The following is a 576716-nucleotide window of genomic DNA, read 5'->3' on the forward strand; positions in this document are numbered from 1 at the left end:
CCCACCCCCACCCCCACAAGACTAGTTTAAACCTTCCCGAGTAGAACCAGCAGACCTTCCCACAAGGATATTGAACCCCTTCCAGTTTAGATGCAACCTGTCCTTCTTGTACAGGTCACTTCTGCACCAGAAGAGATTCCAATGATCCAAGTAGCGGAAGCCATCCAGCCTACACCAACTCTTCAGCCACGCATTCATTTGCCTTATCTTCCTATTCCTACCCCTATTAGCACGTGGCATAGGGAGTAATCCTGAGATTACAGCCCTAGAGGTCCTTCTTTTTTACCTTCTGCTTTGCAGGACCTCATCTCTCTTCCCACCTATGTCATTAGTACCAATATGGACCATGACCTCTGGCTGCTCACCCTCCCCTTTCAGAATGTCCTGCAGCCACTCCGAGACATCCTTGACCCTAGCACCAGGGAGGCAACATACCATCCTGGAATCTCACTTGTGGCCACAGAAATGCCTATCTGCACCCCTTACAATAGAATCCCCTATCAATATAGCTCCTCCAACCCTTTTCCTCCCTGCTGTGCAGCAGAGCCCTCTGTGGTGCCATGAACTTGGCTGTTGCTGCTTTTCCCTGTGAGGTCATCCCCTGAACAGTATCAAAAGCGGCATATCTGTTTGAAAGGGGGATGGCCACAGGGGACTCCTGCACTACCTGGCTGCGCCTTCTACTCCATCTGGTGGTCACCCATCTCTTTTCTGCCTGTGCAGCCATTACCTGCGGTGTGACACTAAACATGCTATCCACGACATCCTCAGCATTGCGGATGCTCCACAGTGAATCCACCTGCTGCTCCAGCTCTGTAATGCGGGTATCCAGTAGCTGCAGATGGATACACTTCTGCACACATGGTTGTCAGGGACACTGGAATCGTCCCTGATTTCCCACAAAGTGCAGGAGGAGCATATCACGGAGCTGAGCTCTCCTGTCATGACTTACGCTTAGATTAATTAGTTACTCCCTTAATCAAAAAATACTAATTACACTAGGGGTCTTGTTCCACACACTCCAATCTAAAGTCCTTAAATAGAACACTTTTGTAGTACTCACCTTATCACAAGAGGTTTTTTTTCAACAAAAAAAAACTTTCCCCTTATTTTTTTGATATTCTAACAGCTGCTACTGACCAACCAATCACCTTGCAGGTCTCCTCTGACGCCACTGTTGGCTTCACTTTTTCAAAACTCCAGCGCGCTGGAAGAGGTTCGACTGATCTCACACAGGTCCACTCCACTCCCGCTTATAGGCTCCGCACTCGGCGTTCTCCCTGCAGGTCCGCTCTGCTCCTCTCCGTTCCCGGAAGGTAAGAGACTGGGGCTCGATCCTCGGGTTCAATTCATAGGCTCCACACTCGGCGTTCTCCCCATAGGTCCACTCCGCTCCGTTCCCGGAAGGTAAGAGGGATGGGGATCAATACATCTACTTGCCACCCGGGACTAATACAGATGCTGCAGATCAGATATCCATAACTGAAAATTCCCTGTCATTCACATTTCCAACTCAATCGGTTCAGTAACTGAAAAATTCAGTCTTGCAGGGATTAGGGATTGATGTCAATCTTTCAAACATTAAATGGACATTATCATTCATACCATTTCATTTAAGTTTATTCAACTGTGCACCTTCTCGCTTAAATCTCCCCTTAACATTCTTTCCTCTCAGGAGAACAATCGCAGCTTCTCCAGTCTCTCTCCATCACTGAAGTCCTTGTGCTGAGGACTGTTGCTGTCCAAGCATGTTTGGGCGGTAATCAGCGTCTGCTGCAGTGGTGACCCTGCTCCATGTTCGATGCAGAATTATGTCCCGACAGCACATGTTCGTGAATCCTAGAGATTTTCCAACATCCCTCACTATACGTGTAGGTGAAACACTCCCAGTGTAATCACTATCCCACGTCGAGAATGGGGAAATTGAGATTTATTGGGCAGGAGCTGAATTCTTTGGTGACGAGGTTTGAGGTTGGGGGTTTAGTGCTGTGAAATGGTGGGAGACGGTCAGATAAATGTATTCTGTCACTAAAATCAACCAGAGGAAAGTTACACCTTGAACAGTTTTGGATCACATGATAAGCAGTCAATGGAGGATGGTGTAGTGAAAGGGGTTTGGCGTCCTTTTCATACATCAAAAGGGCATTATCCATTTTATTTAAGCTTATTCATCTCTGCATCCTCTCATATAAATATCCATCCTCTTCCACCAAAGGCAGAGAGTGAAACAGTCATTCATTTCTGTTTTCACAAAGTATGGTTTTTTTGAAATCTTTACACATTAAATTAATTTTAACATTCACACCAGCTTCATTGCAATCCATTATACGTTTCCTAGTTTAATCCTTAGGTAAAAAAAAGTCAGCGGACAATTAAATGATGAGCTGTGTGACATTCCCCTGTCCGCTATTTAATGCAGTTGTGAAACTGTGAAATGCAAATAAGAAGTTCACTTCTACAGGACAAAAATGGAGCACTTTTTTAATCCATACCGTTCGAATATCAACCTGGGGAAATCTGCATTGCGATCTGGTCAATGATCACATCTCAGGGCAGGACAGGTAGCTGAGCTGCTTAGGAAGTCCTGGCTCCAATCTGTTTGTTTGTTCACACTATTCCTGACTGTGTCCTGACCAGCAGGTTGCAGAAAACTGTTGACCCAGGTCACAGAATCAAGTCACTTTATTCATTATAATCTTGAGAGGTAATGCACAACCTCAGTGGTGGATTGGTTTGGGGATTGTATCCAGTTCCGCTCATTCCCACATAATCATTTTTGCCAATTATCTTAAATCTGTGTCCTCTACCTTCCTGCCAGTTGAAACAATTTCTTACTTCTTTACCCAATCAAAAGCTATCACCGTTCTGAACATCTCAATTAAATCTCCCCATAACATGCTTTAGTATAAGGAGAACAATCCCAGCTTCTCTAGTCTCTCTCCATTACTAAAGTCCTTGGGCTGAGGACTGTTGCTGTCAAAAGATGTTTGGCAAAAAAACCTCCTCTGCTGCAGTGCTGACCCTACCCAATGTTCCTGGAACATTTTGTCCCACCAGCACGTGGCCGGAAATTCCAGGGATTTTCCACCATCCCACAATATACGTGCAGCGGAAACACTCCCAGTGTAACCAGTATCTCACCGTGAGAATGGGGAAATTCACATTCCCTGGGCAGGAGCTGAAGTCTGACCCTGCAGCTTTTGAAAATAGAGTCTGAGGTTCTCCTTGGTGACAAGGTTTGAGGTTGGGAATTTCGTGCTGTGAAATGGTGGGAGACGGGTCAGGTGAATGCATTCTGTCACTAATATCAACCAGAGAAAATTTACACCTTTAACAGTTTTGGATCACATGATAAGCAGCCAATGAGCAGTGGGATGGTGCAGTGAAATGGGTTTGGATTTGGGGATTGTGAATAGTCTCTCTGACTGTCCGCATTTTTGCTTCTGGATATTAAATACACAAAAAACGACATTTAGTTCTCTGAATAACAATATTTACCATAGCCTTTATAGGGGTAGTGACCTGTGGGGAGAAACAGATTCGAGTTGACATTTCCTGCTGAGCAGCAAGTGAAGATTCACATTTTGAACACAATCGATTCGGTAACTGAAACATTCGGTATTGCACGGATTAGGGATTGGTGTCGATCTTTCAAACATCAAAAGTGCATTATCAATTTTAATTAAGGTTATTCATCTCTGCACCCGCTCATATAAATGTCGCTCCTCGTGCACCAAAAGCAGAGAGTGAAAAAGTCATTCTTTTCCCATTTCACAAAGTATAGTTGTTTGAAATCTTCACACATTCATTTAATTTTAACATTCAGACCCGCGTCACTGCAATACATTATACGTTTCCTCGTTTAATCTTTCGGGAAGAAAAAGTTAGTGGTCAGTTAAGTGATGAGCTGTGTGACATTCCCCTGTCCGCTATTTAATGCAGTTGTTAAACTGAATTGTAAATAAAGAAGTTCACTTCTATAGGACAAAAATGGAGCATCATTTTAATCCATATCGTTCAAGTATCAAGTCGGATATATCTGCATTGTGGTCTTGTCAATGGTCACATCTCAGGGCAGGACAGAGACCTGAGATGCTCAGAAAGTCCTGGCTCCAATTGGTTTGTTTGTTCACACTATTCCTGAATGTGACTGTTTAGCAGGCTGCCGAAAGCTCTTGACCCATGTCACAGAATCAAGTCACTTTATTCAATATAATCTTGAGAGGTAATGCACAACTTCAGTGGTGGATTGGTTTGGGGAGTGTATCTAGTTTCGCTCATGTTCTCACATAACATTTTTGCCAATTATCTTAAATCTGTGTCCTCTGGTTACCGACCTTCCCGCAGGTTGAAACAATTTCTACTTTTTTACCCAATCAAAAGCCATCATTGTTCTGAACAACTCGATTAAATCTCCCCTGAACAGGCTTTAGTATAAGGAGAACAATCCCAGCTTTTCCAGTCTCTCTCCATCACTTAAGTCCTTGTGCTGAGGACTGTTGCTGTTGAAGGATGTTTGGGCAGAAATCCGCCTCTGCTGCTGTGGTGTCCCTACTCCATGGTCCTGGAACATTTTGTCCCACCAGCACGTGACCGGAAATTCCAGGGATTTTCCACCATTCCACAATAGACTTACAGCGTAAACACTCCCAGTGTAATCATTATCTCACAGTGAGAATGGGGAAATTCACATTCCCTGGGCAGGAGCTGAAGTCTGACCCTGCAGCTTTTGAAAATAGAGTCTGAGGTTCTCCTTGGTGACAAGGTTTGAGGTTGGGAATTTAATGCTGTGAAATGGTGGGAGACGGTCAGATGAATACATTCTGTCACTAATATCAACTTGAGGAAATTTACACCTTGAACAGTTTTGGATCACATGATAAGCAGCCAATGAGCAGGAGGATGGTGCAATGAAACGGGCTTGGACAGTCTCTCTGACTGTCTGCATTTTTGCCTCTGGATATTAAATACACAAAAAACGACATTAAGTTCTCTGAATAACAATATTTACCATAGCCTTTATAGGGGTAGTAACCTGTGGGGAGAAACAGATTTGAGTTAACATTTCCTGCTGAGCAGCAAGTGAAGATTCACATTTTGAACACAATCGATTCGGTAACTGAAACATTCGGTATTGCACGGATTAGGGATTGGTGTCGATCTTTCAAACATCAAAAGGGCATTATCAATTTTAATTAAGGTTATTCATCTCTGCACCCGCTCATATAAATGTCGCTCCTCGTGCACCAAAAGCAGAGAGTGAAAAAGTCATTATTTTCCCATTTCACAAAGTATAGTTGTTTGAAATCTTCACACATTCATTTAATTTTAACATTCAGACCCGCGTCACTGCAATCCATTATACGTTTCCTAGTTTAATCTTTCGGGAAGAAAAAGTTAGTAGACAGTTCAGTGATTAGCTGTGTGACATTCCCCTGTCCGCTATTTAATGCAGCTGTTAAACTGAATTGTAAATAAAGAAGTTCACTTCTATAGGACAAAAATGGAGCATCATTTTAATCCATATCGTTCAAGTATCAAGTCGGATATATCTGCATTGTGGTCTTGTCAATGGTCACATCTCAGGGCAGGACAGAGACCTGAGATGCTCAGAAGGTCCTGGCTCCAATTGGTTTGTTTGTTCACACTATTCCTGAATGTGTCCTGTTTAGCAGGCTGCCGAAAGCTCTTGACCCAGGTCACAGAATCAAGTCACTTTATTCATTATAATCTTGAGAGGTAATGCACAACTTCAGTGGTGGATTGGTTTGGACAGTGTATCTAGTTTCGCTCATGTTCTCACATAACATTTTTGCCAATTATCTTAAATCTGTGTCCTCTGGTTACCGACCTTCCTGCAAGTTGAAACAATTTCTACTTATTTACCCAATCAAAAGCCATCATCGTTCTGAACAACTCGATTAAATCTCCCCTGAACAGGCTTTAGTATAAGGAGAACAATCCCAGCTTTTTCAGTCTCTCTCCATCACTTAAGTCCTTGTGCTGAGGACTGTTGCTGTTGAAGGATGTTTGGGCAGAAATCCGCCTCTGCTGCTGTGGTGTCCCTACTCCATGGTCCTGGAACATTTTGTCCCACCAGCACGTGAGCGGAAATTCCAGGGATTTTCCACCATTCCACAATAGACTTACAGCGGAAACACTCCCAGTGTAATCATTATCTCACAGTGAGAATGGGGAAATTCACATTCCCTGGGCAGGAGCTGAAGTCTGACCCTGCAGCTTTTGAAAATAGAGTCTGAGGTTCTCCTTGGTGACAAGGTTTGAGGTTGGGAATTTAATGCTGTGAAATGGTGGGAGACGGTCAGTTGAATACATTCTGTCACTAATATCAACTTGAGGAAATTTACTCCTTGAATAGTTTTGGATCACATGATAAGCAGCCAATGAGCAGGAGGATGGTGCAGTGAAACGGGCTTGGACAGTCTCTCTGACTGTCTGCAATTTTGCTTCTGGAGATTAAAACAGACAAGAAAATAACATTAAGTTCTCTGAATAATAATATTTACCATAGCCTTTATAGGGGTAGTAACCTGTGGGGAGAAACAGATTTGAGTTAACATTTCCTGCTGAGCAGCAAGTGAAGATTCATATTTTGAACACAATCGATTCGGTAACTGAACCATTCAGTATTGCACGGATTAGGGATTGGTGTCGATCTTTCAAACATCAAAAGGGCATTATCAACTTTATTTAAGCTTATTCATCTCTGCACCCGCTCATATAAATATCTATCCTCTTGCACCAAAAGCAGAGCGTGAAACAGCCATTCATTTAAGTTTTCACAAAGTATGGTTGTTTGAAATCTTAACACACTAAATTAATTTTAACATTCACACCCGCTTCTTTGCAAACCATTATAAGTTTCCCAGTTTAATTTTTCTGAGAAAAACGTTAGTGGACAGTTACGTTGTGAGCTGTGTGACATTCCCCTGTCCGCTATTTAATGCAGCTGTTAAACTGTGAATTGAAATTAAAGAAGTTCACTTCTATAGGACAAAAATGGAGCACTGTTTTAAAAAATCGATATCGTTCAAATATCAAGTTGGATAAATCTGCATAGCGGTCTGGTCAATGATCACATCTCAGGGCAGGGCAGGGAGCTGAGCTGCTTAGGAAGTCCTGGCTCCAATCTGTTTGTTTGTTCACACTATTCCTGACTGTGTCCTGACCAGCAGGTTGCAGAAAACTGTTGACCCAGGTCACAGAATCAAGTCACTTTATTCATTATAACCTTGAGAGGTAATGCACAACCTCAGCGGTGGATTGGTTTGGGGATTGTATCCAGTTCCGCTCATTCCCACATAATATTTTTGCCAATTATCTTAAATCTGTGTCCTCTACCTTCCTGCCAGTCGAAACAATTTCTTACTTCTTTACCCAATCAAAAGCTATCACCGTTCTGAACATCTCGATTAAATCTCCCCATAACATGCTTTAGTATAAGGAGAACAATCCCAGCTTCTCTAGTCTCTCTCCATTACTGAAGTCCTTGGGCTGAGGACAGTTGCTGTCAAAGGATGTTTGGCAAAAACACCGCCTCTGCTGCAGTGCTGACCCTACCCAATGTTCCTGGAACATTTTGTCCCACCAGCACGTGGCCGGAAATTCCAGGGATTTTCCACCATCCCACAATATACGTGCAGCGGAAACACTCCCAGTGTAACCAGTATCTCACAGTGAGAATGGGGAAATTCACATTCCCTGGGCAGGAGCTGAAGTCTGACCCTGCAGCTTTTGAAAATAGAGTCTGAGGTTCTCCTTGGTGACAAGGTTTGAGGTTGGGAATTTCGTGCTGTGAAATGGTGGGAGACGGGTCAGGTGAATGCATTCTGTCACTAATATCAACCAGAGGAAATTTACACCTTTAACAGTTTTGGATCACATGATAAGCAGCCAATGAGCAGTGAAAGGGGTTTGGATTTGGGGATTGTGAATAGTCTCTCTGACTGTCCGCATATTTGCTTCTGGATATTAAATACACAAAAAATCGACATTAAGTTCCCTGAATAACAATATTTACCATAGCCTTTATAGGGGTAGTAACCTGTGGGGAGAAACAGATTCGAGTTAACATTTCCTGCTGAGCAGCAAGTGAAGATTCACATTTTGAACACAATCGATTCGGTAACTGAAACATTCGGTATTGCACGGATTAGGGATTGGTGTCGATCTTTCAAACATCAAAAGTGCATTATCAATTTTAATTAAGGTTATTCATCTCTGCACCCGCTCATATAAATGTCGCTCCTCGTGCACCAAAAGCAGAGAGTGAAAAAGTCATTCTTTTCCCATTTCACAAAGTATAGTTGTTTGAAATCTTCACACATTCATTTAATTTTAACATTCAGACCCGCGTCACTGCAATACATTATACGTTTCCTAGTTTAATCTTTCGGGAAGAAAAAGTTAGCAGACAGTTAAGTGATTAGCTGTGTGACGTTCCCCTGTCCGCTATTTAATGCAGCTGTTAAACTGAATTGTAAATAAAGAAGTTCACTTCTATAGGACAAAAATGGAGCATCATTTTAATCCATATCGTTCAAGTATCAAGTCGGATATATCTGCATTGTGGTCTTGTCAATGGTCACATCTCAGGGCAGGACAGAGACCTGAGATGCTCAGAAAGTCCTGGCTCCAATTGGTTTGTTTGTTCACACTATTCCTGAATGTGTCTGTTTAGCAGGCTGCCGAAAGCTCTTGACCCATGTCACAGAATCGAGTCACTTTATTCATTATAATCATGAGAGGTATTGCACAACTTCAGTGGTGGATTGGTTTGGAGAGTGTATCTAGTTTCGCTCATGTTCTCACAGAACATTTTTGCCAATTATCTTAAATCTGTGTCCCCTGGTTGCCGACTTTCCCGCAAGTTGAAACAATTTCTACTTATTTACCCAATCAAAAGCCATCATCGTTCTGAACAACTCGATTAAATCTCCCCTGAACAGGCTTTAGTATAAGGAGAACAATCCCAGCTTTTCCAGTCTCTCTCCATCACTTAAGTCCTTGTGCTGAGGACTGTTGCTGTTGAAGGATGTTTGGGCAGAAATCCGCCTCTGCTGCTGTGGCGTCCCTACTCCATGGTCCTGGAACATTTTGTCCCACCAGCACGTGACCGGAAATTCCAGGGATTTTCCACCATTCCACAATAGACTTACAGCGGAAACACTCCCAGTGTAATCATTATCTCACAGTGAGAATGGGGAAATTCACATTCCCTGAGCAGGAGCTGAAGTCTGACACTGCAGCTTTTGAAAATAGAGTCTGAGGTTCTCCTTGGAGACAAGGTTTGAGGTTGGGAATTTAATGCTGTGAAATGGTGGGAGACGGTCTGATGAACACATTCTGTCACTAATATCAACTTGAGGAAATTTACTCCTTGAATAGTTTTGGATCACATGATAAGCAGCCAATGAGCAGGAGGATGGTGCAGTGAAACGGGCTTGGACAGTCTCTCTGACTGTCTGCATTTTTGCTTCTGGAGATTAAAACAGACAAGAAAATAACATTAGCTTCTCTGAATAACAATATTTACCATAGCCTTTATAGGGGTAGTAACCTGTGGGGAGAAACAGATTTGAGTTAACATTTCCTGCTGAGCAGCAAGTGAAGATTCATATTTTGAACACAATCGATTCGGTAACTGAACCATTCAGTATTGCACGGATTAGGGATTGGTGTCGATCTTTCAAACATCAAAAGGGCATTATCAACTTTATTTAAGCTTATTCATCTCTGCACCCGCTCATATATATATCTATCCTCTTGCACCAAAAGCAGAGAGTGAAACAGCCATTCATTTAAGTTTTCACAAAGTATGGTTGTTTGAAATCTTAACACACTAAATTAATTTTAACATTCACACCCGCTTCATTGCAAACCATTATAAGTTTCCCAGTTTAATTTTTCTGAGAAAAACGTTAGAGGACAGTTACGTTATGAGCTGTGTGACATTCCCCTGTCCGCTATTTAATGCAGCTGTTAAACTGTGAATTGAAATTAAAGAAGTTCACTTCTATAGGACAAAAATGGAGCACTGTTTTAAAAAATCGATATCGTTCAAATATCATGTTGGATAAATCTGCATAGCGGTCTGGTCAATGATCACATCTCAGGGCAGGACAGGGAGCTGAGCTGCTCAGAAAGTCCTGGCTCCAATCTGTTTGTTTGTTCACACTATTCCTGACTGTGTCCTGACCAGCAGGTTGCAGAAAACTGTTGACCCAGGTCACAGAATCAAGTCACTTTATTCATTATAATCTTGAGAGGTAATGCACAACCTCAGTGGTGGATTGGTTTGGGGATTGTATCCAGTTCTGCTCATTCCCACATAATATTTTTGCCAATTATCTTAAATCTGTGTCCTCTACCTTCCTGCCAGTTGAAACAATTTCTTACTTCTTTACCCAATCAATAGCTATCACCGTTCTGAACATCTCGATTAAATCTCCCCATAACATGCTTTAGTATAAGGAGAACAATCCCAGCTTCTCTAGTCTCTCTCCATTACTGAAGTCCTTGGGCTGAGGACTGTTGCTGTCAAAGGATGTTTGGCAAAAAAAACCTCCTCTGCTGTAGTGCTGACCCTACCCAATGTTCCTGGAACATTTTGTCCCACCAGCACGTGGCCGGAAATTCCAGGGATTTTCCACCATCCCACAATATACGTGCAGCGGAAACACTCCCAGTATAATCAGTATCTCACAGTGAGAATAGGGAAATTCACATTCCCTGGGCAGGAGCTGAAGTCTGACTCTGCAGCTTTTGAAAATAGACACTGAGGTTCTCTTTGATGACACGGTGTGAGGTAAGAAATTTCAAGCTGTGAAATGGTGGGAGGCGGTCAGATGAAAGCATTCTGTCACTAATATAAACCAGAGGAAATTTACACCTTTCACAGTTTTAGATCACATGATAAGCAGCCAATGAGCAGGAGGATGGTGCAGTGAAAGCGGTTTGGATTTGGGGATTGCGAACAGTCTCTCTGACTGTCTGCATATTTGCTTCTGGATATTAAATACACAAAAAACGACATTTAGTTCTCTGAATAACAATATTTACCATAGCCTTTAAAGGGGTAGTAACCTGTGGGGAGAAACAGATTCGAGTTGACATTTCCTGCTGAGCAGCAAGTGAAGATTCACGTTTTGAACACAATCGATTCGGTAACAGAAACATTCGGTATTGCACGGATTAGGGATTGGTGTCGATCTTTCAAACATCAAAAGGGCATTATCAATTTTAATTAAGGTTATTCATCTCTGCACCCGCTCATATAAATGTCGCTCCCCGTGCACCAAAAGCAGAAAGTGAATAAGTCATTCTTTTCCCATTTCACAAAGTATAGTTGTTTGAAATCTTCACACATTCATTTAATTTTAACATTCAGACCCGCGTCACTGCAATCCATTATACGTTTCCTAGTTTAATCTTTCGGGAAGAAAAAGTTAGTGGTCAGTTAAGTGATGAGCTGTGTGACGTTCCCCTGTCCGCTATTTAATGCAGCTGTTAAACTGAATTGTAAATAAAGAAGTTCACTTCTATAGGACAAAAATGGAGCATCATTTTAATCCATATCGTTCAAGTATCAAGTCGGATATATCTGCATTGTGGTCTTGTCAATGGTCACATCTCAGGGCAGGACAGAGACCTGAGATGCTCAGAAGGTCCTGGCTCCAATTGGTTTGTTTGTTCACACTATTCCTGAATGTGTCTGTTTAGCAGGCTGCCGAAAGCTCTTGACCCATGTCACAGAATCAAGTCACTTTATTGATTATAATCATGAGAGGTAATGCACAACTTCAGTGGTGGATTGGTTTGGGGAGTGTATCTAGTTTCGCTCATGTTCTCACATAACATTTTTGCCAATTATCTTAAATCTGTGTCCTCTGGTTACCGACCTTCCCGCAAGTTGAAACAATTTCTACTTATTTACCCAATCAAAAGCCATCATCGTTCTGAACAACTCGATTAAATCTCCCCTGAACAGGCTTTAGTATAAGGAGAACAATCCCAGCTTTTCCAGTCTCTCTCCATCACTTAAGTCCTTGTGCTGAGGACTGTTACTATCAAAGGATGTTTGGGCAGAAATCCGCCTCTGCTGCTGCGGTGTCCCTACTCCATGGTCCTGGAACATTTTGTCCCACCAGCACGTGACCGGAAATTCCAGGGATTTTCCACCATTCCACAATAGATTTACAGCGGAAACACTCCCAGTGTAATCATTATCTCACAGTGAGAATGGGGAAATTCACATTCCCTGGGCAGGAGCTGAAGTCTGACCCTGCAGCTTTTGAAAATAGAGTCTGAGGTTCTCCTTGGTGACAAGGTTTGAGGTTGGGAATTTAATGCTGTGTAATTGTGGGAGACGGTCAAATGAATACATTCTGTCACTAATATCAACTTGAGGAAATTTACACCTTGAACAGTTTTGGATCACATGATAAGCAGCCAATGAGCAGGAGGATGGTGCAGTGAAACGGGCTTGGACAGTCTCTCTGACTGTCTGCATTTTTGCTTCTTTAGATTAAAACAGACAAGAAAATAACATTAAGTTCTCTGAATAACAATATTTACCATAGCCTTTATAGGGGTAGTAACCTGTGGGGAGAAACAGATTCGAGTTAACATTTCCTGCTGAGCAGCAAGTGAAGATTCATATTTTGAACACAATCGATTCGGTAACTGAAACATTCGGTATTGCACGGATTAGGGATTGGTGTCGATCATTCAAACACCAATACGGCATTATCAATTTTATTTCAGCTTGTTCGTCTCTGCTCACTTCTGTGCACAAAAATTGAGCACTTTTTAAATCCATATCGTTCAAATATCGTTTTGGATAAATCTGCATAGCGGTCTGGTCAATGATCACATCTCAGGTCAGGACAGAGAGGTGAGCTGCTCAGAAAGTCCTTGCTCCAATTGGTTTGTTTGTTCCAGTTATTCCTGAATGTGTCCCGTCGAGCAGGAAGCTGATGCCTCTTGACCCAATTTAATTTTTCATTATAATCTTGAGAGGTAATGCACAACCTCAGTGGTGGATTTGATTGGGGGCTGTATTTCGTTTCGCTTATGTTCTCACATAACATTTTGCCAACTACCTTAAATCTGTGTCCTCTGGTTACCGACATCCTGCCAGTTGAAACAATTACTAACTCTTCAGCCAATCAAAAACTCTCATGGTTGTGAGCATCTCAATTAAATCTCCCCTTAACGTCCTTTAGTATAAGGAGAACAATCACAGCTTTTTTAGTCTCTCTCCATCACTGAAGTCCTTGTGCTGAGGACGTTTGTTGTCGAACGATGTTTGGGTAGAAATCCGCCTCTGCTGCAGTGGTGACCCGACTCCGTTTCTCCCCGGAAGATTTTGTCCCACCAGCAGATGGCCTGAAATTTCACAGATTTTCCACCATCCAACAATATGGATACAACGGAAACATTCCCAGTGTAATCAGTATCTCACGGTGAGAATGGGGAAATTCACATTCCCCGGGCAGGAGCTGAAGTCTGACCCTGTAGCTTTTAAAAACAGACTCTGAGGTTCTCCTTGGTGACAAGGTTTGAGGTTGGGAATTTCGTGCTGTGAAATGGTGGGAGACGGTCAGATGAATACATTCTGTCACTAATATCAACCAGAGGAAATTTACACCTTTAACAGTTTTGGAACCCATGGGAAGCAAACAATGAGAGGCGGGATGGTGCAGTCAGTGGATTTGAATTTGGGGATTGTGAACAGTCTCTCTGACTGTCTGCATTTTTGTTTCTGGAGATTACAAGACACAAAAAATCGACATTAGCTTCTCTGAATAACAATATTTACCATAGCCTTTATAGGGGTAGTAACCTGTGGGGAGAAACAGATTCAAGTTAACATTTCCTGCTGAGCACAAGTGGAGATTCACATTTTGAACACAATCGATTCGGTAACAGAAACATTCAGTATTGCACGGAATAGGCATTGGTGTCAATCTTACAAACATCATAAGGGCATTATCAAATTTATTTAAGCTTATTCATCTCTGCACCCGCTCATACAAATATCTATTCTCTTGCACCGAAAGCAGAGAGTGAAACTGTCATTCGTTTCTGTTTTCACAATGTATGGTTGTTTGAAATCTTTACACATCAAATTATTTTTAACACTCACACCAGCTTCATTACAATCCATTATACGTTTCCTAGTTTAATCTTTCGGGAAAATAAAGTTAGCAGGCAGTTAAGTGATGAGCTGTGTGACATTCCCCTGTCCGCTATTTAATGCAGCTATTAATCTGTGAATTGCAACAAAAGGCATTCACTTCTATAGGCTATAGGACATAAAGGGAGCACTTTTTTTGATTCCGTACCATTCAAATATCATACTGGATAAATCTGCATAGTGGTCTGGTCAATGATCTCATCTCAGGTCAGGACTGGGAGCCGAGAAGCTCAGAAACTCCTTGCTCCAATCTGTTTGTTCGTTCAAACTATTCTTTAATGTGCCCTGTTCAGCAGGTTGCAGAAGTCTCTTGACCCAGGTCACAGAATCAATTCATTATTTCATTATAATCTTGAAAGGTAATGCACAACCTCAGTGGTGGATTCGTTTGGGGATTGTATCTAGTTTCGCTTATGTTCTCACATAAAATTTTTGCCAATTATCTTAAATCTGTGTCCTCTGGTTACCGACCTTCCTGCCAGTTGAAACAATTTCTACTTCTTTAGCTGACAAAAAACTTTCATCGTTCTAAACGGGGACTACTGGGTAAGTGAACTTATATATTCAGGCAGTGGCTAAACCCGAAACACTACACGTGTAGTGTCTCCCACCCATCCTCCTCCTCTAACCAAAAAAAAGGACTCTTGTGTGGAGGGTTTGGTAAGGTAAGGTGTTCCTTTATTTGTTTTTATTCTCTGTTGTCAATTTAGAGCAGAGGGGATGGAAGCTAGGGCAGCCTCATGCTCCTCTTGCAGGATGTGGGAGGTAAGGGTCACCACTTGTGTCCCTGCTGACTTCACCTGTGAGAAGTGCACCCAACTCCAGCTCCTCACAGACCACGTTAGGGAACTGGAGCTGGATGAACTTTGGATCATGCGGGAGGCTGTGGGGGTAATAGAGAGCAGTTATTGGGAAGTACTGACACCTAAGTCACAGGATAAAGGTAGCTGGGTGACCGACAGGGGAGGGAAAGGGAATAGGCGCACAGTGCAGGGATCCCCTGTGGCCTTTCCCCTCAATAATAAGTATACCATTTTGGATACGGTTGGGGGGGGGGACGACCTACCCGGGAAAAGCCACAGCGGCCAGGCCTCTGGCACTGAGCCTGGCTCTGTGGCTCAGAAGGGAAGGGGGGAGAATAGGAGAGCGATAGTGATAGGAGATTCAATGGTTAGAGGAACAGACATGAGATTCTGTGGTCGCGAAAAAGACTCCCGGATGGTATGTTGCCTCCCGGGTGCCAGGGTCAGGTATGTCTCGGATTGAGTCCACAGGATTCTTAAGGGGGAGGGGGAGTAGCCAGAAGTCGTGGTACTTATCGGTACCAATGACATCGGTAGGAAAAGGGATGAGGACCTGAAATGCGAATATAGGGAGTTAGGTTGGAAGCTAAAAGGCAGGACGAGCAGAGTAGTAATCTCAGAATTGATACTGGTGCCACGTGCTAGTGAGGCTAGAAACAGACAGCGAGTGCAGCTGAACACGTGGCTACAGAGCTGGTGTAGGAGGGAGGGCTTCAGTTATGTGGATCATTGGGATACCTTCTGGGGAAGGTGGGACCTGTACAAGAAGGACGGGTTGCATCTGAACTGGAGGGGCACCAATATCCTGGGCGAGAGGTTTGCTAGAGCTCTTCGGGAGGGTTTAAACTAGTTTGGCAGGGGGATGGGAACCGGAGATACGGAACAGTGGATGGGGTAGCCGTTGAACAGGCAGATACAGAGTGCAGAGAGTCTGTGAGGAAGGTTAGACAGTTGACAGGGCAAAGTTGCAGCCAGTATGATGGGTTGAAGTGTGTCTATTTTAACGCAAGAAGTGTCAGGAATAAGGGTGATGAACTTGGAGCATGGATCAGTACTTGGAGCTACGATGTTGTGGCCATTACGGAGACTTGGATATCACAGGGGCAGGAATGGATGTTGGATGTTCTGGGGTTTGGATGTTTCAAAAGGAATAGGGAGGGAGGTAAAAGAGGTGGGGGAGTGGCATTGCTAATCAGGGATAGTATCACAGCTGCAGAAAGGGAGGTCGTCGAGGAGGGTTTGTCTACTGAGTCATTATGGGTGGAAGTCAGAAACAGGAAAGGAGCAGTCACTTTATTGGGACTTTTCTATAGATCCCCCAATAGCTACAGAGACACGGAGGAAAAGATTGGGAGGCAGATTTTGGAAAGGTGCTGAAGTAACAGCTGTTGTCATGGGTGGCTTCAACTTCCCTAATATTGATTGGAACCTCCTTCGTGCAAATAGTTTGGATGGAGCAGCTTTTGTCAGGTCTGTCCAGGAAGGTTTCCTGACTCAATATGTAGATAGGCCGACTAGAGGGGAGGCGATGTTGGATTTGGTGCTTGGCAACGAACCAGGCCAGGTGGCAGATCTCTCGGTGGGAGAGCAATTCGGTGATAGTGATCACAACTCCCTGACCTTTACTATAGTCATGGAGAGGGACAGGAGGAGACGGGATGGGAAAATATTTAATTGGGGGAGGGGGAATTACAATGCTATTAGGCAGGAACTGGGGAGCATAAATTGGGAACAGATGTTCTCAGGGAAATGCACGACAGAAATGTGGAGGTTGTTTAGGGAGCACTTGCTGCAACTGCTGGATAGGTTTATCCCGATGAGGCAAGGAAGGGATGGTAGGGTGAAGGAACCTTGGATGACAAGAGATGTGGAACAGCTAGTCAAGAGGAAGAAGGAAGCTTACTTAAGGTTGAGGAAGCAAGGATCAGACAGGGCTCTAGAGGGTTACAAGATAGCCAGGAAGGAACTGAAGAATGGACTTAGGAGAGCTAGAAGGGGACATGAAAAAGTCTTGGCGGGTAGGATTAAGGTTAAATCCCAAGGCGTTCTACACTTATCTGAGAAACAAGAGGATGGCCAGAGTGAGGGTAGGGCCGATCACGGATAGTGGAGGGAACTTGTGCCTGGAGTCAGAGGAGGTAGGGAAGGTCCTAAATGAATACATTGCTTCAGTATTCACTAGTGAGAGGGACCTGGTCGTTTGTGTGGACAGCGTGGAACAGGCTGATATGCTCGAACAGGTTGATGTTAAGAGGGAGGATGTGCTGGAAATTTTGAAAGACATGAGGACAGATAAGTCCCTGGGGCCAGATGGGATATACCCAAGGATATTACGGGAAGTGAGGGAAGAGATTGCCGCGCTTTTGGCGATGATCTTTGCGTCTTCACTGTCCACTGGAGTAGTACCAGATGATTGGAGGGTGGCAAATGTTATTCCCTTGTTCAAGATAGAGATAACCCTGGGAATTATAGACCAGTATGTTGGTAGTGGGTAAATTATTGGAGAGGATTCTGAGAGACAGGATTTATGATTATTTGGAAAAGCATGGTTTGATTAGAGACAGTCAGCATGGCTTTGTGAGGGGCAGGTCATGCCTCACAAGCCTTAGTGAATTCGTTGAAGATGTGACAAAACACATTGATGAAGGAAGAGCAGTGGATGTGGTGTATATGGATTTTAGCAAGGCGTTTGATAAGGTTCCCCATGGTAGGCTCATTCAGAAAGTAAGGAGGCATGGGATTCAGGGAACGTTGGCTGTCTGGATACAGAATTGGCTGGCCCATAGAAGACAGAGGGTGGTAGTAGATGGAAAGTATTTCAGCATGGAGCTCGGTGACCAGTTGTGTTCCACAAGGATCTGTTCTGGGACCTCTGCTCTTTTTGATTTTTATAAATGACTTGGATGAGGAAGTGGAAGGCTGGGTTAGCAAGTTAGCCGATGACACAAAGGTTGCTGGAGTTGTGGATAGTATGGAAGGCTGTTGTAAGTTGCAACGGGACATTGACAGGATGCAGAGCTGGGCTGAGAAGTGGCAGATGGAGTTCAACCTGGAAAAGTGTGAAGTGATTCATTTTGGAAGGTCGAATTTGAATGCGGAATACAGGCTTAAAGACAGGATTCTTGGTAGTGTGGAGGAACAGAGGGATCTTGGGGTCCATGTAAATAGATCGCTCAAAGTTGCCACCCAAGTTGATAGGGTTGTTAAGAAGGCGTATGGTGTGTTGGCTTTCATTAACAGGGGGATTGAGTTTAAGAGCCGCGAGGTTATGCTGCAGCTCTATAAAGCACTGGTTAGACCACACTCGGAATATTGTGTTCAGTTCTGGTTGCCTCATTATAGGAAGGATGTGGAAGCTTTAGAGAGGGTGCAGAGGAGATTTACCAGGATGCTGCCTGGACTGGAGGGCATGTCTTACGAAGAAAGGTTGAGGGTGCTAGGGCTTTTCACATTGGAAAGAAGAAGGATGAGAGGTGACTTGATAGAGGGGTACAAGATGATGAGAGGCATAGAGAGAGTGGAAAGTCAGAGACTTTTTCCCAGGGAGGAAAGGGCTATCACCAGGGAGCATAATTTTAAGGTGATTGGAGCAGGTTTTCGGGGAGATGTCAGAGGTAGATCCTTTAAACAGAGAGTGGTGGGTGCGTGGAATGCACTGCCAGCGGTGGTAGTAGAAGCAGATACATTAGGGACATTTAAGCGACTCTTGGATAGGTACATGGATGATAGTAGAATGAAGGGAATGTAGGTAGTTTGATCGTGGAGTAGGTTAAAGGTTCGGCACAATATCGTGGGCCGAAGGTTCTGTACTGTGCTGTAAAGTTCTATGTTCTATGTTAAACATCTCGATTAAATCTCCCCTTAACATGCTTTAGTATAAGGAGAAAAATCCCAACTTCTTAAGTCTCCCTCCATCACTGAAGTCCTTGTGCTGAGGACTGTTGCTGTTAAAGGATGTTTGGGTAGAAATCGGCCTCTGCTGCAGTGGTGACCCTGCTCCGTGTTCCCTGGAACAATTTGTCCCTCCAGCAGAAGGCCTGTAATTCCAGGGATTTTCCACCATCCCACAATATACGTCCACCGGAAACACTCCCAGTGTAATCAGTATCTCACAGTGAGAATGGGGAAATTCACATTCCCTGGGCAGGAGATGAAGTCTGACCCTGCAGCTTTTGAAAATAGACTCTGAGGTTCTCCTTGGTGACAAGGTTTGAGGTTGGGAATTTCGTGCTGTGAAATGGTGGGAGACGGTCAGATGAATACAGTCTGTCACTAATATCAACCAGTGGAAATTTACACCTTTAACAGTATTGGAACCCATGAGAAGCAGACAATGAGCGGTGGGATGGTGCAGTCAAGGGATTTGGATTTGCGGATTGTGAACAGTCTCTCTGACTGTCTGCATTTTTTGCTTCTGGATGTTAAAACAAACAAAAATCGACATTAAGTTTCTCTGAATAACAATATTTACCATAGCCTTTATAGGAGTAGTAACCTGTGGGGAGAAACAGATTCGAGTTAACATTTCCTGCTGAGCAGCAAGTGAAGATTCACATTTTGAACACAATCAATTCGGGAGCTGAAACATTCAGTATTGCACGGATTAGGGATTGGTGTCGCTCTTCCAAACATCAAAAGGGCATTATCAAATTTATTTAAGCTTATTCATCTCTGCATCCTCTCATATAAATATCTTGTCTCTTGCACCAAAAGCAGAGAGTGAAACAGGCATTCTTGTTTGAAATCTTTACACATTAAATTCAGTTTAACATTCAAACCCGCTTCATTGCAATCCATTATACCTTTCCTAGTTTAATTTTTCTGAAAAAAGAACTTTCGTGGACAGTTGTGTTATGAGCTGTGTGACATTCCCCTGTCTGCTATTTACTGCAGCTGTTAAACAGTGAATTGCAAATAAAGAAGTTCACTTCTGTAGAACAAAAATGGACTTTTCTGATCCTTATCGTTCAAATATCAATTTGCATTAATCTGCATAGCGGTCTGGTCAATGATCACATCTCAGGGTAGGACACGGAGCAGAGCTGCTCAGAAAGTCCTTGCTCCAATTGGTTTGTTTGTTCACGTTATTCCTGAATGTGGCCTGTCGAGCAGGAAGCTGATGCCTCTTGACCCAGGTCACAGAATCAACTCATTATTTCATTATAATCTTGAGATGTAATGCACAACCTCAGTGGTGGATTTGATTGGGGATTGTATCTAGTTTTGCTCTGGTTCTCACATAACATTTTTGCCAATTATTTTAAATCGGTGTCCTCTGGTTACAGACCTCCCTGCCAGTCGGAACAATTTCTACTTCTTTACCCAATCAAAAACTCTTATCCATTTAAACATCTCGATTAAATCTGCCCTTAACATTCTTTAGTATAAGGAGAACAATCCCAGCTTCTCCAGTCTGTTTTCATCACTTAAGTCCTTGTGCTGAGGACTGTTACTGTCAAAGGATGTTTGGGCAGAAATCCGCCTCTGCTGCAGTGGTGTCCCTGCTCCGTGTTCCTGGGTCATTTTGCCTCACCAGCATGTGGCCGGAAATTCCAGGGATATTCCACCATTCCACAATATACTGAAATGCGCGAACACTCCCAGTGTAATCAGTATCTCATGGTGAGAATGGGGAAATTCACATTCCCTGGGCAGGAGCTGATGTCTGACCCTGCAGCTTTTGAAAATAGATTCTGAGGTTCTCCTTGGTGACAAGGTTTGAGGTTGGGAATTTCGTGCTGTGAAATGGTGGGAGACGGTCTGATGAATGCATTCTGTCACTAATATCAACTTGAGGAAATTTACACCTATAACAGTTTTGGAACCCATGAGAAGCAGAGAATGAGCGGTGGGATGTTGCAATCAAGGGGTTTGGATTTGGGAATTGTGAACAGTCCCTCTGACTGTCTGCATTTTTGCTTCAGGAGATTACAACACACAAAAAATCGTCATTAAGTTTCTCTGAATAACAATATTTACCGTAGCCTTTATAGGGGTAGTAACCTGTGGGGAGAAACAGATTCGAGTTGACATTTCCTGCTGAGCAGCAAGTGAAGATTCACAATTTGAATAAAATCGATTTGGTAACTGAAACATTCAGTATTGCCCAGAAAAGGCATTGGTGTCGATCTTTCAAACATCAAAAGGGCATTATTAATTTTATTTAAGCTTATTCATCTCTGCACCCGCTCATATAAATATCTCTGCTCTTACACCAAATGCAGACATTGAAACAGTCATTCATTTCTGTTTTCACAATGTATGGTTGTTTGAAATCTTTACACATCAAATTAATTTTAACATTCACACCAGCTTCATTAGAATCCATTTAACGTTTCCTAGTTTAATCTTTAGGGAAAATAAAGTTAGTGGACAGTTAAGTGATGAGGTGTGTGACATTCCCCTGTCCACTATTTAATGCAGCTGTTAATCTGTGAATTGCAAATAAAGAAGTTCACTTCTACAGGAAAAAATGGAGCACTTTTTAAAATCCGTAGCATTGAAATATCATACCAGATAAATCTGCATAGCGGTCTGGTCAATGATCACATCTCAGGGCAGGACAGTGAGCTGAGATACTCATAAAGTCGTTGCTCCAATCGGTTTGTTTGTTCAAACTATTCTTGTCTGTGCCCTGTTCAGCAGGTTGCAGAAGTTTCTTGACCCAGGTCACAGAATCAATTCACTTAATTCATTATAATCTTGAGAGGTAATGCACAACCTCAGTGGTGGATTTGATTGGGCTTTGTATCTAGTTTTGCTTATGTTCTCACATAACATTTTTGCCAATTATCTTAAATCTGTGTCCCCTGGTTACCGACCTTCCTGCCAGTTCAAGCAATTTCTTACTTCTTTATCCAATCAAAAACTGTTATCGTTCTAAACATCTCGATTAAATCTCCCCTTAACGTGCTGTAGTATAAGGAGAACAATCCCAGCTTCTCCAGTCTCTCTCCATCACTAAAGTCCTTGTGCTGAGGATTGATGCTATCGAAGGATGTTTGTGTAGAAATCCCCCTCTGCCGCAGTGGTGACCCTGCTCCGTGTTCCCCGGAACATTTTGACCCACAAGCAGGTGGCCGGACATTCCAGGGATTTTCCACCATTCCACAATATAAATGCAACGGAAACACTCCCAGTGTAATCAGTATCTCACAGTGAGAATGGGGAAATTCACATTCCTTGGGCAGGAGCTGAAGTCTGACCCTGCAGCTTTTGAAAATAGACACTGAGGTTCTCCTTGGCGACAAGGTTTGAGGTTGGGAATTTCGTGTGAAATGGTGGGAGACGGTCAGAGGAATACATTCTGTCACTAATATTAAACAGCAGAAATTTACACCTTTAACAGTATTGGAACCCATGAGAAGCAGACAATGAGCAGTGGGATAGTGCAGTCAAGGGATTTGGATTTGCGGATTGTGAACAGTCTCTTTGACTGTCTGCATTTTTGTTTCAGGAGATTACAACACACAAAAAATCGACATTATGTTCTCTGAATAACAATATTTACCATAGCCTTTATAGGGGTAGTAACCTGTGGGGAGAAACAGATTCGAGTTAACATTTCCTGCTGAGCACAAGTGGAGATTCACATTTTGAACACAATCGATTCGGTAACTGAAACATTCAGTATTGCCCAGAATAGGCATTGGTGTCGAGCATTCAAACATCAAAAGGGCATTATTAATTTTATTTAAGCTTATTCATCTCTGCACCCGCTCATATAAATATCTATTCTCTTACACCAAAAGCAGAAAGTGAAACAGTCATTCGTTTCTGTTTTCACAATGTATGGTTGTTTGAAATCTTTACACATCAAATTATTTTTAACATTCACACCAGCTTCATTACAATCCATTATACGTTTCCTAGTTTAATCTTTAGGGAAAATAAAGTTAGTGAACAGTTAAGTGATGAGGTGTGTGACATTCCCCTGTCCGCTATTTAATGCAGCTGTTAATCTACGAATTGCAAATAAAAAGGTTCACTTCTTCAGGAAAAAATGGAGCACTATTTAAAATCCGTACCATTCAAATAATAAATTGGATAAATCTGCATAGTGGTTTGGTCAATGATCACATATCAGGGCAGGACAGGGAGCTGAGCTGCTCAGAAAGTCCTTGCTCCAATGTGTTTGTTTGTTCAAACTATTCTTGCATGTGCCCTGTTCAGCAGGTTGCAGAAGTCTCTTGACCCAGGTCACAGAATAATGTCACTTTATGCATTATAATCTTGAGAGGTAATGCACAACCTCAGTGGTGGATTGGTTTGGGGATTGTATCTAGTTTCGCTGTGGTTCTCACATAACATTTTTGCCAATTATCTTAAATCTGTGTCCTCTGGTTACAGACCCCCCTGCCAGTTGAAAGAATTTCTACTTCTTTACCCAATCACAAACTGCTATCGTTCTGAACATCTTGATTAAATCTCCCTTTAACATGCTTTAGGATAAGGAGAACAATCCCAGCTTATCCAGTCTCTCTCCATCACTGAAGTCCTTGTGCTGAGAACTGTTGCCCTCGAAGAATGTTTGTGTAGAAATCCGCCTCTGCTGCAGTGGTGACCCTGCTCCGTGTTCCCTGGAACATTTTGTCCCACCAGGACATGGCCGAAAATTCCAGAATTTTCCACCATCCCACAATATAAATGCAACGGAAACACTCTCAGAGTCATCAGTATCTCACAGTGAGAATGGGGAAATTGACATTCCTTGGGCAGGAGCTGAAGTCTGACCCTGCAACTTTTGAAAATAAACTCTGAGGTTCTCCTTGGTGACAAGTTTTGAGGTTGGAAATTTCATGCTGCGAAATGTTGGGAGACAATCAGATGAATGCATTCTGTCACTAATATCAACCAGCGGAAATTTAACCTTTAAAATTTTTGGAACCCAGGAGAAGCAGATAATGAGCATGAGGATGGTGCAGTCAAGGGATTTGGATTTGGGGATTGTGAACAGTCCCTCTGACTGTCTGCATTTTTGCTTCTTGATATTAAAACACACAAAAAATCGATATTAAGTTCTCTGAATAACGATATTTACCATAGCCTTTATAGTGGTAGTAACCTGTGGGGAGAAACAGATTCGAGTTAACATTTCCTGCTGAGCAGCAAGTGGAGATTCACATTTTGAACACAATCGATTCGGTAACTGAAACATTCAGTGTTGCCCGGAATAGGCATTGGTGTCTATCTTTCAAACATCAAAATGGCATTATCAATTTTATTAAAGCTTATTCATCTCTGCACCCGCTCATATAAATATCTGTCCTTTTACATGAAAAGCAGAGAATGAAACAGTCATTCATTTCTGTTTTCACAAGGAATGTTTGTTTGAAATCTTTACACATCAAATTATTTTTGACACTCACACCAGCTTCATTACAATCCATTTAACGTTTCCTAGTTTAATCTTTCGGGAAAATAAAGTTAGTAGGCATTTAAGTGATGAGCTGTGTGACATTCCCTGTCCGCTATTTAATGCAGCTGTTATTCTGTGAATTGCAACAAAAGAAGTTCACTTCTATAGGACATAAAGGGAGCACTTTTTTTGATTCTGTGCCATTCAAATATCAGACTGGATAAATCTGCATAGCGGTCTGGTCAATGATCACATCTCAGGTCAAGACTGGGAGCTGAGATGCTCAGAGTGTCCTTGCTCCAATGTGTTTGTTTGTTCAAACTATTCTTGAATGTGCGCTGTTCAGCACATTGCAGAAGTCTCTTGATCCAGGTCACAGAATCAATTCTTTATTTCATTATAATCTTGAAAGGTAATGCACAACCTCAGTGGTGGATTCGTTTGGGGAGTGTATCTAGTTTCGCTTATGTTCTCACATAACATTTTTGCCAATTATCTTAAATCTGTGTCCTCTGGTTACCGACCCTCTTGCCAGTTGAAACAATTTCTACTTCGTTAGCCAATCAAAAACGTTCATCGTTCTAAACATCTCGATTAAATCTCCCCTGAACATGCTTTAGTATAAGGAGAAAAATCCCAGCTTCTTTAGTCTCTCTCCATCACTGAAGTCCTTGTGCTGAGGACTGTTGCTGTTTCAGGATGTTTGGGTAGAAATCGGCCTCTGCTGCAGTGCTGACCCTGCTCCGTGTTCCCTGGAACATTTTGTCCCTCCAGCAGAAGGCCGGTAATTCCAGGGATTTTCCACCATCCCACAATTTACGTCCACTGGAAACACTCCCAGTGTAATCAGTATCTCACAGTGAGAATGGGGGAATTCACATTCCCTGGGCAGGAGCTGATGTCTGACCCTGCAGCTTTTAAAAATAGATTCTGAGGTTCTCCTTGGTGACAAGGTTTGAGGTTCGGAATTTCGTGCTGTGAAATGGTGGGAGACGGTCAGATGAGTGCATTCTGTCACTAATATCAACCACCGGAAATTTACACCTTTAACATTTTTGGAACCCATGAGAAGCAGATAATGAGCAGGAGGATGGTGCAGTCAAGGGATTTGGATTAGGGGATTGTGAACAGTCCCTCTGACTGTATGCATTTTTGCTTCTTGAGATTAATACACACAAAAAATCGACATTAAGTTCTCTGAATAACAATATTTACCAGAACCTTTGTAGGGGTAGTAACCTGTGGGGGGAAACAGATTTGAGTTAACATTTCCTGCTGAGCAGCAACTGGAGATTCACATTTGGAACACAATCGATTCGGTAACTGAATCATTCAGTATTGAACGGATTAGGGATTGGTGTCGATCTTTCAAACATCAAAAGGGCATTATCAAATTTATTTAAGCAATATTCATCTCTGCATCCTCTCATGAATATCTTATCTCTTGCACCAAAAGCAGAGAGTGAAACAGTCATTCATTTCTGTTTTCACAAAGTATGGTTGTTTGAAATCTTTACACATGAAATTCATTTTCACATTTAGACCCGCTTCATTGCAATCCATTATAAGTTTCCGAGTTTAATTTTTCTGAAAAAAAACTTTCGTGGACAGTTGAGTTATGAGCTGTGTGACATTCCCCTGTCCGCTATTTAATGCAGCTGTTAAACAGTGAATTGCAAATAGCGAAGTTCACTTCTGTAGAACAAAAATGGAGCACTTGTTTCATCCATTTCGTTCAAATGTCAAGTTGGATTAATCTGCATAGCGGTCTGGTCAATGATCACATCTCAGGGCAGGACAGGGAGCTGAGCTGCTCAGAAAGTCCTGGCTCCAATCGGTTTGTTTCTTCACGCTATTCCTGGATGTGTCCTGTTCAGCAGGAAGCTGAAGTCTCTTGACCCAGGTCACAGAATCAAATCATATATTCATTATAATCTTGAGAGGTAATGCACAATCTCAGTGGTGGATTTAATTGGGGATTGTATCTAGTTTCGCTCTGGTTCTCACTTAATAAATTTGTCAAGTGGCTTAAATCGATGTCCTCTGGTTACAGACCTTCCCAGCAGTTGGAACAATTTCTGCTTCTTTACCCAATCAAAAACTCTCATCTTTCTAAACATCTCTATTAAATCTCCCCTTAACATGCTTTAGTATAAAGAGAACAATCCCAGCTTCTCCAGTCTGTTTTCATCACTGAAGTCCTTGTGCTGAGGACTGTTCCTGTCAAAGGATGTTTGGGCAGAAATCCACCTCTGCTGCATTGGTGACCCTACTCCATGTTCCTGCATCATTTTGTCCCACCAGCAGATGTCCGGAAATTCCAGAGCTTTTCCACCATTCCACAATAACTTATAGCGGAAACACTCTCAGTGTAACCAGTATCTCACAGTGAGAATGGGGAAATTCACATTCCCTGGACAGGTACTGAAGTCTGACCCTGCAACTTTTGAAAATAGACTCTGAAGTTCTCCTTGGTGACAAAGTTTGAGGTTGGGAATTTCGTGCTGTGAAATGGTGGGAGACGGTCAGATGAATGCATTCTGTCACTAAAATCAACCAGAGGAAATTTACACCTTTAACAGTTTTGGAACCCATGATAAGCAGTCAATGAGCAGGAGGATGGTGCAGTGAAAGGGATTTGGATTTGGGGATTGTGAACAGTCTCTCTGACTGTCTGCATATTTTCTCCTGGACGTTCAAACACACAAAAAATCGACATTAAGTTCTCTGAATAACAATATTTACCATAGCCTTTATGGGGGTAGTAACCTGTGGGGAGAAACAGATTCGAGTTAACATTTCCTGCTGAGCAGCAAGTGAAGATTCACATTTTGAACACAATCGATTCAGTAACTGAAATATTCAGTATTGCATGGATTAGACATTGCTGTCAATCTTACAAACATCATAAGGGCATTATCAAATTTATTTAAGCTTATTCATCTCTGCATCCTCTCATAGAAGTAACTTATCTCTTGCACCAAAAGCAGAGAGTGAAACAGTCATTCATTTCTGTTTTCGCAAATTATGATTGTTTGAAATCTTTACACATTAAATTAATTTTATCATTCAGACCAGCTTCATTGTAATCCATTATACGTTTCGTAGTTTAATTTTTCTTAAAAAAAAACTTTCGTGGGCAGTTAAGTTAAGATATGTTTAATTCCCCTGTCCGCTATTTAATGCAGCTGTTAGACTGTGATTTGCAAATAAAGAAGTTCACTTCTGTAGGACCAAAATTGAGCACTTGTTTAATCCATATCGTTCAAATATCAACTTGGATATATCTGCATTGCGGTCTGGTCAATGATCACATCTCAGGGCAGGACAAATACCTGAGCTGCTCAGAAAGTCCTTGCTCCAATCTCTTTGTTTGTTCACACTATTCCTGAATATGAGCTGTCCAGCAGGTTGCCGAAAGCTCTTGACCCAGGTCACAGAATCAAGTCACTTTATTCATTATAATCTTGAGAGGTAATGCACAACTTCAGTGGTGGATTGGTTTGTGGATTGGATCTAATTCCGCTCATGTTCAAACATAACATTTTTGCAAATTATTTTAAATCTGTGTCCTCTGGTTACCGACCTTCCTGCCAGTTGAAACAATTTCTCATTTACCCAAACAAAAACTGTTATCATTCTGAACATCTCGATTAAATCTCCCTTTAAAATGCTTTAGTATAAGGAGAACAATCCCAGCTTCTCTAGTCTCTCTCCATCACTGAAGTCCTTGTGCTGAGGACTGTTGTTATCAAAGGATGTTTGGGCAGAAAACCACCTCTGCTGCAGTGCTGAACCTACTCAATGTTCCTGGAACATTTTGTCTCACCAGCACATGGCCGGAAATTCCAGGGATTTTCCACCATCCCACAATATATGTGCAGTGGAAACACTCCCAGTGTAATCAGTATCTCACAGTGAGAATAGGGAAATTTACATTCCCTGGGCAGGAGCTGAAGTCTGCCCTTCAGCTTTTGAAAATAGACTCTGGTTCTCCTCGGTGACAAGGTTTGAGGTTGGGAATTTCATGCTGTGAAATGGTGGAAGACGGTCAGATGAATGCATTCTGTCGCTAACATCAACCAGCAGAATTTTACACCTTTAACATTTTTGGATCACATGATAAGCAGCCAATGAGCAGGAGGATGTTGCAGGGAAAGGGGTTTGGATTTGGGGATTGTGAGCAGTCTTTCTGACTGTCTGCATTTCTGTTTCTGGAGATTAAAAGACACAAACATAAATTGACATTAAGTTCTCTGAATAACAATATTTACCATAGCCTTTATAGGGGTAGTAACCTGTGGGGAGAAACAGATTCGAGTTAACATTTCCTGCTGAGCAGCAAGTGGAGATTCACATTTTGAACACAATCCATTCGGTAACTGAACATTCAGTCTTGCACGGATTAAAGATTGGTGTCAATCTTTCAAACATCAATAGGGCATTATCAATTTAATTTAAGCCTATTCATCGCTGCATCCTCTCATATAAATGTCTATCCTCTTCCACCAAAAGCAGAGAGTGAAAATGTCATTCTTTTCTGTTTTCACAAAGTATGGTTGTTTGAAATCTTTACACATTGAATTAATTTTAACCTTCAGACCCGCTTCATTGCAATCCATTATACGTTTCGTAGTTTAATTCTTATGAAAAAAACATTAGTAGATAGTTAAGATATGAGATGTGTGACATTCCCTGTTAAATGCAACTGTTAAACTGTGAATTGCAAATAAAGTGGTTCATTTCCGTAGGACAGAAATTGAGCACTTTTTAAATCCATATCGTTCAAATATCAACTTGGATAAATCTGCATCACGGTCTGGTCAATGATTACATCTCAGGTCAGGACAGGGAGCTGTGCTGATACAGAAAGTCCTTGCTCCAATCGGTTTGTTTCTTCATGCTATTCCTATATGTGTCCTGTCGAGCAGGAAGCTGAAGTCTCTTGACCCAGGTCACAGAATCAATTCACTTTTTCATTATAATTTTGAGAGATAATGCACAACCTCAATGGTGGATTTGATTGAGGATTGTATCTGGTATCGCTCATGTTCTCACATAACATTTTTTCCAACTACCTTAAATCTGTGTCCGCTGGTTAGTGAACTGCCTGCCAGTTGAAACAATTTCTACTTATTTTCCCAATCAAAAACTCTCATCGTCCTGAACATCTCAATTAAATCTTCCCTTAACGTGCTTTAATATAAGGAGAACAATCCCAGCTTCTCCAGTCTCTCTCCATCACTGAAGTCCTTGTGCTGAGGACTGTTGCCGTCAAAGGATGTTTCGACAGAAATCTGCCTCTGCTGCAGTGGTGTCCCTGCTCCGTGTTCCCGGGAATATTTTGTACCACCAGAACATGGCCGGAAATTCCAGGATTTCTCACCATCCCACAATATACATAGAACGGAAACACTCCCAGTGTAATCAGTATCTCACAGTGAGAATGGGGAAATTCACATGCCCTGGGTAGGAGCTGAAGTCTGACCCTGCAGCTTTTAACAACAGACTCTGAGGTTCTCCTTGGTGACACGGTTTGAGGTTGGGAATTTCGTGCTGTGAAATGGTGGGAGACGGTCAGTTGAATATATTCTGTCACTAATATCAACCAGAGGAAATTTACACCTTTAACAGTTTTGGAACACATGAGAAGCAAACAATGAGAGGTGGAATGGTGCACTGAAGGGATTTGGATTTGGGGATTGTGAACAGTCTCTCTGACTTTCTGCATTTTTGTTTCTGGAATTTACAAGACACAAAATATCGATATTAGCTTCTCTGAATAACAATATTTACCATAGCCTTCATCGGGGTAGTAACCTGTGGAGGCAAACAGATTCGAGTTAACATTTCCTGCTGAGCAGCAAGTGGAGATTCACATTTTGAACACAATCGATTCGGTAACTGAAACATTCGGTATTGCACGTATTCGGCATTGGTGTTGATCTTTCAAACATCAAAAGGGCATTATCAATTTTATTTAAGCTTATTCATCTCTGCACCCGCTTACATAAATATCTATCCTCTTGCACCAAAAGTAGAGATTGAAACAGTCATTCATTTCTATTTTCACAAAGTATGGTTGTTTGAAATCATTACACATCAAATTAATTTTAACATTCACACCCAGTTGATTGTAATCCATTATACGTTTCCGAGTTTAATCTTTAGGGGAAAAAAGTTAGTGGTCAGTTAAGTGATGAGCTGTGTGACATTCCCCTGTCCGCTATTTAATGATCTGTTGTGAATTGTAAATAAGGAAGTTCACTGCGATTGGACAAAAGTGGAGCACTTTTTAATCCATATCGTTCAAATATCAACTTGGATCAATCTGCACAGCGGTCTCGTCAATGATCACATATCAGGGCAGGACAGAGACCTGAGCTGCTCAGAAAGTCCTTGCTCCAATCTGTTTGTTTGTTCACACTATTCCTGAATGATTCCTGACCAGCAGTTTGCAGTAAGCTCTTGACCCAGGTCACAGAATCAAGTCTCTTTATTCATTATAATCTTGAGAGGTAATGCACAATGTTAGTGGTTGAGTTGAATGGGGATTGTATCTAGTTCCGCTCATGTTCCCACATAACATTGTTGCCAATTATCTTAAATCTGTGTCCTCTGGTTACCGACCTTCCTGCCAGTTGAAATAATTTCTACTTCTTTACCTAATCAAAAGTTACCATCGTTCTGATCAACTCGATTAAATCTCCCCTGAACATTCTATCCTCTAAGGAGAACAATCCCAGCTTCTCCAGTCTCTCTGCATCACTGAAGTCCTTGTGCTGAGGACTGTTGCTGTCGAAGGATGTTTGGACAGAAGTCTGCCTCTGCTGCTGTGATGATCCTACTCCGTTTTCCCTGAAACATTTTGTCCCACCAGCACGTGGCCACAATTTCCAGGGATATCCCACCATCCCACAATATACGTGCAGTGGAGCACTCCCAGTGTATCAGTATCTCACAGTGAGAGTGGGGAAATTCACATTCACTGGGCAGGAGCTGAAGTCTGCCCCTTCTGCTTTTGAAAATAGACACTGAAGTTCTCCTTGGTCACAAGGTTTGAGGTTGCGAATTTCATACTGTGAAATGGTGGGAGACGGTCAGCTGCATTCTGTCACTAATGTCAACTAGAGGAAATTTACACGTTTAACAGTTTTGAACACATGTGAAGCAGGTGGATGGTGTAGTAAAGGGATTTGGGTGTGGGTATTGTGAGCAGTATCTCTCAGATTGTTAGGATATTAACACGCGGAAAAATTGACAATAAATTCTCTGATTAAAAATATTTACCATAGTGATGATGGCTGTAATAACCTGTGAGGAAAAATGGATTTGTTTTAACATTGCCTGGTGAGAATCAGATGGAGATTCACATTTTTAGCACAATTGATTTGGTAACTGAAACAGTCGGTATTGCATGGATTAGGGATTGGTGTCGATCTTTCAAACATCAAAAGGACATTTTTTTTATTCATTCATGGGATGTGGCCGTCGCTGGTTAGGCCAGCATTTATTATGCATTCCTATTTGCCCTTGAGCAGGTCGTATTGAGCTGCCTTCTTGAACCTGCAGTCCATGTGGGGTAGGTACACCCACAGTCCTGTTAGGAAGGAGTTCCAGGATTTTGACCCAACGACAGTAAAGGAATGGCATTATAGTTCCAAGTCACGATGGTGTGTGGATTGGAGGGGAACTTGCAGGTGGTGGTGTTCCCATGCATTTGATGCCCTTGTCCTTCTAAGTGGTAGAGGTCACCAGTTTGAAAGGTGCTGTCGAAGGAGCCTTGGTGCATTGCTGCAGTGCATCTTGTAGATGGTACATACTGCTGCCACTGTGCGTCGGTGGTGGAGGGAGTGAATGTTTGTGGATGGGGTGCCAATCAAATGGGCTGCTTTCTCCTGGGTGGTGTCGAACTTCTTGAGTGTTGTTGGAGCTGCACCCATCCAGGCAAGTGGAGAGTATTCCATCACACTCCTGACTTGTGCCTTGTAGATGGCGGACCGGCTTTGGAGAGAAAGGAAGTGAGTTACTCATCGCAGGATTCCTAGCATCTGACCTGCTCTTGTAGCCCTGGTATTTATGCTGCTACTCCAGTTCAGGTTCTGCTCAATGGTGACCCCCCAGGATGTTGATATTGGGGGATTCAGTGATGGTAATGCCATTGAATGTCAAGGGAAGCTGGTTAGATTCTTTCTTGTTGGAGATGGTCATTGCTTTGCACTTTTGTGGCGTGAATGTCACTTGCCACTTTTCAGCTCAAGCTTTGATATTGTCCAGGTCTTGCTGCATTTATACACGGACTGCTTCAGTACCTGAGGAGTCACGAATGGTGCTGAACGTTGTGCAATCATCAGCGAACATCCCCACTTCTGACCTTATGATTGAAGGAAGGTGATTGATGAAGCAGCTGAAGATGGTTGGGCCTAGGACACTACCTTGAGGAACACCTGCCTTGATGTCCTGGAGCTGAGATGATTGACCTCCAACAACCACAACCATCTTCCTTTGCGCTAGGTATGACTCCAACCAGCGGAGAGTTTTCCCCGATTCCTTTGACTTCAGTTTTGCTAGGGCTTCTTGATGCCATATTCGGTCAAATGCTGCCTTGATGTGAAGGGCAGTCACTCTCACCTCACCTCTTGAGTGCAGCTCTTTTGTCCACGTTTGAGCCAAGGCTGTAATGAGGTCAGGAGGCGAGTGGCCCTGGTGGAACCCAAACTGAGTGTCAGTGAGCCGGTTATTGCTCAGCAAGAGCCGCTTGATAGCACTGTCAATGACACCTTCCATCACTTTACTGATGATTGACAGTAGACTGATGGGTTGGTAATTGGCCAGATTGCACATGTCCTGCTCTTTGTGTACAGGAGCAATTTTACACATTGTCGGGTAGATGCCAGTGTTGTAGCTGTACTGGAACAGCTTGGCTAGGCGCATGGCAAGTTCTGGAGCATAGGTCTTCAGTACTATTGCTGGAATGTTGTCTGTACCCATAGCCTTTGCAGTATCCAGTGCCTTCAGTCATTTCTTAATATCATGTGGTGTAAATAATCTGTGATGCCGGGGACTTCAGGAAGAGGCTGATATGGAATATCAGCTTAGCAATTCTGGCTGAAGATTGTTGCAAATGCTTCAGCCTTATATTTTACACTGGGCTCCCCCATCATTGAGGAAGGGGATATTTGTGGAGCCACCTCCTCCAGTTAGTTGTTCAATTGTCCACCACAATTCACGACTGGAGCTTAGATCTGATCCATTGGTTATGGGATTGCGTAGTGCTGTCTCTCACACGCTGCTTATGCAGTTTGGCACGCAAGTAGTCCTGGGTTGTAGCTTCACCAGGTTGACACCTCATTTTGAGGAATGCCTGGTGCTGCTCCTGGCATATCCTCCTGCACTCTTCATTGAACCAGGGTTGGACTTGGGCTTGATGGTAATGGTAGAGTGGGGGATATGCCGGGCCATGATGTTACAGGTTCTGGTTGAATCCAGTTCTGCTGCTACTGATGGCCCACAGTGCTTCTTGGATTCCCGTTTTGTATTGCTAGATCTGTTTGAAATCTATTCCATTTAGCACGGTGGTAGTGCCACACAACACGATGAGGGTATGCTCAATGTGAAGGCGGGACTACATCTCCACAAGGACTGTGTGGTGGTCACTCGTACCAATACTGTCATGGACAGATGCATCTTCAGCAGGCAGATTGGTGAGGATGAGGTCAAGTATGTTTTTCCCTCTTGTTGGTTCCCTCATCCAGTCTTGCAGCTATGTCATTTAGGACTCGGCTAGTAGTGGTGCTACCAGCCACTCTTGGTGATGGACATTGAGGTCCCCAACCCACAGTGCTGTTGAACATGGAGGAGTACCGATTCATCAGCTGAGGAGGGGCGGTAAATGGTAATCATCAGGACCTTTCATTGCCCATGTGTTGAGCTGATGCCATGAGACTTCATGGGGCCTGGTGTCATTGTTGAGGACTCCCAGGGCAGCTTCCTACCGACTGTATATCACTGTGCCCCTGCTGGGTCTGTCCTGCCAGCGAGAAAGGACATACACACAGATGATGATGGCAGTGTCTGGAAGGTATAATTCCGTGATAATGACTTGGTCAGGCTGTTGCTTGACTGGTCTGTGGGATAGTTCTCCCAACTTTGGCACAAGCCTCATCATCATTTCATTTCAGCTTTCTCATCTCTGCACCCTCTCATATGGATATCTATCCACTTACAACAAAAGCAGCGAGTGAAATCGTTATCCATCTCTGATTACAGGAAATAAGGTTTGTTTAAATCTTTAAAAACTAAATTAGCTTTTCTATTCACACCCACTTCATTTCAACATGTGAGAAATGAGCTACTTGACATTCCCCTCTCCTTTACTTAATGCAGCTCTGAAACTGTTAATTGGGAAAAAATTTACTCTGGTAGGACAGTGATGCAGCACATTTCAATGCACATTGTTCAAACAAGTCAAAATAGCGTTCTGGCCAATGATCACATCTCAGGGCAGGACAGAGACCTGAGCTGCTCAGAAAGTCCTTGCTCCAGTCGATTTGTTTTTTCACGCTATTGTCTGCTTCTGGAGATTCAAACATGGAAAAATTGACAATAAATTCTCTGATCAAAATATTTACCATAGCGACAATAGGGGTAATAAGCTGTGGGGAGAAACAGATTTGATTTAACCTTGACTGGTGGGAATCAAGTCGAGATTCACATTTGTAGCACAATGGGTCAGCAACTGATTAGGTTAGAGATACAGCACTGAAACAGGCCCTTCGGCCCACCGAGTCTGTGCCGACCGTCAACCACCCATTTATACTAATCCTACACTAATCCCATATTCCTAACAAACATCCCCACCTGTCCCTATATTTCCCTACCACCTACCTATACTAGTGACAATTTATAATGGCCAATTTACCTACCAACCTGCAAGTCTTTTGGCTTGTGGGAGGAAACCGGAGCGCCCGGAGAAAACGCACGCAGACACAGGGAGAACTTGCAAACTCCACACAGGCAGTACCTAGAATCGAACCCAGGTCCCTGCAGCTGTGAGGCTGCAGTGCTAACCACTGCGCCACTGTGCCGCCCAAACATTCAGAATTGCACAGATTGGGGATTGATGTCGGTCTTTGAGACATTACATGGACATTATCATTCATACTCATTTCATTGCTGTAAAAAGCCTTCACAGCACATTTTAATACATATTGTTCAAGTATGAACTTGCATAAATCTGCATTGCGGTCAGGCCAATGATCACATCTCAGAGCATCACAGAGACCTCAGCTGCTCAGAAAGTCCTTCCTCCAAGCGGTTGTTTGTGCATGCTATTCCTGAATGCGTCCTGTCCAGCAGGAAGCTGAAGACTCTTGACCCAGGTCACAGAATCAAGTAATTTTATCATTGCAATATTGAGGGTTCCTGAACATTCTCAGTGGTTGTTTCCATCAGGGACTGTGTCTACCTTCTGCTTATGTTTCCACTAGATATTTTTGCTAACTATCTTAAATCTGTGTGCTCCGGTTACCGAACTTCCTATCAGTTGAAACAATGTCTCCTTCTTTATCAAAAAATATCTTAATTCTGAACATCTCGATTAAATCTCCCCTTAACAATATTTCCTCTAAGGAGAACAATCCCAGCTTCTGCAGTCTCTCTCCATCGCTGAAGTCCTTGTGCTGAGGACTGTTGCTGTCCAAGGATGTTAGGGCAGGAATCCGCCTCTGCTGCAGTGGTGACCCTGCTCCGTGTTCCCTGGAACATTTTGTCCCACCAGCATATGGCCAGGAATCCAGTGATTTTACACTGTCCCACAATTTAAGTGTATTCTAAACACTCCCAGTGTAATCAGTATCTCAAAGTGAGAATGGGAAAATTCACATTCCCTGATCAGGATCTTAATCTCTCCAACGTTAAATGGACATTACAATTAATGCTCTTTTCACTTAAGCTTTTTGATCTCCACCCTGACATATGAATATCTAACCTCTTGCACCAAAAGCAGGGATTGAAATTGTTTTATTTTCTCTGTTTTGACAAAATATGGTTTGGTTTAAATCTTTAAAAATTAAACTAACTTTTATCATTCACATGTCAATGTTTTATATGTTTTCTATCTTAATCTTTGTGATACAAATCATTCATGGGCAGTTGCGTTATGAGCTGTGCGACACACTCCTGTCTGTCTTTTAATGCAGTTGTTAAATTGTTATTTGCTGAAAAGAATGTTCACGCCTGCCTAGCAATGATGCAGCATTTTTTTAATTGCATATTCTTCAACGATGAACTTGGATGAAACCAATTGCGGTCTGGACAATGGTCACATCTCAGGGCAGGACAGACACCTGAGCTGCTCAGAAAGTCCTTGCTCCAGTCACTTTGTTAGCTCACGCTATTCCTGAATGTGTCCTGTCCAGCTAAAGCGTCTTGACCCAGGTCACAGAATCAAGCTATTTTATCATTACAGTCAGTAGGCTACTGCACAATCTCAGTCGTTGTTTTCATTTGGGACTGTATCTTGTTTCTCCTTATGTTTCCACTAGACATTTTGCCAATTATTTTAAATCTGTGTCCTCTGGTACCTACACTCCTGGCAGTTGAAACAATTTCTCCTTCTTTAGCCAAACAAGATTTGTCTTAATTCTGATCATCTCGATTAAATCTCCCCTGAACATTCTTTCCTCCAAAGAAATCCCAGCTTCTCTAGTCTCTCTCCATCACTGAAGTCCTTGTGTTGAGGACTGTTGCTGTCGAAGGATGTTTGGGCAGAAATCCGCCTCTGCTACAGTGGTGACCCTGCTCCGTGTTCCCTGCAACATTTTGCCCCTCCAGCACATGGCCAGGAATTCCAGGAATATTTCTACTGTCCCAGAATTTAAGTGCAGCTGAAACATTCCCAGTGTAATCATATCTCACAGTGACAATGGGGGATTCAGATTTCCTGGGCAGGAGCTGAAATCCGCCATTGCAGCTTTTGAAAGAGGATGCTAAACTTCTCGTCGGTGACAAGTTTTGAGGTTGGGAATTTCGTGCTGCGAAATGGTGCGAGACGGTCAGATGAATGCATTCTGTCACTAATACCTACTTGACGTAACTTACAATGTTAACAGTTTTGCATTGCATGAGAAACCGCAGTCAGTAGCGAGATGGTGCAGTGAAGGGATCTGGGTTTGGGGATTGTGAACTGTATCTCTGAGTGCCTGCAGTTTTTCTTCTGGACATTGAAACACACAACAAATTGATAATAAATTCACTGAATAAAAATATTTACCATAGGTTTTAAAGGGGTAGTAACCTGTGGGGAGAAGCAGATTTGTGTTAGCATTGCCTGCTGAGAATGAAGTTATGATTCACATTCTGAACCCAACGGTTCAATTACTGTAACAGTCGCTATTGCAAAGATTGGGATTCGTCTCAATCTTTCAAACATTTAATGGGCATTATCATGAATGCAAATTTCATTTTAGCTTTTTGAGCTCCATCCAGTGACATGAATATCTTCCCTCTTGCACATCAAAACACAAAGAACAAAGAACAAAGAAAAGTACAGCACAGGAACAGGCCATTTGGCCCTCCAAGCCTGCGCCGATCTTGATGCCTGCCTAAATTAAAACCTTCTGCACTTCCAGGGATCGTATCCCTCTATTCCCATCCTATTCATGTATTTGTCAAGATGCCTCTTAAACATTGCTATCGTGCCTGCTTCCACCACCTCCCCGGGCAGCGAGTTCCAGGCACTCACCACCCTCTGTGTAAAGAACTTGCCTCGCACATCCCCTCTAAACTTTGCCCCTCTCACCTTAAACCTATGTCCACTAGTAACTGACTCTTCCACCCTAGGAAAAAGCTTCTGACTCTCCACTCTGTCCATGCTGTTCATAACTTTGTAAACCTCTATGATGTCGCCCCTCTACCTCCGTCGTTCCAGTGAAAACAATCCGAGTTTATCCAACCTCTCCTCATAGCTAATGCCCTCCAGACCAGGCAACATCCTGGTAAACCTCTTCTGTACCCTCTCCAAAGCCTCCACGTCCTTCTGGTAGTGTGGCGACCAGAATTGCATGCAATATTCTAAGTGTGGCCTAACTAAAGTTCTGTACAGCTGCAGCATAACTTGCCAATTTTTATACTCTCTGCCCCGACCGATGAAAGCAAGCATGCCATATGCCTCTTGACTACCTTATCCACCTGTGTTGCCACTTTCAGTGACCTGTGGACCTGTACGTCCAGATCTCTCTGCCTGTCAATAATCCTAAGGCTTCTGCCATTTACTGTATACCTCCCACCTGCATTAGACCTTCCAAAATGCATTACCTCACATTTGTCTGGATTAAACTCCATCTGCCATTTCTCCACCCAATTCTCCAACTGATCTATATCCTGCTGTATCCTCTGACAATCCTCATCATTATCGCAACTCCACCAACCTTTGTGTCGGCCGCAAACTTACTAATCAGACCAGCTACATTTTCCTCCAAATCATTTATATATACTACAAACAGTAAAGGTCCCAGCACTGATCCCTGTGGAACACCACTAGTCACATCCCTCCATTCAGAAAAGCACTCTTCCACTGCTACCCTCTGTCTTCTATGACCGAGGCAATTCTGCATCCATCTTGCCAGCTCACCTCTGATCCCGTGTGACTTCACCTTTTGTAACAATCTGCCATGAGGGACCTTGTCAAAGGCTTTACTGAAGTCCATATCGATAACCCTTCGTTCATCAATTATCTTTGTCACTTCCTCAAAAAACTCAATCAAATTAATGAGACACGACATCCCCTTCACAAAACCATGCTGTCTCTCGCTAATAAGTTCGTTTGTTTCCAAATGGGAGTAAATCCTGTCCCGAAGAATCCTCTCTAATAATTTCCCTACCACTGACGTAAGACTCACCGGCCTATAATTTCCTGGATTATCCTTGCCACCCTTCTTAAACAAAGCAACAACATTGGCTATTCTCCAGTCCTCTGGGACCTCACCTGTAACCAATGAGGATGCAAAGATTTCTGTCAAGGACCCAGCAATTTCTTCCCTTGCCTCCCTCAGTATTCTAGGGTAGATCCCATCAGGCCCTGGGGACTTATCTACCTTAATGCTTTGCAAGACACCCAACACCTCCTCCTTTTCGATAATGAGATGACTGAGACTATCTACACTCCCTTCAAGTCCTTCTCTTTGGTGAATACTGATGTAAAGTACTCATTTAGTACCTCGCCCATTTCCTCTTGCTCCACACATAGATTCCCTTCTCTGTCCTTGAGTGAGCCAACCCTTTCCCCAGTTACCCACTTGCTCTTTATATACGGATAAAAGCCTTGGGATTTTCCTTAATCCTGTTTGCCAATGACTTTTCATGACCCCTTTTAGCCCTCCTGACTCTTTGCTTAAGTTCCTTCTTACTGTCTTTATATTCCTCGAGAGTGAAATAGATTTTTTTTATTTCTGTTTTCATAAATTATGGTTTGGCTGAAATTTTAATAAATTAAAAGTATTTTTACCATTCACACCCGCTTCATTTCATTGTGTTATGCGTTTGCGATAAAAGCATTAGTAGGCAGTTATGAGCTGTGTGACATTCCCCGTCTGTCTTTTAAAGTAGCTGTTAATCGGTTAATTGCAAAACAAAGTTTACACCTGCATGTCAAGGATACAGCATTATAATGCATATTGTTCAGATATGATTTTGGGTAAATCTACATTGTGGTCTGGCCAATGATCACATCTCAGGGCAGTACAGAGACCTGAGCTGCTCAGGAGGTCCTTGCTCCAGTCGGTTTGTTTGTTCACGCTATTCCTGAATGTGTCCTGTCCAGCAGAAAGCTGAAACCTCTTGACCCATGTCACAGAATCAAGTCATTTTATTCATTGCAATCTGGAGAGCTACTGCACAACCTCAGTGGTGTTTATACTGGGAACTGTTTCTAGATTCCACATGACATTTCTGCGAATTATCTTAAATCTGTGTCCTCTGGTTACTGACCCTCTTGCCAGTTGAAACAATTTCTTCTTTACCCAATCAAAAATTGTCTGACTTCTTATAAACTCAATTAAATCTCCTCTAAACATTCTTTCCTCTAAGGAGAACAATCCCACCTTCTCTCGTCTCTCTCCATCACTGAAGTCATTGTGTTGAGGACTGTTGCTGTTGAAGGATGTTTGGGCAGAAATCCGCCTCTGCTGCAGTGGTGACCCTGCTCCATGTTCCCTGCAACATTTTTTTCTACCTCCAACACATGTCTGGGAATTCCAGTGATGTTTCCACTGTCCCACAATATGTGTAGCTGAAACACTCCCAGTGTAATCACTATCTCACAGTGAAAGTGGGGAAATTCAGATTTCCTGGGCAGGGGCTGAAATTCACCACTGCAGCTTTTCAAAGATGATGCTAAACTTCTCATCGGTGACGAGGTTTGAGGTTGGGAATTTCATGCTGGGAAGTTGTGGGTGACGGTCAGATGAATGCATTCTGTCACTAATATCAACCGAAGGAAATTTACAACATTAACAGTTTTGGAACACATGAGAAGTAGCCAATGATCAGTGGGATGATGGATCTGGGTTTGGCGGTTGTGAACAATATTCCTGGGTGCCTGCATGTTTTCTTCTGGCCTTCGAAATGCACAATAAATTGTTAACAAATTCCCTAAATAAAATATTTACCATAGCCTTTCGAGGGGTAGTAAGCTGTGGGGAGAAAAAGATTTGTGTTAACGTTGCCTGCTGAGAAGCAAGTGGAAATTGACATTTTGGACCCAGCTGTTCAGTTACTGCAACATTCACTATTGCAAGGATTAGGGATTCATCTCAATCTTTCCAACGTTAAACATACATTATCATTAACACTCATTTCATTTCAGCTTTTTGATCTCCAACCTGTCATATGAATATCTAACCCCTTGCATCTAATACAGTGAGCGAAATAGTTATTCATCTCTAGTTTCACAAAATTGGATCGGTTTAAATTCTTACTAAATAATTAATTTTAACATTCACAGCCGCTTTATTTCAACCTGTTCGTTCACTGCCTGAATCTTTGTGATAAGTGCATGAGTGGACAGCTATGAGTTGATTGACATTCCCGTCCACTACTTAATGCAACTGTTAAATAGCTAAATGGAAAATAAAGTTCACTCCTGTATGCAAAAGATGCAGCATTTTTAATTCATGGTTTTGAAATATCAACTTGGATAAATCAATATTTGTGTTCGGGCCAATAATCACAACTCAGGGCAACACAGAGACGTGAACGACACAGAAAATCCTTGCTACAGTCAGTTTGTTTGTTCATGCTATTCCTGAATGTGTCCTAAGCAGCAGGAAGCTGAAGACTCTTGACACAGGTTACAGATGGTGAGATGAATGCATTCTGTCATTAATATCAACCAGAGGAAATTTATACCTCTAACAGTTTTGGAACACATGAGAAGCAGCCAATGAGCAGGGATGGTGCAGTGAAGGGATTTCAGTTTGGGTATTGTGAACAGTTTCACTCAGAGTGTCTGCATTTTTCTTCTAGACATTAAAACACACAATAAATTGTTCACAAATTCCCTTAATAAAAATATTTACCGTAGTGTTTAGAGGGATAGTAACCTGTTGGGAAGAGGCAGATTTGTGTTAAAATTTCCTACTGAGACTCAAGTGCAGATTGACATTTTGAGCACAATCGATTCAGTAACTGAAACATTCAGTGTTGCACAGATTAGGGATCGAAGTCGAGCTTTCAAACATTAAATGGACATTATCATTAATACACGTTTCATTTTAGCTTTTGATCTCCGCCCTATCATATGAATATCTAACCTCTTTCATCAAAAGCAGGGACTGAAAAAGTTTTTCATCTCTGGTTTCACAAATTATGTTTTGGTTGAAATCTTTAGATATTAAATTATTTTTTTGGCATTCACACCCGTTTCATTTCAATGGTTTATGTTTTCTAGCATAATCTTTGTGATAAAACATGTTCGTGGGCAGTTACGTTATGAACTGTGTGATATTCCCGTTTCCACCTTTTAATGCAGCTGATAAACTGTTAATTGTAAAACAAAGTTTACTCCTGCAATGCAAGGATGCAGAATTTTACTGCATGTTGTTCAGATATGAACTTGGATAAATCTACATTGTGGCCTGGCCAGTGGTCACACCTCAGGGCAGGACAGAGGCCTGAGCTGCACAGAAAGTCCTTGTTCCAATAAAACATTTTCTCTTCTTTTCAGGTGTTAAGGAACTCTAACTCCAGCATCTCATGAGTATTAACGCCCTTCAATATCTTTCTTCTCCTTCCCTTCCCCCATCTCTTCTCCTAATCTCACCCCTTCTCTGTGTATTCACAATACCCTCTGACCTTCCCCTCTCTGACGCTGCACAGTCTTTACTTAATAAAGGATTTCGTTTTTTATGCTTATGCTCCCACCTCAATGAATTTCGTGCTCGACACGATGTTGAGATTTTCTTCCATCGCCTTCACCTCAGGGCTCCTTTCTTTGGCCAGGAGACGTCCCCCCAACCAGCAGACACATTTACCCAACTCCAGTACTCTACCTCCATCCCATCGTTTCAGCCTGTTCCTGCCACACCGAACTTATTTCCTCCTATCTTGATTATATTTTTTCTCCCTTTGCCCAGTCTCTGCCCACCTATATCCACGACTTTTCTGATGCCCTACGTCATTTTGACAATTTCCAGTTTCCTGGCCCAAATCGCCTCCTCTTCACTATGGACATCCAATCTCTCTACACCTCCATCGCCACCAGGACGGTTTGAGGGCTCTCCACTTCTTCCTTGATCAGAGGCCCAACCAGTCCCCATCCACCACCACCCTCCTCCACCTGGCCGAACTTGTTCTCACATTGAACAACTTCTCCTTCAACTCCACTACTTCCTCCAAATAAAAGGTGTTTCTATGGGTACCGCCATGGGTCCTAGTTATGCCTGTCTTTTTGCAGGATATGTCGAACATTCCTTGTTCCAGTCCTACTCAGGCCCCCTCCCCTAACTGTTATTCCGGTACATTGATGATTGTATCAGTGACACTTCCTGCTCCCGCCCTGAACTGGAATTTCCAATTTCCACCCTTCTCTCTCCTTTATATGGTCCATCTCCGTCACTTCCCTTCCCCTCGTCGACTTCTTTGTTTCAATATCTGGGGATAGACTATCCACTCATATTCATTATAAGCCCACTAACGCCCATAGCTACCTTGACTACATTTCCTCACACCCACGCTCCTGTAAGGATTCCATTCCATCCTTCCAGATTCACCATCTCTGCTGCATCTGTTCTGATGATGTGATTCCATAACAACGCCTCTGATATGTCTTCCTTTTTTCTCAACCAAAGATTCTCCCCATGTGGTTGACAGGGCTCTCGACCATGTCCGACCCATTTCCTGAACTTCTGCCCTCAGCCCTTCCCCTCCCTCCCAGAACTGAGATAGGGTTCCCCTTGTCCTCACTTTCCATCCCATCAGCCTCCACATCCATAGGATCATCCTCCACCATTTCCACCACCTCCAGTGTGATGCCACCACCATACGCATCTATGCCTTTCTTCCCCTGTGAGCATTCTGAAGGGATCGTTCCCTCTGCAACACGCTGGTCACTCCTCCAACACCCCCGACACCTCTTCCCTTTCCCATGGCACCTTCCCATGCAAAGGCAGGAGGTGTAATACCTGACCTTTTACCTCCTCTCTCCTCCCCATCCAAGGCCCCAAACAGTCCTTCCAGGTGAAGCAGCAATTTACTTGCACTTCGTATACTGTATTTGCTGCTCACGATGTGGTCTCCTCTACACTGGGGAGACCAAACGCAGATTGGGTGACTGCTTTGCAGAACACTTCCGCTCAGTCCACAAGCATGGCCATGAGCTTCCAGTTGTTTGCCATTTTAATTTTCCACCCTGCTGTCATGCCCACATTTCTGTCCTCAGCCTGCTGAAGTGTTCCAGTGAACATCAATGCAATCTCGAGGAACGGCACTTCATTTTCCCACTAGGCACTGTCCTTCTGGACTCAATATTAAGGTCAATACTTTCAGACCATGAGCACAATATTTGTGTTTATTTATTATTCATAATTTTAATGATTAATTTTGTGCATCTATATATATTCTTTTTAAATTTTATTTCTTTATTTATTTTTAACCATGTGCTAGTCTTAAATTTATTTTTCATGTTTTTGCTTTTGTACAGAGCTGTTCTTTATTCTGCCATTAGCACTCTCTCTGGACTCATTCTTTGTCTTTCGCTATAACTATTGAGCACTCCATTTGCATTCTGTTGCATGACATCTGTCATTTAGCCGCTATTCCCTTTGCCCGACCACAGTCCTTCATTCCTGTTCAACTTCCCTCTACACCTCCCCCAAACCGCAGCCCCAAACACCTCCCCCCCACCAACCCCACACCCCTCCCACGCCCCCGACTTGCTCAATGACTGTTAAATTTCTAACTTTTGCTAGTTCTGATGAAAGGTCGCAGACCTGAAAAGTTAATGATGTTTCTCTCTTCACAGATGCTGCCAGACCTGCTGAGTATTTCCGGCACTTTCTGTTCTCGAGCCCTTGCTACAGTCAGTTTGTTTGTTCAGCTATTCCTGACTGTGTCCTCTCCAGCAGGCAGCTGAAGGCTCTTGACTCAGACCACAGAACCAAGTCATTTTAACCATTGCAATCTTGAGAGCTACTGCACAAACTCAGTGGTGGTTTTCACAGGGGACTTTCTCTAGTTTCTCCTCATGTTCCCATCTGGCATTATTGCCAGGTTACCAGACTTCCTGCCAGTTGAAACTATTTCTCATTCTTTACACAATCATAAAATATCTTAATTCTGAGCAACTCGTTTAAATCTCCTCTTAACATTCTTTCCTCGAAGGAGAACAATCCCAGCTTCTCTAGTCGCTCTCCATCACTGAAGTCCTTGTGCTGAGGACTCTTGCTGTTGAAGGATGTTTGGACAGAAATCCACCTCTACTGCAGTGGTGACCCTGTTCCGTGTTCCCTGCAACATTTTGTCCCTCCAACATGTCTCTGGAATACGGTGGGTGAGCTTGCAGCATGGGTTGGTACCTGGGATCTCGATGTAGTGGTCATTTCGGAGACATGGGTAGAGCAGGGGCAAAAATGGATGTTGCAGGTTCCGGGATTTAGATGTTTCAGTAAGAACAGAGAAGATGGTAAAAGAGGAGGGGGTGTGGCATTGTTAATCAAGGAGAGTATTACAGCGACAGAAAGGACGTTTGAGGACTCGTCTACTGAGGTAGTATGGGCCGAGGTTAGAAACAGGAGAGGAGAGGTCACCCTGTTGGGAGTCTTCTATAGACCTCCGAATAGTTCCAGAGATGTAGAGGAAAGGATAGCGAAGATGATTCTCGACAGGGGCGAGAGTAACAGGGTAGTTGTTATGGGGGACTTTAACTTTCCAAATATTGACTGGAAATACTATAGTTCGAGTACTTTAGATGGGTCAGTTTTTGTCCAGTGTCTGCAGGAGGGTTTTCTGACACAGTATGTAGACAGGCCAACCAGGGGCGATACCACATTGGATTTCGTACTGGGTAATGAACCCGGCCAGGTGTTAGATTTAGATGTAGGTGAGCACTTTGGTGATAGTGATCACAATTCGGTTAGGTTTACCTTAGCGATGGGCAGGGACAGGTATATACCGCAGGGCAAGAATTATAGCTGGGGGAAAGGAAATTATGATGCGATTAGGCAAGATTTAGGATGCGTAGGATGGGGAAGGAAACTGCAGGGAATGGGCACAATCGAAATGTGGAGCTTATTCAAGGAGCAGCTACTGCGTGTCCTTGATAAGTATGTACCTGTCAGGCAGGGAGGAAGTTGTCGAGCGAGGGAGCCGTGGTTTACTAAAGAAGTTGAAGCGCTTGTCAACAGGAAGAAGAAGGCTTATGTGAGGATGAGACGTGAAGGCTCAGTTAGTGCGCTTGAGAGTTACAAGCTAGCCAGGAAGGATCTAAAGGGAGAGCTAAGAAGAGCAAGGAGAGGACACGAGAAGTCATTGGCAGATAGGATCAAGGAAAACCCTAAGGCTTTCTATAGGTATATCAGGAATAAAAGAATGACTAGAGTTAGATTAGGGCCAATCAAGGATAGTAGTGGGAAGTTGTGTGTGGAATCAGAGGAGATAGGGGAAGCGTTAAATGAATATTTTTCGTCAGTATTTACGGTCGAGAAAGAAAATGTTGTCGAGGAGAATACTGAGATTCAGACTACTAGGCTAGATGGGATTGAGATTCACAAGGAGGAGGTGTTAGCAATTTTGGAAAGTGTGAAAATAGATAAGTCCCCTGGGCCAGATGGGATTTATCCTAGGATTCTCTGGGAAGCTAGGGAGGAGAGTGCAGAGCCTTTGTCCTTGATCTTTATGTCGTCATTGTCGACCGGAAGACTGTAGGATAGCAAATGTTGTCCCCTTGTTCAAGAAGGGGAGCAGAGACAGCCCTGGTAATTATAGACCTGTGAGCCTTATTTCGGTTGTGGGTAAAATGTTGGAAAAGGTTATAAGAGACAGGATTTATAATCATCTTGAAAAGAATAAGTTCATTAGCGATAGTCAGCACGGTTTTGTGAAGGGTAGGTCGTGCCTCACAAACCTTATTGAGTTTTTCGAGAAGGTGACCAAACAGGTGGATGAGGGTAAAGCAGTGGGTGTGGTGTATATGGATTTCAGTAAGGCGTTTGATAAGGTTCCCCATGGTAGGCTATTGCAGAAAATACGTAAGTATGGGGTTGAAGGTGATTTAGAGCTTTGGATCAGAAATTGGCTAGCTGAAAGAAGACAGAGGGTGGTGGTTGATGGCAAATGTTCATCCTGGAGTTTAGTTACTAGTGGTGTACCGCAAGGATCTGTTTTGGGGCCACTGCTGTTTGTCATTTTTATAAATGACCTGGAAGAGGGTGTAGAAGGGTGGGTTCGTAAATTTGCGGATGACACGAAGGTCGGTGGAGTTGTGGATAGTGCCGAAGGATGTTGTAGGGTACAGAGGGACATAGATAGGCTGCAGAGCTAGGCTGAGAGATGGCAAATGGAGTTTAATGCGGAAAGGTGTGAGGTGATTCACTTTGGAAGGAGCAACAGGAATGCAGAGTACTGGGCTAATGGGAAGATTCTTGGTAGTGTAGATGAACAGAGAGATCTTGGTGTCCAGGTACATAAATCCCTGAAAGTTGCTAACCAGGTTAATAGGGCTGTTAAGAAGGCATATGGTGTGTTAGCTTTTATTAGTAGGGGGATCGAGTTTCGGAGCCACGAGGTCATGCTGCAGCTGTACAAAACTCTGGTGCGGCCGCACCTGGAGTATTGCGTGCAGTTCTGGTCACCGCATTATAGGAAGGATGTGGAAGCTTTGGAAAGGGTGCAGAGGAGATTTACTAGGATGCTGCCTGGTATGGAGGGAAGGTCTTACGAGGAAAGGCTGAGGGACTTGAGGTTGTTTTCGTTGGAGAGAAGGAGGAGGAGAGGTGACTTAATAGAGACATATAAGATAATCAGAGGGTTAGATAGGGTGGATAGTGAGAGTCTTTTTCCTCGGATGGTGATGGCAAACACGAGGGGACATAGCTTTAAGTTGAGGGGTGATAGATATAGGACAGATGTTAGAGGTAGTTTCTTTACTCAGAGAGTAGTAGGGGCGTGGAACGCCCTGCCTGCAACAGTAGTAGACTCGCCAACTTTAAGGGCATTTAAGTGGTCATTGGATAGACATATGGATGAAAATGGAATAGTGTAGGTCAGATGGTTTCACTGGTCAGCGCAACATCGAGGGCCGAAGGGCCTGTACTGCGCTGTAATGTTCTAATTCTAATTCTAACACATGGCTGGAAATTCCAGCAATTTTTCCATTCTCCCACAATACAAGTGCAGCTGAAACACTCCCAGTGTAATCTGCATCTCAGGGTCATATTGGGGAATTTCAGATTTCCTGGGCAGGAGCTGAAATTCGCCACTGCAGCTTGTGAAAGAGGACGCTAAACTTCTAGTCGGTGACAAGGTTTGAGGTTGGGAATTTCGTGCTGTGAAATGGTGGGAGACGGTCAGATGAATACATTCTGTCACTAATATCAACCAGAGATAATTTACATCTTTTGCAGTTTTGGAACACATGAGAAGCAGCCAATGAGCAGCGGGTTGGTGCAATGAAGGGAGCTGGGTTTGGATATTGTGAACAGTATCTCAGAGTGCCTGGATTTTTGCTTCTGGACATTCAAAGATGCAAAAAAAAAATTGACAAAGAATTCCCTGAATACAAACATTTACCATAGTTGACAGAAGGCTTCTTATCTGTGGGGAGAAACAGATTTGTGTCAACACTGCAGAGAATCAAGTGCAAAGTCACATTTTCAAGGTATTCAGTTCAGTCACTGAAACATTCAGTGTTACTCGGATGAAGAATTGTTCTGGAACTTTCAAACCTTAAATGGACGTTCCCACTCTTAGGCATTTCTTGAAAGAATTTTCATCTCTGCACACTCTCACAAGAACATCTAAACTCTGACACTAAATCCGGGAGTGAAATACCTATTCATCTCTGTTTTCACAAAGTATGGATTGGTTTAACTTCTAACAGAATACTTTAACATTCACAGGCACTTCATTTCAACCTATAGGTTTTCTGTTCGAATCATTGTGATAAGTGCATGAGTGGACAGTTATTAGTGCCATTCTCCTGTCCGCTGCTTAATGCAGCTCTTAAACTGTTAATGGGGAAAAACAGTTCACTCCTGTAGTATACAAACGCAGCAGGGTTCAATGTATATTTTTCAATTATCGATTTGGATAAATCTACATTGTGGTCTGGCCTAGGATTGCATCTCAGTGCAGGACAGAGAGCTGAGCTGCTCATCAAGTCCTTGCTCCAATTGGTTTGTTTGTTCTTGCTAATCCTGAATGTGTCCTGTCCAGCAGGAAGCTGAAGGCTTTTTGACTCAGATCACAATTTTAAGTCACTATGTGCATTGCAAACTTCACAGCTACTGCACAATCTCAGTGGTGGTTTTGTTAGGGAATTGTATATAATTTACCCTCATTTCCCCCCTGACATTTTTGCAAATTATCTTAAACCTCTGTTCTCCGGTTATCGACCCTCCTGCCAGTTGAAACAACTTCCAATTACTTATCCAATCAAAAACTGTCGTAATTCTGATCGATTTGGTTAAATCACCATTTACATTCTTCACTCTAAGGAGGACAATCCCAGCTTCTCGACTCTCTCTCCATCACTGAAGTCCTTGTGTTGAGGACTGTTGCTGGCCGTGGATGTTTGCGCAGAAATCCACCTCTGCTGCAATGTCGACACTGCACCGTATTCCCTTGAATTTTTTGACTCTCCAGTAAATTGCTGGGAATTCCAGTGATTTTGCCATTATCCCACAATTTTAGTGCAGCTGGAGCACGACCAGTGTAATCACTATCTCACAGTGAGAGTGGGGAAATTCAGATTTCCTGGGCCGGAGCTGAAATCCGCCACTGTCGCTTCTGAAAGAGGACGGTAAACTTCTCGTCGGTGACAAGGTTTGAAGTTGGGAATTTCGTGCTGTAAAGTGTTGGGAGACGGTCAGAGGAATGCATTCTGTTACTAATATCAACCAGAGGAAATTTAACCCTTTAACAGTTTTGGTACACATGTGGAAAGCCAATGAGCCGCGGGATGGTGCAGTGAAGGGATCTGTGTTTGCGTATCTCAGAGTGTCTGCATTATTGCTTCTGACTATTAAAACATGCAAAAAATTGACAATAAGTTCTCAGAATAAAAAATGTTTACCATGGTCCTTATAGTCGTAGTAAGCTGTGGGTGAAACAGATTTGTGTTAACATTCCCTGCTGAGAATCGAGTGCAGATTCACATTTTGAACTCTTTCCTTTCAGTGACCGAAACATTCACTATTGCAAGGATTCCGGATTCGTCTCAATCTTTCCAACGTTCAATGGACATTATCATTAACACTCATTTCATTTCAGCTTTGTGATCTCTAACTTGTCATATTAATATCTAACCTCATGCACCAAAAACAGGGAGCGAAATATTTATTCATCTCTGTCTTCAGAAAGTATGGTTTGGTTGGAATTTTTTACAAATTAATTACTTTGTACCATTTAAGCCAGCTTTGATTCAATGCTTTATACGTTTTCGAGCTTAATCTTTGTGACAAAATGCATTCGGGGACAGTTAAGTTATGAGCTGTGTGACATTCTCAGGTCCACCATTTAATACAGCCGTTAAACGGTTCTTTGTAGGACGATCACTCCTGCATGAAGAAAACAGCATTTTTAATGCATATTGTTCAAATATGAACTTGGATAAATCTGCATTGTGGTCTGACCAATGATCAGATCTCAGGGCAGCACAGAAACCTGAGCTGCTCAGAAATCCCTTGATCCAGTGATTTTTCTATGTTCAGGATATTCCTGAATGTGTCCTATCCAGCAGGAAGATGAAGCGTCTTGACCCAGGTCACAGAATCAAGTGATTTTATTCCTTGCAAATCTTGAAGGTTTCTGCACAATCTAGGTTGTAGTGTTCATGGGACAGTTTCTAGTTTCTCATATGACAGTTTTGCCAATTATCTTAAATCTATGCCCTCTGGTCAACGACCCTCCTGCCAGTTGAAACAATTTCTCTTTTTTTTCCAATCAAAAATTATCTTCTTTCTGAACAACTCGACTAAAACTCCCTTCAAAATACTTTCCTCTAAGGAGAACAATCCCAGCTTCTGGAGACTCTCTCCATCACTGAAGTCCTTGTGCTGAGGACTGTTGCTTTCGAAGGATGTTTGGGCAGAAATCCACCTCTGCTGCAGTTGTGACGCTGCTCCGTGTTCTCTGCAACATTGAGCCCCCCCCCCCCAACACATGACCGGGATTTCCAGTGATTTTTCCACTTTCCTACAATACAAGTGCAGCTGAAACACTCCCAGTGTAATCTCTATCTCAGGCTGAGATTGGGGAAATTCAGATTTCCTGGGCAGGAGCTGAAATTCGCCACTGCAGCTTTTCAAAGAGGACGCTGAACGTCCCGTCGGTGACAAGGTTTGAGGTTGGGAATTTCGTGCTGTGAAATGGTGGGAGACGGTCAGATGAATGCATTCTGTCACTAATATTAACCAGGGGAAATGTACACCTTTTGCACTTTTAGAACACATGAGAGGCAGCCAATGAGCAGCGGGATGGTGCAGTGAAGGCAGCTGGGTTTGGATATTGTGAACAGTATCTCAGAGCGCCTGCATTTCTGCTTCTGGACATTCAAACATGCAAAAAGAATTGAAAATGATTTCCCTAAATACAAATATTACCATCGTCGACAGGAGGCTTCTTATCTGTGGGGAGAAACAGATTTGAGTCAACACTGCAGAGAATCAAGGGCAAATTCGCACATTCAAGGCTATCAGTTCAGTAACTGAAACATTCAGTATTGCTCGGATGAAGAATTGTTGTGGAACTCTCAAACCTTAAATGGACATTCCCACTCTTATGCATTTCTTGAAAGTTTATTCATCTCTGCACCATCTCCTATGAATATCGAAACTCTGACAAAAAATCAGGTAGTGAAATAGCTATTCATCTCTGTTTTCACACAGTATGGATTGGTTTAAATTTTTACAGAATGCTTTAACTTTCAGTCACTTCATTTCAACGTATCGGTTTTCTGTTTGAATCATTGTGATAAGTGCATGAGTGGGCAGTTATGAGTGGCGTGTCATTGCCCTCTCCACTACTTAATGCAGCTATCAAACTATCAATGGGGAAAAAACGTTCACTCCTGCATGATACAGAAGCAGCACTTTTCAATGTATATTTTTCAACTGTCAACATGGATAAATCTACATTGTGGTCTGACCAAGGATCGCATCTCAGGGCAGGACAGAGAGCTGAGCTGCTCATCAAGTCCTTGCTCCAATTGGTTTGTTTGTTCTTGCTAATCCTGAATGTGTCCTGTCCAGCAGGAAGCTGAAGGCTTTTGACTCAGATCACAATTTCAAGTCACTGTATTCATTGCAAACTTCACAGCTACTGCACAATCTCAGTGGTGGTTTTGTTTGGGGATTGTGTGTAATTTCTCCTCACTTCCCCCTGACATTTTTCCCAATTATCTTAAACCTCTGTTCTCTGGTTCCCGACCCTCCTGCCAGTGGAAACAATGTTTACTTCTTGACCCAATCAAAAACTGACTTAATTCAGATCAACTCGATTAAATCTCCCCTTTACATTCCTCACTCCAAGGAGAACAATCATTGCTTCTCTAGTCTCTCTCCATCACTGAAGTCCTTGCACTGAGGACTGTTGCTGTTGGCGGAGTTTTGGGCAGAAATCCGCCTGTGTTGCCGTTGGGACACTGCTCCATGTTCCCTGCAGAATTGTGTACCCCCAAAACATGGCCGGGAATTCCAGCGATTTTTCCACTTTCCCACAATACAAGTGCAGCTGAAACACTGCCAGTGTAATCACTATCTCAGGGTCAGATTGGGGAAATTCAGATTTCCTGGGAAGGAGCTGAAAACCGCCACTGCAACTTTTGAAAGAGGACGCTAAACGTCTCGGCGGTGACAACGTTTGAGGTTGGGAATTTCGTGCTGTGAAATGGTGGGAGATGGTCAGATGAATGCATTCTGTCAAGAATATCAACCAGAGGAAATTTGCATCTTTAGCAGTTTTGGAACATGAAAAGCAGCCAATGAGCAGCGGGATGGTGCAATGAAGGCAGCTGGGTTTGGGTATTGTGAACAGTATCTCAGAGTGCATGGATTTCTGCTTCTGGACATTAAAACAAGCAAAAAAAATTGGCAATGAATTCCCTGAATACAAATATTTACCGTAGTCTGCAGAAGGCTTCTTATCTGTGGGGAGAAACAGATTTGTGTCAACGCTGCAGAGAATCAAGTGCAAATTCGCATTTTCAAGGTAAACAGTTCAGTAACTGAAACATTCAGTATTGCTCAGATGAAGAATTGTTGTGGAACTTTCAAACCTTAAATGGACATTCCCATTCTTACACATTTCTTGAAAGTTTATTCATCTAAGCACCCTCTCATATGTATATCTAAACTCTGGACATCAAATCAGGGAGTGAAATAGCTAGTCATCTCTGTTTTCACACAGTATGGATTGGTTTAAATTTTTACAGAATACTTTAACTTTCAGTCACTTCATTTCAACGTACAGGTTTTCAGTTTGAATCATTGTGATAAGTGCATGAGTGGGCAGTTATGAGTGGCGTGTCATTCCCCTCTCCACTACTTAATGGAGCTATCAAACTATCAATGGGGAAGGAAGTTCACCCCTGTATGATACAGAAGCAGCACTTTTCAATGTATATTTTTTCAATTATCGATTTGGATAAGTCAACATTGTGTCCTTGCCAAGGATCGCATCTCAGGGCAGGACAGAGAGCTGAGCTGCTCATCAAGTCCTTGCTCCAATTGGTTTGTTTGTTCTTGCTAATCCTGAATGTGTCCTGTCCAGCAGGAAGCTGAAGGCTTTTGACTCAGATCACAATTTTAAGTCATTGTGTTCATTGCAAACTTCACAGCTACTGCACAATCTCAGTGGTGGTTTTGTTCCGGATTGTATGTAATTTCTCCTCACTTCCCCCTGACATTTTTGCAAATTATCATAAACCTCTGTCAGCTGGTAACCGACCTTCCTGCCAGTGGAAATAATTTCTACTTCTTGACCCAATCTAAAACTGACTTAATTCTGATCTACACGATTAAATCTCCCCTTTACATTCCTCACTCTGAGAAAAGCAATCCCAACTTCTCCATTCTCTCTCCATCACTGAAGTCTTTGTGCTGAGGACTGATGCTGTCGAAGGATGTTTGGACAGAAATCCGCCTCTACTGCAGTGGTGACCCTGCTCCATTTTCTATGGAACATTTTGCCTCTCAAGCACATGGCCGGGAATTCCAGTGATTTTTCCACTGTCCCGCCATATAAGTCTCTCCGAAACTGTGTGTTCACGACGTCACAGTGAGACTGGGAAATTCAGATTTCCTGGGCAGGAGCTGAAATCCTCCACTGCAGCTTTTGAAAGAGGACGCTAAACTTCTTGTCGGTGACAAGGTTTGAGGTTGGGAATTTCGTGCTGTGAAATGGTGGGAGACGGTCAGATGAATGCATTCTGTCACTAATATCAACCAGAGGAAATTTACATCTTTAGCAGTTTTGGAACATGAAAAGAAGCCAATGAGCAGCGGGATGGTGCAATGAAGGCAGCTGGGTTTGGGTATTGTGAACAGTATCTCAGAGTGCATGGATTTCTGCTTCTGGACATTAAAACAAGCAAAAAAAATTGGCAATGAATTCCCTGAATACAAATATTTACCATAGTCTGCAGGAGGCTTCTTATCTGTGGGGAGAAACAGATTTGTGTAAACGCTGCAGAGAATCAAGTGCAAATTTGCATTTTCAAGGTAAACAGTTCAGTAACTGAAACATTCAGGATTGCTCAGATGAAGAATTGTTGTGGAACTTTCAAATCATAAATGGACATTCTCATTCTTACGCATTTCTTGAAAGCTTGTACATCGCTGCACCCTCTCATATGATTATCTAAACTCTGACACCAAACGCAGCGAGTGAAATGCCTATTCATCTCTGTTTTCTCACAGGATGGATTGGTTTAAATGTTTACAGCATACTTTAAGATTCAGTCACTTCATTCAACGTATAGGTTTTCTGTCTGAATCATTGTGATAAATGCATGATTTTATAGTTCTGAGTGTCGTGGCATTCCTCTCTCCGCTACCTGATGAAGCTTTTAATAGTCAATGGGAAAAAAGTTCACTCCTGTATGGTACAAATACAGCACTTTTTAATGCATACTTTTCAACTATTAACTTGGATAAATCTACATTGGTGTCTGACCAAGGATCACATCTCAGGGCAGGACAGAGAGCTGAGCTGCTCATCAAGTCCTTGCTCCAATTGGTTTGTTTGTTCTTGCTAATCCTGAATGTGTCCTGTCCAGCAGGAAGCTGAAGGCTTTTGACTCAGATCATAATTTCAAGTCACTGTATTCATTGCAAACTTCACAGCTACTGCACAATCTCAGTGGTGGTTTTGTTCGGGGATTGTATGTAATTGTCCCTCAATTCCCGTGACATTTTTCCCAATTATCTCAAACCTCGGTTCTCTCGTTCCCGAACCTCCTGCCAGTGGAAACAATGTTTACTTCTTGACCCAATCAAAAACTGACTTAATTCAGATCAACTAGATTAAATCTCCCCTTGACATTCCTCACTCCAAGGAGAACAATCCCAGCTTCTCTAGTCTCTCTCCATCACTGAAGTCCTTGTGCTGAGGCCTGTTGCTGTTGGCGGAGTTTTGGGCAGAAATCCGCCTCTGTTGCCGTTGGGACACTGCTCCATGTTCCCTGCAGCATTGTGTACCCCCAAAACATGGCCGGGAATTCCAGCGATTTTTCCACTTTCCCACAATACAAGTGCAGCTGAAACACTGCCAGTGCAATCACTATCTCAGGGTCAGATTGGGGAAATTCAGATTTCCTGGGAAGGAGCTGAAAACCGCCACTGCAACTTTTGAAAGAGGACGCTAAACTTCTCGTCTGTGACAAGGTTTGAGGTTGGGAATTTCGTGCTGTGAAATGGTGGGAGACGGTCAGATGAATGCATTCTGTCACTAATATCAACCAGAGGAAACTTACATCTTTAGCAGTTTTGGAACATGAAAAGCAGCCAATGAGCAGCGGGATGGTGCAATGAAGGCAGCTGGGTTTGGGTATTGTGAACAGTATCTCAGAGTGCATGGATTTCTGCTTCTGGACATTAAAACAAGCAAAAAAAATTGGCAATGAATTCCCTGAATACAAATATTTACCATAGTCTGCAGAAGGCTTCTTATCTGTGGGGAGAAACAGATTTGTGTCAACGCTGCAGAGAATCAAGTGCAAATTCGCATTTTCAAGGTGAACAGTTCAGTAACTGAAACATTCAGTATTGCTCAGATGAAGAATTGTTGTGGAACTTTCAAACCTTAAATGGACATTCCCACTCTTACATATTTCTTGAAAGTTTATTCATCTCAGCACCCTCTCATATGTCTATCTAAACTCTGACACCAAATCAGGGAGTGAAATAGCTATTCATCTCTGTTTTCACACAGTATGGATTGGTTTAAATTTTTACAGAATACTTTAACTTTCAGTCACTTCATTTCAACGTATCGGTTTTCAGTTTGAATCATTGTGATAAGTGCATGAGTGGGCAGTTATGAGTGGCGTGTCATTCCCCTTTCCACTACTGAATGCATCTATCAAACTATGAATGGGGGGAAAAACGTTCACTCCTGTATGATACAGAAGCAGCACTTTTCTATGTATATTTTTCAACTGTCAACATGGATAAATCTACATTGTGGTCTGACCAAGGATCGCATCTCAGGGCAGGCCAGAGAGCTGAGCTGCTCATCAAGTCCTTGCTCCGATTGGTTTGTTTGTTCTTGCTAATCCTGAATGTGTCCTGTCCAGCAGGAAGCTGAAGGCTTTTGACTCAGATCACAATTTCAAGTCACTGTGTTCATTGCAAACTTCACAGCTACTGCACAATCTCAGTGGTGGTTTTGTTCGGGGATTGTATGTAATTTCCCCTCATTTCCCCTGACATTTTTCCCAATTATCTTAAACCTCGGTTCTCTGGTTCCCGAACCTCCTGCCAGTGGAAACAATGTTTACTTCTTGACCCAATCAAAAACTGACTTAATTCAGATCAACTAGATTAAATCACCCCTTTACATTCCTCACTCGAAGGAGAACAAACCCAGCTTCTCTAGTCTCTCTCCATCACTGAGGTCCTTGTGCTGAGGACTGTTGCTGTTGGCGGAGTTTTGGGCAGAAATCCGCCTCTGTTGCCGTTGGGACACTGCTCCATGTTCCCTGCAGCATTGTGTACCCCCAAAACATGGCCGGGAATTCCAGCGATTTTTCCACTTTCCCACAATACAAGTGCAGCTGAAACACTGTCAGTGTAATCACTATCTCAGGGTCAGATTGGGGAAATTCAGATTTCCTGGGCAGGAGCTGAAAACCGCCACTGCAGCTTTTGAAAGAGGACGCTAAACGTCTCGGCGGTGACAAGGTTTGAGGTTGGGAATTTCGTGCTGTGAATCGGTGGGAGACGGTCAGATGAATGCATTCTGTCACTAATATCAACCAGAGGAAATGTACATCTTTAGCAGTTTTGGAACATGAAAAGCAGCCAATGAGCAGCGGGTTGGTGCAATGAAGGAAGCTGAGTATCTCAGAGTGCATGGATTTCTGCTTCTGGACATTAAAACAAGCAAAAAAAATTGGCAATGAATTCCCTGAATACAAATATTTACCATAGTCTGCAGAAGGCTTCTTATCTGTGGGGAGAAACAGATTTGTGTCAACGCTGCAGAGAATCAAGTGCAAATTCGCATTTTCAAGGTAAACAGTTCAGTAAATGAAACATTCAGTATTGCTCAGATGAAGAATTGTTGTGGAACTTTCAAACCTTAAATGGACATTCCCACTCTTACGCATTTCTTGAAGGTTTATTCATCTCAGCACCCTCTCATATGTCTATCTAAACTCTGACATCAAATCAGGTAGTGAAATAGCTAGTCATCTCTGTTTTCACACAGTACGGATTGGTTTAAATTTTTGCAGAATACTTTAACTTTCAGTCACTTCATTTCATCGTATCGGTTTTCTGTTTGAATCATTGTGATAAGTGCATGAGTAGGCAGTTATGAGTGGCGTGTCATTCCCCTCTCCACTACTTAATGCAGCTATCAAACTATCAATGGGGAAGGAAGTTCACTCCTGTATGATACAGAAGCAGCACTTTTCAATGTATATTTTTTCAATTATCAATTTGGATAAGTCGACATTGCGGCCTTGCCAAGGATCGCATCTCTGGGCAGGATAGAGAGCTGAGCTGCTCATCAAGTCCTTGCTCCAATTGGTTTGTTTGTGCTTGCTAATCCTGAATGTGTCCTGTCCAGCAGGAAGCTGAAGGCTTTATGACTCAGATCACAATTTTAAGTCATTGTGTTCATTGCAAACTTCACAGCTACTGCACAATCTCAGTGGTGGTTTTGTTCCGGATTGTATGTAATTTCTCCTCACTTCCCCCTGACATTTTTGCCAATTATCATAAACCTCTGTTAGCTGGTTACCGACCTTCCTGCCATTGGAAATAATTTCAACTTCTTGACCCAATCAAAAACTGACTTAATTCTGATCTACACTATTAACTCTCCCCTTTACATTCCTCACTCTGAGAAAAGCAATCCCAACTTCTCCAGTCTCTCTCCATCACTGAAGTCCTTGTGTTGAGGACTTTTGCTGTGGGCGGAAGTTTGGGCAGAAATCCGCCTCTGCTGCAGTGGTGACCCTGCTCCATGTTCCATGGAACATTTTTCCTCTCAAGCATATGGCCGGGAATTCTAGTGATTTTACCACTGTCCCGCCATATAAGTCTCGCCGAAGCTGTGTATTCACGACGTCACAGTGAGAGTGGGAAATTCAGATTTCCTGGGCAGGAGCTGAAATCCGCCACTGCAGCTTTTGAAAGAGGACGCTAAACTTCTCGTCGGTGGCAAGGTTTGAGGTTGGATATTTAGTGTTGTTGAAATGGTGGGTGACGGTCAGATGAATACATTCTGTCACTAATATCAATCAGAGGAAATTTACACCTTGAACTGTTTTGGAACACATGAGAAGCAGCCAATGAGATGCGGGTTGGTGCAGTGAAGGGAGCTGGGTTTGAATATTGTGAACAGTATCTCAGAGTGCCTGCATTTTTGCTTCTGGACATTAAAACAATCAAAAGAGATTGACAATGAATTCTCTGAATACCAATATTTACCATAGTCTACAGAAGGCTTCTTATCTGTGGGGAGAAACAGATTTGAGTCAGCACTGCAGAGAATCAAGTGCAAATTCGCACATTCAAGGCAATCAGTTCAGTAACTGAAGCATTCAGTTTTGCTCGGATGAAGAATTGTTGTGGAACTTTCAAACCTTAATTGGACATTCCCACTCTTACGCATTTCTTGAAAGCTTATTCATCTCTGCACCCTCTCATATGAATAACTAAACTCTGACACCAAATCCGGGAGTGAAATAGCTATTCATCTCTGTTTTCACAAAGTATAGATTGGTTTAATTTTTTACAGAATGTTTTACTTTCAAATTGGCAGCAACTTAATTTCAACGTATAGGTTTTGTGCTCGGATCATTGTGATAAGTGCATGAGTGAACAGTTAGGAGGGGCGTGGCATTTTCCTGTCCGCTACTGAATGCAGCTGTTAAACTGTCAATGGGAAAAAAGATCACTCCTCTATGGTACAAATACAGCACTTTTTAATGCATACTTTTCAACTGTCAACTTGGATAAATCTACATTGGTGTCTGACCAAGGATCGCATCTCAGGGCAGGACAGAGAGCTGAGCTGCTCATCAAGTCCTTGCTCCAATTGGTTTGTTTGTTCTTGCTAATCCTGAATGTGTCCTGTCCAGCAGGAAGCTGAAGGCTTTTTGACTCAGATCACAATTTCAAGTCACTATGTGCATTGCAAACTTCACAGCTACTGCTCAATCTCAGTGGTGATTTTGTTCGAGGATTGTATGTAATTTCTCCTCATTTTCTACCTGACATTTTTGCAAATTATCTTAAACATCTGTTCTCCGGTTGCCGACCCTCCTGCCAGTTGAAACAATTTCTACTTCTTGACCCAATCAAGAACTGTCTTAATTCTGATCAACTCGATTAAATCTTCCCTTTACATTCTTCACTCTCAAGAGAACAATCACAGCTTCTCCAGTCTCTCTCCATCACTGAAGTCCTTGTGCCGAGGACTCTTGCTGTTGAAGGATGTTTGGGCAGAAATCCGCCTCTGCTGCAGTGTTCCATTGAGCATTTTGTCTCTTCAGTAAATAGCCGGGAATTCCAGCGATTTTGCCATTATCCCACAATATCAGTGCAGCTGAAACACTCCCAGTGTAATCACTATCTCAGGGTGAGAGTTGGGAAATTCAGATTTCCTGGGCAGGAGCTGAAACTGAAAACTGTAACTTTTGAAAGTTGACGCTAAACTTCTCATCGGTGACGAGGTTTGAGGTTGGGAATTTCGTGCTGTCAAATGATGGGAGGCGGCTAATTGAATGCATTCTGTCTCTCAAAGCAGCCAGAGGAAATTGGCACCTTTAGCAGTTTTGGAACACGTGAGATATAGCCAATGAGCAGCGGGATGGTGCAGTGAAGGGAGCTGGCTTTGGATATTGTGAACAGTATCTGTCAGAGTGTCAGCATTATTGCTTCTGGAGATTAAAACAAGCAAAGAAAAAATATACTGAATTTTCTGAATAAAATATTTACCGACGATTTTAAAAGTCTTTTGATCTGTGGGGAGAAACAGTTTTGTGTTAATATTGCAGAGAATCAAGTGAAGATTCGCATTTTCAACGCAATCAGTTCAGTAACTGAAACATTCAGCATTGCTCGGATTAAGAATTGATGAAGACCCTCAAAACATGACGTGGATATTCCCATTCTTACACACTTCCTTTAAACTTATTCATCTCTGCAACCTCTCATATGAATATTAAAACTCTCACACCAAAAGAAGGAAGTAAAAGAACTATTCATCTCTGTTTTCACAAAGTATGAATTGGTTTAAAATTTGACAGAATACTTTACCATTCGCAGACACTTCATTTCAATGTATAGTTTTTTTGTTTGAGTTATTGTGATAAGTGCTTGGTTGGATTGTTATGAGTTGCGCTGCATTCCCTTGTCCGCTACTTAATGCAGCTGTTAAAATATTAACTGGAATAAATTCACTCCTGTATGATACAGGTGCAGCAATTGTAATGCATATTTTTCAACTATCTACTTGGATACACCTACATTGCTGTCTGGCCAAGGATCGCATCTCGGGGCAGGACAGGGAGCTGAGCTAATCCGAAAATCCTTTCTTTAATTGTATCTTTTGTTCGCACGATTCTTGAAAGTGTCCTGTCCAGCAGGAAGCTGAAGCCTCTTGACCCAGGTCAAAAAATCAAGTAATTTTATTCATAGCAGTCTTGAGAACTACTGCACAATCTCAGTGGTGATTTTGTTTAGGGGCTGTGTGTAATTGTTGCTCATGTCCTGCCTTGATATTTTTGCCAGTTATCCTAAATCTGTGCCCTCTGGTTACTGACCCTTCTGCCAGTGGAAACACTTTCTCCTTCTTTACAAAATCAAAATCCTCATAATTCTGATCATCAGGATTAAATCTCCCCGGAACATTCTTTTCTCTCAGGACAACAATCCCAGCTTCTCCAGTCTCTCTCCATTACTGAAGTCCTTGTGCTGAGGACTGTTGCTGTCGAAGGATGTTTGGGCAGAAATCCGCCTCTGCTGCAGTGGTGACCCTGCTCCGTGTACCATGGAACATTTTGTTCCTCCAGCACGTGACTGGGAATTCTGAGGATTTTCCATTGTCGCACAATATAACAGCTGAAACATTCCCAGTGTAATCACTATCGAAGGGTTAGATTGGGGAAATTCAGACTCCCTGGGCAGGAGCTGAAATTCGCCACTGCAGCTTTTGAAAGAGGACGCTAAACTTCTCGTCGGTGACAAGGTTTGAGGTTGGGAATTTCGTGCTGTGAAATGGTAGGAGATGGTCAGATGAATGCATTCTGTCAAGAATATCAACCAGAGGAAATTTACAACTTTAGCAGTTTTGGAACATGAAAAGAAGCCAATGAGCAGCGGGATGGTGCAATGAAGGCAGCTGGGTTTGGGTATTGTGAACAGTATCTCAGAGTGCATGGATTTCTGCTTCTGGACATTAAAACAAGCAAAAAAAATTGGCAATGAATTCCCTGAATACAAATATTTACCATAGTCTGCAGAAGGCTTCTTAGCTGTGGGGAGAAACAGATTTGTGTCAACGCTGCAGAGAATCAAGTGCAAATTCGCATTTTCAAGGTAAACAGTTCAGTAACTGAAACATTCAGTATTGCTCAGATGAAGAATTGTTGTGGAACTTTCAAACCTTAAATGGACATTCCCACTCTTACACATTTCTTGAAAGCTTATTCATCTCAGCAGCCTCTCATATGAATATCTAAACTCTGACGTCAAATCAGGTAGTGAAATCGCTATTCATCTCTGTTTTAACACAGTACGGATTGGTTTAAATATTTGCAGAATACTTTAACTTTCAGTCACTTCATTTCAACGTATCGGTTTTCTGTTTCAATCATTGTGATAAGTGCATGAGTGGGCAGTTATGAGTGGCGTGTCATTCCCCTCTCCACTCCTTAATGCAGCTATCAAACTATCAATGGGGAAGGAAGTTCACTCCTGTATGAATCAGAAGCAGCACTTTTCAATGTATATTTTTTCAATTATCAATTTGGATAAGTCTACATTGCGGCCTTGCCAAGGATCGCATCTCAGGGCAGGACAGAGAGCTGAGCTGCTCATCAAGTCCTTGCTCCAATTGGTTTGTTTGTGCTTGCTAATCCTGAATGTGTCCTGTCCAGCAGGAAGCTGAAGGCTTTATGACTCAGATCACAATTTTAAGTCATTGTATTCATTGCAAACTTCACAGCTACTGCACAATCTCAGTGGTGGTTTTGTTCCGGATTGTATGTAATTTCTCCTCACTTCCCCCTGACATTTTTGCCAATTATCATAAACCTCTGTTAGCTGGTTACCGACCTTCCTGCCATTGGAAATAATTTCAACTTCTTGACCCAATCAAAAACTGACTTAATTCTGATCTGCACTATTAACTCTCCCCTTTACATTCCTCACTCTGAGAAAAGCAATCCCAACTTCTCCAGTCTCTCTCCATCACTGAAGTCCTTGTGTTGAGGACTTTTGCTGTGGGCGGAAGTTTGGGCAGAAATCCGCCTCTGCTGCAGTGGTGACCCTGCTCCATGTTCCATGGAACATTTTTCCTCTCAAGCATATGGCCGGGAATTCCAGTGATTTTTCCACTGACCCGCCATATAAGTCTCGCCGAAGCTGTGTATTCACGACGTCACAGTGAGAGTGGGAAATTCAGATTTCCTGGGCAGGAGCTGAAATCCTCCACTGCAGCTTTTGAAAGAGGACACTAAACTTCTCGTCTGTGACAAGGTTTGAGGTTGGATATTTAGTGTTGTTGAAATGGTGGGAGACGGTCAGATGAATACATTCTGTCACTAATATCAATCATAGGAAATTTACACCTTGAACTGTTTTGGAACACATGAGAAGCAGCCAATGAGATGCGGGTTGGTGCAGTGAAGGGATTTGGGTTTGGATATTGTGAACAGTATCTCAGAGTGCCTGCATTTTTGCTTCTGGACATTAAAACAATCAAAAGAGATTGACAATGAATTCTCTGAATACCAATATTTACCATAGTCTACAGAAGGCTTCTTATCTGTGGGGAGAAACAGATTTGAGTCAACACTGCAGAGAATCAAGTGCAAATTCGCACATTCAAGGCAATCAGTTCAGTAACTGAAACATTCAGTTTTGCTCGGATGAAGAATTGTTGTGGAACTTTCAAACCTTAATTGGACATTCCCACTCTTACGCATTTCTTGAAAGTTTATTCATCTCTGCACCCTCTCATATGAATAACTAAACTCTGACACCAAATCCGGGAGTGAAATAGCTATTCATCTCTGTTTTCACAAAGTATAGATTGGTTTAAATTTTTACAGAATACTTTACTTTCAAATTCGCAGCAACTTCATTTCAACGTATAGGTTTTGTGCTCGGATCATTGTGATAAGTGCATGAGTGGACAGTTAGGAGGGGCGTGGCATTTTCCTGTCCGCTACTGAATGCAGCTGTTAAACTGTCAATGGGAAAAAAGTTCACTCCTGTATGGTACAAATACAGCACTTTTTAATGCATACTTTTCAACTATCAACTTGGATAAATCTACATTGGTGTCTGACCAAGGATCGCATCTCAGGGCAGGACAGAGAGCTGAGCTGCTCATCAAGTCCTTGCTCCAATTGGTTTGTTTGTTCTTGCTAATCCTGAATGTGCCCTGTCCAGCAGGAAGCTGAAGGCTTTTTGACTCAGATCACAATTTCAAGTCACTATGTGCATTGCAAACTTCACAGCTACTGCACAATCTCAGTTGTGATTTTGTTCGAGGATTGTATGTAATTTCTCCTCATTTTCTACCTGACATTTTTGCAAATTATCTTAAACATCTGTTCTCCGGTTGCCGACCCTCCTGCCAGTTGAAACAATTTCTACTTCATGACCCAATCAAGAACTGTCTTAATTCTGATCAACTCGATTAAATCTTCCCTTTACATTCTTCACTCTCAAGAGAACAATCACAGCTTCTCCAGTCTCTTTCCATCACTTAAGTCCTTGTGCTGAGGACTCTTGCTGTTGAAGGATGTTTGGGCAGAAATCCGCCTCTGCTGCAGTGTTCCATTGAGCATTTTGTCTCTTCAGTAAATAGCCAGGAATTCCAGCGATTTTGCCATTATCCCACAATATCAGTGCAGCTGAAACACTCCCAGTGTAATCACTATCTCAGGGTGAGAGTTGGGAAATTCAGATTTCCTGGGCAGGAGCTGAAACTGAAAACTGTAACTTTTGAAAGTTGACGCTAAACTTCTCATCGGTGACGAGGTTTGAGGTTGGGAATTTCGTGCTGTCAAATGATGGGAGGCGGCTAATTGAATGCATTCTGTCTCTCAAAGCAGCCAGAGGAAATTTGCACCTTTAGCAGTTTTGGAACACGTGAGATATAGCCAATGAGCAGCGGGATGGTGCAGTGAAGGGAGCTGGCTTTGGATATTGTGAACAGTATCTGTCAGAGTGTCAGCATTATTGCTTCTGGAGATTAAAACAAGCAAAGAAAAAATATACTGAATTTTCTGAATAAAATATTTACCGACGATTTTAAAAGTCTTTTGATCTGTGGGGAGAAACAGTTTTGTGTTAATATTGCAGAGAATCAAGTGAAGATTCGCATTTTCAACGCAATCAGTTCAGTAACTGAAACATTCAGCATTGCTCGGATTAAGAATTGATGAAGACACTCAAAACATGACGTGGATATTCCCATTCTTACACACTTCCTTTAAACTTATTCATCTCTGCAACCTCTCATATGAATATTAAAACTCTCACACCAAAAGCAGGAAGTAAAAGAACTATTCATCTCTGTTTTCACAAAGTATGAATTGGTTTAAAGTTTGACAGAATACTTTACCATTCGCAGACACTTCATTTCAACGTATAGTTTTTTTGTTTGAGTTATTGTGATAAGTGCTTGGTTGGATTGTTATGAGTTGCGCTGCATTCCCTTGTCCGCTACTTAATGCAGCTGTTAAAATATTAACTGGAATAAATTCACTCCTGTATGATACAGGTGCAGCAATTGTAATGCATATTTTTCAACTATCTACTTGGATACACCTACATTGCTGTCTGGCCAAGGATCGCATCTCGGGGCAGGACAGGGAGCTGAGCTAATCCGAAAATCCTTGCTTTAATTGTATCTTTTGTTCTCACGATTCTTGAAAGTGTCCTGTCCAGCAGGAAGCTGAAGCCTCTTGACCCAGGTCAAAAAATCAAGTAATTTTATTCATAGCAGTCTTGAGAACTACTGCACAATCTCAGTGGTGATTTTGTTTGGGGCTGTGTGTAATTGTTGCTCATGTCCTGCCTTGATATTTTTGCCAGTTATCCTAAATCTGTGCCCTCTGGTTACTGTCCCTTCTGCCAGTGGAAACACTTTCTCCTTCTTTACCCAATCAAAACCCTCATAATTCTGATCATCAGGATTAAATCTCCCCGGAACATTCTTTTCTCTCAGGACAACAATCCTAGCTTCTCCAGTCTCTCTCCATCAATGAAGTCCTTGTGCTGAGGACTGTTGCTGTCGAAGGATGTTTGGGCAGAAATCCGCCTCTGCTGCAGTGGTGACCCTGCTCCGTGTACCATGGAACATTTTGTTCCTCCAGCACGTGACTGGGAATTCTGAGGATTTTCCATTGTCGCACAATATAACAGCTGAAACATTCCCAGTGTAATCACTATCGAAGGGTTAGATTGGGGAAATTCAGACTCCCTGGGCAGGAGCTGAAATTCGCCACTGCAGCTTTTGAAAGAGGACGCTAAACTTCTCGTCGGTGACAAGGTTTGAGGTTGGGAATTTCGTGCTGTGAAATGGTAGGAGATGGTCAGATGAATGCATTCTGTCAAGAATATCAACCAGAGGAAATTTACATCTTTCGCAGTTTGGAACAGGAAAAGAAGCCAATGAGCAGCGGGATGGTGCAATGAAGGCAGCTGGGTTTGGGTATTGTGAACAGTATCTCAGAGTGCATGGATTTCTGCTTCTGGACATTAAAACAAGCAAAAAAAATTGGCAATGAATTCCATGAATACAAATATTTACCATAGTCTGCAGAAGGCTTCTTATCTTTGGGGAGAAACAGATTTGTGTCAACGCTGCAGAGAATCAAGTGCAAATTCGAATTTTCAAGGTAAACAGTTCAGTAACTGAAACATTCAGTATTGCTCAGATGAAGAATTGTTGTGGAACTTTCAAACCTTAAATGGACATTCCCACTCTTACACATTTCTTGAAAGCTTATTCATCTCAGCAGCCTCTCATATGAATATCTAAACTCTGACATCAAATCAGGGAGTCAAATAGCTAGTCATCTCTGTTTTAACACAGTACGGATTGGTTTAAATATTTACAGAATACTTTAACTTTCAGTCACTTCATTTCAACGTATCGGTTTTCTGTTTCAATCATTGTGATAAGTGCATGAGAGGGCAGTTAACAGTGGCGTGTCATTCCCCTATCCACTCCTTAATGCAGCTATCAAACTATCAATGGGGAAGGAAGTTCACTCCTGTATGAATCAGAAGCAGCACTTTTCAATGTATATTTTTTTAATTATCAATTTGGATAAGTCGACATTGCGGCCTTGCCAAGGATCGCATCTCAGGGCAGGATAGAGAGCTGAGCTGCTCATCAAGTCCTTGCTCCAATTGGTTTGTTTGTTCTTGCTATTCCTGAATGTGTCCTGTCCAGCAGGAAGCTGAAGGCTTTTTGACTCAGATCACAATTTTAAGTCACTCTGTGCAATGCGAACTTCACAGCTACTGCACAATCTCAGTGGTGATTTTGTTCGAGGATTGTATGTAATTTCTCCCCCTGACATTTTTGCCAATTATTTAAAGCCTCTGTTCTCTGGTTACCGACCTTCCTGCCAGTTGAAACAATTTCTTCTTCTTTGCCCAATCCAAAACTCTCTTAATTCTGATCAACTCGACTAAATCTCCCCTTTACAGTCCTCACTCGAAGGAGAACAATCCCAGCTTCTCTAGTCTCTCTCCATCACTGACGTACTTGTGCTGAGGACTGTTGCTGTCGATGGATGTTTGGGCAGAAATCCGCCTCTGCTGCAGTGCTGACACTGCACCGTGTTCCCTGGAATATTTTGGCTCTCTAGTAAATAGCTGGGATTTCCAGCGATTTTGCCATTATTCCACAATTCAAGTGTAACTGGAGCCCTTCCAGTTTAATCATTATCTCACAGTGAGAGTGCGACATTCAGATTCCCTGGGCAGGAGATGAAATCCGACACTGCATCATCTGATAGAGGACGCTAAACTTCTCATCGGAGGTTGAGAATGTCATGCTGTAAAATGTTGGAGGAAGAGCAAATGAATGCATTCCATCACTAATAGAAACCAGAGGAAATTTACACCTTTAACAGTTTTGGAACACATGAGGAAAAGTCAATGAGCAGCGGGATAGTACAGTGAAGGAATCTGAGTTTGGGTATTGGGAACAGTATCTCAGAGTGTCTGCATTATTGCTTCTGGCTATTAAAACGTGCAAAAAATTGGCAATAATTTCTCTTAATAAAATATGTTTACCATAGTCTTTATAGTCGTAGTAAGCTGTGGGTGAAACAGATTTGTGTTAACATTCCCAGCTGAGAATCGAGTGCAGATTCACATTTTGAACTCTGAACGTTGGAAAGATTGAGACGAATAGTGACTGAAACATTCACTATTGCAAGGATTACGGATTCGTCTCAATCTTTCCAACGTTCAATGGACATTATCATTAACACTCATTTCATTACAGCTTTGTGATCTCCAACGTGTCATATTAATATCAAACCTCATGCACCAAAAGCAGGGAGTGGAATACATATTCAACTCTGTCTTCACAAAGTCTGGTTCGGTTGAAATTTTTACAACATACATTAATTTGTCCCATTTACACCCGCTTCGTTTCAATGCTTTATACGTTTTCTGGCTTAATCTTTGTGACAAAATGCATTCGGGGACAGTTCAGTTATGAGCTGAGAGACATTCTCAGGTCCACCATTTAATGTAGCTGTTAAACGGTTCTTTGCAGGATGATCACTCCTGCATGAAAGGAAGGAGCATTTTTAATGCCTATTGTTTCAATATGAACTTGGATAAATCTACATTGTGGTCTGACAAATGATCAGATCTCAGGGCAGCACAGAGACCTATGACCTGCTCAGAAATCCCTTGATCCAGTGATTTTTCTTTGTTCAGGATATTCCTGAATGTGTCCTATCCAGCAGGAAGATGAAGCATCTTGACCCAGGTCATAGAAACAAGTGATTTTATTCCTTGCAATCTTGAAGGCTTCTGCACAATCTCGGTTGTACTGTTCATTGGTGACTGTTTCTAGTTTCTCCTCATCTTCTCATCTCAAAGTTTTGCCAATCGTCTTAAATCTGGGCCCTCTGGTCAACGACCCCCCGCCAGTTGAAACAATTTCTCCTTCTTTATCCAATCAAAAACTATCTTCTTTCTGAACAACTCGACTAAATCTCCCTTCAACATTCTATCCTCTAAGGAGAACAGTCCCAGCTTCTCCAGTCTCTCTCCATCACTGAAGTCCTTGTGCTGAGGACTCTTGCTGTTGAAGGATGTTTGGGCAGAAATCCGCCTCTGCTGCAGTGGTGACCCTGCTCCGTGTTGCCTGCAACATTGTGTCCCCACCAAAACATGGCCGGGAATTCCCGTGATTTGTTCCAATTGAAACATTGCCAGTGTAATCACTATCTCAGGGGAAGATTGCGGAAATTTAGATTTGCTGGGCAGGAGCTGAAATCCTGAAATCGTCGGTCACACGGTTTGAGGTTGGGAATATCGTGCTGTGAAATGGTGGGAGACGGTCAGATGAATGCATTCTGTCACTAATATCAACCAGAGGAAATTTGCAGCTTTAGCAGTTTTGGAACGCATGACAAGCAGCCATTGAGCAGTGGGATGGTGCAGTGATGGCAGCTGGGTTTGGGTATTGTGAACAGTATCTCAGAATGCCTGGATTTCTGCTTCTGGACATTAAAACACGCAAAAAATCGGCAATGAATTCCCTGAATACAAATATTTACCATAGTCTACAGGAGGCTTCTTATCTGTGGGGAGAAACAGATTTGTGTCAACGCTGCAGAGAATCAAGTGCAATTTCGCATTTTCAGCGCAATCAGTTCAGTAACTGAAACATTCAGTATTGCTCGGATGAAGAATTGCTGTCGAACTTTCAAATCATAAATGGACATTCCCATTCTTCCGCACTTCTTGAAAGCTTGTTCATCTCTGCACCCTCTCATATGATTATCTGAACTCTGACACCAAAATCAGCGAGTGAAATGCCTATTCATCTCTGTTTTCACACAGGATGGATTGGTTTAAATGTTTACAGCATACTTTAAGATTCAGTCACTTCATTCAACGTATAGGTTTTCTGTCTGAATCATTGTGATAAATGCATGATTTTACAGTTCTGAGTGGCGTGGCATTCCTCTCTCCGCCACCTGATGCAGATTTTAATCGTCAATGGGAAAAAAGTTCACTCCTGTATGATACAAATACAGCACTTTTTAATGCATACTTTTCAACTATCAACTTGGATAAATCTACATTGGTGTCTGACCAAGGATCGCATCTCAGGGCAGGACAGAGAGCTGAGCTGCTCATCAAGTCCTTGCTCCAATTGGTTTGTTTGTTCTTACTAATCCTGAATGTGTCCTGTCCAGCAGGAAGCTGAAGGCTTTTTGACTCAGATCACAATTTTAAGTCACTATGTGCATTGCAAACTTCACAGCTACTGCACAATCTCAGTGGTGATTTTGTTCGAGGATTGTATGTAATTTCTCACCCTGACATTTTTGCCAATTATTTAAAGCCTCCGTTCTCTGGTTACCGACCTTCCTGCCAGTTCAAACAATTTCTACTTCTTTGCCCAATCAAAAACTCTCTTAATTCTGATCAACACGACTAAATCTCCCCTTTACAGTCCTCACTCTAAGGAGAACAATCCCAGCTTCTGTAGTCTCTCTCCATCACTGAAGTCCTTGTGCTGAGGACTGTTGCTGTCGATGGATGTTTGGGCAGAAATCCGCCTCTGCTGCAGTGCTGACACTGCACCGTGTTCCCTGGAATATTTTGGCTCTCCAGTAATTAGCTGGGATTTCCAGCGATTTTGCCATTATTCCACAATTCAAGTGTAACTGGAGCACTTCCAGTTCAATCATTATCTCACAGTGAGAGTGCGACATTCAGATTCCCTGGGCAGGAGCTGAAATCCGACACTGCATTATCTGGAAGAGGACACTAAACTTCTCATCGGAGGTTTAGAATTTCATGCTGTAAAATGTTGAGGGAAGAGCAGATGAATGCATTCTATCACTAATAGAAACCAGAGGAAATTTACACCTTTAACAGCTTTGGAACACATGAGGAAATGTCAATGAGCAGCGGGATAGTGCAGTGAAGGAATCTGAGTTTGGGTATTGGGAACAGTATATCAGAGTGTCTGCATTATTGCTTCTGGCTATTAAAATGTGCAAAAAAGTGGCTATAATTTCTCTGAATAAAAAATGTTTACCATAGTCTTTATAGTCGTAGTAAGCTGTGGGTGAAACAGATTTGTGTTAACATTCCCAGCTGAGAATCGAGTGCAGATTCACATTTTGAACTCTGCACGTTGGAAAGATTGAGACGAATAGTGACTGAAACATTCACTATTGCAAGGATTACGGATTCGTCTCAATCTTTCCAACGTTCAATGGACATTATCATTAACACTCATTTCATTACAGCTTTGTGATCTCCAACGTGTCATATTAATATCAAACCTCATGCACCAAAAGCAGGGAGTGGAATACATATTCAACTCTGTCTTCACAAAGTCTGGTTCGGTTGAAATTTTTACAACTGACATGAATTTGTATCGTTTACACCCGCAGTGGTGACCCTGCTCCGTGTTCCCTGCAACATTGTGTCCCCACCAAAACATGGCCGGGAATTCCCGTGATTTTTTCCATTTTCCCGCAATACAAGTGCAGTTGAAACATTGCCAGTGTAATCACTATCTCAGGGGAAGATTGCGGAAATTTAGATTTGCTGGGCAGGAGCTGAAATCCTCCACTGCAGCTTTTGAAAGAGGACGCTAAACGTTTCGTCGGTCACAAGGTTTGAGGTTGGGAATATCGTGCTGTGAAATGGTGGGAGACGGTCAGATGAATGCATTCTGTCACCAATATCAACCAGAGGAAATTTGCAGCTTGAGCAGTTTTGGAGCGCATGACAAGCAGCCAATGAGCAGTGGGATGGTGCAGTGAAGGCAGCTGGGGTTGGCGATTGTGAACAGTATCTCAGAATGCCTGGATTTCTGCTTCTGGACATTGAAACACGCAAAAAATTGGCAATGAATTCCCTGAATACAAATATTTACCATAGTCTACAGGTGGCTTCTTATCTGTGGGGAGAAACAGATTTGTGTCAACTCTGCCGAGAATCAAGTGCAATTTCGCATTTTCAGCGCAATCAGTTCAGTAACTGAAACATTCAGTATTGCTCGGATGAAGAATTGCTGTCGAACTTTCAAATCATAAATGGACAGTCCCATTCTTACGCATTTCTTGAAAGCTTGTACATCGCTACACCCTCTCATATGATTATCTACTACCAAAATCAGCGAGTGAAATGCCTATTCATCTCTGTTTTCACACAGGATGGATTGGTTTAAATGTTTACAGCATACTTTAAGATTCAGTCACTTCATTCAACGTATAGGTTTTCTGTCTGAATCATTGTGATAAATGCATGATTTTACAGTTCTGAGTGGCGTGGCATTCCCCACTCCGCTACCTAATGCAGCTGTTAATCGTCAATGGGAAAAAAGTTCACTCCTGTATGGTACAAATACAGCACTTTTTAATGCATACTTTTCATCTATCAACTTGGATAAATCTACATTGGTGTCTGACCAAGGATCGCATCTCAGGGCAGGACAGAGAGCTGAGCTGCTCATCAAGTCCTTGCTCCAATTGGTTTGTTTGTTCTTGCTAATCCTGAATGTGTCCTGTCCAGCAGGAAGCTGAAGGCTTTTTGACTCAGATCACAATTTTAAGTCGCTATGTGCATTGCAAACTTCACAGCTACTGCACAATCTCAGTGGTGATTCTGTTCGAGGATTGTATGTAATTTCTCCCCCTGACATTTTTGACAATTATTTAAAGCCTCTGTTCTCTGGTTACCGACCTTCCTGCAAGTTGAAACCATCTCTACTTCTTTACCCAGTCACAAAACTCTCTTAATTCTGATCAACTCGACTAAATCTCCCCTTTACATTCCTCACTTTAAGGAGAACAATCCCAGCTTCTCTAGTCTCTCTCCATCACTGACGTCCTTGTGCTGAGGACTGTTGCTGTCGATGGATGTTTGGGCAGAAATCCGCCTCTGCTGCAGTGCTGATACTGCACCGTATTCCCTGGAATATTTTGGCTCTCCAGTAAATAGCTGGGAATTCCAGCGATTTTGCCATTATTCCACAATTCAAGTGTAACTGGAGCACTTCCAGTTTAATCATTATCTCACAGTGAGAGTGCGACATTCAGATTCCCTGGGCAGGAGCTGAAATCCCACACTGCATCATCTGAAAGAGGACGCTAAATTTCTCATCGGAGGTTTAGAATTTCATGCTGTAAAATGTTGAGGGAAGAGCAAATGAATGCATTCTATCACTAATAGCAACCAGAGGAAATTTACACCTTTAACAGTTTTGGAACACATAAGGAAAAGTCAATGAGCAGCGGGACAGTGCAGTGAAGGAATCTGAATTTGGGTATTGGGTACAGTATCTCAGAGTGTCTGCATTATTGCTTCTGGCTATTAAAACGTGCAAAAAATTGGCAATAATTTCTCTTAATAAAATATGTTTACCATAGTCTTTATAGTCGTAGGAAGCTGTGGGTGAAACAGATTTGTGTTAACATTCCCAGCTGAGAATCGAGTGCAGATTCACATTTTGAACTCTGAACGTTGGAAAGATTGAGACGAATAGTGACTGAAACATTCACTATTGCAAGGATTACGGATTCGTCTCAATCTTTCCAACGTTCAATGGACATTATCATTAACACTCATTTCATTACAGCTTTGTGATCTCCAACGTGTCATATTAATATCAAACCTCATGCACCAAAAGCAGGGAATGGAATACATATTCAACTCTGTCTTCACAAAGTATGGTTCGGTTGAAATGTTTACAACATACATTAATTTGTACCATTTACACCCGCTTCGTTTCAATGCTTTATACGTTTTCTGGCTTAATTTTTGTGACAAAATGCATTCGGGGACAGTTAAGTTATGAGCTGAGTGACATCCTCAGGTCCACCATTTAATGTAGCTGTTAAACGGTTCTTTGCAGGATGATCACTCCGGCATGAAAGGAAGTAGCATTTTTAATGCCTATTGTTTCAATATGAACTTGGATAAATCTACATTGTGGTCTGACAAATGATCAGATCTCAGGGCAGCACAGAGACCTAAGCTGCTCAGAGATCCCTTGATCCAGTGATTTTTCTTTGTTTAGGATATTCCTGAATGTGTCCTATCCAGCAGGAAGATGAAGCATCTTGACCCAGGTCACAGAATCAAGTGATTTTATTCCTTGCAATCTTGAAGGCTTCTGCACAATCTCGGTTGTACTGTTCATTGGTGACTGTTTCTAGTTTCTCCTCATCTTCTCATCTGACAGTTTTGCCAATCGTCTTAAATCTGGGCCCTCTGGTCAACGACCCCCCGCCAGTTGAAGCAATTTCTCCTTCTTTATCCAATCAAAAACTATCTTCTTTCTCAACAACGCGACGAAATCTCCCTTCAACTTTCTCTCCTCTAAGGAGAACAATCCCAGCTTCTCTAGTCTCTCTCCATCACTGAAGTCCTTGTGCTGAGGACTGTTGCTGTTGAAGGATGTTTGGGCCGAAATCCGCCTCTGCTGCAGTGGTGACCCTGCTCCGTGTTCCCTGCAACATTGTGTCCCCACCAAAACATGGCCGGGAATTCCCGTGATTTTTTCCATTTTCCCGCAATACAGGTGCAATTGAAACATTGCCAGTGTAATCACTATCTCAGGGGAAGATTGCGGAAATTTAAATTTGCTGGGCAGGAGCTGAAATCCTCCACTGCAGCTTTTGAAAGAGGACGCTAAACGTTTCGTCGGTGGCAAGGTTTGAGGTTGGGAATTTCGTGCTGTGAAATGGTGGGAGACGGTCAGATGAATGCATTCTGTCACTAATATCAACCAGAGGAAATTTGCAGCTTTAGCAGTTTTGGAACGCATGACAAGCAGCCAATGAGCAGTGGGATGGTGCAGTGAAGGCAGCTGGGTTTGGGTATTGTGAACCGTGTCTCAGAATGCCTGGATTTCTGCTTCTGGACATTGAAACACGCAAAAAATTGGCAATGAATTCCCTGAATACAAATATTTACCATAGTCTACAGGTGGCTTCTTATCTGTGGGGAGAAACAGATTTATGTCAACGCTGCAGAGAATCAATTGCAATTTCGCATTTTCAGCGCAAACAGTTCAGTAACTGAAACATTCAGTATTGCTCGGATGAAGAATTGCTGTCGAACTTTCAAATCATAAATGGACATTCCCATTCTTACGCATTTCTTGAAAGCTTGTTCATCTCTGCACCCTCTCATATGATATCTAAACTCTGACACCAAAATCAGCGAGTGAAACACCTATTTATCTCTGTTTTCACACAGGATGGATTGGTTTAAATGTTTACAGCATACTTTAAGATTCAGTCACTTCATTCAACGTAGGTTTTCTGTCTGAATCATTGTGATAAATGCATGATTTTACTGTTCTGAGTGTCGTGGCATTCCCCTCTCCGCTACCTAATGCAGCTGTTAATCGTCAATGGGAAAAAAGTTCACTCCTGTATGGTACAAATACAGCACTTTTTAATGCATACTTTTCATCTATCAACTTGGATAAATCTACATTGGTGTCTGACCAAGGATCGCATCTCAGGGCAGGACAGAGAGCTGAGCTGCTCATCAAGTCCTTGCTCCAATTGGTTTGTTTGTTCTTGCTAATCCTGAATGTGTCCTGTCCAGCAGGAAGCTGAAGGCTTTTTGACTCAGATCACAATTTTAAGTCGCTATGTGCATTGCAAACTTCACAGCTACTGCACAATCTCAGTGGTGATTCTGTTCGAGGATTGTATGTAATTTCTCCCCCTGACATTTTTGCCAATTATTTAAAGCCTCTGTTCTCTGGTTACCGACCTTCCTGCAAGTTGAAACAATTTCTACTTCTTTACCCAGTCACAAAACTCTCTTAATTCTGATCAACTCGACTAAAACTCCCCTTTACATTCCTCACTTTAAGGAGAACAATCCCAGCTTCTCTAGTCTCTCTCCATCACTGAAGACCTTGTGCTGAGGACTGTTGCTGTCGATGGATGTTTGGGCAGAAATCCGCCTCTGCTGCAATGCTGACACTGCACCGTGTTTCCTGGAATATTTTGGCTCTCCAGTAAATAGCTGGGAGTTCCAGCGATTTTGCCATTATTCCACAATTCAAGTGTAACTGGAGCACTTCCAGTTTAATCATTATCTCACAGTGAGTGTGCGACATTCAGATTCCCTGGGCAGGAGCTGAAATCCGACACTGCATCATCTGATAGAGGACGCTAAACTTCTCATCGGAGGTTCAGAATGAGGAAATGTCAATGAGCAGCGGGACAGTGCCGTGAAGGAATCTGAGTTTGGGTATTGGGAACAGTATCTCAGAGTGTCTGCATTATTGCTTCTGGCTATTAAAACGTGCAAAATAAATTTGACAATACGTTCTCCGAATAAAATATGTTTACCATAGTCTTTATAGTCGTAGTAAGCTGTGGGTGAAACAGATTTGTGTTAACATTCCCAGCTGAGAATCGAGTGCAGATTCACATTTTGAACTCTGAACGTTGGAAAGATTGAGACGAATAGTGACTGAAACATTCACTATTGCAAGGATTACGGATTCGTCTCAATCTTTCCAACGTTCAATGGACATTATCATTAACACTCATTTCATTACAGCTTTGTGATCTCCAACGTGTCATATTAATATCAAACCTCATGCACCAAAAGCAGGGAATGGAATACATATTCAACTCTGTCTTCACAAAGTATGGTTCGGTTGAAATTTTTACAACTCACATTAATTTGTACCATTTACACCCGCTTCGTTTCAATGCTTTATACGTTTTCTGGCTTAATCTTTGTGACAAAATGCATTCGGGGACAGTTCAGTTATGAGCTGTGTGACAATCTCAGGTCCACCATTTAATGTAGCTGTTAAACGGTTCTTTGCAGGATGATCACTCCTGCATGAAAGGAAGGAGCATTTTTAATGCATATTGTTTCAATATGAACTTGGATAAATCTACATTGTGGTCTGACAAATGATCAGATCTCAGGGCAGCTCAGAGACCTAAGCTGCTCAGAAATCCCTTGATCCAGTGATTTTTCTTTGTTCAGGATATTCCTGAATGTGTCCTATCCAGCAGGAAGATGAAGCATCTTGACCCATGTCATAGAATCAAGTGATTTTATTCCTTGCAATCTTGAAGGCTTCTGCACAATCTCGGTTGTACTGTTCATTGGTGACTGTTTCTAGTTTCTCCTTATCTTCTCATCTGACAGTTTTGCCAATCGTCTTAAATCTGGGCCCTCTGGTCAACGACCCCCCGCCAGTTGAAATAATTTCTCCTTCTTTATCCAATCAAAAACTATCTTCTTTCTCAACAACGCGACTAAATCTCCCTTCAACATTCTATCCTCTAAGGAGAACAATCCCAGCTTCTCTAGTCTCTCTCCATCACTGAAGTCCTTGTTCTGAGGACTGTTGCTGTTGAAGGATGTTTGGGCAGAAATCCGCCTCTGCTGCAGTGGTGACCCTGCTCCGTGTTCCCTGCAACATTGTGTCCCCACCAAAACATGGCCGGGAATTCCCGTGATTTTTTCCATTTCCCCGCAATACAAGTGCAATTGAAACATTGCCAGTGTAATCACTATCTCAGGGGAAGATTGCGGAAATTTAGATTTGCTGGGCAGGAGCTGAAATCCCCCACTGCAGCTTTTGAAAGAGGACGCTAAACGTTTCGGCGGTCACAAGGTTTGAGGTTGGGAATATCGTGCTGTGAAATGGTGGGAGACGGTCAGATGAATGCATTCTGTCACTAATATCAACCAGAGGAAATTTGCAGCTTTAGCAGTTTTGGAACGCATGACAAGCAGCCAATGAGCAGTGGGATGGTGCAGTGAAGGCAGTTGGGTTTGGCTATTGTGAACTGTATCTCAGAATGCCTGGATTTCTGCTTCTGGACATTGAAACACGCAAAAAATTGGCAATGAATTCCCTGAATACAAATATTTACCATAGTCTACAGGAGGCTTCTTATCTGTGGGGAGAAACAGATTTATGTCAACGCTGCAGAGAATCAAGTACAATTTCGCATTTTCAGCGCAATCAGTTCAGTAACTGAAACATTCAGTATTGCTCGGATGAAAAATTGCTGTCGAACTTTCAAATCATAAATGGACATTCCCATTCTTATGCATTTCTTGAAAGCTTGTTCATCTCTGCACCCTCTCATATGATTATCTAAACTCTGACACCAAACTCAGCGAGTGAAATGCCTATTCATCTCTGTTTTCACACAGGATGGATTGGTTTAAATGTTTACAGAATACTTTAAGATTCAGTCGCTTCATTCAACGTATAGGTTTTCTTTCTGAATCATTGTGATAAATGCATGATTTTACAGTTCTGAGTGGCGTGGCATTCCCACCTCCGCTATCTAATGCAGCTGTTAAACGTCAATGGGAAAAATGTTGACTCCTGTATGATACAAATACAGCACTTTTTAATGCATACTTTTCAAGTATCAACTTGGATAAATCTACATTGGTGTCTGACCAAGGATCGCATCTCAGGGCAGGACAGAGAGCTGAGCTGCTCATCAAGTCCTTGCTCCAATTGGTTTGTTTGTTCTTGCTGATCATGAATGTGTCCTGTCCAGCAGGAAGCTGAAGGCTTTTTGACTCAGATCACAATTTCAAGTCACTATGTGCATTGCAAACTTCACAGCTACTGCACAATCTCAGTGGTGATTTTGTTCGAGGATTGTATGTAATTTCTCACACTGACGTTTTTGCCAATTATTTAAAGCCTCTGTTCTCTGGTTACCGACCTTCCTGCCAGTTCAAACAATTTCTACTTCTTTGCCCAATCAAAAACTCTCTTAATTCTGATCAACACGACTAAATCTCCCCTTTACAGTCCTCACTCTAAGGGGAACAATCCCAGCTTCTCTAGTCTCTCTGCATCACTGAAGTCCTTGTGCTGAGGACTGTTGCTGTCGATGGATGTTTGGGCAGAAATCCGCCTCTGCTGCAGTGCTGACACTGCACCGTGTTCCCTGGAATATTTTGGCTCTCCAGTAAATAGCTGGGAATTCCAGCGATTTTGTCATTATTCCACAATTCAAGTGTCACTGGAGCACTTCCAGTTTAATCATTATCTCACAGTGAGAGTGCGACATTCAGATTCCCTGGGCAGGAGCTGAAATCCGACACTGCATTATCTGAAAGAGGACGCTCAACTTCTCATCGGAGGTTTAGAATGTCATGCTGTAAAATGTTGAGGGAAGAGCAGATGAATGCATTCTATCACTAATAGAAACCAGAGGAAATTTACACCTTTAACAGTTTTGGAACACATGAGGAAAAGTCAATGAGCAGCGGGATAGTGCAGTATAGGAATCTGAGTTTGGGTATTGGGAACAGTATCTCAGAGTGTCTGCATTATTGCTTCTGGCTATTAAAATGTGCAAAAAATTGGCAATAATTTCTCTTAATAAAATATGTTTACCATAGTCTTTATAGTCGTAGTAAGCTGTGGGTGAAACAGATTTGTGTTAACATTCCCAGCTGAGAATCGAGTGCAGATTCACATTTTGAACTCTGAACGTTGGAAAGATTGAGACGAATAGTGACTGAAACATTCACTGTTGCAAGGATTACGGATTCGTCTCAATCTTTCCAACGTTCAATGGACATTATCATTAACACTCATTTCATAACAGCTTTGTGATCTCCAACGTGTCATATTAATATCAAACCTCAAGCACCAAAAGCAGGGAGTGGAATACATATTCAACTCTGTCTTCACAAAGTATGGTTCGGTTGAAATTTTTACAACTCACATTAATTTGTATCGTTTACACCCGCAGTGGTGACCCTGCTCCGTGTTCCCTGCAACATTGTGTCCCCACCAAAACATGGCCGGGAATTCCCGTGATTTTTTCCATTTTCCATCAATACAAGTGCAGTTGAAACATTGCCAGCGTAATCATTATCTCAGGGGAAGATTGCGGAAATTTAGATTTGCTGGGCAGGAGCTGAAATCCTCCACTGCAGCTTTTGATAGAGGACGCTAAACGTTTCGTCGGTGACAAGGTTTGAGGTTGGGAATTTCGTGCTGTGAAATGGTGGGAGACGGTCAGATGAATGCATTCTGTCACCAATATCAACCAGAGGAAATTTACAGCTTTAGCAGTTTTGGAACGCATGACAAGCAGCCAATGAGCAGTGGGATGGTGCAGTGAAGGCAGCTGGGTTTGGGTATTGTGAACCGTATCTCAGAATGCCTGGATTTCTGCTTCTGGACATTGAAACACGCAAAACATTGGCAATGAATTCCCTGAATACAAATATTTACCATAGTCTACAGGAGGCTTCTTATCTGTGGGGAGAAACAGATTTATGTCAACGCTGCAGAGAATCAAGTACAATTTCGCATTTTCAGCGCAATCAGTTCAGTAACTGAAACATTCAGTATTGCTCGGATGAAAAATTGCTGTCGAACTTTCAAATCATAAATGGACATTCCCATTCTTACGCATTTCTTGAAAGCTTGTTCATCTCTGCACCCTCTCATATGATTATCTAAACTCTGACACCAAACTCAGCGAGTGAAATGCCTATTCATCTCTGTTTTCACACAGGATGGATTGGTTTAAATGTTTACAGAATACTTTAAGATTCAGTCACTTCATTCAACGTATAGGTTTTCTTTCTGAATCATTGTGATAAATGCATGATTTTACAGTTCTGAGTGGCGTGGCATTCCCACCTCCGCTATCTAATGCAGCTGTTAAACGTCAATGGGAAAAATGTTGACTCCTGTATGATACAAATACAGCACTTTTTAATGCATACTTTTCAAGTATCAACTTGGATAAATCTACATTGGTGTCTGACCAAGGATCGCATCTCAGGGCAGGACAGAGAGCTGAGCTGCTCATCAAGTCCTTGCTCCAATTGGTTTGTTTGTTCTTGCTGATCATGAATGTGTCCTGTCCAGCAGGAAGCTGAAGGCTTTTTGACTCAGATCACAATTTCAAGTCACTATGTGCATTGCAAACTTCACAGCTACTGCACAATCTCAGTGGTGATTTTGTTCGAGGATTGTATGTAATTTCTCACCCTGACGTTTTTGCCAATTATTTAAAGCCTCTGTTCTCTGGTTACCGACCTTCCTGCCAGTTCAAACAATTTCTACTTCTTTGCCCAATCAAAAACTCTCTTAATTCTGATCAACACGACTAAATCTCCCCTTTACAGTCCTCACTCTAAGGGGAACAATCCCAGCTTCTCTAGTCTCTCTGCATCACTGAAGTCCTTGTGCTGAGGACTGTTGCTGTCGATGGATGTTTGGGCAGAAATCCGCCTCTGCTGCAGTGCTGACACTGCACCGTGTTCCCTGGAATATTTTGGCTCTCCAGTAAATAGCTGGGAATTCCAGCGATTTTGTCATTATTCCACAATTCAAGTGTCACTGGAGCACTTCCAGTTTAATCATTATCTCACAGTGAGAGTGCGACATTAAGATTCCCTGGGCAGGAGCTGAAATCCGACACTGCATTATCTGAAAGAGCACGCTCAACTTCTCATCGGAGGTTTAGAATGTCATGCTGTAAAATGTTGAGGGAAGAGCAGATGAATGCATTCTATCACTAATAGAAACCAGAGGAAATTTACGCCTTTAACAGTTTTGGAACACATGAGGAAAAGTCAATGAGCAGCGGGATAGTGCAGTATAGGAATCTGAGTTTGGGTATTGGGAACAGTATCTCAGAGTGTCTGCATTATTGCTTCTGGCTATTAAAATGTGCAAAAAATTGGCAATAATTTCTCTTAATAAAATATGTTTACCATAGTCTTTATAGTCGTAGTAAGCTGTGGGTGAAACAGATTTGTGTTAACATTCCCAGCTGAGAATCGAGTGCAGATTCACATTTTGAACTCTGAACGTTGGAAAGATTGAGACGAATAGTGACTGAAACATTCACTATTGCAAGAACTACGGATTCGTCTCAATCTTTCCAACGTTCAATGGACATTATCATTAACACTCATTTCATTACAGCTTTGTGATCTCCAACGTGTCATATTAATATCAAACCTCAAGCACCAAAAGCAGGGAGTGGAATACATATTCAACTCTGTCTTCACAAAGTATGGTTCGGTTGAAATTTTTACAACTCACATTAATTTGTATCGTTTACACCCGCAGTGGTGACCCTGCTCCGTGTTCCCTGCAACATTGTGTCCCCACCGAAACATGGCCGGGAATTCCCGTGATTTTTTCCATTTCCCCGCAATACAAGTGCAGTTGAAACATTGCCAGTGTAATCACTATCTCAGGGGAAGATTGCGGAAATTTAGATTTGCTGGGCAGGAGCTGAAATCCTCCACTGCAGCTTTTGATAGAGGACGCTAAACGTTTCGTCGGTGACAAGGTTTGAGGTTGGGAATTTCGTGCTGTGAAATGGTGGGAGACGGTCAGATGAATGCATTCTGTCACCAATATCAACCAGAGGAAATTTACAGCTTTAGCAGTTTTGGAACGCATGACAAGCAGCCAATGAGCAGTGGGATGGTGCAGTGAAGGCAGCTGGGTTTGGCTATTGTGAACTGTATCTCAGAATGCCTGGATTTCTGCTTCTGGACATTGAAACACGCAAAAAATTGGCAATGAATTCCCTGAATACAAATATTTACCATAGTCTACAGGAGGCTTCTTATCTGTGGGGAGAAACAGATTTATGTCAACGCTGCAGAGAATCAAGTACAATTTCGCATTTTCAGCGCAATCAGTTCAGTAACTGAAACATTCAGTATTGCTCGGATGAAGAATTGCTGTCGAACTTTCAAATCATAAATGGACATTCCCATTCTTACGCATTTCTTGAAAGCTTGTTCATCTCTGCACCCTCTCATATGATTATCTAAACTCTGACACCAAACTCAGCGAGTGAAATGCCTATTCATCTCTGTTTTCACACAGGATGGATTGGTTTAAATGTTTACAGAATACTTTAAGATTCAGTCACTTCATTCAACGTATAGGTTTTCTTTCTGAATCATTGTGATAAATGCATGATTTTACAGTTCTGAGTGGCGTGGCATTCCCACCTCCGCTATCTAATGCAGCTGTTAAACGTCAATGGGAAAAATGTTGACTCCTGTATGATACAAATACAGCACTTTTTAATGCATACTTTTCAAGTATCAACTTGGATAAATCTACATTGGTGTCTGACCAAGGATCGCATCTCAGGGCAGGACAGAGAGCTGAGCTGCTCATCAAGTCCTTGCTCCAATTGGTTTGTTTGTTCTTGCTGATCATGAATGTGTCCTGTCCAGCAGGAAGCTGAAGGCTTTTTGACTCAGATCACAATTTCAAGTCACTATGTGCATTGCAAACTTCACAGCTACTGCACAATCTCAGTGGTGATTTTGTTCGAGGATTGTATGTAATTTCTCACCCTGACGTTTTTGCCAATTATTTAAAGCCTCCGTTCTCTGGTTACCGACCTTCCTGCCAGTTCAAACAATTTCTACTTCTTTGCCCAATCAAAAACTCTCTTAATTCTGATCAACACGACTAAATCTCCCCTTTACAGTCCTCACTCTAAGGGGAACAATCCCAGCTTCTCTAGTCTCTCTGCATCACTGAAGTCCTTGCGCTGAGGACTGTTGCTGTCGATGGATGTTTGGGCAGAAATCCGCCTCTGCTGCAGTGCTGACACTGCACCGTGTTCCCTGGAATATTTTGGCTCTCCAGTAAATAGCTGGGAATTCCAGCGATTTTGTCATTATTCCACAATTCAAGTGTAACTGGAGCACTTCCAGTTTAATCATTATCTCACAGTGAGAGTGCGACATTCAGATTCCCTGGGCAGGAGCTGAAATCCGACACTGCATCATCTGATAGAGGACGCTAAACTTCTCATCGCAGGTTCAGAATGAGGAAATGTCAATGAGCAGCGGGATAGTGCAGTGAAGGAATCTGAGTTTGGGTATTGCGAACAGTATCTCAGAGTGTCTGCATTATTGCTTCTGGCTATTAAAACGTGCAAAATAAATTTGACAATAATTTCTCTGAATAAAATATGTTTACCATAGTCTTTATAGTCGTAGTAAGCTGTGGGTGAAACAGATTTGTGTTAACATTCCCAGCTGAGAATCGAGTGCAGATTCACATTTTGAACTCTGAACGTTGGAAAGATTGAGACGAATAGTGACTGAAACAATCACTATTGCAAGGATTACGGACTCGTCTCAATCTTTCCAACGTTCAATGGACATTATCATTAACACTCATTTCATTACAGCTTTGTGATCTCCAACGTGTCATATTAATATCAAACCTCAAGCACCAAAAGCAGGGAGTGGAATACATATTCAACTCTGTCTTCACAAAGTATGGTTCGGTTGAAATTTTTACAACTCACATTAATTTGTATCGTTTACACCCGCAGTGGTGACCCTGCTCCGTGTTCCCTGCAACATTGTGTCCCCACCAAAACATGGCCGGGAATTCCCGTGATTTTTTCCGTTTTCCATCAATACAAGTGCAGTTGAAACATTGCCAGCGTAATCATTATCTCAGGGGAAGATTGCGGAAATTTAGATTTGCTGGGCAGGAGCTGAAATCCTCCACTGCAGCTTTTGATAGAGGACGCTAAACGTTTCGTCGGTGACAAGGTTTGAGGTTGGGAATTTCGTGCTGTGAAATGGTGGGAGACGGTCAGATGAATGCATTCTGTCACCAATATCAACCAGAGGAAATTTACAGCTTTAGCAGTTTTGGAACGCATGACAAGCAGCCAATGAGCAGTGGGATGGTGCAGTGAAGGCAGCTGGGTTTGGCTATTGTGAACCGTATCTCAGAATGCCTGGATTTCTGCTTCTGGACATTGAAACACGCAAAACATTGGCAATGAATTCCCTGAATACAAATATTTACCATCGTCTACAGGATGCTTCTTATCTGTGGGGAGAAACAGATTTGTGTCAACGCTGCAGAGAATCAAGTACAATTTCGCATTTTCAGCGCAATCAGTTCAGTAACTGAAACATTCAGTATTGCTCGGATGAAAAATTGCTGTCGAACTTTCAAATCATAAATGGACATTCCCATTCTTACGCATTTCTTGAAAGCTTGTTCATCTCTGCACCCTCTCAATTGATTATCTAAACTCTGACACCAAACTCAGCGAGTGAAATGCCTATTCATCTCTGTTTTCACACAGGATGGATTGGTTTAAATGTTTACAGAATACTTTAAGATTCAGTCACTTCATTCAACGTATAGGTTTTCTTTCTGAATCATTGTGATAAATGCATGATTTTACAGTTCTGAGTGGCGTGGCATTCCCACCTCCGCTATCTAATGCAGCTGTTAAACGTCAATGGGAAAAATGTTGACTCCTGTATGATACAAATACAGCACTTTTTAATGCATACTTTTCAAGTATCAACTTGGATAAATCTACATTGGTGTCTGACCAAGGATCGCATCTCAGGGCAGGACAGAGAGCTGAGCTGCTCATCAAGTCCTTGCTCCAATTGGTTTGTTTGTTCTTGCTGATCATGAATGTGTCCTGTCCAGCAGGAAGCTGAAGGCTTTTTGACTCAGATCACAATTTCAAGTCACTATGTGCATTGCAAACTTCACAGCTACTGCACAATCTCAGTGGTGATTTTGTTCGAGGATTGTATGTAATTTCTCACCCTGACGTTTTTGCCAATTATTTAAAGCCTCCGTTCTCTGGTTACCGACCTTCCTGCCAGTTCAAACAATTTCTACTTCTTTGCCCAATCAAAAACTCTCTTAATTCTGATCAACACGACTAAATCTCCCCTTTACAGTCCTCACTCTAAGGGGAACAATCCCAGCTTCTCTAGTCTCTCTGCATCACTGAAGTCCTTGTGCTGAGGACTGTTGCTGTCGATGGATGTTTGGGCAGAAATCCGCCTCTGCTGCAGTGCTGACACTGCACCGTGTTCCCTGGAATATTTTGGCTCTCCAGTAAATAGCTGGGAATTCCAGCGATTTTGTCATTATTCCACAATTCAAGTGTCACTGGAGCACTTCCAGTTTAATCATTATCTCACAGTGAGAGTGCGACATTAAGATTCCCTGGGCAGGAGCTGAAATCCGACACTGCATTATCTGAAAGAGGACGCTCAACATCTCATCGGAGGTTTAGAATGTCATGCTGTAAAATGTTGAGGGAAGAGCAGATGAATGCATTCTATCACTAATAGAAACCAGAGGAAATTTACACCTTTAACAGTTTTGGAACACATGAGGAAAAGTCAATGAGCAGCGGGATAGTGCAGTATAGGAATCTGAGTTTGGGTATTGGGAACAGTATCTCAGAGTGTCTGCATTATTGCTTCTGGCTATTAAAATGTGCAAAAAATTGGCAATAATTTCTCTTAATAAAATATGTTTACCATAGTCTTTATAGTCGTAGTAAGCTGTGGGTGAAACAGATTTGTGTTAACATTCCCAGCTGAGAATCGAGTGCAGATTCACATTTTGAACTCTGAACGTTGGAAAGATTGAGACGAATAGTGACTGAAACATTCACTATTGCAAGAACTACGGATTCGTCTCAATCTTTCCAACGTTCAATGGACATTATCATTAACACTCATTTCATTACAGCTTTGTGATCTCCAACGTGTCATATTAATATCAAACCTCAAGCACCAAAAGCAGGGAGTGGAATACATATTCAACTCTGTCTTCACAAAGTATGGTTCGGTTGAAATTTTTACAACTCACATTAATTTGTATCGTTTACACCCGCAGTGGTGACCCTGCTCCGTGTTCCCTGCAACATTGTGTCCCCACCGAAACATGGCCGGGAATTCCCGTGATTTTTTCCATTTCCCCGCAATACAAGTGCAGTTGAAACATTGCCAGCGTAATCATTATCTCAGGGGAAGATTGCGGAAATTTAGATTTGCTGGGCAGGAGCTGAAATCCTCCACTGCAGCTTTTGATAGAGGACGCTAAACGTTTCGTCGGTGACAAGGTTTGAGGTTGGGAATTTCGTGCTGTGAAATGGTGGGAGACGGTCAGATGAATGCATTTTGTCACCAATATCAACCAGAGGAAATTTACAGCTTTAGCAGTTTTGGAACGCATGACAAGCAGCCAATGAGCAGTGGGATGGTGCAGTGAAGGCAGCTGGGTTTGGCTATTGTGAACTGTATCTCAGAATGCCTGGATTTCTGCTTCTGGACATTGAAACACGCAAAAAATTGGCAATGAATTCCCTGAATACAAATATTTACCATAGTCTACAGGAGGCTTCTTATCTGTGGGGAGAAACAGATTTATGTCAACGCTGCAGAGAATCAAGTACAATTTCGCATTTTCAGCGCAATCAGTTCAGTAACTGAAACATTCAGTATTGCTCGGATGAAAAATTGCTGTCGAACTTTCAAATCATAAATGGACATTCCCATTCTTACGCATTTCTTGAAAGCTTGTTCATCTCTGCACCCTCTCATATGATTATCTAAACTCTGACACCAAACTCAGCGAGTGAAATGCCTATTCATCTCTGTTTTCACACAGGATGGATTGGTTTAAATGTTTACAGAATACTTTAAGATTCAGTCACTTCATTCAACGTATAGGTTTTCTTTCTGAATCATTGTGATAAATGCATGATTTTACAGTTCTGAGTGGCGTGGCATTCCCACCTCCGCTATCTAATGCAGCTGTTAAACGTCAATGGGAAAAATGTTGACTCCTGTATGATACAAATACAGCACTTTTTAATGCATACTTTTCAAGTATCAACTTGGATAAATCTACATTGGTGTCTGACCAAGGATCGCATCTCAGGGCAGGACAGAGAGCTGAGCTGCTCATCAAGTCCTTGCTCCAATTGGTTTGTTTGTTCTTGCTGATCATGAATGTGTCCTGTCCAGCAGGAAGCTGAAGGCTTTTTGACTCAGATCACAATTTCAAGTCACTATGTGCATTGCAAACTTCACAGCTACTGCACAATCTCAGTGGTGATTTTGTTCGAGGATTGTATGTAATTTCTCACCCTGACGTTTTTGCCAATTATTTAAAGCCTCCGTTCTCTGGTTACCGACCTTCCTGCCAGTTCAAACAATTTCTACTTCTTTGCCCAATCAAAAACTCTCTTAATTCTGATCAACACGACTAAATCTCCCCTTTACAGTCCTCACTCTAAGGGGAACAATCCCAGCTTCTCTAGTCTCTCTGCATCACTGAAGTCCTTGCGCTGAGGACTGTTGCTGTCGATGGATGTTTGGGCAGAAATCCGCCTCTGCTGCAGTGCTGACACTGCACCGTGTTCCCTGGAATATTTTGGCTCTCCAGTAAATAGCTGGGAATTCCAGCGATTTTGTCATTATTCCACAATTCAAGTGTAACTGGAGCACTTCCAGTTTAATCATTATCTCACAGTGAGAGTGCGACATTCAGATTCCCTGGGCAGGAGCTGAAATCCGACACTGCATCATCTGATAGAGGACGCTAAACTTCTCATCGCAGGTTCAGAATGAGGAAATGTCAATGAGCAGCGGGATAGTGCAGTGAAGGAATCTGAGTTTGGGTATTGCGAACAGTATCTCAGAGTGTCTGCATTATTGCTTCTGGCTATTAAAACGTGCAAAATAAATTTGACAATAATTTCTCTGAATAAAATATGTTTACCATAGTCTTTATAGTCGTAGTAAGCTGTGGGTGAAACAGATTTCTGTTAACATTCCCAGCTGAGAATCGAGTGCAGATTCACATTTTGAACTATGAACGTTGGAAAGATTGAGACGAATAGTGACTGAAACAATCACTATTGCAAGGACTACGGATTCGTCTCAATCTTTCCAACGTTCAATGGACATTATCATTAACACTCATTTCATAACAGCTTTGTGATCTCCAACGTGTCATATTAATATCAAACCTCAAGCACCAAAAGCAGGGAGTGGAATACATATTCAACTCTGTCTTCACAAAGTATGGTTCGGTTGAAATTTTTACAACTCACATTAATTTGTATCGTTTACACCCGCAGTGGTGACCCTGCTCCGTGTTCCCTGCAACATTGTGTCCCCACCAAAACATGGCCGGGAATTCCCGTGATTTTTTCCGTTTTCCATCAATACAAGTGCAGTTGAAACATTGCCAGCGTAATCATTATCTCAGGGGAAGATTGCGGAAATTTAGATTTGCTGGGCAGGAGCTGAAATCCTCCACTGCAGCTTTTGATAGAGGACGCTAAACGTTTCGTCGGTGACAAGGTTTGAGGTTGGGAATTTCGTGCTGTGAAATGGTGGGAGACGGTCAGATGAATGCATTCTGTCACCAATATCAACCAGAGGAAATTTACAGCTTTAGCAGTTTTGGAACGCATGACAAGCAGCCAATGAGCAGTGGGATGGTGCAGTGAAGGCAGCTGGGTTTGGCTATTGTGAACCGTATCTCAGAATGCCTGGATTTCTGCTTCTGGACATTGAAACACGCAAAACATTGGCAATGAATTCCCTGAATACAAATATTTACCATCGTCTACAGGATGCTTCTTATCTGTGGGGAGAAACAGATTTGTGTCAACGCTGCAGAGAATCAAGTACAATTTCGCATTTTCAGCGCAATCAGTTCAGTAACTGAAACATTCAGTATTGCTCGGATGAAAAATTGCTGTCGAACTTTCAAATCATAAATGGACATTCCCATTCTTACGCATTTCTTGAAAGCTTGTTCATCTCTGCACCCTCTCAATTGATTATCTAAACTCTGACACCAAACTCAGCGAGTGAAATACCTATTCAACTCTGTTTTCACACAGGATGGATTGGTTTAAATGTTTACAGAATACTTTAAGATTCAGTCACTTCATTCAACGTATAGGTTTTCTGTCTGAATCATTGTGATAAATGCATGATTTTACAGTTCTGAGTGGCGTGGCATTCCCCACTCCGCTACCTAATGCAGCTGTTAAACGTCAATGGGAAAAAAGTTCACTCCTGTATGATACAAATACAGCACTTTTTAATGCATACTTTTCAAGTATCAACTTGGATAAATCTACATTGGTGTCTGACCAAGGATCGCATCTCAGGGCAGGACAGAGAGCTGAGCTGCTCATCAAGTCCTTGCTCCAATTGGTCTGTTTGTTCTTGCTGATCATGAATGTGTCCTGTCCAGCAGGAAGCTGAAGGCTTTTTGACTCAGATCACAATTATAAGTCACTATGTGCATTGCAAACTTCACAGCTACTGCACAATCTCAGTGGTGATTTTGTTCGAAGATTGTATGTAATTTCTCCCCCTGACATTTTTGCCAATTATTTAAAGCCTCCGTTCTCTGGTTACCGACCTTCCTGCCAGTTGAAACAATTTCTACTTCTTTGCCCAATCAAAAACTCTCTTAATTCTGATCAACTCGACTAAATCTCCCCTTTACAGTCCTCACTCTAAGGAGAACAATCCCAGCTTCTCTAGCCTCTCTCCATCACTGAAGACCTTGTGCTGAGGACTGTTGCTGTCGATGGATGTTTGGGCAGAAATCCGCCTCTGCTGCAGTGCTGACACTGCACCGTGTTTCCTGGAATATTTTGGCTCTCCAGTAAATAGCTGGGAGTTCCAGCGATTTTGCCATTATTCCACAATTCAAGTGTAACTGGAGCACTTCCAGTTTAATCATTATCTCACAGTGAGAGTGCGACATTCAGATTCCCTGGGCAGGATCTGAAATCCCACACTGCATCATCTGAAAGAGGACGCTAAACTTCTCATCGGAGGTTTAGAATTTCATGCTGTAAAATGTTGAGGGAAGAGCAGATGAATGCATTCTATCACTAATAGAAACCAGAGGAAATTTACACCTTTAACAGTTTTGGAACACATGAGGAAATGTCAATGAGCAGCGGGATAGTGCAGTGAAGGAATCTGAGTTTGGGTATTGGGAACAGTATCTCAGAGTGTCTGCATTATTGCTTCTGGCTATTAAAACGTGCAAAATAAATTTGACAATAATTTCTCAATAAAATATGTTTACCATAGTCTTGATAGTCGTAGTAAGCTGTGGGTGAAACAGATTTGTGTTAACATTCCCAGCTGAGAATCGAGTGCAGATTCACATTTTGAACTCTGAACGTTGAAAAGATTGAGACGAATAGTGACTGAAACATTCACTGTTGCAAGGATTACGGACTCGTCTCAATCTTTCCAACGTTCAATGGACATTATCATTAACACTCATTTCATTACAGCTTTGTGATCTCCAACGTGTCATATTAATATCAAACCTCATGCACCAAAAGCAGGGAGTGGAATACATATTCAACTCTGTCTTCACAAAGTCTGGTTCGGTTGAAATTTTTACAACTTACATGAATTTGTATCGTTTACACCCGCAGTGGTGACCCTGCTCCGTGTTCCCTGCAACATTGTGTCCCCACCAAAACATGGCCGGGAATTCCCGTGATTTTTTTCCATTTTCCCGCAATACAAGTGCAGTTGAAACAATGCCAGTGTAATCACTATCTCAGGGGAAGATTGCGGAAATTTAGATTTGCTGGGCAGGAGCTGAAATCCTCCACTGCAGCTTTTGAAAGAGGACGCTAAATGTTTCGTCGGTCACAAGGTTTGAGGTTGGGAAGATCGTGCTGTGAAATGGTGGGAGACGGTCAGATGAATGCATTCTGTCACTAATATCAACCAGAGGAAATTTAGAGCTTTCGCAGTTTTGGAACGCATGACAAGCAGCCAATGAGCAGTGGGATGGTGCAGTGAAGGCAGCTGGGTTTGGCGATTGTGAACAGTATCTCAGAATGCCTGGATTTCTGCTTCTGGACATTGAAACACGCAAAAAATTGGCAATGAATTCCCTGAATACAAATATTTACCATAGTCTACAGGTGGCTTCTTATCTGTGGGGAGAAACAGATTTGTGTCAACGCTGCAGAGAATCAAGTGCAATTTCGCATTTTCAGCGCAATCAGTTCAGTCACTGAAACATTCAGTATTGCTCGGATGAAGAATTGCTGTCGAACTTTCAAATCATAAATGGACATTCCCATTCTTACGCATTTCTTGAAAGCTTGTACATCGCTGCACCCTCTCATATGATTATCTACTACCAAAATCAGCGAGTGAAATGCCTATTCATCTCTGTTTTCACACAGGATGGATTGGTTTAAATGTTTACAGCATACTTTAAGATTCAGTCACTTCATTCAACGTAGGTTTTCTGTCTGAATCATTGTGATAAATGCATGATTTTACAGTTCTGAGTGTCGTGGCATTCCTCTCTCCGCTACCTAATGCAGCTGTTAATCGTCAATGGGAAAAAAGTTCACTCCTGTATGGTACAAATACAGCACTTTTTAATGCATACTTTTCATCTATCAACTTGGATAAATCTACATTGGTGTCTGACCAAGGATCGCATCTCAGGGCAGGACAGAGAGCTGAGCTGCTCATCAAGTCCTTGCTCCAATTGGTTTGTTTGTTCTTGCTAATCCTGAATGTGTCCTGTCCAGCAGGAAGCTGAAGGCTTTTTGACTCAGATCACAATTTTAAGTCGCTATGTGCATTGCAAACTTCACAGCTACTGCACAATCTCAGTGGTGATTCTGTTCGAGGATTGTATGTAATTTCTCCCCCTGACATTTTTGCCAATTATTTAAAGCCTCTGTTCTCTGGTTACCGACCTTCCTGCAAGTTGAAACAATTTCTACTTCTTTACCCAGTCACAAAACTCTCTTAATTCTGATCAACTCGACTAAATCTCCCCTTTACATTCCTCACTTTAAGGAGAACAATCCCAGCTTCTCTAGTCTCTCTCCATCACTGACGTCCTTGTGCTGAGGACTGTTGCTGTCGATGTATGTTTGGGCAGAAATCCGCCTCTGCTGCAGTGCTGACACTGCACCGTATTCCCTGGAATATTTTGGCTCTCCAGTAAATAGCTGGGAATTCCAGCGATTTTGCCATTATTCCACAATTCAAGTGTAACTGGAGCACTTCCAGTTTAATCATTATCTCACAGTGAGAGTGCGACATTCAGATTCCCTGGGCAGGAGCTGAAATCCCACACTGCATCATCTGAAAGAGGACGCTAAATTTCTCATCGGAGGTTTAGAATTTCATGCTGTAAAATGTTGAGGGAAGAGCAAATGAATGCATTCTATCACTAATAGCAACCAGAGGAAATTTACACCTTTAACAGTTTTGGAACACATAAGGAAAAGTCAATGAGCAGCGGGACAGTGCAGTGAAGGAATCTGAATTTGGGTATTGGGTACAGTATCTCAGAGTGTCTGCATTATTGCTTCTGGCTATTAAAACGTGCAAAAAATTGGCAATAATTTCTCTTAATAAAATATGTTTACCATAGTCTTTATAGTCGTAGGAAGCTGTGGGTGAAACAGATTTGTGTTAACATTCCCAGCTGAGAATCGAGTGCAGATTCACATTTTGAACTCTTTCCCTTCAGTTACTGAAACATTCACTATTGCAAGGATTACGGATTCGTCTCAATCTTTCCAACGTTCAATGGACATTATCATTAACACTCATTTCATTACAGCTTTGTGATCTCCAACGTGTCATATTAATATCAAACCTCATGCACCAAAAGCAGGGAATGGAATACATATTCAACTCTGTCTTCACAAAATATGGTTCGGTTGAAATGTTTACAACATACATTAATTTGTCCCATTTGCACCCGCTTCGTTTCAATGCTTTATACGTTTTCTGGCTTAATTTTTGTGACAAAATGCATTCGGGGACAGTTAAGTTATGAGCTGAGTGACATCCTCAGGTCCACCATTTAATGTAGCTGTTAAACGGTTCTTTGCAGGATGATCACTCCTGCATGAAAGGAAGTAGCATTTTTAATGCCTATTGTTTCAATATGAACTTGGATAAATCTACATTGTGGTCTGACAAATGATCAGATCTCAGGGCAGCACAGAGACCTAAGCTGCTCAGAAATCCCTTGATCCAGTGATTTTTCTTTGTTCAGGATATTCCTGAATGTGTCCTATCCAGCAGGAAGATGAAGCATCTTGACCCAGGTCACAGAATCAAGTGATTTTATTCCTTGCAATCTTGAAGCCTTCTGCACAATCTCGGTTGTACTGTTCATTGGTGACTGTTTCTAGTTTCTCCTTATCTTCTCATCTGACAGTTTTGCCAATCGTCTTAAATCTGGGCCCTCTGGTCACCGACTCCCTGCCAGTTGAAACAATTTCTCCTTCTTTATCCAATCAAAAACTATCTTCGTTCTCAACAACTCGACTAAATCTTCCTTCAACATTCTATCCTCTAAGGAGAACAATCCCAGCTTCTCTAGTCTCTCTCCATCACTGAAGTCCTTGTTCTGAGGACTCTTGCTGTTGAAGGATGTTTGGGCAGAAATCCGCCTCTGCTGCAGTGGTGACCCTGCTCCGTGTTCCCTGCAACATTGTGTCCCCACCAAAACATGGCCGGGAATTCCCGTGATTTTTTCCATTTTCCCGCAATACAGGTGCAATTGAAACATTGCCAGTGTAATCACTATCTCAGGGGAAGATTGCGGAAATTTAAATTTGCTGGGCAGGAGCTGAAATCCTCCACTGCAGCTTTTGAAAGAGGACGCTAAACGTTTCGTCGGTGGCAAGGTTTGAGGTTGGGAATTTCGTGCTGTGAAATGGTGGGAGACGGTCAGATGAATGCATTCTGTCACTAATATCAACCAGAGGAAATTTGCAGCTTTAGCAGTTTTGGAACGCATGACAAGCAGCCAATGAGCAGGGGGATGGTGCAGTGAAGGCAGCTGGGTTTGGGTATTGTGAACCGTGTCTCAGAATGCCTGGATTTCTGCTTCTGGACATTGAAACACGCAAAAAATTGGCAATGAATTCCCTGAATACAAATATTTACCATAGTCTACAGGTGGCTTCTTATCTGTGGGGAGAAACAGATTTATGTCAACGCTGCAGAGAATCAATTGCAATTTCGCATTTTCAGCGCAAACAGTTCAGTAACTGAAACATTCAGTATTGCTCGGATGAAGAATTGCTGTCGAACTTTCAAATCATAAATGGACATTCCCATTCTTACGCATTTCTTGAAAGCTTGTTCATCTCTGCACCCTCTCATATGATATCTAAACTCTGACACCAAAATCAGCGAGTGAAACACCTATTTATCTCTGTTTTCACACAGGATGGATTGGTTTAAATGTTTACAGCATACTTTAAGATTCAGTCACTTCATTCAACGTAGGTTTTCTGTCTGAATCATTGTGATAAATGCATGATTTTACAGTTCTGAGTGTCGTGGCATTCCCCTCTCCGCTACCTAATGCAGCTGTTAATCGTCAATGGGAAAAAAGTTCACTCCTGTATGGTACAAATACAGCACTTTTTAATGCATACTTTTCATCTATCAACTTGGATAAATCTACATTGGTGTCTGACCAAGGATCGCATCTCAGGGCAGGACAGAGAGCTGAGCTGCTCATCAAGTCCTTGCTCCAATTGGTTTGTTTGTTCTTGCTAATCCTGAATGTGTCCTGTCCAGCAGGAAGCTGAAGGCTTTTTGACTCAGATCACAATTTTAAGTCGCTATGTGCATTGCAAACTTCACAGCTACTGCACAATCTCAGTGGTGATTCTGTTCGAGGATTGTATGTAATTTCTCCCCCTGACATTTTTGACAATTATTTAAAGCCTCTGTTCTCTGGTTACCGACCTTCCTGCAAGTTGAAACAATTTCTACTTCTTTACCCAGTCACAAAACTCTCTTAATTCTGATCAACTCGACTAAATCTCCCCTTTACATTCCTCACTTTAAGGAGAACAATCCCAGCTTCTCTAGTCTCTCTCCATCACTGACGTCCTTGTGCTGAGGACTGTTGCTGTCGATGTATGTTTGGGCAGAAATCCGCCTCTGCTGCAGTGCTGACACTGCACCGTATTCCCTGGAATATTTTGGCTCTCCAGTAAATAGCTGGGAATTCCAGCGATTTTGCCATTATTCCACAATTCAAGTGTAACTGGAGCACTTCCAGTTTAATCATTATCTCACAGTGAGAGTGCGACATTCAGATTCCCTGGGCAGGAGCTGAAATCCCACACTGCATCATCTGAAAGAGGACGCTAAACTTCTCATCGGAGGTTTAGAATTTCATGCTGTAAAATGTTGAGGGAAGAGCAAATGAATGCATTCTATCACTAATAGCAACCAGAGGAAATTTACACCTTTAACAGTTTTGGAACACATAAGGAAAAGTCAATGAGCAGCGGGACAGTGCAGTGAAGGAATCTGAATTTGGGTATTGGGTACAGTATCTCAGAGTGTCTGCATTATTGCTTCTGGCTATTAAAACGTGCAAAAAATTGGCAATAATTTCTCTTAATAAAATATGTTTACCATAGTCTTTATAGTCGTAGTAAGCTGTGGGTGAAACAGATTTGTGTTAACATTCCCAGCTGAGAATCGAGTGCAGATTCACATTTTGAACTCTTTCCCTTCAGTTACTGAAACATTCACTATTGCAAGGATTACGGATTCGTCTCAATCTTTCCAACATGCAATGGACATTATCATTAACACTCATTTCATTACAGCTTTGTGATCTCCAACGTGTCATATTAATATCAAATCTCATGCACCAAAAGCAGGGAATGGAATACATATTCAACTCTGTCTTCACAAAATATGGTTCGGTTGAAATGTTTACAACATACATTAATTTGTACCATTTACACCCGCTTCGTTTCAATGCTTTATACGTTTTCTGGCTTAATTTTTGTGACAAAATGCATTCGGGGACAGTTCAGTTATGAGCTGAGAGACATTCTCAGGTCCACCATTTAATGTAGCTGTTAAACGGTTCTTTGCAGGATGATCACTCCTGCATGAAAGGAAGTAGCATTTTTAATGCGTATTGTTTCAATATGAACTTGGATAAATCTACATTGTGGTCTGACAAATGATCAGATCCCAGGGCAGCACAGAGACCTAAGCTGCTCAGAAATCCCTTGATCCAGTGATTTTTCTTTGTTCAGGATATTCCTGAATGTGTCCTATCCAGCAGGAAGATGAAGCATCTTGACCCAGGTCAGAGAATCAAGTGATTTTATTCCTTGCAATCTTGAAGCCTTCTGCACAATCTCGGTTGTACTGTTCATTGGTGACTGTTTCTAGTTTCTCCTCATCTTCTCATCTGACAGTTTTGCCAATCGTCTTAAATCTGGGCCCTCTGGTCAACGACCCCCTGCCAGTTGAAGCAATTTCTCCTTCTTTATCCAATCAAAAACTATCTTCTTTCTCAACAACGCGACGAAATCTCCCTTCAACTTTCTCTCCTCTAAGGAGAACAATCCCAGCTTCTCCAGTCTCTCTCCATCACTGAAGTCCTTGTGCTGAGGACTCTTGCTGTTGAAGGATGTTTGGGCCGAAATCCGCCTCTGCTGCAGTGGTGACCCTCCTCCGTGTTCCCTGCAACATTGTGTCCCCACCAAAACATGGCCGGGAATTCCCGTGATTTTTTCCATTTTCCCGCAATACAGGTGCAATTGAAACATTGCCAGTGTAATCACTATCTCAGGGGAAGATTGCGGAAATTTAGATTTGCTGGGCAGGAGCTGAAATCCTCCACTGCAGCTTTTGAAAGAGGACGCTAAACGTTTCGGCGGTCACAAGGTTTGAGGTTGGGAATATCGTGCTGTGAAATGGTGGGAGACGGTCAGATGAATGCATTCTGTCACTAATATCAACCAGAGGAAATTTGCAGCTTTAGCAGTTTTGGAACGCATGACAAGCAGCCAATGAGCAGTGGGATGGTGCAGTGAAGGCAGCTGGGTTTGGGTATTGTGAACAGTATCTCAGAGTGCCTGGATTTCTGCTTCTGGACATTGAAACACTCAAAAAATTGGCAATGAATTCCCTGAATACAAATATTTACCATAGTCTACAGGAGGCTTCTTATCTGTGGGGAGAAACAGATTTATGTCAACGCTGCAGAGAATCAATTGCAATTTCGCATTTTCAGCGCAAACAGTTCAGTAACTGAAACATTCAGTATTGCTCGGATGAAGAATTGCTGTCGAACTTTCAAATCATAAATGGACATTCCCATTCTTACGCATTTCTTGAAAGCTTGTGCATCTCTGCACCCTCTCATATGATTATCTGAACTCTGACACCAAAATCAGCGAGTGAAATGCCTATTCATCTCTGTTTTCACACAGGATGGATTGGTTTAAATGTTTACAGCATACTTTAAGATTCAGTCACTTCATTCAACGTATAGGTTTTCTTTCTGAATCATTGTGATAAATGCATGATTTTACAGTTCTGAGTGGCGTGGTATTCCTCTCTCCGCTGCCTGATGCAGCTTTTAATCGTCAATGGGAAAAAAGTTCACTCCTGTATGATACAAATACAGCACTTTTTAATGCATACTTTTCAACTATCAACTTGGATAAATCTACATTGGTGTCTGACCAAGGATCGCATCTCAGGGCAGGACAGAGAGCTGAGCTGCTCATCAAGTCCTTGCTCCAATTGGTTTGTTTGTTCTTGCTAATCCTGAATGTGTCCTGTCCAGCAGGAAGCTGAAGGCTTTTTGACTCATATCAGAATTTCAAGTCACTATGTGCATTGCAAACTTCACAGCTACTGCACAATCTCAGTGGTGATTTTGTTCGAGGATTGTATGTAATTTCTCCCCCTGACATTTTTGCCAATTATCTAAAGCCTCCGTTCTCTGGTTCTCGACCTTCCTGCCAGTTGAAACAATTTCTACTTCTTTACCCAGTCACAAAACTCTCTTAATTCTGATCAACTCGACTAAATCTCCCCTTTACATTCCTCACTTTAAGGGGAACAATCCCAGCTTCTCTCGTCTCTCTCCATCACTGACGTCCTTGTGCTGAGGACTGTTGCTGTCGATGGATGTTTGGGCAGAAATCCGCCTCTGCTGCAGTGGTGACCCTGCTCCGTGTTCCCTGGAATATTTTGGCTCGCAGTAAATAGCTGGGATTTCCAGCGATTTTGCCATTATTCCACAATTCAAGTGTCACTGGAGCACTTCCAGTTTAATCATGATCTCACAGTGAGAGTGCGACATTCAGATTCCCTGGGCAGGAGCTGAAATTCGACAATGCATCGTCTGAAAGAGGACGCTAAACTTCTCATCGGTGACAAGGTTGAGGTTGAGAATTACGAGCTGTAAAATGTTGGGGGAAGAGCAGATGAATGCATTCTATCACTAATAGCAACCAGAGGAAATTTACACCTTCAACAGTTTTGGAACACATGAGGAAATGTCAATGAGCAGCGGGATAGCGCAGTGAAGGAATCTGAGTTTGGGTATTGGGAACAGTATCTCAGAGTATCTGCATTATTGCTTCTGGCTATTAAAACGTGCAAAAAATTGGCAATAATTTCTCTTAATAAAATATGTTTACCATAGTCTTTATAGTCGTAGTAAGCTGTGGGTGAAACAGATTTGTGTTAACATTCCCCGCTGAGAATCGAGTGCAGATTCACATTTTGAACTCTTTCCCTTCAGTTACTGAAACATTCACTATTGCAAGGATTACGGATTCGTGTCAATCTTTCCAACGTTCAATGGACATTATCATTAACATTCATTTCATTACAGCTTTGTGATCTCCAACGTGTCATATTAATATCAAACCTCATGCACCAAAAGCAGGGAGTGGAATACATATTCAACTCTGTCTTCACAAAATATGGTTCGGTTGAAATTTTTACAACTTACATTAATTTGTACTATTTACACCCGCTTCGTTTCAATGCTTTATACGTTTTCTGGCTTAATCTTTGTGACAAAATGCATTCGGGGACAGTTCAGTTATGAGCTGTGTGACATTCTCAGGTCCACCATTTAATGTAGCTGTTAAACGGTTCTTTGCAGGATGATCACTCCTGCATGAAAGGAAGGAGCATTTTTAATGCATATTGTTTCAATATGAACTTGGATAATCTACATTGTGATCAGATCTCAGGGCAGCTCAGAGACCTAAGCTGCTCAGAAATCCCTTGATCCAGTGATTTTGCTTTGTTCAGGATATTCCTGAATGTGTCCTATCCAGCAGGAAGATGAAGCATCTTGACCCAGGTCATAGAATCAAGTGATTTTATTCCTTGCAAGTTTGAAGGCTTCTGCACAATCTCGGTTGTACTGTTCATTGGTGACTGTTTCTAGTTTCTCCTTATCTTCTCATCTGACAGTTTTGCCAATCGTCTTAAATCTGGGCCCTCTGGTCAACGACTCCCTGCCAGTTGAAACAATTTCTCCTTCTTTATCTAATCAAAAACTATCTTCTTTCTCAACAACTCGACTAAATCTCCCTTCAACTTTCTATCCTCTAAGGAGAACAATCCCAGCTTCTCCAGTCTCTGTCCATCACTGAAGTCCTTGTTCTGAGGACTGTTGCTGTTGAAGGATGTTTGGGCAGAAATCCGCCTCTGCTGCAGTGGTGACCCTGCTCCGTGTTCCCTGCAACATTGTGTGCCCAACAAAACATGGCCGGGAATTCCCGTGATTTTTTCCATTTCCCCGCAATACAAGTGCAATTGAAACATTGCCAGTGTAATCACTATCTCAGGGGAAGATTGCGGAAATTTAGATTTGCTGGGCAGGAGCTGAAATCCCCACTGCAGCTTTTGAAAGAGGACGCTAAACGTTTCGGCGGTCACAAGGTTTGAGGTTGGGAATATCGTGCTGTGAAATGGTGGGAGACGGTCAGATGAATGCATTCTGTCACTAATATCAACCAGAGGAAATTTGCAGCTTTAGCAGTTTTGGAACGCATGACAAGCAGCCAATGAGCAGTGGGATGGTGCAGTGAAGGCAGCTGGGTTTGGCTATGGTGAACCGTATCTCAGAATGCCTGGATTTCTGCTTCTGGACATTGAAACACGCAAAAAATTGGCAATGAATTCCCTGAATACAAATATTTACCATCGTCTACAGGATGCTTCTTATCTGTGGGGAGAAACAGATTTATGTCAATGCTGCAGAGAATCAAGTACAATTTCGCATTTTCAGCGCAATCAGTTCAGTAACTGAAACATTCAGTATTGCTCGGATGAAAAATTGCTGTCGAACTTTCAAATCATAAATGGACATTCCCATTCTTACGCATTTCTTGAAAGCTTGTTCATCTCTGCACCCTCTCATATGATTATCTGAACTCTGACACCAAACTCAGCGAGTGAAATACCTATTCAACTCTGTTTTCATACAGGATGGATAGGTTTAAATGTTTACAGCAGACTTTAAGATTCAGTCACTTCATTCAACGTATAGGTTTTCTTTCTGAATCATTGTGATAAATGCATGATTTTACAGTTCTGAGTGGCGTGGCATTCCCACCTCCGCTATCTAATGCAGCTGTTAAACGTCAATGGGAAAAAAGTTGACTCCTGTATGATCGAAATACAGCACTTTTTAATGCATACTTTTCAACTATCAACTTGGATAAATCTACATTGGTGTCTGACCAAGGATCGCATCTCAGGGCAGGACAGAGAGCTGAGCTGCTCATCAAGTCCTTGCTCCAATTGGTTTGTTTGTTCTTTCTAAACCTGAATGTGTCCTGTCCAGCAGGAAGCTGAAGGCTTTTGACTCAGATCACAATTTCAAGTCACTATGTGCATTGCAAACTTCACAGCTACTGCACAATCTCAGTGGTGATTCTGTTCGAGGATTGTATGTAACTTCTCCCCCTGACATGTTTGCCAATTATCTAAAGCCTCTGTTCTCTGGTTACCGACCTGCCTCCAGTTAAAACAATTTCTACTTCTTTGCCCAATCAAAAACTCTCTTAATTCTGATCAACTCGACTAAATCTCCCCTTTACATTCCTCACTTTAAGGAGAACAATCCCAGCTTCTCTAGTCTCTGTCCATCACTGACGTCCTTGTGCTGAGGACTGTTGCTGTCGATGGATGTTTGGGCAGAAATCCGCCTCTGCTGCAGTGCTGACACTGCACCGTGTTCCCTGGAATATTTTGGCTCTCCAGTAAATAGCTGGAAATTCCAGCGATTTTGCCATTTTTCTACAATTCAAGTGTAACTGGAGCACTTCCAGTTTAATCATTATCTCACAGTGAGAGTGCGACATTCAGATTCCCTGGGCAGGAGCTGAAATCCCACACTGCATTATCTGAAAGAGGACGCTAAACTTCTCATCGGAGGTTTAGGATTTCATGCTGTAAAATGTTGAGGGAAGAGCAGATGAATGCATTCTATCACTAATAGAAACCAGAGGAAATTTACACCTTTAACAGTTTTGGAACACATGAGGAAATGTCAATGAGCAGCGGGATAGTGCAGTGAAGGAATCTGAGTTTGGGTATTGGGAACAGTATCTCAGAGTGTCTGCATTATTGCTTCTGGCTATTAAAACGTGCAAAAAATTGGCAATAATTTCTCTTAATAAAATATGTTTACCATAGTCTTTATAGTCGTAGTAAGCTGTGGGTGAAACAGATTTGTGTTAACATTCCCAGCTGAGAATCGAGTGCAGATTCACATTTTGAACTCTGAACGTTGGAAAGATTGAGACGAATAGTGACTGAAACATTCACTATTGCAAGGATTATGGATGCGTCTCAATCTTTCCAACGTTCAATGGACATTATCATTAACACTCATTTCATTACAGCTTTGTGATCTCCAACGTGTCATATTAATATCAAACCTCATGCACCAAAAGCAGGGAGTGGAATACATATTCAACTCTGTCTTCACAAAATATGGTTCGGTTGAAATTTTTACAGCTCACATTAATTTGTACCATTTACACCCGCTTCGTTTCAATGCTTTATACGTTTTCTGGCTTAATCTTTGTGACAAAATGCATTCGGGGACAGTTCAGTTATGAGCTGAGTGACAATCTCAGGTCCACCATTTAATGCAGCTGTTAAACGGTTCTTTGAGGGTGATCACTCCTGCATGAAAGGAATTAGCATTGTTAATTCATATTGTTTCAATATGAACTTGGATAATCTACATTGTGATCAGATCTCAGGGCAGCACAGAGACCTGAGCTGCTCAGAAATCCCTTGATCCAGTGATTTTTCTTTGTTCAGGATATTCCTGAATGTGTCCTATCCAGCAGGAAGATGAAGCATCTTGACCCAGGTCATAGAATCAAGTGATTTTATTCCTTGCAATCTTGAAGGCTTCTGCACAATCTCGGTTGTACTGTTCATTGGTGACTGTTTCTAGTTTCTCCTCATCTTCTCATCTGACAGTTTTGCCAATCGTCTTAAATCTGGGCCCTCTGGTCACCGACTCCCTGCCAGTTGAAACAATTTCTCCTTCTTTATCCAATCAAAAACTAGCTTCTTTCTCAACAACTCGACTAAATCTTCCTTCAACATTCTATCCTCTAAGGAGAACAATCCCAGCTTCTCTAGTCTCTCTCCATCACTGAAGTCCTTGTTCTGAGGACTGTTGCTGTTGAAGGATGTTTGGGCAGAAATCCGCCTCTGCTGCAGTGGTGACCCTGCTCCGTGTTCCCTGCAACATTGTGTCCCCACCAAAACATGGCCGGGAATTCCCGTGATTTTTTCCATTTCCCCGCAATACAAGTGCAATTGAAACATTGCCAGTGTAATCACTATCTCAGGGGAAGATTGCGGAAATTTAGATTTGCTGGGCAGGAGCTGAAATCCCCCACTGCAGCTTTTGAAAGAGGACGCTAAACGTTTCGGCGGTCACAAGGTTTGAGGTTGGGAATATTGTGCTGTGAAATGGTGGGAGACGGTCAGATGAATGCATTCTGTCACTAATATCAACCAGAGGAAATTTGCAGCTTTAGCAGTTTTGGAACGCATGACAAGCAGCCAATGAGCAGTGGGATGGTGCAGTGAAGGCAGCTGGGTTTGGGTATTGTGAACCGTATCTCAGAATGCCTGGATTTCTGCTTCTGGACATTGAAACACGCAAAACATTGGCAATGAATTCCCTGAATACAAATATTTACCATCGTCTACAGGATGCTTCTTATCTGTGGGGAGAAACAGATTTATGTCAATGCTGCAGAGAATCAAGTACAATTTCGCATTTTCAGCGCAATCAGTTCAGTAACTGAAACATTCAGTATTGCTCGGATGAAAAATTGCTGTCGAACTTTCAAATCATAAATGGACATTCCCATTCTTACACATTTCTTGAAAGCTTGTTCATCTCTGCACCCTCTCATATGATTATCTGAACTCTGACACCAAAATCAGCGAGTGAAATGCCTATTCATCTCTGTTTTCACACAGGATGGATTGGTTTAAATGTTTACAGAATACTTTAAGATTCAGTCACTTCATTCAACGTATAGGTTTTCTGTCTGAATCATTGTGATAAATGCATGATTTTACAGTTCTGAGTGGCGTGGCATTCCTCTCTCCGCTACCTAATGCAGCTGTTAAACGTCAATGGGAAAAAAGTTCACTCCTCTATGGTACAAATACAGCACTTTTTAATGCATACTTTTCAACTATCAACTTGGATAAATCTACATTGGTGTCTGACCAAGGATCGCATCTCAGGGCAGGACAGAGAGCTGAGCTGCTCATCAAGTCCTTGCTCCAATTGGTTTGTTTGTTCTTGCTAATCCTGAATGTGTCCTGTCCAGCAGGAAGCTGAAGGCTTTTTGACTCAGATCACAATTTCAAGTCACTGTATTCATTGCAAACTTCACAGCTACTGCACAATCTCAGTGGTGATTTTGTTCGAGGATTGTATGTAATTTCTCCCCCTGACATTTATGCCAATTATCTAAAGCCTCCGTTCTCTGGTTACCGACCTTCCTCCAGTTAAAACAATGTCTACTTCTTTGCCCAGTCAAAAGCTCTCTTAATTCTGATCAACTCGACTAAATCTCCCCTTTAAAGTCCTCACTCTCAGGTGAACAATCCCAGCTTCTCTAGTCTCTCTGCATCACTGAAGTCCTTGTGCTGAGGACTGTTGCTGTCGATGGATGTTTGGGCAGAAATCCGCCTCTGCTGCAGTGCTGACACTGCTCCGTGTTCCCTGGAATATTTTGGCTCTCCAGTAAATAGCTGGGATTTCCAGCGATTTTGCCATTATTCCACAATTCAAGTGTAACTGGAGCACTTCCAGTTTAATCATTATCTCACAGTGAGAGTGCGACATTCAGATTCCCTGGGCAGGAGCTGAAATCCGACACTGCATCATCTGAAAGAGGACGCTAAACTTCTCATCGGTGACAAGGTTTGAGGTTGAGAATTTCATGCTGTAAAATATTGAGGGAAGAGCAGATGAATGCATTCTATCACTAATAGAAACCAGAGGAAATTTACACCTTTAACAGTTTTGGAACACATGATGAAAAGTCAATGAGCAGCGGGATAGTGCAGTGAAGGAATCTGAGTTTGGGTATTGGGAACAGTATCTCAGAGTGTCTGCATTATTGCTTCTGGCTATTAAAACGTGCAAAAAATTGGCAATAATTTCTCTTATTAAAATATTTTTACCATAGTCTTTATAGTCGTAGTAAGCTGTGGAAAAAACAGATTTGTGTTAACATTCCCAGCTGAGAATCGAGTGCAGATTCACATTTTGAACTCTTTCCCTTCAGTGACTGAAACATTCACTATTGCAAGGATTCCGGATTCGTCTCAATCTTTCCAACGTGAAATGAACATTACCATTACCAGTAATTTCATTTCAGCTTCGTGATCTCCAACCTGTCAAATTAATATCTAACCTCATGCAACAAAAGCCGGGAGCGAAATAGTTATTCATCTCTGTCTTCACAAAGTATGGCTTGGTTGAAATTTTTACAAATTAAATGAATTTGTACCATTTAAAACTGCGTCGTTTCAATGCTTTATACGTTTTCTGGCTTAATCTTTGTGACAAAATGCATTCGGGGACAGTTCAGTTATGAGCTGTGTGACATTCTCAGGTCCACCATTTAATGTAGCTGTTAAATGGTTCTTTGCAGGATGATCACTCCTGCATGAAAGGAAGAAGCATTTTTAATGCATATTGTTCAAATATGAACTTGGATAAATCGACATTGTGGTCTGACCAATGATCAGATCTCAGGGCAGCACAGAAACCTATGACCTGCTCAGAAATCCCTTGATCCAGTGATTTTTCTTTGTTCAGGATATTCCTGAATGTGTCCTATCCAGCAGGAAGATGAAGCATCTTGACCCAGGTCAGAGAATCAAGTGATTTTATTCCTTGCAATCTTGAAAGCTTCTGCACAATCTCGGTTGTTATGTTCATTGGTGACTGTTTCTAGTTTCTCCTCATCTTCTCATCTGACAGTTTTGTCAATTATCTTATATCTCTGCCCTTTGGTCACCGACCCTCCTGTCAATTGAAGCTGTTTCTCTCTACCCAATCAAAAACTACTTTCTGAATAACTCGACTAAATTTCCCTTGAACATTCTTTCCTCTAAGGAGAACAATCCCAGCTTCTCTAGTCTCTTCCAACACTGAAGTCCTTGTGCGGAGGACTGTTACTGTCGAAGGATGTTTGGGCAGAAATCCGCCTCTGCTGCAGAGGTGACCCTGCTCCGTGTTCCCTGCAACATTGTGTCCCCCCAACACATGGCCGGGATTTCCAGTGATTTTTCCACTTTCCCACAATACAAGTGCAGCTAAAACACTCTCCGTGTAATCGCGATCTCAGGGCAAAATTGGGGAAATTCAGATTTCCTGGGCAGGAGCTGAAATCCGCCACTGCAGCTTTTGAAAGAGGACACCAAAATTCTCGTCGGTGACATGGTTTAATGTGTGAAATGGTGGGAGACGGTCAGATGAATACATTCTGTCACTAACATCAACCAGAGGAAATTTACACCTTTTGCAGTTTTGGAAAATGAGAAGCAGCCAATGAGCAGCGGGATGGTGCAGTGAAGTGAGCTGGATTTGGCTATTGTGAACAGTATCTCAGAGTGCCTGGATTTCTGCATCTGGACATTAAAACACGCAACAAAAAAAATGACAATGAATCCCTGAATACAAATATTTACCATCGTCTACAGAAGGCTTCTTATCTGTGGGGAGAAACAGATTTGAGTTAACACTGCAGAGAATCAAGTGCAAATTCGCACACTCAAGGCAATCAGTTCAGTAACTGATACATTCAGCATTGCTCGGATGAAGAATTGTTGTGGAACTTTCAACCCTTAAATGGAAATTCGCACGCGTACGCATTTTTTGAAGGAATTTACCTCTCTGCACCCTTCATGTGAGAACATGAATATATAAACTCTCACAGCAAATCAGGGAGTGAAATAGCTATTTATCTCTGTTTTCACACAGGATGGATTGGTTTAAATGTTTACAGAATACTTTAACATTCAGTCACTTCATATCAACGGAGAGTTTTTCTGTTTGAATCATTGTGATAAATGCATGAGTGGACAGTTAGCAGTGGCTTGTCATTCTCCTGTCCACTATTTAATGCAGCTGCTAATCTGTGAATGGGGTGGGGGGTGGGGGGGGGGGGGCGGAGGGAGGTTCACTCGTGTATGATACAGAAGCAGCACTTTTCAATGAATATTTTTCAATTATCAGTTTGGAAAAATCTACATTGTTGTCTGACCAAGGATCGCATCTCAGGGCAGGACAGAGAGCTGAGCTGCTCATCAAGTCCTTGCTCCAATTGGTTTGTTTGTTCTTTCTAAACCTGAATATGTCATGTCCAGCAGGAAGCTGAAGGCTTTTGACTCAGATCACAATTTCAAGTCATTGTATTCATTGCAAACTTCACAGCTACTGCACAATCTCAGTGGTGATTTTGTCTTAATTCAGATCAACTCGATTAAATCTTCCCTTAACATTCCTCACTCTGAGGAGAACAATCCCAGCTTCTCCAGTCTCTCTCCATCACTGAAGTCCTTGTGTTGAGGACTGTTGCTGTTGGCGGAAGTTTGCGCAGAAATCCGCCTCTGCTGCAGTTGTGACCCTGCTCCGTGCTCCCTGGAACATTTTGTCCCCCCTCCCCCCACCGCCCCAAAGACATGGCCGGGAATTCCAGCGATTTTGCCATTATCCCACAATATAAGTGCAGCTGAAACACTTCCAGTGTAATCACTATCTCAGGGTGAGCGTTGGGAAATTCAGATTTCCTGGGCAGGAGCTGAAACTGAAAACTAACTTTTGAAAGAGGACGCTAAACGTCACGTCGGTGACGAGGTTTGAGGTTGGGAATTTCGTGCTGTGAAATGATGGGAGACGGCCAATTCAATGCATTGGGTATTGTGAACGGATCTCAGAGTGCCTGCATTATTCCTTCTGGACATTCAAACACGCAACAACAAAAAATTGACACTGCAAACCCCTGAATACCAATATTTACCATTGTCTACAGGAGGCTTCTTATCTGTGGGGAGAAACAGATTTGTGTCAACACTGCAGAGAATCAAGTGCAAATTCGCATTTTCAACGCAATCAGTTCAGTCACTGAAACATTCAGTATTGTTGGATGAAGAATTGTTGTGGAACTTTCAAACCTTAAATGGACATTCCCGCTCTTACGCATTTCTTGAAAGCTTGTTCATCTCTGCACCCTCTCATATGAATAACTAAACGCTGACACCAAAATGGGCGAGTGAAATACCTATTCATCTCTGTTTTCAGACAGTGTGGATTGGTTTAAATTTTTACAGAATATTTTAACATTCAGTCACTTCATTTCAACGTATAAGTTTTATGTTTGAATCATTGTGATAAATGCATGAGTGGACTGTTCTGAGAGTCGTGGCATTCTCCTGTCCGCTACTTAATGCAGCTGTTAAACTGTCAATAGAGAAAAAGGGTCACTCCTGTATGATAGAGATGCAGCACTTTTTAATGCATATTTCTCAATTATCAATTTGGATAAATCTGCATTGTGGTCTGGCCAAGGATCGCATCTCAGGGCAGGACAGAGAGCTGAGCTGCTCATCAAGTCCTTGCTCCAATTGGTTTGTTTGTTCTTGCTAATCCTGAATGTGTCCTGTCCAGCAGGAAGCTGAAGGCTTTTTGACTCAGATCACAATTTCAAGTCACTGTGTGCATTGCAAACTTCACAGCTACTGCACAATCTCAGTGGTGGTTTTGTTCGGGGATTGTATGTAATTTCTCCTCATTTCCCCCCTGACATTTTTGCCAATTATCTTAAACATCTGTTCTCTGGTTACCGACCCTCCTGCCAGTGGAAATAATTTCTACTTCTTGACCCAATCAAAAACTGTCTTAATTCTGATCAACTCGATTAAATCTCCCCTTTACATTCCTCACTTTAAGGAGAACAATCCCAGCTTCTCCAGTCTCTCTCCATCACTGAAGTCCTTGTGTTGAGGACTGTTGCTGGTGGCGGAAGTTTGGGCAGAAATCAGCCTCTGTGCAGTGGTGACCCTGCTCCATTTTCCATGGAACATTTTGCCTATCAAACACATGGCCGGGAATTCCAGTGATTTTTTCATTGTCCCGCCATATAAGTCTCGCCGAAACTGTGTATTCACGACTTCACAGTGAGAGTGGGAAATTCAGATTTCCTGGGCAGGAGCTGAAATCCTCCACTGCAGCTTTTGAAAGAGGACGCTAAACCTCTAGCCGGTGACAAGGTTTGAGGTTGGGAATTTCGTGCTGTGAAATGGTAGGAGACGGTCAGATGAATGCATTCTACCAGTAATATCAACCGGAGGAAATTTACACCTTTAGCAGTTTTGGAACATGAGAAACAGCCAATGAGCAGCGGGATGGGGATGGTGCATTGAAGGCAGTTGGGTTTGGGTATTGTGAACGGATTATTGCATTATTGCTTCTGAACATTCAAACACGCAGCAACAAAAAAATTGACACTGAAAATCCCTGAGTACCAATATTTACCAGGAGGCTTCTTATCTGTGGGGAGAAACAGATTTGTATCAACAATGCTGAGAATCAAGTGCAAATTCGCATTTTCAACGCAATCAGTTCAGTCACTGAAACATTCAGTATTGTTGGATGAAGAATTGTTGTGGAACTCTCAAACCTTAAATGGACATTCCCGCTCTTACGCATTTCTTGAAAGCTTATTCATCTCTGCACCTTCTCATATGAATAACTAAACTCTGACACCAAAATCAGCGAGTAAAATACCTATTCATCTCTGTTTTCATACAGTGTGGATTGGTTTAAATTTTTACAGAATATTTTAACATTTATTCACTTCATTTCAACGTATAAGTTTTATGTTTGAATCATTGTGATAAATGCATGAGTGGACTGTTCTGAGAGTCGTGGCATTCTCCTGTCCGCTACTTAATGCAGCTGTTAAACTGTCAATAGAGAAAAAGGGTCACTCCTGTATGATACAGAAGCAGCACTTTTTAATGCATATTTCTCAATTATCAATTTGGATAAATCTACATTGGTGTCTGACCAAGGATCGCATCTCAGGGCAGGACAGAGAGCTGAGCTGCTCATCAAGTCCTTGCTCCAATTGGTTTGTTTGTTCTTGCTAATCCTGAATGTGTCCTGTCCAGCAGGAAGCTGAAGGCTTTTTGACTCAGATCACAATTTCAAGTCACTGTATTCATTGCAAACTTCACAGCTACTGCACAATCTCAGTGGTGGTTTTGTTCGGGAATTGTATGTAATTTCTCCTCACTTCCCCCCTGATATTTTTGCCAATTATCTTAAACCTTTGTTCTCTGGTTCCCGACCCTCCTCCCAGTTGAAACAATGTTTACTTCTTGAACCAATCAAAAACTGACTTAATTCTGATCAACTCGATTAAATCTCCCCTTTACATTCCTCACTCTAAGGAGAACAATCCCAGCTTCTCTAGTCTCTCTCCATCACTGAAGTCCTTGTGCTGAGGACTGTTGCTGTTGGCGGAAGTTTGGCGAGAAATCCGCCTCTGCTGCAGCTGTGACCCTGTTCCGTGTTTCCTGCAACATTGCGTCCCCCCGACACATGGCCGAGAATTCCAGCGATTTTTCCACTTTCCCACAATACAAACGCAGCTGAAACACTCCCAGTGTAATCACTATCTCAGGGTCAGATTGGGGAAATTCAGATTTCCTGGGCAGGAGCTGAAATTCGCCACTGCAGCTTTTGAAAGATGACGCTGAACTTTTCATCGGTGAGAAGGTTTGAGGTTGGGAATTTCGTGCTGTGAAATGGTGGGAGACGGTCAGATGAATGCATTCTGTCACAAATATCAACCAGCGGAAATTTGCACCTTTTGCAGTTTTGGAACACATGACAAGCAGCCAATGAGCAGCGGGATGGTGCAGTGAAGGCAGCTGGCTTTGGATATTGTGAACAGTATCTGTCAGAGTGTCTGCATTATTGCTTCTGGAGATTAAAACAAGCAAAGAAAAAAATATACTGAATTTTCTGAATAAAATATTTACCGTCGACTTTAGAAGTCTTTTGATCTGTGGGGAGAAACAGTTTTGTGTTAATATTGCAGAGAATCAAGTGAAGATTCTCATTTTCAACGCAATCAGTTCAGTAACTGAAACATTCAGTATTGCTCGGATTAAGAATTGATGAAGACACTCAAAACATGACGTGGATATTCCCATTCTTACACACTTCCTTTAAACTTATTCATCTCTGCAACCTCTCATATGAATATTAAAACTCTCACACCAAAAGCAGGAAGTAAAAGAACTATTCATCTCTGTTTTCACAAAGTATGAATTGGTTTAATGTTTTCCAGAATACTTTACCATTCGCAGACACTTCATTTCAATGTATAGTTTTTTTGTTTGAGTTAATGTGATAAGTGCTTGGTTGGATTGTTATGAGTTGCGCTGCATTCCCTTGTCCGCTACTTAATGCAGCTGTTAAACTATTAACTGGAATAAGTTCAATCCAATTCAGGACAGAGTCCTGAGCTGCCAGAAAGTCTTTGCTCCAGTCGGTTTGTTTGTTCATGCTATTCCTGAATGTGTCCTGTCCAGCAGGAAGCTGAAGCCTCTTGACCCAGCTCACAGAATCAAGTCATTTTATGCATTGCAATCTGGAGAGCTACTCCACAACCTCAGTGGTGTTTTTGTTTGGGGACTGCTTCTAGTTTCTCCCCATGTTCCCAATTGACATTTTTGTCACTCATCTTAAATCTGGGGCCTCTGGTTACTGACCCTCCTGCCAGTGGAACAATTACTCCTTCTTTATCCTATTAAAAACCCACATAATTTTGAACATCTCGGTTAAATCTCCCCCTGAACATTCTTTTCTCGAAGGAGAACAGTCCCAGCTTCTCTAGCCTCTCTCCATCACTGAAGTCCTTGTGTTGCGGACTGTTGCTTTCGAAGGATGTTTGGGCATAAATCCGCCTCTGCTGCAGCGGTGACCCTGCTCCCTGTTCCCTGGAAATTTTGTCCCAACAGCACATGGCCGGGAATTTCAGGGACTATTTCACTGTGCCACAACATAAGTGGAGCCGAAACACTCCCAGTGAAAGCACTATCTCACAGATTTGCTGGGCAGGAGCTGAAATCCGCCTCTGCAGCTTTTCAGAAAGGACGCTAAACCTGTCATTAGTTTGAGATTGGGAATTTCGTGCTGTGTATTGGTGGGAGATGGTCAGATGAATGAATGCCGTCACTGTTATCAAATTTACATCTATAATGGGAAGGGGGCGGTGCGATGAATAGATTTGTGTTTGGATATTGTGAACAATTTAACTCAGTGGTGTCTGCATTATTTGTTTTTTCTGGAGATGAAACCGCGCAAACATTCGGCAATTAATACTGTGCTGTAATTATCTCTGTTCTTTAGAAAATAGGCGACATGTTTGGAGAGAGGATCTGGATCGGCGCAGGCTTGGAGGGCCGAAGGGCCTGTTCCTGTGCTGTAATTATCTTTGTTCTTTGTTGTTCTTTGAATACAAATATTTACCCTCGTCTTTCGAAGGTTCATTTTCTGTGTGGGTGGAACAGATTTGTGTTAACATTGGCTGCAGAGAATCAAATGGAGATTCACTTTTTCAGCACAACCAATTCAGCGACTGAAACATTCAGTATTGCGCCGATTAGGGACCCGTGTTATCTTTCAAAAATCAAATGGACATTATCATTCAACAGAATCATTCAATTATACTTATTGATCTCTGCACCCTCTCATATGACTATCTATCACTCTTGCACCAAGACAGGGAGTGAAACCGTTTCAAAAAGTATGGATTGGTTGAAATCTTTCAAAACTAAATCATCTTTTCTGTTCACACCCGCTTCATTTCAATGTATAAGTTCTCTACCTGATCTTTCTGATTATTGCATTCCTGGACGGTTATGAGCTGTGTGACATTCCATTGTCCGCTACTTTATGCAGCTATTAGACAGTTAATTGGAAAAATGTACACTCCTGTATGATACAGATGCAGCACTTTTTAAGCAATGTCCAACTAAGAACTTGGAGAAATCTACATTGCTCCAATTGGTATGTTTATTCATGCTGTTCACGAATATGTCCTGTCCAGCAGAAAGCTGAAGCCTCTTGACTATGGTCACCGGATCATGTAATTTTTTTCATTGCACATTTCAGAGCTACTGCACAATCTCAGTGGTGGTTTTGTTTGGGGTCTGTGTGTAGTTTCTCTCATGCTTCCCGCTGACATTTTTGTGAGTTATCTTAAATCTGTGTCCTCTGGTTACCGACCCTGCCTCCTGCCAGTGGAAACAATTTCTCCTTCTTTAACCAATCAAAAACTATCTTAATTCTGTCCCACCAGCACATGGCCGGCAATTACAGGGATTTTTCCACCATCCCACAATATAAGTGTAACTGAAACACTCCCAGTGTGACAGTGTCATCTCTATATGACGGTGAGATTGGTGAAATTCAGATTTGCCGGGCAAGAGCTGGAACTCAAAAGGTGAACGAACACAGTTTTCAGAAATTAAGGGGAACAGGTAGGGTCAATAGAGAGGAATTATTTCCACTGGCTGCAGAGTCTAGGACTAGAGGGCACTGTTTAAACATTAGAGCCAGATCCTTCAAGACAGAAATTAGGAAACACTTCTTCACACAAACGGAAGTAGAAGTTTGGAACTTTTTTCCACAAATGGCAATTGATGCTGGATAAATTGATAATTTTAAAACTGTAATTGATTGATTTTTGTTCACAAAAGGTGTTGAGGGATTTGGGGCAAAGGTCGCAGATCAGCCTTGATCTCACTGAATGGCAGAACTGGGTCGAGGGGCTGAATGGCCTCATCCTGTTCCTATATTCCTACTGGGCAATCAGAGCTCTGCTCAGAGGCCACAGCTCTGTCCATGATCTACACTGGACTCTCAGAGCTCTGTCCAGAGGCTGCGGGCTCTGTCCATGATCTACACTGGACACTCAGAGCTCTGTCCAGAGGATGCGAGCTCTGTCCATGATCTACACTGGACTCTCAGAGCTCTGTCCAGAGGCTCGGGCTCCGTCCATGATCTACACTGGACTCTCAGAGCTCTGTCCAGAGGATGCAAGTTCCATCCATGATCTACACTGGACTCTCAGAGCTCTGTCCAGAGGATGCAAGCTCTGTCCATGATCCACACTGGACTCTCAGAGCTCTGTCCAGAGGTTGAAAGCTCTGTCCATGATCCACACTGGACTCTCAGAGCTCTGTCCAGAGGTTGAAAGCTCTGTCCATGATCCACACTGGACTCTCAGAGCTCTGTCCAGAGGTTGAAAGCTCTGTCCATGATCCACACTGGACTCTCAGAGCTCTGTCCAGAGGTTGAAAGCTCTGTCCATGATCCACACTGGACTCTCAGAGCTCTGTCCAGAGGTTGAAAGCTCTGTCCATGATCCACACTGGACTCTCAGAGCTGTGTCCAGAGGCTGAAAGCTCTGTCCATATCTAACATCAGAAAATGAATAGGACAGTACGTTGCACATTACCTGTCGTGATCCCTGCTATCAGTCCGAATAGGAGAAGGAGACACAGGTATTTCATGGTTGCAGTGTGTTGTCTGCCTCCAGGTGATGTGTTTTTTGCATTGCAAATTCTGGGTTTATATACACTTTCTGACCAACCTCTCAGACCTGCTGAGCAACTTTTGGCTCCGTTTAGAACAGGTGACGTTCTGTTTTAACTATGAATCAGCCTTTCTGTCAAGCATGACAAAGGGTCAATAAACAGGTGATGAAATGTCAGCCAAAAGATAAAGCATTAATTTGTGCGCTCAGGAACCTCTGTTTATTTTTCTAGCCACCAACCCTGGCCTCTCCAACCCATTCGAACTAACAGGGCATACTGAAACAAGGCCCCTGTGTAAGGCAGAAAGCAATAGTGGGGCAGTATCTTTGGTAGAGGGGTGGAGAGGGATGGAGGATGCGGGGTCTCTGCCTTGGCCTGTCGTAGAGATGGGCAGAAGTTTGAAAGAAACTTGTTTGCATTTGAGGGCAGTTTATCCATCCAAGGTGCGATGGGGCAGCAGATAAGATCAGCACACATAACCAACAGATTCAAATTAGCTGTAAGGGTATCTCCATTAGGATAAACACAGTCCAACAGAGATATCTGTACATTGACTGGTATCTCTCAGTCCCACTTTCTCAGAGTGATATCTGTGCACTGACTGGTGCTTCTCAGCTCCTCTCTCGGAGAGAGATATCTGTACACTGACTGGTATCTCTCACACACCTCTCTCTCAGGGAGATAAATGTACACGGACTGGTGTCTCTCAGTCCCCCTCTCTCTCTCAGGGAGAGATCTGTACACTGACTTGGGAATCCTGCATTAAACTTTATCTTTCATTCGCTTTCTCTTCCTCTCACCAGACAATGTATTGTTTCATTGACACTCTTCTACCAGGAAGCCTCTCCTTCACTATAACTTGCATTCCTCTTTCTTCAGCATTCATCCCGGAATGCATTCAACGATGGGCATCCACAACCCTCTGGGGTAGGGAATTCCAAAGATTCACAACCCTTTGAGTGAAGTAATTTCTCCTCATCTCAGTCCTAAATGATTGGCCCCTTATCCTGAGTCTGTGCCTCAGTGTTTTATATTCTTCGACCAGCAGAAACAATCTCTCAGTGTCTACCCTATCCAGCTCCTTCAGAATCTTGTATGCTTCAATGAGATCACCTCTCATTCTTCTAAACTCCAGAGAATATCTGGCCAATTTTCTCAGCCTTTCATCATAGACCAACACACTCACGCAAGGGCCCAATGTAGTGAACCTTTGCTGTACCGCCTCCAATGCAAGTATATCCTTTCTTAAATGTGGAGGCCAAAACTGCACACAATACTCAAGGTGTTGTCTTACCAAAACCCAGTACAATTGCAGCAAGACTTCTTTATTCCTATACTCCAATCCCCTTGCAATAAAGGCCAACATGCCATTTGCCTTCGTAATTGCTTGCTGGACCTGCATGCTAACTTTCTGCATTCCCTGCAGAAGCACACTCAAGTCTTTTTGAACATCAGCACTGACAGGTTTCACACATATAAAAAATATTCTGCTTTTCTATTCTTACGACCAAAGTGAATAACTTCACACTTCCCTACATTATACTCCATTTGCCATCTTGTTGCCAACTCAGTTAACCTGTCTATATCTCTTTGCAGCCTCTCTGTGTCCTCCCTACAGCTTACCTTTCCACCAAGCTTTGTATCATCAGCAAACTTAGATATGTCTCTTCATCTATGTTATTAATACAGACACTCAAACACTTAATATAAACATTCCCAGGGCACATACAGCACGGGTTAGATGCAGAGTAAAGCTCCCTCTACACCGTCACATCAAACACTTTTAACTATTAATTAGGAAGGAGCTGTTATTTAGGTATTGAATGAGTTTTGATCTCAGCCATATCACAAGGGTCATTGATCTCGAGGGCAGGTTACCGTCAAGTGGGGTGAGTGTAGATTTGGTACATTTGTAAAGGAGATGGACAGTGTCCTGAGATTGCACAACATGACTGTTGTTACGAAAGTGCTTCCATTTTTTGTTAAATTCTTTGAGGACTCATATTTAAATGGTGGAAATGGATTCGATTTTGGAAGGTTGAAGATTTCATAGATGCTGGACTTTATTTTGTTGTTGACAATTCACTGAAAGGTCACTGAGGTGTTGTGTTTGAAAATTACTGGGTGTCACATGCCTTACGATAAATAAACAAGAGAAACCTTGGTGACCTGGGGAAGATGTTTACAGAGAAGTGACATGTCAAGATTTATGAGATTCAGGAGGTTCTGAGTGGCCGTTTGTGGTTTGCTTCTGAGATATTGTTTTGGTTCAGTTGGGGTGTGGACTGTGTTTTGGAAAGCAGTTGAAGGTCAACCTGCCAAGGAATAAACCCCCCCCCCCCCCCACCACCACCCCGCACCCCCCCCCCCCCCTCCCACCCACCCCACCCCCAGCTCATTTTTCCTACAGCTTTCTAAGAAACACTGTGAGCTCCATTATGTCAGGTCCTCTTTCCTCCTGTTTTGAGAAAATGCTGTGAAACCAGAAAGTGATAGTGGAAGCCCCTGATGCCGCATTTCTCCTGAAAAGCCTACCAGACTATTTCTCAACATCTCCAGAACCAACTGCATCTAAAAAGATTCCAGTGACCCGTCACCGTATACCCGGACGCCAGACCAAAAGGGACAACAGACATCCTTCCATATCTTCACTTTTTCCTTCAAGCATTAGCAAGTATTTGGCCAAAATATTCTTTTTTCTTCTTTTATTTTGTAACAGAGTTCTGCAGAGACAATTTATTTTTTTCAGTGCATGTGGGAGTTTGTGTGTGGGGTATTTTAAAAGGGAACATTCATAGTTCAATCTGTGTGTTAATGCTTTGCTTTGTTACAGGATAAGTCTTGTTTTATAACAGACAGAGTTTTGTTGTTTATTAAAGAAATCTGGTTGGTGTATTTTATTCTGGGATAAAGCGTTGAGCATATCATTGACCGCATTGGAAACTCGGTAAACATTAAAATATATGTTGTGACCTGTGGAGAAGTGGAATTAGAAATGACAGTGTACTCGTCCCACCTCGATCGTAACACTGTATATAGAAAGATGGAGGATCATTGAACCTATTGTTCAGATATGGTCTCCCAGAGTTTGCGTGATTGCTTTCAGGGGTTAGAGAAGAATTTTGCAACGTGTTTCCCTCAATCGGATTGCAGTCTTCTCTGTTTGTCCTCCTTCTCCCAGGAGATTGGGAGTCTGTGCATGCCAGGCGGAAATGGGGGAGGGGGATAACGTGTAGACGTCACAGCATCTCCGGGTGACACAGGTTCAATGTACAGAGTCACCTTGTCCCCATACTTTTTCCTCTCATCAGAAGTGAATTTGATACTTTTAAATACATTGTCCCCTTTCAATTTTATATAGTGAAACGACTCAGTGTTTGCTTCAAGGCCCAGAATGGAAGTTGTTCTGCTTGATTTCCTATTTCACAGATGTCAAATCACTCCTTGGCATGCCTGCTCCACTCCCCACCATACTCCACTCTTCCACCACCCCCTCCCCCCACCCCAGCTCTGTCCACACTTTACTCACTGAATGTTCATGTGAGTCATTACAACATTCGAAATAAAAAGTCTAAGAACAAGATGTAAAGGAACAAACCGTCCTCTAATAACCTCTCAGATAGTAAGGTTAGATAACGAGCCACATCGCATTCGATCAGGTCCTTTATGTGTTTCCTTGCTTGCCAGGATATATGCAGTAATGTGGCACACTGAGAGTGCCACCTGGCACAGTGCAAAGGGGGAAATGTGTTGTGTTGGCTCAGGAGAAACAAGTGGCTTCGGACTAAAATAAAAACAGAAAGTGCTGGAAATACTCAGCAGGTCTGGCAGCATCTGAGGAGAGAGAAGCACAGTTCGGTTCACGTCTGTAAACTTTCATCAGAACTGGCAAAAAGGTTAGAAATGTAAGAGACAAAAACAAGAAATGCTGGAATCACTCAGCAGGTCTGGCAGCATCTGTGGAAAGAGAAGCAGAGTTAACGTTTCGGGTCAGTGACCCTTCTGCTGAGTGATTCCAGCATTTCTTGTTTTTGTTTCAGATTTCCAGCATCCGCAGTATTTGGCTTTTATAGAAATGTAAGAGGTTTTAAGCAACTGAAGTGGGGGTGCAGGAGAGGGCAAGAGAACAAAAGGGAAGGTGTGTGATAGGGCAGAGGGCAGGAGAGATTAAATGAGAAAGATGAAATGGGACAAAGGCAAAGGGCGTGCTAATGGTGTGATAAAAGACAAAGCATTAGTGCAGAGAGAGCGTTAATGACATAATGATGAACAGCTCTGTGCAAAAGCACAAATATGACTTTGGACTTCTGGTTCCCGAAGCTCCCCATCATTTGGGGTTTTCCACCTCTCACGTCTGCATTTGTTGTCGCATCATTGACAGAGATACGAGCATACAAACATACGAATTAGGAGCAGGAGTAGGCCATTCGGCCCCTTCGAGGCTGCTCCAATATTTAATAAGATCATGGCTGATCGGATTGTGGCCTGAACTCCACTTTCTTTCCTACCCCATGTACCATTTGTCTCCCTTGTTAGTCTGCCTTAAAAATATTCCATGACCCCCGCCTCCACCGCTCTCTGGGGAAGCAAGTTCCAAAGCTCACAATCCGCTGTGAGAAAAAAATTTCTGCTCATCTCTATCTTAAATGGGCGACCATTTATTTTTAAACTGTGTTCCCTGTCTCTCCCACAAGGGGAAACATCCTCTCAGCATCCACCTTGTCAAGTCCCCTCAGGATCTTATATGTCTCAATAAGATCATCTCTCATTCATCTAAACTCCCAATAGATGCAGACCCAACCTGTCCAACCTTTCTTCATTAGACAACACCCCCATCCCAGGTATCCTGTCGAGTGAACCTTCTTTGATCTGTCTCCTATGCATGTATACCCTTTCTTAAAGGAGGAGACCAAAACTGTACACAGTACTCCAGATGTGGTCTCACCAATACACTATACAACTGTAGCAAAACATCCCTACTTTTATATTACACTCCTGCAATAAATGACAACATTTCATTTGCCTTCCTGATCACTTGCTGTATCTGGATACCAATATTTTGTGATTCATGGTACCAGGACACCTAGATCCCTCTGCACTTCAGAGTACTGCAATCTCTCTTCATTTAAATGATATGCTGCTTTATTATTTTCCTTCCAAAGTGGCTAAGTTCACATTTCCCACATTATACTCCATTTGCCATTTTTCTGCCCACTCACTCAACCTATCTATATCCCTTTGCAGACTCGCCATGTCCTCTTCGTATCTCACTTACCTACCTAACTTTGTGTCATCAGCAAACGTAGAAACCACGCCTTCCGCCCTTTCAAAGAACAAAGAACAAAGAACAGCACAGCACAGGAACAGGCCATTCGGCCCTCCAAGCCTACGCTGATCTTAATGCCTGCCTAAACTAACACCTTCTGCACTTCCGGGGCCCATATCCCTCTATTACCTTCCTATTCATGTATTTGTCAAGATGTCTCTTAAACGTCGCTATCGTATCTGCTTCCACCACCTCCCCTGGCAGCAGGTTCCAGGCACTCACCACCCTCTGTGTAAAAAACTTGCCTCGCACATCCCCTCTAAACCTTGCCCCTCGCACCTTAAACCTATGTCCCCTAGTAACTGACTCTTCCACCCTGGGAAAAAGCTTCTGACTATCCACTCTGTCCATGCCGCTCATAACTTTGTAAACCTCTATCATGTCGCCCCTCCACCTCCGTCGTTCCAATGAAAACAATCTGAGTTTTTCCAACCTCTCCTCATAGCTAATGCCCTCCAGACCAGGCAACATCCTGGTAAACCTCCTCTGTACCCTCTCCAAAGCCTCCACGTCCTTCTGGTAGTGTGGCGACCAGAATTGCACGCAATATTCTAAGTGTGGCCTAACTAAGGTTCTGTACAGCTGCAATATGAAATATAAATATAAACATACAACAAAATTTCATCCAAGTTATTGATATAAATTGTAAATAGTTGAGCTCTCAGACTGATCCCTGTGGCAGTTCACTCATCATAGCTTGCCAACCCGAAAATGACCCATTTATGCCTGCTCTCTGCTTCCTGTTAGCTAACCAATCCTCTACTCATGCTAATATGTTACACCCAATGCCATGAACTCTATTTTTGCTTAGCAACCTTGGATGTGGCACCTTGTCAAATGCCCTCTGGAAATCTAAGTATAGCACATCCACAGGTTCCCCTTTATCTACATTGTTTGTTATTTCCTCAAAGAACTCCAATAAATTAGTCAAACATGATTTGCCTTTCATAAAATCATGTTGATTCTGCTTGATTATATTGAGGTTTTCGAAGTGGCCCGCTCTAGCCTCTTTAAAAATAGATTCCAGCATTTTGCTATGACATATGTTAAGCTCACTGGCCTGTAATTTCCTGCTTTCTGTCTCTCTCCTTTCCTGAGTAGAGGAGTATATTCACTATTTTCCAATCTGATGGGGCCTTTTGCAGAATCTAGGGAATTTTGGAAAATTTAAACCAATGTATCTAATATCTCATCAGTACCTGGTGACTTGTCAGCTTTTAGTTCCAATAATTTTTTTCCAGTCTGGCTCAGGTGTGTGATTGCTGCCACTGAGGCCAGGCTTAAGCTATTAATCCAGCCATTGGATCATGCCTTTCTATCACTGGGCTAACAGAGCTCTTCTTCTGCTCTTGAGTGCATTGGGGTATATGTTACTGGGGTGGCGTGTTGGGTAACATTTCCTCTGGGAAATGAGGCTTGAGTTAACCTGCTCTGCATCTTTGACCAAGCTTTTGTGGTACCGGTCCCTATATTTCCTTGAATGGCTCGGTGTCAAATTTTGTTTTATAAAGCTCCTTTGAAGGGTCCTGGGATGTTTAATTACGCTAATGGTGCTATATAAATGCAGCCTGTGGTTGTTGATAGTATTTCAACTGCTTGAGTGAAAATAGACAGATTTCACTATCAGTTTGTACATTTATGCGGGTAATAAATGTAATTATTAGGCATTGATCCTAAAATAAGGAGAATTAAATCACACTTTAATGAGATACAGTCGTGCAGTGGCTCTGGTATCAGAATAAATGCTCCGAGGTCGCAAGTTTGACCCCCTTGTTAGTCGTGTGATTGAATTTGATATATCAGGTCATTTGTGAGCTAGGACCAGAAACCATCAAAACTGCCAGATGGTCACAGAAACTCAGCCGGTTTGGTCATGTCCTCCAGGGAAAGGGAATCCTTCAGGTCTACCTGTCCTGGCCTATATGTCTCCCCAGTTCCACTCTGCCTGGCTGATTCTTATTACCCCCTGAAGTGGCTACAAGACAATCTCTCTTTGAGACCCCTGACTGTCCCAGCTGTTCAGTTGGTAGCATGTTCGCCTCTGTTGGAGGTTGTGGGTTCAAATCCCATCTGCAGAAACCTGAACAGAAACCAGGCTGACACTGCAGCACCATCACTGAGGGAGTGCAGCAGTGTCAGAGGTGGAGTCTCTCGGATGAGGTGCAAAACCAAGGCTCCATTTGATCTCTCACTTCAAGATCCCACAGCACTGTTTCAAAGGGGAGCAGGAGAGTTATCCCTGGTGTCCTGGCTGGGGCGGGGGCTCAGGCTGTGATGGAGGAAAAGAAAAAGTAACGTCACAGGGAAACAGGTAAGTGATTGGTTGGTGAGTATTTTGCTGATTTATCTTTTAAAACTCAGATAATTTCACAGTAATTATAAGGTTTTATTAGTATTAGTAAAGTTTACTAGTGGTAATATAGCTTATTGGTAGCAGTAGGTTTTATTATAAGTTAATTAAGTAAAAAATAAATTAATTATCACATAATAAAAATAGCAGGGCAGGTGACGTGTTTCGACTGCATGATCAGGATTTCCTGGATGCCAGTGTGATCCAGGGCAAACACGTCTGCAGTAAGTGGCTGCGGCTGGAGGAACTTTGGCTCTAAGTTTATGAGCTGGAGTCCGAGCTGTGATCACTGCGAGACATCAGGGAGGGGGAACGTTACCTGGACACTTTGTACCAGGAGGCGGTCACACCTCTTAGGATAGGGTCTTCTGATTTGGTGTATGGTCAGGGGCAGGAGGGTGTGACGGTGAGGGAGGCAGGTGTGGGGACCAAGAAGGTAGAAGTGGAGGAGCCTCAGCCTTTGCAATTGTCCAACAGGTATGAAGTTCTTGCAACCTGAATGGATGAAAGCAGGGGCTGCAAGGTGGATGAGCGAACTGACCATGGCACCATGGTACAGGAAGCATTCAAGCGGGGGGAATTAATAGGAATATAGTGGTAGTAGGGGTAGCATAGTCAGGGGGATTGACACAGTTCTCTGCAGCCAAGAGTGAGAGTCCAGGTGGCTGTGTTGCCTGACCGGTACCAGGGTTCAGGACATCTGGCAGTTTCTATGGTTTCTGGTCCGAGCTCACAAATGCAATCACACGATTTGCAAGGGGGTCGAACTTGTGTCCTCGGAGCATCTATTCCGATACCAGAGCCACTGCACGACTGTATCTCATTAAAGTGATACACTGATGGTGCAGCATTCCTGTTCCTTCCTCCCTTTTCCCTCCAGGAACTGAATCTTCCTGGTTTCGTGATCCTGCTGTTCATGTATGACTCATCCTTGTGTACCAAGCCTCACATCGACTGTTAGAATATACAGCCCCGACTGCTGGGCATTCACACACGTAACTCCCAGCAGAATAGGTTAACAGCAAGTGGTGTAGGTGACAGAGAAAACATTAAAATATTTTAATTTAAATATTAGACAACAGAATGCAATCTGGGGACAATACCAGAGGCCATTTAGTCAGCAAGGAGGACCACACCCTGTTTGATTTGAGAATTACACTGATAGTTCTCACAATTTCAGCTGCACCTTTCGGTGTTTTATATGACCAGTAACCTGTTCCAAGTACCAATGTGGATCATTTGACATGAGCACCTGTCAAAAGCAAATAGGCCAAGCAAGGATCTGCTTGAATGAAACGGGTCAGCTTATCTGATAAACTGTTCTTCCAAGAGTCTGGGCCTTTGATTGAACAAACTGGAGATAAGACCTGAGAGTAGAGTGTTGGCCAAAGTTTAAAGCTCACGAGTTTACAGCACAGGAGGAGGCCAATTTACTCATTGTGCCTTTGCAAGAGGGATCCAGAATTAATTGCTCAGATGTGTTTCAAGTTGAATGGAACTTTCAACTTGTTAATAATTCATCCTTCGTGCAATGATTTAATTCTCCTTAATACATGATCTATGCTGAATATTTCAATTTATCTCACACTGTGCAAACACATAGTGAAATCTGTCAATTTTTGCTCATAGCGGTTGAAATATGTCCAACAACCACAACATGAATTTATATAGCGCCTTTAATGAAATAAAACTTTCCTAGGCACTTCACAGGAGCTTCATAAAGCAACATTTGACACCGAGCCTTGCAAGGCGATATTAGCACAGGTGACCTAAAGCATGGTCAACGAGGTAGGTTTTAAGGAGGAGAGAGAGGCAAAGAGGTTTGGGGAGGGAATTCCAGAGCTTAGAGTCCAGGCAACTGAAGGCACGGCCACCAATGGTAGAGCAACTAAAATTGGGGGATACTCAAGAGGCCAGAATTGGAGGCATGGAGAGATCTGGGAGCTTTCTAGGGGTTGGAGGAGGATACAGAGATAGGGAGGGTTCAAGGCCTTGGAGGGAGTTGAACATAAGCATGAGAATTTTAAAATCAAGGCTCTGCATAACTGCAAACCTAAAACATAGGAAGAGAATTTAGAGTGCCTCCTCCAATCTAACTCCACAACCAACTCTCATAGTGCAGCACAATACAAGCTTCATTTCGCAGGGGAAATGTTACCCAAGCCCCCATCCCAGTAACACATGCCCCGACATTGTCAAGAGCAGAACAAGTGCTCTGTTGGACCAGGGATCGAAAGGCTAGATACAATGGCTGGATTAATAGCTTAAGCCAGGGCTCAGTGGCAGCACTTGCCAAAGTGACTCAGACAGTTGTGGGTTGCAGTCCTCCTTTGAGTAGACGCTCCTAGTGCAGGACCGAGGAAATGCTACGCTCTTGGCCGTCATTTGACTGAGACGGTAAACCCAGACTCCATCTGTCCTCCTGGAGGGGCTATATAACAGGTGATGATTGTTTGTTTATTTATTTATTTTTATTTAGAGATACAGCACTGAAACAGGGCCTTCGGCCCACCGAGTCTGTGCCGACCGTCAACCACCCATTTATACTAATCCTACACTGATTCCATATTCCTACCACATCCCCACCTGTCCCTATATTTCCATACCAGCTACCTATACTAGGGGCAATTTATAATGGCCAATTTACCTATCAACCTGCAAGTCTTTGGCATGTGGGAGGAAACCGGAGCACCCGGAGGAAACCCACGCAGACACAGGGAGAACTTGCAAACTCCACAAAGGCAGTACCCAGAATTGAACCTGGGTCGCTGGAGCTGTGAGGCTGCGGTGCTAACCACTGCGCCACTGTGCCGCCAAATGTGCTGTGTTTCACTGTAACCTGTATTTTGCAGTCAGCAATGAAGCAAAGGCGTTCGCCTATGACCTTGTAGAAAGGTGCCCACAAAGACCTAGCAATCACTGTGGCGTGAGTTTCCCCTTTCCGGATGCAGACTAAACCTCCTGCCAAAGCAAGGGGATCTCCAGGCGTGCAGCAGCAGTGATGTCAACAAGTGGGATAAGCAGCCAGTCAGGTGGACTTATTCACAAACCACAACGTTAAAAGCATTTCAGACCCTTCACTGGTTATTTACACGTTCCCATATCATGTTTTAATTATTATTCTTTCATGGGATGTGGCAAGTCCAGCATTTATTGCGCATCCATAATTGCCTTTGACAACTGAATGCTTTGCGAGGCCATATCAGAGGGCAGTTAAGAGTCAACCACATTGCTGTGGATCTGGCATCTCATGTAGGCCAGATCAAGTAAGGACGGCAGATCTCCTTCCCTAAAGGACATTAATAAACCACATGAGTGTTTACAACATCAATGACCATTTGATATTACCATTATTGAAACGAGCTTTCCTTAATTAATTAATTGAAATTCTACCAGCTTTTGTGGTGGGATTTGAAATTGCATCTCCAGAGAATTAGACTCAAGCCTCTAAATCGCCAGTGACCTTGTAGAAAGCTGCCCCATGCCATGACAGGCGAGGCTAAAGCAAAGACAAACCAACGTTAAAAATTGAGAAAAAAATTCTCTTGTAAAAAAAAATTTGGAATTATTTTTATCATTATGGAGAAAGTTGAAATTCTACAAAAATAAAATTAGCTTTTTAGCGTCAGAGATCAGTAATCAGACATCAGTAATCACGAAGTTCATTCACAGTTAAAGACCCAGGCACACTCATTTAACAAGGTGTAACTTTTCCAAGGGTTTTTGCAGTGAGACAGTGTTTGAGTTAGAAGTTCTCATCAATTCCATTGATTTCCATGATTGCAGCCTGGGAGGAGATGCCTCAACAACACATCCTCTGAAGGAGCATAGAATTACTGACAGAAACTTGTGCATTTTTGTGTTATTCTGCGCATATGCAGACTCCAGAAGTTGCTGTCAGTTTCAGAGGAGTAATGACGGAGAACAGTGACACTTTCTCCATCATTACCACCACAAATTGGGGGCCATTTCCCACAGGGGTGGCAAATGGGGTTCTACATTTTGCCTGAAGGGGTGCAGATAAATATGGGGAGAGTTGGACATCCTCTAGGCCAGTGACACAAATCATCAGCACCTACATGTTCCCCTCTTGACATGGACATGTATCAGCCATTCCATCATCGCTGCTGGGTCAGAACCGTGGAATATGCCACCAATAACATTGTGCGAGTACCTTTGCCACATGGCCATGCAGACGTCAGTGGTTCAGCACAAAGGCAGCCCATCACAACCTTCTCAAGGGCAGCTTGGGATGAGCAAGGTATCCCAGCCTTGCTAGTGATGCCCATGTCCTGATATATATATGTATAATACTAGTAATCAAGCACGAGTGCTACGGCCAGGTCGTAAGGCACATGACTGGTTTCCACTGCTCACCTTCCAACTGACCACATCAAATGTTTTTTGTTACTAGGATTTTTACCCCTTGTGCATCAAATAAAGAGATGGCAATAGGTTTTCTTGTAGGTTTAGAACAGAAGATTAACTATTTATTGAGCAATATTCATTCCCAAAATGGCCACAACTGCACTCACTCGCACACTCACACACATGCAGACATGCACATACAAGCAAGAATAAATAGATAGAGAGGAAAAGGGTAAGTGGCGTGAAGTGAGGTATATGTTTGAGATTCACACTAAACTTGCTGAATCTTCTGGGAGGTCCGTTTCTCTTTTAAAGTTGCAGGCCTGGGTTGTTTGTAGATTTTTCTGGTGGTTGCAACTTTTCAGTCTGCATCCAGCTGAAATGTAGAATTCACAGAAGGGCTCCTTCTTTGGCTTTTTGCTGGATCTCTTGCAGCTCTCGGCTGGACAGAGTTTATGTAATTTTTGTTCCGATCTCTCCATCTCTCTCCAGAGAGCAACAATTCAAGGTCAAACATTTCTCACATGTTCCCTCTGCTCAGAGACGCAGAGCCCTTCATGTGGTGAACAACAATGGCCCAAGATGTGGCTACTTTACACATACTGTGTTTCAGAGAAAGCCATTCAATTCAAAAATGTCTCTTGATGGGTTCTGGGTGGGTGTAATTGACACCTCTTAGCTTGAAATGTATTCTTTTGTCGTTAACATAGTAAGACAGTTTCAATATACATGGTCGGGACTTTTGATCTTCATTGACCATTTTGCAGCAGAATATCTACTTTTTTCTTCAAGGAAAAATCATTTTTTATAACTCCTCAGTTTGGGTTCTGTATTTCAATCGCGGCACTTCACGTGAGCGTGACATCTCCCCCAAAAGGGAGAAAATGAACTTCCTTGGTTCCATTTTTTGCTTCAGAAAGAAAGGAGGAGGGTATAGGGAACACATCACTGCACATATGTCACCCACACCTCAATCTTAGATCTGCTACAACTGGGATTGTCTGTAACAGCCATTTCACGTTCAAGTTTGAATTTTAACTCATCCGTTCATTGGATGAGGCGCAAGTATAATTGAATGTCCTTTTTGGGCATTGAAGTTTTGCCCCATGAAAGTTTCTGAATAGAAAGTTTTTTTTTCTATCCATGTCGAAACAGGGTTGGATTTCAGTAGTATCTATTTGCAGTACTTTGGGATACTGTTGCAGAGACACCTTTTTTGTGTCAAGTATGTGCAAATTTTCATTATTGCATTGTTACTGGCTGTTCGCAAATTTCACTGCCTGTGCAGGTTCCTTAACTGCTGCTTCCACAACACATGGATTTAATACACTTGGTTCTGGCACATTGATAAATCTAACCTTAAAGTGATAGTGGATGGTATGAATTTCTCCACTCTCACCGTGAGGTACTGCTTTGGATTTAGAACCTGACCCTTTGATTCTTCAGTGGGCACATCTACACTGCCCTCACCTTTAGTTTCTTGTGGTTTTCACAAGCGTTGTTTGTCTTAGGGCATTTTACCTTCCCCTTTACCTTTACTTCGGGGATGTTTACCCCCCCCCCCCCCCCACCCCCAATCTGCCCCATGTCCTGTCCGATGATACTGCTTGCAACTGGATCTCCAGCTTCTGCTGCACACCCCTGTGGCACTTCAGCTAGGTGAAACATCTCTCTCAGTCTTGGTTTGCCTGTTTGGGAACTTTTCTTTGTCCCTATTTAAATCCTTTAAGAACGTTTCTGCTGAAGGTAAGTATGCAGGTGCAACAGGCGGTAAAAAAGGCAAATGGTATGTTGGCCTTCATAGCGAGAGGATTCGAGTACAGAAGCAGGGATGTCTTGCTGCAATTATACAGGGCCTTGGTGAGGCCACACCTGGAATATTGCGCGCAGTTTTGGTCTCCTTATCTGATGGAGGATGTTCTTGCTATAGAGGGAGTGCAGCGAAGGTTTACCAGACTGATTCCTGGGATGGCGGGACTGACGTATGAGGAGAGATCAAGTCGGTTAGGATTATATTCGCTGGAGTTCAGAAGAGTGAGGGGGGATCTCATAGAAACCTATAAAATTCTAACAGGCCTTGACAGGGTAGATGCAGGAAGGATGTTCCCGATGGTGGAGAAGTCCAGACCAGGGGTCATAGTCTAAGGATACGGGGTAAACCTTTCAGGACTGAGATGAGGAGAAATTTCTTCACCCAGAGAGTGGTGAGCCTGTGGAATTCATTACCACAGAAAGCAGTTGAGGCCAAAACATTGTATGTTTTCAAGCAGGAGTTAGATATAGCTCTTGGGTTTAAAGGGATCAAAGGATATGGGGCGAAATAGGGGACAGGTTACTGAGTTGGATGATCAGCCATGATCATAATGAATGCGGAGCAGGCTTGAAGGGCCGAATGGCCTACTGCTGCTCCTATTTCCTATGTTTCTTTGTTTCTAACCATACCTTCAGTGCTTTCCCTTCAACTTCTCCTGCTTTATTCTCCGCTCCTTTAAATTGCTCTAGTTCAATCTTGGCCTCTTAAATTCTACTGGGTTTACTTTAACCTCTTTAATATTTACTGGCCCTATCACCACCATCCACCATGAGATTTCTGGGAGGTCCTCAGTCCTCAGCACCTGTGCACAGTTTTACTTGTTCCTCTCAATTTCTCCAGCGTGGACTGCTCTTTGCCCTCGGGATACAATACTGTGCTTCCTGCCAAGTCATTGCCCAGCAATAGATCGACCTCCTGCATTGGTAAGCTCGAAATGGCCCAACTATCACTACCAACGTATTCTGCAGGTAAACGTTAACTAACAGAACCATCAAGCATTTGCCAGTAAGCCCTTTTACCAATGCTGTGGTATTTGTTCTGCCTTAGGGTGGCATTTCTGTAAACTTTGCTGTGAGTATTGTTTGAAAACAACTGGTATCCCTGTGGATGGTTATCTTTTAGCCTGGTGCCTAGGATACAAAATGAATCATTTTTCCTTTTTATAAAATGTTTTAGTATGTGTTCCGTTCTTGGGTTATGTTGAAGCACATGCTCACTACCTTCATAGCTACAGACACTGGCTTGGCTGCAGCGCTCCCTGTTGATTTTTAGGAAGACCACCAATCTTCTTTGACATGCCCACATTTTCCAATCTGGAAACACATCGCGTATACCCCTACTGCTTTATCATCTGGGTTCCTTTTTTGGAGTCTGATCTGTTTTTCCTTTCCTACTCTCCTATTCTCTTGAGCCAATTTCTCCTTCATCTACATCCCTGCTATCTCTCCCTAACATGTAAGAGTTACTAGACCCAAATGTATTCTGAGTTAGGGGTCTGTGTATTAACTCATTGTCGTTGGCCATTTCTGCTGCTTCTCTTACCCTTGCCATGCGCGTTCTTCAATATGCCTCCTTATATTAACTGGAATTCTATTTTCAAAGTCTTCCAGCAACAGCACTTCTCTCAAATTTTCATATGAGGGTTCGAGCTTGAGAGATTGTATCAAGCGTGCAAAAGCCATATGTTTAATTCTTTCAAATTCATTGAAAGCCCGGGCGAGTCTTTTCCTATTACGTCTGAATTTCTGTCGATAGGCTTCGGGTATTTACTCATGTGCTATTTGGAATGGCTGTTTTAGTTTGTTCATCGTCAGAGGAACTTTCTTCTGATAACAGAGAAAATGCTTAACGAGCCCGACCCACGAAGTAGCAGGAGAGTCCAAAATTCGTAGCCTTTCGAACTCAAACTGATTCGCCTCTCCTTCCTCTTCTTTTCAACTGAAACTCCCTTTCTTCACTTTCCTTTTGAAGCTGAAACTCTCTCTTCCTTTTCCTTCTGAAACTGCCTCTCCTCTCTTTTCAACTGCACCCATATTTCTTCCCGTTTCATCTGCGACTGGATTCTAGCTAGAACTACCTTTTCAGACACAAATTCCAGGCTTTCTTCATCTGTTTCTGGGACAGGTTTAAAATAGGTAGCTCGACTCTTCATCATTTCGGATGTTTTTGTTCTTTGTTTAAAAGTGACTCCTCCCTCAGTAGGTAAGCCTTGTAAATCTTCAGTATATAATTTATTTAACTTATTTAACTCCTTCGCATTAAAGGTCTTCTCTTTCTCGCACTGTAGATTTTTTTTAAAATGCAAGAAAACCTGTTTGTTAACTTTTCCACAATTTTAGACGTCACTTTTCCTCCAACTTTCAAATCTCTCACTTTTCTGATGGTTCAGATGCTGGCTTTGAGCATCTAGTCTGTGATGAGCAGGTAGTTGGGGGTGCGGGTGTTTCCCACCATTCACCTCCCGCAGCAGGTGTTTTTGTTACTAGGGTTTTTTTTAATGTTTCATTTGTCAAATAAATAGAGAGCGGCAGGTTGTCTTGTATGTTTAAAACAGAAGATGAACACTTTATTGAGCGATAGTCATTCCTGAAATGTGTTGTATTTGTGCTATCACCTTTATCAGAGTACAAGTAACTATTGACCTCAGCCTCCGAAATACTGTTGGAAGACTATTGTACTCAGGAGACAAGTGAATGGCTTCTCTTATTTGAGAAAGGTGCAGGGATGAAGTCTTGCATCATGCAGTAAAGGCTCAGAGACTGTGGAACGACCAGAGGGATACCAGGAGATGTTTGTTGCTGAAGCCAGGAGGATGAAATAAATTCTACTACCCGCTCCCACCCTGTAAAGGATCAGGTGTGGAGCGATTTACTTTCTTGAGACGTGATCACCAGACTCAGGTTACATGGAGCTATGGCTCAATCGGGATATTTATCTGGGAACAGATTAATGCATTAAGCAGCTGATGGGCCTTCTGACTTGGTCCCTGGTCAGTCTGGTAAATTCAATTGGACGACCAGCCACGTAAAGAAGACAAGTGACCAACAACTTGGTCAAAATGGTAGGTTTTAAGGAGCATCTTAAAGAAGGAGTAGAGACGGGGAGAAGCTTAGGGGATGAATTCTGGAGCTTAGAGCCCAGGCAGCTGAAGGCACGAATACCAATGGTGGAGTGATTAAAATTAGAGATGCACAGGAGACCAGAATTGGAGGAGTAGAGAAATCTTGGAGGGTTGTGCGGCTGAAGGAGAGTGCAGAGATAGGGAGGGGCGAGACAGCTAAAGGCACAGCTGCCAATTATCGGGCAACCAAAACCAGGGATGTGCCAGTATCCATCGAACATCCCAGTGGAGGGACCATAATGCACAGCCAGCCACTCGTCGCAGTGGCCAACATAAGGAACCACCCTGCCCTCCACAATGTGTGCCCAGTGTGTCTGGGCTCCGGAGGTTTACCCCCCGGCACAGAGCACAGCCCATGGCTTGTGATCCATTTATTTTGGTGGAAGGCATGTGATTTACCTGACTGGCACTTCTTGTGAGCAAGATGGAAATATCGATTGAAAAAACTTGTCTCTCTGGTTTAAACTTGATGTGAATCAGTGGTTCAGTTCACTGGTCGTGAAAAACAGAATGATCTAACCAATTCAGCGAATGCCCTGAAATGATCTGGCCTGAACCAAGCTTACTGGGAAAGACATCCAGTCCAAAGTGACAGCTGGGTGAGATGGCACTCCCGTTTGACCAGATCAATTTTCGCATTAAACGAATAAACTGAGGAACTCGGTGCCTCTAAGACATTTTGAAGTTTTTTTCTTGTCCCTGAGTTTCACGTTGTCGATGTCTGATCAATTTGATATTGCTGTATGGCTTGAAACAGTATTCAGGAATGATGAGAGTAAAAGCCGAATATAGATTTGGTGCACACACAAGAGATTCCAAAAGTCACTTATGATGCAGGAATATTTTATTCAGCTAGCAAGGTGCAATTACAGGAATGATTCCAAAATGTTTCCCTTGAAGAGTCAGAGAATGTCACTCCAGGATTACTCCAAATTCTATAAGATGTGTTTGAGTGAATGCAGCTCTGATGGTGTCTTAGCTAATTACAGTTGGAAGAGATCATCCCAATTTTTATCGAAAGGTATTTTAACTAATGCATTAATCATAAAGGACAAATCTCCATATAAAGAATGTTACTTGACGGATAACAATTGCCCTCCAAGGATCTCCAGTCAGAGAACCAGGAAGAAGACCTTTCTCATGAGTGCTGGCATCATTTGTGGTTGTTGTGACCTTCACCAACAAACAGGCTGGGCCACAGTGGTGAGTTGTGGTGTTACTGGAGCATCTGTTGTCCTCGGTGCGACGGATCCAACAGTGAAGGAATGTCCCTTTTTAAGCAGCTACTGATTTCACGTGAAGCAAATTATGAGCAGAAACAGAATTACGTCTGCAAGGGATTAAAGCGAGGGACAGTATCCTGAAAATCAGGAAAGAATTATTTATGTATTTTCTTGTTAGATATCAACTTACGCAACTGAGAAACAAATGTAGTTCGTTGTCGAAAAATGTGAAGTAGGAAATTAACAAAACAGAATTATAATCTAAACTGAAAGTTCACAATAGTGTGGAGGGACTAAGAGATCTTGGGATGGAGATACATCAGCCCAGGAATGGATAGAGATCAAATGACAGATCCAGAGATCTGAGGGTACAGATACACAGGTCCAGTATTCTTATGTGTCGCAAATCCTGCCATGATTCTTTAAGGGACGCAGGCAAAGTCCTTCCACATCTCAGAACAGCCAGTGATACTCCTTTTCTGAGTGAGTGATGATCAAAGAACTTGACGGAGTCGATGGAGACAAACTATCACCTCTGGTTGGGGAGAAGGTCACACTTTAATACAGCTGTGAAACTGTTTATTGGGGAAAAATAGTTCACACTTGTACGACAAGGCTGCAGCAGTTTTTTAATCTATATTTTTCAAATATCACTTTGGATAAATCTACATTGTGGTCTGGCCAATGAGCACATCTCAGGGCAGGACAGAGACCTGAGCTGCTCAGAAAGCCCTTTCTCCAGTCGGTTTGTTTGTTCACGCTATTCCAGGATGTGTCCTGTCCAGCAGGAAGCTGAAGCCTCTTGACCCAGGTCACAGAATCAAGTCATCGTATTCGTTGCAAACTTCAGAGCTACAGCATAATGCAGGAATGGTTTTGTTTGGAGACTGTTTCTAACTTCTCCTCATGTTCCCACATGCCATTTTTTGCCAATTATCTTAAATCCGTGTCCTCTGGTTACCGATCTTGCAGCCAGTTGAAACAATTCTCCTTTTTTGACAATCAGAAACCGTCTTAATTCTAAATGTCAGGATTAAATCTCCCCTTAACATTCTTTCCTCGAAGGAGAACAATCCCAGCTTCTCCAGTCTCTCTCCATCACTGAAGTCCTTGTGTTGAGGACTGTTGCTGTCGAAGGATGTTTGGGTAGAAATCCGTCTCTGCTGTGGTGGTGACCCTGCTCCGTGTTCCCCGGAACATTTTGTCCCTCAAACACATGGCCGGTAATTCCAGGGAGTTTTCCCTGCCCCAGAAGGTAAGGGTCACCGAAACATTCCCAGTGCAATCACTATCTCAGGGTGAGAGTGGGGAAATTCAAATTTCCTGGGCAGGAGCTGAAAACCGCCACTGCAGCTTTTGAAAGAGGACGCTAAACTTCTCGTCGGTGACAAGGTTTGAGGTTGGGAATTTCATGCTGTGAAATGGTGGGAGACGGTCAGATGAATGCATTCTGTCACTAATATCAACCAGAGGAAATTTACACCTTGAACTGTTTCGGTTCACATGAGAAGCAGCCAATGAGCAGCCGGATGGTGCAGTGAAGGTGTTGGTGTGTGGGTAATGTGAACAGTATCTCTCAGACTGTCGGCATTATTACTTCTGGATATTAAATTGCGCTAAAAATTGACAATAAATAGCCTGATTAAAAATGTTTGTCATTGATATAATAGGAAGCTAATCTGTGGGGAGAAACAGATTTGTGTTACCATTACCTACTGAGAATCTAGTGGAGATTCAGATTTTCAACACAATCGGTTCAGTAACTGAAACATTCAGAATTGCATGGATTAGGGATTCGTATTTATCTTTGAAACATTAAATGGACATTATCATTCATACTCATTTCATTTAAATTTATTCATCTCTACACCTTCTCATATAAAAATCGAACCTCTTGCACCAAAAGCAGGGAGTGAAATAATTATTGATATCTGTTTACAGAAAGTATCATTTTTTTAAATCTTTACAAACTAAATTATCTTTTCTATTCGCACCCGTCTCATTTCAACATCCGAGAAGTGTTCTGCTTTAGTCTTTGTGAGAAAAGCGTGAGTGGACGGTTAATTTATCAGCTGTTGGACATTTCTCTCTCTGCTACTTAATGCAGCTGTTGAACAGTTCACCTGGGTAAAGGTTCACTCCAGTATGACATAGATGCAGCACATTTTCATGCACATTGTTCAAATATGAACTTGCATAAATCTACATTGTGGTCTGACCAATAATGATCATATCTCAGGGCAGGACAGAGACCTGAGCTGCTCAGAAAGTCCTTGCTCCAATCAGTTTGTTTGTTCACGCTATTCCTGAATGTGTCCTGTCCTGCAGGAAGCTGAAGCATCTTGACCTCTTGATCCAGGTCACAGAATCAATTCAATTTATTCTTGAGAGCTACTACACAATCTCAGTGGTGGTTTTCATTGCGGACTGTGTCTAATTTCTATGCATGTTCATCCCTGGTACTTTTGCAAAATTTCATAAATCTGTGTCCTCCTGCCAGTGGAAACAATTTCTCCTTTTTTGACAATCAAAAATTGTCTTAATTCTGAACATCGGGATTAAATCTCCCCTGAACATTCTTTCCTCTAAGGAGAACAATCCCCGCTTCTCCAGTCTCTCTCCATCACTGAAGTCCTTGTGCTGAGGACTGTTGCTGTCGAAGGATGTTTGGACAGAAATCCGCCTCTGCTGCAGTGCTGACCCTGCTCCGTGTTCTCTGCAACATTTTGTCTCATCAGCACATGGCCGGGAATTCCAAGACTTTTTCCACTGTCCCACAATACAATTGTAGCTGAAACACTCCCAGTATAATCATTATCTCACAGTGAGAGTGGGGAAATTCAGATTTCCTGGGCAGGAACTGAAATCCGCCACTGCAGCTTTTGAAAGATGACGCTAAACTTCTCGGTGACAAGGTTTGAGGTGGGGAATTTCATGCTGTGAAATGGTGGGAGACGTTCAGATGAATGCATTCTGTCACTAATATCAACCAGAGGAAATTTACACCTTTTGCAATTTTGGAACACATGAGAAGCAGCCAATGAGCAGCGGGATGATGCAGTGAAGGGATTTTTGTTTGGGTACTGTGAACAGTTTCATGCACAGTGATTGCGTTATTGTTTTTGGAGATTTAAATGTGCGAAAGTTTGATAATAATTTCACGGAATTATATAGCATTTACCTTCTTGTGGCGGAGAAAAGGAGATTTGTGTTACCCTGGTATGCAGAGCATTAAGTGGAGATTCACATTTTCAACACAATCGGTTTAGTGACTTCAGACTTGTGGGTGGGGACAGTTGGGTTTGGGAGGGTGTTACCTTGGACTTTTCAGTGTTGCTGTCCTCTCATCAAGCCAGTGCCCTCCCTCTGCTATCGAATCACGAGGTGATTGATGAGAGACTGGGAGATCGTGAGCAGAATTGGGAATGAGCTCTTGTTGCTTTTCATTTTGTCAAACATCTGTGCTGGGTCCTAACTATTCACTGTATTCAGTAACGACTTATATTATGAGATAGCAAGTTGCTTTTCCATATTTGACAAACACATAGGAATAGGCAGCATTGCAAGCAGTTTAGATGGAAGCGTAAAATTATAAAGAGCTATTGCGACATTAAATTCTTAAATAAAACTGCTTTCAATGTAGGCAGATGTGAGAGTAACAACTTCAGACCTTAAAAGCATAGAACAGGCTACTCTCTCAATGGTGAAAAGTTAGAAACAGTGGAGGTCCAAAGGGACTTGGGGGCCCAGATACACAGATCATTAAAATGTTATCAACAGCTACAGAAAATAATCAAAATGGCTAATGGAATGCTGACCTTAATATTCAGATAACGAGAATACAAGCAGATTGAAGTCCTGCTTCAGATATGCAAAGCCCTGGTTAGACCACACCTGGAGTTATTGTGAGCAGTTCTGGGCACACATCTTAGGAAGGATATATTGGATTCGGAGGGAGTGCAGTGTAGAATTTACCAGAATGATGCTTACATTCAAGGGTTAAATTACAAGGAGCAAATACACACACTAGGGCTGTATTCCCTGGAATTTAGAAGGTTAAGGGGTGATTTGATTAAAGTTTTCAGAAATTAAGGGGAACAGACAGGGTAGATAGAGAGAAACTATCTCCGCTGGTTGGGGAGTCCAGGATGAGGGGGCACTGTTTCAACGTTAGAGCCGGATCCTGCAGGAGTGAAATTAGGAAACACTTCTTCACACAAAAGGTGGTAGAAGTTTGGAATTCTCTATTGATGCTGGATCAATTGTAAATTTTAAAACTGAAATTGAGAGATATTTTGTTTACCAAATGTGTTGAGGGAAATGAGGAAAAGTTGGGTCTATGGAGTTAGGTCACAGATCAACCATCATCTTATTGAATGGCAGAGCAGGCTCGAGGGGCTAAATGGCCTCCTGCTCTACCTATGGTTCTACTGGACAATTGGAGCTCCACCCAGAGGCCGCAGGCTCTGTCCATGATCTACACTGGACACTCAGAGATCTGTCCAGAGGTTGCAAGCTCTGTCCATGATCTACACTGGACACTCAGAGCTCTGTCCAGAGGTTGCAAGCTCTGTCCATGATCTACATTGGACACTCAGAGATCTGTCCAGAGGTTGCAAGCTCTGTCCATGATCTACACTGGACACTCAGAGCTCTGTCCAGAGGTTGCAAGCTCTGTCCATGATCTACACTGGACACTCAGAGCTCTGTCTAGAGGTTGCAAGCTCTGTCCATGATCTACATTGGACACTCAGAGCTCTGTCCAGAGGTTGCAAGCTCTGTCCATGATCTACACTGGACACTCAGAGCTCTGTCCAGAGGTTGCAAGCTCTGTCCATGATCTACACTGGACACTCAGAGATCTGTCCAGAGGTTGCAAGCTCTGTCCATGATCTACATTGGACACTCAGAGCTCTGTCCAGAGGTTGCAAGCTCTGTCCATGATCTACACTGGACACTCAGAGCTCTGTCCAGAGGTTGCAAGCTCTGTCCATGATCTACACTTGACACTCAGAGCTCTGTCCAGAGGTTGCAATCTCTGTCCATGATCTACACTGGACACTCAGAGCTCTGTCCAGAGGTTGCAAGCTCTGTCCATGATCTACACTTGACACTCAGAGCTCTGTCCAGAGGTTGCAATCTCTGGCCATGATCTACACTGGACACTCAGAGATCTGTCCAGAGGTTGCAAGCTCTGTCCATGATCTACATTGGACACTCAGAGCTCTGTCCAGAGGTTGCAAGCGCTGTCCATGATCTACACTGGACACTCAGAGCTCTGTCCAGAGGTTGCAAGCTCTGTCCATGATCTACACTGGACACTCAGAGATCTGTCCAGAGGTTGCAAGCTCTGTCCATGATCTACATTGGACACTCAGAGCTCTGTCCAGAGGTTGCAAGCTCTGTCCATGATCTACATTGGACTCTCAGAGATCTGTCCAGAGGTTGCAAGCTCTGTCCATGATCTACACTTGACACTCAGAGCTCTGTCCAGAGGTTGCAATCTCTGTCCATGATCTACACTGGACACTCAGAGCTCTGTCCAGAGGTTGCAAGCTCTGTCCATGATCTACACTTGACACTCAGAGCTCTGTCCAGAGGTTGCAATCTCTGGCCATGATCTACACTGGACACTCAGAGCTCTGTCCAGAGGTTGCAAGCTCTGTCCATCATCTACATTGGACACTCAGAGCTCTGTCCAGAGGTTGCAAGCGCTGTCCATGATCTACACTGGACACTCAGAGCTCTGTCCAGAGGTTGCAAGCTCTGTCCATGATCTACACTGGACACTCAGAGATCTGTCCAGAAGTTGCAAGCTCTGTCCATGATCTACATTGGACACTCAGAGCTCTGTCCAGAGGTTGCAAGCTCTGTCCATGATCTACATTGGACTCTCAGAGATCTGTCCAGAGGTTGCAAGCTCTGTCCATGATCTACATTGGACAGTCAGAGCTCTGTCCAGAGGTTGCAAGCTCTGTCCATGATCTATATTGGACTCTCAGAGATCTGTCCAGAGGTTGCAAGCTCTGTCCATGATCTACACTGGACACTCAGAGCTCTGTGCAGAGGTTGCAAGCCTGTCCATGATCTACATTGGACTCTCAGAGGTCTGTCCAGAGGCTGCAAGGACAGGTATGCCATAGTTCAAAAACTGTCTAACATCAGTGAATGAATAGGACAGCACTTTGTTCCTTACCTGCCATGGTCCCTGAAACCAGGATGAATAGAAGGAGACACAGGTATTTCATGGTTGCTGTGAGTTGCCTGCCTCTAGGAGAGGTGCTTTGTGAACTCTGGATTTATATACATTTTATGAAAAACCTCTCAGACCTGCTGAGCAACTTTTGGCACCGTTTACTACAGGTGGCGCTTTAAGCATGAATCAGCCTTTCTGTCAAGCATGACAAAGGGTCAGTAAACAGGCGATGAAATGTCAGCCAAAAGACAAAGCATTAATTTGGAGTGCTCAGGAACCTCAGTTTATTTTACCAGCCACCAACCCCGGCCTGTCCAACCAGAACTGACAGACATACTGAAACAGGGCCCCCTGTGTTCGGCAGAAAGCAACAGAGGGTGAGTTTCTTTGGCTGAGGGGTTGGAGGAGGATGGAGGATGGGGGGGGGGGGGGGGCGTGGTCTCTGCCTTGGCAGTCGTGGAGCTGGGCAGAAATTTGACAGAAGCTTGTTTACATGTGGGGGGCAGTTTATCCACCCAGGGTTTCTCCATTAGGAGAAACACAGTCTGACACAGATACCTATACACTGAGCCAGGTCTCTCAGTACTCTCTCAGGAGATATCTTTACACTGACTAGTGTCGCTCAGACCTCTTTCACAGGGAGATACCTGTACACTGACTGGTGTCTCTCAAGCCCTCTTTCTCAGGGAGATATCTGTAAACTGGGTGTAGTCTCTCAGACCCCTCTCTCAATGTGTTGGAGAAAATCCAGTTAAAACCCAATGATTCAACAAATTCTCCGGACTCAGACTTTGAGAATAAACAGACATTATTCATGATATCATGGAGAGCACACCTTACCTAAAAGCGGTCCAGTGTTACTCTCTAGAACAAAGGAAATCCACAACGGATATACAGTTACTCAGCCCATCCCGGCTGGACACAATCCAATCAGAATGGTTATTGATTACATACATTACACATAGTACCAATTAAATCACTGATTAGGCATCATGTGACGACCTGATCAGCTTATGCCGGCCCTGATCATCAATTGATGAGCTCAGGTCCCATCCATTGTCCTGAAGTCTCCCAATTGTCACTTTAAATGGGCCTGCATTCCTGAAGGTGCCGGGCAGTCTGCAGATTCACTGATAAGAGGGGCCCCCTCTCGTTATCTGTGTTATGCTGTACCAAGCTCCAACTGTGAGCTCACTAAATCTGTCCCACAGTGCCTCGGGCTAAAACTCCATTTTGTATCAATATGTGGCTATACTTTCAACTCATCTAAGAGAGAATATGTGTATACGTTCTCACTAGGATTATATTAATCTACTTACAAAATAATAGGTATAGAAGCAAAACTCAGCAAAATTGCTCCCACACAATGTGATATCTGTACATTGACTGATGTCTCTCAATCCCTCTCTCTCAGTCCCTCTCTCTCAGGGTGATATCGATACACTGACTGGTGTCCCTCAGTCCCTCTCGCTCAGGGTGATATTGGTACACTGACTGATGTCTCTCACTCCCTCTCTCTCAGGGTGATATCTGTACACTGACTGGTGTTTCTCAGTCCCTCTCTCTCAGGGTGATATCTATACACTGACTGGTGTCTCAGTCCTTTTGATATCTGCACACTCTCTGGTGTTGTTCTGTCTCTCTCTCAGGTTGATATCTCTACACTGACTGAGGTTTCCTGCTTTAAAACTTTATCTTTCATTTGCTTTCTCTTCCTCTCACCAGACAATGTATTCTTTCATTGACACTTTTTTACCCAGAAGCCTCTCCTTCGCTATAACTTGCATTCCTCTTTCTTCAGCATTCATCCCGGAATGAATTCACCCGTCAGTACACCAACTCTTTTCCTCTCGGCTTCTGTTCAGGAAATTCTGGTGACGAAACCTCCGGCAAAGGGAAAGCATGGGTTAGATGCAGAGCAAAGCTCCCTCTACACTATCCCCATCAAACACTCCCAGGGAAGGTACAGCACATGGTTAGATACAAAGTAAAACTCCCTCCGCACTGTCCCACAGGATGTAGGAGCAGGAGTAGAGCATATGGCCCATCCAGTCTGCTGCGCCATTCAATACGATTATGGTTGATTTTAGGATTCAACTCCACTTTCCCGCCCACTCTCCATAGCCCTTGATTCCCTGAGAGACGAAAAATCTGTCTATCCCAGCCTTAAATGTATTCAATGATGGAGCATCCACAACCCTCTGGGGTAGAGAATTCCAAAGATTCACACCCTTTGAGCAAAGAAATTCCTCCTCATCTCTGTCCTAAATGATTGGCCCCTTATCCTAAGACTGTGCCTCCGTGTTTTAGATTCTTCGACCAACAGGAACAATCTCTTAGTGTCTACCCCATCCAGCCCCTTCCAAATCTTGAATGCTTCAATGAGTTTGCCTCTCATTCTTCTAAGCTCCAGAGAATACAGGCCCAATTTTCTCAGCCTTTCATTATTGGACAACACCCTCATTCCAGGGACCAATTTAGTGAACCTTCACTATACTGCCTCCAATGCAAGTATATCCTTTCTTAAATGTGGAGAATAAAACTGCACACAATAGTCCAGGTGTAATCGCACCAAAACCCTGTACAATTGTAGCAAGACTTCATTATTCCTGTACTCCAATCCCCTTTCAATAAAATCCAACATGCTATTTGCCTTCCTAATTGCTGGCTGTACCTGCATGTTAACTTTCTGCATCCCATGCACAAGCACACCCAAGTCTCTTTGAACATCAACACTTACAAGTATCTGAGATTGTCCAACATGACTGCTGTTAAGAAAGTGCTTCCATTTTTTGTTAAATTTTTTGAGGACTCATATTTAAATGGTGGAAATGGATTCAATTTTGGAAGGCTGAAGATTTCATAGATGCTGGACTTTGTTTTGTTGTTGACAGTTCACTGAAAGGACACTGATATGTTGCATTTGAAAACAACCTGTAATGTTGTCACATGCCTTATGATAAATAAACAACAGAAACCTTAGTGACCTGGGGAAGATGTTTACAGAGAAGTGACATGTCAAGATTTAGGAGAGTCAGGAGATTCTGACTCACTGTTTGTGGAGTGGCTTCTGAGATGTTGTTTTGGTTCAGTTGGGGGGTGGACTGTGTTTTGAAAAGCAATTAAAGATCAACCTGCCAAGTAATAAGCCCCCAGCTCATCTTTCCTGCACATCTCTAAAAGACCCTGAGAAGTCCAGTGCATCAGCTCCTTTTTCCCCCTGTCTTTGAGAAAAGCCTGCAAAACCAGTGTGTGATAGCAGAACCTCTGATGCCGCATTTCACCTGGAAAGCCTACCAGACTATTTCTTGGCATCTCCCGAACGAACTGCTTCTGAAAAGATCCCAGTGACCTGTCACCATTTACCCAGACTCCAGACCAAAAGGGACAACAGACATCATTCCATATCTTCTCTTTTTTCTTCAAGAATTAGCTAGTATTTGACCAAAGTATTCCTTTTGGCCTTTTTTTGTAACAGAGCTCTGCAGAGAGAATTCCTTTATTTTTTTTCAGTGTGTGTGTGAGATTGTGTGTGGGGCATTTTAAAAGGAAACATTCTTATTTCAATCTGTGTGTTAATGCTTTCCTTCATTACTGGATAAGTCTTGTTTTCTATAAACTGATAGTTTTGTTGTTTATTAAAGAAACCTGGTTGGAGTATTTTATTCTGGGATAAAAAGTAGAGTATATGAATGACCACATTGGTAACGAGGTAAACATTTAAATATACATTGTGACCTGTGAAGAAGTGCACTCTAGAAAGACAGTTCACTCCTCCCACCTCATTTTTAACACTGTACATCAAAAGACGGAGAATCATTGAACCTATTGTTCAGATATGTTCTCCCGGAGTTTGCGTGATTGCTTTCAGGGGTTACAGAAGAATTTTGCAACGTGTTCCCCTCAATCAGATTGCAGTCTTCTCTGTTTGTCCCCTTTCTCCCAAGAGATGGGGAGTCTGATGCGTGACGGGTGAAAATGGAGGAGGGGGATGATGTGTAGACATCACAGCATCTCTGGGTGAGACAGGTTCAATGCACCAGTCACCTTGTCCACAAACTTCTCCCTCTCATCAGAAGTGAATTTGGTACTTTTAAAGACATTGTCCCCTTTCAATTTTATATAGTTAAACTACTCAGTGTTTGCTTCAAGGCCCAGAATGGAAGTTGTTCTGCTTGATTTCCTATCTCACATGTGCCAAATCACTCCTTGGCATGCCTGCTCCACTCCCTACTACACCTCCCCCTTCCACCTCCCCCTCTCCACACTTTACCCACTGAATGTTCATGTGAGTCATTACAACATTCGAAATACAAAAAGTCTAAGAACAATACGTAAAGGAACAAACCGTCCTCGAATAACCTCTCAGATAGTAAGGTTAGATAACGAGCCACATCGCATTCAATCAGGTCCTTTATGTGTTTCCTTGCTTGCCAGGCTATATGCAGTAATGTGGCACACTGAGAGTGCCACCTGGCACAGTGGGAATGGGGGGAATATGTTGTGTGGGTTCAGGAGAAACATGTGATTTCGGACTGAAATAAAAACAGAAAGTGCTGGAAATACTCAGCAGGTCTGGCAGCATCTGTGGAGAGGGAAGCAGAGTTAACGGTTCAGGTCTGTAAACATTCATCAGAACTGGCAAAGGTTAGAAATGTAATAGGTTTTAAGCAACTGAAGTGGGGGTGCGAGAGAGGGCAAGAGAACAAAAGGGAAGGTGTGTGATAGGGCAGAGGGCGGGTGAGATTAAATGAGAAAGGTGAAATGGGACAAAGGCAAAGGGCGTGCTAATGGTGTGATAAAAGACAAAGCATTAGTGCAGAGAGAGTGTTAATGACAGAATGATGAACAGCTCTATCCAAAAGCCCGAATATGACTTTGGACTTCTGGTTCCCGAAGCTCCCCATCATTTGGGGTTTTCCACCTCTCATGTCTGCATTTGTTGTAGACTCAGAGATATGAACATACGAATTAGGAGCAGGAGTAGGCCATTCGGCCCCTCGAGCCTGCTCCACCATTTAATAGGATCATGGCTGATCTGATTGTGGCCTCAACTCCACTTTCCTTTCTACCCCATGTACCATTTGACTCCCTTGTTAGTCTGCCTTAAAAATATTCAATGACCCCGCCTCCACCGCTCTTTGGGGAATGAGTTCCAAAGCTCACAATCCGCTGAGAAAAAAGAAATTTCCTCATCTCTGTCTTAAATGGGATATCCCATATTTTTAAACTGTGTCCTCTAGTTCGAGTCTCTCCCACAAGGGGAAACATCCTCTCAGCATCCACCTTGTCAAGTCCCCTCAGGATCTTATATGTTTCAATAAGATCACCTCTCATTCTTCTAAACTCCAATAGATACAGACCCAACCTGTCCAACCTTTCTTCATAACACCCCCATTGCATGTATCAGTCCAGTGAACCTTCTTTGAACCTCCTCCAATACATTTATATCCTTTCTTAAATAAGGAGAACAAAACTGTACACAGTACTCCAGATGTGGTCTCACCACTACGCTATACAACCGTAGCAAGATATCCCAACTTTTATATTTCATTGCCCTTGCAATAAATGACAACATTCATTTGCCTTCCTGATCACTTGCTGTACCTGCTTACCAACCTTTTGTGATTCACGTACCAGGACACCTAGATCCCTTTATACCTCAGAGTTCTGCAATCTCTCTTCATTTAACTAATATTCTGCTTTGCTATTTTTCCTTCCAAAGTGGATATGTTCACATTTCCCCACATTATACTCCACTTGCCAAATTTGTGTCCACTCACTTAACCTATCTACATCCCTTTGCAGACTCCTTAAGTCGTCTTTGTATCTTACTTTCCTCTAGCGGTGCAAGTGCCCCATGAATCGAAACCCATTTCTCCCACACCAATCTTATTTACCCCATGCCAATTTGCTCGTGGCTCAGGTAATAATACAGAGATTATAAAATTTGAGGTTCTGCTTTTTAATTTGGGCCCTAGATGCTCATAGTCTCTCAGCAGAACCTCTTTCCTGGCTCTACCAATGTCATTGGTACCTTGGTACCTATGTGGACCATGACAACTGGATCCTCCCCCTCCCACTGCAGGTTCCTCTCCAGCCCAGAGCCGATGTCCCGACCCTGGCATCAGGCAGGCAACACAGCCATCGGGACTCTCACGCTTGGCTGCAAAGAACTGTGTCTATCCCCCTGACTATACTACAATGACATTTCTATGAACACCCCGCTGGAATGACTTCCTGTACCATGGTGCCATGGTCAATTCGCTCATCCACCTTGCAACCCCCCGCTTTCATCCATTCAGGTTGCAAGAACTTCAAACCTGTTGGACAATTGCAAAGGCTGAGGCTCCTCCACTTCTACCTTCTTGGTCCCCACACCTGCCTCCCTCACCGTCACACCCTCCTGCCCCTGACCATACACCAAATCAGAAGACCCTATCCCAAGAGGTGCGACCGCCTCCTGGTACAAAGTGTCCAGGTAACGTTCCCCGTCCCTGATGTCTCGCAGTGACCGCAGCTCAGACTCCAGCTCATAAACTTAGAGCCAAAGTTCCTCCAGCCGCAGCCATTTACTGCAGACGTGTTTGCCCTGGATCACACTGGCATCCAGGAAATCCTGATCATGCAGTCGAAACACGTCACCTGCCCTTCCATTTTTCTTATGCTATAATTCATTTATTTTAACTTAATTAACTTATAATTAATAAACCCTACTGCTCACAATGAGCTATATTACCACCAGTAAACTTTCTAATGCTAATAAAACCTTATAATTACGATAAATTACCTGAGCTTTGAAAGACAAATCAGCAAAATAGTAAAATACCAACCAATCACTTACCTGTTTCCCTGTGACTTATTTATTTTCCTCCATCACAGCCTGAGCCTCCACCCACAGCCCCGCCCCCAGACCTGACCACGCCCACAGCTCCTCCCCATCCCTGACCCCGCCCACAGCTCCTCCCCATCCATGACCCCGCCCACAGCCCCTCCCCAGCCCTGACCCCGCCCACAGCCCCTCCCCCAGCCCTGAGCACGCCCACAGCCCCCCAGCCCAGACCCTGCCCACAGCCCCACCCACAGCCCTGACCCCACCCACAACCCCGACCCTACCCCAACCCCGACCCTACCCCAACCCCAAGCCCATCTCCACACCGATCCAGCTCCACTCCTGCCCTGTCCCTGCCTCGGCCCCGACCCAGCTGCCTCCCAGCTCCGCCTCCGCCCCCTCATAGCCCCCGCGTGCTCACTGCCCCTGCCCGCAGCCCCCTCCAGTGCCCCAGCACTCTTCCTGCCCCAGCTCCAGCCCCATCTCCTCCCCCGCCCCCAGTCCCGCCACCTTCCCTGCTGCAGACCCAGCTCCAGCCCCCTTCCCATCCCGCTCCATTCCCGCCCCCATCCCCATCCCCATCCCATTCCCGCCCCTGCCTTCACCGCCGCCCTCGCCTCCGCCCCCGCCCCTATCCTGTCCCTGCCTCAGCTCCAACCCCTCGCGCCCTTTTGAAGTTCTTGCACCGCTCTCTTCTCGCACCGTTTTGGATTGCTGTGATTGGTCAATAACTCTCTGTACAACACAACGCCCAGGATGGTAGAAGGTGAACCAGAGGGACCTTGGTCAGTTTACATCCAGTAATTCCTGTGTGAAAGGAGGACAAGAGGCTCCTGAAATAAGTGTGAGGTGATGCATTTTGGGAGGACTAACAAGACAAGGGAATATACAATGAATGGTAGAACCCTAGGAAGTACAGAAGGGTCAAAGGGGCGTTGGTGTACTTGTCCATAGATCACTGAAGGCAGCAGCACAGGTAGATAAGGTGGTTAGGAAGGCATATGGGATACTTGCCTTTATTAGCCGAGGCATAGAGTATAAGAGCAGGGAGGTTATGATGGAGCTGTATAAAATGCTAGTTCGGCCACAGCTGGAGTACTGTGTACAGTTCTGGTTGCCACACTATAGGAAGGATGTGATTGCACTGGAGAGGGTGCAGAGGAGATTCACCAGGATGTTGCCTGGGCTGGAATATTTCAGCTATGAAGAGAGACTGGATAGGCTAGGGTTGTTTTCCTTAGAGCAGAGAAGGCTGAGGGGGGACCTGATTGAGGTATACAAAATTATGTGGGGCATTGATAGGGTAGCTAGGAAGAAACCATTTCCCTTAGCAGAGTGATCAATAACCAGGGGGTATAGATTTCAGGTCAGGGGCAGGAGGTTTAAAGGGGATTTGAGGTAAAAGATTTTCACCCAGAGGGTGGTTGGAATCTGGAACACACTGCCTGAAGAGGTGGTAGAGTCAGGAACCCTCACAACATTTAAGAAGTATTTAGATGAGCCCTTGAAACGCCATAGCATACGCTGCTACGGGCCAAGTGCTGGAAAATGGGATTAGAATAGATAGGTTTGATGGCCTGCATGGATACAATGGGCCGAAGGGCCTGTTTCTGTGCTGTATAACTCTATGACTCAAAGAAGCAGTCCAGAATTCCCTGAATCAGTGTCAGCAACTGAGAGTTTGTCTGAAAGAATTTGTCTTTCCTGAGTTTTTCACTTTTTCTTGGGATATGGGCATTGCCACCAAGGCTGCACTTGATCCCCAACTCTAAAAGAACAGATTTGCATTTCTATAGCGCCTTTCACCACCACAGGATGACCCAAAGTGCTTTACAGCCAATGAAGTGCTGCCACTGTTGAAATGGAGGAAATTTGCGCACAGCAAGCTCCCAGAAGCAGAAATCCGGTAATGACTGGAAGTAATCTGCTTTATAGTGATGTTAATTGAGAGATAAATATTAGCCAGGACACCGGGGAGAACTCTCCTGTTCCCACTTTGAAACAGTGCCGTGGGATCTTTTACATGAGAGGTCAGACGGAGCCTCGGTTTAGCATCTCATCCGAGAGACTCCACCTCTGACACTGCTGCACTCCCTCAGTGATGGTGTTGGAGTGTCAGCCTGGATTATGTTCAGGCTTCTGTAAATAGGATTCGAACCCAGAACCTCCAACAGAGGCGAATATGCTGGGACAGTCAGGGGTCTCAAAGAGAGATTGTCTTGTAGCCACTTCAGGGGGTAATAAGAATCAGCCAGGCAGAGTGGGGCTGGAGACAGTCTGGGACAGGTAGGCCTGAAGGATTCCCTTTCCCTGGAGGACATGACCAAACCGGCTGGGTTTCTGTGACCATCTGGCAGTTTCCATGATTCCTGCACTGAGCTCACAAATGACTTGATCTCACAATTCAATCACATGACTTACAAGGGGTTCGAACTTGTGACCTTGGAGTGTCAATTCCGATCCCAGAGCCACATACTGTATCTCATTAAAATGGCACAGCATTGGTGTAGCGTTCCTGTTCCTTCCTCCCTTTTCCTGCAGGAACTGAATTTTCCTGGTTTCAGGATTCTGCTGTTCATGTAGGCCTCATCCTTGTGTACCAGGCCCCACATTGACTATTAGAATATACAGCCCCAACGGCTGGACATTCACACACGTAACTCCCAGCAGAATAGGTTAACAGCAAGTGGTGTAGGTGATGGAGAAAACATAAAAATATTTCAAATTAAATATTAGACAACAGAATGCAATCTGGGGACAATACCAGAGGCCATTTAATCAGCAAGGAGGACCATACGCTGTTTGATTTGAGAATTACACTGATAGTTCTCACAATTTTCAGCTGCGCCTCTCTGTGTTTTTATATGACCAGTAACCTGCTCCAAGTACCAATGTAACTCATTTGACAGGAGCACCTGTCAAAAGCAAATGGGTCAAGCAAGGAGCTGCTTGAATGAAACGGGTCAGCTTATCTGATAAACTGTTCTTGCCAAGAGTCTGAGCCTTTGAACAAGCAAACATCGATTGTGAGAACTGGAGATAAGACCTGAGAGTAGAGTGTTGGCAAGAGTTTGAAGCTCACGAGTTCACAGCATAGGAAGAGGCCAATTTACTCATTGTTCCTTTGCAAGAGCGCTCTAGAATTAATTGCTCAGATGTGCTTCAATCTGAATGGGACTTTCAGCTTGTTAAGATTTCATCCTTTGTGATTTAATTCTCCTTATTACAGGATCGAGGCCTGATATTTTAATTTATTACCTGCATAAATGTACAAAGGTAGTGAAATCTGTCTATTTTCACTCAAGCAGTTGAAATACTATCAACAACCACAGGCTGCATTTATATAGTGCCTTTAATGGAATAAAACATTCCAAGACACCTCAAAGGAGCTTTAGAAAACAAAATTTGACACAGTGCCATTCAAGGAGACGTTAGGACAGGTGACCCAAAAGCTTGGTCAAAGAGGTCGGATTTAAGGAGGAGAGAGAGAGAGCGGGGGAGAGGTTTAGGGAAGGAATTCCAGAGCTTCGAACCCCGATAGCTGAAGGCACGGCTGCCAGTGGTGGAGCGATTAAAATGGGGGATGCTCAAGAGGCCAGAATTGGAGGAGTGCAGAGATCTCAGAGGGCTGTAGGGGCTGGAGGAGGGTACAGAGATAGGGAGTGTTCAAAGCCATGGAGGAAGTTGTCCATGAAGATGAGAATTTTAAAATGAAGGCACTGCTCAACTGCAAACCTAAAACTGAGGAAGAGAATGTAAAGTGTCTCCTCCAAACTCACTCCCCAACCAGCTCCAGCAGAGCAGGATAACACTAGCCTCATTTCTCAGGGGAAATGTCACCCAACCACCCCCACCCCAGTAACACATACCCCAATGCTCTCAAGAGCAGACAAAGAGCTCTGTTAGCCCAGGGATAAAAGGGCGTGGTCCAATGGTGCATTAATAGCTTAAGCCTGGCCTCAGTGGCAGCACTCACACACCTGAGCCAGACAGTTGGAGGTTGCAATTGTCTTTTCAGTAGAAAATCAAGGTTGACACTCCCAGTGCAGTACTGAGGAAGTGCTCAACACTCAGCCATCTTTTGGATTAGATGTTAAACCCAGAGTCCATCTGTCCTCTTGGAGGGGCTGTACAACATCTGATGATTTTTTATCTGCTGTGTTTTACTGGGGTAACTTTATTGCCCCAGATTTTACCGTCAGCGGTGAAGCAAGGGAACTCGCCACTGACCTCATCGAAAGCTGCCGTCAGAGATCTAGTGATCACTGTGGTGTGAATTTCCCCTTTCCGGAGGCAGATTATACCTGGGGCTAAAGCAAGGGATCTCCAGGCGTGCAGCAGCAGTGATGTCAGCAAGCAGGTCAGGTAGAATTATTCACACAATTATTCAAACCAGGAAGTTAAAACCATGTCAAATCCTTCACTGGTAATTTCCGTTTACAGGTAGCAAAATAAATCATTATTAGTTTGAGGTAGAGGCTAAAGCAAAGACAAACTTTTTTTTAAAAAGAAGAAACTTTTCTTGTTTAAAAAAAACCGTTTGGAATTTATTTTCATTATGGTGGAAGTTGACATTCCACAAAAATAAAATTAACCTTTCAGAATCAGAGAGGTTGTTCAGCAGTAATCATGAAGTTAGCTTATGGATAAAAACTCAGTTACACCTTATTTAACGAGGTGTAACTTTTCCAAGGGTTTTTACAGTGAGACTAACAGTGTATGAGTTAGAGGTTCTCATCAATTCCACTGATTTCCATGATTGTAGTCTGGGGGGAGATGCCGCAACAGCGCATCCCCTGAAGGAGGGCAGAATTACTGACAGCAACTAGTGGATGTTTGTGGAATTCAGCACATACGCAGATGAACATATGAATTAGGAGCAGGTGCAGACCACTCGGCCCCTCGAGCCTGCTCCGCCATTCAATAAGTTCATGGCTGAACTGATTACTCCACATTTCCACCTACTCCCGATAACCTTTCACCCCCTTGCTTATCAAGAATCTATCTAACGCTGCCATAAAAATACATGAACATACGAATTAGCAGCAGTAAGCTAGAGGTTGCTGTCAGCTGCAGATGAGTAATGATGGTGAATGGAGTTTCTCTGACATTACCACCACAAAAGCTGGACCATTTCCTCCCAGGAGTGGGATCCTACAATTGGCCTCAAGGGGTGAAGAGACACATGGGGAGAGCTTGTACATCCTCTTGGGCAGTGACCCAAATCACCAGCACCTCAAAGTTCCCCCCCCCCCCCCCACACCACCCCACAGCATGGACATGTATCGGCCATTAACTATATTTTTTGAGGATTAATTTTTGAAAGATCAAAGAAATGTTAAACTTTGGGGTTTTCAGAGGAGGTCATGTAAAGGCCACTTGACGTTGAAAAACAGTCCCTGGAAATGTTTTTTGAAAGGGACACGGAGAGGTCTTGTGAGGAAAACAAGCCTTTCCGGGAAACCACCTGACTTCCAGCAACAACAACAAGCCTTTCCGGGAAACCACCTGACTTCCAGTTTAATAAACAACAGAGAACTTTGGAAACCTGGAGAAGTTGTTTACAAAGAGGTGGTAGGTCAAGATTGATGGAGGTTAAAAGGTTGACCTCCTGTTGTTGGTTTCGCTTTTGAATTGTTTTGAGTTGGAGTTGAACTGTATAAAAAGGAAGAAAACTTCCAAGGAGAAAAGAGAATTTCCAAGGAAGGAAAGAAGACCACAACCCAGCTCAGCTTTCCAGCACCTCTATAAAAGACCCTGAGCAGTCCACTGTGTCAAGTCATCTCACCTCCTGTCTTTGAAGAAAAGCCTGCTAAATTAATTCTCAACACCACCTGAAAAGAACAGTTCTAAAAGATCCCAGTGACCAGTCTATGTGTACTCGTAGGCCAGACCGTATGCCAGTTTTGGAACACCATATATCTTATCTGCTGTTTCTTCAGGAATGAGCAAGTATTCAGCCCAAGTGGGGGTTTTTTGTCTGTAATAGAGCTCTAAAAATAAAAATCCCTTTATCTTTCTGGTTAACCCGTGTGCGTGTGAGGGGCTAAGATAAAAAGGGAACTTTAATATTTCAATCTGTGTGTTTATGCTTTACTTCATTAATGGTAGAGGTGGCGGAAATGGCAGCCGATGATCCTTTGGATATGGAGGCTGATGGGGTGGAAAGTGAGGCCAAGGGGAATCTGTTGCGGTTCTGGGAGGGAGGGGAAGGGGTGAGGGTAGAGGTGCGGGAAATGGGCCGGACACAGTTGAGGGCCCTGTCAACCACAGTGAGGGTGAATCCTCAGTTGAGGAAAAAGGAAGACATATCAGAAGCGCTGTCATGGAAGGTTGCATCATAATTCACTGCCACTTCTCTTCCAGGAATGCCTACCTTGAAGAAGTTCTGCTTTTCTCTCCGACGGGATTTTCGTTTGTCTCTTTTACCTTGTTCACCTTCATTGCTTTCTATTTCCCTCCTGGTATTTGACAAAGTGTCTACCAAAACTCGTTTTCACAGCCACATCTCCTTCCTCAGTGACTGCCTCCAGCTCCAACTTATTCCATGTGGATTCCAACTGCAGTTTCACTCATCATGGTTTGAATTCACCCAGGATTACAGGTATCTCCGGGAAATACAACGTTCCTCGGACTGCTACTCTCGCCACATCCTGAGACCCACACTGAGATGCCTCCACATGTACACACTGAACCTCTCTCTCCAGCAGCACCAACTCATCTAATCTCAAAGCTGTTTTACTCCGCAGTTTCATTTCACTCTTCATCTCATCCGACGCATTAACAAAAAACTTTTTCTCTTCCTTTCAGGTGTCAAGGAACGCAAGCTCCAGCAGCTGATGGGGACTAATGCCCCTCCAGATCCTTCTTCCCCTTCACTTCCCTCTGACCCCACCCCTTCTGATCTGACCCCTTGCCGTGTTATCACTATACCCTCTGACCTCCCCCTCTCTGACGCTGAACGTTCTGTACTCAGCAAATGTCTCAGTTTTATCCCCTTACACCCCCACCTCAATGAATTTCGCGCTCGGCATGATGTTGAGCTCTTCTTCTGTCGTCTCCGCCTCGGGTTCACTTCTTTGACCAGGAGTCCTCCCCCGATCAGCAGACCCATTCACCCACCTCCAGCATTCTCCCTCTACCTGGACATCTCCCCCTGGCCTCTTACCCGCTCTTGATCTTTTCATTGAAAACTGTCGGCGTGAAATTGGTCATCTCAATTTCTCTGCCCCCTTCACTCACTCTAACCTGTCCCCCTCTGAACTTGAGGCACTCCATTCTCTCAGGTCTAACCCTGACATGGTCATCAAACCTGCAGACAAGGGTAGTCCTGTTGTTGTATGGTGCACCAACCTCTTGCTTGCAGAAGCTCAACGCCAACTCTCAGACACTTCTTCCTACCTCCCTCTGGACCATGACCCCACCACCGAACATCAAGCTACTGTCCACAGGACTGTCACTGACCTCATATCCTCGGGAGATCTTCCCTCCACAGCTTCCAACCTCATAGTCACACAATCCCGGACAGCCCGCTTCTACCTCCTTCCCAAAATCCACAAACAGGACTGTCCCAGCAGACCCATTGTGTCAGCCTGTTCCTGCCCCAATGAACTTATTTCTTCCTATCTTGACTCTATCTTTTCTCCGCTGGTCCAGTCTCTTCCCACCCACATCCGTGACTCTTCTGACACCCTATGTCATTTTGACAATTTCCAGTTTCCTGGCCCCAACCGCCTCCTCTTCACTATGGACGTCCAATCTCTCTACACCTCCATCTCCCACCAGGACGGTTTGAGGGCTCTCCACTTCTTCCTTGAACAGAGGCCCAACCGGTGCCCATCCATCACCACCCTCCTCCACTTGGCTGAACTTGTTCTCACATTGAACAACTTCTCCATCAACTCCACTCACTTCCTTCAAGTAAAAGGTGTTGCAATGGGTACCCGCATGTGTCCTAGTTATGCCTGTTTTTTTGTGGGATGTCGAACATTCCTTGTTCCAGTCCTACTCAGGCCCCCTCCCCCAACTCTTTTTCTGGTACATTGATGACTGTATCGGTGCTGTTTCCTGCTCCTGCCCCGAACTGGAAAACTTTATCAACTTTGCTTCTAATTTCCGCCCTTTTCTTTCCTTTACATGGTCCATCTCCAACAGTTCCCTTCCCTTCCTTGACCTCTCTGTCTCCATCTCTGGGGATAGGTTGTCTACTAATATCCATTATAAGCCCACTGACTCCCACAGCAACCTCGACTACACTTCTTCACACCCTGCCTCCTGTAAGGACTCCATTCCATTCTCCCAGTTTCTCCGTCTCCGACGCATCTGCTCTGATGATGCAACCTTCCACAACAGTGCTTCTGATATGTCTTCCTTTTTCCTCAACCAAGGATTCTCCCCCACTGTGGTTGACAGGGCCCTCGACCGTGTCCGACCCATTTCCCGCACCTCTACCCTCACCCCTTCCCCTCCTTCCCAGAACCGTGACAGGGTTCCCCTTGTCCTCACTTTCCACCCCACCAGCCTCCACATCCAAAGGATCATCCTCCGCCATTTCCGCCACCTCCAGCTTGATGCCACTACCAAAGGCATCTTCCCCTCCCTTCCCCTGTCAGCATTCCGAAGGGATCGTTCCCTCCGCGACACCCTGGTCCACTCCTCCATTACCCCCACCACCTCATCCCCTTCCCATGGCACCTTCCCCTGCAATCGCAGGAGGTGTAATACCTGCCCATTTGCCTCCTCTCTCCTTACTATCCCAGGCCCCAAACACTCCTTTCAGGTGAAGCAGCGATTTACTTGTACTTCTTTCAATGTAGTATACTGTATTCGCTGCTCACAATGTGGTCTCCTCTACATTGGGGAGACCAAACACAGACTGGGTGACCGCTTTGCGGAACACCTCTGCTCAGTCCGCAAGCAGGACCCCGAACTTCCGGTTGCTGGCCATTTTAACACTCCCCCCTGCTCTCATGCTCACATCTCTGTCCTGGGATTGCTGCAGTGTTCCAGTGAACATCAACACAAGCTCGAGGAACAGCATCTCATTTACCAATTAGGCCCACTACAGCCTGCCGGACTGAACACTGAGTTCAATAATTTCAGAGCATGACGGGCGCCCCATTTTACTTTTATTTTTAGTTTTTTTTTCTTTTTCCTTTTAAATTTTTTTTTTCTGTGTTTATTTTATTTTATTTCATCTTAGTTTGCTCAGTTTGCTTACCCACTTTTTTTTTCATGTTTGTACTTGCGGCTGTTCAATTTTCAGTCCGTTAACACCCTATCTGTACTAACGCTTTGTCTTTCAACACACCATTAACATATTGTTTGCCTTTGCCCCACGACCTTCTGGTCAGCTATTCTGTGACCTTGTCCTATTTACACCTTCTCCCTTGTTATCTCTTGCCCCAGCCCCGCTTTACTTGCTTATAACCTTTTACATTTCTAACATTTGCCAGTTCTGAAGAAGGGTCACTGACCTGAAATGTTAACTCTGCTTCTCTCTCCACAGATGCTGCAAGACCTGCTGAATATTTCCAGCATTCCTTGTTTTGATACCAGGAGCTATTTCATGCTGAAGCTAAGAGGGCGAAATAAATTCCGCTTCCCACTCCCACCCCTTAAAGGATCAGGTGTGGATTGATTTTCTTTCTCCTGACGTGAACACCAGACTCAGGTTATATGGAGCACCGGCTCAATTGGGTTATTTATTTGGGAAGAGGGCTCTGTAGCTCCCTCAAGTGGGCCAGTGGGTTAATGCATGAAGCAGCTGATGGACCTTCAGGATTGGTCCCTGGTCACTTTGGTAAATTCACTTTGACACCCAGCTACATAAAGAGATATTAGGAACAGGTGACTAAAAGCTTGGTCAAAGAGGTCGGTTTTAAGAAGCATCGTAATGGAGGAGAGAGAGGCGGAGAGGTTTAGGGAGGGAATTCCCAAGCTTGAGGCCCCAGGCAGCTGAAGGCACGGCCACCAATGGTGGAGCGATGAAAATCAGGGATGCACAAGAGGCCGGAATTGGAGGAGCGCAGAGATCTCTGAGAGTAGTAGGGCTGGAGGAGGTTACAGAGATAGGGAGGGGGAAAGACCATAGAGGGATTTAAAAACGAGTTTGAATGTTTTACAATTGAGGCATTGCTGGACCAGGAGCCAATGTAGGTCAGTGAGCACAGGGAGTGATGGGTGAATTGGTATGAGTTAGGACACGGGGCAGCAGAGTTCTGGATGAGCTGAAGCTTATGGAGTGTGCAAGGACAGGAAAGCATTGTAATTGTTGTATGTTTGGTTAGTCTAGCTGGGAGAGATTACTGAGTCTTCGATAAGTTTTAACGATAATTAGTTTATTACATTTTAAGGAACTATATACAACTTTACATAAGTATGTCTAACTCCACATGCTGCTTCTCCCTCAAGTCTCTCTCTCCTGTGATCTCTTACATCATCATAGTGGGAAGTGTTACTCACACTGTCCCAGACATTAACCCTTTCAAACCCTTATACTACAGGAATAAAAATCAGGGTTTCAGTGACAGACAAGCTGAGGCAGGGGCGAAATAGGGAAATGTTAATGGAGGTAGATGTAGGTGCTCTTGGTGATGGAGTCGTTGTGGGATCAGAAGCTCATCTCAGGGATAAATACGACCCCAAGGTTGTGAATGGTCTGGTTTAGTCTCAGACTCTTCACCTGGTATCCTGCTTCCCTGCTCCGTGTCAAACTGAGGCCCCGTCTCCCTGTTGATAAAATCATAGGAATTGCGCCTGCATGATGGCCTTCCTGGCCTAGTGCAACATGGCTGCAAGGAGAGGCTAAGGCAGCCCCGGGTCCACCCCCTCCCCCTGGTTCACAGACGCTTCCCTGGAGGTCCTGCTGGGTGCAGTAAGGTCCCGGAGGGAGTCGCTGTTTCCCAACAGCAGTAGGAGGGAAACCCCACTTCCACCACAAAGAAGGCTTGGATGAGGTGGCAGGAGGGGTGTGCAGCAGGAGCCTGACCGTGAAGGCTTGGATCCAGCGCCACAAACAATTCAATGACCTGGCTGGGTCAGGAAAGGTCGGCAGAGGTCTATTTGCATCCTGCAGTACATCGCCTCTCACTCTGTCTTGACAATCCTATTCTATTCACCCCATTCCATACATCCACTTCACTTTCACAAACACTAACATCCTCTCATCCTCACTTCTCCTCACCCCTTACCCTCCCGTTTCCTCCTTCCACCACAATCCCCATGTAGGATAGAATCATAGATTGCTAGAGCAGGGACGGAGGATTTTTGAGGAAGTGCTGCACTGCCGATGGTGCCACCTTTCAAATGAAACATTAAACTGAGGCCTCTCAGATAGACACAAAAGATCGGCTCACATTATTTGAAGAAGAACAGAGGAGTTCTTCCCAGAGTCCTGGGCCAGTACTTAGCCCTCAATCAACATCACAAAAACATGATTGTCTGGTTAGTATCACATCGCTGTTTGTGGGATCTTGCTGTGTACAAATTGGCTGCTGCATTTCCTGAAGTTGCTATTTCAAACAAATATGACTTACCTGCTAGCCAACTGGGAACTGTTTGCATTTGCCACACAGAAAAGTAACAGACTACGATTTGAAAAGACCAAGGAGAATGAAGCTCTCTCTCCCTGTCTCTCTCTCTCTCCAGCAAAGTCCCTGGGACCCACGGCAGCTACTTAAGTCTCAAGACAGAGCACTTCTTCAGCCTTCTGGTACCAGAAAAGCAAGTTGGAAATTATGCACTGGGCCCCAACGAGAACTCCAAGACTTCAACTTTTATCAAGGATATTTCCACCCAGTAACTGAATTCCCTTTATTATGGATTCTACTTCAACACCGCCCCTCCCCCAATTCTTTCCTCCTCTCTATATCTATTTGTGTGTGTGTTTCTCACGTATGCATGCTAGCATGGTTGCATTGCGTATTTTAGTCATTTTAACCGAGTTAGAGTGATAAGGCTAATAAACTTGCATCTTTCTTGCTTAAACCTAAGAAAACCTGTCTGACTGGTTCATTGGCAATTACAATGAGAGTGCAGTGAGCAAAGGGATCACTGAAGGGGTAAGCTAATATCACTGTGTTTTAAAAGATAAACCCTGTAACAGCCAAACCAGGAAAGGGGCAAGACGGGAGCCTGAGACCTCTTCCTCACCTGGTCGTAACACCCCCGCGTTTTCAGCTGAATCGACATGATCTTAAGATTTTTTTTTTGAATTCATTCATGGGATGTGGGCGACGCTGACCAGGCCAGCATTTATTGCCCATCCCTAATTGCCCTTGAGAAGGTGGTGGTGAGCTGCCTCTTCAATACAACCTGAGTGGCTTGCTGGGCCTTTCCAATGGTGGTTAAGAGTTAACCACGTTACTGTGTGTCTGGAGTCACATGTAGGCCAGACCAGGGAAGGATGGCAGATTTCCTTCCCTGAAGGACATTAGTGAACCAGATGGCTTTTACAAAATCCAGTAGTTCATGGTCACCATTACTGAGACTAGATTTTTATTTCAGATTTATTTAATTAATCGAATTTAAATTCCCCAGATGCCATGGTGAGATTTGAACTCAGGTCTCCAGGTCATTAGTGCCAGTAACGTAACCAGCTATACTACTGCACCCCAGATCGTAAACACTATGCTAAAGTATATAAAGTTTTGGGATATGACTGTAGCAAATTATTCTTCAGGCATTGCTGTTGGGACACGATGGGGTCAATTTACAAATCAACCGCCCCAGCGCAAAATCGCGTCTCCGTCTGCTCCACTTGCCCGTTCGTTGTGAGAAGGCAAGGAAGCAAGAAGGAAAACAATCACTTTTATTAAACCTATTTAATCAATTTGTTGTGGGGAATCTGCTTTGCATCACAGATTCAGCTCATTCCAGTTAACAATCTACTTCATTTAGTTTGGCAGGAGTCGGTGTCGGCTATCGATGCCCCACCATGGTGCTCTCAATCCACTGAAGGTAGTTCATAACATTGGTGTAGATCCCGTACATCCCGCACTTGACTCCCCAGGACACAATCCCCGCGGTGTAATACGTGCCGGAGCCCGGGGGATCTTCAAACACGAAGGCGCCACCTCCATCCCCGGTGCAAGCGTCAACCCCTGCACTTCCAGCGCACAGCATGTTCTCGGTCAACGAGACAGTTCCGCTGGGGAGAGAGATGTTCCTGCACCGTGACATGTCCACCACGGGGATTAACGCGAACATTAGCCTGTCGGGCTGGGAAAAGCGCTCCGTCTTGCCGAAGCCGGATATGTAACCCAGCTTCCCCACCCCGACCTTATATTTGGGGTGCTTGCCAGGAAGACAGATGGGAGAGATGGTGGGCCCCAGCTTGACTTTTCTCTTGAGTTTAATCAGAGCGATATCGTTGTCGAAATCGGAGCGTCGCTGGTTGCCAGACAACCGGGTGAAGAGAGGGTGGGTGAATATCTTCTCTGCCTCCAGCAAGCTCCATTGGCCCAATGCCTTTCTGACTGTCCCACCTGCAAACATGCGCATTGTCTTCTCATGCTCCACACACGAGGCGCTGGTCAGCACCCACTGGTCCGTTAGCAGTGCCCCGCCACACACCGTTGTCTCGAAATATACCTGCCAAGGAAAGTTCCCTTCCTCCGCTGGAGTCCCTCCGAGGATGCGCTGCGTGAGCGAAGGAGGCTCCTGCGGATTTCCGCACACTGCCAAAACCACAGAGAAACACACGTGAGGGAAATCAGATGAGGTAACTAGAGGGGGAGGCGGAATTGGTCTTTCCCAGTAGCGGGAGGGGGGCAGTTAGCAACTTTATACAACTGCCCGAGACTGATTTTATCGCCTTTGTTGTCTCAATCTTCAGAGGAAACGTGGAAGAATATCATTGACTCACCTGGTTCACAGGTAGGGAGAATTTCCCCAACCTTGCTATTCATCCACTTCCCATTAGCTTGGCAGGTGCTCTGTCCTAAAGAAAGAAAAAGATGATGAAAATAATGAAGATGATAACGATGTTGGGTTCGCGCTCTCACCTCCGAGTCACAAAGTTGTGGGTCCAAGTCCCAATCTGGGACTTCAGCACAAAAATCCAGGCTGAAGCTCCCAGTGCCAGTACTGAGGGAGTGCTGCACTGTCAGAGGCGCCATCCTTCGGATGCAAACTGAGGCCCCATCTGCCCCCCTCAGGTGGCCATAAAAGATCCCACGGCCTTCTCCCCCCAGTATCCTGCCCGATATTTATCCCTCAACCAACATCAACAGAACAGATTATCTGGCCATCGTCACATTGCTGTTTGTGGGAGCTTGCTGTGCGCAAATTGGCGACACTTCAGAAGTACTCCACTGGCTGTAAAGTGCTTTGGGTGTCCTAAGGCACTATAGGAATGCAAGTCTTTGATGGCTTTAAGAAGGCAAGTGGAAAACATTATCTTCTTTTCTGGTACATTAACACAATTTAGATACTCTCCCCATATCACCCGGCCACCTCACCACCAGTCAATTGGTTGTCATTTCACCCAAACACTAAGCTTGAAAAGACCTCAATGGGATTGACTCTGGCAGTGAATGCGACTATTTAGGTCTGACTCCATATGGAATGCCGATCCAATATGATGTCAAACATGGTTTACAAAGTTCTCAGGTTCGTTGGTTGAATTATCCCTGCTCTTTCCCCGTAGCTTTGTAATTTTTTTTGTCCATCAAATATTTATCCAATTCTCTTTTGAAAGTTACTATTGAATCTGCTTCCACCGCCCTTTCAGGCAGCGCGTTCCACAGCACAACAACTTGCTGCATGTTTCCTCACGTCGCCTCTGGTTACCGACCCTCCTGCCGGTGGAAACAGTTTCCCCTTAATTACTCTATCAAACCCCCTTCATGATTTTGAACACCTCTGTTAAATCTCCCGGCAACTTTCTCTGCTCGAAGGAGAACAATCCCCGCTTCTCCAGTCTCTCCACAGTAACTGAAATGTGTTACTCGGTTTGTGTGTGTGAGTGTGTGTGAGTGTGCATGTGGCTGCATGTGTGAGAGTGTGAGCGCGCAGGTGTCTGTGTGTCTGTGTGTGTGGGTATGGCTGTGTGTGTGAATGTGTGAGAGTGTGAGCGTGCAGGTGTGTGTGTGTGTGTGTGTATGTGTCTGTGTGTGTGGGTATGGCTGTGTGTGTGAATGTGTGAGAGTGTGAGCGTGCAGGTGTGTATGTGGCTGTGTGTGTGGGTGCCAAAATTATGTTTCATCTTTGCTTTCTTGAGACTCACCTTTTCCACCCCCTGCCATCACATAATAAGGTTGGTTGCACTTGTAACTGATGACTGAGTTGAGCAGCGTCACATTGTGGCCAGTGATGTATTCATAACTGCCATTTTCAAGATCTTCAGGAATGCCACACTCAACGACTGGAAATGAAATTCACAAACAATAGTTTCACCCAAGCCCATCAGCCTCTTTCATGTAACTATTCAGCAATATCAACTCCCGAGTCTTCACAGGTACCATATTGCACTGCCATTGACTCTAAGTAGGCTGCAATTGGTCCTTGATGAATTAATTTTAAGCCAGCTCAGGATATTGTTGAAATATACACATAGAAAGATTTACAGAACAGCAGGAGGCCATTCGGCCCATCGTGTCTGTGCCGGCCGAGTCATTCAGCCTAATCCCACTTTCCAGCTCTTGCTCTGTAGCCCTGTAGGTTCTGACACCTCAACTGCATATCCAAGTATTGTTGAAAAGCGATGAGGGTTTTTGCCTCTACCACCCTTTCAGGAAGTGAGTTTCAGACCCCCACCACCCTCTGGGTGAAAAAGTTTGTCTTTAACCGCCCCCCCTCTAATCCTTCAGTCAATTACTTTAAATCTATGCCCCCTGGTTATTGACCACTCTGCTAATGGAAATACGTTCTTCCTATCCCTTCTATCTAGGTACCTCATAATTTTATACACCTCAACTTAAATTTGCCCTCAGCCTCCTCTGCTCCAAAGAAAACAATCCCAGACTATCCGATCTTTCCTCATCATTAAAATTCACCAGTCCTGGCAACATCCTCGCAAATCTCCTCTGTAACCTCTCTCGTGCGATCATATGCTTCCTGTAATGTGGTGACCAGAACTGTATGCAGTATCCTAGCTGCGGTCTAACTCGTGTTTTATACAGTTCTTGCATAAGGGGAAATGGTTGTGTGGTGGTAATGTCACTAAACTAGTAATCCAAAGGCCCAGGCCAATGCCCTGGGGCTATAGGTTCTAATCTCACCACGGCAGCAGATGGAATTTAAATTCAATTAAATTAATAAATTTAATTAATTAATAAATTTAATTAATTAATTAATTTCATTAATTAATAAATAAATAACTCTGAAACTGAAAGTTATTCTCAGTAATGGTGCCAAGAAAGTGTCAGCAATTGTGGTAAAAACTCATCTGGTTCATTAAAGTCCTTCAGGGAAGGAAATCTGCCATCCTTCCCTGGTCTGGCCTACATGTGACTCCAGACCCACAGCAATGTGGTTGACTCTTAACTGGTCTAATAGGCCACTCAGTTGCCAAGGGCAATTAGGGATGGGTCATAAATGCCAGTTATGTCCACATCCCATGAATGAATCAAATAAAACCTGCCTGATCTTATATTCTAGGCTTTGGCCAATAAAGGAAGCCTTGCTAGGGAATTTTGAAGCCTGTAATGTATCGGTTTGTTGTGCTAGTGAGAACATTATTAATAACAGAAAGGTTCTCTCTCTTTGCTACGTCTCGTCCAACTTTAGTCTGCTACTTTCCAAAACATCTGCTGCTAATTCATACCAACCGAGGATGGTTCTCCTCTTCACCCACATTACCTTTGCACGTTTTCCTGTCAGTTTGGAGACTGTATCCTTGGCGACAGTGGCACTGGTATCCGCCGATATAATTGTGACAGAAATGGTGACAAACTGCCTCCGTTACCCAGCGAAAACTGCATTCGTCAATATCTGGAAAGTGGAAAAGACAGACACATTTCTCCATCGAAGGTCCATTTCTGCATACATCATTGGTTCTATAACCCAAGGAGAATTTCTATCCTACAGATGTTTACTAGACTAATACATGGAATGGGCGGATTGTCTTACAAGGAAAGATTGGACAGGCTAGGCTTGTATCCGCTGGAATTTAGAAGAGTAAGAGGTGACTTGATTGAAACATATAAGATCCTGAGGGGTCTTGACCGGGTGGATGTGGAAAGGATGTTTTCCCTTGTGGGAGAATCTAGAATGAGGGGTCACTGTTTAAAAATAAGGGGTCGCCCATTTAAGACAGAGATGAGGCGAAGTTTTTTCTCTCAGAGGTTCATGAGTCTTTGGAATTCTTTTCCTCAAAAGGTGGTGGAAGTAGCGTCTTTGAATACTTTTAAGGCAGAGGTAGATAGATTCTTGATAAGCAAAGGGGTGGAAGGTTGTCAGGGGTAGGTGGAAGTGTGGAGTAAACAGTTCAGCCATGAACTAATTGAATGGCAGAGGAGGCTTGAAGGACCGATTGGCCTACTCCTGCTCCTAATTCGTATGTTCGACCTGGGAGTTCATGTACGTAGATCTTTGAAGGTGGCACGACATATGGAGAGAATCGTGTGGAAAGCATATGTGATCGTGGGTTTCATCAATAGAGGTATTGAGTACAAAAGCAGGGAGGTTTTGCTGAACCTCGATAAAGCTCTGGTTCGGCCTCAACTAGAGGCTTACATCCAGTTCTTATCACAACACTTTAGGAAGGATGTGAGGGCCCTCGAGAGGATGCAGAGGAGATTTACCAGAATGGTTCCAGGGATCAGGGATTTTAGCTACAAGGTTAGGTTGGAGAAGCTGAGGTTGTTCTCCTTGGAGCAAAAGAGATTGAGGGGAGATTTGATTGAGGTGTAGGAGATAAGGTAGACAAAGAAAAGCTGTTCCCATTAGCTGATGGTACAAGGAGGACACAGATTTCAGGTTTTAGGCAAGAGATGCAAGGGGGGGATGTGAGGAAGAACTTTTTTTACACAGCGAGTGGTAATGACCTGGAACTCACTGTCTATGAGAGAGGTGGAAGCGGAGACTATCAATGATTTCAAAAGGAAATTGGATGGGCACTTGAAGGAAATAAACTTGTATGGCTACGGGGATCGAGTGAAGGACTGGTTGGCTCTACAGAGAGCTAGCATAGGCTCGATGGGCCGAATAACCTCCTTCTGTGCTGTTATGACCGGATGATTCTTTTGATGACCAATTCACAGGCCAGTGTAACTCATTTTAACTCCCCATTGATTTTATCAAATCCACCTCACAGTTTTGAACAATTTGTTCAGGTCTGTCTACTTTAATTGTCCCTCTCAGTTCTCTAACGGAGAATCTTTGTTGAAGAGCTCTGAGCATCGTAAACTCAGTGAAAAGGAAGAATTAGTCTCAGGTTCGGACAGTGGTTGTATGTGTTCCACACACAGTATTACAGAAGTTAAATTTTTGAGGTTGAATCATTGTGGATTGTTGAACTTGGCATGTTGGCACAGTACACGTGCAGTAAAAAAGATTATCTTCAATACAAAATCTTACCAACAGCTTCATAAAACAGGAAAAATCCTCGTCGGCTTTCCCGGTCCAAGGAATTGCAATGCACACGAAGTTTAACGATGTGACCATCAGACACCATTAATTTTGAGCTCGGTTGGTGCAGTTGGATCGAGGAGCTGTTGCCGCAGAATTTGCCCAGTCGCTGTCGGTCAGCAAAAGCCTGATGTAATATATGTATAAAGGAACAAAGCTGAAAGAAGCATTACATTGTACAGACTGGGGTAAATGTTCAACATGCCCCCCCTGGACCTGAACCTGCGCGCTTAGGATGACTGTTAGATGTGCGCTTCATTTTGTTCATTCATACGATGCGGGTGTCACTGGCAAGGCCAGCATCTACTGCCCATCCCTAACTGCCCTCGGGAAGCTGGTGGCGAGCTGCCTTCTTAGCCCACTTGCAGTCATGTGTGGGGTAGGTACACCCACGAGGCTGTGAGGGAGGGAGTTCCAGGATTTTGAATTCATGGAAATTAAAATCAGCAGTTTTTTTTGTAACAGGAGGAGCATTCACTAAACAACCAAGTGGCGAAGATCAAAATCCCGAGAGCTAATTTGAAATTTGTCACCGGGAGTCGGATAGCGGGGGAATTCTCCTGACTCTTGTCAGCGCAGAATGGGATCTGGAAGAATCATAGAATTGTAGAATGGTTACAGCACAGAAAGAGGCCATTCGGCCCATCCTGTCTGTGTTGGCTCTCTGCGAGAGCAACTCACCTAGACCCACACCCCAGCCCTTTCCCTGTAGCAATGTCAATTTTTTTCTCTTCAATTATCCAATCCCCTTTTGAAAGCCACGATTGAATCTGCCTCCACCACACTCTCAGGCAGCGCATTCCAGATCCTAACCACTCGCTGCTTAAAAGAGTTTTTCCTCATGTCGCCTTTGGTCCTTTTGCCGATCACCTTCAATCGGTGTCCTCTGGTTCTGGATCCCTTCCGCCAATGGGACAAGTTGCTCTCTGTCCAGACCCCTCATGATTTTGAGCACCTCCATCAAATCTCCTCTCAACCTCCTCTCCTCGGAGTAGAACAGCCCCATCTTCTCCAGTCTGTCCACGTAACTGAAGTTCCTCATCCCTGGAACCATTCTCGTGAATCTTTTCTGCACCCTCTCTGAAGCCTTCACATCCTTCCTAAAGTGTGGTGCCCAGAATCGAACACTCAGTCAAATGAAGGAATGCGACACAGTGTGTCATTAGTCTAGCGATTTTTCAGTAACTTTTAATCTTGAGGGATGAAATTGATTGGATTTCTGGCAACAATCAAATTTCAGCCCATTTGAATGAAGACTAGACTCGGCTGATCGAAAGTTATCACTCTCATTTTGGGGTGGATGTAAAGAATGTGGAAAACAGAGAAAGAAGTTTGCTTTTTATATAACAAGGAGACCTGACTGTTGGTTACCCTTGTTTTGTCTGACTGACAGAGGAGAATCTGGTCCCTCACTCGGACGAGTACTGACTACCCTGATCCAGTCTTCCGCCTGGCCTTTAATGGGCTGACAGCATTTCATCCTAAGGCAGGACAGTGGCTATGTAAATTTGCCTCTTGGGATCTGTGCACCTGTTTTAGGACCCAGATTGGGGTGGGGTGGGGGGGGGGGGGTGCATTGAACATCAATACAATAAAAGATAAAGATACCTCCATATAGTTGTGCTTGCATGACGAAGATGCCAAATAATCAAAATGTCGCAAATGGAGCTTCAGAGCGAATCCCTGGGGAATTGTAATCTCCCAGGTTCTGATTTTCTTGTGCTGATAATTTGTCAAGTAAATCTCACCAAACATGCCAGAATGGTTTGATTCAGTCACTGCGCCTGCACGTAAATCCCATGATACAAGCAGAGCCCTGGCCAGAGACAGGGAGGGAAAGAGGTTGGAATTAGAATAATGCACCATGTTACAATAATTTCAGGCAGAGATTATTTTTTGAGATACAGCACTGAAACAGGCCCTTCGGCCCACCAAGTCTGTGCCGACCATCAACCACCCATTTATACTAATCCTACACTAATTCCATATTCCTACCACATCCCCACCTGTCCCTATATTTCCCTACCACCTACCTATACTAGGGGCAATTTATAATGGCCAATTTACCTATCAACCTGCAAGTCTTTTGGCTTGTGGGAGGAAACCGGAGCACCCGGAGAAAACCCACGCAGACACAGGGAGAACTTGCAAACTCCACACAGGCAGTACCCAGAATTGAACCCGGGTCTCTGGAGCTGTGAGGCTGCGGTGCTAACCACTGCGCCACTGTGCCGCCACTGGCTTTTCAGCAGAGGGAGACCCCAGAGCTTGAGAACATTCCTGGAGTTACAGCCAAAAGGCCATTATCGGATTGACTGTCTGTCATTCCCCCTTCCGCACCCCCCCCCCCCCCCCGCACCCCACTGCTGATTTTCCGACTTGTGGACTGTTGACAACATGATGGGGAATCACTGTAATATTTGTGGTCGCATGACATGGAAAGTATCATGGCACTGTGCTCAGTTTCCTTACTATTAAAGTCAATATGGTAATGAACTAATCTCGGTGTTATCAATGGACTTACTGGTTTCTAAAGCTCCTCCTCTTAACTGAACTACATTGACGAAGTCTGAATTTCCCTGTGTCGAAGACTGTTAAGAAATAACTTCAGGCTTCCACATCGCTATTCCCATCTATTGGCTTCCCGCCCAATTTATTCCCTAAAAGGTTTAACCTGGTCGAGATCTCCCCTCCTTCAGTTTAGATTTTGGAAGGTGCTGTTGAAGGAGCCTTGGTGAGTTGCTGCAGTGCATCTTGTAGATGGTACACACCGCTGCCACTGTGCGTCGGTGGTGGAGGAAGTGAATGTTTGTAGATGGGGTGCCAATCAAGCGGGCTGCTTTGTCCTGGATGGTGTCGAGCTTCTTGAGTGTTGTTGGAGCTGCACCCATCCAGGCAAGTGGAGAGTGTTCCATCACACTCCTGACTTGTGCCTTGTAGATGGTGGACAGGCTTTGGGGAATCAGGAGGTGAGTTACTCGCCACAGAATTCCCAGCCTCTGACCTGCTCTTGTAGCCACTGTATTTATATGGCTGCTCCAGTTCAATTTCTGGTCAATGGTAACCCCCAGGATGTTGATGAAGGGGGAATTCAGTGATGGTAATGCCATTGAACATCAAGGGCAGGTGGTTAGACTCTCTCTTGCTAGAGATGGTCATTGCCTGGCACTTGTGTGGCACAAATGTTACTCACCACTTAGCAGCACAAGCCTGAATGTTGTCTAGGCCTTGCTGCATGCGGGCATGCATAATATAGCCTTATTGTGGGTGGCTGCAGCTATTGAACAAGAGCGTAGTGGAGATCACTGCTGAGCCGGGATCCTGCTCTCCTTAGGTATCATATGGGGCAGTATTCGGCAAGAATTACTGTGTAACAATGAGGAAGGACCCATGAAGTCTAACAATAACTTTGGATGATTTTTCTCTGGTGCCACAGGAATGCCCAAGTTAATTATTACACCCTCGACATAGCTTGACAGCTAACTCACAACAGAGTATGGGCTGGACCTTTCTGGTCTGTATGTGTCAAGCAAGTTCCACAAACCATTTTTCCGAGCAAGGGACCTTATGGACATCAGCAGTGAAGACCCAAAACTCACCAGAACAATCATGCCACTGTTAGCGTCAGTATCAGACTTACCACATGGGCAGCAATCTCACATTCATTTCAGTGACGAGCAACAGCCTGTCTTAATATTCGATTTTTAGCGGGTACAAAGACCGCAGCTCACTCTGGTTAGTGGAAGGCGGCGTGAAGCTCCCTTGGGTTTAATGTTCTACCAGGATCAGTAAACAAAATTCTTCTGGATTGCGCATATTTATTCAAAGGGCTCCTGGAAAAGTCAACAAATAAGGCAGAAAAAAAACTGGTTGAGTGCATCATGCGTAGAATTGACAAACCAGTCAAAGTTGTTTGTTAACGTTAGCTCCTGTGGAGTCCACAACTTTGTGTTTCGAAATGGTACCAGAGATATCAGTTATATCTACTGTGAAAATTGTTTTTCTATCTTATCCGATATACTTGTAAATAGGGAGCATTAGGTCGTGATTAGGAAATGAAAGCAGGAGGTTAATTTGTCTCGATTGGTGGGAAACCCATGGGATTAGGTGGGACACCTGTGCCCAGCTCTCCCAACATCACAAACTCTCTGTGTATCGAAATCAGTTCTAAATCACTTACGTTTAATCCTCTATGTATGCCTCACTGTTTTTCACTCCTCGGCCACTGCCAATTGTTTAGTTGGCTCGACCCTGTCTCCCCCATTCATAACTTTAAACAATTTTATAATATTACCGCAGAACCCGCATTGTTCCATGAAAAGATATTATTTTTCAAACTTTGCTTCAGATTTGTACATCTTCAGGCCGGGCGACATCTCAGTCAGTCTGCGTTGTAACCTTGTCAAAACCTTAACATCTGATCTTTCGCATGGAGCCCAACGCAGCTCACAGTCAGGATTCCAGCTGTTAAAATCAGCAGCACATTTTAATGCCTCTTGCCTTTAACGTTCTATACCCCTTGTATTAAAACGTACAATTTAATTAGCTTTTTTAACAACCTTGAGAAAGTGAGGTGATACCTTGAATATCCTGTTTTGAGGGGATTGTCCTATGACGAGAGTTTGAGTTGACTCGGCCTATATTCCCTGGAGTTTAAAGGAATGAGACACGATCTCATTGAAACATATACCATTTGTCAGAAGACTTGACAGGGTCGATGCTGATAGGCTCTTTCTCCTGGCTGGGGAATCTAGAACTTGGGGGGGAGTGGGTGGGAGGTCACAATCTCAGAATAAGGGGCAGGCCATTTAGGACTGAGATGAGGAGAAATTTCTTCGTTCAGAGGGTTGTGAATCTTTGGAATTCTCTACCCCAGAGAGCAGTGGATGCTCAGTCCTTGAGTATATTCAAGACTGAGATCGATACATTTTGGGGCACTAAAGGGAATTAAGGAATATAGGGATAATGGGACAATGCAGGAAGGTGGAGTTGAGGTAGATGATCAGCCCTGATCTTATTGAATGGCAGAGCAGGATCGAGGGGCCGAATGGCCTCCTCCTCCTCCTATGTCTTTTATGTTCTTATGGATTGAATGCCACTATACGGTCACATACAGTGCAGGGAATCTGGGACGCTTGTACATTGCTGGAGGACATCGAGACTGAGGCAGGCGAGGACTTCTACTGGTTTTGAACCTCTGACACGTATAGGGCCCAGTTTTTATTCCAAGTCAATGTGTGCAAGGTTATTTCAACCTTAGCACCGTGGGACATTTTATTCTGTTAAAGGCGCTATATAAGTGTTGAGCTAGTTGTGTGAGCTTATGCAGATATTCTAAAATTTATGAAGAATCTGGCATTGAATGTTGGAGATTTATTTGAAGTTGATGGACAGCAAGTTTAATGGCAATGTTTAGTGCATGATTATGAGATCAACAAGCTAATAGGAACAGGAGGAGTCCATTCAGCCCCTCGAGCCTGTTCCATCATCCTGAGTTAAATCACTCTTCAGTCTTCTAAACCCAAACTCTTCATTTGGGTGAAGATTGTAATTAGATTCTAAGCCAAATCTGCCTTGGATTGACTGGGCTGCATCTCTTTCTGTTCCCTGCTCCCTGAAGGGGCTAGCTGGTGATGTGATGAGCAAGCATTGGTGCAGCCCTCAAACCTTTCAACAAATGACTACTAGACCCAATCATGTTCTCCCCAACTTGGTAATATCCACCATGAGTTCTCCAATGAATAAGAACATAGGAAATAGGAGCAGGAGTAGGCCATTCAGCCCCTCAAGCCTGCTTCCCCCATTCAATAAGATCATGACTGATGTGATGTTGACATCAACTCCATTTTCCTCCCTGTTCCCCATAATCCTTGACTCCCTTATAGATCAAAAATCTGTCTATCTCAGCCTTGAATATATTCAATGACCCAGCCTCCACTGCTCTCTGGGTAGAGAATTCCAGAGATTCACGACCCTCTGAGAGAAGAAATTCCTCCTCATCTCCATCTTAAATGGGCGAGCCCTTATTCTGAAACTGTGACCCTAGTTCTAGAATCCCCCACGAGGGGAAACATTCTCTCAGCATCTACCCTGTCAAGCCCCCTCAGAATCTTAGATGTTTCAATAAAATCACCTCTCATTCTTCCAATCTCCAATGAGTATAGGCCCAACTTGCTCAAACCTTCCTCATATGACAACCCCTTCATCCCAGGAATCAACCTCGTGAACCTTCTCTTAATTGATTCCAAGGCAAGTATATCCTTCCTTAAAAAAGACCAAAACTGTACACAGTGCTCTACGCTTTCCAGCATAGTCACTGAGCAGCTATCAACAGTATGACTGCAGACTGAGCTATCCTTCCTGGCCCCGAGACCCTGAAGTCAAGCATGTCCTGGGATTGAAGCCAGTTAACTACGTGCACAACACAGTTGGCATTTGTGATCTGCCTGGGTAATTCTGGAGCTAACACGCCCAACGGAAAACTAATGGGGTCAGGTTGCAAGCTGTTTTGACACTCTGCCCCATTTCACACTTCCTTGATGCCAACCAAGTGGAAATCTGGGCAAGCTGTCAAACAGGCCCTTGCCCATAGCCCATCATTTTCCCGTTGGATTATGTTAAAATTTCCCCCTGGATCTCAGCACCATACCTAGCACACACTTAGCTATTGATATTTAGGGGTGGGTGGGAGGAGATACCAAGTTTCAGGTACAAACATAACATATTCTCTCCTCCCAGCTAAGGATTCCCATCCCTAATTGCCCTTGAGAAGGTGGTGGTGAGCTGCCTTCTTGAACTGCTGCAGTCCATGTGAGGTGGGTACACCCACAGTGCTGTTAGGAAGGGAGTTGCAGGATTTTGACCCAGCGACAGTGAAGGAACGGCGATATAGTTCCAAGCCAGGATGGTGTGCGATTTGGAGGGGAACTTGCAGGTGGTGGTGTTTCCATGCATTTTCTGCCCTTGTCCTTCTAGTTGGTAGAGGTCGCGTGTTTGGAAGGCGCTGTCTAAGGAGTGAGGTAGCCCAAAGCCGAATTGCCACACCCGGACTCACTCTTCAGCCTCACCTGAGAAGTTACCGAGGCAACAGCGAACTATCATGAAATCAAAGGCCATTCGGCCAGCCATGTCTGTGCCAGCTCTCTGAAAGAGCTACAAATTAGTCCCTTTACCCTGGCTCTTTCCATACAGCCCGACAAAAAATTGCTATTCAAATATTTATCCAATTCCCCTTTTGAAAGTTACTATTGAATCTGCTTCCACCACCCTTTCAGGCAGCGCGTTCCAGATCACAAAAACTCGCTGCGTAAAAAAAAACCTCATCTCCTCGCAGGCGTTTTGCAGATGATCTTAAATCTGTGTCCTCTGCTTATCGACCCTCCTACTGGTGGAAATTGTTTCTCCCTACCTACTCTAAACCACTCGCAATTGAGAACATCTCGATTAAATCTCTCCTGAACATTCCTTCCTCTAAGGAGAACAATCCCAGCTTCTCTAGTCTCTCTCCATCACTGAAGTCCTTGTGCAGTCGAAGGATGTTTGGGCAAAAATCTGCCTCTGCTGCAGTGGTGACCCTGCTCCGTGCTCCCTGAAACATTTGTCCCTCCAGCACATGGCCGGGAATTCCTGGGATTTTTAACTGTCCCACAATGTAAGTGCAGCTGAAACACTCCCTGTGTAATCGCTATCTCACAGTGAGAGTAGGGAAATTCAGATTTTCTGGGCAGGAGCTGAAATTCGCCACTGCAGCTTTTCAAAGTTGACGCTAAACTTCTCATCGGTGACAAGGTTTGAGGTTGGGAATTTCGTGCTGTGAAATGGTGGGAGACGGTCAGATGAATGCATTCTGTCACAAATATCAACCAGAGGAAATTTACACCTTTAACAGTTTTGGATCATTGCTGTGTGTGGGATCTTGCTGTGCACAAATTGGCTGCCACGTTTCCTACATTACAACAGTGACCGCACTGCAAAACATACTACATTGGCTGGAAAGCGCTGAGGTCGAGAAAGGCGCTATAGAAATGCAAATAGTTCTTTCGTTCAGTGAGAAGCAGTCAGTGAGCAGTGGGAATGGTGCTGTGAAGGGATTTGGGTTTGAACAGCTTGAGTTAAAAGTATCTGCTGTGATTGTTTTCCTGCGATTCAAACTTGTAACCATTCAGGACAATAAATTCTCTGAATTAACCGTGAATATTTTGCATGATCTTATTGACATGCATCCAGAGCAAATCAGTCGAAACAACATAAGATATTATTGGCAAGGGAAAATACATTTCCTGGGAGTAAGGTTTCACTTTTATTTAATGAGAAATGCGTGTACAAATTCAGATATTCAAGCTCTCTGGTACTTGGTACTTTCTGAAAGGTTAATTATTTCTCATGATTTCCTCAATCCAGTCCCGATAGTTAATCACTTTTGTGTAAAAACCCACCGTGCCACATCTGATCCCCCAGGATACAATGCCACCAACAAAGAACTCATTTTTTCTGGGTTTGGGACGGGCGAACACGAACGCGCCCCCGCTATCGCCTTGGCAACTGTCCGAACCTGTCTCGTCGCCGGCGCAGATCATGTTGTCCGTAATGGTGACTTGGTGGCCCAACGTTCGATTTCGGCATTCGTCCATGTCCCTCACTGGCAGCCGCACGAACATCAGGGCAGTGGGTAACGTGTCATTCTCAGTGACTCCCCAACCAGAAACCAGCCCGATTTTATTCACAGGTAACACGTGTTGCGAGTCCCTCTCGGGGAGGCACACAGGAGAGAGATTGGGGCCCAATTGGACCTTGGATCTGAGCCTGACCAGAGCAATGTCATTGTCATAATTATAGCCACCCTCCTCGTCATTGGGTTGCTTGTAACCAGGGTGGATGAACACCTGGTCATGCAGCAGGTGTGTCCCGCGGTTTTTATGCTTCAAGTTGGTGATGCCCGCCACCATGGAAAACCTGGATGCCTTGTGAACAACATGGGCAGCGGTGAGGATCCACTGGTCTGATACAAGTGCCCCTGCACCCCTCGGCTGCTCGAACAAGACCTGCCAGGGGAAGTTGCCCCTCTTCGCTTCGGAGCCCTTCAGAATACGTTCGCGGAAGATAACGGGGTTGCTTGGCTTGCCGCACACTGTAACACACCCGAAGGCAAAGCTTAGACATGTCGGTGTTATGTTTACGTGGGTTGCAAGATATAGTATCTGATTTATCTCAGAGCAATGCAGATATCACACTTGTATTAAATCACTAACTGGTTTATTTACAGCACATTAAATTATATCAGTTCTTACACAATTTCAGTACAATATCTCCTCATAGCAGTGTGTTTTCTTTTGCAGCACAACCTTTTAGTTTTAGTTTTAACTCTTAAGCTCCACCTATAGGCTTAAGCAATTAAACACAGTGAACACAGCTAAGTGGACAGACTAATACAATCAAACCCAGATCAATCAAACACTACAGTCGACAATTATCTCCTCTATTAACTTTTCCCCAAACCAGGAGCTCTGTTCACTGGGGAGTTGATTCTGCTCGTTAGATCCTCAACAATCTCTTCATTCCCTTACCTGCAAATGGCGATAGATGCAGCTGTTCTAGGAACAGAAGGACAGGAGGAGGCCATTCAGCCCCTCATGTCTGATCCATCATTCAATGAGATCATGGCCCATCTGCGACCTAACTCCTTTGCCCCATATCCCTGAATACCTTTGATGAACAACAATCTATCAATTTCAATTGATCCAGCATCAGTTCCCATTTGTGGAAGAGAGTTCCAAACTTCTACAACTCTTTGTGTGTAGAAGTGTTTCCTAATTTCACTCCTGAAAGGTCTGGGTCTAATTTTCAGACTGTACCCCCTAGTCCAAGACGCCTCAACCAGCGGAAATAGTTTCTCTCTATTTACCCTATCTGTTCCTCTGAACATCTTGAAAGCTTTGATCAAATCACTCCTTAACCCTCTAAATTCCAGGGAATTCAACCTTAGTTTGTGCAATCTCTCCTCATAATTTAACCCTTGGCATTAAGGCTCTATTTTGGTAAATCTACACTGCACTCTCTCCAAGGACAGTATATCCTTCCTAAGGTGTGGTGCCCAGGACTGCTCACAGTAACTCCAGGTGTGGTCTAACCAGGGCTTTGTATAGTTGAAGCATGACTTCTATCCCTCAACTTGAGTTGTAGCACAGAAGGAAGGCAATCGGCCCGTTGTGTCCTTGCTGGCAAGCAAGCACTCCTTTGGAGGCAATAAAAATTGTGTAAATGGCTGGTAGGCCCATCCCCAGTGTTCGCAGGGCCTCTTACCACTATCAAGGTGGTGTCTGGAGTTACACCAAGAGCCATCAGATCCGAATAATGCCTCCACTTTCTACCTCCCCCTCTGAGCAAAGACACAGTGAGGAGAATCTCTTAAAAGCCAGCCTGCATAAGTTTGGTTCTGGCAAAAATTGGCCACAAACCAATTCCATCCTTCTAATCGCTGGCAGGAAAGTCATGAGCAGCTTCGCTGTCCGACCTTGTGAGACGAGCTTCTGCCTCTCCCTGGCTCCGGGATCCCATTGTGAAGAGGGAGCTTGACCCACAGGCCCCAGTGAAGTACAGTGGCTCTTTGTTACAAGCGTTTACTAAACAATGATAAAGGCTGCTAAAAATCGGGGTGAACTTTCACTTTCACAGCCGGGTGAGAAATGGGGGTGACGGGGGAGTGGGGCATCGGTCACCTGTCTTTCACCCTGTCCGATTTTTGCTTTCTTAAAAGTAAAACTTTGGAGACTAAAGTGACGCGTCAAATCAGGCACGGCTTAAAACACAGGGTCACGTCAATCCTGGCTGGTGAGTTAAGTTAAAACTGTTTCACCCTATTTTTAATCAACTATTTCCATTATAGATGTCTATGTCCACTTTTATCATGGAAGACCATGTGCAAACTTACGCTTAATTATTGTATTTAGAATATATGGTCGCTAAATTTGCTGATGATACAAAAATAGGTAGGAGGGTAAGTTGTAAAGAGGACGTAAGGAATCAGCAAAGGGATATGGATACATTAAGTGAGTGGGCAAAGAATTGGCAGATGGAGCAGAATGTGGGAAAAGGTGAATTTGTCCACTTTGGCTGGAAAAATAGGAAAGCAACATATTACATAAATGGAGAGAGATTGCAGAACTCTGTGATGCAGAGAGATCTGGGTGCCCTAGTACAGGAAACACAAAAAGTTAGTATGCAGGTACAGCAAGTGATTAAGAAGGCAAATGCAATGTTGCTGTTTATTGCATGGGGAATGGAATATAATAGTAGAGATGTTTTGCTGCAGTTGTGCAGGGCATTGGTGAGACCACATCTAGAGTATTGTGTACACATACACGTATGTAGTCACTAGCAGTTACTACTTGTACCTGGAGCGCACTTAGGGAGGACTTGTCCTGTTCCATTATTCTTCCACGTTCCATCGGCACAGCAAGAAAAGTCTCCTGTCAAGAAAGAACAGGCAATTTGTAAACAGAGGAGCTCACTAAAACACAAAATATATTCAGTTTAACAGATGCAGTGAGGCCCTCCATCTTCAGAATTATAACCCGACAGGCATTTGGATTTATCATCGATTTTTTTCCCTTGTACTAGTCCAGTGACCTTGTTTAAATCACCCCCATCTTGCGGCTGCTCCACCCGCAATGGCCTCCTTTGCAAAGAATTTCCTGTCCCCTTGCCAACGCTGTGTTGGAGTCCCCTTTTCCTGCTGTTTTTGGATTTATGAGACCTCATAGGGGATGTCTCTTTTTTTTAAATTTGTTCATGTTATGTGGGCATCGCTGGCAAGGCCAGCATTTATTGCCCATCCCCAATTGCACCTTGAGAAGGTGCTGGTGAGCTGCCTTCTCGAATCGCTGCAGTCCCTGTGGTGCAGGTACATCCACAGTGCTGTTACAGAGGGAGTTCCAGGATTTTGACCCAGCGACAGTGGAGGAACGGCGATACAGTTTCAAGTCAGGATGGTGTGTGACTTGGAGGGGAACTTGCAGGTGGTGGTGTTCCCATGCGTCTGCTGCCCTTGTCCTTCTAGTTGGTGGAGGTCACGGGTGTGGAAGGTGCTTTCGAAGGAGCCTTGGTAGCTTATGAATCATGGAATCATCGAATGATGCAGCACCGAAAGAAGCCAGTGACCTTGTTTAAATCCCCCCCATCTTGCGGCTGCTCCACCCACAATGGCCTCCTTTGCAAAGAATTTCCTGTTATTATTGTGCATATTATTGCTCTTTAACAGACCTACCCAATTAGTCCCAGTTCCCCGCCTTTGCCCCATGGACCTGCAATTTGTTCCCACCTCAAGTTATTCCTTATTACACATCTCGGTAATCTTAGGTAATTTTGGTCTTCTGTAACAACCAGTGGACCAAACTACAATACCATATTTGAAGTGCAGAAGAACTAGAGCATCAGGGCTAGAGGTATCCTTGAGAAACTTTCAACCGGTTACCGACAGCTGCCGATAATTTATATCCTTCACTGCAATAATGCAACACAATTGTACAAATTCTGGCCCGACCACTACACTTACACGACCTTAAGTGACACCTTATTTTTCATCGTCACTCCACCCCTCCCCTCAGAATTTGGTGGCACACGGCTTTATTTCCAGAGCTTGCGTTAGCTGTGACTCAGAGGATAGTCCTGACATAAAAGATCCCATGGTTTATGGGATGTCCTTGGCCAATATCTATCCGACGCTGTGCACAAATTAGCTGTGGTATGAGCTGCGGTGTTCCCTGCTTCACAGCAGTGACTACGCTTCAAAAAGTACTTCATTGGCTGTAAAGCGCTTTGAGACGTCTGGTGGTCGTGAAAGGTGCTACAGAAAGGCAAGTCCTTGTTTTTTTCACTTTTCTCATGGGCCAAAGTGGTCGCACATCATTGACGGATGTGGAAAATCAATGTGCGCGCTTGGGCCGATAACATCAGAGCCCAATCCTTGTCAAAAGTTTGCAATACTTCAGTTACGTGGACAGTTTGGAGAAGCTGGGGCTGTTGTCCTTCGAGGAGAGAAGGTTGCGAGGAGATTTGATGGAGGTGGGCTGAATGGCCTCTTCCTGTGCTGTACCCATTGTACGATTCTACGATGAGCAGTAACAATGTTTACTCTAGTGTAAAACTAAGCACAAGAGAATATTATGTCACTGGCCCACTGGCATTCACAATATTTTCTTTCAAGAAATTTTTTTTTCTTTAGAACAATGTACTCACGGTTGCTGTCCGATTCCAGTTGATAGTAAGGCTCATTGCACTGGTACTGAATCAAGGATCTATAGGTGGTGGCATCTGCCTTAGTAATAAATTGAAACCGTCCATTCTCAATCGAAGATGGCATCGAGCAATCTACAACTGAAGAGAAACACAGCCAGACAGTAGACACACTTGGCGCCTTCTAATCGCATTTGTCTACCCTGGACGTGCTGGTGTTAGTGTCTCAATACAGACCCATCACCCATCACCCACTGTGCTTGCTGACCGACATTGGCACCCAGTCCAGCAACACTGCGATTTTAAAATTCTCATCCCTGTTTTCAAATCCCTCCCGGAACCCTCCCCACCTCTGTAATCTCCTCCAACCCTCCGAGATCTCTGCGCTCCTTCAATTCTGTCCTCTTGTGCATCCCCGATTTTTATTATCCACCATTGGCGCCCGTGCCTTCAGCTGCCTGAGCCACAAACTCTAGAATTCCCTCCCTAAACCTCTCCACCCTCTCTCTCCTCCTTTAAAACCTACTTTTTTGACCCATCTGTTGATCACCTGCCCAATTATCTCCTTCTGTGTCAGATTTTGCTTGATGACGCTCCTGTGAAGCACCTTGGGACGTTTTAATATATTGAAGGCGCTCTATAAATACGAGTTGTTGTTGTGTCGAATAGCCAACCTCAGCCTGGGTGCTGAAGTCCCATTATGTTCCTGTTGCCTATGATTGCTGAGATGAAGCTGTGATAATATTTCACGGGCTAGCTCGAGTACCTCTGCATACGACTGAAACTCACTACGTCAACAAAGAAAATATTCCAGTAATGCTACTTACGCTGACAAACATACCCGGGGGTCCTCCAAGTCCCATCCTGCTGACATTCTGCAAAGAAATACGGGATTGTCTTAAAGCCCTAAGAGAGATGTTACAACAAAGTGTTAGTTTTTACACCAGAACTATTTGCCGCATATTCGTCACTGTACGACCCAAGTTAACTCGAATTCTCATCCATGTTTTCAAATCCCTCCATGACGTTGCCCTCCCCATCTCTGTAATCTCCGCCAGTCCCACAACCCTCCGCAATCTCTGCACTCCTCCAATTTTGGCCGCTTGCCTGGGCCCTAAGCTCTGGAATTCCCTCCCTAAACCTCTCTGCCTCGCTCTCCTCCTTTAAGACACTCCTTAAAACTTACCTCTTTGAACCAGCATCTCCTAATATCTTGTTATGTGGCTCACTACTGTATACTTCCACTCAGAACCAAACTAACCCTGCGTGCAGCATTGAGATGTTCAACAGACGAGAGTATTTGATGCTCCCTTGGGGCAGGATTTCCCCCATGGGCTTCAGGACCCCGACGTCAGGGTCAAATGGGAGTCAGAACCCCGCACCGTGTGGGGAATAGTCACCTGCCTGTGATTGTCCCCAAAATGAGCAACTAGCGGCCAATGAAGAATGGCAGGCGGGCTCTCGAAGCTGCAGGGCCAATCAGACGCCCTCCAGCTTGGACAAAGCAGCAGGCTGCCTGCTCAGGTAAGTAAAAGAGAGAGGGCGCCCTCCCCACCCTCCAAGATGGAGGTGCCCACTCACCAACTTTTTCTTAATTAATAAATCAGCAGCCTGGCCACCATTGAGGAGGGGAAATCCAGTGGAAGGCCTTAAAGCCTGCAACTGGGAGGGCACCTCCAGACGCTGTTCCCCACAACCTCCGGGTGCCTGGAAGCCAACTGGAAAATTCCAGTCGCCCTCTGACAATAGGACTTAATTGGCCTTTTAACAGCCTAAATTGGGTAGCCTTGTTGCCCCCCCACCCCCCCCCCAATCCCATCTGCAGGAAAATGGCACCAGAGTAAAGGGAGGGGATGGTATCGGGGATGCCATCTGGCAAAGTGAAACGAAGTGTCCACCCACCTGGAAAAGGAGAAATGGATGGAGAAAGAGATTGAGGAGGGATGATAAAGCAGTAGAAAGGAAGGAACTTTACAGGAAAATGAGGGAGGGTATGATGAGATGGACGGTATAGAATGAGTTTGGCTTTGTGCCTGTAACCCATAAGGTACCTGCCCAGCAGCGTTTGATAGCTCTAAGCATACTGTATAGGGAACTACTCATGTATCTAACCTGTACTATATCTGACTTATAGTACTCATAGAACAGTTACAGCACAGAAGGAGGCCATTCAGCCCATCGTGTCCATGCAGGCTCTCTACAAGAGCAACTCCTAGTCCCACTCCTCCGCCATTTCCCCGTCGCCCTGTAAATCTCTTCCATTCAGATAATCATCCAATTCCCTTGTGAAAGCCATGACTGAATCTGCCCCCACCACACTCTCAGGCAGTGCATTCCAGGTCCTAACCACTCGCTGAGTTTAAAAAAAGTTTTCCCTCGTGTCACCTCTGGCTCTTCGTCCAATCGCCTGAAATCGGTGTCCTTTGGTTCTCGATTCTTCTGCCAACGGGACCAGTTTCTCCCTATTTACTCTGTCCAGACCCCTCATGGTTTTGAACAACCTCCATCAAATCTCCTCTCAACCTTCTCTCCTCGGAGTAGAACAGCCCCAGCTTCTCCAGTCTATCCTGGTAATTGAAGTCCCTCATCCCTGGAGCCACTCTCGTCAATCTTTTCCGCACCCTCTCTAAAGCCTTCAGAACCCTTCCTGAATTGGGCACCAGCCATGCACCGGTCTCAGTTTAATTGGAAGGATTTGAATTTCAACCCAAGCACTGACGCCCATCAGATCTATGAGAAACGCCACTCAGATATAACTGAACCAATTAGGAAGCCAGGCTACATGAGAAAAGAGCAGCGTCACATGTTCACCTCAACTATTTCATATCCTCGCCCACAAGTCACCTTCACTGTGTCTTTAAAGTTGAATCTCAGCCACGAGGGCTCCAGGATGCTGTTCGGTAAAACTCGATTGGGGCAGATTATTTGCTCTTCTGTCGGCAAAACACAGCATAAGCAACAGCTAAAGCAATTCACTCTGTTCATCTCAAAATGTTGGTGCAGAGACCATGACCGGTTAACGGGGAAAAAGCAATTAAATAGAGTTTCAATGCTCAGCTCAAACGAATGGTCTTTTACCGGGAGTTTTTGTCACAAGAATAAAATTTCAGCAACATTTAGAGCAATGGAAACACACAAGTCAATGTTTCAAGGACAGGTCAAGAGGAAATTGGATGTAGACACGTGAAGGAAATAAACTTGCAGGGCTACAGGGGGGGTGGGAATGGGACTGACTCGATTGCTCTACAGAGGACCAGCATGGGCTGGATGGGGCGAATGGCCTCCCTCTGTGCCATTATGACTCTACAACGTGATTGCCTATGGGTACAGAAGGAGAACTAGTAAGACAATTGCTCTCAGATGGCGAAGTAGGTCTCGACGAGAAAGGAAGGATCAAGGGAAGGAAGGAATTGAAGAAATTACTGCCCCTGGATCATTTTGTAAGGTCAAAAGTCAGTGGAAAACTGAGCTAATTTCAGGGATGACAGTAGGGTGAGAACTGGCTACGATGCTTCAGGATCGAAAATGATTATTACCACTTCCCTATGCACCATTATCCAGTAACCTCACCAGTAAATCCAATAGGGAATTCAGAAGACACCTCTTTCCCCAGAGAGTGGGGAGGATGTGGAACTCACTACCACAGGGAATAGTGTCGATACATTTAAGGGGATGCTGGATAAACACATGAGGGAGAAAGGAATAGACGGATATGCTGATAGGGTGAGATGGAGTTGGGGGTGGGAGGAGGCTCGTGTGGAGCACAAATGGACGTGTTGGGCCGAAAGGCCTGCCCTGTGCTGGAAATGCTTTGCAATCCGTTGTAACATGGCTTGTCTTGGCTCCTTCTGATAAATCCCATATCTAGCAGGGGATGAATGGTGATGCCTATCAAACTGTATCCCAGGATCATCTAGTATCATTAAAAGGGAGAGTGCGGCAGTGAGAAACAAGACAGTTGGAGGAGACAGCAAACACTGACTCCATATAATTGAGATCCTATCGCAGGGTGTTGTAAGTTAATGCAAATGGTTTTCTGATTGACATTACCATGAATTTGAAGTGCAATAGCATTGCGGGTTTGGTGTTCCATCCAAAAACTGCGCCCAAACTTACTTTTGCAATTCCGCTTGTCACTCTCAATCACAAATCCAAGCGGACAGTAGCAGTAATATCCACCGATGGTATTCCCACAGGAATGACTGCATCCATGCAAATCAAGCTCACACTCGTTGATATCTGGGAAGAAAAGGCCCGCTCGTTAGTGTCAGACAGAGAAAGGGAAAAGGTCAAACAATTAGAGTTCCCAGTGAGGGAGAATTACACCGAATTTTCAGCACAGAAACAGGCCATTCGGCCCAACTGCTCTATGCTGGTGTTTATGCTCCACATGAGCGTCCTCCGACACCCTCTTCATCTCACCCTATCAGCATATCCTTCTATTCCTTTCTCCCTTGTATGTTTAGAAAACTAAGCCATCTCCACAATTGTACAATTTTTAAATTGTTATCTGGGAGTTGCCGTCACTGGCAAGGCCGACGTTCGTTGACCATCCCTTGAGAAGGTGGTGGTGAGCCGCCTTCTTGAACCACCGCAGTCCGGGTGGTGTAGGTACACCCACAGTGCTGTTCGGTAGACGATTTTGACCCAGCGACAGTGAAGGAACGGCCGATAGATTTCCAAGTCAGGATGGTGCGTGACTTGGACGGGTATTTGAAGGGAGTGCTGATGGTCACACGCCATCCTGGCTTGGAAGTACATCTTCGTTTCTGGGTCAAAATCCTGGGGTGCCCTGCCGAACGGCAACCGCACAACACGGACTGCAGTGGTTCAAGAAGGCAATTCACCTTGACTTTCTCAAGGGCAACTGGAGAGGGGCAATAAATGCTGGCCTTGCCAGCAACACCCACATCCCATAAATAATTTATTTTTAATTCAGGCTGGTTCAAAGGTGTGAAAATAAACAAATGTTAACACTTTCCAGGCACCAAATCACTTCAGCTATGAAATAGCACCATATTTAATCAAAATGCAAGCTTACATTTGTGGGGAAGACACCCAAGAAATAGGGCCTAATCTTGATTTAGTAATCCAACAAAATCAACTTTTAACACTTAAATCCGTGGCTTACCAACGCGAGAATAGAGTGCCAGAAATCCGGTGAATCGTCTTTTGGAACCATTCGATGTGAAGGAAACTCTCAGTGTGTTATTGGTGGAATAGTATTCATGCAGTCCTGGATCACTGCCATCATCATCCAACTTGCCACACAGCTTAGCCAGTTGGTTCTCCTCTGAAAGGATCTGTTGTAAGAGTATTAAGACTAATTATCACAAAGAGCAGGTCAGAGGCTGGGAATCCTGCGGCGAGTAACTCACCTCCTGACTCCCCAAAGCCTGACCACCATCTACAAGGCACAAGTCGGGAGTGTGATGGAATACTCTCCACTTGCCTGGATGGGTGCAGCTCCAACAACACTCAAGAAGCTCGACACCCACCAGGACAAAGCAGCCCACTTGACTGGCATCTCATCCACCACCTTAAACATTCACTCCCTGCACCACTGACGCACAGTGGCAGCAGTACCATCCGCAAGATTTCAGATTTCCGGCATCTGCGGTATTTTGCTGTTATTTTCGGGTTAATAGTGAGACCGTTGTGCTGTGAAGGGACATTGAATTCCTTCTCCGCTCAGACCCATAGGTTCCAAAGCATCCATGAGATGTTCAGCATATAGCCAAAGGTATTCTACACACATAAGAACATAGGAACAGGGGGAGGCCATTCAGCCCCTCATGCGTGTTCCACCATTCAATGAGATCATAGCGGATCTGCATTTTAACTCCATCAGCCTGACTGAGTTTCATGACCCTTAAAACCCTTACCAACAAAAACATATCAATCTCCGTTTCAAAGTGTTCAAAGTGCCCCCCCCTCCTGCCAAGAATGAGGCACATTAATTTCGCCACATGGACATTAAATGTCAAATTGTTGCTGGGAAGAAGAGAAGGCCTGTTACAAGGTGGTTGCCAGGTCCCCGACTGGAAAGACATTTTTGCATATTAATAGATCGCGTTTGTAGACGCAGGACCACTCCCTGGCACGCACAACACACAAAGCCAGAAGTGGTTATACCAGTCGGTCATGTTGGCCAACTTGGGGAGTTTTAAATTGTAGAGACGGTCTTTGAACTGGCGGAAAAGCTCTTTGCTCCTGGATCGAAAAGACCTCTCCTGGCTGCTCCCATCTCTTTCTCATGGACCTCCAAAACCCACCAAAGACACATGAACCCTAAGAGAGAAAGGTCTGCTACAGCGAACAAGGTTTAAGAAGAATACTGGGCCCCAACGAAAAGCAAGATCCACCTACAATCAAGGACTCTGCAGTGAGTTCGAAGAACCATAGCAACAACTCTTCAGATATTGCCTCAAAACTTTCCACTTTACTTTTTTCTTCTGCTCTTTCTGTCCCTATCTGCATGTGTGTATCATGTATGCATGCTAGCGTAGGTGTGTCGTGTATCTGCAGGAGTTAACCGAATCAGAGTTTAAGTTTAAATTTAATAACATTTCACCTTTCTTCTTTAAACCTAAGAAAGCCTGTTTGTGCTTGTTTCTTTGCCTTACAATTGGAAAGCAGTCAACAAGGATCCACCAAGGGGGAGCTAAAAACAATGTGTTTAAAAATAAAACCCTGTTACAGTAAGACCAGGCGAAGGCTGAAAGGGAACCCTAGACCTCTTTCTCACCTGGTTGTAAACAACACCTATGGGCATCACTGGCAAGGATGGCATTTATTGCCCATCTCTAATTTCCCTTGAGAAATTGGTGGTGAGTTACCTTATTGTCCAGTGAGTGACTTGCTGGGCCATTTCAGAGGTTAGTTAAGCATTGACCAAACTGCTGTGGTTTTGCAGTCATATATCAGCCAGACTGGGTAAGGATTTGGGGACAGGGGTTCGAATCCCACCACGGCAGATGGTGAAATTTGAATTCAATTAATAAATCCAGATTTGAAAAGCTAGTTTGATGGTGACCATGATACCATTGTTGATTGTTGTAAAAACCCATCTGGTTCACTAATGCCTTTCGGGAAGGAAATCTGCCGTCCTTACCTGGTCTGGCCTACATGTGACTCCAGATCCACAACAACGTGGTTGACTCTTGAATGCCCTCTGAAATGGCCGAGCAAGATGCTCAGTTCAAGGGTATTTAGGGATGGGCAATAAATGCTGACCTAGCCAGTGATGCCCACATCCCATGAATGAATAAAACAAAATGGCAAATTTCCATCAATAAAGGGCGTCAGCACACCAGATGAATTTTAACACAATCCAATAGTTTTATGGTCACCATCGCTGATATCAGCTTTTTATTCCAGACTTATTCGATGAAATGAATTTAAACTCGCCAATTAACCCTGTGGGAATTTAACTCATGTCCCGGGATCATTCGCCCGAGCAACAAAACCACCTCCAGAGTCATCGGGACTCAATATCATGTCCAGAGTCAGCCTTGAAGTTTGGTGGGGTTCCAAAGCTCAGGTGTAGGATACAGGCAGGAGACACTGTCTTCTGCAGAGCGAGAGAGATAAGAAATCCACAGAAACCTAGCCTATGCCACTGGTCCGCAGTTTGTCCATCATCGACTTCCTGAGCTTCAAGTTATTCCCCCATCAAGGAACAGCTTCTGGAAGCGTGATGAATCCCGTGCGGCATCTTTCGGATGAATAACAAAGATCACAAAAGTACATACGATTACATAGTATTCATAGCACAGAAACAGGCCATTCAGCCCAGCAGGCCTATACTGACATTCATGCACCACACGCACCTCCTCCCTCCCTACTTCACCTGACCCTATCAGCATATCTATCTCCATCCCTGGCTATCTCATTTTAGTCTCTGTTTCTATCTCTTCCCGATCTCTCCGTTACTCCTCCTCCCCCACTCTCTATTACTCTCTCCTGCCATGTCGGCTCTCATTAGGGGTCTACTTAAATTGCACAGATGTTGAACACTTTTCACCTGTCTGTTACGGCATAAATAGCAACATTTGCCGATATTGTTCTTCTGGGAGGAAAGGAGATTGAGGGGCGATTTGATCGAGGGTGTACAATATTACGACTGGTTTAGATAAGGTAGACAAAGAAAAGCTGTTCCTATTAGCTGATGCGACAAGGACTAGGGGGGAGACCGATTGAAGGTTATGGGCAGGAGATAGGTGGGGGGGAGGGGGATGTGAGGAGGGACATTTTTACACAGTGAGTGGTAATGAGTGGGAATGGGACTGACAGAGAGCCAGCATGGACTCGATGAGCCAAATGCCCTCCTTCAGTGTCGTAAAGACTCTAATACTCTATACCCTTCTATTACTTTCTCCCTTGTGTGTATATCCAGTTACCCTTTTAATGAACCTATGCTATTCACCTCAACTACTCTATGTGGTATCAAGTTCCACATTCTAATATCCCTCTAGGTAAAGAAGTCCTTCTTGAATCCCATATTAGTGACTATCTTATATAGATGACCATTCGCTCTGGTCTGCCCCACATGTGGAACCATCTCTATGTTTATGCTATCAAACCCCTTTTTCATTTCTACAGAGAAAAGGACCAGTCTATTCAATCCTTCCTGATATGTATAACCTCACAGTTCTAGTATCAACCTTCTCAATATTTTTTGCACCTACTCCAGCACCTCTACAGCCCCGATACCTTTATATGACTTGCTTGACATCCTTCTGACTTTTCGATGTCGATGTAGGGTATATAAACTTTGATAATGTAACCTTGTGGTGCTGAGATATCCCAGACCTCATTGCTGTCAGCTGGGTATTGCAGAGGGTGGTTGGGAGAAGAGAATTCGCCGGAAGGGTGCTGCAGGTGAACGGTACAGGATGCAGGAATCACGAGTAACAAAAATACAGGCGACCTGTGGCAAATCAATGACAAATTGCTCATTGGGACTGATCAAAACAATTCGCCAGAAACATGTATAGAAATCATTGCCAATCGACGCGTGAAAGCATAGACACAACAATAATTACACCAACTGCATTAATATAGCTGCTTTACCCCTCACTGTGTATTCGTGTGGGTCTGCGTTCGTGTCAGTCTCTCTCGTGTGAAAAGAAAGACTTGCATTTCTATAGCGCCTTCCACGACCTCAGGACATCCCAAAGCGCTTTACAGCCAATGAAGTACTTTTGCAGTGCGGTCCCTGGTGTAATGTAGGAAATGCAATTGCAGCACAGCAAGATCCCAACAAACAGCAATATGATACAGACCAGATAATCTGTTGTCTTGATGTTGGTTGAGGGCCAAATATTGGCCCAGGGCACTGAGGCAAAGTCCTCTGCTTTTGAAGTGTAGTCACTGTTTTAATGTAGGGAATGTGACAGCCAATTTGCACACAGGAAGCTCCCACAAACAGCAATGTGGTAATGATCCGATGATCAGTTTTTTGTGATGTAGACTGAGGGACACTAGACACCAGTGAGAACTCCCCTGGCTATTCTTCGAAATTACGCGATGGAGTGTTTTACACTCAGCTGAGAAGGCAAACAGACCTCAGTTTAGCACATCCTCCGAAAGACAGTGCAGCACTCCCTCAGTACTGCACTGGAGTGTCAGTGTTGATTATCGTGCTCAAGTCTTCGGAGTGGGATTATGAACTCACAACCTTCAGACACAGAAACTTGCAAGTGTGCTACCCACTGATCAACAACCAGCATTGATATAGCAGCTGTAACATCCCTGTGAACTTATGCAGGTCTGTCTGATCTCCTTCATTTGTTTTTATTCATTCACAGAATGTGGGCATCGCTGGCAAGGCCAGCATTTATTGCCCTCAACTGCGTGGCTTGCTGAACCATTATCAGAGGGCATTTAGGAGTCAACCACATTGCTTAGGGTCTGGAATCACACACAGAGGCCAGGCTGGGTAAGGACAGCAGATTTCCTTCCCTAAAAATCAGCAGTGAACCAGATGGGATTTTACAACAATCAATGACAGTCACCATTACTGAGACTAGCTTTCAATTCCACATTAATTTAACAAACTGAACTTGAATTCCCCAAGTACCATGGCAGGATTTGAACTTATGCCTCTGAATCATTACTTTAGTTATAACTTATGACTTAGCCCAGTAACGTCACCATTATACTACCATTTATTTCCTGACACAGCAAGTTAAAGGGGAGGTGGTGGAGTAGTGGTATTGTCACTAGACCTAATATCCTTGTAGGGATGTGGGTTCAAATCCCACCAGAGCAAAATTCAAATTCCATTAATAAAAAGAATGGAGTTTAAAAAACTCACCTAATATTGACTATGAAACAATTGTTTCAAAAACCCACCTTACTTACTAATGCCCCTGGTCTGACCAACAGGTGATGCCAGACCTACAGAGATGTAATTGACTCTTAACTGCCTTCTGAAGTGGCCACGCTGTTGTAGTTAAAAAGCATCCCTGGGTATGGTCCAGCAAAAGTGATCTACAGTCAGGAGGATGTTGCCCTGGGAGTCCTCAATATTGACTCCAAACCCCCATGAAGTCTCAGGGTATCAGGCCAAAGATGGGCAAGGAAATAACCTGAGCTGGTGCTTCTCCACTCTGGGTGGGGAGCTTCAACGTCCATCACCAAGAGTGGCTTGGTAGCCCCCACAGCTGAAAGGATGTGGCTGCTAGACTGGGTCTGCAGCAGTGGGTGAGGGGCAAAACATACTTGATCTCATCCTCACTAATCTGCCTGCTGCAGATACATCTGTCCATGACAGCATTGGTAGGAGTGGCAACTGCACAATCCTTGCAGAGACAAAGTCCCATCAGCACATTGAGGATACCCTCCATCGTGTTGTGTGGCACTACCACTGGGCTAAATGGGATAGATTTAGAACAGATCTAGCAATGCAAAACTGGGCAGCCATGAGCAGCAGAATTGTACTCAACCACAATCTGTAACCTCAGGGTCTGGCATATCCCCCACTCTACCATCAAGCTGGGGGGAACAACCGTGGCTCAATGAAGAGTGCAGGACCAGGCATACCTCAAAATGGGGTGTGGAGCGATAACCCAGGACTGCTTGTGTGCCAAACAGTATAAGCAGCACGTGATAGATATTGCTAAGCACAACCATCAGACCTAAGCTCTGCAGTCCTGCCACACCCAGTCAAGAATGGTGGTGGACAATTAAACAACTAACAGGAGGCGATGGCTCCACAAATAATCCCCATCCTCAACGATGGGGGAACCCAGCACATCCGTGCAAACGATAAGGCTGAAGCATTTGCAACAATCTTCAGCCAGAAGTGCCGAGTTGATGACCCATCACGGCCTCCTCCTGAAGTCCCCAGCATCACAGATGCCAGTCTCACCCCATCTGATTCACTCTGCCTGATATCAAGAAATGACTAAAGGCTATGGGCCCTGGCAATAGTACTGACGACCTATGCTCCAGAACTTGCCACGCCCCGAGCCAAGCTGTTCTGATACTGTAACAACACTGGCATCTAGCAGGCAATGTGGAAAATTGCCCAGGTATGTCCTGTGCACAAAATGTAGGACAAGTCCAAGCTGGCCAATTACTGTCCCATCAGTCTACTCTCAATCAGCAGTAAAGTGATGGAAGATGTCATTGACAGTGCTATCAAGCAGCACTTGCTTAGCAATAACCTGTGCAGTTTGGGTTCCGGCAGAGCCACTCAGCTCCTGACCTCATTACAGCCTTGGTCCAAACGTGGACAAAAGAGCTGAACTCAAGAGGTGAGGTGAGAGTGACTGCCCTTGACATCAAGGCAGCATTTGACCGAGTATGGCATCAAAGAGCCCTAGCAAAACTGGAGTCAATGGGAATCAGGTGGAAAACTCTCCACTGGTTGGAATCATTCCTAGCACAAAGGAAGATGGTTGTGGTTGTTGGCGGTCAATCATCTGAGCTCCAGGACATCACTGCAGGAATTCCTCAGGGTAGTGTCCCAGGCCCAACCATCTTCAGCTGCTTCATCAATTGCATCCTTCAATCATTAGGTCAGAAGTGCGGATGTTCACTGATGATTGCACAATGTTCAGCACCATTCGCGACTCCTCACATACTGAAGCAGTCAGTATAGAAATGCAGCAAGACCTGGACAATATCCAGGCTTGGGCTGATAAGTGGCAAGTAACATTCGCGCCGCACAAGTGCCAGGCAATGACCATCTCCAACAAGAGAGAATCTAACCATCTCCCCTTGACATTCAACAGCATTACCATCACTGAATACCCCACTAACAACACCCTGGGAGTTACCATTGACTAGAAACTGAACTGGAGTAGCCATATAAATACTGTGACTACAAAAGCAGATCAGAGCTTAGGAATCCTGCGGCGTGTAACTCACCTCCTGACTCCCTAAAGCCTGTCCACCATCTACAAGGCACAAGTCAGGAGTGTGATGGCATACTATCCACTTGGCTGGATGGGTGCAGCTCCAACAACACTCAAGAAGCTCGACACCATCCAGGACAAAGCAGCCCTCTTGATTGGCACCCCATCGACAAACATTCATTCCCTCCACCACTGACGCACAGTGGCAGCAGTGTGTACCATTTACAAGATGCACTGCAGCAATGCACCAAGGCTCCTTCGACAGCACCTTCCAAACCCGTGACCTCTACCAACTAGAAGGACAAGGGCAGCAAATACATGGGAACATCACCACCTGCAAGTTCCCCTCAAAGTCACACACCATCCTGACTTGGAACTATATCGCCGTTCCTTCACTGTCGCTGGGTCAAAATCCTGGAACTCCCTTCCTAACAGCACTGTGGGTGTACCTACCTCACATGGACTGCAGCGGTTCAAGAAGGCAGCTCACCACCACCTTCTCAAGGGCAATTAGGGATGGGCAATAAATGCTGGCCTGGCCAGCTCTGCCCACATGCCACGAAACAAATCAAAAGAGATACAACTCACGTCTGTTCCTTGAAACAAACCAATTATATATAAAAAATGCAAACAAATCTTGACCAGGCGATGAATAATTGGTTCAGCTAATTTTTTGTGCCCAAATAAAGCTATTTTCAAGACAGGGGAATATTCGAAGATGTACACAAGAAACCTCTGTGGAAAGGATTATTTTATCAATAAAAACAAGCCAACGCAGCTAGTTAACTGACGGCCTTGAGATGAGAACTACATGTCTGCTTACTTTAAATCAAAAGTTTGTTTGGAATAAAACACTGCACCTCGGTGAAATTCACATCGCACTCCATTACAGTGGGAATTTCTTTATAACTTACCACATGTTTCCTTCATCGAAAGTTGTCCCAAGGTAAAGGATTAACTTATTAAAGACCGAGTCGCATGAAATGTACTTTCCCCTGTAACTCAATATTTACTCTCCATCCAAAAATCAGGGGACTCAGTAACTTCTTAGTTAAAGATCAAAGGTCTTTCTGCTTGGTCAGAATTTTGTGAATTTACACCCACACTGCCCCCAACCCAGGATCCCGGCTTGTACCTTAATGCAGCATTAAGATCGGGATCTCTAATAAACTGGGGAATATGTGAACAGCGAGGGAGACGGAGAAACAAAGTGTGATCAAGACACAAATACAAATAAAGTGAAATAAAATGAAACAGAGATAAACTGATATAAAGGGATAGGAAGATTAAGGTAGATAGATGGACAGACTGATTTATTCAAAAAGGGTGCGAGGGATAGGCCAAATAATTATAGGCCGGTCAGTCGGACCTCGGTGGTGGGTAAATTGTTAGAATCTATTTGAGAGACAGGATAAACAGCCACTTAGAAAGGCACAAATTAATCATGGATAGTCAGCATGGATGTGTTAGGGGAAGGTCATGTCTTATTAACTTAATTGAGTTTTTTGAGGAAGTAACAAGAAGGATTAATGAGGGTAGTGCAGTGGATGTGGTCTACATGGATTTTAGTAAGGCATTTGGCAAGGTCCCACATGGCAGACTGGTCAGTAAAATGAAAGCCCATGGGATACAGGGGAATGTGGCAGGTTGGATCCAGAATTGGCTCAGGGCCAGGAATGAAAGGGTAGCAGTCGACGGATGTTTTTGAGAATGGAAAGCTGTTTCCAGTAGTGTTTCACAGGGCTCAGTGTTGGGTCCCCTGCTGTTTGTGGTATATATTAATGATTTGGACTTAAATGTGGGAGGCACGATTGGGAAATTTGCAGATGACACAAAAATTGTCCGTGTAGTTGATAGTGAAGAGGATAGCCGAAGACTACAGAATTATATCAATGGTTTGGTTGAGCGGGTGGAAAAGTGGCAAATGGAATTCAATCCAGAGAAGTGTGAGGTAATGCATTTGGGAGGGCAAATAAAGCGAGGGAATACACAATAAATGGGAGGATATTGAAAGGGGTAGAAGAAGTGAGAGACCTTGAAATGCATGTAAACAGATCCCGGAAGGTGGTAGGACAGGTAGATAGAGTTGGGAAGAAGGCATAGGGAATGCTTTCCTTTATTGGCCGAGGTATAGAATATAAAAGCAGGGATGTGATGCTGGAACTGTATAAAACGCTGGTTAGGCCACAGCTGGAGTATTGCGTACAGTTCTGGTCACCACATTACAGGAAGGACATAATTGCTGTGGAGAGAGTACAGAGGAGATTTACAAGAATGTTGCCAGGGCTCGAAAGTTGCAGCAATGAAGAAAGATTGGATAGGCTGGGGTTGTTTTCCTTAGAACAGAAGAGGCTGAGGGGTGACTTCTTAGAGGCGTACAAAACTATAAGGGGCCTAGATAGAGTAGACAGGAAGGACCTGTTTCCCCCTAGCGGGGAGGTCAATTACCAGGGGACACAGATTTAAGGTGATTGGTAGAAGGATTAGAGGGGACATGAGGGGAAGCATTTTCACCCAGAGGGTGGTGGGTGTCTGGAATTCACTGCCAGGGTCGGTGGTGGAGGCAGAAACCCTCAATTCTTTTCAAAGGTACCTGGACCAGCACCTGAAGTGCTGTAACCTGCAAGGCTACGACCAGGGTGCTGGAAGGTGGGATTAGATTAGGCGGCTAGTTTTTTCAACCAGCACAGACACGACGGGCTGAATGGCCTCCTTCTGTGCCATAATTTTTCTATGGTTTCTATAGCTAGATAGATAGACAGACAGACAGACAGACAGACAGACAGACAGACAGACAGATAGATAGATAGAGATAGTTCATAGATACGTGGATGGATAGAGAGATAGATAGATAGATAGATAGGCAGATAAAGAGTTTTGTTCATTTTTTCATGGGATGTGGGCATTGCTGGCTAGGCCAACATTTAGTGCCCATCCCTTATTGTCCTTGGGAAGGTGGTGGTAAGCTGTCTTCTTGAGCCACTGCAGTCCATGTGGTAGGTACACCCACAGTGCTGTCAGAGATTGAGTTTCAGGATTTTGACCCAGCGACAGTTCCTCAGGGTGGCGATATAGCTCCAAGTCAGAATGGTGTGTTGCTTGGAGGGGAACTTGCAGGTGGTGGTGATCACATGTGTCTGCTGCCCTTATCCTTCTAGGTGTTTGGAAGGTGCTGCCGAAGGAGCCTTGGTGAGTTGCTGCAGTGCATCTTGTAAATGGTACACACTGCTGCCACTGTGCGTCGGTGTTGGATGGAGTGAACGGTAAGGTGGTAGATGGGGTGCCAATCAAGCGGGCTGTTTTGTCCTGGATGGTGTCGAGTTTCTTGAGCGTGAGAGCTGCACTCATCCAGGCAAGTGGAGAATATTCCATCACACTCCGGACTTGTGTCTTGTAGATGGTGGATAGGCTTTGGGAAGTCAGGAGGTGAGTTACTCCCTGCAAAATTCCCAGCCTGTGACCTGCTCTTGTAGCCACAGTACTTATATGGCTGGTCCAGTTCAGTTTCTGGTCAATGGTAACCGCCAGGATGTTGATAATGGGGGATTCAGCAATGATAATGCCATTGAACATCAAGAGGAGATGGTTATTGCCTGGCACTAGTGTGATGCAAATGCTATTTGCCATTAACAGCCCAAGCCTGGATATTGTCCAGGTCTTGCTGCGTCTGGACACGGGCTGCTTCAGTATCTGAAGAGGTCAGGAATGGTGCTGAACATTGTGCATCCCCACTTTTGACCTTATGATTGAAGGAAGGTCATTGATGAAGCAGCTGAAGATGGTTGGGCCGAGGACACTACCCTGAGGAACCCCTGCAGAGATAGCCTGAGACTGAGATGATTGATCTCCAACAACGACAACCATCTTCCTTTGTGCTAGGTATGACTCCAACCAATGGAGAGTTTTCCCCCTGATTCCCATTGACTCCAGTTTTGTTAGAGCTCCTTAATGCCATATTCGGTCAAATGCTGCCTTGATGTCAAGGGCAGTGACTCTCACCTCACCTCTTGAGTTCAGCTCTTTTGTCAATGTTTGGACCAAGGCTGTAATGAAGTCAGGAGCTGAGTGGCCCAGGCAGAACCAAACTGAGCGCCAGTGAGCAGGTTATTGCTGAGTAAGTGCTGCTTGATAGCATTGTCGACGATCCCTTCCATCACTTTTCTGATGATCGAGAGTAGACTGATGGGGCGGTAATTGGTTGGGTACAGGACATATCTGGGCAATTTTCCACACTGCTGAGTTGTTGCTGTACTGGAACAGCTTGGCTAGGGGCGCAGCCAATTCTGGAGTACAGGTCTTCAGTACTATTTCCAGATTGTTGTCTGGGCCCATAGTTTTTGCAGTATCCAGTGCCTTCAGCCATTTCATAACATCACGTGGAGTGAATCGGATTGACTGAGGACTGGTATCTGTGATGCTGGGGACCTCAGGGCGAGGCTGAGATGGATCATCCACTCCACACTTCTGGCTGAAGGTGGATGCAAATACTTCAGCCTTAGCTTTTGCACCGATGTGCTGCGCTCCCCCATCATTGAGGATGGGGATAGTTGTGAAGCTTCCTCCTCCTGTTAGTTGTTTAATTTTCCACCACCATTCATGACTGGGTGTGGCAGGACCCAGAGCTTAGATCTGATCCGTTGGTTTTGGGATCGCTTAGCTCTGTCTATCGCATGCTGCTTATGCTGTTTGGCATTCATGTGATCCTGGGCTGTAGCTTCACCAGGTTGATACCTCATTTTGAGGTATGCCTGGTGCTGTTCCTGGCATGTCCTCCTACACTCCTCATTGAACCAGGTCCCGTCCCCGGCTTGATGGTCATGGTAGAGTGGGGGATATGCCGGGCCACGAGGTTACAGATTGTGGTTGAGTACAATTCTGTTGCTGCTGATGGCCCACCGATTGGTTCGAAATCTACCCCATTTAGCACAGGGGTAGAGCCACACAACACGATGGAGGGTACCCTCAATGTGAAGACCAGACTTTGTTTCCACAAGGACTGTGCAGTGGTCACTCCTACCAATAATGTCATGGACAGATGCATATGCGACAGATAAATTGGTGAGGAGGTCAAGTAAGTTTTTTCTCTCGTTGGTTCCCTCACCACCTGGAGCAGGACCTTGTCTGTAAGGTATGATTCCAGGAGTATGACTATGTCAGGCTGACTCGTCTGTGGGCAGCTCTCCCAATTTTGGCACAACTCCCCAGATGTTAGCAAGGAGGATTTTGCAGGGTCATGAGGACTGGGTGTGCTGTTGTCATTTCTGGTGCCTGGGTTGATGCTGGATGGTCCGTCCAGTTTCATTGCTTTTAGCAGGAGGTGTAATACCTGCCCATTTACCTCCTCTCTCCTCACTATCCCAGGCCCCAAACACTCCTTTCAGGTGAAGCAACGATTTACTTGTACTTCTTTCAATGTAGTATACTGTATTCGCTGCTCACAATGTGGTCTCCTCTACATTGGGGAGACCAAACGCAGACTGGGTGACCGCCTTGCGGAACACCTCCGCTCAGTCCGCAAGCATGACCCCGAGCTTCCGGTTGCTTGCCATTTCAACACTCCCCCCTGCTCTCATGCTCACATCTCTGTCCTGGGCTTGCTGCAGTGTTCCAGTGAACATCAACGCAAGCTCGAGGAACAGCATCTCATTTACACTACAGCCTGCCGGAATGAACACTGAGTTCAATAATTTCAGAGCATGACAGGCCCCCATTTTACTCTTATTTTTAGTTATTTTTTCTTTATTACATTTTTTTTGTATGTTTATTTCATTTCATCTTAGTTTGTTCAGTTTGCTTACCCACTGTTTTTTCTCATGTGTGTGCTTGCTGCTGTTCAATCCTCAGTCCATTAACACCCTATCTGTACTAATGCTTTGTCTTTCAACACACCATTAACATATTGTTTGCCTTTGCTCCGTGACCTTCTGGTCAGGTATTCTGTGGCCTTGTCCAATCTACACCTTCTCCTTTGTTATCTTTTGCCCCACCCCAGCTTTACTTGCTTATAACCTTTGACATTTCTAATAATTGCCAGTTCCGAAGAAGGGTCACTGACCCGAAACATTAACTCTGCTTCTCTCTCCACAGATGCTGCCAGACCTGCTGAGTATTTCCAGCATTTCTTGTTTTTATTTCAGATTTCCAGCATCCGCAGTATTTTGCTTTTATTTATTACTTTTAGGCTTTCTCTCATGGTTTCGGTACAACTAAGGAACTTGCTGGACTAATTCAGATTCACAAGTAGGCCAGAACATGAGGAAATTAGTATTAAATCAGTATTAGTAAAAGAAATAGTGCTCGAGAAATGAATGGGGTTAAAGGCTGACAAATCCCCAGGGCCTGATAATCTACATCCCAGAGTACTAAAGGAAGTGGCCCTGGAAATAGTGGATGCATTGGTGGTCATCTTCCAAAATTCTATAGACTCTGGAGCAGTTCCTACAGATTGGAGGGTGGCAAATGTAACCCCACTATTTAAAAAAGGAGGGAGAAAAAAACAGGGAATTACAGGCTAGTTAGCCTTACATCAGTAGTGGAGAAAATGCTAGAGTCTATCATAAAGGATGTGATAGCAGAACACCTGGAAAGCATAAGCGGGATTGGGCAAAGTCAGCATGGGTTTACAAAGGGGAAATCATGCTTAACAAATCTACTGGAGTTTTTTGAGGATGTAACTAGTAGAATAGATAAGGGAGAACTAGTGGATGTGGTGTATTTGGATTTTCAGAAGGTCCCACATAAGAGATTAGTGTACAAAATTAAAGCACGTGGGATTGGGGGTAATATACTGGCATGGATTGAGAATTGGTTGTCAGACAGGAAACAGAGAGTAGGAATAAACAGGTTTTTTTCCAGGTGGCAGGCAGTGACTAGTGGGGTACCACAGGGATCAGTGCTCGGGCCCCAGCTATTCACAATATATATTAATGACTTGGGTGAGGGAACTAAATGTAACATTTCCAGGTTTGCAGACGACACAAAGCTGGGGGGGGGAATGTGAGCTGTGAGGAGGATGCAAAGAGGCTCCAATGTGATTTGGACAAGTTGGGTGAGTGGGCAAATGCATGGCAGATGCAGTATAACGTGGATAAATGTGAGGTTATCCACTTTGGTTGTAAAAACAGAAAGGCAGATTATTATCTGAATGGTGATAGATTGGGAAAGGGGGAGGTGCAACGAGACCTGGGTGTCCTTGTACACCAGTCGCTGAAAGCAAGCATTCAGGTGCAGCAAGCAGTTAGGAAGGAGAATGGTATGTTGGCCTTCATTACAAGAGGATTTGAGTACAGGAGCAAGAATGTCTTACTGCAGTTATACAGGGCCTTGGTGAGACCACATCTGGAGTATTGTGTGCAGTTTTGGTCTCCTTATCTGAGGAAGGATGTTCTTGCCATGGAGGGAGTGCAAAGAAGATTTACTAGGCTGATTCCTGGGATGGCAGGATTGACGTATGAGGAGAGATTGGGTTGACTAGGCCGATATTCACTAGAGTTTAGAAGAATGAGAGGGGATCTCATAGAAACCTATAAAATTCTAAAAGGACTAGACAGGCTAGATGCAGGGAGGATGTTCCTGATGGCCGGGGAGTTCAGAACCAGGGGTCACAGTCTCAGGATACAGGGTAGAACCGAGATGAGGAGAAATTTCTTCACTCAGAGGGCGGTGAACCTGTGTAATTCGCTACTGCAGAAGGCAGTGGAGGCCAAGTCATTAAATATATTCAAGAAGGAGATGGATATATTTCTTAATGCCAAAGGGATATGGGGAGAAAGCGGGAACAGGGTACTGAATTAGACGATCTTTTTTGAATGGCGGAGCAGGTCCAAAGGGCCGAATGGGTGACTCCTGCTCCTATTTTTCTATGTTTCTATGGCATATTTCCTTCTCCAAAGGGGACTAGTGAACCAGATGGTTTTTTGTCAGCTCAGTCAGTCGTGCATGAGACAAGAGTCATGAATGTGAGCCCCACCATGGGCAAATTTTCCAATTTTCATCTTTTCAACAGCCAGCCCCAGCTCTCAATGTCCCTGACATTGAACTAAACATCCACCACATTTCAGCTCTCACAACCAGTCAATATTTTTAAACACACTTCTGAAGGGAAATCTGTAAAATCAGACAGGGGGTGCATTTCACCACATGCAAAACACTAAGTAGCTCAGAAAGATAAAGGACACATAATGTTTCCACCCAGGATCGAACTGGGGACCTTTCGCGTGTGAGGCGAACGTGATAACCACTACACTACGGAAACTACTGATAAAATTCTGCACTGTTGAGTATTTGTAATACTTTGCGATTTTTACACTGCATTCTCTCTGATGATTCTGGGGCTCAGTGCGTGAGTTTGCATTTACTGCACTCCCTCATTCTATTTCTCAAATGCAAACTCCTCAACTACAGCAGCACTCAACACTTTCCAGTTAGCAACAAAACTCCTATCACACCCTTCCACATCACAAGCTTATGTCTTACAATCATATTCGGCTCATGCTTGCCGAAACATTTGCACGGTTCATCTTTACAGTTTCACAATATTAAAACCAACAGAAAAGACAAATCACACTCGCCAGCTTTGGGGATCTTTAGGTACGCTTTGGACAACGCAAGCCGAGGAGAATGAAGGACCAACTCTTTGAGACAATAATGGCTACTTTCCCTGCTTTAAGATACAAGAACACCGGCGAATTCAACATGCTTCAGCGCTGACCAGCATTTATTTTGAAGTTTCTGACAGTTTATTTAACGTTGCCAAAGGTTTTTTTTTTGATGATTTTAAAATGGTCTCAAAGTTTTTAAAAGTTTTTCAAAATTTTAAAAGTTTTTAAAAGTTTTTCAAAATATTTAAAAGTTTGTAAAAGTTTTTAAAATGCCTATAAAACACTCCCCTTCCTTACAGCTGAAGAGAGACATTAATGAGCGTGTCTTTGGCTTATGATGTTATCCGGGCTGTGGATTCATTGCAGGGTTTCGCTGTTCTTCCCGTCGCCGTGCAATGCTGCAGCAAGGTGTTAAAATCCCGCTGCAGCCATCGAACTGTGAGTGCGAATTTTCCCGGGCGGTCAGTGTGTGAAGTGAGATATGGGAACATTTCACTGCATACAAAGCAGAAAAATGATTCAAGTATGGACTCGCCCTCAGTAAAAAAAAATTGTTTGGTTCCACCCAAGTAGATTATGCATTAATTAATGGTGCTGAACAGAATCGCCTTTTTTCTGGATGAGATATATGTAAGTAATAATTGAATAAGATTAGTTAAATGACTTGCAAAACTGACTTTCCTGACCAGGAGTCAAATGCAGGCCATATTGGTGATAATACCAAATCCTAACCGCTACATCACCAAGGAATTTATAAAGTCTAAAGCTGTAAATCTCACAGTCTTGAAATGATGCCCTATGTTGGTAAGCTTCTTTCTTTCAAATGTTTATTTTCTTTTCACCTGTAGCCAAACAACAACTCTATATTTAAGTCAAGTTGCAGATTATTCCTGCTGTCAGAAGCAATCCACATGTTCATCACGCCCCTAAAATACAATGCATACTTGCATGCATCTAGCGTAAAGGCTGGCTCGGATCTGCACACGAAACCCGACCCGAGCCCGATAGAACCACATCCGGCCCGAGTCCTTTCATTTTTTATCCCCCGCCCAATTTGACCCGACCACCGGAATGTTCAGTTAACCTAAGCTTCCGTCTTTCACTTTTTGAGCTTGTGCAGATAAGCAACAAAAACTGTAACTGGGCTTGAAAGGTTGTTTAAAAAGTACATTAAAATTGGAGCCACGGACAGGAGAAGTGGTGATAGACTGTGGCCGTCCCGAGCCCGAAGGCCGGACTGGAGGAGCATCCCGAACCCGACACATGTCGTCAGGTCCCGTTGGGTTCGGGTCCGGTAGCCATGCTCTAGTGTGGAAAAAAGGGCTGTTCTTTTCAGCACCAGGAATTCTTTGCTATTCCTTCATCTAAGCCATGTACAAACATATTGCTGGAGCACAGCAGAAGATCTCATGCATAACAACAGGCCTGGCTAGCTCAGTTGGTAGAGCATGAAACTCTTAATTTCAGGGTTGTGGTTTCCAAGCCCTGTTGGGTATGTCTTTTCTTTTCAACTTACATCTTCTTTTCAACAGCCACCTGCACTTAGCCATCTCCCTGACATTTCACTCAACTTGCACCACATTCCTGCTCTCACAACCAAACAACATGCAAAACCACACTGCCAAAACACAATCTGCAAAAGCACATAGAGGCAAGATTCCACAGGCAAAACACTTCATCATTCAGCCAGGTGAAAAAATACTATTATGTAATATTTCCACTAAGGATTAAACTGGGAACCTTCTATATGTAAGGTAAATATGATCACCACTACGCTATGAAAACAGCTAGTAGCTTTATCCACTGTTGTATGTTCTGGAGCTCAATGCATGACATTGCTGTTGTTACACTATCATTTACTCTGATGGCCTGGGGCCAATGAGCTGATCTGAGCCAAAATTACACAATTCACACAGAGAAAGGTGCTGAATCACCTGCACTGACTTTTGTAAAAACATTCCACCGTTTCATACCACACAACTCACGCGAATAATATCCCTTACAAAATCATTAAACTCCTGAAGCATTGAGTCGTCACACAATCGCATTTTCTCAACATCACTTTTCCACAATGGGCCAATGGCGGGCTAATTCAACATGCTTCAGCACTGACCAGCAGGATTCTCAGGGACGAGCACAGCTGGGCACGGATACCCAGGAGCTCCTAGAGCTGCACACAGATACCCAGGAGCTCCCACAACTGGACTCGGATACCCAGGAACTCCCACAGTTGGACAGGTACTTTTCCAGGCGTGCGCTCCAGTGACATTTTGCCTCAACCTCATTGAAAAGTGTGTTGAGGTCTTATTCACTATAGTTATGACACCTGCTCCTCTCATCTGCCTTATGCTGTGCCATCTTCAGTTCTGGAGGCAAGTAAATAAGTGCTTTAGAAAAAACTCTGTTTCTCTCTGTCCAATGCACTTTTCTATTTATTTTAAACTTTTTATAAGTTTATTAAATATTGTCCAATTTTTTACAAAAGATTTTAAAAGTTTCTAGGAGCATTTAAAAGTTTTTAAAAGTTTTTAAAAGTGTTTAAAAGTTTTAAAAAGTGTTTAAAAGTTTCTAAAAGTTTGTAAAAGTATTTAAATCACTATAAAAGACTCCCCTGACTTACAGCTAAAGAAAGACGTTAATGGGTGTGTCTTTGGTTCATGAAGTCATCCAGGGTGTGGATTCACTGCAGGGTCTCGCTGTTCCTCCCATAGGTGGGGAATGCTGCAGTAAGATGTTAAAATCCCGCTGCAGCCATGGAACTGTTGAGTACGAATTTGTCCAGGCAATCAGTGTGTGAAGTGAGATACAGGAAGAGTTCACCACATGCAAAGCAGAAAAGAAATGATTCAAGTATGGACTCGCCCTCAGTAAAAAATGTTTGGTTCCACACTGGTAGATTATGGATTAATCACTGTGCTGATCAGATCGCCTTTTTTCTGGATGGATTACATGTAAATAATAATTGAATAAATTACTTAAATGCCTTGTAAATCTACCTTTTCTGACCAGGAATCAAACACGGCTATGGTCTTGATCGGCACAAATTCTAACCACCAGATCACCAGGCAACATATTGAGTTTAAAGCTGTAAATCTCACAGTCCGGAAATGCAGCCCTGTGTTGGTAAGCCACTTTCTTTCAAAAGTTTATCTCCATTTCACTTACATTTAAGTAAAGTTGCAGAATATTCCTGCTGCCAGAAGCAATCGACATGTTAATGCATGCTCCGAAAACACAATGTGTACTTGCATGTACCTAGTCTGGAAAAAAGAGTTGTTGTTTTCAGCACCAGGAATTCCTTGCTATTCCTTCAACCAAGCCACATACAGACACATTGTTGGAGTACAGCACATGATCTCACTGCAATAAGTCATAGGAAGAGGTTTTGTTTTTAGGCCTGGCTAGCTCAGTCAGTAGAGCATGCGACTCTTAATCTCAGGGTTGTGGGTTCAAGCCCGATGTTGGGTGAATCTTTTCTTTTTTTTGTACATGCAGTGATCTCTCTTACATTCAACTCAGCTTGCACCACATTCTTGCTCTCACAACCAAACAACATGCAAAACCACACTTACAAAACACAACCTGCAAAAGCACATTGGGTCAAGACTTCACCACGTACAAAACACTAAACACTAAATTGTTCAGCCAGATGAAAAAAATACTATTACTCAATGTTTCCACCCAGGATCGAACTGGGGACCTTTCGCGTGTGAGGCGAACGTGATAACCACTACACTATGGAAACAGCTAGTAGTTTTCTGTTCTCTTGTGTGTTTGCAGCACTTTCTAGCCTTTACACTGTGCATTCTAACTGTCTATTCCAGGGCTCAGTGCGAGACTTGGCATTTGCTACACTCCATCATTCTATTTCTCAAATGCAAACTCCTCAACTGCAGCACCACTCAACACTTTCAACTTATCATCATCGTAACATCAAAACTCCTATCACACCCTTCCACATCACAAGCTTATATCTTCCAATCATGTCCAGCTCACGTTTGCTTTTAATGCCAAAACGTTTGCACGGTTCACCTGTACAGTTTCACAATATTAAAACCAACAGAAAAGACAATCACACTCGCCGGCTTTTGAAATCTTTACGTATGCTTTGGGAAACGCAAGCCGAGGAGAATGAAGGACCAACTCTTTGAGACAGTAATGGCTACTTTCCCTGCTTTAACATTCAACAACATTTACTCTGGTGTCCTGAGTCAAATGAACTGATCTGATCTGAGCCAAAACTACACAATTCACACAGAGAAAGGTGCTGAACCATCTGCACTGACTTTTGTAAAAACATTTCACTGTTCCAAACCACTAAAACTCACACGCAAATAATATCCCTTACAAAATCATTAAACTCCTCAAGCCGCTTCCCAATCACCTTCCCTGAATCAGATCACTCTCGTTCCAATCCACTTCCATGGAAATCGGCCACCCTCCACCTCCAGGAAATGTCTTTCTAATTCAGTGAGCGGGGAGTTCAATTTGGACCGTGGGTTTTGCATCCTGGTCATACTCGCATGTTTTCAACAGCACAATGGGCCAATGACAGGCTAATTCAACATGCTTTAGCGCTGACCAGCTGGACCGGGCTTCTCAGGGACGTGCATGGCTGGACACGGAGACCCAGGGACTCCCACGACTGGACACGGAGACCAAGGGACTCCCACGACTGGACACGGAGACCCAGGAACTCCCACGTCTGGACAGGTACGTTTCCAGGTGCCCTCCGGTGACAATTGGCCTCCACTCATTGAGAAGTGTGTTGAGGTCATATTCACTACAGTTATGACAACTGCTCCTCTCATCTGCCTTTTTGCTCTGCCATCTTCAGTTCACCACATGCAAAGCGGTAAAGAAATGAATCAAGTATAGACTCTCCCACAGTAAAAAAAAAATTCTTTGGTTCCTGGACTGGATACAAGTAAGTAATAACTGAACAACTTTACTTGAATGTAATGAGAATGTGTTGCAAAAGTGACTTCCCTGACTGGAAATCAACCCCAGCCTGTGACCACGAAAATGCCAAATGCTAACCACTAGCCCACCAGGAAATTTATTAGAAGTTAATACTTTTAATTTCAGTTCGCGGATTGAGCCCCATGTTTGGCAACTACTTTCTTTTAAACTTTTAACTTATTTTCATCGCCAGACCCTAACTCAGAATGTCCCTCACATTTAACTGATGTTTGCAGCATATTCCTGCTCTCACAATCAAATCAACAGTTTTAGCCGCGTTCCTGCAGTACAATCTGTAAAATCAGATAGGGAGAACACATGCAAGACACTAAATAGTTCAAGGGGAAAAGAAATACTGTAATATTATGTTTCTGCGCAGGATTGAAGTGGGGACCGTTTGTGTGTGAGGCAGGTGTGACAACCAGTAAACTATTGAAATTACTGACCGTGTTCTCACCTGTTGTGTGTTTGCAGAACTTTCCGACTTTTACAATGCATGTTCTGACTGGTGATTCTGGGGCTCAGTGTGTGACATTACATTTGCTGCACTCCTTCATTGTATTTCTCACGTGTGAACATCAACAGCGGTCATCCTCACCTCACCTCCGAAATTTAGCTCTTTTAGTGGTCTTTCGATCAAGGCTGTAATGAGGTCTGGAGCCCAGTGGCTAGCTTCCTATCCTGTTGTGTGCGAGGAGCACTTTCCAACTGAGGGAGAGACCGTACTTGAATCATTTCTGTTCTGCTTTGCACGTGTTGATCTGTTCCCCACAGTTCACACAGTGACTGCCCTGAAAGATTCACACGCACTGTTTGATGGCTGTAGCGAGATTTTTCCCTTCTTGCTGTAGCATTCCCTGCCAACGGGAGAAACAGCGACAGGAGGCCCCTGCAACCAGGCTGCAGCCTGGATGACAGCAGACGACAAAGGTTCTCAAAGCTGGTGACTGTGATTCCTTTTCCTGGTCCTTTCGATATTGTAAAGGTAGAAAGATGAATTGTGCAAATGTTGAGGACTAAAAAACAATCATGTGACCCTTCTGATTTGGAGTCAGACACACTACCATTGCACCACAAGATCCACACATGTAGGGTGCTGTTCTACAAGTTTACATAGGAAAAATTACTTCTGCACCATCACCTTTTCTGCTGGGAATAAATAAACTACCAGGACATATCATCTGCAGCTCAATGACGCTCAAAATTTCGAATTATACCCTTTGGCTGATTCCCAACAGTTTCCAAAGTGTGTTGGTTATCATGTTCATTTGACAAGTGAAAGGTTCCCGTGTGATCCTGTATGGAAACTTTATGGGACATTTTTTTCTCTCCCTGAAGTAACCGGTTAAAAGTTAGACCAGATTTTCAGTGTCAGGACCAAGCAATGTGTTCATCCAGACTCCTAAAATATAATGCGTAAAATAAGATCTGAGTAAGAGTTCATCACATGGCCAGTTCAAAATATATCATCCAATGATCCAGTGTCCTTCAGTAAGAATTTGCTTTCAGATGTGAGGAAAGTGGTTTTGCATGTGGATTGTTTCTGAGAACAGGAATGTGGTGAAAAGTTGGTTAAAAGTAAGAAAATTTGAGAGCCATGGTTTGGCTGTGAAATATAATTTTTTAAAAAAGCATTTGCCCAACATCTGGTTTAAACCCACAAATTTGAGATAAAGCAGGCCTGTTTTCACAGGTTCCCTGGTGGTCGAGTCATTAGGATTTGGTGCTCTGGCTGCCCTGGGGCTTGATTCCTTGTTAAGGAAGTCCCTTTTGCAACACATTCTCATTGCATCCAACTGATTTTATTCAATTATTACTTCCATGTAGCCAGCAAGGCCTGGACAACATATGTCAGGCAAGAGCGACGTCTCAATTCATTCCATCTTCGCTGCCTCCAGAGAATCCTTGGCAGGTGGCAGGACCGTATTGCCAACACAGAAGTCCTCGAGGTGGCCAACATCCCCAGCATATACACCCTACTGAGCCAGTGGCGCTTGAGATGGCTTGGCCACGTGAGCCGCATGGAAGATGGCAGGATCCCCAAGGACACATTGTATAGTGAGCTCATCATTGGTATCAGACCCACCGGCCCTCCATGTCTCCGCTTTAAAGACGTCTGCAAATGCGACATGAAGTCCTGTGACATTGATCACAAGTTGTGGGAGTCAGTTGCCAGCGATCGCCAGAGCTGGCGGGCTGCCATAAAGGCGGGGCTAAAGCGTGGCGAGTCGAAGAGACTTAGCAGTTGGCAGGAAAAAAGACAGAAGCGCAAGGGGAGAGCCAACTGTGTAACAGCCCCGACAACCAATTTTATCTGCAGCGCCTGTGGAAGAGTCTGTCACTCTAGAATTGGCCTTTATAGCCACTCCAGGCGCTACTTCACAAACCACTGACCACCTCTAGGCGCTTACCCATTGTCTCTCGAGACAAGGAGGCCAAAGAGAGAGAAGAGAGTATCTCCTTGGGCAGAACTGAATAATTCTTTACTGAGGGAGCATCCTTACTTGGACGGGCTGAATGGGCTCCTTCTGTGCCGTAAATGACCGTGACTCCATAAATCATTTATTTCTGCTTTGCACACGTTGAACTGTCACCCAAATCTCATTTCACACACCGACTGTGCTGAAATATTTGCAGGGAAGCTGCACCCCGGATGACATCACAAAGCCGGCGATTGTGATTCCTATTTCCGTTGGTTTCGATATTGTGAAGCTGGAAAGCTGAATTGAGCAAATGTCGAGCACTTTTAAAAAAAAAGGAATCTACTGTGACCCCGACGTGATTTGAACACGCAACCTTCTGATCTGGAGTCAGACGCGCTGCCGTTGCGCCACGAGGTCTACATTGTTGTACACTTGTTCCACAAGTTTACACAGGAGAAATTATTCCTGAGCTATCACCTTTTCTGCTGGGAGTAAATGAACTACCAGGACACGTCATCTGCAGCTCAATCACGCACAGATATCAGCCATCGCAAACACTTCCTCTTTATTTACTTCCTTGCAATCTTCTCTTGTTTTTCTACTGCGTTACACTTTCCTCTCACACCAGCTTAGTGCTGTCAGCAAACTTGGATACGAACTTCGCTCTCCCTTCAGCCAAGCCATTGAGGAATATATTCCTGGGGCACAAGCCAGCATTGTTGCTGGAATATTTCTCCTTCCAGCTCAGTCTATACAGCATGAGCCCCTTCATCTCAGGGTTGCGGGCTTAAGTTCCATGTTGGGTGAACACTTTGTTTGAAACTTTTATCGTCGTATTGCAGGCAAACCACAGCTCTGAGTCTCCTTTACATTTCACCACACTCCTGCTCTCATAAGCAGTCAGCGTTTCAAACCACACACCTCAAATACAATCTAAATGACGCCAAGCACTAAACTACCGGCTGAATGGCCCTCAACCTGTGCTGCAACCTTTTCAATCTATGATAAAAGTGACTGTGCCCCCACCCCTATCTCCCACTGCTGCCTGCCCCCCCCTCAATTTGATTTGCACACGCAACCTTTTTGCTCAGGAGTCAGGCACACTACCGTTTTATCTGTGATGTTTATGTATACAAATGTCTCTCGATTTTTGTACCAATTTAAAACTACACAGTTGCCGCTGAAACATTATCGCTGAAAAAAAAATTAGTTGCATTTCTGGGTGGAAAAGTGACCTACTATCACTAAAGAACAAATTCTGCATATAGTTGAAGCACGACTTGAACCCACTTCTATCAAGAAAGCAACAGTGCACATTTGCTTTCCTAAGTCACTTGACCAATTTATTCTTGCACTGTGTGAGCTTCCCTTTGGCATTTACAAAGTCTCACTTGTTTACTTGGCCCAGCCTGTTTTCCACCAGGCAGCAGCAAGTAATTGATGGCTTTGTTCCTGCCTCTGAACTGTAGCTTCCATCTGTTATTCACCGAGGCAGCTGCTGCAGGAGGTTCCTGGAATAATCTCCCGCAGTTGAATTCCAAACAGTCGGAGCTGAAAAAGACGAATAACAAGAGCAAAGAGGAGAAATGTGAGCAATGATAGATTAGCTGATAAATCTTTGACTGTGCGGTCTGGCAGTCCACTGTTTAAGCTCTCACTGCTGTGACCTGGGTTTAATTTATGCTTGAGGCGTTAATAACAACGCACTTTGTAATTCAAAACGCTGTAAAATTAATTACATGGGGGAACTTGGATACTTGTTTAATCACCATTAATTAACCGATAGTGTTGTTTTGCAGATTGTTGCATGTTACTGCAGAATGATCAATAATTTACCTTAAATAATTTACACAACTTTGAATAACTTGTTTTGTGTTCTGCGTGTGATGAAGTTTTATCCCCTATCGATGGGGGCCGATACAGATATTGTAGTTCAGGAGGAGGCGTGTGAAGTATTGGATGTGATAAACATAGGGAGAGAGGAAGTATTAAGGGGATTAACATCCTTGAAAGTGGATAACTCACCAGGGCCGGATGAGATGTACCCCAGGCTGTTAAAAGAAGCTCGGGAGGAAATAGCGGAAGGTCTGACCATCATTTTCCAGTCCTTACTGAATACGGGTGTGGTGCCAGAGGATTGGAAGCCTCCTAACGTTGTACCTTTGTTTAAAAAGGGAGCGAGGGACAGATTGAATAATTAGAGGCCAGTCTGCGTAACCTGGGTAGTGGGCAAATTATTGGATTCAATTCTGAGAGACAAGATGAACTGTCACTTAGAAAGGCAGAGATTAATCAAGGATAGTCAGCATGGATTTGTTAAGGGAAGGTCATGTCTGACCAATTTGATTGAATTCTTTGAGGAAACAGCGAGGAGGATTGATGAGGGTAGTGCAGTTGATGTGGTCTACCTGGATTTTAGCAAGGCTTTTGACAAGGTCCCACATGGTAGACTATTTTTTAAAAAGCCCATGGTATCCAGTGGAATGTAGCAAGCTGCATACAAAATTGGCTCAGTGACAGGAAACAAAGGGTAATTGTTGGCAGGTGTTTTTGTGATTGGAGGGCTGTTTCCAGTGGTGTTCCGCAGGGCTCAGTGCTAGGTGCCCTGCTTTTTGTGGTATATATTGACCATTTGGACGTAAATGGAGGGGGAATGATCCAAAAGTTTGCAGACGACACGAAAATTGGCCATGTGGTTGATGGTGAGAAGGATAGCTGTAGGCTGCAGGAAGATATCAATGGACTGGTCAGGTGGGCAGAGAAGCGGCACATGGCATTTAACCCAGAGAAGTGTGAGGTGATGCAGTTGGGGAAGTCAAACAAGGCAAAGGAATACACAATTAATGGGAGACTAATGAGAGGTGTAGAGGAATTGAGGGACCTTGGAGTGAATGTCTACAAAATCCCTGAAGGTAGCAGGACAAGTCAATAAGATGGTTAAGAAGTGTTACAACCTTCGAGAAAGGTGTCTAGGGGTCTGTTACTATCTTCACCTGGTCTTACTGTAACAGGGTTTAATTTTAAACACACTGTGTTTTGAGCTCCCCCTTTGTGAATCCTTGTTCACAGCTTTCCAATTATAAGGCAAAGGAATGAACATAAACAGGCTTTCTTTGGTTTAAAGAAGAAAAAGTGAAATTTATTAAGCTGCTTAAACTCTAATATGGTTCATGCCTAACGGATATACGATGCGCCCATGCTCGCTAGCATGCATATGCCATGTACACATGCAGATAGGGACAGAAAAGAGAAGAATAGATAAAGTGGAACAGTTTGAGGCAATATCTTGTTACTATGTTTCGAGCTCGCTGCAGTCCTTGATTGAAGATATGGCCTTGCTTTTGTCGGGGCCTACTATTCTTTCTAAACCTTGTTCACTGGAGGAGACTTTTCTCTCTTTGAGTTCACGTGTCTTCAATGGTTTCCGAAGCTGGTGAGAGCAAGATGAGAGACAGGAGCACATGCCGTTCTGAGTTCAAATTCTGTTTTCCTGTTTAAAATTCCCCTAGTTGGCTAGCATGTGGTCATGCAACCGAGAAGGCTGAGGGGAGATTTGATTGAAATGTACAAAATTATGAGGGGCCTGGATAGAGTGGAGGTGAAGGGCCTACTTACCCTAGCAATGGGGTCAGTGACAAGGAGGCATAGATTTAAAGTGATTGGTAGAAGGATTAGAGGGGAGATGAGGAAAAGGATTTTTCACCCAGAGGGTGGTGGAGGCCTGGAACTCATTGCAGGGACCTGAAGTGCAGGGCTGCGGACCCAATGCTGGAAGGTGGGATTAGGCTGGGTGGCTCTTTTATTTCAGCTGGCGCAGACTCAATGGGCCAAGTGTCCTCTTTCTGTGTCGTAAACTTTCCATGATTCTACTATCGATTTCACACGCACCGTATTTAAGGAGGCTGGTTTAAAATGTTCCAGGTTGACGGTACAAGAAATTTAACAGGGAATAAAAAAATCACAAACATCATCTTTCCATTCAGGCTTAACTCAGAGACCTGATAACTGTGCGACTGTACAAACCTGTACTCAATTAATCTGCCGGAAAGAAGTGTTAAGCAGGAAGTGAAATACTGAATTGCTTCTTTTATACACATCACACAGGAAAAATGCTCATTTCAAACTCCTTCACTCCCACCTTGGAAATTTCTAAATCGGATGATTCTAGTTTTGCCCAATTATTCAACATCCTCTTGCAATTTTCTGCTCCCAGACCCCCGACTTGGTGTCATTAGCAAACTTGGTTATGCTGTTCTCCACTCTTTACCGCTTGCTTTCACTGGAGAACCCGGTGGTGTTTTGAAATTGCATTGTGCATTGTGTCCTCTAGGGGCTGCTGTAGAACACACATTGCCAGCAAAGAGAAAGTGAAATTAAAACAGACCGAATAAAAGGAGAAGCCTTTGTGTTCAGCTGCTGCAGTCTTTCCGCCTCTCTCCTTGCCTCATATCTTGCGCCAAACTCGGTCAGACCTGAGGATATCACAAACCCCAGCTCTCAATCCCTCCGAAATGAAAACAGAAAGTGCTGGAAAGGCTCAGTAGGCCCGGCGGCATCTTTGGAGAAAGAAACAGAGTTAATGTTTCAGGCCGATGAACCCTTCATCCAAACTGCTCTGATGAAGCCCAGATGCTGCCAGACCCGCTGAGTATTTCCAGCACTCTCCGTTATTATTTCAGATATCCCGGCATCGGCAGTACTTTGCTTCTGCATCGGTGTTCCATCAGTGTCCAGTGAATGGCAACATTTAGGAATTGGGAATCGCAAACGCTTCTGATGGGCCTGAAATGTGCCGTGATGCTGACTGTCACGGCACAGACATAATAAGGTCATATGGCAAGAGAGCGAGCCTACACTCTGAGAATGAGCTGCAGCAAATCTCTAGAGAGAGAGACTTCAGAGGGCAGATTAATGACTATATCCTGTAAGTTAAAGTTGCCCCTTGATCTCATAGTTTCTATGCTGAATGGTGCATGTTTTTCTGAACTTGAAACTTCGGCTCGGTAAATATAAAGTTGACTTACGCATGCACGCGGGTGTGTACGTGACACATATTCACTTTGAACTGACTTCTGTCAAGAGGCAGGACTAATTACTTTCAATTTCTTTGACAGATTAACCTGCCTGCTGGGCACAGTGCCCAGAATGAGTAGGGAATGTTCAATCTAAGTCAATCTCAGTGTCCCCACCTGTACTTTATAAGCCCTGCAAAAAGGTTGCGGAGTAAACTCTCTCTCATTCCACATGCTTATCGATTCAATCATTTGGAAAAACATTTTGACACAAGCTCCTTTTCGACAAAACTTGTTCTCCCTTTTTTGTCACACTTCTGTTCCATAATATATGGCTCTGTCCTTGTTTATAGTCGTAGCTTTCTGTGACAGCAGTGACCCAGGCCTCAACTGCACAATGTATATAAACATAGAACTACAGAAAAGCTACAGCACAGAAAGAGGCCATTCAGCCCATTGTGTCTGCGCCAGCTGAAAAAACTAGCTGCCCATTCTAATCCCACCTTCCTGCACCTGGTCCATAGCCTTGCGGGTTACAGCACTTCAGGTTCAGGTATCTTTCAAGTGAGTTGAGGGCTTCTATCTCCACCACCGTTCCTGGCAGTGAATTCCAGGCACCCACCACCCTCTGGGTGATAAAGTTTTTCCTCATGCTCCCTCTAATCCTTCTACCAATCACCTTAAATCTGCGCTCCCTGGTAATTGACCTCCCCACCGGGGGAACTAGGTCCTTCCTGTCTACTCTCACTAGGCCCCCCATAATTTTGAACACCTCGATTAAGTCACCCCTCAGCCTCCTCTGTTCTAAGTAAAACAGCCCCAGCCTATCCAATCTTTCCTCGTATCTGCAACTTTCAAGCACTGGCAACATTCTTGTAAATCTCCTCTGTACTCCCTCCAGAACAATTATGTCCTTCCTGTAATGTGGTGAAGATGCATATACATAGCTCAGCCTGTAAATATGCATTGAAATGGCAATGTAACTGATCAGTTTTCGGCTGCAAACTGTGATTACAGTTATAAGAACATAAGAAATAGGAGCAGGAATAGGCCATTCGGCCCCTCAAGCCAGCCCCGCCATTCAATAAGATCATGGCTGATCTGCCCCAGACCTCAACTGCTCTTTCGTGCCAGCTCCTCATAGCCCTCAACTCCCCGATAGTTCAAAAATCTATCTACCTCCTTTTTAAATACATTCAGTGATCTAGCCTCCACAACTCTCTGGGGTAGAGAATTCCAGACATTCACTACCCTGTGAGAGAAGAAATTCCCTCGCATCTCAGTTTTAAATGAGTGTCTCCTTATTCTGTAACTATGTCCCTTAGTTCGAGATTCCCCCACTAGTGGAAATATCTTCTCAACATCTACCCTGTCAAGCCCCCACAGAATCTTGTACGTTTCAATGAGATCACCCCTCATTCTTCTAAACTCTAATGAATAAAGGCCTAACCTTTTATTTTATTCGTTCATGGGATGTGAGTGTCACTGGCCAGGCCAGCATTTATTGCCCATCCCTAATTGCCCTTGAGAAGGTGGTGGTGAGCTGCTTTCTTGAACCGCTGCAGTCCATGTGAGGTAGGTACACCCACAGTGCTGTTAGGAAGGGAGTTCCAGGATTTTGACCCAGCGACAGTGAAGAAACGGCGATATAGTTCCAAGTCAGGATGGTGTGTGACTTGGAGGGGAACCTACAGGTGGTGGTGTTCCCATGCATCTGCTGCTCTTGTCCTTTGAGGTGGTAGAGGTCGTGGGTTTGGAAGGTGCTGTCTAAGGAGCCTTTGTGAGTTGCTGCAGTGCATCTTGTAGATGGTACACACTGCTGCCACTGTGCGTCGGTGGTGGAGGGAGTGAATGTTTGTGGATGGTGTGCCAATCAAGCGGGCTGCTTTGTTCTGGATGGTGTCGAGCTTCTTGAGTGTTGTTGGAGCTGCACCCATCCAGCCAAGTGGAGAATATTCCATCGCACTCCTGACTTGTGCCTTGTAAATGGTGGACAGGCTTTGGGGAGTCAGGAGTGTGTTACTCGCCTCAGGATTCCTAGCCTCTGAGCTGCTCTTGTAGCCACGGTATTTATATGGCTACTCCAGTTCAGTTTCTGGTCAATGGTAACCCCTAGGATGTTGATAGTGGGGGATTCAGCGATGGTAATGTTGTTGAATATCAAGGGGAGATGGTTAGATTCCCTCTAGTTGGAGATCGTCATTGCCTGGCACTTGTGTGGCACAAATGTTACTTGCCACTTATCAGCCCAAGCCTGGATATTGTCCAGGTCTTGCTGCATTTCTACACGGATTGCTTCAGTATCTGAGGAGTCACGAATGGTGCTGAACATTGTGCAATTATCAGCGAACATCCCCACTTCTGACCTTATGATTGAAGGAAGGTCATTGATGAAGCAGCTGAAGATGGTTGGGCCTAGGTCACTACCCTGAGGAACTCCTGCAGTGATGCCCTGGAGCTCAGATGTCCAACAACCACAGCCATTTTAGCCGTTATTGATAAGTCAACCCCTTCATCCCAGGAATCAGCCGAGTGAATCTCTTTTGAACTGCCTCCAATGCCAGTATATCCTTTCTTAAATACGGGGACCAAAACTGTACGCAGTACTCCAGGTGCGGCCTCACCAACACCCTGTACAGTTGTAACAAGACTTCCCTATTTTTAAACTCCAACCCCTGCTATCCTGTGAGAATGTATATAAAACATGATGGGATTAAGTCAAATTGGCCACTGTTGAATTTGCTAGCTTGATCTTTGTGAGAACACAAGGGTTAAGTAAGTTAAATATATTAAATGGTCAATTCACTTGTACAAGTAAACACTTAATAGAATTCAGTATGGAATGTCCTGTGTCCTGCATTCTTGATACAAGATATGGACAGTAAATGACCAAAGGCCTGGAATTACAAGAACCTCAGAAATAGGTAATAAAATGGAGTCTGTAATGACAAGAAATGAGGTGTGGGTGAGGCTGGGAATGTAGAGGTAAGTGGAATGTGTGTGTGGGTCGTACAGGCAGTGGAATGGGGTATAGGAAACAATATTGATCATGCACAGTGATCATACAGGGCAAGACCCTAATACTGACCCCCAGTGACATTGTGCTCCAGGGGAAAGTGAGGCTCAATCATGGATATGGGGGGAGGGGCAGTGGAAGCGGGCTCCCTTTTCCTTTATCTGGCTCTGCAGTCCAGATAGTCGGGCCAGCTATTGGAAGAAGATCCCTCCTGAACGACTGGTCATTGATCAGTGGGAACTTGGTGCAATTAAAGACCCAGACTAGGTGTGGGCAGCATCTGATTTTTACAGTAATGTTCACTGGAACTTCAGTGCTACTCTACTGGAATTCTATGTAACCTAACCTAACGTGCAATCTTTCACCTTGTCGTGCATGTTTGTTGTTTAATTCTTGAAAGCCATACGATTAACGGAAAATATAGGACACCACTGTACGATATAAAATCCAGTCAATATCCTGTGGTTTTGCACATTTGGCAAGGGGCAGAATCGCCGGGTGTTGAGGTTGGAAACTGAGGCAAACAGGACCCGAAAATAGAGGCTGGTTTCCCCAACCCTGTTCCTGACGCTGTCTGTTTTAGGGGAGGCAGGTTTGGGGCCCAGCAGGGCTGCCCAACCCCATCAGGCCAGCAGCCAATTAGGCCTCTTTAAGAGCCTTGTTAAGGGCAGTTAAAGGAGGCCAGATGGGATTTTCCAGTCTGCCCCCCAGTTTCCCAAAGCAATGGGTTGGGGGGGGAGTGACGCAGTTTAACTGCCTAGAGACCAGCACCCAGCAGCAGGCCTACAGGCTATCCCTACCTGCCTGCTGTGGGTGCAGCCAAAGGCCGCCCTTTAGAGCAACGGTAAAGGGTCAGCGATGTAGTTCCAAGGCAGGGTGATGTGTGGCTTGGAGGGGAACTTTCAGTGGTGGTGTTCCCATGCGTTTGCTGCCCTTGTCCTTCTACAGGTTTGGAAGGTGCTGTCAAGGGAGCCTTGGTGAGTTGCTGCAGTGCATCTTGTAGATGGTACACACTGCTGCCACTGTGCGTCGGTGGTGGAAGGAGTGAATGTTGAAGGTGGTAGATGGGGTGCCAATCAAGCAGGCGACTTTGTCCGGGATGGTGTCGAGCTTCTTGTTGGAACTGCACTCATCCAGGGAAGTAGAGAGTATTCCATTACACTTGCACGGCCTCCCAAAACGCCTCACAGCCAATGAAGTACTTTTTGAAGTGTTGGCACTGGGGTAATTTAGGAAATGCAGCAGTTATCTTGTGCACAGCAAGCTCCCACAGGCAGCAGTGTGATAATGAGCAGATCATCTGTTTTTTTTAGTGATGTTGGTTGAAGGACTAACATTTGTCCAGGACTCTGGGGGTTAACTCCCCTGCTCTTCTTCAAAATTGCTCAAAGGGATCATTTACATCCACCTGAGAGGGCAGAAGGGACCTCGGTTTAATGTCACAAAAGCAGGGACCTCTGACTGTGCAGCACTCCCTTGGTACTGACCCTGCAACAGTGCAGTGCTCCCTCAGTACTGACCTTCCAACAGTGCGGCACTCCCTCAGTACTGACCTTCCAACAGTGCGGCGCTCCCTCAGTACTGACCTTCCAACAGTGCGCACTCCCTCAGTACTGACCTTCGAACAGTGCGGCGCTCCCTCAGTACTGACCTTCCAACAGTGCGGCGCTCCCTCAGTACTGACCTTCCAACAGTGCGGCGCTCCCTCAGTAATGACCTTCCAACAGTGCAGCGCTCCCTCAGTACTGACCTTCCAACAGTGCGGCGCTCCCTCAGTACTGACCTTCCAACAGTGCGGCACTCCCTCACTACTGACCTTCCAACAGTGCGGCGCTCCCTCAGTACTGACCTTCCAACAGTGCGGCACTCCCTCACTACTGACCTTCCAACAGTGCGGCACTCCCTCAGTACTGACCTTCGAACAGTGCGGCACTCCCTCAGTACTGACCTTCGAACAGTGCGGCACTCCCTCAGTACTGACCTTCCAACAGTGCGGCACTCCCTCAGTACTGACCTTCCAACAGTGCGGCATTCCCTCAGTACTGACCCTCCGACGGGACAGCTCTTCCTCGGTACTGACCTTCCAACAGTGCGGCACTCCCTCAGTACTGACCTTCCAACAGTGCGGCATTCCCTCAGTACTGACCCTCCGACGGGACAGCTCTTCCTCGGTACTGACCTTCCAACAGTGCGGCGCTCCCTCAGTACTGACCCTCCAACAGTGCGGCGCTCCCTCAGTACTGACCTTCCAACAGTGCGGCGCTCCCTCAGTTCTGACCTTCCAACAGTGCGGCGCTCCCTCAGTACTGACCTTCCAACAGTGCGGTGCTCCCTCAGTACTGACCTTCGAACAGTGCGGCACTCCCTCAGTCCTGACCTTCCAACAGTGCGGCACTCCCTCAGTACTGACCTTCGAACAGTGCGGCGCTCCCTCAGTACTGACCTTCCAACAGTGCGGTGCTCCCTCAGTACTGACCTTCCAACAGTGCGGTGCTCCCTCAGTACTGACCTTCCAACAGTACGGTGCTCCGTCAGTACTGACCTTCGAACAGTGCGGCGCTCCCTCAGTACTGACCCTCTGACAGTGCAGCACTCCCTCAGTACTGACCCTCTGACAGTGAGGCGCTCCCTCAGGACTGACCCTCTGACAGTGCTGCACTCCCTCAGTACTGGCATGTCAGCCTAGATTTGGTGCTCCAGTCAAGTGGTGCTTGAACCCATGACAGAGAGCATTACCAACTGAGCCAAGGTTAACACCTAACATTGACCGGAGTGGCCCCATAGGAGCACAGGAACAAGAGGAGGCCATTCAGCCCCTCGAGCCTGTTCCTCCATTCAATGAGATCATGGCTGATCTGTGACCTTAACTCCACATACCCCCTTTGCCTCAAGTCCCTTAATACCTTTGATTAATAAAAATCTATCAATCTCAGATTTAAAATTAACAATTGATCCAGCATCAATTGCCATATGTGGAAGAGAGTCCCAAACTTCTCCCGCCCTTTATGTGTAGAAGTGTTTCCTAATTTCACTCCTGAAAGGGCTGGCTCTAATTTTTAGACTGTACCCCCAGTCCTAGACTTCCCAACCAGCAGAAATAGGTTCTCCAGATCTACCCTATCCGTTCCCCTTAATATCTTGAAGACTTTGACCAAATCACCCCTTAACCTTCTAACTTCCAGGGAGTACAACCCTCGTTTGTGTCATTAATCTAGTCCTCAGCCTGTGCTGCCGGGAGATGGTGACAGGAGTTATGGCACTACGGGAATCTCGCAGGAAAAAACTGCCCGTCATTTACTCTGCTGATCTCCTGTAAGCAGGCATGTACTTGCCCCTTGTTTAAGTGTCGCCGTTTCCCCTGTAAATTGGGATAGTTTTGTGAAAGAGTGAGTGACATCAATTGCTTTTAACGTGTTGTTCCCTGCTTGCGCAACAGGAAGTTGTGCAGTAGTAGGGTAGAATGATCTGAAGATAACCTTTGTTCGATGTCTCAGTGTATAACGAATGTAACAGCAGCTCCGCACTGAGGGAAACAGGTAGCAGGGTTCAGTCAAGTGATGAGGATCAGGGCAGGCTGAGGAGAGGTGAAAGGCCCATCCCTCACTGAGACTGCACGCTCTCCTCAGACTGATCTTAGTCACTAAATCGAACCAGGCAAGTGGACTTTATATCTGATCTGATGAAAGTTCTGAACCGTTAATTGATTCTCTCTCCACCAATGCTGCCTGACCTGCTGAGCGCTTCCGGAATTTTCGGTTTTCACTTCAGATTTCCAGCCTCTGCCGTGTTTCGCTTTTGCAATTAATTTATTTATTCTCAGACGGGGCTTGAGTTCTGCGTTTGGGTAACTCGTCCAGCTCCACAACCCTCCAAGATCTCTGCACTCCTGTAATTCTGGCCTCTTGCGCAGTCCCCATTTTAATTGGCGGACGTGCCTTCAGCTGCCTGGGGCCCTGAGCTCTGGAATTCCCTCGCTAAACCTCTCCGCCTCTCCCTCCTCCTTTAAGACGCTCCTTAAAACCGACCTCCTTGACCGAGCTTTTGCTCCTCTGCCCTTATATAGCCCGGTGTCAAATCCTGCCTGATATAATTCCCGTGAAGCTCCTTGGGAGGATTTACTACACTAAAGGCGCTACACAAATGCAAATTGTTGTTGTTCAACTGACAAAGCTGAAACAATAATGCCGGCCAGTCAGCGTCGAAATGGGCCGTGATGTGACCCAGATTTTCTGCGTGAACGTGGCTTGTGGAGTTAATACAGAATTTGTCAGCCTCAGGTCTGAGATCTCAGCTGAGCTGGAGAAAGAACCTCACAGGAGATACAGCTGGTGCAGGCGCCAAAAATACTGGCTACACCCTCCTCGTCTTACTTTCTTAACGGTGAGAAGCTGGGAGCTATGCTGGAGCAACACGATTTGGGAATCCATGCACGCCAGTCACTAAACCCCAGTGCGCAGGATACGGGGATCAGGAGGGCAATGGAATTGAGGTGGAAGATCAGCCACGCTCTTATTAAATGGCAGAGCAGGCTAGAGGGGCCGAATGGCCTACTCCCCCTCCTATTTCTTGCACTCTTAAAATAATGATCAAAAGGGCTCGTGTAATGTTGGAACACAAAAATGGTGAGGCAATGCTTCCAAATGTTGTACAGACCCCAATTATAGAATCGTAGGATGAAACAGTACTGAAAGAGGCCATTTGGCCCATCATGCCTGTGCCAGCTCTTTCCCCATTGGCCCTGCAAAAGAATCCCCTTCAAGTCTTCACCCGATTCCCTCAGTGTGCTCATTTTTAAGGTACCGAACCTCAGAAAGGATAGAACATGATATAACATCGGCTCAGCAGGAATGATGCCAGGGCTCAAAGGATTAAGTTAGAAGGATAAACGTGGCTTGTATTCAACTGAGTTTCGAAGGTTGTGGGGTGATCTGACTGAGGTGTTCAAAATTGTAAAGAGATTCGATTTGGTAGAGAGAAACTATTTCCTCTGGTGGGGGGGGGAATCCAGAACCAAGGTGGGATAACCTTAAAATTAGACCTGGGCCTTCTTGGTGTGAAATCAGGGAGTGGTTTTTTCGTACAAGGGGTAGTGGAATTCGGGAACTCCCTCCCACAGAAGGCAGTGGACACTGCGGGTTGGGGGGGTCAGCTGAACCTTTCAAGAATGAGATCTCTAGATTTTTTTTTAATTCTTTCATGAGATGTGGGCATCGCTGGCAAGGCCAGCATTTGTTGCCCATCCCTAATTGCCCTTGAACTGAGAGCCTTTTCGGAGGACAGTTAAGAGTCAACCACATTGTTGTGTGTCTGGACTCCCATGTAGACCAGATCAAGTAAGGAGGGCAGATTTCCTTCCCTGAAGGGCATTAGTGAACGAGGTGGGTTTTTACGACAACAGCCGTTTCATGGCTCCATTACTGAGACTGGCTTTCAATTCCAGATTTTTTTTATTAATTGAATTTCTATTCCAGCAGCTGCCGCTGGGATTTGAACCCCTGTCCCCGGGGCAGAAGCCTGGGCCTTCAAATGACTAGTCTGGTGACACAACTGCCACGCCACCCATCTAAATTAGTGCTGGGTAAGGGTAGCGAGGGATATCGAGCAGGGGGCGGGTAAATGGAGTTGAGGTACAGATCAGCCATGATCCAATTGAATGGGTGGAACAGGCCCGAGGGGCTGAATGGCCTTATCCTGAACTACCTCATTGCCGTGCAGCAGCTGATGCTGGAATCGCATCACATGGGCGTGTCACTGTAAATGGGAAGATGGTTGAGCGAAAGGGTTAAGCAACTTACTTGCTTGTGGCATTCTGTTTCCTGCTCAAATAACCAGTTTACTCGCAGGAAGTTGAGCAACAGAGGAAATTGGCCAGGCCTGATAAATAGTTACGGAAAATGCCTTAGCTGATGTAAAGCAAGACGCTGGGGTTGATTTTCGTTTCCCGACTGTCTCGTTCGCGTTGGCAAACAGGGGCGAGGGAGTCGGTAGATAAAAGCAATTTTCTCTTCAATATTCAGAGGGCAAATCAAACCAGAAACGGTTCTGCTGAATGTTTTCATTGTCTGTCCCCAAATCCCAAAGGAACATTAGTGCGAGGCCTACTTCAAAACTTCAAGGTATGTGAGCAATTGGGGTGTGGATCTGAGCAGATATGGCTCCACGTTAGTGAGCTTGCTTTCTTTCACCACAAGGTCCTTTGCTTCAATCGAAGATCTTTATTGGAATCTTTAGTAATCACATTGGGCCTACTTTATATTAACTTTTGTTTTTATTCTGATTGGATGTGGCAAGGCCAGCATTTGTTGCCCATCCCTAATTGCCCTTGACAACTGAGTGGCTTGCTTGGCCATTTCAGAGGGCACTTAAGAGTCAACCACATTGCTGAGAGTCTGGATTCACATGTAGGCCAGACCAGGTAAGGATGGCAGATTTCCTTCCCTCAAGGACGTTAGTGAACTGGAGGGGTTTTTAACAGCTATCATCGATGATCGTTCCGTTAGCATTCAGTTAATTGCATTTATTCATTAATTGAATCCAAACTGCTCCAGCTGCCATGGTGGGGTTTGAACCCGTGTCCCCAGGGAATTAGCCTGGGCCTCTGGATTACTGACATTACCACGACACTGCCGTCTCCCCACTTAATTCTGCATCTCTTTCTATTCTGAGCGTGCATTATCGTTGAATCATGGAATGGGACAGCACCGAAGGAGGCCATTCGACCCATCGTGCTTGTGCCGGCTCTTTGCAGGAGCTGCCCAATTAGTCCCACTCCCCCCCCACCCTCCAGCTCTTTCCCCACAGCCCTGCAAATTTTTCTTTTTCAAGTATTTATCCAATTCCCCTTTTGAAAGTTACGATTGAATCTGCTTCCACCGCCCTTTCAGGCAGCGCGTTCCAGATCACAACAACTCACTGCGTTAAAAAAAAAATTCTCCTCATCTCCCCCCCCCCTCTGATTCTTTTGCCAATTATCTTAAATCTGTGCCCCCCCCCCACCCCGGTTACCGACCCTCCTGCCACTGGAAACAGTTTCTCCCTATTGACTCTATCAAAGACCTTGATGAGTTTGAACACTTCTATTAAATCTTTCCTTAGCATTTCCTGCTCTATGATAAACAATCCCAGCTTCTCCAGTCTCTCCACATGACTGAAGTCCCTCATCCCTGGTACCATTCTAGTGAATCTTCGCACGTTGCTGTGTCACGTAGCTGGCAGATGATTGATTAATGTCTGTTCTTTGATATCTAGGCCGTGGCGAGCCAAGCCGCTGGCTCGTGGTCTCAGCCGGAGAGCGGAACGCAAGGGTCTGCCTCTCACCATTGTCAGTTGGATGTCGCGGAGCTGCAAGCCATTGTGTCCTTCACCGGCATCAACACCGCTAAGTTCGTGGAGGAGGTGGAGAAAGACGACAAAGTGATTCGCCGGCAGTGGAAGCGAAGCTTCAATCATCAGATGAGGAGCGAGCTGAAGAGACTAAAGACCTTTGAGAGCTTCAAGCCCTGGACCCCCCGAGGAGATGGCGAGCGCGGGTTTTAATTTCACAGGGTCGAAGTCGAGCGTGCAGTGCTTCTGCGGCGGGGGCGTTTCTGCAGCAAGAGCATCAGCAAATCGCCCAGATCGGCGCACCAGAGGTTCGAGCCGGACTGCGGCTTGGTGAAAACGTTGGATGTTGGAAACATTGCCAAGTATGCCATCCGGGTCCAGCCACCTGAGGACATTCCACTCAACCGCGCAGAGCAGTTGAGAGAGAAACAGGCCAGACGCGAGACCTTTAAATAAAAGCAAAATACTGCGGATGCTGGAAATCGGAAACAAAAACAAGAAATGCTGGAATCACTCAGCAGGTCTGGCAGCACCTGTGGAAAGAGAAGCAGAGTTAACGTTTCGGGTCAGTGGCCCTTCTTCGGAACTGACAAATATTAGAAAAGTCACAGATTATAAGCAAGTGAGGTGGGGGTGGGGCAAGAGATAACAAAGGAGAAGGTGCAGATGGGGGTTTCTTTTTACAACAATCTGATTGTCACCATTAAAGTTTACTGCATCAATTGAATTTAAATTGCCTGGGTGGGATTTGATCGCACGCCTCCTGGTCATTAGTCACAGCCTCCAGATCGCTAGCCCAGTAATATAACTGTGATGCTGCTGTACCCCCATGCTTAGGTGATTTTAGGCCTATGGTTCCCAAATCCCTCCCCCGCTGGGGGGTTTCCTCACGCTGAGTTGTGAACTACAGGATAGAGATTTATTACAACAATGAGTCAACTCCGTTATCATTGGATCATGTGACTACCAGGGTGGTAGAACGCAAACTAGATAAACATTGATCTTTTCTAGTCTTATGATTTCCTGTTTCCCTATGTTTCTATGGAGAGTAGACACTCTACCAGTGTCTTTTCCACGACAACATATCCAGACCTCCTTGTTTCCAAAGTCATGAAGGGAAGTCATGTTGAACCTTTATAAAGCTCTGGTTAGGCCCCAACTGGATTGCTGCCTCCAGTTCCGTTCACCACACTTTAGGAAGGATGTGAGGGCCCTTGAGAAGGTGCAGAGGAGATTTACCAGAATAGTTCCAGGGATGGAGGGTTTTAGTTACAAAGTTAGGTTGGAGAAGCTGGGGTTGTTCCCCTTGGAGCAAAGGAGATTGAGGGGAGATTTGATAGAGGGCGTACAAGGTTATGACAGACTTAGACAAGGTAGACCAAAAAAAAAGCAGTTCTGATTAACTGATGGTACAGGGACTTGGAGGACACAGATTTAAGACTTTGGGCAAGAGACACAGGGAAGGATGTGAGGAAGAACTTCTTAACGCAGCTAGTGGTAATGACCTGGAACTTGCTGCCTACGAGGTGGGGTTAAAGTGGAGACCAAGATTTCAAAAGGAAATTGGACGGGCACTTGAGGGCAATAAACTTGCAGGACTACGGGGATAGAGCGGGGGAGTGGGACTGACTGGGCTGCTCTGCAGAGAGCCAGCATGGACTCGATGGGCCGAATGGCCTCCTTCTATGTCATTAGGACTCTATGAACGCAGCGTGGGCAGAGAAACAGCAGAATGCAACTGCCTCGTGCCCTTTGGACCGGACTGTAATGACAATGATGATTGTTGGGAGATTGTGGTTGTCCCAACACAGTCTGGGTTGAACTCCTACTAATCATAATACTGGGGAGATTTCTTTTTGAAATGGGAGGTTTTAGAGGTGATGGCACAGTATCTTAACGGCTTTAGCCCACCCAATCCCTCATGACATGTGAGACCCAGCAAAGAATAGAGGCAACAATGTCAAACCAGGTTCACCAAGAGTGATTGGAGTGTTGGCTGACTACACAACTATGATTTCTCATCCAGTCATGACGTTCCTACTTGCTCAAACAGGCATCAAGGATAAAGTCCAGTGCTTTTCCTGTGGTGGGAGCTTAGCACACTGGGAGGAAGGGGATGATCCGTGGAAAGAGCATTCCAAATGGTTTCCAGAGTAAGTTGTCTTCTTCTCCTCGGAGTTTGCATATTTGGCAGGGTAATGGGACAAAGCATTATCCCATAGGAAAGCAGACCTTGGCCGGTCTATGATGTGATAGGGGTTAGTACTTCTGCACATGCACACCTAGAAACAGGAGCTACTGGTTCTCTAAACACTGGAGCATCAGCTCTGTGTGTTCTCTAAACTGGGAATGTTAGTGCTCTGCGTTCTCGGAACTCGGAATTATTGGCGCTGTGCATTCTCTGAGTTCAGTAACGTTGGCGCTGAGCACTCTCTGAGCTCGGGAGCATCAGCACTGTGCCTGGCAGCTCGAAGGCCGTGTGACAGGTGGCAGAGACCTTGAATTACACTTCAGCAGAGTGGAGCAAATGACACATTCCAGGACATTCCCGTTGCGTGTGCATTGCCTTCCACGTCCTGTTGGTGGTGATGACAAATAGACTGATTCCATGGTACAAATGAACACCACTAACTTTGGCAGTGCAATCTGTAGACCGGGTGAACTGATGACGCAAAGGACCCGTTTGCGATTGGGGCAGTGTAAGTGCGGTGATTTTTCGTTGGAGGGCAAGCAATTTCAATTGGCCTAAATTTGCCACTTCAATAGAATTGGGGTGAATTCTTTGGTGTAAAAGGGCCTCCAGTTGTTAACAAGTATGGACCCCCTGTCTCGGTCAATCTTCGAATCTCAGAACCACTTGCATCATTCTGGGTGGCTCACTGTGCCCTCCATGCTTCCAGCTTTCACCAGGGCTCCAAAACATGGGCCTAAAGAATTAATTTCAAGCCCATGGAATCTACTGTCCAAACAGCAATTGCAATCCCTTTTGGAGGATTCAAATTAATCGCTTCCAAGAATTGGTCATAGCAACTCAGAACACCAAAGAGGACATTTCCACGGCTTCTGTCCTGTCCAGCAGTGCCTATGCGGGAAGCGTTCTCACTTCCGAGGCTGGTGGTTATGGGTTCAAATCTCACTCCAGGCACTTAAGTGCGAAAATTTGGGCTGTTACTCCAGTAATTACTGCTTTCTTTTGTGTTTCTAAGATGTGCGTATCTTCAGCGTGCAAAATCAGCACTGGAAATTGACCAGTCCGACCGCAGCTACATTGAATTTCATAGAATTAAGGTAAGCAGTTCATCAAAGCACCGAGGAGGCCATTCAGCCCACTGTGCCTGTGCTGGCTCTCTGGCGGTTCCACCTCCAAAATCCATCGCTACCATCTAGAAGGAGAAGGGCAGCAGGTGCATGGGAACACCACCCACCCACATGTTCCCTTCTGAGTTGCACACACCATCCTGACTTGGAAGTTTATTGCAGCTGGGTCATAATCCTACAACTCCCTACCTAACAATACTGTGGGAGCACCTTCTGCATATAGAACATAGGAACAGGGGGAGGCCATTCAGCCCCTCGAGCCTGTTCCACCATTCAGTGAGATCATGGTTGATCTGCCAACAAACTCCATATACCCGCCTTTGCCCCCTTCAACCTTAATACCTTTGGTTAACAAAAACCTATCAATCTCTGGTTTAAAATTAACCATTGATCCAGCATCGATTGCCATTTGAGGAAGAGAGTTCCAAACTTCTACCGCCCTTTGTGTGTAGAAGTGTTTCCTAATTTCACTCCTGAATGGTCTGGCTCTAATTTTTAGACTCTGCCCCCTAGTCCTAGACTCCCCAACCAGCGGGAATAGTTTTCTCTCGATCTACCCTATCTGTTCCCCTTAATATCTTGAAACCTTTGATCAAATCACCCCTTAACCTTCTAAATTCCAGGGAATTTTCTATCGAGGTTCGTAATGGCTTGTGCGTGCAGCTGGGTGTCAAAACTGCACATTACATATATCTAAAGCAAAAAAAAATTAATTTGCCCTTCGCAATCTCAGGACGTTCCAAAGCGCTTTCCAGCAAGGGAAGTACTTTTGAAGTGCATTCACTGCTGTAATGTAGGAAACACAGCAGCCAATTTGCGCACAGCAAGCTCCCACAAACAGCAGTGTGATAATTGCTGCGTGATTGCCTTTAAGAGTGATGTCCCTTTAAGATCTCAGTATGCCAATGCGCTAAGTACTAGGATGTAGTCATGTGACTACGAGCCAGTCTCACTCTGTTACTGTAACACCAAGAGGCAAGTCCTGTAAATAGATAGCTCTGTACTGTATAATAGTTTAGCTGTTTAATAAACCTGTTTGAGATCTTCAGTCAACTGAACTCCATGCATCTCATTAATGTTGCGTCAGACAACCTAAAAAGCTTCTCATTGCAGTAATCGCCAGATCATCTGTTTTCCCGATGGTGGTTGAGGGACGAATATTGGCTCCAGGGCAAACTTCCCCTGCTCGTCTTTGAAATAGTGGCCACAGGATCTTTTCTTTTAATTTCACTTCGACACCTTGTTCAAAAGACAGCACCTCTGACATTGTAGCACTCCTTCAGCACTGCACTGCAGTGCCAGCCTAGATATTTGGATTTAAGTTGCTGGAGTGGGATTTGAAACCACAATCTTCAAACCCGGACACAAGAGTGATGCTAATTAAGCCATGGCTGGAAAACCACCAGACCTACTGCTTTCTCACCCAATGTATTGCTGAAGACGATTATTAATTGCACACGAATTTCTTCCGGGTTTCTTGGGTTACCGGTCCATGTCTATATTTCCCAATTTTTAATCATATTTTCGGTTAACAATTACAAAAAACGGTTAGCACTTAACGGAGCTCCATACTGCAGATTGAGTTGCAAGTTGAATAAAAATACTGCCTGGAGTTTTCACATGTTGTGCATCTGTGCTATCTGGGTGTAATCGACTGAAACAGCACAATTTAAAACGTAAGTGAGTAAAGTCCACAACAACTTGCACTCAAGTTCCCACAATCTTTTACTTTGGTTCTTAAAGTCAATTCACCCCAAGCAGTCCCCACCCAGCAGAACTGACTGTGTGGGCCTTTCAGGGGTGTTCGTCACACTGTGCCCAGAACCTCGGGCGCACAGGCTCCCCCGGTCATATTAATCCATCATTGGTGACCTGCAGCTCCAGTCGCCAGCAGTCGACTGAAGACTCACTCAGTTCTGCCTCCAATACTGAGGCTGCAACTGCTTTAATTGTCAGTCGTGGCTCAGTTAGCCTTAGTCAGAACTTATGGGTTCATGTCCCACTTCAGAGTCCCAGTTGACACTAAGTGGGTGCTGCACGGTTGGAGGTACTGGATAAGCTGTTAAACTGAGGCCCCAACTACCTATGAGGTAGATGTAAAATATTCCCTGACATTACCTCAAAGAAGACCAGGAGAATTCTCCCTGGTGTCCTGGCCAATACTTATCCTTCATTCCAGCATCACTACAATTGACTATCTGTTCATTATCTCATTGTGGGAGCTTTCTGTGCACAGATTGGCTGCAGTGCTTTTTACATAACAACAGTGACTGCACTTCAAAAAGTACCTGATTTGGCACTTTGGGATATCCTGAGGTCATGAAAATATAAATGCAAGCCTTTTTTAAAAATTACTTGTAATTCAGTTTGAATAAGTTCAGTCAATTGATCTTTTTTTTAATTCATTCATGGGATGTGAGCACTTGTTTCCCATCCCTAATTGCCCATGAGAAGGTGGTGGTGAGCTGCCTTCTTGATCCGCTGCAGTCCATGTGGGGTAGGTACACCCACAGTGCTGTTAGGGGGAGAGTTCCAGGATTTTGACCCAGCAACAGTGAAGGAACGGCGATATAGTTCCAAGTCAGGATGGTGTGTGACTTGAAGGGGAACTTGCAGGCGGTGGTGTTCCCATGCATCTGCTGCTCTTCTCCTTCTAGTTGGTAGAAGTCGCAGGTTTGGAAGGTGCTGTTTAAGGAGCCTTGGTGCGTTGCTGCAGTGCATCTTGTAGATGGTACACACTGCTGCCACTGTGCGTCGGTGGTGGAGGGAGTGAATGTTGAAGATGGTGGATGGGGTGCCGATCAAGCAGGCTGCGTTGTCCTGGGTGGTGTCGAGCTTCTTGAGTGTTGTTGGAGCTGCACCCATCCAGGCAAGTGGAGAGTATTCCATCACACTCCTGACTTGTAGATGGGGAGTCAGGAGGTGAGTAACTCGCTGCAGAATTCCCAATCTTCGACTTAGCATCTGGTCACCCCATCTAAAATATCATTCATTGCCCAGTCACCCATTTATTAAGAACGACACCTTCCTGAAGCACTTTGATCATCTTTTTCCGAGGTTGATGGTGTTATATCAACTTTTTTTTTTGTCCTTGAGAAAAGGATAGAGGCATCTGATTGGACTCCAAAGTAGGGGTGATGACGGAAACCTGCTGGGGAGCGAGGGTTCGAAGTTTCAGACAGAAACTGGACCTGCCCAGCTTTCCGCCTCTTTGATAAAGCACGGGATCTGAGAGGAATGAACGAGGTTTCAAATCAACAGGCCCTGCAAAGTTCCAATAGAAACGTATAAAATTCTTAGAGGCCTTGACCCTAACCCGTTCACCCATCACCCCCTGTGCTTGCTGACCTGTCTCAGTTCCCAGTCCACCAAGGCCTCAGTGTGAAAATTATCATCCATGTTTACAAACCCCTCCCCCCACCCCCCCACTGCCCTATCGCTGTACCCTCCTCCAGCCCTGCAACCCTCCAAGATCTCTGCACTCCTCCAATTCTGCGCATCCTTGAGTTTTCATCACCCCACCATTGGCGGCCGTGTCTCTAGCTGCCTGAGTCCTAAGCTCTGGAATTTCCCTCCCGAAACCCTCTCCGCCCCTCTCTCCTCCTTTGAGACGCTCCTTTGAACTGACCTCTTTGACCAAGCTCTCGGTCACCTGTCCCTAATATCGCCTTATGTGGCTCGGTGCTAAACCTTGCTACCATGACGTGCCTTGGGAGGTTTTAGTATGTTAAAGGTGCTATATAAATGTAGGTTGTTGTTGTGGCATCTCTCGGGGATTGAACATCCACTGTTCTTGAGGGAGGGGACAGGTGGCGATGTTTGATATTGAACTCAGAATTGCTTATTTTCAATCAAATCCACACGATTGAAAAAAGTAAGAACATCAAAATACATTCTGATTTTGTGTTGCAGATGCCCATATCTTCACAGATGGGGACGGTGTAGATGATGGAAATGTGGGTGGCGGGAAATAGCAGCTTAGGGAATTATCATTCATGGTAACATTGGCTTTTCCCTTGTCCCAGAGAATGTGACATCTTACCGGGGGTTTGTGGCAACAGATGCTAATGGCCCCCAGTACTTCAGCCCATGTTCATGTTCGGTCCTCAACAGCGAGAGTCATTCAACCTTTGCTAAATTAATTCTCAGGACATGGGCTGCTTGGCAAGGCTGGCATTCGTTGCCTGTCCGCGGGCACAGCTGAGTATCTCGGCCGTTTTTGAGGGAGGTTAAGAGTCAACCACATTGCTGTGAGACTGGAGTGGAGTATGAGACAGAGATTTGCATTTCTATAGCACCTCTCACAACCTCAGGGTTGTCCCGAAGCACTTTGCAACCAATGTTGTAATGCAGGAAACAAGGGTGCCAATTTGCACACAGCAAGCTCCTATAAACATCAAGGTGTAAACGACTAGATAGTCAGTGGTAGTGATGTTGGTTGACAGAGAATTATTGGTCAGGACACCAGGGAGAACTCCACTGCTCTTCTTCAAATAGTACCATGGGAACTTTTCTATCCACTTGACACACTATCTGAATGATAGCACCTCAGTCAGTGTCAGATCAAGTTTTGTGCTAAGTCTCGGAGTGGGGCTTTAACCCACAATCACTTATACTGATTTCCACATTCTTGAACCTGAAGCCAAGTTCTCAAGCAGCCGTGGTGGGATTTGAACTCACATTCTGCAAATTGCCTGTCCGTCCGCCCCATTCTATCCATGCCGCCTCTACGGCATGCAAATGTGTTTCCGTCCAATTTACTGTTGAATGCTTCTAGTTTTATTAAATGTGTAAATTAGGGGGTCTAACGCCTGTTGAAGGAGTCCCCATTGCAATGAGCAGGATGGGATAATGGCGGCCAGCGTGGGGAGGCAGGTGGTCGGTCTCTCCTACTCAGGATTCTTCAGCACCTGCCGCGGAAGGTGGGTGGCCTTGGGATGTCTTGCGACACTTAAGGTGCTATATAAATGCAAGTCATTGTTACTGGTAATCCAGCAATATTCTAATCGGCACGACACTTAATAAACAATCCAATTTGTACACCAGGGGGTCGCTGTTTTCCTTGGATGGCATTTTCCACACCAGCTGATTAAAGAAATGGAATGACAACTTGGAATCATAGAATCAGAGAAAGGTTACAGCGCAGAAGGAGGCCATTCTGCCCATCGTGTCCGTGCCGGCTCTCTGCAAGAGCAACTCACCTTGTCCCAAAGATTAACGACCATTTGAGAGAAGAAATTCCTCCTCATCTCCATCTTAAATGGCTGAGCCCTTATTCTGAAACTGTGCCCCCTAGTTCCAGACTCCCCCCAACCCCCCACACTGAGGGAACACATCCTCTCGGCATCTACCCTGTCAAGCCCCCTCAGAATTTTATATGTTTCAACAAGATCACCTCTCATTCTTCGAAACTCTAATGAGTAGAGGCCCAACCTTCCTCATAAGACAACCCTTTCATCCCAAAAATCAACCTTCTCTGAACTGTCGTCCATGCAAGTATATCCTTACGTCAGGAGACCAAAACTGTACACAGTACACTAGGTGCGGTCTCACCAATGCCCTGTACAGTTGTAGTCTTCCTCTTCTTTGGCCTCCTTGTCTCGAGAGACAATGGGTAAGCGCCTGGAGGTGGTCAGTGGTGTGTGGAGCAGCGCCTGGAGTGGCTATAAAGACCAATTCTAGAGTGACAGACTCTTCCACAGGTGCTGCAGATAAGATTGGTTGTCGGGGCTGTTACACAGTTGGCTCTCCCCTTGCGCTTCTGTCTTTTTTCCTGCCAATTGCAAAGTCTCGTCGACTCGCCACTCTTTAGCCCCGCCTCTATGGCTGCCCGCCAGCTCTGGCGATCGCTGACAACTGACTCCCACGACTTGTGATCAATGTCACAGGACTTCATGTCGTGTTTGCTGACGTCTTTAAAGTGGAGACATGGATGGCCGGTGGGTCTGGTACCAGTGGCAAGCTCGCTGTACAATGTGTCTTTGGGGATCCTGCCATCTTCCATGCGGCTCAAATGACCAAGCCATCTCAAGCGCCACTGACTCAATAGGGTGTATAAACTGGGGATGTCGGCCACCTCGAGGACTTCTGTATTGGAGATATGGTCCTGCCTTCTGATGCCAAGGATTCTCCGTTGTAGTAAGACTTAAATAACCACAGAAAGTGCTGGAAAAACTCAGCAGGTCTGGCAGCATCTGTGCAGAGAGAAGCAGAGGTGACGTTTCAGGGCAGTGACCCTTCAGAACTGGCAGATATAATAAATGTAAAAGATTACAAGCAAGTAAAGCGGGGGTGGGGCAAGAGATAACAAAGGAGAAGGTGTAAATAGGACAAGGTCACAGAATAGCTGACCAGAAGGTCATGGAGCAAAGGCAAACAATATGTTAATGGTGTGGTGAAAGACAAAGCATTGGTACAGATAAGGTGTTAATGGACTGAAAATTGAACAGCCACAAGCACAAACATGAAAAAAAACAGTGGGTAAGCACAGTAGAAACAAACTAAAATAAAATAAACACAAAAAATAAAAGAAAAAAGAAAACAAATAACTAAGGAAAAATAAAAAGGGGGGGTCCCCTTCATGCTCTGAAATTATTGAACTCAATGTTCAGTCCGGCAGGCTGTAGTGTACCTAATCGGTAGATGAGATACTGTTCCTCGGGCTTGCGTTGATGTTCACTGGAACACTGCAGCAATCCCAGGACAGAGATGTGAGCATGAGAGCAGGGGGGAGTGTTGAAATGGCAAGCAACCGGAAGCTCAGGGTCATGCTTTCGATCTGAGCGGAGGTGTTCCACAAAGCGGTCACCCAGTCTGCGTTTGGTCTCCCCAATGTAGAGGAGACCACATTGCGAGCAGCGAATACAGTATACTACATTGAAAGAAGTACAAGTAAATTGCTGCTTCACCTGAAAGGAGTGTTTGGGGCCTGAGATAGTGAGGAGTGAGGAGGAAATGGGCAGGTATTACACCTCCTGCGATTGCAGGGGAAGGTGACGTGGGAAAGAGACGAGGTGGTGGGGGTAATGGAGGAGTGGACCAGGGTGTCACGGAGGGAACGATCCCTTCGGAATGCTGACAGAGGGAGGGGAAGATGCCTTTGGTAGTGGCATCACGCTGGAGGTGGCGGAAATCGCGGAGGATGATCCTTTGGATCTGGAGGCTGATGGGGTGGAAAGTGAGGACAAGGGGAACCCTGTCGCAGTTCTGGGAGGGAGGGAAAGGGGTGACGGTAGAGGTGCGGGAAATGGACCGGACACGGTTGAGGGCCCTGTCAACCACAGTGAAGGGGAATCCTTGGTTGAGGAAAAAGGAAGACATTTCAGAAGCACTGCTGTGGAAGGTTGCATCATCAGAGCAGATGCGTCGGAGACGGAGAAACTCGGAGAATAGAATGGAGTCCTTACAGGAGGTAGGGTGTGAAGAAGTGTAGTCAAGGTAGCTGTGGGAGTCAGTGGGCTTATAATGAATATTAGTAGACAGCCTATCCCCAGAGATGGAGACAGAGAAGTCGAGAAAGGGAAGGGAAGTGTCAGAGATGGACCGTGTAAAGGTGAGAGAAGGGTGGAAATTAGAAGCAAATTTGATAAAGTTTTCCAGTTCGGGGCAGGAGCAGGAAACGGCACCGATACAGTCATCAATGTACCAGAAAAAGAGTTGGGGGAGGGGGCCTGAGTAGGACTGGAACAAAGAATGTTCCACATCCCACAAAAAGACAGGCATAACTAGGACACATGCGGGTACCCATTGCAACACCTTTTACTTGAAGGATGTGAGTGGAGTTGAAGGAGAAGTTGTTCAATGTGAGAACAAGTTCAGCCAGGCGGAGGAGGGTGGTGGTGGATGGGCACTGGGTGGGCCTCTGTTCAAGGAAAGAGTGGAGAGCCCTCAAACCGTCCTGGTGGGGGTTGGAGGTGTAGAGAGATTGGACGTCCATAGTGAAGAGGAGGCGGTTGGGGCCCAGGAGACTGGAAATTGTCAAAATGACGTGGGGCATCAGAAGAGTCACGGATGTGGGTGGGAAGAGACTGGACCAGGGGGAGAAAAGATAGAGTCAAGATAGGAAGAAATAAGTTCAGTGGAACACTAATTACTTCTTGTAGGTGAAAGGGCAAGACAGTACAGTTGGTCTATGCTGGCCAGAGCCTGATGGTATTATTTTAGCTACAGTAAATGGTGCCCTCTGCTTGGATACTGCCTCCTCTTTTAAATCTGTTATCACCTGCATCCTCAAAAAAACCCACGTTGACCTTCTCCAGTGCACCTTCACCCCCCCTCCATGCAAACTACTGCCTCACCTCCACCCTCCCTTTGAAGAACGAGAGACGTGTATCTATGCAGCTCCTTCCACAACCTCAGGATCTCCCAAAGCATTTTTTTGAAATGCAGACATGTAGGAACCTGGGCAGCCAATTTGCGCATAGCAAGCTCCCACAGATGTGGTGACGACCACTCCAAAGTCCTCGTGCATTTTGTCAGCACCCAAACCCGAGCCCATCTTTCCCGCAAGCCCATGCTTCAATCTCCAATTGGGACCGCGGCCCTGCCACAGCACTGAAATGGCCCCTAGCCAAATCGTTCCCTGTTAGTGTGTCCCTGACACACTATCCTTCCTCAGCCTTCTCGACTGATCTGCAACCGTCGATATGGTTGACCACAGCATTCTCCTCCAGTGCCTCTCCTCCATGGTCCGGCTGAATGGGACTGCCCTCAGCTGGTTCCATTCGGACCTATCTAGTCACAGCCAGAGACTTCCCAGAAATGTCTCTTCTTCCCTGTTAGTTCTCCGTTACCTATGGAGACCCCCTCCCACATTCCACCCCCCCATCCCCGCCCCACCTGGCAATCTATACTTCATCCCCTGCCAATTCTCATCTACATGCTGCCCCTCAGTAACATCATCCAAAGACGTCGTGGCATAGGAACAGGGGTAGGCCATTCAGCCCCTCGAGCCTCTTCCACCATTCAATGAGATCACTGCTGATCCGTGACCTCACTCCAAATACCCGCCTTTTCCCCACGTCCATTCATACCTTTGGTAAACGAAAATCTATCAATCTCAGATTTAATAATAACAATTGATCCAGCATCAATTGTCATTTGTGGAAGAGAGTTCCAAACTTCTACCACCCTTTGTGTGTAGAAGTGTTTCCTAATTTCACTCCTGAAAGGTCTGGCTCTAATTTTTAGACTCTGCCCCGTAATCCTAGACTCCCCCAACCCGAAAAATCGTTTCTCTCTATTTACCTATCTGTTTCTTTAATAACGTGAAATCTACATCAATTCCAGGGAATACAACCCTAGTTTGTGCAATTGTTTCTTATAGCTTAACCCTTGAAGTCCAGGTATCATCCTGGTAAATCTACACTGCACTCCCTCCGAGGCTAATATACTCTTCCTAAGGTGTGTTGCCCAGAACTTCTCGCAGTAACTCCAGGTGTGGTCTAACCAGGGGCTTTGCATAGCTGAAGCAGGACTTCTACCCCCTTGTATTCTAATCAGGATGTCACGTTCCATGTATACACTGACCGAACCCAGCTCAACTTGCACACCATCTCTCTCAACCCCTCGACTGCCTCTGTCTTCTCAGATTGTTTATTTGGCATGCAGTCCTGACTAAGGCACAATTTTCTCCAGGTGATCATCAGGTAGAGGTACGTCAACGTCTGCGGACCCCAACCCGAGCTCAGTTCCCCACTCAACGATTAGATCCCCCCTCCCTAGTCACTGTCTGTTGAACCTCATTGTTCAGATTCAACCTGAGCTGAGCTTCTGACTCTATATCCTCTCCTCCCTACAGAACGCCTGTTACCACCTCCGTAACATCATCCATCTCTGCCCCTGCCTCAGTTCATCTGCTCCTGAAAACCCTCATCCAAGCTTTAGTCAACTCCAAACCCCGAATTCCAATGTTTGCCTGGTAGAAAAGATTGATGGCACCAGAATTGAGAGGTTACACCTCTCAGGAAGGATTGAACAGGCAGGGACTCTTTTCTGTGGAAAAGAGAAGGCTGATGAGCATTGACCTGATAGAGGCCTTTAAAATTATAAAGGCATTTGATAGGGTCGATGTAGAGAAGATGTTTCTACTTGTGGGGGGAGACCAGCACTAGGGGGCCATCAATATAAGACAGTCACTAATAAATCCAATGGGGAATTCAGGAGAAACCTCTTTCCCCAGAGAGTGGTGAGAATGTGGAACTCGCTCCCACAGGGAGTGGTTGAGGTGAATAGTGTCTACGTTTAAGGGGAAGCTGGGTAAACACATGCGGGAGAAAGGAATAGAAGGATATGCTGATCGGATGGGATGAAGTAGTGTGGGAGGAGGCTCGTGTGGAGCATAAACGTCAGCACGGAGCAGATGGGCCGAATGGCCTGTTTCTGTGCTGCAACTTCAAAGTAAATCTATTGAGGATAAGGAAATGTGAAAGCAGTACAGTTAGATTTCAGTGTGCTGTGATCTGGAGCTTTCGGCTTCGATCATTTTGATGTTGATTCTAAGTTTGTACAACCAATGCAAAACACGGAAGCTGTGGTTTGTACAGAAATGTTCAAAAGATATCAATGTGACCACATACAGCAGTATATTTGTAGATCTTTATCATTCTGATGAACAGCATGTTCCCACACTCTGTAGGTCTCAGCTTGTCTTTAATTACAAACCCATTTTACACCATCATCCTTACATCGTGTTTGGACACATTCTATATTCTAAAAAGAACAAGCATATATTTAAATGTTGTCTATGATGGGGTACATAACATCATTTCATAAACATAACAGCCCCTTTCCGGGTCTTAGGACATCCCAAAGCACCTTTTGAAGTGTAGACACTGTTGTAATGCAGGAAAGGCAGCAATTAATTTGTGCACAGCAAGATCCCAAAGACAGCAATGTGGAAATGACCAGATCATCTGTTTGTCGTGACCTCGGTGAGTGATTCCAGTACAGTGATTAGAGGGCTGAGTGCAGGGCAGTGATTACATTTGTGACTAAGGACAATGATTATATCGGGGGTATATTCATTTAGTGTTTAATTGTATTGAGGTGATGGGGGATTAACTGGGGATTCACTCGAGCTCCTATTAATAGGAGCAGACTGAAATTGTGGTTGTTGCAGTATTAAAATTTATACAAGTGTGTAAAAATTAGGTTCCTGTTCCATCCTTCACTGCCTGGCTATCTGAAATAGAACACAGGGTTCAGGACAATGATTGCACAAACTGTTCCAGAGGTCCTTCCCCCACTTGCTCTCCATGCATCCCCCCATCCCAACCCCTCGGAAAAGTGCAGCTGATTCAAAGGCATAATCCAGGCTGACATTCTAGTGCAGTGCCATTAGTTATTGACCTCTTTGCTAAAGATGTCCTTCCTATCCACTCGATATAGACCCCTCATAATTTAATACACCTCAAATAAATCTTCCCTCAGCCTCCTCTGTTCCAAAGGAAACAAGCCCAGCGCATGCAATCCTTTCTCCTAGCTAAAAGTTTGACAACATCCTCATAAGTCTGCTCTGCACCCTCTCTAGTGCGATCACATCCTTCCTGTAATGTGGTGACCAGAACTGTCTGTCGCACTCTGGCTGCAGTCTAACTCGTGTTTTATATAGAAACAAAAGATAGGTCCAGAAGAGGTGTAAATGGTGATCGTAGAAAAGCAGAGAGGGAGGGAAGCATGCGGAAACATGGCAAAGAGAGTGCTCTATAGAATTCACATGTTACATGTGCTTTTATAGCTGGGAATAAATTGTCTGGCATCTTTCCTGCAATATCACCATGTGGCCCATGGAGGATGCCCACTGGGAACAAATGCACCCTCCAGGACCCCCGTCCCACTGGACCGAACTCCCACCTCACCACTCCCCTTTGCCGGGGCCTTCTGGACTGTTCCCGGCAACCCCACCTCACTTACCTGAGGTCTGGGGTTCCACCGCTGGGCTTGGGTCCGCGGCCTTTGTAATACTAGCACTGGTCACCGCTCCTGGAGGTGTTGCCAATATTGCTGAGCTGCCTGCCCTGTGATTGGCCGGCAGCCCCTGTGGGCAGGATCCCAATTCAGTGTGTCAAGGCACGGGGGTTCTGCCTCCTTAAACTTTGACCCCAAAAAACTGGAGGATTGCTCGGTGGGTGAGAAAAACTGCAGGGGGGGTGCGTGGGGGTTCCCTCTGACTTTTCAGCCTGGCACCAGGAGCCCCGCCTCCTGCATAAACTCCAGCCTGAAAGGCGCTATGCAAATGCAAGACCTTCTTTTCACTGAAACCAAAGCGAAATACTGTGGATGCTGGAAATCTGAAATAGAAGGAGAAAATGCTGGAAACAGGCCTGGCAGCATCTGTGGAGCAGGAAACAGAGTTGACGTTTCAGGTTGGTCAGACGTTATAAAGGTGACAGGTTTTAAGCAAGTACAGAGGCAGGGAAAGTAGGGGGGGGGGGTGTGGTTGAGGAAGAACGAAAGGGAAGGTCTGTGATAGGGTGGAAAGCAGGAGAGATTAAATGACAAGAGGGATGATGGTGCAAGGTAAAAGGAGATGGTAACGGGACAAGTACAGAAATGAAAGATGGGTCTAGAGGAGGTGTCAAGATTTGTCCTGCATGAATTTCATGGGGCCTGAAGGTTAGTAAAGGAGTTGGTGATCTTAGCACTGTTGTCTCACTGGAAAACAGGACCTCAATCAGAACCCCCCGAGACTGGTTCGCATCAACAACATTCAGGTATGCAGTTCTGTGCAGACATTGTGCTGGCAATGCACTGAGCCAACAAACAGGCCATGAGAGCGCTGAACTCCCGTGCACAGAGTAGGTGCATAAGTGGCCCGCTCTCCCTTTGCAGGGTGTTCAATTTATCCATGGGCTCAGTGGGTAGCAGTCTCAGCCCTGCATCAGAAAGGCGTGGCTGTGAGTGCCGCTCCAGAGTCCTGAGCACCAAGTGTAGGCTGATGCTGCCAGTGCAGCACTGACGGAGTGCCGCACTGTCAGAGGTGCCATCTCGATGGTGAGAACATAAACCGCGTCCCTGTCTGCTCTCTCAAGTGGATGTAAAAGACCCTATGGATACTCTATTGAAGCGCAGGGAAGTCCTCCCCAGTGTCCTGGGCCAACAATCATCCCTTAACCAGGGTCACAAAAAGCAGATTATCTGGTCATTAACACATTGCTGTCTGTGGCCAAGAAAACAAAAAGAAAGACTTGAATTTCTATAGCACCGTTCATGACTTTAGGATGTCCCAGAGCACTTCACAGCCAATAAAACACATTTGAAGTGCAGTCACTGTTGTAACATAGGAAACGTGGAAGTTAATTTGCACACAGCAAGATCCCATAAACAGCAGTGTGATAAATGACCTTTGGACCTTAATTGGCTGCCGCACATTCTTCAATTACAACAGTGACAACACTTCACAGGTACTTCCTTGGCCTTGGGAGAGGTCGGAGGTTGTCAAAGGCGCTGTTATATATGAAAGTTTTTTTTTCACCCTTCAAGGCAGCAGTTCCTGCAGCTATTTTGACCGAGGATGGCGATCTTTAATTTTTTTAATTAACTTTTGTACAAATCGGCAACCCACCTTGCAAGACACAGTTTCCTGTGAGGTCACAAAGAGTTCAGCAGGAGGCAGAAACTAGTCAGCAAGAGTCTGAAATCGAGCTCCAAAACACTCAGTTCCATTCGCGACTACTCGCTGTCTTCACCCTGACAGCAAAGGTCAAAGGTAACTCTGGTCATATGGTACCAAGAAATGTGTTGGGGAAGGGGGGCACCAAATTATCACTTGATGAATCCAGGGTGGAGGGAAGGACAAGAAACTCGTTGTCACAAATGGGGAGAGGGATTCGCATCCGAAAAATGGAATTGGATGAGAATGTGGATTAGAGGAGTACGTAAAATATCACGGGAAAGGATGGTTTTTTTTTATTTGTTCATGGGATGTGGGCGATGCTGGCCAGGCCAGCATTTATTGCCCATCCTTAATTGCCCTTGAGAAGGTGGTGAACCGCTGCAGTCCATTTGGGGTAGGTACACCCACAGTGCTGTTAGGAAGGGAGTTCCAGGATTTTGACCCAGCGACAGTGAAGAAACAGCGATATAGTTCCAAGTCAGGATGGTGTGTGACTTGGAGGGGAACTTGCAGAGGGTGGTGTTCCCATGTGTTTGCTGCCCTTGTCCTTCTAGTTGGTAGAGGTCGTGGGTTTGGAAGGTGCTGTCTGAGGAGCCTTGGTGCATTGCTGCAGTGCATCTTGTAGATGGTACACACTGCTGCCACTGTGTGTCAGTGGTGGAGGGAGTGAATGTTTGTAGATGGGGTGCCAATCAAGCGCTGCTTTGTCCTGGATGGTATTGAGCTTCTTCAGTGTTGTTGGAGCTGCACCCATCCAGGCAAGTGGAGAGTATTCCATCGCACTCCTGACTTGTGCCTTGTAGATGGTGGACAGGCTTTGGGGAGTCAGGAGTGTGTTACTCGCCTCAGGATTCCTAGCCTCTGAGCTGCTCTTGTAGCCACGGTATTTATATGGCTACTCCAGTTCAGTTTCTGGTCAATGGTAACCCCTAGGATGTTGATAGTGGGGGATTCAGCGATGGTAATGCTGTTGAATATCAAGGGGAGATGGTTAGATTCTCTCTTGTTGGAGATGGTCATTGTCTGGCACTTGTGTGGCGCGGATGTTACTTGCCACTTATCAGCCCAAGCCTGGATATTGTCCAGGCCTTGCTGCATTTCTACACGGACTGCTTCAGTATCTGAGGAATCACGAATGGTGCTGAACATTGTGCAATCATCAGCGAACATCCCCACTTCTGACCTTATGATTGAAGGAAGGCCATTGATGAAGCAGCTGAAGATGGTCGGGCCTAGGACACTACCCTGAGGAACTCCTGCAGTGATGTCCTGGAGATCAGATGATTGACCTCCAACAACCACAACCATCTTCCTTTGCGCTCGGTATGACTCCAGCCAGCAGAGGGTTTTCCCCCTGATTCCCATTGACCTCAGTTTTGCTCGGGCTCCTCGATGCCATACTCAGTCAAATGCTGCCTTGATGTCAAGGGCAGTCACTCTCACCTCACCTCTTGAGTTCAGCCCTTTTGTCCATGTTTGAACCAAGGCTGTAATGAGGTCAGGAGCTGAGCGGTCCTGGCAGAACCCAAACTGAGCGTCACTGAGCCAGTTATTGCTAAGCAAGTGCTGCTTGATGGCACTGTTGATGACACCTTCCATCACTTTACTGATGTGGAACTAGGTTAAGTCTTAAATGAAGAGCTAGCACTGATATCTTTCAGCACTGTACTTGCTATCATTCAGTGAGATACCAGCTGTGGCCTCCAACTCAACATCGCATCAGAAGGTGGGACCTTTGACAATGCAGCACGCCCTCGGTATGGCACTGGATGTTGGCCAACCTTACAGGGGGTGGTTTAATAACACCTGCCCACACCACCCAAAGCGACATTGAATCTCATGAACGCTGATGCTGAGCCCCCCTGCCATTGGTGAGGGAAGGTCTGTGCCCAGGATCACAATTAACTAAAAGCAGCCCTTATGTGCCCCAGTCCAGGAGTGCAATTTGATGCCACAACCGTCCGATCAGAGGTGGGAGCGTTACAAGCAGTGCTACAAGAAGAGAGAAAGTTATGGAACCAAGGCAGGTAGGAGGACCTAAGATAGAGATTAGCCACAATCTAACTGAATGGTGGAACAGTCTTGAGCAGTTCTCCCCCTGTGCGGAGGAAGCAACAGCAGAGGGGGAGAGGTGGCAGGTGTTGATCACGCACTCTGGGGCCCTGACACAAACGCACCGAGAGGGCTCGTCTACATGTTACGCTTACGCAAGGCGGGAGCTGTCATGTGGGTTCACCACAGGAAAACCAGTGCCAAAGCATAGAGCAGGCATGGGGAATCTAACCGTCACTCTTGGGCTCCTGGCTGACTGCTTTTGATGTGGTGATCTGATAGCAGAAAATCAAAGTAGGGTGTAACTCCATTCAGACAAAGCTGTGATCACATCAATGAGCCATGTGATCATCCTCATGTTAAGAAGGTTGCATCACAGCATCAATCATCTGCACTTCCTCTCTTATACAGGCTCAGTCATGAGTCTGTATATAGGAACAAGAGGAGGCCTTTCAGCCCCTCGAGCCTGTTCCGCCTTTCAATGAGATCATGGCTGACCGGTAACAACTCCATATACCCACCTTTGGCCCATCTCCCTTAGTACATTTGGCTAACAAAAATCAATCTCAGATTTAAAATTAACAATTGATCCGGCATCAATTGCCATTTGTGGAAGAGAGTTCCAAACTTCTGCCACACTTTGTGTGTAGAAGTGTTTCCTAATTTCACTCCTGAAAGGTCTGGCTCTAATTTTTAGACTGTGCCCCCTCGTCCTAGACTCCCCAACCAGCGGGAGTATTTTAGTTTAGTGATACAGCACTGAAACAGGCCCTTCGGCCCACCGAGTCTGTGCCGACCATCAACCACCCATTTATACTAATCCTACACTGATTCCATATTCCGACCACATCCCCACCTGCCCCTATATTTCCCTACCACCTACCTATGCTAGGGGCAATTGCTAATGGCCAATTTAGCTATCAACCTGCAAGTCTTTGGCATGTGGGAGGAAACCGGAGCACCCGGAGGAAACCCACGCAGACACAGGGAGAACTTGCAAACTCCACACAGGCAGCACCCAGAATTGAACCCGGGTCGCTGGAACTGTGAGGCTGCGGTGCTAACCACTGCGCCACTGTGCCACCCACAGTTTCTCTCTATCTACCCTATCTTCCCCTTAATATCTTGAAAACCTCAGTCAAATCACCCCTTAACCTTCTAAATTCTAGGGAGTACAATCCTGGTTTGTGTAATCTCTCCTCGTAATTTAACCCTTGGAGTGCAGCTGTCAGGTGAAAAGTTTGGAATAAAAGCAAAGTACCGCAGATGCTGGAAACCTGAAATATAAACAGAAAGTGCTGGAAATACTCAACAGGTCTGGCAGCATCTGTGGAGAGAGAAGCAGAGTTAACGTTTCAGGCCCGTGACCTTTCATCAGTCACGCTTCAGCCCTGGTTAGACCTGGAGTTACTGTGAGCAGTTCTAATGAAGGGTCACTGACTTGCAACGTTAACTCTGCTTCTCTCTCCACAGAAGCTGCCTGACCTGCTGAATATTTCCAGCACGTCCTGTTTTTATTAAAAGTTTGGAATCATTGACAGACACAAGGGAGCACCGATTTAATATATTTGATGTGAAGAGGAACTGCCCCTTCAAAATATTTTCTACCTTTTACACCATCTGGGTTACTGGAACTGAAACAGACCCATGTACCTTCTTCACACTGCATAGAAACTTGGTTAAACCACAGTTGCAGTACTGTGAACAGTTCAGGTTTCTAGATTATATCAAAGATATAGAGCTAGTAGAGAAGGTGCAAAACCAATTTACTTGAATGATACAACAACTGAGGGGGTCATACCTGTTAGGAAGGTTTGAAGGGGCTGAGGTGCTTCTCCCTAGAAAAGAGAAGGCTGAGGGGTGACCTGACCTCTGTCAGGTCTTCAAGATTATGAAAGGTTTCGATAGGTTAGACGTAGAGAAAATGATTCCACTTGTGGGCGAGACCAGAACTAGGGGGCCATCAATATAAGACAGTCACTAATAAATCCAGTTCGGGAATTCAGGAGTGGTCAGAATGTGGAACTCACTACTATAGGGAGTAGTTGAGGTGAATAAATAGATGTATTTAAGGGGAAACTAGATAAAGTCACTGCCCTGCTATATAAAGTATGAGACTGATACCTTTTTCCTGACGTCAAATAATTACACAACTTTCCCTTGGGAACTAGATTCTTTTCAAATGGACGATTTCTCCAAAGTCCAGAGTGCCCTTGACGCTGTAGTCAACACCCGCCAACACTGTTCCATTAAGAAACCTCAAGGGATTCCTATACTGACCGAGCCTCTATTCTCTAGAGTTTGGAAAAGGTGATCTCATTCAAACATACAAATTTCTTACCGGGCTCAATACAGCAAGGATGTTTCCCTGGTTGGAGGGTGGAGGGATAGGGGTGGGTGTCGGTGATGACTAGAGTCAGGGGCCACAGTCTCGGAATAAGAGGTAGGCCTTTTTTGACTGAGACGAGGAGAAATTTCTTCACTCGGAGGGTAGTGAATCTTTGGAATTCTCTACCCCAGAGGACTGTGGAGGCTCAGTCATTGAGTATGTTCCAGACGGAGATCAATAGATCTCTAGATATTAAAGATATCAAAGGGGTATGGGGATAGTGCGAGAAAATGGCGTTGAGGTAGAAGACGAGCCATGATCTAGTTGAGTGGCGGAGCAGATTCAATGGGCCGAATGGTCTACTCCTGCTCCTATTTCCTAAGTTCTTATGAGAATGTTCATTGCTGTGGCCATCGACATGAAGTATACCGACAAGTGCCTGTACACCATTAACGTCAACATTGGGTCCCGTATCTGCTGGGAAGGAGAGGAGGAGCGGAAGGAGTGGCACTGATACGTTGGCAGCCAGATTGGGCCACACTAAAGGTCCTTCTCGGCACCCAGCCATTGCTCACACACCCACCTCCGCAAAATAAGCTGTGGCAAAGACCCTTCTTGAACTGAGGGAGTGGTGCGCATGAGGACTCCAACCCTCAAGATCAGTTGTAGCAGCAAATCCAATGGCACAGATAGGGCGCTGGCCTTGCCAGCCTCTTCAGACACCACCCAGATCACATGCCATGCCATGCAAGATGCTATGGCATGGAGGCTAACTGGGTCAACATCACAATCCCAAAGCACCAACACGGCTCAATATTTGGCCTTTGGAGAGATTAAACAAGCTAAATTTCACTGAAATGTGAAAGGTTAAATGGTGATTTGATCGAAGGTTTCAAGATATTAAGGGGAACAGGTAGGGCAGCTTGGGAGAAACCATTTCCATTGATTGGGGAGTCTAGGACTGGGGGACACAGTCTAAAAATTAGAGCCAGACTTGTAAGGTTGAAATTAGGAAATAATTCTACACACAAAGGGTGATAGAAATTTTGAACTCTCTTCCACAAATGGCAATTGATGCTGGATCAATTGTTAATTTTAAATCTGAGATTGATAGATTTTTGTTATCCAGAGGTATTAAGGGATATGGGGCTAAGGTGGGTATATGGAGTTAGGTCACAGATCAGCCATGATCTTATTCAATGGCGGAACAGGCTCCAGGGGCTGAATGGCCTCCAGGTTCTTATGTCTCACTTGTCCTTTCCAAAATGTCAACTGTAGAGGTCAATGGGTCCATCCGGAAGGAAGTGGTGACACCCCTGGGCAGCCACTTGTGGATTTTCAGGGTGTTGCGAGGGGTGGGTGCGGTGGTTAGACATCGACGTCAAGCCGAAGAGTAGAATCAGAAAAAAAGCAATGAAAGAAAGACAGTGGAAGGCAGTTGACGTTAATTGCATATTAATAGTGTTTAATTGTGTGCAGGTGGTTGACATTCACTTGCGTCCCATAAACAGACACAGTCTGAAACTGTGATTGCTGGGTTAGGAGATGGACGCTTGTAATGTGTATCTCTGTAAATAAAATGCTTATAAAAGTGTGTAAATATTGGCTCCAGTTCCATCCTTCACCAGCTGTCTTTCTGGTGTGTAACAGCAGAAAACTAAGGTGGCCGACTCAGATACGAGGTGCACACAGCAGAAGCAATGCCACGGGGAGACCCATCAGTGATTGTCAAGTTCTTTATTAAATCCGTAAAATGGAGGGCACTGGGTTCTAGCACACTCTTCACATCCCTAAGATCCATAAAAGCATCAAGATACATTTGCACAAATTAGACCGTCCATCACTGATTAAAGCAATGGTTCCAAAATTGACGTTCCGGGGAGGGGCTCAAAAGAGTTGAAACATGAGCCAGGAGGCAAGAGCAAATTGCAGTTTCCATATGTGCAGTGCAGGGTGGGCTGGCTTTTTCAGCCAGGGGAGCAACGCGTGAAGAATAGACAAACTTTGCAATGAGTAAATACCCATGTTATCAAAAGCATCATAAAATCACTCTTTACATTGAGTACTTTTATACAATGAATATTACATAGAACAAACAAAACAAAGAACAGTACAGCACAGGAACAGGCCATTCGGCCCTCCAAGCCTGCGCCGATCGTGATGCCTGCCGAAACTAACACCTTCTCCACTTCTGGGGCCCATATCCCCTCTATTCCCTTTCTATTCATATATTTGTCAAGATGTCTCTTCAACGTCGCTATCGTATCTGCGATGAGGGTTCCGTGATTACTAACCCATTTCAGAAGCTCTCCAGCAAACAAAATCATTTGAGACTAACTGAATTAAAGGGTAAGCTCTTTGCAATTATAATTCTGGCCTTGGTCCTCCCTACTTTGCTGCTGAGATGGACTCCATCTCGCCCCACTCCATCCAAACCAGAGCAGCGTATCAACTTTTGGCCGGAATCTGCCCGATTATGGCTCTGGAATTTCTTTAAACACAATCCATTGAGCTCATTATGAAAGTTAGATGAAGTGGGATCTTGGCTTTGAGAAAATTGTTGGGTAACCTTCGCACCCCCCTCCCAGCGCAATGCGAATGAGACCCATCTTCTCAAATCCACTTTCCCGCCCTATTCCTTGATTCTGCTAATGTCCAAAAATCTATTGGTCTCATACACTCATCGACGGAACATCCACAGCCCTCTGGGGCACAGAATGCAAAAGATTCACAGCCCATTGAGTGAAGACATTTTTCTTCACCTCAATCCTAAACAGCAGACCCCTTCATCCTGGTGACTATGACCCCCATAGTTCTAGACTTTCCAACCAGGGGGAAACATCCTCTCAGCTTCTACCCTGTCAAGCCTGCCAAAGAATTTTATACGTTTCAATGCAGCTCCTGTCTCTCTTTGAGGAGTGAAGCTCTTGTGGGATCGAGCACAGGAAAAGAGGAGTGTGACTCATGTTAGAAGCTTCATCAGTGACAGGAGCAGGAATGTGATCCAGGCAGAGGGATGTCCACAGTGTTTAAAGGTCCCACCTGTTTGAATGAAAACAAAATTAAAATTTGGAGAGTTAGAAGCGGTGTGCAGAGATAAGAACATAAGGAATAGGAGCAGGAGTAGGCCACTCGGCCCCTCAAGCCTGCTCCACCATTGAATAAGATCATGGCTGATGATAAGAAATACAAGATCATTGACAATTTGCATTTGTCTCAGGCAGGAAAACGTCCTAGAGTGTTTCACGGGAGTGCAATCAGTCAGAACATGTCACCAGGCCACATAAGGCCAAAAATATGGTTGACAGTTTCAGGAAGGAGGGCGAGGCAGAGAGGTTTAGGGAGGGAATTCCAGAGCTTGGGACCCAGGCAGCTGAAGGCACGGCCGCCAGTGATAGAAATCGGGGTGGCAGTGAGGAGGGGGGGGGGGGGTTCTCTGAGGGTTGTAGGGCTGAAGGAGGTTGCTGAGATAGGGAGGAATGAGGCCATGGAGGCATCGTCCTACTCTATGTTCCTCTCTGCTCCCCTGACTTGGGAGCTCCCTCAAAAACTCACTCCACAGGCCACTGCCTGGCTGCGCACTGCCCTCTAAGATAGAAGGATGTGGGTTCAAGTCCTATCTCACTCAATTGAGGCATACAGTCCTGAGGGAGTGCTGCACTAATTTACCTATCATCCCACAAGTCTTTGGTATGTGGGAGGAAACCCGAGCACCCGGATGAAACCCAAACAATCACAGGGAGAACTTGCAAACTCCACACAGACATTACCCGGAACTGAACCTGGGTCGCTGGAGCTATGAGGCTGCGGTGATAACCACTGTGCCAGTTGTGGGATTTAACTTTGATTAATTGAAAAAACAATCTGGAATTGAAAGTTGGTCTCAGTAATGGTGCCATGAAACTATCATCAATTGGTGTAAAACCCATCTGGTTCACTAATGTCCTTTAGGGAAGGAAATCCGCCGTCCTTACCTGGTCTGGCCTACATGTGACTCCAGACCCACAGCAATGTGGTTGACTCTTAACTGCCCCCTGAAATGGCCGAGCAAGTCACTCCATTGTCAAGAGCAATTAGGGATGGGCAACCAGTGCTGGATCTTCAGCAATGCCCACATCACATGAAGGGATGAGAAAAAAAAAGTGGGCATCAAGATCCCATGCGGTTATGTTGAAGAAGAGCAAAGGAGTTCTCCTTGGTGCTCTGGCCAATATTTATCCCTCAGTTACTAGCTGGTCATTGTCACAATGCTGTTTGTAGTAGCTCACTGTGTGCAAATTGGCTGCCGGTTTTCCTACATTACAGCAGTGACTACACCAAAGCATTTTGGAGACCTCCTGAGGTGGTGAAAAGCGCTATAGAAATGCAAGTCTGCATTCGAGACAGTGAATGAAAAGGTGTCTTCCTACCTGAACTCACTGTCAGCTGCAAGTGGGCACAACATGCGGCACGACCCTCTGCTCTGACATAACAGGTGTAGTTGCCAGAGTCTGTGCTCTGCACCTTCATGATTTGCAGGGTTGCATTCCCCGTCTGAGTCCAGGAACGAGAGATGGTCGTGCGGCTTTCAAACTTCTTGTTTTGCAACACCCAGCTGGAATTCTCTGCATACACCATCAGAAGCTCATTGCCAAGCTCCATCTGCCAGGAGATTAAGAGCTGTCGATCGTGCTGGCTACTGCTATGGAAGATACACGGCAAGGAAACGGTATCCCCACGTTTGGCCCCCACAGGATTTTGATTTATCTCGCACTTGACGTCCTCTGGGGAAAGGGAACAGATAAACCCAGTCAGTATTGGAATGGTTCCCCTACTCCTAACACTGTATAGCTGTCCCTCCATCTTACATAGCGAGTCATCATTCTATTAATCTACCCACCTCTATATCGTTCATTCTCTCTATATCTGTCTCTCTCTTTCTGAGCAACTCTCTGTCTCACTTTACTCACTCTCTAGCTCCGTTAATACCTTAACACTGTTCGTCTGCCTCTCTCTCTCTTGCTGCCTCTCATAGTGCGTTTCTATCTATTCCTCTTGTTTTTCTCAAGCTGCCTCTCTCAATCCCTCTCTAATTCTCTTTAGCTCCATTTATCAATACTGCAGTACTTCGGTGAATAACTAATGAATGTCTTGCATCAGGTAATCTCCCCTTGAGAGCTTTGTTTAAAAATCTTTTTGTTGGATACTCGTGTTCGTGAAGGTGAGGGGTATTAGATCTGGAAAGCTGAACACAGTGGCACTTCAAGAGGTCAGTGACCTTATCAGGGGGCAGGTACAGCACGGGGTTAGAGACAGAATAAAGCTCCCTCTACACTGTCCCCATCAAACACTCCCAGGACAGGTACAGTACGGGGGTAAAAAAACCAAAAAAAAAACGGGGTTAGATACAGAGTAAAGCTCCCTCTACAAAAAAAAAAACGGGGTTAGATACAGAGTAAAGCTCCCTCTACACTGTCCCCATCAAACACTCCCAGGACAGGTACAGCACAGGTTAGATACAGAGTAAAGCTCCGTCTACACTGTCCCTATCAAACACTGAATGGAAAACACTTGTGGTAAACAAAGTCTTGTTGTGCAATTGTAGGAAGGAATGGAGTTGGTGTTAGATAAGTTTGAAACAAAAAAAAAAACGGGGTTAGATACAGAGTAAAGCTCCCACTACACTGTCCCCCATCAAACACTCCCAGGACAGGTACAGCACAGGGTTAGATACGGAGTAAAGCTCCCTCTACACTGTCCCGTCAAACACTCCCAGGACAGGTACAGCACAGGTTAGATACAGAGTAAAGCTCCGTCTACACTGTCCCTATCAAACACTGAATGGGAAAAACTTGTGGTAAACAAAGTCTTGTTATGCAATTGTAGGAAGGAATGGAGTCGGTGTTAGATAAGTTTGAAACAAAAAAAAACGGGGTTAGATACAGAGTAAAGCTCCCTCTACACTGTCCCATCAAACACTCCCAGGGCAAGTACAGCACGGGGTTAGATACAGAGTAAAGCTCCCTCTACACTGTCCCATCAAACACTCCCAGGGCAAGTACAGCACAGGGTTAGATACAGAGTAAAGCTCCCTCTACACTGTCCCATCAAACACTCCCAGGGCAAGTACAGCACGGGGTTAGATACAGAGTAAAGCTTCCTCTACACTGTCCCCATCAAACACTCACAGGACAGGTACAGCACGGAATTAAAAAAGAAAAAAAAACACCAAAAAAATTTTTAAAAGAAGAAAAAATGGGGTTAGATACAGAGTAAAGCTCCCTCTACACTGTCCCCATCAAACACTCCCAGGACAGGTACAGTACGGGGTTAGATACAGAGTAAAGCTCCCTCTACACTGTCCCCATCAAACACTCCCAGGACAGGTACAGCACGGGGTTAGATACAGAGTAAAGCTCCCTCTACACTGTCCCCATCAAACACTCCCAGGACAGGTACAGCACGGGGTTAGATACAGAGTAAAGCTCCGTCTACGCTGTCCCCATCAAACACTCCCAGGACAGGTACAGCACTGGGATTGGCTGGTCAATTTGGAGCACTTCCTGCCAGCAATCAGGGGGAGCAGCTGCACCTGTGTTGCAGCAATTGCAGAGTGGAGACTGGAGTAATTGGAGAAAGTGGAGAGGTGAATGCAGAGTGGAGAGAAACCATCAAGAAAGGCTGCAATTTTTCTGGAAAGGTGGGTGTCAGGGCACCTGAAAGACTCTGAAGTTTAAACTGTTTGGGGGAGGGAGAAGAGGCCTGAAGACTCAGGGGTGGGGCAGCCAAATCCAGTAGGGGCCCCTGTGTTTGTATTGGTGTTTGCACACAGGGAGCTCCCTCCCCACCCCAACTGCCTGCTCGGGACAGCTGGAGTTGCCCGGGTGAAGACTGTCTTGTTAAAATCAGAAGAGGAGAGTACCGGGCGGCTCCAGCCGTCCCGGGCGAAGAAGCCTCCCCCAACTGGAAGACAACAAACAGTTTTGGACTAATTGTTATAAAGGTGCTCCAACTGGCAGTTGGATCAAACATCCTTTTCAGCCTTTCTCTCCCTTCCTCCACTCAGTCGCCTCAGTCACCTATCCTCCCCATTTCCTTTACCATCCTACCCCATCCTCCTCTACTCCCACTCCACCTTGTTTAAAGTTTGCTTTTTTTTTTAAAAAATTGTGTAAATTTGTTTTGTTTCTTGGGGGTGGACGTAGCTCTTAGACCCCATGGCAAGCCCCTCTTCGCCGGTGGCGGGGCCTTCCCGGTCATATGCTGCTGCGGCTGCTGCAGCTGCACCTGTTGCCCCGTCACCTTTTGCTTTATTAACAACGAAGCATGGGGTCAAGAGCTACGTCCACCCGAACATGACTATAGAGGCATGCGTGAAAGCAATGGCCGAGGTTGTCGGCCCCTCGGCCATTGTTGCAGCCTCTAAAATGTACGGGAAGGCAGTGTTTTTCCTGAAGACCGAGCGGGCGGTGTCCCTGGCTCTGAGCAAGGGGCTCACCGTGGGCGGGACCTTTCTGCCAGTGGACCCCCTGGAGGCCACTGCGCAAAGGCTCATTTTATCCAATGTCCCGCCCTTCATCCCTGGTGAGCTCCTCCTTCCCCACCTGCACCATCTGGGGGAGGTAAAGACGGGGCTCACCCCAGTCCCGCTCGGTCTTCGGGAGAACAGCCTCCGACACGTCTACTCCTTCCGCCGCCAGTTATTCATGCAGCTGGCGCGGGAGGAGGTGACAGAGGGCCACTTCAATGTAGAATTCCAGGGGACGGCCTACCGCGTCTTCTGGACCTTGGACGGGGTGCGGTGCCATGTCTGTAAGGGGGTGGGGCATGTTCGTAAGAACTGCCCCAACCTCGCGGCTGCCAACTCCAACTCAGCGGCCCAGGGTGGCGACGCTGCACCTCCTCCCACCCCCACTACACCACCACCAGATACCATTCAGTCGGTACCGGAGGCTGTGGTTTTCACGGCCTCCGGCAGGGAGGGGGGTGACCGTCCAAGTGGAAGGAAGGCGCGGAGGAGAAATAAACATCGAGAGGCGCGTCCCCTGGATATCGTGACACTACCCGAGCCTGAGCTCAGCCCAAGGCCCGATCTCGGGAAGTCAACTTGCCCCAGGGCTGGGCTCAGGCCCAGGGTGAATAAAAAAAAGGAGAGTGTGGAGGTGGAGGCCTCTGATGATATGGAGGTCTCTGAGCCTCCGCACACAACTGGGAAAAAGAGGAGAAGGCACCCCTCCACAGAGGTAACAAGGGGCCCTGAGGCGCAGGGCCCATCTGTTGGAGGGGAGCTGTCTCCTGTTTCGGGTCCCCAGGTTTCCCCTACCGCCACCACCAAGGCTGCAAAGTCCGGGCAGGTGCTCCCAATTCCTCAGGATGGAGGGAAGGGGATGGCCCCGGTACATGAGGCCCCTACTGAAGGAGTAAGTGGGGCCCTGCTTGTGGTGGGGGAGCCTGGGGAAGCCGCCCATTCTGCCACTGCTACTGGGTCGGGTGTCCTGAATGAAGGGGAGGGCGAGGCCCCAGAGGGTCGGGCCTCCCAGCCGGAGTCCACCACCAACCAGGAGACACCCGACCCAGTTATAACTGAGAATGCTGCCCCACCTGCTGGGCCTGTGGGTGCTGGCGGAGCGGGAGATAGCCTCCTCCCTCCGCCTCCAATCTCGGCTCCGGCTGGTTTCCCGGAGTCGGGAACTTCTGTCTCCCCTGGACCACTCATTGCCCTGGGGACGGAGGTGGAGGGGGGTCCTGAGCCGCTGGTGCCTACAGGCTCCAGTTTCACAATAGAACCCAGAGAGGACTCCTCCGCCATCGATCCTGGGGGTGGGATCGTGACGGAGGCGGGACCAGCTGGCGCGGCCGGGACGTCCGCCCCACAGTGTGTGGTGGATGTGTTGGCCGCTGGCGGTGACGACCCGGAGGAGGATGGGGATTCGGTGCGGGGCACGGAGGATGATCTTGATTCCATCGCCAGTGAGGTGGTGGAGTCCCTCGTGCCTCCCACCGAATCTCCTCTCATCCCCACGGCGGAACTCCGGGATTTCCTCGCGGCTTGCAGGGGTTGCCGCAATAAAGTTCAGCTGGCCCTCGACCGTTGGTCGAATCTGGCGCTGATCATCCAGTCCGTCCGTGCCGCCCTTAAGATAGCGGGCAAGCGCGCGGACGTGAAACTGGTTGAGAGGCGCCGTTTTAATGTGTTCCTCAATGGGTTGCTGGGGGAGTGGAGGGCCAGGTGCACTTCCACTCCCTCCTCACAGTGAGCTGTTGGTGACGGGTTTTAAGTACCTTTGACATGAAGATAACCATAGCCAGCCTCAACATCAACGGCAGCAGAGGGGCTCACCGCAGATTTCACAATCTCTCAGTCCTTAGGGAAGGGAGATACGCGGTGAGCTTTCTGCAGGAAACCCACACCGTTCCGGGAGACGAAGCCACCTGGCTCCTGGAGTGGCAGGGTGGGGTCTACATGAGTCACCTCACCCCTATTTCTAGTGGGGTGGCTATCTTGTTGGCCCCGACTTTTCAGCCGGAGATCTTGGGGGTCAAGGAGCTAGTGCCGGGCCGCTTGCTCCACCTCGCCGTTCGCCTGGGTAGCGTGCCGCTCCACTTTGTGAATGTGTACGCGCCCAGGCCCGGCGCTTTGCAAGCGCGCTTCTTTGAAGAAGTGTCCGCTCTCTTGAGCTCCATCGATAGCGGCGAGTGCATCATCCTCGGGGGGGATTTTAACTGCACCCTGGAGGTGGGGGATCGCTCCGGTCCCCAGCGCGGCCAAGCGTCGGTGGAGAAGTTGAGGGGACTGATCAGCTCCCTTAACTTGGTGGACGTCTGGCGGAATCTCCATCCCGACTCCAGCGCCTTCACGTGGAGGTCTGGAGGAGGGGGGTCGCGAATCGACCGCCTCTACATTTCGCAGGCGTACGTCTCCCGCGTTTCGGCGGCCTCCATGCGGCTGGTGCCGTGCTCGGACCACCGCCTGGTGTGGGCGGAGTTCACTCCGCTCCGCACGCGGGCGGGGTCCGCGTACTGGCACTTTAACAACCGGCTGCTGGAGGACGTGCGATTTCGGGACTCGTTCTGTCGATTCTGGGCCGACTGGAGAAGGAAGCAGGGGGGCTTCCCCTCCTTGAGGCTATGGTGGGATGTGGGCAAGACTCACATCCGCGTCTTCTGTCAGGAGTACGCGAAGGGGTCGACCAAAAGGCGGGAAGCCGAGATCGGGCGCCTTGAGAGGGAGGTGCTCGACTTGGAATCCCGCCTCGGTCATGCCGTCGCGGACCCGGCCCTGTGGCAGGCGTACAAAGAGAAGAAGGGCGCGCTGAGGAACCTGCAGCTCATAGGGTCCCGAGGCGCGTACGTGAGGTCGCGGATTCAGATCCTGCAAGATTTGGACCGCGCCTCACCCTTCTTCTACTCGCTGGAAAAATGGCGGGGGGTCCGTAAGCAGCTCGTCGAGCTGCTGGCCGACGACGGATCCTCCATCACGGATCCGGAGGGAATGGGCCTCCTGGTCCGGACGTATTACAGTGCGTTGTTCTCTCCGGATCCGTCCAGCGAGGATGCGCGCAGAGTTTTGTGGGAGGACCTGCCGCAGGTCAGCCCGGAGGGCGCCGAAGGATTGGAGGCTCCGCTCACGTTGGCGGAGCTGACTGGCGCCCTCCACCAGCTCTCGAGGGGCAAATCCCCAGGGCTGGATGGGTTGACCGTGGAGTTCCTCAGGGCGTTCTGGGACGTCCTGGGGGACGATTACGCGCGGGTCCTGGGGGAAAGCCTGGCGACCGGGGAGATGCCCCTCTCGTGGCGCAGGGCGGTCATCGTCCTGCTGCCGAAGAGGGGCGATCTTCGCCTGCTTAAAAACTGGCGTCCGGTCTCCCTCCTCAGCACGGATTATAAGATCTTTGCCCGGGCTATGTCTACCCGCCTGGGCTCCGTGCTGGCCCACATGATCCACCCCGACCAGTCCTACACGGTCCCGGGCCGGTCCATCCAGGACAACATCCACCTGGTCCGGGACCTGATCCATCTTTCCCAGAGGACTGGTCAGTCGGTCGCCTTTCTCTCCCTCGATCAGGAGAAGGCGTTCGACAGGGTGGATCACGATTACCTTTTCGGGACTCTGCGCGCTTTCGGACTCGGGCCGCATTTCGTGGCCCGGGTCCGACTTTTATACGCCGCCGCAGAGTGTCTAGTCAAAGTTAACGGGTCCTTGACGGCGCCCCTTCGATTTGGGAGAGGAGTGCGTCAGGGGTGCCCCATGTCCGGCCAATTGTATACCATCTGCGTGGAGCCCTTCCTGTGCCTGCTTCGCAGGAGCTTGACGGGATTGGCTCTGCGCGAGCCGGCCATGCGGGTCGTCCTCTCGGCTTACGCCGACGACGTGCTCCTCGCAATCACAGATCCCGTTGACTTGCGGAGGATGCGCGACTGCCAGCAGACCTTTTCTGCCGCGTCCTCCGCGAGGATCAATTGGGAGAAATGTTCCGGACTCCTGGTTGGTCAGTGGCGGGTGGACTCCCTGCCGGAGGAGATGACACCTTTTGCGTGGAGCACCACGCACCTCCTCTATCTGGGAGTCCACCTTAGCCCCGCTGAGGAAGCCTGGCCGGCAAACTGGCAGGAGTTGGAGGCGAAAGTCACCGCTCGGCTGGGGCGCTGGACAGGACTGCTCCGAGTGCTTTCCTACAGGGGCCGAGCGTTGGTCATAAACCAACTGGTGGCCTCCATGCTGTGGTACCGGTTGGTCACTTTGGCCCCGCCCCCTGTATTTGCCACCAAGATCCAGAAGAAACTCGTCGATTTCTTCTGGGGCAAGAGGAAACACTGGGTCTCTGCCGCGGTCCTGAGTCTCCCGATCGAGGAGGGCGGTCAGTCGCTGGTGTGCGTCCGCACCCAGGCTGCGACTCTCCGCCTTCGGACCCTGCAGAGATACCTGTACGTCGAGCGTCCTCCCAGATGGTGTGCGCTGGCGACGTATTTTTTCCGCCAGTGTCACTGCCTTCAAGACGACACGCAGCTCCCGGTGGAGTCCGTTAGCCGCGCCTCTCTGAGGGAGTTGCCTGTCTTTTACCGGGATCTTTTCCGAGTCTGGAACATGGTCGCCTCCAGTCAGGGCGCTCCCCCGCCGGCGGAGGAGAGCGCCTCGGCTGTCCGGGCGGCCGACTCCGGGGACGGTCCGGCGGGCGGAGGAGTAGCCGAAACCCCCGGGACGCCCCTCACTGCGGGTGGCGAGGGGGCTCGGGAGTGCGGAGCGATCCCGGCCGAGCTGACCCCCGCTCGGCCGGAACTGCTCATCGGACCCAGGCCCCGAAACCCTCCTCGGGAGCCGGTCCCGCACAACCCGAGCCGCCTCTCGGAAATGCCCTCCGTGCCATTCCAATCGGCGCGGAGGGGTTTCCTGTACGGGCTGCTCCTGCACACTCTCCACTTCCTCGCCCTCGTCAGCCGGCCGGACACGCCCTGGCGGTCCGCGTTGCCATCTGGCGGCGAGGGGAAACCCCGATGGAGGTCTCTCTACGCGGGAGTCTTCCCCCTTTACATCGGGGACCTGGGGTGGAGGGTGCTGCACAGAGCAGTCCCGTGCAATAGGCTTTTAAGTAGGTTCACGGACTCCCAGGCCACCTGTACTTTCTGCGGCCTGGACGAGTCCGTGTTCCACATTTATACGGAGTGTGCGAGGTTGCAGCCCCTATTTGAGTATCTGAAGGGGCTGCTCCTCAAATTCTGGCTGCGCTTCAGTCCCACGCTCCTGATCTTTGGGCACCCGGTGCGGAGGGGCTCGGGCCGGGAGGAGGATCTCCTCGTCGGTCTGCTCCTGGGCCTGGCCAAGGTGGCAATTCACAGGTCCAGGTTGCGGGCCGTCGGGGGGTCCGTCCTCCCCGATTGCCTGCCCCTCTTCCGCGGTTACGTTCGCGCCCGGGTGTCCCTGGAAAAGGAGCATGCGGTGTCCGCCGGTACGCTTGAGGCCTTCCGCGACCGGTGGGCACCGCAGGGACTGGAGTGCATCGTCGACGCCGAGAATGGCATTTTAATTTGAGTTTTTTTGTTTATTTATCTGTTTTAATAAAGTTATTTTAAAACTGTAAATATGTACATAAAGGGGGCCTGAGGGATAAAGGCCCCCTCGACGTGAAAAATATAAAAGGGGCCTGGGGTATAAAGGTCACCTTGTAAAAAAAAAAAAAAAAACGGGGGTTAGCTACAGAGTAAAGCTCCCTCTACACTAAAAAAAAAACAAAAAAAAAAAAAAAAAAAAAAAAAAAACGGGGTTAGATACAGAGTAAAGCTCCCTCTACACTGTCCCCATCAAACACTCCCAGGACAGGTACAGCACGGGGTTAGATACAGAGTAAAGCTCCGTCTACGCTGTCCCCATCAAACACTCCCAGGACAGGTACAGCACGGGGTTAGATACAGAGTAAAGCTCCGTCTACGCTGTCCCCATCAAACACTCCCAGGACAGGTACAGCACGGGGTTAGATACAGAGTAAAGCTCCCTCTACACTGTCCCCCATCAAAAAAAAAACGGGGGTTAGATACAGAGTAAAGCTCCGTCTACACTGTCCCCATCAAACACTCCCAGGACAGGTACAGCACGGGGTTAGATACAGAGTAAAGCTCCCTCTACACTGTCCCCCATCAAAAAAAAAACAGGGGTTAGATACAGAGTAAAACTCCCTCTAGTTTTGCAGCTTCAGTGGGAGCTGCCAATTTCCTTTTGCAAATGCAGTGTCAGCGTGCGAACGACAGGCTCAGACTCATCGCCAGGGCAAAGCCGTGACCTTCGAACTGTCCGAGCACCGGTCACTACTGCAGGAAGGGTAGCTGGGGGAGAGCAGCTGTGCCTTACCTGCAAATGAGCACTCAGCACACAAGAGGAGACTGAGAATCGCATGTAAATACATGGACATCATCTGTTGAAGCACTGCCACCCGACCTGGAGACAGAAAAGGAGATACCTTTGTCAGTGCAGTCTGAATCACAATTGGATTATTAAAAGCCACAGAGTTCAGTGGCAAACTATCACGTACCAGATCTCAGGAAACAATTGCAATTGCTCAGTTAGCAGTTATGAAGTGTTTTGAAAGCAAGAACGAGAAGCGGCAATGTAAATAAAATTACATTTTAAAATGGGTGCAGGTCTTGTCACTACACAAATCTCTGAAGTTGGCAGGACAGGCTTCATAGGTGGACATGGAATACAAAAGCAAGGAAGCCAAGATCGACCTTTATAAATCACGGATTAAGGCCCAGTTCTGGGCACCACACCTTCAGAAAGATAGATTGGCCTTGGAGGGAGCACAGTGTCGATGTACCATGATACCTGGACTCCAAGGGTTAAATTATGAGGAGCAATTACACAAACTCGGGTCTTCCTAGAATTTAGAAGGTTAAGGGGTGATTTGATCAAAGCTTTCGAGATGTTAGTGGGAACAGATAAGGTTGACAGAGAGAACCTATTTCTGCTGGTTGCGGAGTCTACGACGAGGGGGCACAGTCTAGAAATTAAAGCCAAGCCTTTCAGGAGAGAAATTGGGAAACACTTCTACACACAAAGGGTGGTAGAAGTTTGGAACTCTCTTCTGCAAATGGCAGTTGATGCTGGATTAATTGTTAATTTTAAATCTGAGATTGATAGATTTTTGTTAATTAAAGGTATGAATGGATATGGGGCAAAGGTGGGGTATCTGGAGCTCAGTCACTGATCAACTATGATCTAATTGAATGGAGCAACAGGCTCGAGGGGCTGAATGACCTCCTCCTTTACCTATGCTCCTGCATTTCAGAATTACCTAATTGACAGTGAAGCGTTTTGGGACATCCTACGGTGCTATAGAAATGCAAATGCTTTCTTTTCTCAATCAAGCCACCCCATGCTTTGCTCGACCCAGCAATCTCCAGCCTCAGACATAGCTATGGACATCTGAATGAGGGAGGATTCTCCAGGCTAACCTCACATGGAAGGTTGATGCAACAGGGAGGTTTGGCCCCAGATTTAACCAGTCTGGGGGCAATCACAGATCTGAATCAACAGAAGACAAACACACTGACGAAAATACTCACAAACCGATGCAACGAAGGCGATCAAACTTCAGGTAATAATGGTTTGAAGAGTTTCCTGCGACTGTGAAGGGAAAAGGGAGCCTGAGAAGAAGCTCAAAGTAGCAGGAAATAAAACACCACTCAGCAACAACTGGTCTCAGTAATCAGGGAACCGCTGACTGCTATTTATTGAGTCGTGGTTGCGTGAAACCAGCAATCACATGGTGCAGTGCATCTTTCATGTAGACGGGGAACTCTATGAGTGAACCAAGCATTCGTCAGTATTGGTTGTGTGTGGAATTATTACTGACAAACTTGGAAATATTATGGTCATTGCAACATCACGACTCATCAAAGTCAATTAGGCAGCTTCCTGTTCCCTTCCACTCTGTAAATTCGGATATTTTCATGAATATCTCTGGCTCTCTATGACAAAGGCCCAGGGATGTGGAAAGAGAGCAGGGCAGTGGGATTAGTTTGGGATTGTTACAGGGCTATGGGGAGAGAGTGGGACAGTGGGACTAGTATGGGATTGATACAGGGCTATGGGGAGAGTGCGGGGCAGTTGGATTAGTTTGGGATTGATACAGGGCTATGGGGAGAGAGCAGAGCAGTGGGATTAGTTTGAGATTGATACAGGGCCATGGGGAGAGAGAGCAGGGCAGTGGGATTTGTTTGGGATTGATACAGGACTATGGGGATAGTGCGGGGCAGTGGGATTAGCTTGGGATTGATACAGGGCTATGGGGTGAGAGCGGGGCAGAGGGATTAGTTTGGGATTGATACAGGGCTATGGGGAGAGAGCGGGGCAGTGGGATTAGCTTGGGATTGATACAGGGCTATGGGGTGAGAGCGGGGCAGAGGGATTAGTTTGGGATTGATACAGGGCTATGGGGAGAGAGTGGGGCAGTGGGATTAGTTTGGGATTGATACAGGGCTATGGGGAGAGAGTGGGGCAGTGGGATTAGTTTGGGATTCATACAGGGCTATGGGGAGAGAGTGGGGCAGTGGGATTAGTTTGGGGATTGATACAGGGCTATGGGGAGAGAGCGGGGCAGTGGGATTAGTTTGGGATTGATACAGGGCTATGGGGTGAGAGCGGGGCAGAGGGATTAGTTTGGGATTGATACAGGGCTATGGGGAGAGAGTGGGGCAGTGGGATTAGTTTGGGATTGATACAGGGCTATGGGGAGAGAGTGGGGCAGTGGGATTAGTTTGGGATTCATACAGGGCTATGGGGAGAGAGTGGGGCAGTGGGATAAATTTGGGAATGATACAGGGCTATGGGGAGAGAGCGGGGCAGAGGGATTAGTTTGGGATTGTTACAGGGCTATGGGGAGAGAGTGGGGCAGTGGGATAAATTTGGGATTGATACAGGGCTATGGGGAGAGAGCGGGGCAGAGGGATTAGTTTGGGATTGATACAGGGCTGTGGCTAAGGGGACAGTCGAGTTTGGTGCTGGAAGTTGTACAAAGTGGAAATTCGAGATGCAAAGTCTTGCCTTTGAAACATGTTAGAAAAAGGACTCAATAGGTCTTTTTTTTTTAAATAAAGCATCAATGTGTTGCATTAAACACTGTGTCAGAGTGAGTTGGAGTTTGTCATTGAACTAACCACATATGCACTGGTTCTAATTATTTGATCGACTCAACCACATTTTTGCACTTGAGCTGCTGTCTCACAGATAAACAGCTGACACCAGCGGAATGTATCACAAAATATCGCTTATCACTTTCATCAACAGCACTGTGTCAAGAGTAAATCATTTGGGTCACACTGTCTGTCTTTTGAAAGTTCCTATACAATCTGCTTCCACTGCCCTTTCAGGCAGCACATTCCAGATCACAACAACTTACTGTGGATAAAAAAACTCCTCGCCTCTCCCTTTGGTGCTTTTGTCAATTAACTTAAATCTGTGTCCTCTGGTTACAGACCCTCCCTCCACAGGAAACATTTCCTCCTTATTCACTCCATCGAGACCCCTCATGATTTGGAACACCTCTATTAAATCTCCCCTTAACCTTCTCTGCTCTGAGGAGAACAATCCAGTCTCTCCATGCAATGTAGTATAAGATGACAGGCTTGAATGCACTGTGATTCTCTCTCTCCCCTTCTCTTTGCAACATCTAGATAAGTTTGCAATCAGCACTTGCTATTTTTGCACAATTTCGAGAAGGCTTATTGAAAACGAGTTTAAGAAGTGAAGACCACAAGGGGATATCTTAAGTCTCTGCGGACAACACAGTTAAAACACCGTGACACTACAAATAGTTTCATTTCTAAAAATCTGTTAAAGAGAAAAGGCAAATGTTTTGCACAAAACCTGTGTTCATTCTGAGCTATTAAAGTAATATGCGTCAAACTGGCACCTAGGAGGCTTGTGGCTGAAATTTAAGCAACATCGACAGGAGCACAAGTGGGCAATAAGGGATCAGCTGCTCATTACACCCCCTGCCCAATATGCCCCTTGCCTGTTATATCCCTCTCCTCTTATACCCCCCTGCTCATTACACCCTCTGACCATCATACCCCTTGTCTATTATGCAGTGCAGTAACTATATTTCACAAAATACTTCAATGATTGCGAATTGCACTGTATAAATGCAATTCTTCTGGTTTTGTTTTCTCATTGCAGAACTGTGAGTGTCAGCCTGGATTTTTGTGTGCTCAAGCCTCTGGTGTGGGTTTCGAACCCACAGCCTCCAGAATCGCAGGCAAGAATGTTACACATTGGTGAGAGCAAAACTCATTGGAGATCGGGGTGGGGATGGAGGTTCTCTGAATAGCGTTCAAGGAGGTTAACTGGGTTCAAATGTTCCACTTTGCCAAGCAGTACAAAATGGCATTCAGGGTTATCGTCGAGAGGAAGGTTTCCTGGAAGTGATGGAACTGAATGCCCAAACGTTCAGCAGCAGTAATTGTGACAACACCGCACACATGTGACCACCACATTGCGCAAACCTTTATAGCACGAGACAAATATTTTCAGACGTTATTACGCAAAATGTTTAATTTCGCATTTGCTTCAGTTTCACTTTGGAGTGCAGAAGTGGCCGGGGTTGGATTTGAACCAAATTCCCGGAGCTGAATGGTCAGTGTCGAACCCATTCTCTGGCTGTCCACTGAGTCCAGACTCCGTCCCAACCCATAGCCTCGCACTGTCTCGTGGTGGGGGAGGGTGTGACTGCCTAGTGTGGACAGAATCAGCAGATATATGGGTCCAATTCTATGAAGGCGTATGCGCAAAGAGACAGAGAGGAAAAGGATAGCAAAAAAAGATGCCAGTAATTCAAATTTTTAACGATAAATTCATATGGAACATCAGTGACATTCCTTAGGGCAGGGGAATGGGAATATTGCAACAACAACTTGCATTTATTTAGCGCCTTTAGCATTGTAAAATGTCCCCAAGGAGCTTCACGGGAGCAATTATCAAACAAAATTCGACACCGAGCCACATGTGGGCATTTGAGGGCAGTTTGCCAAAAGCTTGGTCAAAGAGGCAGGTTTTGAGGAGCATCTTCAAGGGGGAGAGAGAGACGGGGAGGTTTAGGGAGGGAATTCCAGGGCTTAGGGCCCAGGCAGCGGAAGGCCAATGGTGGAGCGATGGAAATCGGGGATGTGCAAGAGGGCAGAATTAGAGGAGCGTTGAGATCTTGGAGGCTTTGTAGTGGCATAAAGTCATAGCATCATGGCGGCACAGGAGGAGGCCATTCGGCCCACTGAGTCCGTGCTGGCTCGGTGGGGTTGCAGGAGTTTGCAGAGATAGGGAGGGTGGGGGCGAGGGCTAAGCCTACAAAACTTGGCTGAGATCAGGGTGTCAGATGTGCTTCAATGGTTTAACATCCTCGGCCCCTGAGATAGATGATGTGGTTTCAAGCACCACCCCAGGACTGTCAATAGCTGCTTCATTTCAGGTGAGATGTTAAACCGAGGCCCCGTCAGTCCTCTCAGTTGGATGCAAAAGATCTCCTGGTACTATGATGAAGGAGAGCAGGGGAGAGTCTCCCCAGTGGCCTGGCTGGTATGTATCCCTCAACCAACATCAGTCAAATAGATTATCTGACTGTTCATCTGATTGCTGTTTGTGGGATCTTGATGTGCGCAGCTTAGCTGCTGCGTGTCCACAAGAGTGACTACACTTTGGAAGTGCTTAGCAAGCTGTAAGGCGTCTTTTGGAGATTTGGGTGAAAGGGGCGATGTGCAAGGGGAGCCACTATGAATGGAAGATTAATCTCCAGGGCACTGGCGTGAGAATATTGCTTCTTTCATCCTCCTTGCTGTGGTACCACCCACCTCCCCCCCCAAGCCATTCTTGAAATGCAGCTCCATCAACCAGTCAGTCCCTCGTGTAACATCTCACAGTCAGTGCCCACCCCCTCGGCCTATGGCGGGGGGTGTGGAGGAGTGGGTTTAATGCGTGAAGGACTCTTTTATTGGCCACCTCATCAATGGATTCTGCGGTGATGAGTTCTGCGAAATGGGAAACTCTCTCACTGGGCCTCAATACAGCTGGCGGGAACAGAGAGGAACAGAAACCAGACGAGACTGGCACAACTTCCTGACGTAATGCCCAATTTGGTCAATCGTGCCAGTTGGCTTGAGCGTCCTTGGCGTCTTGGCCCAGGGAGGATAATATCGGACAAAGCCAGCACTCCTCATCCCCATGTGCCGAGCAATCGCTGCAAGCTGTCGGCCTGTACTCTAGTGTTGCCAACTTTAGTTAGCTATATTTGCAGAAATGTCACCACATAACCTCCCCCACATCCCCACTCGCTCCTGCCATTGGTCCGTCCTCCAGGCGCACTGCCTTCCCACGCCCAATTGGGAAGGGAATAAATGTTTGGCTACCCAATCGGATTCATCTTGGCTGTTAACAAAACAGCTCTTCCTACCCTTTCCCCGCCCCGATCTCCAACATTTTTAGAACTATGAGTCCAAAGAAATTGAAAAAGAAAACTGTCTAATGTTTCCTAAGATTTTGCTCCTGGCTGTTGCTGATATCATTGTCTCCCCTCGAAATTAATTTTCAATTCCTGGAGAGTTCCGGGCAATTCTGGAGAGTTGGTAACCCACCAGTTGGCTCTGCCGGGTTTCATAGTGGAGTCGATGTGCATCTTCTTAACCGTTACCCACGTCCCAATGCAGAAAAATGATTCCTATGTTTATGTTGCGACTCATTGTCCAATATCCCTAAGGCTATAGGTCATTGACCAGTTGAGAAATGAAACCCCAATAGAACTAAGTTTTTAAGCAAGTTATAATGAACCTGCAAGAAACACTGGTTCAGCCTCAACTGGAACGTTGTGCCCAATTCTGTGCACCGCAGTTCAGGAAGGATGTGAAGGCATTAGAGAGGCCGCAGAAAGGATTCACAAGGGTGGTACAGTGGTTAGCACCGCAGCCTCACAGCTCCAGTGACCCGGGTTCAGTTCTGGGTACTGCCTGTGTGGGAGTTTGCAAGTTCTCCCTGTGACCGCGTGGGTTCCTGCCGGGGGCTCTGGTTACCTCCCAAAGACTTGCAGGTTGATAGGTAAATTGGCCATCGTAAATTGTCCCTAGTGTAGGTAGGTGGTAGGAGAATGGTGAGGATGTGGTAGGGAATACCGGATTAATGTAGGATCAGTATAAATGGGTGGTTGTTGGTCGGCACAGACTCGGTGGGCCGAAGGGCCTGTTTCAATGCTGTATCTCTGAAATAAAAAAAAAGAATGCTTCCAGGGATGAGGAACTTCAGTTATGTGGACAGATTGGAGAAGCTGGGGCTGCTCTACTCCGAGGAGAGAAGGTCGAGAGGAGATTTGATGGAGATGTTCAAATTCATGAGGGCCCTGGACAGTGTAGATAGAGAGAAACTGTTCCCATTGGTGGAGGGATTGAGGATTTAAGGTCATTGGCAAAAGAAGCAATGGTGACATGAGGAAAAACTTGTCTACACAGCGAGTGGTTGGGATCTGGAATGCACTGCCTGAGAGTGGGGTGGAGGCAGGTTCAATTGGGGCTTTCAAAAGGGAACTGGATAATTGAAAAGAAAAAGATTTGCAAGGCTATTGGGGACAAGGCGGAGGAGTGGGACTAGGTGAATTGCTCTTGCAGAGAACCAGCACAGACACGGCCGGCCAAATGGCCTCCTTCTGTAGCCATTCAATGCTGCTACTGAAAGGAAGCCCACTTTCCAATTTAAAAACAAACGCTGTGGGTTTGGCTGATAAGATAGCATTTATTGGCCATCTGGTAGTGACAATCTGGAACTCTCTCCCCCCACGAAGGTCTGGGGGTGAATTGAAAACTTCAAATCTACGCTGGATAGATTTGGGTTGGATAAGGGTATTAAGCAATATGGAACCAAGATGGATTTGAGATACAGATCAGCCATGATCTAATTGAACGGCAGAACAGGCTCGAGGGGCTGAATGGCCTACTCTTGCTTCGATCTTCCTTCCCCCTAGTTGCCCTGAATAGGTGACGGTGAGTCATCTTCTTGAACCGCAGCTGTCCATGACGAAATGGAGCTTCTTTCATGGTGCTGGGGAGTGAATGCCAGGATACTGTCCCAATGTTGATGAAGATTCGCCAATGATACTTCCAACTCAGGATGGCATGTGACTTGGAAAGGAACTTGAAAGCGATGGTGCTCCCATGGCGCCGATGCTCTTTGACCTCCCTGGTGTTAAAGGTCACTGGGGAGGGAGGTGCTGCCGTGGAGAGCTTGGTGACTCGCTGCAGTGTGCCCTGTACATTACACACACTCCACCATATTTACATGGGTCTTTGTCAGAGTGAGTGACCTATCAGAGAGAGTTACCATGAGGGATGTGATATACGGGGGCTGCTCATGAGGGCCTGGATGACGGGGAGTGGGATATCGGAGAATGTCACAGTTCAGGTGATTATACACGGCAAGTATTTATTGATGGGGGCCTCAATATCTGAAAGAGAGACGTGAATAAAACAGGAATCTTTCCGTGTCGTAAAAAAACATCAGCTGCTGTTGATTCATGTAATGAAAGAGAGGGGAAGTTAAGATGTGGTGAACCATCCCTATGATTCTGTTCAGCGACACTCATGACTCAGCGTCACTGGTCTGAACAGATGTCCTGTAACCGCAACACAATATACCTGCAGGCAGATTATTTATGGAGAGGTAAACGTGCGGTGCCTCACAGTGCAGTGGAACTGTACACCAGTGAGGGTCAGTGCGTGTGGAACTGTACCCCAGTGAGAGTCAGTGTGTGTGTGGAACTGTACCCCAGTGAGAGTCAGTGCGTGTGGAACTGTACACCAGTGAGAGTCAGTGCGTGTGGAACTGTACCCCAGTGAGAGTCAGTGCGTGTGGAACTGTACCCCAGTGAGAGTCAGTGTGTGTGTGGAACTGTACCCCAGTGAGAGTCAGTGTGTGTGGAACTGTACCCCAGTGAGAGTCAGTGTGTGTGTGGAACTGTACCCCAGTGAGAGTCAGTGCGTGTGGAACTGTACCCCAGTGAGAGTCAGTGTGTGTGTGGAACTGTACCCCAGTGAGAGTCAGTGTGTGTGGAACTGTACCCCAGTGAGAGTCAGTGTGTGTGTGGAACTGTACCCCAGTGAGAGTCAGTGTGTGTGGAACTGTACCCCAGTGAGAGTCAGTGTGTGTGTGGAACTGTACCCCAGTGAGAGTCAGTGTGTGTGGAACTGTACCCCAGTGAGAGTCAGTGTGTGTGTGGAACTGCACCCCAGTGAGAGTCAGTGTGTGTGGTACTGTAACCCCAGTGAGAGTCAGTGTGTGTGGAACTGTACCCCAGTGAGAGTCAGTGCGTGTGGAACTGTACCCCAATGAGAGTCAGTGTGTGTGGAAATGTACCCCAGTGAGAGTCAGTGTGTGTGTGGAACTGTACCCCAGTGAGAGTCAGTGTGTGTGGAACTGTACCCCAGTGAGAGTCAGTGTGTGTGTGGAACTGTACCCCAGTGAGAGTCAGTGTGTGTGTGGAACTGTACCCCAGTGAGAGTCAGTGTGTGTGGAACTGTACCCCAGTGAGAGTCAGTGTGTGTGGAACTGTACCCCAGTGAGAGTCAGTGCGTGTGGAACTGTACCCCAGTGAGAGTCAGTGTGTGTGGAACTGTACCCCAGTGAGAGTCAGTGCGTGTGGAACTGTACCCCAGTGAGAGTCAGTGCCTGTGGAACTGTACCCCAGTAAGAGTCAGTGCGTGTGGAACTGTACCCCAGTGAGAGTCAGTGCGTGTGGAACTGTACCCCAGTGAGAGTTAGTGCGTGTGGAAATGTACCCCAGTTGTTTTGCACCCATGTATATCCAGCTTCACTCTCAGACTCATATCTCCCTGCCTTCTGACGCACAGGGGTATAAAGGAGCATGGAAGTACGCAGATGTATGGAGTTAGGTTAAAGATCAGCAATGATCTGACTGAGTGGCGTAACGGGCTCGAAGGGCTGAATGGCCTACTCCTGTCCCAATGCTGATTCATCTGCCTCTTTGAGAGATGTGGGTCATCCAGGACTATATCTGTTTTAATTCCACACACCACATCCTGTTGATTTGATGTGGTGCACAGTACAATGCACATGACATCAGCTCAATCCATGAGCTGAACCATTTGCTCACTGTTACTGAAACTCATCAGGAGGAAGTCTGAATTAAAAAGAAAACAAACACTTGCATTTCTGTAGTGCCTTTCACAACTTAGGACATCCCAAAGCTCTTTTACAGCCAATCAGTACTTTTGTAGTGTAGTCACTGTTGTAATGTAGGAAACATGGCACCAATTTGTGCACAGCAAGCTCCCACAAACAGCAAAGCGGTCATGACTGGATCATCTGTAACTTTTAGTAATGTTGATTGAGGGGTATATATTGGCCCAGGACACCAGGAATCTCCTGCTCCTCTTTGAAATATCGACATGGGATCTTCGACGTCAACCTAAGAGAGCAGACGGGGCCACGGTTTACTGCCTCGTCTGAGAAACGGCACCTCCAACAGTGCAGCGCTCCCTCAGTACGGCACTGGAAGGGTCCGCCTAGATTTTTGTACTCAAATCTCTTGAGTGGGACTTGAACCCACAACAATCTGACTCGGGGGTGAGAGTGCTACCCACTGAGTGACCAACACAAACGTGATTCTGATAAATGGCACAGTGGCAGTCTTGTCATCAGGGTTCGGTTTATTTAGGAATCAGGCAGTGAGTACATGACACATTACACGTGGAACAGTTGACGCACAGCCACTTTTACTGGCTATGCTCATGGTTCTCCCACTGAACAGCCAGGTGGGAGTCTGTCAATAGGGCCTATTTATTTTGGTATAAACTTATTTCTTACAAAAATCTAGATTCAAGGTTTTAGCCTGAAATATATGGTCTGTATATACAGAAGCTAAAGGGAGGAATGAGGGTGGGACAGGGGACTCCCCAACGCTCTGGTTCTCGCTTCCACTCCCCTCACCCAACACCCTAACCTAAAAGCTGGCATGCTCAGTGCCACGAGGCATAGTGGCCTCTAAGAGGGCACAGATAGGCCCCATCAGGTGTTGGTGGGTTTGTCAGGCAGAGGTCCAGGCATGGAGTCCCTGACAAGATGCATAATGCAAAAAGGCTAATGGAATGCTGGTCTTTACATCTAGAAGACTAGAATACAAGGGGGTAGAAGCCATACTTCAGCTATACAAAGCCCTGGTTAGACCACACCTGGAGTTACTGTGAGCAGGTCTGGGCACCACACTTTAGGAAGAGTATATTGGCCTTTGAGAGAGTGCAGTGTAGATTTACTAGAATGATACCTGGACTGCAAGGGTAAGCTATAAGGAACATTTACACAAACAAGGGCTATATTCCCTGGAATTTAGAAGGTTGAGGGGTGAGATGAAAGTGACTGCCCTGAACATCAAGGGAACATTTGACCGAGTATGGCATCAAGGAGCCCGAGAAAAATTGGAGTCAATGGGTATCAAGGGGAAAACTCTCCACTGGTTGGAGTCATACCTAGTGCAAGTGAAGGTGGTTGTAGTTGTTGGAGGCCAATCATTTCAGTCCTAGGACATCACTGCAGGAGTTCCTCAGTGTGTGTCTGTGTGTCTGTGTCCTGGTCACTACCCAGTGAGGACCTGCAGTCTCTGCTGCCTGGGCGCTGTCAGTATCCACCCCCTGGGCATTGCAGACTCTGCCCCCCCCCCCCCTGCCCCAGGCACTATCAGTCTCTGAGCCCCTGCTGGGCAGTCAGTCTATCTCCCCTTGCCACTCAGTCTCTACCTCCCCGGGTACTGTCGGGCTAAAATCTGCTGCCCTCAGGTGGTGAAATGAAAAGGAACTCAAACATTAAATGCAGAGCTCTGTTATTGTCTGCAGCCAGGCTCGGTGAGGGTAGAGGGGTGGATAGAGGGGAGGAGTTGGTAAGGGGAGAGGGGGAAGAGTGAGGGGAGAGAGGGGCAGCGGGAGCTGATCAACGCTCCTGACCCCATGGTGAGTGTGCGATGCTGACCCCAAGACCTGTACACGTAAACAAGGACCCTCACTTCTGATCGAGGGGGGGAGTCAGGCAGACTCGGGCTCTGCCCAGGCTGCTCGGCAGGCAGGGTCAGTTGACGGGTCGGCTCCCCTAGGCTCACAGCTCATCCTCCTGCGATGCCTACCCTTGCCCTTGTCTCCCAGATCCGTCAGGGAGAATACACACGCCATCCAGATGGAAAATCCGAGCCCTCCGATCAGCATCACGCTGATGACACAAAGCAGCAAGACAAAGCACCAGAGATCCATTCGCTTCCGCTCGGCTGCCTGTCCACTGCTCACTGGATAAAAGAGGACACACAGCCATTACTGAAATCCATCTGCATGTAGTGACCAGTTGACGATTCCCACACCCCACCCCTCCTCACCCACCCTCTCCTCAGACCCCATTCCTGCTGGGGTGTCAGTTCCCCAGCCACCAGCAAAGCCTCATCCAAGGGATCCGCTCTCAACCTCCGAGGATATTCAGCCATGGTTGGCATCACAGCTGAGCCTGACGCTGTCCTGGGAGATGGTCGACGTCACTGAAGGAGTGACTGAGACATGGGTGTTTGACATCCACCTCCTCCTGACACAAGGGGGTTCAGTTGAATTGTTGTCACCCCATATAGCCAGGCAGGAGAGACTGATAGAGCGAGGGAGGAGAGCAAGAGATGCAGAGAAAGAAAAGAGTTAAAGTGAAAGATTCAGATGGACTTAGAGATACAGAGAGAGAGAGACAGAGAGAGAGACAGAGAGAGAGAGAGACAGAGAGAGAGAGAGAGAGAGAGAGAGACAGAGAGAGAGAGAGAGAGAGACAGAGAGAGACAGAGAGAGAGAGAGACAGAGAGAAGCACGCACACACACATTCACACACACAGACAGAGACAGACAGAAACAGAAAGCGCGCAACAGAAAAGAGAGACAGACAGTGAGAGACAGGGTGCCAAATAGAGAGAGAAAGAGACACAGGAGGCACAAAGAGCGAGAGAGAGAACCTAGAGACAGACAGTGAGGGACAGAAAGGGAGACACAGAGAGAGATAGACAGAGAGAGACAGGGAGAGACAGACAGTAGGAGACAGAGAGTGCTGTCTCACTTTCTCTCTCTACCTCTGTCTCTCTCTCTCTCACTATCTTTACCTCTGTCTCTCCCTGCTTCTGTCTTATGCTGGTTCTTTTTCTGTCTGTTTATCTTTGTATCTCTTTCTCACTGTCTCGCTCTCTCTCTCAGTCTTTGTTTCTCTGTTTCTCTCTCTCTCTGCCTCTCTGCATCTCTTTCTGTCTCTCTGTGTCTCTGTCACTCTGTCCGTCTTTCTCTATGTCTCCGTCTGTCTCTGTCTCTCTCTCTCTGCCTCTCTGTGTCTCTGTCTCTCTATCGCTGTGTCTCTTTCTCACTGTTTCTCTCCATCTCTTTCTCTCTGTCTCTCTCTCTCAGTTTTGGATCTGTGTGTGTGTGTCTCTGTTTGTCTCTCTCTGTGTCTGTGTCTCTCTATCTTTCTGTCTCTTTCTCACTCTCTCTCTCCATCTCTTTCTCTCTGTCTCTCTCTCTCAGTTTTGGATCTGTGTGTGTGTGTCTCTGTTTGTCTCTCTCTGTCTGTGTCTCTCTATCTTTCTGTCTCTTTCTCACTCTCTCTCTCCATCTCTTTCTCTCTGTCTCTCTCTCACTTTTGGATCTCTCTGTGTGCGTCTCTGTTTGTCTCTCTCTCTGTCTCTGTTTCTCCCACAGTCTTTGTTTCTCTGTCCGTCTCTCTCGCTTCCTCTGTTTCTCTCTGTCTCTCTCATACCATCTCTCTCTTTCTGTCTGTCTGTCTATCTTTGTGTTTCTTTCTCACTGTCTCTCACTCGCTCTCTGTGCCAGACGATGGCAGTATTTCCAGTATATTATTGCTTGAATAAATAGCTAATTCATGAAGAGCTCTCACTGTCCTTGCTCTGGGAGCTCGAGGAATGAAACCAACCAGCCGGAGGGAGGAGAATTGCCGAGAAGCCTATAAAACCCATGGAATGATTGTTTGGCCCTGGTTTGATCCCCTCCTCCCCCTGAAGGTGTTTATTCTGTATTTTGATGCATTGCACTGTGTTTGTGGGGCCCATATTTCCCCCAGGGAATGATCCCAGGGTCCCTGACTGTCCTGGAGCACAGTTGGGAGGAGGGAATCCCAACTGCCCTCTGCTGGTTGTAACTATAAATTGCCTCAAATTCCCTCCTGCTGGGGAGTCAGGGCTAATCAATTTAAAATTGTCACTTAGACAATGAGAAGGGTTAGCAAAAATATTTACACAGAGGGGTAGTGAGATTGATACAGGGCTATGGGGAGAGAGTGGGGCAGTAGGATTGGTGGGATTGTTGCAGAGCTATTGGGAAGAGCACAGGGCAGTGGGATTACTTTGGGATTGATACTGGGCTATGGGGAGAGAGCAGGGCAGTGGGATTAGTTTGGGATTGATACAGGGCTATGGGGAGAGAGCAGGGCAGTGGGATTAGTTTGGGATTGATACAGGGCTATGGGGAGAGAGCGGGGAAGTGGGATTACTTTGGGATTGATACAGGGGTATGGGGAAAGAGTGGAGCAGTGGGATTACTTTGGGATTGATACAGGGCTATGGGGAGAGAGTGGGGCAGTGGGATTAGTTTGGGATTGTTACAGGGCTATGGGGAGAGAGTGGGGGAGTGGGATTAGTTTGGGATTGATACAGGGCTATGGGGAGAGAGCGGAGCAGTGGGATTAGTTTGGGATTGTTACAGGGCTATGGGGAGAGAGTGTGGGAGTGGGATTAGTTTGGGATTGATACAGTGCTATGGGGAGAGAGTGTGGGAGTGGGATTAGTTTGGGATTGATACAGGGCTATGGGGAGAGAATGTGGGAGTGGGATTAGTTTGGGATTGATACAGGGCTATGGGGAGAGAGTGGAGCAGTGGGATTAGTTTGGGATTGATACAGGGCTATGGGGAGAGAGTGGGGCAATGGGATTAGTTTGGGATTGATACAGGGCTATAGGGAGAGAGTGGAGCAGTGGGATTAGTTTGGGATTGATACAGGGCTATGGGGAGAGAGTGGAGCAGTGGGATTAGTTTGGGATTGATACAGGGCTATGGGGAGAGAGTGGAGCAGTGGGATTAGTTTGGGATTGTTACAGAGCTATAGGGAGAGAGTGGAGCAGTGGGATTAGTTTGGGATTGATACAGGGCTATGGGGAGAGAGTGGAGCAGTGGGATTAGTTTGGGATTGATACAGGGCTATGGGGAGAGAGTGGGGCAATGGGATTAGTTTGGGATTGATACAGGGCTATAGGGAGAGAGTGGGGCAGTGGGATTAGTTTGGGATTGATACAGGGCTATGGGGAGAGAGTGGAGCAGTGGGATTAGTTTGGGATTGTTACAGGGCTATAGGGAGAGAGTGGAGCAGTGGGATTAGTTTGGGATTGTTACAGGGCTATAGGGAGAGAGTGGAGCAGTGGGATTAGTTTGGGATTGTTACAGGGCTATAGGGAGAGAGTGGAGCAGTGGGATTAGTTTGGGATTGATACAGGGCTATAGGGAGAGAGTGGAGCAGTGGGATTAGGTTGGGATTGTTACAGGGCTATAGGGAGAGAGTGTGGGAGTGGGATTAGTTTGGGATTGTTACAGGGCTATGGGGAGAGAGTGGAGCAGTGGGATTAGTTTGGGATTGATACAGGGCTATGGGGAGAGAGTGGGGCAATGGGATTAGTTTGGGATTGATACAGGGCTATAGGGAGAGAGTGGAGCAGTGGGATTAGTTTGGGATTGATACAGGGCTATGGAGAGAGAGTGGAGCAGTGGGATTAGTTTGGGATTGTTACAGAGCTATAGGGAGAGAGTGGAGCAGTGGGATTAGTTTGGGATTGTTACAGAGCTATAGGGAAAGAGTGGAGCAGTGGGATTAGTTTGGGATTGTTACAGAGCTATAGGGAAAGAGTGGAGCAGTGGGATTAGTTTGGGATTGATACAGGGCTATAGGGAGAGAGTGGAGCAGTGGGATTAGTTTGGGATTGTTACAGGGCTATGGGGAGAGAGTGGAGCAGTGGGATTAGTTTGGGATTGTTACAGGGCTATAGGGAGAGAGTGGAGCAGTGGGATTAGTTTGGGATTGTTACAGAGCTATAGGGAAAGAGTGGAGCAGTGGGATTAGTTTGGGATTGATACAGGGCTATAGGGAGAGAGTGGAGCAGTGGGATTAGTTTGGGATTGTTACAGGGCTATGGGGAGAGAGTGGAGCAGTGGGATTAGTTTGGGATTGTTACAGGGCTATAGGGAGAGAGTGGAGCAGTGGGATTAGTTTGGGATTGTTACAGGGCTATGGGGAGAGAGTGGGGCAGTGGGATTAGTTTGGGATTGATACTGGGTTATGGGGAGAGCGTGGAGCAGTGGGATTAGTTTGGGATTGATACAGGGCTATGGGGAAAGAGTGGGGTGTGGGATTAGTTTGGGATTGATACAGGGCTATAGGGAGAGAGTGGGGCAGTGGGATTAGTTTGGGATTGATACAGGGCTGTGGGGAGAGTGCGGGGCAGTGGGATTAGTTTGGGATTGATACTGGGTTATGGGGAGAGCGTGGAGCAGTGGAATTAGTTTGGGATTGATACAGGGCTATGGGGAGAGAGTGGGGCAATGGGATTAGTTTGGGATTGATACAGGGCTATGGGGAGAGAGTGGAGCAGTGGGATTAGTTTGGGATTGATACAGGGCTATGGGGAGAGAGTGGGGCAGTGGGATTAGTTTGGGATTGATACAGGGCTATGGGGAGAGAGTGGAGCAGTGGGATTAGTTTGGGATTGATACAGGGCTATGGGGAGAGAGTGGGGCAATGGGATTAGTTTGGGATTGATACTGGGTTATGGGGAGAGAGTGGGGCAGTGGGATTAGTTTGGGATTGATACAGGGCTATGGGGAGAGAGTGGGGCAGTGGGATTAGTTTGGGATTGATACAGGGCTATGGGGAGAGAGTGGAGCAGTGGGATTAGTTTGGGATTGATACAGGGCTATGGGGAGAGAGTGGGGCAATGGGATTAGTTTGGGATTGATACTGGGTTATGGGGAGAGCGTGGAGCAGTGGGATTAGTTTGGGATTGATACAGGGCTATGGGGAGAGAGTGGGGGAGTGGGATTAGTTTGGGATTGATGCAGGGCTATGGGGAGAGAGTGGGGTGTGGGATTTGTTTTGGTTTGTTCCAGGGTTATGGGGAGAGAGTGGAGCAGTGGGATTAGTTTGGGATTGATACAGGGCTATGAGGAGAGAGCAAGGCAGAGGGATTAGTTTGGGATTGATACAGGGCTATGGGGAGAGAGCAGGGCAGTGGGATTAGTTTGGGATTGATACAGGGCTGTGGGGAGAGAGTGGGGCAGTGGGATTTGTTTTCGATTGTTACAGGGCTATGGGGAGAGAGTGGGGGAGTGGGATTAGTTTGGGATTGATACAGGGCTATGGGGGAGAGAGTGGGGCAGTGGGATTTGTTTTCGATTGTTACAGGGCTATGGGGAGAGAGTGGGGGAGTGGGATTAGTTTGGGATTGATACAGGGCTATGGGGAGAGAGTGGAGCAGTGGGATTTGTTTGGGATTGATAGTGGGGAGAGAGCAGGGCAGTGGGATTAGTGTGGGATTGATACAGGGCTATGGGGAGAGAGCAGGGCAGTGGGATTAGTGTGGGATTGATACAGGGCTATGGGGAGAGAGCAGGGCAGTGGGATTTGTTTGGGATTGATACAGGGCTATGGGGAGAGAGTGGGGGAGTGGGATTAGTTTGGGATTGATACTGGGTTATGGGGAGAGCGTGGAGCAGTGGGATTAGTTTGGGATTGATACAGGGCTATGGGGAAAGAGTGGGGTGTGGGATTAGTTTGGGATTGCTACTGGGTTATGGACAGAGAGTGGGGTGTGGGATTAGTTTGGGATTGATACTGGATTATGGGGAGAGCGTGGAGCAGTGGGATTAGTTTGGGATTGATACAGGGCTATGGGGAGAGAGTGGGGTGTGGGATTAGTTTGGGATTGATGCAGGACTATGGGGAGAGAGTGGGGCAGTGGGATTAGTTTGGGCTTGATACAGGGCTATGGGGAGAGCGCGCGGCAGTGGGATTAGTTTGGGATTGATACAGGGCTATGGGGAGAGAGTGGGGTGTGGGATTAGTTTGGGATTGATACTGGATTATGGGGAGAGCGTGGAGCAGTGGGATTAGTTTGGGCTTGATACAGGGCTATGGGGAGAGCGCGCGGCAGTGGGATTAGTTTGGGATTGATACAGGGCTATGGGGAGAGAGTGGGGTGTGGGATTAGTTTGGGATTGATGCAGGACTATGGGGAGAGAGTGGGGTGTGTAATTAGTTTGGGCTTGATACAGGACTATGGGGAGAGAGTGGGGCAGTGGGATTAGTTTGGGATTGATACAGGACTATAGGGAGAGAGCAGGGCAGTGGGATTAGTTTGGGATTGATGCAGGGCTGTGGGGAGAGAGTGGAGCAGTGGGATTAGTTTGGAATTGATACAGGGCTATAGGGAGAGAGCAGGGCAGTGGGATTTGTTTGGGATTGATACAGGGCTATGGGGAGAGAGTGGGGGAGTGGGATTAGTTTTCGATTGTTACAGGGCTATGGGGAGAGAGTGGGGGAATGGGATTAGTTTGGGATTGATACAGGGCTATGGGGAGAGAGTGGGGGAGTGGGATTAGTTTGGGATTGATACAGGGCTTTGGGGAGAGAGTGGGGCAGTGGGATTTGTTTGGGATTGATACAGGGCTATGGGGAGAGAGTGGGGGAGTGGGATTAGTTTGGGATTGATACAGGGCTTTGGGGAGAGAGTGGGGCAGTGGGATTTGTTTGGGATTGATACAGGGCTGTGGGGAGAGAGCGGGGCAGTGGGATTAGTTTGGGATTGATAGTGGGGAGAGAGTGGAGCAGTGGGATTAGTTTGGGATTGATACAGGACTATGGGGAGAGAGCGGGGGAATGGGATTAGTTTGGGATTGATACAGGGCTATGGGGAGAGAGTGGGGGAGTGGGATTAGTTTGGGATTGCTACAGGGCTATGGGGGAGAGAGTGGGGGAGTGGGATTAGTTTGGGATTGCTACAGGGCTATGGGGGAGAGAGTGGGGGAGTGGGATTAGTTTGGGGATTGATACAGGGCTGTGGGGAGAGAGTGGGGCAATGGAATTAGTTTGGGATTGATACAGGGCTATGGGGAGAGAGCGGGGGAATGGGATTAGTTTGGGATTGATGCAGGGCTATGGGGAGAGAGCGGGGGAATGGGATTAGTTTGGGATTGATACAGGGCTATGGGGAGAGAGCGGGGGAATGGGATTAGTTTGGGATTGATGCAGGGCTATGGGGAGAGCGCGCGGCAGTGGGATTAGTTTGGGATTGATACAGGGCTATGGGGAGAGAGTGGGGTGTGGGATTAGTTTGGGATTGATGCAGGACTATGGGGAGAGAGTGGGGTGTGTAATTAGTTTGGGCTTGATACAGGACTATGGGGAGAGCGTGGAGCAGTGGGATTAGTTTGGGCTTGATACAGGGCTATGGGGAGAGCGCGCGGCAGTGGGATTAGTTTGGGATTGATACAGGGCTATGGGGAGAGAGTGGGGTGTGGGATTAGTTTGGGATTGATGCAGGACTATGGGGAGAGAGTGGGGTGTGTAATTAGTTTGGGCTTGATACAGGACTATGGGGAGAGAGTGGGGCAGTGGGATTAGTTTGGGATTGATACAGGACTATAGGGAGAGAGCAGGGCAGTGGGATTTGTTTGGGATTGATAGTGGGGAGAGAGCAGGGCAGTGGGATTAGTTTGGGATTGATGCAGGGCTGTGGGGAGAGAGTGGAGCAGTGGGATTAGTTTGGAATTGATACAGGGCTATAGGGAGAGAGCAGGGCAGTGGGATTTGTTTGGGATTGATACAGGGCTATGGGGAGAGAGTGGGGGAGTGGGATTAGTTTTCGATTGTTACAGGGCTATGGGGAGAGAGTGGGGGAATGGGATTAGTTTGGGATTGATACAGGGCTATGGGGAGAGAGTGGGGGAGTGGGATTAGTTTGGGATTGATACAGGGCTTTGGGGAGAGAGTGGGGCAGTGGGATTTGTTTGGGATTGATACAGGGCTATGGGGAGAGAGTGGGGGAGTGGGATTAGTTTGGGATTGATACAGGGCTTTGGGGAGAGAGTGGGGCAGTGGGATTTGTTTGGGATTGATACAGGGCTGTGGGGAGAGAGCGGGGCAGTGGGATTAGTTTGGGATTGATAGTGGGGAGAGAGTGGAGCAGTGGGATTAGTTTGGGATTGATACAGGACTATGGGGAGAGAGCGGGGGAATGGGATTAGTTTGGGATTGATACAGGGCTATGGGGAGAGAGTGGGGGAGTGGGATTAGTTTGGGATTGCTACAGGGCTATGGGGGAGAGAGTGGGGGAGTGGGATTAGTTTGGGATTGCTACAGGGCTATGGGGGAGAGAGTGGGGGAGTGGGATTAGTTTGGGGATTGATACAGGGCTGTGGGGAGAGAGTGGGGCAATGGAATTAGTTTGGGATTGATACAGGGCTGTGGGGAGAGAGTGGGGCAATGGAATTAGTTTGGGATTGATACAGGGCTATGGGGAGAGAGCGGGGGAATGGGATTAGTTTGGGATTGATACAGGGCTATGGGGAGAGAGCGGGGGAATGGGATTAGTTTGGGATTGATGCAGGGCTATGGGGAGAGAGCGGGGGAATGGGATTAGTTTGGGATTGATGCAGGGCGGTGGGGAGAGAGCGGGGGAATGGGATTAGTTTGGGATTGATACAGGGCTGTGGGGAGAGTGTGGGGCAATGGAATTAGTTTGGGATTGATACAGGCCTATGGGGAAAGAGTGGGGGACTGGGATTAGTTTGGGATTGATACAGGACTATGGGGAGAGTGTTGCGCAGTGTGATTAGTTTGGGATTGATGCAGGCCTGTGGGGACAGAGTGGGGGAGTGGGATTAGTTTAGGATTGATACAGGGCCCCTAACAGCTCTGGTGATTTCCTGTTCTGTTGAGCATTTGATAACTATTTGGACAGGAGAGTACCGGGATTCTTTGTTTCCTGAGCTATTGACGTTGGGTTTAGTGTGATGTGTGTTGTATCTATCAGCCAGGCTCCAGCTCATGGCCCTCATTTCCCTCTTCCCTTTACTTTTACGAGGTTCTCTGTCATTTCGTAACCAAAGAAGTGTTTACAAGAACTTACCAGTTAGAACTGCAACCATTTTGGACTCATGTGTATCTGAATATTTCACATTACCTGAGAGGTAAAAAGAAAGAAGCCAGCTTTATATAGCACCTTGCACATCCCCCAGAATGTTCCAAAGTAATTCACCGTGAGCCTACGTACAGAGCTACGGTGACAAAACAGGGAAGAATCCTGAAAGAACTTACCGGACAAATCCGCGATGACTTTGGACTCATTTGTTCCTTGATGTGTCGCATTACCTGCGAGATAAGGAGGAATAACTTGCCTTTAATAGCGCCTTTCACATCCCCCAGAATGCCCTAAGGCATTCACAATTGCTAACTGTGCCAATGTGAAAACCAATTGACGCACAGCAAGATCCCACACTGAGCAAATGAGAGGGATGATTAAGCAATCTGGTTTTCTTTACCTGGCGTCGCTTCAGGGAGGAATGTTGGCCAGGACATCGGGCAGACATCTATACCCTTTGGCAAGTTGTGCCATGGAATCTTTTACTTATACCTGAACAGGCAGGCGGGGCCTCACTTTAATATTACATCTGGAGGATGGAAACTCTGTCAGCAAAGCATTCCCTCAGGACAGCACAGGAGTGTCAGCCTAACAATTGTTCTCAAGTCCTGAAGTAGGGATTGAACCTGCAACCTTACAGCTCAGACATGAATTTGCTAGCACCGAGCCGAACTTGTACTATTGCACTGCTTCATAGTCTCATTTCTTTATAAACTTTCATCTGCAAATAAATCTGAGGGAGCATTTTAGCCTGCATGCATTGCTGCAGGGATATGTTAATCACCACTTGAAACCAATGGGAGAGTGACATATTCTCCTGCGAGTGCTATACCGTGATGCAGGAGCAATTGGTTAACTTGGGATCTTTAACCCTCTCACTGTGGGGCTTTGAGGCTTAGTTTGGATTGCTCCAGCTCCAGTACACACACGACGGGTTGAATGTCCTCATTCTGTACTGGAATCTTAAGTGGTTCTGATAGGGGCCCTAAAAGGCGCAGGTGTCAGCAGCATTGATTGCTGAGCCTTTAAAGGAGGACAATAGAAAGAACTGCATTTATAAAGCGCCTTTCACATCCTCAGGCTATCCCAAAGTCATCCATAATGAATTCCTCTCTGTGTGACTGATGAACTTCTTTTGTGTTTGGATTTTGACAGTAACTCTCAGAATCTCTCTGCGTTGAAGCTCTCCCCTACAGTTTGGCTGACAAGCTTGTGTGAAGTTATCCCACAGTCTTTTTAACCAGACATGGACCAGTTCAACAGCGAACTGGAGGAGCTGGATATGGAGGTGGAGGCTTCCCAGCATGCAGAGCAATACTGCAAGCCTCCTATTAAAATGATAGGCCTTGTCATTTTTAATAGAGGCCTTTCACTATCGCTTAGGATGCTGGGAGAGCCCAACCACCATAGCTGGCCCTTACTATCTCTCACTGTCAAGTGCAGCCTAACCTGTTCTTCAATTAGATCTCGGTTAATCAGTATCTTAACTCCATCTACCCACCTTGGTTCCATATCCCTTAATCCTCTGTGGTTGAGAAGGCATATGGAATCCTTTCCTTTATTAGCTGATGTATAGAATACAAGAGCAGGGAGGTTATGCTGAAACTGTATAAATCATTGGTTAGGCCACAACTTGAGTGCTGTGTGCAGTTCTGGTCACCTCATTACAGAAAGGATGTAATTGCACAAAAGAGGGTAGAGAGGAGATTTACAAGGATGTTGCCGGGACTGGAAAACTGCAGCTATGAGGAAAGATTGGATCGGCTGGGGTTGTTCTCCTTGGAACGGAGAAGGCTGAGGGGAGATCGGATTGAAATGTACAAAATGTTGAATAGAGTGAAGGTGAAGGGTCTAATCACCTTAGCAGAGAGGTCAGTGACAATAAACAATACAGAACTTTGGACATCTGGAGAAGCTGTCTACAAAGAAGTGACAGGTCAAGATTGATGGAGGTCAAAAGGTTGACTTCCTGTTGTCGGTTTTACTTATGAATTCTTTTGAGTTGGGGTTGAGCTGTATAAACAGGGAGAGAACTTCCAAGGACAGGATAGAATTTCCAAGGAAGTAGTGAAGACCATAACCCAGTTCAGCTTTCCAGCACCTCTCTAAAAGACCCTGAGAAGTCCATTGTGTCAACTCATCTCATCTCCTGTCTTTGAAGAAAAGCCTGCTAAATTAATTTTCAACACCAGTGACTCCTTCTTAAATAAAAGCAAAATACTGCGGATTCTGGAAATCTGAAATAAAAACAAGAAATGCTGGAATCACTCAGCAGGTCTGGCAGCATCTGCGGAACGAGAAGCAGAGTGAACATTTCAGGTCGATGACCTTTCGGCAGAACTGGGATAAGTTAGCAATGTCATAGGTTTTAAGCAAGTGAAGGGGGGAGGGTGGAAAAAGAACAAAAGAGAAGGTATATGATAGTTTGGAAGACAGGAGAGATGAAAAGACAAAAGGACTGGTGGTGCACAGCCAAAGGGATCGGTAATGGGGACTACCTTATCCCTCATTCTGCTCAAAGTTCTCCCAGGTGGACATTTAAGAAGGAGTAAAAACAAGAAATGCTGGAATCACTCAGCAGGTCTGGCAGCATCTGTGGAAAGAGAAGCAGAGTTAACGTTTCGGGTCAGTGACCCTTCTGAAGGGAGGGGGCAATGCACAAGCTGCCAGGGTGAGAAGAATGGAGGGCCAGATGGTCGATGGAAGCTACAAGGAATAGGGAGATGGCAAGGACATCTAGTTTAAGCCGAGTGAAGCTTGGAGATAATTGGAATAGTCAAGTCTGGAGGTGACAAACACGAGGATGGGGGTTTGTGTGGCAGATGGGCTGAGGTAGGCGGCGGAGACAAGGTGCTGTGATGGATGTAGAAGTCGGCGGTCTTTGTAACAGAGAGGCTATGGGGTCAGAAGCCCAGCTGAGGGGTGATAGCACACTGAGGTTGTATACAGTCTGGCTCAGCCTGGGATAATGGTTGGGGAAGGGGGATGGATTTAATGCTATGGTTTTGGCCTTCCTAGTGCAAGGTCAAGAGAGGTGGTGGAGAGATAGAGCTGGGTGTCATCTGAGGGCAAAGCATTGGAAAAGCATGGTCTTTCGACCCTGTCAAAGATCGCGGAGAGGTCAAGAAAGATGGGGAGGGACACAGTGGGACCACATGAGGGCAGTCCGAACCAGCTAGTTAACAGAGGAGAGGCTTTGGAGGAGGATTATGTGGCCAACATTATCAAAGACTGAGGGGGACTAAGGAGGGATGGTCACAGTGGTAACTCCTAGTACCAGCATGGTCAAGAGAGAACCACATGGGCATGAGAACAGGAGGAGGCCATTAAGCCCCTCGAGCTAGTTCTGCCATTCAATTAGATCATGGCTGATCTATATCCTAACTCCATTTACCCATCACCCTTAATACCAGTGGTTAACAAAAAATCTACCAATCGCAGATTTAAAATTAACAATTGATGTATCATCAATTGTCATTTTGCGGCAGGAGTTCCGATTTTCCACCATGCTTTGCTTGTCGAAGTGTTTCTTAATTTCACTCCTGAAAGATCTGGATCTAATTTTTACGCTATACTCCCTCGTCCGAGCCTCCCCAACCAGCGAAATTAGTTTCTCTCTATCTGTTACATTTAATATCCTGAAAGCTTTAATCAAATTGCCCTTAACCTTTTAAATTCCAGGGAATTCTACTCCAGTTTGCGTAATCGCTCCTCGTAATTTAACCCTTGGAGTCCAGGTATCATCCTGGTAAATCTACGCTGCGCTGCCCCCCCCCAAGCCCACTATATCCTTCCTAAGGAAGGGAAGGGGTGGGTGAAGGAGGCTTGAATCTGTACCTTGTATGATTCGAAGCTGGGTCCCATTTCCCTTCATCTGAATAATGGGCAAAGGTTCCAGAATCTGGATGACACACATGTAACGGCCGCTGTCGCTGGCACTGGCCATTCTGATACGCAGCGTGGTGCTCCGCGTCTGCAGGTCCGCATTGAGAGTCAGCCTCCGGCTGGTCCTGCCCATTGTCTTGCTGCCTGGCACTAGTCTGTACACCTCCCCCTCGGGCAGATCCCATTGGAATGTTACCAGCTGCGGCACCTTCCTGGGCGCATCGAAGTGGCAGTTCAAATCCACAGTGGCACCTTCCTCGGCCTCGAGCGAGGCTGGCGACTGATGGACCCCACCTCGGACCGTGCCCCCTGTGAAAAGACCAAGCATCGGAGTTAGGGCAAAGTGTCAGCACTGGCTCAAGGGGTAACACTCTCACCTCTGAGTCGGGACGTCATGAGTTCGACTTACTCCAGGGCAGTCATAAAAAGACTGACTTGCATTGATATAGAACCTTCCACTATCTCAGGATGTCTCAAACTGTTTTACAGCCAATGAAGTGCGGTCACTGTCGTAATGTCGGAAACGTGGCAACGAGTTTCTGCACAGCAAGATCCCACACACAGCAATGTGACAATGACCCAGATCATCAGCTTTAACGTTATTGGTTGATGGTTAAATATCGGCCCCGGAAGCGAGGGATCACTCCCCTGCTCTTCCTGGGAACGTTGTCATGGGATCTTTTATGTCCACCTGAGAGAGCAGACGGTGCTTTCTGCAAGACGGCACCTCCAACAGTGCAGCACACCCTCAGTACAGGCACTGGGAGCTTCAGCCCAGATTTTTGTGCTCAAGTCTCTCATAGAGGGACTTAACCCCACAATCTTCTGACTCAGGGGTGGGAGTGCTGCACACAGAGCCACTGCTAACAATCTAGGCTGATAGTCCAGTGCAGTCACTGCGGGAGTGCTGCACTGTTGGAGGATAAGACATTAAACTGAGGCCTCGTCTGCCCTCTCGGGCGGATGTAAAGGATATTGGGTCACTATTGGAAGAAGAGCAGGGGCAAACTGCCAACTGTCCTGTCCAGTATTTAACCGTCAATCAACACCATAAAAAAAACACAGGTTATCGGGTTGTTTATCTCATTGCTGTTTGTGGGCCCTTGCAGTGTGAAAATTGCCTGCTGGTCCCCCATGTTACATCAGGCATCACACATCAAAATGTATTTAATTGGCTGCAAAGCTCTTTTAGATGTCCTGAAAGGAGCTACATAAATGCAGGTCTTTTTCTTTCTGAATTACAACGGAGGAATTGAAATCTGAAATAAAAACGGAGGGTGGGGAGGGAACTGAACAAATCGTTGGAGCTGCGGGCTGACAAGTCCCCAGGTCCTGATGGACTTCATCCTAGGGTGTTAAAAGAAGTGGTTAGTGAGGTAGTTGATGCATTCGTTTTAATTTTCCAAAATTCCCTAGATTCGGGGGAGGTTCCATTAGATTGGAAAATAGCGAATTTAACTCCTTTATTCAAAAAGGGAGGGAGACAGAAAACAGGAAACTCCAGGCCAGTTAGCTTAACATCTGTCTTAGGGAAAATGTTAGAAGCTATTATTAAAGATGTTTTAGCAGGCATTTAGAAAAATTCAAGGTAATCAGGCAGGATCAGCATGGTTTTGTGAAAGGGAAATCATGCTTAAACAATTTATTGGAGTTCTTTGAGGGAGTTTCATGTGCTGTGGATAAAGGGGAACCGGTGGATGTATTGTACTTAGATTTCCAGAAGGCATTTGATAAGGTGCACATCAAAGGTTATTGCAGAAATTAAAAGCTCATGGTGTAGGGGGTAACATATTGGCATGGATAGAAGATTGGCTAGCTAACAGGAAACAGAGAGTAGGCATAAATGGATCATTTTCTGGTTGGCAAGATGTAACGAGTGGTGTGCCACAGGGAGCTGTGCTGGGGCCTCAACTTTTTTACAATTTGTATAAATGACTTAGATGAAGGGACCAAAGGCGTGGTTGCTAAATTGGCTGATGACACAAAGATAAGTCAGATTGACGGCGGCACAGTGGCGCAGTGGTTAGCACCGCAGCCTCACAGCTCCAGGGACCCGGGTTCAATTCTAGGTACTGTCTGTGTGGAGTTTGCAAGTTCTCCCTGTGTCTGCGTGGGTTTCCTCCGGGTGCTCCGGTTTCCTCCCACCGCCAAAGACTTGCAGATGATAGGTAAATTGGCTGTTATAAATTGCCCCTAGTGCAGGTAGGTGGTAGGGCAGATGGGATTACTGTAGGGTTAGTATAAATGGGTGGTTGTTGGTCGGCACAGACTCGGTGGGCCGAAGGGCCTGTTTCAGTGCTGTATCTCTAAATAAATAAAAATAAATAAGTAACTTGTGAATAGAACGTAAGGGGACTACAAAGGAATATAGATAGGTTAAGTGAATGGACAAAGACCTGGCAAATGGAGTATAATGTGGGAAAGTGGGAAATTGTCCACTTTGGCAGGAAGAACAAAAAAGAAGCATATTACCTAAATGATGAAAGCTTGCAGAGCTCTGAGATGCAGAGGGTTCTGGGTGTCCTCGTGCATGAATCGCAAAAGGTTAGTATGCAGGTACAGCAGGTAATTAGGAAAGCTAATAGAATGTTATTGTTTATCGTGAGGGGAATTGAATAAAAAAGTAGGGAGGTTATGCTTCAGCCAAACGGGGCATTGGTGAGACCACATCTGGAGTACTGTGTACAGTACTGGTCTCCTTATTTATGGAAGGATGTAAATGCCTTGGAAGCAGTTCAGAGAAGGTTTACTAGACTAATACCTGGAATGGGCGGGTTGTCTTACGAGGAAAGATTGGACAGGCTAGGCTTGTATCTGCTGGAATTTAGAAGAGTAAGAGGCGTCTTGATTGAAACATATAAGATCCTGAGGGGTCTTGACAGGGTGGGTATGGAAAGGATGTTTCCCCTTGTGGGAGAATCTAGAACTAGGGGTCACTGTTTAAAAATAAGGGGTCGCCCATTTAAGACAGAGATGAGGAGAAATTTTTTCTCTCAGAGGGTCGTGAGCCTTTGGAATTCTCTTCCTCAAAAGGCGGTGGAAGCCGAGTCTTTGAATATTTTTAAGGCAGAGGTAGATAGATTCTTGATAAGCAAGGGAGCGGAAGGTTATCGGGGGTAGGTGGAAATGTGGAGTAATCAGTTCAGCCATGAACTTATTGAATGGCTCGAAGGGCCGAGTGGACTACTCCTGCTCCTAATTCGTATGTTCGTATGTCTCAGAGAGCCAGTGTGGTTTCGGAGCAAACAGAGGCACAACTGACATCGTATTTGCACTCAGACAATTACAAGAAAAGTGTCCTGAGCAAATCAAAGGTCTGTACGTCACTTTCGCAGACCTCACCAAGGCATTTGACACTCTGAGCGGAGATGGACTTTGGAAAATCCTTGTAAAACTTGGATGCCCACCCAGGTTCCTGGCCATGGTGAAGCAGTTTCATGAAAATCAGCATGGACAAGGCATCAAAACAGCGACCTCTTGAGTCCCTTCCGTATCTCCAATGGTGTGTAGCAGGGTTGTGTGCTGGCCTCGACCCTATTCACCATCTTTTTCAGCATGATGCTGCAGAAGGCAACGGAAGACCTTGAGGATGGAGTTTACGTTCACTGACGGACTGATGAGACCTTTCCAACCTCAGGCGTCTTCAGGCTCACACAAAGACACAAGAAAAACTCATCCACGAACTTCTTTTCGCTGATGACTGTGCTCTCCTGGCCCACAGGCAGTCAGATCTGCAACGTATAACAACACGTTTTTCCGAGGCGGCACAAGTGTTTGGATTAAAAATCAGTGTAAAGAAAACTGAAGACCTGCGTCAGCCTGCACCCCAAGAAGAATATAGACCACCGAGCATGGTCAGCGAGGGAACCGAGCTGAATACTGTCAAGTAATTTACTTATTTGGGGAGTGTCATCTCGTTTGATGCCACCATAGACAAGTAAAACCATAGACAAGTCAAAAGTAAACAGTACATTCGGCAGACTATACCAATGTGTGTGGAGCAACCACAGCCTCAGAGCAAAGACCAAATTCAAAGTGTACAAACTCAAAGTCCTCACCACCCTTCTGTATGGCACCAAGTCATGGGTCCTAAACCGCCATCATGTACGCCTTCTAGAGCTCTTCCATCAGTGCTGCGTCCACAGCATCCTCAAGATCCGCTGGCAGGACCACATCATAAACATTGAAGTCCTGGAAACAGCCAATATCACCAGCATCGAGGCCATCCTCCTGCAAAGCCAACTGTGTTGGGTGGGTCACGTTACCCGGATGGACGACAGTCGCCTGCCCAAGATCGTGTTGTATGGAGAGCTGACCACGGGTAAAAGGAACAAAAGGGCCCCATGCAAACGTTTCAAGGACTCCCTGAAGAAGTCCCTCTCTGTGTGCCACATCGACCATCGCCAGTGGGAAGTGCAGGCCACAGATCGTGATGCCTGGAGATGCCACATCAGGAGGGCTACAGATACCTTGGAGACTGAGCGAAGAACCAGCATGAAAGAGAAAAGGAGGAGAAGGATAGATCCAATTACCCCCAGCAGAGACTACACCTTCACTTTGTACCCACTGTGGGAGAATCTGCCGGTCACGGATAGGCCTGACTAGCCACCAGCAGGCCTGCAACCGATGACTACAACCTTCCCAAAATCTTTGTCAGCAAAGAAATGACAAGAAGATGTTTTTATGTTCGTATGCTCCTTCTACACTGTCCCCATCAAACACTCCCAGGACAGGAACAGCACGGGTTAGATACAGAGTAAAGCTCCCTCAACACTGTCCCCCATCAAACACTCCCAGGGCAGGTACAGCATGGGGGTTAGATATAGAGTAAAGCTCCCTCTACACTGTCCCCATCAAACACTCCCAGGACAGGTACAGTACGGGGTTAGATACAGAGTAAAGCTCCCTCTACACTGTCCCTTTACAGTGGAAGGGAAAGGCTCAGTTGCTTTGAATCCACCAAGCCCAGAGTTGAAAGGTCAGTGCTGTAACCAATCCACGCTGCCTTAAAAAACAGGGTTAGATACAGAGTAAAGCTCCCGCTACACTGTCCCATCAAAAAAAAAGAAAAAAAAAAAAAAACGGGTTAGATACAGAGTAAAGCTCCTTCTACACTGTCCCCATCAAACACTCCCAGGGCAGGTACAGCATGGGGGTTAGATATAGAGTAAAACTCCCTCTACACTGTCCCCATCAAAAAGAAAAAAGAAAAAAAAAACGGGGTTAGAAATAGAGTAAAGCTCCCTCTACACTGTCCCCATCAAACACTCCCAAGGCAGGTACAGCATGGGGGTTAGATACAGAGTAAAGCTCCCTCTACACTGTCCCCATCAAACGCTCCCAGGACAGGTACAGCATGGGGGTTAGATACAGAGTAAAGCTCCCTCTACACTGTCCCCATCAAACACTCCCAGGACAGGTACAGCACGGGGGTTAGATGCAGAGTAAAACTCCCTCTACACTGTCCCCATCAAAAAGAAAAAAGAAAAAAAAAAAACGGGGTTAGATGCAGAGTAAAGCTCCCTCTACACTGTCCCCATCAAACACTCCCAGGGCAGGTACATCACCTGTTAGAGAGATAGCTAAATACTTTTGTGTTTTTCTTATCTCTGCTTATTCATTGAAACCCAGGACGTATTTTTGCACCTAATTGCCTGACTGAGGATGTAGTCAGTGTCATGAAACCTGGAGGCTGGAGGAGAATTTTTTCAGGCAGTCCTTGTTAATGTCGCACAGGAGAGGCAGGGTGTTTACAGAGCACCCTCCTCCCTTAGATACCGAGGACACATTCCGCTTTATATATCACATGTTTAGACGCTTCGAAAATAAGTCACTTGTTCTACAAGCTTCACTTGCATCAAGTCTTAGCACTAGGAAGAATTTTGTGAAGAGATCGCAAACAGAACATAAAACAGGGACGCAGAAAGGAGAAACAGATGCACATTGGAGAAGCAGCTAGAGAAATAGTGAGAGACAGAGAAAGAGATGGACAGCTTGATAGATAGATATATATAGAGAGAGAGAGATCGCCAGACATATATTGAGAATATATAGAGAGAAATAGATACAGAGATAGATATATAGAGATGGAACATGAGAGAACTGTGGATAGATGGATACTTAGATCGAGATATAGTGCAAAATATATAGAGAGAAAACACAAAGACTTGTCTTTGTGTAACACATTTCACAACATCAGGGAACCTAAAGTGCTTTACAACCAATAAAGTACTTTCGAAGACAGAAAGAAAGAAAGAAAGATAGATAGATAGATAAATAGATAGATAGATAAATAGATAGATAGATAGATAGATAGACAGACAGACAGACAGACGGACAGAAAGGAAGATAGTCAGGTGTAGAATACAGCAGAGGATCTGCTCTGTTGATGTTCTACTCACGTACCTTGAATTAATAACAGCCAGATGCTGATCAGGAGGACACTGGGGAGCTTCAAGTCCATATCTGTACCACTCGCTGTTGAATAACCTTCGACTTGAAGAAGCTTTACAACTTTGGATATCTCACGTTAGATAGCCATTAACGTATCACCTTCATGAGAGCAGACTGCAGCCGAGCCCTGTGCAGGGAGATCTCAACTCATAGCCCATCAGAACGCAAGCTGGACAAGTGTCTTTTGTAATCCCATCTCGACAAGACAGGAATTAGTTTTGCCAGGCGTGTGGAGGTCATCGGAGTCTGGGGAAGTTTTATTCTGACTCAGTCTCTCTCAGCCCTGTCGCCACACTGCAAGATTCAACTTTCACACTCACTCATTTCCCTCTCTGGCTCCAGGGTAGATTGTGTAATCGCTAAGACCCTTCAGTACCAGATGACAACTAAGACTTGTTCTTGTATTTCACCGTTAATGCTCATCCAGGACTCTCCTATCCCGCACAATCTCACCATCGAGTTCTTTGCTGAATCCATTGGGAAACTGTTCCCAGTGCGAGAACTTCATATCCGAATTCCCATCTCCTCGGTATTCCATTCCCTTCAACCTAGTGCACCTCCGAGACCTCCTTCAGCCCTAAATCCCAGCTCTACATCTCAACCCTACATCCCAAACTTACAACCCAATCGTATATCCCAATGCTCCATCCCAACCCTACATCCCATCACTCCATCCCAACCCTTCATCCCAATGCTCCATCCCAACTCGCCAATCCAATGCTCCATCCCAACGCTACATCCCAATCCGACATCCCAACACTCCATGACAACATTCCATCCCAACCCTCCATTTGATTTCTACATTCAATCTCTACATCCCAGCTCTATATCCCACCTCTATATCCCAATCCTTTGCCCCAGCTCTACACTTGGAGTCTTTATCTCAGTTAGATTGTATTTATCAGTCAAAGTCAGGAGAGAACAAAAAGGGAGGACTGGAGAGAAGCCGAGAGAGATTTTTAAGGAAGATTGTAGAGGTTCTCGATTGGGAGGAGGATCAGTTCTGCAATAGGGTTGAGGGCAAAGACTGTCGAACTCTCTACTCAAAACCACACAGGAAACAGGCACAGAAAGCAGAAATGAAGGAAGAAGAAAGCAGTTGCCTCGCTAAATCCTCTTTTCAGTATCGCAGTGAGGATGTCTCATGTGTCATTGACCTCTCACCCCACGTTCGGCTTTCCTTCCCCCTCACTTTCTCCTGTGATGACCCTCCTCTGACATCCATCCCCATGCAAACTCGCACATGAGCTGAGGATCTCAGACCATGGGGTCACGACATGCCTTGAGTCAGGGTCCGGCAGGTGAGCACTCGAAGGGGTAACAAGGGGATGAGGACGGGGGAGAAGGGCAAGTGACTGGGGGGGGTCGGAGTCACGAGCTGCTCTCACGGTGATGTTTATTATTAACCGAGCGTCTGATCCTTGTTGGAGACCCGGGGGGCAATGAGCTCGAAACGACCTGTCAATCAGGACGTGGAGAGAAGGAGAAGGAGGGGATCGAGCAGGAAGCGGGAATTGGTTGACATGCAAACTTGTGTTTTGAAAGCCTGAGGACTGCAGGAGGGAGGAGATACTAAGGAAGGTGAAGAGTCTCACACTGGCCCCAGGAAAGAATGGCTGAGAATGAGAGATGGGTCTTGGATCCCGCGCGGGGTGAGCAGAGTGAGCTTAACAGTGCATTTGCAGTCTTAGAGAAAATGAAGACATTGAAAGGAGCAATTGCTCTCCATAATATGGAGAGACAAGGATGTGATGAAGAGATTCGGAAGCTGGTGGTGAGCATGCGGCCTCTCTGATGACAAGCGTTTCCTTCTATCCTGTTTGGGTGTTGCCAAGGTGTGGGTGCCATGGGCCGTGCTGGGTGTGGGACAGTGCTGCAGATCAAGGGCTGGGTTTTCCCAGAGCTTCAGGAAGTCATCCTCCGCGTGGATCGTTGGGGCTCTGAGGGGGTCGTTTGATGCTCCGATTGTCCCCTCCCCACTCCCCATCCCAGCCTGCCACAGAGAGGCTGCCTCCATCAAGCTGGCAGTCTCCGCACACGCCAGCGGGGCGGGAATATGTCTCCTAATTGGGGCCTTAAGTACGTAAATTGGTCGAGCGCCTCCTGGGGAATGTTCCCGGTGGCGGGAATGTGTCAGGGAGCCGTCCGGATGCGCCCCCCACCAATGTTCCCAGCTCCCAAACCCTCCAAGCACAAAGCCACGGGGCGGGAACATTCAGCCCCCAGACTCAGACTCAGGCATCAGTAACATCAACGAGAAAGAGCCGTGTTCACAGAGGGATCGATTTATTCTTTTAATTTATCATTTACACATTCAAAGTACGAAACAGCAGCATCAGTGTTGTTAGTAACTGAGGGCAGGAGGTGGAGGTGGGTGGAGGGGTTTCCCAGTTGGTTATTGGGGAGCAGGGGCTTCTTAGGATAGGAGCTGGGGGGGCACATGGGACCCAGACCACCACCACACCCTCCACCCCCATCTCCTCTGACCATCGGCACGGCTTCTACTCCATGTGGCTGGGTCTCGATTCCCGCATGGTCCAGTCAGACGATGTCGCGCTCTCTCCTTGTTCCAGCTGCAAGTGAGCAGCGGGCGTGCCTGGTGGGGCCTAGTTAGTCAGGCTTCCGCACGACAAGCCAAGGAGCCGACTGCAGTAGGAGGTGGTTGTGAAGTTGGCCGGGCGTTCAGGCTGACCAGTCCATTTGGGACGTCTCAGTGGCACACAGGGGGGTGCAGTTGATGATGACTGTTGCAACTCTGACTGGGTAATCGCCCTCCCTGTCATAAAGGTGTTGATGCCAAGTCGACTGCCCGACCCTGTCACTCGCTGAGATTGGTTTAGAGCATGGAGGTAGGGATCAGAGCCGGGCCCATCCAGGTCTGTGTGACTCAGGACCTCACCAGGCATGACCAACACCAACTTTATTCTGTGCTTTCACAGGATGTGGGCGTCTCACGCAAGTCCAGCATTTGCTGCCCATCCCTAATTGCCTTTGACAACTGACTGGCTTGCTAGACCCTTTCGGAGGGCAATTCAGAGTCAACCACATGGCTGTGGGTCTGGATTCACTTGTAGGCCAGACCGAGTAAGGAGGGCAGATTGCCTTCCCTAAAGGAAATTAGTGAAACAAATGGGTTTTTACGACAATCGATGATAGTTTCCTGGCACCATTAGTGAGACGAGATTTCAATCCCAGATTTTCACTAATTAATTGAATTTAAATTCAGCTGCTGTGGTGGGATTTGAACCGTCTCCCCCCAGGGCATTAGCCTGGGCCTCTGGCCTACTAGCTCAGTGACATTACCACTTCGCCACTAACTCACCCGAAACACTGAGAGGGACCCAGACTTTCCACCAGGGGTTACTTTCAAATTTCCCACTGCCCTCACACCCCCGCCCATCCTCCATCATTGATGCTGAGTCCCATTGAGTGGGTTTTAATTAGGTAAGAATTTCACGTGAATTTGGTGGGTTTCAGCGCGTGGCGGATACGGATTTCCTTCACCCGGAGTTACAGGTAAGATGTAGGGTTTGTGGAGGTGTCACACATCTGGATGTGGACATGTGAGGTTATCCCGGGGTAAACACTTTGCATGTTCAGCAACGTCCCGATCCTCTCACCTTTTGAAACAGACCCACTGTAACGATCTGGTGAGATGTAGAATATCTTAACGCAGTAACCTGGAGTTAGAGAGATTATATTAAGCGAAACCAGATCCCACAACACAGGGGCTACAAGCGGAATACCAATCTCACCCACAGTCTATTACTGCAATGGTGAGCACACACGGAAGGGTCTATTACTGTAGTACTCAGTCTGTGCATCTGACAATGCAGAACTCACCCGATATTTCACTGTACCCTCGATCCAGATTATGTGTTTAAGGGCTGGAAGGGGTTTTGAACCAATCATCATCCTGACTCATATACAAGACAGTAAATGAACCAAGTCGGTGCAGGAGCAGAGGGACCCTGGAGTATATGTGCACAAATAGTTGACAGTGGCAGGGCAGTTTGAGAAAGTAGTTAAAAGGCATACGGGATTCTGTGCTTTATAAATAGAGGCAAAAAGTATTAAAAACAAGGAAGTTATGATAAACCTTTATAAAACACTGGTTCAGCCTCAACTGGGGTCTTGTGTCCGATTCTGGGCACCGCACTTTAGGAAAGATGTGAAGACAGACGAGAGGGTGCAGAGAAGGTTTATGAAAATGGTTCCAGGGATGAGGAACTTCAGTTCCATGGATAGATTGGAGAAGCTGGGGCTGTTCTCCTTAGAGAAGGAAAGGTTGAGAGGAGACTTGATGGAGGTGTTCAAAATCATGAGGGGTCGGGACAGCGTAGATCGGGAGAAACTGTTCCCATTGGTGGACGGATCAAGAAGCGGAGGACACAGGTTTAAGGTGATTGGGCAAAAGGCAATGCGAGGAAATATTATTTTACACAGCGAGTGGTTAGGATCTGGGATGCACTGCCTGAGAGTGTGGTGGAGGCAGGTTCAATCCGGAATTTCAAAAGGGAATTGGACAAAAGCCTGAAGGGAAAAGATTTTCAGGGCTATGGGGAGAGGGACCAACTGAGTGAATCTTGCAGAGAGCCGACAGGGACACGATGGGCCGAATGGCCTCTTTCTGTGCTGTAACCATTCAATGATTCAATGATTCCAAGGCGGCCTGAGGCCCTGGTTTAGGCTCCTCCTACCCTGGGCAAGGAGTGGAGCAGAATTTCTCACGGAAAGAGCAATGGTGATTTTATTCTATCCTGGGAGTGGGGTCACTGCTACGGCCACTCCTCAGAGATCTAGCCACCTGATCAGGGATCAAATTTGGCATCTCTTGCTCTACGTAGCCCAGTAACATGCCACACAAGTGGGTGCCCGACACACAAAACCATCAGACAGACGGAGTTCCGGTTCGACGCAGTTACTTGAGCCAGTTAGTCATTGCAGAGGCTTCCACTTAATCACAGCTGGATTGGCAAAGGCGAGAGGCACAGGACAAGAGACTTTCTTGTGAGTCTATCTCCTGGCATCCATTATCACTTTGCCAAGCACTCCCCCCCCCCTCCCCCCCCTCCACCCATCATGGGCCAGAAAGTTGGCTGAGAATCCCACACCAAGTCTTGACACTAAAGGTTGCACTGAGCGAGTGCAGCATGGTTGACAGTGCCACCCTTCAGATGAGACAACAGACAGAAGGTGCCCGGGATCACCCTGTGCAGGCAAAGAGACAGTTTCCCATGCCGTTATTGAAATAAGAGGAAGGGCAGATCCTCCTTCAAGTCAGCACCACTGGCAAGGCCAGCATTTATTGCCCATCTCTAATTGCCCTTGAGCAGGTCGTGGTGAGCTGCCTTCTTGAACCGCTGCAGTCCATGTGGGGTAGGTACACCCACAGTGCTGTTAGGGAGGGAGCTCCAGGATTTAAACCCAGTGGCAGTGAAGGAACAGTGATATAGTTCCAAGTCAGGATGGTGTGTGACTTGGAGGGGAACTTGCAGGTGCTGGTGTTCCCAAGCATCTGCTGCCCTTGTCCTTCTAGGTGGCAGAGGTCGCAGGTTTGGGCGGTGCTGTCAAGGGAGCCTTGGTGAGTTGCTGCAGTGCATCGTGTAGATGGTACACACTGCTGCCACTGTGCGTCGGTGGTGGAGGGAGTGAATGTTTCTCGATGGGGTGCCAATCAAGCGGGCTGCTTTGTCCTGGATGGTGTCGAGCTTCTTCAGTGTTTTTGGAGCCGCACTCATCCAGGCAAGTGGAGAGTATTCCATCACAAGCCTGGTCATATTATTGCTGCCAGTGGGATCTTACTGTGCACAAAATGGCCACTGTGCTTCCACAATCAAAACTCATTCATTTAAGTAATTCATGAGGTTTCTGAAAGATGGTGAATACAGATCGATCTCAATCCATGTATATTGAAAGGACTTAGGAAACAAAAGTTGATGAGCCCCAATCTGGGGAAGGACTTACACCAGCTCCTAGTTACATTGTAAAATCTGACTTTACAGATATATTTTCATAGATTTCAGCTCTACATCCATAGTCGGAGATCATCACCCACAGTGGCGCAGTGGTTAGCACCGCAGCCTCACAGCTCCAGCGACCTGGGTTCAATTCTGGGTACTGCCTGTGTGCAGTTTGCAAGTTCTCCCTGTGTCTGTGTGGGTTGCCTCCGGGTGCTCCGGTTTCCTCCCACATGCCAAAGACTTGCAGGTTGATAGGTTAATTGGCCATTATAAATTGCCCCTAGTATAGGTAGGTGGTAGGGAAATATAGGGAAGGTGGGGATATGGTAGGAATATGGAATTAGTGTAGGATTAGTATAAATGGGTGGTTGATGGTCGGCACAGACTCGGTGGGCCGAAGGGCCTGTTTCAGTGCTGTATCTCTAAACTAAACTAAACTAAAGTGAACAAGCCCAGTAGCTCAGTAAGTCAATACTGGGCAGTGATTTCTGTTTGAATCATAGCATGAGGTAGCCAGGAAGGAGGCCATTCTGTCCATCGTACCTGTACTATTGCTCCCTACACCCCCTTGGAAGCTGTAAATTTTAAAAACTCTGACAATTCCTGCATTGCTGAAGTGGCTGAGGCTTTGTGGGGAGATGTGGGTTAACAAGAAGCTGCCGGGAATCGAACCCTCTCTCACCTGATCCCTCCAACAACACTCCATTATTAATCGCATTGTTATTCCTATAAGGGTTCGCCCGCCTCACCAGTGTGCCGCGGAAGGGGGCGTAAACTGTCGATCCGTCGCTGCAAACCACGTCGACTCCCAGGTGTTTGCGACTGCCCCTGGACACAACAGAACACAGTCAACCCCGAACACGATCATCTCGCCAATCCACTCCCCCCCATGTCTGGTGGATCCACCCATTATTGCACCCAACATTTACACAGCCCCCTCAGACCGGAGAAGCTCACACTGACCCATTATTGTGATCCCACATTGGAAAGGTACCAGTGAATCTCCCGTGGCATTGCTCACCGTTCGAGTGTGACATCTTACTTGTGACAACTAAAGTGCGACAGGAAACGAGGGTGACACTTACAGAAAGTGCGCCCTACGAGGCATATACGTTATTGATTATAAAAACAGATGGCCCGTTGTCCCCTGTTGTAGAATTAATGAAAATGAGCTCCTTCAGTGTGCTTGACCATGAAAGCTATACTGCAGGCTCTGAGGATGCCACCAATGCCCCATGGAACGGGCACACGAGGTGGTCAAAACAAATAGTGGGGGTGGGACGGGGGTAGGGGGTGGGTGGGTTCCTCGGATACTCCAACCCCCTCTGTGCCCGCTGGCCAAAATTGTCTCCCGGTTAAACAATGCCTCGACTTTAAAATTCTTATCCTTTTTTTCTAATTCCTCCGTGGCCTCACACCCTCCCCATCTCGGTAACCCTACAAACCCTCCGAGATCTCTGCCCTCCTCCAATTCTGGCCTCTTACGCATCTTGGATTTCATCGCTCCACCATTGGCGGCCGTGCCTTCAGCTGCCTGGGGCCCCAAGCTCCGCAATTCCCTCCCGAAACCTCTCTTTCCTCCTCTAAGATGCTCCTTAAAAACCAACCTCTCTCGAACCTCATCCAACCGAATATGTGGCTCGGTGCCAAATTGTAGTTTGATAATCGCTCTCGTGAAGCACCTTGAGGCATTTTGCTTTATTAAAGGTGCTATATAAATGCAAGTGGTCCTTGTTGAAGGAAGGCAAAAAACTGCATCGAGAACGACAACGTGACGATTACCTGGGAGCACCGTAAGCTCCACTGCCGTAGCTATCTATCCCTCTCACATTGTTGGTTGGATTGCCAGCGCACAGTTTCCCCCAGCTCCCAGCCGTAACTGTGTGAGACAGAATGTAACACAGGAAAGGGAATCATTAAATTACTGTTGTCGGTACAAATTCTCAGGCCCAGATCTTGCGGTCCCAACAAAGGCGAACGCAACCTCCGGTGACCAACTTACCGCCAAAACCCGGATGTTGTGATGCCAACCGGCTGTGTGGAGTTTAACCAGCTAAACCTGCAGAGGCCTCAGCAGGCGCCGCAGAAACTCACACTGACCCATTATTGCGAGTACTTTGCATATTTGCCCACAACTAACGTGGACGTTTACATGCAGATATCAGGGCTCAGAAGCTTGGCTGCAAGTCAGCAAAGAGGTAAGGGTAGTTGAAGGCTGCCAATGTTGAAATTAGCAATAACAATGTTCTTCATGATTCTCCCAGCTGCTCTGACTCTCCTTCCCCTCCCCCATCTTCGCTGCCCATTCCCCCATCCTTCTCCTCAGTCCCGTCCAACACTGCCAGAGGGACTGACTGATGTTGGGGATGGACGCTGGTGGCAGAGCTGGTATGGGGTGGAACCGGGCACTGGTGCCCAAAGGGTGTCAGGGGAATTGGGGGAGAGGGCTTGGCGGGGGGGGGGGGGGAACTGTAATTCAAACTTTACACAGCTACGTTGCTGCCTAAAAATTGGGAACTGTTCAGATATTCCAAATAAATGCATCAAATTAATCCTCTGGTGCGGCATTCCCTTTTGTTCTTTGCAGTGAGCGAGGTCAGAATGCGGATTCCCTGTCACAAACCAATGGGAAAGCACAGCCTGCAAATTCCTTACAATGGGAATTAATAGAGCGCCAACATCCTGGGGGTTACCATTGACCAGAAACTGAACTGGAGTAGCCATATAAATACCATGGCTACAAGAGCAGGTCAGAGGCTAGGAATCCTGAGGCGAGTAACTCACCTCCTGACTCCCCAAAGCCTGTCCACCATCTACAAGGCACAAGTCAGGAGTGCGATGGAATACTCTCCACTTGCCTGGATGGGTGCAGCTCCAACAACACTCAAGAGGCTCGACACCATCCAGGACAAAGCAGCCCGCTTGATTGGCACCCCATCGACAAACATTCACTCCCTCCACCACCGACGCACAGTGGCAGCAGTGTGTACCATCTACAAGATGCACTGCCGCAACTCACAAAGGCTACTTCTACAGCATCTTCCAAACCCACGAACTCTACCACGTAGAAGGAGAAGGGCACCAGATGCATGGGAACACCACCACCTGCAAGTTCCCCTCCAAGTCACACACCATCCTGACTCAGAACTATATCGCCGTTCCTTCACTGTCGCTGGGTCAAAATCCTGGAACTCCCTCCCTAACAGCACTGTGGGTGTACCTACCCCACATGGACTGCAGCGGTTCAAGAAGGCGGCTCACCACCACCTTCTCAAGGGCAATTAGAGATGGGCAATAAATGTTGGTCTTGCCAGCGATGCCCACTTCCCACGAATGAATAAAAAAAATTAAAGTGGGAATAGATTAGGTGGAATATTAAAGGGGAGTGAGGGGGAGAGTGGGATTATATTGGAGGATATGGGGACTAGGGCAGCGAGCAGCCCCCACTCGGCTCCAGAGAAGGAAATGTCCGACTGTGTAGGGGGCTCCCAGATGGGGAAACAGTGGGTAGATTACTGACCCTCTGCAGGTTTAGCTGATTCTCTCCACACAGCCGGCTGGCCCTGAGCTTGGTTCGGACGGACTGTGTCCCTGCTCTCTGCTTCAGTGTTCATCTCTATTTGAGAGATGGTCCCCTCCAGAACAGTCACACAAACCTCCCTCGGTCTGTGGCTGTCAGGAATTTGATTTGGAGAATCTCTGACCTGCGGATGGCGATTCTGGATGCGTCACACAACGGCTGTTCATCAACTTGCAGCTATTGGAATGAGAGTGCATATAAGACTTGCATTTATATAGCACCTGTCACCACCATTGGACATCCCAAAGCAGTTACAGCCAATGAAGCACTTTTGAGTGTCGCCATTATTGAAGTGCAGGAAACCTGGCAGCCGATTTGTGCACAGCAAGCTCCCACAAGCATCAATGTGATGTTGAGGCATAAATATTAGTCCAGGACACTGGGGAGAACTCCCCTGCTCTTCTTTGAAACAGTGGCCACGGGAGCTTTTACATCCACCTGAGAGGGCAAATGGGGCCTCGGTTTAACGTCCCATCCGAAGACGGCACCTCTGACCATGCAGCACTCCCTCAGTAGTGGCACTGGGAGTATCTGCCTGGATTCTGGTGCTCAGATCCTGGAGTGGGTCTTGAACCCAGAACCTTGTGAGTCAGGGGGCGAGAGGGCTACCAACCGAGCTACAATAGAAGGGCCGAAGGGCACATTAAATGACTCAGAAAGACGTCCCGGAGAAAACTCTGGTAAACAACTGACTGGACATGATTGGGAAAGAGAAATCCTCTTGTTTCAGGTCGTGCATACTGGCCATTCCGAAATTTGAAATGCTTCGTCAAACATTTTGAACAATGAACCAGTTTGCAAATCCCAAATAATTCGAAAGCGTCATCTCTACTCACACTGAGCGCGTGCAGACTTACCCTGAGTGAATAGAATGAAGAAGACGAGTTCCCTCAACATGATGACGTCTCGGAAATTCTGAGGAGAAAGTTGCAACTATTATTGCATTCGCCTCAACTCAAACCTTCTTAAATATTCGGCAAACATCAATCTAGCTGTAACTTTAATTCTGTTCAGCGAGCAGTTAAAGGGGCCATTCTGCCCTCCTGCTACCACATAGAATCTTGCAGGACCCCAGGAGACCACTCGGCCCATTCTGTCTGTGCTGGCTCTTTGAAGGAGCCGAAAAAATAGTCCCATTGATCCTGGTCTTCCCCCACAGGCCTGCAATTTCTTTTGCTTTTCAAGTATTTATCCTATTTTCTTTTGAAAGTTACTATTGAATATGCTTCCGCCGCCCTTTCAGGCAGCGCGTTCCGGATCACAACAACTTAGATGATTAAAAAAAATTCTCCTCCTCTACCCCCCTCTGCATCTATTGCCAATTATCATAAATCTATGTCCCTCTGGTGACTGACCCTCCTGCCACTGGAAACGGTTTCCCCTTATTTACTGTATCGAGACCTGTCAAGAGTTTGCAGGCCTCTGTCGAACCTCCCCTTTAGCTTCTCGACTCGTGGGAGAACTCACTGCAGAATCCCGAGTCAATGCACTGAAGTCGGGGGTGGAAAATCCGGCAATTGTATTTCACTGACAAGGGGCTGGAGGGAGGAGGAGCATGTCAGACCCTATCTGGCCAATTAAAGCAGCTGAACGTCATGTTTTGCCCCTTCCCAGTGTACTCTGCTCTACATCCTTACGTCATTTACCCGAAGGCTCTTCAAATCTGCCCCGCATTCCTATTTACCGGAGTTTACTATTGACCGAAAGGTCATGAGGAGGCAGTGAAGCAGGTTTGGGTAATGTTGGGAAATGAATGAGTACACAGGGACATGTAAGGACATCCAATGTCTGATAAGCCCATGACCTCAGTCTCTTGCCACAGCTTAACGCTTATCAAGGTCACTGCCGAGGTGATCATTAACCACCAGTGGCCCAACTTTGGCTCTAACTCTTGGTTGACTTCCCTTCGATGTTTAATCCCTGGCGGCTGGAACGCGAGTCCTGAGGAGTGTGACGGCATGTCGCTGGGTTAACCAGAATGCCCGAGAACAAGGTTTGAGTGCTTCAGTTAGATGGTTCCTCCTTTCTCAGATGACAGTAGACCGCGCACACACACACGCACACGCACACACACACACACGTTGCCCGTTTGTATGGTCCCAGTTTCTGTCTCCCTCGAAGAGGGAGCTGGGTAAGTTCCTTGCTAAGGTGGAGGGTGCGGTCTTCAAGAGGTAGATATCAGCATAGGAACATAGGAGCAGGAGTAGGCCATTCAGCCCATCGGGCCTGCTCCACCATTCAATACAATCATGGCTGATCATTCACTTCAATGCCTTTTCCCCACACTATCTCCATATCCCTTTATGTCATTGATATTTAGAAATCTGTCAATCTCTGCTTTAAACATGCTCAATGACTGAGCTTCCACAGCCCTCTGGGGTAGAGAATCTCCAAAGATTCACAACCATCTGAGTAAAGAAATTTCTCCTCATCTCTGTCCTCAGTGGCTTCTCCCTTATTTTGAAATTGTGTCTCCTGGTTCTAGACTCCCCAACCAGGGGAAACATCTTACCTGCATCTACCCTGTCTACCCCTTTAAGTATTTTGTAGGTTTCAATGAAATCACCTCTCTTCGAAACTGTAGAGAATACAGGTCCAGTTTCCCCAATCTCTCTTCATAGTACAGTCCCGCCATCCCGGGAACAAGTCTGGTGAACCTTTGTTGCACTCCCTCTATGGCAATAATATCCTTCCTAAAGTAAGGGAACAAAACTTCGCACAGTATTCCAGGTGCAGTCTAACCAATTGAAGCAAGACTTTGCTACTCCTGTACTCAAATCCTCTGACAATAAAGGCTAACATACCATTAGCCTTCCTAATTGCTTGCTGCACCTGCATGTTAGCTTTCAGAGACTAATTGATGAGGACACCCAGGTCCTCTTTGTACATCTACACTTTCTAATCACTTACCATTTAAGAAATACTCTGCACATCTGTTCCTCCTACCAAAGTGGATAACCTCAAGTTTTTCCACATTATCTTCCATCTGCCATGTTCTTGCCCACTCACTAAGTCCGTCCAAATCCCCCTTGAAACTGCATTTATTTATTTTCATTTAGAGATACAGCACTGAAACAGGCCCTTCGGCCCACCAGGTCTGTGCTGCCCAAGAACCACCCATTTTATACTAACCCTGCAGTAATCCCATATTCTGTACCACCTACCTACACTAGGGGCAATTTATAATGATCAATTTACCTATCACCTGCAAGTCTTTGGCTGTGGGAGGAAACCAATGCACCCGGTCAAAACCCACGCAGTCGCAGGGAGAACTTACAAACTCCGCACAGGCAGTACCCAGAATTGAACTTGGGTCCCTGGAGCTGTGAGGCTGTGGTGCTAACCACTGCGCCACTGTGCCACCCTGTATCAAGTGATACAAATCATAGAATAGCGTGGTTACAACACAGAAGATCATTCGGCCCATCATATCTTTGCCAGATCTCTCATGGCCAATCTGGACTAGTTTTGATCGCACTGGGGCAATGGAGAGGAGTTTACTACAGCATTTATGACTCATCCCTAATCACCCTTGTCAGCTTTTCCGTAGCAGCTGGGTAGAACCGAGTGGCTCGCTTGGCCATTTCAGAGGGCAGTTAAGAGCCAACCACATCGCTGTGGATCTGGAGTCACATGTAGGCCAGACCGAGTAAGGATGGCAGATTTCCCTCCGTAAAGGACATTCGTGAACCTGATTGGTTGTTATGACAATTCAGTAGTGTCGTGGTTATGATTGATGCGACCAGCATTTTATTCCAGATTTATTATTTAATTGAATCTAAGATGCAAACGCCTCTGCCTCATTCACTCACTGTCGTAAAGCATTCCACACTCCAACGTGTTTCCTTGCCCCCTAAACCTCTTGCCTCAGCCTCTTATCTAGAATCTACAGCACAGAAACAGGCCATTCGGCCCAACTGCTATGTGCTGGTGTTTATGCCCCACATGAGCCTCCTCCCACCCCTCTTCACATCATCTGATCATCATATCATCCATCCCTTTCTCCCTCACTGGTAACGCCCCAGTTGGATATTTCCTTTTCCAAACAACAGGGGCACTGAGGCCTATTCCTGGAATCCTGACTCTTGCTAACTCAGCAGGGATGGCAGTTCTCAGCCTGTTTGTGCAGGCCACACTCGCTGAGCCCATTGACCTTCAGGACATGGAGCGATAATCATTAATCGCAGGCAACTGAACGGGAGTCCTTCACCTTTTCGGCTCTGTTCCCGACAGTGACAATTCTGCTGGGGGAGCTGCAGGGTGGGGGGGGGTGTCCGTGGGAGGATAATAATGAGCATGTGCCAGAGCGGGGAAGCACTGTCAGCACCACTGGAGTCAGAGGTCAACTAGTTCAGGCGGTAAGCAGCCAAGGCCTTCCAGATCGTTGACCCCTCAGGGTAGTTCCTTGGCCACTGCTGATTTTAGCTGCTCTCGGCTTTGGTTGCAGTCCATGGTCTCAGGGCCCCTGACGTGGACAGGTTTCTGCTACATTGTCCAGTGACTGCCACAGATCACAGGCTGAGGTGAGGACAGATTCAGACTCAGGTCAAATCTCCAGCTGACAGCCAATGTTTGGTCTTGTTAATGACGGGCTAATGGAAGAAAGAAGCGGAGGGACCGGTAACCTTTGAGTTGTGCGCATAATGCTCCTGATCACTCACGTCATCCTGACGGTATTAATCCGCGCATGTGTGCCCTGACATCAACGCACGCATTGACGTCACAACGGGAAGAGCGAGCGAGTGAACGAGCATCTGCGGCGGACGCCAAGGGAGTGGCGAATGGGGAGGGCCGAGCGGAGAGTGCGGCAACGCCAGGGGAGCAAGCAAGCAAGGGGAGGTCCAAGTAGGGAGGGAGCGCTGAGCGGGGTGCCCAAAGGCGAGGGAGAGGGTGCCAAGCGGCAGGCAGGGGAGCGAGTGACAAATGGCTAGTGTTCATTCAATCGGCGAGCGGGGGTAGTGAGCACCAAGCAAAGGGGGAAACAAACAGTGACTGGCTAGGGCAGGGGGGTGGGGGTGGGGGTGGGGGCAGCAAGCAGGCTGGAGTCGGGGGGGCAGGGGGTTGGGGGGCGGGGGGTAGCAAGCAGGCTGGAGTCGGGGGGGGGGAGGCGAAGAGTAGTTGCTGTTGGGGGAAGGGCATTTTGTGACAAATTGAGCAGCGCCATCTTTATTACTGGCAGACGTTGCAGTCGATTGGGCATGCGCGAGTAGTGGACCACCTAGTGGTGGCGTTGTCAGCAAGCGTCTTCTATTGTAATAGCTGAGCATTTTGTTACACTGCCTCTCTGCTGCCCTCTCTGTTGGGGAGGTGTAAATAAAGTTTGTTCAGGAATGGCTGCTCGCTGGGAATCCGTACGTCACTCTTAGTGAAATAGACAACAGAAAGATGACGACGAGATGGGTTTGAATTTTTTTTTTTACATTTCATTCAAGAAATTACGGCCTGAAGAACATTGTGGCACACTTTTTGGAACTCCCAAATTTGATTTTGAGGACGTTTGGGGCAATTTGAAAGATTGCCCCCTATGTGTGCACATTGTGTTCGGGTGCAACTCATTGAGTCAGCACAGTGTGTAATTGATAAAAATGGCACTGAAGACATGTTTTGGGACAATAGGGGAATTCAGCCCAAACAAAGATGACTGGTGCAATTACGAAAGGAAATTTGCCTGAAAGCTAATGAAATAGGACATGAGGATAAAGTACATGTATTCCTTACCATGATGGATCCAGATGCTTTTGAGGTTGTATCTAATCAATGTTGCCCCAAGCCCCATGTACTATGGACTGTTCTGAAATTATTGAGATTCCAGTCTCATATTATGGCACAACTAAGAATGAAATTGCACTGAGAGTTGCATTCATGAATGGAAGCAGTTGTCAAGTGAGACTATTGTCGATTATATTCTTGAATTTAAAAAACTCTCTTCTCACTGGGTACGGCACTAACTTAGAAGTCAACCTCAGAGACATGTTCATTGGAGGTCTAAAGAACAGTAAAGTCCAGGCCAAGCTTTTGAGTTAAAGTCAATAACCCGATGTGGAAGGCGGTCCGCGATGAGGCCGCAGCCATGGAAATGGCAGGAAGAGAAAGTTGCAAATTGCAAGGAAGGCCTATCCTGAGCCGGCAGGGGACGCCCACTGGATTTCAGCGTCAACCAGGCCACGGCAGCCAAGTTCTCAGAGCCAGAAATTTAGATGCCATCGTTGCCTTGGTAGCCACCAACGATCTAAGTGCCACTACTGAGGGAGTGCTGCATGGTCAGAGGTGCCGTCTTCAGATGGGATGTTAAACCGAGGCCCCATTTGCCCTCTCAGGTGGATGTAAAAGATCCCATGGCCACTGTTTCAAAGAAGAGCAGGGGAGTTCTCCCCAGTGTCCTGGACTAATATTTATCCCTCAACATCACATTGATGCTTGTGGGAGCTTGCTGTGCACAAATTGGCTGCCATGTTTCCTGCACTTCAACAATGGCGACACTCAAAAGTGCTTCATTGGCTGTAACTGCTTTGGGATGTCCAATGGTGGTGACAGGTGCTATATAAATGCAAGTCTTATATGCACTCTCATTCCAATAGCTGCAAGTTGATGAACAGCCGTTGTGTGACGCGTCCAGAATCGCCATCTGCAGGTCAGAGATTCTCCAAATCAAATTCCTGACAGCCACAGACCGAAGGAGGTTTGTGTGACTGTTCTGGAGGGGACCATCTCTCAAATAGAGATGAACACTGAACCAGAGAGCAGGGACACAGTCCGTCCGAACCAAGCTCAGGGCCAACCGGCTGTGTGGAGAGAATCAGCTAAACCTGCAGAGGGTCAGTAATCTACCCACTGTTTCCCTATCTGGGAGCCCCCTGCACAGTCGGACATTTCCTTCTCTGGAGCCGAGTGGGGGCTACTCGCTGCCCTAGTCCCCATATCCTCCAATATAATCCCACTCTCCCCCTCAGTCCCCATACCCTTTAATATCCCACCCAATCTAAACTCCCCCTCACTCCCCACGCCCTTTGATATCCCACCCGGTCTAATCCCACTCTCCCTCTCACTCCCCACGCCCTTTAATGTCTAATCTCACTCTCCCTCTCACTCCCTGTACCCTGCGATATCTCGCCCAGTCTAATACCACTCTCCAACTCACTCCCCACGCCCTTTAATGTCTAATCTCACTCTCCCTCTCACTCCCTGTACCCTGCGATATCTCGCCCAGTCTAATACCACTCTCCAACTCACTCCCCACACCCTTTAATGTCTAATCCCACTCTCCCTCTCACTCCCCACGCCCTTTAATGTCTAATCTCACTCTCCCTCTCACTCCCTGTACCCTGCGATATTTCGCCCAGTCTAATACCACTCTCCAACTCACTCCCCACACCCTTTAATGTCTAATACCACTCTCCCTCTCACTCCCTGCACGCTTTGATATCCCACTCAGTCTATTCCCACATTCAGCCTCACCCCCCCACACTCTTTAATATCCCACCCAGTCCACTCCCATTCTCCCTCTCACTCCTCGCACCCTTCAATATCCCAACCAGTCTAATCCCACTCTCCCTCTCACACCCCACGCCCTTTAATATCCCACACAGTCTAATCCCACTCTCCCTCTCACCCCCGCCCGCCCCCCCCCCCCGCACCCTTTAATATCCCACCCAGTCTGAGTTGTGGGAAAATAAGCAAACGTCTCGCACTAATGGTCCCCATCGCTTTAAGAATCGGAACAGCAGGGATCATCAGTGTGAGTTTCTCCAGGGCACATTGAGGCACACCGCAACGTCCCAGTTTTGGCGGTAAGTTGGTTGTCGGAGGTTGCGTTCGCTGTTGTTGGGACCACAAGAGCCGGGCCTTAGAAATTGTACCAACAAAAGTAATTTAATGATTCCCTTTCCTGTGTTAAATTCTGTCTCACACAATTATGGCTGGGAGCTGGGACAACTGTGTACTGGAAATCCAAACAACACAATCAGAGGGACAGATGACTACGGCAGTGGAGCGTACAGTGCTCCCAGGTAATTGTCACGTTGTCGTTCTCGATGCAGTTTTTGCCTTCCTTCAACAAGAATCATTTGCATTTATATAGCACCTTTAATAAAGCAAAATGTCTCAAGGTGCTTCACAAGAGCGATTATCAAACTACAATTTGGCACCGAGTCGCAAATTCGGATGGATGAGGTTAGAGCGGTAGGTTTTAAGGAGCATCTTAGAGGAAAGAGAGGTTTCGGGAGGGAATTGCAGAGTTTGGGGCCCAGGCAGCTGAAGGCATGGCCGCCAATGGGGGAGTGATGAAATCCGAGATACGTAAGAGGCCAGAATTGGAGGAGCGCAGAGATTACCGAGATGGGGAGGGTGTGAGGCCACGGAGGGAATAGAAACCCGGGCTCCCAACTGCCAAAACTGAGGCACATTAATTTTGTCATGAATATTGATTTTAAAATGTTGCTGGAGCAAGGAAATGACTTGTTAAACAGATCAGCCATGGCTGGAAAAGACATTTGCATATTAACAGACAGTGCTTGGAAGGACAAAGGACCATTCCCTGACACATTCAACCCACTTTGGATGTTGATCATCAGATATTGTGTGCAAGAGGAGCATTCCAGGAACTGCTAAGGTGATACAATCCAGGACTGGTTATACCAGTTAGTCACATGACTAACTGGCTGTTCCAGGTCTTTTGAGCTAGCCACAGAGAGTTTGAACTCAAAAAGATTGTTTGCTCCTGGACTGAGAAGATCTCTCCTGTCTGCTCCCGTCTCTTTCTCACAAGCCTCCAAATCCATTGAAGAACACATGAACCCCAAGAGAGAAATGTCTCCTACAGCAAACAAGGTTTAAGAAGAATACTAGGCCCCAAAGCAAGAACTACCTACAATTAAGGACTCAACAGTGAGCTCGAAGAACCGTGACAAAACCTCTTCAGATGTTGCCTCAAACTTTTCCACTTTATTTTTTTCTTCTGCTCTTTTCTGTCTCTATTTGCATGTGTGTATCAAGTATGTATGCTAGCGTGGGCATGTCATGGATCCGTAGGCATCAACCGAATTAAAGCTTAAGTTTAAGTTTAATAAATTTCAACTTTTCTTCTTGAAACCTAAGATAACCTGTTTGAGCTCATTTCTTTGCCTGATAATTAGAAAGCTGTGAACAAGGATTCACCGAGGGGGAGCTAAAAACACGGTGTGTTTAAAATTATACCCTGTTACGGTTAGACCAAGTAAAGGCTGAGGGGGACTCCTAGACACCTTTCTCACCTGGTCGTAACAAAAAGAAATTTAAAGTTGAGGCATTGTTTAACTGGGAGACAATTTTGGCCCGCGAGCACAGAGGAGGTTGGAGTATCCGAGGAGAGAACCCACCAACCCCCTCCCCCCATCCCATCCCCACTATTTGCCCTGACCACATTGTGTGCCTCTTCCATGAGATATTGGTGGCATCCCCAGAGCCTGCAGTATAACCTACATGGTCAAACACACTGAAGGAGAACATTTTCATCAATTCTACAACAGGGGACAACGGGCCATCTATTTTTATAATCAATAATGTACGCTTGTACAGCGCACTTCCTGTAAGTGTCACCCTCATTTCCTGTCACACTTTAGTCGTCACAAGTAAGACGTCACACTTGAACGGTGAGCAATGCCACGGGAGATTCACTGGTACCTTTCCAATGTAGGATCACAGGCCTGAGGGGGCTGTGTAAATGGGCGAGTCCATCAGACATGGGGAGAGTGGATTGGAGAGATGATCGTATTCGGCGCTAACTGTGTTCTGTTGTCCCCAGGAATGGTCGCGCACACCCAGGAGTCGACGTGGTTTGCAGCAACGGATCGACAGTTTACACCCCCTTCGGCAGCATACTGGTGAGGCGGGTGAACCCTTCTAGGAAAAACAATGCGATTAATAATGGAGTGTTGTTGGCGGGACCAGGTGAGAGAGGGTTCGATTCCCAGCAGCTTCTTGTTAACCCACATCTCCCCGCAAAGCTTCAGCCACTTCAGCAATGCAGGAATAGTCAGAGATTTAAAATTTACAGCTTCCGAGGGGGTATAGGGAGCAGTAGTACAGGTACGATGGACAGAATGGCCTCCTTCCTGGCTACCTCATGCTGTGATTTAAACAGGAATCATTGCCCTGTATTGAGCTACTGGGCTTGTTCACTTGTGGGTGATGATCTCCGACTATGGATGTCGAGCTGAAATCGATGAAAATATATCTGTAAAGTGATATTTTACAATGCAACTAGGAGCTGATGCAAGTCATAGAGAGATACAGCACTGAAACAGGTGGCGTGTGCGGAGGCTGCCAGCTTGATGGAGGCAGCCTCTTTGTGGCAGGCTGGGATGGGGAGTGGGGAGGGGACAATCGGAGCATCAAAGGACCCCCTCAGAGCCCCAACGATCCACGCGGAGGATGACTTCCTGAAGCCCTGGGAAAACCCAGCCCTTGATCTGCAGCACTGTCCCACACCCAGCATGGCCCATGGCACCGACACCTTGGCAACACCCAAACAGGATAGAAGGAAACGCTTGTCATCAGAGAGGCCCCATGCTCACCACCAGCTTCCGAATCTCTTCATCACATCCTTGTCTCTCCACATTATGGAGAACAATTGCTCCGTTCAATGTCTTCATTTTCTCTAAGACTGCAAACGCACTGTTAAACTCACTCTGCTCACCCCGCGCGGGATCCAAGACCCATCTCTCATTCTAAGCCATTCTTTCCTGGGGCCAGTGTGAGACTCTTCACCTCCCTCAGTATCTCCTCCCTCCTGCAGTCCTCAGGCTTTCAAAACACAAGTTTGCGTGTCAACCAATTCCCGCTTCCTGCTCGATCCCCTCCTTCTCCTTCTCTCCACGTCCTGATTGACAGGTCGTTTCGAGCTCATTGCCCCCCGGGTCTCCAACAAGGATCAGACGCTCGGTTAATAATAAACATCACCGTGAGAGCAGCTCATGACTCCGACCCCCCCAGTCACTGCGCCAGTCAAAGCTCATGTGCTCATTTGCCCTTCTCCCCCCTCCTCATCCCCTTGTTACCCCTTCGAGTGCTCACCTGCCGGACCCTGACTCAAGGCAGGTCGCGACCCCGTGGCCTGAGATCCTCAGCTCGTGTGCCAGTTTGCCTGGGGATGGATGTCAGAGGAGGGTCATCACAGGAGAAAGTGAGGGGGAAGGAAACCCAAGTGTGGGGTGAAAGGTCAATCACACATGAGACCTCGGGATGGAGCATTAATTTGCAGGGTTGGGATGCAGCATTGGGATGGAAGGTTCGGATGTCGGATTAGGATGTAGTGTTGGGATTTTGCATTAGGATGGAGTGTTGGGATGGGCCATTGGGATCTCGGGTTGGGATGGAATGTCGACATGGAGGGTTGGGATGTAGAGTTCAGATGGAGCATTGGGATGGAATGTTGGGATGGTGCTTTGAGATGGAAGGTTTGGATGGAGAGTTGGGGTGTAGGATTCGGATCTGGTGCTGGGATGCATCATTGGGATGGAGCACTGGGATGGAGAGTTGGGATGAACTGTTGGGATGATGGATTGGGATGGAGTGTTGGGATGATGGGTTGGGATGGAGTGTTGGGATGATGGGTTGGAATTTGGGGCTGAAGGAGGTCTCGGAGGTGCACTAGGTTGAAGGGAATGGAATACCGAGGAGATGGGAATTCGGATATGAAGTTCTCGCACTGGGAACAGTTTCCCAATGGATTCAGCAAAGAACTCGATGGTGAGATTGTGCGGGATAGGAGAGTCCTGGATGAGCATTAACGGTGAAATACAAGAACAAGTCTTAGTTGTCATCTGGTACTGAAGGGTCTTAGCGATTACACAATCTACCCTGGAGACAGAGAGGGAAGTGAGTGAGTGTGAAAGTTGAATCTTGCAGTGTGGCGACAGGGCTGAGAGAGACTGAGTCAGAATAAAACTTCCCCAAAATCCGATGACCTCCACACGCCTGGTAAAACTAATTCCTGTCTTGTCGAGATGGGATTACAAAAGACACTTGTCCAGCTTGCTTTCTGATGGGCTATGAGTTGAGATCTCCCTGCACAGGGCTCGGCTGCAGTCTGCTCTCATGAAGGTGATACGTTAATGGCTATCTAACGTGAGATATCCAAAGTTGCGAAGCTTCTTCAAGTCGAAGGTTATTCAACAGCGAGTGGTACAGATATGGACTTGAAGCTCCCCAGTGTCCTCCTGATCAGCATCTGGCTGTTTTTAATTCAAGGTACGTGAGTAGAACATCAACAGAGCAGATCCTCTGCTGTATTCTACACCTGACTATCTGACTGTCCAACCATCCATTTCCATCTATCCACCCATCCATCCATCCATTCCTCTGTGCATGCGTCCATCCATCTATCTATCTATCTATCTATCTATCTATCTATCTATCTATCTATCTATCTATCTATCTTCAAAAGTACTTCATTGGGTGCAAAGCACTTTAGGAAACCCTGAAGTTGTGAAAGGTATTATATAAAGACAAGTCTTTGTTTTTCTGTTGCTCTATATATTTTACACTATATCTATCTCTCTATCAGATATCCATCTATCCAGATTTCTTGAATGTTCCATCTCTGTATCTATCACTGTATCTATCTCTCTCTCTTTTATATATATATATATTGATATATGTCTGGTGATCTCTCTCTCTCTCTATTTGTATATATATCTATCTCGCTGTCCATCTCTTTTTCTCTCTCTCACTATTTCCCACACATCTGTTTCTCCTTTCTGTGTCCCTATTTTATGCTCTGTTTGCGATCTCTTCACACAATTCTCCATAATTCGAAGACTTCATGCAAGTGAAGATTGTGGAACAAGTAACTTATTTTCGAAGCATTTAAAAATGAGATGTATAAAGCGGAATGTCTCCTCGGTGTCTAAGGGAAGAGGGTTCTCGGGAAACTCCCTGCCTCTCCTGTGCTACATTAACATATAACAAGGACTGCCTGGGAAAATTCTCCTCCAGCCTCCAGGTTTCATGGCACTGATGACATCCTTAGTCATGCAATCAGGTTCAAAAATACGTCCTGGGCTTCAATGAGTAAGCAGCGATAAAGGAAACGCAAAAGTATTTAGCTGTTTTTCTAACAGGTGATATATCTGTCCTGGGAGTGTTTGATGGGGACAGTGGCCTCCTTGTCTCGGGAGACAATGGGTAAGCGTCTGGAGGTGGTCAGTGGTTTGTGGAGCAGCGCCTGGAGTGGCTATAAAGGCCAATTCTAGACTGACAGACTCTTCCACAGGTGCTGCAGAAAAAATTAGTTGTCGGGGCTGTTACACAGTTGGCTCTCTCCTTGCGCTTCTGTCTTTTTTCCTGCCAACTGCTAAGTCTCTTCGACTCGCCACACTTTAGCCCCGCCTTTATGGCTGCCCGCCAGCTCTGGCGATCGCTGGCAACTGACTCCCACGACTTGTGATCAATGTCACAGGACTTCATGTCGCATTTGCAGACGTCTTTAAAGTGGAGACATGGACGGCCGGTGGGTCTGATACCAGTGGCGAGCTCGCTGTACAATGTGTCCTTGGGGATCCTGCCATCTTCCATACGGCTCACATGGCCAAGCCATCTCAAGCGCCGCTGACTCAGTAGGGTGTATAAGCTGGGGATGTAGGCCGCCTCGAGGATTTCTGTGTTGGAGATATGGTCCTGCCACCTGATGCGAAGGATTCTCCGGAGGCAGCGAAGATGGAATGAATTGAGATGTCGCTCTTGGCTGACATACGTTGACCAGGCCTCGCTGCCGTATAGCAAGGTACTGAGGACACAGGACTCGGACACTCGGACTTTTGTGTTCCGTGTCAGTGCGCCATTTTCCCACACTCTCTTGGCCAGTCTGGACGTAGCAGTGGAAGCCTTTCCCATGCGCTTGTTGATTTCTGCATCGAGAGACAGGTTACTGGTGATAGTTGAGCCTAGGTAGGTGAACTCTTGAACCACTTCCAGAGCGTAGTTGCCGATATTGATGGATGGAGCATTTCTGACATCCTGTCCCATGATGTTCGTTTTCTTGAGGCTGATGGTTAGGCCAAATTCGTTGCTGGCAGCCACAATCCTGTCGATGAGTCTCTGCAGACACTCTTCAGTGTGAGATGTTAATGCAGCATCGTCAGCAAAGAGGAGTTCCCTGATGAGGACTTTCCGTACTTTGGTCTTCTCTCTTAGACGGGCAAGGTTGAACAACCTGCCACCTGATCTTGTGTGGAGGAAAATTCCTTCTTCTGAAGACTTGAACGTGTGTGAGAGCAGCAGGGAGAAGGAAATCCCAAACAGTGTGGGTGCGAGAACACAGCCCTGTTTCACGCCACTCAGGATCGGAAAGGGGTCTGATGAGGCGCCGCTGTGCTGAATTGTGCCTTTCATATTGTCATGGAATGAGGTGATGATACTTAGTAGCTTTGGTGGATATCCGATCTTTGCTAGTAGTCTGAAGAGACCACGTCTGCTGATGAGGTCAAAGGCTTTGGTAAGATCAATGGAAGCAATGTAGAGGGGCATCTGTTGTTCACGGCATTTCTCCTGTAGCTGACGAAGGGAGAACAGCCTGTCAATGGTCGATCTCTCTGCTCGAAAGCCACACTGTGCCTCAGGGTAGACGCACTCGGCCAGATTCTGGAGCCTGTTTAAAGCGACTTGAGCGAAGACTTTCCCCACTATGCTGAGCAGGGAGATTCCACGGTAGTTGTTGCAGTCACCGCGGTCACCTTTGTTTTTAAAGAGGGTGATGATATTGGCATCGCGCATGTCCTGTGGTACTGCTCCCTCGTCCCAGCACAGGCAAAGCAGTTCGTAGAGTGCTGAGAGTATGGCAGGCTTAGCACTCTTGATTATTTCAGGGGTAATGCCGTCCTTCCCAGGGGCTTTTCCACTGGCTAGAGAATCAATGGCATTACTGAGTTCCGATTTTGTTGGCTGTTCGTCCAGCTCATCCATGACTGGCAGAGACTGGGCTGCATTAAGGGCGGTCTCAGTGACAACATTCTCCCTGGAGTACAGTTCTAGGTAGTGTTCCACCCAGCGGTCCATTTGCTTGCGTTGGTCAGTGATTGTGTCCCCTGATTTAGATTTGAGGGGGGGGGCGATCATCTTGATGGTTGGCCCAAGAGCTCTCTTAATGCCATCATACATTCCTCTGATGTTTCCGGTGTCTGAGGCCAGCCTGAATATGACTGCATAGGTGTTGCCAGTGGTCATTTGCGCAGCGCCTGGCTGTTCTTTGTGCAGCGCTTCTGGCTGCTTTAAGTGCTACGGATGTTAACTCGCTGGGGGGCTTTCTTGTAGTTCAGCAGTGCAATGCGCTTAGCGGCTATGACAGGTTCCAGCTCTTCAAAATGAGATTGAAATCAGTCTGCTTTCCGCTTCACACGTTTGCCGTAGGTGGTCATGGCTGACTGATAGATGGCGTCTCTGATGGGGACAGTGTAGAGGGAGCTTTACTCTGTGTATAACCCATGCTGTAGCTGTATTGTAATGTATATATATAATCTATGCTGCTATATTGTAATGAATGCCTTTGCCCACTATGCCACCACTAGGTGGCGGTATTCTCACACGGGTACAAATGACTGAAATGTCTACGGTGACTGAGGCAGCTGCCAGTAATAAAGATGGCGCTGCTTATTTTGGCACAAAAGGCCCTTTTCCCCCTATAGCCAGTTCTCTTGGCTCCCCCGGCATTCGCCGTGGGGCCCCCTGCTCGCTGCGCCCTCGGTGCTCGCCGCTGGCCCCACCGCCACCTCTGCCCGCTCGCTCTCCCCGTTGTGGCATCAGTACGCGGTGACGCCGATGCGCATGTGCGGATTAACACAGGCAGGAGCACACGAGCAATCAGCAGCATTGTGCAAGCTGCTTCAAAGGCCAACACAAGCCACCAGTAGCTCGTGATCAACGTGTTGGCGGCCCCTAGTTAAGCCCATTCGGTCCCTCGAGCCGGCTCCACCATTCAGTAAGATCATGGGTTGATCTGATCATGGCCTTAACTCACTTTCCTGCCTGCCCCCCCCATAACACTTGACTCCCTTGTAGATCAACAATCACAGCCTTGAATATATTCAATGACCCAGCCTCTACTGCTCTAACTTGAAACTGTGCCCCCTCGTTCTAGATTGCCCCACGAGGGGAAACATCCTCTCAGCACCCACCCTGTCAAGCCCTGTCAGACTCTTACGCTTCGATAAGATCACCTCTCGTTCTTCTCAACTCAATGAGTATAGGCCCAACCTGCTCAACCTTTCCTCAATAAGACAACTCTTTCATCCTGAGAGTTATAGGAGGGGATTTGATGCATAAATGCAGGGAAGCTGTTTTTACTGCAGGAGCCAGGCAACCTGAAGACACAAATTTATGACAATTGGCAAAAGAACTGGGGTGGGGGGGGGGGGTTCGAGATGAGGGGAATTTTTTTTTACGCAGCGAGTTTTTGTGATCTGGAATGCACTGACTGAAAGGGCGGTGGAAGCAGATTCAAAAGGGGAATTGGATAAATACTTGAAGGAGGAAAAAAACTGCAGGGCTATCGGGAAAGAGCAAGGGGGGGCTCATTGGATAGCTCTTTCAAGGAGCCAGTATGGGTGGGATGGGCTGAATGGCCTCCTTCTGTTGCTTATGATTCAAGGATAAATGCTGAGTGACAAGAGACGCTGGTGAATGAGCCCCAGTAACAGAGTTGAGGTGACTAAATAATTGGACACAGCTTCTACTCCAATCCTTTCTTAACTCTTCAATGATTAATCTCGATGGATTGAGCCTTGAGCCAGGACAATACAGAATAGTTGTTTGGTAGTACAGAACTTGAGAATTGCTGAAAACAGAAACACTTTGTCGAAACTTTTTGTCTTGCACTCATCAGGACAATTCACTGGAATACCAATGTAAGGGAAAGCAACAAAGTTATACTGTACGAGAAGAGAGTGCTGATTTGTTGGCAAGTGGGCTCTGATTGGTAGAGACGTTGCCATGGGGAATGTACAAGTTTATGGTGACTGACAGTTAACTGCCAAGCTTGTTTGAAATTTAAACCATGCAGCTGACCCTTCCATTGCTCGCAACAGGCAAGGTACAGGCCGTACCCAACCAGACCGTGCTTGCAAAATGCAAAACGACAGTGTCCAACATTAGATGTGATCCCGCGAATGGACATTTGCTAAATAATCCTCAGTGTGCTCAGAATCACGCTGACAACCAACTGAAGATTGTCAGTCGGACTTGCAGTGTGGCGCATTTGCGCGTACTGGAAGTTACACATATTAATACGCAGGGCCCTGTTCTTTTCAGACAGAAACAACATGTACACACATTGCGCCTGTTTCAGCTGAACAAAATAAGTGGCAGCCAATCGCTGGTTCATTCCTCAGAGCAATGCCTTGACCAATCAAAGTCAAGCTGCCTGGTTTAAACGTCAAACAAGCTTGGCAGTTAACTGTCAGTCACCATAAACCGCTGCATTCTCCATGGCAACGCCTCTACCAATCAGAGTTCACTTGCCAACCAATCAGCACTCTCTTCTCATACAGTGTAAATTTGTTGCTTTCCCTTACATTGGTATTCTTGCGAATTGTCCTGATGAGTGTAGGATGAAAAGCTGCAACAAAATGTTTCTGTTTTCAGCATTACACAATCGAGAATCTCAGAGTGATGGTGCGCTGTTAATAACACACAACAATCATTTGATATCAGTTTACATCCACTGAGGAAATCTCAGACAATGAAGAACTGGTAGGTAGCATCACGGTTGAAACTCCTCTTGTTCTCCTCCCCTGGAATTCCTGGGGTTCAGGTGCATTTGGCCTTGTTGGTTTATAGCCGTGACCAAATGGTCCAGCCTAGGCATGATGGGTTGAATAGCCTCCTTCTGTGCTTTGTCATTCCCTGGTTCTATAAAAACGTAGGATTTAACAGGACAAAACTTGTTTCAGGATTATTTTAATGAAATCCAGTCCAGCTTCAAACCAAATGGTACCAAATGGCCTACAGTCCAGAGTCACATCAAAACAAAAAAAAAGGGCCTGCATTTATATAGTGCCTTTCAGAACATCCCAAAGTGCTTCACAGCAAATTAAATACTTTAGAAGTGTAGTCTCCATTGCAATGTAGGAAACGTGCCAGCCAATTTGTGCACAGCAAGCTCCCACACACAGCAATGTGATAATGACCAGATAAGCTGTTTATTTTTTCTTCAACAATGTTGATTGAGGAATAAACATTGGCCCGGGACGTCTACCCCACTCTTCCATCCAAATAGTGGCCATGGGATCTTCGCCATCCACCTGAGAGGGTAGGCAGGGCCTTAGTCTAGCATCGCATCCAAAAGTCAGCACCTCTGACAGTGCTGCACGCCCACAGACATCCAAGGTTTTGTACTGAACTCCCTGGAATAGGGTGTGAGCCCACAGCCTTCTGACTCAGAGACAAGTTTGCGATCCACTGGGCCACAGCTGGAGGGGACTTTAGAGATGAGCGAGGAAAGCACAATGAGCACTGACTATAATGTCGTTGATAAAATAAAATGAGAACTAAGCATGTGAGAGAGACAGAGAGAGAAAGGTTGGAGGAGGATCGGAAGAGAAGCGTTTCCTTAATGCTTCCCCAGAAGATAGAGACAGTTTGAAGAGACTTCTCAGATTTGGAAGCAGTCTTCAAGTCTTCGATGGACTGATCTGCTTAAGAGTTGAGAATTCCTCCTAATGATATATTGCGTTGCTCCACTCCCTCGCTCCGAAGACCTTTAACACTCAACTGAGCTCCTCGCTTGGTTCTACGTTAATTCCTAACAAAATAAACTCAAAGCAAATGATAATTACGAACATACGAATTAGGAGCAGGAGCAGGCCACTCGGCCCCTCAAACCTGCTCTGCCATTCAACAAGATCGCGGCTGATCTGATTGCAACCTCAACTCCACATTCCCACCTACCCCCGATAACCTTTCACCCCCTCGCTTATCAAGAATCTATCTACCTCTGCCTTAAAAATATTCAAAGACTCTGCTTCCACTGCCTTTTGAGGAAGAGAATTCCAAAGACTCACGACCCTCTGATAGAAAAAATTTCTCCTCATCTCTGTCTTAAATGGGCGACCCCTTATTTTTAAACAGTGACCCCTCATTCTAGATTCTCCCACAAAGGGAAACATCCTTTCCACATCCACCCTGTCAAGACCCCTCAGAATCTTATATGTTTCAATCAAGTCGCCTCTTACTCTTCTAAACTCCAGCGGATACAAGCCTAGCCTGACCAACCCTTCCTCATAAGACAACCCGCACATTCCAAGTATTAGTCTAGTAAACCTTCTCTGAACTGCTTTCAATGCATTTACATCCTTCCTTGAATAAGGAGACCATTACTGTACACAGCACTCCAGATGTGGTCTCACCAATGTCCCGTATAACTGAAGCATAATCTCCCTACTTTTGTATTCAATTGCAATAAATGATAACATTCTATGAGCTTTCCTAATTACATACTGTACCTGCGTACGAACCTTTTGCGATTCATGCACTAGGAATAATTATGGATGAGCGAGGCCATTCAGCCCATCTGAACTCATTCCATCCAGAGAGGCACTGATCTGGAACATGCTGCCTGTAGGGGCGGTGGAAGTAGGTTCAATAGTAACTTTCAAAAGGGATAAATACTGGAAGATTTTAAAAAATGGCAGGGCAGTGGGGAAAGATCAAGGGGGTGGGATTATTTAGATCACTCTTCCAAAGAGCCATCACAGGCACGATGGGTTGAAAGGCCTCCTTCCCTCCTGTGACTTTCGATGATTCTATTAGCCCCCACAATCCCACCCTGTCATTATCGCCTCCAAATAGCCCATCAATGATTGCAGGATTTTGGACTGACCTACTCTATCTAGCAATTCATTCCAAATATTGGATCATTCTTTGTGTGAAGACCTTCCTCAGATCAGTTCCAAATTTGCCTCTCACCAACCTGGACCCGTGCTCCCCTGTTCTACTCTGGCAATTTCCTGTGAGGTGTCATGTAGCTACCAGGAAGGCAGAGAGGGGATCTAGATGACTCTTGGGTCTCTTTTCCAATTCTATCCAGAAATTTCCGAAGTAATTTTCTGGATGAAATCGTTTCCTGCCCATTGCGATCTACGTCCCTCGATAAGGTCATCTCCCTCCAGAGCCTCAAAGCCCAAGACTCCCCAGTCTTTCCTCATCCGACCCCTAACACTGGGGATTCACCTTTTAAAATCCTCATCCTGGTTTCTCAAATCCCTCCAGGGTCTTGTCCTCCCTCCCTCTCTCTGTAACCTCCTCCACAACCCTCCGAGATCTCTGCCCTCCTCTAATTCCGGCCTCTTGAGCATCCCCCGATTTCCATCGCTCCACCATTGGCGGCCGTGCCTTCAGCTGCCCGGGGCCCCGAGCTCTGGAATTCCCTCCCTAAACCTCTCCGCCTCTCTCTCTCTCCTCCTTAAAACCTACCTCTTTGACCGAGCTTTCGGTCACCTGTCCTAATATCTCCTCACGTGGCTTGGTGTCAGATTTTTGTTTGTGAAGCGCCTTGGGACATTTAGGGTGCGGTAGAAATGTAGATTGCTGTTGTTGCCATGTACTGCAAAAATTATCTTGAGGAACCAGCTGAAGTTATAGTCAGCTGCAAGATTTGTGGTTTCGGAGATGCCTTATTTTGCATTGTAATTTATTTGACTCACAACAGTGTCTTTTTCTGAGTGTCTGCTTATACAGGTCTCACTGTCCTTTATATTCCTGCACTAATTTCATCTGTTATTAATTTACAGCCCCCAACATTGTTCTGTGAGCCACATACTATAGTTCCTGGGCTACCCCCCTTCGATTCCGCTGCCCCCCTTTTGAGTTTTGTACCATTCACAAGTACTATACTTAAGACTTCCCTCTGTGATGTGAGGCAATGCATAACCCACTTAACAAGTGACAGGAAGCCTGAGGTTTCGAAGCTTGACGTATCGATCACAAGCTAAGCCCTCTCTACAGAGAAAAAGCTCAAGTCTGGGACACTGTCTGTGAGTTATTTAGAAACAGTGACCATGGATAACGGAAAGGACACGGGGATGAAGCAAGCCAGCACTTAACAGGAGCTCTTTAAATACCATATGACATTGTCACGATTATTAGTGTCAGAATTAATGGTGTCAACCAGTCAGTTGCCCATTGAACAAATGAACATACAAATTAGGAGCAGAGCGAGGCCATTCAGCCCCTCGAGCCTGCTCCGCCAATCAATGACATCATAGCTGATCAATTTGTGTCTCAAATTCCACACTCCCATCTACTCCCAACAACCTTTGATTTTCTTGCCTAACAAGAATATATCTAATATAAAAGCAAAATACTGCGGATGCTGGAAATCTGAAACAAAAACAAGAAATGCTGGATTCACTCAGCAGGTCTGGCAGCATCTGTGGAAAGAGAAGCAGAGTTAACGTTTCGGGTCAGCGACCCTTCTTTGGAACTGACAAATATTAGAAAAGTCACAGATTATAAACAAATGAGGTGGGGGTTGGGCAAGAGATAACAAAGGAGAAGGTGCAGATTGGACCAGGCCACATAGCTGACCAAAAGGTCACGGAGCAAAGGCAAACAATATGTTAATGGTGTGTTGAAAGACAAAGCATTAGTACAGATTAGGTGTGAATATACTGAATATTGAACAGCAGCAAGTGCAAACCTGAAGAAAAACAACCTGAAAAAAACAGTGGGTAAGCAAACTGAACAAACTAAGATGAAGTGAAATAAATGCAAAAAAAGGATTGTAAAAAATGTAAAAAGGAATGTAAAAGAAAAAGGAAGAAAAAATAACAAAAAATGACTAAAAATGAAAGTAAAGTGGGGGGCTGTCATGCTCTGAAATTATTGAACTCAATGTTCAGTCCGGCAGGCTGTAGTGTGCCTAATCGGTAGATGAGATGCTGTTCCTCGAGCTTGCGTTGATGTTCAGTGGAACACTGCAGCAATCCCAGGACAGAGATGTGAGCATGAGAGCAGGGGGGGAGTGTTGAAATGGCAAGCAACCGGAAGCTCAGGGTCCTGCTTGCGGACTGAGCGGAGATGTTCCGCAAAGCGGTCACCCAGTCTGCGCTTGGTCTCCCCAATGTAGAGGAGACCACACTGCGAGCAGCGAATACAGTATACTACATTGAAAGAAGTACAAGTAAATCGCTGCCTTAAAAATATTTAATGACCCCGCCTCCACCACCTTCTGAAGCAGAGAGTTCCAAAGTCGCACAACCCTCTGAGAGAAAAAATTTCTCCTCATCTCAGTCCTAAATGTCCGACCCCTAATTTTAAAACCGTTCCCCCTAGTTCTGGACTCACCCACAAGAGGAAACATTCTTTCCACATCCACCTTGTCAGTGAGGGGACACACTGAGAGGAGATATTTTCCAGAGTGAAGTTGGAAATTTGCTGCACGTGGTAAATTCTCATAAGCTTTTTTCAAGCTTAAATTTTAGATTAAGAATCCGGCTTTAAAATCTCCTGGTTGGGTAAATAGCCTTGTTAAACAAGAAGCAGCCAGCAGTGACAGTTATCTGTCAATCAGCTGAAAGTAGTTTGGTTCAATAGGTGCTAATTATTGTAGCAGAAAGCTGAGCTAGTGAGTCATCAGAATCTCTATACAAAGATAGCTCCAAGAATGTGCGTGAATTGCCCAGGTTACTCAACCCAATTTAAACTATTATCAAATCGTGTTTGAGCAAAGTCTGGGTGCATACAGAGAGAGGCTAGGTGGAGACAGATAGGGTTTGGGCTGAAACGGGCAGAGACTGGGCAAAGACAGGCAGGTGGACACTCAGGGGGACTGGGTGGGATATTAAAGCATGTGGAAGGGGCAGGAGACAGAGATTCGACTGGGTCGTTCACATGGAGGGAAACAGCAGCACGGACTTGATGGCACAAATAGCCTGACTCTGTACTCAGCCATTAGGGGAGATGGTGGTGTAGTGGTAATGTTACTGCATTAGTAATTTAGAGGCCCAGGTTAATGCCCTGGGGACACAGGTTCTGACCGACACTGGATCCCAGTTGAGCCACATCTTAAATTTAAAAATTCTCATGCTGATGTTCAAATCCCTCCATGTCTTCTCCCCTCCCTATCTCTGTAACCTCCTCCAGCTCCACAACCCTCCGAGATCTCTGCGCTCCTCCAATTCTGGCCTCTTGCACATCCCCGATTTTAATTGCTGCACGGCTGGCTGTCGTGCGTTGAGTTTCCTGGGCACTAAGCTCTGGGATTCTCTCCCTGACCCTCTCCGCCTCTCACTTCTCCTTTAAGATGCTGCTCTTTGAACAATTTTTTGGTCGTGTCTCCTGTAAGACTTATATGGTAAGGTGTACAATTTTGTTGATAATTGCTCCTGTAAAGCACTACATAAAGGCACTACATAAATGCAAGATGTTGTGATACATACAGCAGCCTCAGTGCGCTGCCCCAGGAAACCTCCCGACACCAGATGTGTGATGAGTATTTTAAGGAAGTAAATGTGGTTTACAACTGCCACTGCAGGAGCAGTTATATTGTGGTCAGATGTGGACAGGGAAACATAAAGAATTCTCACCCAAGTAAAGGCAACATAAATCAGCCTTTGTCCATGATGCTGAAAGCCCTCAATCCTCTCTGTACCTGGACATGCTGCATTACTCTACTTGCTACAGGTAAGGTGGGTTCGGCCGTGATCCCTACTGCTATTTAAAATTCTCCATTTGCACCGTCTAGAGAGCCAGCCTGTGAACAGCGGTGATTCAAGATTCAGGAGATTAACTCAGGAGAGTTTAGAAACCTTCCTGGTGATCAGAATAGTCTATAGGGATGTGGGTCTCAAAGGGGCACAGTGATCGTCAGAAACTGGTGGGGAGTGAGCACAGAGAAGGGAGCAAGAGAAAGAGATAGGGGAAGAGAATGAGAGGGAAGGAGAGAGGGAACGCAGAGAAAGAGAGAGGAAGGAGGAAAGGGAAAGAAGGGAGACAGTGAAAGAGAGTAGAGAACAAAAGAGAAAGACAGTGAAAGAGAGAAGAGACAGCCAACGACAGAGAAGAGAGAGAGAAACAGACCAATTGGGAACAAGACAGAAAGAGGAAAGTGAGAGAGAGAGACACACACACAAATGAAAGAGCAAGTTCCCTCAATGACAGCACAGAGAACAGTTTGTTATCTTTAGGGCTGTCACTGAGTTGCTTTGTAGAATAGAACAGAGCTTCCATTTGGATGGTAAAGGTTTCTTCGGAGAAGGGCTGGGTAGCAATCTATGGAAGGAATGCACTTGGCCTGACGTACAGTCTGGGCTGAGTGTTTCCAACTCTTGAATAGGTTCTTGTTAACACTTAATAATTACAGGGCAAGGAGCAAGCCACTTCTGTGGTAGTGTTCCTGTCTGTGCATCGGAAGGCAACAAGTTTGAGCCCTAGTCCAGACAATACTGGAAGATGAAGACTAGAATAGAGTCCCTGAAACTCAATGGGTGCGGATCTACTGATTGGTTGCCTTGTGACATTTTCCATCATATGTCATAGAATCTGTATAAAGACACAATGTTGCTGCTACTGTGTTTCATATGCCCTGCATTTTTGCTTCTGTATATAATTGAAGTGTAAATAAATTTAATTAGTTTTACTTAACCTGTATGGTTATGCTATTCCTCATCATTGAACAACAAAATTTTGTATTTATGAAGCATCTCTAACAGAATAAAACATCCCAAGGCGCTTCACAGGAGCGTTATGAAACAAGATATGACATCAAGCTACATAAGGAGATATTAGGTCAAATAGTCAAAAGCTTGGTCAAAGAGGTAGGTTTTAAGGACTGTCTGAAGAAGGCACAGGCACCAATGGTGGAGCAATTAAAATCCCAGCGAGGAGGAGAGGGTGGTTCACTGGATTGTGCTCAGAGACTAATAATCTGGCTCATTTTACTCGTTGAAGGATTAAGAACTCTGAGCATAATTGTCATCTCAGTGCCCCTCCCACTCTCCCCAGTGCCTGCCCTCTCTGCCCTCCTGCATTTCCTGAGATTGGGTTACTCGGTACCAAACGGCCCTAATCTGGAAGCCTCTGGTTTGCATGTCTCAGTATCACACAAGGTTATTGGTTCTCCTCTGGTATTTGATTAGTCAGTGGTGGTAATATCTCCCAGAGCCGTTAACAGTTCTTAACTCCAGATCAGTGTTCACTCATGTTAGTTAAGTCAGTTCCACATTCTTTGACCTGGCACTTTAATGAGTCTTGTGTCCCTTTTATCCAGCATTGGGAGGGATGAAAAGCAAGGTCTCCCAGTCCCCGTCCTCTCTCTGGGTAACAGAAGGCGAGGCCGTCAATCTGATCTGCACCTTACAGACAGCAATCACAGACACGAAGGAACTCAGCTTCTGCTGGACCTGGGATCGTACTGAGGTCATCTGTCCTGCAGAAGTCAATTTTTCTGAATCATCGCCGTGTGATAGTCCTGATCCAAGAGTCTTCATCATCGCTCATTTAGCAAATAAATCCTCCGTCCTAACCATCACCCGAACATATCTAAACTATAGTGGCATCTACAGGTGTCAGGTCACGATTTTGAATCCCATCCCGATTGAGACATTTCATAGCAATGGCTCTGTTGTGTTGGTACAAGGTGGGTACTGTTTAAGTTATATCTCCATTCTTTATCTTGCTTTTCAAAATAAAATGTCACTTTTTATTCAGTACTAAACTGTATCTGCCACATATCTGCCCATTTTCCCCATGTCTGTTCATGTCCTCTGGTTGTTTCTTCCTGATAGTTTGCAAGTTGTGTTTAAGGCCCAACTACTGCCTGGCTTCAGGTGGTGGGAGGGGTCTGGGAGGGGGGAGGTTGGTGGTTAGGGGAGGGAGATGGTTTAGGGAGCTGTCCCATCCACTCCCAGCTACCTGCACCACTTCAGACAGAAGAGAAGGAGAAGGTTCCCTCATTGGCAAGATAGAGTACAGTTTTATATAGTATTCACAGCAGAGAAACAGGCCATTCGGCCCAGCAGGTCCATGCTGGTGTTTATGCTCAACACCAACATCTTGCCACCCGTCTCCATCTTAGTCCATCAGCATTTCCTTCTTTTTCTTTCTCCCTCATGTGTTTATCCAGCTTCTCCTTAAATGTATTTACACTATTCACCTCAACCACTCCTTGTGGTAGCCAAAGTCAGTGGTGATCCCGTCTCCATCTGACCTGGGAAACCGGACCGCATTTTACAGTCCCCAGGCCTTTCATTGGTCTGATGCGGGACTTCCATCTCATTGAGGAAGGATGTCCCACCAAATGGAGCTGCCGGCCAATCAGCGGCCGGCAGCTCTTAATCCCAGCAATTCCACCGGGAATGGTGGCCACTGCTGGGACAGCAACCCAGCATCAACAAGAAAAGGAAGGTCGCCATGGGAAAAGGTGAGCTTTTGGGGCCTCGTCGGGGATAATCGGTTGGGCCCTGGGGAGGCAAGGGTGGTTGATTGGGGAAACGGGGGGCATGTTGGGTGCTGAGGGTGGTTGGGGCATTAGGAGAGGCCCTCTGTCATGCACAGGGTGCCTGACTAGGTGCCCCCCCCCACCACCACACCACCCCCAGGCCGTCAGAAAGCTGCCTGCTTTTGTCAGGCGGCTTTTCTCAGGCCTGGCCACCCAACCGGCCAAGGGTAAAATCTGCAATGTGGCGGGCGGAGACCCTTAAGTGGCTGTTAACCGGCCACTTAAGAGCCGTGATTGGCCTTGGGCAGCAGGCCATTTTGTGCTGCTGCAGCCCCGCAGAAATTGCGGTGGAGGCGGGAGCGGATTGGGAAGGGCCTTCTGAGCCTCCTATTCCATTTTACGCACGCCCTCCCCCCCATCCCCCCGCCACCAAACCGCTCTTTGGGGAGGGCGGAATTTCCGGCCATAATCTTAAAGACCTCGATCAAGCTCACCCTCAGCCTTCTCGTTTCCAGAGGAACCAGCCTCGGCCTATTCAATATTTCCTGATAGGTGTAACCCAGAGTCCGCTGGAAGCTGGGTTTATATTCTGTGGGACCCCACCATAGTGACTCTTCCCTTCTCCGTGGCTCCGGAATTTTTTGTGCGGGATTGAATTGCCTTCTTCAAAATTGTTTGAATGTTTGTTCATTCTGAAATGCTGGCTACCCCCAGTAACCATTCCCTGAGTCTTGTGTCCCTTTTATCCAGCGCCCGGACAGATGGTAAGCAACGTCTCCCAGTCCCCCTCCTCTCTCTCGGTAGCAGAAGGAGAAGCCGTCACTCTGAACTGCACCTTACGGACAGCAGCCATAGACCCAGAAGTGCTCAACTTCACCTGGACCTGGGAGAGGACTGAGGCGTCCTGCCATGTAGAGGCCAGTGTTTCTGAATCGCTGCAGTGTCATGCCCCTGATCCGAGAGTCTCCATCACAGCTCATTTACCAACGAAATCTTCAGTCTTAAGGATCAGCCAATCAGCTCTGAAGGACAGTGGTACCTATCAGTGTCACGTTATGATCCTCAAACCTCTGCTCGGGAAATTTCATGGCAATGTCTCTGTGGTGCTGGTACAGGGTAGGTACCCCGTCAGGTATATCTTCATTCTTTATTGTCTTTCTAAAAATGTATTGGCACATTTTTCTGCATTAAACTGTAGCTGCCACTTATCTGCCCATTTCTTGCATGCCTTTTTAATATCCTCTTCCTGATTGTTTGCAAGTTAGATTTTCGATCCAGCTACTGCCCGATTTCAGGTTGCAATGTGGTTGTGAGGTTGGGGGTGTCAGGGTGTCAGGTTGAGGGAGGGCACTTAGAGGAGGAAGATGGTTTAGAACGCTATCCCACCCACTCTCAGCCAACTGCCCCACTTCTAGATGAAGAGAAAGAGAAAGTGCAGTCCGTGAAAGTTGGATATATGTCGGGCTATCACTGAGTCTCTTGGTTGATTTTGGGAAAGGCTGGAGAGTAACCAGTAGAGGAATGGGTTTGACTTGACTGAAGGCCTATTCAGATTGCTGCCAACTCTCTGTTTTATTCTTTCATAGGATGTGGGCGTCGCTGGTAAGACCAGCATTTGTTGCCCATTCCTAATTGCCCTTGAGAAGGTGGTGGCAAGCTGCATTCTTGAATGGCTGCAGTTCGTATGGTGTAGGTACTCCCACAGTGCTGTTCAGGAGGGAATTCCAGGAGTTTCACCCAGCAACAGGGAAGGAACGGTGATATAGTTCCAAGTCAGGATGGTGTGTGACTTGGAGGGGAACATGAAGGTGGTGGTGTTCCCATGCATCTGCTGCCCTTGTCCTTCTAGTTGGTAGAGGTCGCAGGTTTGGAAGGTGCTGTCGAAGGAGCCTTGATGTGTTGCTGCAGTGCATCTTGTAGATGTTACACACTGCTGCCACTGTGCGTCGGTGGTGGAGGGAGTGAATGTTTGTGGATCGGGTGCCAATCAAGCGGGCTGCTTTGTCCTGGACGGTGTCGAGCTTCTTGAGTGTTGTTGGAGCTGCACCCATCCAGGCAAGTGGAGAGTATTCCATCACATTCCTGACTTGTGCCTTGTAGATGGTGGACAGGCTTTGGGGAGTCAGGAGGTGAGTTACTCGCCGCAGGATTCCCAGCCTCTGACCTGCTCTTGTAGCCACAGTATTTATATGGCTGGTCCAGTTCAGTTTCTGGTCAATGGTAACCCCCAGGATGTTGAACTCTTGAACTGGTGGTTGTTATTGCTCAATTCATTGCTGGACAGGGAGTGAGCCTTCAGTCCAGTGGTGGGTGTGGACCCAATGGTGTCCCCACAACCCCCACCATCCTCCTAAAGTGTAGTTGGTGCTCTTTAGCATTGTTTGCAGCCCCTCTGAATATAAACCTGTGAGGAGGCAGTGGAATCCCAACATAGTGACTCTTCCCTTCGCTGTGACTCAGGAAGCTTACGTTTGAGACTGATTTTCCCTCTTCATTGTTGTTTGAATGTTTGTTCATTCTGAAGTGGTGGCTACCCCCAGTAACCATTCCCTGAGTCTTGTGTCCCTTTTATCCAGCGCCCGGACGGATGGTAAGCAACGTCTCCCAGTCCCCCTCATCTCTCGCGGTAGCGGAAGGAGAAGTCATCACTCTGAACTGCACCTTATGGACAGCAGCCATGGTCCCAAAACAGCTCAACTTCACCTGGACCTGGGAGAGGACTGAGGTGTCCTGCCATGTAGAGGCCAATGTTTCTGAATCGTCACAGTGCGATAGTCCTGATTCAAGAGTCTCCATCACAGCTCACTTAGCAACTAAATCATCAGTCTTAAAGATCAATCAATCAGCTCTGAAGGACAGTGATACCTATAGGTGTCAGGTTAAGATCCTCAAACCTCTCTCCAGAGCACTTCATGGAAATGGTTCTGTTCTGCTTGTACAGGGTAGGTACAGTTTAAAGTATATTTCCATTCACTATCTTTCTTACCAAATACAAAATTTTTCTGCATTAAACTGCATTTGCCACTGATCTGCCCATTTGCACCTTGCCTGTTTAAATCCTCTTGTCATCTCCTTCATTCTCTCTGACAATTTGCACGCTGTAATTTCCGCCCAATTGCTACCCGATGTCAGGTGGTGAGGGTGGGAGGGGGCATGGGGGATGGTTGAGGGAGGGATAAGAGTTCGGCTGCTGTCCCACCCACTCCCCGACATCTGCATCATGTAGGATTGCCAGCTGGACGTGACAGTAAACAGCGAACATGTTGCCCACATTTATGTCTCTACCAATGCCTCATCTTCCATCTCCTCTAATTTTCTCCTCCAATCACTGACGCAGTTTAGCCAGGGTGGTTCAGTTGGTAACATTCTTGTTTCTGAGTCACAAGGTTCTGGATTCAGGTCCAATGCTAGAACTTAAACACAAAAATCAAGACTGACACTGCAGTGCATTACTGCATTGTCAGTGTTGCTGTATTTTGGATGAGATGTTAAACTGAGGCCCCGTCTGCCCTCTCAGGTGGACATAAAAGATCCCATGGCTACTTTTTCGAAGAAGAGTAGGGGAGTTCTCCCCGGTGTCCTGGGGCCAATATTTACCCCTCAATCAACATCACCGAAACAGATTACCTGTTCATTATCACATTGCAGTTTGTGGGAGCTTGCTGTGTGCAAATTAGCTACCGGGTTTCCTACATTGCAACGGTGATGACTCTTCAAAAATATTTCATTGGCTGTAAAGCTCTTTGAGATGTCCGGTGTTCATGAAAGGCACTATATAAATGCAAGTCTTTCTTTCTCTAGTTTCTGGTAGGCTATGGAGATTCCACCTTCTACACCCCTCCCTTCACACTTCCAAGTTGACTGTCCCCAATCAGTTCATGTCCTTCTCGGATTCATTCATTTTATTTGCAATGAAGATCTCGAGTAATTTCCCTGTTGCTGACGTTATGTGGACCAGTCGATAACTGCCTGGTTAATTCCTTTCCTCCGAGCTTCAGAAAAGTGTAATATTTGTCACTCTGCAGTCCACAAATACCAGTCTCATCTTGGAAGACTTCAATCCGATGGACTCTTCCTACAAACCTCTTTGATACTCTGGGGCACAATCCATCTGAGATTCACAAGGAAGGTAGCAATACTGACTGGGCACAACTATCAGGAAGGACTGGAAAGGATGGGACTCTTTTCTCTAAAGTAGAGAACTTTCTCCTGAACTTTCTCCACTGGGTTTTATTAGTGACTGTCTTATATTAATGGCCTCTGGTTTTGGTCTCCCACACAAGTTGTTTGTATTTGTTCATAGGATGTGGGTGTCACTGGCTAGGCCAGCATTTATTGAAGGTGGTGGTGCGATGCATTCTTAAACCACTGCAGTCCCTGGGGTGGAAGTACACCCACAGTACTGGCGGTTCGATACGACTGAATCTCTTGCTAGGCCATTTCAGAGTCACATGTAGGTCAGACCAGGTAAGGACAGCAGATTTCCTTCCCTAAAGGACATTAGTGAACCAGATGGGTTTTTACAACAATCGACAATGGTTTCATGGTCACCACCAGACTCGCTTTTTAATTCCAGATTTATCAATTGAATTCAAATTTCACAATTTGTCATGGTGAGATTCGAACCCATGAGCATTAGAGCATTAGTCTGGGCGCTGGATTACTAGTCCAGTGACGTTGCCACTACGTCACCACCTCCCCCACGTCTTCTCTACATCGGCACTACCAAAGCCCATTGTGAGCTTAAAAAAAAAGCTTGTCTTTAAAAGTGGTCCGTATGGGCAGGGTTGAGTTGTAAGACTGCAGAAGCATGGATGTTGGAACTTAGAAATGTGGTGCCTGAGAGCTGGTCTTCGAGAGTTAGGCAAGGCAACAAACAACAGGGAAAAGAAAACTCTCAAACGTGTCTTCCAACTGAACTCCAACGTTTAGGCAAGGGGGTCGAAGTAGAAATAGGTGAGTCTGGGGCTGATGTCTCCCGAGCTTTGGTTCATTGTTGGAAGGGAGTGTGGGTAGGGAAATGAGTGTAAAACCCTCAGAGTAAATGAAGAGGCAGTTGGAATCAGTCTCAGGGACTGTGTGATTCTTTAGATCGAGGGGTTAATGGGCCTTGACCTCCCATCTTGGTCAACGTTTAGTTGGCTGGCTCCATGCAGAATCATAGAATGGTTCCAGCACAGAAAGGAGACCGTTCAGCCCGTCATCTCTGTGCCTGCTCTCTGCCGGTAGACTGCTGGTAGGAGCCCGCGAATTGGCCTCAGTGCCTCTAAAGGCGAGGGAAAGGAAGCAGACTTAACACTTGACCCCACTTGCGGTTGCTTATCTGGATTTGACCTGAGTGCTTTAGCTGCGACCCGGACAAGGTCAGGAGAGGAAGGGGCAAAACATCAAGGCGGAAGGGAAAGAAAGGGGACAGCGTTGACTGCCTGAAGATCGAACAGGCTCCATAGAAAACAAACCACACTGACCTCCCACCTCACCTCACCTCCCCCCACCCAGTCCCTTCTATTAGCAGGGAGCAAAATAAGTCAGGAGGAGAAATGGGAGAGTGTAACGAACCCAGACTAACCCTAACCCTAACGCAGCCCTGTCTCCTGATCCGCCTGTACCGCCTTCCCATTCCCAGGATCCATGAATAAAGCAACCCCTCTCTGCCTGGAGCTGACTGGGCTCCCAATACCACATGTTCATTTCACAAAGTACGGATAATGGAACTTCTCTTTCAGGGACAATCTTCTCACCACTTCCTGTCTTGTACCAGACAATAGCTGGAGTTTCTGTCATCCTGTTAATCTCCGCAGCGGCGTGTTTGATCCATTTCTTCATCAAGAGACATAAAAAGGGTAAATCGACACTCACTTTACTTACATTGCTGAGAATATTTTGCATTTTTTTAAAATATATCTTTTTGCAGTGAATTCTGTGCTCGTTAAAGGTGATGGATAGAGATGGTGGAACTGAATCTCATTCTCGATTCAACCACCCAGAGTCTGTCAGTTCAGTTACAGCACGGGGTTAGATACAGAGTAAAGCTCCCTCTACACTGTCCCCATCAAACACTCCCAGGACAGGTACAGCACGGGGGTTAGATACAGAGTAAAGCTCCCTCTCACACACTTCCAGGAACGGAAATTGCAGAGTGGGAGAGTCTATGATAGATTAACGTGTACATGGGGTATGGAAGGAGAGTAAGTGAGTGGGTAGAGCCCATGCTATGGCAGGATGGGCATGGGCTGTCGATCGGAGATAAAATGCGTGGGTTGTGCCCATGACAAGATAGGGGTACAGTGGAAGGAATGCGATTGGTGGGCCCATTTCCTCTTGCCACACGTTTATGGCCCGTGCGATACCCAACTCAGAGACCCTTCAGATGTAGTAATAACCCAGAGATCTATAATCCATGAGCTGTTCACAAGCTCTGATTCCTCAGGGCAGCCCATGGCAGACAGATTTCTTTGCTCATTGTGGTTGGTTGCTCACTTCCTGGTTACTGAGAGCTGGAAGCTCAGTTTCACTTCCTGTTCCGTTTTTCCTGCACTGCTCGGTCTCCAGATGTGTCCATCATTCCAGGAATTTGGGCTTTAAAATAGCGACAAGAAGATGACAGAGCTGAAATGCTTTCAGCTGCCTGGACTCTAAGCTTCAGAAATCCCCCCCATCAACCTCTCTGCCTCTCTCTCTGCCTCCTTTAATTCACTCCTTAAAACTGATGTCTTTGACCCAGCTCTTTGATCACCTGTCCTACTGTCACCGCAGTGTCAAATTTTGTCTGACTCATCTCACAGAAAAAATGTTGGAAACACTCAGCAGGCCTGGCAGCATTGGTGGAGAGAGAAACGGAGTTAACATTTCAGGTCGATGGCCTTTCATCAGAACTGGTAAAAAGTTCTAGATGTGACAGGTTTTAAGCAAGTACAGTGGGGCGGGGGCGGGGGGGGAATGCCGAGAGGGGAGGAAAGAATAAAAGGGAAGGTCTGTGATGGTGTGGCAGGTAGGAGAGATTAGATAACAAATGGGCTGATAGTGCGAGACAAAAGGAGATGTAATGGGACAAGTTAATAAGCAAAAGATGGGTCTAGCGGAGGTGTAAATGGCAACAGCAGAATCATTAGCAACAGATGCTGTCCAAAGAAAATGGGACCAGTGGTTACGATCTGAAAGTGTTCAACTCAATGTTGAGGCCGGGAGGCTGTATTAATGCTCCTGTGAAGCACCAAGGGATGGTTGGCTTCCTTAAAGGTGCTAAATAAATTCAACTGTTCACATTGGAAGGTCGTGGGTTCAACTCCCCCTCCAGAGACTTGAGCACAAAAAAATCTCGGCCGACATACCCAGTGCAGTACCGAGGGAGTGCTGCACTGTCGGAGGTATTTTTCACACGAGGCATTAAATCGTGACATCGTCTGCCGCCTCAGGTGCACTATTTTGAGGCAGAGCACGGGTGTTTTCCTGGTGTCCTGGGTCGAGTTCTATCCCTTAATCACTAAAACAGATGATCAGGTCATTATCACATTGTGGGAGCTTGCTGTGCACAATTTTACTGCTGTGCTTCCTATGTTACAACAGTGACTGCACTTCAAAAAGTACTTCATTGGTACTTTATGAATGCAAATCTTTCTTTTTTGACTTATCTATAATTAAATGCAGCTATCGTACAAACAGATCGACAATGGGAAATACCCACTCTGCCTCACTCTCAGACAGCAGACAGCACCTCCGACAGTGCAGCACTCCCTCAGTGCTGCACCAGAAGTGTCAGCCTAGATTTTTGCATTTAAAGTTCTGGAGTAGGACTCTGAACTGTTACGACCGAGGTGGGAGGAGTGCACTGTCTTTCTGTAGTTCCACTTCCCCACAGGTCACAACATATACTTAAATGTTGTCATGCTAGGCCCCCACCTGCCAAGAATGAGGCACATTAATTTTGTCATGAACATTGATTTTAAACTGTTACTGGAGTGAAGAAAGGACTTGTTAAACAGATCAGCCATGGCTGGTAAAGCTATTTGCAGATTAACAGATAGTGTTTGGAAGGACAAAGGACCATTCCTTGACACATTCAACCCACAATGGACTTTTGATCACCAGACATTGAAGGTGGGGGAGCTCACATTCCAGGTTGACTGCTAAGATGGCCGAATACATGAACAGACATGGTCAAACCGGCTAGTCACATCATTAACCTCTGGGCAACTTCAGATTTTTGAATTTGAACAAACAGTTTGGGCAGAAAATCTGAGAAGATCTCTCTCCTGTCTGCTCCCATCTCTTTCTCACAAGCCTCTGAGTCCACTGAAGACACATGAACCCCAAGACAGAAAAGTCTCCTACAGTGAACAAGGTTTAAGAAGAATACTGGGCCCCAATGAAAAGCAAGATCTATCTACAATCAAGGACTCTACAGTGAGCTCGAAGAACCGTAACAACAAACTCCTCAGATATTGTCTCAAACTTTTCCACTTTATTTCTTCTGCTCTGTTCTGTCTCTATCTGCACGTGTGTATCACGTATGCATGCTACCGTGAGCGCACCGTATATCCGTAGGCGTCAACGAATTAGAGTTTTACGCTTAGTTTAATAAAGTTCTACTTTTCTTCTTTACACCTAAGAAAGCCTGTTTGTGCTGGTGTCTTTGCCTTATAATTGGAAAGCGGTGAACAAGGATTCACCAAGGGGGGGCTAAAAACACAGTGTGTTTAAAAATTCAACCCTGTTACGGTAAGGCTGAAAGGGAACCCTAGACCTCGTTCTCACCTGGTCATAACAATGTGTACCCAGTTACTGCTGTGGCCAATTATATATTCTATCTATTTTAATTTCAGAATAAAATCAACCCACCAGGTTTCTTTAATAAACAACAAAAGTACTAATTTATTTTAAAATAAGATTTAGTCAATAAAGATGAAAAGCTTCGAAATATGACAGGAAATATATATATTCCCTTCTAAATACCCAACACACACAAACACACGCACCAGTTAAAGGAAGAATAGAGATGCTTTGGCCAATGTACTTGCTAATTCTTGAAGAAAAAGGGTAAGATATGTTATGTTCCAGATGGCGTATAGTCTGGCATCCGAGTACATGTAGACAGGTCACTGGGATCTTTTCAGAAGCAGTTCATTCAGGAGTTGTCAAGAGGAAGTCTTCCAAAAGCTTCTCTCAGGAGAAATGGGGCATCAGGTGTTTATAGCTATCACACACTGGGCTTTTTTTGTGCAGGGTTTCTCAGAGAGGTGGAGAAAAGATGAGCTGGGTGATTCTTTCAGCAGGCTACAAACCCAATTGACTCAAAACAGTGTTCAAAAATGAAACCCACTCCTGAGCACCATAAACCTTGACATGTCACTTCGCTTGTAAACAGCCAGAAGGCACCTGTTGTTTATTTAGCTGAAGACATGTGACATCCAGTAAATGTTGTTGTTAAGCTGAGTCCTGCCAGTGACCCTTTACAAAAAAGTCCAGCATCTATGACATCACTTCAGTCCTCCAATGAATCCATCTCCACAATTTTAAAACACGAGTCCTCAAAAAATGGAAGCACTTTCATAACAGAACCTGTGACCGTCTGTCACAGAGGCATGCGTGTTATCCACTGAGTTACAGACAACACAAGGGGGACTGTCAGAGAGAGGAGGGGGAGAGACAGAGACAAAGAGAGAGTAAAATGAGACACAACATCATCTTCATTTTGTGATTTTCCAAAATGAAACGGCGACGAGAGGGCAGCTGTTTGCTTTTTGCATCTCACGCACCATACCCTGTTTGTATAAGTTCGGCTGGAATCTCTCACCGAGAAATGGGAGGTGGCAACCTGACAAACATTTTGATTTCATTCTCTTTCTCTCCAGTCGTTCTGGCTCTTTCGTTTGCCCCAGTGCCAACCCACGCGGGCGCCTCTCACATGCCAAGCCTTCAGTGTTGACTTTCAGGCCGGCTATTCGACCGTGTGAGCCTGATCCCGTTCTTGCTTTGTGTATGCTGTGAAGGTCCAGGTTGGCTGCTTTTCCCCCACACCCACCCCCTTCCCCCACCCCATTCCCTGGTGAGAGCATTCCAACTTCTGCGAAACTCGCTGAGACACGAAAGCCCGCTTTGGCACATTGAAAGGGAACTCAGTGCTTGGCAACGGTTCGGAAGACGGCAGCATCAGAAACGGGAGCATAAGGGCTGCCTTGGTCCTACCCATGCCGGAACAAACTGCTGCCCTTCGTGTGTTATGTGCCGCACAGGTTACGCAGCATCAGGTGGCGAGGTAGTGGGCCAAAGTGTGCCAACGTTCACCCCATCTGTCGGGTGATAGGGACACGGAGTCTGGGACTGCCAGACTGGCAGACGCTGGTTGCATTGACAGAGCCAGCATGTTGCGGTCGGAGTCAGTTAGAAATGAGAAATTGTAATTAAATGGACTCAGCTCTGAAACAGAGACCGAGAGGATGAAAATGAACAGCAACCAGAGAGAGAGGGAGGAGAGATTCCAGCAGATGCCAGTTAATGTACTGAACGATTGTGAAAGGTTCTGGGTTCCAGCCCCACGCCGGAGACCCGAGTAGAGACTCTAAGCCAAAACTCCAGCGCAGTACCGACGGAGCACTGCACTGCCGGAGGCCCCGTCTTTCAGATGAGACGTTAAACCAAGGTCCCCGTCTGCTGTCTCAGGTGCGCGCGAAAGATCCCGCGGGTCGCTGTTTTGAACAAGAGCGGGGGAGGGGTGGGAGGGTGGTGGGTGGAGTTCTCCCCAGTGTCGTGGGGCCAACATTTATCCCTCAACTGACATCACTAAAAATGAAAGGATCTGGGCGTCACCACGTTGCTGTATGTGGGATCTTGCTGTGCGCAGCTTGGTTTCCTGAACCGACAGCAGTTGACGACCTTTCCGTAAAGTGCGGTCTTGTGTTTCTCCAGCATTGCGTGTGTTTAAATACTCCAGGCTTACTGCTGTAATCTCACTCCTCAGGCCATGCTCGGAGTAAGGCACCTCAACAAGCCGGAGGGAACCCGAGGGACAGTGAAACTGACGCTCAGGTGCGTGTATCCCAGTCTCTGAAGCAGCCACCAAGGCCCAGTCAATAGGCCTGTGGGGCACTGAGCTCCTCAGAGCAGCAAGGGGATGAGGGACTTCAGTTAATGTGGAGAGACTGGAGAAGCTGGGATTGTTCTCCTTAGAGCAGAGCAGGTTAAGGGGAGATTTAGTCGAGGCGTTCAAAATTATGAAGGGTTTTGATAGAGTAAATAAGGTGAAACTGTCTCCACTGGCAGGAGGGTTGGTAACCACAGGGCACAGATTTAAGATAATTGGCAAAAAAAAACAGGAGGGGAGATGCGGAGAACCTTTTTTTAACGCAGCGAGTTATTGTGATCTGGAACGCGCTGCCTGAAAAGGCAGTGGAAGCAGATTCAATCGTAACTTTCAAAAGGGAAATTGGAGAAATACTTGAAGGGGAAAAATTTGCAGGGCGTTGGGGAAAAAGCTAACTCGTGTCTCTCAGTCCCCCTCTCTCAGGGTGATATCTGTACACTGACTGGTGTCTCAAAGTCCCTCTCTCTCAGGGTGATATCGGTACACTGACTGGTGTCTCTCAGTCCCTCTCTCTCAGGGTGATATCTGTACACTGACTGGTGTCTCTCAGTCCCTCTCTCTCAGGGTGATATCTGTACACTGACTGGTGTCTCTCAGTCCCTCTCTCTCAGGGTGATATCGGTACATTGACTGGTGTCTCTCAGTCCCTCTCTCTCAGGGTGATATCTGTACACTGACTGGTGTCTCTCAGTCCCTCTCTCTCAGGGTGATATCTGTACACTGACTGGTGTCTCTCAGTCCCTCTCTCTCAGGGTAATATCTGTACACTGACTGGTGTCTCAAAGTCCCTCTCTCTCAGGGTGATATCTGTACACTGACTGGTGTCTCTCAGTCCCTCTCTCTCAGGGTGATATCTGTACACTGACTGGTGTCTCTCAGTCCCTCTCTCTCAGGGTGATATCTGTACACTGACTGGTGTCTCTCAGTCCCTCTCTCTCAGGGTAATATCTGTACACTGACTGGTGTCTCAAAGTCCCTCTCTCTCAGGGTGATATCTGTACACTGACTGGTGTCTCTCAGTCCCTCTCTCTCAGGGTGATATCTGTACACTGACTGGAGTCTCACAGTCCCTCTCTCTCAGGGTAATATCTGTACACTAATTGGTGTCTCAAAGTCCCTCTCTCTCAGGGTGATATCTGTACACTGACTGGTGTCTCACAGTCCCTCCCTCTCAGGGTGATATCTGTACACTGACTGGTGTCTCAAAGTCCCTCTCTCTCAGGGTGATATCGGTACACTGACCGGAGTCTCTCAGTCCCTCTCTCTCAGGGAGATATCTGTACACATTAACTTTCTGCTTTTTCTATGCACAGAAGGCTTATTTACCTCCAATGTCTTTTCTCCCTGGTTCAGCGCTCAGCAGAGGTGTTGTATGCAGTGCTGCAGACTCCTGCTTCAGTTCTTCAGGCCCAGCAGAGTGAGGAAACAGCGTACGCAGAAATCAGACTCTTCGAGCCAGGTCGTCCCCCTGGGGACGGGGTCAGGTCAGTCTACACTGTCGTGCATCAATGACGGATCAGGAAACCAGGCCGACACCTGGCATCGACGTCTGAGGATCCAAGTCTGAGGAGAGTCCACACCCAGAGCTGCTCAAAAACCAGCCATCGATCGAAAGGAGAGTTTGCGAGAGAATTACAGCAGATGAACTGAGCTCCCCCAGGAAACAATCAAGACCCTTGCATTTGTATCGCACCATTCACGACCTCAGTGCACCCCAAAGTGCTTTACAGCCACTGAAGTACTTTTTGAAGTGTAGTCACTGTTGTCATGTAGCAAACCCAGCAGCCAATCTGCGCACAGCAAGATCCCACAAGCAGCAAAGCCAATCTGACAAGATCCCCTGTTTCAGTGATGTTGGTTGAGGGATTAAATATTGGCCCAGGACACAGGGGAGATCTTCCCTGCTCTTCTTCCAAATATTGGCCATGGGATCGTTTACACCCACCTGAGAGGGCAGACGGGGCCTCGGTTCTGACGTCTGAGGGGGGAGAAGCTCTCGGCGCAGGAAGGAGACCATCTCCCCACAACCACCCCACCAACAACTCTTCATTTTATCTTTACTCTAATCGAGTGACCAAGGCTTTCTAAACATCACACTAACCATCACCGACCGTTACACTGACCATCACTGACCATCACACTGGCCATCACTGACTATTACTGACCATCACACTGACCATCACTGACCATCACACTGGCCATCACTGACAATGACTGACCATCACACTGACCATCACTGACCATCACACTGGCCATCACTGACTATTACTGACCATCACACTGACCATCACTGACCATCACACTGGCCATCACTGACAATGACTGACCATCACACTGACCATGACTGACCATCACACTGGCCATCACTGACTATTACTGACCATCACACTGACCATCACTGACCATCACACTGGCCATCACTGACAATGACTGACCATCACACTGACCATGACTGACCATCACACTGGCCATCACTGACTATTACTGACCATCACACTGGCCATCACTGACCATCACCCTGACCATCACACTGACCATCACTGACCATCACCCTGACCATCACACTGACCATCACCCTGACCATCACACTGACCATCACTGACCATCACACTGACCATGACTGACCATCACACTGGCCATCACTGACTATTACTAACCATCACACTGGCCATCACTGACCATCACCCTGACCATCACACTGACCATCACCCTGACCATCACACTGACCATCACTGACAATCACACTGGCAATCACACTGACCATCGCACTGTCCATCGCACAGATCATCATACTGACCATCACACTGACCAACACCCTGACTGTCACACTGACCATCACTGACCATTACACTGACCATCGCTGACCATCACACTGCCCATCACCCTGACCGTCACCCTGACTATCACACTGACCATCACTGACCATCGCCCTGACCGTCACTGACGATCACACTGACGATCACACTGACCGTCACATTGACCATCACACTGACCGTCACACTGACCATCACACTGACCGTCACATTGACCATCACACTGACCGTCACACTGACCATCACACTGACCATCACTGACGATCACACTGACCGTAACTCTGACCATCACATTGACCATCACACTGACTGTCACACTGTCCGTCACATTGACCATCACACTGACCATCACCCTGACCGTCACCCTGACCATCACTGACGATCATCCTGACCATCACATTGACCATCACACTGACTGTCACACTGACCGTCACATTGACCATCACACTGACCATCACCCTGACCATCACTGACGATCATCATGACCATCACACTGACCGTCACATTGACCATCACACTGACCATCACCCTGATCATCACTGACGATCATCCTGACCATCACACTGACCGTAACTCTGACCATCACATTGACCATCACACTGACTGTCACACTGGCCGTTACATTGACCATCACACTGACCATCACCCTGACCGTCACCCTGACCATCACACTGACCATCACTGACCATCGCCCTGACCGTCACTGACGATCACACTGACGATCACACTGACCGTCACATTGACCATCACACTGACCATCACCCTGATCATCACTGACGATCATCCTGACCATCACACTGACCGTAACTCTGACCATCACATTGACCATCACACTGACTGTCACACTGGCCGTTACATTGACCATCACACTGACCATCACCCTGACCGTCACCCTGACCATCACACTGACCATCACTGACCATCGCCCTGACCGTCACTGACGATCACACTGACGATCACACTGACCGTCACATTGACCATCACACTGACCATCACACTGACCATCACACTGACCATCACTGACAATCACACTGACCGTCACACTGACCATCACACTGACCATCACTGACCATCACACTGACCGTCACACTGACCATCACTGACAATCACACTGACCATCACACTGACCGTCACACTGACCATCACTGACAATCACACTGACCATCACACTGACCATCACACTGACCATCATCCTGACCATCACACTGACAATCACACTGACCTTCACACTGACCATCACTGACAATCACACTGACCGTCACACTGACCATCACACTGACCATCACACTGACCGTCACACTGACCATCACTGACCATCTCCCTGACTGTCACCCTGACCATCACACTGACCATCACACTGACCATCACTGACTATCTCCCTGACTGTCACCCTGACCATCACACTGACCATCACCTTGACCATCACACTGACCATCACACTGACCGTCACACTGACCATCACTGACAATCACACTGACCGTCACACTGACCATCACACTGACCATCACTGACAATCACATTGACCATCACACTGACCATCACACTGACCATCACCCTGACCGTCAGACTGACCATCACACTGACCGTCACACTGACCATCACTGACAATCACACTGACCATCACACTGACCATCACTGACAATCACATTGACCATCACACTGACCATCACCCTGACCATCACCCTGACCATCACACTGACCTCCACCCTGACCATCACCTTGACCATCACACTGACCATCACTGACCATCTCCCTGACTGTCACCCTGACCATCACACTGACCATCATCCTGACCATCACACTGACCGTCACACTGACCATCACACTGACCATCACTGACAATCACACTGACCGTCACACTGATCATCACTGACAATCACACTGACCGTCACACTGACCATCACCCTGACCGTCACACTGACCATCACTGACCATCTCCCTGACTGTCACATTGACCATCACACTGACCATCATCCTGACCATCACACTGACCGTCACACTGACCATCACACTGACCATCACTGACAATCACACTGACCGTCACACTGATCATCACACTGGCCACCACCCTGACCATCACCTTGACCATCACAGTGACCGTCACCCTGACCGTCACCCCGACCGTCACACTGACCATCACTGACCATCACACTGACCATCACACTGACCATTGCACTGACCATTACCCTGACCATCACACTGACCATCACACTGACCATTGCACTGACCATTACCCTGACCGTCGCACTGACCATCGCACTGACTATCACCCTGACCGCCACACTGTCCATCACTCTGATCTTTGCTGTCTCTCACTCTGACCCTCAGAGTTAGGAGAACACAGTCGGTGTCCATGAAGCCTCCACTCTGTGTTAGTGGTGAAGGGTGTGTGCACCGAGGTGGCAGGCACTATATTCTCGAATGTACTTGAAATAAAGTTGGCAATGACACTAAGTCTCCTCGTTTCTTGCTCCTGTGTTTCGGTCTCTCCTTTCACATTCTGCTCATCCACTCCCAGTCGATAAGCCGGTAGGTGCCTTGCTTATTAATTAGACATTTCAGGAAAGGGTCTGAGACCTCAGGCTACACCAAAACCCAGATCTCAGGCTCGGCCCAGCCCTCAGGCTGACCAAGGCCCAGATCTCAGGCTCGGCCCAGCCCTCAGGCTGACCAAGGCCCAGATCTCAGGCTCGGCCCAGTCCTCAGGCTGACCAAGGCCCAGATCTCAGGCTCAGCCCAGCCCTCAGGCTGACCAAGACCCAGATCTCAGGCTCGGCCCAGCCCTCAGGCTGACCAAGGCCCAGATCTCAGGCTCGGCCCAGCCCTCAGGCTAACCAAGGCCCAGATCTCAGGCTACATCCAAAGGCCCATTGTCAGAGTCAACGGAGCCTTCGAGACCAAATGTGCCCGCCAATGAAGATGACCTTCACTGCGGTGTCCATTTTTTGCCTCCCAGTGTTGTGCATGGCACAGGCCGCACTGAGCTGTACACAACAGGAGGTCCCAGGTTAATTTGCTGCCCTGACAACAACGTTGAGCAGATAGCCAGTCCTCCTGCAGCCGCATCCATTTGATTGAGGTGAGGATGGGAAGGTGGAGGGAGAGAACACTGGGAGATAAACAAATGCATTGAGCTCTATTTCACATTCCACTTGACTAATCCAGTGCTCTCCTGGCCAGCTTCCCATCATCTGCTCCCTGTAATCTTGAGCTCATTTAAAACTCTGCTGCCTGTGTCCTAACTCACACCAATTCCTGTTCAACCATCACCCTCTGCACTGACCTACACTGGCTCCCAGTCCCCCAGTCCATCAATGCCTTGCTTTTAAAACTCTCAACCTTGTTTTCAAATCCCTCCCATGGCGTCGCCCCTCCCTACCTCTGTAACCTTCCCCGAGCCTCCGAGATCTCTGAGCTCCTCCAATTCCAGCCTCTTGAGCATCCCTGATTTCCATCACCCCACCATTAGTGGCCGTACTTTCAGCTGTCTGGGCCCTAAGCTCTGGAATTCCCTCCCTAAACCTCTCTGCCTCTGTAAGATGCTCCTTAAAACTGACCTCTTTGACCGAGCTGTCCCTAATTTCTCCTTACGTGGCTCGGTCTCAAATTTTTGTTTGTGAAGCACCTCGGGACATTTAGGGTGCTATAGAAATGTAGATTGCTGTCGTTGTCATTCACTGTAAAAGTTATCTTCAGGAACCAGCTGAGATTATTGCCAGTTGCAAACTTTCAGGTTTCGGAGATGCCTTATTATAGAATCATAGAAAGTTTAAGGCACAGAAAGAGGCCACTTCGTCCATTGTGTCTGTGCCGGCTGAAAAACGATCCTCCCGTTCTAATCCCGCCTTCCAACATTTGGTCCCTAGCCCTGCAGTTTACGGCACTTGAGGTGCATATCCAGACTCCTTTTGAATGAGTTGAGGATCTCTGTGTCAACTGTCCCTTTCAAGCAGTGAGTTACAGACCATCACACCCTCTGGGTTGAAAGGTTTTTCCTCATCTCCCCTCTAATTTTTCTACCAATCACTTTAAATCTATGCCCCCTTGTCATTGACCTCTCTGCTAAGGTGAATAGACCCTTCACCTTCACCTCCACTCTATCCAGGCCCATCACAAATTTGTACATTTCAATCCGATCTCCCCTCAGCCTTCTCTGTTCCAAGGAGAACAACCCCAGCCTATCCAATCTTTCCCTATAGCTGCATTTTTCCAGTCCTGGCAACATCCTTGTAAATCTCCTCTGTACCCTCTCTAGTGCAATTACATCCTTTCTGTAATGAGGTGACCGGAACTGCACACAGTACTCAGGTTGTGGCCTAACCAATGAGTTGTACAGTTCCAGCATAACCTCCCTGCTCTTGTATTCTATACCTCAGCTAATAAAGGAAAGGATTCCATATGCCTTCTTAACCACTTTATCGAACTGTCCTGCTACCTTCAGGGATCTGTGGACATTCACTCCAAGATCCCTCACTTCCTCTACACCTCTCAGTATTTTCCCATTAATCGTGTATTCCTTTGCCTTGTTTGACCTCCCCAAATGCATCACCTCACACTTCTCCAGGTTGAATTTCCATTTGCGACTTTTCTGCCCATCTGACCAGACCATCAATATCTTCCTGCAGCCTACAGCTATCCTCCTCACTATCTACTACACGGCCAATCTTTGTGTCGTCTGCAAACCTCTTGATCATGCCCCCTACATTTACATCCAAATCGTTAATATACACCAAATAAAGCAGGGGACCCAATACTGAGCCCTGTGGAATGCCTCTGGAAACAGTCCTCCAGTCGCTAAAACTGCTGTCATCAATTACCCTTTGTTTCCTGCCACTGAGCCAATTTTGTATCCACCTTGCCGCATTTGCCCGGATCCCATGAGATTTAATTTTTTTAACCAGTCTGCCATGTGGGACCTTGTCAAAAGCCTTGCTAAAATCCATGTAGACTACATCAACTACTCTACCCTCATCTATCTTCCATGTTACTTCTTCAAAAAATTTGATCAAGTTGGTCAAACAAGATCTTCCCTTAACAAATCCATGCTGACTATCCTTGATTAACCTGTGCCTTTCTGAGTGACACTTTATCCTGTCTTTCAGAATAGATTCCAATAATTTGCCCACTACTGAGGTTAGACTGACTGGCCTGTAATTATTCGGTCTATCCTTTGCTCCCTTTTAAAACAGAGGTACAACGTTAGCAATTCTCCAATTCTCCGGCACTACACCTGTATCCAGTGAGGATTGGAAAATGATGGCCAGACACTCTGCTATTTCATCTCTTGCTTCTTTTAATAGCCTAGGATACATTTCATCCGGCCCTGGTGATTTATCAACTTTCAAGGATGCTAATCCCATTAATGCTTCCTCTCTCCCTATGTTTATCACATCCAATACTTCACACTCTTCCTCCTTCTACAATATCTGCATCATCCCCCTCTTTTGTGAAGACAGATGCAAAGTATTCATTCAGAACCATACCAATATCTTCCGCTTCTACACATAGGTTACCTTTTTGGTCTTTTATGGGCGCTACTCTCTCCTTAGTTATCCTCTTACTCTTAATGTATTGTTAAAACATCTTTGGGTTCACCTTGATTTTGCTTGCCAATACTCTTTCATGCCCTCTCTTTGCTTTCCTAATTTCCTTTTTGATTTCACCCCCTCCACTTTCTACACTCCTCTCGGCTTTCTGTAGCATTGAGTTCTCGGTGTCGGACAAAAGCTTTCCTTTTCTGCCTTATCTTACCCTGTAGGCTCCTTGACATCCAGGGGCTCTAGGTTTGGCCACCTCACCCTTTTTCTTTGTGGGAACATGTTTACCCTGAACCCCTTGAATCTCCCCTTTGAATGCCTCCCACTGTTCTGACACTGATTTACCTTCAAGTAGCTGTTTCCAGTCCACTTCCGCTAAATCACTCCTCAGTCTAGTAAAATTGGCCTTGCCCCAATTGAGAACTCTAACTCCTGTTCTGTCTCTGTCCTTTTCCATAATAATATTAAAACTGACTGAATTATGACCACTTCCACCAAAATCCTCTCCCACTGCCACTCCTTTCACAAGCCCATCTTCATTTACTAAACCCACGTCTAAAACTGCGCTCTCTCTTGTTGGACTTGCTACACACTGGGCAAAAAAGTTCTCCTGAATGCACCTCAAGAATTCTGCTCACTCAATTCCTTTCACACTAAAACTATCCCAGTTAATATTGGGGAAATTAAAATCCCGTACTATTACTTCCCTATTGTTCTTGCACTTCTCAGAGATTTGCCTACACATCTGCTCTTCTATCTCCCTCTGACTGCTTGGGAGTCTATAGTACACTCCCAGCAGTGTGAATGCCCCTTTTTTTGGTCCTTAGCTCAATCCATATGGCCTCATTGATGAACCTTCCAACATATCATCCCTCCTCACAGCTGTAACAGTTTTCTTGACCAAAATTGCCACTCCTCCTCCTTTCTTATCCCCCTCCCTATCGCAACTGAAAACCCTGTAACCAGGAATGTTGAGCTGCCATTCCTATCCTTCCATAAGCCATGTTTCTGTAATAACTATGATATCATACTGCCACGTGTCTATCTGTGCCCTCAGCTCATCTGCTTTATTGCATTGAAATAGATACCCTTGAGCACTGCCAAACTCTTATTTTATTTTCTAACCCTTGTTTCCTCTGTCTTCCAGACTGATCCATTAATTTTCCGCCTTCCATTTTAATTTCTGATTTTGTCCCAGCTGAGTCTATCCTCAGGTCCCCATCCCCCTGCCCTCCCCAACAGCACTAGCAAAACGTCCCGCAAGGAACTCAGTCCCGGCTCTGTTCAGGTGCAACCCGTCCGGCCTTTACAGGTCCCATCTCCCCCAGCGCCGGTCCCAATGTCCCAGGAATCTGAAGCCCTCCCTCCTGCACCATCTTTCCAGCCACGCATTCATCTGTCTTATCCTTCTATTTCTATACTCATCTGTGTGCGGCACTGGGAGTAATCCGGAGATTACTACTTTTGAGGTCCCGCTCGCTAATCTCTTACCTAGCTCAGTAAACTCTTTCCGCAAGACCACATCCCTCTTTCTACCTATATCGTTGGTTCCAATGTGGACCATGACTGCTGGTTGTTCACCCTTCCCCTTCAGGATGCTCTGCAGCCACTCAGTGACATCCTTAACTCTGGCACAAGGGAGGCAACACACCTTCCTCGATTCACATCTGTGGCCACAGAAACACCTGTCTGTTCCCCTGACTATTGAATCACCTATCACTATGGCTCTTGCTGCCTTCCCTCTACCTCACTGTGTAACTGAGCCACCCGTGATGCCATGGACTTGGCTCTGGCTGCACTCCCCAAGTGAAGCATCACTTTCTTCAGTATTCAGAACTGAATACCTGTTGGAGATTAAGATGCACTCAGGGGTCTCCTGCACTACCTGCCTGATTCTTTTTGACTGCCTGGTGCTCACCCAGTCCCTCTCACCCTGCATACTCTTAAACTGTGGGGTGACCACATCTATAAACGTGCTATCCACGTAGCTCTTATCTTCATGATGCGCCGCAGCGTCGCCAGCTGCTGCTCAAGTTCCAAAACCAAAAGCTGAAGCTGCTTCAATTGATGACACTTTCTGCACAAATAGTTGTCCAGGATACAGGAGCAGAGCGAGGCCATTCGGCCCATCGAGCCTGCTCCACCATTCAATGACATCATGGCCGATGTATTTGTGTCTCGAATTCCACACTCCCATCTACCCCCGACAACCTTTGATTTTCTTGCCTAACAAGAATATATCTACCTCTGCCTTAAAAATATTCAATGACCCCGCCTCCACCACCTTCTGAAGCAGAGAGTTCCAAAGTTGCACAACCCTCAGAGAAAACATTTCTCCTCATCTCGGTCTTAAATGTCCGACCCCTTATTTATCAAAGTAATTCATGACAACGCCACTTCATCGGACACGTCATCAGGATGCGCCGCGGTGCGCACATGCGCAGACGGTCTCATGCCCCCTGCGCATGCGCTGCGGTCCGACCTGCCAGGACCGTTGTGTGCATGCGCAGTTGACGTCATCGCGTTATTTCGTCTTCCTCGCCGACGCGCCAGTTTGGCCTCTGCGCATGCGTCAAAGCTTCGGCGCGACTTTTTGAAAGTGGAAGGAGGGGAGGTTTCGTCGGGCATTTTCTCGCATTTTATCTGAATTATTTATTCGTTTTGGAGACTTGCTTCATTTTTATTTGACACAGGAGATTGTTCCAAGGTAAGCTGCTCTGCCTTTGTGAGTTGCTCTGAAAACATTTCCATTGTCTGGGCCACCGCCTGTAGCAGGATGAAGGCACAGTGACTGTGATTTCTGGCGCCAAACAGTACACACTGCAGGTACATGACGGCCAGGCTACCTGCAGCTGCATCTTCTCCATTCAGACTTTGTTGCCCTGCAAACATGCTGTTGTTGTGCAGAGGCATCTGGGTCTGCCTTTGGACAGGCTCGCCCCCAATTGTCGCTGGCGTGCATCTTAGACACCAACGACGACAGGCATGGCTGCTGCCATTGTGATTACAGAGGAACAGCCAAGGCCCCTCAGCCACAATGAAAAATACCGCTTGCTTTCAGATCAATTGTACCAGCTACAACAGGCCGTTCTGCAGAGTGGAACGGCAGCATTCATGAGGAGACTGGACTGGCTGCGGCAACAGACTCTCCGCTGGCAGCAAGGACTGGCTGATGAGATGGAGCCATTTACTATGCCCAACAATTGCCCGGAAGCACCTTCGGATGGAGGTGGCCGCGCGCTGGACATCAGTCACGTGTCACAAACCATGGATCCTGAGCGTCTCACACCCTGGCCTAATGATCTGATGGACCATACATATGCCTGCCTGTTCAAATCTCCACTTCCCCGACCTGCGGTACCCTCTCCTTGCTGCTCAGTTACACAGTCACCTGCTCCTACACCCATCAGAGCAGTGCTCATGGGCACACAGTTACCTGCTCCTACACCCATCAGGGCAGTGCTCATGGACACACAGCCACCTGTTTCCCCATCCGACGTTGAAACAACCATGCAGCCTTGTGAGACTCCGCAATTGCCAGTTGCTGCCTGTCAAGCAGAGAGGGCGTCCAAAGGGGTCAAGCACTTGGGGAACATTCAGCAAGAAGAGACTGAGCACTAAAAGAAACAAGCATGCCGTGTCCAGTGGTAGCAGAAATGTGAATGCTCTTGCTGTGAACACAACTGGTGATAGTAGTAGGCAGGATTAAATGGGAATGGATGGAAAGACGCACGAGTAACATAACCACTAGCAGGGAACTGCTGGGCTAAATGGCCAGCTTTATGTTCATAGCCCAAAAGAAATGTGCTTCTTTTCCAGCACCCTCACATCATTCATGTTTTCCCTGAGAGCAGCAATGAACCATCACGAGATAGGGGCAGTAACATCATCCTGCCTCCTACAGCTGAGGTGGGTACTAAGTGATTCATTGGCGGTGTTATCAGTACATGCCTTTACCGCAGAACACAAAGCATGCTCAACAGTAATTTCATTGGAGGGAGGGAAGCTCTGACACTGATGTTCTTTCCTTATTTTCTTTCATGTAAAATGTGCCCTTGAGAAAACAATCCTTGACACTTAAGGACGGCATTCAAGCAAAGGAGGCAGTGCAGGAGAGGACGCAAGGATGTGCTGAATCCTGCATCTGAGGTGGGTAATAAGTGCTTCATTGGCGACGTTATCAATTGGTGCCTTCACTGCAGAACTTAATAAGGTGTGCACAACAGTAATTTCAGTGGATGGAGGGAGGCAAGCTCTGACTCTGATTTGCTTTATTTCTTTTCATGTAAAACATGCCGTCGAGAAAACAATCCTCGAGACTTACGGTCAGCATTCAAGCAACGAAGGCAACTGGATCATGCTGCGGAGCTGGTCACGATGTGGAAAGGAACATTGCATTTATGGATGAATTGGGAATGCACATTGGGATGCGCTTGGGGAACATTCACCAAGAATAGACTGAGCTCAGACTCTTGTGACTTTGCCTTCTTCACATGGACATTACAGTAGTGGAATAGAGAGCCAAGCGTTCATTCACCACAAGGCTCTCCAGGAACAATCTCTTTAGCTGTGCATAGCAGAGACTCGGCCTGTCTGTCTAACGGGAATGCTGGACACAACACTCATGTATCCATGCACAGCAGTTCCGCGGATACTTAATGAACTTAATAAAACTTTTCAATAATCAAACCCAGAATTGTTGAGGTTTTGTTTTGCATGCTATTTCCCCGACTTTGCAACTGCACTTCAGATATTCAACTATGGTGGAGGGGTGGAGGTAGGGGTGGGTGAAGAGGGGGAGGGGTGGGGAGAGCGGGGAGGGGTGGGTGAAGAGGGGGAGGGGTGGGGAGAGCAGGGAGGGGTGGGGAGAGGGAGCATGCAAAATGCAGGGACCAAACAGTTGCAATGCCTGAAGTACTGTGGAGAAGTAGACAAAGCAACTGGGTTGGGCATCCGCAGCTGGAGGGAACGGCTGAATGGAGAGGGCCGGAAGCGAGAGGCCGTAGAGAGCCACGGGGAGCGAGCGTGCGAAGACCTTGGTGTCACCGGGTCCAGGGACTGGCCGGTAAGTCTTTTGCTGTTGTGTTTATGGCGCATGCACAGAAAAAGGCACTCCTCTTCCGTTCCGCTGCTCCCCCCCCAAACTCTCTCCCCTTCCTCCCTCTCCCCCCAGCTCTCTCCCTCCCCCCTTCCTTACCCCTCCCTCTTTCTCTCCCCCCCTCTTTCTCTCCCCCTCTCCCTCTTTCTCTCCCTCTCCCTCTTTCTCCCCCCCTCCCTCTCCCTCCCCCCCTCCCTCTCCCTCCTCCCTCTCCCCCCTCCCTCTCCCTTCCCCCCCCTCGCCCCCCGGCACCGCTACCGCTGTTCTCCCCGGCCCCCGCGCTGCTGTCCCCGGCCCCCGCGCTGATCTCCCCGGCCCCCGCGCTGCTTTCCCCGGACCCACTCCACTCTCTCACTCCGGCCATTGTATTCTGCCACGTGTTTGTCAGGTTTCATCTCTGTGATTCTTTGAGCAGCGCCATCTTTAGTCCTGGCAGCTGCGAGAGTCGCAGGCTGTGACGTTTTCGTGGCACATGCTGTATTTGCGCATGTGCCAAAACAGCGCCACCTACCGATCGCGTTGTCAACAATTGCGGTCTACAAAGATAGCTCCAAGAATGTGCGTGAATTGCCCAGGTTACTCAACCCAATTTAAACTATTATCAAATCATGTTTGAGCAAAGTCTGGGTGCATACAGAGAGAGACTAGGTGGAGACAGATAGGGTTTGGGCTGAAACGGGCAGAGACTGGGCAAAGACAGGCAGGTGGACACTCAGAGGGACTGGGTGGGATATTAAAGCATGTGGAAGGGGCAGGAGAGAGAGATTCGACTGGGTCGTTCACATGGAGGGAAACAGCAGCACAGACTTGATGGCACAAATAGCCTGACTCTGTACTCAGCCATTAGGGGAGATGGTGGTGTAGTGGTAATATCACTGCATTAGTAATTTAAAGGTCAATGTCCTGGGGACAGAGGTTCAAATCCCACCACATATAGGTGCAATTTAATTAATTAATTAATTTTTAAAACAGTCTGGAATTGAAAGCTACTTCCAGAAATGATGCCATTGATTGTCATATATGCCCTTTAGGGAAGGAAATCTGCTGTTCTTACCTGGTTTGGCCTTCAAGTGACTGCAGACAATGTCGTTGACTCTTAACCGCCCTTTGATAGCAAGCCGTTCCTTGTCAAGGGCAATTAGGGATGGGCAACAAATGTTGGCCTTGCCAGCGATGCCCACATCCCATGAAAGAATAAAAGAATCCATGAAGGATATCTATCTGAAACGTGGACATGCTCTATTCTCATCCAATGCTGACTCATTTACCACATATTTTCATAGGCGTTAGTTTCGATCTTGCCTTCTGTGGATGGCTTCTTCCTTCAAAGTTCAAAGGTCATGGGTTTAACTCCCACTCCAGATACTTGAACCTGGAATCCAGATAGACTCTTCGATGCAGCAGAGAGAGGCCGCTTTGCATGACATTTCTAACAAGTATCCCAGCCGCCGTCGTCCCCCCCCCTCCACCCCCCTTCACAGGTACCTGTTAAGGATGCCACAGAACTAGCATAAGAAGACTGGGAGTTCTCCTGATATCCTGGCTGTTTCAGTCCTGTTTGCGGGAGCTTGCTGTGCATGAATTGGCTGCTGTGTTTTCCGACATTACGTCAGTGACTACACTTCAGAAGCACTTCATTGGCTCTAAATTATTTTGGGATCTGCGAAGGTTGTGAAAGGTGCTATGGAAATGCAGTCCCGACCTGCTTACAAAAGGAGGGGTTGCTTCGGAAAAAGAGCACGTCTAGATCGAGAAAGTGGGAGACGGAGAGTAAAGAAGGGGAAAAAAAACAGCTGAAAACTCATTGAATCAGAAGGGGAAGTAGTCGGGATGTGGATGTTGTTGGCGACGCTGGTATTTATTGCCCGCCCCTTGTTGCCCCGTGAGAAGGTGTTGATGAACCGCTGCAGTCTGTTTTGTGAAGGTGCTCCCACAGTGTGGTTGAGGGGTGGGAGACTTCCAGGATATAGGGCTAGCAACAGTGATGGTACAGCAGATATATGCCCAAGATGTGCGACTTGGAAGAGAAATTTGAGGCGGTGCTCTTCCTATGATGCTTTGGCTCTTGTCCTGCTTGAGGGTAGAGCTCATAGGGGAGGGAGGTGCTATCTAAGTAGCTCTTGCTGAGTTACATGAAACATAGAAAATAGGGGCAGGAGTAGGCCATTCGGCCCTTCGAGCCTGCTCCGCCATTCATTATGACACAGGCGACACAGTGGCGCAGTGGTTAGCACCGCAGCCTCACAGCTCCAGCGACCCGGGTTCAATTCCGGGTACTACCTGTGTGGAGTTTGCAAGTTCTCCCTGTGTCTGCGTGGGTTTCCTCCGGGTGCTCCGGTTTCCTCCCACATGCCAAAGACCTGCTGGTTGATAGGTAAACTGGCCATTAACAATTGCCCCTAGTATAGGTAGATGGTAGGGAAATATAGGGACAGGTGGGGATGTGGTAGGAATATGGAATTAGTGTAGGATTAGTATAAATGGGTGGTTGATGGTCGGCACAGACTCGGTGGGCCGAAGGGCCTGTTTCAGTGCTGTATCTCTAAACTAAAACTAAACTAAACTATGATCATGGCTGATCATCCAACTCAGTAACCTGTTCCCGCTTTCGCCCCATACCCTTTGATCCCTTTAGACCCAAGAGCTATATCTAACTCCTTCTTGAAAACGTATAATGTTTTGGTCTCAACTGCTTTCTGTGGTACTGAATTCCACAGGCTCACCACTCTCTGGGCGAAGAAATTTCCCCTCATCTCAGTCCTGAAAGGTTTACCCCGTATCCTTAGACTATGACCCCTGGTTCTGGACTCACCCATTATCGGGAGCATCCTTCCTGCATCTAAACTGTCAAGGCCTGTTAGAATTTTATAGCTTTCTATGAGATCCCTCCCTCACTCTTCTGAACTCCAGCGAATATAATCCTAACCAACTCAATCTCTCCTCATACGCCAGTCCTGCCAGGAATCAGTCTGGTAAACCTTCGCTGCAGTCCATCTCCTTATCATCCTTCCTCAGATAAGGAGACCAAAACTGCACACAATATTCCAGGTGTGGCCTCACCAAGGCCCTGTATAATTGTAGCAAGACATCCCTGCTCCTGTACTCGAATCCTCTCGCTATGAAGGCCAACATACCATTTGCCTTTTTTACCGCCTGTTGTACCTGCATTCTTACCTTCAGCGACTGGTGTACGAGAACACCCAAGTCTCGCTGCATATTCCCCTCTCTCAGCTTATAGCTATTCAGATAATAATCTGCCTTCCTGTTTTTGCCACCAAAGTGGATAACCTCACATTTATCCACATTATACTGCATCTGCCATGCATTAGCCCACTCACTCAACTTGTCCAAATCACCCTGAAGCCTCTCTGCATCCTCCTCACAACTCACCCTCCCACCAGTTTTGTGTCATCTGTAAATTTGGAGATATTACATTTAGTTCCCTCATCTAAATCATTAATATATATTGTGAATAGCTGGGATCCTAGCACCGATCCCTGCAGTACCCCACTAGTCACTGCCTGCCATTCGAAAAAAAAACATTTATCCATACTCATTGTTTCCTGTCCGCCAACCAATTTTCTATCCATCGTTATACAGTACCCCCAATCCCATGCGCTTTAATTTTACATGCTAATCTCTTATGTGGGACTTTGTCGAAAGTCTAAATAAACCACATCCACTGGCTCCCCCTCATCAACTCTACTAGTTACATCCTCAAAGAATTCTAATAGATTTGTCAAGCATGATTTCCCTTTCATAAATCCATGCTGACTCTGTCCGATTCTACCACTGTTCTCCAAGTGCTCTGCTATAAAATCTTTGATAATGGACTCTAGAATTTTCCCCACTACCGACGTCAGGCTGACTGGTCTATAATTCCCTGCTTTCTCTCTACCTCCCTTTTTAAATAGTGGGGTTACATTAGCTACCCTCCAATCTGTAGAAACTGTTCCAGAGTTTATAGAATCTTGGAAGATGACCACCAATGCATCCACTATTTCTAGGGCCACTTCCTTAAGTACTCTGGGATGCATACTATCAGGCCCTGAGGATTTATCGCCTTCAATCCCATCAATTTCCCCTACACCATTTCTCTACTAATACTGATTTCTTTCAGTTCCTCCCTCTCACTAAGCCCTGTGTTCCACAGCATTTCTGGGATGATATTTGTGTCCTCCTTTGTGAAGACAAAGTAGGCATTTAGTTGGTCAGCCATTTCTTTATTCCTCACAATAAATTCCCCTGTTTCTGACTGTAAGGGACCTACATTTGTCTTCACCAATCTTTTTCTCTTCACATACCTATAGAAACTTTTACAGACAGTTTTTATGTTCCCCGCAAGCTTGCTCTCGTACTCTATTTTCCCCTTCTTAATCAATCCCTTGGTCTTCCTTTGCTGAATTCTAAACTGCTCCCAATCCTCAGTTCCGTTGTTTTTCCTGGCAAATTTGTATGCCTCTTCCTTGGATCTAATGCTATCTCTACTTTCCCTTGTAAGCCATGGTTTGACTACCTTTCCCGTTTTACTTTTACGCCAGACAGGGGTAAACAATTATTGCAGTTCATCCATGCGCTCTTTAAATGTTTGCCATTGCCTATCCACCGTCATCCCTTTAAGTAACGTTTCCCAATCCGTCATGGCCAACTCGTGCCTCATACCTTGATAGTTTCCTTTACTAAGTTTCAGGACCCTTGTCTCAAAATCAACTACGTCACTCTCCATCTTGATGAAGAATTCTATCATATTATGGTCACTCATCCCCAAGGGGGCTCGCACAACTAGATTGTCAATTATTCCTCTCTCATTACACAATACCCAGTCTAGGATGGCCTGTTCTCTAGTTGGTTCCTCAACACATTGGTCCAGAAAACCATCCCGTATACACTCCAAGAATTCCTCCTCTACGGTATTGTGACTAATTTGATTTGCCCAATCTATATGCAGATAAAAGTCACCCATAATTACAGATGTTCCTTTATCGCATGCGTCTCTAATTTCCTGTTTAATACCTTTCCCAACATCACCACTACAGTTTGGGGGTCTATATACAACCCCCACTAACATTTTTTGCCCCTTAGTGTTTCTCAGCTCTACCCAAACAGATTCCACATCGTCAGAGCCAATATCTTTCCTCACTATTGCGTTAATTTCCTCTTTAACCAGCAATGTAACTCCACCGCCTTTTGCTTTTTGTCTGTCCTTCCTAAATACTGAATATCCCTGGATGTTCATTTCACATCCCTGGTCACCCTTGCAGCCATGTCTCCATAATCCTGACTATATCAGACCCGTTTACATCTATTTGTACGATTAATTCATCCACTTTATTGTGAATGCTCTGCGCGTTAAGGCACAAAGTCTTAAGGCTTGTCTTTTTAACATTACTTGTCCCCTTCCCACTATGATTCACTGTGGTCTGTTTGATTCTGGCCCTTGATTTCTCTGTCTATCACTTTTCTTATTCCCCTTACTGTCTTTTGTTCTTGTCTTTGATCCTCCCCTCCTCTGACTCCTTGCAAAGGTTCCCATCCCCCTGCCATTTTAGTTTAAACCCTCCCCAACCACTCTAGAAAATGCAACAGGGTGTGCAACACACCCTTAAAGATGGCATCATCCTAACGTCTGATGACCTGTGTCCTAAGTTGCACCAAGTGCCGATCACTCATCACTTACTGTGCTCGCTGACCTACACTGGCTCCCAGTTGAGCCACATCTTAAATTTAAAAATTCTCATGCTGATGTTCAAATCCCTCCATGCCTTCTCCCCTCCCTATCTCTGTAACCTCCTCCAGCTCCACAACCCTCCGAGATCTCTGCGCTCCTCCAATTCTGGCCTCTTGCACATCCCCGATTTTAATTGCTGCACGGTTGGCTGTCGTGCTTTGAGTTTCCTGGGCACCAAGCTCTGGGATTCTCTCCCTGGCCCTCTCCACCTCTCACTTCTCCTTTAAGATGCTGCTCTTTGAACAATTTTTGGTCGTGTCTCCTGTAAGACTTATATGGTAAGGTGTACAATTTTGTTGATAATTGCTCCTGTAAAGCACTTTGGAATGTTTTATGAAGATAAAGGCACTACATAAATGCAATGTGTTGTGGTACATACAGCAGCCTCAGTGCGCTGCCCCAGGAAACCTCCCGACACCAGATGTGTGATGAGTATTTTAAGGAAGTAAATGTGGTTTACAACTGCCACTGCAGGAGCAGTTATATTGTGGTCAGATGTGGACAGGGAAACATAAAGAATTCTCACCCAAGTAAAGGCAACATAAATCATCCTTTGTCCATGATGCTGAAAGCCCTCAATCCTCTCTGTACCTGGACATGCTGCATTGCTCTACTTGCTACAGGTAAGGTGGGTTCGGCCGTGATCCCTACTGCTATGTAATTGTCTCCATTTGCACCGTCTAGAGAGCCAGCTTGCTAACAGCGGTGATTCAAGATTCAGGAGATTAACTCAGGAGAGTTTAGAAACCTTCCTGGTGATCAGAATAGTCTATAGGGATGTGGGTCTCAAAGGGGCACAGTGATCGTCAGAAACTGGTGGGGAGTGAGCACAGAGAAGGGAGCAAGAGAGAGAGATAGGGGAAGAGAATGAGAGGGAAAGAGAGAGGAGGGAGGAAAGGAAAGAAGGGAGAGAGAGAAAGAGGGAGAGAGGACAAGAGAGAAAGACAGCGAAAGAGAAAGTGAAGAAAACGACAGAGAAGAGAGAAACAGACCAATTGGGAACAATACAAAAAGTGAAAAGCGAGAGAGAGACACACACACAAGCGAAAGAGTAAGTTCCCTCAATGACAGCACAGAGAACAGTTTGTTATCTTTACGGCTGTCACTGAGTTGCTTGGTAGAATAGAACAGAGCTTCCATTTGGAGAACGGCTGGGTAGCAACCTATGGCAGGAATGCACTTGGCCTGACTTACAGTCTGGGCTGAGTATTTCCAACTCTTGAATAGGTTCTTGTTAACACTTAGTAATTACTGGGCAAGGAGCAAGCCACTTCTGTGGTAGTGTTCCTATCTCTGCGTCAAAAAGCAACAAGTTCGAGCCCTACTCCAGACACTCCTAGAAGGTGAAGACTAGAATAGAGTCCCTGAAACTCAATATCCAATGAAGGAGGGATAAGGGTTCGGCTACTGTCCCACCCACTCCCCGACATCTGCATCACATGTGGGATTTCCAGCTGGAAGCGACAGTATACAGCGACAATGTCGCCCACATTTCTGTCTCCACTGTTATGACCAGGTGAGAAGGGGTCTAGGGGTTCCCTCTCAGCCTTTGCCTGGTTTAACCGTAACAGGGTTTAATTTCAAAACACCGTGCTTTTAGCTCTCCCCTCGGTGAATCCCTGTTCACTGCTCGAATTGTAAGGCAAAGAAATTAAACAGGTTTCCTTAAATTTAAACAAGAAAGATAGAGGTTTATTAATCTTAAACTCTAATCTGGTTAATGACTACGAATATGCGAAGCAACCACACTAGCATGCATGCGGGATAAACACACACGCAGATCGAGACAGAAAAAGTCGAAGGAATAAAGAGGAAAGGTTTGAGGCAATATTTGGTAGTTACAGTTCTTTAAGTTCAATGTGAAGTTTTGGTTGCCAGTAAGTCTTGCAATTCGTTGGGGTCCAGTTCACGCTTCAACTTGTTCTGATGTCGGAGTCTTTTCTATCTTGAGGTTTACGTGTCTTCCGTGGGTTGGGGAGAAAGCGGGAGAGAGAGCCAGCCAGGCGAGAGATATTCTTGTTCCAGCTTCAATTGCACACTGCCTTCTGAATTCAAACTGTCCTGTGGCTAGTTCAAAAAACCTGGACCAGGCAGTTAGTCATATGACCAGCTGGTTTAACCAGTCCTGGCTCTGTGGATTGTATCATCTTAGCAGGGCCTGGAATGCGCTTCCTTACACCTTCAACGTCTGGTGATCAAAATCCATTTGGGTTAATGGGAGCAGGGAATAATCCTTTGTCTCCACAAGCAGCGTCTCTTATTATGCAAATGTCCTTCCAGCCCAGTGTCTGGTGATCTTCAAACAAGTCATTACTTCACTCCAGCAACAGTTTAAAATCAATGTTCACATTACAAAATTAATATGCCTCAATCTTGGCAGGTGGGGGTCTGCATGACACTCCCAATGCCTCACCTTCCATCTCCTCTAATTTTCTCCTCCAATCACTGATGCAGTTTAGCCAGGGTGGTTCAGTTGGTAACATTCTTGTTTCTGAGTCACAAGGTTCTGGATTCAGGTCCAATGCTAGAACTTAAACACAAAAATCAAGACTGACACTGCAGTGCATTACTGCATTGTCAGTGTTGCTGTATTTTGGATGAGATTTTAAACTGAGGCCCCGTCTGCCCTCTCAGGTGGACATAAAAGATCCCATGGCTACTTTTTCGAAGAAGAGTAGGGGAGTTCTCCCCGGTGTCCTGGGGCCAATATTTACCCCTCAATCAACATCACAGAAACAGATTACCTGTTCATTATCACATTGCAGTTTGTGGGAGCTTGCTGTGTGCAAATTAGCTACCGGGTTTCCTACATTGCAACGGTGATGACCCTTCAAAAATATTTCATTGGCTGTAAAGCTCTTTGAGATGTCCGGTGTTCATGAAAGGCACTATATAAATGCAAGTCTTTCTTTCTTTAGTTTCTGGTAGGCTATGGAGATTCCACCTTCTACACCCCTCCCTTCACACTTCCAAGTTGACTGTCCCCAATCAGTTCATGTCCTTCTCGGATTCATTCATTTTATTTGCAATGAAGATCTCGAGTAATTTCCCTGTTGCTGACGTTATGTGGACCAGTCGATAACTGCCTGGTCGAATAGAACTGTAAACTATTCCACGGCGTTGGGAGTGCATCTGCATCTGTGTGCATGCAACCTTATTCGAATGAGTGCATCTGTTTAGTGTGTGTTCGTGTATTTGTAAAGGTGCATGGATGCAGATTTCTATATGTGTGCGTGCATGTGTGTGTTTGTGTGTCTGTGATGGTGTGTGTGTTGTCTATGTGTTTATCTCTGCATGTGCGTGTGTGTAGTTGTGTCTCTGTGTATGTCTGTCATGTGTCTGTGTGTCTTTGTGTGTGTTTGTGTGTCTCCTGCTGTGTGCATGAGTGCATGTGTCTGTCTGTAACTGTCTATGTGTGTGTCTGTGTGTTTATGTCTGTGTGTGTGTATTTGTCTATATGTGTGCGCGTATGTGTTTATGTGTGTGCGCACATGTATGTGTGTGTCTCTCTCTCTGTATGTGTGGGCGTATGTGTGTGTAAGTGTCTGTGCATCTGTATGTGTGAATGTGTCTGGATGTGATTGTGTGTGTATATGTGTGTCTGTGCGTGTGTCTATGTGTGTGTGTGTGTCTAAATTTCTTTCTGTGTGTTTTCCAATGATCTAGATACAGAAAACATGCTGCTCAGACATTTCAATGAAGAATATATACTTTCCTCTTCAAAGAAACCTCATCGAATCAGATCACCATCACTGAGAGACTAGGTGGAGCCGAAACTCTGTCATTAATCTATCCTCCCAACTACTATCTCTCTTTTCACTTTCACCCCATCCATCTGTCCACTCCCTCTCTCTCTATCTCCCCCTCCTCTGTCTCTATATATCAGTCTCTCCACCACCTCTTCACTCTCATACTGCTTGCTCAGTATCTAGTCCTAAATGAGCCACCATTTCCTTCAGCTTAGCACTGGGCAGATTGAAGGCCTCATTCCGAAACTGTTCCCTTGCCAGAGACTCCAGCCCACTTCCCAGCCCCTTTCTCAGGCTGTTCACAACCTTCAACTATTTATCCAGTTCCCTTTTAAAAAGTTATTACTGAATCTGCTTCCACCGCCCTTTCAGGCAGCGCGTTCCAGATCACAACAACTTGCTGCGTTAAAAAGAAATTCTCCCAATCTCCCCCACCACCGCCCCCCCCTCTCTGGCTCTATTGCCAATTATCTTAAATCTGTGTCTTTCTGGTTACCGACCCTCCTGCTACTGGAAACAGTTTCTCCCTGTCAGCTCTACCAAAACCCTTCATAATTTGGAACACCTCTATTAAATCTCCCCCTGACCGTCTCTGCTTCAGTTACTGGCTTCACGCACAGTGCAGTTCGGGTTGTGAGTGGAAGGAAGTGGGTGTGTTACTATATGGAGTGTCAAGGCATCATTGCCCATCTAACATTGTATTTTGTTTCCAGGAGGTGGGCCCAGTGTTGCATCTCCAATGAGAGTGCTCCACCTATCATTACACTTTATAACCCTGCTTCTGTTTGTCGTGATCACATCTTTCCTGATCACTTCCTGGAAGAGAAAAAAAATCAAGTGACAAAGCATCGCCTTCAGAGCGTGTGAATCTTGCTGGAGAGTTGGTATGTTGGACATCCAGGGGAGTTAAGGGTTAATAATCGTGTCTGGAAGCCACCAACTTCCCAAGATGAACCGGACGGCTTTGAAGTGCCAGGTAGTGGCCTTACTTGTCTTCTGCTTACGTGTCTGACTGTTATATTCAAGAAGTGCGAGGGAATATGTGACAGTAATGACACCAACCATGAGAGATTAAGGTCTAATCTTAGTATCTAAGCGTAGGTAGAGGGAACCATTAACTATAATATAGAAAGATAAGGGTTAATAAAGCCTGTTCTACAAAGATTTCAAGAACAGTTATGTCAAGATGTCTTGTTTGAGGGATGTAGCGCTGGGTTATTTATTTGAATGGTCAGTCCTCAATGTCATGTCTTACTAACTTAATTGAATTCTTTGAGGAAGTAACAAGGAGGATTGATGAGGGTAGGGCAGTGGATGTGGTCTACATGGATTTTAGTAAGGAATTTGACAAGGTCCCACATGGCAGACTGGTCAGTAAAATGAAAGCCCATGAGATACAGGGGGCTGTGGCAGGTTGGATCCAGAATTGGCTCAGGGCCAGGAAACAAAGGGTAGCAGTTGACGGATGTTTTTGTGAATGGATAGCGGTTTCCAGTGGTGTTCCACAGGGCTCAGTGTTGGCTCCCTTGCTCTTTGTGGTATATATTAATGATTTGGACTTAAATGTGGGAGGCATGATTGGGAAATTTGTAGATGGCACAAAAATTGGACGGGTAGTTGATAGAGAAAAGGATAGCCGTGGACTCCAGAATGATATCAATGGTTTGGTTGAGTGTGTGGAAAAGTGGCAAATGGAATTCAATCCGGAGAAGTGTGAGGTAATGCACTTGGGAAGGGCAAATAAAGCGAGGGAATACACAATAAACGGGAGGATATTGATAGGGGTAGACCTTGGAGTGCATGTCCACAGGTCCCGGAAGGTGGCAGTACAGGTAGATAAAGTGGTGAAGAAGGTAGATGGAATGCTTTCCTTTATTGGCCGAGGTATAGAATACAAAAGCAGGTATGTGATGCTGGAACTGTATAAAATGCTGGTTAGGCCACAGTTGGAGTATTGCGTACAGTTCTGGTCACCATATTACAGAAAGGACATAATTGCTCTGGAGAGAGTACAGAGGAGATTTATAAGAATGTTGCCAAAGCTTGAAAGTTGCAGATACGAGGAAAGATTGGATAGGCTGGGATTGTTTTCCTTAGAACAGAGGAGGCTGAGGGGTGACTTAATAGAGGTGTACAAAATTATAAGGGGCCTAGACAGAGTAGACAGGAAGAACCGGTTTCCCCTAGCGGAGAGGTCAATTACCAGGGGACACAGATTTAAGGTGATTGGTAGAAGGATTAGAGGGGACATGAGGAAAAACTTTTTCACACAGAGGGTGGTGGGTGCCTGGAATTCACTGCCAGGAATGGTGGTGGAGGCGGAAACCCTCAATTCTTTTCAAAGGTACTTGGACATGCACCTGAAGTGCTGTAACCGGCAAGGCTATGGACCAGGTGCTGGAAGGTGGAATTAAATCGGGCGGCTAGTTTTCGGCTGGCACAGACTCGACGGGCTAAGTGGCCTCCTTCTGTGCTGTAATTTTTCTGTGGCTCTATGGTTCAAAGGATTTAGCAATCGATACATCGTGAGGTCTTATCTATGACATGTTCCTTTGATATATGATATATAAGGGAGCATGGTTTTCAAAAGTTCTTTGGTGGGCTCAAGAGGGAGATAAACAAAACGACACTCTGTACATACTGCTCGTGATACAACGGCAGGTGGTATTGTAAGCAGTGTAGATGGAAGCATAACATTACAAAGAGATAGTGATAGATTGAGTAAATAGGCAAAACGGTGGCAAATGGATTTCAATGTGGGCAAATGTGAGGCGTGACTTTGGACCTAAAAAGGATAGAACAGGGCACTTTCTAAATGGTGAAAAGCTAGAAACAGGGGAGGTCTAAAGAGAACTGGGGTTGGTGGGGGGGGCGGGGGGGGTCCAGATACACAGATCATAAAAATGTCATGAACAGAGACTGAAAATAATCAAAAAGGCTAGTGGAACGCTGACCTTAATATCTCAAGGACTAGAATACAAGAGATTGGAAGTTATGCTTCAGATATACAAAACCCTGGTTAGATCACACCTGGAGTTACCGAGAGCAGTTCTGGGTACCACACCTCAGGAAGGATATATTGGCCTCGGAGGGAGCGCAGTGTAGGGTTACCAGGATGATACCTGGACTCCAGGGGTTAAGCTATAAGGAACAATTACACAAACTAGGGTTGTATTCCCTGGAATTGATGTAGATTTCACGTTATTACAGAAACGGATAGGGTAGATAGAGAGAAAACTATTCCCGCTGGTTGGGGGAGTCTAGGACGAGGGGGCACAGTCTAAAAATTAGAGCCAGACCTTTCAGGAGTGAAATTAGGAAACACTTCTACACACAAAGGGTGATAGAAGTTTGGAACTCTCTTCCACAAATGGCAAATGATGCTGGATCAATTGTTAATTTTAAATCTGAGATTGATAGATTTTTGTTAATCAAAGGTGTTAAGGGATATGGGACAAAGGTGGGTATCTGGAGTTAGGTCACAGATCAGCCATGATCTCATTGAATGACGGAACAGGCTCGAGGGGCTGAATGGCCTCATCCTGTTCCTATGTTGGGTTGATCTGGGTATCTATAAAGTCTATTTCATGTTCTTCACCATCGAGTGTCTCGTGCTTACTCGAAAAATCTTATTGCCAACCAGAGGATGAGAGGTTGGCTGACCGCTGAGTGTTAACAATGATAAGTATGAGTGCAAGTGTAAAACAGTGAGTTTAGATGTAGTGAATGTCAGTGTCAGAGTGAGTGTGAGCAGGAGCCCATGTGTCTAAGTGTCCGGCAGCTTAATCCAGGATTTCTTGAGTGGCCTTGGGCACATTCCAACAGTTGTTGGGAAAGAAAACCTCCCTCCGTGCGCTGACCTCCTCCACCAGGACGTCCTGGGAAGCCCCTGGCAGCAGTCCTGTGTCCTGCCATTGCCAACAGAATTGAGTCCACTCTGCTTCAGCGAAACTTGATCGCAGGGAGCGTGACCTCGGGTGAAGAGGCGCGCCTCGGTCTGAACAGGCCGCTGGACATCGCGCTGGGAAAGCTGCCACGTGACCCCGTCTCCCTCCAAACCCCGGACAGCCGGTCCCCGTCAACCAGATCGAAATGAGGCCCGGGAGTTAAAACCCCTCCGGGCCTCGCCCGGGAGACATCACGAGGGCTTCCGATTCTCCCTGCCCGGCCCACTCTGATTCGCACCGGGAATTAAGATTGAGGGAGGTGAGGGAGGAAGAGTGCGCCAGGGTGGAATGGGAGCATCACTGAGAGGGCTGGTGAGTGAGCAGATGTGACTGTGAGCATGCGCAGGAGGGACTTTGACAAGATGCCATTACAGGAGACCACTGAAGTAGGTTAAAGGGATCGTCACTGAGGGGAGAGAAGTTAATTGGACGAAAGGCTGGTTCAAAAGGAAGGAGCAGAGAGTTGGTGTTGAGAGGAGTTTCTCAGAATGGGTTGGAGTTGTTAACAGCGTCCCACAGGTTTCCGTTCTGGCACCATGTCTATTCGTGGTGAGAATTAAGACTATGGTGGTCTTCCCCAGGACTGTACGACTGAGAACCACACGGGGCAGCAGCCACTGACTGGACCATAAGTGTGTTCGGCATTTTATTGGCTTTTCAACCTTTTTGTTTCATTAATCAAACGGATTTCAGTTCAACAGATCACAGAGACCAGGAACCCTTGCACCCAGGAATTAAGGAACAATGACGGTGAAAAAGACAACAAAGAGATGAATCTAAACCCTGTGGCTTGGCCAGCCGAGGGACGATGGGGGAGAGGAGGGGGACGGGTGGCAGCGAAGGGCGGGGGGCTGTGCCGACAATTCAGCCGGTTTGTGGGCAGGGAGTGACTGAATCGCTCCCGTCTGGGAGTGTCCAAGTTTCTACCTGCGTTAGCTCCCCTCAGTCCGACTACCAGAAGTGTCACAGTTGTCCTTTGTCCTGGCCCATATCGCAGAGAGCCAGCACAGACACGACAGGCCGAACGGCCTCCTTCTGCACTGTAAACATTCTGCGATTCTATATTTATCCCTCAACCATCCTGGATTCCCCAGGTCCTGCAACGCCAGGTTAACGACTGAGAATAAGAGCCCTGGGAGGTTCGATGATACACAAACTGTCTCTCTGCATGGTGTATTTCACTTCGATGCTTTGGCCTGGTTGGGATCTTGGCTCATGATTTTAACAAAAACTGGCTTTGAAAGACTTTGTGCTTTTATTATCGAAATTAACCACCGTGTAAGGTTATAAATCACGTTACAGCCTGACTAATCTGTATCTTAACTCCAGCGACCAGTCTTGGTTTCATAAACCTTAATTCACCTTCCTAACTAAAAAGTTAGCAATGGATTGGTGAGACCAATAGCATAGCCGCATTTAAGAGGAAGCTGGATAAACACTTGAGGGAGAAAGTTATAGAGTGGTATGCTGATGGGGTGAGTTGAAGAGGGGTGCAATTAGGCTCATGTGGAGCATAAACACCAGCACGGAGATGAAGGGCCGAATGGCCTGTTTCTGCTGTGTCAACTCGATGTAGTTCTATGTAATAACCACCCACCTAATCTCCTTCCTCAGCTCCTGTCAACTGTACCCTATCACGGACTGATTTCATTTCCTGAGGCCCTTCCCAAAAGATGGAACCTTTTTGTTTCATGGCTGACCTACCTTCCATCTTTCACCCTCCTTAGTTTCCCTTCGAACAAAAGAGTTTGAGGGGGAATTTGATAGAGGTGTACCAGATTATGACAGGCTTGGATAAGTTAGACAAGGAAAAACTGCACCCATTAACTAATGGTACAAGGGCGAGGGGACATAGATTGAAAGTTTTGGGCAAAAGATGTAGGGGGGAATGTGAGGAAGCACTTTCTTACACAGTGGGTGGTAATGACCTGGAACTCACTGCCCATGAGGATGGTGAAAGCGGAGATGATCAATGACTTCAAGAGGAAGTTGAATGACCACCTGAGAGAAATAGACTTGCAGAGCTACGGAGATCAAGTGCAGGAGTGGGATTGACTGCACAGCGCCGTGGAGAGCCGGCAGGGACTCGATGGGCCGAACGGCCTCCTTCTGTGTCGTAATTGACTCCATAACTTTGTAAACGTGAGCTCATACAAACCCCTGCTGCCCCATGTGCTAACCCTCACCAAGTTCCGTTCACCCTGTGCTCGCCGACCCACGTTGGCTCCCGGTTAAGCAACACCTCCATTTTCTCATCCTGGTTTTCAAATCCCTCTTGGTCTTGGCCCCTCCCCATCTCTGCAACCCTCCTCCAGCCCCACAAACCTCCTCCAATTCTGGCCTCTTGAGCATCCCCCCGATTTCCATCGCTCCACCATTGGTGGCTGTGCCTTCAGCTGCCTGGGGCCCCAAGCTCTGGAATTCCCTCCCTAAACCTCTCCGCCCCTCTCCCCTCCTCCTTTAAGGCGCTCCTTAAAATCACTTTGAATCAAGCTTTTAGTCGCCTGTCCTAATGTCCCCTCATGTGACTTGGCGTCAAATTTTGTTTTATAACAGCACCGTGAAGCTATGTCCAAAGGTTCTATATAAATGCAAGTTGTCATCAAAAGTTGCTCTAACTCCCTGAGATCAGCAGTTCCCAGTGTGGGGTAAGTTAGAGTCATGGAGTCAGTATGGCACACTTAGAGGCCATTCAGCCCATGCATGCCAGCTCTCTGTAGAGCAATCCAATCAGTCCCATTCCCCCCGCTCTATCCCCTTAGCCCTGCACGTTTATTTCCCTCACGTGCCCATCCAATTTCCTTTTGAAATCATCAATCGCCTCCGCTTCCACCACCCTCGTAGGCAGCGAGTTCCAGGTCATTACCACTCACTGTGTAAAAAAGTTCTTCCTCACATCCCCCCCTCATCTCTTGCCCAAAACCTTAAATCTGTGTCCCCTGGTCCTTGCACCATTAAGTATTGGGAACAGCTTTTCTTTACCAACCATTCTAACTTGTTGGTTTCTGGATTCTCAGTAAGTTGCAGTACTCATTACACACAAGCAGTGATAGTGGTGTAGTACTAATATCACTGAGTTCATAACCTTAAGGCCCAGGCTTGGGACCTGGGTTCAAATCCCACCATGGTTGAAAGTGGAGTTTAAATTCATCTTTTTGATTAAAAATCTGGAATTAAAAGCAAGTCTCAGTACTGGTGCCACAAAACTGTCATAAAAACCCATCTGGTTCACTAATGTCCTTAAGGGAAGGAAATCTGCTGTCCTGACCTGGTCTGGCCTACATGTGACTCCAGATCCTCAGCGATATGGTTGACTCTTAACTGCCCCCTGAAATGCCCCTAGCAAGCCACTCAGTTGCCAAGGGCAATTAGGGGTGGGCAACAAATGCTGGCCTCGCCAGTGACGCCCACATCCCAAGGATGAATCGAAAAGATCTGAGAGCACCAGAGGAAGGGTGTTTTTATCTGGCCTTCTTTCACTCATGCTTGCCCTTATCTATTCGACCCCCAAGGCTCAGCTGAAGAAAACACCACTTATGTACAACATAACCTGGCAGATCAGGCCTTATTTTGTGGTAATCTGGCATGATATGGCAAAAGGGAGAGGGGGAGGGGGAAGAAAGGGGGAGGGGCAGTGTCCACTTTCCCCCCCACTCCCCCCGTCAGGCAAAACCTGCGCGATAACGTGTTCTGTGCCAAGTGAATAAGTGTGAAATTTATTTTTCAGGATTTCTTGTGTGCCGGGGCTGCTCCCACATGGAAGCCTGGAGATTAGCTAACGCTCTGAGATATCCTCGCCCAATTAACTTCAACAAAAAAAAAAATTGCCTGTGCACATAGCGCAACGGGGAGGCTTCGCTTGGTGCTTGGGTTGTCAACTCGGTCGGGAAGCCTGGCTGTCGCGCCCTGCGTGGCTGTTGTCATATAGTCTGCACTGATATTCTTGTGGAGGAAGTCTGAGATGGTAAAAGCTCTGGCTTTCTGGGCACCACGTTAAACCGAGACACTGAGCCCATCCGTTATCTATTTGGGGACTGTTTGGAAGAGAATCACGGAAACACAGAACGTTTAGAGCGGAGCAGGAGGCCATTCGGCCCATCGTGTCCTTACTGGCTGTCTGCAAAGAACAACTCAGCTAGTCCCGCTCCCCCAGTTTTTCCCTGAAGCCCTGCAGCTGTTTCCTCTTCAGATAATTAGCCGATTCCCAGCGGCGGAGATGCCCCACTATCCCTGCTGATGTTCCTCGTTTCCGAACAACGCCGCCAAAAGAAAATTATCCGGTCCATTTTAATCCCAATTTTCTGCTTGGTGGGGTCTTGCTGTATGCAAAATTGGCTGCCTGTGTTTGGCAGGGTGACGTTCTTCATTGCAAAGCGTTTCAAAATGAATTGAGGCTGCATTGAACAAACTCAGGGTGTTTGTCTTTCTTTGCAGTTGGCACTGGAAACTATTTCCCCACCTTTTCCTTGCTCGGAACTTTCAGATTGGGCACGGTCCTTAATGTCATCCAGCGGGAGGCTCGCTCCTAAAAACTGGAGCCGAACTTCAGTTTGTTCCTCCTTTTGTTTCCCGAAGCGAATTTGCGTGTACAAACTTTGATCGCACTCTGATTCGAGGCAAGAGATTTCTGAGTAGACCTGACTTCTGCATTCTGCTGGGGGTTGAGCTGGCGCCAGTCTCTCCACTGGCACTGTGATCTCATTGTACAACACCATACCTGACCACATCGCCTCCTCGTTGGCGGCTTGGCATCTGTTCACCCTGAGGAACTGAGCAGATCACGCAGATGTTAAATGGTCAATCGCGCCCCGAGGTCTGAGCGGGGTAGTCCAATCACGCAGCAGGAGAGCGCTAACACTTGGCATTGGCACAAAGAATTGGCTGGTGAGCAAATCACTGCCAGTTTTGAGGCATTGGAAATGTCCATGAACAGGATGGCACAACACCCAATGTGTTAATTCAAACCGTCACCTACCCGCTGATATAATAGATTGATGGGGCACCTACCTTGAGTTGTTACAGTCCCTCTGTCCCTTTCTCTCTGTCTGCCTACCTATACCTGTCCTGGGAGTGTTTACTCTGTATCTAACCCCCTTTTTTTTCCTTTTTTTTTGCTGCAATCAACACTCAGCACCTCCAATCAAGCAGCAGCTAACCCCATGCTGTACCTACCCTGGGAGTGTAGAGGGAGCTTTACTCTGTATCTAACCCTGTTTTTTTTTCTACAGAAATAAACAAAACTCAAATTAAAATGCCATTCTCGGCGTAGACAATGCACTCCAGTTCCTGCGGTGCCCACCGGTCACGGAAGGCCTCAAGTGTACCGGCTGACACCGCATGCTCCTTCTCCAGGGACGCCCGGGCGCGAACGTAACCGCTGAAGAGGGGAGTATCTAACCCTGTGCTGTACCTGCCCTGGGAGTGTTTGATGGTGACGGTGAAAATTGGGCCAGAACGTGGGGGTGAGATTGATCAGAACTGGACACGTTTCTCAAGGCAAAAAAGCCCTTCATTTGTTCCTGAATCATCCTCTGTAAGTTATAAGACACACTTGCCTTGTCCGATGGTAGGGCATAATCCTCGGCTTCTCGTCCAGCTTCCTGTGATTCTGCTCTGAATACTGCAAGAAATGCCCAAACGTCAGATAAAGAGGAATGAACAGAAGGGAGCAGGAAACAGCCCTGAAAACAAAAGTCCCGCACGAATTGAACCTCTCCCAAATCTTCCCAAACTCAGTGAAAGGCTGGAAAGAAGGGGAGGCAATAAATCAGAAAGCATAGCCTTGGCGATAATGGAACAAGAGGAGGCCATTCAGCCCTTGAAACCTGTTCTATCATTCAATTAGATCACAGCTGATCTGTAGATGCCTTAAAAAGCCCAGTTACGAGGAAGTGCAGACAGTGACCATTGAAATGTTGAGATGGACAAGTATTTGCCAGAGCACAGATCTGCACTGTTGCATTGCTGAGATGCCAGTCCCCTGGGGTCTGGGGTCAAAATTAGCGACAACGCTTGGCGTGAGGTCAGGACCTGGCTGAAGCACGGCAGAACGTTAGCTGTATCATGAGGGGGGGGTAGCTCTCGTGCCCCTCCAAGTCAGAATGTTGAGGTGTGCCGTCCCAGTTGGTGGGGGGGCTCACGATCACAATCTCGGCTGATAGGCCAGTGCAGTGCCATACTGCCGGAGGTGCCGTCTTTCGGGTGAGACGTTAAATCGAACCCTCTGGGATGGAGGTCAAAGACCTCATGGCTGCTGCTTCAAAGCAAACTGGGGGCTGTTCTCCCCGATGCCCGGGCCAACGTTCCAACCGGTACCCCCAAAAGCAGATTGGCTGATCACTGACTCTTTGTGGGATCTTGCTGTGCTGATTCTTTGCAGCAGGAAGACACGCATCAGATTGGGCAGAGAACGGGTCCAAGCTGAGATCTCCAGCTGAAAACTTTGGACCAATCGTGTGAAACGGAAGTTTTTGAGCTGGCCACCCATGATACATCACACCCGATTTTCCCACGTGGCACTGCCCCATGGGACACCCAAAGTCAAAACAGAGCCCAAGTACACAGAACCGCCAGGACACACAGGCTGGACTCACCAATGATCGATCTCGCCAACCACTGCCCCATCAGGGAGCAATGCAGTATTCTCAATCTGCCCCCGCCCAGGACGGCTATTGTGGAACATGAGAAATGCCACAGGGTGTGATCTTCTAGGGTTGGAAAAGAGCCACATAACCGGGCATTAACTCTGTGTCTAACCCTGTCCTGTATCTGTCCTGGGAGTGTTTGATGGGGGACAGTGTAGAGGGAGCTTTACTCTGTATCTAACCCCGTGCTGTACCTGTCCTGGGAGTGTTTGATGGGGGACAGTGTAGAGGGAGCTTTACTCTGTATCTAACCCCGTGCTGTACCTGTCCTGGGAGTGTTTGATGGGGGACAGTGTAGAGGGAGCTTTACTCTGTATCTAACCCCGTGCTGTACCTGTCCTGAGAGTGTCTGATGGGGACAGTGTAGAGAATTACGTTATCTCATCAATGGACAGTCTCAGGAGCTAGAACTTTTTTTTCTCATTTCTTTCCCATGGGTCCTGAGGTCAATTGCCAAACAATGGCTGAAGTGAGAGAAATCGACTGAGCCCAGACCAGGAATGGGCAGTGCACATTCACATTCTCCTTTGTGTCTTTATAATGTGACACTTGTACAATCATTTATTAACAGGTTATACGCACCAGTCAGTCTGCTGCCTTTAACCAGGAGGCATATTATACACAACACGCACAGGAGGATCCCAGGGACCAACAGAGCCGGCAGCGGCCAATACAGATTCCTATAAAGATCAGGTGATCTTTCATCTGAAAAAGAGGAAGAATCATTACGTCAAATTCACTTCACTGAGAAATGTTTCACTGTCCCTTGTGCTTCAACCACCGTCCTGAATTGTCTAATCCAACTGGAATTTTCAATCTGTAGATCATGCCCACGGCTGTTACAAAAATTTCTAAATTCACTTGTAACAGCCCTTCAAAACACTCCCACAGGGGATGCTGAGACCAAGTGGGCCCACATCAGAGACGCCATCTATGACTCAGCAATGACCACCTATGGCAAACGTGCGAAGAGAAATGCAGACTGGTTTCAATCTCATAATGAAGAGCTGGAACCTGTCATAGCTGCTAAGCGCATTGCACTGTTGAACTACAAGAAAGCCCCCAGCGATTTAACATCCGCAGCACTTAAAGCAGCCAGAAGTACTGCACAAAGAACAGCTAGGCGTTGCGCAAACGACTACTGGCAACACCTATGCAGTCATATTCAGCTGGCCTCAGACACCGGAAACATCAGAGGAATGTATGATGGCATGAAGAGAGCTCTTGGACCAACCATCAAGAAGATCGCACCCCTCAAATCTAAATCGGGGGACATAATCACTGACCAACGCAAACAAATGGACCGCTGGGTTGAGCACTACCTAGAACTGTACTCCAGGGAGAATGCTGTCACTGAGACTGCCCTCAATGCAGCCCAGCCTCTACCAGTCATGGATGAGCTGGACGTACAGCCAACCAAATCGGAACTCAGTGATGCCATTGATTCTCTAGCCAGCGGAAAAGCCCCTGGGAAGGACAGCATTACCCCTGAAATAATCAAGAGTGCCAAGCCTGCTATACTCTCAGCACTACATGAACTGCTATGCCTGTGCTGGGACGAGGGAGCAGTACCCCAGGACATGCGCGATGCCAATATCATCACCCTCTATAAAAACAAAGGTGACCGCGGTGACTGCAACAACTACCGTGGAATCTCCCTGCTCAGCATAGTGGGGAAAGTCTTTGCTCGAGTCGCTCTGAACAGGCTCCAGAAGCTGGCCGAGCGCGTCTACCCTGAGGCACAGTGTGGCTTTCGTGCAGAGAGATCGACCATTGACATGCTGTTCTCCCTTCGTCAGATACAGGAGAAATGCCGTGAACAACAGATGCCCCTCTACATTGCTTTCATTGATCTCACCAAAGCCTTTGACCTCGTCAGCAGACGTGGTCTCTTCAGACTACTAGAAAAGATTGGATGTCCACCAAAGCTACTAAGTATCATCACCTCATTCCATGACAATATGAAAGGCACAATTCAACATGGTGGCTCCTCATCAGAGCCCTTTCCTATCCTGAGTGGTGTGAAACAGGGCTGTGTTCTCGCACCCACACTTTTTGGGATTTTCTTCTCCCTGCTGCTTTCACATGCGTTCAAATCCTCTGAAGAAGGAATTTTCCTCCACACAAGATCAGGGGGCAGGTTGTTCAACCTTGCCCGTCTAAGAGCGAAGTCCAAAGTACGGAAAGTACGGAACTCCTCTTTGCTGACGATGCTGCTTTAACATCTCACACTGAAGAGTGCCTGCAGAGTCTCATCGGCAGGTTTGCGGCTGCCTGCAATGAATTTGGCCTAACCATCAGCCTCAAGAAAACGAACATCATGGGGCAGGACGTCAGAAATGCTCCATCCATCAATATTGGCGACCACACTCTGGAAGTGGTTCAAGAGTTCACCTACCTAGGCTCAACTATCACCAGTAACCTGTCTCTAGATGCAGAAATCAACAAGCGCATGGGTAAGGCTTCCACTGCTATGTCCAGACTGGCCAAGAGAGTGTGGGAAAATGGCGCACTGACACGGAACACAAAAGTCCGAGTGTATCAGGCCTGTGTCCTCAGTACCTTGCTCTACGGCAGCAAGGCCTGGACAACGTATGCCAGCCAAGAGCGACGTCTCAATTCATTCCATCTTCGCTGCCTCCGGAGAATACTTGGCATCAGGTGGCAGGACTATATCTCCAACACAGAAGTCCTTGAAGCGGCCAACACCCCCAGCTTATACACACTACTGAGTCAGCGGCGCTTGAGATGGCTAGGCCATGTGAGCCGCATGGAAGATGGCAGGATCCCCAAAGACACATTGTACAGCGAGCTCGCCACTGGTATCAGACCCACCGGCCGTCCATGTCTCCGTTATAAAGACGTCTGCAAACGCGACATGAAATCGTGTGACATTGATCACAAGTCGTGGGAGTCAGTTGCCAGCATTTGCCAGAGCTGGCGGGCATCCATAAAGACAGGGCTAAATTGTGGCGAGTCGAAGAGACTTAGTAGTTGGCAGGAAAAAAGACAGAGGCGCAAGGGGAGAGCCAACTGTGCAACAGCCCCGACAAACAAATTTCTCTGCAGCACCTGTGGAAGAGCCTGTCACTCCAGAATTGGCCTTTATAGCCACTCCAGGCGCTGCTTCACAAACCAGTGACCACCTCCAGGCGCGTATCCATTGTCTCTCGAGATAAGGAGGCCCAAAAGAAAAGAAGAGATCATGTTGAAGGACGAGGGGGGAAAGGAAAGCCTGTCACACTTCCTGTTTGTGCCACATCCCCTCAAGTCCCCCCCCCCCCCCCCCCCCACCGTCCTCCATCATGGCCTTCAGCTGTGGCCCAGTGGATAGCTCGCCAAACTCGAACGCAAAATCCAGTCTGACGCTCCCAGTGCAGTACCGAGGGAGTGCTGCACTGTCAGCCGTGCTGTCTTTCAGAACAGACTTTAAACGAGGCTCTCCCTGGTGTCCTAGGCTGACACCTCTCCCTCAACCAACATCAGTGCAAACATGTCGCCTGGTCATTTACCTCACTGCTGTTTGTGGGATCTTGCTGTGCGAGCATTGGCTGCTGTATCTACTACAGTTCAAATGAAGAGTTTTCATTGGCTGTACAGGGGCTATGGGACATCGCGAGGTGGTAAATGATGCTTTATTGACTCACGGAATGGTTACCACTCAGAGGGCGGCCTGTCAGGGCTGTGCTGGCTCTCTGTAAGAGCAACTCAGCTAAATTGAATTGCATAGCGCAGAAGGAGGCCATTTGGCCCCTCTTTCCCCATATCCCTCCCCTTCAAGCATTTACCCATTTCCCCCTTGACAGCCGCAACTGAATCCTTTCCCTCCGCCCTATCAGGCAGTGCCTTCCAAATCCAGACCGCTCAGCCTCCTTCCAGATTCCCTTCTGTCCTGTCTTTCTTCCCCAACTCTTGTTTGTTTATAAAATTACGGAGCAGCAGGATTACCTGGTGTGACGATCATAAGGATTGTTCCATTACCCTTTCCGTGTTTGATTGGAGTTGGTCTTTCTACCTGCAGGTGACAGTAATAAGTCCCATTGTCCCCTAGCTGAATACTCCTGATGTGTAACGTAGAGTGTTGAGATTCCCAATTGACACGGATGCTAAATCTGCCATCTGCACCATCTGAATTATAATGTTTTGAATTGTTGATGCTACGGGTACAGAGTGTGGCATTTCCCTTTACCCATTCGAGGAAAGCATCTGTTATGTTGCCTGAGGCATTGAAACTACAGGTTGCAGTCACATTTTCCCCGAGCCTGACGTTGAGATATGAGGGTGATTGTGAAACCAAGATTTTCATCTGTGCACCTGAAAAGCAAATCCAAAATTTACGGCACAGAAGGAGACCAATCTGCCCTTCAATCAACGAAAAGAGCCGTCCGGCCTATTCCCACTTACCAGCTCTCGGTCCGTAGCCTTGTAGCTTACTGCATTCTAAGTATTGTTTAAGTGCGATGAGGGTTTCTGCCTCTACCATCCTCTCAGGCAATGAATTTCAGATCTCCACCACCCTCAAAAGTTTCCCCTCAATTTCCCTCTAAATTCTCTCCCAATTACATTGAATCGATGCCCTCTGGTTTATTTGACCTCACGACTAAGGGAAATGGATCTTTCCGATCCACTCTCTCTCGGCCCCTCATAATTTAATACACCTCAATTAAATCTCCCCTCAGCCTCCTCCATGCTAAAGAAAACAACTCCAGCCTATCCAATCTTTCCTCGTGACTAAAATTCTCCAGTCCTGATAACATCCTGATAAAGTTCCTCTGTACCCTCTCCAGTGCAATCACAACCTTCCTGTAATGCCAGCTGGTGAGATTGTTGCCGATTCCGATCTCACGCTGTTGAGAACAGTGGATAGATTTTCAACCTGGCACCTGGGGCATCGAAACTGCCTTGTGCATGAGCAGCTAGTTGTGGGAAAGGTCAAGGGTGATAGAGTACAAACAGGAAGAAGCAATCCTCTACGCAGAGAGCCTTGGTCAGACCCCATCTCGACTAACTACATCCAGTTCTGAGCTCTGCACTTGGATGTTGTAATCAGCAAAAGCCTTGTAGAAAGCTGCCCACAAACATCTAGTGATCTCTGCAGTGTGGTTTTCCCCTTTACCAATGGCGCTTTAAGTCTGGCGCCAAGTCAGGAGACTGCGTTGGCGTGCAGCAGCAGTGCTGCCAGCAAGCAGGGTAAGCCACACAAATGCCAGGCAGCGACCATCTCCAACAAACGAGACTTGAACCATCTCCCCTTGACATTCAATGGCATTACCATCACTGAATTGCCCACGATCATTATAAAATTAAGGACACAATTCTAAAGGGGGTGCAGGAGCAGAGGGACCTGGGTTTATATGTGAATAAGTCATTGAAGGTGGCAGGACAGGTTGAGAGAGCGGTTAATAAATCATACAGTATCCTGGGCTTTATTAATAGGGGCACAGAGTACAAGAGCAAGGAAGTTACGTTGAACTTGTATAAGACACTAGTTTGGCCTCAGCTGGAGTATTGCATCCATTTCTGGGCGCCGTTCTTTAGGAAAGACGTGAGGGCATTGGAGAAGCTACAGAAAATATTCATGAGAATGGTTCCAGGGATGAAGAATTTCAGTTATGAAGATAGATTGGAGAAGTTAGGACTGTTTTCCTTGGAGAAGAGAAGGCTGAGAGGTGATTTGATCGAGATATTCAAATCATGAGGGGTCTGGACAGAGTAGATAGGGAGAAACTGTTACCACCCGTGAAAGGATTGAGAACGATGGGGCACAGATTTAAAGTAATGGGTAAGAGAAGCAAAAGTGACATGAGGAAAAACTTTTTCACACAGCAAGTGGTTAAGGTGTGGAAAGCGTTGTCTGAGAGTGCGGTGGAGGCAGGTTCAACTGAAGCATTTAAAAGGGAATTAGACTGTTTCCTGGAAAGGAAGAATGTGCAGGGTTACGGGGAAAAGGCACTAGGCGAATTGTTCATTTGGGGAGCCGGTGCAGATACGATGGGCTGAATGGCATCCTTATGCACTGAAACAATTCTGTGATCAACATCCATTGACCAGAAAATTAACAGGACCAGCCATGTAAATACAGTGGCTACGAGAGCAGGTCAGAGGCTTGGAATCCTGCGGCGTGTAACCCACCTCCTGACTCCCCAAAGCCTGTCCACCATCTACAAGGCACAAGCCAGGAGTGTGATGGAATACTCTCCACTTGCCTGGATGGGTGCAGCTCCAACAACACTCAAGATGCTTGACACGTCCAGGACAAAGCAGCCTGCTTGATTGACACCCCACCCACCACCTTAAACATTCACGCCCTCCACCACTGGCACACAGCGTGCTCGCTGGCCTACATTGGCTCCCGGTAAAGCAACAGCACACGGGGGATCTGCTCCAACATAGGTAAAATACTGGCGCTGTTACAAAATAGCCCAAAGAGGGGTGTTAATTGTACATATTCGCTGCCCCCGTCGAGGGTTGACCCTCATCCCAACTCCCTCCAACCCCAGGAAAGTCCCCGAGAGGTGCGAACGAGTCAGGGAGCTGTCCCAAGGCAGCTTCCCCACCACCCCCCACCTTATTTTCCCCACTCCGCTGCCAGGAAAAGACAGCCCCTTGTGTTTCAGGAATATTTCAAACCCCAAACGATCCCCGACATCCTCAAACTTCAACAGAACAACTGAGGCAGCTTTCAACAACGCCTGTGACACCCTGGTTAGAAAGGAAATGCTTTGTAGACAAATACTGCTTGAAGCATAGTCACTGTTGCAACGTAGGAAACACTGGCAGCCACTTTGTGCATCGCAAGATCCCATAATCAGCAACATGGTAACAGCCAGGTAATCTCTTCTTTAGGAGCAGAAATAGGCCATTCGGCCCCTCAAGCCAGCCCCGCCATTCAATAAGATCATGGCTGATCTGCCCTAGACCTCAACTCCTCTTTCGTGCCAGCTCCTCATTGCCCTCAACTCCCCAACATTTCAAAAATCTATCTACCTCCTCTTTAAATACATTCAGTGATCTAGCCTCCACAACTCTCTGGGGTAGAGAATTCCACTACCCTCTGAGAGAAGAGGTTCCCTCGCATCTCAGTTTTAAACGAGTGTCCCCTTATTCTGTAACTATGTCCCTTAGTTCGAGATTCCCCCACTTGTGGAAACATCTTCTCAACATCTACCCTGTCAAGCCCCCTCAGAATCTTGTACGTTTCAATAAGATCACCCCTCATTCTTCTAAACTCTAATGAATAAAGGCCTAACCTGTTTAGCCGTTCTTGATAAGTCAACCTCTTCATCCCAGGAATCAGCCGAGTGAATCTCTTTTGAACTGCCTCCAATGCTAATATATCCTTTCTTAAATACGGGGACCAAAACTGTACACAGTACTCCAGGTGCGGCCTCACCAACACCCTGTACAGTTTTAACAAGACTTCCCTATTTTTAAACTCCAACCCACTCGTAATAAAGGCCAAAATTCCATTTACCTTCTTAATTACTTGCTGCACCTGCATGCTAACTTTTTGTGTTTCATGCACAAGAAAACCCAGATCCCTCTGTGCTGCACTTTTTTGAAATCTCTCTCCATTTAAATAATAGTCTGCCTTTTGATTCTTCCTATCGAAGTGCATGACTTCACACCTTCCTACATTAAACTCCATCTGCCAAGTTTTTTCCCACTCACTCAACCTATCTATATCCCCTTGCAGATTCCTTATATCCTCATCACAACATACACACCCACCTATTATTGTTTCAGCAGCAAATTTGGATATATCACACTCTGCCCCCTCCTCCAAGTCATTAATATAGGTAGTAAGTAATTGAGGCCCTAGGACTGATCCTTGTGGCACTCAACTAGTTATGTCTTTCCAACCTGAAAAAGACCCAGTAATCCCGACTCTCTGTCTTCTGTGAGTTAACCAATCCTTAATCCACGCTAATACATTACTCCCAATACAGTGAGCTCCTATCTTGTGCAATAATCTTTTATGTGGCACCTTATCGAATGCCTTCTGGAAATCCAAATACACTACATCTACCGGTTCCCCTTTATCAGCTCTGCTTGTTATATCCTCAAAGAACTCTAGTAAATTTGTCAAACACGATTTCTCTTTCACAAAACCATGTTGACTCTGTTTGATTGCGTTAAGCTTTTCTAAATGTCCTGCTATTTCTTCCTTAATAATGGACTCTAGCATTTTCCCAATAACCGATGTTAGGCTGACTGGCCTATAGTTTCCTGCTTTTTGTCTCCCACCCTTCTTGAACAGGGGCATTACATTAGCGGTTTTCCAATCCGCTGGGATCCTCCTGCAATCCAGTGAGCTCTGGAATATTTCAACCAATGTCTCCGCTATCTCTGCAGCCACTTCCTTTAAAACCCTTGGATGTAGGCCATCAGCTCCTGGCGACTTGTCTGCATTTAGTCCCATTAGTTTGTCAAATACTTTGTCCCTCGTGATAAATACTGTGACAAGATCTTTCCTCCCATTAGCTCCTTGCTTATCTGATATCTGTGGGATGTTTATAGTGTCCTCCACCATGAAGACTAATGTAAAATATTGGTTTACATTATCTGAATTCCCCTGTTCCCCGTTCTCAATTCTCCAGTCGCATCCTCCAAGGGTCCCACGCTCACTTTAGCTACTCTCTTTCTTTTTATATACCTGTCGAACCTCTTGCTGTTGTTTTTTATATTTCTTGCCAGTTTACTTTCATACTCAATTTTCTCCCTCCTTATTAACGTTTTAGTCATCTGTTGCTGGTTCCTAAAAAAATTCCCAATCCACTAGCTTTCGCTGTTTCGTATGCCTTAGTTTTTGATTGGATACTCTCCTTAACAGCCTTTGTTAACCATGGGTGGTTCATCCTTCTCATCGAGTCCTTCTTTTTGATAAATCTTTGCGTTATGAAATATCTGCTTAAGTGTCTGCCACTGCTCATCCACTGACCTCATTCTATTTTCCCAGCCCGCTTTCGACAACTCTTTCTTCATCCCTCTGTAATTGCCCTTGTTTAAGTTGAGGACACTGGTTTGAGACCCGAGTTGCTCGCCCTCAAACTCAATTTGAAATTCTACCATGTTGTGATCGCTACTCCCTAGAGGATCCTTAACTACAATATCTCTTCTTAATCCTACCTCATTACACATTACTAGATCTAAAATAGCCTGCAGTTGGTGAATTAAAGCAAAAACTGTCTCGTCTTACAGATCGGGACGAGTGAGACTGGTGAGGGGGTTGAAAGCAGTGGATCGAGAATCTCAGATTGCGTTCCTACCTTGAAAATTGAGGCAAAAGCAGGTGAACAGGGCGCTGAACGTGTTCAGGGTGGCTGCACTCCTCATTTCTCCCGGGCTACAGCAAAGGGCTAGCTTGCGTTTGATCTACAGTCTCCTCTTTGTTTTCCTGTCATTTGATCACAGTGCTCCCCTGGTCGAAACGTTTCTTTATAAGCCCTGGCTGTGTCCTCCGTCACACACCGCCTGACAGGATGTTTGTGGTTCGTTGAACTGAGAATTTCTTCGCTGCAAAGTGGTAGGTTCTCAGGCATGATATTGGAACAGCTGTGGTCAAACATTTATACTGAGGCGCCAACAATCTGAAGGCAGGGGCAGAGAGTGCAGGTGTTAAGGCTGTTCTCAAGCTAAGAGCCCTGGGTTCACAAATAACAAGGGGTCGCTGCGGCCTCATGAAAGTGCGCCGAGTGTTACTGGCACAGAAACAGGCCATTCGGCCCATCTGCTCCGTGCTGGTGTTTATGCTGCACACGAGCCTCTTCATTTCACCCCATCACCGCATCCTTCTATCCCTTTCCCCCCCCCCCCCCATGTGTTTATCCAGCTTCCCCTCAAATGTATCTACTCTATTCACCTCAATCACTCCCTGTGGGAGCGAGTTCCACATTCTCACCACTCTCTGGGTAAAGAGGTTTCTCCTGAATTCCCCATTGGATTTATTAGTTGCTGTCTTATATTGATGGTCCCCTAGTTCTGGTCTCCCCCCACAAGTGGAAACATCTTCTCTACGTCTACCCGATCGAAACCCCTCCATAAATTCAGGTCACCACCCCCCCCCCCCCCACCCCACCCCACCCCACCTCACCCCCTCAACCTTCTCCTTTCTAGAGAAATGATTCAAACATCAGCAATTTACTTTAATCTAGCACCTTTAACATATTCAAACCTCGCAAGTCACATCATTGGAGCAACTATCAAACAAAATTTGACACTAAGCTACATAAGGAAGTATCAGGGCCAAAAGCTTGGTCAAAGTGGTAGGTTTAAAGTGTTAGGGTCTGCAGTTCTGTTAATCTATGATAAATACCTGGTAGTTCAAGGTAATAGGGTGAATAGGTGTTGGGTGTTAATTAATTAATTGTATTCAAATGTGTATATATAAAGAGGAGCCAGCCAGCACTGCCTGTAGGTTGTTAGGAGTGGGGAAGTAAGCTCTGTGACAAGCAATAAATAGTCTCTGCCTAAGCTTCTTAGTCTCAGTGTCGTCTTCGCAAACAGGCTTGGAAGTTCTCCAACATTAAGGAGTGTCGTAAGGAGGGGAGAGAGGCAGAGAGATTTAGGGAGGGAATTCCAGAGCTTAGGACCCAGGCAGCTGAAGGCACGGCCACCAATGGTGGAGCGATGGAAATCGGGGGCGCGCAAGAGACTAGAATTGGAGGTGTACGGAGATCTGGGAGGGCTGTAGGAGGTAGAGAGGGGACGAGTCCATGGAGGGATTAGAAAATAAGGGTGAGAATTTTAACATTGAGGCCTGTGATATTGTACTGAATGAAATTATTTAATTTACACTGGGGTTTAATTGCTTTTATTAAGTTCATTCATGGGATGTGGGCGGCGCTGGCTAGGCCAGCATTTATTGCCCATCATTAATTGCCCTTGAGAAGGTGGCGGTGAGCTGCCTTCTTGAACCGCTGCAGTCCGTGTGGTGTCGGTATACCCACAGTGCTGGTAGGGAGGGAATGGGTTTGGTTCAAGTTTCCTCGGAATCGAATTGCTTGGCGTCAAATTTAATTTGATGGTCGCTCTTGTGAAACGCCTCATGACGTTTTATTATATTAATGCACATTCTTGCTGCCATGTCCTTTATAGTGTCCCAACTCGGAAGGCCTGGACAGATGAATCTATCCTTCCGTTTCACACACTTGTCGACGTGGGTTTCACCTCCGGCAAAAGTGCTGGTGAGAGCCCCGCATCACCTCCTCAGGGAAAGGCCCACCGCATTATGTGCCAATTAGGCACTTAAGTGGACAGCTGTGGGTCTTTTGTGGGATCAAGGACCCCAGTTTGTTTTTTATTTCAAAAATATACTTTATTCATAAAAATTTGGAAAAAATACATGACAAAACAGTTCCAAACAGCACCAAGTGAAAAAATACAAACAGAGCAAAGGAGGTCAGTTTCCTTCAATACAGGAGTGAGTTGCCTCACAACCCTTCCATTATATTTTTCATGCCATGTACATTTTACAGCACACGAAAATTTTCCCGATACAGTTCGAGGGGTTTTCCATGGATCCAGCCCCTCAGTTCAGCTTGGTGGTGTGGGGTGGGGGGGGTACCTTACACAGTGGTCTTTCCCCATTGAGCCTTTGCTGCGGCTGCCCCAAGCTTTAGTGCGTCCCTCAGCACGTAGTCCTGGACGTTGGAGTGTGCCAGTCTGCAACACTCAGTGGTGGACAACTCTTTGCGTTGGAAGACCAGCAGGTTTCGGGCAGACCAAAGGACGTCTTTCACCAAATTGATCAAGGACCCCACTGACAGAGGTCACGCCCTCTGAGAGCTGAGAGGCAGTAGCTGCTGCTGGTACTGGACCCACCGGAGGCCAGGGACCCTGGGCACATCTAGGTCAGGATGGGAGGGGGTCTCACAAGCTGGGGGCATGGGGGATGGGGCTGTATGGGGTGTTAGCAGCAGTTACAGGGGGTGGCACTCAGCAGGCACCGCCCCCCACCCCCTTCCCGATGCCGGGTCCCTCAATTAGGCACTAAATGCCTTTTAACAAGCCCCTCCCACCCACCACGCCCCCGCCATCATGGGTTTGTTTGTTGGGCATTAATTGCCCACTTAAGGGCCTCAATTGGCAGTGGGGCAGGAAGGACGTCCGCAGGCTTCCCCTGTGGAGACGGGAAGGTGGCGGGTCCCTTCATCGCCATCGTCCCACCTTATTTAATGCTCTCCCTACCTCCAAACCCGCCATGGGGGAAAGCATAAAATACCTCCCCCCACCTCCCCCCCCCCATGTGACAGCCCCAGAAAACACACAAAGCAGGTAGAGTGAAGAGGGAGAGGGTGATGCCAAGGTTGTCCATTGTAGGAGGGCAGAAGGGAAGACAGAGGAAGAGAGGAAATACTGAAGGATGGAGGGAGGGCAGAGGGAGGGAAGGCTATGGGAGGAAGGGAGGGAAGACAGAGCGGGGGAAGACGGAGGGAAAGAAGACAGGGGAGGAAGGAAAGACTGAGGGAGAGAGAGAATACAGAAGGAGGGAGGGAAGACAGAGGGAGGGCTGAAGGAGGAAAGACTGAGGGAGACAGGGAAGACTGAGAGAGGGAGGGAAGACTGAGAGAGGGAGGGAAGACTGAGGGAGGGAGGGAGGGAAGAGGGAGCTTCACAGTTTAGAGAATGAGTAACAATAAATGGTCCAATCACTGGATTTCAACACACGAAGGAAGCTGGGGCCGGGGAGAAAGGTAAGTAAATCAGGGGAGGGATGGAGCTCAGAGGGACTGAGAGAGAGAGTGAGAGAGAGAGAGAAAGAGAGAAGGGAACAATCAAAGGAACCAACATAGAGGTGCGCGAGGAAAGATGAAAAGAAACCGCCACAAGAAAAATGGGGGTCATACATTTTGAGTTCATAAAGTGACAAGGAGAAAGAGTGGAGTCAGCAATTGGGCTCCAAATATTGCAGGTCCAGTTCTCTGAGCTGTTGTAAAGTAGGAAACAAGAACAAAGAACAGTACAGCACAAGAACAGGCCATTCGGCCCTCCAAGCCTGCGCCGATCTTGATGCCTGTCTAAACTAAAACCTTCTGCACTTCCGGGGACCGTATCCCTCTATTCCCATCCTATTCATGTATTTGTCAAGATGCCTCTTAAACGTCATTATCGTACCTGCTTCCACCACCTCCCCCGGCAGCAAGTTCCAGTCACTCACCACACTCTATGTAAAGAACTTGCCTCGCACATCCCCTCTACATTTTGCCCCTCGCCCTTAAACCTATGTTCCCTAGTAACTGACTCTTCCACCCTGGGAATAAGCTTCTGACTATCCACTCTGTCCATGCCGCTCATAACTTTGTAAACCTCTATCATGTCGCCCCTCCACCTCCGTCGTTCCAGTGAAAACAATCCGAGTTTATCCAACCTCTCCTCAAAGCTAACACCCTCCAGACCAGGCAACATCCTGGTAAACCTCTTCTGTACTCTCTCCAAAGCCTCCACATCCTTCTGATAGTGTGGCGACCAGAATTGTACACAATATTCCAAGCGTGGCCTAAGGTTCTGTACAGTTGCAGCATGACTTGCCAATTTTTATACTCTATGCCCCGACTGATGAAGGCAAGCATGCCTTTGGGCGGCACAGTGGCGCAGTGGTTAGCACCGCAGCCTCACAGCTCCAGAGACCCGGGTTCGATTCTGGGTACTGCCTGTGCGGAGTTTGCAAGTTCTCCCTATGACCGCGTGGGTTTTCGCCGGGTGCTCTGGTTTCCTCCCACAGCTAAAGACTTGCAGGTGATAGGTAAATTGGCTGTTGTAAATTGCCCCTAGTGTAGGTAGGTGGTAGGGAATATGGGATTGCTGTAGGGTTAGTATAAATGGATGGTTGTTGGTCGGTACAGACTCGGTGGGCCGAAGGGCCTGTTTCAGTGCTGTATCACTAAATAAATAAAAATAAATGCCGTATGCCTTCTTGACTACCTTATCCACCTGCATTGCCACTTTCAGTGATCTGTGGACCTGTACGCCCAGATCTCTCTGCCTGTCGATACTCCTAAGGGTTCTGCCATTTACTGTATACTTCCCACCTGTATTGGACCTTCCAAAATGCATTACCAAAATCATCTCCATCTGCCATTTCTCCAACCGATCTGTATCCTCTGACAATCCTCATCAATATCCGCAACTCCACCAACCTTTGTGTCATCCGCAAACTTACTAATCAGACCAGCTACATTTTCCTCCAAATCATTTATATATACTACAAACAGCAAAGGTCTCAGCACTGATCCCTGTGGAACACCAGTAGTCACATCCCTCCATTCAGAAAAACACCCATCCACTGATACCCTCTGTCTTCTGTGACTGAGCCAGTTCTGTATCCATCTTGCCAGCTCACCTCTGATCCCATGTGACTTCACCTTTTGTACCAGTCTGCCATGAGGGACCTTGTCAAAGGCTTTACTGAAGTCCATGGAGACAACATCCACTGCCCTTCCTTTATCAATCATCTTCGTCACTTCCTGAAAAAACTCGATCAAGTTAGTGAGACACGACCTCCCCTTCACAAAACCATGCTGCCTCTTGCTAATAAGTTCCTTTGCTTCCAAATGGGAATAAATCCTGTCAGAAGAATCCTCTCTAATAATTTCCCTACCACTTACATAAGGCTCACCGGCCTATAATTTCCTGGATTATCCTTGCTACCCTTCTTAAACAAAGGAACAACATTGGCTATTCTCTAGTCCTCTGGGACCTCACCTCTAGCCAATGAGGATACAAAGATTTCTGTCAAGGCCCCAGCAATTTCCTCCCTTGCCTCCCTCAGTATTCTGGGGTAGATCCCATCAGGCCCTGGGGACTTATCTACCTTTCTGCTTTGTAAGACACCCAACACCTCCTCCTTTTTGATAATGAGATGACTGAGACTATCTACACTCCCTTCCCTAGGCTCATCATCCACCAAATCCTTCTCTTGGGTGAATACTGATGCAAAGTACTCATTTAGTACCTCACCCATTTCCTCTGGCTCCACGCATAGATTCCCTCCTCTGTCCTTGAGTGGGCCAACCCTTTCCCTGGCTACCCTCTTGCTCTTTATATACGTATAAAAAGCCCTGGGATTCTCCTTAATCCTGTTTGCCAATGACTCTTCATGACCCATTTTAGCCCTCCTGACTCCTTGCTTAAGTTCTTTCCTACTTTCTTTATATTCCTCAAGGGCTTCGTCTGTTCCCAGCCTTCTAGCCCTTATGAATGCTTCCTTTTTCTTTTTGACTAGGCTCACAATATCCCTCGTTATCCAAGGTTCCCGAAACTTGCCAAACTTATCCTTCATCCTCACAGGAAAATGTCGGTCCTGGATTCTAATCAACTGATGTTTGAAGGACTCCCACATGTCAGATGTTGATTTACCCTCAAACAGCCGCCCCCAATTTAAATTCTTCAGTTCCTGCCTAATATTGTTATAACTAGCCTTCCCCCAATTTAGCATCTACACCCGAGGACTACTCTTATCCTTATCCACAAGTACCTTAAAACTTACAGAATTATGGTCACAGTTCCCGAAATGCTCCCCTATTGAAACTTCGAACACCTGGCCGGGCTCATTCCCCAATACCAGGTCCAGTACGGCCCCTTCCCTAGTTGGACTATCTACATATTGTTTCAAGAAGCCCTCCTGGATGCTCCTTACAAATTCTGCCCCATCCAAGCCCCTAGCACTAAGTGAGTCCCAGTCAATATAGGGGAAGTTAAAATCACCCACCACTACAACCCTGTTACCTTTACGTCTTTCCAAAATCTGTCTACATATCTGCTCCTCTACCTCCCACTGGCTGTTGGGAGGCCTGTAGTAAACCTCCAACATCGTGACTGCACCCTTCCTATTCCTGTGCTCCACCCATATTGCCTCGCTGCATGACCTCTCCGAGGTGTCCTCCCGCAGTACAGCTGTGATATTCTCCTTAACCAGTAATGCAACACTCGCACCCCTTTTACATCCCCGTCTATCCCGCCCGAAGCTTCTAAATCCCGGAATGTTTAGCTGCCAATCCTATCCTTCCCTCAACCAAGTCTCTGTAATAGCAACAACATCATAGTTCCGAGTACTAATCCGAGCTCTAAGATCATCTGCCTTACCTGTTATACTTCTCGCATTGAAACAAATGCACTTCAGTCCACCAGTCCCGCTGTGCTCCGCAACATCTCCCTGCCTGCTCTTCCTCTTAGTCTTACTGGCCTTATTCGCTAGTTCCCCCTCAGTTATTTCACCTGCTGACCTACTGCTCTGGTTACCACCCCCTGCCACACTAGTTTAAACCCTCCCGAGTGATGCTAGCAAACCTCGCAGCCGGGACACTTGTGCTCCCCAATCTGCGCACAGCAAGCTCCCACAAACAACAACATGATAAATAGCCAGATATTCTGTTTTCTTTAATATTTATTGTGTATATGGCATTGATGAAAGGATAGATATCAGCCCCAGAACATCAGGGAGAACTCCTCTGCTCTTCTTCGAATCGAAGCCGTGGGATTGTTTACTTCCACCCGAGAGGGCAGACGGGGGATTGGTCTAACGTCTCATCTGAGAGTGCAGCATTCCCTCGCTGATCGCAGCAAGCCACAGGCGGGATTCCAGGAACAACCATACCCCTCGGGACGCCAAAGCACAGCTGAAAGAAGCAGTCGAAATTGACGGTAATCGTCAATTACAGCGAAGTGACCTCTTACCAGTTGGCGCCAAGCAAGACCTTGAGATAATGGAGGCAATGGTTTCCTTCATCACTCTGTTACTGCAGCCCCTCTGGCCTGCTTTGGGAGCCCAGGCCGTGATTCAGTCTTGGACCTCCAGTCGATCCCACAACCGCCGGTTGTCAGCCACGTACCCCTTGCACTGATCCCATGCCCCTCCGCCATGTCACACTGAGGCCTGGGGAGAGTGAGAACTCCAAACGTAGAGGGATCACACTCTTAGGCACACCCCCTCCCCCACCCGTGGCCCCATTTGGTGCAGGCAGAGCAGTCAACATGGAGGAGGTTTGAAGGCCTGCTTGCAAGACGCACCCAACGCCTGACAAAATGGCCTGGTGAACTGGAACGTCCCAAGGGACAGTTCATCAAATATGTCCAGGAAATTGTGGTTTATCATAGAAACAGGAGACATAGACAAGCTGGGCTGAATAGTGTGTTCCTCTGCTGGAAATGCAATGCCATGGAAACAGACCATTCGGCCCAACCGGTTCATGCTAGTGTTTATGCTCCACACAAGCCTCCTCCCGCCCCTCCTAAACTCACCCTATTAATCTATCCCTTCCCTCTTGTGTACCGACCTAACATCCCTTCAATGCAAGCTTCCGGTTGCATCTGTTCCCCCAAACTCCTTGGGCCTATGGGGTTAGGGGTAGGGTAGGAATCCAGCAGACTTGCCAGATCTAATCAGCATCCAGTGGCTCCTGTGGGAAACTACAGCAGTGAAGATTCAGAGAGGATAGGCTGGGCTATGATGCGTCTGCTGGTTGAAGAGCCCAGTGGGAGTCTGGCCTCACTCATCTAAAAATGGACACTCAAGCAAAGTGGGAGAAGATTCCCGACGCTCATGTCATTGGACTGTGCCACCAGGAGGCAGCAGAGTCTAACTGGACCCTACCTCATCAATTACAACCAAGCAATATGGTTAGACCACGCTTGGAGCACTGTGCACAGTTCCTGTATCCATAATCACACTTGGAGAACTGTGCACAATTACAGTCTCCACATGACAGGAAACAGAGAGTAGTGGTTAATGGATGTTCTTCGGGCTGGAGGAAGGTTTGTAGTGGAGCTCCCCAATGGTCAGTGTTGGGACCCTTGCTTTTCCTGATATATATTAATGACCTAGACCTTGGTGTACAGGGTACAATTTCAAAAGTTGCAGATGATATGAAACTTGGAACAATTGTGAGCTATGAGGAGGATAGTGTGTAACTTCAAAAGGGCATCGACAAGCTGGTGAAATGGGCAGACAGGTAGCAGATGAAGTTCAATGCAGAGAAGTGCAAAGTGATTCATTTTGGTAGGAAGAACATTGAGAGACAAGATAAAATAAAGGGTACAATTCTAAAGGGGGTGCAGGAGCAGAGGGACCTAGGCGTATATGTGCATAAGTCATTGAAAGTGGCAGGACAGGTTGAGAGAGTGGTTAATAAAGCCTACAGTATCCTGGGCTTTATTAATAGGGACATAGAGTACAAGAGCAAGGAAGTTATATTGAACTTGTATAAGACACGAGTTCGGCCTCAGCTGGAGTATTGCGTCCAGTTCTGGGCACTGCACTTTAGGAAAGACGTGAAGGCGTAGGAGAGAGTACAGAAAAGATTCACGAGAATGGTTCCAGGGATGAGGAATTTCAGTTATGAGGATAGATTGGAGAAGTTGGAACTGTTTTCCTTGGAGAAGGGAAGGATGAGGTGATTTAATGGAGGTGTTCAAAATCATGAGGGGTCTGGACAGAGTAGCTCGGGAAAAACCGAAAGGTCTGAGAACGAGAGGGCACAGATTTAAAGTGATTGACAAATGAAGATAAAACACACGAGGAAAATCTTTTTCATGTAGCGAGTGGTTAGGATCTGGAATGCACTGCCTGAGAGTGTGGCGGAGACAGGTTCAATCAAGGCTTTATAAAGGGAATTAGACTGTTATCCGAAAAGGAAGAATGTACAGGGTTACGGGGCGAAGGCAGGTGAATGGCACTAGGTGAATATTCGGAGAGCTAGTGCGTGGTTAAAGATCTACGTTTTTCTCACATGGAACGAGACTCCCAGTCCTTCGATATATTTGCATAAGTAGATGTGAAACGCATTTCACACCTTGAAGGTGGTGCATCGCTTAAAGCTAAGCTGACTGGAAGATGGGTTTGATACAGAGCTCTGGTTAAAATAACAATGGGCCAAGTGGCCTCCTTCTGTGCTGTAACAAATATGTAACACCGTGCACTGTTCCGGTCTCCATAACACACTTGGAGCACCGTGCACAGTTCCAGTCTCCATATCACACTTGGAGCACCGTGCACAGTTCCAGTCTTCATATCACACTTGGAGCACTGTGCACAGTTCCAGTCTCCATATCACACTTGGAGCACCATGCACAGTTCCAGTCTCCATATCACACTTGGAGCACCATGCACAGCTCCAGTCTCCATATCACACTTGGAGCACCGTGCACAGTTCCGGACTCCATAATACACTTGGAGCACCATGCACAGTTCCAGTCTCCATAACACACTTGGAGCACCATGCACAGTTCCAGTCTCCATATCACACTTGGAGCACCGTGCACTGTTCCGGTCTCCATAACACACTTGGAGCACCGTGCACAGTTCCAGTCTTCATATCACACTTGGAGCACCATGCACAGTTCCAGTCTCCATATCACACTTGGAGCACCGTGCACTGTTCCGGTCTCCATAACACACTTGGAGCACCGTGCACAGTTCCAGTCTCCATATCACACTTGGAGCACCGTGCACAGTTCCAGTCTTCATATCACACTTGGAGCACTGTGCACAGTTCCAGTCTCCATATCACACTTGGAGCACCATGCACAGTTCCAGTCTCCATATCACACTTGGAGCACCATGCACAGCTCCAGTCTCCATATCACACTTGGAGCACCGTGCACAGTTCCGGACTCCATAATACACTTGGAGCACCATGCACAGTTCCAGTCTCCATAACACACTTGGAGCACCATGCACAGTTCCAGTCTCCATATCACACTTGGAGCACCGTGCACTGTTCCGGTCTCCATAACACACTTGGAGCACCGTGCACAGTTCCAGTCTTCATATCACACTTGGAGCACCATGCACAGTTCCAGTCTCCATATCACACTTGGAGCACCGTGCACTGTTCCGGTCTCCATAACACACTTGGAGCACCGTGCACAGTTCCAGTCTCCATATCACACTTGGAGCACCGTGCACTGTTCCGGTCTCCATAACACACTTGGAGCACCGTGCACAGTTCCAGTCTTCATATCACACTTGGAGCACCGTGTACAGTTCCGGTCTCCATATCACACTTGGAGCACCATGCACAGCTCCAGTCTCCATATCACACTTGGAGCACCGTGCACTGTTCCGGTCTCCATATCACACTTGGAGCACCATGCACAGTTCCAGTCTCCATATCACACTTGGAGCACCATGCACAGCTCCAGTCTCCATATCACACTTGGAGCACCGTGCACAGTTCCGGACTCCATAATACACTTGGAGCACCATGCACAGTTCCAGTCTCCATATCACACTTGGAGCACCGTGCACAGTTCCAGTCTCCATATCATACTTGGAGCACCATGTACAGTTCCAGTCTCCATATCATACTTGGAGCACCATGCACAGTTCCAGTCTCCATATCACACTTGGAGCACCATGCACAGTTCCAGTCTCCATATCACACTTGGAGCACCATGCACAGCTCCAGTCTCCATATCACACTTGGAGCACCGTGCACAGTTCCGGACTCCATAATACACTTGGAGCACCATGCACAGTTCCAGTCTCCATATCACACTTGGAGCACCGTGCACAGTTCCAGTCTCCATATCATACTTGGAGCACCATGTACAGTTCCAGTCTCCATATCATACTTGGAGCACCGTGCACAGTTCCGGACTCCATAATACACTTTGAGCACCGTGCACAGTTCCAGTCTCCATATCACACTTGGAGCACCATGCACAGTTCCAGTCTCCATATCACACTTGGAGCACCGTGCACTGTTCCGGTCTCCATAACACACTTGGAGCACCATGCACAGTTCCAGTCTCCATATCACACTTGGAGCACTGTGCACAGTTCCAGTCTCCATATCATACTTGGAGCACCATGCACAGTTCCAGTCTCCATATCACACTTGGAGCACCATGCACAGCTCCAGTCTCCATATCACACTTGGAGCACCATGCACAGTTCCAGTCTCCATATCACACTTGGAGCACCATGCACAGCTCCAGTCTCCATATCACACTTGGAGCACCGTGCACAGTTCCGGACTCCATAATACACTTGGAGCACCATGCACAGTTCCAGTCTCCATATCACACTTGGAGCACCGTGCACAGTTCCAGTCTCCATATCATACTTGGAGCACCATGTACAGTTCCAGTCTCCATATCACACTTGGAGCACCGTGCACAGTTCCGGTCTCCATATCACACTTGGAGCACTGTGCACAGTTCCAGTCTCCATATCACACTTGGAGCACTGTGCACAGTTCCGGTCTCCATATCACACTTGGAGCACCGTGCACAGTTCCGGTCTCCATATCACATTTGGAGCACTGTGCACAGTTCCAGTCTCCATATCACACTTGGAGCACTGTGCACAGTTCCGGTCTCCATATCACACTTGGAGCACCGTGCACAGTTCCAGTTTCCATATCACACTTGGAGCACCGTGCACAGTTCCAGTTTCCATATCACACTTGGAGCACCGTGCACAGTTCCAGTTTCCATATCACACTTGGAGCACCGTGCACAGTTCCAGTCTCTATATCACACTTGGAGCACCGTGCACAGTTCCAGTCTCCATATCACACTTTGAGCACCGTGCACAGTTCCCTTCTCCATATCACACTTGGAGCACCGTGCACAGTTCCAGTTTCCATATCACACTTGGAGCACCGTGCACAGTTCCAGTCTCTATATCACACTTGGAGCACCGTGCACAGTTCCAGTCTCCATATCACACTTTGAGCACCGTGCACAGTTCCCTTCTCCATATCACACTTGGAGCACCGTGCACAGTTCCAGTTTCCATATCACACTTTGAGCACCGTGCACAGTTCCCTTCTCCATATCACACTTGGAGCACTGTGCACAGTTCCAGTCTCCATATCACACTTGGAGCACTGTGCACAGTTCCAGTCTCCATATCACACTTGGAGCACCGTGCACAGTTCCAGTCTCCATATCACACTTGGAGCACCGTGCACAGTTCCAGTCTCCATATCACACTTGGAGCACTGTGCACAGTTCCAGTCTCCATATCACACTTGGAGCACTGTGCACAGTTCCAGTCTCCATAACACACTTGGAGCACCGTGCACAGTTCCCTTCTCCATATCACACTTGGAGCACCGTGCATAGTTCCAGTCTCCATATCACACTTGGAGCACCGTGCACAGTTCCCTTCTCCATATCACACTTGGAGCACTGTGCACAGTTCCAGTCTCCATATCACACTTGGAGCACCATGCACAGTTCCAGTCTCCATATCACACTTGGAGCACTGTGCACAGTTCCGGACTCCATATCACACTTGGAGCACCATGCACAGTTCCAGTCTCCATATCACACTTGGAGCACCATGCACAGTTCCGATCTCCATATCACACTTGGAGCACCGTGCACAGTTCCAGTCTCCATATCACACTTGGAGCACCGTGCACAGTTCCGATCTCCATATCACACTTGGAGCACTGTGTACAGTTCCGATCTCCATATCACATTTGGAGCACCGTGCACAGTTCCGGTCTCCATATCACACTTGGAGCACCGTGCACAGTTCCAGTTTCCATATCACACTTGGAGCACCGTGCACAGTTCCGATCTCCATATCACACTTGGAGCACCGTGCACAGTTCATGTCTCCATATCATACTTGGAGCACTGTGTACAGTTCCGATCTCCATATCACATTTGGAGCACCGTGCACAGTTCCGGTCTCCATATCACACTTGGAGCACCGTGCACAGTTCCGGACTCCATATCACACTTGGAGCACTGTGTACAGTTCCGATCTCCATATCACATTTGGAGCACCGTGCACAGTTCCGGACTCCATATCACACTTGGAGCACCGTGCACAGTTCCGATCTCCATATCACATTTGGAGCACCGTGCACAGTTCCGGTCTCCATATCACACTTGGAGCACCGTGCACAGTTCCGGACTCCATATCACACTTGGAGCACTGTGTACAGTTCCGATCTCCATATCACATTTGGAGCACCGTGCACAGTTCCGGACTCCATATCACACTTGGAGCACCGTGCACAGTTCCGATCTCCATATCACACTTGGAGCACCGTGCACAGTTCCGGACTCCATATCACACTTGGAGTACTGTGTACAGTTCCAGTCTCCATATCACACTTGGAGCACCGTGCACAGTTCCAGTCTCCATATCACACTTGGAGCACCGTGCACAGTTCCAGTCTCCATATCACACTTGGAGCACTGTGTACAGTTCCAGTCTCCATATCACACTTGGAGCACCGTGCACCCGGACTCCACATCACACTTGGAGCACTGTGCACAGTTCCGATCTCCTATCACACTTGGAGCACCGTGCACAGTTCTGGTCCCAATATTACCATTGGAATGCTGTGCACTGGATAAGGTGATTCACAAGGATGATACCAGAACTGAGCGGTTCTAGAAACAATAATTCGGTACCAAATCAGTAGTCACATGGGCAAACGCAGGTTAATTCACAAAAGCCAGCACGGTTTTGTTCATAGAAAATCGTGTTTAACTAACATGCTGGAGTTTATTGAAGAGGTAACAGAGAGGGTTGATGAGGGCAATGCTGTTGTTGCGGTGTACATCAACTTTCAAATGTTGTTTGATGCAATGTGGCACAACAGACTTGTGAGCAAAGTTATAGCTCATGAAAGAAAAGGGATGGTAGCAACAAGGATACGAAATTGGCTGAGTGACAGGAAACAGAGAGTAGTGGTTAATGGATGTTCTTCGGGCTGGAGGAAGGTTTGTAGTGGAGTTCCCCAATGGTCAGTGTTGGGACCCTTGCTTTTCCTGATATATATTAATGACCTAGACCTTGGTGTACAGGGTACAATTTCAAAAGTTGCAGATGATATGAAACTTGGAAGAATTGTGAACTGTGAGGAGGATAGTGTGTAACTTCAAAGGGGCATAGACAAGCTGGTGAAATGGGCAGACAGGTGGCAGATGAAGTTCAATTCAGAGAAATGCAAAGTGATTCATTTTGGTAGGAAGAACATGGAGAGACAATATAAAATAAAGGGTACAATTCTAAAGGGGGTGCAGGAGCAGAGGGACCTAGATGTATATGTGCATAAGTCATTGAAAGTGGCAGGACAGGTTGAGAGAGTGGTTAATTAAGCCTACAGTATCCTGGGCTTTATTAATAGGGGCATAGAGTACAAGAGCAAGGAAGTTATATTGAACTTGTATAAGACACGAGTTCGGCCTCAGCTGGAGTATTGCGTCCAGTTCTGGGCACTGCACTTTAGGAAAGACGTGAAGGCGTAGGAGAGAGTACAGAAAAGATTCACGAGAATGGTTCCAGGGATGAGGAATTTCAGTTATGAGGATAGATTGGAGAAGTTGGAACTGTTTTCCTTGGAGAAGGGAAGGATGAGGTGATTTAATGGAGGTGTTCAAAATCATGAGGGGTCTGGACAGAGTAGCTCGGGAAAAACCGAAAGGTCTGAGAACGAGAGGGCACAGATTTAAAGTGATTGACAAAAGAAGATAAAACACACAAGGAAAATCTTTTTCATGTAGCGAGTGGTTAGGATCTGGAATGCACTGCCTGAGAGTGTGGCGGAGACAGGTTCAATCAAGGCTTTATAAAGGGAATTAGACTGTTATCCGAAAAGGAAGAATGTACAGGGTTATGGGGCGAAGGCGGGTGAATGGCACTAGGTGAATATTCGGAGAGCTAGTGCGTGGTTAAAGATCTACGTTTTTCTCATATGGAACGAGACTCCCCGTCCTTCGATATATTTGCATAAGTAGATGTGAAACGCATTTCACACCTTGAAGGTGGTGCATCGCTTAAAGCTAAGCTGACTGGAAGATGGGTTTGATGCAGAGCTCTGGTTAAAATTACAATGGGCCGTAACAATTCTGTGATTCTGTAAGATCTATCAGGAAAGATTGAACAGACTTAGCCTCTGTTCTCTAGAAAAGAGAAGCCTGGCTTGTGACCTGTTCGATGTCTTTAAGTTTCTGAACGGGTTTAATGGGATTAACGTAGGGAAGATGTTTCCCCTTGTGGCCGAGACCAGAACTCGGGGGCCATAAATATAAGACAGTCCCTAATAAAGTCAATAGGGGAATTCAGGAGAAACCTCTTTCCCCAGAGAGTGGTGAGAATGTGGAACTCGCTCCCACAGGGAGTGGCTAAGGCGAATTGTATTGATACATTTAAGGGGGAAGATGGATAAACACATGAGGGAGAAAGGAATAAAAGGAGATGCTGATAGGGTGAGATGAAGTAGGGGTGGGAGGAGGTTCATGTGGAGCATTAACACCAGCACGGAGAAGGTGGGCCGAATGGCCTGTTACTGTGCTGAAGCTTCTACGTAATGTAGAATTCTGCACATTCTAACAGAAGTGAGCGGCTCTGACCATTTTAACCAGAGCTCTGTATCAAACCCAACTTCCAGTCAGCTTAGCTTTAAGCGATGCACCACATTCAAGGTGTGAAATGCGTTTCACACCTGCTTAGGCAAATGTATCGAAGGAACAGGAGGTTTAATTGCACTCTCGTTCCATATGAGAAAAACGTAGATCTTTAACCACGCTTTATGTGGAAGCTGTTACCAAGAAGAAGCAGATCAGTAATCGTACACCGCAGAACTGTACAAATTACTAAAACTTCCAGTAATACTGGTCGAAGTGGGCGCTAGTGTTTCATTTGATAATTACAGCCTTAACCACAGCCTGCAATTGCCATTAGTCACTGCTACAGGACAGAATTGGGACTCAATGAGTGGAGTATTAGAAAACAAAGAGAAAAAAAAAACACTTACATTTGTATAGCACCTCTGCCAACCTCAGCATGCTTGACGACCAACATAGCACTTTCGGAAGTGTTGTCACTGTTAACCATTTAGGACTGAGATGAGAAGTTACTTTGCTCAACGGGTTGCGAATCTTTGGAATTCTCTACCCCCAGAGGGTTGTGGATGCTCAGTCCTTGAGTATATTCAAGACTGCTAGAGATCGATGTTTGGGCACTGAGGAGAATCGAGGGGATATGGCGGGCGAGCGGGCGGGAAAGTGGCTGAATATCAGCCATGATTATATTAAATGGCGGAGCAGGCTCGATGGGCCGTATGGTCTACTCCTGCGCCTATTTCTTGTGGTCTTCTAATGTAGGAAACGGAATGGCCAATTTGCACACAGCAAGCTCCCACAAACAGCGATGTGATAATGACCAGATAATCTGTCTTTGTGATCTTGGTCGAGGTAGAAATATTGGCCCCAGGACACTGGTGCAGAGCTCACCCCTGCTCTCCTTTGAGACTTTTATACCTACCCAAACAGGGCACTGTTTAACGTCTCATTCGGAAGTCGGCACCTCCGACCACGCGGCACTCCCTCAGTACTGCACAGGGAGGGTCAGCCTGGATTGTGGCACTGCAGTTTCTGGAGTGGGAGGTGAAACAAACAAACAAACACACAGACACACACACACAGACACACACACACAGACACACACACACAGACACACACACACACACACACACACACACACACACACACACACACACACACACACACACACACACACACACAGAGTCAGGCACAGAGGCAAGAGAAGTCCCCACAGAGCACAGCGATTGGGATTCTGACGACGACGAGGCAGTTTCCACTTCATGAAGCTCTGTGAGAATTGATGAAACTCATGTGAGGAACATGAAATGATAATTTTCTTTATTCCCAATAAGGGATGGAAAGGACATAAGAAATAGGGGCAGGACGAGGCCATTCAACAAGAGCACAGTTGATCTTCTACCTCATTTCTCGTCTTTGCTGAGTTTTCCTGGAGCTTGGCGTTCCCACTCTTCACAGGATAGTCGCGATGGTGAGGAGGAGCATGGTTACAAAGTATTGACAGTACCTTCCAAGTGTGCATTCAGCACCGCTGGTTGCCCCTGTCGAGCAAAGGTAAGCACAAGGCATTAAAGCACAAATTGGATCGACCCACAATCATTTCAAGTATTGCATTACCTTGTGCCAAGTATCTATGTTGCAAACCCAATGCCGTTGGTTTTAGTCGGCATCCCAGGGTCCTCCTCTCATGCTTTCCCCGCAAGACCCCCAGACTATCTCCCACTCCCACCCCTGCCTCCCCCTGTCGCCACACCTTTCCGCTCAGTCCGACTGCCCCTGCACCCTTTCTCCATTCCATTCTCCCCAAATCTCCCACCCACACCCTGCCAAGACCCCACTGAAGCATGGCTCGGGAATAGGGGATTCAGAAATCGCAGTGGTGGGCTGGAAATGAGGCCTTGGAGAGTTGGGGTGATGGGGGGGGGGAACAATCCATGGGGAAACGGCACGGAGGGACTGGAATTGAGTGGGACGGTTTATGGCGGGGCCGCGGGGGGAATGGGAGGGGGTGGCGCCAGGACGGGCACAAATGCTCCTTCTGATCCCGCAAAGTTTTAATTCCCGCCTTTTTCAGAGCTGCCCTCCGGTGGTTGCTTTGAGGCCTGCTAGTGAGGCCCAGGTCTATGCCAGTGTACCAACTGGTGGTGCTCTGGCACTCACTGCACTGTCCTGCAGCCACCCTGGTGCCTGGGAAACAGCGGGGGGGATGGAAAGGCGAGAAGACTCCCTCACTGTTCCCTGACTACGTTCCCACCCAAAAACAAGGGATGTCAATCAGACCAACCATGTGGCCTCAAAATAGGGGCCTCACCATCCCATTAGCAACAGACTATGTGGTGGCGGCCATCTTGAAAAGGGCCTTCAGCCTGGGCTGTCCAGAGTGCCTGTCTGATTCAGGCAATAGGCCCTGGAAATTGGGTCCTTAAGATGTAACTGGAACCTCCTGATTGCCATTTTAAGTAGAAATTAATCTGATACCTGCACTGTGCAAGCCATGACCAGTTCTGCAGGCAACGGATGACAAGCGACGCCAGGCCCCTCCGCAATTGCGCCCACCACACTCCTCCCCCACCCCCACCCCCCCCCACCCCCACCCCACGCCCCACAATCGAATTGGTTGCTTTTCAGTTCCAGCCCAGTTTCTCGGCTCGCCGGTCAAAAGTCGAATGAGGCCAGCCCCTCAAAATGGTGGAGGCCGGGGCCTCAAAATGGCTGCCGGGAATAGGCCTTAAAGTCAAAACCAGCTCTGTGTGTTGATTTTTGAGGAGCGCGTTGAATTGTCAAGGATAAATCGAAGAGGGACTCAAATCAGATTTACCTGCGACCATGAAGCTCACGCATCCCTTCAGTCGTGTGGTGTGGTCTCCAAGGCAACATTCGTAGGGGCCTACTTGGGTGGCGTTGGGGCCTGGCACCCATCGGGTGACGGTCCCATTGGCAACTCTCGGTATGACTGTGCAATTCTCAGCCCGGAGTTCTTCTGTCAGCTCCCCTTTGCTCTGTGCAGGGAGGTAGTCAGATGAACCACGCCTACAGCTACAAGACGTTGGGTTGAAGCACTTTGGGTTAAAGTTCCATTGGAGATTCAGTTCTTCCCCTGCCTTCGCCGTTACCTGCGAGGGCGTTGCCCGGACGACATCTGCACCTAGAAACGGGGGAAAACGACAGGGCATCATGGGCAGGTAGGCTCGGTGCATCTGAAGGCAGTGCTAATAATCGGAGGCCATTCAGCCCCTCTGTGCCGGGTCTGTTAAAGAGCAGTCCAGTTAGTCCCACACCCCCACTCTCCTTATCCCTGCAAATTTTTATTTTTCCCATCAAATATTTATCCAATCCCCTTTTGAAAGCCCCGATTGAACCTGCCTCCAGCACACTCACAGGCAGCGCATTCCAGAGCCTAACTACTCGCTACACAAAGACATTTTTCCTCATGTCCCCCTCTGATTCTTTTACCTTAAATCGGTGCCCTCTGGTTATCGACGCTTCAGCCACTGAAAACAGCTCCTCTCGGTCCACCCTGTCAAAACCCTTCAAGATTTTGAAGGCCACGATCAAACCTGCCCTTCACTTTCTAAGGAAAAGATCCCAGTTTTCCAAGCCTCTGCACGTCACTGAAATCTTTCACCTAGAAAGGCTTTGCGCTGCAGGCGAGCTCCGCGCTATGCCCCTTTAAGCGTCGGCATGGTAACAACATGTCCTGTGACCTTTTAAATCCCCTTACCTTGATTGACTTCCAGCGATACCTCAGAGCAAATTTGACTTTTCAAGCTGGGGTTTAAACGAATATAACAGACGTATGTCCCACTGTCTGTTGTCGTGACATCCTTGAGAGTGAGACTGGGATTTTTCTTCTTATGCCACTCTGGCTGCAGTCCAGTCCTGTGATGGTAGAGGATGTTCTGGTTGCTGCCGATGGCTTCTCCTGGGTGTTCAAAGACCACCAAGTCATCACCTGCGATTTTTTTCTGCCAGGTGACTCTTGGCTGCTTATCTTCACCAGTAAATTGACAGGGAAGAACAACAGTGTCCCCACATACAGCCTGCGTCACGGAGTGGGTCTTGCGACACACAGACTGACCTACGGAATGAATGCACTCGGGTCAATACATACCCTCAGCCATGATCCTCTTGTCACAGACCCGAATGCCAGACAGTACAATGCACCACACCATTAACATACCGTTTGCTCCATGACCTTCTGGTCAGTTATTCTCCGTGACCTTGTCCTATCAACACCTTCTCTTTTGTTATTACTTGCCCCACCCCCGCTTTACTTGCTTAAAACCTTTTACATTTCTAATATCTGCCAGTTCTGATGAAGGGTCACTGAGCTGAAACGTTAACTCTGCTTCTCTCTCCACAGATGCTGCCAGAACTGCTGAGAACTTCCAGCATTTCTTTTTTTTATTTTAGTACAATGCAAAAACTAGGTTCTGGAACATTAAAGCTAAACACCTTTAAACAGTCAGTGCCCTCGCCATTAAGTCAGGGTTTTGAGGGTGCGAGCCCCATCTTCGGAGACTTGAGCAGATAATACAGAGCAACTTTCCCAGTTCAGTACTGAGGGAGTGCTGCACTGTCAGAGGGTCAGTACTGAGGGAGTGCTGCACTGTCAGAGGGTCAGTACTGAGGGAGTGCTGCACTGTCAGAGGGCAGTACTGAGGGAGTGCTACACTGTCAGAGGGTCAGTACTGAGGGAGTGCTACAATGTCGGAGGGGCAGTACTGAAAGGCTGCTGCACTGTCGGAGGGTCAGTACTGAGGGTGTGCTGCAAATTTTGGAGGGTTGTACTGAGGGAGCATCGTAATGAGATCGCGCTGCACTGTCGGAGAGTCAGTACAGAGGGAGCGCTGCACTGTCGGAGAGTCAGTACAGAGGGAGCGCTGCACTGGCGGAGAGTCAGTACAGAGGGAGCGCTGCACTGTCGGAGAGTCAGTACAGAGGGAGCGCTGCACTGTCGGAGAGTCAGTACAGAGGGAGCGCTGCACTGTTGGAGAGTCAGTAGAGAGGGAGTGCTGCACTGTTGGAGAGTCAGTACAGAGGGAGCGCTGCACTGTTGGAGAGTCAGTAGAGAGGGAGTGCTGCACTGTTGGAGTTGCCACCTTCTGAATGAGATATAAACACACGCCACCTGCTGGGGTGGATGCAAGAGATCCCCTCGCCATTAGTTCATAGGGAGAGATTTACTCTGTATCTAACCCTGTTTTTTATAGAATATCAGATACCCGGGAGTGAGTTACAGGCTGGAATATAGTTGAGTGATTTGGGAGTGTTCAATGGGGACAGTGTAGAGAGAGCTTTACTCTGTATCTAACCCCCGTGCTGTACCTGTCCTGGGAGTGTTTGATGGAGACAGTGTAGAGGGAGCTTTACTCTGTATCTAACCCCCGTGCTGTACCTGTCTTGGGAGTGTTTGATGGAGACAGTGTAGAGGGAGCTTTGTTGAACAGAACCTTTAGTAACTATTTAAAGTGAAGACATTCTCCATATAGACCGCATCTTACCAACACACAACTGAGGCATCCAAAGCAGCAGCAGCAGAAACTGATAGTAGATCCCTGACGAGTAGCTCATGGAGTGAAATATTCTGGACCTGAAACAAGACAGCATTTGACAACCTGTACTATCTGCGCTCTCCGCACTCCCACATGAATCGAAGGTGGAACCGGACCCTGCTCTGCTTGTCTCCTGTTCTATCTCCATATTGGACTCCGGCATTCACACTCAAGACTCAACACATGACAGTAGACATTGAATGAGTTTAAATTGAGCCAAAGGCAGAGAGATAATTAACAAATATGAATTGGGATGATGCAATCGTGAAATGCAAACAGCCAATAATCCAGCCCTTCCAGTCCATGTGCACCCTACTCTATCCCGGACTTTATGCTAACGGCCTGCTGGGGTATAAATCCGAAAACTGACCCAGGCCCAACCCGGCCACAGCCAACCCGAACCCGACCCGGGCATGAGTCCTTTAATTTTTTTTTGTTATTGTGCCCTACCTTATCCAAATGGTAATACTTGTGATCCTCTTCATCCCGTTCCGGTAGCAGGCTATTCCTGCAGATGGAGTTGTGGGGAATCATGGGTGAACCTGATCCCGTGAGTTCCCAGAGGCAGTACCATCCAGCCCGACCCGATCCGAGCCCGAATGCTGGTCTCGGAATATAGACCCGACCTTACCCGAGCCCGACACATGTAGTCGAGTTCGGGTTGGGTAGCTAGGCTTTACTCTATCCACCCGTTTAATCTCCTTCTACAGCCCCTGCGTGCTGCACTCTATCCCGGACTCCACCCACCTAATCTAATCTCCTTCCACAGCCCCTGAACACTCTACCCTATCATTGAATCTTTTGCACCCATTTAGCCCGCTGAGACAAAGGGGCCTCAAATGGATATCCCCCGAAATCAGGCGTGGGGATAGCCCTGCTCCGGCTGCAGCAGGGGCTAAAACGTCTGGTGCCAATGCTTGAAGGCCTGCAGGAAGGGGCAGGAACGGCACGAGAGGGCAGAGAGTCAGTGCCCGCCTTTTTGGATGCACGTTGGAGTCATGGTGTCGGAGGCTGACTGGAGTAGAGAGCTTCTCTTCCATCAGGGAGCTAGGAGGGCTTCCAAAAAGATACAGCAAAGACAGTGCGAACAACAGCTTGGCGGTAAAGTCACTGGGCCAGTCATCCAAAAGCCCACCTCTCTGTGCCCCTCACTCACTCTAACCTGCCCCCCTCTGAACTTACCGCACTCCAGTCTCTCAAGTCTAACCCCAACATTGTGATCAAGCCTGCAGACAAGGGTGGTGCTGTCGTTGTCTGCAGTGCCAACTCTCAGACACTTCTTCCTACCACCCCCTGGACCATGACCCCACCACCGAACGTCAAGCTACTGTCCACAGGACTGTCACTGACCTCATCTCCTCCGGACATCTTCCCTTTACAGCTTCCAACCTCATAGTCCCACAACCCCGGACAGCCCGCTTCTACCTCCTTCCCAAAATCCACAAACAGGACTGTCCCGGCAGAGCCATTGTGTCAGCCTGCTCCTGCCCCACTGAACCTATTTCTTCCTATCTTGACTCTATCTTTTCTCCGCTGGTCCAGTCTCTTCCCACCTACATCTGTGACTCTTCTGACGCCCTGCGTAATTTTAACAATTCTCAGTCTCCTGGCCCCAACCGCCTCCTCTTCACTATGGACGTCCAATCTCTCTGCACCTCCATCTCCCACCAGGACTGTTTGAGGGCTCTCCACTCCTTCCTTGAACAGAGGCCCAACCAGTCCCCATTCACCACCACCCTCCTCCGCCTGGCTGAACTTGTTCTCACATTGAACAACTTCTCCTTCAACTCCACTCACTTCCTGCAAGTAAAAGGTGTTGCTATGGGTACCCGCATGGGTCCTAGTTATGATGGTCTTTTTGTGGGATATGTCGAGCATTCTTTGTTCCAGTCCTGCTTAGGGCCCCTCCCCCACCTCTTTTTCCAGTACATTGATGACTGTATCGGTGCTGTTTCCTGCTCCTGCCCCGAACTGGAAAACTTTATCAACTTTGCTTCTAATTTCCACTCTTCTCTCACCTTTACATGGTCCATCTCCGACACTTCCCTTCCCTTCCTCGACTTCTCTGTCTCCATCTCTGGGGATAGGCTGTCTACTAATATTCATTATAAGCCCACCGACTCTCACAGCTACCTCGACTACACTTCTTCACACCCTACCTCCTGTAAGGACTTCATTCCATTCTCCCAGTTTCTCTGTCTCTGACACGTCTGCTCTGATGATGCTACCTTCCATGACAGCGCTTCTATATGTCTTCCATTTTCCTCAACCGAGGATTCCCCCTCACTGTGGTTGACAGGGCCCTCAACCGTGTCCGGCCCATTTCCCGCACCTCTACCCTCACCCCTCCCCCTCGTCCCAGAAGCACAACAGGGGTCTCCCTCTCCTATTGGCCCTTCAGCTTTGAGAGCTGGATGGCCACCCTTATTTGGATGGCGAGCCTGCCCACTGGCCACTAATTGGCCAATTCAAGGACTATCCCAGCCGAGTTACTGTTCCCCACACAGTTTTAGGATCTGACCCCTATTTGAGCCTGACGGCGGGGTCCTGAACCCCATGGGGGAAATCCTGCCCAGGATCCCTACGAAAGGAGCGAATTGAAGAACATCTAGAGCTAAAATCACAGCATCACAGAGTTGTTACAACACAGAAGGAGGCCATTCAGCCCATCATGTCTGTGCTGGCTCTCCGAAGGAGCAATTTACCTGGAGCCACTCCCCCGCCTTCTATCCGTAACCCTGCACATTCTTCCTTTTCAGATAACACTTCAATTCCCCCTTGGATGCCTCGATTGAACCTCAAGGTCAAGAGAACACCGAGATGTTGGCCTATGAGAAGGAGCTGGCGGAATTTGCGCCGGTCGCCACGCCAATAGAGGCTCTCAGCTGAGTGCCAGGAAGCGGAGGAGGAAAGACAGTGGCGGGGGGAGGGAAGTGGGTCAATCTCAGCCAGCAGAAGCGCCAGGGAGCCAGTCGGATGTGGCCCCCAAGTCAATTTTTAAAAAGAAATAAGTACAATTCGTTCCCCATTTAATGACGGCCACTGACTAGGCTGCATCCAGATCTGGAAAACCTCAGCAAAGGCCTGAGGCCTCCCAGTTTTCCCGAGGGGTCCTCAATCAGGCGTTAGGGCCCTCATTAGCCTATGAAAGGAGCCAAAATGGACGTCTTGGGCAGGCACTCCGGACGCCTGAATAACGGCCTGACTTAATCTCAGGTCAGGCCTCCTTGGGATGCAGGATGTTGGCGCCCTAGAATTAGGGCTTGTTAGGCCGAAAGGGGCAGAGTGAGGTCCAGCTTGTACCCAGCCCCTAGATCACTATAGTGACGGGAGCAGGAACTGCTTGACTCAAAGCCAGTCTGAATTTGAATCAGTCGGGAAAGCAGAAAGAGAAGCAATGGAGCCAAACAATCCTGGGATTATATACACTTCCAGACTTCCTTTGCACTTTAGTATGCCAGTACAGGCAGACACATGCACTCGCTCCTGAGCCTTGTTACTTCAATTAGGACAAGCCATTTGTGATGACTTTAACACATGTGACAATAACAGGTAGTTTTTTTTTTTCTGAAGCAGTTTAAGCCGCAGTAGATTTGTTTTCGTTTTTTTGCGGAGATCTCTAAGAGATTACATAAGGCACTAATGAGGTGAAGAAACCAACTGTCAACCTATGCGGGTTAATGTTGCGAAAAACAAAATCACCTCAGGATTTTAATGCCAAATCTCTTGATTTTTAAGAGTTTGTCTCTTGGGTTAGGAGACGGTGGGGGTTTGGCAACTGGCATGAGTAGCCGAGTAAGTCAGTCAGGCCCACACTCAGCTGTTATTGAGCCTACTTTATCTAAAATACTATTGTGCGTTATCAGGTAATTAATTTGACATGAAAGCAGTGTGAAGTAATTCATTTTGGTCGCAAGAATGAGGAGAGGCGATACGAAATAAAGGATACAAATCCAAAAGGGCGTGCAGGAGCTGAGAGACCTGGGGGTATATGTGCACAAATCATTGAAGGTTGCAGGACAGGTTGAGAAAGCGATTAATAAAGTATATGGGATCCTGGGCTTATTATATATAGGGACATAGAGTACAAAACCACGCCGGTTCGGCCTCAGCTGGAGTATTGTGTCCAATTCCGGGCACTGCAGTTCAGGAAGGTTGTGTAGGCTTTAGAGAGGGTGCAGAAGCGATTCATGAGGATGGTTCCAAGGATGAGGGACTGCAGTTACGTGGACAGGCTGGAGAAACTCGGGCTGTTCTCCTTCGAGAAGAGAAGGTTGAGAGGAGATTTGATAGAGGTGTTCAAAATCATGAGGGGTCTGGACAGAGTAGATAGGGAGAAACAGTTCCCATTGGTGAAGGGTCGAAAGGTAGAGGACACTGATATAAGGTGATTGACAAAAGGACAAGAGGCGACATGAGGGAAAACCTTTTTACACAGTGAGGATCTGGATCTGAGTGTTTGGTGGGAATTGGATAATTACCTGAAGAGAAAAATAATTTGCAGGGCTACGAGGAAAAGGCTGGGGTGTGGGAATAGCTGAGTAGTTCATGCAGAGAGCCGGTACGGACACAATGGGCTGAATGGCCTCCTTCTGTGCTGTGGCCATTCTATAATTCTATGAAAGGAATTACCCATGGCGATAAATGCAAAGGAGGCCTACGGGGCCACATGACCTACTCCTGTTCCTATTCCGGAGGCCCAGTGCTACGAAAGTGCTTCCAAGTTTTTTCATACTTTTATTTTTTGAGGACTTGCGTTAAAACTGAAAAGATTCCATGGATGTGTTTTTTTTTACCAAGTTCACCGAAAGGACATTTGAGAAGTTCCTCGAAAACCACCTGTGCTAGAAACCACCAGTGATTTGGGCTCAGTAAACAACAGAATCCTTGGTGGCCTGGGGAAGATGTTTACAGAGAAGGCACATGTCAAGGTTGATGGAGGTCAGGAGGTTGACTCTCTATTTGTGGTTTGGACATTGTTTTTAGTTTAGTTGGGGTGTGCACTCTTTGACAGTTGGTGTTTTCCTGTCGAGGGTAAAGAAATCACACCTTTTTCTGTACCTCTTTGAAGAAACCCTGCAAAGATCCAGTGTGGGAGAGCTAAAATCCCTGGAGCTGCATCTTTCCTGAGAAGCTGGAAAAACCCTATGATTCAAGTGTATGATGGTCGAAAAACCCTGATGCCACATTTCTCCTGGAAAGCCAGTAGAATAATTCTCGATATCTCCAGAATGGACTGCTTCTGAAACGATCCAAGTGGCCCGTCTCCGTATGCCAGGACGCCAGACCAAAAAAGGGACAACTGACTTCCTTCCTTACGTTTTGTTCATCAAGAATTAACAAATATTTGGCCAAAGTAATTTTTTTTTTGTCTTTTTTTCTAACAGACCTCTGCAGAAGGAATTATTGTATTTTTCCCCGTATGTATGTGTGAGTGTAATTGGGGAATTTAAAAAGGGAACTTTCATATTTCAATCTGTGTGTTAATGCTTTTTTTCGTTACTGGTTTGGAATAAACTAATAATTTTGTTGTTTATTAAAGAAATCCGGTTGGTATATTTTATTCTGGGATTTTAAAAATAGAGTGTATGATTGGCTGTATGGGTAACCGGGTAAACATTTAAATTTATGTTGTGACGTGTGGAGAAGTGGAACTAGAAAAGACAGTGCACTCCTCCCTCCTCGGTCGTAACACCAGGTTAATACCCTGTGGACATGGGTTCAAATCCCACCATGGCAGCTGGTGGAATTTAAATTCAATTAATTAATAATAAAAAAAATGTGCAATTGAAAGCTAGTCTCAGTAATGGTGACCATGAAACTATCAATTGTCGTAACAACCCACCTGGTTCACTAATGTCCTTTAAGGAAGGAAATCTGCCATCCTTACCTGGTCTGGCCTACATGTGACTCCAGACCCACAGCGATGTGGTTGACTCTTAACTGTCCTCTGAAATGGGCCTAGCAAGCCACTCAGTTGTCAAGACCAGTTAGGGATGGGCAACAAATGCTGGCCTTGTCAGTGACACCCCCATCCCATGAAAGAATTAAAAAGTAAACTTCCTACACAAGTCTTTCTCCTTACCCATAAAATGGGTCAAAAATCTAAAACTGTCGCGGGCTGGGGAACCCAATGCTGTCAGAGCTACAGCTATCAAACGTGTGCAGGAATCGCCCCTTCTCACAATAGCTCCTAACCCATCCACTATAGGCTTCTGAAGTAGAACAGGCTTAAACTGCAGCGGTCACACAAGGGTTAAAGCCGCGACGAGCACCCCCAGAAATGATCGTATAAAAACTCCTCTTACCATAACCAGTTTTCCTGTTAGGTTCCCCATTTCTCCATGGAAAGTGAATCAATTTGCAAACGGCAGGAGTTATTAACACGAGATTTTAATTAGCCATGACAGACACCCAGGAGAGATGTCTTTACTCAGTGGGTTCGCTGCAGAGTGGTAGATAGTTTCAGAAGCAGGATCAAACTAGTTTAATGAAAAGTGATTTCTTTCCACATGCCAGCACTTACCAGGAGACTTAAAGTCGGAGAATGAGAGAGGACAACGTGGAAGCTGTAACTTGAAGCGAGGGTTTGATGACTCATTTCCGCTTACGTTGTCACATCTCTCACTTTGTACTTGACAGTCCCTCCATTGGTCGCCTGACATGTCCATCACTACATGTCCCTATCTTCCCACAGCCAATGTCTGCACCTGATGTGATTGTCAAGAATCGTCAGTCAAACAATATTCTCAATAGTATATTAATGATTTAGCTGAGAGAACTAAGTGTAATATCTCCAAATTTTCAGGTGACACAAAACTGGGTGGGAGGGTGAGTTGTGAGGAGGTTGCAGAGAGGCTTCAAGTTGATTTGGACAAGTTGAGTGAGTGGGCTAGTGCATGGCAGATGCAGTATAATGTGGATAAATGTGAGGTTATCCACTTTGGTAGGAAAAACAGGAAGGCAGATTATTATCTGAATAGCTATAAGCTGAGACAGGGGAATATGCAGCGAGACCTGGGTGTTCTCGTACACCAGTCGCTGAAGGTAAGCATGGAGGTGCAACAGGCGGTAAAAAAGGCAAATGGTATTTTGGCCTTCATCGTGAGAGGATTCGAGTACAGGAGCAGGGATGTCTTGCTGCAATTATACAGGGCCTTGGTGAGGCCACACCTGGAATATTGTGTGTAGTTTTATAGTTTTGCTCTCCTTATCTGAGGAAGGATGTTCTTGCTATAGAGGGAGTGCAGCGAAGGTTTACCAGACTGATTCCTGGGATGGCGGGACTGACATATGAGGAGAGATTGAGTCGGTTAGGATTATATTCGCTGGAGTTCAGAAGAGTGAGGGGGGATCTCATAGAAACCTATAAAATTCTAACAGGACTTGACAGGGTAGATGCAGGAAGGATGTTCCCAATGGTGGGAGAGTCCAGAACCAGGGGTCATAGTCTAAGGATACGGGGTAAACCTTTCAGGACTGAGATGAGGAGAAATTACTTCACCCAGAGAGTGGTGAGCCTGTGGAATTTGTTACCACAGAAAGCAGTTGAGGCCAAAACATTGTATGTTCTCAAGAAGGAGTTAGATATAGCTCTTGGAGTGAAAGGGATCAAAGGATATGGGGGAAAGCAGGAACAGGTTACTGAGTTGGATGATCAGCCATGATCATAATGAATGGCCGAGCAGGCTCGAAGGGCCGAATGGCCTACTCCTGCTCCTATTTTCTATGCTTCTATGGTTCTAAACTCCAATACTTCATTTTTACTCCAAAGTAACAAAAGTGCTGAAGAAAACAAACACATACACACACACAGTGAGCCACCTTCACTCAGGATATACACCACCCCCCCCCCTCCAGAATATTAACAGTGGCAGAAACCTGGAAATTAAAATCCCCACAAGATGCACCTTGTGTATGGCTCTGTGGGTAGCACTCTGCTGTCTGAATCCAAAGGTGTCAGTTCAGGTCCCACTCTGAGACATGAGCACAAAAGTTTTGGCTGATAGCCCCCGTACAGCACTGAGCACTGAAGGAGTACTGCACTGTCAGAGGCGCCGTCTCTCAGACGAGACATTAAACAAGACCCCGTCTGTCCTCTCAGGTGGATGTAAAGGACCCCATGGCTGTTATATCACACAAGAGCGGGGGGTGGGGAGGGGGTTCTTCCCCAGGTCAATTATTTATCCCTTGACCAAAATCACAAAAAACAGATCAGCGGCTCGGCAGTTATCGCATCGTTGTTTGTGGGATCTTGCTGTGCGCAAATTGGGCTGCTGCGTTTCCGACATTACAACCGTGACTACGCTTTAAAATGATGTCTTTGGCTGGAAAGCGCCTTGGGGTGTCCGGTGGTCGTGAAAGGCGCTATATAAATGCAAGTCTTTCAATTTTTCCTTTCTTTGTCAGGGTCTGGCTTCCAGTCCGGGTGGGGATACCCTGGGGCGACTTGCAGTGGCAGCTCGGTCCACTTCCTGACCGGCGGGGTGTCGGGGTCTGATCCCCGATCCCGTGGGGAATCTGATCACTGGTGTGGGGGAGGTTCAGAGAGAAAGAAACAGAGAGACTGGCAGAAGGAGAGAAACAGGACGAGACGGAGAGAGAAAGAGAAAGACAGAGAGGGAGAGGGAGAGTGAGACACAGAGTGAAGAAGAGAGAGGGTCAAATTTTATTTTAACAGATCCACACACAGCGGGGAAGGCTACAGTTAATTGCCTCACTTAATATTTTAATTACTTAGCCGACATCTCCACAAGAGTTTCCTGCTCACCTGCCAACTCCCGGTTAAAACCAGAAGTGGGCAGGATCATGTCAGGTTCCTGACCCAATGCCACTTTTCAGGGCTTCAATCCCCATCTCCGCACCCCTCCACTCCTCCCCCACCCCCGCACCCCTCCACTCCTCCCCACCCCCGCACCCCTCCACTCCTCTCCCAACCCCCCACCTGCAACCAAACTTACCCTCATGTTGACAGTTAAAATTCTACCCAGAGAAAGACAGAGTGAGAGATAAAGATAGCAAGAGATAGAGAGAGAGAGAGAGAGAGAGAGAGAGAGGGAGGGAGAAAGACAGAGAGAAGGGGAAAGTGAAAGATAGAGAGAGAGGGAGGGAAAAAGGCAGAGTGAGAGAGAGAGGGAGAAAGAGAGGGAGAGAGAAAGTGGGAGGGAGAAAGACAAAGAGAAAGAGAGAGGGGGAGGGAGAAAGACAGACAGACAGAGAATGACAGACAGACAAAACAGACAGACAGAGACAAAGAGAGAGAGAGAGAGAGAGAGACAGAGAGAGAGAGAGAGAGAGAGAGAGAGAGAAAACAGACAGACAGAGACAGAGAGACACAGACATAGAGAGAGAGACAGAGAGAGAAGAACAGACAGAGACAGACAGACAGACAGACACAGATCCAGGAGAGAAAGAGTGAGAGACTGAAACAAAGAGAGAGACACAGAGAGACATACAGTGAAAGAGGCAGAGAGTGAGGGAGAACAGTAAGAGAGAGACAGAGAGAGAAAGATATAGGAAAAGAGAGAGACACACAGGGGAGAGAAACAGTGAGAGACAGAAAGAGAGAGAGACAGAGAGGGGGGGGAGAGAGAGAGACAGAGTGAGAAATAAAGGTAGACAGAGACACACACACACATACACACAGGGTAGAGTGAGAGCCAGAGAGAGGAATTGAGAGACAGACAGACAGAGACAGAGGGAAGAGAAGGTGACAGAGTAAGAGAGAGACAAAGGGAGATAGCGAAAGAGAGAGACCAGGGAAGAGAGAAAGAGGGAGAGACAGTGAGAGAGATGGGGAGAGAGAGTGGGAGAGAGACGGGGAGTGAAGGGGAGAGAGACTAACCCTAACAGCAGCATTCCAGTAGCAGGGATTTGTGAGGAAGCTGGTTGACTCACTCACAGCATTGCTGGGGAGGAGGAGGGGAGGGTGAGAAGCTGAGCTCAGGGCTGTGCCTGGCTACACGCATGCTCCACCTTCCCCTCAACTGGCCTCAGTATCCCTGAGGTTAGGTAAGCAGACGGCCCCTGATGCTAACCTGTGACATGCTGCTGTCAATATCGGGATGAGGGCGGGACCAGGCCCGGCCATGATGCCCCCCACAGTCGAATTGCCTGCAGAGAGAGGCTCATGCGGGCTGGCCCATGAGGAAAATGGTTGCAGCCTGTGAGGTTAAATTCAGGACAGCGTGAAGGTCAGTAATGTGAGTCGCAGGCTAGATTAACTGAAGTGTGTGTAACTCGATCACAGCATTATCTCAGTGGATGACTCCCCGGAGATTGTGCAGTGCGGGCACAAGAGGCTGTCTGTTTCATTTCCTCTGCCTCTCACTGCAAGGACCACGATACACAATCCTCCCACACACACACACACCACGGCCTTGAGCATCTGAACATGGCACAAACTGATGTGCAGAGGTTATGCTACAATGTCATCACTATCTGTTACAGCTTTCACAACTCAATGGGCCTTCTGTAATGAACACAGCCTCAGTCCTTGTAACACACCATCCACCCTCCCTATCTCTCTCTCCATCCCCCCCTCTCTCCCCTTTTCTCTCTCTCCCCACCCCCCCCAACCCCCCATCTCCCTCTCTCTCCCTTTCCTTCTCTCTCCCTCATCCCCCTCTTTGTATTCCTTTCTCTCCTTCTCTCTCTCCATCTCTGCCCTTCTCTCCCTCCTTCTGCATTCCTTTCGCACTCTCCCCATTTGTATTTCTCTGTCTCTCCCCCACCCCCCCATCTCCCCCTCTTCATCCCTAATTCTGTTTTTCTCACTCTTCCCTATTTTACCCTCTATCACTAGTTCTCTTTCTTTTCCCCTGTGTATCCTTTCCTATCTCTGTTTCACTATCCCCCTCTCTCCAAATTTCTCTCTTTTCCTTGATCACTTTATCACTCCTTCCCTCCGTCTCCATCTCCCTTCCTCTCTCTGTGTCTCACTCCATCTAAATCTCTCTCCCTCTCTGTCTCTCCCTCTATATATATGTTTCTGTCTATCTATCCACCTAACTCTCTCCCTCTCTGTCTCTCTATCCATCTAACCAGCTAACTCTCTCTCCCCCTGCACTATCCATCTAACTCTTTCTCTCTTCCTCTCTGTGCATATCTCTCACTCTCGGTGATTCACGTGATTGAATCCTGAGATGAGGGGGCTGTTTTATAAGGAGAGATTGAGGAAACTGGGTCTGTATTCTCTGGAGTTAAGGAGGATGAGAGGTGATCTGATTAAAACATAAAATTCTTAAGGACAAGATAGATGCTGTGAGGCTGTTTCCCCCTGGTGGGAGAGTCTAAAACGAGGGAGCACAGTCTCAGAATAAAGGGTTGGCCATGAAGGGGTGAGATGAGGAGAAATTTCTTCACTCAGGTTATGAATCTTTGGAATCCTCTACCCCAGAGAGATGGTGGATGCTCAGATGTTTTATTTTTATTTAGAGATACAGCACTGAAACAGGCCCTTCGGCCCACTGAGTCTGTGCCGACCAACAACCACTCATTTATACTAACCCTGCAGTAATCCCATATTCCCTACCACCTACCTACACTAGGGGCAATTTACAATGGCCAATTTACCTATCAACCTGCAAGTCTTTGGCTGTGGGAGGAAACCGGAGCACCCGGCGAAAACCCACGCGGTCATAGGGAGAACTTGCAAACTCCGCACAGGCAGCACCCAGAATCGAACCCGGGTCCCTGGAGCTGTGAGGCTGCGGCGCTAACCACTGCGCCACTGTGCCGCCCCCGTTGAGTATATTCAAGACTGAGATCGATAGATTTTTGGTCTCTCAGGGAATTAGGGGATCGGCCAGGTAGATGAGGAGGTGAGAAGATCAGCCATAATCATATTGAACGGCAGAACTGGTTCGAGGGGCCGAATGGTCTATTCCTGATCCTGTTTCTTATGTTCTTTGTGTCTTCTCTGTGTCTCTCAGATTCCTGCTTTCTCTCTCTTTCCCTCTCTCTCCTTCCCTCTCTATATCTCATTCATAAGGACGTCTTCACGATGCACTTGGAGAAATACAATATGGTTATAACAAGTCAACATGGTTTTACTCGAGGGAGATCCAGTTTGACAAATTTATTAGAGGCCTTTGAGGATGGAAGTAGTAGGGTGGATAAAGGGGAACCAGTCGATGTAGTATACCTGGATTTCCAAAAGGCATTCGATAAGGTACCAGGCAAAAGGTTAATAGGCAAGATAAGGGCTCGTGGAGTTGAGGGTAATATATTAGCATAGATAGATAATTGGTTAACATACAGGATGCAACAAGTGGGCATTAACAGGGCATTTTCAAGTTGGCAGGCAGTGAATAGTGGGGTGCCGCAAGACTCAGTGCTGGGGCCTCAGCTATTACGACCTATATTAATGATTTAGATGACGAGACAGAGAGTAATATATCTAAGTTTGATGATACAAAGCTTGGTGGAAAGGTAAGCTGTGGGGAGGACTCTGAGAGGCTGCAAAGGGATATAGAGAGATTAAGTGAGTGGGCAACAAGATGGTAGATGGAGTATAATGTGGGGAAGTGTGAAGTTATTCACTTTAGTCGTAAGAATAGAAAAGAGGAATATTTTTTTAAAGGTGTGAAACCTGTAAGTGTGGATGTTCAAAGAGACTTGGGTGTGCTTGGACAAGGAATGCAGAAAGTTAGCATGCAGGTACAGCAAGCAATTAGAAGGCAAATGGCATGTTGATCTTTATTGCAAGGGTATTGGAGTGCAGGAATAAGGATGTGGGGATTGTCCTGTGATGAGAGGCTGAGTAAACTGGAGTCTAGAAGAATAAGAGGTGATCTCATTGAAACATACAAGATTCTAAAGGGGCGAGATGGGGTAGACACTGAGAGGTTGTTTCCGCTGGTCAGGGAATCTAAAACGCAGGAACACGGTCTCATGATAATGGCCTGATCATTTAGGACTGAGATGAGGAGAAATGACTTCACCTAAAGGGTTATGAATCTTCGGAATTCAATCTTTGGAGGGTTGTGGATGCTCTATCGCTGAATACATTTAAGGCTGGAATAGACAGATTTTTGGTCTCTCAGGGAATCAAGGGATATGGAGAGTGGGCGGGAAAGTGGAGTTGAATCCTAAGATCAGCCATAATCGTACTGAATGGTGGAGCAGTCTCAATGGGCCGAATGGTCTACTCCTGCTCCTATTTCTTGAGTTCATTTTGATTTGATTTTGATTTAGAGATGCAGCACTGAAACAGGCCCTTCGGCCCACCGAGTCTGTGCCGACCATCAACCACCCATTTATACTAATCCTACACTAATCCCATATTGCTACCACATCCTCACCTGTCCCTATATTCCCCTACCACCTACCTATACTAGGGGCAATTTATAATGGCCAATTTTCCTATCAACCTGCAAGTCTTTTGGCTGTGGGAGGAAACCGGAGCACCCGGAGGAAACCCACGCAGACACAGGGAGAACTTGCAAACTCCACACAGGCAGTACCCAGAATCGAACCCGGGTCGCTGGAGTTGTGAGGCTGCGGTGCTAACCACTGCGCCACTGTGCCGCCTCTACCTCTCCCTCCTGTCTATCTATATGTCTTTCTATCTCCCTCTCTCTGCATGTCTCTATAATCTCCCTCCCTGCCTAGATCTCTTTTTCTCCATCACTCCATCTCTCTCACTCTCTCTCTCACTATCTCTCTGTTTCTATCTGCCTATGTCTCTCTCTATCACTTCTTCATACCTCTTTATCTCTTTATCAATCACATATCGGAACAAGAGGAGGCCATTCAGCCCCTCAAGCCTGTTCTACCAGTGAATGAGATCGTGGCTGATCTGTGACATAACTCCATTTGCCTTTGCCCCATCTCCCTTAATAACCTCAGATTTAAAGTTAACAATTGATCCGGCATCAACTGCCATTTGTGGAAGAGAGTTCCAAACTTCTCCCACCCTTTGTGTGTAGAAGTTTCCTCATTTCACTCCTGAAAGGTTTGGCTCTAATTTTTACATTGTGCCCCCTCGTCCTAGACTCCACAACCAGAAGAAACAGTTTCTCTCTATCTACCCTATCAGTTCACCTTAATATCTCGAAAACATCGATCAAATCACCCCTTAACCTTCGAAATTCCAGGGAATACAACCCGAGTTTGTATAATCGCTCCTTGTTAAAAAAAATCCTCTGGCTCGCTCCCATCATCTGAAACCTTTCAAGATATCCAGTCACTCTACCTTTAATTATAGACTCTAGTAATTTCCCGACAACAGATGTTAGGCTAACTGGTCTATAATTCCCTGGATTCCCTCGGCCACCTCGTAAATAGCAAGTTGATGCACAATTTTCCGATCCAAAGGATCGGTTCCTGAATCGAGAGAGGTTTTGTGACTATAGTTAGGCCGTCTGCAGTGTTCCCATTGACTTCCTTCAAAGCCCTGCCATAGAAAACATCTGGGGATCTGTCAGTCTTTAATCCCATTACTTTCTTCATTACCGTTATTGTGCTTATGTTAATTTTGGTGAGTCCCTGTCCCTGATTCAATATTAATCTCCTTGGAATGTCTGGTATTGTGACCTCTTCCTCTGTAAATACTGATGCAAAGTAGTTATTCAGCATGTATGCCATTTCCTTATTTTCATTGGCGATATCATTGTTATCAGTTTTCAAAGCGTCCACATTGTTTCTGACTTTTTCCTTTTAGTTTTAGGTTGTCCCTTATCTCTTTAGTCATCCATGGCTGTCGTTTTTTGGTTCTTGTAGAACTCTTGCCCTTTAGGGTTTTGTATCACATCAAATTCTTTTTTAAAAAAACACCTCCCACTTATCTTCTGTCATTTTACCCAATAACAGACTCGCCCAGATTACTCTGGACAGTATCTCATCACATCGGCGCCAACCTCACCTAAATCTTGAATCTTTAGTGGCTGTTTCACATTGTCCCTTTACAGCTCAACATTCAGCTCAGTCATATTATGGTCACATTAGATAGATGTTGACACACTATTGGGCTTTCCCTGAAATCTCTCTCATTGCTTGTTATTAAACCTGATATTGAATGCCCCCTTGTTGGTTCTAGGAGATACCGCTGCTGAAAACACATTCTCTACCTTTCGGACATGAGCTTATTCCAATGTATATGTGAAGTTATAATCCTCCATTAAAACCATTCTGCTTTTGCTACACGCTTGTCTAATCTCTGCATTAATACAGTCAGCCTCCTAACACCTGGTATGCCTATACACAAATCCCACTAGTCTTAAATCCTTTTCAATTTCTTAACCAAAAAAGGCACCAGTACCTGCTTCCCTCTCTTATTATTGCAGTGAGTTTATCCATAACCACTAAAGCTACTCTCCCCCTTGACTACTTGCCCCTATCTTTCCTGTCGAACATAGACCCTTTGAGATAGGTTGATAGGTAAATTGGCCATTATAAAATTGTCACTAGTATAGGTAGGTGGTAGGGAAATATAGGGACAGGTGGGGATGTTTGGTAGGAATATGGGATTAGTATAAATGGGTGGTTGATGTTCGGCACAGACTCAGTGGGCCGAAGGGCCTGTTTCAGTGCTGTATCTCTAATCTAATCTAACAAGTCACACCCTCCAGGTTGAATTTGTGTCTGCAGTTCATTCAAATTGTCCCTCACACCCTAATCTGTGCTTCCACTGTATGTTTTACTCTAAATTTTCTATTTCTCTCCCCTGCTTTAATCACTTTATATCTTTTGGTTTTCCCTTTATATGTAGTGCCTACAGCACATTTTCCGATTGTTAATCTATTCTCATTGTCAGCTTGTTTTGGATTTATTATTTATACTTCCATATTTCTATTTGCCCCTCCCTCTATGTAAATTCTCTCTTTCTATCAGTCTCTCCCCTTCTGTTTCCCCTCTCCGTCCCTCTTTTGCCCTCTACCTCTCCCTCTCAGTCTGTCGATCTCTCTCTATTTCCCTCGTTGCTCCCTAACTGACTGTCTTTGTCTCTGTCTGTCTCGCTGTCTCTCTCTATTGTTCCTTTTCTGCCTCTCTCTCCCTCTCTATCTCCCCTTCTGCCTCTCTCTTTCTCTGTCTCTATCTCTCGCAACTTCTTTCTCACTCTCTCCATGTTCTCCACCTGTCTCTCCTCTCTCTCTCCCTCTATGTCTGTATGCCTCACTCTATCCCTCTCCCTCTCACTGGCAGCCCCCAGTTGCAGTAACCCAGGAGCCTCTGCCTCTTGCACAACAGAAGAGACGCAACAGTCACTGACAAGAACAAACACAACAAAACCACAGTGAAAGAGAGGGACTGAAGAGAAGTGAGCAGATGACGTTAGTGCCTGGCATCCTGGTGTTGAGTGGGAGTCAGTGATAGTATGAGGGACAGCCTCAGAGAGCAACCCAGCACAGAGTCGATCAGCATCCTACACCGTGCGTAATAAGAGCTGATAAAACTGATAAAATATATATAAAAGGTAGAACTTGTGATCAATTTAGTTACAGCTCAAACCCTTTCACAAGTAAGAGAGCGGCAGACTTCGAAATTTAACTGAGGAAACGGGGGAGAGAAATAATTCTAAATCTGATTTATTAATTTAAACTTGTGTCAAAAATTAGTCAGTTGAAGTGGAGGAGAGAAAAGATTTTGGTTTGTTTCTTTTTGGAAAATGGGTTTGAATTTGGTCAAGTCCATCAAGGCGGAGAAGGAGATGTCTTCGAGCCAGGGGCTGCAGCGCTTTCAAGGGCTGGGGGTGCCAACACCAGCCAGTTTGGACTTCTTGCTGGACCTGCCGCCGGTACCCAGGGAGGTGCAAGACCGCCACGCTTGGAGCAGCTGGGACCGCTCGCCAAACATGTGCCCGTCGGAGGGCTCAGCGGAGAATTGCGAGCTTGCGGCCCGCCGGCGCCCGGTGCCCGACAGCACTGACTGCGTGCGGGGCAAGGTGGGCTACCGGCGGGGGCTCCACGTCTGGCAGGTGGGCTGGCCGCCCGGGCAGCGGGGCAGCCACGCCGCCGTGGGGGTGGGCACGGCCTGCGCCCGCCTCCAGTCGCCCGGCTACCGGGTGCTGCTGGGCGGCGAGGATGGCCAGTCGTGGGCGTGGGAGCTGGGGGGCAACCGGCTGCACCACGCCGGCAGAGCTGGCCGGCGGTACCCGGAGACGCCCGGGGCCCCGCTGGCCGTGCCCGAGAGATTCCTGGTCGTGCTGGATTCCGACGAGGGGACGCTGAGCTTCATGGTGGACGGAGAGTACCTGGGAGTGGCCTTCGACGGGTTGAAGGGCAAGACCTTGTATCCCATGGTCAGCTGCGTCTGGGGCAACACCAGAATAACCCTCACCTACGTTAATGGACTGGACAGTAAGTGAGCAAAGACGGGTACGGGCAGAAGAGGGTTCAGTTCATGCTTTGGGGGCGCAGTTGCTAATTCCGGCCGCAAATTAGAACCTTAGGACGGTTACGGCACCGAAGGAGGCCATTCGGCCCATCGTGTCCGTACTGGCTCTCCGAAAAACACAATTCCCTCACTTCCAACATTTTCTCTTCTGGTGCTTCCTTTTGAAAGCCCCGATTGGGAAACAACCCGATTGTAATTATCCTGATTTTTTTTTTTAATTACTGAAAATGACCTTTAAAAAAAAACAGAGAACAGAACGGTTTTCGAGTTACACTGGATTGCAAACGCCTCAGTAAAGGCTTTAAAACAAAAAAAGGATCGCTTCAAAACCTTGTCAGTGCCCTAATGCTTAAAAAAAAAAGCCGGCTTGATTTCTGTTGGCGCTTTGAGGACCCGCACATGACCACAGATAGCGCTGACCCCAAACTTGGAGTTCTATTCCTCCTTGAGGGGGGTCCAGTTTTGTAGATGGGGCGGGGGGGGGGGGGGGGGGTGGGGGGAAGATCCTGCTTCCAGCACAATGCGTTTAAAACTAGCGCACACAAACAAATCGAGGAAATTCGAGTAGTGCTCAGAATTCCACTAATCGAGTAGAAACTCCAGACCCACCGGACATTTCTGTCAGGTGCCAGTGTTCACTAGGGTGCTGTGCACAGTTTGCGATCAGTATTAAACTGGAGAAAGTGCAAGAATAGATGTACTGGAATAATATCAGAACTGAGAGGCTGGGGCTCTTTTCTCTAGAAAAGAGAAGGCAGAGTTGTGGGGAAATGACCCCGATAGAGGTCTTTAAGATTATGAGAGGGTTCGATAAGGTAGACGTAGGGAAGACGGTTCCACTTGTGGGGGAGACCAGAACTAGGGGCCATCAATATAAGACAAACAGTCACAAATACATCCAGTCGGGAATTCGGGAAAACCGCTTTACCCAGAGAGATGCTGAGACTGGGACAGTAAGTAGCAAACAACGAGAGAAATAGAGGGAGAGTAAAAGACAGAAAGTGAGAGACACAGACAGAAAGAGAGAGAGGAGCGGACACAGTCATCTAGTTGTCAAGTTACCGCACCAGTCAGAATGAGATTTTGAATTCAGTTTAAATCACATGATTAGAACAAGCTGGTATCAGTCAAAGTGACCCTGATACTTGTAAATAAACCTTTTCAGTGTCCTTGAACAAATAACTTGGCCTATACGTGACCCCAGTCAACAGCACAGGCTTTGTCAGTCAGACATGAGGCAGGCATGCGGGAGTCTGCACCCTTGGCGGAGTTACAGAACAGCAAAGGGTCTTCACCCCATGGTCGATCAGCCACCGAGGCTGCCTAGGCTGATACTCGTTGCTTGGAAACTGTCAGCTCGTGGGCAATCCTGCAGGTGGTTGGCTAGCACTGTGTTAATACGCCAGGCATCTATTTTAAGATGGGGCAGGATTGGTGCGGAGGGAGCGGGGGGCGGTTTGAGGGGGGTGGGGTGGGGTAAAGTGAGAACGGGAATTCAGGGGGTCAGAGATAATTTTTTTTTGAAAGAAATCAGGTCCGGCCTTTGCCCGCCTGACTATTGAGCCGCCCGGGAGAGGGCGAGCCCGCGGGTGGCGAGGCAGCCTCCGGATGGAGCTCCTGCGCGATGCCCACTGCAGTCGAATAGGCTGGTGCCTGACCGCATTACCGGAGGGAAGCAGGGGTGGAGCAGCGGGGAGGTGTTGGGGGGAGGGGGTAAGAGGAGAGGAGTGGGGGGGGGGGGGGGGGGGGGAGGGAAAGCGGAGTCGAAAACGGACTTTAAGCCAGAAGAATCTCTTGCTGAGGGGTGGTCTCTCCGTTCCACAGGGCAGCCGCTGACTCTCGCTGATCTCTGCCGACGACGTATTCGGCAGGCGCTGGGGAAAGATCGAATCTCAGCAGTCGAGTCGTTACCACTGCCTCTCACCATCAAGACATATTTACAGTGCTCCTGAAAGAGGGAGGCAGAGAGAGAGAGAGAGAGAGAGATTGAGCACCTGACTGCAAACACCAGATCAACTCCAAGCTTATTATTTATGTATCCATTATGAAATAAAATTATTGATTGAATCCCGTTGTTTTGTTGAGTTTTTAACAAATGCTAGACCCCCTTCATTGAGCGGTTCGCCATTAAATCACCACCTGCAAGTTGCCCTCCAAGACACACACCATCCTGACTTGGAACTATATCGGCCGTTCCTTCACTGTCGCTGGGTCAAAATCCTGGAACTCCCTTCCTAACAGCACTGTGGGTGCACCTACCTCACACGGACTGCAGCAGTTCAAGAAGGCAGCTCACCACCACCTTCTCAAGGGCAATTAGGGATGGGCAATAACTGGCCGAGCCTCTCTCCATCTCACTTTCGTTCTTTCTCTATCTCTTTCTCGTTCTGTCTGTCACTTTCTGCCTCTGTCTCTATCTCTTAATCTGTCTCACAATCACTGTTCTCTCTCCCTGTCCAGACCAGATTATAATCTCGGCCTAGAGTTGAGTGTGAGGACTGTAGGCCCTCAGGAGACTCACTCAGATGCCCTGGACACAAGGCCAAGGCCAGTCTAACTCCTGGGCTTCATTAACGTGACTCTAGGCCCAACTCCGGCCTGAGCCTGGTGGGGATAACATGGGGCAGGCGGGTGGGAGGGGGCAGAGAAGGCCACGGGGATGATCCCCGTCAGCGAGGTAACTGAATCAGGGATGGATGGTGGTGATGGAGTGGGTTAGTTTGGGACGTGGTAAGAGGAGGTCCTGTTCCGGGCTTTGCTGCTCTTTGCTGCCTCCCTGAGGCTAGCAACCAGAGCCAACTGAGCTTTGAGTGTGAAATTGAGACCCAGACTCCTCTGTGGGTGAGGGCCTCAAATGCCTCCCGAAACCGGGGAGCAAAATTGGGGATCGGGGTGAGTGAGCAGTTTAAGAATTTAAGAACTGTTGGAATCAGCCATTAGTCCCAATGGGGGAATACCGGAAAGTGCAGGTGGGAGGGAGTTTTGGGAGCTTTTCTTTGTGCATTTACTTATTCCTGGCATCCCTGGCAAGGCCGGCATTTAGTGCCCATTCCTAGTTGCCCTCGAGAAGGTGGTGGCGAGCCGCCATCTTGAACGGCTGCAGTCCGTGTGGGGGGGTAGGTACACCCGCAGTGCTTTTAGAGAGAGAGTTCCAGGATTTTGACCTAGTGACGGTGACGGAACGGCCGATAAGCAAGCACGTTGAGACGGTGAACGCGACTTGGAGGTGACGGTGCTCCTTTGCGATGCTTCCCGCCCCCCCCCCCCTCCCCCCCATGGCGGAATAGCTCGCTGCCACTGATTGCCGTGCTGTGAGGCGTAGGGACAGGGGCTGGGGCCTGTGGTTCTGCAGGAAAGGGGGCGATGGGAGGGGAGTTGTGGGTGGGGGAGAGAGGATGAAGATATTTAACCCAATGACTGATACTGGACAAGCACTGATGGAATTAAATCAACCCTTGTTTCTTTCTAAATTCCCTCTCGGAACGTGACAGAGCGGAGGAGGGTCAGGATTAACCTGGAAAAATAGCTGAGTCTCTCTCGTGACCCACCCCCCCCCCCCCCTCCCTCCCCCCACAATCCCGTCTGAGAAACGTCCTTTTTTATTCTCGGACATCGACTGTCAGCAATTCCTGCTCCCCCTGCAGTTACTCAGAATGTCAGCAACACTGCAAGATTATTAATGCGCAACTCCATAGCTTCTGACCTTCTCGCACATGTCGCCTGTCGTTTCATGAACAATCAATTAATCCTTTCGGACGAGGGCTGTAGCTGCACAAGAGGCTGACTGGATGTCTTGAGGAGAGGACCACTTATTAAATGAGGCCTTGGCACAGTGAGTATTCAGCCACACAACTGTTCAGCTCTGTTGTAGCATTAGGCGTCAGTGCTTTCTCTCGGCTATTTTCTTTTTCTGTCAATGGCTTTACTGAGTGAGAGTCAGTGCTGAAGGAAAACTGATTGAGAGAGAGAGAGAGAGAGAGCTGGAGAAAGAGGTGAGGAGATACAGAAAGAGTCGGGGACATGGGGGGGGGGCGAGGAGGAGGAGGAGAGGGTGGGGACGCAAGACGGAAAGAGGGACAGATGCAGAGAGAGGGGAAAGGGAGATGGAGACAGGTGGCGATGGAAAGAGGGGGAGAGAGGGAGGGAGAAAGAGGGGGAGAGAGGGAGGGAGAAAGAGGGGGAGAGAGGGAGGGAGAAAGAGGGGGAGAGAGGGAGACTAAAAGGGAGCCAGCTGGGAGAGAATAAAGAGGAAAGCGAGAGAGAGAGAAGGAGGTAGGAGACGGATGGAGAGAAAAGGTGGAAAGACGGGGAGCAAGAGAGCAGAGAAGATGGTGAAGGAGGAAGGGAGGAGGACAACTGCTGCCCTGGAGGAATCATTGTCTGTGAAAGCTGAAGGGACAAACTTGATGGTAAACACAGTGAAAGCACAGTCACAAAAGGCCTACAATAGCCTGCTGCAGGGCTCAATAGCAGCACAGCTGTGTGGTATTGTGCTCAAAGGTGACAACTGTCTGTGATGGCCGGAGGGCGGCAGTTGGCGGGGGGTGGGGGGGGTGGGGGCTGCGATTTTTTTAGCCTCGTATCCGGGCATTTTCACTCCCCCCACCCCTGAGTCAGCAGGCTGAGGGAGCACAGCAGAGCCAGACTCTGGCCAGCGGCGGTACTGAGGGAACAGCCGTCTTACTGAGGTGTCCCCACACGTCAAAGATCCCACAGCTGTTATTGTGGGGGGGGGGGGGAAATGTTTAACCCTCGACCAGCATCGCTGGAAGAAAAGATTCATTTCATTGGCCAGCTTGTGGGATCTTGCTGTCCCCAAAATGGCTCCGGCACAAACGTCAAGCGCTGCACCTTGTGCGAGCCAGTGGGGTGGCAGAGTGACTGTTGGCCGGTGTGTGTGGTGGGGGGAAATGGAACGCCATAATCTTCCGGAATGTTCCACGGCAATTTTGGGATGAGGTTGACAGTTGGGAGGTGGTTTTGGCGGGGCGGGAAGGAGCAGAAGGAGGGACTGTCGACATCACTCTGCAGTGATTCCCGTGATGAGGATACGGCCTGGGAGATGGGGAGGGGGTTGCTGAACAACCACAAATGACTCTGCTGTTTCCCAAGTGCCAGGGATTGATGAGTCAGCAACCTAGGGGTTCAGCAGCTCGGTGATTCCTGCTGACTGCGTCCCCGACCATCGGGCGAGGTCAAGAGCAGCTGCGAAGCCCCACACAGTCGGAGAGCCAACGCTTGCTGCCCTGGCGCATCGCAAGCCACCTTGTTTCGTTGGCGGTGGGGTTACATGCAGGAGGGGCATTCGAACCTTTCTTTGGGGGATGGGAGGGGAAGCCCCGTCAGGCAATTCCACTGCAAAGGCATCACTGGCAAGCCCAGACTGGGGATCAAACACCTGCTCCTGGTCTGAATGGCGGAGCATTAACTGGAAAGGATGGCAGAAGAGGAGACACATCAGTTCCTGACCTGATCTCGCACTCTCCGTAAATTTGAACTCTGCTTTCCAGATCCTAACTCACAGCGAGTCCCGTTAACCCGTCACCCACCCCTGTGGCTCCCAGTCCGACAACACCTCAGTTTTAAAATTCTCTCTCCATTTTCAAATCTTTCACTAACCACGTACCCTACACATCTCTGTCACCTCCCAGGGCAGGTACAGCATGGGGGGGTTAGATACAGAGTAAAGCTCCCTCTACACTGTCCCAGCAAACACTCCCCAGGACAGGTACAGCATGGGGGTTAGATACAGAGTAAAGCTCCCTCTGCACTGTCCCACTTCTACATGTTCTGGACCTGCGCGTGACTCCTGTTCCTTCGCTGCCCACTGAGCATGTCCTGCACATGAGACACATACACACACATACATACTCACAAATGTAGGTGATTGAGCAGTACAAGTTCTAGGTGGCTCTATGCTCACAGTTAGTGATTACCAGTTGCAGTTGAAATGTGCTACCTGTTACCTGTCTCTCTCTCTCTCTCTCTTACAGGTTGAGCTGCGGAGGTTACAACAATGGTTGGACGATGGGTTTTGCTGCTTCTACTGTTGATGACGATCACTCTGAGCTCAGCAAAGAGTAAGTATTTCCATTGGGTTTACCCTCCGGCCCAATCTACCCCTCCGCACTTTTTGTCACCTCTGGACTTGACCTTTCCAAGGCATTCCTAACCGGCCTCCCACATTCTACCCTCCAAAAACTCGAGGGCATCCAAAAGTCTGCTGCCCCATGTCCCAACTCACACCGAGTCCCTTTCATCCCTCAGCCCCTGTGCTCACTGATCTAAACTGCATCCCAGTCCAGTAACACATCAATTTTAAAATTCTCATCCTCGTTTTCCAATCCCTCAGTGGCCTCCTCCCTCCCTAGCTCTGTATCCTCCTCCTCCTCCTCCTCCTGCCAAAACCCTCCGAGATCTCTGCGCTCCGCCAATTCTGGCCTCTTTCCATCGTTGAGCCTTTTATTGAACAACCAAGGCGAATCCAATTGGGTAATTCAGAGTGTTCGCTTTCTGATTGGCCGTGGCAAGGTAGGGCAGCGTGAGGATTGACGTGTCAGTCGGCCAATGGTGGGAGAGGATGGGGGAGGGTGCGTGGCTGTCTGGGGGACGTCATGTGATGGATCCTGCCAGAAGGCGTCCAACCAGAATTGTCGGCCTTACCAAAAGGTGCCACGCGCTCATCCCGCCAAGAGAAAGAGGTTCAATGCCAACCTGAACCCCCCCCCCCCCCCCCCCACAAAATAGCTGAGACATGCCGCGGTAATGCTGAGGTGGGATCAAGACAAACGGCTGGGACGAGCCCCAAATAAACTAGTGGGAATTGTAGACTCGCAACTGGCTCCAGTTGAGCAATAGGAAGATGGAAGCCCTCGGCTCCAGACCGCAGCACTGTCTCTGTTCCCTCGCTGCTTAATCTGACAGAGGGGAAGAGGAGTAACAGTACAGTGAGGGACAGCGTGAAACGGTAGAGTGGGAGTGAATCCCAGCTCATGGTGTTTAACGAGCGACACCCGCAGAGCAAGACTGGTCAATGACGTGTGTCCGGGCTGGAGGAGGTGCAGGAATTGGGGCTACGTGTCCTGAGAGCAAGTGGGGACCTGCAGCATCTAGTTCCCCATTATCCCACATCCCATACCACCCCTATCAGCAAACCCATCATTCCATCCACCGCCTTCTGTCCCCAGCAACTGAATCGTCTCGCCAGGCAAAGATCCCGCCTGATGCAAGTAGCTCGTTGAGGTCTGTTCACAGTTTGGTTTGTCCCAGGTGCTCTCCCTTGGTGATGGTGTGTGTGCGTGTGTGTGTGTGCGCATGTGTGTCAGACCCATGAGCATGTGTGCTTGTGAGCCAAGTGTGCTCTCTCAATAACCCTGAGTGTGAATTCTCGGTAACTCCAAGTGTCAGCTCTAAGTAACTCCGAGTGTGAACTCTCAGTTATCCTGAGTGTGAACTCTCAGTTACCCCGAGTGTGAGTTCTCAGTAACTCCGAGTGTGAGTTCTCAGTAACTCCGAGTGTAAGTTCTCAGTAACTCCGAGTGTGAACTCTCATTAACTCTGAGTGTGAACTCTCATTAACTCTGAGTGTGAACTCTCAGTAACTCCGAGTGGGAACGCTCAGTAACTCTGAATGGGAACTCTCAGTAACTCCGAGTGTGAGTTCTCAGTAACTCCGAGTGTGAGTTCTCAGTAACTCCGAGTGTGAACTCTCATTAACTCTGAATGGGAACTCTCAGTAACTCCGAGTGTGAGTTTCCAGTAACCCCGAGTGTGAGTTCTCAGTAACCCCGAGTGTGAACTCTCAGTAACTCCAAGTGTGAGTTTCCAGTAACTCCAAGTGTGAACTCTCAGTAACTCCGAACGTGAACTCTCAGTAACTCCGAACGTGAACTCTCAGTAACTCCGAATGTGAACTCTCAGTAACTCCGAGTGTGAGTTATCAGTAACTCCGAGTGTGAGTTATCAGTAGCTCCGAGTGCGAGTTCTCAGTAACTCCGAGTGTGAGTTATCAGTAACTCCGAGTGTGAGTTATCAGTAGCTCCGAGTGCGAGTTCTCAGTAACTCCGAGTGTGAGTTCTCAGTAACTCCGAGTGTGAGTTCTCAGTAACTCTGAGTGTGAACTCTCAGTAACTCTGAGAGTGAGTTCTCAGTAACTCTGAGTGTGAACTCTCAGTAACTCCGAGTGTGAGTTATCAGTAACTCCGAGTGTGAGTTATCAGTAGCTCCGAGTGCGAGTTCTCAGTAACTCCGAGTGTGAGTTATCAGTAACTCCGAGTGTGAGTTATCAGTAGCTCCGAGTGCGAGTTCTCAGTAACTCCGAGTGTGAGTTCTCAGTAACTCTGAGTGTGAACTCTCAGTAACTCTGAGAGTGAGTTCTCAGTAACTCTGAGAGTGAGTTCTCAGTAACTCTGAGTGTGAATTCTCAGTAATTCTGAGTGTGAGTTCTCCATAACTCCGAGTGTGAACTCTCAGTAACTCCGAGTGCGAGTTCTCAGTAACTCTGAGTGTGAGTTCTCAGTAACTCTGAGTGTGAACTCTCAGTAACTCTGAGAGTGAGTTCTCAGTAACTCTGAGAGTGAGTTCTCAGTAACTCCGAGTGTGAATTCTCAGTAATTCTGAGTGTGAGTTCTCCATAACTCCGAGTGTGAACTCTCAGTAACTCCGAGTGTGAATTCTCAGTAACTCTGAGTGTGAACTCTCAGTAACTCTGAGTGTGAACTCTCAGTAACTCCGAGTGTGAGTTATCAGTAACTCCGAGTGTGAGTTATCAGTAGCTCCGAGTGCGAGTTCTCAGTAACTCCGAGTGTGAGTTATCAGTAACTCCGAGTGTGAGTTATCAGTAGCTCCGAGTGCGAGTTCTCAGTAACTCCGAGTGTGAGTTCTCAGTAACTCCGAGTGTGAGTTCTCAGTAACTCTGAGTGTGAACTCTCAGTAACTCTGAGAGTGAGTTCTCAGTAACTCTGAGTGTGAACTCTCAGTAACTCCGAGTGTGAGTTATCAGTAACTCCGAGTGTGAGTTATCAGTAACTCCGAGTGTGAGTTATCAGTATCTCCGAGTGCGAGTTCTCAGTAACTCCGAGTGTGAGTTATCAGTAACTCCGAGTGTGAGTTATCAGTAGCTCCGAGTGCGAGTTCTCAGTAACTCCGAGTGTGAGTTCTCAGTAACTCTGAGTGTGAACTCTCAGTAACTCTGAGAGTGAGTTCTCAGTAACTCTGAGAGTGAGTTCTCAGTAACTCTGAGTGTGAATTCTCAGTAATTCTGAGTGTGAGTTCTCCATAACTCCGAGTGTGAACTTTCAGTAACTCCGAGTGTGAATTCTCAGTAACTCTGAGAGTGAGTTCTCAGTAACTCTGAGTGTGAATTCTCAGTAATTCTGAGTGTGAGTTCTCCATAACTCCGAGTGTGAACTCTCAGTAACTCCGAGTGTGAATTCTCAGTAACTCCGTGTGTTTATCCCTTTGCTGCAGTCTTGCTGCAGTGCACACGGCATGTGAAGGAGGTGACTGCGAAGAGTGGTGGGTCGGTGATGTTGCCCTGCAGCTTTAACTGGACGGAGCCTATTCCCGGGAAGCACCGAGCAGTTTGGCAGAAGAATATCATGGGGGGTTCTCCTCTGGTGGTTTATGAATGGGATTCGGCAGAAGAGGACAAAGGCCCGGGCAACGAGTTCATGGGACGCACCTTCATGGCGGCAAATTGGTTTGAGAAGAGAGACCCTTCGCTGAACCTGACTGATGTGTCATTGAACGACACGGGGATCTACGAATGTTACATCGTCACCCAGCGCCCCCACTCCTCGGGCCTCTGCGCTGATATCAGGCTGACGGTTTTTCCAGGTGAGGAATTTGACTGGCGCCCTGTCTCCACCAACTGCCTGGCACCCGTGATGTAATGATGCTGGTTGTGGGGGCGGGGGGGCTGGGGGTGGTGCCCTCACCGGTATCCACTTTGCCATTCGACTGTGGGAGGCATCGCATTGTGCACCCGGCATCCAACCAATTGGGAGGTTGGTGGAGGGAGGGGCTGGCGGGTTGGGAGGGAGGGACTGAGTGCAAGTAGTGAGGAATCGCAGTGATGGAGCTGCCTGTTCGTGTAGTATGAAGGGACAAATATCACTCTCCTCTCTCTCTCTCTCTCTCTCTCCCCTATTGCTCTCATCACTCTATCTCTTATTCTATCTCTCTATCTCCCCCCTTCTCTCCCTCTATCTCTTTCTCCCACTCCTTCTATCTCCTCTCTTTCTCTCCCCTCTTCTCTCTCTCTCTCTCTCTCCCTCCGCCTCCATGCTTCTTCACCCTGGTGACCCACTGTTGAGTGTCAGTAGTCTGGGGGAGAATGTATGCGGGGGGGGTGGGGAGCGGGAGTTGGGGTTCGAGAAACACATGATCCATTTGGTTTGCTTTAGGTTACACAGGAGCTGCTGAAGTGACAACAGTTCCCAGCGTTCTCCTGCTAACTGGCCTGGCCTTCGTTCCCTTCTTCAGCTGACGAGAGTCCGAATAGTTCACACCAGGTCAGTGACGAGGCAACGCGACCTCTCCTCTGTCCCCCCGGCCCTGCTCCCTCCTTCCCTCTCCCCCTTCCCCTCCCATTTCCCTCTCAACCTCCCCTCCTTTCCCCACCCACTCCCCCTTACCCTGAAGTTCCATTAACTGTTTTTTTCTCTCGCTACAAAGGCTGCCAGACCTGCTTTGTATTCCGAGCCTCTCGGGGTCTCTCCAGATTGTTGAGTCCCTCATCCCTGGTGCCGTTCTGGGAAACCTCCTCTGTACCCACTCCAAGGCCTTGCCATTCTTCGCAAAGTGTTTAAGCCCCTTGCCCAACCGTTTTAGATTGAAGTTTGCCTTGTCCACGCTCTTGACCATTTTGTGTCAGTCACCAGGTTTCAGTGGGTTTGCCATTGTTCACCAGCCCCAGCGGATCTCAGGAATCTCAACATAAGAACAACATAAGAAATAGGAGCAGGAGTAGGCCATTCAGCCCCTCAAGCCTGATCCACCATTCACTAAGATTATGGCTGATCTGACCTCCACTCAACTCCACTTTCCCTCCTTTTCTCCACAAACCTTGACTCCCCTATAGTTCAAAACTCTATCTCAGCGTTGAGTATATTCAATGACCCAGCCTCCACTGCTCTCGGTAGGGGTGGGGGAGAGAATCCCAAAGATTCACGACCCTCGGAGAGAAGACATTCCTCCTCATCTCCGTCTCAAACGGGTGAGCCCTTATCCTGAGCAAGAGATGGGGGAAACTCAACATTAAAGAGAGGTTAGCACATTCCCTAGATGGAGTACAGCCTGTCTGTCCTGGGTTGTAGTGTTTTGAAAATTGTATTGTGCCTTTTGTTCACTTGAGGCTACCAAACACACACATTAGAAATTGGAGATTGTGTTTGACACACACGGGAAGCTTGTATATACCCACACATTGATCTCTCCAAGAAAAACATCCAATCAGAAGAAATTTTAGTCTCTGGGCCCAACTTGGCCTCCTACACTGTCCCAATGAAGCTCGATGTAAACTCGAGGAACAGCGCCTCATCTTTCGATTAGGCATTTTCCAGCCTCTGGCCTCAACGTTGAGTTCAACAATTTCAGATCGTAACCACTGCTCCCATTTTCTTCAGACAGCGGCTGCTGCTAATGATTCTGCTGTTGCCATTTACACCTCCTCTAGACCCATCTTTTGTTTCTTCGCCTGTCCCATTACCATCTCCTTTTGCCTTGCCACATCATCCCTTTTGGCATTGAATCTTTTCTGCCTTCCACCCGGTCACAGACCTTCCCTATAGTTCTATCCTCCCCTCCTGCTCCCCCTCCCCCTCCCCGCCCCTGTTCCCTGCCTCTGAACTTGCTTAAAACCTGTCAAATCTCAAACTTTTTCCATTTCTGATGAAAGGCCACAGACCTGAAACGTTAACTCTGCTTGTCTCTCCACTGATGCTACCAGACCTGCTGAGTGTTTCCAGCATTTTCTGTTTTTTTTTTATTTCAGATTTCCAGCATCTGCAGTATTTTGCTTTTGTCTGGCTTCTATCTGTCTGCCCCTGATGAGATCGGCTCACTCGACTGGCACAGCAGAGATATGAAAGGCAGCGAAATATCAAGATGGGAGCAAGGCTTTAATTGGACTCAGCCTATTGCTTTATATCAATGGCTAGTCAGTCCTTCAGGGGGCTTTAAGAAACAACTAAATAGTCTAAATAGACTAAATAGTGCATTCACAATGTTCCGAGAACTCTGCATTTCCTCCAATTCTGGTCTCTTACACATCCCCCGATTTTAATCACTCCACCATTGGCGACTGTGCCTTCAGCAGCCGGGTCCCCAAAACTCGGTAATTCCCTCTCCCTCAATATCCTAGGGGCTACCATTGACCAGAAACTGAACTGGAGTAGCCATATAAATACCGTGGCTACAAGGGCAGGTCAGAGGCTAGGAATTCTGCAGTAACTCACCTCCTGACTCCCCAAAGCCCGTCCACCATCTACAAGGCACAAGTCGGGAGTGTGATGGAATACTCTCCACTTGCCTGGATGGGTGCAGCTCCAACAACACTCAAGGAGCTCGACGCCATCCAGGACAAAGCAGCCTGCTTGATCGGTACCACATCCACTATCTCTTTCTCTTCCTTGACCTGTCCTAATATCTCCTTATGTGGCTCGGTGTCAAATTGCATCTGTTAACATTCCCGCGAAGCACCTTGGGATACTTCACAATGTTAAAGGTGCTATATAAATGCAATCTGTTGCTCATTGACATTTTTCTATATTTTCAGGTCCTGTACATATAATCTAAAGCCCGAACTTTGAAACACGAGATGTGAGCCTGCAAATTTAAGAATTGATGCTGGAATGTTCCGCCGAGTCTATGATGTATTTTTTTTGCTTGTGACTGCTGTCTCTCCATTGATGTACCCTGCCTCTGTCTGCACATTGTGCTCATTTTCCTCTGTTACTTTCTTTTGAGCCCTTCCCCCTGGCCAGGTGACTTTGGGATTCTGTTTTCCCGGGTTTAGCTGGAGAGAGAATGATACCCACCATTTTCGATTGCCACCCTCGGTCAGCTCCGTCAAAGCTCTTTGTCCCGTTGCATGGCGAGGGGGCCAGGAGTTCTGTGACATGCTGGGCTGCTCCCTCATTCACCAGGTCTCTGCAGAGCCTCAGCATCAAGGATGCCTCCTGGCTCATCGCCCTGGGAAGGTGTAGAAAGATTGGCAGCGTATTTTTTTATATTGAAAATGGAGGTTATCGTGATGACAGCCTTGTCAATGATACGTTCTAACCACGACCCTTAACCACTAACCCCTAACCTTAACCAACATCCCTGAGCCCTAACCACTAACCTTAACTGCTAGCTTCTTGCCCTAACCACTAAACTCTAACTTCAACCACTAAACCTTACTTTAACCCCAAGCCCTAACCATTAACCCTAACCCTAACTCCTGATCACTAACGGCTAAATCCTAATCGTACCCACCAACCCTGAACCCTCACTGCACTCGGTCAGTGCCAAGTCTGTTGTTATGGAAACCAAATGCCCTGATCCTGAGGGAATCCCCACCTCACGCTGACTGAAGTTTTCTTCAGTCCTGCATAATATGGAATCGGTGAATGCGGAATGCCGATCCTACAACACATCCTGGAATCAATGTGAAACACTGAGGCCTAAAGCCGGTGCCTCCAGCTGACTCCCTGGTCCTTGCGAGGTGTGAAAGACGACCCAAGCTCGGGGGACCGCCAGAAGATGGAAGGGCAGCCACGGGAAAACAGGATGCCGTCTCCAAAGCGGGGGGGGGGGATGGGGGGAGGGAGGGGAGTCTTAATATCTGGGAAGGCGCTCCAGAGTGTGATGTCTTTGGATGACTAAGACAGCAAGTCTTTGTCCCGTTCTCCGTTTAATTTATTCTCTTGTGTCTTTGGTGGTGGCAATATCGTGGAGGACAGATAGTCGGGCAGGAAACAGCTCACGTTGGGACCGGCATCCCCGAGCTCATTCGAGAAGCAACAGAACGATTGTCAGTCCTGGTTAGTGAATGAGGGACCTCGTATTTCAATATGGTGGGTCTGTTGTCAGATAGATAGTCCTTAAACGGTGTGGTGTTCCCTCTTCCCCAGTCTTTTCACCCACATCGTCCCAGAAAACAGAGTCACACCTATGTCATTGTGAAACGTTGTCACAAACTGAAGCGTATTTGTGCTCGGTGGAAATTCTCAGAATGTTTGTAATCCACTGTTGTCCTTATTCCTCTTGATGGTGAAGTCCCTTTCATACCCTTCGCCCCGTGGTGATGCCCAGGATAATGTTGCTGTTAACAATGTTCATGGTAGTGTCCATCCTTCCATTGGTAGGAAAATCAATATGGCGTCCGTGTCACTGTTGGTAAGTCAACAGCCATTTCCATGGTGATACCCCCATCCTCGATGTGGCCCCTATCCCTCGTGGTGGCCAATGCCCATGTTAATTTCCCCCAGCGATGCCCGTCTTTCCTTAAGCCAGTGTTCCTGCTGCTGTTGCCCACCCTGACGCTTTCCATTCTAGCATAACCTGCTTGGCATGATCGCCTGCCCTCCGCTGTCAGACCAGCTGACCCACTCGAGCCCCACCTGGACGCTCAGCCCGGTCCTTCTGCGAACTGCATTCGTGCTCCAGTTGGCAAAGAGCCATGTAAAACCCTAACACGGTTTCAGTGGATTGTTGAAGCAGGGAGCCGTATCCAGGGGCCTGGCTTCTGAGAGGGTCTCGAACCCAGATCTTAAGAGGGGTTGAAAATTGGTCGAGAACGGGATGAGATCTTTTCAGTGGCACCGTTTGGACTGCTTTGCTTGCACAAACTGGTCTTCTTACTGTCTGCCTTATGCTGTGTTTGTACTTTAAGAAGCAACTCTGTTTTAACAGTTTATTCAAAGTGTTAATACTAACCGCTGTGTCTCAGCTACTGACTGCTCTATCACTGGCAGAATAAAGCTTTGTTATCTCTGCACTTTTCGTCTCTAAATCTGCTCTCGCTTTCCTTGTGCCTGACGATATTGGGTCCTCACCTAAACAGACCCATCATGGATCCTTTCTGTGAGGAAATCCTGCTACACTGTACATTGGTGAAATTGGACATTGTGATGTTGGGGGGTGGGTGGGGAGAAGGAGAGAGAATGTGCATAAAGAGGTTCAATTGGGGGTGGGGGAGGGGGAGGGGAGTCCTCCTCTGCCAGAAAAAGCTTGGGATGCCATGTTGGCTGGGGCGTGCGGAGACATCTCCCTGGCGGCTCCTTTAACAGGCGTTGGGCCCCTTGAATCGACCAATAGCGCCTGTCTTAGGACCCGATTGGTTAGCCTCGGGCTTTCTACACTTAGCGCCACCTGATCCACGCGGGGTCCTTAAAGGGAGCGCTGGAGGCCTCCATCACAAAACGTACATTATTAAGTAAAAGCACTGAGACGAATGCTGAACTGGGCATCTTTCCACCCAGTTCCCTACTTAAACTGCACTCGCCCCACAGTTGCCCATGTCACCCTAATGTTGCCAAGAGCTGCACACGAGCAGACCCTGATTGGCATTGTGGCCCCTGGATATACCACTCCCGCCTACCTCCACCCCCCTCACTGGAAGCCACAGTGTCACCCAATAGCATGTCAGTGTTCATTTGGCCACTGGCAACCCCGGTTGACTGCGTTTGGGTATATGGAAACCAGGGATCTGGGGCAGGAACCCAACGCCCAGCTTCCACAGCCCCTGCACACAATAGAATCAGCTCAAGCAGAAGGAGGCCCTTTGGCCCATCGTGACTGCGCCAGCCCTTTGAACGAGCAACCCAATTAGACTGACTCCCCTGCTCTTTCCTCATAGGCCTGCCAAGATTTCCTTATCGAGAATATATCAGATTCCCTTTTGGAAATTACGTCTAAGGAGACGAAGAGGTCATTAAGTGGAACACGCTCATCCCATTCTCATGGGTGAACACCACCATCTCCCCAATTCTCACCTATCCCTGAATCCCCTCTCCAGCCAGAAGTACACCCATTCCTGTCTATTGAGCCCATTGGCGCACTCACCTGCAATGGCCTTTCCTATTGTATTTATCTGTAATGTGACTGTGCTTCCACTCAGTTCTATCCATCTCTGTCATCATTTCAAAAGCTTCAATCAGCTGTTTCACCAACGTGCCTTGTTGAATGAGAATTTTCTTTATTCCACTCACTGGAGATCTGAATTTATTTTTTTTAAAGACATTTATAAAAGGAAAAGCTAAAAGGCCGGCAGCTTAAGATGATCACCTAGTTTGCAACACTGTATCCTACACTGTAATGCTTGTGAGGAGGGAGATGAAATGGCTGCATTTCCCAGCAAGAACCAAGACCCAGAAAGTTTAAAGGAACTACCTGTTCTTTCAGCAAGCAGAGAAATACTGCTAACTGCTATGTTTGAATCACTGAACCCTAAGTTGGGGTCCTTTTCTCTCTCTCTCTCTCTCTCTCTCTCTCTCTCTCTAGTCCAGCTTGAAAGCTTTCAAATCCTGCCTGTTGACTGACCACCTTTGCATACTCTGGCTACAATCAGAAACCCCATTGGAAGAAAACATCTGCATCGCTGTCTCCAAGAGACCCACCGAACCAATCATCTACCTCTGCAAACTAAAAGCCTTCAGGACCACCAAATGCAGCTAGAAGCCAACCGAATCACCAAACTCCACAGACTGTATGCCTTTTGTATGGACTCTAACTCAACCAATCTACCTGTCCCCACTCTGTAATCTATTTGTGTGTGCATAAACCTCGAGTGTGTGTGTGAGTGAGTGAAAATTGTCATGTTGTTTATTATTTTATTAGTTCGGTTTAGGTACAATAAAATTAACCTCTTTCTTTGTTAACTCAAGAAAACCTGTCTGATTGGTTCTTGTTATGAGCAGAGCAAATTTCTCCTTGTGTCTTTAGGCCCCTTAAGGGCCGTCCTCAGGGAGCCAGAGCCAAGGCAGCAGAGCAGAGGAAGAATTCGATTGGATCACCACGAGACTAGTCCATGACATGAACAGCCCACCAACAGAGGAGCATTTTGGTGAGTGTCCCCGGGAGAGGAGATGTCGACACTCCAGGATTTAAATTAAAATTCCTGCACTCACTCAGCGAGATGAGGGAAGTTTTTACTGGACAGGAGGATTATTTCCATTCACTATCCCATCAGTAGTGGGAGATGAGGAGATTTTTTTTTTTACGCAGCGAGTTGTTGTGATCGAGTCATAGGGTTATACAGCACAGAAACAGGCCCATCGGCCATCAAGCACCTATCTGTTCTAATCCCATTTTCCAGCACTTGGCCCGTAGCCTTGTATGCTATGGCGTTTCAAGTGCTCATCTAAATACTTCTTAAATGTTGTGAGGGTTCCTGCCTCTACCACCTCTTCAGGCAGTGCGTTCCAGATTCCAACCACCCTCTGGGTGAAGATTTTTTTTCTCAAATCCCCTCTAAACCTCCTGCCCCTTACCTTAAATCTATGGCCCCTGGTTATTGATCCCTCTGCTCAGGGAAAATGTTTGTTCCAATCTATCTTATCAAGGCCCCTCATACTTCTGTATACCTCAATCAGGTCACCCCTCAGCCTTCTCTGCTCTAAGGAAAACAACCCTCGCCTATACAGTCTCTCTTCATAGCTGAAATGTTCCAGCCCAGGCAACATCCTGGTGAATCTCCTCTGCACCTCTCCAGTGCAATTACATCCTTCTTATAGTGTGGTGCCCAGAACTGTACACAGTAATCCAGCTGTGGCCTAACTAGCGTTTTATACAGCTCCCTGCTCTTATATTCCATGCCTCGGCTAATAAAGGCAAGTATCCCATAGACCTTCCTAACCATCTTATCTACCTGTGCTGCTGCCTTCTGTGATCAATGGACAAGTACACCAAGGTCCCTCTGACCCTCGGTACTTCCTAGGGTCCTACCATTCATGTATTCCCGTGCCTTGTCAGTCCTCCCAAACTGCATCACCTCACACTTCCCAGGATTAAATTCCATTTGCCACTGCTCCGCCCATCTTACCAGCCCATCTATATTGGTCCTGATAATGGAATCTGGATCTGGAACATGCTGCCTGAAAGGGCGGTGGAAGCCGATTCAGTGGGAACTTTCAAAAGAGAATTGGATAAATACTTGAAAAGGAAAGATTTGCAGTGTTACGGGGACAGAGCAGGGAGGAGTGGGACTAATTGGATAGCTCTTTCAAAGAGCCGGCACAGGCACATTGGGCCGAATGGCCTCCTCGTGTGCTGTAAGACTGTTGCTATTGTTACCCGCAACTTCCATGCTCTGTCCTGCTGAATACATTACTAAGCTTACGAGCCCCTGGAAACCGTTTTAACAGGTAGGTTTGAAGTGAATATTGAAAGGAGCGATGTTCCCATGTTAAGTCAGAATGAGGCCAGCAAAAGCATGAAAAGGTTTTTTGCCCAAAGGTCCTGTTCCTTCCACAACCCATAACCGTCTGCCCCACCATTCAACCCCCTCCCCAGCCCATATAGACTCTACCCTACCCATTCAACCCCCTCCCCCAGCCCACATAGACTCTACCCTACCCATTCAACCCCCTCCCCCAGCCCACATGGACTCTACCCTATCCATTCAACCCCCTCCCCCAGCCCACATAGACTCTACCCTACCCATTCAACCCCCTCCCCCAGCCCACATGGACTCTACCCTACCCATTCAACCCCCTCCCCCAGCCCACATAGGCTCTACCCTACCCATTCAACCCCCTCCCCCAGCTCACATGGACTCTACCCTACCCATTCAACCCCCTCCCCCAGCCCACATAGACTCTACCCTACCCATTCAACCCCCTCCCCCAGCCCACATAGACTCTACCCTACCCATTCAACCCCCTCCCCCAGCCCACATGGACTCTACCCTACCCATTCAACCCCCTCCCCCAGCCCACATGGACTCTACCCTACCCATTCAACCCCCTAACCAGCCCACATAGACTCTACCCTACCCATTCAACCCCCTCCCCCAGCCCACATAGACTCTGCCCTACCCATTCAACCCCCTCCCCCAGCCCACATAGGCTCTACCCTACCCATTCAACCCCCTGCCCCAGCCCACATGGACTCTACCCTACCCATTCAACCCCCTCCCCCAGCCCACATGGACTCTACCCTACCCATTCAACCCCTCCCCCAGCACAAAGATAGGTAGGAAAGTATGTTGTGAAGAGGACATAAGGAGGTTGAAGACTGATGTAGATAGGTTGAGTGAGTGGGCAAAAATCTGGCAGATGGAGTATAATGTGGGAAAATGTAAAGTTGTTCATTTTGGCAGGAAGAATAAAAAAGTGATGTGTTTCTTAAATGGGGAACGACTGAATAATTCCAAGGTACAGAGGGATCTAGGTGTTCTAGTGCAGGAGGCACAAGAGGTTGGCATGCAGGTGCGGCAAGTAATAAAGAAGGCTAATGGAAAGCCATTCTTTATTATGAGAGGAATTGAAAATAAAAGTAAGGATGTTATGCTTCAGTTGTACAGGGAATTGGTGAGACCACATCTCATATACTGTGTGCAGTTTTGGTCTCCTTATTTAAGGAAGGATGTAAATGCATTGGAGGCGGGGAGGTTTACTAGATTGATACCTGGAACGAGTGCGTTGTCTTATAAGTAAAGGTTGGACAGACTGGGCTTGTTTTCATTGGAGTTTAGAAGAGTGAGGGGAGACTGGATTGAAGTATATAAGATCCTGAACGTTCTTGACAGGGTAGATGGGGAAAGGATGCTTCCTCTTGTGGGTGAGTCCAGAACTGGGGGGCACTGTTTTGAAATTAGGGGTCAACCTTTTAGGACAGAGATGAGGAGAAATTTGTTCTCTCAGAGGGTTGTGCGACTCTGGAACTCTCTGCCTCAGAAGGTGTGTGAAGGTGGGGGTCATTGAATATTTTTAAGGTGGGGGTAGATAGATTCTTGTTAGGCAAAGGAATCAAAGATTATCGGGAGTAGATGGGAGTGTGGAATTCGAGACTCAAACAGATTAGCCATGATTTTATTGAATGACGGAGCAGGCTTGATGGGCTGAATGGCCTACTTCTGCTGTTAGTTCGTATGGTCATATACCTAACCATTCAAAACCTTCGCGCAGCCCATAACACTCTACCCCATCCATTAAAACCCCTCCCGCAGCCTGTATACTCTCTATTCCACCCTGTTTCGAAGAAGGGGAGGGCAGTTCTCCCCACTGACTTGGGCCAATAATTACCCCTCAACCAACATCATTAACAAAAAATAAATAAATCATCTGGTCGTCGTCACATTGCTGTTCGTGGGATCTTGCGGTGCACAAATTGGCTGCCGCACTTCCTGCATTGCAGCGGTGACCAGACTTTAAAAATACTTCATTGGCTGTAAAGCTCTCTGGGTTGCCGAAGGCGCTACATAAATGCAAGTTGTACTTGCAGTCCCACTCCCCACTGCTGTTTCCCGACAGCCAGCATATTTCTCCTTCATCCAATTCCCTTTTTGAAAGTTACGATTGAATCTGCTTCCACCGCCCTTTCAGGCAGCGCGTTCCAGATCACAACAACTCACTGCGTTAAAGAAACATTCACATCCCCCACCACCCCCAACTGAACACCTCGATTAAATCTCCCCTTAACCTTCTTTGCTCTAGGGAGAACAAGCCCAGCCTCTCCAGAGTCCCCACATCACTGACGTCCCTCATCCTTGGCACCATTCCAGTAAATCTCTGCACTCTCTCCAAAGCTTTTCTTGCGAAAGAGAAGCAAGGTTGCGATGGTGAGAGAGAGAGAACGAGAGAGAGAGGGGTCGATGTTCAAGGGGAGACAGGAATCATCGACAAGCAACCAGGGCCCCTTGGAAATCCACGAGTTATGAGGAGAGCAGCATAGAGGCTATGTTGCAGGACCAGTAATCCAAGGGCCTGGTTATTGAGTAAGGGACATGGGTGCAAATCCCACAAAGGATGATGGGGAATTTAAATTCAGTTAATCGAATAAATCTGGAATTAAAAAGCTAGTCTCAATAATAGTGACCATGGTAACTGCAAGGTTATTGTGAAAAAAAAACACATCTGATTCACTAGGTAATGAAATCCGCCATACTTATCTGGTCTGGCCAACATGTAACTCCAGACCCACAGCAATGTAGTTGACTCTTAACTGCCCTCGGAAATGGCCCGAGCAAGCCATCTGTATTCAAGGAGGCAGCTCACCACCTTCTCAAGGGCAATAAACGCTGGAGAGTTGAGGAGAAACCTTTTCATCCAGAGGGTGGTTGGAGTCTGGAATTCACCGCCTGAAAGGATGGGAAAGGCAACAAACCTCAACACATTGAAAAGATACTTGGATATTCACTTGAAGTGCAGTAAACTGCAGGGCTGAGGACCAAGAGCTGGAAAGTGGGATTTGTCTCGCACAGACATGAAGGGCCGAATGGCCTCATTCTGTGCCATAAACATTCCGCACTTCTGTGCTAATTCAGGGGGTCGGGGGGTTTATCTATAGAATAACAGATACCCGGGAGTGAGTTACAGACTGGAATCTAATCGAGGGGTTCGGGAAGGTATACATGTAGAATAACACGTACCCGGGAGTAATGTCCCTCGGCGTTGCTCGGATTCTAGCTGTTGTCTGGGCAGAAATTAGACAGAAGCTCAGAGCCCAGATCTGTGAAAGGAGGCGGGACATTGTGAAGAGATCATTTCCCAATTGGAGACGGATGTGGAACCAGAGAAATGGGAAGGAGAAAAACAGAACTAACTGGTCTGAAATAGTGAGTGTGTCACAAAGGCCGTCTCAGTATCCTGTGGTCAGTGAAGCTTCCTTCAGTCTCAGAGTGAGGTGAGGAGCTGCAATGGGGTCTAATCACCATCTGATCGTCTTACAACTCTCTGTCGGTGAGTAAACTCAATCATATTTTCTTTTCTCTGGTTCCTTTCCCCATCACAACCCCCCCGCCCCATCCATCCAGCCCCTCCCAAGGGCACTTAGCCTTGCGGGGCCACCCACAGCTGCTGCTGGCTTTCCGTTTAATGCAAGGACAAACCAATGTGATGCCCACCCAAGTTGAAGAGTCAAGATGGGTCAACGAGAACAGCAGGAAAACATACCAAGGCGCTCGCCCAAGGCAAATGCAGAAAAGGGGCACAGCGCCAAAGCAGATATTAGGAGGAGTAACCCAAAGATAGGTCAATGAGGTGAGATTTAAAGGCGGCCTTGAAGTGAGAGATAGAGGCGGAGAGGTTTTACGGATGGAATTCCAACATTTAGGAATGAGAAGGCAGAAGGCACGAACGCTAATGTTGGGGCAAAGGGAGTCAAGTCAGGACAAGAGACAGGAATTGGAGGAATGCGGGTATCTCAGAGGGTTGGCGGGCTGGAGCAGGTTACAGAGATAGAGAAGGGAGGATCGAGACCATGAAAGGATTTAAAGACGAGGATGAGAATTTTACACTGGGGGCTTTGGTGGACTGGGAGCCAGTGTAGGTCAGCAAGCACAGTGAGAGGGGAGGTGACTGGGTGAACAGGAATTGGAGTGGATAGGGTACAGTACAGCAGAGGTTTGACGGATGAGTTGAAGGTTAAGGAAGGTGGAGGATGGACAATGGGCCAGGACTTTTTTTTTTATTTCCAAAATATACTTTATTCATAAAAATCTGTAAAAATTACATTGCCAAACAGTTTCCAAACAGCACCAAAAAATACAAACATTGCAAAAGAGATCAGTTTCTTTCAATAATGTCATGAGTTTCTTCCCAACCCTTCCGTTTCACAATTGTCATGTCAATTACAGTTTTACATTTACAGCAATTGAGAATATTAACGATACAGTTCGAGGGGTTTCCCATGGATCCAGCCCCTCAGTCCAGCTTGGTGGGGGAACCTTACACTGTGGTCTTTCCCCATTGAGCCTTTGCTGCGGCTGCCCCAAGCTTTAGTGCGTCCCTCAGCACGTAGTCCTGGACCTTGGAATGTGCCAGTCTGCAACATTCGGTGGTGGACAACTCTTTGCGCTGGAAGACCAGCAAGTTTCGGGCAGACCAAAGGGCGTCTTTCACCGAATTGATAGTCCTCCAGCAGCAGTTGATGTTTGTCTCGGTGTGCGTCCCTGGGAACAGCCCGTAGAGCACAGACTCCTGTGTTACAGAGCTGCTTGGGATGAACCTTGACAAAAACCACTGCATCTCTTTCCACACCTGCTTTGCAAAGGCACATTCCAGGAGGAGGTGGGCGACCGTCTCTTCCCCACCACAGCCAACGCGGGGGCACTGTGCGGAGGGGGCGAGACTTCGGGTGTGCATGAAGGATCTGACGGGGAGGGCCCTTCTCACCACCAGCCAAGCTACGTCTTGGTGCTTGTTTGAAAGTTCTGGTGATGAGGCATTCCGCCAAATGACTTTGACGGTCTGCTCGGGGAACCACCCGACAGGATCCACCGTTTCCTTTACCCGTAGGGCCTTGAGGACATTCCGTGCAGACCACTGCCTGATGGACCGGTGGTCAAAGGTGTTTTTCCGCAGAAACTGCTCCACGAAGGATAGGTGGTACGGCGCCGCCCAACTGCACGGAGCGTTCCGCGGCAATGTGACCAGGCCCATCCTTCGCAACACCGGGGACAGATAGAACCTCAGCACGTAGTGACACTTGGAGTTTGCGTACTGGGGATCTACACATAGCTTGATGCAGCCGCACACGAAGGTGGTCATCAGGATGAGGGCCACGTTGGGTACATTTTTCCCGCCCATGTCCAGAGATTTGAACATCGTGTCCCTCCGGACCCGGTCCATTTTAGATCCCCAGACGAAGCGGAAAATGGCTCGGGTGACTGCCACGGCGCAGGAGTGGGGTATGGGCCAGACCTGCGCCACGTAGAGCAACAACGTGAGCGCCTCGCACCTGATGACCAGGTTCTTACCCACAATGGAGAGAGATCGCTGCCCCCACATGCCCAACTTTTGTCGTACCTTGGCTACTCGCTCCTCCCATGTTTTGGTGCACGCCCCGGCCCTTCCGAACCATATCCCCAGCACCTTCAGGTAATCTGACCTGACGGTGAAGGGGACAAAGGATCGGTCAGCCCAGTTCCCAAAGAACATGGCCTCGCTCTTGCCGTGGTTAACTTTGGCTCCCGAGGCCAGTTCGAACTGGTCGCAGATGCTCATCAGTCTGCGCACGGACAGCGGATCCGAGCAGAAGACGGCGACGTCATCCATGTACAGGGAGGTTTTGACCTGAGTGCCTCCACTGCCTGGGATTGTCACCCCTCTTATGCTCGCATCCTTCCTAATAGACTCAGCAAAGGGTTCAATACAGCAAACAAACAAGACCGGGGACAGAGGACAGCCCTGTCTGACTCCAGATTTGATCGGGAAACTTTCAGATTCCCACCCGTTGATTGACACTGCGCTACTGATGTTTGTGTAGAGCAGTTGGATCCAATTGCAGATTCCCTCCCCAAACCCCATTTTGGAAAGCACGTCCATCATGTAGGTGTGCAATATCCTGTCAAAAGCCTTCTCCTGGTCCAGGCTGATGAGGCAGGTGTCCACCCTCCTGTCCCGTACGTAGGTGATCGTATCCCTGAGTAGCGCGAGGCTATCAGAGATCTTCCTGCCGGGTACAGTACAGGTCTGATCGGGGTGAATCACCAGCTCCAGAGCAGACTTGACTCGACTGGCTATGACTTTGGACAGAATCTTGTAATCAACATTAAGCAGTGAGATGGGCCGCCAATTTCTGATTTCTATCCTCTCCCCCTTCTGCTTGTAAATGAGGGTGATGATGCCTTTTCTCATGGATTCTGACATGCTGCCGGCCAGGAGCATACTCTCGTATACTTCCAGCAGGTCCGGGCCGACCCAGTCCCACAGGGCCGAGTACAACTCGACCGGTAAGCCGTCGCTCCCGGGAGTTTTACTCGTCTCGAAAGACTCGACGGCCTTTGTCAGCTCGTCCAGAGTTAGCGGCTTGTCCAGTCCCTCCCTCCTGCTGTCATCTAAGACCTCTGTGATAGATGACAGGAAGGACTGGGAGGCTCTGCTGTCTGTGAGCTTCGCGTCATACAGCCCAGCATAAAAGGATTTGCTGATCCTTAGTATGTCGGACTGCGAAGACGTTACCGAGCCATCTTCTTCCTTCAGGCTGCTGATAACAGAGCTCTCTCTGTGTACCTTTTGGAAGAAGTAACGCGAGCACGTCTCATCCTGCTCGATGGAGCGGACTCTGGACCGGAAGATGATCTTGGAGGCCTCCTTGGCAAAGAGCGAGGCCTGCTGGCTCTTCACCTCTTGGAGGTCCTCCTTGACCTCGACCCCCATTGACTGCAACCGGAGTAGATTTTGCATAATTTTCTGGAGTCGGGACAGTTCCCTCTGTCTCTCTCTCTCGCCTTCTGAACACCTTTGTGGATGAAGAACCTCTTGATGTTCTCCTTAATCGCTTCCCACCAGTGAACTGGAGACTCAAAGAGGGGTTTCAGGACAATGGGCCAGGACTGATCAGGAAGTCGTGGTCAAGATAATCGAACTGTGGTTTTTAAAACTGAAAAACAGAAATGGAGAGAGTAGGGAGGGCTCCACATTACAGTCATGGAGAGGTAACGGGCGGTTTAACACTGCAGCCACCTGGTGTCGTGTCCCTGATGGTGATGGGTGAGGGGTGGGAGGGGATTCAGTAACACAGAGAGATTAGACCAGGAGCCTGTCCAAGGCCAACTCCCAGTCACTCCCCCAGACACAAACATCGGGTACAAAGCAACATTGGGAGAGCACAAGAGTTAACCATAGAGACCTCCTCGAAACCAGGAAACAGTGGGAAAGAACAGAAAGAGAGGAATTTACAGGCTGGAATCTAATGCAGCGATACAATGCAGTTTATATATAGAATAACAGATACCCGGGAGTGAGTTACAGACTGGAATCTAATCGAGAGGTTCGGGTGGTATATATTTAGAATAACAGACACCCGGGAGTGAGTTACAGACTGGAATCTAATCGAGAGGTTCGGGTGGTATATATTTAGAATAACAGACACCCGGGAGTGAGTTACAGACTGGAATCTAATCGAGGGGTTCGGGGGGTTTATATTTAGAATAACAGATACCCGGGAGTGAGTCACAGACTGGAATCTAATCGAGGGGTTCAGGGGGTTAAAATATAGAATAACAGATACCCGGGAGTGAGTTACAGACTGGAATCTAATCAAGGGTTCAGGGGGTTTATATATAGAATAACAGATACCCAGGAGTGAGTTACAGGCTGGAATCTAATCGAGGGGTTCAGGGGGTTTATATATAAAATAACAGATACCCGGGAGTGATTAACAGACTGGAATCTAATCGAGGGGTTCAGGGAGTTTATATATAGAATAACAGATACCCAGGAGTGAGTTACAGACTGGAATCTAATCGAGGGGTTCGGGGGGTTTATATATAGAATAACAGATACCCGGGAGTGAGTTACAGACTGAAATCTAATCGAGGGGATCGGGGGTTAAAATATAGAATAACAGATACCCAGGAGTGAGTTACAGACTGGAATCTAATCGAGGGTTTGGGGGGTTTATATATAGAATAACAGATACCCGGGAGTGAGTTACAGACTGGAATCTAATCGAGGGGATCGGGGGTTAAAATATAGAATAACAGATACCCGGGAGTGAGTTACAGACTGGAATCTAATCAAGGGGTTCGGGAAGGTATACATGTGGAATAACAGATACCCGGGAGTGAGTTACAGACTGGAATCTAATCAAGGGGTTCGGGTGGTTTATATATAGAATAACAGATACCCGGGAGTGAGTTACAGACTGGAATTTGATCGAGAGGTTCGGGAAGGTATACATGTAGAATAACAGATACCCGGGAGTGACTTACAGACTGGAATTTGATCGAGGGGTTCGGGAAGGTATACATGTAGAATAACACGTACCCGGGAGTAATGTCCCTCGGCGTTGCTCGGATTCTAGCTGTTGTCTGGGCAGAAATCAGACAGAAGCTCAGAGCCCAGATCTGTGAAAGGAGGAGGGACATTGTGAAGAGATCATTTCCCAATTGGAGACGGATGTGGAACCAGAGAAATAGGAAGGAGAAAAACAGAACTAACTGGTCAGAAATAGTGAGTGTGTCACAAAGGCCGTCTCAGTATCCTGTGGTCAGTGAAGCTTCCTTCAGTCTCAGAGTGAGGTGAGGAGCTGCAATGGGGTCTAATCACCATCTGATCGTCTTACAACTCTCTGTCGGTGAGTAAACTCAATCATATTTTCCTTTCTCCGGTTCCTTTCCCCATTACAACACGCCCACCCCATCCATCCAGCCCCTCCCAAGGGCACTGAGCCTTGCAGGGCCTCCCACAGCTGCTCCTGAATTTCCATTTTATGCAAGGACGAACCAATGTGATGCCCACCCAAGTTGAAGAGTCAAGTTGGGTCAACGAGAACAGCAGGAAAACATACCAATGCACTCGCCCAAGGCATATGCAGAAAAGGGGCACAGCGCCACAGCAGATATTAGGAGGAGTGACCCAAAGATAGGTCAATGAGGTGAGTATCAAAGGCGGTTACAGCACTGAAACAGGGTGTTCGGCCCACCGGGTCTGTGCCGACCAACAACCACCCATTTATACAAATCCTACATTAATCCCATATTCCCTACCACATCCCCACTATTCTCCTACGATCTACCCACACTAGGGGCAATTTACAATGGCCAATTTACCGATTCAGCTGCAAGTCTGGAGCACCTGGCAGAAACCCACACGGTCACAGGGAGAACTTGCAAGCTCCACACATGCAGTACCCAGAATCGAACCCCAGTCGCCGGAGCTGTGAGGGGTTTGGGTGTTTATATAGAGAATAACAGATACCCAGGAGTGTGTTACAGGTGGGTATTTCAAATACAGAATTCCTCTATTACTGGGAGTATTCTGGAGGTAGTTGTCTGTTGGTTGAGAGACTGATTGTGATTCCTTAATAACCATTTGCTGTTTCCTCTCTCAATGATGATAAATGGAATTCGTTTCCGAGTGTCCCAGCCCCCCGGCCTGGAGGCTGTGGTAGGGAAGTCGATCATTATTTGCTGTTCATTCACTTACCCAGAAAACTACACACCCCAAAATATTGACATTTATTGGAGACGACATTATTTTCACGGAGAATTTATATTCAACACCTCAAAGGGGTACATTCACCCTGATTACTGAGGCCGGATTGAATTCCTGGGTTCTCCAAATAAAGGGAAGGCCTGCTCCATCAGGATAAATCAGCTGAAACTGTCGTGTGGTGACATCAGGAAACAAAACCATGATGTGGCAAAGAGTAAATGGGTCATTCCTCACTGTCCGAGGTAAACGACATTCCCATTTCTCAAACTTGACAACGTTAGGAACTGGTCTGTTCATCCCACATAGCAAAAGATGATCTGCCTAATGCAGCTGTCACCTTGACACCTGGGACATCTCCGAAACCGACACTCCTGTCTGTCCAGGGTCCCCGACACAGACACTCCCGTCTGTCCAGGGGGACACTGACACTCCTGTATGTCCAGGGTCCCTGACACAGACACTCCCGTCTGTCCAGGGGGACACCGACACTCCTGTCTGTCCAGGGTCCCCGAAACTGACACTCCTGGCTGTCCAGGGTCTCCACCACTGACACTCATGTCTGTCCAGGGTCCCCGAAACTGACACTCCTGGCTGTCCAGGGTCCCCGACACAGACACTCCCCTCTGTCCAGGGGGACACCAACACTCCTGTCTGTCCAGGGTCTCCACCACTGACACTCCTGTCTGTCCAGGGTCCCCGACACTGACACTACTGTCTGTCCAGTGTCTGTAATACTGAGTATGTTCCCTGTGTAATAGAGTGATACAGCATGGAAACAGGCCCTTCAACCCATTGAGTCTGTGCCGAACATCAACAACCCATTTATTGTAATCCTACATTAATTCCAAATTCCCACATTCCCTCAATTCTCCTACCACCTACCTACACGAGGGACAATTTACATTGGCCAATTTACCTATCAACCTGCAAGTCTTTGGCTGTGGGAGGAAACCGGAGCACCCGGCAGAAACGCACGCGGTCACAGGGAGAACTTGCAAACTCTGCTCAGGCAGCACCCAGAATTGAACCTTGGTCGCTGGAGCTGGGAGGCTGTGTTGCTAACCACTGCGGCACTGTGCCACCCCAGTAACTGGAGTGTCACTGTGCTCCTGGATTTTGTCCGCATTCCTATTTCCACATCATTGCTGTGGATTTCTGTATTTCACAGCGCGGGAGCCCCAAACTACAACAGCCCAGTTAACCTCCTCACTGACTGCAACATCTCCAGAAGGCGACAAACTGGGCCAGTGGGTGATCCTAATAATCAGGTCCATGCTCGCACTGGGAATACTGACGGTTGTTTGGCTGATTGGAATTTATCTGATGAGGAGGAAGAAAGTTACGGGTAATCTGAGTATTCTGACTTCATTTGTAGTTATTTAGATAAATGTGATGCTTTTTTAAAGAAGATCTGGTGTCCCTCAATAAAACCAGTGACCATCCCCCAATGTACAATCTCTGTATGACTGGGCTCCCAACATCACTACAGCCTTGGTGCAAACTGAGGTGAAATCCAGAGGTGAGGTGAGAGTGACTGCCCTTGACATCAAGGCAGCATTTGACCGAGGGTGGCATCAAGGAGCTTGGCAAAACTGGAGTTAATGGGAATCAGAGGGAAAAACTCTCCACAGGTTGGAGTCATACCTAGCACAAAGGAAGATGGTTGTGGTTGTTGGAGGTCAATCATCTCAGACCCAGGACATCTCTGCAGGAGTTCCTCAGGGTAGTGACCTAGGTCAAAACAGCTTCTGCTGCTTCATCAATGACCTTTCTTCAGTCATAAGGTCAGAAGTGGTGATGATGGCTAGTGATTGCACAATGTTCAGTAGCATTAACAACTTTTCAAGATACGGACGTAGTCCGTGGTTGCAATTGAGAAACCTGGCTGTAAAGTCAACCGTCATCGATTGGGAAACCAGCAAAGTCAAAAAGGGTGAAAGGAAGAAGAGGTTTATCAAGGAGTGGTGGGTTGGTGATACAAGGGTTGGGTTTTCAAAGCCATTGGTTGGACGAGGAAGGGAAGAGCGCGTGTGGTGAGGAGCTTGGGACGGAAGAGTTTGGAAACCTCAGAGGGACGATGACCATTATAGTATCACCAAAATAGACATAGAGGAGATGTAGAGAGAGTGAAGGTGACTGGAGGTGAGAGAGGGGTCCATCAAAACACAACGAGCATCCCGTGGCATGAGTGCAGAGATACTGGACTAGTGGGGTCATGCGCCCAGGGCTGCGTCCAGGGGCGCAGTTGGCAAATTGCCTCCAAAATGGACCCGACACTAACCCCCACCTGGCTGAAGTGAAATTGTCTCAATTTGAAGAGCTTTCCGGAAGCTCTGCAAACAGGTACAATTGATGGGAACTTGCCAATCCCAATATTTCAATCTGGCAGCATGGGCAGTTCTGTGGGTGAGGAGGGCAATAATTTCAAACCCCGCGTTCAGAGCAGAAACCCAATTTACACCTGACGTCACTTACGGTTAATATTCCTCGACCTTAGGCACTGATTCCACCGATTTCACCTCTTTGCCGCTGCTTACACAGGCCCCAAACAGGACAAACTCGAAGACAATGTAGTGATGGGTATCACTCCTTTACACCTAAGATTCCCCGATCTTTTAACACTAACTTTCCTCGGCCACGCTCGGATTTTAGCTGTTGTCTGGGAAGAAATCAGACGGAAGCTCAGAGCCCAGATCTGAGAGAGGAGGAGGGACTTGATATGAAGAGATAATTTCCCAATTGGAGACGGAAGTGGAACCAGAGAAATAGGAAGGAGAAAAACAGAACTAACTGGTCAGAAATAGTGAGTGTGTCACAAAGGCCGTCTCAGTATCCTGTGGTCTGTGAAGCCTCCTTCAGACTCACAGAGTGAGATGAGTAGCTGTCATGGACTCTGTTCTCCATCTGATCATTCTGCATCTCTCCGTCAGTGAGCAAACCAAATTTTATTTTCCTTTCTCGAGTTTCGTGCCTCCATTTTAACATCCCTGCTCTATCCATGCAGTCCCTCCCAGGGGCCTCCCACAGCTGCTCCTGGCTTTCCATTTAACACATGGATTAATCAATTGCCACCAATGTGATGCCCACCCAAGTTGAAGAGTATAGGAGGGGGAACAACAAGAACAGCAGGAAAACCTCCCAAGGTGCTCGCCAGAGGCATACGCAGAAAAGGGGCACAGTGCCAAAGCAGATATTAGGAGGAGTAACCCAAAGATAGGTCAATGAGGTGGGTCTTGAAGACAGAGAGAGGCAGAGACGTTTTAGGGATGGAATTCCAGAGTTGCGGAATGAGATGGCTGAGGGCACAGACCATAATGTTGGGGCAAAGGGAGTGAAGTCAGCACAAGAGACCGAAATTGGAAGAATGCAGATATGTCGGAGGGTTGTCGGGCTGGAGGAGGTTACAGAGATAGGGAAGGGAGGAATCGAGACCATGAAAGGATTTAAAGACGAGGATGAGAATTTTACACTGGGGGCTTTGGTGGTCTGGGAGCCAGTGTAGGTCAGCAAGCACAGTGAGAGGGGAGGTGACTGGGTGAACAGGAATTGGAGTGGATAGGGTACAGTACAGCAGAGGTTTGACAGATGAGTTGAAGGTTAAGGAAGGTGGAGGATGGACAATGGGCCAGGACTGATCAGGAAGTCGTGGTCAAGATAATCGAACTGTGGTTTTTAAAACTGAAAAACAGAAATGGAGAGAGTAGGGAGGGCTCCACATTACAGTCATGGAGAAGTAACGGGCGGTTTAACACTGCGGGCACCTGGTGTCGTGTCCCTGATGGTGATGGGTGAGGGGTGGGAGGGGATTCAGTAACACAGAGAGATTAGACCAGGAGCCTGTCCAAGGCCAACTCCCAGTCACTCCCCCAGACACAAACATCGGGTACAAAGCAACATTTGTAGAGCACAAGAGGCAACCATAGAGACCGCCTCGAAACCAGGAAACAGTGGGAAAGAACAGAAAAAGAGGAATTTACAGGCTGGAATCTAATGCAGCGATACAATGTAGTTTATATATGGAATAACAGATACCCGGGAGTGAGTTACAGACTGGAATTTAATCGAGGGGTTCGGGGGGTTTAAATACAGAATAACAGATACCCGGGTGTGAGTTACAGACTGGAATCTAATCAAGGGGTTCGGGGTTTTTTTTATATCGAATAACAGATAACCGGCGGTAAGTTACAGACTGGAATCTAATCGAGGGGTTCGGGGGGTTTATATAAGGAATAATAGATACCCGGGAGTGAGTCACAGACTGGAATCTAATCGAAGGGTTCATGCGGTTTATATATAGAATAACAGATATCCGGGAGTGAGTCACAGACTGGAATCTAATCGGGGGTTCAGGGGGTTTATATATAGAATAACAGATACCCGGGAGTGAGTTACAGACTGGAATCTAATCGAGGGGATCGGGGGTTTATATATAGAATAACAGATACCCGGGTGTGAGTTACAGACTGGAATCTAATCGAGGGGTTCGGGGGGTTTATATATAGAATAACAGATACCCGGAAGTGAGTTACAGGCTGGAATCTAATCGAGGGGTTGAGGGGGTTTATATATAGAATAACAGATACCCGGGAGTGAGTTACAGACTGGAATCGTATCGAGGGGTTCAGGGGGTTTATATAAGGAATAATAGATACCCGGGAGTGAGTCACAGACTGGAATCTAATCGAAGGGTTCATGCGGTTTATATATAGAATAACAGATATCCGGGAGTGAGTCACAGACTGGAATCTAATCGAGGGGTTCGGGGGGTTTATATATGGAATAACAGATACCCAGGAGTGAGTTACAGACTGGAATCTAATCGAGAGGTTCAGGGGGTTTATATATAGAATAACAGATACCCAGGAGTGAGTTACAGACTGGAATCTAATCGAGGGGTTCGGGGGGTTTATATATGGAATAACAGATACCCGGGAGAGAGTTACAGGCTGGAATCTAATCGAGGGGTTGAGGGGGTTTATATATAGAATAACAGATACCCGGGAGTGAGTTACAGACTGGAATCGTATCGAGGGGTTCAGGGGGTTTATATATAGAATAACAGATACCCAGGAGTGAGTTACAGACTGGAATCTAATCGAGGGGTTCGGGGGGTTTATATATGGAATAACAGATACCCGGAAGTGAGTTACAGGCTGGAATCTAATCGAGGGGTTCAGGTGGTTTATATATAGAATAACAGATACCCAGGAGTGAGTTACAGACTGGAATCTAATCGAGGGGTTCGGGGGGTTTATATATGGAATAACAGATACCCGGAAGTGAGTTACAGGCTGGAATCTAATCGAGGGGTTCAGGTGGTTTATATATAGAATAACAGATACCCAGGAGTGAGTTACAGACTGGAATCTAATCGAGGGGTTCAGGGGGTTTATATATAGAATAACAGATACCCAGGAGTGAGTTACAGACTGGAATCTAATCGAGGGGTTCGGGGGGTTTATATATGGAATAACAGATACCCGGAAGTGAGTTACAGGCTGGAATCTAATCGAGGGGTTCAGGGGGTTTATATATAGAATAACAGATACCCAGGAGTGAGTTACAGACTGGAATCTAATCGAGGGGTTCAGGGGGTTTATATATAGAATAACAGATACCCAGGAGTGAGTTACAGACTGGAATCTAATCGAGGGGTTCAGGGGGTTTATATATAGAATAACAGATCCCCAGGAGTGAGTTACAGACTGGAATCTAATCGAGGGGATCGGGGGGTTTATATATGGAATAACAGATACCCGGGAGAGAGTTACAGACTGGAATCTAATCGAGGGGTTCAGGGGGTTTATATATAGAATAACAGATACCCGGGAGTAAGTTACAGACTGGAATCTAATCGAGGGGATCGGGGGGTTTTTATATAGAATAACAGATACCCGGGAGTGAGTTACAGACTGGAATCTAATCAAGGGGATCGGGGTGTTTATATATAGAATAACAGATACCCGGGAGTGAGTTACAGACTGGAATCTAATCGAGGGGTTCGGGAGGTTTATATATGGAATAACAGATACCCGGGAGAGAGTTACAGACTGGAATCTAATCGAGGGGTTCAGGGGGTTTATATATAGAATAACAGATACCCGGGAGTAAGTTACAGACTGGAATCTAATCGAGGGGATCGGGGGGTTTTTATATAGAATAACAGATACCCGGGAGTGAGTTACAGTCTGGCATCTAATTGAGGGCTTTGGGGGTTTATATATAAAATAACAGATACCCGGGAGTGAGTTACAGACTGGAATCTTATCGGGGGGTAAGCGGGGTTTATATATGGAATAACAGATACCCGGGAGTGAGTTACAGACTGGAATCTAATCGAGGGCTTTGGGGGTTTATATATAAAATAACAGATACCCGGCAGTGAGTTACAGACTGGAATCTTATCGGGGGGTTTGCGGGGTTCATATATAGAATAACAGGTTACCCAGGAGTGAGGTACAGACTGGAATCTAATCGAGGGGTTCGGGGGTTTATATATAGAATAACAGGTACCCAGGAGTGTGTTACAGGTGGCTATTTCAGATACAGGATTCCTCTATTACTGGGAGTATTCAGGAGGTTCCGAAGAAGGGTCACTGACCCGAAACGTTAACTCTGCTTCTCTTTCCACAGATGCTGCCAGACCTGCTGAGTGATTCCAGCATTTCTTGTTTTTGTTTCAGATTTCCAGCATCCGCAATATTTTGCTTGTATTCTGGAGGTAATTGTCTGTTGGTTGAGAGACTATTTATGATTCCTTAATAACCATTTGCTGTTTCCTCTCTCTCAGTGATGATAAATGGAAATGATTTCCGTGTGTTCCAGCCCCCCAGCCTGGAGGGGGTGGTCGGGCAGTCGATCATTATTCGCTGCTCATTCACTTACCCAGAAAACTACACACCCCAAAAGATTGACATTTCTTGGAGAAGACTTAATTTTCACGGAGAATTTATATTCAACACCTCAAAGGGGTACATTCACCCTGATTACCGAGGCCGGCTTGAATTCCTGGGTTCTCCATATAAGGAGAAGACCGGCACCATCAGGATAAATCAGCTGAAGCTTAGTGACTCGAACCAGTATTCCTGTCGTGTGGTGACATCAGGACACAGACCCGAGATGTGGCAAAACATCCCTGGGACATTCCTCTCAGTCCGAGGTAAACGACATTCCCATTTCTCAAACTTGACAACGTTAGGAACTGGTCTGTTCATCCCATATAGCAAAAGATGATCTGCCTAATGCAGCTGTCACCTTGACACATGGGACATCCCCGAAACGACACTCCTGTCTGTCCAGGGTCCCCGACACAGACACTCCTGTCTGTCCAGGGTCCCCGACACAGACACTCCTGTCTGTCCAGAGTCCCCGACACAGACACTCCTGTCTGGCCAGGGTCACCGACACAGACACTCCTGTCCGTCCAGAGTCCCCGACACAGACACTCCTGTCTGGCCAGGGTCCTCGACACAGACACTCCTGTCTGTTCCGGGTCCCCGACACAGACACTCCTGTCTGTCCAGGGTCACCGACACAGACACTCCTGTCTGGCCAGGGTCACCGACACAGACACTCCTGTCTGGCCAGGGTCCCCGACACAGACGGTCCTGTCTGTCCAGGGTCCGCTACACAGACACTCCTGTCTGTCCAGTGTCCCCGACACAGACACTCCTGTCTGTCCAGTGTCCCCGACACAGACACTCCTGTCTGTCCAGCGTTCCCGACACAGACACTCCTGTCTGTCCAGGGTCCCCGACACTAACAATACTGTCTGTCCAGGGTCTCTGACACAGACACTCCTGTCTGTCCAGGGTCACCGACACTCCTGTATGTCCAGGGTCCCTGACACAGACACTCCTGTCTGTCCAGGGTCACCGACACAGACACTCCTGTCTGTCCAGGGTCCCCGACATTGACACTCCTGTCTGTCCAGGGTCCCCGACACTGACACTCCTGTCTGTCCAGGGTCACCGACACAGACACTCCTGTCTGTCCAGGGTCCCCGACATTGACACTCCTGTCTGTCCAGGGTCCCCGACATTGACACTCCTGTCTGTCCAGGGTCCCCGACACTAACAATACTGTCTGTCCAGGGTCTCTGACACAGACACTCCTGTCTGTCCAGGGTCACCGACACTCCTGTATGTCCAGGGTCCCTGACACAGACACTCCTGTCTGTCCAGGGTCACCGACACAGACACTCCTGTCTGTCCAGGGTCCCCGACACTGACACTCCTGTCTGTCCAGGGTCCCCGACACTGACACTCATGTCTGTCCAGGGTCCCCGACACAGACACTCCCCTCTGTCCAGTGTCCCCGACACAGACACTTCTGTCTGTCCAGGGTTCCCGACACAGACACTCCTGTCTGTCCAGGGTTCCCGACACAGACACTCCTGTCTGGCCAGGGTCCTCAACACAGACACTCCTGTCTGGCCAGGGTCCCCGACACAGACACTCCTGTCTGGCCAGGGTCACCGACACAGACACTCCTGTCTGGCCAGGGTCACCGATACAGACACTCCTGTCTGGCCAGGGTCCTCGACACAGACACTCCTGTCTGGCCAGGGTCCCCGACACAGACACTCCTGTCTGGCCAGGGTCACCGATACAGACACTCCTATCTGGCCAGGGTCCCCGACACAGACGGTCCTGTCTGTCCAGGGTCCGCTACACAGACACTCCTGTCTGTCCAGTGTCCCCGACACAGACACTCCTGTCTGTCCAGCGTTCCCGACACAGACACTCCTGTCTGTCCAGGGTCCCCGACACCGACACTTCTGTCTGTCCAGGGTCCCCGACACAGACCCTCTTGTCTGTCCAGGGTCCCCGACACAGACACTCCTGTCTGTCCAGGGTCCCTGACATAGACACTCCAGTCTGTCCAGGGTCCCCGACACAGACCCTCTTGTCTGTCCAGGGTCCCCGACACCGACACTCCTGTCTGTCCAGGGTCCCCGACACCGACACTCCTGTCTGTCCAGGGTCCCTGACATAGACACTCTTGTCTGTCCAGGGTCCCCGACACAGACACTCCTGTCTGTCCAGGGTCCCTGACATAGACACTCTTGTCTGTCCAGGGTCCCCGACACCGACACTCCTGTCTGTCCAGGGTCCCTGACATAGACACTCTTGTCTGTCCAGGGTCCCCGACACAGACACTCCTGTCTGTCCAGCGTTCCCGACACAGACACTCCTGTCTGTCCAGGGTCCCCGACACCGACACTCCTGTCTGTCCAGGGTCCCCGACACAGACCCTCTTGTCTGTCCAGGGTCCCCGACATAGACACTCCTGTCTGTCCAGGGTCCCCGACACCTACACTCCTGTCTGTCCAGGGTCCCCGACACCGACACTCCTGTAGTCCAGGGTCCCTGACATAGACACTCTTGTCTGTCCAGGGTCCCCGACATAGACACTCCAGTCTGTCCAGCGTCCCTGACACTGACACTCCTGTCTGTCCAGGGTCCCCGACACAGACACTCCTGTCTGTCCAGGGCCCCCGACACAGACACTCCTGTCTGTCCAGGGCCCCCGACACAGACACTCCTGTCTGTCCAGGGTACCCGACACAGACACTCCTGTCTGTCCAGGGTACCCGACACAGACACTCCTGTCTGTCCAGGGTCCCCGACACAGACACTCCTGTCTGGCCAGGGCCCCCGACACAGACACTCCTGTCTGTCCAGCGTTCCCGACACAGACACTCCTGTCTGTCCAGTGTATCTAATGCTGAGTGTTCCCTGTATTTCTCGCTGTGCTCCTGGATTTTGTCCACATTCCTGTTTCCACATCATTGCTGTGGATTTCTGTATTTCACAGCGCGGGAGCCCCAAACTACAACAGCCCAGTTAACCTCCTCACTGACTGCAACATCTCCAGAAGGCAACAAACTGGGCCAGTGGGTGATCCTAATAATCAGGTCCATGCTCGCACTGGGAATACTGACGGTTGTTTGGCTGATTGGAATTTATCTGATGAGGAGAAAGAAAGTTACGGGTAATCTGAGTATTCTGACTTCATTTGTAGTTATTTAGATAAATGTGATGCTTTTTTAAAGAAGATCTGGTGTCCCTCAATAAAACCAGTGACCATCCCCCAATGTACAATCTCTGTATGACTGGGCTCCCAACATCACTACAGCCTTGGTGCAAACTGAGGTGAAATCCAGAGGTGAGGTGAGAGTGACTGCCCTTGACATCAAGGCAGCATTTGACCGAGGGTGGCATCAAGGAGCTTGGCAAAACTGGAGTTAATGGGAATCAGAGGGAAAAACTCTCCACAGGTTGGAGTCATACCTAGCACAAAGGAAGATGGTTGTGGTTGTTGGAGGTCAATCATCTCAGACCCAGGACATCTCTGCAGGAGTTCCTCAGGGTAGTGACCTAGGTCAAAACAGCTTCTGCTGCTTCATCAATGACCTTTCTTCAGTCATAAGGTCAGAAGTGGTGATGATGGCTAGTGATTGCACAATGTTCAGTAGCATTAACAACTTTTCAAGATACGGACGTAGTCCGTGGTTGCAATTGAGAAACCTGGCTGTAAAGTCAACCGTCATCGATTGGGAAACCAGCAAAGTCAAAAAGGGTGAAAGGAAGAAGAGGTTTATCAAGGAGTGGTGGGTTGGTGATACAAGGGTTGGGTTTTCAAAGCCATTGGTTGGACGAGGAAGGGAAGAGCGCGTGTGGTGAGGAGCTTGGGACGGAAGAGTTTGGAAACCTCAGAGGGACGATGACCATTATAGTATCACCAAAATAGACATAGAGGAGATGTAGAGAGAGTGAAGGTGACTGGAGGTGAGAGAGGGGTCCATCAAAACACAACGAGCATCCCGTGGCATGAGTGCAGAGATACTGGACTAGTGGGGTCATGCGCCCAGGGCTGCGTCCAGGGGCGCAGTTGGCAAATTGCCTCCAAAATGGACCCGACACTAACCCCCACCTGGCTGAAGTGAAATTGTCTCAATTTGAAGAGCTTTCCGGAAGCTCTGCAAACAGGTACAATTGATGGGAACTTGCCAATCCCAATATTTCAATCTGGCAGCATGGGCAGTTCTGTGGGTGAGGAGGGCAATAATTTCAAACCCCGCGTTCAGAGCAGAAACCCAATTTACACCTGACGTCACTTACGGTTAATATTCCTCGACCTTAGGCACTGATTCCACCGATTTCACCTCTTTGCCGCTGCTTACACAGGCCCCAAACAGGACAAACTCGAAGACAATGTAGTGATGGGTATCACTCCTTTACACCTAAGATTCCCCGATCTTTTAACACTAACTTTCCTCGGCCACGCTCGGATTTTAGCTGTTGTCTGGGAAGAAATCAGACGGAAGCTCAGAGCCCAGATCTGAGAGAGGAGGAGGGACTTGATATGAAGAGATAATTTCCCAATTGGAGACGGAAGTGGAACCAGAGAAATAGGAAGGAGAAAAACAGAACTAACTGGTCAGAAATAGTGAGTGTGTCACAAAGGCCGTCTCAGTATCCTGTGGTCTGTGAAGCCTCCTTCAGACTCACAGAGTGAGATGAGTAGCTGTCATGGACTCTGTTCTCCATCTGATCATTCTGCATCTCTCCGTCAGTGAGCAAACCAAATTTTATTTTCCTTTCTCGAGTTTCGTGCCTCCATTTTAACATCCCTGCTCTATCCATGCAGTCCCTCCCAGGGGCCTCCCACAGCTGCTCCTGGCTTTCCATTTAACACATGGATTAATCAATTGCCACCAATGTGATGCCCACCCAAGTTGAAGAGTATAGGAGGGGGAACAACAAGAACAGCAGGAAAACCTCCCAAGGTGCTCGCCAGAGGCATACGCAGAAAAGGGGCACAGTGCCAAAGCAGATATTAGGAGGAGTAACCCAAAGATAGGTCAATGAGGTGGGTCTTGAAGACAGAGAGAGGCAGAGACGTTTTAGGGATGGAATTCCAGAGTTGCGGAATGAGATGGCTGAGGGCACAGACCATAATGTTGGGGCAAAGGGAGTGAAGTCAGCACAAGAGACCGAAATTGGAAGAATGCAGATATGTCGGAGGGTTGTCGGGCTGGAGGAGGTTACAGAGATAGGGAAGGGAGGAATCGAGACCATGAAAGGATTTAAAGACGAGGATGAGAATTTTACACTGGGGGCTTTGGTGGTCTGGGAGCCAGTGTAGGTCAGCAAGCACAGTGAGAGGGGAGGTGACTGGGTGAACAGGAATTGGAGTGGATAGGGTACAGTACAGCAGAGGTTTGACAGATGAGTTGAAGGTTAAGGAAGGTGGAGGATGGACAATGGGCCAGGACTGATCAGGAAGTCGTGGTCAAGATAATCGAACTGTGGTTTTTAAAACTGAAAAACAGAAATGGAGAGAGTAGGGAGGGCTCCACATTACAGTCATGGAGAAGTAACGGGCGGTTTAACACTGCGGGCACCTGGTGTCGTGTCCCTGATGGTGATGGGTGAGGGGTGGGAGGGGATTCAGTAACACAGAGAGATTAGACCAGGAGCCTGTCCAAGGCCAACTCCCAGTCACTCCCCCAGACACAAACATCGGGTACAAAGCAACATTTGTAGAGCACAAGAGGCAACCATAGAGACCGCCTCGAAACCAGGAAACAGTGGGAAAGAACAGAAAAAGAGGAATTTACAGGCTGGAATCTAATGCAGCGATACAATGTAGTTTATATATGGAATAACAGATACCCGGGAGTGAGTTACAGACTGGAATTTAATCGAGGGGTTCGGGGGGTTTAAATACAGAATAACAGATACCCGGGTGTGAGTTACAGACTGGAATCTAATCAAGGGGTTCGGGGTTTTTTTTATATCGAATAACAGATAACCGGCGGTAAGTTACAGACTGGAATCTAATCGAGGGGTTCGGGGGGTTTATATAAGGAATAATAGATACCCGGGAGTGAGTCACAGACTGGAATCTAATCGAAGGGTTCATGCGGTTTATATATAGAATAACAGATATCCGGGAGTGAGTCACAGACTGGAATCTAATCGGGGGTTCAGGGGGTTTATATATAGAATAACAGATACCCGGGAGTGAGTTACAGACTGGAATCTAATCGAGGGGATCGGGGGTTTATATATAGAATAACAGATACCCGGGTGTGAGTTACAGACTGGAATCTAATCGAGGGGTTCGGGGGGTTTATATATAGAATAACAGATACCCGGAAGTGAGTTACAGGCTGGAATCTAATCGAGGGGTTGAGGGGGTTTATATATAGAATAACAGATACCCGGGAGTGAGTTACAGACTGGAATCGTATCGAGGGGTTCAGGGGGTTTATATAAGGAATAATAGATACCCGGGAGTGAGTCACAGACTGGAATCTAATCGAAGGGTTCATGCGGTTTATATATAGAATAACAGATATCCGGGAGTGAGTCACAGACTGGAATCTAATCGAGGGGTTCGGGGGGTTTATATATGGAATAACAGATACCCAGGAGTGAGTTACAGACTGGAATCTAATCGAGAGGTTCAGGGGGTTTATATATAGAATAACAGATACCCAGGAGTGAGTTACAGACTGGAATCTAATCGAGGGGTTCGGGGGGTTTATATATGGAATAACAGATACCCGGGAGAGAGTTACAGGCTGGAATCTAATCGAGGGGTTGAGGGGGTTTATATATAGAATAACAGATACCCGGGAGTGAGTTACAGACTGGAATCGTATCGAGGGGTTCAGGGGGTTTATATATAGAATAACAGATACCCAGGAGTGAGTTACAGACTGGAATCTAATCGAGGGGTTCGGGGGGTTTATATATGGAATAACAGATACCCGGAAGTGAGTTACAGGCTGGAATCTAATCGAGGGGTTCAGGTGGTTTATATATAGAATAACAGATACCCAGGAGTGAGTTACAGACTGGAATCTAATCGAGGGGTTCGGGGGGTTTATATATGGAATAACAGATACCCGGAAGTGAGTTACAGGCTGGAATCTAATCGAGGGGTTCAGGTGGTTTATATATAGAATAACAGATACCCAGGAGTGAGTTACAGACTGGAATCTAATCGAGGGGTTCAGGGGGTTTATATATAGAATAACAGATACCCAGGAGTGAGTTACAGACTGGAATCTAATCGAGGGGTTCGGGGGGTTTATATATGGAATAACAGATACCCGGAAGTGAGTTACAGGCTGGAATCTAATCGAGGGGTTCAGGGGGTTTATATATAGAATAACAGATACCCAGGAGTGAGTTACAGACTGGAATCTAATCGAGGGGTTCAGGGGGTTTATATATAGAATAACAGATACCCAGGAGTGAGTTACAGACTGGAATCTAATCGAGGGGTTCAGGGGGTTTATATATAGAATAACAGATCCCCAGGAGTGAGTTACAGACTGGAATCTAATCGAGGGGATCGGGGGGTTTATATATGGAATAACAGATACCCGGGAGAGAGTTACAGACTGGAATCTAATCGAGGGGTTCAGGGGGTTTATATATAGAATAACAGATACCCGGGAGTAAGTTACAGACTGGAATCTAATCGAGGGGATCGGGGGGTTTTTATATAGAATAACAGATACCCGGGAGTGAGTTACAGACTGGAATCTAATCAAGGGGATCGGGGTGTTTATATATAGAATAACAGATACCCGGGAGTGAGTTACAGACTGGAATCTAATCGAGGGGTTCGGGAGGTTTATATATGGAATAACAGATACCCGGGAGAGAGTTACAGACTGGAATCTAATCGAGGGGTTCAGGGGGTTTATATATAGAATAACAGATACCCGGGAGTAAGTTACAGACTGGAATCTAATCGAGGGGATCGGGGGGTTTTTATATAGAATAACAGATACCCGGGAGTGAGTTACAGTCTGGCATCTAATTGAGGGCTTTGGGGGTTTATATATAAAATAACAGATACCCGGGAGTGAGTTACAGACTGGAATCTTATCGGGGGGTAAGCGGGGTTTATATATGGAATAACAGATACCCGGGAGTGAGTTACAGACTGGAATCTAATCGAGGGCTTTGGGGGTTTATATATAAAATAACAGATACCCGGCAGTGAGTTACAGACTGGAATCTTATCGGGGGGTTTGCGGGGTTCATATATAGAATAACAGGTTACCCAGGAGTGAGGTACAGACTGGAATCTAATCGAGGGGTTCGGGGGTTTATATATAGAATAACAGGTACCCAGGAGTGTGTTACAGGTGGCTATTTCAGATACAGGATTCCTCTATTACTGGGAGTATTCAGGAGGTTCCGAAGAAGGGTCACTGACCCGAAACGTTAACTCTGCTTCTCTTTCCACAGATGCTGCCAGACCTGCTGAGTGATTCCAGCATTTCTTGTTTTTGTTTCAGATTTCCAGCATCCGCAATATTTTGCTTGTATTCTGGAGGTAATTGTCTGTTGGTTGAGAGACTATTTATGATTCCTTAATAACCATTTGCTGTTTCCTCTCTCTCAGTGATGATAAATGGAAATGATTTCCGTGTGTTCCAGCCCCCCAGCCTGGAGGGGGTGGTCGGGCAGTCGATCATTATTCGCTGCTCATTCACTTACCCAGAAAACTACACACCCCAAAAGATTGACATTTCTTGGAGAAGACTTAATTTTCACGGAGAATTTATATTCAACACCTCAAAGGGGTACATTCACCCTGATTACCGAGGCCGGCTTGAATTCCTGGGTTCTCCATATAAGGAGAAGACCGGCACCATCAGGATAAATCAGCTGAAGCTTAGTGACTCGAACCAGTATTCCTGTCGTGTGGTGACATCAGGACACAGACCCGAGATGTGGCAAAACATCCCTGGGACATTCCTCTCAGTCCGAGGTAAACGACATTCCCATTTCTCAAACTTGACAACGTTAGGAACTGGTCTGTTCATCCCATATAGCAAAAGATGATCTGCCTAATGCAGCTGTCACCTTGACACATGGGACATCCCCGAAACGACACTCCTGTCTGTCCAGGGTCCCCGACACAGACACTCCTGTCTGTCCAGGGTCCCCGACACAGACACTCCTGTCTGTCCAGAGTCCCCGACACAGACACTCCTGTCTGGCCAGGGTCACCGACACAGACACTCCTGTCCGTCCAGAGTCCCCGACACAGACACTCCTGTCTGGCCAGGGTCCTCGACACAGACACTCCTGTCTGTTCCGGGTCCCCGACACAGACACTCCTGTCTGTCCAGGGTCACCGACACAGACACTCCTGTCTGGCCAGGGTCACCGACACAGACACTCCTGTCTGGCCAGGGTCCCCGACACAGACGGTCCTGTCTGTCCAGGGTCCGCTACACAGACACTCCTGTCTGTCCAGTGTCCCCGACACAGACACTCCTGTCTGTCCAGTGTCCCCGACACAGACACTCCTGTCTGTCCAGCGTTCCCGACACAGACACTCCTGTCTGTCCAGGGTCCCCGACACTAACAATACTGTCTGTCCAGGGTCTCTGACACAGACACTCCTGTCTGTCCAGGGTCACCGACACTCCTGTATGTCCAGGGTCCCTGACACAGACACTCCTGTCTGTCCAGGGTCACCGACACAGACACTCCTGTCTGTCCAGGGTCCCCGACATTGACACTCCTGTCTGTCCAGGGTCCCCGACACTGACACTCCTGTCTGTCCAGGGTCACCGACACAGACACTCCTGTCTGTCCAGGGTCCCCGACATTGACACTCCTGTCTGTCCAGGGTCCCCGACATTGACACTCCTGTCTGTCCAGGGTCCCCGACACTAACAATACTGTCTGTCCAGGGTCTCTGACACAGACACTCCTGTCTGTCCAGGGTCACCGACACTCCTGTATGTCCAGGGTCCCTGACACAGACACTCCTGTCTGTCCAGGGTCACCGACACAGACACTCCTGTCTGTCCAGGGTCCCCGACACTGACACTCCTGTCTGTCCAGGGTCCCCGACACTGACACTCATGTCTGTCCAGGGTCCCCGACACAGACACTCCCCTCTGTCCAGTGTCCCCGACACAGACACTTCTGTCTGTCCAGGGTTCCCGACACAGACACTCCTGTCTGTCCAGGGTTCCCGACACAGACACTCCTGTCTGGCCAGGGTCCTCAACACAGACACTCCTGTCTGGCCAGGGTCCCCGACACAGACACTCCTGTCTGGCCAGGGTCACCGACACAGACACTCCTGTCTGGCCAGGGTCACCGATACAGACACTCCTGTCTGGCCAGGGTCCTCGACACAGACACTCCTGTCTGGCCAGGGTCCCCGACACAGACACTCCTGTCTGGCCAGGGTCACCGATACAGACACTCCTATCTGGCCAGGGTCCCCGACACAGACGGTCCTGTCTGTCCAGGGTCCGCTACACAGACACTCCTGTCTGTCCAGTGTCCCCGACACAGACACTCCTGTCTGTCCAGCGTTCCCGACACAGACACTCCTGTCTGTCCAGGGTCCCCGACACCGACACTTCTGTCTGTCCAGGGTCCCCGACACAGACCCTCTTGTCTGTCCAGGGTCCCCGACACAGACACTCCTGTCTGTCCAGGGTCCCTGACATAGACACTCCAGTCTGTCCAGGGTCCCCGACACAGACCCTCTTGTCTGTCCAGGGTCCCCGACACCGACACTCCTGTCTGTCCAGGGTCCCCGACACCGACACTCCTGTCTGTCCAGGGTCCCTGACATAGACACTCTTGTCTGTCCAGGGTCCCCGACACAGACACTCCTGTCTGTCCAGGGTCCCTGACATAGACACTCTTGTCTGTCCAGGGTCCCCGACACCGACACTCCTGTCTGTCCAGGGTCCCTGACATAGACACTCTTGTCTGTCCAGGGTCCCCGACACAGACACTCCTGTCTGTCCAGCGTTCCCGACACAGACACTCCTGTCTGTCCAGGGTCCCCGACACCGACACTCCTGTCTGTCCAGGGTCCCCGACACAGACCCTCTTGTCTGTCCAGGGTCCCCGACATAGACACTCCTGTCTGTCCAGGGTCCCCGACACCTACACTCCTGTCTGTCCAGGGTCCCCGACACCGACACTCCTGTAGTCCAGGGTCCCTGACATAGACACTCTTGTCTGTCCAGGGTCCCCGACATAGACACTCCAGTCTGTCCAGCGTCCCTGACACTGACACTCCTGTCTGTCCAGGGTCCCCGACACAGACACTCCTGTCTGTCCAGGGCCCCCGACACAGACACTCCTGTCTGTCCAGGGCCCCCGACACAGACACTCCTGTCTGTCCAGGGTACCCGACACAGACACTCCTGTCTGTCCAGGGTACCCGACACAGACACTCCTGTCTGTCCAGGGTCCCCGACACAGACACTCCTGTCTGGCCAGGGCCCCCGACACAGACACTCCTGTCTGTCCAGCGTTCCCGACACAGACACTCCTGTCTGTCCAGTGTATCTAATGCTGAGTGTTCCCTGTATTTCTCGCTGTGCTCCTGGATTTTGTCCACATTCCTGTTTCCACATCATTGCTGTGGATTTCTGTATTTCACAGCGCGGGAGCCCCAAACTACAACAGCCCAGTTAACCTCCTCACTGACTGCAACATCTCCAGAAGGCAACAAACTGGGCCAGTGGGTGATCCTAATAATCAGGTCCATGCTCGCACTGGGAATACTGACGGTTGTTTGGCTGATTGGAATTTATCTGATGAGGAGAAAGAAAGTTACGGGTAATCTGAGTATTCTGACTTCATTTGTAGTTATTTAGATAAATGTGATGCTTTTTTAAAGAAGATCTGGTGTCCCTCAATAAAATCAGTGACCATCCCCCAATGTACAATCTCTGTATGACTGGGCTCCCAACATCACTACAGCCTTGGTGCAAACTGAGCTGAAATCCAGAGGTGAGGTGAGAGTGAGTGCCCTTGAACAGCAAGGCAGCATTTGACCGAGGGTGGCATCAAGGAGCCCTAGCAAAATTGGAGTCAATGGGAATCAGAGGGAAAAACTCTTTGCTGGTTGGAGTCATACCTAGCACAAAGGAAGATGGTTGTGGTTGTTGGAGGTCAATCGTCTCAGACCCAGGACATCACTGCAGGAGTTCCTCAGGGTAGTGTCCTCGGCCCAACCATCTTCAGTTGCTTCATCAATGACTTTCCCTCCAACATAAGGTCAGAAGTGGTGATGATGGCTGAGGATTGCACAATGTTCAGTAACATTCACAACTTTTCAAGATACAGAGGTAGTCCGTGTCCACATACAGCAAGACCTGGACAATATTCAGGCTTGGGCTGATAAGTGACAAGTAACATTTGTGCCACACAAGTGCCAGGCAATGACCATCTCCAACAAGAGAGAATCTAACCATCTCCCCTTGACATTCAATGGCATTACCATCACTTAATCCACCACCATTAACATCCTGGGGGTTACCATTGACCAGAAACTAAACTGGACCAGCTACATAAATACCGTGGCTACAAGAGCAGGTCAGAGGCTGGGAGTTCTGCGGTAATTAACTCACCCCCTGACTCCCCAAAGCCTGTCCACCATCTACAAGGCACTGGTCAGGAGTGTGATGAAATACTCTTCACTTGCCTGGATGGGTGCAGCTCCAAAAACAGTCAAGAGTCTTGACACCATCCAGGACAAAGCAGCCCGCTTGATTGGCACCCCATCTACAAACATTCACTCCCTCCACCACCGACGCACAGTGGCAGCAGTGTGTACCATCTACAAGATGCACTGCAGCAACTCACCAAATCTTCTTCGACAGCATCTTCCAAACCCGCGACCTCTACCACCTGGAAGGAGAAGGGCAGCAGATGCATGGGAACACCATCACCTGCAAGTTCCCCTCAAAGTCACACACCATCCTGACTTGGAACCATATCATTCGTTCCTTCACTGTTGCTGGGTCAAAATCCTGGAACTCCCTTCTTATCAGCACTCTGGGTGTACGTACAGCACACAGACTGCAGTGGTTCAAGAAGGAGGCTCACCACCATCTTCTCAAGGGCAATTAGGGATGGGCAATAAATGCTGGTCTTGCCATTGACGCCCATGTCCCGTGATTGAAAATAATAAGGATTGTGAGTCCATCCTGCCGTACTATCGGAATTCCTGGTTGTTGTCTCTTGTTCTTTTGACATGGAAGTTTCCTGCTATAAACCGTGTCATCGATTTCAGGTTCCCCGGATGGAACGTTGAGGGAAGTAACCAAACAAGAGTCGAGAAGATCACACTGACATCACCCAAAGGAATTTGGGACCAAAGGAGGCCGCCGTATTTCCTGGTGTACTGGGCCCCACAAAAGCACAGGCTTGCTCACCGTCACACGACAGGGCCACGTCCTCAACAGAACACACTTTTCAGACCCAATTTTAACCTTTTTAAATAGACACTGTCAACTGTTTGTTGCTGTGCACATTTTAATCAGACCCTGTAATAAACTCTGTTTGCTGTATTATATAGACCTGACTGCCAAATAAATCTTTCTGCTTTAAAATAAATTGTTTGCTATTAAATGGACTTTTTGCTATAATATAAACTCTGTCAGTTATAAGTCCCACCCTGCCTCCATATCATTTGCTGACACGGTGTCAATCAACACTTTGACAAATGGTATTTTAATGAGCTGACTTCACACAGTACAGAGCTGGTCATCAAAAGCTGACTCAGGGCACAACTGGCGTAAATGAGCCCGTGCAATGGAGGCCATTCAGCCCATCCCACTTGAGCCAGTGCTAGCTCTTCAATCGGACCTATTGACCACAATCGCCTTTTCCTCCATTTGCCCCTGTCTCCTTCCACACATTTCCTTCTGAAATCCTGACACAATTCCCTTTCGAAATCCATCCCAAATCAGTCCACAATCCTGTTACTTCCCACTCGCTGAGCTTCAGGTGAGTTTCGTCCGATTCTGCTCCAGCCTGTTCCTCAATCCTAAGGGATGTCCTGGGTTTGGAATCTGGCAGAGATTAGTGGGATACAGAAAGAAGGTAGAGAAATATCTCTTGTCACGGAACAATCTCATCTGTTGAAATACAGCCTCATTTCCCACATCATGATCCCACCAGCCCAGTCAACCTATCCTGACCCCAAAAGAATCTTGTTGGCCGTTGGATTCTCCTTCTCCCATCACTAGAATCCACCTTCTCTCTCTCTCTCTCTCTCTCAATCTCCTCAGCAAGCTTCCTACAGGGAAGTCTCAATCACACAACTCAATAGCTACACTCCTCAGGAAGTTAATGTAGGAAATGCAGTGAATTTGCTGCAATAGAATTGAGATTTGGGATTCTAGTGAGTTCTTCCTCAATTTCCAAACGGCTACCTGGTCTCCAGGGTATACATGCCAACGTCTGGACCGGTTGCAATTGAGAAACCTGGCTGTAAAGTCAACCTTCATCGAGTGGGTATCCAGCAAAGTCAAAAAGGGTGAAAGGAAGAAGAGGTTTATCAAGGAGTGGTGGGTTGGTGATACAAGGGTTGGGTTTTCAAAGCCATTGGTTGGACGAGGAAGGGAAGCGAGCATGAGGTGAGGAGCTTGGGACGGAAGAGTTTGGAAAACTCAGAGGGACGATGACCATTATAGTATCACCAAAACAGACATAGAGGAGATGTAGAGAGAGTGAAGGTGACTGGAGGTGAGAGAGGGGTCCATCAAAACACAACGAGCATCCCTTGGCATGAGTGCAGAGATACTGGACTAGTGGGGTCATGCGCCCAGGGCTGCGTCCAGGGGCGCAGTTGGCAAATTGCCTCCAAAATGGACCCGACACTAACCCCCACCTGGCTGAAGTGAAATTGTCTCAATTTGAAGAGCTTTCCGGAAGCTCTGCAAACAGGTACAATTGATGGGAACTTGCCAATCCCAATATTTCAATCTGGCAGCATGGGCAGTTCTGTGGGTGAGGAGGGCAATAATTTCAAACCCCGCGTTCAGAGCAGAAACCCAATTTACACCTGACGTCACTTACGGTTAATATTCCTCGACCTTAGGCACTGATTCCACCGATTTCACCTCTTTGCCGCTGCTTACACTGGCCCCAAACAGGACAAACTCGAAGACAATGTAGTGACGGGTATCACTCCTTTACACCTAAGATTCCCTGATCTTTTAACACTAACTTTCCTCGGCCACGCTCGGATTTTAGCTGTTGTCTGGGAAGAAATCAGACGGAAGCTCAGAGCCCAGATCTGAGAGAGGAGGAGGGACTTGATATGAAGAGATAATTTCCCAATTGGAGACGGAAGTGGAACCAGAGAAATAGGAAGGAGAAAAACAGAACTAACTGGTCAGAAATAGTGAGTGTGTCACAAAGGCCGTCTCAGTATCCTGTGGTCTGTGAAGCCTCCTTCAGACTCACAGAGTGAGATGAGTAGCTGTCATGGACTCTGTTCTCCATCTGATCATTCTGCATCTCTCCGTCGGTGAGTAAACCAAATTTTATTTTCCTTTCTCGAGTTTCGTGCCTCCATTTTAACATCCCTGCTCTATCCATGCAGTCCCTCCCAGGGGCCTCCCACAGCTGCTCCTGGCTTTCCATTTAACACATGGATTAATCAATTACCACCAATGTGATGCCCACCCAAGTTGAAGAGTATAGGAGGGGGAACAACAAGAACAGCAGGAAAACCTCCCAAGGTGCTCGCCAGAGGCATACGCAGAAAAGGGGCACAGTGCCAAAGCAGATATTAGGAGGAGTAACCCAAAGATAGGTCAATGAGGTGGGTCTTGACAGAGAGAGGCAGAGACGTTTTAGGGATGGAATTCCAGAGTTTAGGAATGAGATGGCTGAGGGCACAGACCAAAATGTTGGGGCAAAGGGAGTGAAGTCAGCACAAGAGACCGAAATTGGAAGAAAGCAGATATGTCGGAGGGTTGTCGGGCTGGAGGAGGTTACAGAGATAGGGAAGGGAGGAATCGAGACCATGAAAGGATTTAAAGACGAGGATGAGAATTTTACACTGGGGGCTTTGGTGGTCTGGGAGCCAGTGTAGGTCAGCAAGCACAGTGAGAGGGGGGAGACTGGGTGAACAGGAATTGGAGTGGATAGGGTACAGTACAGCAGAGGTTTGACGGATGAGTTGAAGGTTAAGGAAGGTGGAGGATGGACAATGGGCCAGGACTGATCAGGAAGTCGTGGTCAAGATAATCGAACTGTGGTTTTTAAAACTGAAAAACAGAAATGGAGAGAGTAGGGAGGGCTCCACATTACAGTCATGGAGAAGTAACGGGCGGTTTAACACTGCGGGCACCTGGTGTCGTGTCCCTGATGGTGATGGGTGAGGGGTGGGAGGGGATTCAGTTACACAGAGAGATTAGACCAGGAGCCTGTCCAAGGCCAGCTCGCAGTCACTCCCCCAGACCCAAACATCGGGTACAAAGCAACATTTGGAGAGCACAAGAGGCAACCATAGAGACCGCCTCGAAACCAGGAAACAGTGGGAAAGAACAGAAAGAGAGGAATTTACAGGCTGGAATCTAATGCAGCAATACAATGCAGTTTATATATAGAATAACAGATACCCGGGAGTGAGTTACAGACTGGAATCTAATCGAAGGGTTCGGGGGGTTCATATATAGAATAACAGATACCCGGGAGTGAGTTACAGACTGGAATCTAATCGAAGGGTTCAGGGGGTTTATATATAGAATAACAGATACCCGGGAGTGAGTTACAGACTGGAATCTAATCGAGGGGTTCAGGGGGTTTATATATAGAATAACAGATACCCAGGAGTGAGTTACAGGCTGGAATCTAATCGAGGGGTTTGGGGGTTTATATATAGAATAACAGATACCCGGGAGTGAGTTACAGGCTGGAATCTAATCGAGGGGTTCGGGGGGTTTATATATACAATAACAGATAACCAGGAGTGAGTTACAGACTGGAATCTAATCAAGGGGTTCGGGGGGTTTATATATAAAATAACAGATACCCGGGAGTGAGTTACAGACTGGAATCTAATCAAGGGGTTCGGGGGGTTTATATATAGAATAACAGATACCCGGGAGTGAGTTACAGACTGGAATCTAATCGAGGGGTTTGGGGGTTTATATATAAAATAACAGATACCCGGGAGTGAGTTACAGACTGGAATCTAATCGAGGGGTTCGGGGGGTTTATATATAGAATAACAGATACCCGGGAGTGAGTTACAGACTGGAATCTAATCGAGGGTTCGGTGGGTTTATATATAGAATAACAGATACCCGGGAGTGAGTTACAGACTGGAATCTAATCAAGGGGTTCGGGGGGTTTATATATAAAATAACAGATACCCGGGAGTGAGTTACAGACTGGAATCTAATCGAGGTGTTTGGGGGTTTATATATAAAATAACAGATACCCGGGAGTGAGTTACAGACTGGAATCTAATCGAGGGTTCGGTGGGTTTATATATCAAATAACAGATACCCGGGAGTGAGTTACAGACTGGAATCTAATCGAGGGGTTTGGGTGTTTATATATAGAATAACAGATACCCAGGAGTGAGTTACAGGTGGCTATTTCAGATACAGGATTCCTCTATTACTGGGAGTATTCTGGAGGTAGTTGTCTATTGGTTGAGAGACTATTTATGATTCCTAAATAACCATTTGCTGTTTCCTCTCTCTCAGTGATGATAAATGGAAATGATTTCCGTGTGTTCCAGCCCCCCAGCCTGGAGGGGGTGGTCGGGCAGTCGATCATTATTCGCTGCTCATTCACTTACCCAGAAAACTACACACCCCAAAAGATTGACATTTCTTGGAGAAGACTTAATTTTCACGGAGAATTTATATTCAACACCTCAAAGGGGTACATTCACCCTGATTACCGAGGCCGGCTTGAATTCCTGGGTTCTCCATATAAGGAGAAGACCGGCACCATCAGGATAAATCAGCTGAAGTTTAGTGACTCAAACCAGTATTACTGTCGTGTGGTGACATCAGGACACAGACCCGAGATGTGGCAAAACATCCCTGGGACATTCCTCTCAGTCCGAGGTAAACTTGCCTTTGGATTCCTGTGTTTTTCTCTGTATAATTTCATCTTAAGAACATATTTCTTTCTTAAATTGTGTTTCGGCGACACCTCAATTTTCAAACTCTCTTCGTTTTCAAATCCTTCCCGTTGCCTCGCACCCCTTCCCCCCCACCCCACCTCACCCCCCCTCACCCCCCCCACCCCTCACCCACCCCCACCCCCCCCTCACCCCCCCCACCCCTCACCCACCCCCACCCCCCCTCACCCCCACCCCCCTTCACCCCCACCCACCCCCCCGTCCCGCAACCCCACAATCTCTGTAACTTCCTCCGAGATCTCTGCACTCCTCAATTCTGACTCTTGCCCATCCCCCGATTTTAATCGCTCCGCCATTGGTGGCCGTGCCTTCAGCTGCCTGGGACCCTAAGCTCGGGAATCCCCTCCCTAAACCCTCTCCGCCTCTCTCTGCATCGCTCACCTCCTTGAGACACGACTCAGGATCGATCACTTTCCCGTCCTAATATCTCCTTATGTGGCTCGGTGTCAATTGTTGCCTGATAACGTGTCTGTGAAGCGCGCTAGGCCGTTTTGTTGCTTTAGAGGCACTAAAGAAATGGAATTGTTGCTGCAACATGGCTGAGCCTTAATATTCTGGCCTCTGATTTGCCGACACTCGTCCAAGTAAAGGACGTCAGTTCCGTTTCCAGCCAATCAAGTGCCAAGTTTGAAAAGACGTGGGGCCAAGATCCAAAATGGCCACTGGAAATAAAGAAAGGGAAATGAAATAGAAGATGTGGAATCAAAGGTTATTTTGAAAATAAAGGAGAAAAGAAATTGAGTCGGTGCAGAATAAGATAATGGAGAACCTTGTGGCTCAGTGTTTTTCACTCTGTTCTAAACCTGTGGGATCTGGGTTGGAAGTTGAATTTGTTAAATGGGGAACAATGTCAACATTTTCAATTGACCCTCCCCCTGCCCCCCAGCCTCAACTGATTTTTGTGGGAGAGACTTCCAGATTCCCACTCCCCTTTGTTGAAGAAGTGCTTCCTGACATCACCCCTGAACTTCCTGGCTCTCATCTTCAGATTACACCCCCTTGTTCTGGATTCTCCCCCACTAGGGACAATAGATTCTCTCTATCTACCCCGTCAAACCTTTATATTATCTTAAACACCTCAATTAAATAATACCTTAGCTTCTATATTCAAGGAAATACAAGCTCAGTCTGTGCAAACTATCTGTGGCTTTGTTACTGGTCTAGTAATTCAGAAAGTGTGACTCCAATGATGGTGAATCTAATCACCTCCCCTTGACATTCAATGGCATTACCATCACTGAATCCCCCACTGTCTAAATCCTCGGGGTTACCATTGACCAGAAACTGAACAGGACCAGCCACATAAATACCGTGGCTACAAGAGCAGGTCAGAGGCTAGGAATCCTGCGGCGAGTAACTCACCTCCTGACTCCCCAAAGCCTGTTCACCATCTACAAGGCACAAGTCAGGAGTGTGATGGAATACTCTCCACTTGCCTGGATGGGTGCAGCTCCAACAACACTCAAGAAGCACGACACCATCCAGGACAAAGCAGCCCACTTGATTGGCACCCCATCTACAAACATTCACTCCCTCCACCACCGACGCACAGCGGCAGCAGTGTGTACCATCTGTGAGATGCACTGCAGCAACGCACCAGGGCTCCTTAGACAGCACCTTCCAAACCCGCGACCTCTACCAACTAGACGGACAAGAGCAGCAGATGCAAGGGAACACCACCACCTGCAAGTTCCCCTCCAAGTCACACACCATCCTGACTTGGAACTGTATCGCCGTTCCTTCACTGTCGCTGGGTCAAAATCCTGGGACTCCCTTCCTAACAGCACTGTGGGTGTACCTACCCCACATTGACTGCAGCGGTTCAAGAAGGCAGCTCACCACCACCTTCTCAAGGGCAATTGGGGATGGGCAATAAATGCTGGCCTGGCCAGCGATGCCCACAGCCCCGTGAATGAATAGTTGAACAGGACGATAATTACACTGAGGTGATCTTTTATTTCTCTGTTTTAGCATGGAAACCTACTGCCAAGCCTACTACCGAACCCACTACCAAATCGGCAGCTAGTGCCACCTGGATGCCAGTGTTGATTGGATGCAGTGTTCTGGCCTTTCTGCTCATTTCCCTGGGGCTGGTAGCTGCAGTTTGCAGCTGGAAGAAGCAACGGCGTCAGCACGGTGAGTGGCTCCTTCCCCTCTGCCCCGTCTACTGCCCGCAGCCTCTCTTCGCCCCAGACCCTCCTGTTGGCCCTTTGCTGTGCTTGCACCCGCAGGCCCCGGCTTCATTCCAGCCAGCCTAGAAGGTGGGAGTCAGCTGGCCGTTTAACTGTGGGGGGGGGGCATCGCGGTCATGCCTGATCCCGTCACCATCATGTGATAGCGTAGCGATTAGAGAGACATCCCTGGGTCACTGCCCCCTTCCTCCATTAGCGGGGCTAAGATCAGGAGTAGATTTATTGTCCAGAGTCTAGGGTGAAGATTTGGATCTCAAATCATAGCATCTTTTATCATAGAAGGAGGCCATTCGGCTACTGTTTAGATTAGATTAGATTAGAGATACAGCACTGAAACAGGCCCTTCGGCCCACCGAGTCTGTGCCGACCATCAACCACCCATTTATACTAATCCTACACTAATCCCATATTCCTACCAAACATCCCCACCTGTCCCTATATTTCCCTACCACCTACCTATATTAGTGACAATTTATAATGGCCAATTTACCTATCAACCTGCAAGTCTTTTGGCTTGTGGGAGGAAACTGGAGCACCCGGAGAAAACCCACGCAGACACAGGGAGAACTTGCAAACTCCACACAGGCAGTACCTAGAATCGAACCCGGGTCCCTGGAGCTGTGAGGCTGCAGTGCTAACCACTGCGCCACTGTGCCGCCCATCTAGTAGTTCTAGTATCAGCTCTTTGAAAGGGCTATCTAATTAATCCCACTCCCTCCCCCCTGCTCTTTCCTCATCGCCCTGCAAACTCTTCCTTTCCCAAGTATTTATCCAATTCCCTTTTCAAAGTTATTACCGAACCTGCTTCCAACGCCCTTTCAGGCAGTGCATTCCAAATCCTGGGATCTTTTCCAGCCACCTGAGAGGGCAGACGGAGCCTCCAGTTAGAATCGCCTCTGAAAAATGGCACCGCCAACAGTGCGGTATTCCCTCAGTATCTGCACCAGGAGCGTCAGCCTGGACTTTGTGCTCAAGTCTCTGGAGTGGGTTTCAAACCCAGGACCTCGTGACTCAGAGGTGGGGCGGGGTGGGCTACCCAGCGAGCCAAGGCTGAGACAAGGTGTGCGAGGCCTCTGGGCTGCAACTGCAGCCTGTGGCCTAGGCAGGTTTCGTCGCTCGCTCCTGCAGTCGGGACGTTCTTAATCATTTCGATATCAGCTGTGAGGCGGCTTCCGCTGTTAACTCGGTGGTGGATGTTAAAATAAGAGCAGGGTTCACCCGAGGCAAGAAACGACAGAGGAGCTGACCCCCATCGACAAACCGGTTGCCATGGACACGAGGAGGCCTTCCGCCATTACCATCACGAAACCTCAGTGGCTGTCACGGGCAACAAAGGTTTCCTGGTCACCATTAGACATTTTAATTCCAGGTTTTATTAATTAAGTTCACATTTCAGCAGCTGCCGTGATGGGATTCGAACCCACATCCCCAGGGCATTAGCAGGGGCCTCTGGCTACTAGTCCAGTGACTCTACCGCCGTGCCAGCGCCTCTCCCAACGCGAGGAAACTTACGGGAATACGACCAACCAGAGTTGGTGCCCTTCACCTCACCCCACCCCGAGAGGACAACTGCAAGATGTCATTCGCACTGGGCAGCGAATGGGATGGAAGACAGGATTGTAGATGGGACGGTGGGATTGGTGGGAGACGCACGGAACTCAGGTCTGTCACAGGAAGAGTACGCGTGCAACAAAGTGTTGGAAACATTCCAGTGAAGGCAGAGATTGATGATAAGATCATAACGTAGATCAGGAAAGCGTGCCCACTTTTCAGTATGTTGCAATATGGGCCATAATGACTCCGTGACCCTCCTCAATTTTAACCCTCCCTCCCTACCGAGGCTGATGAGACCTCCCTGACTACCAGTCCCCACCAGCTGAGATGGGCCAACCCGGGGCGTACCTGTCCCAGCAGTGTCGAGAATCATGAAATCACCCAGCGCAGATGGAGGCCATTCGGCACTTCGCGGCCCTGTGCTGTCGCTTGGAACGTGAGCAGCTCCTCACTCTCTGTTGGGTAAACCTCTCCACCCTGCACTCGGCCTTAGGAAAACCACCGACTATTTTGCAACCAAGGGAGTGTTCAGAGGCTGATACTGGCGTTGGGGTTTTGGTTAAAGGGTTAAATTAAGAGGACAACGTTGGGGCTGTATTTCCTTGAGTTTAGACAGTTGAGTTGTTGCAAATGATAGAGGGTAGACCAGGCTCAAAGGGCCGAATGGCCTACTGCTACCCCCATTTCTCATGTTCTCAGGCAGAGAAACTATTTCGTCTGGTGGGGCTAGTCCAGAATAAGGGGGCAGAATGTTAAAATTAGGGCCAGGCTGTTCAGGGGTGATGTCAGGAAGCACTTCTTCACACAAAGGAGAGTGGGAATCGGGAACTGCCTCCCCGCAAAAAGCTGTTGAGGCTGGAGTGTGGTCGATTAAGCTTCCAAGACTGCGACTGATAGATTTTTTTGTTGGGTAAGGATATCGTGGATTCAGAAGTAAATGGGTTTAAGTCAAATCAGATGTGATCTAATTGAATGGTGCAGCAGAATCAAGCGGCCGAATGGCCTCCTCCTGTTCCTATGGCCAGTCACCCTGACCTGCATTTGACGTGCAGTCATCAGTCTAAAACTGAGCAAAATCTCATGTTCTGCAACAGCTGCTGTCTTGAGTCATGATGTTAATTTGGAAAACACTGCAGAAAGTGCCGGAAATGTGCAACATCTGAAACAAGAGGGGAGGGGGGGGGGGGGGGGGGTGAAGTTCAACTTTGGTGAACAATGCAAAATTTCCCTGGGGCGTTATAATGGGTGGCCGATTCCCTTAGGGTCCCTTTTGTGCTGACTGCCATAGTTGAATTGCAACCTCTCTTTTCCAGAGAGAGAAAGAGACATAGAGAATGAAACAGAGAGGCAGACAATGAGTCAGACAGAGAGACTCAGAGACAGATAGGCAGACAGACAAGAGGGAGCAAGAGAGAAAGGCACAGAGAGATATTGAGTGAGAGATAGCAACAGAGAGACAGTCAAGAGAGACAGAAAGAGTGAGACATGGAGATTGAGAGGGAGACAGAGAAACAGACAATGAGTCAGACAAAGAGAGACTCAGAGACAGAGAGGCAGATAGATAAAGACAGACATAGGGAGCAAGACAGAAAGAGTCGGATAGAGACAGAGAAAAGCAAGACAGAGAGACAGTCAAGAGAGACAGAGAGAGTGAGACAGAGAGACAGACAAGAGGGACAGAGACAGTGAGGGCGAGACAGAGAGACAGAAGAGAGAGAGACAAACAAGAGAGAGACAGAGAGTGAGATAATGAGTCAGGCAGAGAGACTCAGAGACACAGAGGCAGACAGATAGAGACAGACAATAGGGAGCAAGACAGATAGAGACAGAGAAAGCAAGACAGAGAGACAGAGACAAAGACAGGGAGAAGCAAAGACAGCGAAACACAGAAAGAGACAGATGGTGACAGAAACAGAGACAGGCAAGGGAGAGACAGATACTGACAGAGGCAGAGACTGAGAGTAAGAGTTTGAAAAGATGCTGCCGTGAGCAAGAAATCAAACAAAAAGCAGAAATTAAACAGACGATTTGGGCCTGAGCAGGATCCAGGTGGGTATGTTGTTAAAATGGTCTGGAGTCTCACCCGCTGATGACCCACTCCGCTTCTGCTGTCTACTCATTCAACCTGCTGTCATGAGAGGCTGCAAGAACTGTCTGAAACCAGCCGGGTCCTTTAAACGTGCAAAGCATGGCCAGCTGCTATTTTAACTGGTCGCCCGGCACCTGCCAGCAAGGAAACCATTCATTAATCGGTCATAGAATCATGGAATGATACAGCACAGAAGGAGGCCATTCGGCCCATCGTGTCTGTGCTAGCTCTGTTGAAAGTGCTATCCAATTAATCCCACTTCACCATCCACCCTCCCCACCCCTGACCCCGCTCTTTCCTTTCCATGTTTACTAAGTCTCCTTTTGTAAGTTATTATTGAATCTGCTTCCAACGCCCTTTCAGACAGCACATTCCAGAAGGATCTGAAACAATCAGAAATATAAGAAGAGGAACTCAGTGAGGCAAAGGGTGCAGGCGGTCAGCTGCAGTAGAGTCATAGAGTCGTACAGCATAGAAACAGGCCCTTCGGCCCACCACGTCCAAGCGGACCATAATACCTATCTATACTAATCCCACCTGCCTGCATTAATTCCATATCCCTCTATGCCTTGCTCATTCAAGTACCTGTCCAGATGCCTCTTAAATGTTGCTACTGTTCCTGCCTCCACCACCTCCTCAGGCAGCTCACTCCAGATACCCACTATTCTTTGTGTGAAAAAATTACCCCTTTGATCCCCTTTAAACCTCCTCCCTCTCACCTTAAATCTATGTCCTCTAGTTTTAGTCACCCCTACCATGGGAAACAGACTCTGGCTATCTACCCTATCTATGCCTCTCATAATTTTATATACCTCTGATCATGTCCCCTCTCAGCCTCCTTCGCTCCAGGGAAAACAGACCCAGCCTATCCAATCTCTCTTTATAACACAAGCCCTCCAAACCAGGCAACATCCTTGTGAGTCTTTTCTGCACCCTCTCTAGCTTAATCACATCTTTCCTGTAGTGCGGGCGACCAGAACTGCACACAGTACTTGTCAGCTGTGGCTCAGTGGGTTAGTATTCATAACACTGACTCAGAAGATCATGGAGTTCAAGTCCCAAATTGCTGTGTAGCCAATTTCAGGGCTGCTGCAGAAAAACTACTCACCAGTATAGCCAGGCTGGCAATGGGAAGGACTGCCCTTGTCAAATAGCAGGGGGTTTTCGTCCCCCAGTTATACCCTCTCAACTCTGGAAGGACGACAGACTGTAATACTTTCACAGCCTAACATCAGACTATGCCAGCAGTCTGCACTGTCGTCAGTATCTCTATACTTACCCTGTCTATTCCTTGTCTTCACAGAGAACATCAGACAAGTGAGCATGCGGGAGTAAGTACCAATTAATAATATACCATATGTTAACACTCCTGTATATATAATATAATAACACACTGTGTGTTACTGGGAGTAATACTGTAAATATTATATAATAACACACTGTGTATTACCGAATATAACACTGTATATATAACACACTGTTACTGAATATAACATTGTAACTATTATATCACACTGTGTGTTACGCTGAGTATATAACACACTGTGTATTATTATATATAACACCGTATATGTAATATGTTTATGTTTAGAGATACAGCACTGAAACAGGCCCTTCGGCCCACTGAGTCTGTGCCGACCCATCAACCACCCATATATACTAATCCTACACTTTTCCCATATTCCTACCACATCCCCACCTGTCCCTATATTTCCCTACCACCTACCTATACTAGGGGCAATTTATAATGGCCAATTTACCTACCAACCTGCAAGTCTTTTGGCAGGAAACCGGAGCACCCGGAGGAAACCCACGCAGACACAGGGAGAAGTTGCAAACTCCACACAGGCAGTACCCGGAATTGAACCCGGGTCGCTGGAGCTGTGAGGCCGCGGTGCTAACCACTGCGCCACTGTGCCGCCACTGTGCTTTAATGGGTGTAATACTGTGTATATTATGTAATAACACACTGTGCGTTACTGGGTGTAACACTGTATATTATATAATATGCACTGTGCGTTACTGGGTGTAACACTCCTGTGTATATAACTGAACTTACTTTGTGTCACAGTGCTTTTGTACGTAATCTCATCCTCTCTGTGCTCTCTCTTTTCCACAGTATCTCAGCTCTGAGTAAGAATCGGTCCATTGACCTGGATCAACAGCAGAAAGGTACAGTGTGTCCATTCGGAACATCGGAACACTTGCTCGCACTGCCAGTAACTGAGCCGCGAGTTAAAGACAGAAATATCCGAGTCAGCCATGCCCCACACTCCTCCTTTCTGATCAGCCAAACCTCGAGTAACCCTTCACAGTGCTGCCACCCCAATCACCTCACTATTGCCAGTCTGTACAGCAGTCGAAGTACAAATGATGCCAATACTCTGGGGCACGGGAGAGGAGAAATGTGCCCAGGCTTTGCACAGTTACCCCTGCAAAAAGGCCTGCATGCATGCAGCCTTATATCCAGTCCTGGCCCTAATGTTTTATCTTGTTAACCCACCCGTTGGCACTCACTGGCTTTGTTTTTCTAATTTGCTCTTGGGTTGCGGGCATCGCTGGCATTTATGCCAATCCCGGGATGCCCTGAAAAGGTGCTTGGGGGGGGGGGCGGGGGGGGGTGGTGGAGGCCTCCTCCTTGAACTGCTACAGTCCCCGTGGCGAAGGTGCTGCTGGCAGTGGGTATTAGGGTGGGAATTCTAGGAGAATGACCCAGCCATGAGGAAGGAGTGGCAATTTAGGATGAGTGTGTGGGTTGGGACGGAAATTGGAGGTGACCACGTTTCAATGACATTGCTGATTTCTGTCCTTCTCAATGGTAGGTAGCAAGGCCTCATAACACATCCATGCTAACTGTAGGCCAGTGAGGACCTGCAGTACAGGAAGGGTGAGAACGGGCAGAAAATGGAGGAAGAAAATGCCTTGGTGCAAGACGATGGACAATATAACAGGTCTCTAATGTGCTGTCTGCTTTTATATTTCAGATCCTTCCAACCAATCCCAACCTAATAATGCGCCTGCTGGGAAGGTAAGACAATTCCTGTGCTGGAGCGGGAGTGGGTATAGAGACTAACCAATCAAAAGCTTTGTTTTCATTGGCTTTGGGGATCTCATGCAGAACTGCCCCTCAGAAAATTAAACGGCTGAGGTACTTGTCCATCATTAGTTAGAATGTAGAACTAGTCTGATGGGCAAAATGGACTTGACGCACTCTAGATGTTGGTCTGTTCTTATCGCACAGCAATTGGACCAGAGAATGTTCAGAGCATAAACATTCTGAACCCAGACCCATGAAAATAAGAACATAAGAACGTGAGAAATAGGAGAAGGTGTGGGCCATTGGCCCCTCAAGCTTGCTCCGCTAATTCAATATGGCTGATCTTCCACCTCAACTTCATCTTCCCACCCTGTTCCCATATCCCTCAATTCCCTAAAGTGTCCAAAAATCTATCGATCTCTGTATTCAATGTACTCAACGACTGAACATCCACTGCTCTCTAGGATCGAGAATTCCAAAGATTGACGACCCACTGAGCGAAAAAATGTCTCCGCATCTCAGCCCTAAATGGCCGACCCCTTATTCTGAGACTGTGACCCCCTAGCTCTAAAATCCCCAGCCAGAGGTAACATCCGCCCTGCATCTAGGAGGTGACTTCTCCTGGGAACATAGGACTTGGGAGCAGGAGTAGGCCATTCGGCCCTTCAGGGTTGCTGTGCCACTCAATAAGATCACCTCTCATTCTTCTAAACTCCAATAAGTATAGGCCCAACCTGTTCGACCTTTCGTCATGAGATAAGCCCTTCATACCCGGAATGAATCAAGTGAACCTTCTCTGAACTGCTTCTAACGCAATTATATCCTTTTTCAAATAAGGAGACCAAAACTGTGCACAGTACTCCAGATGTGGTCTAAACCCAAGGGAATATAGGCCCAGTCTACTCAATCTCTCCTCATCGAGCAATCACTTCATCCCAGGAATCAATCGATGTAAATATTTGTCACACTCCCTCAAAAGCGAGAAAGTGGTCACAATATCAACATCCAAAACCTTCACCCACAGCTATCTAGTCCTAGAATATAAAGAAATGCCAATATTCTGTCACCCTATTGTTGCGGGGTGCTGAAAGGATACTCCCACAATAGCAATGCAATCCCATCTAATTTTCCATTAAAACTCAAGTTGAGGCCACAGTCTGAACATAAGGGGTCGGCCATTTAGGACAGAGATGAGGAGACATTTCTTCACTCAGAGAGTTGTGAATCTTTGGAATTCTCTACCCCAGAGAACTGTGGATGTTCAGTCCTTGGGCATATTCAAGAGTGAGATCGATAGGCTTTTGGGCTCTGAGGGATTTAGAGATACGGGGATAGGGCGGGAAGATGGAGTTGAGGTGAAGATCAGCCATGGTCTTGCTGAACGGTGACACAAGCTTGAAGGGCCGAACGGCCGACTCCTGTTCCTAGTTCTTATGTTAAGTTCACAGAATGAGAGTTTTGGGGTAATTTTTGTTTCGTAGGGCTCTTTGTCTCAAGGCTCCAGCAATCTTTCAGTTTCAAGGTCGCACAATCTACCAAGACAGTGTTTTGGGGTCGAAGACTACAAACAGGCTCCTTTAATGGAGAAGAGGAACTTCAACTCCTCCGTGACACAAATAGCACAGTTTCACAAAACATTTGGTAAAATTAAGCAACTTTCCTCTCAACAGGATGATTGACAAATGTTGTGGTCAGTCTCTTTTTTTTATTCTTTCATGGGATGTGGGCGTTGCTGGTTAGGCCAGCATTTATTGCTCATCCCTAATTTCCCATGAGAATCACAGAATAATACAGCGCAGAAAAGGCCCTTCGGCCCATCGAGTCTGCACCGATGCATTAAAGACACTTTAGTGTCGGGTGAGAAGGTGGTGGTGAGCTGCAGTCCATATGAGGTACTTACACCCTCAGTGCTGTTAGGAAGGGAGTTCCAGGATTTTGACCCAGCGACAGTGAAGGAACGGCGATATAGTTCCAAGTCAGGATGGTGTGTGGCTTGGAGGGGAACTTGCAGGTGGTGGTGTTCCCATGCATCTACTGTCTTTGTCCTTCGTGGTGGTAGAGGTCGCGGGTTTGGAAGGTGCTGTCTAAGGAGTCTTGGTGCGTTGCTGCAGTGCATCTTGTAGATGGTACACACTGCTGCCACTGTGCATCAGTGGTGGAGGGAGTGAATGTTTGTGGATGGGGTGCCAATCAAGCGGGCTGCTTTGTCCTGGATGGTGTCGAGCATCTTGAGTGTTGTTGGAGCTGCACCCATCCAGGCAAGTGGAGAGTATTCCATCACACTCCTGACTTGTGCCTTGTAGATGGTGGAGAGTCTTTGGGGAGTCAGGAGGTGAGTTACTCGCCTCAGGATTCCTAGCCTCTGACCTGCTCTTGTAGCCACGGTATTTATATGGCTACTCCAGTTCAATTTCTGGTCAATAGTAACCCCCAAGATGTTGTTAGTGGGGGATTCAGCGATGGTAATGACATTGAATATCAAGGAGAGATGGTTAGATTCTCTCTTGTTGGAGATGGTCATTGCCTGGCACTTGTGTGGCGCAAATATTACTTGCCACTTATCAGCCCAAGCTTGGATATTGTCCAGGTCTTGCTGCATTTCTACATGGACTGCTTCAGTATCTGAGGAGACATGAATGGTGCTGAACATTGTGCAATCATCAGTGAACATCCGCACTTCTGACCTAATGATTGAAGGAAGGTCATTGATGAAGCAGCTGAAGATGGTCAGGCCTAGGACACTACCCTGAGGAACTACTGCAGTGATGTCCTGGAGCTGAGATGATTGACCTCCAACAACCACAACCATCTTCCTTTGTGCTAGATATGACTCCAACCAGTGGAGAGTTTTCCCCGATTCCCACTGACTCCAGTTTTGCTGGGGCTCCCTAATGCCATACTCGGTCAAATGCTGCTTTGATATCAAGGGCAGTCACTCTCACCTCACCTCTTGAGTTCAGCTCTTTTGTCCATGTTTGAACCAAGGCTGTAATGAGGTCAGGAGCTGAGCGGCCCTGGCAGAACCCAAACTGAGCATCACTGAGCCAGTTATTGCTAAGCAGGTGTTGCTTGATGGCTCTGTTGATGACACCTTCCATCACTTTACTGATAATTGAGAGTGGACTGATGGGGCGGTAATTGGCGGGTTGGACTTGTCCTGCCTGTCTGTCATAATGTGCTATCAGGGGAAGCTTTCCCTCTGAACATAGGGGTGGAACGTCTAGGAATGAATTAGAAATGTGGCCATCAATTTGCACATGGCGAGCTCCCACAAACAGCACTGTGATAATGACCGGATCATCTGATTTTGGGATGTTGTTTGAGGGAGAATATTGACAGGGGGACACCACCACAGTTCTTCTTTGAAATAGTACTATGGGATCTCTTACAGCCAGCTGAGAGAGCGGACAGGACTGCAGTTTAACATCTCCTCCAAACCACAGCATTCCCCTCAGTACCAGCATGGACACATTTTGCGTTATAATGGCTCAGTACTGCAGTGGAAGTGCCAGCATGAACGTTGTGTTCAAGTCCCTGGAGGGGACAGCCTGCTGCCTCAGAGGTGAGTTCACTACCCGCTGGGACACACCTTTCCCGGATGCTCAATGGGTGAGGCGCAGTTTTGAGAATCTTACTTCCTACCAGACACTGACAAAGATTCAATCGCACCAGCGATGGACAAGGACAATCCCTGATGTATGTGTGAAAACAGGGACGATGACGCTGAGCTAATTATACCCTACAGTCCCGGGATTCCCTCAACCGCCCCCACTTCCCAGGTGTCTTCTCTAGAACAGAGCACCCGAAACCAGGCAATCGAGGGAGCCCATTTCTTTTTTTTCTTAGCGATACAGCACTGAAACAGGCCCTTCGGCCCACCGAGTCTGTGCCGACCATTAACCACCCATTTATACTAACCCTACACTAATTCCATATTCCTACCACATCCCCACCTGTCCCTATATTTCCCTATCACCTACCTATACTAGGGGCAATTTACAATGGCCAATTTACCTATCAACCTGCAAGTCTTTTGGCTGTGGGAGGAAACCGGAGCACCCGGAGGAAACCCACGCAGACACAGGGAGAACTTGCAAACTCCACACAGGCTGTACCCAGAATTGAACCCGGGTCACCGGAGCTGTGAGGCTGCGGTGCTAACCACTGCGCCCGTTATTAACATTTATTCTCAGGATGTGCGCGTCACTGGTGAGGCTGACATTTATTGCCCTTCCCTCGAGGCCCTGAGCAGCTGGTGGTCTTCTTGGACCACCGGGTGCAAGCTAGGCTGCCTCAGAGGGCGGTTAATAGTCAATTGGTGGTGAACTGGAGTCACGTGTAGGCCCAGGAAGGCCAGTTGGCTTCCCTAAAGGATGGCGGTGAACCAGTCAGTTTCCTTTCACAGCTTCAAAGTTAATTCTTCCCATTAGACTTTTTTTTTTTTAAAAACTGACTCCGATTTGCAAACTGCCCACTGGATTTGGCTTCACATTCGCTGGATTATTAACCAAGTGACTTAATCACTACGCTTCGACTGACCCTCCAGTCTCACCAGCTTTTATGGGGGGAAAGAGTTCCAAATTCCCGCTCCCCTTTGTGTGAAGAAGTGCTTCCTGAACAGCCTGGCTCAAAGGTTCTGCCCCCCCCCTTGTTCTGGACCACCCCCCCCCAACCAGAGGATATAGTTTCTCTCTATTGACCCTACCAACTCCTTTAATCATCTTGAGCACCCCTTAATCCTCCACCCTCTGTTCCATTTCTCTTGCAGGAAAATGATTTAGAAGGGATTGTCTATGCGACACTACATGTCAAAGAAAGTTCAGAAACAACAATCAATGCCTTGTCATCAGAGGTGCATATTGTATATGCAGCTGTGAAGTTCCATGCTGAGACTAACTAGACTTCCTCTGTTCAGCGGCCACTCTTTGAACTATGGCGCCTACATAACTCGAGGGAATTTGCACGAGTATTGCCGCACCAACCTACAAATATCTCTTCATCGCCTTTGATTGGAGTCTCCCCTTCTGATGACTTGAGTACGCCAACCTGCTGGCACTGACTGGGTGGGGTCCAGGAAATACCAGGCTAACTCGCCAAGTCGATGCCAGCTTCGCACAGGAATACGATGGCACCTTTGCCCTCACCGCCTCGCCCACCCACCCACCGTCCTCATTTAAGAGCCGGACGGTGCGATCGCAAGAAACGGTGCAGCTGAGTGACCGTCTTAAAAAGCAGCCACTGGCTGGCTGGCTCCCGATGCCGGCTGCTGGGAAGATGGGAGCCGGGGAGAGGACAGAACTCAGGCTTGGGTGTGAAGGCCCCTGCAGTTGAATAGCCTGACGCGGGTTCACTGCCTCAGCCTGCACGTGAACAACAGGTGGCGGATGTGGTTCTATTTTTCACATAAAGGTCCATCTCTCGGCGTTGGTCAGTCAATGGTGAGGTCTCTCGGTGGCTTGACTTTCGTTGTCGGCTGTGTTAGACCAACTGAGTGCATTAGTCCAATTATATAGCTTCAGAAGACAGAGATAAATTAACTTGTCGGTTTTATTACTAAAAAGAAAAAAAATGTAAGACCTGCATTTGTATAGCACCTTACGCAACCTCAGGGCATCCCAAAGCACTTCACAGCCACCGAAGTACCTTTTTGAAGCGCGGTCACCGTTGTAATGTAGGAAACGCAGCAGCCAACGTGCGCACAGCAAGATCCCACAAACAGCAGTGTGACAATGATCAGTTTTCGTCATGTGGGTTGAGCCATAAAAACATTGGCCCCAGGACACTGGGGAGACCTCCCCCCCCCCCCCCCACTCCCTACTCTTCTTCGAAATGGTGGATGTGGGATCTTTCCATTTGCGAGGCCGGGTAAGTGCCTCAGTTTAACGTCTCATCCGAAATATCATCAGATTGTATAAACAAGTCTGTGGGGGGGGGGGGATTTTAACCCCCGCCCCACCTCCAACCCCCCCAAACAAAATGACCGTGTTTGGGTTGGGTGAGAAGTCAAAATGTTCAAAATATGAATCTCAACCCCAACCCGCTTCCAACAGTTCCCATTTTAATGGAGGTGGGGACCGGCGCTGGCAACTAGCTGTTTGCAGGAGGTGGGTTGGCAATTTAAATATTATAATGAGCCTGTCTGCCTCAAATTTAGCTACCATTTTAAATTCAACCGTGGCCAGCCGTGTTTTCCAGACCTCAGGAAACCCAGCAACCTAAAAGGTGAGGACTGCTGGATCCAAGAGGTAAGTGCCAGTCTAGCTGCCTCGCCATCCTCCACAATCGGACACCCCCTACCCTTCTGATCTCCACCATGAGCCCAATATGTCTATATACTTACAAGTAGGATATCCAATAGGATCTGCAAAGTACCAGTCAATCCGAATGAACTCTCAGCAGGGAATACCAAAACAATTATGGAATGTGATCCTATTTATACACCTCGGTGAACAGCATCAGGTGACGTGCTCCGAACCAATCAATTCTGAGATTACTGCCATGTGATCCCCATCTGCTAAATGCTACCACACCAGTAGATGGCAATGTTGACTTCCAATCTCATTATCCTTTATGTAGAAGATAGAATAATGTTGCAAGGTGATAAGCATTACGCCTTAACAGTTGAAATCTACCCCTGTTGTCTCCAGACTAGCTAACGTTCTTTGCACAGGACCTTTGTTGCGTCTTAGCTTGCGTTCACCTGACACCTCCTGTTTACTGATCATTGCCCCACAGAATCCCAATGAGTTAATGTAGATCAAGTGTTCACCCCTAACAGTCGGAATATATCCACATAATGCAAAGGTATTAATACAGACTTCTGTGTACTGTTAACCTATATTCTCCTGGTATGTTGTACACCACCCGACTAGCTGACTTGAACTCCTTATCTGAGATATTGCCGCCTCATGCATTAATTGCCCAAGGAAGACAGGGGAAATTAACCCCATAAGAAGCGAGGACTGCTGCTGCAGTTTCTTCACAGATTATATTTGTTTCAAACAGTGCCAGGTCCGTGAACCACACCTCCTGTAAATATATTTCTGTTGTGACAAGCACTTACAGTGAAAGTCTTGTTGTGCGACCAAGCCGTCTCGTGCAGGGTAAATTCCAAAAGCTATGGTTTATTTTTTAAAAAAGGACACATGAAAAATGAAATTCTCATTATCTATCTGTCTGTCTATCTATCTGTCTATCTTTCCATCTATATCTCTATCGTCTATCTATGTATCATCTATTTGTTAATTTACATAACCATCCAATTTACATAATAGCCAGCTTTATATAGCTTTTTCATTTACATAACTGTCCATCTTACAGCTTCCGATCTGCTCCATCACATCATCAATTCACCTCCAATGTGCCTGTTCTTATTGAATCCATTAATCTCTCTCACCCTGGCTGTTTCTCACTTTACCGTCCCTATCTTTTGTTAATTTGTTCATGAGATGTGGGCATCGCTGGCCAGGCCATCATTTATTGCCCATCCCTAATTGCCCTTGAGAAGGTGGTGGTGAGCTGCCTTCTTGAACCGCTGCAGTCCATGTGGGGTGGGTACACCCACAGTGCTGTGAGGAAGGGAGTTCCAGGATTTTGACCCAGCGACAGTGAAGAAACGGCGCTACAGTTCCAAGTCAGGATGGTGCGTGGCTTGGAGGGGAACTTGCAGGCGGTGGTGTTCCCGTGCATCTGCTGCCCTTGTCTTTCTAGGTGGTAGAGGTCGCGGGTTTGGAAGGTGCTGTCGAAGGACCCTTGATGAGTTGCTGCAGTGCATCTTGTAAATGGTGCACACTGCTGCCACTGTGCGTCGGTGGTGGAGGGAGTGAATATTTAAGGTGGTGGATGGGGCGCCAATCAAGGGGGCTACTTTGTCTTGGATGGTGTCGAGAGTCTTGAGTGTTGTTGGAGCTGCACCCATCCAGGCAAGTAGAGCGTATTCCATCACACTCCTGACTTGTGCCTTGTAGATGGTGGACAGGCTTTGGGGAGTCAGGGGGTGAGTTACTCGCCTCAGGATTCCCAGCCTCTGACCTGTTCTTGTAGCCTCAGTGTTTATATTTACATTTTTTTAAAATACAGTGTATTCATCCAAGCAAAAAAAAGGGGGTCTCAGGCAGTATACTAATGAAGTAGATTTAATGTTGTTTCCTCGTAGACCATAAAAAATAAGCAATTTGTTAGCTTGTTTCAGTAATTGATAAACACCTCACACCCGTTATGCAGGAAAGTCTTTGATCCCTTCCTGACTGTGAACAGTGAGAGACAAAGCACAGACACAGTCTTGAAATAGGCAGCAAGCGGCTCAAGGAGACAGCTCAAGGCTGTGTGAAACATCAGAATGCGGGGCAGTTATTCTGTTTAAGTTAAATAAAGCAACCCACTGATGTGGGGGAGCATAGTGTGTCCATTGTATTGATTTATTGAATAATGTTGAACTGATTGAACAAAGTGAATCTTATTATAACTATTTTTCTGCATGTTCTACCACAGTGTAATACAGCACATTAACAACTCGTAACTGTCTGTTTTCACCAAATGCTTGTTCAGTCTTTCAGAGAAGAAAGTATGCAAAAGATATAAATGTGAGGCCCATTTACTCTTGGATATAATAGTTGCACCCTTGGACCACACTACAAATAGATAAAGCCCAGATAGACACCAGTCAGATATTTCTGTGAGGGAGAGGGACTGAGAGACACCAGTCAGTGTACAGATATCACCCTGAGAGAGAGGGACTGAGAGACACCAGTCAGTGTACAGATATCACCCTGAGAGAGAGGGACTGAGAGACACCAGTCAGTGTACAGATATCACCCTGAGAGAGAGGGACTGAGAGACACCAGTCAGTGTACAGATATCACCCTGAGAGAGAGGGACTGAGAGACACCAGTCAGTGTACAGATATCACCCTGAGAGAGAGGGACTGAGAGACACCAGTCAGTGTACAGATATCACCCTGAGAGAGAGGGACTGAGAGACACCAGTCAGTGTACAGATATCACCCTGAGAGAGAGGGACTGAGAGACACCAGTCAGTGTACAGATATCACCCTGAGAGAGAGGGACTGAGAGACACTAGTCAGTGTACAGATATCACCCTGAGAGAGAGGGGCTGAGAGACACCTGTCAGTGTACAGATATCACCCTGAGAGAGAGGGACTGAGAGACACCAGTTAGTGTACAGATATCACCCTGAGAGAGAGGGGCTGAGAGACACCAGTCAGTGTACAGATATCACCCTGAGAGAGAGGGACGGAGAGACCCCAGACAACACCAAACACCAGCCACAGTCCCATTAGGGTGGCGCAGTGGTTAGCACTGCAGCCTCACAGCTCCAGCGACCCGGGTTCAATTCTGGGTACTGCCTGTGTGGAGTTTGCAAGTTCTCCCTGTGTCTGCGTGGGTTTCCTCCGGGTGCTCCGGTTTCCTCCCACAAGCCAAAAGACTTGCAGGTTGGTAGGTAAATTGGCCATTATAAAAATTGCCCCTAGTATAGGTAGGTGGTAGGGAAATATAGGGACAGGTGGGGATGTGGTAGGAATATGGGATTAGTGTAGGATTAGTATAAATGGGTGGTTGATGGTCGGCACAGACTCGGTGGGCCGAAGGGCCTGTTTCAGTGCTGTATCTCTAAAAACTAAAAGAAAACAAGGAGGAGGCTTAGTCTAGTTATAGAAGTGACTAAAAACAGCAGAACCCAAGAAAAGACCTCTCAGCCGACCTAATCCACAGCAGGCAGTTCCTTCTTAACGACAGGCCAGGGAGCTCCAGTTGTAGCCTTTCTTGTTTAGTAATTGCATTGAATGTAACCTCTAATCAATCAATCGTCAGCATAATTAATAATTTATCAGTGCCATGACATTGCTGTGCCCCTCTTGCCTGCCTGCAATGGTTCTTATGGTTCATTTTTGGGGATAGGGTGGGACTTGGCTTGGAGCATGTTGGTAAGGAGGCTGGACGGCATAGGCAGGCTGGGGGACGTAGTTGGGTTGGGGCACATAGGTCGGGTGTGGAAGTATGGTCGTGCTGGCATTGACGACAGTCACAGTACTCTTCCGTGCCTTCATTTCCCGTGCAAGTTGGCACCAGCCGCAGCAGTTACACCAGTACATGATGCAGCAATCATTAAAGATGGAGCCCTGGGTGTCGAAAAGACAAGAGAGAAAGAAATGTATTTATCGGTAATGAGACATTCATGATTTACCCATCTTTAACCCACTTATTCAATTCCCCCACGCCAAACCTGTGCTCAAAGTGAAAAAGGTGCCAGGATTTTTTTGTTTCGGGGGGGGGGGGGGGGGGCGAGGACGGGGATTTTTATCATTCCTGCTTTTATTCCAGCCAATCTTCTCTGTCCCACTTTTCCAACTTCATCTCCGTCATGGTGCCATAAAACAATCAACTGTTATAAAAAAAACCATCTGGTTCACTAATGTCCTTTCGGGAAGGAAATCTGCCATCCTTACCCGGTCTGGCCTACATGTAACCCACACTCTCAAAATGCCACTCATTTGTCAAGGGTAATTAGGGATGGGCAGCAAATGCTGGACTTGCCAGCGATGCCCACATCCCATGAGAAAACAAAAATATAAAGACTTTGAAGCCACCACCAAGTGCCAGGGTCTCACCTGGCAAGACTCCCTCTCCAGCAGTACGTGCCAGGCTCCAACATTACGATGCCCAGGCTTTGTGATTCCCTGGTGACTTCGAGGTTCCTGGGCTGGATTGAGAGAGTCACAGAAGCCTAGGAGTCAGAATGAGAGAGACGGGCGAAGTCGCAGACCAGAAGGAGAATGTCACGGATAGTTCAGAAATGTAAGGAAAATTGGGACGAACTATTGAAGATTGCAATAGTTGTGAGCGTAAGAGAGAATATTTTTGACACAGGGATGTTGAATGCCTGACCAGAAAGAGTGGGGGAGCAGAAACCATAACAAAATGGACGTTTAAAGGGAGTTTTGAACTTCCCGCCCATTTTAAAAGCGGTGAAGAAATATTTGGCTGGGAAAGAACTTAAAGGGGGTGGTGGAAAGAGCAAGGGAATGGGACTGAGGGGACGGAGCCAGCATAGCACGGATGGGCCGAATGGCAAAGGAGTATGGAACTAAGCGAAGAGCTGGCACAGAAGTGAGGGGCTGGATGGCCGATGCGACAGGACTTAATCTGCATCTCCCCCCGGACCCACACAGAGCGCACACTTTACACTTACCGGAATGCCATGCCTCTCACGCAGAGCGACTCGCATCGCGAGGGAGATTGGTGGAATCGCCCCCGAGCTGACGTAGCCACAACCATTGCAGGTTGTGTCCAGCAACGGGAGGCAGAGACATTCCCCGAACTGATCCGCTGTCTTGCACATAAAGCACGGCATACACCAGACTGCACAGCAACCTGGGGAGCACAAAGGACAAAGGCAATGGGTATTTGTTTCAGGGTACGCTCACATGCTACAACTGTTCCACCACAGGATACTGAGGTCAGGAGGTTTGCTTTTTGTACTGGCAATGTCATTCATCGGTATGTGAGCCTTGCCTCCTATCGAGGTGGCTCGGAACGTCTCTCTCACCTCCCACTGTGATCACCGTTGCAGGGCAGCCCAATTTGCGCACTGCAAGATCCCACAAACAGCAAGGTAGCAACAGCTACGCATTCTGCTCTGGTGACGCTGGTTCACAATATTCACCCAGGACTCCAGGGAAGAACCCCGCTTTCTCTTCTTCAAAATGGCACCGTGGGATCCTCGACGTCCATCTGAGAGGGCAGACGGGGCCTCGGTTTAGCGCCTCGTCCGAAAGACGGCGCCTCCAGCACTCCCTCGGTCTTCGGAGTGGGACTTGAGCCCACAGCCCTCTGACTCAAAAGCGTGAGTGACACCCATGACCAGGGGTCTTTGTCTCCTGGGTTGCTCCCAGCAGGAGATTAACGTTTAACACCTGGAGAGTCCTGCCAAGTGACCCCTGACCCCACCTCGTATTGACCTTGGAGGGAGTGCCAGAATGATACCTGGACTCCAAGGGTTAAATTTTGAGTGGAGATTACACAAACCTTGGTTATATTCCCTGGAATTTAGAAGATTAAGGGGCGACCAGATCAAAATTTTCAAGATATTACAGGGAACAGATAGGGTAGAAACTATTTCCGTTAATTGGGGGAGTCTAGGACCAGGGGGCACCGTCTAAAAAAATTAGAGCCAGACCTTTCAGGAGTGAAATTAGGAAACACTTTGACACACAAAGGATGGTAGAGGTTTGGAACTCTCTTCCACAAATGGCAATTGATGCTGGATCAGTTATTATTTTAAATCTGAGATTGATAGATTTTTGTTAACCAAAGGTATTAAGGGATATGGGACAAAGGTGGGTATCTGGAGTTAGGTCACAGATCAGTCATGATCTCACTGAATGTCGGAACAGGCTCGAGGGGCTGAATGGCCTCATCCTGTTCCCATGTTCTTGTGTACAACAGCCGCTAGTTTAAGAAAGGAGAGATGCCATCAACTTAAAATTGTCTTTATTTTTAAAACAATGACCTAACTTTCATCAAATCTAAGGGGAAGATCTGCAGCCCAATCCTTTAACGTCTTTTTCGGACAAGGGTTCGATTGGGTGTTGGGGCAAGCAACAGCATGCCCCATTGCCCCCTCGGATCCCCAAAATGTGAACCAGGCAGAGATTGATCAGAGACACTCCTCCTCCTGCCAAGACCATCCCAGGGTGTAAAATCATGCCGGGTTTTGATGGAGTAATGAACATCAATTAGTGGAGGATGCAGATCGACGATAATTAGAAAAACAGGCAGAGGTGAAGACAAGGAGAAATCTGTTTACGCAGCGACTTGTTGTGATCTGGAAGCAGATGCAACAGTGACTTTCAAAAGGGGGGAAAATGAGACACTCGAAAAGGAATAAAATGCAGGGGCGTGGGGAAAGAAAAGGGAGATGGGTGGGGTTAGTGGGACGAATCAGATAGCTCTTTCAAAGGGCTGGCAAAAGGTACAATGGGCCGAGCAGCCTCCTAAAAAAAAATGTTGCTGCATCATTCAAAGATTAACGAGCTGGATCCTCTGGGCTCCTGAGGGCACTGCCTTCGCACCTGTACATCGGCTGTGTTTGCGAGCACAGTAGGAGATATTTTTAACTCTGTTTTGTAACTGGGAAACTGTGAGAGCTTATTGTTTGAGTCAGATGCCTTTGGGCAAATTCAGTTTGCATGTTGTTCCCTGAGGCTCTGGTACATATAGGTCATGCCAGCTACTAGAATAGTGCTCTGATGTTGGAAGAATTTTAACAACACACCCAATGGAAATTTGCCAGGGCCAGATATGACACAGTCCTAAACCCTTTCTGATTGTGAGCTCCCTAAAGTTCTCCGGAGAATAATATCGGGAAGGGAGTTAGACCAGTGTTAGCCTGATTCCCACCTCCTGTCTCTTCCGGCTCTCCCTCCGCCATTCGGCTCCTCGTGCCTGTGCCGGCTCTTTGAAAGAGCTATCCAATCAGTCCCACTCCCCCCTGCTCTTCCCCCACGGCCCTGTAATTTTTCCCCTTCCAGTATTTATACAATTCCCCTTTTGAAAGTTGCTGTTGAAGCTGCTTCCACCTCCCGATCAGGCCGCGCGTTCCAGATCACAACAACTCACTGCGTAAACAAATCACTCTTCTTATCTCACTTGTTTTGCCAAATGTCACAGAGCTGTGTTCTTATTGACCTCACCTGCTAGTAAAAACACTTTCTCCTTATTTACTCTCTCAAAACCCTTCATGTTTTTTGAACACCTGAATTAAATCTCCCCTTAAGCATTTGATGGGGACAGTGTACAGTCTGTATCTAACCCCCGTGCTGTACCTGTCCTGGGAATGTTTGATGGGGACAGTGTAGAGGGAGCTCTACTCTGTATCTAACCCCCGTACTGTACCTGTCCTGGGAGTGTTTGATGGGGACAGTGTAGAGGGAGCTTTACTCTGTTTCTAACCCCATGCTGTACCTGTCCTGGAAGCGATAAAGTGCATGACTGTCTTGGGGAAGTTACATTCCAGTGAGGTCACATACCGCACCTTAATCAGCCCTGAAGGTATCTTGAAAAATTTTCGTCATGTGATTTTGACATGAAGGAAAGTGTCCTTTTTTTTTTGTGCCAGTTCAGTACGTAAGGAGCTGAAATCTAGGTCACAGAAATGGAGACACCCGTGGTTGCGCAATCTGTCGCTGAGCAGGCTCAGACTTAATCGTGATGCCCCTGCAGTCAAATAGCCGGCTGATTCACTGTCTCCACCTAAGGGCAGCCACTCAGCCTGCGTTGCGGCAGGCGTTGGAACCTTTGAGGTGGTTGAGGGCATTAAAGGAGGTGGCAAAACAGTTGCGGAGGTGGGGTGGGTAATGTGAGCATACGTACAGATTCCACAGTCCTCACAGCAGTCGAAGATCCCAGAGCTCCAGCCCTTTGGCTGACTGGTGATGATGGTGGTGGTGCTGGTGTGCTGCGGCTGGCTCATCACAACAACTGGAGCAGCCATGTCGCACCCTGGGAGGAAGAGAAACACGTAGAAGATTAGTCGGAGCCATGTCCAGAAAGCAGGAAGTGCTGTGTCCTAAACCCAACTAAGCTCAGCTGCTTCATCGAAGACCTTCCCCCTCCCCCAACCCCCCCCCCCCCCACCACCACATCACAAGACCAGAGGTGGGGCTGTTCACTGATGATTGTATGAAAACTACATAGCGTTTACAGAAACAGGCCATTCGGCCCATCTGCTCCGTGCTGGTGTTTCTACTCCACGTAGGCCTCTTCATCTCACCCTATCAGCACATCCTTCTATTCCTTTCTCCCTCATGTGTTCATCCATCTTTCCCTCAAATGTATCGACACGATTCACCTCAACCACTCCCTGTGGGAGCGAGTTCCACATTCTCACTGGGTCAAGACGTTTCTCCTGAATTCCCGATTGGATTTATTAGTGACTGTCTTATATTGATGACCCCCTAGTTCTGGTCTCCCCCCCACCCCCCGCCCACAAGTGGAAACATTTTCGTTACGTCTACCCTATCGAAACCCCTTCATGATTTTAAGGACCTCTGTCAGGTCACCCCTCAGCCTTCTCTTTTCTAGAGAACAGAGCCCAGATCTTCTGTAAGAATCTTTTGACCCATCAACGTCCTATCGGATGCAACTCAAGTCACAAACAAGTTGGGTGAGGATTGGATGGAGTAATTATGGGGTTCGGGGTACAGTAGCAGCTGAATTTGGGGAACTTGGCAAGCCTTGATGGAGTTGGCGGTTAAATAGTGTTCAGTTCCATTTGCAACTTCACAGATACTGAAGCAGTCTCTGGACGGTATTTAGGTTTGGGCTGATAGGTGGCAAGTAACATTGGCGCCACACAAGTGCCAGGCAATGACCATCTCCAACAAGGGAGAATCGAACCATCTCCCCTTGACGTTCAACAGCAAAGGTCCCACCTTCAACATCCTGGGAGGAAGAAGGACCATGTGACATATGACATCAAACACAAGAGTTTTCATTGACGACCAGGTGGCAATGCCTCGATTTTAAAGCTCACATCCTTGGGTGCAACTCTCTCCATGGCCTTGCCTCCCCCTATCTCTGCAACCTCCTCCACAACCCTCCAAGATCTCTGCACTCCTCCAATTCCGGCCTCTCGCCCATCCCCCGATTCCCATCGCTCCACCATTGGCGGCCGTGCCTTCAGCCACCTGGGGCCCTAAGCTCTGGAATTCCTTCCCTAAACCTCTCTGCCTCCCTCTCTCTCCTCCTTTAAGACGCTCCTTAAAACCGACCTCTTTGATCAAGAATTTGGTCACCTGTCCTAATACTCCTTCCAGGTGAAGCAGCGATTTACTTGTACCTCTTTCAATTTAATATCCTGTAGTCGCTGCGACAAGGCAGTCTTTGTGTTCTTTCCTCCCCTTCCCCACTTCCCCTGCCTCTGAACTTGCTCACAACCCGTCACATCCCAAAGTTTTCCCAGTTCTGACAGAAGGTCACAGACCTGAAACGTTAACTCTGTTTCTCTCTCCGCAGATGCTGCCTGACCTGCTGAGTATTCCCAGCACTTTCTGTTTTTATTACAGATTCCCAGAATTTTGCCTTTGGTGACATTTCTTTGTGTGGCTCTGGCGAAGCGCCATCGAACGTTTTACAATTAAGTGCAAGTCCCATTCCTACCAAGTAAACACGTGTCCAGCAGTGGTGAGTCGAAGTTCCGCTCCTGGGATTAGGGAGCCCGTGATCTTAGGCCGACACGCCAATGCAGGGCTGAGGGAGCGCCGAATGGGTCATTCCGTTGAGAGAGGCATTAAACTGAGTCCTCTGCCACTGGATGAGAATGATCCCAAGGAATCATTTCGGAAAGAAGAGTTCTCCCCATAGCCCCAATCAACAGCCACAAGGAAACAGAGCCCAGGTGAAACAGTTTTTGGGCTCTCACTGTGTACAAATACTGTGTGAAGCCAGTGAAGGGGTACGTGAAAGACATCCCAGGGTAGATTTTTGTCAACTGGCTTGATAGAAGTGAAAAATGGTGAAGGGGTTTGATAGGGTTGGCATAGAGAAGATACATCCACTTGGAGGGTGTGCGGAGTGCGGGGGAGAGTGGGATTAGACTGGGTGGATATTAAAGGGTGTGGGGAGTGAGGAGGAGAGTGGGATTAGACTGGGTGGATATTAAAGGGTGTGGGGAGTGAGGAGGAGAGTGGGATTAGGCTGGGTGGGATATGAAAGGGTGTGGGGAGTGAGGGGGAGAGTGGGATTAGACTGGGTGGATATTAAAGGGTGTGGGGAGTGAGGGGGAGAGTGGGATTAGACTGGGTGGATATTAAAGGGTGTGGGGAGTGAGGGGGAGAGTGGGATTAGACTGGGTGGATATTAAAGGGGGCGGGGAGTGAGGAGGAGAGTGGGATTAGGCTGGGTGGATATTAAAGGGTGTGGGGAGTGAGGAGGAGAGTGGGATTAGACTGGGTGGGATATGAAAGGGTGTGGGGAGTGAGGAGGAGAGTGGGATTAGGCTGGGTGGGATATGAAAGGGTGTGGGGAGTGAGGGGGAGAGTGGGATTAGACTGGGTGGATATGAAAGGGTGTGGGGAGTGAGGGGGAGAGTGGGATTAGACTGGGTGGATATTAAAGGGTGCGGGGAGTGAGGGGGAGAGTGGGATTAGACTGGGTGGGATATGAAAGGGTGCGGGGAGTGAGGGGGAGAGTGGGATTAGGCTGGGTGGATATTAAAGGGTGTGGGGAGTGAGGGGGAGAGTGGGATTAGACTGGGTGGATATTAAAGGGGGCGGGGAGTGAGGGGGATTAGACTAACTAGCTGGGACAAAGAAGGAGAATTTTCTGGTGATACAGCACTTCATGCGATCTTCTATTCTGACGAACACACTGCACCTGATAATTACTTCCTGTTCCTTACGAGAAGCCTGCCTCATTCCTCTAACAACCGCTAAAGAAACAATTGAGCAGGAATGAGGCCTCCAGAAATGCTAATCAGCAGCTAAATATGAAGGGAATTTGCCTCCCTCCATTGTGAGGTCCACCTAACAACAGCCTGGCTTTTTCACCACTTCCTCCCATTCACGGTGGATTAACCTTCTCAATGCCAACACTTAGACATGGTAAAGACTGGTAAATGATACGCAACTGGGAATTGCAGTAACTATAATTTCGGTACGGTCTTCAATATTCGGTTCCTACACACACACATATCTGCAACCTACTATTTCCACCATTGCAACAGCGATTTGGGACAACCTGTGGCTCTGAAAGGCGCTATATAAATTCAATTCTTCTTTCCTTTTTCCAAAGGCCTCAGTGAACGGCATCGAGCACCCGTCACGGAAACAGGCCGTTCGGCGTTTTTGCTTCACACGAGCATTCCTCTCAATTCCTTTCTCCCTCATGCGTTTACCCGGCCTCCCCATAAATGTAACTACGTCACTCACCTCAACCACACCCTGCGGTAGCCGGTTCCACATTCTCGCCCGCTCTCCGGCTAGACGTTTTTTTCTGAATTCCCTATTGGGCTTCTTATGAAGAGTGAACCGAAGCGGCGGCCATTTTGTACCTCTCGCACTAACAATTTGGCCGCTCAGGTCGTCTGACCGAGGGAGGAGTGTTGGCCCGGGACACGAGGTGAGCACCTCCAAATGGGAATATTAACGTCCACCTGATCGGGAACGACTCGGTTCAACATCTCATTGGACGGATGGTGAAGAAGGGTCAGAGTGAGACTTCTAGGCCTTAGAGGGAAAAGGGCCAATCCCAGCGCAGGCCTTGTACGATCTGCTGTAACTTACCTCCCGTATCCCTTCGCGATGAGCTCCATAAGAAAATCGACCACCCACCCCCTCCGACACCTTATCCCCCACCGCACTCCCCACCCCATCACCTCGATTTACTTTGTCGCCTGGCAGAGTTGGATTGAGGGGTGGAGCACCAGTGTAGTGATAGAGACGATAGGCTTGGATTTTATTGCAGAGCTCGCCCTCCCTATCTCTCTAAACCTCCTCCAGCCCCTCAACCCTCCGAGATCTCGGCCCTCCTCCAATTCCGGCCTCTTGCCCATCCCCCGACTCCCATCGCTCCGCCATTGGTGGCCGTGCCTTCAGCTGCCTGGGGCCCCAAACTCTGGAATTCCCTCCCTAAACCCTCTCCACCTCTCTCTCTCCTCCTTGAAGATGCTCCCTTAAAGCTGACCTCTATGACTGAGCTTTTGGACGCCTGTCACTAATATCTCCTTATGTGGCTCAGTGTTAAATTTTGTTTTATAACGCTCCTATGAAGCACCTTGGGATGTTTTATTAACATTAAAGGCACCATATAAATAGAAGACATTGTTGTTGCTATTGTTGTTGTGCCCCCTCTCACACTAACGGGATCACACTGTGCCCCCTCTCACACTAATGGGATCACACTGTGCCCCCTCTCACACTAACGGGATCATACTGTGCCCCCTCTCACACTAACGGGATCACACTGTGCCCCCTCTCACGCTAATGGGATCACACTGTGCCCCCTCTCACGCTAATGGGATCACACTGTGCCCCCTCTCACACTAATGGGATCACACTGTGCCCCCTCTCACACTAACGGGATCATACTGTGCCCCCTCTCACACTAACGGGATCACACTGTGCCCCCTCTCACACTAATGGGATCACACTGTGCCCCCTCTCACACTAACGGGATCACACTGTGCCCCCTCTCACACTAACGGGATCACACTGTGCCCCCTCTCACACTAACGGGATCACACTGTGCCCCCTCTCACACTAATGGGATCACACTGTGCCCCCTCTCACACTAACGGGATCACACTGTGCCCCCTCTCACACTAATGGGATCACACTGTGCCCCCCCAACACTAACGGGATCACACGATGCCCCCCCCCCCCACTTCTCACATTAATGGGTACATGCGTCAGTACCTTGTCTGGCTTTGAACCTTGTCTGCGCCTCACAGAGTCCTCACAGCAGTCGGAGTTCAGAGAGAGAGGAAGCTCTCACCTGCTCAGTTGCACGAACGTGAGTGAGGCCCGGGAGGCTCCTGAAAGCTTTTATACAGCGAGAATTGTTTGTAGTTTTGCTTTCAGGCAACGCACAACAAAGTGTTATTTTAACCCTCGCCTGCCCGGAGGCCTGCCGGTGCTACCTGGGGACTGTTTGCTCTCAACAGGTTCACTCTGACAGGGCAGGAACTTCCACTGGGGCCTGGCCCCGTCTTTCTACTGAAGGTGGTCACAAGGGCCGTATTTGGCCGGGCTAACATGCACTCAATGGGCCGTTTGGTCTCCTTCTCTGACGTAATGACTCCAATGGTTGGGGTACAGTCGGAGTTTGGTTTGGGTACTGTTGGGGTATATTTGGGGTATGTTTGGTGCACCGATTGGAGTCTACGACTACAGCGTGACATAATTGTACGAGGAAAGTTGACATAGCAATACACAATGGTAAATGTTGATGAAAGTCATTACAAATGTGGATCCACAATTCTTATGTGCTTATTTTCCTATTTTCTTTTGTGCGACACTTGACAGCACCCTCCAGAATCTGAGCCATCATTCTTCATGCACCGAGCTCCGAGGGTAGACCATTGGGCTGTGGCGTGCATCACAATAGAGCTTGATCTCGTCCTGGCCCGAAGCCAGCGATCGGGATTGGGTGGGAACCCTGGGGCAATGACCCCCCTCCATGCCGCAGGCCGAGGGAAGGCTGAGGTTATTTGTGGGAACTCCTTCCGCCTCCTAGACGGAGTTGACATCGAGCCTGGGATCTTCAGCCAAGTAATAAACCAGGAGGCTCAGTTTCCTGTTTAACCACTGGGAGGCGGTCACGCAAAGGCCTAATTGCTGCTATTTTGGGGAGTTAAACGGGGAACTGGCAGGCACAGACTCTTTTTTTTTTCCATTGAAAACAATAGCTCTTTCTGACCTGTTTCAACTGATACTCATTGGGATTATATGTGTGGACAGTACCAATGGAATGTGGTAAAACCTGCCTTGTCATTTCCTCATATGGTGATTTGATTCTCCTGGCAATTAGACATCCTTTGGCATTGTGTTTCGTAGTACTGGATACATAGGGAGCCTATCTGCCTGAGTCATAATGAAACATGGGTGTTGGGAAAGGGGTGTAGAGACCGCCTTCCAAATTACACCTTCTGTGCAACTCAGCTCATCCAAAACTCAACTACCCGCAGCCTAATTGGCACCAGTCCCACTCACATGTGCTTGCTGACCGAAATTATCTCCTGGTTCATCAATTGTAGCATCCCTGCTGTTCAGCTCTGCCCACGGCCTCAATCCCTCCCTACCTCTGTAACCCTCCTCCAGCCCTACGACCCTCTGAGATCTCAGCGCTCCTCCAACTGTGGCCTCCTGGAATTTAACCGCTCCAGCACTTGCGGACTCGCCTTCAGCTGCCTCGGCCCCCAAGTTCTGGAATTTCCTCCCTACCCTCTACCCCTCTCTCTCGCTCTCTCTCTCTCTCTCTCTCTCCCTCTCACTCGTCCTTGAAGACTTTCCTTATACTCAACCAGTGTGCGTGGGGATTGCGAGTCACGATTGCCCCACGTCTGATGGACGGACGCAAACTCTTTCCTGATGAGCTCCACGATCGCGGCCCTGAGCTGAGCGCGCCCAGCTTGAGGCCCACATTCATGCGAGGCGAGCCCCAATTAAAGCCGCCCTGCGCCTCTTAAAGGGGACGGGGCAGGTGTTGGACCTGACTGGGAAAAGCTTTCTGAGCAGCAGGCCAGAAATAGAGAGAGAGAGAGAGAGAGAGAGAGCTCCTGGGTTCTCGGATGCAGTGCCGGAGGCCTCAGTGCAGGCGGCGGCAGAGGAGGAGGCCCTCGCGAAGGGAGCAGATAGCCATGGGACGTCCTGGGGTCGTGACAGGCGCTACAGAAATGCAGCCTGCTACCTTCTTGTTCGGATATCAGAGGCCGCAGGGTTTTACCGAACACCGTGACGATGTGACAAATGTAGACGACAGGTTATCTCAGCGAGAGGGACCGTGCGACACAGTGTAAACCTGATCCTTTCTGTCATTAACTCGAGGCTTTTCAAAGCTGAGTCGCTTGAATGATCCAATAATAATAGTTGCCCCAGCAACGTGGCAGCAACAACATCAGATGAACATTGGATATCGGTCAAACAGGTCCTGGCAAACCACGATAGGCACTCACAGGCTCATGGGCACATGCCCTGTGAGGGCATCAGGAGCAAATACAATCACAGGTTACCAATTCTGAGGGGTCTTTAAGGGGAATCAGAAATGTTCAGGTGCCCAGAGCACAGGATACATTCGATGCTGGAACCTCAGGGTCCAGCATAACGCCAGGAGTGTGTCAGTATTTACAGGGGGGTCACCGGGAGTGTGTCAATATTTACAGGGGGGTCACCAGGAGTGTGTCAGTATTTACAGGGGGGTCACCGGGAGTGTGTCAGTATTTACAGGGGGGTCACCGGGAGTGTGTCAATATTTACAGGGGGGTCACCGGGAGTGTGTCAATATTTACAGGGGGGTCACCAGGAGTGTGTCAGTATTTACAGGGGGGTCACCGGGAGTGTGTCAATATTTACAGGGGGGTCACCAGGAGTGTGTCAGTATTTACAGGGGGGTCACCGGGAGTGTGTCAATATTTACAGGGGGGTCACCGGGAGTGTGTCAATATTTACAGGGGGGTCACCAGGAGTGTGTCAGTATTTACAGGGGGGTCACCGGGAGTGTGTCAATATTTACAGGGGGGTCACCGGGAGTGTGTCAATATTTACAGGGGGGTCACCGGGAGTGTGTCAATATTTACAGGGGGGTCACCAGGAGTGTGTCAATATTTACAGGGGGGTCACCGGGAGTGTGTCAGTATTTACAGGGGGGTCCCAGGGAGTGTGTCAATATTTACAGGGGGGTCACCAGGAGTGTGTCAGTATTTACAGGGGGGTCACCGGGAGTGTGTCAGTATTTACAGGGGGGTCACCGGGAGTGTGTCAGTATTTACAGGGGGGTCACTGGGAGTGTGTCAATATTTACAGGGGGGTCACCGGGAGTGTGTCAATATTTACAGGGGGGTCACCAGGAGTGTGTCAATATTTACAGGGGGGTCACCGGGAGTGTGTCAGTATTTACAGGGGGGTCCCAGGGAGTGTGTCAATATTTACAGGGGGGTCACCAGGAGTGTGTCAGTATTTACAGGGGGGTCACCGGGAGTGTGTCAGTATTTACAGGGGGGTCACTGGGAGTGTGTCAATATTTACAGGGGGGTCACCAGGAGTGTGTCAATATTTACAGGGGGGTCACCGGGAGTGTGTCAGTATTTACAGGGGGGTCCCAGGGAGTGTGTCAATATTTACAGGGGGGGTCACCGGGAGTGAGTCAATATTTACAGGGGGGTCCCAGGGAGTGTGTCAGTATTTACAGGGGGTCCCCGGGAGTGTGTCAGTATTTACAGGGGGGGTCACCGGGAGTGTGTCAGTATTTACAGGGGGGTGCCCGGGAGTGTGTCAGTATTTACAGGGGGGTGCCCGGGAGTGTGTCAATATTTACAGGGGAGTCACCGGGAGTGTGTCAATATGTACAGGGGGGTCACCGGGAGTGTGTCAATATTTACAGGGGGGTGCCTGGGAATGTGTCAGTATTTACAGGGGGGTGCCCGGGAGTGTGTCAGTATTTACAGGGGGGTCACTGGGAGTGTGTCAATATTTACAGGGGGGTGCCCGGGAGTGTGTCAATATTTACAGGGGGGTCACCGGGAGTGTGTCAGTATTTACAAGGTGTCCCCGGGAGTGTGTCAGTATTTACAGGGGGGCCACCAGGAGTGTGCCAGTATTTACAGGGGGGCCACCGGGAGTGTGTCAGTATTTACAGGGGGGTGCCCGGGAGTGTGTCAGTATTTACAGGGGGGTGCCCGGGAGTGTGTCAGTATTTACAGGGGGGTCACCGGGAGTGTGTCAATATTTACAGGGGGGTGCCCGGGAGTGTGTCAGTATTTACAGGGGGGTCACCGGGAGTGTGTCAATATGTACAGGGGGGTCACTGGGAGTGTGTCAGTATGTACAGGGGGGTCACCGGGAGTGTGTCAATATTTACAGGGGGGTCACCGGGAGTGCGTCAGTATTTACAGGGGGGTCACCGGCAATGTGTCAATATTTACAGGGGGGTCACCAGGAGTGTGTCAATATTTACAGGGGGGTCACCGGGAGTTGTCAGTATTTACAGGGGGGTCCCAGGGAGTGTGTCAATATTTACAGGGGGGGTCATCGGGAGTGTGTCAATATTTACAGGGGGTCACCAGGAGTGTGTCAGTATTTAAAGGGGGGTCACCGGGAGTGTGTCAATATTTACAGGGGGGTCACCGGGAGTGTGTCAGTCTTTACAGGGGGGGTCACCAGGAGTGTGTCAGTATTTACATGGGGGTCACCGGGAGTGTCAGTATTTACAGGGTGTCCCCGGGAGTGTGTCAATATTTACAGGGGGGTCACCGGGAGTGTGTCAATATTTACAGGGGGGTCCCCGGGAGTGTGTCAGTATTTACAGTGGGTCGTCGGGAGTTTGTCAGTATTTACAGGGGGTCTCCGGGGAGTGTGTCAGTATCTACAGGGGCTCACCGGGAGTGTGTCGGTATTTACAGGGTTGTCCCTGGGATTGTGTCAGTATTTACAGGGGGTCCCGGGGAGTGTGTCAGTATTTACAGTGGGTCGTCGGGAGTGTGTCAGTATTTACAGGGGGTCCCCGGGGAGTGTGTCAATATTTACAGGGGGGACACCGGGAGTGTGTCAATATTTACAGGGGGTCCTGGGGAGTGTGTCACTATTTACAGGGGGTCCCCGGGAGTGTGTCAGTATTTACAGTGGGTCGTCGGGAGTGTGTCAGTATTTACAGGGGGTCCCCGGGTAGTGTGTCAATATTTACAGGGGGGACACCGGGAGTGTGTCAATATTTACAGGGGGGTGCCCGGGAGTGTGTCAGTATTTACAGGGGGGTGCCCGGGAGTGTGTCAATATTTACAGGGGAGTCACCGGGAGTGTGTCAATATGTACAGGGGGGTCACCGGGAGTGTGTCAATATTTACAGGGGGGTGCCCGGGAATGTGTCAGTATTTACAGGGGGGTGCCCGGGAGTGTGTCAGTATTTACAGGGGGGTCACCGGGAGTGTGTCAATATTTACAGGGGGGTGCCCGGGAGTGTGTCAATATTTACAGGGGGGTCACCGGGAGTGTGTCAGTATTTACAAGGTGTCCCCGGGAGTGTGTCAGTATTTACAGGGGGGCAACCAGAAGTGTGCCAGTATTTACAGGGGGGCCACCGGGAGTGTGTCAGTATTTACAGGGGGGTGCCCGGGATTGTGTCAGTATTTACAGGGGGGTGCCTGGGAGTGTGTCAGTATTTACAGGGGGGTCACCGGGAGTGTGTCAATATTTACAGGGGGGTCACCGGGAGTGTGTCAGTATTTACAGGGGGGTCACCGGGAGTGTGTCAATATGTACAGGGGGGTCACTGGGAGTGTGTCAATATGTACAGGGGGGTCACGGGGAGTGTGTCAATATTTACAGGGGGGTCACCGGGAGTGCGTCAGTATTTACAGGGGGGTCACCGGCAATGTGTCAATATTTACAGGGGGGTCACCAGGAGTGTGTCAATATTTACAGGGGGGTCACCGGGAGTGTGTCAGTATTTACAGGGGGGTCACCGGGAGTGTGTCAATATTTACAGGGGGGGTCATCGGGAGTGTGTCAATATTTACAGGGGGTCACCAGGAGTGTGTCAGTATTTAAAGGGGGGTCACCGGGAGTGTGTCAATATTTACAGGGGGGTCAACGGGAGTGTGTCAGTCTTTACAGGGGGGGTCACCAGGAGTGTGTCAGTATTTACATGGGGGTCACCGGGAGTGTCAGTATTTACAGGGTGTCCCCGGGAGTGTGTCAATATTTACAGGGGGGTCACCGGGAGTGTGTCAATATTTACAGGGGGGTCCCCGGGAGTGTGTCAGTATTTACAGTGGGTCGTCGGGAGTTTGTCAGTATTTACAGGGGGTCTCCGGGGAGTGTGTCAGTATCTACAGGGGCTCACCGGGAGTGTGTCAGTATCTACAGGGGGTCCCCGGGAGTGTGTCGGTATTTACAGGGTTGTCCCTGGGATTGTGTCAGTATTTACAGGGGGTCCCGGGGAGTGTGTCAATATTTACAGGAGGGACACCGGGAGTGTGTCAATATTTACAGGGGGTCCTGGGGAGTGTGTCACTATTTACAGTGGGTCGTCGGGAGTGTGTCAGTATTTACAGGGGGTCCCCGGGGAGTGTGTCAATATTTACAGGAGGGACACCGGGAGTGTGTCAATATTTACAGGGGGTCCTGGGGAGTGTGTCACTATTTACAGGGGGTCCCCGGGAGTGTGTCAGTATTTACAGTGGGTCGTCGGGAGTGTGTCAATATTTACAGGGGGGGCACCGGGAGTGTGTCAAAATTTACAGGGGGGTCCCCGGGAGTGTGTCAATATTTATAGGGGGGTCCCGGGAGTGTGTCAATATTTACAGGGGGCTCACCGGGAGTGTGTCAACATTTACAGGGGGGTCACCGGGAGTGTGTCAGTATTTACAGGGGGTCCCCGGGAGTGTGTCAGTATTTACAGTGGGTCGTCGGGAGTGTGTCAGTATTTACAGGGGGTCTCCGGGGAGTGTGTCATTATTTACAGGAGGGACACCGGGAGTGTGTCAATATTTACAGGGGGTCCTGGGGAGTGTGTCACTATTTACAGGGGGTCCCCGGGATTGTGTCAGTATTTACAGTGGGTCGTCGGGAGTTTGTCAGTATTTACAGGGTGTCTCCGGGGAGTGTGTCAGTATTCACAGGGTTGTCCCCATTGTGTGTCAGTATCTACAGGGGGTCCCCGGGAGTGTGTCAGTATTTACAGGGTTGTCCCTGAGAGTGTGTCAGTATTTACAGTGGGTCGTCGGGAGTGTATCAGTACTTACAGGGGATCCCCGGGAGTGTGTCAGTATTTACAGGGGGTCCCGGGGAGTGTGTCAGTATTTACAGGGTTGTCCCTGGGATTGTGTCAGTATTTACAGGGGGTCCTCGGGAGTGTCAGTATTTGCAGGGGAACCCCGGGAGTGTGTCGGTATTTACAGGGGGTCCCCGGGAGTGTGTCAGTATTTACAGGGGATCCCCGGGAGTGTGTCAGTATTTGCAGGGGATCCACGGGAGTGTGTCAGTATTTACAGGGGGTCCCCGGGAGTGTGTCGGTATTTACAGTGGGTCGTCGGGAGTGTGTCAGTATTTACAGGGGGTCCCCGGGAGTGTGTCAGTATTTACAGGGGGTCCCCGGGGAGTGTGTCAGTATTTACAGGGGGTCCTCGGGGATGTGTCAGTATTTACAGGGGGGTCACCGGGAGTGTGTCAGTATTCAAAGGGGGTCCCCGGGAGTGTGTCAGTATTTACAGGGGGTCCCCGAGAGTGTGTCAATATTTACAGGGGGGTCACCGGGAGTGTGTCAATATTTACAGGGGGGTCACCAGGAGTGTGTCAATATTTACAGGGGGGTCACCGGGAGTGTGTCAGTATTTACAGGGGGGTCACCGGGAGTGTGTCAGTATTTACAGGGGGGTCACCGGGAGTGTGTCAGTATTTACAGGGGGGTCACCAGGAGTGTGTCAATATTTACAGGGGGGTCCCCGAGAGTGTGTCAGTATTTACAGGGGAGTCACCGGGAGTGTGTCAATATTTACAGGGGGGTCACCAGGAGTGTGTCAATATTTACAGGGGGGTCACCGGGAGTGTGTCAGTATTTACAGGGGGGTCACCGGGAGTGTGTCAGTATTTACAGGGGGGTCACCGGGAGTGTGTCAGTATTTACAGGGGGGCCACTGGGAGTGTGTCAGTATTTACAGAGGGGCCACCGGGAGTGTGTCAGTATTTACAGGGGGGTGCCCGGGAGTGTGTCAATATTTACAGGGGGGTCACCGGGAGTGTGTCAATATTTACAGGGGGGAGCCCGGGAGTGTGTCAATATTTACAGGGGGGTCACCGGGAGTGTGTCAATCTTTACAGGGGAGTCACCGGGAGTGTGTCAATGTTTACAGGGGCGTCACCAGGAGTGTGTCAATATTTACAGGGGGGTCACAGGGAGTGTGTCAGTATTTACCGAGTGGTCCCAGGGAGTGTGTCAATATTTACAGGGGGGGTCACCGGGAGTGTGTCAGTATTTACAGGGGGGTCCCCGGGAGTGTGTCAGTATTTACAGGGGGTCCCCGGGAGTGTGTCAGTATTCACAGGGTTGTCCCCATTGTGTGTCAGTATCTACAGGGGGTCCCCGGGAGTGTGTCGGTATTTACAGGGTTGTCCCTGGGATTGTGTCAGTATTTACAGGGGGTCCCGTGGGGTGTGTCAGTATTTACAGGGTTGTCCCTGGGATTGTGTCAGTATTTACAGGGGGTCCCGTGGGGTGTGTCAGTATTTACAGGGGGTCCTCGGGAGTGTGTCAGTATTTACAGGGTTGTCCCTGGGAATGTGTCAGTATTTACAGGGGGTCCCGGGGAGTGTGTCAGTACTTACAGGGGATCCCCGGGAGTGTGTCAGTATTTACAGGGGGTCCTCGGGAGTGTGTCAGTATTTACAGGGTTGTCCCTGGGATTGTGTCAGTATTTACAGGGGGTCCTCGGGAGTGTCAGTATTTGCAGGGGAACCCCGGGAGTGTGTCGGTATTTACAGGGGGTCCCCGGGAGTGTGTCAGTATTTACAGTGGGTAGTCGGGAGTGTGTCAGTATTTACACGGGGTCTCCGGGGAGTGTGTCAGTACTTACAGGGGATCCCCGGGAGTGTGTCAGTATTTACAGGGTTGTCCCCATTGTGTGTCAGTATCTACAGGGGCTCACCGGCAGTATGTCAGTATTTACTGAGGGTCCTTGGGAATGTGTCAGAATTTACAGGCTGGTCCCCGGGAGTCTGTCAGTATCTACAGGGGGTCCTCAGGAGTGTGTCGGTATTTACAGGGTTGTCCCTGGGATTGTGTCAGTATTTACAGGGGGTCTTCGGGAGTGTGTCAGTATTTACAGGGTTGTCCCTGGGAATGTGTCAGTATTTACAGGGGGTCCCGGGGAGTGTGTCAGTATTTACAGGGGGTCCTCGGGAGTGTGTCAGTATTTACAGGGTTGTCCCTGGGAATGTGTCAGTATTTACAGGGGGTCCCGGGGAGTGTGTCAGTATTTACAGGGGGTCCTCGGGAGTGTGTCAGTATTTACAGGGTTGGCCCTGGGATTGTGTCAGTATTTACAGGGGGTCCCGGGGAGTGTGTCAGTATTTACAGGGGGTCCTCGGGAGTGTGTCAGTATTTACAGGGTTGTCCCTGGGATTGTGTCAGTATTTACAGGGGGTCCCGGGGAGTGTGTCAGTATTTACAGGGGATCCCCGGGAGTGTGTCAGTATTTACAGGGGGTCCTCGGGAGTGTGTCAGTATTTGCAGGGGAACCCCGGGAGTGTGTCAGTATTTGCAGGGGATCCCCGGGAGTGTGTCAGTATTTACAGGGGGTCCCCGGGGAGTGTGTCAGTATTTACAGGGGGTCCTCGGGGATGTGTCAGTATTTACAGGGGGTCCTCGGGGAGTGTGTCAGTATTTACAGGGGGTCCCCAGGAGTGTGTCAGTATTTACAGGGGGTCCCCGGGGAGTGTGTCAGTATTTACAGGGGGTCCTCGGGGATGTGTCAGTATTTACAGGGGGGTCACCGGGAGTGTGTCAGTATTCAAAGGGTGTCCCCGGGAGTGTGTCAGTATTTACAGGGGGTCCCCGAGAGTGTGTCAGTATTTACAGGGGGGTCACCGGGAGTGTGTCAATATTTACAGGGGGGTCACCAGGAGTGTGTCAATATTTACAGGGGGGTCACCAGGAGTGTGTCAGTATTTACAGGGGGGTCACCGGGAGTGTGTCAGTATTTACAGGGGGGTCACTGGGAGTGTGTCAATATTTACAGGGGGGTCACCAGGAGTGTGTCTATATTTACAGGGGGGTCACCGGGAGTGTGTCAGTATTTACAGGGGGGTCCCAGGGAGTGTGTCAATATTTACAGGGGGGGTCTCCGGGAGTGAGTCAATATTTACAGGGGGGTCCCAGGGAGTGTGTCAGTATTTACAGGGGGTCCCCGGGAGTGTGTCAGTATTTACAGGGGGGGTCACCGGGAGTGTGTCAGTATTTACAGGGGGGTGCCCGGGAATGTGTCAGTATTTACAGGGGGGTGCCCGGGAGTGTGTCAGTATTTACAGGGGGGTCACCGGGAGTGTGTCAATATGTACAGGGGGGTCACCGGGAGTGTTTCAATATTTACAGGGGGGTGCCCGGGAATGTGTCAGTATTTACAGGGGGGTGCCCGGGAGTGTGTCAGTATTTACAGGGGGGTCACCGGGAGTGTGTCAATATTTACAGGGGGGTGCCCGGGAGTGTGTCAATATTTACAGGGGGGTCACCGGGAGTGTGTCAGTATTTACAAGGTGTCCCCGGGAGTGTGTCAGTATTTACAGGGGGGCCACCAGGAGTGTGCCAGTATTTACAGGGGGGCCACCGGGAGTGTGTCAGTATTTACAGGGGGGTGCCCGGGAGTGTGTCAGTATTTACAGGGGGGTGCCCGGGAGTGTGTCAGTATTTACAGGGGGGTCACCGGGAGTGTGTCAATATTTACAGGGGGGTCACCGGGAGTGTGTCAGTATTTACAGGGGGGTCACCGGGAGTTTGTCAATATGTACAGGGGGGTCACTGGGAGTGTGTCAATATGTACAGGGGGGTCACCGGGAGTGCGTCAGTATTTACAGGGGGGTCACCGGCAATGTGTCAATATTTACAGGGGGGTCACCAGGAGTGTGTCAATATTTACAGGGGGGTCACCGGGAGTGTGTCAGTATTTACAGGGGGGTCCCAGGGAGTGTGTCAATATTTACAGGGGGGGTCATCGGGAGTGTGTCAATATTTACAGGGGGTCACCAGGAGTGTGTCAGTATTTACAGGGGGGTCACCGGGAGTGTGTCAATATTTACAGGGGGGACACCAGGAGTGTGTCAATATTTACAGGGGGGTCACCGGGAGTGTGTCAGTATTTAAAGGGGGGTCCCAGCGAGTGTGTCAATACTTACAGGGGGGGTCACCAGGAGTGTGTCAGTATTTACAGGGGGGCCACCGGGAGTGTGTCAGTATTTACAGGGGGGTCACCGGGAGTGTGTCAGTATTCAAAGGGGGTCCCCGGGAGTGTGTCAGTATTTACAGGGGGTCCCCGAGAGTGTGTCAGTATTTACAGGGGAGTCACCGGGAGTGTGTCAGTATTTACAGGGGGGTCACCAGGAGTGTGTCAATATTTACAGGGGGGTCACCGGGAGTGTGTCAGTATTTACAGGGGGGTCCCAGGGAGTGTGTCAATATTTACAGGGACGTCACCGGGAGTGTGTCAATATTTACAGGGGGGTCACCGGGAGTGTGTCAGTATTTACAGGGGGGTCACCGGGAGTGTGTCAGTATTTACAGGGGGTCCCCGGGAGTGAGTCAGTATTTACAGGGGGGCCACTGGGAGTGTGTCAGTATTCACAGGGGGGTGCCCGGGAGTGTGTCAATATTTACAGGGGGGTCACCGGGAGTGTGTCAATATTTACAGGGGGGAGCCCGGGAGTGTGTCAATATTTACAGGGGGGTCACCGGGAGTGTGTCAATCTTTTCAGGGGAGTCACCGGGAGTGTGTCAATGTTTACAGGGGCGTCACAGGGAGTGTGTCAGTATTTACAGGGGGGTCACAGGGAGTGTGTCAGTATTTACAGGGGGGTCCCAGGGAGTGTGTCAATATTTACAGGGGGGGTCACCGGGAGTGTGTCAGTATTTACAGGGGGGTCCCCGGGAGTGTGTCAGTATTTACAGGGGGTCCCCGGGAGAGTGTCAGTATTTACAGGGGGGTCACCGGGAGTGTGTCAGTATTTACAGGGGGGTGCCCGGGAGTGTGTCAATATTTACAGGTGGGTGCCCGGGAGTCTGTCAATATTTACAGGGGGGTCACCGGGAGTGTGTCAATATTTACAGGGGGCTCACCGGGAGTGTATCAGTATTTACAGGGGGTCCCCGGGAGTGTGTCAGTATTTACAGGGGGGCCACCGAGAGTGTGTCAGTATTTACAGGGGGTCCCGGGGAGTGTGTCAGTATTTACAGTGGGTATTCGGGAGTGTGTCAGTATTTACACGGGGTCTCCGGGGAGTGTGTCAGTATCTACAGGGGCTCACCGGGAGTGTGTCAGTATTTACAGGGTTGTCCCCATTGTGTGTCAGTATCTACAGGGGCTCACCGGGAGTGTGTCAATATTTACAGGGGGGTCACCGGGAGTGTGTCAGTATTTACAGGGGGGTCACCGGGAGTGTGTCAATATGTACAGGGGGGTCACTGGGAGTGTGTCAATATGTACAGGGGGGTCACCGGGAGTGTGTCAATATTTACAGGGGGGTCACCGGGAGTGCGTCAGTATTTACAGGGGGGTCACCGGCAATGTGTCAATATTTACAGGGGGGTCACCAGGAGTGTGTCAATATTTACAGGGGGGTCACCGGGAGTGTGTCAGTATTTACAGGGGGGTCCCAGGGAGTGTGTCAATATTTACAGGGGGGGGTCATCGGGAGTGTGTCAATATTTACAGGGGGTCACCAGGAGTGTGTCAGTATTTACAGGGGGGTCACCGGGAGTGTGTCAATATTTACAGGGGGGACACCAGGAGTGTGTCAATATTTACAGGGGGGTCACCGGGAGTGTGTCAGTATTTAAAGGGGGGTCCCAGCGAGTGTGTCAAGACTTACAGGTGGGGTCACCGGGAGTGTGTCAGTATTTACAGGGGGGCCACCGGGAGTGTGTCAGTATTCAAAGGGGGTCCCCGGGAGTGTGTCAGTATTTACAGGGGGTCCCCGAGAGTGTGTCAGTATTTACAGGGGAGTCACCGGGAGTGTGTCAATATTTACAGGGGGGTCACCAGGAGTGTGTCAATATTTACAGGGGGGTCACCGGGAGTGTGTCAGTATTTACAGGGGGGCCCCAGGGAGTGTGTCAATATTTACAGGGGCGTCACCGGGAGTGTGTAAATATTTACAGGGGGGTCACCGGGAGTGTGTCAGTATTTACAGGGGGGTCACCGGGAGTGTGTCAGTATTTACAGGGGGTCCCCGGGAGTGAGTCAGTATTTACAGGGGTCCACTGGGAGTGTGTCAGTATTTACAGGGGGGCCACCGGGAGTGTGTCAGTATTTACAGGGGGGTGCCCGGGAGTGTGTCAATATTTACAGGGGGGTCACCGGGAGTGTGTCAATATTTACAGGGGGGAGCCCGGGAGTGTGTCAATATTTACAGGGGGGCCACCGGGAGTGTGTCACTCTTTACAGGGGAGTCACCGGGAGTGTGTCAATGTTTACAGGGGCGTCACCAGGAGGGTGTCAATATTTACAGGGGGGTCACAGGGAGTGTGTCAGTATTTACAGGGGGGTCCCAGGGAGTGTGTCAATATTTACAGGGGGGGTCACCGGGAGTGTGTCAGTATTTACAGGGGGGTCCCCGGGAGTGTGTCAGTATTTACAGGGGGGTCCCCGGGAGTGTGTCAGTATTTACAGGGGGTCCCCGGGAGAGTGTCAGTATTTACAGGGGGGCCACCAGGAGTGTGTCAGTATTTACAGGGGGCCCACTGGGAGTGTGTCAGTATTTACAGGGGGGTGCCCGGGAGTGTGTCAATATTTACAGGGGGGTCACCGGAAGTGTGTCAATATTTACAGGTGGGTGCCCGGGAGTCTGTCAATATTTACAGGGGGGTCACCGGGAGTGTGTCAATATTTACAGGGGGCTCACCGGGAGTGTATCAGTATTTACAGGGGGTCCCCGGGAGTGTGTCAGTATTTACAGGGGGGCCACCGAGAGTGTGTCAGTATTTACAGGGGGATGCCCGATAGTGAGTCAGTATTTATACCGACTCCCCGGGAGTCTGTCAGTATTTACAGGGGGTCACCGGGAGTGTCAGTATTTACAGGGGGGTGCCCGGGAGTGTGTCAGTATTTACAGGGGGGCCACCGGGAGTGTGTCAGTATTTACAGGGGGGTGCCCGGGAGTGTGTCAGTATTTACAGGGGGGTCACCGGGAGTGTGTCAATATTTACAGGGGGGTGCCCGGGAGTGTGTCAGTATTTACAGGGGGGTCACCTGGAGTGTGTCAGTATTTACAGGGGGGTCACCGGGAGTGTGTCAATATTTACAGGGGTGTCACCGGGAGTGTGTCAGTATTTGCAGGGGGATCACCGGGAGTGTGTCAGTATTTACAGGGGGGTCACCAAGAGTGTGTCAGTATTTACAGGGGGGGTCACCGGGAGTGTGTCAGTATTTACAGGGGGGGGTCACCGGGAGTGTGTCAATATTTACAGGGGGGTCACCGGGAGTGTGTCAATATTTACAGGGGGGTTCCCGGGAGTGTGTCAATATTTACAGGGGGGTCACCGGGAGTGTCAGTATTTACAGGGGGGTCCCCGGGAGAGTGTCAATATTTACAGGGGGTCACCGGGAGTGTCAGTATTTACAGGGGGGTCCCCGGGAGAGTGTCAATATTTACAGGGGGGGTCACCGGGACTGTGTCAATATTTACAGGGGGGTGCCCGGGAGTGTGTCAGTATTTATAGCGACTCCCCGGGAGTCTATCAGTATTTACAGGGGGTCCCCGGGAGTGTGTCAATATTTACAGGGGGGTCACCGGGAGTGTCAGTATTTACAGGGGGGTCCCCGGGAGAGTGTCAATATTTACAGGGGGGTCATCGGGAGTGTGTCAATATTTACAGGGGGGTGCCCGGGAGTGTGTCAGTCTTTACAGGGGGGGTCACCAGGAATGTGTCAGTATTTACATGGGGGTCACCGGGAGTGTCAGTATTTACAGGGTGTCCCCGGGAGTGTGTCAATATTTACAGGGGGGTCACCGGGAGTGTGTCAATATTTACAGGGGGGTCCCCGGGAGTGTGTCAGTATTTACAGTGGGTCGTCGGGAGTTTGTCAGTATTTACAGGGGGTCTCCGGGGAGTGTGTCAGTATCTACAGTGGCTCACCGGGAGTGTGTCAGTATCTACAGGGGGTCCCCGGGAGTGTGTCGGTATTTACAGGGTTGTCCCTGGGATTGTGTCAGTATTTACAGGGGGTCCCGGGGAGTGTGTCAGTATTTACAGTGGGTCGTCGGGAGTGTGTCAGTATTTACAGGGGGTCCCCGGGGAGTGTGTCAATATTTACAGGAGGGACACCGGGAGTGTGTCAATATTTACAGGGGGTCCTGGGGAGTGTGTCACTATTTACAGGGGGTCCCCGGGAGTGTGTCAGTATTTACAGGGGGTCCCCGGGAGTGTGTCAGTATTTACAGTGGGTCGTCGGGAGTGTGTCAGTATTTACAGGGGGTCCCCGGGTAGTGTGTCAATATTTACAGGGGGGACACCGGGAGTGTGTCAATATTTACAGGGGGGGCACCGGGAGTGTGTCAAAATTTACAGGGGGGTCCCCGGGAGTGTGTCAATATTTATAGGGGGGTCCCGGGAGTGTGTCAATATTTACAGGGGGGTCACCGGGAGTGTGTCAACATTTACAGGGGGGTCACCGGGAGTGTGTCAGTATTTACAGGGGGTCCCCGGGAGTGTGTCAGTATTTACAGTGGGTCGTCGGGAGTGTGTCAGTATTTACAGGGGGTCTGCGGGGAGTGTGTCATTATTTACAGGGGGTCCCCGGGATTGTGTCAGTATTTACAGTGGGTCGTCGGGAGTTTGTCAGTATTTACAGGGGGTCTCCGGGGAGTGTGTCAGTATCTACAGGGGCTCACCGGGAGTGTGTCAGTATTTACAGGGGGTCCCCGGGAGTGTGTCAGTATTCACAGGGTTGTCCCCATTGTGTGTCAGTATCTACAGGGGGTCCCCGGGAGTGTGTCGGTATTTACAGGGTTGTCCCTGGGATTGTGTCAGTATTTACAGGGGGTCCCGTGGAGTGTGTCAGTATTTACAGGGTTGTCCCTGAGAGTGTGTCAGTATTTACAGTGGGTCGTCGGGAGTGTATCAGTATTTACAGGGGATCCCCGGGAGTGTGTCAGTATTTACAGGGGGTCCCGGGGAGTGTGTCAGTATTTACAGGGTTGTCCCTGGGATTGTGTTAGTATTTACAGGGGGTCCTCGGGAGTGTCAGTATTTGCAGGGGAACCCCGGGAGTGTGTCGGTATTTACAGGGGGTCCCTGGGAGTGTGTCAGTATTTACAGGGGGTCCCCGGGAGTGTGTCAGTATTTACAGTGGGTATTCGGGAGTGTGTCAGTATTTACACGGGGTCTCCGGGGAGTGTGTCAGTATCTACAGGGGCTCACCGGGAGTGTGTCAGTATTTACAGGGTTGTCCCCATTGTGTGTCAGTATCTACAGGGGCTCACCGGCAGTATGTCAGTATTTACTGGGGGTCCTTGGGAATGTGTCAGAATTTACAGGCTGGTCCCCGGGAGTCTGTCAGTATCTACAGGGGGTCCTCAGGAGTGTGTCGGTATTTACAGGGTTGTCCCTGGGATTGTGTCAGTATTTACAGTGGGTCTTCGGGAGTGTGTCAGTATTTACAGGGTTGGCCCTGGGAATGTGTCAGTATTTACAGGGTTGGCCCTGGGAATGTGTCAGTATTTACAGGGGGTCCCGGGGAGTGTGTCAGTATTTACAGGGGGTCCTCGGGAGTGTGTCAGTATTTACAGGGTTGTCCCTGGGATTGTGTCAGTATTTACAGGGGGTCCCGGGGAATGTGTCAGTATTTACAGGGGATCCCCGGGAGTGTGTCAGTATTTACAGGGGGTCCTCGGGAGTGTGTCAGTATTTGCAGGGGAACCCCAGGAGTGTGTCAGTATTTGCAGGGGATCCCCGGGAGTGTGTCAGTATTTACAGTGGGTCGTCGGGAGTGTGTCAGTATTTACAGGGGGTCCCCGGGAGTTTGTCAGTATTTACAGGGGGTCCCCGGGGAGTGTGTCAGTATTTACAGGGGGTCCTCGGGGATGTGTCAGTATTTACAGGGGGGTCACCGGGAGTGTGTCAGTATTCAAAGGGGGTCCCCGGGAGTGTGTCAGTACTTACAGGGGGTCCCCGAGAGTGTGTCAGTATTTACAGGGGAGTCACCGGGAGTGTGTCAATATTTACAGGGGGGTCACCAGGAGTGTGTCAATATTTACAGGGGGGTCACCGGGAGTGTGTCAGTATTTACAGGGGGGTCCCAGGGAGTGTGTCAATATTTACAGGGGCGTCACCGGGAGTGTGTAAATATTTACAGGGGGGTCACCAGGAGTGTGTCAGTATTTACAGGGGGGTCACCGGGAGTGTGTCAGTATTTACAGGGGGTCCCCGGGAGTGAGTCAGTATTTACAGAGGGGCCACCGGGAGTGTGTCAGTATTTACAGGGGGGTGCCCGGGAGTGTGTCAATATTTACAGGGGGGTCACCGGGAATGTGTCAGTATTTACAGGGGGTCCCCGGGAGTGTGTCAGTATTTACAGGGGGGCCACTGGGAGTGTGTCAATCTTTACAGGGGAGTCACCGGGAGTGTGTCAGTATTTACAGGGGGGTGCCCGGGAGTGTGTCAATATTTACAGGGGGGTCACCGGGAGTGTGTCAGTATTTACAGGGGGGCCACTGGGAGTGTGTCAGTATTTACAGAGGGGCCACCGGGAGTGTGTCAGTATTTACAGGGGGGTGCCCGGGAGTGTGTCAATATTTACAGGGGGGTCACCGGGAGTGTGTCAATATTTACAGGGGGGAGCCCGGGAGTGTGTCAATATTTACAGGGGGGTCACCGGGAGTGTGTCAATCTTTACAGGGGAGTCACCGGGAGTGTGTCAATGTTTACAGGGGCGTCACCAGGAGTGTGTCAATATTTACAGGGGGGTCACAGGGAGTGTGTCAGTATTTACAGAGTGGTCCCAGGGAGTGTGTCAATATTTACAGGTGGGGTCACCGGGAGTGTGTCAGTATTTACAGGGGGGTCCCCGGGAGTGTGTCAGTATTTACAGGGGGTCCCCGGGAGTGTGTCAGTATTCACAGGGTTGTCCCCATTGTGTGTCAGTATCTACAGGGGGTCCCCGGGAGTGTGTCAGTATTTACAGTGGGTCGTCGGGAGTGTATCAGTACTTACAGGGGATCCCGGGGAGTGTGTCAGTATTTACAGGGTTGTCCCTGGGATTGTGTCAGTATTTACAGGGGGTCCTCGGGAGTGTCAGTATTTGCAGGGGAACCCCGGGAGTGTGTCGGTATTTACAGGGGGTCCCCGGGAGTGTGTCAGTATTTACAGTGGGTAGTCGGGAGTGTGTCAGTATTTACACGGGGTCTCCGGGGAGTGTGTCAGTATCTACAGGGGCTCACCGGGAGTGTGTCAGTATTTACAGGGTTGTCCCCATTGTGTGTCAGTATCTACAGGGGCTCACCGGCAGTATGTCAGTATTTACTGAGGGTCCTTGGGAATGTGTCAGAATTTACAGGCTGGTCCCCGGGAGTCTGTCAGTATCTACAGGGGGTCCTCAGGAGTGTGTCGGTATTTACAGGGTTGTCCCTGGGATTGTGTCAGTATTTACAGGGGGTCTTCGGGATTGTGTCAGTATTTACAGGGTTGGCCCTGGGAATGTGTCAGTATTTACAGGGTTGGCCCTGGGATTGTGTCAGTATTTACAGGGAGTCCCGGGGAGTGTGTCAGTATCTACAGGGGATCCTCGGGAGTGTGTCATTATTTACAGGGTTGGCCCTGGGAATGTGTCAGTATTTACAGGGGGTCCCGGGGAGTGTGTCAGTATTTACAGGGGGTCCTCGGGAGTGTGTCAGTATTTACAGGGTTGTCCCTGGGATTGTGTCAGTATTTACAGGGGGTCCCGGGGAGTGTGTCAGTATTTACAGGGGGTCCTCGGGAGTGTGTCAGTATTTACAGGGTTGTCCCTGGGATTGTGTCAGTATTTACAGGGCGTCCCGGGGAGTGTGTCAGTATTTACAGGGGATCCCCGGGAGTGTGTCAGTATTTACAGGGGGTCCCCGGGAGTGTGTCAGTATTTACAGGGGGTCCCCGGGGAGTGTGTCAGTATTTACAGGGGGTCCCCGGGGAGTGTGTCAGTATTTACAGGGGGTCCCCGGGGAGTGTGTCAGTATTTACAGGGGATCCCCGGGAGTGTGTCAGTATTTACAGGGGGTCCCCGGGGAGTGTGTCAGTATTTACAGGGGGTCCCCAGGAGTGTGTCAGTATTTACAGGGGGTCCCCGGGGAGTGTGTCAGTATTTACAGGGGGTCCCCGGGGAGTGTGTCAGTATTTACAGGGGATCCCCGGGAGTGTGTCAGTATTTACAGGGGGTCCCCAGGAGTGTGTCAGTATTTACAGGGGGTCCCCAGGAGTGTGTCAGTATTTACAGGGGGTCCCCAGGAGTGTGTCAGTATTTACAGGGGGTCCCCGGGGAGTGTGTCAGTATTTACAGGGGGTCCCCAGGAGTGTGTCAGTATTTACAGGGGGTCCCCGGGGAGTGTGTCAGTATTTACAGGGGATCCCCGGGAGTGTGTCAGTATTTACAGGGGGTCCCCAGGAGTGTGTCAGTATTTACAGGGGGTCCCCGGGGAGTGTGTCAGTATTTACAGGGGGTCCTCGGGGATGTGTCAGTATTTACAGGGGGGTCACCGGGAGTGTGTCAGTATTCAAAGGGGGTCCCCGGGAGTGTGTCAGTATTTACAGGGGGTCCCCGAGAGTGTGTCAGTATTTACAGGGGAGTCACCGGGAGTGTGTCAATATTTACAGGGGGGTCACCAGGAGTGTGTCAATATTTACAGGGGGGTCACCAGGAGTGTGTCAGTATTTACAGGGGGGTCACCGGGAGTGTGTCAGTATTTACAGGGGGGTCACTGGGAGTGTGTCAATATTTACAGGGGGGTCACCAGGAGTGTGTCAATATTTACAGGGGGGTCACCGGGAGTGTGTCAATATTTACAGGGGGGTCACCGGGAGTGTGTCAATATTTACAGGGGGGGTCACCGGGAGTGAGTCAATATTTACAGGGGGGTCCCAGGGAGTGTGTCAGTATTTACAGGGGGTCCCCGGGAGTGTGTCAGTATTTACAGGGGGGGTCACCGGGAGTGTGTCAGTATTTACAGGGGGGTGCCCGGGAGTGTGTCAGTATTTACAGGGGGGTGCCCGGGAGTGTGTCAATATTTACAGGGGAGTCACCGGGAGTGTGTCAATATGTACAGGGGGGTCACCGGGAGTGTGTCAATATTTACAGGGGGGTGCCCGGGAATGTGTCAGTATTTACAGGGGGGTGCCCGGGAGTGTGTCAGTATTTACAGGGGGGTCACCGGGAGTGTGTCAATATTTACAGGGGGGTTCCCGGGAGTGTGTCAATATTTACAGGGGGGTCACCGGGAGTGTGTCAGTATTTACAAGGTGTCCCCGGGAGTGTGTCAGTATTTACAGGGGGGCCACTAGGAGTGTGCCAGTATTTACAGGGGGGCCACCGGGAGTGTGTCAGTATTTACAGGGGGGTGCCCGGGAGTGTGTCAGTATTTACAGGGGGGTGCCCGGGAGTGTGTCAGTATTTACAGGGGGGTCACCGGGAGTGTGTCAATATTTACAGGGGGGTCACCGGGAGTGTGTCAGTATTTACAGGGGGGTCACCGGGAGTTTGTCAATATGTACAGGGGGGTTACTGGGAGTGTGTCAATATGTACAGGGGGGTCACCGGGAGTGTGTCAATATTTACAGGGGGGTCACCGGGAGTGCGTCAGTATTTACAGGGGGGTCACCGGCAATGTGTCAATATTTACAGGGGGGTCACCAGGAGTGTGTCAATATTTACAGGGGGGTCACCGGGAGTGTGTCAGTATTTACAGGGGGGTCCCAGGGAGTGTGTCAATATTTACAGGGGGGGTCATCGGGAGTGTGTCAATATTTACAGGGGGTCACCAGGAGTGTGTCAGTATTTACAAGGGGGTCACCGGGAGTGTGTCAATATTTACAGGGGGGACACCAGGAGTGTGTCAATATTTACAGGGGGGTCACCGGGTGTGTGTCAGTATTTAAAGGGGGGTCCCAGCGAGTGTGTCAATACTTACAGGGGGGGTCACCAGGAGTGTGTCAGTATTTACAGGGGGGCCACCGGGAGTATGTCAGTATTTACAGGGGGGTCACCGGGAGTGTGTCAGTATTCAAACGGGGTCCCCGGGAGTGTGTCAGTATTTACAGGGGGTCCCCGAGAGTGTGTCAGTATTTACAGGGGAGTCACCGGGAGTGTGTCAGTATTTACAGGGGTGTCACCAGGAGTGTGTCAATATTTACAGGGGGGTCACCGGGAGTGTGTCAGTATTTACAGGGGGGTCCCAGGGAGTGTGTCAATATTTACAGGGGCGTCACCGGGAGTGTGTAAATATTTACAGGGGGGTCACCGGGAGTGTGTCAGTATTTACAGGGGGGTCACCGGGAGTGTGTCAATATTTACAGGGGGGCGTCACCGGGAGTGTGTAAATATTTACAGGGGGGTCACCGGGAGTGTGTCAGTATTTACAGGGGGGCCACCGGGAGTGTGTCAGTATTTACAGGGGGGTGCCCGGGAGTGTGTCAATATTTACAGGGGGGTCACCGGGAGTGTGTCAATATTTACAGGGGGGAGCCCGGGAGTGTGTCAATATTTACAGGGGGGTCATCGGGAGTGTGTCAATCTTTTCAGGGGAGTCACCGGGAGTGTGTCAATGTTTACAGGGGCGTCACCAGGAGTGTGTCAATATTTACAGGGGGGTCACAGGGAGTGTGTCAGTATTTACAGGGGGGTCCCAGGGAGTGTGTCAATATTTACAGGGGGGGTCACCGGGAGTGTGTCAGTATTTACAGGGGGGTCCCCGGGAGTGTGTCAGTATTTACAGGGGGTCCCCGGGAGAGTGTCAGTATTTACAGGGGGGCCACCAGGAGTGTGTCAGTATTTACAGGGGGCCCACTGGGAGTGTGTCAGTATTTACAGGGGGGTGCCCGGGAGTGTGTCAATATTTACAGGGGGGTCACCGGAAGTGTGTCAATATTTACAGGTGGGTGCCCGGGAGTCTGTCAATATTTACAGGGGGGTCACCGGGAGTGTGTCAATATTTACAGGGGGTCCCCGGGAGTGTATCAGTATTTACAGGGGGGCCACCGAGAGTGTGTCAGTATTTACAGGGGGATGCCCGATAGTGTGTCAGTATTTATACCGACTCCCCGGGAGTCTGTCAGTATTTACAGGGGGTCACCGGGAGTGTCAGTATTTACAGGGGGGTGCCCGGGAGTGTGTCAGTATTTACAGGGGGGCCACCGGGAGTGTGTCAGTATTTACAGGGGGGTGCCCGGGAGTGTGTCAGTATTTACAGGGGTGTCACCGGGAGTGTGTCAATATTTACAGGGGGGTGCCCGGGAGTGTGTCAGTATTTACAGGGGGGTCACCTGGAGTGTGTCAGTATTTACAGGGGAGTCACCGGGAGTGTGTCAATATTTACAGGGGTGTCACCGGGAGTGTGTCAGTATTTGCAGGGGGATCACCGGGAGTGTGTCAGTATTTACAGGGGGGTCACCAAGAGTGTGTCAGTATTTACAGGGGGGGTCACCGGGAGTGTGTCAGTATTTACAGGGGGGGTCACCGGGAGTGTGTCAATATTTACAGGGGGGTCACCGGGAGTGTGTCAATATTTACAGGGGGGTTCCCGGGAGTGTGTCAATATTTACAGGGGGGTTCCCGGGAGTGTGTCAATATTTACAGGGGGGTCACCGGGAGTGTCAGTATTTACAGGGGGGTCCCCGGGAGAGTGTCAATATTTACAGGGGGTCACCGGGAGTGTCAGTATTTACAGGGGAGTCCCCGGGAGAGTGTCAATATTTACAGGGGGGCCACTGGGAGTGTGTCAGTATTTACAGGGGGGCTCACCGGGAGTGTGTCAGTATTTACAGGGTTGTCCCCATTGTGTGTCAGTATCTACAGGGGCTCACCGGCAGTATGTCAGTATTTACTGGGGGTCCTTGGGAATGTGTCAGAATTTACAGGCTGGTCCCCGGGAGTCTGTCAGTATCTACAGGGGGTCCTCAGGAGTGTGTCGGTATTTACAGGGTTGTCCCTGGGATTGTGTCAGTATTTACAGTGGGTCTTCGGGAGTGTGTCAGTATTTACAGGGTTGGCCCTGGGAATGTGTCAGTATTTACAGGGTTGGCCCTGGGAATGTGTCAGTATTTACAGGGGGTCCCGGGGAGTGTGTCAGTATTTACAGGGGGTCCTCGGGAGTGTGTCAGTATTTACAGGGTTGTCCCTGGGATTGTGTCAGTATTTACAGGGGGTCCCGGGGAATGTGTCAGTATTTACAGGGGATCCCCGGGAGTGTGTCAGTATTTACAGGGGGTCCTCGGGAGTGTGTCAGTATTTGCAGGGGAACCCCAGGAGTGTGTCAGTATTTGCAGGGGATCCCCGTGAGTGTGTCGGTATTTACAGTGGGTCGTCGGGAGTGTGTCAGTATTTACAGTGGGTATTCGGGAGTGTGTCAGTATTTACACGGGGTCTCCGGGGAGTGTGTCAGTATCTACAGGGGCTCACCGGGAGTGTGTCAGTATTTACAGGGTTGTCCCCATTGTGTGTCAGTATCTACAGGGGCTCACCGGGAGTCTGTCAGTATCTACAGGGGGTCCTCAGGAGTGTGTCGGTATTTACAGGGTTGTCCCTGGGATTGTGTCAGTATTTACAGTGGGTCTTCGGGAGTGTGTCAGTATTTACAGGGTTGGCTCTGGGAATGTGTCAGTATTTACAGGGTTGGCCCTGGGAATGTGTCAGTATTTACAGGGGGTCCCGGGGAGTGTGTCAGTATTTACAGGGGGTCCTCGGGAGTGTGTCAGTATTTACAGGCTTGTCCCTGGGATTGTGTCAGTATTTACAGGGGGTCCCGGGGAATGTGTCAGTATTTACAGGGGATCCACGGGAGTGTGTCAGTATTTACAGGGGGTCCTCGGGAGTGTGTCAGTATTTGCAGGGGAACCCCAGGAGTGTGTCAGTATTTGCAGGGGATCCCCGGGAGTTTGTCAGTATTTACAGGGGGTCCCCGGGGAGTGTGTCAGTATTTACAGGGGGTCCCCGGGGAGTGTGTCAGTATTTACAGGGGGTCCTCGGGGATGTGTCAGTATTTACAGGGGGGTCACCGGGAGTGTGTCAGTATTTACAGGGGGTCCCCGGGAGTTTGTCAGTATTTACAGGGGGTCCCCGGGGAGTGTGTCAGTATTTACAGGGGGTCCCCGGGGAGTGTGTCAGTATTTACAGGGGGTCCCCGGGGAGTGTGTCAGTATTTACAGTGGGTCGTCGGGAGTGTGTCAGTATTTACAGGGGGTCCCCGGGAGTGTGTCAGTATTTACAGGGTTGGCCCTGGGAATGTGTCAGTATTTACAGGGTTGGCCCTGGGAATGTGTCAGTATTTACAGGGGGTCCCGGGGAGTGTGTCAGTATTTACAGGGGGTCCTCGGGAGTGTGTCAGTATTTACAGGCTTGTCCCTGGGATTGTGTCAGTATTTACAGGGGGTCCCGGGGAATGTGTCAGTATTTACAGGGGATCCCCGGGAGTGTGTCAGTATTTACAGGGGGTCCTCGGGAGTGTGTCAGTATTTGCAGGGGAACCCCAGGAGTGTGTCAGTATTTGCAGGGGATCCCCGGGAGTTTGTCAGTATTTACAGGGGGTCCCCGGGGAGTGTGTCAGTATTTACAGGGGGTCCCCGGGGAGTGTGTCAGTATTTACAGGGGGTCCTCGGGGATGTGTCAGTATTTACAGGGGGGTCACCGGGAGTGTGTCAGTATTTACAGGGGGTCCCCGGGAGTTTGTCAGTATTTACAGGGGGTCCCCGGGGAGTGTGTCAGTATTTACAGGGGGTCCCCGGGGAGTGTGTCAGTATTTACAGGGGGTCCCCGGGGAGTGTGTCAGTATTTACAGTGGGTCGTCGGGAGTGTGTCAGTATTTACAGGGGGTCCCCGGGAGTTTGTCAGTATTTACAGGGGGTCCCCGGGGAGTGTGTCAGTATTTACAGGGGGTCCTCGGGGATGTGTCAGTATTTACAGGGGGGTCACCGGGAGTGTGTCAGTATTCAAAGGGGGTCCCCGGGAGTGTGTCAGTACTTACAGGGGGTCCCCGAGAGTGTGTCAGTATTTACAGGGGAGTCACCGGGAGTGTGTCAATATTTACAGGGGGGTCACCAGGAGTGTGTCAATATTTACAGGGGGGTCACCGGGAGTGTGTCAGTATTTACAGGGGGGTCCCAGGGAGTGTGTCAATATTTACAGGGGCGTCACCGGGAGTGTGTCAGTACTTACAGGGGGTCCCCGAGAGTGTGTCAGTATTTACAGGGGAGTCACCGGGAGTGTGTCAATATTTACAGGGGGGTCACCAGGAGTGTGTCAATATTTACAGGGGGGTCACCGGGAGTGTGTCAGTATTTACAGGGGGGTCCCAGGGAGTGTGTCAATATTTACAGGGGCGTCACCGGGAGTGTGTAAATATTTACAGGGGGGTCACCAGGAGTGTGTCAGTATTTACAGGGGGGTCACCGGGAGTGTGTCAGTATTTACAGGGGGTCCCCGGGAGTGAGTCAGTATTTACAGAGGGGCCACCGGGAGTGTGTCAGTATTTACAGGGGGGTGCCCGGGAGTGTGTCAATATTTACAGGGGGGTCACCGGGAGTGTGTCAATATTTACAGGGGGGAGCCCGGGAGTGTGTCAATATTTACAGGGGGGTCACCGGGAGTGTGTCAATCTTTACAGGGGAGTCACCGGGAGTGTGTCAATGTTTACAGGGGCGTCACCAGGAGTGTGTCAATATTTACAGGGGGGTCACAGGGAGTGTGTCAGTATTTACAGAGTGGTCCCAGGGAGTGTGTCAATATTTACAGGTGGGGTCACCGGGAGTGTGTCAGTATTTACAGGGGGGTCCCCGGGAGTGTGTCAGTATTTACAGGGGGTCCCCGGGAGTGTGTCAGTATTCACAGGGTTGTCCCCATTGTGTGTCAGTATCTACAGGGGGTCCCCGGGAGTGTGTCGGTATTTACAGGGTTGTCCCTGGGATTGTGTCAGTATTTACAGGGGGTCCCGTGGGGTGTGTCAGTATTTACAGGGTTGTCCCTGAGATTGTGTCAGTATTTGCAGGGGAACCCCGGGAGTGTGTCGGTATTTACAGGGGGTCCCCGGGAGTGTGTCAGTATTTACAGGGGGTCCCGGGGAGTGTGTCAGTATTTACAGGGTTGTCCCTGGGATTGTGTCAGTATTTACAGGGGGTCCCGGGGAGTGTGTCAGTATTTACAGGGGGTCCCGGGGAGTGTGTCAGTATTTACAGGGGGTCCCGGGGAGTGTGTCAGTATTTACAGGGGGTCCTCGGGAGTGTGTCAGTATTTACAGGCTTGTCCCTGGGATTGTGTCAGTATTTACAGGGGGTCCCGGGGAATGTGTCAGTATTTACAGGGGATCCCCGGGAGTGTGTCAGTATTTACAGGGGGTCCTCGGGAGTGTGTCAGTATTTGCAGGGGAACCCCAGGAGTGTGTCAGTATTTGCAGGGGATCCCCGGGAGTTTGTCAGTATTTACAGGGGGTCCCCGGGGAGTGTGTCAGTATTTACAGGGGGTCCCCGGGGAGTGTGTCAGTATTTACAGGGGGTCCTCGGGGATGTGTCAGTATTTACAGGGGGGTCACCGGGAGTGTGTCAGTATTTACAGGGGGTCCCCGGGAGTTTGTCAGTATTTACAGGGGGTCCCCGGGGAGTGTGTCAGTATTTACAGGGGGTCCCCGGGGAGTGTGTCAGTATTTACAGGGGGTCCCCGGGGAGTGTGTCAGTATTTACAGTGGGTCGTCGGGAGTGTGTCAGTATTTACAGGGGGTCCCCGGGAGTTTGTCAGTATTTACAGGGGGTCCCCGGGGAGTGTGTCAGTATTTACAGGGGGTCCTCGGGGATGTGTCAGTATTTACAGGGGGGTCACCGGGAGTGTGTCAGTATTCAAAGGGGGTCCCCGGGAGTGTGTCAGTACTTACAGGGGGTCCCCGAGAGTGTGTCAGTATTTACAGGGGAGTCACCGGGAGTGTGTCAATATTTACAGGGGGGTCACCAGGAGTGTGTCAATATTTACAGGGGGGTCACCGGGAGTGTGTCAGTATTTACAGGGGGGTCCCAGGGAGTGTGTCAATATTTACAGGGGCGTCACCGGGAGTGTGTCAGTACTTACAGGGGGTCCCCGAGAGTGTGTCAGTATTTACAGGGGAGTCACCGGGAGTGTGTCAATATTTACAGGGGGGTCACCAGGAGTGTGTCAATATTTACAGGGGGGTCACCGGGAGTGTGTCAGTATTTACAGGGGGGTCCCAGGGAGTGTGTCAATATTTACAGGGGCGTCACCGGGAGTGTGTAAATATTTACAGGGGGGTCACCAGGAGTGTGTCAGTATTTACAGGGGGGTCACCGGGAGTGTGTCAGTATTTACAGGGGGTCCCCGGGAGTGAGTCAGTATTTACAGAGGGGCCACCGGGAGTGTGTCAGTATTTACAGGGGGGTGCCCGGGAGTGTGTCAATATTTACAGGGGGGTCACCGGGAGTGTGTCAATATTTACAGGGGGGAGCCCGGGAGTGTGTCAATATTTACAGGGGGGTCACCGGGAGTGTGTCAATCTTTACAGGGGAGTCACCGGGAGTGTGTCAATGTTTACAGGGGCGTCACCAGGAGTGTGTCAATATTTACAGGGGGGTCACAGGGAGTGTGTCAGTATTTACAGAGTGGTCCCAGGGAGTGTGTCAATATTTACAGGTGGGGTCACCGGGAGTGTGTCAGTATTTACAGGGGGGTCCCCGGGAGTGTGTCAGTATTTACAGGGGGTCCCCGGGAGTGTGTCAGTATTCACAGGGTTGTCCCCATTGTGTGTCAGTATCTACAGGGGGTCCCCGGGAGTGTGTCGGTATTTACAGGGTTGTCCCTGGGATTGTGTCAGTATTTACAGGGGGTCCCGTGGGGTGTGTCAGTATTTACAGGGTTGTCCCTGAGATTGTGTCAGTATTTGCAGGGGAACCCCGGGAGTGTGTCGGTATTTACAGGGGGTCCCCGGGAGTGTGTCAGTATTTACAGGGGGTCCCGGGGAGTGTGTCAGTATTTACAGGGTTGTCCCTGGGATTGTGTCAGTATTTACAGGGGGTCCCGGGGAGTGTGTCAGTATTTACAGGGGGTCCCGGGGAGTGTGTCAGTATTTACAGGGGGTCCCGGGGTGTGTGTCAGTATTTACAGGGTTGTCCCTGGGATTGTGTCAGTATTTACAGGGGGTCCTCGGGAGTGTCAGTATTTGCAGGGGAACCCCGGGAGTGTGTCGGTATTTACAGGGGGTCCCCGGGAGTGTGTCAGTATTTACAGTGGGTAGTCGGGAGTGTGTCAGTATTTACACGGGGTCTCCGGGGAGTGTGTCAGTATCTACAGGGGCTCACCGGGAGTGTGTCAGTATTTACAGGGTTGTCCCCATTGTGTGTCAGTATCTACAGGGGCTCACCGGCAGTATGTCAGTATTTACTGAGGGTCCTTGGGAATGTGTCAGAATTTACAGGCTGGTCCCCGGGAGTCTGTCAGTATCTACAGGGGGTCCTCAGGAGTGTGTCGGTATTTACAGGGTTGTCCCTGGGATTGTGTCAGTATTTACAGGGGGTCTTCGGGATTGTGTCAGTATTTACAGGGTTGGCCCTGGGATTGTGTCAGTATTTACAGGGAGTCCCGGGGAGTGTGTCAGTATTTACAGGGGGTCTTCGGGATTGTGTCAGTATTTACAGGGTTGGCCCTGGGATTGTGTCAGTATTTACAGGGAGTCCCGGGGAGTGTGTCAGTATCTACAGGGGATCCTCGGGAGTGTGTCATTATTTACAGGGTTGGCCCTGGGATTGTGTCAGTATTTACAGGGGGTCCCGGGGAGTGTGTCAGTATTTACAGGGGGTCCTCGGGAGTGTGTCAGTATTTACAGGGTTGTCCCTGGGATTGTGTCAGTATTTACAGGGGGTCCCGGGGAGTGTGTCAGTATTTACAGGGGAACCCCGGGAGTGTGTCAGTATTTACAGGGGGTCCTCTGGAGTGTGTCAGTATTTGCAGGGGAACCCCGGGAGTGTGTCAGTATTTGCAGGGGATCCCCGGGAGTGTGTCGGTATTTACAGTGGGTCGTCGGGAGTGTGTCAGTATTTACAGGGGGTCCCCAGGAGTGTGTCAGTATTTACAGGGGGTCCCCGGGGAGTGTGTCAGTATTTACAGGGGGTCCTCGGGGATGTGTCAGTATTTACAGGGGGGTCACCGGGAGTGTGTCAGTATTTACAGGGGGTCCCCGAGAGTGTGTCAGTATTTACAGGGGAGTCACCGGGAGTGTGTCAATATTTACAGGGGGGTCACCAGGAGTGTGTCAATATTTACAGGGGGGTCACCAGGAGTGTGTCAGTATTTACAGGGGGGTCACCGGGAGTGTGTCAGTATTTACAGGGGGGTCACTGGGAGTGTGTCAATATTTACAGGGGGGTCACCAGGAGTGTGTCAATATTTACAGGGGGGTCACCGGGAGTGTGTCAGTATTTACAGGGGGGTCACCGGGAGTGTGTCAATATTTACAGGGGGGGTCACCGGGAGTGAGTCAATAATTACAGGGGGGTCCCAGGGAGTGTGTCAGTATTTACAGGGGGTCCCCGGGAGTGTGTCAGTATTTACAGGGGGGGTCACCGGGAGTGTGTCAGTATTTACAGGGGGGTGCCCGGGAGTGTGTCAGTATTTACAGGGGGGTGCCCGGGAGTGTGTCAATATTTACAGGGGAGTCACCGGGAGTGTGTCAATATGTACAGGGGGGTCACCGGGAGTGTGTCAATATTTACAGGGGGGTGCCCGGGAATGTGTCAGTATTTACAGGGGGGTGCCCGGGAGTGTGTCAGTATTTACAGGGGGGTCACCGGGAGTGTGTCAATATTTACAGGGGGGTGCCCGGGAGTGTGTCAATATTTACAGGGGGGTCACCGGGAGTGTGTCAGTATTTACAAGGTGTCCCCGGGAGTGTGTCAGTATTTACAGGGGGGTGCCCGGGAGTGTGTCAATATTTACAGGGGAGTCACCGGGAGTGTGTCAATATGTACAGGGGGGTCACCGGGAGTGTGTCAATATTTACAGGGGGGTGCCCGGGAATGTGTCAGTATTTACAGGGGGGTGCCCGGGAGTGTGTCAGTATTTACAGGGGGGTCACCGGGAGTGTGTCAATATTTACAGGGGGGTGCCCGGGAGTGTGTCAATATTTACAGGGGGGTCACCGGGAGTGTGTCAGTATTTACAAGGTGTCCCCGGGAGTGTGTCAGTATTTACAGGGGGGCCACCAGGAGTGTGCCAGTATTTACAGGGGGGCCACCGGGAGTGTGTCAGTATTTACAGGGGGGTGCCCGGGAGTGTGTCAGTATTTACAGGGGGGTCACCGGAAGTGTGTCAATATTTACAGGTGGGTGCCCGGGAGTCTGTCAATATTTACAGGGGGGTCACCGGGAGTGTGTCAATATTTACAGGGGGCTCACCGGGAATGTATCAGTATTTACAGGGGGTCCCCGGAGTGTGTCAGTATTTACAGGGGGGCCACCGAGAGTGTGTCAGTATTTACAGGGGGATGCCCGATAGTGTGTCAGTATTTATACCGACTCCCCGGGAGTCTGTCAGTATTTACAGGGGGTCACCGGGAGTGTCAGTATTTACAGGGGGGTGCCCGGGAGTGTGTCAGCATTTACAGGGGGGCCACCGGGAGTGTGTCAGTATTTACAGGGGGGTGCCCGGGAGTGTGTCAGTATTTACAGGGGTGTCACCGGGAGTGTGTCAATATTTACAGGGGGGTGCCCGGGAGTGTGTCAGTATTTACAGGGGGGTCACCTGGAGTGTGTCAGTATTTACAGGGGGGTCACCGGGAGTGTGTCAATATTTACAGGGGTGTCACCGGGAGTGTGTCAGTATTTGCAGGGGGATCACCGGGAGTGTGTCAGTATTTACAGGGGGGTCACCAAGAGTGTGTCAGTATTTACAGGGGGGGTCACCGGGAGTGTGTCAGTATTTACAGGGGGGGTCACCGGGAGTGTGTCAATATTTACAGGGGGGTCACCGGGAGTGTGTCAATATTTACAGGGGGGTTCCCGGGAGTGTGTCAATATTTACAGGGGGGTCACCGGGAGTGTCAGTATTTACAGGGGGGTCCCCGGGAGAGTGTCAATATTTACAGGGGGTCACCGGGAGTGTCAGTATTTACAGGGGAGTCCCCGGGAGAGTGTCAATATTTACAGGGGGGCCACTGGGAGTGTGTCAGTATTTACAGGGGGGCCACCGGGAGTGTGTCAGTATTTACAGGGGGGTGCCCGGGAGTGTGTCAGTATTTACAGGGGGGTCACCGGGAGTGTGTCAATATTTACAGGGGGATCACCGGGAGTGTGTCAGTATTTACAGGGGGGTCACCAAGAGTGTGTCAGTATTTACAGGGGGGGTCACCGGGAGTGTGTCAGTATTTACAGGGGGGGTCACCGGGAGTGTGTCAATATTTACAGGGGGGTCACCGGGAGTGAGTCAATATTTACAGGGGGGTCACCGGGAGTGTGTCAATATTTACAGGGGGGTCACCGGGAGCGTCAGTATTTACAGGGGGGTCCCCGGGAGAGTGTCAATATTTACAGGGGGTCACCGGGAGTGTCAGTATTTACAGGGGGGTCCCCGGGAGAGTGTCAATATTTACAGGGGGGGTCACCGGGACTGTGTCAATATTTACAGGGGGGTGCCCGGGAGTGTGTCAGTATTTATAGCGACTCCCCGGGAGTCTATCAGTATTTACAGGGGGTCCCCGGGAGTGTGTCAATATTTACAGGGGGGTCACCGGGAGTGTCAGTATTTACAGGGGGGTCCCCGGGAGAGTGTCAATATTTACAGGGGGGTCACCGGGAGTGTGTCAATATTTACAGAGGGGTGCCCGGGAGTGTGTCAGTCTTTACAGGGGGGGTCACCAGGAGTGTGTCAGTATTTACATGGGGGTCACCGGGAGTGTCAGTATTTACAGGGTGTCCCCGGGAGTGTGTCAATATTTACAGGGGGGTCACCGGGAGTGTGTCAATATTTACAGGGGGGTCCCCGGGAGTGTGTCAGTATTTACAGTGGGTCGTCGGGAGTTTGTCAGTATTTACAGGGGGTCTCCGGGGAGTGTGTCAGTATCTACAGTGGCTCACCGGGAGTGTGTCAGTATCTACAGGGGGTCCCCGGGAGTGTGTCGGTATTTACAGGGTTGTCCCTGGGATTGTGTCAGTATTTACAGGGGGTCCCGGGGAGTGTGTCAGTATTTACAGTGGGTCGTCGGGAGTGTGTCAGTATTTACAGGGGGTCCCCGGGGAGTGTGTCAATATTTACAGGAGGGACACCGGGAGTGTGTCAATATTTACAGGGGGTCCTGGGGAGTGTGTCACTATTTACAGGGGGTCCCCGGGAGTGTGCCAGTATTTACAGGGGGTCCCCGGGAGTGTGTCAGTATTTACAGTGGGTCGTCGGGAGTGTGTCAGTATTTACAGGGGGTCCCCGGGTAGTGTGTCAATATTTACAGGGGGGACACCGGGAGTGTGTCAATATTTACAGGGGGGGCACCGGGAGTGTGTCAAAATTTACAGGGGGGTCACCGGGAGTGTGTCAATATTTATAGGGGGGTCCTGGGAGTGTGTCAATATTTACAGGGGGGTCACCGGGAGTGTGTCAACATTTACAGGGGGGTCACCGGGAGTGTGTCAGTATTTACAGGGGGTCCCCGGGAGTGTGTCAGTATTTACAGTGGGTCGTCGGGAGTGTGTCAGTATTTACAGGGGGTCTGCGGGGAGTGTGTCATTATTTACAGGGGGTCCCCGGGATTGTGTCAGTATTTACAGTGGGTCGTCGGGAGTTTGTCAGTATTTACAGGGGGTCTCCGGGGAGTGTGTCAGTATCTACAGGGGCTCACCGGGAGTGTGTCAGTATTTACAGGGGGTCCCCGGGAGTGTGTCAGTATTCACAGGGTTGTCCCCATTGTGTGTCAGTATCTACAGGGGGTCCCCGGGAGTGTGTCGGTATTTAAAGGGTTGTCCCTGGGATTGTGTCAGTATTTACAGGGGGTCCCGTGGAGTGTGTCAGTATTTACAGGGTTGTCCCTGAGAGTGTGTCAGTATTTACAGTGGGTCGTCGGGAGTGTATCAGTACTGACAGGGGATCCCCGGGAGTGTGTCAGTATTTACAGGGGGTCCCGGGGAGTGTGTCAGTATTTACAGGGTTGTCCCTGGGATTGTGTTAGTATTTACAGGGGGTCCTCGGGAGTGTCAGTATTTGCAGGGGAACCCCGGGAGTGTGTCGGTATTTACAGGGGGTCCCCGGGAGTGTGTCAGTATTTACAGGGGGTCCCCGGGAGTGTGTCAGTATTTACAGTGGGTATTCGGGAGTGTGTCAGTATTTACACGGGGTCTCCGGGGAGTGTGTCAGTATCTACAGGGGCTCACCGGGAGTGTGTCAGTATTTACAGGGTTGTCCCCATTGTGTGTCAGTATCTACAGGGGCTCACCGGCAGTATGTCAGTATTTACTGGGGGTCCTTGGGAATGTGTCAGAATTTACAGGCTGGTCCCCGGGAGTCTGTCAGTATCTACAGGGGGTCCTCAGGAGTGTGTCGGTATTTACAGGGTTGTCCCTGGGATTGTGTCAGTATTTACAGTGGGTCTTCGGGAGTGTGTCAGTATTTACAGGGTTGGCCCTGGGAATGTGTCAGTATTTACAGGGTTGGCCCTGGGAATGTGTCAGTATTTACAGGGGGTCCCGGGGAGTGTGTCAGTATTTACAGGGGGTCCTCGGGAGTGTGTCAGTATTTACAGGGTTGTCCCTGGGATTGTGTCAGTATTTACAGGGGGTCCCGGGGAATGTGTCAGTATTTACAGGGGATCCCCGGGAGTGTGTCAGTATTTACAGGGGGTCCCGGGGAATGTGTCAGTATTTACAGGGGATCCCCGGGAGTGTGTCAGTATTTACAGGGGGTCCTCGGGAGTGTGTCGGTATTTACAGTGGGTCGTCGGGAGTGTGTCAGTATTTACAGGGGGTCCCCGGGGAGTGTGTCAGTATTTGCAGGGGGTCCCCGGGAGTTTGTCAGTATTTACAGTGGGTCGTCGGGAGTGTGTCAGTATTTACAGGGGATCCCCGGGAGTGTGTCAGTATTTGCAGGGGATCCCCGGGAGTGTGTCAGTATTTACAGGGGGTCCCCGGGAGTTTGTCAGTATTTACAGGGGGTCCCCGGGGAGTGTGTCAGTATTTACAGGGGGTCCTCGGGGATGTGTCAGTATTTACAGGGGGGTCACCGGGAGTGTGTCAGTATTCAAAGGGGGTCCCCGGGAGTGTGTCAGTACTTACAGGGGGTCCCCGAGAGTGTGTCAGTATTTACAGGGGGGTCACCGGGAGTGTGTCAATATTTACAGGGGGGTCACCAGGAGTGTGTCAATATTTACAGGGGGGTCACCGGGAGTGTGTCAGTATTTACAGGGGGGTCCCAGGGAGTGTGTCAATATTTACAGGGGCGTCACCGGGAGTGTGTAAATATTTACAGGGGGGTCACCGGGAGTGTGTCAGTATTTACAGGGGGGTCACCGGGAGTGTGTCAGTATTTACAGGGGGTCCCCGGGAGTGAGTCAGTATTTACAGGGGGGCCACTGGGAGTGTGTCAGTATTTACAGAGGGGCCACCGGGAATGTGTCAGTATTTACAGGGGGGTGCCCGGGAGTGTGTCAATATTTACAGGGGGGTCACCGGGAGTGTGTCAATATTTACAGGGGGGAGCCCGGGAGTGTGTCAATATTTACAGGGGGGTCACCGGGAGTGTGTCAATCTTTACAGGGGAGTCACCGGGAGTGTGTCAATGTTTACAGGGGCGTCACCAGGAGTGTGTCAATATTTACAGGGGGGTCACAGGGAGTGTGTCAGTATTTACAGAGTGGTCCCAGGGAGTGTGTCAATATTTACAGGTGGGGTCACCGGGAGTGTGTCAATATTTACAGGGGGGTCCCCGGGAGTGTGTCAGTATTTACAGAGTGGTCCCAGGGAGTGTGTCAATATTTACAGGTGGGGTCACCAGGAGTGTGTCAATATTTACAGGGGGGTCCCCGGGAGTGTGTCAGTATTTACAGGGGGTCCCCGGGAGTGTGTCAGTATTCACAGGGTTGTCCCCATTGTGTGTCAGTATCTACAGGGGGTCCCCGGGAGTGTGTCGGTATTTACAGGGTTGTCCCTGGGATTGTGTCAGTATTTACAGTGGGTCGTCGGGAGTGTGTCAGTATCTACAGGGGATCCCCGGGAGTGTGTCATTATTTACAGGGTTGGCGCTGGGATTGTGTCAGTATTTACAGGGGGTCCCGGGGAGTGTGTCAGTATTTACAGGGGGTCCCCGGGAGTGTGTCAGTATTCACAGGGTTGTCCCCATTGTGTGTCAGTATCTACAGGGGGTCCCCGGGAGTGTGTCGGTATTTACAGGGTTGTCCCTGGGATTGTGTCAGTATTTACAGGGGGTCCCGTGGGGTGTGTCAGTATTTACAGGGTTGTCCCTGAGAGTGTGTCAGTATTTACAGTGGGTCGTCGGGAGTGTATCAGTACTTACAGGGGATCCCCGGGAGTGTGTCAGTATTTACAGGGGGTCCCGGGGAGTGTGTCGGTATTTACAGGGGGTCCCGGGGAGTGTGTCAGTATTTACAGGGTTGGCCCTGGGATTGTGTCAGTATTTACAGGGGGTCCCGGGGAGTGTGTCAGTATTTACAGGGTTGTCCCTGGGATTGTGTCAGTATTTACAGGGGGTCCTCGGGAGTGTCAGTATTTGCAGGGGAACCCCGGGAGTGTGTCGGTATTTACAGGGGGTCCCCGGGAGTGTGTCAGTATTTACAGTGGGTAGTCGGGAGTGTGTCAGTATTTACACGGGGTCTCCGGGGAGTGTGTCAGTATCTACAGGGGCTCACCGGGAGTGTGTCAGTATTTACAGGGTTGTCCCCATTGTGTGTCAGTATCTACAGGGGCTCACCGGCAGTATGTCAGTATTTACTGAGGGTCCTTGGGAATGTGTCAGAATTTACAGGCTGGTCCCCAGGAGTCTGTCAGTATCTGCAGGGGGTCCTCAGGAGTGTGTCGGTATTTACAGGGTTGTCCCTGGGATTGTGTCAGTATTTACAGGGGGTCTTCGGGATTGTGTCAGTATTTACAGGGTTGGCCCTGGGATTGTGTCAGTATTTACAGGGAGTCCCGGGGAGTGTGTCAGTATCTACAGGGGGTCCCCGGGAGTGTGTCAGTATTTACAGGGTTGGCCCTGGGATTGTGTCAGTATTTACAGGGAGTCCCGGGGAGTGTGTCAGTATCTACAGGGGGTCCCCGGGAGTGTGTCAGTATTTACAGGGTTGGCCCTGGGATTGTGTCAGTATTTACAGGGAGTCCCGGGGAGTGTGTCAGTATCTACAGGGGGTCCCCGGGAGTGTGTCAGTATTTACAGGGTTGGCCCTGGGATTGTGTCAGTATTTACAGGGAGTCCCGGGGAGTGTGTCAGTATTTACAGGGGGTCCTCGGGAGTGTGTCATTATTTACAGGGTTGGCCCTGGGATTGTGTCAGTATTTACAGGGGGTCCCGGGGAGTGTGTCAGTATTTACAGGGGGTCCTCGGGAGTGTGTCAGTATTTACAGGGTTGTCCCTGGGATTGTGTCAGTATTTACAGGGGGTCCCGGGGAGTGTGTCAGTATTTACAGGGGATCCCCGGGAGTGTGTCAGTATTTACAGGGGGTCCTCGGGAGTGTGTCAGTATTTGCAGGGGAACCCCGGGAGTGTGTCAGTATTTGCAGGGGATCCCCGGGAGTGTGTCGGTATTTACAGTGGGTCGTCGGGAGTGTGTCAGTATTTACAGGGGGTCCTCGGGGATGTGTCAGTATTTACAGGGGGGTCACCGGGAGTGTGTCAGTATTCAAAGGGGGTCCCCGGGAGTGTGTCAGTATTTACAGGGGGTCCCCGAGAGTGTGTCAGTATTTACAGGGGAGTCACCGGGAGTGTGTCAATATTTACAGGGGGGTCACCAGGAGTGTGTCAATATTTACAGGGGGGTCACCAGGAGTGTGTCAGTATTTACAGGGGGGTCACCGGGAGTGTGTCAATATTTACAGGGGGGTCACTGGGAGTGTGTCAATATTTACAGGGGGGTCACCAGGAGTGTGTCAATATTTACAGGGGGGTCACCGGGAGTGTGTCAGTATTTACAGGGGGGTCACCGGGAGTGTGTCAATATTTACAGGGGGGGTCACCGGGAGTGAGTCAATATTTACAGGGGGGTCCCAGGAAGTGTGTCAGTATTTACAGGGGGTCCCCGGGAGTGTGTCAGTATTTACAGGGGGGGTCACCGGGAGTGTGTCAGTATTTACAGGGGGGTGCCCGGGAGTGTGTCAGTATTTACAGGGGGGTGCCCGGGAGTGTGTCAATATTTACAGGGGAGTCACCGGGAGTGTGTCAATATGTACGGGGGGGTCACCGGGAGTGTGTCAATATTTACAGGGGGGTGCCCGGGAATGTGTCAGTATTTACAGGGGGGTGCCCGGGAGTGTGTCAGTATTTACAGGGGGGTCACCGGGAGTGTGTCAATATTTACAGGGGGGTGCCCGGGAGTGTGTCAATATTTACAGGGGCGTCACCGGGAGTGTGTCAGTATTTACAAGGTGTCCCCGGGAGTGTGTCAGTATTTACAGGGGGGCCACCAGGAGTGTGCCAGTATTTACAGGGGGGCCACCGGGAGTGTGTCAGTATTTACAGGGGGGTGCCCGGGAGTGTGTCAGTATTTACAGGGGGGTGCCCGGGAGTGTGTCAGTATTTACAGGGGGGTCACCGGGAGTGTGTCAATATTTACAGGGGGGTCACCGGGAGTGTGTCAGTATTTACAGGGGGGTCACCGGGAGTTTGTCAATATGTACAGGGAGGTCACTGGGAGTGTGTCAATATGTACAGGGGGGTCACCGGGAGTGTGTCAATATTTACAGGGGGGTCACCGGGAGTGCGTCAGTATTTACAGGGGGGTCACCGGCAATGTGTCAATATTTACAGGGGGGTCACCAGGAGTGTGTCAATATTTACAGGGGGGTCACCGGGAGTGTGTCAGTATTTACAGGGGGGTCCCAGGGAGTGTGTCAATATTTACAGGGGGGGTCATCGGGAGTGTGTCAATATTTACAGGGGGTCACCAGGAGTGTGTCAGTATTTACAAGGGGGTCACCGGGAGTGTGTCAATATTTACAGGGGGGACACCAGGAGTGTGTCAATATTTACAGGGGGGTCACCGGGAGTGTGTCAGTATTCAAAGGGGGGTCCCAGCGAGTGTGTCAATACTTACAGGGGGGGTCACCAGGAGTGTGTCAGTATTTACAGGGGGTCCCGTGGGGTGTGTCAGTATTTACAGGGTTGTCCCTGAGAGTGTGTCAGTATTTACAGGGGGGGTCACCAGGAGTGTGTCAGGATTTACAGGGTTGTCCCTGGGATTGTGTTAGTATTTACAGGGTTGTCCCTGGGATTGTGTTAGTATTTACAGGGGGTCCTCGGGAGTGTCAGTATTTGCAGGGGAACCCCGGGAGTGTGTCAGTATTTACAGTGGGTATTCGGGAGTGTGTCAGTATTTACAGGGTTGTCCCTGGGATTGTGTTAGTATTTACAGGGGGTCCTCGGGAGTGTCAGTATTTGCAGGGGAACCCCGGGAGTGTGTCGGTATTTACAGGGGGTCCCCGGGAGTGTGTCAGTATTTACAGGGGGTCCCCGGGAGTGTGTCAGTATTTACAGTGGGTATTCGGGAGTGTGTCAGTATTTACACGGGGTCTCCGGGGAGTGTGTCAGTATCTACAGGGGCTCACCGGGAGTGTGTCAGTATTTACAGGGTTGTCCCCATTGTGTGTCAGTATCTACAGGGGCTCACCGGCAGTATGTCAGTATTTACTGGGGGTCCTTGGGAATGTGTCAGAATTTACAGGCTGGTCCCCGGGAGTCTGTCAGTATCTACAGGGGGTCCTCAGGAGTGTGTCGGTATTTACAGGGTTGTCCCTGGGATTGTGTCAGTATTTACAGTGGGTCTTCGGGAGTGTGTCAGTATTTACAGGGTTGGCCCTGGGAATGTGTCAGTATTTACAGGGTTGGCCCTGGGAATGTGTCAGTATTTACAGGGGGTCCCGGGGAGTGTGTCAGTATTTACAGGGGGTCCTCGGGATTGTGTCAGTTTTTACAGGGGGTCCCGGGGAGTGTGTCAGTATTTACAGGGGGTCCTCGGGAGTGTGTCAGTATTTACAGGGTTGTCCCTGGGATTGTGTCAGTATTTACAGGGGGTCCCGGGGAATGTGTCAGTATTTACAGGGGGTCCCCGGGAGTGTGTCAGTATTTACAGGGGGTCCTCGGGAGTGTGTCAGTATTTGCAGGGGAACCCCAGGAGTGTGTCAGTATTTGCAGGGGATCCCCGGGAGTGTGTCGGTATTTACAGTGGGTCGTCGGGAGTGTGTCAGTATTTACAGGGGGTCCCCGGGAGTTTGTCAGTATTTACAGGGGGTCCCCGGGGAGTGTGTCAGTATTTACAGGGGGTCCTCGGGGATGTGTCAGTATTTACAGGGGGGTCACCGGGAGTGTGTCAGTATTCAAAGGGGGTCCCCGGGAGTGTGTCAGTATTTACAGGGGGTCCCCGAGAGTGTGTCAGTATTTACAGGGGAGTCACCGGGAGTGTGTCAATATTTACAGGGGGGTCACCAGGAGTGTGTCAATATTTACAGGGGGGTCACCGGGAGTGTGTCAGTATTTACAGGGGGGTCCCAGGGAATGTGTCAATATTTACAGGGGCGTCACCGGGAGTGTGTAAATATTTACAGGGGGGTCACCGGGAGTGTGTCAGTATTTACAGGGGGGTCACCGGGAGTGTGTCAGTATTTACAGGGGGTCCCCGGGAGTGTGTCAGTATTTACAGGGGGGCCACTGGGAGTGTGTCAGTATTTACAGAGGGGCCACCGGGAGTGTGTCAGTATTTACAGGGGGGTGCCCGGGAGTGTGTCAATATTTACAGGGGGGTCACCGGGAGTGTGTCAATATTTACAGGGGGGAGCCCGGGAGTGTGTCAATATTTACAGGGGGGTCACCGGGAGTGTGTCAATCTTTACAGGGGAGTCACCGGGAGTGTGTCAATGTTTACAGGGGCGTCACCAGGAGTGTGTCAATATTTACAAGGGGGTCACAGGGAGTGTGTCAGTATTTACAGAGTGGTCCCAGGGAGTGTGTCAATATTTACAGGTGGGGTCACCGGGAGTGTGTCAGTATTTACAGGGGGGTCCCCGGGAGTGTGTCAGTATTCACAGGGTTGTCCCCATTGTGTGTCAGTATCTACAGGGGGTCCCCGGGAGTGTGTCGGTATTTACAGGGTTGTCCCTGGGATTGTGTCAGTATTTACAGGGGGTCCCGTGGGGTGTGTCAGTATTTACAGGGTTGTCCCTGAGAGTGTGTCAGTATTTACAGGGGGTCCTCGGGAGTGTGTCAGTATTTACAGGGGGTCCCGGGGAGTGTGTCAGTATTTACAGGGTTGTCCCTGGGATTGTGTCAGTATCTACAGGGGGTCCCGTGGAGTGTGTCAGTATTTACAGGGTTGTCCCTGGGATTGTGTCAGTATTTACAGGGGGTCCCGGGGAGTGTGTCAGTATTTACAGGGTTGTCCCTGGGATTGTGTCAGTATTTACAGGGGGTCCTCGGGAGTGTCAGTATTTGCAGGGGAACCCCGGGAGTGTGTCGGTATTTACAGGGGGTCCCCGGGAGTGTGTCAGTATTTACAGTGGGTATTCGGGAGTGTGTCAGTATTTACACGGAGTCTCCGGGGAGTGTGTCAGTATCTACAGGGGCTCACCGGGAGTGTGTCAGTATTTACAGGGTTGTCCCCATTGTGTGTCAGTATCTACAGGGGCTCACCGGCAGTATGTCAGTATTTACTGAGGGTCCTTGGGAATGTGTCAGAATTTACAGGCTGGTCCCCGGGAGTCTGTCAGTATCTACAGGGGGTCCTCAGGAGTGTGTCGGTATTTACAGGGTTGTCCCTGGGATTGTGTCAGTATTTACAGGGGGTCTTCGGGATTGTGTCAGTATTTACAGGGTTGGCCCTGGGATTGTGTCAGTATTTACAGGGAGTCCCGGGGAGTGTGTCAGTATCTACAGGGGGTCCTCGGGAGTGTGTCATTATTTACAGGGTTGGCCCTGGGATTGTGTCAGTATTTACAGGGGGTCCCGGGGAGTGTGTCAGTATTTACAGGGGGTCCTCGGGAGTGTGTCAGTATTTACAGGGTTGTCCCTGGGATTGTGTCAGTATTTACAGGGGGTCCCGGGGAGTGTGTCAGTATTTACAGGGGATCCCCGGGAGTGTGTCAGTATTTACAGGGGGTCCTCGGGAGTGTGTCAGTATTTGCAGGGGAACCCCGGGAGTGTGTCAGTATTTGCAGGGGATCCCCGGGAGTGTGTCGGTATTTACAGTGGGTCGTCGGGAGTGTGTCAGTATTTACAGGGGGTCCCCAGGAGTGTGTCAGTATTTACAGGGGGTCCCCGGGGAGTGTGTCAGTATTTACAGGGGGTCCTCGGGGATGTGTCAGTATTTACAGGGGGGTCACCGGGAGTGTGTCAGTATTCAAAGGGGGTCCCCGGGAGTGTGTCAGTATTTACAGGGGGTCCCCGAGAGTGTGTCAGTATTTACAGGGGAGTCACCGGGAGTGTGTCAATATTTACAGGGGGGTCACCAGGAGTGTGTCAGTATTTACAGGGGGGTCACCGGGAGTGTGTCAGTATTTACAGGGGGGTAACTGGGAGTGTGTCAATATTTACAGGGGGCTCACCAGGAGTGTGTCAATATTTACAGGGGGGTCACCGGGAGTGTGTCAGTATTTACAGGGGGGTCCCAGGGAGTGTGTCAATATTTACAGGGGGGGTCACCGGGAGTGAGTCAATATTTACAGGGGGGTCCCAGGGAGTGTGTCAGTATTTACAGGGGGTCCCCGGGAGTGTGTCAGTATTTACAGGGGGGGTCACCGGGAGTGTGTCAGTATTTACAGGGGGGTGCCCGGGAGTGTGTCAGTATTTACAGGGGGGTGCCCGGGAGTGTGTCAATATTTACAGGGGAGTCACCGGGAGTGTGTCAATATGTACAGGGGGGCCACTGGGAGTGTGTCAGTATTTACAGAGGGGCCACCGGGAGTGTGTCAGTATTTACAGGGGGGTGCCCGGGAGTGTGTCAATATTTACAGGGGGGTCACCGGGAGTGTGTCAATATTTACAGGGGGGAGCCCGGGAGTGTGTCAATATTTACAGGGGGGTCACCGGGAGTGTGTCAATCTTTACAGGGGAGTCACCGGGAGTGTGTCAATGTTTACAGGGGCGTCACCAGGAGTGTGTCAATATTTACAAGGGGGTCACAGGGAGTGTGTCAGTATTTACAGAGTGGTCCCAGGGAGTGTGTCAATATTTACAGGTGGGGTCACCGGGAGTGTGTCAGTATTTACAGGGGGGTCCCCGGGAGTGTGTCAGTATTCACAGGGTTGTCCCCATTGTGTGTCAGTATCTACAGGGGGTCCCCGGGAGTGTGTCGGTATTTACAGGGTTGTCCCTGGGATTGTGTCAGTATTTACAGGGGGTCCCGTGGGGTGTGTCAGTATTTACAGGGTTGTCCCTGAGAGTGTGTCAGTATTTACAGGGGGTCCTCGGGAGTGTGTCAGTATTTACAGGGGGTCCCGGGGAGTGTGTCAGTATTTACAGGGTTGTCCCTGGGATTGTGTCAGTATCTACAGGGGGTCCCGTGGAGTGTGTCAGTATTTACAGGGTTGTCCCTGGGATTGTGTCAGTATTTACAGGGGGTCCCGGGGAGTGTGTCAGTATTTACAGGGTTGTCCCTGGGATTGTGTCAGTATTTACAGGGGGTCCTCGGGAGTGTCAGTATTTGCAGGGGAACCCCGGGAGTGTGTCGGTATTTACAGGGGGTCCCCGGGAGTGTGTCAGTATTTACAGTGGGTATTCGGGAGTGTGTCAGTATTTACACGGAGTCTCCGGGGAGTGTGTCAGTATCTACAGGGGCTCACCGGGAGTGTGTCAGTATTTACAGGGTTGTCCCCATTGTGTGTCAGTATCTACAGGGGCTCACCGGCAGTATGTCAGTATTTACTGAGGGTCCTTGGGAATGTGTCAGAATTTACAGGCTGGTCCCCGGGAGTCTGTCAGTATCTACAGGGGGTCCTCAGGAGTGTGTCGGTATTTACAGGGTTGTCCCTGGGATTGTGTCAGTATTTACAGGGGGTCTTCGGGATTGTGTCAGTATTTACAGGGTTGGCCCTGGGATTGTGTCAGTATTTACAGGGAGTCCCGGGGAGTGTGTCAGTATCTACAGGGGGTCCTCGGGAGTGTGTCATTATTTACAGGGTTGGCCCTGGGATTGTGTCAGTATTTACAGGGGGTCCCGGGGAGTGTGTCAGTATTTACAGGGGGTCCTCGGGAGTGTGTCAGTATTTACAGGGTTGTCCCTGGGATTGTGTCAGTATTTACAGGGGGTCCCGGGGAGTGTGTCAGTATTTACAGGGGATCCCCGGGAGTGTGTCAGTATTTACAGGGGGTCCTCGGGAGTGTGTCAGTATTTGCAGGGGAACCCCGGGAGTGTGTCAGTATTTGCAGGGGATCCCCGGGAGTGTGTCGGTATTTACAGTGGGTCGTCGGGAGTGTGTCAGTATTTACAGGGGGTCCCCAGGAGTGTGTCAGTATTTACAGGGGGTCCCCGGGGAGTGTGTCAGTATTTACAGGGGGTCCTCGGGGATGTGTCAGTATTTACAGGGGGGTCACCGGGAGTGTGTCAGTATTCAAAGGGGGTCCCCGGGAGTGTGTCAGTATTTACAGGGGGTCCCCGAGAGTGTGTCAGTATTTACAGGGGAGTCACCGGGAGTGTGTCAATATTTACAGGGGGGTCACCAGGAGTGTGTCAGTATTTACAGGGGGGTCACCGGGAGTGTGTCAGTATTTACAGGGGGGTCACTGGGAGTGTGTCAATATTTACAGGGGGGTCACCAGGAGTGTGTCAATATTTACAGGGGGGTCACCGGGAGTGTGTCAGTATTTACAGGGGGGTCCCAGGGAGTGTGTCAATATTTACAGGGGGGGTCACCGGGAGTGAGTCAATATTTACAGGGGGGTCCCAGGGAGTGTGTCAGTATTTACAGGGGGTCCCCGGGAGTGTGTCAGTATTTACAGGGGGGGTCACCGGGAGTGTGTCAGTATTTACAGGGGGGTGCCCGGGAGTGTGTCAGTATTTACAGGGGGGTGCCCGGGAGTGTGTCAATATTTACAGGGGAGTCACCGGGAGTGTGTCAATATGTACAGGGGGGTCACCGGGAGTGTGTCAATATTTACAGGGGGGTGCCCGGGAATGTGTCAGTATTTACAGGGGGGTGCCCGGGAGTGTGTCAATATTTACAGGGGGGTGCCCGGGAGTGTGTCAATATTTACAGGGGGGTCACCGGGAGTGTGTCAGTATTTACAAGGTGTCCCCGGGAGTGTGTCAGTATTTACAGGGGGGCCACCAGGAGTGTGCCAGTATTTACAGGGGGGCCACCGGGAGTGTGTCAGTATTTACAGGGGGGTGCCCGGGAGTGTGTCAGTATTTACAGGGGGGTGCCCGGGAGTGTGTCAGTATTTACTGGGGGGTCACCGGGAGTGTGTCAATATTTACAGGGGGGTCACCGGGAGTGTGTCAGTATTTACAGGGGGGTCACCGGGAGTTTGTCAATATGTACAGGGGGGTCACTGGGAGTGTGTCGATATGTACAGGGGGGTCACCGGGAGTGTGTCAATATTTACAGGGGGGTCACCGGGAGTGCGTCAGTATTTACAGGGGGGTCACCGGCAATGTGTCAATATTTACAGGGGGGTCACCAGGAGTGTGTCAATATTTACAGGGGGGTCACCGGGAGTGTGTCAGTATTTGCAGGGGGGTCCCAGGGAGTGTGTCAATATTTACAGGGGGGGTCATCGGGAGTGTGTCAATATTTACAGGGGGTCACCAGGAGTGTGTCAGTATTTACAAGGGGGTCACCGGGAGTGTGTCAATATTTACAGGGGGGACACCAGGAGTGTGTCAATATTTACAGGGGGGTCACCGGGAGTGTGTCAGTATTTAAAGGGGGGTCCCAGCGAGTGTGTCAATACTTACAGGGGGGGTCACCAGGAGTGTGTCAGTATTTACAGGGGGGCCACCGGGAGTGTGTCAGTATTTACAGGGGGGTCACCGGGAGTGTGTCAGTATTCAAAGGGGGTCCCCGGGAGTGTGTCAGTATTTACAGGGGGTCCCCGACAGTGTGTCAGTATTTACAGGGGAGTCACCGGGAGTGTGTCAGTATTTACAGGGGGGTCACCAGGAGTGTGTCAATATTTACAGGGGGGTCACCGGGAGTGTGTCAGTATTTACAGGGGGGTCCCAGGGAGTGTGTCAATATTTACAGGGGCGTCACCGGGAGTGTGTAAATATTTACAGGGGGGTCACCGGGAGTGTGTCAGTATTTACAGGGGGGTCACCGGGAGTGTGTCAGTATTTACAGGGGGTCCCCGGGAGTGAGTCAATATTTACAGGGGGGTCACCGGGAGTGTGTCAGTATTTACAGGGGGGTCCCAGGGAGTGTGTCAATATTTACAGGGGGGGTCACCGGGAGTGAGTCAATATTTACAGGGGGGTCCCAGGGAGTGTGTCAGTATTTACAGGGGGTCCCCGGGAGTGTGTCAGTATTTACAGGGGGGGTCACCGGGAGTGTGTCAGTATTTACAGGGGGGTGCCCGGGAGTGTGTCAGTATTTACAGGGGGGTGCCCGGGAGTGTGTCAATATTTACAGGGGAGTCACCGGGAGTGTGTCAATATGTACAGGGGGGTCACCGGGAGTGTGTCAATATTTACAGGGGGGTGCCCGGGAATGTGTCAGTATTTACAGGGGGGTGCCCGGGAGTGTGTCAGTATTTACAGGGGGGTCACCGGGAGTGTGTCAATATTTACAGGGGGGTGCCCGGGAGTGTGTCAATATTTACAGGGGGGTCACCGGGAGTGTGTCAGTATTTACAAGGTGTCCCCGGGAGTGTGTCAGTATTTACAGGGGGGCCACCAGGAGTGTGCCAGTATTTACAGGGGGGCCACCGGGAGTGTGTCAATATTTACAGGGGGGTCACCAGGAGTGTGTCAATATTTACAGGGGGGTGCCCGGGAGTGTGTCAGTATTTACAGGGGGGTCACCGGCAATGTGTCAATATTTACAGGGGGGTCACCAGGAGTGTGTCAATATGTACAGGGGGGTCACCGGGAGTGTGTCAATATTTACAGGGGGGTCACCGGGAGTGCGTCAGTATTTACAGGGGGGTCACCGGCAATGTGTCAACATTTACAGGGGGGTCACCAGGAGTGTGTCAATATTTACAGGGGGGTCACCGGGAGTGTGTCAGTATTTGCAGGGGGGTCCCAGGGAGTGTGTCAATATTTACAGGGGGGGTCATCGGGAGTGTGTCAATATTTACAGGGGGTCACCAGGAGTGTGTCAGTATTTACAAGGGGGTCACCGGGAGTGTGTCAATATTTACAGGGGGGACACCAGGAGTGTGTCAATATTTACAGGGGGGTCACCGGGAGTGTGTCAGTATTTAAAGGGGGGTCCCAGCGAGTGTGTCAATACTTACAGGGGGGGTCACCAGGAGTGTGTCAGTATTTACAGGGGGGCCACCGGGAGTGTGTCAGTATTTACAGGGGAGTCACCGGGAGTGTGTCAGTATTCAAAGGGGGTCCCCGGGAGTGTGTCAGTATTTACAGGGGGTCCCCGAGAGTGTGTCAGTATTTACAGGGGAGTCACCGGGAGTGTGTCAGTATTTACAGGGGGGTCACCAGGAGTGTGTCAATATTTACAGGGGGGTCACCGGGAGTGTGTCAGTATTTACAGGGGGGTCCCAGGGAGTGTGTCAATATTTACAGGGGCGTCACCGGGAGTGTGTAAATATTTACAGGGGGGTCACCGGGAGTGTGTCAGTATTTACAGGGGGGTCACCGGGAGTGTGTCAGTATTTACAGGGGGTCCCCGGGAGTGAGTCAATATTTACAGGGGGGTCACCGGGAGTGTGTCAGTATTTACAGGGGGGTCCCAGGGAGTGTGTCAATATTTACAGGGGGGGTCACCGGGAGTGAGTCAATATTTACAGGGGGGGTCACCGGGAGTGTGTCAGTATTTACAGGGGGGTGCCCGGGAGTGTGTCAGTATTTACAGGGGGGTGCCCGGGAGTGTGTCAATATTTACAGGGGAGTCACCGGGAGTGTGTCAATATGTACAGGGGGGTCACCGGGAGTGTGTCAATATTTACAGGGGGGTGCCCGGGAATGTGTCAGTATTTACAGGGGGGTGCCCGGGAGTGTGTCAGTATTTACAGGGGGGTCACCGGGAGTGTGTCAATATTTACAGGGGGGTGCCCGGGAGTGTGTCAATATTTACAGGGGGGTCACCGGGAGTGTGTCAGTATTTACAAGGTGTCCCCGGGAGTGTGTCAGTATTTACAGGGGGGCCACCAGGAGTGTGCCAGTATTTACAGGGGGGCCACCGGGAGTGTGTCAGTATTTACAGGGGGGTGCCCGGGAGTGTGTCAGTATTTACAGGGGGGTGCCCGGGAGTGTGTCAGTATTTACTGGGGGGTCACCGGGAGTGTGTCAATATTTACAGGGGGGTCACCGGGAGTGTGTCAGTATTTACAGGGGGGTCACCGGGAGTTTGTCAATATGTACAGGGGGTTCACTGGGAGTGTGTCAATATGTACAGGGGGGTCACCGGGAGTGTGTCAATATTTACAGGGGGGTCACCGGGAGTGCGTCAGTATTTACAGGGGGGTCACCGGCAATGTGTCAATATTTACAGGGGGTCACCAGGAGTGTGTCAGTATTTACAAGGGGGTCACCGGGAGTGTGTCAATATTTACAGGGGGGACACCAGGAGTGTGTCAATATTTACAGGGGGGTCACCGGGAGTGTGTCAGTATTTAAAGGGGGGTCCCAGCGAGTGTGTCAATACTTACAGGGGGGGTCACCAGGAGTGTGTCAGTATTTACAGGGGGGCCACCGGGAGTGTGTCAGTATTTACAGGGGGGTCACCGGGAGTGTGTCAGTATTCAAAGGGGGTCCCCGGGAGTGTGTCAGTATTTACAGGGGGTCCCCGAGAGTGTGTCAGTATTTACAGGGGAGTCACCGGGAGTGTGTCAGTATTTACAGGGGGGTCACCAGGAGTGTGTCAATATTTACAGGGGGGTCACCGGGAGTGTGTCAGTATTTACAGGGGGGTCCCAGGGAGTGTGTCAATATTTACAGGGGCGTCACCGGGAGTGTGTCAATATTTACAGGGGGGTGCCCGGGAGTGTGTCAATATTTACAGGGGGGTCACCGGGAGTGTGTCAGTATTTACAAGGTGTCCCCGGGAGTGTGTCAGTATTTACAGGGGGGCCACCAGGAGTGTGCCAGTATTTACAGGGGGGCCACCGGGAGTGTGTCAGTATTTACAGGGGGGTGCCCGGGAGTGTGTCAGTATTTACAGGGGGGTGCCCGGGAGTGTGTCAGTATTTACTGGGGGGTCACCGGGAGTGTGTCAATATTTACAGGGGGGTCACCGGGAGTGTGTCAGTATTTACAGGGGGGTCACCGGGAGTTTGTCAATATGTACAGGGGGGTCACTGGGAGTGTGTCGATATGTACAGGGGGGTCACCGGGAGTGTGTCAATATTTACAGGGGGGTCACCGGGAGTGCGTCAGTATTTACAGGGGGGTCACCGGCAATGTGTCAATATTTACAGGGGGGTCACCAGGAGTGTGTCAATATTTACAGGGGGGTCACCGGGAGTGTGTCAGTATTTGCAGGGGGGTCCCAGGGAGTGTGTCAATATTTACAGGGGGGGTCATCGGGAGTGTGTCAATATTTACAGGGGGTCACCAGGAGTGTGTCAGTATTTACAAGGGGGTCACCGGGAGTGTGTCAATATTTACAGGGGGGACACCAGGAGTGTGTCAATATTTACAGGGGGGTCACCGGGAGTGTGTCAGTATTTAAAGGGGGGTCCCAGCGAGTGTGTCAATACTTACAGGGGGGGTCACCAGGAGTGTGTCAGTATTTACAGGGGGGCCACCGGGAGTGTGTCAGTATTTACAGGGGGGTCACCGGGAGTGTGTCAGTATTCAAAGGGGGTCCCCGGGAGTGTGTCAGTACTTACAGGGGGTCCCCGAGAGTGTGTCAGTATTTACAGGGGAGTCACCGGGAGTGTGTCAGTATTTACAGGGGGGTCACCAGGAGTGTGTCAATATTTACAGGGGGGTCACCGGGAGTGTGTCAGTATTTACAGGGGGGTCCCAGGGAGTGTGTCAATATTTACAGGGGCGTCACCGGGAGTGTGTAAATATTTACAGGGGGGTCACCGGGAGTGTGTCAGTATTTACAGGGGGGTCACCGGGAGTGTGTCAGTATTTACAGGGGGTCCCCGGGAGTGAGTCAGTATTTACAGGGGGGCCACCGGGAGTGTGTCAGTATTTACAGGGGGGTGCCCGGGAGTGTGTCAATATTTACAGGGGGGTCACCGGGAGTGTGTCAATATTTACAGGGGGGAGCCCGGGAGTGTGTCAATATTTACAGGGGGGTCACCGGGAGTGTGTCAATCTTTTCAGGGGAGTCACCGGGAGTGTGTCAATGTTTACAGGGGCGTCACCAGGAGTGTGTCAATATTTACAGGGGGGTCACAGGGAGTGTGTCAGTATTTACAGGGGGGTCCCAGGGAGTGTGTCAATATTTACAGGGGGGGTCACCGGGAGTGTGTCAGTATTTACAGGGGGGTCCCCGGGAGTGTGTCAGTATTTACAGGGGGTCCCCGGGAGAGTGTCAGTATTTACAGGGGGGCCACCAGGAGTGTGTCAGTATTTACAGGGGGCCCACTGGGAGTGTGTCAGTATTTACAGGGGGGTGCCCGGGAGTGTGTCAATATTTACAGGGGTGTCACCGGAAGTGTGTCAATATTTACAGGTGGGTGCCCGGGAGTCTGTCAATATTTACAGGGGGGTCACCGGGAGTGTGTCAATATTTACAGGGGGCTCACCGGGAGTGTATCAGTATTTACAGGGGGTCCCCGGGAGTGTGTCAGTATTTACAGGGGGGCCACCGAGAGTGTGTCAGTATTTACAGGGGGATGCCCGATAGTGTGTCAGTATTTATACCGACTCCCCGGGAGTCTGTCAGTATTTACAGGGGGTCACCGGGAGTGTCAGTATTTACAGGGGGGTGCCCGGGAGTGTGTCAGTATTTACAGGGGGGCCACCGGGAGTGTGTCAGTATTTACAGGGGGGTGCCCGGGAGTGTGTCAGTATTTACAGGGGTGTCACCGGGAGTGTGTCAATATTTACAGGGGGGTGCCCGGGAGTGTGTCAGTATTTACAGGGGGGTCACCTGGAGTGTGTCAGTATTTACAGGGGGGTCACCGGGAGTGTGTCAATATTTACAGGGGTGTCACCGGGAGTGTGTCAGTATTTGCAGGGGGATCACCGGGAGTGTGTCAGTATTTACAGGGGGGTCACCAAGAGTGTGTCAGTATTTACAGGGGGGGTCACCGGGAGTGTGTCAGTATTTACAGGGGGGGTCACCGGGAGTGTGTCAATATTTACAGGGGGGTCACCGGGAGTGTGTCAATATTTACAGGGGGGTTCCCGGGAGTGTGTCAATATTTACAGGGGGGTCACCGGGAGTGTCAGTATTTACAGGGGGGTCCCCGGGAGAGTGTCAATATTTACAGGGGGTCACCGGGAGTGTCAGTATTTACAGGGGAGTCCCCGGGAGAGTGTCAATATTTACAGGGGGGGTCACCGGGACTGTGTCAATATTTACAGGGGGGTGCCCGGGAGTGTGTCAGTATTTATAGCGACTCCCCGGGAGTCTATCAGTATTTACAGGGGGTCCCCGGGAGTGTGTCAATATTTACAGGGGGGTCACCGGGAGTGTCAGTATTTACAGGGGGGTCCCCGGGAGAGTGTCAATATTTACAGGGGGGTCATCGGGAGTGTGTCAATATTTACAGGGGGGTGCCCGGGAGTGTGTCAGTCTTTACAGGGGGGTCACCGGGAGTGTCAGTATTTACAGGGTGTCCCCGGGAGTGTGTCAATATTTACAGGGGGGTCCCCGGGAGTGTGTCAGTATTTACAGTGGGTCGTCGGGAGTTTGTCAGTATTTACAGGGGGTCTCCGGGGAGTGTGTCAGTATCTACAGGGGCTCACCGGGAGTGTGTCAGTATCTACAGGGGGTCCCCGGGAGTGTGTCGGTATTTACAGGGTTGTCCCTGGGATTGTGTCAGTATTTACAGGGGGTCCCGGGGAGTGTGTCAGTATTTACAGTGGGTCGTCGGGAGTGTGTCAGTATTTACAGGGGGTCCCCGGGGAGTGTGTCAATATTTACAGGAGGGACACCGGGAGTGTGTCAATATTTACAGGGGGTCCTGGGGAGTGTGTCACTATTTACAGGGGGTCCCCGGGAGTGTGTCAGTATTTACAGGGGGTCCCCGGGAGTGTGTCAGTATTTACAGTGGGTCGTCGGGAGTGTGTCAGTATTTACAGTGGGTCGTCGGGAGTGTGTCAGTATTTACAGGGGGTCCCCGGGTAGTGTGTCTATATTTCCAGGGGGGACACCGGGAGTGTGTCAATATTTACAGGGGGGGCACCGGGAGTGTGTCAAAATTTACAGGGGGGTCCCCGGGAGTGTGTCAATATTTCTAGGGGGGTCCCGGGAGTGTGTCAATATTTACAGGGGGGTCACCGGGAGTGTGTCAACATTTACAGGGGGGTCACCGGGAGTGTGTCAGTATTTACAGGGGGTCCCCGGGAGTGTGTCAGTATTTACAGTGGGTCATCGGGAGTGTGTCAGTATTTACAGGGGGTCTCCGGGGAGTGTGTCATTATTTACAGGGGGTCCCCGGGATTGTGTCAGTATTTACAGTGGGTCGTCGGGAGTTTGTCAGTATTTACAGGGGGTCTCCGGGGAGTGTGTCAGTATCTACAGGGGCTCACCGGGAGTGTGTCAGTATTTACAGGGGGTCCCCGGGAGTGTGTCAGTATTCACAGGGTTGTCCCCATTGTGTGTCAGTATCTACAGGGGGTCCCCGGGAGTGTGTCGGTATTTACAGGGTTGTCCCTGGGATTTTGTCAGTATTTACAGGGTTGTCCCTGAGAGTGTCAGTATTTACAGTGGGTCGTCGGGAGTGTGTCAGTATTTACAGGGTTGTCCCTGGGATTGTGTCAGTATTTACAGGGAGTCCTCGGGAGTGTCAGTATTTGCAGGGGAACCCCGGGAGTGTGTCGGTATTTACAGGGGGTCCCCGGGAGTGTGTCAGTATTTCCAGGGGGTCCCCGGGAGTGTGTCAGTATTTACAGGGGGTCCCCGGGAGTGTGTCAGTATTTACAGTGGGTATTCGGGAGTGTGTCAGTATTTACACGGGGTCTCCGGGGAGTGTGTCAGTATCTACAGGGGCTCACCGGGAGTGTGTCAGTATTTACAGGGTTGTCCCCATTGTGTGTCAGTATCTACAGGGGCTCACCGACAGTATGTCAGTATTTACTGGGGGTCCTTGGGAATGTGTCAGAATTTACAGGCTGGTCCCCGGGAGTCTGTCAGTATCTACAGGGGGTCCTCAGGAGTGTGTCGGTATTTACAGGGTTGTCCCTGGGATTGTGTCAGTATTTACAGGGGGTCTTCGGGAGTGTGTCAGTATTTACAGGGTTGTCCCTGGGAATGTGTCAGTATTTACAGGGGGTCCTCGGGAGTGTGTCAGTATTTACAGGGGATCCCCGGGAGTGTGTCAGTGTTTACAGGGGGTCCCGGGGAATGTGTCAGTATTTACAGGGGATCCCCGGGAGTGTGTCAGTATTTACAGGGGGTCCCCGGGGAGTATGTCAGTATTTACAGGGGGGTGCCCGGGAGTGTGTCAGTATTTACAGGGGGTCCCCGAGAGTGTGTCAGTATTTACAGGGGGGTCACCGGGAGTGTGTCAATATTTACAGGGGGGTCACCGGGAGTGTGTCAGTATTTACAGGGGGGTCCCAGGGAGTGTGTCAATATTTACAGGGGCGTCACCGGGAGTGTGTAAATATTTACAGGGGGGTCACCGGGAGTGTGTCAGTATTTACAGGGGGTCCCCGGGAGTGAGTCAGTATTTACAGGGGGTCCCCGGGAGTGAGTCAGTATTTACAGGGGGGCCACTGGGAGTGTGTCAGTATTTACAGGGGGGTCACCGGGAGTGTGTCAGTATTTACAGGGGGGTGCCCGGGAGTGTGTCAATATTTACAGCGGGGTCACCGGGAGTGTGTCAATATTTACAGGGGGGAGCCCGGGAGTGTGTCAATATTTACAGGGGGGTCACCGGGAGTGTGTCAATCTTTACAGGGGAGTCACCGGGAGTGTGTCAATGTTTACAGGGGCGTCACCAGGAGTGTGTCAATATTTACAGGGGGGTCACCGGGAGTGTGTCAATCTTTACAGGGGCGTCACCAGGAGTGTGTCAATATTTACAGGGGGGTCACAGGGAGTGTGTCAGTATTTACAGTGGGGTCCCAGGGAGTGTGTCAATATTTACAGGGGGGGTCACCGGGAGTGTGTCAGTATTTACAGGGGGGTCCCCGGGAGTGTGTCAGTATTTACAGGGGGTCCCGGGGAGTGTGTCAGTATTTACAGGGTTGTCCCTGGGATTGTGTCAGTATTTACAGGGGGTCCTCGGGAGTGTCAGTATTTGCAGGGGAACCCCGGGATTGTGTCAGTATTTACAGGGGGTCCTCGGGAGTGTCAGTATTTGCAGGGGAACCCCGGGAGTGTGTCGGTATTTACAGGGGGTCCCCGGGATTGTGTCAGAATTTACAGGCTGGTCCCCGGGAGTCTGTCAGTATCTACAGGGGGTCCTCAGGAGTGTGTCGGTATTTACAGGGTTGTCCCTGGGATTGTGTCAGTATTGACAGGGGGTCTTCGGGAGTGTGTCAGTATTTACAGGGGAACCCCGGGATTGTGTCAGTATTTACAGGGGGTCCTCGGGAGTGTCAGTATTTGCAGGGGAACCCCGGGAGTGTGTCGGTATTTACAGGGGGTCCCCGGGATTGTGTCAGAATTTACAGGCTGGTCCCCGGGAGTCTGTCAGTATCTACAGGGGATCCCCAGGAGTGTGTCAGTATTTACAGGGTTGTCCCTGGGAATGTGTCAGTATTTACAGGGGGTCCCGGGGAGTGTGTCAGTATTTACAGGGGGTCCTCGGGAGTGTGTCAGTATTTACAGGGTTGGCCCTGGGATTGTGTCAGTATTTACAGGGGGTCCCGGGGAGTGTGTCAGTATTTACAGGGGGTCCTCGGGAGTGTGTCAGTATTTACAGGGTTGTCCCTGGGATTGTGTCAGTATTTACAGGGGGTCCCGGGGAGTGTGTCAGTATTTACAGGGTTGTCCCTGGGAGTGTGTCAGTATTTACAGGGGGTCCTCGGGAGTGTGTCAGTATTTACAGGGTTGTCCCTGGGATTGTGTCAGTATTTACAGGGGGTCCCGGGAGTGTGTCAGTATTTGCAGGGGAACCCCGGGAGTGTGTCAGTATTTGCAGGGGATCCCCGGGAGTGTGTCAGTATTTACAGTGGGTCGTCGGGAGTGTGTCAGTATTTACAGGGGGTCCCCGGGGAGTGTGTCAGTATTTACAGGGGGTCCCCGGGGAGTGTGTCAGTATTTACAGGGGGTCCCCGGGGAGTGTGTCAGTATTTACAGGGGGTCCTCGGGGATGTGTCAGTATTCAAAGGGGGTCCCCGGGAGTGTGTCAGTATTTACAGGGGGTCCCCGAGAGTGTGTCAGTATTTACAGGGGAGTCACCGGGAGTGTGTCAATATTTACAGGGGGGGTCACCAGGAGTGTGTCAATATTTACAGGGGGGTCACCGGGAGTGTGTCAGTATTTACAGGGGGGTCACCGGGAGTGTGTCAGTATTTACAGGGGCGTCACCAGGAGTGTGTAAATATTTACAGGGGGGTCACCGGGAGTGTGTCAGTATTTACAGGGGGGCCACCGGGAGTGAGTCAGTATTTACAGGGGGGTCACCGGGAGTGTGTCAGTATTTACAGGGGGGTCACCGGGAGTGTGTCAGTATTTACAGGGGGTCCCCGGGAGTGAGTCAGTATTTACAGGGGGGTCACCGGGAGTGTGTCAGTATTTCCATGGGGGTCACCGGGAGTGTCAGTATTTACAGGGTGTCCCCGGGAGTGTGTCAATATTTACAGGGGGGTCCCCGGGAGTGTGTCAGTATTTACAGTGGGTCGTCGGGAGTTTGTCAGTATTTACAGGGGGTCTCCGGGGAGTGTGTCAGTATCTACAGGGGGTCCCCGGGAGTGTGTCGGTATTTACAGGGTTGTCCCTGGGATTGTGTCAGTATTTACAGGGGGTCCTGGGGAGTGTGTCACTATTTACAGGGGGTCCCCGGGAGTGTGTCAGTATTTACAGGGGGTCCCCGGGAGTGTGTCAGTATTTACAGTGGGTCGTCGGGAGTGTGTCAGTATTTACAGGGGGTCCCCGGGTAGTGTGTCTATATTTACAGGGGGGACACCGGGAGTGTGTCAATATTTACAGGGGGGGCACCGGGAGTGTGTCAACATTTACAGGGGGGTCCCCGGGAGTGTGTCAATATTTATAGGGGGGTCCCGGGAGTGTGTCAATATTTACAGGGGGGTCACCGGGAGTGTGTCAACATTTACAGGGGGGTCACCGGGAGTGTGTCAGTATTTACAGGGGGTCCCCGGGAGTGTGTCAGTATTTACAGGGTTGTCCCTGGGATTGTGTCAGTATTTACAGGGGGTCCCGGGGAGTGTGTCAGTATTTACAGTGGGTCGTCGGGAGTGTGTCAGTATTTACAGGGGGTCCCCGGGGAGTGTGTCAATATTTACAGGAGGGACACCGGGAGTGTGTCAATATTTACAGGGGGTCCTGGGGAGTGTGTCACTATTTACAGGGGGTCCCCGGGAGTGTATGTATTTACAGGGGGTCCCCGGGAGTGTGTCAGTATTTACAGGGGGTCCCCGGGAGTGTGTCAGTATTTACAGTGGGTCGTCGGGAGTGTGTCAGTATTTACAGGGGGTCCCCGGGTAGTGTGTCAATATTTACAGGGGGGGCACCGGGAGTGTGTCAAAATTTACAGGGGGGTCCCCGGGAGTGTGTCAATATTTATAGGGGGGTCCCGGGAGTGTGTCAATATTTACAGGGGGGTCACCGGGAGTGTGTCAACATTTACAGGGGGGTCACCGGGAGTGTGTCAGTATTTACAGGGGGTCCCCGGGAGTGTGTCAGTATTTACAGTGGGTCGTCGGGAGTGTGTCAGTATTTACAGGGGGTCTCCGGGGAGTGTGTCATTATTTACAGGGGGTCCCCGGGAGTGTGTCAGTATTTACAGTGGGTCGTCGGGAGCTTGTCAGTATTTACAGGGGGTCTCCGGGGAGTATGTCAGTATCTACAGGGGCTCACCGGGAGTGTGTCAGTATTTACAGGGGGTCCCCGGGAGTGTGTCAGTATTCACAGGGTTGTCCCCATTGTGTGTCAGTATCTACAGGGGGTCCCCGGGAGTGTGTCGGTATTTACAGGGTTGTCCCTGGGATTGTGTCAGTATTTACAGGGGGTCCCGTGGAGTGTGTCAGTATTTACAGGGTTGTCCCTGGGATTGTGTCAGTATTTACAAGGGGTCCCGTGGAGTGTGTCAGTATTTACAGGGTTGTCCCTGAGAGTGTGTCAGTATTTACAGTGGGTCGTCGGGAGTGTATCAGTATTTACAGGGGGTCCCGGGGTGTGTGTCAGTATTTACAGGGTTGTCCCTGGGATTGTGTTAGTATTTACAGGGGGTCCTCGGGAGTGTCAGTATTTACAGGGGGTCCCGGGGTGTGTGTCAGTATTTACAGGGTTGTCCCTGGGATTGTGTTAGTATTTACAGGGGGTCCTCGGGATTGTGTTAGTATTTACAGGGGGTCCTCGGGAGTGTCAGTATTTACAGGGGGTCCCCGGGAGTGTGTCAGTATTTACAGGGGGTCCCCGGGAGTGTGTCAGTATTTACAGTGGGTAGTCGGGAGTGTGTCAGTATTTACAGGGGGTCCCGGGGTGTGTGTCAGTATTTACAGGGTTGTCCCTGGGATTGTGTTAGTATTTACAGGGGGTCCTCGGGAGTGTCAGTATTTGCACGGGAACCCTGGGAGTGTGTCGGTATTTACAGGGGGTCCCCGGGAGTGTGTCAGTATTTACAGGGGGTCCCCGGGAGTGTGTCAGTATTTACAGTGGGTAGTCGGGAGTGTGTCAGTATTTACAGGGGGTCCCTGGGATTGTGTTAGTATTTACAGGGGGTCCTCGGGAGTGTCAGTATTTGCAGGGGAACCCCGGGAGTGTGTCGGTATTTACAGGGGGTCCCCGGGAGTGTGTCAGTATTTACAGGGGGTCCCCGGGAGTGTGTCAGTATTTACAGTGGGTAGTCGGGAGTGTGTCAGTATTTACACGGGGTCTCCGGGGAGTGTGTCAGTATCTACAGGGGCTCACCGGGAGTGTGTCAGTATTTACAGGGTTGTCCCCATTGTGTGTCAGTATCTACAGGGGCTCACCGGCAGTATGTCAGTATTTACTGGGGGTCCTTGGGAATGTGTCAGAATTTACAGGCTGGTCCCCGGGAGTCTGTCAGTATCTACAGGGGGTCCTCAGGAGTGTGTCGGTATTTACAGGGTTGTCCCTGGGATTGTGTCAGTATTTACAGGGGGTCTTCGGGAGTGTGTCAGTATTTACAGGGTTGTCCCTGGGAATGTGTCAGTATTTACAGGGAGTCCCGGGGAGTGTGTCAGTATCTACAGGGGATCCCCGGGAGTGTGTCAGTATTTACAGGGTTGGCCCTGGGATTGTGTCAGTATTTACAGGGGGTCCCGGGGAGTGTGTCAGTATTTACAGGGGGTCCTCGGGAGTGTGTCAGTATTTACAGGGTTGTCCCTGGGATTGTGTCAGTATTTACAGGGGGTCCCGGGGAGTGTGTCAGTATTTACAGGGGGTCCTCGGGAGTATGTCAGTATTTACAGGGTTGGCCCTGGGATTGTGTCAGTATTTACAGGGGGTCCCGGGGAGTGTGTCAGTATTTACAGGGGGTCCTCGGGAGTGTGTCAGTATTTACAGGGTTGTCCCTGGGATTGTGTCAGTATTTACAGGGGGTCCCGGGGAGTGTGTCAGTATTTACAGGGGATCCCCGGGAGTGTGTCAGTATTTACAGGGGGTCCTCGGGAGAGTGTCAGTATTTGCAGGGGAACCCCGGGAGTGTGTCAGTATTTACAGGGGATCCCCGGGAGTGTGTCAGTATTTACAGTGGGTCGTCGGGAGTGTGTCAGTATTTACAGGGGATCCCCGGGAGTGTGTCAGTATTTACAGGGGGTCCTCGGGAGTGTGTCAGTATTTGCTGGGGATCCCCGGGAGTGTGTCAGTATTTACAGGGGAACCCCGGGAGTGTGTCAGTATTTACAGGGGGGTCCCCAGGAGTGTGTCAGTATTTACAGGGGGTCCCCGGGAGTGTGTCAGTATTTACAGGGGGTCCCCGGGAGTGTGTCAGTATTTACAGGGGATCCCCGGGGAGTGGGTAAGTAATTACAGGGGGTCCCCGGGGAGTGGGTAAGTATTTACAAGGGGTCCCCGGGAGTGTGTCAGTATTTACAGGGGCTCCTGGGGAGTGTGTCAGTATTTACAGGGGGTCCCTGGGGAGTGTGTCGGTATTTACAGGGGGTCCCCAGGGAGTGTGTCAGTATTTACAGGGGGTCCCCGGGGAGTGTGTCAGTATTTACAGGGGGTCCCCGGGGAGTGGGTAAGTATTTACAAGGGGTCCCCGGGAGTGTGTCAGTATTTACAGGGGGTCCCCGGGGGAGTGTGTCAGTATTTACAGGGGGTCCCCGGGGGAGTGTGTCAGTATTTACAGGGGGTCCCCGGGAGTGTGTCAGTATTTACAGGGGGGTCCCCGGGGAGTGGGTAAGTATTTACAAGGGGTCCCCGGGAGTGTGTCAGTATTTACAGGGGGTCCCCGGGGAGTGTGTCAGTATTTACAGGGGGTCCCCGGGGAGTGGGTAAGTATTTACAAGGGGTCCCCGGGAGTGTGTCAGTATTTACAGGGGCTCCTGGGGAGTGTGTCAGTATTTACAGGGGGTCCCTGGGGAGTGTGTCAGTATTTACAGGGGATCCCGGGGAGTGTGTCGGTATTTACAGGGGGTCCCCAGGGAGTGTGTCAGTATTTACAGGGGGGTCCCTGGGGAGTGTGTCAGTATTTACAGGGGGTCCCCGGGGAGTGTGTCAGTATTTACAGGGGATCCCGGGGAGTGTGTCGGTATTTACAGGGGGGTCCCGGGGGAGTGTGTCGGTATTTACAGGGGGTCCCCGGGAGTGTGTCAGTATTTACAGGGGGGTCCCTGGGGAGTGTGTCAGTATTTACAGGGGGTCCCCGGGAGTGTGTCAGTATTTACAGGGGGGTCCCTGGGGAGTGTGTCAGTATTTACAGGGGGTCCCCGGGGAGTGGGTCAGTATTTACAGGGGGTCCCCGGGGAGTGGGTAAGTATTTACAGGGGGTCCCCGGGGAGTGGGTAAGTATTGACAGGGGGTCCCCGGGGAGTGGGTAAGTATTGACAGGGGGTGTCCAAGAATGTGTCCACACAAGGAATTCTGGTCTCCATATTACAAGAAGGATATAGAGGCACTGCAGAGGGTGCAAGATAGATACATGACGATAATACCAGAACTGAGAGGTTATAACTATCATGAAAGATTGAACTTGTTGGGGTTCTTTTCTTGAGAAAAGGGAAGGATGACGGGTGACCTGATAGAGTTTTTTTTTAATTATGAAGAAGTTCGATAGGGTTGACGTAGAGAACATGTTTCCACCTGTGCTGGAGTCCAAACAATGGGCCGTAAATAAAACAATCGCTAATAAATTCAATCGGGAATTCAAGCGAAAAATATTTACCCAGAGGGTGCTGAGAATGTGGAACTCGCTCTCACAGGGAGTGGTTGAGGTGAATAGTGTCAATACATTTAAGGGGAAGCTGGGTAAACATGAGAGAGAAAGGAATAGAAGAATATGTTGATGGGGTGAGATGAAGAGGGGGTGGGAGGAGGCTCATGTGCAGCATAAACACCAGCACGTAGCAGATGGGCCGAATGGCCTGTTTCTGTATGGCAAATTCTGGCAACTGATCTGTATTATTTACATGTTATCGCAGGAATATGTCAATAGGGGAGGTGGTGGCGTAGTGGCATTGTCACTGGACTAGTAACCTAGGGTATTGCTCTGGGGACATGGGTTCAAATCCCACTCACAACAAAAGGTTAAATTTGAATTCAATAAATAAATCTGGAATTAAAAAGCTAGTCTAATGATGGCCATGAAACCATTGTCAATTGTTGTAAAAACCCATCTGGTTCACTAATGTCCTTTAGAGATGGAAATCTGCTGTCCTTACCTGGTCTGGCCTACATGTGACTCCATGGCATCAGGTCAAACATGGACAAGGAAACCTCCTGCTAATTACCACCTACTGTCCTCCCTCAGCCGAGGAGTCAGTACTCTTTCCTGCTGAACACCACTTGGAGGAAGCACTGAGGGCGGCAAAGGCATAGAATGTACTCTGGGTGTCCATGTCCATCACTAAGAGTGGCTCGGTAGCACCATTACTGACCGAGCTGGCTGAGTCTGAAAGGACATAGCTGCTAGACTGGGTATGTGGCAGGTCACTGAGCCGGTTATTGCTAAGTAAGTGCCGGTTGATGGCACTGTTGATGACACCTTCCATCATCCTACTGATGTTTGAGAGTAGACTGATGGGGCGGTAATTGGCCGGGTTGGCTTTGTCCTGCTTTTTGTGTACAGGACATACCTGGGGGAAGCCCAGCACATCTGTGCGAAAGATAAGGCTGAAACATTTGCAGCAATCCTTAGCCAGAAGTGGCGAGTTGATGATCCATCTCGGCCTCCTCCTGAAGTCCCCAGCATCACAGATGCCAGACTTCAGCCAATTCGATTCACTCTGCGTGTTATTAAGAAACGACTGAAGGTACTGGATACTGCAAAAGCTATGGGCCCTGATAATATTCCGGCAATAGTGCTGAAGACCTGTGCTCCAGAACTTGCCGCGCCCCTAGCCAAGCTGTTCCAGTACAGCTGCAACACTGGCATCTACCCTGCAATGTGGAAAATTGCCCAGGTATGTCCTGTACACAAAAAGCAGGACAAGTCCAACCCGGACAATTACCTCCCCATCAGTCTACTCTCAATCATCAGTAAAGTGATAGAAGGTGTCAACAACAGTGCCATCAAGCGGCACTTGCTTAACAACAACCTGCTCAGTGATGCTCAGTTTGGGTTCCGCCAGGGCCACTCAGCTCCTGACCTCATTACAGCCTTGGTTCAAACATGGACAAAAGAACTGAACTCAAGAGGTGAGGTAAGAGTGACTGCCCTTGACATCAAAGCAACATTTGACCGAGGATGGCATCAAGGAGACCTCGCAAAACTGCAGTCAATGGGAATCAGGGCAAAACTCTCTGCTGGTTGGAGTCATAACAAACACAAAGGAAGATGGTTGTTGTTGTTGGAGGTCAATCATCTCAGCTGCAGGAAATCACTGCAGGAGTTCCTCAGGGTAGTGTCCTAGGCCCAACCATCTTCAGCTGCTTCATCAATGACCTTCCTTCAATCATAAGCTCAGAAGTGGGGATGTTCTCTGATGATTGCACAATGTTCAGCACCTTTCACGACTCCTCAGATACTGAAGCAGTCCGTGTAGAAATGCAGCAAGAACTGGACAATATCCAGGCTTGAGCTGATCAGTGGCAAGTAACATTCGTGCCACACAAGTGCCAGGCAATGACCATCTCCAACAAGAGAGAATCTAACCATCTCCCTTTGACATTCAATGGCATTACCATCGCTGAATCCCCTAATATCAACATCCTAGGGGCTACCATTGACCAGAAACTGAACTGGAGTAACCATATAAATACCGTGGCTACAAGAGCAGGTCAGAGGCTAGGAATTCTGCGGTGAGTAACTCACCTCCTGACTCCCCAAAGACTCTCCACCATCTACAAGGCACAAGTCAGGAGTGTGATGGAATACTCTCCACTTGCCTGGATGGGTGCAGCTCCAACAACACTCAAGAAGCTCGACACCATCCAGGACAAAGCAGCCCGCTTGATTGGCACCCCATCTACAAACATTCACTCCCTCCAACACTGATGCTCAGTGGCAGCAGTGTGTACCATCTACAAGATGCACTGCAGCAACGCACCAAGGCTCCTTCGACAGCACCTTCCAAACCCATGACCTCTACCAACTAGAAAGACAAGGGCAGCAAATGCATGGGAACACCACCACCTGCAAGATCCCCTCCAAGTCACACACCATCCTGACTTGGAACTATATCACCGTTCCTTCACTGTCACTGGGTCAAAATCCTGGAACTCCCTCCCTAACAGCACTGTGGGTGTACCTACACCACATGGACTGCAGCGGTTCAAGAAGGCAGCTCACCACCACCTTCTCAAGGGCAATTAGGGATGGGCAATAAATGCTGGCCTGGCCAGCGACGCCCACATCCCATAAAAGAATACAAAAAATATATTTACAGGAGATTCCCGGGAGTGAGTCAGTATTTACAGAGGGGGCCTGAGAGTCATGGAGTAGAGTTATAGAGTCACTTACGGCACAGAAGGAGGCCATTCAGCCCATCTAGTCCATGCCAGCTCTCCACAGAGTTATGCAGTCAGTCCCACTCCCCCGCTCGATCCCTGTAGCCCTGCAAGTCTATTTCTCTCAGGTGGTCATCCAACCTCCTCTTGAAATCACTGATCGTCTCCGATTCCACCACCCTCGTGGGCAGTGAGTTCCAGGTCATTACCACTCGCTGTGTAAAAATGTTCTTCCTCACATCCCCCGTTCTCCACACCCCCCCCCCCACCCCCGCATCTCCTGTCCAACACCTTCAATCTGTTTCCCCTAGTCCTTGTACCATTTGTTAATGGAGACAGTCTTTCCTTGTCTAAATTATCTAAACCTGTCATAATCTTCTATCCCTCTATCAAATCTCCCCTCAATCTCTTTTGCTCCAAGGAGAACAACCCCAGCTTCCCCAACCCAACCTTGTAACTAAAACCCCTCCATCCCTGGAACCATTCTGGTAAATCTCCTCCGCACCCTCTCAAGGACCCTCACATCCTTCCTAAAGAGTGGTGACCAGAACTGGACACAATACTCCAGTTGGGGCCTACCCAGAGCTTTGTAAAGGTTCAGCATAACTTCCCTGCTTTTGTACTCAATGCCTCTATTTATGAAGCCCAAGATCCCATCTGCTTTACTAACCACTCTCTCAATATGTCCTGCCATCTTCAAAGATTGATGCACATGCACCCCCAGGTCCCTCTGTTCCTACACACTCTTTAGAACTGTGCCATTAAGTATATATTGCCTCTCCCTATTCCTTCTGCCAAAATGCATCACCTCACACTTGTCAGTATTAAATTCCATCTGCCACCTCTCTGCCCATTCTGCTAGCCTATCTGTATCCTGTTGCGAGTCATATAATCCGAACTGTTTGCCACACCTGCAAGTTTGGTGTTGTCAGAAAATGTTGAGATTCGACTCTGCATTCCCAGATCCAAGTCATCTACTGTATAGCAAACAAAGCAGTGGTCCCAGCACTGACCCTTGGGGAACACCACTGTCTACCATCCTTCAGTCTGAAAAACAACCCTTTACTACAACTTGCTGTTTTCTGTCCTTAAGCCAAGTTTTTTTATCCAGTTGGACACTGACCCTCCGATTCCATGAACCTCAATTTGGTTAACCAACCTTTTATGTGGTACATTATCAATTTTCTTTTCAAAACCATATAGACAACATCCACCACGTTCCCTTCATCAACCTTCTCTGCTACTTCATCCAAAAAAATCAATTAGATTAGTCAAGCATGTTCTGCCTTTTACAAATCCATGCTGGCTATCCTTAATTATCTTAAACCTCTCTAAGTGTCCGTTAATATTTTCCCTGATTATTGTTTCTAAAACCTTACCCACCAATGATGTTAACTGCCTGTAGTTGCTAGGACTGTCCTTACACCCTTTCAGGAATAAGGGTGTCACATTTGCCACTCTCTGGCACCTCCCCTGTATCCAGGGAAGACTGGAAGATTATGACAGGCCCTGCTGCTATCTCCACCCCCACTTCATTTAGCAACCTGGGATGCAAACCATCTGGACCAGGTGACTTATCTATCCTAACCATAGCCAGCCTTAAGTACCTCCTCCCTTTCAATTTTTACCCTATCCATTGCCTCTACTTTCTCCACTTCTCCAGATATATTGTCAACCTCCAGTTCCGTAGTGAACATTGATACAAAGTGCGCATTAAGTGTTCGAGCCCTGTCCTGTGCCTCTAAGCATAAATTACCCTCTTTGTACTGAATACGCCCCAGTCCACCTCTTACTATCCACTTACTATTTACATGCCAGTAGAAGTAGTTTGTGTTCCCTTTAATCTCCACTGGCAATCTACTTTCATATTCTCTCTTTCTCAGTGTGTCAGTATTTATAGCGACTCCCCGGGAGTGTGTCTGTATTTACAGGGGGTCCTGGGTGTTCATCAGTATTTATAGGGGGTCCCCGGGAGTGTGTCAGTATTTACAGGGGGTCCCCGGGGAGTGTGTCAGTATTTACAGGGGGGTCCCAGGAGTGTGTCAGTATTTACAGGGGGTCCCCGGGAGTGTGTCAGTATTTGCAGGGGGTCCCCGGGAGTATGTCAGTATTTACAGGGGGTCCCGGGGAGTGTGTCAGTATTTATAGGGGGTCCCCGGGAGTGTGTCAGTATTTACAGGGGGGTCCCCGGGAGTGTGTGAGTATTTATAGGGGGCCCCCGGGAGTGTGTCAGTATTTACAGGGGGTCCCCGGGGAGTGTGTCAGTATTTACAGGGGGGTCCCCGGGAGTGTGTCAGTATTTATAGGGGGTCCCGGGGAGTGTGTCAGTATTTACAGGGTGGTCCCCGGGAGTGTGACAGTATTTATAGGGGGTCCCGGGGAGTGTGTCAGTATTTATAGGGGGTCCCGGGGAGTGTGTCAGTATGTATAGGGGGTCCCGGGGAGTGTGTCAGTATTTATAGGGGGTCCCGGGGAGCGTGTCAGTATGTATAGGGGGTCCCGGGGAGTGTGTCAGTATTTATAGGGGGTCCCGGGGAGTGTGTCAGTATTTATAGGGGGTCCCGGGGAGTGTGTCAGTATTTATAGGGGGTCCCGGGGAGTGTGTCAGTATTTACAGGGCGGTCCCCGGGAGTGTGTCAGTATTTACGGAGAGTGGGGGGAGTCTTTGGACTATATCAATAATAGAGGGTCTGCAGGTACGTGTCCACACAAGGAGTGCTGTGCACAGTTGTGGTCTCCATATTACAAGAAGAATATTGAGGCTCTCACGAGAATAGGTGCGGATAAGATGTCGAGAATGAAACTGGAACTGAGAGGTTGGAGCGACCAGGATAGATTGAAGATTGTCCCGGCAGAGGCCCACCCTCGAGCTGGGCCAGAGCTTCCCAGCGGCACCGAGGCTCCATGGCAGCCCCTCCCCCTCCCTGGCCACTGGGCGACGGGACCCCAGTGCCTGCGCACAGGCAGCTGACACCATTGCCAGTGTCGGACAGCCCGTCCCCTCCATGTGATTGTGGGCGGGGTGTGAAAGGGGGCGACATAGGTATTTAAATGAGCTGCCGCACGGCAGATTGCGGTGGCTCAGCAGCACTCGGCCCGCACGTGCAAGCCTCTCACCCCAGGTAGAGAGCAAAACTAGGGACTGTAAATATAAGGCAGTCACTAATAAACCCAATGGGGAATTCAGGAGAAAAATATTTACCCAGAGAGTGGTGAGAATGTGCAACTCGCTCCCACAGGGAGTGGTTGAGGTGAATAGTGTCGATATATTTAAGGGGAAGCTGGATAAACACGAGGGCTGTGCCTTCAGCTGCCTGGGCCCTAAACCCTGGAATTCCCTCCCTAAATCTCTCCACCTCTCTCTCTCTCTCGTCCTTTAAGACGCTCCTTAAAAGGAGCGACCTTTTGCTCAGCTGTGTATAAAATCTCCTTCTGTGGCTCAGTGTCAAATTTTCCTCGCTGCTGTGCAAACCTTGGCACGCTTATGCTATGTTGAAAGCACCATATATAAATAGATGGTCCAAAGAGGGCTCGGAGGGTTCTGCTTGTATGATCCTGCTCCGTATTTTAGCCAGGGGTTAGATACAGAGTAACGCTCCCTCTACACATAGAAACATAGACAAATAGGAGCAAAAGTAGGCCATTCGGCCCTTCGGACCGGCCCCGCCATTCAAAAAAAGATCATGGCCGATCGCCTAATTCAGTACCCTGTTCCCGCTTTCTCCCCGTATCCCTTCATCCCTTTGACTTTAAGAAATATATCTATCTCCTTCTTGAATATATTTAATGACTTGGCTTCCACTGCCTTCTGCAGTAGAGAATTCCACAGGTTCACCGCCCTCTGAGTGAAGAAATTTCTCCTCATCTCGGTTCTACCCCGTATCCTCAGACTGTGACCCCTGGTTCTCGACTCTCCAGCCATCAGGAACATCCTCCCTGCATCTAGCCTGTCTAGTCCTTTTAGAATTTTATAGGTTTCTATGAGATCCCCTCTCATTCTTCGAAACTCTAGTGAATATCGGCCTAGTCAACCCAATCTCTCCTCATACGTCAATCCTGCCATCCCAGGAATCAGCCGAGTAAATCTTCTTTGCACTCCCTCCATGGCAAGAACATCCTTCCTCAGATAAAGAGACCAAAACTGCACACAATACTCCAGATGTGGTCTCACCAAGGCCCTGTATAACTGCAGTAAGACATCCTTGCTCCTGTACTCAAATCCTCTTGTAATGAAGGCCAACATACCATTCGCCTTCCTAACTGCTTGCTGCACCTGAATGCTTGCTTTCAGTGACTGGTGTACAAGGACACCCAGGTCTCGTTGCACCTCCCCCTTTCCCAATCTATCATCATTCAGATAATAATCTGCCTTTCTGTTTTTACAACCAAAGTGGATAAACTCACATTTATCCACGTTATACTGCATCTGCCATGCATTTGCCCACTCACCCAACTTGTCCAAATCACATTGGAGCCTCTTTGCATCCTCCTCACAGCTCACATTCCCCCCAGATTTGTGTCGTCTGCAAACCTGGAAATGTTACATTTAGTTCCCTCACCCAAGTCATTAATATATATTGTGAATAGCTGGGGCCCAAGCGCTGATCCCTGTGGTACCCCACTAGTCACTGCCTGCCACCTGGAAAAAAACCTATTTATTCCTACTCTCTGTTTCCTGTCTGACAACCAATTCTCAATCCATGCCAGTATATTACCCCCAATCCCATGTGCTTTAATTTTGCACACTAATCTCTTATGTGGGACCTTATCAAAAGCCTTCTGAAAATCCAAATACACCTTATCCACTGGTTCTCCCTTGTCTATTCTACTAGTTACATCCAGAAAAACTCCAGTCGATTTGTTAAGCATGATTTCCCTTTTGTAAACTCATGCTGACTTTGTCCAATCCCGTTTATGCTTTCCAGGTGTTCTGCTATCACATCCTTTATAATAGACTCTAGCATTTTCCCCACGACTGATGTAAGGCCAAATGGTCTATAATTCCCTGTTTCTCCTCTCCCTCCTTTTTTAAATAGTGGGGTTACATTTGCCACCCTCCAATCTGTAGGAACTGCTCCAGAGTCTATAGAATTTTGGAAGATGTCCACCAATGCATCCACTATTTCCAGGGCCACTTCCTTTAGTACTCTGGGTTATAGATTTGTCAGCCTTTAACCCCATTAATTTCCCTAGCACTTTTTTTTTAACTAATACTGATTTCCTTCAGTTCCTCCCTCTCATTAGACCCTTGCTTCCCCAACATTTCCGGGAGGTTATTTGTGTCCTCCTTTGTGTTTAATTGTTCTGCCATTTCTTTGTTCCCCATTATAATTTCCCCCTGTTTCTGACTGTAAGGGACCTACATTTGTCTTCACTAATCTTTCTCTTCACATATTTATAGAAGCTTTTACAGTCAGTTTTTATGTTCCCCACAAGTTTACTCTCATACTCTATTTTCCCCCGCTTAATCAACCTCTTTGTCCTCCTTTGCTAAATTCTAAACTGCTTTCAATCCTCAGACTTGCTGCTTTTTCTGGCAATTTTATATGCCTCCTCTTTGGATCTAATACTATCCTCAATTTCTTTTGTAAGCCACGGTTGAGCCACCTTTCCAGTTTATTTTGGCACCAGGCAGGAATGAATAATTGTTGTAATTCATGCACACATTCTTTAAATATTATCCATTGCTTATCCATCGTCAACCCTTTTAGTAAAGTTCCCCAATCTACCAAAGCCAACACGTGCCTCATACCTTCCAGTTTCCTTTATTTAGATTCTACCAGCAGGTGGCAGCATCGCTCCACAGATGAATCAGCGATCCAAAGTGAAAAAAACAGGGTTCGATACAGAGTAAAGCTCCGTCCACACTGTCCCATCAAACACTCCCAGAGCAGGTACAGCACAGGGGTTAGATACAGAGTAAAGCTCCCTCTACACTGTCCCATCAAACACTCCCAGAGCAGGTACAGCACAGGGGTTAGATACAGAGTAAAGCTCCCTCTACACTGTCCCCATCAAACACTCCCAGGACAGGTACAGCACAGGGGCTAGATACAGAGTAAAGCTCCCTCTACACTGTCCCCATCAAACACTCCCAGGACAGGTACAGCACAGGGGTTAGATACAGAGTAAAGCTCCCTCTACACTGTCCCCATCAAACACTCCCAGGACAGGTACAGCACAGGGGTTAGATACAGAGTAAAGCTCCCTCTACACTGTCCCCATCAAACACTCCCAGGACAGGTACAAAAAAAAAACAGGGGTTAGATACAGAGTAAAGCTCCCTCTACACTGTCCCCATCAAACACTCCCAGGACAGTTACAGCACGGAGGTTAGATTCAACAAAGGCCACCTAAAAGAAAAAGAAAAAACGGGGGTTAGAAAAAAAAAAAAAACAGGGGTTAGATACAGAGTAAAGCTCCCTCTGCACTGTCCCCATCAAACACTCCCAGGACAGGTACAGCACAGGGATTGGCTGGTCAATTTGGAGCACTTCCTGCCAGCAATCAGGGGGAGCAGCTGCACCTGTGCTGCAGCAACTGGAGAAAGGTGAATACAGAGTGGAGAGAAACCATCAAGGTTTGTCTTGGAGAGGTGGGTGTCAGGGCACCTGAAAGACTCTTAAGTTTGAACTGTTTGGGGGAGGGAGAAGAGGCATGAAGACTCAGGGGTGGGGCAGCCAAATCCAGTAGGGGCCCCTGTATTTGTATTGGTGCTTGCACACAGGGAGCTCCCTCCCCACCCCAACTGCCTGCTCGGGACAGCTGGAGTTGCCCGGGTGAAGACTGTCTTGTTAAAATCAGAAGAGGAGAGTACCGGGCGGCTCCAGCCGTCCCGGGCGAAGAAGCCTCCCCCAACTGGAAGACAACAAACAAGTTTGGACTAATTGTGATAAAGGTGCTCCAACTGGCAGTTGGATCAAACATCCCTTTCAGCCTTTCTCTCCCTTCCTCCACTCAGTCGCCTCAGTCACCTATCCTCCCCTTTTCCTTTACCATCCTACCCCATCCTCCCCTACTCCCACTCCACCTTGTTTAAAGTTTGCTTTTTTTTTTGTTTCAATTGTGTAAATTTGTTTTGTTTCTTGGGGGTGGACATGGCTCTTAGACCCCATGGCAAGCCCTCCTTCGCCGGTGGCGGGGCCTTCCCGTTCATATGCTGCTGCGGCTGCTGCAGCTGCACCTGTTGCCCCGTCACCGTTTGCTTTATTAACATCGAAGCATGGGGTCAAGAGCTACGTCCACCCGAACATGACTATAGAGGCATGTGTGAAAGCAATGGCCGAGGTTGTCAGCCCTTCGGCCATTGTTGCAGCCTCTAAAATGTACGGGAAGGCAGTGTTTTTCCTGAAGACCGAGCGGGCGGTGTCCCTGGCTCTGAGCAAGGGGATCACCGTGGGCGGGACCTTTCTGCCAGTGGACCCCCTGGAGGCCACTGCGCAAAGGCTCATTCTATCCAATGTCCCGCCCTTCATCCCTGGTGAGCTCCTCCTTCCCCACCTGCACCATCTGGAGGAGGTAAAGACGGGGCTCACCCCAGTCCCGCTCGGTCTTCGGGAGAACAGCCTCCGACACGTGTACTCCTTCCGCCGCCAGTTATTCATGCAGCTGGCACGGGAGGAGGTGACAGAGGGCCACTTTAATGTAGAATTCCAGGGGACGGCCTACCGCATCTTCTGGACCTTGGACGGGGTGCGGTGCCATGTCTGTAAGGGGGTGGGGCATGTTCGTAAGAACTGCCCCAACCTCCCGCCTGCCAACTCCAACTCGGCGGCCCGGGGTGGCGACGCTGCACCTCCTCCCACCCCCCCTACACCACCACCAGATACCATTCAGTCGAAAACCACAGCCTCCGGCAGGAAGTGGGGTGACCATCCAAGTGGAAGGAAGGCGCGGAGGAGAAATAAACATCGAGAGGCGCGTCCCCTGGACACCGTGACACTACCCGAGTCTGAGCTCAGCACAAAGCCCGATCTCGGGAAGTCAACTTGCCCCAGGGCTGGGCTCAAGACCAGGGTGAATAAAAAAAAGGAGAGTGTGGAGGTGGAGGCCTCTGATGATATGGAGGTCTCTGAGCCTCCGCACCCAACCGGGAAAAAGAGGAGAAAGCACCCCTCCACAGAGGTAACAAGGGGCCCTGAGGCACAGGGCCCATCTGTTGGAGGGGAGCTGTCTCCTGTTTCAGGTCCCCAGGTTTCCCCTACCGCCACCACCAAGGCTGCAAAGTCCAGGCAGGAGCACCCTATTCCTCAGGATGGAGGGGAGGGGAAGGCCCCGGTACATGAGGCCCCTCCTGAAGGAGTAAGTGGGGCCCTGCGTGTGGTGGGGGAGCCTGGGGACGCCGCCCATTCTGCCACTGCGACTGGGTCGGGTGCCCTGAGTGAAGGGGAGGGCGAGGCCCCAGAGGGTCGGTCCTCCCAGCCGGAGTCCACCACCAACCAGGAGACACCCGACCCAGTTATAACTGAGAATGCTGCCCCATCTGCTGGGCCTGTGGGTGCTGGCGGAGCGGGAGATGGCCTCCTCTCTCCGCCTCCAGTCTCGGCTCCGGCAGGATTTCCAGAGTCGGGAACTTCTGTCTCCCCTGGACCACTCATTGCCTGGGGACGGAGGTGGAGGGGGGTCTTGAACTGCTGGTGCCTACAGGCTCCAGTTTCACGGTAGAACCCAGAGAGGACTCCTCCGCCATCGATCCTGGGGGTGGGATCGTGACGGAGGCGGGACCAGCTGGCGCGGCCGGGACGTCCGCCCCACAGTGTGTGGTGGATGTGTCGGCCGCTGGCGGTGACGACCCGGAGGAGGATGGGGATTCGGTGCGGGGCACGGAGGATGATCTTGATTCCATCGCCAGTGAGGTGGTGGAGTCCCTCGTGCCTCCCACCGAATCTCCTCTCATCCCCACGGCGGAACTCCGGGATTTCCTCGCGGTTTGCAGGGGTTGACGCAATAAAGTTCAGCTGGCCCTCGACCGCTGGTCGAATCTGGCGCTGATCATACAGTCCGTCCGTGCCGCCCTTAAGATAGCGGGCAAGCGCGCGGACGTGAAACTGGTTGAGAGGCGCCATTTTAATGTGTTCCTCAATGGGTTGCTGGGGGAGTGGAGGGCCAGGTGCACTTCCACTCCCTCCTCACAGTGAGGTGTTGGTGACGGGTTTTAATTACCTTTGACATGAAGATAACCATAGCCAGCCTCAACATCAACGGCAGCAGAGGGGCTCACCGCAGATTTCACAATCTCTCAGTCCTCAGGGAAGGGAGATACGTGGTGAGCTTTCTGCAGGAAACCCACACCATTCCGGGAGACGAAGCCACCTGGCTCCTGGAATGGCAGGGTGGGGTCTACATGAGTCACCTCACCCCTATTTCTAGTGGGGTGGCTATCTTGTTGGTCCCGACTTTTCAGCCGGAGATCTTGGGGGTCAAGGAGCTAGTGCCGGGCCGCTTGCTCAACCTCGCCGTTCGCCTGGGTAGCGTGCCGCTCCACTTTGTGAACGTGTACGCGCCCAGGCCCGGCGCGTTGCAAGCGCACTTCTTTGAAGAAGTGTCCGCTCTCTTGAGCTCCATCGATAGCGGCGAGTGCATCATCCTCGAGGGGGATTTTAACTGCACACTCAAGGTGAGGGATCGCTCCGGTCCCCAGCGAGGCCAAGCGTCGGTGGAGAAGTTGAGGGGACTGATCAGCTCCCTTAACTTGGTGGACGTCTGGCGGAATCTCCATCCCGACTCCAGCGCCTTCACGTGGAGGTCTGGAGGAGGAGGGTCGCGAATCGACCGCCTCTACTTTTTGCAGGCGTACGTCTCCCGCGTCTCGGCGGCCTCCATGCGGCTGGTGCCGTGCTCGGACCACCGCCTTGTGTGGGCGGAGTTCACTCCGCTCCGCATGCGGGCGGGGTCCGCGTACTGGCACTTTAACAACCGGCTGCTGGAGGACGAGCGATTTCGGGACTCGTTCTGTCAATTCTGGGCCGACTGGAGAAGGAAGCGGGGGGGCTTCCTCTCCTTGAGGCTATGGTGGGATGTGGGCAAGACTCACATCCGCGTCTTCTGTCAGGAGTACGCGAAGGGGTCGACCAAGAGGCGGGAAGCTGAGATGGGGCGCCTTGAAAGGGAGGTGCTCGACTTGGAGTCGTGCCGTCGTGGACCCGGCCCTGTGGCAGGCGTACAAAGAGAAGACGGGCGCGCTGAGGGACCTGCAGCTCATAGGGTCCCGAGGCGCGTACGTGAGGTCGCGGATCCAGATCCTGGAAGATTTGGACCGCGCCTCACCCTTCTTCTACTCGCTGGAAAAATGGCGGGGGGTCCGTAAGCAGCTCGTTGAGCTGCTGGCCGACGACGGATCCTCCATCACGGATCCGGAGGGAATGGGCCTCCTGGTCCGGACTTATTACAGTGCGTTGTTCTCTCCGGATCTGTCCAGTGAGGATGCGCGCAGAGTTTTGTGGGAGGACCTGCCGCAGGTCAGCCCAGAGGGCGCCGAAGGATTGGAGGCTCCGCTCACGTTGGCGGAGCTGACTGGCGCCCTCCACCAGCTCTCGAGGGGCAAATCCCCAGGGCTGGATGGGTTGACCGTGGAGTTCCTCAGGGCGTTCTGGGACGTCCTGGGGGACGATTACGCGCGGGTCCTGGGGGAAAGCCTGGCGACCGGGGAGATGCCCCTCTTGTGGCGCAGGGCGGTCATCGTCCTGCTGCCGAAGAGGGGCGATCTCCGCCTGCTTAAAAACTGGTGTCCGGTCTCCCTCCTCAGCACGGATTATAAGATCTTTGCCCGGGCCATGTCTACCCGCCTGGGCTCCGTGCTGGCCCACATGATCCACCCCGACCAGTCCTACACGGTCCCGGGCCGGTCCATCCAGGACAACATCCACCTGGTCCGGGACCTGATCCATCTTTCCCAGAGGACTGGTCAGTCGGTCGCCTTTCTCTCCCTCGATCAGGAGAAGGCGTTCGACAGGGTGGATCACGATTACCTTTTCGGGACTCTGCGCGCTTTCGGACTCGGGCCGCATTTCGTGGCCCGGGTCCGACTTTTATACGCCGCCGCAGAGTGTCTAGTCAAAGTTAACGGGTCCTTGACGGCGCCCCTTCGATTTGGGAGAGGAGTGCGTCAGGGGTGCCCCATGTCCGGCCAATTGTATACCATCTGCGTGGAGCCCTTCCTGTGCCTGCTTCGCAGGAGGTTGACGGGATTGGCTCTGCGCGAGCCGGCCATGCGGGTCGTCCTCTCGGCTTACGCCGACGACGTGCTCCTCGCAATCACAGATCCCGTTGACTTGCGGAGGATGCGCGACTGCCAGCAGACCTTTTCTGCCGCGTCCTCCGCGAGGATCAATTGGGAGAAATGTTCCGGACTCCTGGTTGGTCAGTGGCGGGTGGACTCCCTGCCGGAGGAGATGACACCTTTTGCGTGGAGCACCACGCACCTCCTCTATCTGGGAGTCCACCTTAGCCCCGCTGAGGAAGCCTGGCCGGCAAACTGGCAGGAGTTGGAGGCGAAAGTCACCGCTCGGCTGGGGCGCTGGACAGGACTGCTCCGAGTGCTTTCCTACAGGGGCCGAGCGTTGGTCATAAACCAACTGGTGGCCTCCATGCTGTGGTACCGGTTGGTCACTTTGGCCCCGCCCCCTGTATTTGCCACCAAGATCCAGAAAAAACTCGTCGATTTCTTCTGGGGCAAGAGGAAACACTGGGTCTCTGCCGCGGTCCTGAGTCTCCCGATCGAGGAGGGCGGTCAGTCGCTGGTGTGCGTCCGCACCCAGGCTGCGACTCTCCGCCTTCGGACCCTGCAGAGATACCTGTACGTCGAGCGTCCTCCCAGATGGTGTGCGCTGGCGACGTATTTTTTCCGCCAGTGTCACTGCCTTCAAGAAGACACGCAGCTCCCGGTGGAGTCCGTTAGCCGCGCCTCTCTGAGGGAGTTGCCTGTCTTTTACCGGGATCTTTTCCGAGTCTGGAACATGGTCGCCTCCAGTCAGGGCGCTCCCCCGCCGGCGGAGGAGAGCGCCTCGGCTGTCCGGGCGGCCGACTCCGGGGACGGTCCGGCGGGCGGAGGAGTAGCCGAAACCCCCGGGACGCCCCTCACTGCGGGTGGCGAGGGGGCTCGGGAGTGCGGAGCGATCCCGGCCGAGCTGACCCCCGCTGGGCCGGAACTGCTCATCGGACCCAGGCCCCGAAACCCTCCTCGGGAGCCGGTCCCGCACAACCCGAGCCGCCTCTCGGGAATGCCCTCCGTGCCATTCCAATCGGCGCGGAGGGGTTTCCTGTACGGGCTGCTCCTGCACACTTTCCACTTCCTCGCCCTCGTCAGCCGGCCGGACACGCCCTGGCGGTCCGCGTTGCCAACTGGCGGCGAGGGGAAACCCCGATGGAGGTCTCTCTACGCGGGAGTCTTCCCCCTTTACATCGGGGACCTGGGGTGGAGGGTGCTGCACAGAGCAGTCCCGTGCAATAGGCTTTTAAGTAGGTTCACGGACTCCCAGGCCACCTGTACTTTCTGCGGCCTGGACGAGTCCGTGTTCCACATTTATACGGAGTGTGCGAGGTTGCAGCCCCTATTTGAGTATCTGAAGGGGCTGCTCCTCAAATTCTGGCTGCACTTCAGTCCCACGCTCCTGATCTTTGGGCACCCGGTGCGGAGGGGCTTGGGCCGGGAGGAGGATCTCCTCGTCGGTCTGCTCCTGGGCCTGGCCAAGGTGGCAATTCACAGGTCCAGGTTGCGGGCCGTCGGGGGTTCCGTCCTCCCCGATTGCCTGCCCCTCTTCCGCGGTTACGTTCGCGCCCGGGTGTCCGCCGGTACGCTTGAGGCCTTTCGCGACCGGTGGGCACCGCAGGGACTGGAGTGCATCGTTGACGCCGAGAATGGCATTTTAATTTGAGTTTTTTGTTTATTTATCTGGTTTTAATAAAGTTATTTTAAAACTGTAAATATGGATATAAAGGGGGCCTGAGGAACAAAGGCCCCCTTAAAAAAAAAACGGGGGTTAGATACAGAGTAAAGCTCCCTCTACACTGTCCCCATCAAACACTCCCAGACAGATACAGTTTGGAGTGACAGACAGAGTGAAGCGCTTTCAGGTGGAGAGCTGATGCATCTGTGGAGCGATGCTGCTGCCTCCTGGTAGAAAGATTTATTACAGCCACTAAAAGCCTGCACTAACCCTGTTTTCCTCCCTTTTCTGCTGGAGGTGTTCTTCAACTGAGCAAATCCTAATTCTCGCTCACATCTGCAATTTCCTTTGATATTCTAACCCTAAATAAGTATCAAACACCCTTTCAAAAACTTAAATGCATTCTGCACCAGCTTGAAGCCCCAAAGTGGATTTCCTGTTGTCCTGGGCTCTATTCCTGGGACTTGTTCCTTCTTGGGAGGCAGGAGGAGGGTGCTGGAGGGAGTTCTCTGTCCACAATTCACCCCACAATGCACTTCACTAAAACCACATACTTTACGTGAATATATATTGTGGAGAATTGAAACGAGAATAAACAGTGCATTCCTCTCATCATAACACTTCGTCACCCAGAGAGTGGTGAGAATGTGGAACTCGCTACCAGAGGGAGAGATTGAGGTGAATTGTGTCGATACATTTAAGGGGAAGCTGGATAAACGCAGGAGGGAGAAAGGAATAGAAGGATGTGCTGATAGGGTGAGATGAAGAGGAGTGGGAGGAGGCTCACGTGGAGCAGAAACACCAGCACAGAGCCGAAGGGCCGAATGGCCTGTGCTGTAAATACTGTTTCACTATAACCCAGGTATTTTCTGTGGAAGCTCTGACGTGCTGATGAGTGAACACTTTGTAATACTTCAAACGCCTGTTGCGTAATTTCCTTTATCAACACCACATCAATTGCATTTTTTTGTTCAGGTTTTATGACATTTATCTCTCTGCTTCTCCCCGAGGCAGGGCAAAGTGTGAGGTCCAGAAACAGCGCGAGGCTGTGTCGCGTTCCACCGATAGCCCAGGGTGAGCACTCGCTGGGGACGTCTGCTGTACTGTCGCTCAAGTGACCGTGAAGCCAGCACAGGTAAAACTGCACGAGCGATTCTCGCTCCTTCCCTGTGGCTCCCGGGAGGATCCCCAGGCCCGGACTGGGACCGCTGGCTGGGTTTCACTGGGGTTCAGAGGATGGCAGGGAGAGATCGTTTGTTTCTCTGTCTCGTTCTCTCTCTCTCTCTCTCTCTCTCTCACTGAGGGCTCAGTGTCATCATCGCAGATCATCTGCAGCAACGAGGAACAGAGTCCAAGCAGAGCCAGGCGCGGACGAGTGAAGGTAACTGTCAGCGACGGGGGTAACTGTCAGCGACGGGGGTAACTGTCAGCGACGGGGGTAACTGTCAGCGTCGGGGGTAACTGTCAGCGTCGGGGGTAACTGTCAGCGTCAGGGGGTAACTGTCAGCGTCGGGGGTAACTGTCAGCGTCAGGGGGTAACTGTCAGTGTCAGGGGGTAACTGTCAGCGTCGGGGGTAACTGTCAGCGTCGGGGGCAAATATCAGTGTCGGGATAAATATCAGTGTCAGGGGGTAACTGTCAGTGTCAGGGGGTAAATATCAGTGTCAGGGGGTAAATATCAGTGTCAGGGGGTAAATATCAGTGTCAGGGGGTAAATGTCAGTGTCAGGGGGTAAATGTCAGTGTCAGGGGGTAAATATCAGTGTCGGGGTAACTGTCAGTGTCGGGGTAACTGTCAGCGACGGGGGTAAATATCAGTGTCGGGGGTAAATATCAGTGTCGGGGGTAAATATCAGTGTCGGGGGTAAATATCAGTGTCAGGGGATAAATATCAGTGTCAGGGGGTAACTGTCAGTGTCAGGGGGTAACTGTCAGTGTCGGGGGTAAATATCAGTGGCGGGGGTAAATATCAGTGTCGGGGGTAACTATCAGTGTCGGGGGTAACTATCAGTGTCAGGGGATAAATATCAGTGTCGGGGGGTAACTGTCAGCGTCAGGGGGTAACTGTCAGCGTCAGGGGGTAACTGTCAGCGTCAGGGGGTAAATATCAGCATCAGGGATAACTGTCAGTGTCGGGGTAACTGTCAGTGTCGGGGTAACTGTCAGTGTCAGGGGGTAAATGTCAGTGTCAGGGGGTAAATGTCAGCGTCAGGGGTAAATATCAGCGTCAGGGGTAAATATCAGCGTCAGGGGGTAAATGTCAGCGTCAGGGGGTAACTGTCAGCGTCGGGGGTAACTGTCAGCGACGGGGGTAACTGTCAGCGACGGGGTAACTGTCAGCGACGGGGGTAACTGTCAGCGTCGGGGTAAATGTCAGCGTCGGGGTAAATGTCAGCGTCAGGGGGTAAATGTGAGCGTCAGGGGGTAAATATCAGCGTCAGGGGGTAAATGTCAGCGTCGGGGTAAATATCGGTGTCGGGGGTAACTGTCAGTGTCAGGGGGTAACTGTCAGTGTCAGGGGGTAAATATCAGTGTTGGGGTAACTGTCAGTGTCAGGGGGTAAATATCAGTGTCAGGGGGTAAATATCAGTGTCAGGGGGTAAATATCAGTGTCGGG

General features: G+C 47.6%; 11 protein-coding genes, 2 long non-coding RNA genes and 3 other non-coding genes across 30 annotated transcripts in view; 6 read left to right on the forward strand and 10 right to left on the reverse strand.

The window, feature by feature from the left end:
* Positions 1 to 159142: 159142 nt before the first annotated feature.
* LOC137357414 (uncharacterized) lies at positions 159143 to 204764 on the reverse strand. The gene is made up of 18 exons (XM_068023760.1): positions 204536 to 204764; positions 186864 to 187080; positions 183280 to 183451; positions 182265 to 182387; positions 180960 to 181081; positions 178976 to 179054; positions 178152 to 178289; positions 176309 to 176383; positions 173292 to 174045; positions 172663 to 172764; positions 169790 to 169855; positions 169257 to 169382; positions 166527 to 166734; positions 164868 to 165045; positions 163149 to 163280; positions 161575 to 161712; positions 160213 to 160287; positions 159143 to 160024 (listed from the first exon to the last, which is right to left on the reverse strand). Exons 1-18 carry the CDS (start codon positions 204574 to 204576, stop codon positions 159267 to 159269), a joined length of 3504 nt encoding a protein of 1167 aa, XP_067879861.1. The 5' UTR covers positions 204577 to 204764; the 3' UTR covers positions 159143 to 159266.
* Positions 198698 to 198770, reverse strand: trnav-cac (transfer RNA valine (anticodon CAC)). The gene has a single exon. It is a non-coding gene; the product is annotated as a tRNA-Val (tRNA).
* trnav-cac (transfer RNA valine (anticodon CAC)) lies at positions 202789 to 202861 on the reverse strand. The gene has a single exon. It is a non-coding gene; the product is annotated as a tRNA-Val (tRNA).
* Positions 204765 to 206846: 2082 nt separating the features above from the next.
* On the reverse strand, positions 206847 to 206918 carry trnaw-cca (transfer RNA tryptophan (anticodon CCA)). The gene has a single exon. It is a non-coding gene; the product is annotated as a tRNA-Trp (tRNA).
* A 13472-nt stretch (positions 206919 to 220390) lies between these two features.
* On the forward strand, positions 220391 to 222579 carry LOC137357296 (uncharacterized). The gene is made up of 2 exons (XR_010971171.1): positions 220391 to 220645; positions 221778 to 222579. It is a non-coding gene; the product is annotated as an uncharacterized lncRNA (long non-coding RNA).
* Positions 222580 to 244674: 22095 nt separating this feature from the next.
* LOC137357302 (CD276 antigen-like) lies at positions 244675 to 258368 on the reverse strand. The gene is made up of 4 exons (XM_068023531.1): positions 258200 to 258368; positions 256986 to 257072; positions 247576 to 247929; positions 244675 to 246208 (listed from the first exon to the last, which is right to left on the reverse strand). Exons 2-4 carry the CDS (start codon positions 257047 to 257049, stop codon positions 246129 to 246131), a joined length of 498 nt encoding a protein of 165 aa, XP_067879632.1. The 5' UTR covers positions 257050 to 257072; positions 258200 to 258368; the 3' UTR covers positions 244675 to 246128.
* An 8942-nt stretch (positions 258369 to 267310) lies between these two features.
* LOC137357300 (uncharacterized) lies at positions 267311 to 288495 on the reverse strand. 2 transcript variants are annotated; one of them, XM_068023529.1, is made up of 5 exons: positions 288163 to 288495; positions 281710 to 282066; positions 278049 to 278102; positions 277861 to 277914; positions 267311 to 268947 (listed from the first exon to the last, which is right to left on the reverse strand). In XM_068023529.1, the coding sequence occupies exons 1-5, from the start codon at positions 288218 to 288220 to the stop codon at positions 268694 to 268696; spliced, it is 777 nt and encodes a 258-aa protein (XP_067879630.1). In that variant the 5' UTR covers positions 288221 to 288495; the 3' UTR covers positions 267311 to 268693. The 2 variants fall into 2 exon arrangements, with proteins under 2 accessions (XP_067879630.1, XP_067879631.1); XM_068023530.1 differs by lacking the exon at positions 288163 to 288495 and adding an exon at positions 285165 to 285488.
* A 1984-nt stretch (positions 288496 to 290479) lies between these two features.
* On the reverse strand, positions 290480 to 299264 carry lect2.1 (leukocyte cell derived chemotaxin 2, tandem duplicate 1). The gene is made up of 5 exons (XM_068023884.1): positions 299221 to 299264; positions 298611 to 298668; positions 295956 to 296052; positions 294856 to 295001; positions 290480 to 291890 (listed from the first exon to the last, which is right to left on the reverse strand). Exons 2-5 carry the CDS (start codon positions 298648 to 298650, stop codon positions 291721 to 291723), a joined length of 453 nt encoding a protein of 150 aa, XP_067879985.1. The 5' UTR covers positions 298651 to 298668; positions 299221 to 299264; the 3' UTR covers positions 290480 to 291720.
* Positions 299265 to 299731: 467 nt separating this feature from the next.
* LOC137357415 (prostaglandin F2 receptor negative regulator-like) lies at positions 299732 to 340500 on the forward strand. The gene is made up of 9 exons (XM_068023761.1): positions 299732 to 299746; positions 302179 to 302276; positions 307532 to 307677; positions 322988 to 323356; positions 324908 to 325273; positions 326734 to 327099; positions 329884 to 330000; positions 335115 to 335182; positions 336591 to 340500. Exons 1-9 carry the CDS (start codon positions 299732 to 299734, stop codon positions 336747 to 336749), a joined length of 1704 nt encoding a protein of 567 aa, XP_067879862.1. The 3' UTR covers positions 336750 to 340500.
* Positions 340501 to 354916: 14416 nt separating this feature from the next.
* Positions 354917 to 367281, forward strand: LOC137357512 (uncharacterized). 2 transcript variants are annotated; one of them, XR_010971182.1, is made up of 3 exons: positions 354917 to 355041; positions 358876 to 359138; positions 365837 to 367281. It is a non-coding gene; the product is annotated as an uncharacterized lncRNA (long non-coding RNA). The 2 variants fall into 2 exon arrangements; XR_010971181.1 differs by having other exon boundaries at positions 354917 to 355036.
* On the reverse strand, positions 364949 to 378210 carry LOC137357511 (uncharacterized). The gene is made up of 5 exons (XM_068023861.1): positions 378023 to 378210; positions 372702 to 373067; positions 369336 to 369458; positions 367665 to 367729; positions 364949 to 366878 (listed from the first exon to the last, which is right to left on the reverse strand). The coding sequence occupies exons 1-5, from the start codon at positions 378087 to 378089 to the stop codon at positions 366519 to 366521; spliced, it is 981 nt and encodes a 326-aa protein (XP_067879962.1). The 5' UTR covers positions 378090 to 378210; the 3' UTR covers positions 364949 to 366518.
* Positions 378211 to 395373: 17163 nt separating this feature from the next.
* Positions 395374 to 447724, reverse strand: LOC137357394 (uncharacterized). 7 transcript variants are annotated; one of them, XM_068023724.1, is made up of 8 exons: positions 447526 to 447724; positions 438056 to 438248; positions 430003 to 430156; positions 418738 to 418910; positions 406152 to 406335; positions 397792 to 398148; positions 396889 to 397215; positions 395374 to 395611 (listed from the first exon to the last, which is right to left on the reverse strand). In XM_068023724.1, the coding sequence occupies exons 5-8, from the start codon at positions 406294 to 406296 to the stop codon at positions 395523 to 395525; spliced, it is 918 nt and encodes a 305-aa protein (XP_067879825.1). In that variant the 5' UTR covers positions 406297 to 406335; positions 418738 to 418910; positions 430003 to 430156; positions 438056 to 438248; positions 447526 to 447724; the 3' UTR covers positions 395374 to 395522. The 7 variants fall into 7 exon arrangements, with proteins under 7 accessions (XP_067879825.1, XP_067879827.1, XP_067879826.1 ...); XM_068023726.1 differs by lacking the exon at positions 447526 to 447724 and adding an exon at positions 438540 to 438611; XM_068023725.1 differs by lacking the exon at positions 430003 to 430156.
* LOC137357395 (SPRY domain-containing SOCS box protein 4-like) lies at positions 415469 to 419029 on the forward strand. The gene is made up of 2 exons (XM_068023732.1): positions 415469 to 416925; positions 418787 to 419029. The coding sequence occupies exons 1-2, from the start codon at positions 416235 to 416237 to the stop codon at positions 418912 to 418914; spliced, it is 819 nt and encodes a 272-aa protein (XP_067879833.1). The 5' UTR covers positions 415469 to 416234; the 3' UTR covers positions 418915 to 419029.
* LOC137357393 (polymeric immunoglobulin receptor-like) lies at positions 444050 to 487310 on the forward strand. 5 transcript variants are annotated; one of them, XM_068023718.1, is made up of 12 exons: positions 444050 to 444190; positions 446219 to 446395; positions 451841 to 452209; positions 454870 to 455046; positions 460492 to 460860; positions 463521 to 463697; positions 469595 to 469963; positions 472012 to 472176; positions 477179 to 477206; positions 477995 to 478047; positions 478860 to 478903; positions 483681 to 487310. In XM_068023718.1, the coding sequence occupies exons 1-12, from the start codon at positions 444148 to 444150 to the stop codon at positions 483810 to 483812; spliced, it is 2103 nt and encodes a 700-aa protein (XP_067879819.1). In that variant the 5' UTR covers positions 444050 to 444147; the 3' UTR covers positions 483813 to 487310. The 5 variants fall into 5 exon arrangements, with proteins under 5 accessions (XP_067879819.1, XP_067879820.1, XP_067879821.1 ...); XM_068023719.1 differs by lacking the exon at positions 483681 to 487310 and adding an exon at positions 482304 to 482357 and having other exon boundaries at positions 444051 to 444190; XM_068023720.1 differs by lacking the exon at positions 472012 to 472176 and having other exon boundaries at positions 444051 to 444190.
* Positions 487311 to 487930: 620 nt separating this feature from the next.
* On the reverse strand, positions 487931 to 498450 carry ponzr6 (plac8 onzin related protein 6). The gene is made up of 4 exons (XM_068023972.1): positions 498345 to 498450; positions 493303 to 493431; positions 490121 to 490302; positions 487931 to 489050 (listed from the first exon to the last, which is right to left on the reverse strand). The coding sequence occupies exons 2-4, from the start codon at positions 493421 to 493423 to the stop codon at positions 488814 to 488816; spliced, it is 540 nt and encodes a 179-aa protein (XP_067880073.1). The 5' UTR covers positions 493424 to 493431; positions 498345 to 498450; the 3' UTR covers positions 487931 to 488813.
* Positions 498451 to 574875: 76425 nt separating this feature from the next.
* LOC137357550 (diacylglycerol O-acyltransferase 2-like) overlaps positions 574876 to 576716 on the forward strand; it is a 14707-nt gene continuing 12866 nt past the window's right edge. The window contains exons 1-2 of one of the 3 annotated variants that reach the window (XM_068023969.1): positions 574876 to 574962; positions 575115 to 575481. The gene's annotated coding sequence lies outside the window, so the exon portion shown is untranslated. Of the gene's footprint in view, positions 574963 to 575080; positions 575482 to 576716 lie in introns of those variants that run through there. The other 2 variants (XM_068023968.1, XM_068023967.1) reach the window with 2 other exon arrangements.

The sequence above is a fragment of the Heterodontus francisci genome, chromosome 48 (genome assembly GCF_036365525.1).
Source record: "Heterodontus francisci isolate sHetFra1 chromosome 48, sHetFra1.hap1, whole genome shotgun sequence".
NCBI lineage: Eukaryota > Metazoa > Chordata > Chondrichthyes > Heterodontiformes > Heterodontidae > Heterodontus > Heterodontus francisci.

Bases quoted from the DNA above. Each gene is read 5' to 3' on its own strand.
- LOC137357414 (XM_068023760.1), bottom strand. From the start codon at position 204,576: ATGCATTGTAAAAGTCGGAAAGTTCTGCAAACACACAACAG. The intron at 169,383-169,789 runs GTAGAGAATTCC...TGATTTTAACAG, and splicing joins AGCATCCACTGCTCTCTGGG to CTGGAATCCTGACTGTGAGC. The intron at 160,288-161,574 runs GTGAGTCTCAAG...TTCTTTCTTTAG, and splicing joins GATGGCAGGGGGTGGAAAAG to GACAGAGCACCTGCCAAGCT.
- LOC137357302 (XM_068023531.1), bottom strand. From the start codon at position 257,049: ATGATGTCCATGTATTTACATGCGATTCTCAGTCTCCTCTTGTGTGCT. The intron at 247,930-256,985 runs GTAAGGCACAGC...CCCTTTCCCCAG, and splicing joins TGCTGAGTGCTCATTTGCAG to AGGACGTCAAGTGCGAGATA. The intron at 246,209-247,575 runs GTAGGAAGACAC...TCATTCAAACAG, and splicing joins GCAGCTGACAGTGAGTTCAG to GTGGGACCTTTAAACACTGT.
- LOC137357300 (XM_068023529.1), bottom strand. From the start codon at position 288,220: ATGGACTTGAAGCTCCCCAGTGTCCTCCTGATCAGCATCTGGCTGTTA. The intron at 277,915-278,048 runs GTAAGTTCTTTC...TTTACCTCTCAG, and splicing joins AGTCATCGCGGATTTGTCCG to GTAATGTGAAATATTCAGAT. The intron at 268,948-277,860 runs GTAAGTTCTTGT...TCTTTTATCCAG, and splicing joins AATGGTTGCAGTTCTAACTG to TGAGCAGTGGACAGGCAGCC.
- lect2.1 (XM_068023884.1), bottom strand. From the start codon at position 298,650: ATGTTGAGGGAACTCGTCTTCTTCATTCTATTCACTCAGG. The intron at 295,002-295,955 runs GTAATCGTCACG...TGTTGTGTCCAG, and splicing joins GGAGCTTACGGTGCTCCCAG to GGGCAGTCGCAAACACCTGG. The intron at 291,891-294,855 runs GTGAGAGAGGGT...CTCTAACTCCAG, and splicing joins AGTGTTGTTGGAGGGATCAG to GTTACTGCGTTAAGATATTC.
- LOC137357415 (XM_068023761.1), top strand. The intron at 327,100-329,883 runs GTAGGTACAGTT...CTTCTCTTTCAG, and splicing joins TTCTGTTCTGCTTGTACAGG to GGACAATCTTCTCACCACTT. The intron at 330,001-335,114 runs GTAAATCGACAC...CTCACTCCTCAG, and splicing joins CATCAAGAGACATAAAAAGG to GCCATGCTCGGAGTAAGGCA.
- LOC137357511 (XM_068023861.1), bottom strand. From the start codon at position 378,089: ATGAGGAGTGCAGCCACCCTGAACACGTTCAGCGCCCTGTTCACCTGC. The intron at 369,459-372,701 runs GTAATCCTGCTG...CCTCTTTTTCAG, and splicing joins CCTTATGATCGTCACACCAG to ATGAAAGATCACCTGATCTT. The intron at 367,730-369,335 runs GTGCGTATAACC...CATTTCTTGCAG, and splicing joins TAAAGGCAGCAGACTGACTG to TATTCAGAGCAGAATCACAG.
- LOC137357394 (XM_068023727.1), bottom strand. From the start codon at position 406,296: ATGGACATGTCAGGCGACCAATGGAGGGACTGTCAAGTACAAAGTGAG. The intron at 398,149-406,151 runs GTAAGTGCTGGC...TTCATTCCGTAG, and splicing joins CTCCGACTTTAAGTCTCCTG to GTCAGTCTGTGTGTCGCAAG. The intron at 395,612-396,888 runs GTAAATCTGATT...TTTGCTCGACAG, and splicing joins CGTGAGCTTCATGGTCGCAG to GGGCAACCAGCGGTGCTGAA.
- LOC137357395 (XM_068023732.1), top strand. From the start codon at position 416,235: ATGGGTTTGAATTTGGTCAAGTCCATCAAGGCGGAGAAGGAGATGTCT. The intron at 416,926-418,786 runs GTAAGTGAGCAA...TCCGTTCCACAG, and splicing joins CTACGTTAATGGACTGGACA to GGCAGCCGCTGACTCTCGCT.
- LOC137357393 (XM_068023718.1), top strand. From the start codon at position 444,148: ATGGGGTCTAATCACCATCTGATCGTCTTACAACTCTCTGTCG. The intron at 446,396-451,840 runs GTAATCTGAGTA...CCTCTCTCTCAG, and splicing joins GAGGAGGAAGAAAGTTACGG to TGATGATAAATGGAAATGAT. The intron at 477,207-477,994 runs GTAAGTACCAAT...TCTTTTCCACAG, and splicing joins AGACAAGTGAGCATGCGGGA to TATCTCAGCTCTGAGTAAGA.
- ponzr6 (XM_068023972.1), bottom strand. From the start codon at position 493,423: ATGGCTGCTCCAGTTGTTGTGATGAGCCAGCCGCAGCACACCAGCACC. The intron at 490,303-493,302 runs GTACGTATGCTC...TGTGCTCCCCAG, and splicing joins CTGTGAGGACTGTGGAATCT to GTTGCTGTGCAGTCTGGTGT. The intron at 489,051-490,120 runs GTAAGTGTAAAG...TTCGACACCCAG, and splicing joins GTGAGAGGCATGGCATTCCG to GGCTCCATCTTTAATGATTG.